The 576,716-nt window shown below is 46.5% G+C and overlaps 8 protein-coding genes, 2 long non-coding RNA genes, 1 other non-coding gene and 2 pseudogenes across 49 annotated transcripts; 6 read left to right on the top strand and 7 right to left on the bottom strand.

Annotated features, from left to right (window-relative positions):
• Positions 1-24,098: 24,098 nt before the first annotated feature.
• LOC100440655 (serine protease 44) lies at positions 24,099-28,169 on the bottom strand. The gene is made up of 5 exons (XM_054552184.2): positions 27,817-28,169; positions 27,308-27,464; positions 26,694-26,959; positions 25,744-25,907; positions 24,099-25,177 (listed from the first exon to the last, which is right to left on the bottom strand). Exons 1-5 carry the CDS (start codon positions 28,079-28,081, stop codon positions 24,941-24,943), a joined length of 1,089 nt encoding a protein of 362 aa, XP_054408159.1. The 5' UTR covers positions 28,082-28,169; the 3' UTR covers positions 24,099-24,940.
• On the bottom strand, positions 54,641-58,495 carry PRSS42P (putative testis serine protease 2-like; annotated as a pseudogene).
• Positions 85,299-109,604, bottom strand: MYL3 (myosin light chain 3). Of its 7 annotated transcripts, none has more exons than XM_054550473.2 (9): positions 109,495-109,604; positions 93,942-94,034; positions 90,661-90,795; positions 88,358-88,385; positions 88,074-88,223; positions 86,904-87,077; positions 85,811-85,888; positions 85,658-85,699; positions 85,299-85,528 (listed from the first exon to the last, which is right to left on the bottom strand). In XM_054550473.2, the coding sequence occupies exons 3-8, from the start codon at positions 90,787-90,789 to the stop codon at positions 85,671-85,673; spliced, it is 588 nt and encodes a 195-aa protein (XP_054406448.1). In that variant the 5' UTR covers positions 90,790-90,795; positions 93,942-94,034; positions 109,495-109,604; the 3' UTR covers positions 85,299-85,528; positions 85,658-85,670.
• Positions 99,669-131,225, top strand: PTH1R (parathyroid hormone 1 receptor). The gene is made up of 20 exons (XM_024244993.3): positions 99,669-99,752; positions 100,221-100,370; positions 102,585-102,640; positions 102,720-102,832; positions 105,142-105,264; positions 108,484-108,540; positions 110,915-111,037; positions 121,341-121,443; positions 123,147-123,281; positions 125,264-125,374; positions 125,483-125,601; positions 125,781-125,875; positions 126,074-126,269; positions 126,713-126,866; positions 128,437-128,497; positions 128,826-128,892; positions 129,178-129,272; positions 129,937-130,078; positions 130,161-130,202; positions 130,682-131,225. The coding sequence occupies exons 7-20, from the start codon at positions 110,963-110,965 to the stop codon at positions 131,066-131,068; spliced, it is 1,782 nt and encodes a 593-aa protein (XP_024100761.3). The 5' UTR covers positions 99,669-99,752; positions 100,221-100,370; positions 102,585-102,640; positions 102,720-102,832; positions 105,142-105,264; positions 108,484-108,540; positions 110,915-110,962; the 3' UTR covers positions 131,069-131,225.
• A 19,685-nt stretch (positions 131,226-150,910) lies between these two features.
• Positions 150,911-213,834, bottom strand: CCDC12 (coiled-coil domain containing 12). 9 transcript variants are annotated; one of them, XM_009239098.4, is made up of 9 exons: positions 213,645-213,833; positions 212,372-212,494; positions 210,809-210,952; positions 170,658-170,725; positions 154,938-155,017; positions 152,777-152,838; positions 152,499-152,533; positions 151,408-151,484; positions 150,911-151,311 (listed from the first exon to the last, which is right to left on the bottom strand). In XM_009239098.4, exons 2-9 carry the CDS (start codon positions 212,429-212,431, stop codon positions 151,229-151,231), a joined length of 609 nt encoding a protein of 202 aa, XP_009237373.2. In that variant the 5' UTR covers positions 212,432-212,494; positions 213,645-213,833; the 3' UTR covers positions 150,911-151,228. The 9 variants fall into 9 exon arrangements, with proteins under 9 accessions (XP_009237373.2, XP_063578610.1, XP_054406878.2 ...); XM_063722540.1 differs by having other exon boundaries at positions 212,372-212,467; positions 213,645-213,737; XM_054550903.2 differs by having other exon boundaries at positions 213,473-213,706.
• Positions 213,835-213,965: 131 nt separating this feature from the next.
• NBEAL2 (neurobeachin like 2) lies at positions 213,966-244,041 on the top strand. 6 transcript variants are annotated; one of them, XM_054550894.2, is made up of 54 exons: positions 213,966-214,091; positions 222,952-223,040; positions 223,125-223,253; positions 223,368-223,449; positions 223,544-223,665; positions 223,795-223,877; positions 225,527-225,612; positions 225,714-225,996; positions 226,148-226,254; positions 226,778-226,858; positions 228,220-228,303; positions 228,738-228,836; positions 229,315-229,916; positions 229,997-230,129; positions 230,215-230,334; positions 230,555-230,876; positions 231,035-231,117; positions 231,238-231,330; positions 231,543-231,717; positions 231,844-231,977; positions 232,358-232,517; positions 232,754-232,856; positions 233,008-233,170; positions 233,250-233,408; positions 233,606-233,765; positions 233,921-234,006; positions 234,179-234,694; positions 235,290-235,468; positions 235,568-235,727; positions 235,978-236,115; positions 236,198-236,557; positions 236,640-236,789; positions 236,916-237,073; positions 237,228-237,352; positions 237,445-237,580; positions 238,087-238,247; positions 238,348-238,664; positions 238,766-238,861; positions 239,243-239,367; positions 239,452-239,592; positions 239,760-239,890; positions 240,009-240,118; positions 240,217-240,334; positions 240,436-240,533; positions 240,604-240,720; positions 241,345-241,434; positions 241,521-241,630; positions 241,805-241,977; positions 242,096-242,190; positions 242,409-242,525; positions 242,622-242,780; positions 242,859-243,007; positions 243,328-243,463; positions 243,558-244,041. In XM_054550894.2, exons 1-54 carry the CDS (start codon positions 214,041-214,043, stop codon positions 243,657-243,659), a joined length of 8,256 nt encoding a protein of 2,751 aa, XP_054406869.2. In that variant the 5' UTR covers positions 213,966-214,040; the 3' UTR covers positions 243,660-244,041. The 6 variants fall into 6 exon arrangements, 5 of the variants coding, with proteins under 5 accessions (XP_054406869.2, XP_024100608.3, XP_054406873.2 ...); XM_054550895.2 differs by lacking the exon at positions 213,966-214,091 and adding an exon at positions 221,898-222,362; XM_024244840.3 differs by lacking the exon at positions 226,778-226,858.
• Positions 244,042-250,719: 6,678 nt separating this feature from the next.
• Positions 250,720-396,507, bottom strand: SETD2 (SET domain containing 2, histone lysine methyltransferase). 6 transcript variants are annotated; one of them, XM_002813811.5, is made up of 21 exons: positions 396,376-396,507; positions 361,837-361,852; positions 355,380-359,743; positions 351,779-351,910; positions 349,002-349,130; positions 341,158-341,281; positions 338,485-338,562; positions 336,611-336,708; positions 332,638-332,764; positions 322,721-322,855; positions 320,827-320,946; positions 318,360-319,022; positions 301,802-301,850; positions 296,884-297,067; positions 291,580-292,249; positions 280,651-280,785; positions 276,754-276,893; positions 271,880-271,991; positions 254,049-254,129; positions 251,927-252,028; positions 250,720-251,540 (listed from the first exon to the last, which is right to left on the bottom strand). In XM_002813811.5, the coding sequence occupies exons 1-21, from the start codon at positions 396,444-396,446 to the stop codon at positions 251,379-251,381; spliced, it is 7,692 nt and encodes a 2,563-aa protein (XP_002813857.2). In that variant the 5' UTR covers positions 396,447-396,507; the 3' UTR covers positions 250,720-251,378. The 6 variants fall into 6 exon arrangements, 3 of the variants coding, with proteins under 3 accessions (XP_002813857.2, XP_009237370.2, XP_054406868.2); XM_009239095.4 differs by lacking the exon at positions 322,721-322,855; XR_008523327.2 differs by lacking the exons at positions 250,720-251,540; positions 251,927-252,028 and adding an exon at positions 275,569-275,692 and having other exon boundaries at positions 254,072-254,129.
• On the top strand, positions 323,224-323,363 carry LOC112132946 (small nucleolar RNA U13; annotated as a pseudogene).
• A 6-nt stretch (positions 396,508-396,513) lies between the features above and the next one.
• On the top strand, positions 396,514-421,450 carry LOC129058269 (uncharacterized). Of its 4 annotated transcripts, none has more exons than XR_008523329.2 (5): positions 396,514-397,104; positions 401,651-401,878; positions 406,498-406,720; positions 408,167-408,323; positions 413,202-421,450. It is a non-coding gene; the product is annotated as an uncharacterized LOC129058269 (long non-coding RNA). The 4 variants fall into 4 exon arrangements; XR_008523331.2 differs by having other exon boundaries at positions 408,167-413,408; positions 414,183-421,450; XR_010139352.1 differs by lacking the exon at positions 406,498-406,720.
• Positions 421,451-462,453: 41,003 nt separating this feature from the next.
• Positions 462,454-514,270, bottom strand: KIF9 (kinesin family member 9). 8 transcript variants are annotated; one of them, XM_054550885.2, is made up of 22 exons: positions 514,142-514,230; positions 512,494-512,835; positions 508,941-509,038; positions 506,994-507,159; positions 505,216-505,322; positions 502,918-503,142; positions 498,844-498,927; positions 498,639-498,731; positions 497,399-497,546; positions 495,960-496,024; positions 490,126-490,203; positions 482,110-482,178; positions 481,468-481,572; positions 480,297-480,352; positions 479,520-479,610; positions 478,892-479,025; positions 477,152-477,346; positions 475,141-475,355; positions 470,761-470,937; positions 470,352-470,467; positions 469,836-469,940; positions 462,454-462,760 (listed from the first exon to the last, which is right to left on the bottom strand). In XM_054550885.2, the coding sequence occupies exons 2-22, from the start codon at positions 512,612-512,614 to the stop codon at positions 462,710-462,712; spliced, it is 2,499 nt and encodes an 832-aa protein (XP_054406860.2). In that variant the 5' UTR covers positions 512,615-512,835; positions 514,142-514,230; the 3' UTR covers positions 462,454-462,709. The 8 variants fall into 8 exon arrangements, 7 of the variants coding, with proteins under 7 accessions (XP_054406860.2, XP_024100008.2, XP_024100007.2 ...); XM_024244240.3 differs by lacking the exon at positions 512,494-512,835 and having other exon boundaries at positions 514,142-514,270; XM_024244239.3 differs by lacking the exon at positions 512,494-512,835 and having other exon boundaries at positions 508,941-509,034; positions 514,142-514,245.
• LOC112132573 (uncharacterized) lies at positions 470,335-479,048 on the top strand. Its single transcript, XR_008523326.1, has 4 exons — positions 470,335-470,504; positions 472,726-472,891; positions 473,949-474,534; positions 477,080-479,048. It is a non-coding gene; the product is annotated as an uncharacterized LOC112132573 (long non-coding RNA).
• LOC112132916 (small nucleolar RNA U13) lies at positions 484,632-484,735 on the bottom strand. The gene has a single exon (XR_002914617.1). It is a non-coding gene; the product is annotated as a small nucleolar RNA U13 (small nucleolar RNA).
• A 136-nt stretch (positions 514,271-514,406) lies between the features above and the next one.
• Positions 514,407-576,383, top strand: KLHL18 (kelch like family member 18). 5 transcript variants are annotated; one of them, XM_054550892.2, is made up of 11 exons: positions 514,608-514,742; positions 529,166-529,289; positions 549,280-549,410; positions 552,167-552,307; positions 559,507-559,705; positions 562,730-562,890; positions 564,259-564,395; positions 566,095-566,332; positions 570,129-570,248; positions 572,278-572,389; positions 573,116-576,383. In XM_054550892.2, exons 3-11 carry the CDS (start codon positions 549,346-549,348, stop codon positions 573,500-573,502), a joined length of 1,560 nt encoding a protein of 519 aa, XP_054406867.1. In that variant the 5' UTR covers positions 514,608-514,742; positions 529,166-529,289; positions 549,280-549,345; the 3' UTR covers positions 573,503-576,383. The 5 variants fall into 5 exon arrangements, with proteins under 5 accessions (XP_002813855.3, XP_009237367.2, XP_009237366.2 ...); XM_002813809.6 differs by lacking the exon at positions 529,166-529,289 and having other exon boundaries at positions 514,407-514,742; positions 566,110-566,332; positions 570,144-570,248; XM_009239092.4 differs by lacking the exon at positions 529,166-529,289 and having other exon boundaries at positions 514,434-514,742; positions 566,110-566,332.
• Positions 576,384-576,716: the final 333 nt, after the last annotated feature.

The following is a 576,716-nucleotide window of genomic DNA, read 5'->3' as shown; positions in this document are numbered from 1 at the left end:
GATCTACAGATTCAGTGCAATCCCTATCAAAATTCCAATGTCATTTTTTTCAAAGCAATAGAAAAAGCAATCTGAAAAGTCATGTGAACCACAAAAGACATTGAATAACCAAAGCAATCACAAGAAAGAAAAAACAAAGCTGGAGGCATCACACATCCTTATTTCAGACTATATTACAAAGCTATAGTAATCAAAACAGTTTGGTACTGGCATAGAAACAAACACATAGACGAATGGAAAAGAACAGAGAGCCAAAAAATAAACCCACTCATACAGAGTCAACTAATCTTTGACCAGGATGCCAAGAACACTCAATGGGAAAAGGATAGTGTTTTTGATAAATTGTGTTGGGAAAACTGGGTGTTGACATGCAAAAGAATAAAATTAGACCTTTATCTTAAATCATACACAAAAATCAACTAGAAATTGATTAAAGACATAAATGTAAGACCTGAAACCATAACTCCTAAGAAAAAAAATTAGGGAAAAAGCTCTTTGACATTGGTCTTGGCAGTGATTTTTTGCATATGGCAACAAAAGCAAAAATAAACAAGTAGGACTACATCAAACTAAAAAGCTTTTGTACAGCAAAGGAAATAATCACTATATGAAAATGCAACCTGCAGAATGGGAGAAAATACATGCAAACCATATATCTGATAAGGGGTTAATATCCAAAATATATAAGGAACTCATAAAATTCCACAGTTTAAAAAATAACCCAATTTTAAAAATCGGCAAAACCAGGTGCAGTGGCTCATGCCTGTAATCCCAGTACTTTGGGAGGCCAAGGCAGGGGGATTGCTCGAGGATAGGAGTTTTGAGACAAGCCTGGGCAACATAGGAAGACCCCATCTCTATTTTAATAATAATAATAATAATACAATTAAAAATAGTCAAACTCATAGAGGCAGAAAGTACAATGGCAATTGCCAGGGGCCGAGGGTGGGGGAAATGTTAGTTAAAAGACCTAAGCAGATATGTTTCCACTTGGCCAATAAGGAAATGAAAAGGTGTTAAGCATCACTACTCATCAGGAAGATGCAAGCCAAAACCACAATGAGCTATTACTCCATACCTGTTAGGCTATTATCAAAAGAACAAGAGATAACAGGTGTTGGCGAGGGAGCTGAAGAAAAGGCACCCTAGGACACTGTTGGTGGGAATGTAAACTGGAACAGCCATATGAAAAAGAGTATGGAGGTTCCTCAAAAAATTAAAGCTAGAACTACCCTATGATTTAGCAATCCTAATTCTAAATATATATCAGAAAGAAATGAAATCAGTACCTTGAAGAGATAGTTGCAGTCCCATGTTCACTGCAGCATTATTTACAACAGTCAAGATATGAAAACAACCTAAGTGTACATCAATGGATGAATGGATAAAGAAAAGGTATTATTCACACACCCACACAAACATACACACATATACACATTTTACATATTACATATATTATATTTATACATTATATGTATATATTTTATAGGCCCATATATACATTGAAATACACACAGACTCATATGCAATGGAGTATTATTCAGTCATGAAAAAAGAAGGAAATACATGGCCAAGCATGGTGGCTCACGCTGCAGTCCCAGCACTTTGGGAAGATTGCTTGAGCCCAGGAGTTCGAGCCCAGCCTGGGCAACATGGTGAAACCCTGCCTCTACAAAAAATTTAAATATTAGCTGAAGGTGGTGGTACATGCCTGTGATCCCAGCTACTTGGGAGGCTGAGGTGGGAGGATTGTTTGAGCCCAGGAGGATGAGGCTGCCATGAGCTGTGATCGCACCACTGCACTCCGGCCTGAGTGACAGAGTACTATCCTATCACAAAAAATAAATAAATAAGGAAATCCTGTCCTTTGTGACAACATGGATAAACCTGGAAGACATTATGCTATGAAATAAGCCAGGCACAGAAAGACAAATATTGTATAATCTCACTCATATGTGGAATCTAAAAAAGTCAAACTCACAGAGGCAGAAAGTACAATGGTAATTGCCAGGGGCTGAGGGTGCCCCAGAAAAATGAGAAGACGTTGGTTAAAATTTCAGTTCTAAGGTTTATACGCTCTGTAGATCTAATGTACAGCATGGTGACTATAGTTAATAATACTCTATTGTTTACTTAAAATTTACTAAGAGAGAGTTGTCACTACATACATACCCAAAATGGTAATTATGTGTATAGATGTGTTAATTAATTTGATTGTGGCATTCATTTTACAATTTATATGTACATCAAATCATTATGTTGTACACCTTGGATATACATAATTTTTTTTAGTCAGTTATCTCTCAATAAAGCTGACAGTAAAAAAAAGAAAAGAAAAAGAAACACAAGGGACTCAGAACAACCGAAACAATTTTGAAAAAGAATAACAAAATTGGAGGCCTCACTGTTTTTGAGACCTCATATCCAGAATACATAATACATAATAAGTATTAGAAGTCAAAAATAAGTCCTTTGCTGCTTAGAAATGTCTTCTGTGAGATTGCTATTTCATCACTCTTACATTCAGCCTTCTACAAAGCTCAAGGACATGGACACAATGCAGCCAGGATTTTTGCTACTATATAACAAGGGTGGCCTTTACTCAAGTTTCCAGTAAGCTATTCTACATTTCCATCAAAGAACTCATCAGAATGGCTTTCACTGGTCATATTTCTATCAGCATTCTGGTCATGACCACTTAACCAATATCCAGAAAGTTCCCAACTTTCCTTAGTCTCATTTCCCATTTACTGGACCCTCACCAAAAATCACCCTTAGTACTCCATTCATGGAAATACAGGCTTTTCCTAGCCTGTTCCTCCGAATTCTTCCAGCTACAACCCATTACCCAGTTTCAAAGCTGCTTTCACGTTTTCAGGTATCTGTATAGTAACACTCCAGTCTCAATACTAATTTCCTGTCTTAGTCCATTTTCTGTTGCTATAACAAAATATCTGAGAGTGGGTAATGTGTAAAGGAAAGAGGTTTATTTAGCTTACAGTTCTGGAGGCTAGAAGGTCCAAGATTGGGCAGCCCCATCTGGACAGCCTCTGTGAGGGCCTCATGCTGAATCATAATGTGGTGGAGAAGCAGGAGTGTGCAAAGTGGGCAAAACATGAGAGACAACCTCGCTTTATAACAACCTACTCTCATGGGAGCTAATCCATTCCCAAGAGAACTAACACAGTGTTATGAGAAACACATCAATCCATCTTAATGACCTAATCACCTCTTAAAGGAACCACCTCCCAACACTGCCATATTGGGCAGCCTCAACCAAGCCTCAACATGAGTTTTGGTGGGAACAAATCATATTTTAACCATAGCTCTATTAAATAAATTTAATAAAAATAATAAACTTCCAAAATAGCATCAGGCCCAGATGGGTTAATAAGATAATTTTATCAAATACTTAAGGAAGAAATTAAACCAACTGTAATTGGTATAATCTCTCCTAGAAAATAGAAACAAAGGGAATACTCCCTAACCCATTCTATGAGGCCAGCATTACCTAATATCCAAACCAAAGACATTATAAGAAAGGAAAACTATAGACAAATATCTCTCATGAACATAGATGCAAAAATAATCAGCAGATATTAGCAAACCTAATATAATAATGTGGACAAAGATTATACACCATGACTACATGGGATTTATCTCAGGTATGAAAAATCAGAAAATCAGTTAATGTAATCCATCACATCGACAGGCTAAAGAAGAAAAATTTCATAGTTATGTCACTAGATGTAGGAAAGTCATTTGACAAAATCTAATATTCATTTATGATTTTAAAAGTCTCTCAGAAAGCTGGGAATAGAAGAGATCTTATTCAACTTGATAAGGAACATCTATTTTTTAAAATACCTACAGCAAACATCATATTTAATGGTGACAAACTAGATGCTTTCCCACTAAGATCAAGAATAAGTCAAAGAGGTCCACTCTCACCATTCCTATTAAACTTCGCTCTGGGAGTCCTGGTAAATGCAACAAGAAAAGAAATGACATGAAAAATATACAAATTGGGAAGGAAGAAATAAAACTGTCTTTGTTCACAGATGTCATGAATGTCTGTAATGGAAATCCCAAAATATCAACAAAAAAGCTCCTGGACTATAGCAAGGTTGCAGGATACAAGGCTAATAAACAAAAGTCATACTTGTGTCTCTTTGGGCCTGAAAAAAGACCCAAAAAAATGAAAAAAGAAATTTTTTAAAAGTCAATTTCTTTCTTTTATACCAGCCATAAACAATTGCAATTTGAATTTTTTTTTTTTTTTTTTTTTTTTTTTTTGAGATGGAGTCTCTCACTCTTGATGTCCAGGCTGGGGTGCAATGGTGCAATCTTGGCTCACTGCAACCTCTGCCTCCTGGGTTCAAGTGATTCTCCTGCTTCAGCCTCCCAAGTAGCTGGGATTATAGGTGCCTGCCACCACACTCGACTGATTTTTTATTTTTAGTAGAGACAGGGTTTCACCATGTTGGCCCAGCTGGTCTCAAACTCCTGACCTCAGGCAATCTGCCCACCTCGGCCTCCCAAAGTGCTAGGATTATAGGTGTGAGCCACCACACCCGGCCAAAATTTGAAATTTAAAATGTAATACCATTTACATTAGCACCCCCCAAAAATCAAATACTTAAGTATAAATCTAACACAATATCTACAAGATGCATATGAGGAAAACTACAAAACTTTGATGAAAGAAATACATGTTAAAAACAAAGATCTAAAAACAGAGAGATGCTCCATGTCCATATATAAATTGTACATTGTCAAGAAGTCAGTTCTTCCCAACCTGACCCACAGATTTGATGCAATTCCAACCAAAATCCTAGCAAGTTATTCTGTAGTGGCAAACTGATTCTAAAATTTATATGGAGAGTCACAAGACCCAGAATGTCCAACACGATATTGAAGGAGATCAAAGTCAGGATCAACACCACTCAACTTCAAAACTTACTACAAAGCTACATCAATCAAGACAGTGTGATGCTGGTGAATGAATAGACAAATAGATCAATAAAGCAGAATAGTAAGCCCAGAAATAGACTCATACAAATAATATAATCAACAGATTTTTAATAAAGGAACAAAGGCAATTCAAGTAAGAAAGGATAGTCCTTTCAATAAATAGTGCTGGAATCCATATCTACATGCCAACACAAGGAGAACATGGGGGAGGGCAGAATCCAGTCACAGACCTTGCATCTTTCACAAAAATTAACTCAAAATGTATCACAGATGCAAAATTATAAAACTCCTAGAAGATAACATAGGAAAAAATCTAGAGACTTTGGGTTTGACAATGACTTTTTAGATACACCAAAAGCATGACCCCATGAAAGAAAAAAAATATGGTAAGTTGGATCTCATTAAAATGAAAAATGTTTGCTCTGCAAAACACATTGTTGAGAGAAGGAAAAGACAAGAAGCCATAGACTTGAAGAAAATATTTGCAAAGCTCAAATCTGATAAAGGACTGGCATCCAAAATATACAAAGAACTCTTAAAACTCAACAATAAGAAAACAATTAGATTTACAATTTTTAAATAGATTTCAAAACAGGCAAAAGATCTGAACACACACCTCACCAAGGAAAATGCACAAATAGAAAATAAATATATGAAAAGATGCTCCATATCATATATCATCAGAGAAATGCAAATTAAAACAATAATGAGATACCACTATACACCTATTAGAATGGCTAAAATCCAAAATACAACACCAAATACTGTCAAAGATGTAGAACAGCAAGAAGCTTCATTTATTAATGGTGTGAACACAAACTGGTATAACCACTTTGGAAGACAGTTTGGCAGTTTCTTATAAAACTAAATATATTTTGCCATATGATCTGGCAATTGCACTCAGTCTTTTTAATCAGGTGAGTTGGAAGCTTATGTCCAAACAAAAACCTACACACAAATGTTTATAGCATTTTTTTAATAATTGACAAAACTTGGAAGCAACCAAGACATACTTCAATAGGTAAATAAATAAGCAAACTGTAGGATAGCCATACAATGGAATATTATTCAGCAATTTTAAAAAGAGCTATCAAGCCATGAAAAGACATGGAGGAACTTTAAATGCACATTGCTAAGTTAAAGACACCAATCTGAAAAGGCTACATACTGCATGACTCCTACCATATGACATTCTGGAAAGGACAAAACTATGAAGACAATAAAAAACATCAGTTGTTGTCAGGATTCGGGGAGTGGGGAAGAGGGAAGGTGAGATGGATAGGGAAGACAGGGTATTTTTAAGGCAGTGAAACTATACAACATGATACTCTAATTGTGGATACATTTTATTATACATATGTCTAAAGTTATAGAATATACCACACAAAGAGCAAACTCTAATCTATGAGCTTAGTCAATAATGTGTCAATATTCACTCATCAATCATAACAAATGTACCACACTAATGCAAAATGTTAATAAAAGGGGAAAGTGGATGGAAAGGTTAAAAGAATATATGTGAATTCTGTACTTTCACTCATTTTTTCTGAAAAACTAAAACTGCTCAAATATAGAGACTGCTAATTTTTTAAAGATAGAAATGAAAAATAGGTCAGTAGTTTCCAGGGGTTCATGGCTATGTGTGGTTGACTATAAAAAAGGATGGCATAGGGAAATTTTTAGAGTGATAACACTGTGCTACATGGTACAGGGTGTTTGATACACAGGCTCTACGCATAGAACTGTACATCCACAAAGAACAAATTTGAAAGTGGGAACATTTTAAAATTCAACCAAGAAGTCAGGAGGTCTTGGTCTGAAACACAGACTGTGATGAAATAATCTAACTATATTACAAGTGTTGACATAATCTTACTGACGGGGATGTGGGAAAAGGTAACTGACTTAAGTAAGTTTGGAAAAATGGTATTTGACTGGAAACTCTACAGAGTTAACACTAGTTTGTAAAGTTTTTCTCACAGAGGTACAGGTTACAATTCTGAAACTGCTTTACATGTACAGTGGAGTAGAAAAAATGAATACTGTCACATACCGAAGAGCAACCATTTGGTCAAGGATGGACAATATATATGACAGTGATCCCATAAAATTATAATAGAGCTGAAAAATTCCTATTGCCTAGTGATGTCATAGCCATCGTAGTAACATCATAGCACAATGCATAACTCACCCGTTCGTATTAATGCTGGTGTAAACAAAACTACTGCGCTGCCAGCTTCAGCAGACTTAAACATTCCTGCCCGCCAGCTCTGAGAGCAGTATATCTCCCAGCCCAGCTCTTGAGCTCTGTTAATGGACAGACTGCCTCCTCAAGTGGGTCCCTGACCCCCATGCCTCCTGACTGGGAGTCACCTCCAGCAGGGGTCGACAGACACCTCATACAGGAGAGCTCTGGTGGGTGCCCCTCTGGGATGAAGCTTCCAGAGGAAAAAGCAGACAACAATCTTTGCTGTTCTGCAGCCTTCGCTGGTGATACCCAGGCAAACAGGGTCTAGAGTGGACTTCCAGCAAACCCCAGCAGAACTGCGGAAGAGACGCCTGACTGTTAGAAGGAAAACTAACAAACAGAAAGCAATAGCATCAACATCAACAAAAAGGATGCCCACTCAAAAACCCCATCCGAAGGTCACCAACCTCAAAGACCAAAGGTAGATAAATCTACAAAGATGAGGAAAAACCAGCACAAAAAGGCTGAAAATTCCAAAAACCAGAATGCCTCATCTCCTCCAAAGGATCACAACTCCTCGCCAGCAAGGGAACAAAACTGGACAAAAAATGAGTTTGACGAATTGACAGAAGTAGGCTTCAGAAGGTGGGTAATAACAAACTCCTCCAAGCTAAAGGAGCATGTTCTAACCCAATGCAAGGAAGCGAAGAACTTGAAAAAAGGTTACAGGAACCGCTAACTAGAATAACCAGTTTAGAGAAGAAAATAAATCACCTGATGGAGCTGAAAAACACAGCACAAGAACTTTGTGAAGCATACACAAGTTTCAATAGCTGAATCGATCAAGCAGAAGAAAGGATATCAGAGATTGAAGAGCAACTTAATTAAATAAAGTGTGAAGACAAGATTAGAGAAAAAAGAATGAAAAGGAACGAACAAAGCCTCTAAGAAAAATGAGACTATGTTAAAAAGACCAAACCTATGTTTGATTGGCATAATTGAAAGTGACGGGGAGAATGGAACCAGTTGGAAAACACACTTTAGGATATTATCCAGGAGAATTTCCCCAACCTAGCAAGATAGGCCAACATTCAAACTCAGGAAATACAGACAACAACACAAAGACACTCCTTGAGAAGAGGAACCCCAAGACACATAATCTTCAGATTCACCAAGGTTAAAATGAAGGAAAAAATGTTAAGGGCAGCCAGAGAGAAAGGTCAGGTTATCCACAAAGGGAAGTCCATCAAACTAACAGTGGATCTCGGCAGAAACTCTACAAGCCAGAAGAGAGTCGGGGCCAATGTTCAACATTCTTAAAGAATAAAATTTTAAAGCCAGAATTTCATATCCAGCCAAACTAAGCTTCATAAGCTAAGGAGAAATAAAATCCTTTACAGACAAGCAAATGCTGAGGGATTTTGTCACCACCAGGCCTGCCTTACAAGAGCTCCTGAAGGAAGCACTAAATATGGAAAGGAAAAACCAGTACCAGCCACTGCAAAAACATACCAAAATGTAAAAACCATCAACACTATGAAGAAACTGCATCAACTAACGGGCAAAATAACCAGCTAGCATCATAATGACAGGATCAAATTCACACACAAACAATATTAACCTTAAATGTAAATGGGCTAAATGCCCCAATTAAAAGACACAGACTGGCAAACTGGATAAAGAGTCAACACCCATTGGTGTGCTGTATTCAGGAGATGCATCTCACATGCAAAGACATACATAGGCTCAAAAATAAAGGGATGGAGGAATATTTACCAAGCAAATGGAAAGAAAAAAAAAGAAAGGATTGCAATCCTAGTCTCTGATAAAACAGACTTTAAACCAACAAAGATCAAAAAAGAAAAAGAAGGGTATTCCATAATGGTAAAGGAATCAATGCAACAAGAAGAGCTAACTATTCTAAATATATATGCACCCAATACAGGAGCACCCAGATTCATAAAGCAAGTTCTTAGAGACCTATAAAGAGACTTAGACTCCCACACAATAATAACGGGAGACTTTAACACCCCACTGTCAATATTAGACAGATCAATGAGACAGAAAATTAACAAGGATATTCAGGACTTGAACTCAGCTCTGGACCAAGCAGACCTAATAGACATCTACAGAACTCTCCACCCCAAATCAACAAAATACACATCCTTCTCAGCACCACATAGCACTTATTCTAAAATTGACCACATAATTGGAAGTAAAACACTCCTCAGCAAATGCAAAAGAATGGAAATCATAACAAACAGTCTCTCAGACCACAGTGCAATCAAATTAGAACTTAGGATTAAGAAACTCACTCAAAACCACACAACTACATGGAAACTGAACAACCTGCTCCTAAATGACTACTGGGTACATAACAAAATTAAGGCAGAAATGAATAAGTTCTTTAAAACCAATGAGAACAAAGACACAATGTACCAGAATCTCTGGGACACAGCTAAAGCAGTGTTTAGAGGGAAATTCAAAGCACTAAAATGCCCACATGAGAAAGCAGGAAAGATCTAAAATCAACACCCTAACATCACAATTAAAAGAACTAGAGAAGCAAGAGCAAACAAATTCAAAAACTAGCAGAAGACAAGAAATAACTAAAATCAGAGCAGAAATGAAGGAGATAGAGACACGAAAAATTCTTCAAAAAATAAATGAATCCAGGAGCTGGTTTTTTGAAAAGATTAACAAAATAGATAGACCATTAGCCAGACTAATAAAGAAGAAAATAGAGAAGAATCAAATACACACAATAAAAATAATAAAGGGGATATCACCACTGATCCCACATAAACACCTCTATGCAAATAAACTAGAAAATCTAGAAGTGGATAAATTCCTGGACACGTACACCTTCCCAACACTAAACCAGGAAGAAGTCGAATCCCTGAATAGACCAATAACAAGTTCTGAAATTGAGGCAGTAATTAATAGCCCACCAACAAAAAAAAAAGGCCAGGACCAGATGGATTCACAGTCGAATTCTACCAGAGGTACAAAGAGGAGCTGGTACCATTCTTTCTGAAACTATTCCTAACAATAGAAAAAGAGGGACTCCACCCTAATTCATTTTATGAGGCCAGCATCATCCTGATACCAAAACATGGCAGAGACACAACAAGAAAAGAAAATTTCAGGCCAATATCCCTGATGAACGTCAATGTGAAAATCCTAAATAAAATACTGGCAAACCAAATCCAGCAGCACAATAAAATCTTATCCACCACAATCAAGTTGGCTTCATCCCTGGGATGCAAGGCTAGTTCAACATACGCAAATCAATAAATGTAATCCATCACATAAACAGAACCAATGGCAAAAACCATATAATTATCTCAATAGATGAAGAAAAGGCCTTTGATAAAATCCAACACCCCTTCATGCTAAAAACACTCAATAAACTAGGTATTATGGAACATATCTCAAAATAATAAAAGCTATTTATGACAAACTCATAGTCAATATCATACTGAATGGGCAAAAGCTGGAAGCATTCCCTTTGAAAACTGGCACAAGACAAGGATGCCTTCTCTCACCACTCCTATTCAACATAGTATTGGAAGCTCTTGCCAGGGCAATCAGGCAAGAGAAAGAAATAAAGTGATTCAAATAGGAAGAGAGGAAGTCAAATTGTCTCTGTTTGCAGATGACATGATTGTCTATTTAGAAAACCCTATTGTCTCAGCCCCAAAACTCCTTAACCTGATAAGCAACTTCAGCAAAATCTCAGGATACAAAATTAATGTGCAAAAATCACAAGCATTCCTATACACCAATAACAGACAAACAGAAAGCCAAATCATGAGTGAACTCCCATTCACAATTGCTACAGAGAAAATAAAATACCTAGGAATACAACTTACAAGGGATATGAAGGACCTCTTCAATGAGAACTACAAAACGCTGCTCAAGGAAATCAGAGAGGACACAAACAAATGGAAAAACATTCCATGCTCATGGATAGGAAGAATCAATATAACAAAAATGGCCACACTGCCCAAAGTAATTTATAGATTCAATGCTATTCCCATCAAGCTACCATGACCTTCTTCACAGAATTAGAAAAAACTACTTTAAATTTCATATGGAACCAAAAAAGAGCCCATATAGCCAAGACAATCCGAAGCAAAAAGAACAAAGCTGGAGGCATCATACCACCTGACTTCAAACTATACTACAAGGCTATAGTAACCAAAACAGCATGGTACTGGTACCAAAACAGATACATAGACCAATGGAAAGGAACAGAGGCCTCAGAAATAATGCCACACATCTACACCATCTGAACTTTGACAAACCTGACAAAAACAACCAATGGAGAAAGGATTCCCTATTTAACAAATGGTGTTGGGAAAACTGGCTAAGCCATATGCAAAAAGCTGAAACTGCACCCCTTGCTTACACTTTATACAAAAATTAACCCAAAATGGATTACAAACTTAAATGTAAGACCTAAAATGATAAAAACTCTAGGAGAAAACCTAGGCAATACCATTCAGGACATAGGCATGGGCAAAGATTTCATGATTAAAACATCAAAAGCAATTGCAACAAAAGCCAAAATTGACAAATGGGATCTAATTAAACTAAAGAGCTTCTGCACAGCAAAAGAAACTATCATCAGAGTGAACAGACAACCTACAGAATGAGAGAAAATGTTTGCAATCTATCCATCTAACAAAGGGCTAATATCCAGAATCTACAGGGAACTTAAACAAATTTACAAGAAAAAAACAAACAACCCCATCAAAAAGTGGGTGAAGGATATGAACAGACACTTTTCAAAAGAAGACATTTATGCAGCCAACAAACATATTTAAAAAGCTCATCATCACCGGTCATTAGAGAAATGCAAATCAAAACCACAATGAGATACCATCTCACATCAGTTAGAATGGTGATCATTAAAAAGTCAGGAAACAACAGATGCTGGAGAGGATGTGGCGAATTAGGAACACTTTTACACTGTTGGTGGGAGTGTAAATTAGTTCAACCATTGTGGAAGACAGTGTGGCAATTCCTCAAGGATCTAGAACCAGAAATACGGTTTGACCCAGCAATCCCATTGCTGGGTATATACCCCAAGGATTATAAATCATTCTACTGTAAAGACACATGCACACATATGTTTATTGCAGCACTATTCACAATAGCAAAGACTTGGAACCAACCCAAATGCCCATCAATTATAGACTGGATAAAGAAAATGTGGCACATATACATCATGGAATACCATGCAGCCATAAAAAAGGATGAGTTCATGTCCTTTGCAGGGACATGGATGAAGCTGGAAACCATCATTCTCAGCAAACTAACACAGGAAGAGAAAACCAAACACTGTATGTTCTCACTCATAAGTGGGAGTTGAACAATGAGGAAATATGGGCACAAGGAAGGGAACATCACACACCAGGGCCTGTCGGGGGGTTGGGGGCAAGGGGAAGGATAACATTAGGACAAATACCTAATCTAGATGACTAGTTGATGGGTGCAGCAAACTACCATGGCACATGTATACCTATGTAACAAACCTGCATGTTCTGCACATGTATTATACTTTATTATTAAAGTATAATAAAAAATAAAAATTTTTAAAAAACTACTGCACTGCCAGTCATATAAAAATATAGTTCATACAATTATGTACAGTACATAATACTTGATAATGATAATAAACAATGATGTTACTGGTCTATGTATTTACAATACTATACTTTTAATCATCATTTTAGAGCATACTCCTTCTACTTATTTTTTTTAAGTTAACTGTAAAACAGTTTCAGTTAGGTCCTTCAGGAGGTATCTAGAAGAAGGCATTGTTATCATAGGTGATGGTTCCATGTGTGTTATTGCCCCAGTGGAACAAAATGTGGAGGGAGAAGACAGTGATATTGAAGATCTTGACCCTGCATAGACCTAGGCTAATGTGTGTGTTTGTGTCTTAGTTTTTAATAACAACAACAACAACAGCTTAAAAAGTAATAAAGAAATTAGCCAGGCGTGGTGGCTCACGCCTGTAGTCCAACACTTTGGGAGGCTGAGGAGGGTGGATCACGTAAGCCTAGGAGTTTGAGACCAGCCTGGGCAACATGGCTAAACCCTGTCTGTACAAAAAAATACAAAAAAGTTAGCTGGGCACAGTGGCGGCACCTGTGGTCCCAGATAATCGAGAGGCTGAGGTGGGAGGATCGCTTGAGCCTGGGAGGTAGAGGCTGCAGTGAGCCGAGATGGCACCATGGCACTCCAGCCTGGGTGAGAGAGTAAGACCCTGTCCAAAAAAGATAAAAAATAAAAATAAATTTAAAGTAAATGAATAATTTTTAAAATAGAAAAAAGTTTGTAGAATAAGGATGTAAAGAAAGAAAATATTTTTGTATAGCTGTACAATGTGTTTGTGTTTTAAGCTAAGTGTTATTACAAAAGAACCAAGTTTTTAAAAATTTAAAAGTGTACAAAGTTAAAAAGTTAAGTAAGCTTGCCGGGCGCGGTGGCTCATGCCTGTAATCCCAGCACTTTGGGAGGCCGAGGTGGGCGGATCACCTGAGGTCAGGAGTTCAAGACCAGCCTGGCCAACATGGTGAGACCCCGTCTCTACTAAAAATAGAAAAATTAGCCAGGCATGATGGCAGGTGCCTGTAATCCCAGCTACTTGGGAGGCTGAGGCAGGAGAATCACTTGAACTCAGTAGGCAGTGGTTGCAGTGAGCCGAGATCGCACCACTGCACTCCAGCCTGGATGACAGAGCAAGACCCTGTCTCAAAAAAAGAAAAAAAAAAAGTTAGAGTAAGCAATGGTTAATTTATTATTGAACAAAATATTTTTATATATTTAGTATAGCCTAAATGTACAGTGTTTATAAAGTCTACAAGAGTGTACAGTAATGTCCTCAGCCTTCACATTCACCAACCACTCACTCACTGACTCACCCATAGCAACTTCCAGTCCTGCAAGCTCCACTCATGGTAAGTGCCCTATACAGGTTTTCCATTTTTTATCTTTTATACCATATTTTACTGTACCTTTTCTATATTTAGATAGGTTTAAATATACAAATATTTACCCTTGTGTTATAATTGCCTACAGTATTCAGTACAGTAATATGCTGCACAGATTTGCAGCCTAGGAGCCATAGGCTACACCAGATAGCCTAGGTGTGTAGTAGGTTTGTGAAAGTACACTATGATGCTTACACAATGACTAAATTGCCTAACGATGCATTCCTCAGAATGTATCCCCATCATTAAGAAGCACATGACTGTATATAGATAAATACAGAAATGATAATATGTATGTGTGTTTACTTGAGTTAGTATATATATCCTAGCTCTGTCTGCTGAAAGGTCTAATTTCCCCACTCACTTCAGTGTTGGCAAGACTTAGTAACTTGCTTTCAAAGAATTGGATATTGAAAGAGTTTTTTTATATGTAGAAATGTGACTTTAAAGTACAGAAACCTGGCAAATATAATCTTAACCAAAGACGAAAGTTAAGATCACCAGTGATGCCATGCTGATAGGATGTAACCTCTGATACGATGTGACAAGAAGGGTACTTCATCTCTGTGGTATTTTCCCCCAAAACCCATAACTCCAGGCTAATCATAACAAAAACATTAGGACAGTGGACATCCAAGACTCCAAGATGGTGTCAGTTCTACCAGTTTAGGAAAAGAATTGTACTCATGGATGTCAAAATAGAGGGATGACACGCTGGATACTGATGTGGGATTTCATCCCTAAAGGCACTGTTGGGGCACTTCAATACAGCCACAACTGGTATTACAAGTATGTCAAAGTGAAGAAAGGGAGCACTTTCAGGGTTTCTATGCTGTCGGCAGCTTACATGTTTTTCAACTACTGCCTTTCTTACAAGGAGCTCAAACTTGAAAGGTTATACAAGTACTACTGAAGTGGAAGCCAATGCAAAGGACATACACTGCATTTCTTACTGTGACTTTCTTTGCCCTGGCATCATTCCTTGAGGAATACAGTTGTTATTGAAACTTTTCCTATCTTAATTGAGAATTTATGCCTATGATGATAAATTGTATGTGTCAGCTTGACTGGATTAAGGGATATCCACATAGCTGGTGAAATATTATTTCTGTTGATGGTGTTTTTGGAAGAGATCAGTATTTGAATCAGTAGACTGAGTAAAGATCTGCCCTCGCCAATGTGAATGGCATCATCCAATCCAATTAGGGCTCAGACAGAACAAAAATGTGGAGGAAGGGCAAATTCTCTCTCTGTCTCCTTGAGCTGGGACATCCATTTTCTCCTGCTTTTGGACATCAGATCTCCTGGTCTCTGGCCTTCAGAGTCCAGGACTTATTCCAATGCACCACTGGAATAAGAACTTATTTATCACCCCCAGGTTCTCAGGCATTTGAACTCTGAATAAATTACACCATCAGCTTTCCTGTTCTCCAGCTTATAGATAGCATTTCATGGGACTTCTTGACCTCCATAATTGTACAAGCCAATTCCCATAAGAAGTATCCTGTTATATATACTTAATATATCCTATTGGTTCTGTTTCTCTGGAGAATCCTGACTAATACAATGCCCAACAAAAAATAACCAGTATATATATATTCTTTAAAAATCAGACAAACCCAAGTTGAAGACATTCTACCAAATATTTCATCAGAAGTCCTCAAAACTGTCAAAGTCATCAAAATAAGGTAGGACTGAGAAGACCAGAGGAGACTGAGGAAGAATTGTGACTAAATACCGTGTGTATCCTGAACTGGATCTTAGAACAGAAAAAGAACATTGTGAGAAAAACTAGTAAAATCTGAACACAGTCTGAAGTTTAATTAATATTAAGGTACCAGTGTTGATTTCTTAGTTTTGACAAACATACCATGGTAATATAAGTTGTTAACATTAGGGAAACCTGATGAGAAGTATACAGGAACCTCCCTGTACTATCTTTGCAACATTTCTGTAAATCTAAAATTATTCCAAAGTAAAGCTTTTATTTTAAAAAATGCATGAAGCAGCCGGGCGCAGTGGCTCAAGCCTGTAATCCCAGCACTTTGGGAGGCCGAGGCGGGCGGATCACGAGGTCAGGAGATTGAGACCACGGTGAAACCCTGTCTCTACTAAAAATACAAAAAATTAGCCGGGTGCGGTGGCGGGCACCTGTAGTCCCAGCTACTCAGGAGGCTGAGGCAGGAGAATGGCATGAACCCGGGAGGCGGAGCTTGCAGTGAGCCGAGACTGCACCACTGCACTCCAGCCTGGGCGACAGAGGGAGACTCCGTCTCAAAAAAAAAAAAAATGCATGAAGCAAAAACTGATAGAAGATGAAGAAGAAATAGCCAATCCACAATTATAGTCAGATATTTCAAGACTCCTCTATCAATAATTGATAAAACAGGTAGACAAAAGCCAGTAGAGAAAGGGAAGATTTGAACAATATTATCAACAAGTGACATTTATAGAATATGCCACTCAACAGCAGAATACACATCCTTTTCAAGTTTTCATAGAACTTTTACCAAGAAGGGTCATATTTGGAGTGAATTCATAAAAAATCTGTCATCTCATCACAGTGGAATTAAATTTGAAATAAATAACAGAATAATATTTGGGAAATCTCCAATATTTGGAAACTATATAACACAATTCCAAACAACTGATGGGTCAAAGAATCAAAGGGAAAATTACGAAGTATTTTTAAGTGAATAAAAATGAAACCACAACATATCAAAATTTGTGGGATGCCTCTAAAGAAGTACAGAGACAATTACAAAACATTGCTTAAAAAAATTAAATGAGACCTAAATAAACGAAGAGATAGATCAAGTTCATGGGTTGAAAAATATCAATATTGTTAAAGTGTCAATTCTTCCCAAATTGATGTACTACAGATCCAATGCAATCCCAGTAAAAATTCCAGCATACTTTTTTTCATAGAAATCAGTAAACTTATTCTGAGGTTCATATGAAAATGCAAAGAACCTAGAATACTTAAGCAATTTTGAAAAAGAACACAGTTGGAGGACTAATACCATCTCACTTCAAGACATATTATAAAGCTACAGTAATCAAGTTGTTGCGGTATTATCATAAAAACTGACAAATAGATAAATAGAATAGAATAGAGAAAGAGTCCAGAAATAGACCCACACATATAGGGACAGCTACTTTTTGACAAAAGTGTAAAGACAATTCAATGGCAAAAGGATAGTATTTTCAACAAATGGTGCTGGAACATTTAGATATTCATGTGCAAATAAATAAATAAATAAACTTCAATCCATTCCTCATGATATATAAAATGTTTAACTTAATATGCATCATAAACCTAAATGTAAAACCAACAACTATAAAACATATAGAAGAAAGCATAAACGAAATCTTTTACCTTGGGTTGGGCAAGATCACATTGATAAACTGGACTTCATCAAAATTACAAACATCTACCCTTCTTAAAATGTTCCTATGGTAATGAAATGGCAAGTCACAGACTGGGAAAAAATAATTACAAACCATGAATCTGATAAATGAGTTATATCCAGAATATATAAACTCTCAAAGCTCAGTTTAAAAAGATTTAAACCCCAATTTTTAGAAATAGGCAAAAGATCTGAACAAACACACCAAAGAATATATAGAGGCAAATAAGCACAAGAAAAGGGGCATATCATTAGTCATTAGGAAAATGCTAACTAGAACCACAGTGAGACCATTATAAACTTATTCAAATGACTACAAACGGGAAAGACTGACCATACCAACTAGTGGCAAGGATGTACAGGAAATGGAACTCTCGTACACTGCTGCGAACCTAAAATTGTACAACCACTTGGAAAAAAAGTTTGGCAGTTACTTAAAAATGTAAATATACACTTATTCTATGATCCATCCATTCCACTCCCACATATTTATTTACCTAAGAGAAATGAGAGTAAGTGTACATGCAAAGACTTGTACACAACATATTCATACCAAGAGGAAAAGGTATTCAAACTTCAGCACAATTTAAGACAAAAGTATAGTATTTCTTCAGTGTAGATTTATTAAATGCCTTATAGAACAGGGTTTTGATTTGCTTTTTCTGTTTCTTGAAAGAGCTAATGCAGTTGTTGAAGCTTCGAACCAAGACAGAACTTAAGTAATTGGGAGACTTGGTCCCCTTGTTTTCAGGGCTGTGCCTATAACTCCCTCCCCACCTTTGGATATTGCTTAAATATGGCAAAAGGATTTCTAGTTTTTATAACCAATAGTTTTTGTTTGTTTGTTTGCTTGCTTGCTTGCAGATTTGCATAATCGTTGATGCTTACTGTTGCTGATTCGTAATATAAAGAATGACTCCTGTCCTCCATATTTATGCACGTGCTAGAAATAGTATACATTATATAAAGAGTATGAAGTTTTCATAAGCCTTTATATTTCAAGCTCTTTATTTAAACATTGTTGAAACGTGGCATAAACCTTGTTTCATTTATTTAATAAACTAGAGTAGTATAAAATAATTAAAAAACAGATACTTGTACATAAATGATCATAGTAGCTTAATTTGTAATAGTTAAACCTGGAAACAACCCACATGTCCATCAATAGATGAATGGGTAAACAAACTGTGGTATATCCATACAATGAAATACTACTCGTCAATAAAAATAACATATTGATACACACTGCGACTGTGGATAAATTTCAAAATAATTGTGCTGTGTGAAAGAGGCCAGACCCCCCTGAAAAAGAATACTCTATGTTTCCCCTTTACATAAAATCCTAGGAATTACAAACTAATGAATAGCGACTGAAAGCAGATCACCAATTGAGGACAGAGGAGCAACCAGAAGGGCTGGGAAAGAGGGATTACCAAGGCTAACAAAGAAACTTTTGGGGGAAATGTTCACTTTCATGATTACGGTAATAGCTGCAGATGTGTATCCATATATCACAACTTATCAAATTGTACATTTTAAATAAATGCAGTTTATTGTATGTCAATCATACTTCAATAAAGCTGTTTTCTTTTTTTAAAAAATGTATGCCAAAAATTTGAAAATCTAGATTAAATATATTTCTAGAAAAATATTAAAACATCAATAATAACACAAGAAGAGATTGACAACCTGAAGACCAATAACCATGAAATAAATAAATAATAAAAGTCTCCCCCAACCCATCCCCACAAAGCTTCACACAATAGCAGTTTTAAAGATGAGTTCCACCACTTTCCTTTTACCTTTCACATGGTTAAAAAAAATGATACATAAAAACCATTTCATTTAAGTAATCATCATAAGGGGGCCATACTTGTTACTGCAATTTTGGTCAAGAAATAGAGCTATGCCAGTCATGCTTGAAGCCCTTCCTTGTGCCTTCCATAACACAATTGCCTCTGTCTCTCAAATATAACCCATTAATCTGACTTTTATGTAATTCTTTCCTTGTGTTTCTTTATAATTTTATCACCCAAATGTGTTTTCCTGAACACTACACTTTTGTCTTGCTATGACTGTTTCATATTTGATATGTCTTTAGAGACACTCTTCACTTGTAATTTTCCCCTGTATTGCCTTACAGTTCATCTGTTGAAGAATCTGGGCTGCCTGACCTGTAGAGTCTCCCACAGTCTGGACTTTGTTAATTGCCTTCATGGTGTGGTTCAACATGTTCTTCTGTCTTCTGTATTTCCTGTAAATCAGCAGCTAGTCTCAGGTTCAATCCCTTTGTCAACATAGTAGGTGTTACATTCTTTCACTTGGAGACACACAATGTCTGGATGGGCTCATTTTCTGATGTTATCAGCTGTCGATTATTTTTGCCTGGATCTACTAATTCACTGAAGGCTGAAAAATAGTAATCTAATGGTATCATTTCTCTTTTTGAGGTCGAAAAGTTTTATGAAGATTTTGGATTTTAACATATTTTATGAGTTTTTATGCATTGTAATTGTTATGCTTACTGTGGTAGATTAGAAAATATGGACACAATATTTTGCATATTCTCCCATCAAGAAATGAAATTTAGTTCTCCATCCTCATTTAAACTGAACTGGCCTTGTGACATGCTCTGACCAACAGAATGTGGTAGAAATTCAGTTTTACAACTTCTGAATCTAGGCATAAAGAGGCCTGGCAATTTCTGCTTTCACCCACTTGGAGCACTGTCCTGAGTCCACCTGATCTAATCTACAGGAGGATGAAAGGCCTTTGGAGGAAAAGTTAGGGCACCCCTACCTATATTCCCATATAACCACTCACCATTTGAGCGCATCTTGGGACATCCCCACCATGCTTGAAGTGTAACTACAGGAATTAGTTCAGACTAGACCAGCAGAACTGCCAACTATTCTACAAAATTATGAGAAATACAATTGAATCTCGTTATTCACAGAAGTTATGTTTTATAAAGTCATCATGAGGACTGAATGAGTGAATACTGAACCATTGCTCCTAGAGGAAATGTAGAGTTAGATTCCTGCGAGCCTCTAGTCAAAATAGACTCATCAACCAGTCAACATATAACCTTGTTTTATGTACGTTCCTTTAAAGACAACTCCTTTAGTACACTCTTGACTGGTTGAACTCCCAGGCAACAGAACTATGCATGCCTAAGCAAAGCTTATCTAACACACCTATTTTTCCTCCGAAAGGCACATCACAGCCTTATTGCACTTAGGAGCATTAACCAGCATTTCAGCAGTACTCTTGGGGTCCTTTTATTTATTTATTTATTTTGAGATGGAGTCTTGCTCCATCGCCCAGGCTGGAGTGTAGTGGCATGATCACAGCTCACTGTAACCTCCGCCTCCCAGGTTCAAGCAATTCTCCTGCCTCAGCCTCCTGAGTAGCTAGGATTACAAGCATGCGCCACCATGCCCAGCTAATTTTTGTATTTTTAGTAGAGACCGGGTTTCACCATGTTGGGCAGGCTGGTCTCGAACTCCTGACCTTATGATCTGCCCGCCTTGGCTTCTCAAAGTGCTGGGATTACAGGCGTGAGCCACCGCACCTGGCCCTAGGGCCCTTTTAAACAGCAAAATCACCAACAACAAGCACAAAAATGTTTTTTTAAAAGTGACAGTTAAGAGATGACAAAAAAGATACTTGTTTACAGTAAGAGAGATGAAAGCAGACAAAATAGCACATTGTACAGCCTCAGCTAGGAACTTAGGCATCAGAAAACTCAAATTTTTCCACTGCCCTGTGCATGTCCACAAATCACTCCGAGTACTGATTTGGGGGTTAAAATAAATTTCAGCAAGTAGGTGAATTTGCAGGTACGAATGCTTGAATAATGAGAATTGACCATAATACAATGTGTTGTTTTAGGCCACTGAGTTTGGGGTGATTGTTGCACAGCAATAGAATCCTGAAACACACAAAGACATCTTTTGCCAGGCAGAGTGACTCAGATTGGGTTCCCTGAACATAGGCTCTGAGAGAGAATTCTGTCCAATGGTTTGTTGAGGAGTGCTCATAGGAGAAGCTGCTCACAGAAGGCAGTTGCAACTGACATCTCAGCTGATCCTACAAGAGGCCTTTCCAAGTTGTCCCAAATTGAGGGAAGAAGACTGGGCCTTCATATCTCTGCATAGCAATTATTTGCTATGGGATACCCCTGTGAAGAGACTTAATCTTGAGGGAATCAGTTCCCTGTGGCTGAGTGCTCATTTTGTGAGGGGTGCAGCTGTGAATCAGTATCTTCAGAAGCTGAGGGATGGCTCTGATTTCTCTGCAATGGGATCTAGCAGGAGCATCACATGTCAGAACACAGGGTGCCTCTTCTGATTGGTTCTGAGTCCTGTTGACATGATAGCTTCCTTGCTATCTGGTATGACAAGAAATTTCAGGCTTATTTTATACATTTCCTGTTTCATACCTGTAAATTTTTCAAGCCATTTCTCCAAGAAGCCCTGGTTTCTTTTGGTTGCAAACAGTATTTCTTTTTGTTGTTGTTGTTGTTGTTGTTTTTGGGGGGGGATGGAATTTTGTTCTTGTGGCCCAGGCTGGAGTGCAATGGAGCGGTCTCGGCTCACTACAACCTCTGCCTCCCAGGTTCAAGCGATTCTCATGCCTCAGCCTCCCAAGTAGCTGGAATTACAGGCACCTGCCACCATGCCTGGCTAATTTTTTTGTATTTTTAGTAGAGACGGGGTTTCACCATGTTGGCCAGGTTGGTCTCAAACTCCTGACCTCAGGTGATCCACCCACCTCGGCCTCCCAAAGTGCTGGGATTACAGGCATGAGCCACCGTGCCTAGCCGGCAAATGGTATTTCAAGACCACTAAAAATGCTTATTGCGCCCTATGTCACTTGCCCCTTATGACTAGAAACCCATAGGGAATTTTGTTGTTTGTTTTTATTTCCTTTTTGTTCAAGTCTGGCATTTTTAGTAAAACTGATTGCCTGCCAGTCAACAACTCCTCTCCCTGTGTCATCTATCTCTTTCAGGTTCTACCCAGCCACCAAGCTCCTTACCTAGGAGTCCTCCTAATGACCACCTCTATCCCCCAACTGCCATCTACATCTTATCTGTGGATGAAGGCCAGTGCCTCATTCATAAAAGATAATTCAAAAGTTTTGTTGGAAAGAGTAAAATCGACTAACGTTTACTTGGCACTTGATGTTTTGTTCCCTGGGGGGTCATGCCCATCTTTTCTGGTAACCAGAGGCTATTCCTCAGTAGCCAAGATGCTTGAATGGAATTTCTATTCTCCTATAGCAAGAAACATGCTCTAATATTGGCAGACCAAAGGGTACCCCATCCAGAACCATAAACTTCCTGGAGCCTGGGACTTTCCCCACTGCAGAGGCTGTAACCCTTGCCTACCCAGTTGTGTTTTTTCCCCCTCCATGAAGGCAACCTGGAAAGCAAAAGGAGGACAAAGCAATGTGGTGAAAGGTCAGAGACAGAAAAAAGTAAGGCAATAGAGGATATATGAGCACCTAATTATCTATTCATTCACTCACTCACTCACCAAATAGTTCCTAAACTCCTGCTCTGTTCCATGCCTGGAACTGGAGGATGGACGATAAGGAAAGATTAGACAGAGTCCCATGGCCATGAGGAACAAAATGTCAACCAGTGGAAACAGAGAAATTAACAGGCACAGAGACTGCAGAGTCCAGGGAGCCCAGAAGAAGGCACATTACATTACACAGCCCAGCAGAGTCCACAGGAGTGGTTTGTGGAAAGGAGGAATGTTTATATTGGGGCTGAACTGATGAGGAAGAAGAAAGAAGGAAATGGGAAGCCATACTGGCATTCCCCGCAGATGGAACATGGAAAAAGGTCAGTCAGTCTGTTCTGAAAGAAAGCTGCAAGTAACAGAAATATGTGGCAAGTCTTGGACATCCAACTCTTCTTCATGGGCATTTCTGTAGGTCATGACCTAAGACTTGCAGGGTTTAGCTGTAACCATGTAGAGTTTGAAAAGCAGAGTGTTTTCACTCACTAAGCCCCAGCTCCCTCAGGCAGCAGGTTTTCTCTCTCTCTCTCCCCTCCCCCTTCTCTCTCTCTCTCTCTCTCTCCCGCTTTCCCCCTCCCCCTCTCTCCTCTCTCTCTCTCTCCCCCCCTCTCTCCTGCATGCACACACAAACACACACACACATACACGTACAAAGAGAGAATGAGCTCTTCCTTCCCACCCTCCTCCCTGTGGGTACTCAGCTCTTTGGGCTCAAGGACCAGCCCATAGTCCATTTTGTCTCCTCAAGGCACACTTGTTATAGGGCAGCAAGGAGAAGCGGGAAGGTGTCTGAGTGTGCCACACTCCAGTCTCTGTCCCTCTTGATGCCCCACTCCTGATGCAGGGTTTGTTAAACTCAAATACCACACTCCCAGCTACAGAGATGCTGATGGCAAAAAAAAAAAAAAAAAAAAAAAAAAAACAGGCAGCAGGACCCACTGGGAAAAGCCACCTGTCAGACTTAAATGAGGGCAGACAAGCTCCTCATCCCTGGCTCTGCCAGAGTTTAATAAAAACCATGAATATCTTCCTAATAAATGGGAAGCCAATTCTTTACAGAGTATGTTATATACAACCTCACACCCCAGTGAGCAGAGCTTCAGAAACACAGGAGACTCTCCAAATATTTATTTAGTTGATTTCCGAAAACTCCACACCCCATAACAGACTCAATACAATTTGTAGTGTCCCTGAAAGTGGCCACTAGGGCACTGAGGAAAGAGGTGCAAGAATGGGTTGCCCCAAGAGAGCTGGTGTGGCAGAGGCTATCCACTCACAGATGGATCCACACTGGGCTGCAGGGGAACTTCTCCCAGCCCCAGACAACTGAGCCAGAGTGGAAGTCCCAGGTCTCACACGTCTGCAGGGACCTGGTAATGCCTCCTTCACTCTCTCTGAGCAATCACCCAGCTGGCTGGTTTCACAAAGTCTCAGGTGGGAGCCCTGAAACCAGAACCACGTCTAACACTTGCTTCACCGTTGATGATGTCTCTTCTTTGATAGATGTTCCTCCAGATATTGATGAGTCACTGTGGCCCACCTGGCAGGGCAGCTGGCCCTCTAGCTGGAATCGGTTCACACTCTCCTTCCCACCAGCCAGAGCACAGCCCTGGTGCAGGCATGGCTGAGGCAAGTGACCAGAGCACCAGGCAGGGGCACTTTCCAGGCCCCAGTCTCCCTGCCATGCTCTATTGTACGGATCTCCAGAGGGCCCGTTGATTCCAACTGGGATTTGCAGAAAGGGCATTGAGAAGGAGTGGGAAGTTGGTCAGAGGAGACACCTAAGTGTGAGACTCAGAAACAGCAGAAGAGTGGAATGGGGTCTGATCACGGGGTCACCAGGATGCCCAGGGGCATCACCAGACACAAGACTAGGACGACGAAGTCTGCTGAATTCAAACAGGAAGCTTGTCTCAGGTGATCAATAATCCATTTCTTGTAGAAATTAACTTCTGTGTAAACTCCAGGGTATCCTTTGCGACCGCAGCCAACGCCCCAGCTCACAATCCCCACCTGGACCCATGTGCCATTTAATTCACAGACCAGGGGCCCCCCAGAATCTCCCTGGAAAAAGAAAGACAGTCACTGTAGGAAAGAAATAGGATCCACATGAGAGCAGGCTAATTGCACTGCAATGCGCTGCAGAGCTAGGCACTCAGCGGGCTTCCCCAGGAACCCCTAAGACCCTCCTAGCCTTAGGTATCTGTCAATATGAGATCTGAGAATTGACAATTTCCAATAAACCAAAATCATGTACCTACTAAAAAGGCGTGTTCCAAAAAACGGAATATACCTAATGAAATCATGCCTACTCTGAGACAATAATGAGTCAAGTGCTTACCTGAGTACACTGCCTGTCACACAGAAGGGGCTCAAAACATGGAGCATGTATTGTTGGTGGGACCTGCCTGATTCACCCCTCCTCCCACTCCAGGCTGTGTCAGCTGCTCTCTTTTGAAGGATCAGGTAGGCTGCCCAGGAAAGCCTTGGTGGCTTGTCCTCACGTCCCATTACCATGAATAAGGGTAAACGGAGGTGCTAGGAGATAACCCAGGTCCTACTGGCTGGGGATGAGGAAGCTTTGAGGAGACAACTGCAATGCTAAGGCAGCAAGAGGCCCATGAACTGACCTGACAGGCATCCTTCCCTTGGTCATTATAGCCACAGATGGTCCCTTTCTTGACCATTTCACTCCTCATTCTTATCTTTTCCTTGAGCACCTCATTACATTTCTCATGAAGCATAATGCTTAGCTCAGCCTCCTGAAGCTCAGTTACTATATTTTCTGATGAATCTACAGAGAGACAATTTACAACTGAGTGGGTGTGTATAAGTGGGACAGGACAGGAGAACCCCATACCCACTCTGGGTCTCAATACCATGTGTTCACACACAGACACCTTCTTAGGCATTGGATATTGTCCCATTTGACAAAGGAAGATATGAGGCCCAATGTTGACATGGGGAGATAAGGACATAAGATCCAAACCAAAACAGGAGAAATAAGAACAGACAGGAAAGGGAAGGCAAGGCGTTACCACTCTGAGAAACCAAAACCAAGCATCTGTCACTCTGAATAGTAGTACTAATAGTGACACAGTATCCTGTACATCAGTAAAGCATCTATACTTTCTAGAGCAGGATCACAGACTGTCAGACAGGTAATGCCCCAAAGGTACCAAATCCAGCCTTTCCCCAAGGATAGGAGGCCCTACACCTCTCTGAAAGGTCTCTGGCCTCTTCTCACACACAGGAAGCTCCCTATCTACCAAGGCAGGTACTTCCAGGGAGGGACAGCTTAAAAGGGCAGACAGCCAGCTCATCACCCCCAGAGGTAAAATCCACCCTAGAGAGAACCCACCATGCCTGGCACCCAAACCCCCAGGTCCTGACAAACCAAAATAATTTCATAGACCAGTTGTTAAAATTATTCCCTGGCAGCATCTACTGCACCCTCCTCCCTGACTTACTAAAAAAATCTGCCCCCCTGTCCCTCCCTTTAGCTTGTAGATCAACCTCAGGGCACCAAGCAACATCTTCCCTGGTCTGGGGCTGCTGTAGTCTTGCTTCATAGTCTCACCTGTTTCATTTACGTTGCCCCATCCGGTCACCCAGCACTTCATACCAGCTTGCACCATGAAAGCCTGTTCAGGGAGGCACACAGGCTGGATGTGCGTGGAGTAATTCACAGGGAAGTCAAGCAGAGCAAGGGCAATGTCATTTTCAATTATTCCAGGAGACGTAAAATATCGGTGGATAACGATGTCACGAACTGGGACCACAAGTGCCGTTTTGGAGCAATGATGCACATTTGTGTCTCCTAGCTTCACTGTGTATTCCAGATGGCTGCAGGAAGATCCTCCAGGGTCTACACTCTGTTTCCACACCTTCCAGGTGCTTCCCGCCTGGTGCCATCTTCCTATGCCAGCCAGCAGCTACCTCCCTCTCTCCAAGCCACATCCCTCCAGGACCCCTGACCACTTTAGCCGGTGGTCCCCAGATCAGCCGTGGCAGCAGCAGCACCCAGAAACTTGTTAGAAATGCAAATCGTCAGGTCTCACCCAGACTGGATAAAAACTATGGGGCTGTCACCCTCTTTTACAGATGAGGAAGAGGAAGTTCAGGGAGGGGGACAGACTGGCTCCAGGTCCCACAGCCTGATCAGGGCCCAAGCTCTGAGCCCCAAACACTCACCCAGAGAAGCAGTGAGCGGCAGTGAGCACCCAGCGCCTGGCGATAAGGGAGCCTCCGCAGATGTGTCTGTTGCTGGTCTGCAGGCTCACCTGCCAGGGCCACTTCCTGTCTGGGGCCGGCAGTCCTCCAATTATCCTTGAAGTCCGCTGGCCACAGGCTGGGGCAGGTCAATGAAAGGAAGGAACTAAGAGTAACACTGCTGCAGCACCTTCACCAGAGCCAAATGCGCCTCAGAACCCTCAAAGCAAGGCCTGCATTTCCTGAGGCTCTTCGGAAAATGGCTGTGTCCTCCCAGGTCTCAGGGAGCCGCCCCGCCCCTGGACAGATCGTGTCCCCTGAGCCCCTCCTCCTCTAGGGCAGGTCCCTTCCCCTTCAAACCAGGCCAGTTCTCTGCGGCTGAGCATGGCCCGGAAGCGTCACCTGACGTTTAATGCTACTGTCTGTCCCTTTGGTCCATGTTGAAGATAGTGTGTGTGGGATTGCCAGAGCCTGGTAAGAATCAGACTCACCTGAGGGAAGTAACACCGACGCGGGGAGCACTGCGTTCCCCCTGGACTGGCGGGCCGCTGGGGATCCTGGAGCCCCTACAGGTGGCGGCTCCCATCCGCTCGCTCCGGCGTCCTGGCCACCTGGCCCTGAGGGGAGAGCGGAGGGGAAGAGCAGTGCTACGCCTCCCTGCGCACCCACCCTGCCTGCCTGGGCCTCTTCGAGCCATGGCTGCAGAAGCAAGAACCAGGCCAGGAGCTCCAGGGAGCTGCCGCCCTGGGACGCCATGGATACTGCCGGCGACCTCAGCCTACGTCGTGGTGCCGCCTCGCAGCGGTTTCCACGCCTGCCATGGGTTCTGGCGGGAACTTGGAGCGCCCTCGAGGGACGAGGGGGCGGGGCGGGGCCACAGGGCCGTCCGAGGGGCGGGGCCTGGGCGGGGCCGCGCCGTGCAGTCCTGACTCAGATGAGTCCTCTCTCTCTTCGCAGCTCTCGGTGGACTCAGGGCCCTCCACCTCATCGGGCGCCACCCAGGCACTCAGCGTCTCCTGGCCTAGGGCCCTCGCCTCAGAGTGGCAGCTGTCTAGCCCTTTGTTCACACAAAGATGCGACCACTACTCTACGGCAGAGCTTCCTCCAGCCAGGGCTTTAGAGTCACCTTCCCTTACTTGTTTGCAATAAAAATTAAAACTCTTTAACATGCATGTTGCACTTAACATTACTAACCACTGCGTTAGAGACAATACTGCTACCTTTTTGAAAATCAACACCCACATTAGAGACGACACTGCTACCTTTTGGGAAATCAACACCCACGTGAGAAAAGGGGCATTGAGACTCTAAAGCAGTAGACAATCCCCAAATACCATCTATAGAGTTGGAACTGCATTCTTTTAAAGTTTTATATGCATATATTTTAGGGCTGTAGACTTACTTTCCTATTTTGTGTTCCATGGCTTATTCTTGAGCACAAAATGATAATCAATTATTACATTTATACATCACCTTTTTTACTTTTCCAAGCCCTTTTACAGCTCTTGGCATTTTCCTCGCCCAGGCCTGTGAGGTAACTGGGATTGCACCTTTTATACCAGAGACCTGAGGCAGATGAAATTTATTTCCATCTAGGACTAGAAAAACTTGGGTCTCTTACCGCGAGACTGAGAGGCCGAAGTCAGCCCGAATGCCTGTCAGTTTCATGGAGGGAAAACGCAAAACCTGCAGTTCCTGAGTACCTTCTACAGGCCTGGCCCAGCCTAGGCCCGGGGTGGCCACACCACAGCAAGCCGGCCCCCCTCTTTTGGCCTTGTGGATAAGGGAGAGTTGACCGTTTTCATCTTGGCCTCCTTTTGCTGTTGTTTGGATGTTTCCACGGGTCTCACTTATACCAAAGGGAAAACTCTTCATTAAAGTCCGTATTTCTTCTAAAAAAAAAAAAAAAGAAAAGAAAAAAGAAAATCAACACCCACATGAAAAGATGTTCAACATTAAGGCAGGATAAATAGACCATGTCCTCAGGACACAGCAGCTGTGGTGACCGTTCCACAATTAACGCAGTAAGCCACAGCATTCGCATTGTAATTGAGCTCATTCAAGCAAAGCTATCTTCAGTAAGAAATTTCCTCTGTAGAGAGCATGCGCACTTCGATTTTACCTTTTCTCAAACTGACCCTTTTTTCATTATCATAGTGAAAAGCACACCCCTGGGTGGAGATTTCAGATGCTGATGAGATATGCGACATATGAACAAGCATGCACAGCTACTGTGCATGTGCACCCAGAGGACCACCCAGAACAAGCTTACTAATAACACTTCTTCCCACTCCTTATAAATAACCATGTAAGACTCCCATAAAGAGAGTCTCCCTAGTGCCAGTCTTCGCTGTCCATCCTCATAAGTATACCACTCTGAATCCTCTCTCTCTCAGGGTGTACTGTCTATTCTGCACTTAACTTTCAAAATATTATTTTCCCTTTATAATAAATTACTCTATGCTCCATCTCCTTTGCTATGCATCTCTTATTTAAATTTTTTTAAACTAAGAAGACAATAACGAAAGTATCACAACAGCTGTCAACAACATCATGAGTCAATAACAAAATGGAAATTAAAATCACAATGAGATATCACTACACACCCATCAGACTGGCTAAAATAAATAATAGTGACAACATCAAATGCTGACATGGATGCAGAGATATTGGATCACTCATAAATTGTGGTGGGAATGTAAACTATTACAGCCACTCTGGAAAACAGATTGGCAGTTTCTTATACAACAAAATAAGCAATTACTATACAACCCAGTACTTATACTCCTGGGTATTCATCCCAGAGAAATAAAGATGTTCACACACACAAAGCTGTATAAATGTTTATAGTATCTGTACTCATATAGCCAATATCTGGAAACAATCCTGTAATGAACAGAATAATGGCCTCCCAAAAATGGGCACATTCTAATCCCTGGAACCTGTGAATATTTCACCGTACATGGCGAACAAAATGTGACTAAATTAAGCATATTGAGACAGGAGATTATTCTGGATTATCCTGGTGGGCCCAATGTAATACCAAGTATCCTAGAGGGAGGAAAGAGAGTCAAAGTCAGAGAGAGAGAGATGTGATGTCAGAAGCAGAGGTCAGAGAGAGAGTTTTGAAGATGCTATACTGCTGACTTCAAAGGTTAAAGAAGGGGCCACAAGCCTAGGAATGCAGCAGCCTTTAGAAACTGGAAATGGCAAAGAAACAGATATTCCCCTAGAGCCTGCAGAAGGAAGACAGCTGGCCAACACCTTGATTTTAGGACTTCTAACCTCTAAACTACAAGATAATACATTTGGGTTGTTTCAAGCCACTACATTTATGGTAAATTATTACAGCTGTAATAGGAAATGAATACAAACCCAAATGTCCTTCAGTGGGTGAATAGTTAAACAAATTGTGGTACATTCATACCACAGAATACTACTCAGCAAAAGACAGAATAAAATATCAATAGAGGCAACAACTTGAATGAATTTCCAGGGAATAATGCTGAATCAAAAAAACCAATCCCAAAAGGTTGCATGCTGTATAGTTCCATTTATATAACATTTTTGAAGAGATAAAATTTGAGAAATGAAAAGTGGATTAGTGATTGTCCAGAGTTAGGGAGGTAGGCATGGTTTTGAAAAGGCAATACAAGGAATACTCTGGTAATGAAATTGTTTTGTGTCTTGACTATGGTGGTAGATACTTACACATATGATTAAATTGGATAGAATTATACATACATCCTGACTTGTACACCCTCATAAATTAGCACAAGTAAAACTGGAGAAATCTGAGGAAGATAGATGGATTGTATCAATGTCAATATCCTGGTGATGTGGTACTACCGTTTCTCAGGATGTTACCACTGCAGGAACTGGGTAAATGGTATAGAGGATCTCTATTATTATTTCTTACAATTGCATGTGAATCTATTCAATTTCATAAGTTATCTCAAAAAAATTTTAGGCTTAATTTAAAAAACAACACACTCAATCATAAAGCTTTAATAGGATAAAAATTTGGCCAGGCACGGTGTTTCACACCTGTAATCCCAACACTTTGGGAAGCTGATATGGGTGGATGGCTGGAGCCAGGAATTCAAGACCAACATGGGCAACATAGCAAGACCCATTCTTTACGAAAAAATAAAAACTAGCCAGGCATGGTGCTACACACCTGTAGTCCCAGCTTCTCAGGAGGCTGAGGTGGGGGGATCACCTCAGCCTGGGTTGTCGAGGTTGCAGTGAGCCATGATTTCACCACTGCACTCTAGCCTGGGCAACAAAGTGAGACCCTGTCTCAAAATAAAACAAAAGAAATAAAGATAAAAGTTCGTATATAGTATTGCTATTGTCTAATCTTGACCCCAGAATCTTTACTTTTAAAGTCAATTAGCCTATCTGATATAAATATTAGCAATACATTATCATTATGAAGACAAGTTATTTTCATTGTAGAAAAATAAGAAAAAACAAGCAAAATGAAGAGGGAAATCTCATTATCTTCATAATTGGGCACATATTTTGGAGCCCATTTTTTCATATAACAATATATTCTGTTATAAATATATTCTGTTAAAAATCTAAAAAAGCTAAAATAATCAACATCGGAGTCCAATTTGCCATCTTTTCTAGTCATCTTTAGGTGTACTGATCCAACCTTTGTTTATCTCAAAATGTATTAGAATACTTCTTTTGAAATAATTGTAAATTATTTCCTTGAAGGAGAAACATCCTTTGCTGCAGTCCATGTCCAGACAACATTTTTCACAATCTCTCCTGTTTTTCTCCCTTGCAGTTGATAAATTCAACCCAATTACAATGGTGTTAAAGAACAGACTTGCTTTGTTTTTTTCAGCATCCAGAACCATATGGGAAGCTATGATTACCTCTTCATAGGTGGATGAACAGATTGACCAATAGTTGTAATACAGAGTGATAAGTATCTTGAATGAAAGATATGTATGATATGTTTTGAAAGCCAATTTTTTAGTGACTATCAACATTTAAAATATCATCCTACCTAGTAATTTCTCTGCTGGCAGTTTATTCTATATAGATATCCTTTCAGAAAACATGCCAAGTATGCCAAAATATATATAACAAGGCCCTGCAGCAACTGTTTGTAATAGCAAAACATCATTTAAAAAAACATAAATTCTCATCAATAAGACGCTGGTTATAAGGAAGTATCTTCATGACCATGGAGTAGAGAATTATTTCTTATACAAGATACAAAAAACACTGACCATGAAGAAAGATTAATAAATGTGACACCTTTAAATTAAGAACCACTGTTCATCAAAAGGCACCATAAAAATTTGTGGAAAAAATTAAAAGCCATATGATGGGGGGGAGATATTTGCAACACACATAACCAACGAAAAACCAGTATCCAGAATATCAAAAGAACTGAAAATCACTCGCAATATGGCAGACACCTTGAAGGCGCTGCACAAAAGAGGAAATCCAAATGGCCAATAAGAGTGACAAAGGAGGATTCAGAAATAAATGCATTTAGAAAATAAAGAAGTTTCTTTGTAGGGTGCAAGAAAGTCAGACCTCAGAAGAATTGATTCATCAAACTTACACAGTGAGCATTTAAAGGAAAAATGTCACAAAATTACCAAGATCACCAGGCTTAAATGAGTCTGTTCAAACTGAGAACACAGCAACTTTCTCACATGACCATCATGTTCACAAAGGTTATGACATATATTGAGACATCAGCAGAGTAAAATTAAAAGATAAAATCATTTTTGTTTTGTTTTGAAGTCTAGGTTTGCAGGAATATTGACAGTTTTATTACTTTGGTATCACAACTAGATAGGATGCCCCTGTTACATTTTGGTTTATTTCTGGAATCAATCCCCCGACTATGCCATGGGAAAATACTTGGGCATTAGAAGTAAGGTAGAGTGTTGGTTTTTGCTTTTACAGACCCCCCTTGTGGTAAAGTTCCTTCCATTAGGGCAAATTTGACCAAATGAGTTGCTTAGCAATTTTCTGATTCCATACCATTAATTCAATAGTTTTTTTTATTATTCAAGCAGTTTATTTACACAGGAATAACAAAAGGTGTCATTTAATACATAAAGACCTCTGTGACAGACTGCAAAAATGACCACAATACTTTGCAGTTCCTCCTGTCAAGAGATGGAGTCAGGCTGTGGTATAAGCAGCCTTGTCACTTGGGGTATATGACCTGGCAAATAACGTGGTGCTAGAGTTTCCCATGGTTAATTAAAATGCTGTAAAGAGTCTCTGATATGTCATACCTAGAGAGTCACAGTATAGATCTCTCAGTTCTGGCGCAAGATCATACCATCTGCAGCAAAGAAACTGTACATTATTTGAAAAGCAACTCCTGACACACTACTAAACCCTAAAGGAAACTAAGTGTCAGACCATGAAACATTAAGTGACCAAGAGACTGGAGCTTCCTATCATAAGGTAGATATTTAGTCAGACTCACCAAGTCATAAACTCAATTGGACTAAACAGCAATCTGTCATTCAATGGAAGTGATACTTTGGAACTGGATTATGACAAGTCTTGAAGACACAAGTAAGTTACACAAAGAGATGAACCTAGATCCCCATGTCACCTATTTGTGATGCATTGAAATGTCTCCCTCAGTTTACACTCATAGCCTTATGGCGAGCGTCCTAGCTAAATTAGGAGGAAAAACCTGTGCTTGGTTCAAAAATGGACTCAAAATCCTGTGCCAGCTGAAAATAGGCTGCTATTGCATTATATCCCTGTATTAGTCAGGGTTCTCTAGAGGGACAGAACTAATAGGATTTTATATATATATAATTATTATATATATAATTATTATATATATGAACTTATTTTATATATATATATATGGAAGCTTATTAAGGAATATTAACTCACACGATCACAAGGTCCCACAATAGTCCATCTACAAGCCAAGGAGCAAGGAAAGCCAGTCCAAGTCCTAAAACTGAAGAACATGGAGTCCAATGTTCGAGGGCAGGAAGCATCCAGCACAAGAGAAAGATGTGGGCTGGGAGGCTAGGCCAGTCTAGTCTTTTCACGTTTTTCTGCCTACTTTATATTCTAGCCATGCTGACAGCTGATTAGATGATGCCCACCCAGATTAAGGGTGGGTCTGCCTTTCCCAGCCCACTGACTCAAATGTTAATCTCCTTTGGCAACACCCTCACAGACACACCCAGGACCAATACTTTGCATCCTTCAATACAATCAAGTTGACACTCAATATTAACCATCACAAGTCCACCCCTTGTCGGCTTGAACCCATACACATCTCCTGAGATCACACATAATTTTCAGATAAAGATAATAATAAGGTCATAATTACACCTAACACAATACAGCTATCCTTTGTACAACTGGAAACACACCAATCCCCAACCCAAATACTGTTGCATAAAGTTAGCAATACTTAAATGCTGATATGAAGTGAATAAATCTTATGTCACGTTGATAAAGAAAAAAGGAAATAAAATTATATTTTCTTAGTGCAAGTGTGTACAAACACGTTTTTAACCAAAGGAGGAAATACTCATGACAGTTACAGTCCTTGTTTCTGCAGCTGGTCACGTGATCATAACTGGTATTGATGACTACCTTCTTCTGCTACCCATTCTGTATTCCCTTTGCCTTCAGCAAGCACCTCAGCAGGTCGTGGCTTTTTTCCTGGTGGAGTGACCCAAACCTTCATTCCTGAAGGGTCTGGGCCATTTGCAATCTTGCCTGGATTGGGTTGTTGTAGTTTCCCATTGACTTTATTCACAGGGTGGTAATACTAAGAGACACCCAGATGGATTTCCTGTATTCCATACATACTCTTCCTTATCTGCATTGTGGAGTAGTAGACTGATTTCATCTTGATAGTCCAAGTCAATCACCTCAGCCAACACTGTAACTCTCTTCTTAACCTGTTGACTTAGATAGGAGGAGCCCAAAGTGTCCAGGTGGCAATCTTAACTTCCAGTTTAATGGAATCATTTAATGGAATCATTTAATGGAATCTCCTGGTGGCAGCATTCCTCCATCTGGAACTAAGACCTCTACACCAGCAAAATGTAATGCTGCAGGAACTGGAAGCAAAAATTTTGCTAGTGGATCATTAGGAGTGATGGTGAGTGGTGCCACTTCCACTTCCACTCCTCGATTCCTGGACCCGTGAAACCTGGCTATGGGAGAAACAGTATCATATATTGGATGCTGACTCAGAGCATACACAGCCTTCTGGAGAACTTTGCCCCAGCCCTGCAAAGTATTGTCACCTAGTTGGCGTTGCAACTGTGACTTCAAAAGGCCGTTCTACCATTCTATCAACCTAACTGCTTTAGGATGATGGGGAACATGGTAAGACCAGTGAATTCCATGAGCATGAGCTCACTGCCACACTTCTTTAGCTGTTAAGTGAGTGCCTTGGTCAGAGGCAATGCTGTGTGGAATACCATGACAGTGGATAAGGCATCTGTGAGTCCACAGATGGTAGTCTTGGCAGAAGCATTGCATGCAATGCTTACTCTATTGCATGTAATAGCAAACCCATTTCTGGAGTAAGTGTCTATTTCAGTAAGGATAAACCTCTGCCCTTTCCATAAGGGAAGAGGTCCAATATAATCAACTTGCCACCAGGTAGCTGGCTGATCACCCTGAGGAATGGTGCCATATCGAGGGCTCAGCATTGGTCTCTGCTGCTGGCAAATTGGGCACTCAGCAGTGGCCATAGCCAGGTCAGCCTTGGTGAGTGGAAGTCCATGTTGCTGAGCCCATGCATAACCTCCATCCCTGCCACCATGGCCACTTTGTTCATGGGCCCATTAGGTGGTAACAGGGGTGGCTGCAGAAAGAGGCTGAGTGGTGTCCGTAGAACAGGTCATCCTATCCACTTGATTATTAAAATCCTCCCCTGCTGAGGTCACCCATTGGTGAGCACTCACATGGGATACAAATATCTTCACAGTTTTTGACCACGAGGGAGGTCTATCCATATACCTCTTCCCCAAATTTCTTTGTCACCAATTTTCCAATCATGCTTCTTCCAAGTCCCTGACCATCCAGCCAAACCATTGGCTACAGCCCATGAATCAGTATATTATTGCACATCTGGCCATTTCTCCTTCCATGTAAAGTGCACAACCAGGGGCACTGCTCGAAGTTCTGCCCACTGGGAAGATTTCCCTTCATCACTGTCCTTCAGGGATGTCCTAGAAAGGGGCTGTAGTGCTGCAGATGTCCAGTTTCGGGTGGTGCCTGCACATCGTGCAGAACCATCTGTGAACCAGGCCCTAGTCTTCTCTTCCTCTGTCAACCGATCATAGGAAACTCCCCATGAGGCCATCAGTGCAGGCTGGGGGAGAGAAGGCAGGGTGGCAGGAGTGGAAACCATGGGCATTTGAGCGACTTCCTCATGTAACTTACTGTGCCTTCAGGACCTTCTCAAGCCTAATCACGTATATACCACTTCGATTTGATGATGGAATGCTGCTGTGTACAACCCACTTTATGGCTAGATGGGTCCGAAAGCACCCAGTTCATGATAGGCAGTTCAGGTCACATGGTGACTTGATGACCCATAGTCAAACATTCAGTTTCCACCAAAGCCCAGTAACAGGCCAAGAGCTGCCTCTCAAAAGGACAGTAGTTATCTGCAGAAGATGGCAGGGCCTTGCTCCAAAATCCTAGAGGCCTCCGCTGTGATTCACCTATGGGGACCTGCCAGAGCTCCAAACAGCAACCCTGTCTGCCACTGACACCTCAAGCACCATTGGATCTGCTGGGTCATATGGCCCAAGTGGCAGAGCAGCTTGTACAGCAGCCTGGACCTGTTGCAGAGCCTTCTCCTGTTCTGGACCCCATGCAAAACTGGCAGCCTTTCAGGTCACTTGATAAATGGGTTGGAGTGACACACCTAAATGAGGAATATGTTGCCTCCAAAATCCAAATAGGCCCACTAGGCAGTGTGCCTCTTCCTTGGTTGCAAGAGGGGCCAAATGCAGCAACTTATCTTTCACCTTAGAACGAATATCTCAATAGGCCCCACACCACTGAACCCCTAGAAATTTTACTGAGGTAATAGGTCCCCGAATTTTAGTTGGATTTATTTCCTGTCCTCTGGCACGTAAATGTCTCACCAATAAGTCCAGTGTGTTTGCTACTTCTTGCTCACTGGATCCAATCAGCATGTCATCAGTGTAATGTACCAGTGTGATATCTTGCAGAAACAGAAAGCAATCAAGGGCTCTCCGAATAAGATTATGACACAAAGCCAGAGAGTTGATATACCCCTGAGGTAGGACAGTAAAGGTATATTGCTGGCCTTGCCAGCTGAAGGCAAATTGCTTCTGGTGGGCCTTATGGACAGGAATGGAGAAAAAAGGCATTTGCCAAGTCAATGGCTGCATACTTGGTACCAGGAGATGTGTTAATTTGCTTAAACAATGAAAGCACATCTGGTACAGCAGCTGCAATTGGAGTCACCATTTGGTTAAACTTATGATAATCCACTATCATTCTCCAAGATCCATCTGTCTTCTGCACAGGCCAAATGGGAGAGTTGAACAGGGATGTGGTGGGAATCACCACCCCTGCATCTTCAAGTCCTTGATGGTGGCACTGATCTCTGTAGTCCCTCCAGGGATGCAATATTGTTTTTGATTTACTATTTTTCTAGGTAGAGGCAGCTCTAAGGGCTTCTATTTGGCCTTTCCCACCATAATAGCCCTCGCCCTACCAGTCAGGGAGCCAATGTGGGAGTTCTCCCAGCTGCTAAGTATGTCTGCCAATTATGCATTCTGGCAATGGGGAAATGACCACAGAATGAGTCCAGGGACCCACTGGACCGAGGTCAGACCTGAGCCAAAACTCCATTAATTACCTGACCTCCACAAGTCCCTACTTTAACTGGACCACAGTGACATTTTGGGTACCCTGGAATCAATGTCAGCTCAGAACCAGTGTCCAGTAGTCCCCAAAATGTCTGACCATTTCCCTTTCCCCAGTGCACAGTTACCCTGGTAAAAGGCCATAGGTCTCCTTGGGGAAGGATGGGAGAAATATTAACAGCATAAGTTGTCGGTAGTGTAATGGGGTCCTTCCTCAAGGGGACCCAGCCTCCCCTTCATTCAAGAGGTTCTGGGTCTGTAAACTGGCTCAAGTCTGCAAATTGATTGAGGGGCCATGATTCTCTATGTTTATAATTCAAATTAGTCTGTTGTCCATCCGATCTAGAAGTTTTCTGCTTATACAAATTAAGTAGGAATGCAGCAGGCTTCCTATCAATTTCACTTCTAGAAACACCTTGGTTAATTACCCAATGCCAGAGTTCTACACGAGTCAGACTATTCTGATTGCAGCTTTGCCTCTGCTGCCCATTACAGTAGCTATGTCCACCTTGCCTTTGATGGTTGAGTGCCACCACTTGGCCCCTGCCACCTTGGGATCCAGTTATTCCCAATGTATTTAAATTTTGTAGTTGAGTGACTGCAGTTCCCACTGTTAGAGCTGACATACAGAGAAGAGCAATTACAGGGCCCTTCAAAGATGCAGGTACTGCCCTCACAAATCTATTTCACAAGGCATTGATGAAGGGTATATCTTCTGGACCCTCTCAGCTGGGATAGGTAGATCTAAAGTGACTAATCCACTCCACCATCTCAATCTCCCTAAGCCTTTGGATGCCTTCTTCTATATTAAACCAAGGGAGATCAGGCATTTCCAGCTCCCTCACAGTGGGCCATCTTTTAATGCATATTTCAGCTAACCAAGCAAATAAACTATTAGAACCTTATTTTAACTCACTGAGCTGCAACATTAAATGCAGAGTCCCTACTCAGTGGGCCCGAAGCAATAAATTCAGCCTGACCCAACTCTGTGTTCCTTCCACCATTATCCCACACCCTTGATATCCATTCCCATGCCTATTCTCCAGATTTCTGCTTATACAAATGAGAAAACTCAAGTAGTTATTTTCAAGTGTAGTGCACCTTCTCATGGGTCATACTCTCAACTTCACCTCTAAGGGCCCACCAGTACTTTAGTCTAGTTACAAGTCTAGAAGCAAATGGGGGTGTTGGGGGTGGCTCCTGAGGAGAATCAACATTACATTGTCTGGCAACTACCTCAGAATAGGCCATCACTGTTGCCTCAGGCAGCACAGGGTTTATCTCCTTAGACAAAGGTAGAAAGGCTGATGGCAGCATGGGTCAGGGAGGGGATGTTGTCACTACTGGGGATGGGAAAGCTTTTCTTCTGGCCAAAAAGGTTCAGCAGAGTTTACAAATTCAGTGTCCCCAGCTTCATCAGGGTCCTCTCACAAGTCCCCATTCCAAGTTGCAGGGTCCCATTCTTTTCCAATCAATGCCCTCACTTTAACAGTAGACACTTGGCGAGGCTGTGCATGCACATTTCATTGCAGGTCAGCCACTCGCATGATAAGCGCTTATGTCTGTTTTTCCACAATTTCAGCTCTTTCTCTACAGGAGATAAGACTCTCACTCAGGGCAATCTTGGCAGATTTGAGGCTCAGTATCTGCTTCTGAAACTGGGTGTTAGAATCCCTGAGTTCATCATTTTCTTTCTTCACTTTGTCCACAGAACTTAAGAGCAAACAACCAGCTTCATTATGTTCCTTCGCTCTCCACATATGGTCAAAGGTTATATGTATAGAGTCACTAAAGTCCTTGCCTTTCATGAACGGTGAATCAGGAATGTCAAATGCATTTATTTTGCATAACTCTCTAAACAGTTCATGCCAAGGACTATCAGTGTTCTCCATACTATTAGAAGTAGAGTCCTGCTGGGCATGGTAGCTCACGCCTGCAATCCCAGCACTTTGGGAGGCCAAGGCGGGCGGATCACGAGGTCAGGAGTTCAAAACCAGCCTGACCAACACGGTGAAACCCCATTTCTACTAAAAATATTTTTCAAATTAGCCAGGCGTGGTGGCCCACGCCTGTAATCCCAGCTACTCCGGAGGCTGGGGCAGGAGAATCGCTTGAACTCGGGAGGCGGAGGTTGCAGTGAGCCGAGATCGCACCACTGCACTCCAGCCTGGGCAACAGGGTGAGATGCCATCTCAAAAAAAAAAAAAAAGTTTAGAAGTAGAATCCGCATTTTTGGGTCTAATCATATTAAGCAGCCAACTCCAGAAACCCCAAAACCAATGAAAGAACTCCATCCTTAATATTCTGTTCCTTTAGAACCACTCCTGGTACCAAAATCTGTATTAGTCAGGGCTCTGTAGACAGAAGACATATATATATATATATATATGAGTTTGTTAAGTATTAACTCACACTATCACAAGGTCCCACAATAGGCCATCTGCAAGCTGAGGAGCAAGAAAAGCCAGTCCAAGTCCTAAAACTGAAGAACATGGAGTCTGATGTTCGAGGGCAGGAAGCATCCAGCACAAGAGAAAGATGTGGGCTGGGAGGCTAGGCCAGAGTAGTCTTTTCATGTTTTCTGCCTGCTTTATATTATAGCTGTCCTGGCAGCTGATTAAATGGTGCCCACCCAGATTAAGGGTGAGTCTGCCTTTCCCAGCCCACTGACTCAAATGTTAATCTCCTTTGGCAACACCCTCACAGACACACCCAGGATCAATACTTTGCATCCTTCAGTCCAGTGAAGTTGACACTCAGTATCAACTATCACAATCCCCCATTCATGAGTGGCCCTAAAAGACAGTGGTGAGAGGAAATCCTGTATGTAGAGCTTCACACAGTACATCTGGTCATCAGCTTGTTGTAAAGGGAGAAGTGGCCTGAGTAAGAATATATATGGACCCTCAAGCAGTGATGAATGGCTTGTCTGGTTGGTTGGGCCTTAGAGCAAAATTCAAACATCTGGGGAAGAAGCACATGGCTAGACCTATAGGAGTGGGTATAATATGTGTGGCTTTTTAAAATCTCATACCAATGCCCACCAATGGGTATCCGCTGAAGAGGAAGCATTCAACAACCAAGTGGATAGGATGACTCCTCCAGTAGAGGTCAGCTAGCTCCTGTCCTTGTCAACCTCTGCACTACACACTGTGCTCAGGAAAAGAGTATAATTGTGTTGGCAGGATTAGAGGCTATTCATTCACCCAACAAAACAGCATGAGTTTCCTCTGAACAAAGATGATCTAGCTACTACTGCTCTGAATGTCTAATCTGTCAGCATCAGAAAGCAATGCCAAGCCTTGGATGTGCTACATTCCTGAAGGAAACCAACTAGCTATTTGGTAGGAAGATGATTATATCAACCCCCTTCTACCCTGGAGGGTCAATATCTCATCCTTACTGGGGTTCATACATATTATTAAAAAATACATATATGTATATCTTATAAATAATCTTTGTAAAAATTACTAATTTATTAAGTATTGATCTTTTAATGCACATGCATTTAATTATTTTGTGTGATGAAATGGCAAGTATGTATAAAGCACTGCTGCTGTACACAGAAGTATGATGTTGACTCAAGAAAACACATGTGCAGTTGTTTGAGTTGTGAACTGAACTAGCTGGTTTTATCATGGGACATCATTTTTACTTTCAAAGAATGAATCACAATAGAACTATTGTTATTTCGACCTAAGTATTTGGCAGGCTTTTTCTCAAAAATAAACTAAGTTAGAATCTGTGACTTTAAGAAAAATGACTGAAAGTATTTGTTGCCAATGTTAAAACTTGAGCTTTCAAGTGAAAATTTGAATTTTGGAAAATGTGTATGTGCTACCATGAACACAACAGCTTTCCAATAATTAAAGACTTTTCTGATGACACTGGTGGTGATATGAGTGAAGGCAATTCTTTTCTGATATTGTACAGTACTGTATAATGAAATGTGTCAACTTTTGGAAAATCTGCATAACTAAGTAAACCAATATTTTCCAATGATTTTACAAAGTTATGCATGGCTAAAAGGCCCTTTCACAGTGAAGGGCCAGCAGATTTTAACGTAATGAGTACAAAAGTTCAGTTTTATATTCTACATTACAAAAATCTACCACTTGTCAAGTTCTGGCAGAGTGTAAACAGTAATTTGAAAAGGCACAATTACTTGAAAAGGCTATTAAACTACCCCTTCACTTCCAACTGTGTATCTGTATGAGGCTAGGTTTTCTTCATAAACTTCAATCAAAACAATAAACAATGCAGAAGAGACATTAAGCCTGACATTAAGGAAATTTGAAAAATTAAAAAATAATACCATTCTTTTCACTAATTTTTTTCTTCTGGGAATTATAGTTTTTTCATAAAAGTCTGTCATTCATGTTTACATGTATGAGTTTATTTTTATTCTTAAATAAATAATAAAATACATTTTTAATTTCTGTTTTAATTTCTAAAGCAGTAAACATTGGTAGATATATAACACATCAACCAGATTCTAGGATTCTCAATAATTTTTGAGAGTGTAAGGTGATCATGAGACCAAAATGTTTGAGAGCTTCTTCTCTATTTGTTGTCCATTTACTGTTTCATTGATTTTCATTTCAGTCTTTATTTCCTTCCTCTTTTTCATTTGAGAATAATTTTCTTTTTCTAGCTTCCTAAAGTGGAAGTTTGGATAATGAACTTAAAATCTTTCTTCTTTTTTCATAAGCATTTGAAGTCATAAATTTATATCTTAAGCATTGCTTTAGCTGCATCCCACAAAATTTGACATTTTATGTTTTCATTATAAGTCAGTTCAAAATATTTTCTAATTTCCCTTGTGATTTATCTTTGATACATAAGTTATTTGGAAGAGTATTCTTTAATTTTCACATATTTGGGGATTTTTCAAGATATCTATTTGTTACTTTTTTATTCCATTCTCATCAGAAAACATACTATTAATGATTTCAGTCATTTCACATTTATTAAGACATGTTTTATGGCTCAGGACATGATCTTTCTTGAGAAATATTACATGTGCACTTGAAAAGAATCTGTTCTGCAGTTGTTAGATGAAGTATTCTATACATGTCAACGAAGTCAAATTGTTTAATAGTGCTGCTCAAGTCTTCAACATCCTTATTGATTTTTTGGTCTACTGGTTCTATCTATTATTAAGAAAGGAGTGTTGAAATCCCCCATTATAATTATAGATTTGTCTATTTTTCTTTGCAGTTCTGTCAATTTTTGCTTTATTGCTTTTGTTGAAACTCTGTAATTAGGATTATTAAGTGTTCTTGATGAATTACACATTTTATCATTATGAAATGTCCCTCTTTGTGTATGGCTATCTTCCTTTTCCTGACATCTACTTTTCTAATATTAATAAAGCCTTACATATTTCTCAGTATTAGTATTTGCATAGTATATCATTTTTCTTCCTCTTACTTTTAATCTAATTATGCCTTATATTTAAAGCACATTTCCTGCCAGGCACAGTGGCTAACACCTGTAAATCCAACTTGAGGAGGCCAAGGCAGGAGAAGCACTTGAGCCCAGGAGTTCAAGACCATCCTGGACCACATGGTACAACCTCATCACTACAAAAATTTAAAAATTAGCCAGGTGTGGTGGCACTTGCCTGTGGTCTCCGGTACTCAGGAGGCTGAGGTGAGAAGATCACTTGAGCCTAAGAGGTTGAGGCGCAGTGAGCCATAATTGCATCACTGCACTCCAGCCTGGGCAACAGAGAGAGATTCTGTCTCAAAAAAAAATAAAAAGAAAGGGCATTTCCTGTAGACAGCATATTGTTGGGTCTTCCTTTTTCCATCTAAAAATGTGTCTTTTAAATGGATTATTCAGCTTCTTTACACTTAATGTAATTATTTATGTGGTTGAGTTTAAGTTTACCATCTTGCTATTTCTTCTGTATTCCATTTGTTCTCTATCCCATCTTTTCTCTTTTCCTGCCAAATCTTGGATTAACTGTTTGTTTGTTTGTTTGTTTGTTTTGATTCCATTTAATATCCTAAACTGCCTTATTGTATATATTTTTTATTTTTTAGTGGTTGCTTGAGTGTTTTCAGTATGTCTTTAAATTATTACAGCTTACCTTCAAATATTGATATGACTTGGCTCTGTGTCCCCACCCAAATCTCATCTTGTAGCTCCCATAATTCCCACTTGTGGGAGAGACCCGATGGGAGATGATTGAATCATAGGGTGGGTCTTTCCTGTGCTGTTCCCGTGATAGTGAATGGGTCTCATGAGATCTGATGGTTTTTAAAAATTGGAGTTTCTCTGCACAAACTCTCTCTTTGCCTTCTGCCATCCATGTAAGATATGAATTGCTCCTCCTTGCCTTCTGCCATGATTGTGAGGCTTCCCCAGCCACATGGAACTGTAAGTCCAATTAAACCTCTTTCTTTTGTAAATTGCCCAATCTCAGGTATGTCTTTATCAGCAGCATGAAAACGGGCTAGACAATATTATACCACTTCACATTTGATGTAATTTTCTAAAGAATTTTTTTTTTTTTTTGAGACGTAGTCTCACTCTGTCGCCCAGGCTGGAGTGCAGTGGCACAATCTCGGCTCACTGCAAGCTCCACCTCCCAGGTTCACGCTGTTCTCCTGCCTCAGCCTCCCGAGTAGCTGGGACTACAGGTGCCTGCCACTACGCCTGGCTAATTTTTTGTATTTTAAGTAGAGACAGGGTTTCACCATGGTCTCGTTCTCCTGACTTCGTGATCCGCCCACCTTGGCCTCCCAAAGTGCTGGGATTACAGGTGTGAGCCACCGCACCCAGCCTAAAGAATTTCTAAAACAAATTAGATGGGCATGGTGGTGTGTGCCTGTAGTTCCAGCTATTTGGGAGGCTGAGGTGGGAGGATCACCTGAGCCTGGGGAGGTCGAGGCTGCAGTGAGCCATAATCATGCCACTGCACTCCAGCCTGAGCAACAGAGCAAGACAATCTCAAAAAATAATAAAAAAGAAATTTTAAAACAAAGGCTTCAATATTTACTAACAAAGCTGTCATTTCTGGTCCACTTCATTTCTTTGTACAGATACAAATTTCCACCTGATATCATTTCTGTTCACCCTGAAGAACTTCCTTAACATTGCATGAAGTCCAGGAAGGTATTCACTCGGCTTTTGTTTATAAAAGTTTTTATTTCACTTTCAATTTTGAAAGATACTTTTACTTAATAATGGAATTCTACATTCACTTTTTTTCCTTTCAGCATTTGATGATACTCTACTGTCTTCTGACTTGCATTGTTTCTGGAGAGAAGTCTGTAATCATTCTTATTTTTGTTTCTCTGTATATGTCCTTTTTTCCAGCTGCTTTTAAACTCTACAACTGAGTTTTAAATAGCAATTCAATTATTATATTCTGTAGTGTGGCTTTGTGTTTACCTTGCTTGAGATTCATTATGCTTCTAGAATCTGTGGCTTTTAGCTTTTATCAAATTTGAAAATTTTTAGCTATTATTTCTTCAAATATATATTTTTGGCTCCCACTATTTTCTTCTGTCATTCTGTACTCTAGTTTTTCACATGTCACACTACTTGCTATAGACCCCTAGGTGAAATTAACATACTTAATTTTTTTCAAATTTTTTGGTCCGTACTTCAGTTTGGATAGTTTCCATTGCTATGCCTCCAATTTCATTAATATTTTCTTCTGCAGTGTAATCTGTGGCTAAAACCATCCAGTTAATTTTTCATTTCAGATGTATTTTTCAGCTCAAATGGTCCTATTTGGCTCTTTTTACATCTTGAATGTCTCTCCTAATTATGTTAATGTTTTCTTCTAAATCCTTGATCAAATTTATAATATTAATAATAGATATATTAAAGTATTTGTCTTAATCTCCGTCACTTCTGTGCCTGTTTCTATTAAATAACTTTCCTCTCAATTACAGGTCACAATTTCCTGCCTTCTCACGTATCTATAATTTTTAATAAATGCTGACCACTGTTAAATGTTACATTGTTGACTATTTCAATTACATTGTCTTTCTTTAAGAAATGTTGAAATTTGGCAGACAGCTAAATTACTTGCAATTCATCTTGATCTAATTGAGGTTGATTCTGAAGTCTGTTAGGATGAGTCTAGAGCAGGCTTTATGCTAAGAATACTGCATTAGTCCATTTTCATACTGCTATAAAGAACTACCAGAGATCAGGTAATTTATAAACAAAAGAGGTTTAATTCACTCACCATTCCACATGGCTGGGGAAGACTCAGGAAACTTACAATCATGGCAGAAGGAAAAGGGGAAGCAAGGCATGGCTTACAACGGCAACAAGAGAGAAAGCAAGTGGGGGGGAACTGTCAAACACTTTTAAACCATCAGATCTTGTGAGAACTCACTCACTATCACAAGAACAGTATGGGGTAAACCACCCCATGATCCAATCACCTCCCACCAGATCCCTCCATTGATGCATGAGGATTACAATTTGAGATGAAATTTGGGTGAGAACACAGCCAAACCATATCATTCTGCTGGCCTCTCTCAAATTTCATGTCCTTCTCACATTTAAAAACCAATCATGGGCCAGGTGCAGTGGCTCACACCTGTAATCCCAGCACTTTGAGAAGCTAAAGGAGGTGGATTGCTTGAGGCCAGGAGTTCAAGACCAGCCTGGCCAACATGGAAAAACCTCATCTCTACTAAAAATACAAAAATTAGCTGGGTGTGGTGGCACACACCTGTAATGCCAGCTACTCTACTTGGGAAGCTGAGACATAAGAAGCACTTAAATCTAGGAGGTGGAGCTTGCAGTGAGCCAAGATCATGACACTGCACTCCAGCCTAAGCAACAGAATGAGACTGTGTCTCAAAAAAAAAAAATAATAATAAAAAACAATTATGCCTTCCCAACAGTCCCCAAAGTCTTAATTCATTCCAGCATTAACTCAAAAAGTCCAAGTCCAAAGTCTCATCTAAGACAAGGCAAGTTTCTTTCATCTATTAGCCTGTAAAATCAAAAACAAGTTAGTTGCTTCCCAGATAAAATGTGGGTACAGGCGTTGAGTAAATGTTCCCATTCCAAATGGGAGAAATTCGCCAAAACAAAAGGCCTACAGGCCCCATGCAAGTCTGAAACCCAACAGGGCAGTCTGAAGGCTCCAAAATAATCTCTTTTGACTCATGTCTCACATCCAGGGCACACTGATGCAGAGTGGGCTCCCAAAGTCTTGGGCAGCTCCAACCATGTGGATCTGCAGGGTACAGCCCCTGCAGCTGCTTTCATGGGCTGGCATTAAGTGCCTGTGGCTTTTCCAGGTACACAGTACAAGCTCTCAGTGGATCTACCATTCTGGGGTCTGGAGGACAGTGGCCCTCTTCTCACAGATCCACTAGGCAGTGCCCCAGTGGGGACTCTTTGTGGGGGCTCCAACCCCACATTTCCCTTTTGCACTGCCCTAGCAGAGGTTCTCCATGAGGGCTCTGCCCCTGCAGGAGACTTCCACCTGGACATCCAAGCATTGCCATACATCCTCTGAAATCTAGGTGGAGGTTCTCAAACCTCAACTCTTGTCTTTTGTACACCCACAGGCCCAACACTATGTGGAAGCTGCCAAGGCTTGGGGCTTGCACTCTCTGAAGCAATGGTCTCAGCTGTACCTTGGCCCATTTTAGCCATGGCTGGAGTGTCAGCAACTGGGACACAAGGCATCATGTCTCAAGGCTGCACAGAGCATCAGGGTCCTGGGCCTGGCCCACAAAACCATTTTTCCCTCCTAGGCCTCCAGGCCTGTAATGGGAGGGGCTGCCATGAAGATCTCTGACATGGCTTGGAGACATTTTCCCCATTATCTTGGCTATTACCATTTGGATCCTCCTTACTTATGTGAATTTCTGCAGCTGGCTTGAATTTCTCCCCAGAAAATGGGTTTTTCTTTTCTGCCACATGGTCAGGCTGCAAATTTCCCAAACTTTTATGTTCTGCTTCCCTTCTAAACGTAAGTACTAATTTCAGATCATCTCTCTATGAATGCATATGGCTGACTCTACACTTTCAGAAAAAGCCAGGTCACCTCTTGAATGCTTTGCTGCTTAGAAATTTCTTCCACCAGACACCCTAAATCATCTCTCTCAAGTTCAAAGTTCCAGAGATCTCTAGGACAGGGACAAAATGCCACCAGTCTCTTTGCTAAAGCATAGCAAGAGTGACCTTTGCTCCAGTTCCCAATAAGTTCCTCATCTCCATCTGAGACCACTTCAGCCTGGACTTCACTGACCATATTACTATCAACATTTTGGTCAAAAGCATTCAACAAGTCTCTAGGAAGTTCCAAACTTTCCCACATCTTCCTGTCTTCTTCTGAGCCCTCCAAACTGTTCCAACCTCTCTGCATTACCCAGTTCCGAAGTTGCTTCCACATTTTCAGGTTATCTTTATAGCAATACCCCACTATTCCAGTACCAATTTTCTGTATTAGTCCATTTTCACACGGCTAAAAAGCACTACCTGAAACTGGGTAATTTACAAACAAAAGAGGCTTAATTGACTCACAATTTCACATGACTGGGGAGGCCTCAAGAAACTTACAATTATGGTGGGAGGCAAAGGAGAAGCAATGCACAGTTTACATGGTGGCAAGAGAGAGAGAAAGCAAATGGGGAACTGCCAAACACTTTCAAGCCATCAGATCTCATGAGAACTCACTCACTATCATGAGAACAGCATGGGGGAAACCACCACCATGATCCAATCACCTCCTACCAGGTTCCACCATAGACACACAGGGATTACAATTCAAGATGAGATTTGGGTGGAGACACAGAGCCAAACCATATCAGCTACCTTACCCTTGATATTAAGGTATGAATCTTGTAGGATCTCTACTGATCACCCAAGTATTCAATGAGATCTCTCCTCTCTGGTTGGATGAATCTTGAATGTCTCCTCGTACTGTGTAAGTTCTGATAATTGCTCAGCTTATGGCTCCTTAGCATTTGTTCTTTGCCTAGTCGTCTGGAAATTTACCCTATTCATGTGCAAATTAACATTCAGCCAAAGACTAAAAGGGAGTGCTCTGCAGATTTCTGGAACTTTCTCTGTGTATCTTCATCCTATATAGCAGGGTTTGGTAAACTTTATATATAGCTAGATAGTAAATATTTGAGGCTTTGTAGGCCACACATAGTCTCTGCTATATTCTTTTTTTTAAAACAAGTCTTTTAAAAGTGTATAAATCATTCTTATCTTAGGCCTGTAAAAAAAAAGACTATGTCTTGAATTGGTCCACAACCATAGTCTGCCAACCTCTGCTCTACAGTATTCTGATCTGCAAACTCCAGATACCTAGCCTTCCTGAACTCCAATCTCTGTCTCCTTCACTTAGTGATATCAGTGTCCTGTTTGGGTTTCCCTCTCTGTGCCATCTGAAAATTGCCTCCACAAAGGAGGCCAATATAATTATAGAATTCACTTCACTTGTTTTCCTTCTCTCTAGGATCACAGAACTATACTGGCTATTGTCCTAATATCTGAAGTTATTTATTTTATTCTGTCCAGTTTTTTCTAATTGTTTGTAGTCGGAAAGGAAGTTCTTTAGTGAATATTCCTTAATGGCCCTACAATATCATTTTGTGTCTTTTAAAAAATAGGTAATAGAATAATGCTTGGACTGATTTCTAGGTCTCTTGATCTGAAATTTCCACATCACTCTTTTTGTTTTAAAAAAAATGTCTAACCAAAGACTAGAGTTAGCCCAGATTTTGATAAATTCCTAATCAATCTGGCGATGAAGTTATCTCAGAATCTCTTTGGCTACTCCCTTCTCCTCCCATACTCCTTGCTGTGAGACATCTGACTTTCTTAGATAAGGCAATCACATAGAAATGTAGGAAAGAAAAGAAGTTGGGTAACTTCGGAATCTTCGTTCTTTCCTTTTCATTACTCCTCCGGCTACTCAAGACCCAAGTGTTTAGTAGTCTTAAATTTCTGTTTTGCAACTGGTGACCTGCAGGAAAGTAACATGTGTGAAAGGTAAGGCTAGCTTTTTATGTGTGTGTAAAAGTTAAAGCTAGCTTTTTTTTTTTTTTTTTGAGACAGAGTTTTGATCTGTCACCCAGGCTGGAGTGCAGTGGCGCAATCTCGGCTCACTGCAACCTCCACCTCCCAGGTTCAAGCGATTCTCCTGCCTCAGCCTCCCGAGTAGCTGGGACTACAGATGCAAGCCACCAAACCTGGCTAATTTTTGTGTTTTTAGTAGAGACAGGGTTTCACCGTGTTAGCCAGGATGATCTCGATCTCCTGACCTCGTGATCCGCCTGCCTCGGCCTCCCAAAGTTCTGGGATTACAAGCATGAGCCACCACTCCCGGCCAGTAGCTTTTAAAGTGCATGCTGTTGACCTATAGGAGGAACCTTAAAGGTCATTAAGCGAAGACATAGCACTTGCACCAAAGAAGTCATAAAGGACAAACGTGTGGTGAGGGACAGTCTCTAACCAGCAATAGGAAAGTCCTCAATTGTTCTGCTAACTTGGAAGACTACTTGCAATCTAAATTGAGGGAGTCTAATTTCTTTCACTCAACATAATGTTTTTTAAATTTCATCCATGTTATTTTGTGTATTCATAGTTTATTTTTATTCTTTTTCTTACTTTTTAAATGTTATTTACTTTTTCTTTTCATTTATTTTTAAATAAACAAAAGTTAATTATTTTATTGCTGAGTAGTATTTCATTGTTTATCAGTCAACTGTTGACATTAGGATTGTTTCCAGATCCTGGCTGTTATGAATACAGATGCGATAAACATTCATATATAAGTCTTTGAATGGTGACAAAAGTTATTTGCCTGGCCAAACTTTTGTCAGGCTTCTAAATCTTCTCCTGGGTCTCTCTGTGCACTTCCTCATAAGATCTACTTTTAGCAAAAGAATTCTGCTAAGTCCATTTAGCCAAAACTCCCATTCTTGATATCTGATTATCCTCATTATCTGATCAGGTTCCTCATCCTCTCCCATCTCCCAGGTGATGTCTGATCACTCTGGCCTATGCAAGAATCCTGTTAGGTCAGATTAGCCAGGATCCCCCTTACCCCTTACTATGGTTTCACTGTGTCCCCCAAAGTTCATGTGTTGGAAACTTTATCCCTAAAGCAAAAGTGTTTGGAGATGGGCCTAATGGGAAGTGTTTAGGTCATGAGGGCTCCACCAATTAATACATTATAATCAAATTTTATAACAGAATTAATGCTGATTATGAAAAGGCTTCAGGTTATAAGTTCTCTCTCTCTCTCTTTCTCTCTCTGTCTCTCACCCTTCTGCCTTCTGCCACAGGATAACACAGCAAGAAGGCCCTCACAAGATGCCAGCACCTTAAGATTGGACTTTCCAGCCTCTAGAACTGTAAAAAATAAATCTTCTTTTATAAATTACCCAGACGGTGGTATTCTGTTAAAGCAACACAAATGAACTAAGACACCCCTGACGTTTCTTCTCAGTAATTTTCCATCCACTGATCCCCACACTGCTCTTTGGTTATAAATTCCCACATGTCTACGCCATATTCAAAGTTGAGTCCAGTCTCTCTTCCTCATGCTGGGAGACCCTATTGCAGTGATCCCTAAACCTGTTTTGATGGTCTTCAATAAAGTCTTCCTTGCTGTGCTTTAATAAATATTACTGAATAATTTTTTCTTTAACAGTGAACATTGTTGCTATCTTCTTCAAGTCTGTGGCTTTTACTTTCATTTTCTTAATACTGTCTTTCTAAGAGCAGAAGATTTTAATTTTGTTAAGATCCAATATATCATTCTTTTCTTATGTGGTACATACTTTTTGAATTTTATTTAAAGAATTTTTGCCTGCTAAAGATCAGAAAGATTTTTCTTCAAGCTTTCTTAGAGAAGTTTTATAAATTCAGGTTTTACATTTAGTTCTATAATATGTTTTGAGCTAATTTTTCTACATAATGCAAGATAAGGATCAAGGCTCATTTTTTTTTTTTTTTTTTGCATAGGAATATCCCATCATTCCAGCACCATTTATTAGACTTACCCTTTCCCCCAATTAATTACCTCAGCACTTTTGTTGAAATCAATTGGCCATATGGGTGGGGGCCTATTTCTGGACTCTCTGTCCTGTTTCATTGATATATATACGTATGGCAAATGCACCTGAAAGCAATAATTTAACTTAAGCGTACCTGGAGAATGACCCTACCATCTAAGAAGAATGTGTATTCAAAGTCCTGAGCTAAGGAATCCAGGAGTGGCCAACCTGGAGATTTCCTCCTTACCTATGAAGGACATCTGAACCCCCAGCCCATCCCTTGGAACACAGGCCATATAGGGGGATCAAGGCCCTTTGTTTTGGATTAGATGGAGGTTGCTAGGTGGAGGGTGCTAGGTGAAAATGCATGTTTCTTACAAACAGTAGCAGTTCTCCTGTCCAGCCTGCTGCCACTGGACCACTCCTGTATGTAAGTCCCTCCAATAAACGCTATGTCTCATTCACTGCCTCCAGCTCTTTTCTTCAGCCTCATGGATACAGTGCCATCCCTATTAGAATCAACAGGGCTCCAGCACAACACCTTATGCCAATACAACTCTGTCTTAATTACCATACCTTTATAGTAGGTCTTGAAATCCAATAGTTATCTGCATCAGTTAATTTTAGGTCCAATATGGATGAATCTGAAAAACAATGTGTGGAAAAATATGTGGAGGGTAAGAAGCCAGATACAAAAGAGCATTTGCTATATGGCTCCATTTATATGAGGTTCAATAACATGCAAATCTAATCTGATAGTAATCAGAACAGTAGTTATCCACCAATCTCTACCCCTTTTTTTTTTTTTTTAACAAAGTCTTACTCTGTTGCCCAGACTGGAGTGCAGCAGCACAATCTCGGCTCACTGCAACCTCGACCTCCCAGGTTCAAGCAATCCTCCCACCTCAGCCTCCTGAGTAGCTTGGACTACAGGCATGCACCAACATGCCCAACTAATTTTTGTATTTTTAGTGGAGACAGGATTTCGCCATGTTGTCTGGGCTGGTCTCGAACTCCTGGGCTCAAGCAATCTGCCTTCCTCAGCCTCCCAAAGTGCTGGGATTACAGGTGTGAGCCACTGTCCAGCCTCTACCAATCTTTATTCAAGTAAATATTCATATGCACCTTCTTTCCATAGGCAAAACACACTAATCCTCTCCTAAAAGGAGGCAACTTCAATGTTTCATAAAAAAAGAAGGAAACTGGAAGCAATAATGTGCTCTGAATCATATCAAAGAACTACCCTGGGACCCATAGGGTAATGAGGGAAATGAGCCAGAATCAGTAAGCACCCCAATCTGTCATCTCCCTAACCCTCAGCCCTGTGTTTTCCATAGAGCCTGATTAAAGTGATCTGGTGCTCAAGGCTTGGAGAAGGAGGGGCAGAAATAGGCAGAAAATGGAGGTTGCAGTTTGGGGTGTAGTGCCCTGACCACTCTCTTGCTTCCAGTTTCTCTCGCTTCCTCCTTCCCAGATGCAATGACTAGCAAACTCAGCTACAAAGCTCCATGCGGAAATCCTGATGGCCATGGAGAGCATAGGCAGCAAAACCCAACTGTCTAAAACCATCCATCCAACTCACAACTGGGCAGGCAGAGACTTCCTCTCTCACTCTTTAGTTTAAAATGAATCATCAACATCTTCCTAAGCTTAATGTGAGGTAAGTTCTCTTCAGTGTCCCCAATAACCAGGCCAGTAGACGTGGAGAACACAGGAGACTCTCCAAACATTTATTTAGTTGATTTCTGAAAACTCCGCACTCCATAACTGCCTCAATACAACTTGTAGTGTCCCTGAAAGCGGCCACTAGGGCACTGAGGAAGGGGGTGCCAAGAATGGGTTGCCCCAAGAGAGTTAATGTGGCAGAGGCTGTCCACTCACAGATGGATCCACACTGGGCTGCAGGGGAACTTCTCCCAGCCCCAGACAACTGAGCCTAGAGTGGAAGTCCCAGGCCTCACACCTCTGCAGGGACCTGGTAACGCCTCCTTCACTCTGAGCAATCACCCAGCTGGCTGGTTTCACAAAGTGTTAGGTGGGAGCCCTGAAACCAGAACAACATCTAACGCTTGCTTCACTGTTGATGATGTCTCTTCTTTGATAGATGTTCCCCCAGATACTGATGAGTCACTGTGGCCCACCTGGCAGGGCGGCTGGTCCTCTAGCTGGAATTGGTTCACACCCTCCTTCCCACCAGCCAGAGCACAGCCCTGGTGCAGGCATGGCTGAGGCAGGTGACCAGAGCACCAGGCAGGGGCACTTTCCAGGCGCCAGTCTCCCTGCTGTGCTCTATTGTATGGATCTCCAGAGGGCCCGTGGATTCCAACTGGGATTTTCAGAAAGGGCATTGAGAAGGAGTGGGAGGTTGGAGGAGAGGCCTAGTATGAGACTCAGAAACAAAAGGGGAGTGAGCTGGGGCGATCACTGGGCCACCAGGATGCCCAGGGGCAGCACCAGATGCAGGAGTAAGATGAGGAACACTGCTGGATACAAACAGGTAGCCTGATCCACCCCTGCAATCAGCCACTTATTGTAGACGCCAATTTCTGTATAAACTCCAGGCAACCCTTGGCGACCACAGCCGATGCCCCAGCTCACAATCCCTACCTGGACCCACGTGTCATTATATTCACAGGCCAAGGGGCCCCCAGAATCTCCCTGGAGAAAGAGAAAGAAACGAACTTCAGAAATTGAATAGGATCTATATCAGAGCAGACTGACTGTACTACAAGGTGTTGAGGAGACAGGCACACGTAGGGCTTCCTCTGGCACCTCAAAGGCCCCATCACCCAGATTTCTGTGAATATGACAACTGAATATGTGAGCATGGGAACTAAAAAGTTAACGGGAAAACTTTAATATGCTCTGAGAAAATGATGGCTTCTCATTTTCCAAACCATAGTGGCTGTTAAACGTCTTGAACCTCTGCATGGCAGCCCCCTAAATCCTCATATTTAGCCTGAAGTTTCTCTACAACTCCTAATCTACATAGCCAGCTCCCTCCATATTTTCAGTTCCACTCTCAGACAGCCCCACACCCTCCAACTCAAGCAGAATTCTGCGTGTCCTTTCCCAAACCTCCTCTGCTGACCAATCGTCTCGGTCAGAAAAACAGGGTCCTCCTGAACCTCTCCCTCACCCCCACCCCTACATACAGTCAGTCAACAAGAATGAATGGGTCAACCTCAAAAATACCTTCACCGGCCTCCCTGCCCCAGGCACTGCTCAGGACTCCATTTATCACAGCCTAGGTGATGAAAACAAGAATTTAGACTTCTGTCTATGTACCACACAGCTCAGGGAGTCATTTATCTAAAAGGCAAATCTAATTATGCTCACCAAGCCTCCCTCCCAAGTCCCGCCAGAGCAAAATCTAGAAACTTGGCACCGCACTCCAAACCATACACATTCTGACTCCAACCCACTTCTCAGCCACATTTGCTGCCTCATTTCTCCAAATGTGTAAAGTGTCCCTTAACATGAGAAGTTCCATCAGACCTCTGAGCCACTGTACATGCTATTCCCTCTTCTTACAATGCTGTTTTCCTCTTTCCAAGAAATCCAAATACTCATTCTCTAATGCCCCCTCCTCAGGAAGGCAGCTTGGTGCCGAGGGAAGAGCATGGGTCTGGGAGTTGGTACTCACAGGAGGATCCTGAAGTAATGTCCTTGGATATCACCTTCCACATTCATACAAGGGGTGTGATGTTTATGTTGCAGGGTTGTGGTGTGGTTTAACTGAGATAATGAGGGTTAATGTCCATACTGGCATGGTGAGCGTCACATAGGAGAACCTCAATCAGTACAGCATATGTTATTAGTATTACCCACCCCAACTTTCCCACATGCCAGCAGTGCTCCCAGGGAGTGCGATCTCCCTTTTGAAAGAACAGACCAAGCCAAATTAGGGCAGCCATGGCAGGTTTCCCTCTATGAATCTCTTTAACTCAACTAGGCGTGAATAGAGGAAGCAGCGAATAACCTAGACTCTGCCATCTGGGAATGGGGAAAGGATCCATGAATTTACCTGACAAGAATCCTTTCCTTGTTCTTTATAGCCACAGACCATCCCTTTTATTATTACGTCCTTAGTAGATGACAAGGCCTTCTGTATTATCTTATTACATTCCTCATAGCGCATGATGTATTGGTCCACCTCCTGAAGAATTTCTGATGCAAGTTTCTCTCCTATCAAAGAAGATCATCAGATCTGCACAAGTGGACAATAGGCCCCTAAGCACCCAGCATCCCTCTGGAAAAAGGCAAGGCAGTGAGTATTATTCTCATTTGACACAGAAGGCCCAAAGTTGACATGGGGAGAGGAGGATGTAAGAAACAAAAGCAAGACAGGAACAGGAAGAATATTTCAGGAGAGGTAGAGGCAAGGCCTTGCCAACTTGAGAAATGACAACCAAGTATCGTCACTCTAAGTATCAGTAGTAATAGTGAGAGTGTGTTCTGTGCATCAGTAAAGCATCTTTACTGTCTAGAGCAGGATCATAGACTCTTAGGCAGAAAATGCCCCAGAAGTACCAAATCCAGCTTCTACCCAGGGATAGGAGAGCCTACACCCCACCGATAGGAGTCTTCTGGTTCTCTCTACATCCCCAGGAACAGGAAATACCCTATCCACCAAAGCAGGTGCTTCCAATGAGGAGCAGCTCTGACTGGCAGACAGCTCATCACCCTCTGAGCTGTTCCTGGGGAGAACTTTACAGCATCTTGCTCTGTCCAGGGAACCTAAAAATCCCCCAAACCAGTCAAGCACAGTGCCCCTACAAATCCACAGAAGGAGATGTTGCCCATGTGTTTCTTCTTCTCCTGGCTGAGCAACTCCAGTTCCAGGACAGAAGTCTTCCTAAATGGCTGCCATCAAATATTTGTGTTGCAACAAAAGAACTCAACCCAGTTTCTGATGTCACCCAAGCCAACCAGGAACCATGACCCTGACTGCTGCTAAACTGTGTGCCCCTCACCACCTGCCACCCACCAGGCAGTTTGCCTCCCTGCCCCTCTCTGTAGCCTTCATGTCTACTCCAGGGGTAAGGGTGCCTCCTCTCTGCCCCATGTTTGCTTCCTGCCTTGAAGTCTCACTGCATTCTCGTGTTTTGCCCCATCCAGTCACCCAGCACCTGGTCCTAGCTTCCACCTGGAAATTCTCCTGAGGGATGCAGATAGGCTGGATGTTTGAGGTAAAATTCACAGGATGTTGGAGCTGGAGAAGGGCAAGGTCATTTCGAATGGTTGTAACTGTTGAGAACTTAGGGTGGACAAAAGCTCTTTGGACTGGGACCACCACACTTGTGTTTTCATTATAGACACTCCGATCTCCCATTTTGACACTGTAATGGAAACGGCTGTGGAAGAGAGGACATGCCTCTAAGAGAAGGCCTGGGAAACATCCTTTGTGCCTTTTCCATACATTTCCAATGTTTCTGAAACTGGCCTCAACCTCCCGGGCCACTGTCCCTACCACCCTATCTCCATCACCAAAAACCCTTCCTTGATCACTCTTAAACTTGGTTTGTCTGCCCGACTTAGACATGCCTATAGCAAGACGACCGATGCACTCCGGCTTCACTGTGAGTTTTATTTCTTTGTCGCCAAATTGCCAGGGCAATGGAACTCTGGGTGCTTGAGAGGGCCGGCCTGGCCCCAGAAGGCCCCCCAGCCCCGCGTGCCGCTCCTCACCTGGAAATGCAGTGGCCTGCCGTCAGCACCCACGTGGCGGTGACCAGGGTGCCGCCGCAGATGCGCCTGCCTTTGGTCCTCACTCTCACCTGCCAGGGCCACCTCCCTTCCTCCGCGTCCACTCCTCCCACGATTCTCAGAGGGGTTCAGCCACACACTGGGGTGAGGATAGTGTAGGATGAAGAACTCACTCAAAGACACAGGACTTGACTCTCCCGGGCGCCCCGACGACAGCCAAGAAAGAGGCCGTGTCCCCCGTGGCTCCCGAGCCACACTTCAGATTCCCCGGGCCGTGGACCGCAGGCTCCCAGGTAGCACCTGCCCCAGCCTGGCGCCCCAACCTCCGCTTCCGGGCCTCCCACGCAGTGAGTCACCTGGAAAGGACGTAAACAGATTGAGCGGGGGCCCGCCGCAGGTCCTGGAGCCGGGCTCGCTTCGGGGTTCTCGCCGCCCTCCTCTGAAAGGAGAGGGGAGGGGAGGAGTGGCGCCGCCATGCCCGCCCAGTTCTGCCCGGGCCAGGGCTGAAGGAGCAGAAGCCAAGCCAGGAGGCCCCGGGAGCCGCCGCCAGAGGACATGTCATGGATACCGGCTGCCCCTCTCCAGACAGCTCGCGCCCCTGCCGGGGGCTGGCTGAAACCAGGGCTCCTGCGAGGGACGAGGGGGCGGGGCCGGTGCCTAGAGGGGTGGAAATGGCCGAGCAGACTTGTCGGACCCGGTCCTGCTAGATTCCTTGTCTGAATGGGAAATGTCGCCCTCGCGGTTTCACTCAGATCCTCACTCCAGACTATGTCCAGCCAGAACCCTGCCCAGGGCCAAGGGGTTAGGGTACTTCTGAGGAAACTGTCCTTGATGGAGAACTCCCGCTTTAGGGTCGGCACTTAGGAGGCCGGTGCGATGCTGCCCCTGCCCTTGCAGGCGTGGTACCTGGCCGGGAGCTGGTCAGGATGGGCCTTCTGGGAATTCATCCAGGAGCCCTCATTCTCCATAGCGTCCTCAAATCAGGGCTTCATTCACCAGACCTAGATATCGGGGTAGGAGGGCTTTACAGATTAAGCAGGCTAGACAGAGGAGTGGGCGGCTCTTCTGTTTCAGTCGCAGGGACATCTTTTAAACAGCCCGCAGGTCAATCCGCTCTTATTAGCTCTGTGTCCCTAATGTCTAATCTGTCTGTTCTGGTAGCTCATCCTTTTGTCTGCTGCCCAAGAGCTACTACCAAGCTTCTGCCTCTCCTGGCTTCATCTTTGTTGAAGTTGGAGGAGAAACAACAACAATAACAACTTTTGAATTGCTGTATGTTCCACTTTTTCCTGTCCAAAAGTGGACAGCCATGATAGTGTTTTCCACGGATGCCAGTGCTCTCCTCACCAATTTATTGTTCTAAGTCTTGGTGAAGGGGGCATTCTCTAAGGCCCTCTTGGAGCTCAGAGGAGTGGGCGAGCAGGTCACACATCATGAATCCATCCCAATATTTCCCTCTCCCTAACTCTCTCTCTACATTGAACAAGTGTAAGGACCAGCCCTACCGGGCCTGTGGGTTTTTCTCCTCGTGTGCGGAGACAAGAGATCGTAGAAATAAAGACACAAGACAAAGAGAGAGACAGACAGCTGGGCCCGGGGTACCACTACCACCAAGACGCGGAGACCGGTAGTGGTCCCGAATGCCTGGGCTCGCTGCTATTTATTGTATTCTAGGCAAGGGGGCAGGGTAAGGAGTATGAGTCATCTCAAATGATTGATAAGGTCACACGAGTCACGTGTCCACCCGACAGGGGGCCTTTCCCTTTGTGGTAGCTGAGGGAGAGAGGAAAGGCAGCATACATCAGCATTTGTTCTATGCACTTATCAGAAAGATCAAAGACTTTAATACTTTCACTAATTTTGCTACTGCTATCTTCTAAGAACTTAAAAGGAGGAGCCAGGCGTACAGGCGGAACATGAAAGTGGACAAGGAGCATGACCACTGAAGCACAGCACCACAGGGAGATGTTTAAGCCTCCAGATGACTGCGGACAGGCCTGGACTCCCACAAGAGCTGGTGGAGCAGAGTGTTCTCCAACTCCTCCAGAGAAAGGGAGACTCCCTTTCCCGGTCTGCTAAGTAACGGGTGCCTTCCCAGGCACTGGCACTACTGCTAGACCAAGGTCTGCTAAGTAAAGGGTGCCTTCCCAGGCACTGGCGCTACCACTAGACCAAGGAGCTCTCAAGCAGCCCTTATCTGGGCATGACAGAGGGCTCACGCTCTTGTCTTCTAGTCATCTCTCACAGTGTCCCTTTAGCTCCTAATTCTGTATGGCATGGTTTTTTCTAGGTTATAATTATAAAACAGAGATTATTATAACAATAGAATGAAGTAATACTACAAACTAATGATTAATAATAATCATACCTATATCTTATTTCTAGTATAACTTTTCTTAATTTAATTATTTTCTTTATTATACTGGAACCACTTGTTTCTTCAGTCTCTTGCCTCGGCACCTGGGTGGCTTGCCGCCCACAAACAAGGAATTTCTGACATGTCACACTTGGTAGCCAAGTGTGGGCCACCACTGAGTTCAGGTTTAAAACAACCAAGTAGCAGCCAGGTGCGGTGGCTCACACCTGTAATCCCAGCACTTTGAGAGGCCAAGGCAGGAGGATTGCGTGAGCCCATGAGTCACGAGTTCACATCCAGCCTGGGCAACATGGAGAAACCCTGTACCTACAAAATATAAAAAGATTAGTTGAACATGGTAGCCTGTGCCTGTAGTCCTAGCTACTCAGGAGGCTGAGGTGGGAGGCTCCCTTAAGCCCAAGGGTTCCGGGCTGCAGTAAGCCATGATCGCACCACTGCACTGCAGCCTGGATGACAGAGCAGGACTCTGTCTCAAAAATAAAAATAAACAAGTAAACATGTAAAGCAAGGGTGTCCAATCTTTTGGCTTTCCTGGGCCATACTGGAAGAAGAATTTTCTTGGACCACACACAAAATATGTTAACACTTATGATAGCTGATGAGGTTTAAAAAAAAATCACAAAAAATTAATGTTTTAAGAAAGTTTATAAGTTTTTGTTGGGCCACATTCAAAGCCGTCCTGGGCTGTATGTGGCCCATGGGCCGCAGGTTGGACTAGCTTGATGTAGAGTCACTTTCACCTGCCTGTTTGGTATCTACAAATGGACATCAGCAAACCGAATTCAGAATTTCTGGTAAATGTACTCTTGGTAAATTTAGGCCCAAGCCTCTCTAATCAAGAGTCTGTAGAATCCAATCCTGTACATATCTCCCAGGTTCTTTCCCACGAAAGTTAGCAAAATCTTGCAGTTCTTTTTGTAAGGAAGCTTTCTCCCCCTGGGTTATACTTTGTATCTGTCCTTCTAGAGTATGCTGGGATCTGACTGTACTTATTAGACGTAGAGGCAGTAAAGATTTGCTGGGGTGGTATGGGTCTAGAGGCAGTAGACCTTTAGACCTACTAGAGGTAGGTATGGAACTGGCATGCCCTTATCATGTAACTTCCTCAGTTGAAGTCAATACAGTAGCTCTAGGGTAGAGAGGACCACCCTTGTCCAAACAGAGGATGCACTGCTTCTGTTAGCAAGGGAGGTTCAATGTGGCTGGGGGTCAGATGTCCTAAATCTATCCAAATATGCCTCATTGAAATTTTCATGGTCTCACTCTTTCCCAATCAATGCCCTGACTTTTATGTAAGAATTATAATGAAGCTGTTAATTCCATTTATGTTGCAATTCAGCAACCCAAAAAATGAGATACTACATTTTATTTTCAACTACATCAATCCTGCAGTGACAAGGAATATGAAATTATTTCTTTTTAATGATTGCCATTCTAACTGGTGTGAGATGGTATCTCATTGTGGTTTTGATTTGCATTTCTCTGATGGCCAGTGATGGTGAGCATTTTTTCATGTGTTTTTTGGCTGCATAAATGTCTTCTTTTGAGAAGTGTCTGTTCATGTCCTTCGCCCACTTTTTGATGGGGTTGTTTGTTTTTTTCTTGTAAATTTGTTGGAGTTCATTGTAGATTCTGGATATTAGCCCTTTGTCAGATGAGTAGGTTGCGAAAATTTTCTCCCATTTTGTAGGTTGCCTGTTCACTCTGATGGTAGTTTCCTTTGCTGTGCAGAAGCTCTTTAGTTTAATTAGATCCCATTTGTCAATTTTGGCTTTTGTGGCCATTGCTTTTGGAGTTTTAGACATGAAGTCCTTGCCCATGCCTATGTCCTGAATGGTATTGCCTAGGTTTTCTTCTAGGGTTTTTATGGTTTTAGGTCTAACATTTAAGTCTTTAATCCATCTTGAATTAATTTTTGTATAAGGTGTAAGGAAGGGATCCAGTTTCAGCTTTCTACATATGGCTAGCCAGTTTTCCCAGCACCATTTATTAAATAGGGAATCCTTTCCCCATTTCTTGTTTTTGTCAGGTTTGTCAAAGATCAGATAGTTGTAGATATGTGGCATTATTTCTGAGGGCTCTGTTCTGTTCCATTGATCTATATCTCTGTTTTGGTACCAGTACCATGCTGTTTTGGTTACTGTAGCCTTGTAGTATAGTTTGAAGTCAGGTAGCGTGATGCCTCCAGCTTTGTTCTTTTGGCTTAGGATTGACTTGGCGATGCGGGCTCTTTTTTGGTTCCATATGAACTTTAAAGTAGTTTTTTCCAATTCTGTGAAGAAAGTCATTGGTAACTTGATGGGGATGGCATTGAATCTGTAAATTACCTTGGGAAGGATGGCCATTTTCATGATATTGATTCTTCCTACCCATGAGCATGGAATGTTCTTCCATTTGTTTGTATCCTCTTTTATTTCCTTGAGCAGTGGTTTGTAGTTCTCCTTGAAGAAGTCCTTCACATCCCTTGTAAGTTGGATTCCTAGGTATTTTATTCTCTTTGAAGCAATTGTGAATGGGAGTTCACTCATGATTTGGCTCTCTGTTTGTCTGTTATTGATGTATAAGAATGCTTGTGATTTTTGTACATTGATTTTGTATCCTGAGACTTTGCTGAAGTTGCTTATCAGCTTAAGGAGATTTTGGGCTGAGACAATGGGGTTTTCTAGATATACTATCATGTCATCTGCAAACAGGGACAATTTGACTTCCTCTTTTCCTAATTGAATACCCTTGATTTCCTTCTCTTGCCTAATTGCCCTGGCCAGAACTTCCAACACTATGTTGAATAGAAGTGGTGAGAGAGGGCATCCCTGTCTTGTGCCAGTTTTCAAAGGGAATGCTTCCAGTTTTTGCCCATTCAGTATGATATTGGCTGTGGGTTTGTCATAAATAGCTCTTATTATTTTGAGATACGTCCCATCAATACCTAATTTATTGAGAGTTTTTGGCATGAAGGGTTGTTGAATTTTGTCAAAGGCCTTTTCTGCATCTATTGAGATAATCATGTGGTTTTTGACTTTGGTTCTGTTTATATGCTGGATTACATTTATTGATTTGTGTATATTGAACCAGCCTTGCATCCCAGGGATGAAGCCCACTTGATCATGGTGGATAAGCTTTTTGATGTGCTGCTGGATTCTGTTTGCCAGTATTTTATTGAGGATTTTTGCATCAATGTTCATGGCAATCATTAAAAAGTCAGGAAACAACAGGTGCTGGAGAGGATGTGGAGAAATAGGAATACTTTTACACTGTTGGTGGGACTGTAAACTAGTTCAACCCTTGTGGAAGTCAGTGTGGCGATTCCTCAGGGATCTAGAACTAGAAATTCCATTTGACCCAGCCATCCCATTACTGGGTATATACCCAAAGGACTATAAATCATGCTGCTATAAAGACACATGCACACGTATGTTTATTGCGGCATTATTCACAATAGCAAAGACTTGGAACCAACCCAAATGTCCAATAATGATAGACTGGATTAAGAAAATGTGGCACATATACACCATGGAATACTATGCAGCCATAAAAAATGATGAGTTCACGTCCTTTGTAGGGACATGGATGAAATTGGAAATCATCATTCTCAGTAAACTATCGCAAAAACAAAAAACCAAACACCACATATTCTCACTCATAGGTGGGAATTGAACAATGAGAACACATGGACACAGGAAGGGGAACATCACACTTCGGGGACTGTTGTGGGGTGGGGGGAGGGGGGAGGGATAGCATTGGGAGATATACCTAATGCTAGATGACGAGTTGGTGGGTGCAGCGCACCAGCATGGCACATGTATACATATGTAACTTACCTGCACGTTGCGCACATGTACCATAGAGCCTAAAGTATAATAATAATAATAATAATAATAATAATAATAAAGAAATTATTTCAGGAAATCATAGAAGCTTTTAATCCAAGAAACTAAAATTCAATATTGCCATTTGCCTTCTTTAAAATTTTCGTGTAGTAATAAGTAACCAGTCCTCCCCACAGTCCTTATATCTTTCATTTCCACAATAACATCTATTGTGACAGCCTGTTATCTTTTAATGAACTGTGAAAGGCAGAGTGTGGCCTAGAGTAAGACTTTAGAATTTGTGGGAGCTGCAAATGTGAAGCAAATTTGCATCTACTCACAGGCCCTTCTCCACAAATTTCCACCAGGTCTTCAAGAGAAAGATTAGAGGAAGGGCAAGAGACCAAAGAAAGCCTTGCCCACAGTGCAGTCTTTGGGGAGGTGAGCAAAAGCCACTGTGGGAAAGTCATGACATCTGGCCTGGATCCTCTACTCTGATTCCCAGCAACCCCACCACCACCACTAACACTACCACTACCACACACACACACACACAAAAAAAAAAATACACCAGCCCTATGCTACCAGGGGTGGAGAGGGGGCATAAAAATGTCACTTCCAGGGCACAGGTAAAAGCCTATTATAGCTCGGTGAAGATAACATTAAATACCCTCTATTTCTCGGGGAGGAGTAGCAAACTGTCCTGCTCCAAGCTTTTAAAGATTATCTATTCTGGGAGAGGGGCAAGGTCACTTAGAAGGCCCCGTGACTAACAGCCAAGAACATAGCACTTGCCTAAGAGTGAGGCTGAGCCAGAACAATAAAGAAAGCCCCCCAGTACCAGGATAGCAAGTGTCCAGGAACAAGTAACAGCAGTCTACTGCTGGAAGAGTGAGGGTAAAAGCACAGAAAGATATCCTCTGTTAGACATAGGCACAAAGAAAAGACCAATAACTGTGATTTGAACAGACACTGAGAAAAACTCTCCAACAAACCAGCCACTAAGCAAAAAAATAATACTGGAAGAATTTGAATTATGTACTTTTTGAGAGTAACCATACTAACCACAAAACCTGACACAGTTGTCTCAATGCCTCCTCCTTAAAGAAAAGGCATGTCCATTTCTGGACATAAATAGTGTTTACCCAAGTCTCCACTAGCCTTCACAAGAAGGCTTTAGCTTTCAACCAAAAATTATGAGACACATAATGAAACAAAAAATAACACACTATCGAGAGACAAACCAATCAACAAAACCAGACTCAGCTGTGACATGGATTTTGGAACTATTACACTGGGGGTTGAAAACACTATGATGGATATATCTGTAGACTCTAGTTCACAGGTCAACAAACATTTTCTGCAAAGGGCCAGATAGGAAACATTTTAGGATTTGCAGACCATGAGGCAAAACTGAGGATATTATGTAGGTTTTTATATAGCAACGAGACAATTTTCCCACAAAATTACAGTCATAATACTAATTGCGTACAATATTTGCTAATTCAGATCTACTAATGAGAGGAATAAAATTGTTTTGAGGGGAGTATAACATTTTACTTATTGGGGTTCAAGTTAGTGTTCTCTATTGTCAAAATCAATTGCACATTTTCTGTTAATGGTGAGCTGTAATGATATTTTATGCACTTCATCTTTTCTTTTTTTATTTTTTATTTTTACTTTTTTAAGATAGGGTCTCTGTCTGTTGCCCAGGTTGGAGTGCAGTGGTGCAATCTTAGCTCACTGCAGCCTCTGCCTCTCTGGCTGAACATGGGGGGAAGTAGTAAATTCTCTAAACTGTGAAGCAGTCTCCCAGCCATACACACATCCAGTGGTAAATAGTGGAAGTAAAACTGACTAAAGGAGCTTACCTACAACCACCAACAAGTAAGTGATGCATGAAAATTGAGAGGGAAAATGGCTTCACATAATTATCTCGCCCAAGTCACTAAACAAACAAATGACCAAACAAACAACAAAACAGGTTGGGGGCAGCAAAAGGCAGGAATCAGTGCCTGGGCTTGCTACAATATATCATCTAAGATGTCTTCTTCAAAATGGAAAAATTACAGAACAGGCAAAGAAATAGGAAAGTTTGGTCACTTCACAGGAGAAAAAACAATGTAATAGAAATTATCTTTGAAGGGCCCCCTATCTTCAGCATAGTAGACAAAGACTTCAAAATGACTATTTTAAGTATCTTCAAAGTACTAAAGAAAAGCATGTTTTAAAATTAAAGGAAGGTATAATAATGGTGATTTATCAAATAGACAATATTTAAAAGAAATAAATGGAACCAAGTGAAGAAGCACAATAACTAAAATGAAAAATTCATGAGATGGCCTCAACAGTGGATTTGATTTGGATCAGTAAACTTGAAGATAAGTCATTAGAGATTTTACAATATGAAGAAACAAAAACAAAACCTCAATGTAGAAAAATGAACAAAGGCTGAGCATGGTGGCTCATGCGTGCAATCCCAACACTTTGGGAGGCTGAGGCGGGAGGATTGCTTGAGACCAGGAGTTTCAGACAAGCCTGGGCAACATAGCAATACCTTATCTTTACAAAAAAAAAAAAAAAAAAAAAAAAATTTTTTGAGACGGAGTCTCGCTCTGTTGCCCAGGCTGAAGTGCAATGGCATGATCTTGGCTCACTGCAAACTCCGCCTCCCGGGTTCATGCCATTCCCCTGCCTCAGCTTCCCGAGTAGCTGGGACTACAGGTGCCCGCCACCATGCCTGGCTAATTTTTTTGTATTTTTAGTAGAGACGGGGTTTCACTGTGTTAGCCAGGATGGTCTCGATCTCCTGACCTCATGATCTGCCTGCCTCGGCCTCACAAAGTGCTGGGATTACAGGCGTGAGTGCCGTGCCTGGCCACAAAAAAAAATTTTTTTAATTAGCCAAGTATGGCAGCCCATGCCTGTAGTCTTAGCTGCTCTGGAGGCTGAGGAGGGAGTATCACTGAAGCCCAGGAGTTTAAGGTTACAATGAGCTATGATCATGCCCCTACACTCCAGCCTGGGTGACAGAGCAAGGCCCTGTCTCTGAGAAAGAAAGAAGGAAGGGAGGGAGGGAGGGAGGGAGGGATGAAGGAAGGAAGGAAGGAAGGAAGGAAAAGAAGGAAGGAAGGAAGGAAAGAAAGAAAGAAAGGGAAAGAGAAGGAGGGAAGGAAGGGAGGGAGGGAGGAAGGAAGGAAGAAAGGAAGGGAGGGAGGAGGAGGGAGGAGGGAAGAAAAGAGGGAGGGAGGAAGGAAGAAAAGAGGGAGGGAGGAAGGAAGGGAGGGAAAGAAAGGGAAAGGGAAAGGAAAGAAAAGAAAAGAAAGGAAAAGAGGAAATCCAGCCAATCAAGAGGGAGGGAGGGAGGGAGGAAGGGAGGGAGGAAGGGAGGGAGGGAGGAAGGGAGGGAGGGAGGGAGGGAGGGAGGAAGGGAGGGAGGAAGGGAGGGAGGAAGGGAGGGAGGGAGGAAGGGAGGGAGGGAGGAAGGGAGGAAGGGAGGAAGGGAGGAAGGGAGGGAGGAAGGGAGGAAGGGAGGAAGGGAGGAAAGACGGAAGGAAGGAAGGAAGGAAAGACGGAAGGAAGGAAGGAAAGAAGGAAGGGAGGGAGGGAAGGAGGGAGAAAGGAAGGAAGGAAGAAAGGAAAAAATGAATAGAGCCTCAGAGAAATGTGGAACACCATTAAGCACACAAACGTAAACATAATGGCAGTACCAGAAGGAGAGAGAAAGGAACAGAAAAATATTTGAAGAAATAATGGCTGGAAACTTCCCAGATTTTATGAAAAACATTAAGCTACACATCAAACAAGCTTAATGAACTCCAAGTAGGATAAACTCAAGGAGACCTATACCCACACATCAGAGTCAAAATGTTGGAAGCCAAAGATAAAGAGAACGTGTTGACAGCAGTAAGAGAAAAATGACTCATCACATACAAGGGAACCATAATAAGATTATACCTGAGTTTTTACCAGAATAAAATGGAGGACTGAAGATAGTGTGACAACTTACTTGAAGGGCTGAAAGAAAAATGTTCAATCCAGAATGTTATATCCAGCAAATCCATGTTTTTAAAATGAAGATGATGAAAGTGAGACATTACTACTGATTTTACAGAAATAAAAAATTAAAATAGAATACTATGAACACTGTACACCAATAAACTGAATAACCTAAAAGAAATGGATGAATTCCTAGAAACACACAGTCTACCAAGATTGAATCTTGAAAAAATAGAAAATCTGAGTAGACCTATAACTAGTAAGGAGACTGAATTAGTAATCAAAAATCTCCCAACAAAGAAAAACTGTGGATCTGATGGCTTCACTGGTGAATTCTATCAAACATTTAAAGAATTAATACCAACCCTTCTCAAACTCTTTCAAACAATTCAAGAGGGGGAAACATTTCCTAACTCATTCTATAAGGCCAGTACTAGTCTATTACTAAAGCCAGACAAATACATTATAAGAAAAAAACTACAGGTGCATATTCCTTATGAACACTGATGCAAAACTCCTCAGTCACATACTAGCAAAATGAATTTAGCAGCATATTAAAAGGATTATACCCAACGGCCAAGTGGAATTTTTCTTTTAATAAAACTAGAGATGGGCTCTCACTGTATTGTCCAGGCTGGTCTTGAATTCCTGGACTCAAGTGATCCTCCTGCCTTGGCCTCCCAAAGTGCTGGGGTTATAGGCATGGGCCACCATGCCCAGCTAATCAAGTGGAATTTATTCCCCAAAAGCAAGGATGATTCAATATATGAAAATCAATCAATGTAATATGCCACATTAATATAATGAAGGGGAAAAAATCACTTGATGATCTCAATTGATACAGAAAAGCATCTGACAAAATTCAACACCCTCTCATGATAAAAACATTCAATAAACTAGGAATAGAAGGAAACTTCTCCAATGTAATAAAGACCACATATGAAAAACCACCATCTAACATCATGCTCAATGATTTAAGACTAAAAGCTTTTCTCTCAAGATCAGGAACAAGACAAGGATGCTTACTTTCACCACTTCTATTCAACATTGTATTGAATGTTGAATAGACAAGAAAAAGAAATAAAAGGCATCCAAATTGGAAAAGAAGAAGTAAAATTATCTCTGTTTGCAGGTGCCATGATCCTATATTTAGAAAACCCCAAAGACTCCACCCTAAAACTCCCACAAAAGCCTGTTAGAGATAATAAACAAATTCAGAAAAGTTGAAGGATACAAAATCAACTTATAAAAATTAGTTGCATTTCTATAACTGTGAATGATCAAAAAGGAAATTAAGAAAACAATTCCATTTACAATAGCATCAAAAAGAATAAAACACTTGGGAATAAATTTAACCAAAGATGTGAAATACTTGCATACTGAAAACTGTACAACACTGCTTAATGAAATTAAAGAATACTTAAATAAATGGAAAGACATTCCATATTTGTGGATTGGAAGACTTAATATTATTAAGGTGACAATAATTATCCAGATTAACTCAATGCAATCCCTATCAAAACCCCAATGACTTTTTTTGGCAGATATAGAAAAACCGTTCTAAAATTCATCTGGAATCCGAAGCACCCCAAATAGCTAAAACAATCTTGAAAAAGAGAACAAAATTGGAAGACTCACATTTTCTGATTTGAAAATTTACTATAAAGCTATATTAATTAAAACAGCTTGGTATTGGCATAATGACAGACATACAGACCAATGGAATAGAGAACCCAGAAATAAACCCTCTCATATATGGTCAAATGATTTTCAACAAGGATGCCAAGAGCATTCAATGGAGAAAGGACAGTCTTTCCAAAAAATAGTGCTGGGAAAAATGGATATCCACAAGCAAAAGAATAAAGGTGGACCTTTACCTTACATCATATACAAAAATTAACCCAAAATGTATCAAAAACCCCATGTATGAGTTAAACTATAAAACTCTTAGAAGAAAACATAGGAGAATATCTTCATGATATTGGATTTGGCAATGATTTCTTGGATATGACACCAAAAGCACCGCCACAAAAGAAAAAAGTATACAAACTGGACTTAATAAAAATTGGTAGCCTTTGTGCTATGAAGGACACTATCAAGAGAGTAAAAAGATACCCCACAGAATGGGAGAAAATATTTTCAAATCATATACCTGATAAGGGATTAATATCCAGAATATATAAAGAACTCCTACAACTCAAAAACAAAAGGACAATTCTATTTTAAATGGGCAAATAAATTTGTAAATAACTTCTTCTCCAAAGAATATAAACAACGGCCAGTAAGCATATGAATAGATGCTCAACATTGAGATACTCAATCATTAGGGTAAAGCAAATTAAAACTAAAGTGAGATAACACTTCATACCCACCAAGATGGCTAATTAAAAAGAAATGAACAGAACAGAAAATAACATGTATTGGAGAGGACACGAAGAAATTGGAATGTCGTGCCTTGCTGGTAGGAATGCCAAATGGTGCAGTGACTGTGGAAAACAGTATGACAATTCCTCAAAAAGTTAAACATAGAATTACCATATCATCCAGTAATTCCACTTCTAGGTATATACCCAAAAGAAGTGAAAGCAGGGATTCAAACAGATACGTGTTCATGTACCCAAAATCTGTGAATATGTTACTTTACGTTGTAAAAGGAAATTTATAGATGTGATTCAGGTTCAGGACCTTGAAATGGGGATATTATCCTGGATTATCTGGAAAAGCCCAATCTAATTACATGAGTCCCCAAAAGTGGAGAACGTTTCACAGGGAGATAGGACTACCAAAGGGTCAGAGAGATGTGACATTGCTGGCTTTGAAGATGGAAGAAGGGGACCAGAAGCTAAGGAATACTGGTGACCTCTAGAATCTATAAAAATCAAGGAAACAAATCCTCCTCTTGGCATCCAGGAGGAACTGGCCCTACCTGGCTAATTTTTTTAATTTATTTATTTGTTTATTTATTTTTGCAGAGGTGGGGTTTTGCTACGTTGCCCAGGCTGATCTCGAACTCCTAGGCTCAAGCAATCTTCCTGCCTCAGCCTCCCAAAGTGTTCAGATTACAGGCAGAAGCCACCAGACCCAGCCGCAAATGTTCTGTAACAACCATTCTCAGCTGATGGGCTAACAAGAGGCGGCCAGATGTGGTCTATACTCAAATGTTACCTCCTCAATTAGGCCTTCCTAGGACACCCTCAAAAACTGTGTCCCCCATCCTTCCAAATCCTCCTTATCCTCCTTTAATTTTTCCCATAGTATTTCGCACAATCTAATATACTATGTATTTTTCTCACACATATTACGTTTTCTGGGGCAAAGATTTTTATGACTACTTTCAATGGTGAAAATCGCAATTACTTTTGCACCAACCTAACACATTGGGTATCTTCCTCTTTCATAAATTCTTCCTCTTGTAAACTTTATGTGGGCAGATTTTTTTGTCTGTCTTGCTTATTGCTGTATTCCCAGCACCTGAAACATGTCTGGCACTCAATAAATATCTGTTAAATGAATGAATGAATCAGTGAGTGAGTTAATAAATAAATAGATCCCATATAGCCTAGCAGTTAGGAAAAATAAAGAAATAAATAAATAGAAATGAAGTGGAGATAGAACACATTGATACCTGTAAGTGCTTAGAGCACTGCCTAGCACACACTAAGTGCTCAATAAATATTAGTCACCTTTATTCCTTATTGTAGTTACAGTTGTTACCTTCACAAGGAGCCTCAAGCATCTGAAAGGTGCAGGCACCAGAGCAAGCAAAATCTCCCAGCCACTATCTGTGTCCAGCCGCCTCCCTCCCTGTCTACTGCATCTCCTCTCCTGGTTTCCCTGCTCCTTCTGGGGCTGCTGGTCTCCCTCTCTGCCACTGGAGCCTGTGTCCCCCTCTGGTTCCCTCAATCTTTGTCCTTCAATTACAAATGGGACTTCCGGACTCTCCACAGTGCCTCAGGCAGAGTCCCCCTAAGATATCTTGAACCCGACTGCCTGCTTCTACTCTCCTCCATTCTGTTCCCCCATTCCACCCCTTCACTTGTTCCAGTGTCCAGGCTGTTGCCTTAGGATTCTGCTCCCACCCTGAGCCCCCCCACCCCCCCAACGCCGCCACATTGCACCTAAGCGCCCATCCTCTAGAAAGCCTTTGCTGACACCCTCCCCAACCTCTTGGTGCCCACAGCCTCCCCCCGACCCCCCACTGTGCTGATCCCTTACGAAGCACTCTCATTCTGCTGGAACTTCTGTGCTGTCCCTATCTCCCCCAAGGCTGACAATTTCCCAAGCTCCCCCTCCTCCCACAATGCCCCACCCAGGAAGCCCAGGGCCTGATCTCTGGCGCCTCAGCTCCTGAGACCCCCCTCCTCCTGCCGTCTAGAAACGTTCCTGGAATCCACCGACCCTCCCCACAGTGTTCCCTCTTTAATCCCCACAACAGCCTCAACCCTACAGTGGAGGAAATGAGTGGCGAGAGGTTAAGCAATTTGCCAAGATCACACGAGGCAGGAGTAAAGCGGGCCTTGAACCCAGGGCCCTGGGCAGGGCTGGGGTGCGGGGGCTAGCAGGGTATCGACCCAGGGTACACAACACAGCAGTCAAACAGATGGACAGAGTTTTGGATGAGCCAACGGCTGAGCTGGGACGAGAAACCAGCGCCTCCTCCCTGCGCGTCTGTCTGCAGGCCAGGGGCTCACACCGGAGCCGGCTCCTACCCCCTGGCCCAGGGCCAGCCGTCATCCCCGTGAGGTCAGCCACGGCCGGCGATTTCGGGGAAATACCAGCTCCTTATTAAAAACAGGCGGTGGTCAGGCCCCCGCTGCTTTCCCAGTAGAAACTGGAGTGTTTGTTCCAAAAGGAACAAGAGTGGGCAGGGCCTGGCCAGGGCCCTGAGGCGGGAGGCTTGAGCTGCAGTACCTGATCAGGGTGTCCCGGGAGCTGCGGGGAGGGGAAGTGGGGGGGACAGCCCCACTCCGGCAGTCGCGGGTGGTGGCTAGCAAAGGCGGCCTGTGTGAGGGGCGGGCACCGGCCCGGGAGGGGATGGTCCCACAGCACCTCGAGGCTGCGCCGACCAGGGAGGGGTCGTGGACTGTGACCTCCACAGCTGCACCCCCCACCCCGGCCCGGGGACAGATCTCAGGCAGTGGGCAAGGCCTGAGAAACAGCAGGCGGATGGCAATAAGGCCCTCCTCTACCGGGGTGGGCAGCCCCCACCCGCGCCCCTGTGCCCAGAGCCTGCAGCCCCCGCCTCCAGGGGATCTGCGGAGGCCTCCCCTGCAGGGGGCGCGAGTGGGCCGTGCCTCCCCTAGCCCCGGCCCAGGTCCCGGCCCACCCCGCCACTCTCCGCGCCAGCACAGGCCGCCCTGCATCTGGAGCGAGTTAGGGTTGGCGGCCTGGCGGGCGGCGGCGTGAGCTCATCCCGGCCCGCCCCGCTGCGGTTTCCACGCGGCTGTGAAGGGAACAGAACACAGAAACGCCGCGCCGAGGGCCGTGCCGGAGGAGCACAGGGGAGCGGCCGCTCCTCCCGGGATGTGGGTGGGAGTGGGAGAGGCGGGAGTGTGTATCACTGGCGCGTCGCCGAGGGAGGCTGAGCCCTGGGAGGCGGCCGCCAGTATGCGTCGCTGGTGTCACCGTGTGTGGTGGCTTGCGAGGGTGTGTGTGTCCCGAAGGGAAAACACTGTGCGTGTGGTAAGTCGCATACCTCCCAACACACACTCCTTGTTTTACAAAAATCAGCAGCTGAGGGCAGAGGATAAGGAGGGCTGGCCAGTGCACAAGCTGGGGCTTGGCTCCCACCCGGGGCTTGTGTCCCTGAGTGGATGCAGAAGCTCTGGACCAACCAGCCCAGGTATCTGGCAGGGCCCAGGGCCCACCTCCCCAGACACACACATACTTTTCCTGGTCACTGCACCCGTCACACTCCCCCCAAGGAGCCCAGGCATCTCCTCCTTCAGGAGGGAGAAAGGAACCCCTCACACCAGGGCATTGGCTAACAGAGACACTCACAGCCCACACGGAAGCAGGAACACATACCTGGACACAGGCTCACACCTGGAAGCACACCCAAGGGAAGCACTCCTGGTATCGGAATCCTAGTTGGGAGAGCCCACCAGCAGGCTGTGAGGCAGTGGCAAGGCTTGAAAAGGCTTCTTGGTGAGATGCCCCTTCCCTCTGCCAGGGGCTGGGAACAGGAAGGCTGGAGGTCACTGAACCTTGAACCTTAGTGGCCCCAGCACCTTGTGATGGGCCCTGAGTACCGCCCTGTGTGAAGGGCCTCAGAACCCCAGCACTCCCAAGGCCCTGAGCCAAGGTGGGGATATGGGTACTGTAGTGATATTGGTCACCAGACACTGGGTGGGGAGCTGGGCTGGAGTGGGTGCTTCGGAGCATCCAAGGTTCCCTCCACCCATCAGGCCAGTCCTCACCTTGGGCACTCGCCTCAGGGACCTACTATCCCAGCTTGGGGTAGATGTCACCCAGCTGCACTGGAAACTATGGGAGGTAGCCCAGGCCATGCAGCACCTGCCAGCCTTCCCGCCTGGGCTCACAAGGCTGTCATGCTCCCATCCTCCTCCCTTCACCCTACAGCTGGGCCATGGATCTGAGACAGTGACCTTGCCTGCAGGATGGGGCACATGAGTCTTTCACCCCTCCTTACCAGCTATTTCCCCTGGGCCCAAAGCACAGGATTGCAGAGAGCTGGTGGGGCTGAACTTGCCAGGAGCTCGGGTCCTCCATGTCCCCACCTGTGAGATAGAGAGGACACCCTATCCTGACCAGTCCACCAAAGGGTGCCTAAACTGTAAAGGGAAGTGCATCTGCAGTACCCATGGGGGTCTTCAGCTCCCAAAACACTGGGGCAAGCTGGGTGAGGGATGTTATTTAACTGGAATGGCTATGGTTTGCAGAACCAGAGCTTCCAAATTACTTAGCAAAACATGTTTGCTTTTTAATTAACATGTGCTTGGAAAACAATGGTTTTCATTAAAGTGAGTGGGGGAGAGAAGGGACTGTAGGGGAGAATATTTCAAGGAGCTCCAAGTTCCAGGCCAGACTTCTTAAAAATAAAGTGGGAGTCTTGCCCCAAGCCGGCAGAGGCTGGGAGGCAAGAACCCCTGCTGGAGAGCCCAAGGAACAGCCCTACTACCTGCCTCCACCACTCTCCGGCTCCCTGGCTGAGAATCTGCCCTTTTGCTGATGGCTCAGTTACTTACCTACTATTCCCTGGGCCACTCTGGGAAGGGGAGGTCTTTTTTTTTTTTTTTTTTTTTTGGAGATGGAGTCTCACCCTGTCACCTAGGCTGGAGTGCAGTGTCTTGATCTCAGCTCACTGCAACATCCGCCTCTGGGGTTCAAGCAATTCTCCTGCCTCAGCCTCCTGCATAGCTGGGATTACAGGCACACACCACCACGTCCAGCTAATTTTTGTATTTTTAGCAGAGACAGGGTTTCGCATTGTTGGCCAGGCTGGTCTTGAACTCCTGACCTCAAGTGATCCGCCTGCCTCGGCCTCCCAAAGTGCTGAGATTACAGGCATGAGCCCCCGTGCCTGGCCGGTGTGGTCTTTTATAAAGCAGTCTTGGCGGTCAATGAATGAGGTCCACCAGGCAGATAAGCAAAAGGAAACAGCATGAGTAACAACCTGAAAGCATGGGCCTGGAAGCCACTGATGTCCAAGCCCCAGGGAGATTGGGGCAGGGAGGCTGAGCTGGTGCCAAGGACATAAGGGTGGAAGGGAGGATGACCTCACATGGAGCAGAGGGGATATGTGAAGAACTGGCCAGAGGAAGCGGAGGGCTGGGAGACTGGAAGCAGGACGCATTCCAAAGCCTCAGGGCTTGCTCCCCAGAGGCTGATGGGCAGGACTGCAGGTTCAGTCAGTCCAACAGGGGGCAGCGTTGACTCCGTCATCCAGCACAGAGAAGGCACACCATCGGTGTTCAATAAATGCATGTAGAAGGGTGAGAATGAAGAGATGATCCCTCCGAGTCAACCACACCTCCTCCTATTTCTTGCCTTTTGGGGACAGGGTTAGCACCAGCGTGCAGCCTGAGGTCAGATGTCAACATAGGGTTGGGACACATTTCACCCATTCACCCATGCAGACCGAGGGAAGATGGAGGGGAAGCTTCTGGGGAGTGAGGGCATCCCCAGGGGTCGGGTCAGATGACCCAGAACCCCCAGCTCCCGGCAGCCTGCCCAGGACCCTGTTTCTCATTTGGGGCCTTCTTGCTTCCCCCAACCCACACCCCCACATGAAACGTGCCTGCTTATACTTAATTCATTATGCTCGGCTGGGTGGGAGGCCTGGCGAGTGGGGTTTTTTTCCCCTGAGCTCAGACATTCCTCGCTTTATTATTCTCCACATTTGAAAGCAGCTGTCACCTCCCCCAACCGCCCCCAGCCCGAAGCTCAGAGTCCAGAAGGGGCCTCTCCAGGGCTCAGAACACCAGAGTCTCCAACACCTTCAGCCCGGCACAGGAGGAAAATTAAGGCCAGAGATGGATAGGGTAGCACCCCAGGGAGACCTGCAGGGCTCTCCCCCAACAGTCTGCACCTGAACTTATCCTCTCCTAGGTGCTGCAGCCACCCTCCCATAACACTGTCTTCTTGCCTGTCTACACCCACTCTGTTCCACCCTCCACAGGTGGCCACAGTGGTCCCTTCATAACACAAACACAACCTCTGCCTCCCCCACTGGAGCAGGTGCTAGAAGAATTATCAAAGTCCCTGCCCTGCTCAGGCCCCTGGCAAACTGAGCCCTCACTGAGTCAGTGGCCTTACAGAGGGCAAGGCCCATCCCTAGAAAATAGCAGGGCCAGGGTCAGCCTAGTGAACCACCAAGGGGCCAGCCAGGGGAGAAACAGTTCTGGAGACTCAATTTCAGAGAAACCGGGAGGCCCTAGACAGATTTCTCCCCTACATCTGAGAGCTGCCCATGCAGAGCTTCCTTAGCAAGGGCTAAGATCCCTGTTGCATTTAAGCAAGCAGCAGCTTGGTCAGACTTGCCCTGGAAAAGAGGTTGGAGGAGGGACTTTGGCCCCAGGAGAAAATGGGGCAGAGGCCCAAGTGGGGCAGGCAACCTGGGGGCCTGGAAACTGAGTCTGGATGTCCCTGTCAGCACTCAGGCTGTCTTGCCCATACTCACCCTATCACTGGGCATGCCCACTCAGGCCTGGGGCTTGACAGCAGCATTCTTGAGTGCCCAGGAGAGTAGAGGTGACTCTGTAATGTGGCCCTGGAGGGTTCTTGGAGTCCACTGCAAGCCTGGGAGCCGAGAGCCCTCCCATACGTCCAGCTCTACTCTCTGAAACACCCCAAGGACTCCATCACTATGAGAAAGGCCCCCTCTTGAAGAGGGACTGCACAGAGCCTGAGTCAGCCCTCAGAGCAGGCCCTTTCCAGCAATAGAGCTGTCCCAGCCTAGAGCTTGGGATCCGGCCATGTCACCCTCTTGAGGGCTCCCAACCCAGGGCCCCCCACTGAGCCTGGGCCATACAGAGGGAAACCTTGCTTCCCTTCTCATCCCTCAGCCTCAAGATCCATCCACCTTTCCCGGGACTAGAAGCCATTGAACATTTGCCTTCCTGCCACAGCAGCCACCATCCCACACCTTGTGCTGCAGCTAGGGATGAGAGGTCACTGCCATGAGCTTCCCCACCTCCAGCTGCAGGCCCCAGAGGTGGAAACAGGTATGGACATCCAGAGGTTTGGGGACACTCAGAATCTCAGGATCCCAAATACTCCAACAAAGAGCTGAGGCATCTTCTCCCTTGTGCCCCACCACCCCCTAGCCCTGACCTCACAGCACCTGCTTGTCCCAGAGGCTCATCAGCACCACCCTGCCAAGTTCCCATTCCCCACTCCATCCCAGTGGCAAGGCTGGGCCTCTGTTACTCATCATAGGTTGGCACAGTTAGCACCTGAAAATTACATGATGGATGGAGGGAGGGAGGGAGGGAGGGAGGGAGGGAGGGATGAAAGGAGGGAGAATGGATGGATGAATGGATGAATAAGCTGATTCAAATGAGCCTGGGGCCTGGCAAAGATCTGAAAATTACATGATGGAGGGAGGGAGGGAGGGAGGGAAGGAGGGAGAATGGATGGATGAATGGATGAATAAGCTGATTCAAATGAGCCTTGGGCCTGGCAAAGATCTGCTCCATTCAAGTGTCTCTATCCAGGGGTTTTGGGAAATGCTGACTACAACAAACTGTGAATTTCCTCAAAACTTAAAAACTGACTTGTAAGGTAAGCTCTTATTTTGCCAAGTAGAGATATGGAAAACAACAGCTACCGTCGTCATTGTTTTTGTAAACAGAAGGATATTCTCAAGGCAAAAGAAAGTAGGCAGGATGCAATCTTGGAAGAAAGACAGGCATTGAAGATGCATAGATTGGGCTTCTGGAAAATATACAACATAGGACATTTTTTCAAAACTTTCTTGGGTATTGTGATAAGTTGGGCCTTAGGGCTTGGAAATGCCCAAGTGCTTCCAATCTCCACCAGGGTAAGAGCCCCTTCTGCAGCCTTTCTGGCTGGGATTGGTTCCCCTCTGCTTGCATATTCCTCAGGACAGAGGGCTCACTACCTCTCCCAGTTAGCTCAGGAGCTGATTATGCCATTCTAGAGCACCTTTAAATGCTTCCAAGCCTACCATGGGAGACAGGTAAGGAGACCAGGAGCAGGGTATGATGGTAGAGGTGTTGAGGGAAGGGAAGACCAAGGCTTCCAGCCCCAGGGCATAGGTGTGGTAAGGAAAAGGGCATACTCATGTTCAGCTGGACCAAAGTAGAAAAATCAGGAATCTGCCAAGACCTGAACTTTCCCAAGGAGCACCTGGAAGTGCGGAATCTGGAGTCTGAGTCTTCCAGCTGCCCCATTCCACCCCAACTAGCCCTCCAGAAAGGTTCTGATGTGCACCATGGCCACGGCCTCGGTAGATATGTGAGGTACCCAAGCCCATAGACCAGAGGTGGGGGTGGAGAATGGAAAAAAATGGTGGAAACTCAGGAGTCCTCAGGCAGGCTGGAGAGGAGGGTGCAGGCAGGAATCCTGCCCAGACCTGACCTTCGAGGGCCTTCTCTGTCCAAGAGGCCCTGGGACCTGGCTGCTGAGACTGGAGGGGCCCGCTGGGTGATCCGGCCTGGAGGAGTGTCATGTGCACACACACACACACACGCCACATTCCAGTTGTGCTCTGTCAGCATTTGGGCAAACCAGGATTGTGTGGCTTTGGGAGGGCAGGGAACAAATAACCCCCAAAAGTGGGTGAGGGAGGGACTGAGGCTGCTGGGAAGGAACTTGGGAGAACCCCAGGGAACCACTTCTGTGCTGGGTCACCAGGTTCAGGATCCGGGTTTTCCTGCTGTGCTCTGAGGTGACTGGATCAGCATTTCCCCTGTTCCCAGGGAGGCCCGCCCTCTCCCTGACCCCACAACTCTCACTACTACCCATGGCCTCAGGACCAACCACAGAGGACACCCCAAACACCCCCTTATGCAACACAAGGAGCTCCTGTCACACTGCTGCCTGACCTTTTTTGGCCCCTCCTCCCTGTTCCATACATTCCATCACCCCCAACCTCTCTTAAGGCCTCCATCAGCTTTCCATAAGACTCTCTGCCACTGAGTGCTTTGAGCCCTACAGTCCACTTTCCCACAGCTGCACTGATTTCCTTCCTTCTTGTGGCCTGGCAAAATTTTCACCCAATGCCTGACTTCTTCAAGATCCCACCTGACTTCTTTCTATCTCGGCCTGAATTTCTGGCCTTCCTGGCACTGCTACTCCATGCCATCTCATTCATGTCCCAATGGTAACCCCAGGATCCCTGGGGATGATGTCTGGAAGAGAGGATGCAGGGTGTGGCAGGCTAACAAGAGCCATTGGCATCTATGCAGGAACATCTGAGCAGCGGAGGGACGGTTTGTTCTGGGACCACCGCGGGCCCAGCTCCGATAATCCTCTGTCCCTTGTGCTCAAGTTCTAGATCCCCAAACTCTGCCCTAAAGCTGTGAGTGTCAAGGGCCCATCAGAACCTTGTTCCTGCAATGTCACTGGACCTTCTGTGTTAGGTTTTGCAGTTTCAAGGAGACTGCCTGGCCCTGCCTGGGGTGCCGAAGCTGAACTCTGCCCCTGGACTACCTCCACTGACCCTCTGATTCAGCCTGGACTGCGAATGTAGTGGTGGCTCCTCCTGCCACCTTGAGGAGACCTCAGAGATCAGGCCCCAGGCCAGAGGAGGAAAGTGGGGCAGAGAGACCCCACAACAGACCCCAGCCTTATGGGGCACATGACAGGGCACTTGAGGCATGAGGGGTATCAAGGTGGCCCAAGGGCAAACCCCCTGCCCCCTCCCACCCCTCTCCACCGGCCACAGGGCCATAGGCTGGACCACCCTGCTTGAGGGGGGAGCTGGGACCAGTGTTTATGCCACTGTAGGGAGGCCACAGCCTGCCTGGCAGTGCCACCTGCCCAGCGCCGGTGCTGATTCAGCAGAGCCCCCCCAGCACATATGCACTCAGACACAGGCACACACACTCATGCACACACAGTGGCAAACACACATGTACATATGCACAGACAAATGGGCACCTACACACTCACAGACACAGACACACATATACAACACACATACAAACACAAGCCCACGTTCACTCACAGACACAGATCCACAGGCATACATGCACAACTGTGGACCTATGCACCCATACACATGTTCATTTCACCCAGCCAGGATGGGAGGATGCTGAGTAAGGAGAAGGCTCACCTCTGCAGCTGAGTCCCACCTTTAGGTGCCTCCACCCCATCCACTCTGATGCCTGCACCCACAGCCAGTGACCCAAACCCAGGAACACGTGGTCAGCAGAGCCACATATGAGAGGTAAATGGCCCCAGGGTGGCAACATGGCCATGACTGGGCCAGAGGCACATTCTAAGTGGAGCTGAGCTGCAACGAGTGGAACCAAGCGGCCCCTGCCAGAGCTCATCAGACAACAGCTCCATCCCTGCCCTCACCAAGGGGCCCCCAACCCGTCCCCTCCCAGCCACGCAAGAAGACTGGGGGCTGGGAATTGCAAGATGCTCCCTTCTACCACCAAGCCAAACCAAGTGGGACAGTAGCTCCCAGGGACTAGGGAAGCCTGCAAGAGGGAGGGTATGTTTGGGGAAGGCCTGGGAGTACTGCGGGCCACCCTGGAAACCAGAAGGGCAGGAATTCTTGAGAGAGTGGGACGTGTATTCCTGAGGACTAAGACACATGTGAACTTGGATGCAGGGCACTCCTTGCTGGAGACAACTGAGAGCAGGTGCAATCTGTGCTCAGGACACCAGCCCAGGGTAGGCATACCCAGAAAGAAAATGCTGAGACCACTCAGTCCCAAGCAGACTTCTGAAGGGGAGCTCAGCACTTCTGGGCTTGGTTTTCAAGAGCAAGGTGCACCGGACAGGCGGGAACTGGGGACTGCCCGGGAGAGTATCAGCCACTTCAGGTGGTGCCCTGCCCCGGGGGAGGCTGGAGGTGGAACCTGATTGGGATCTGCTCCTCTCTGTGTGGGTCCTCAGTCACTCATGGGCCAGGAAGGCTGGCCAGAGCCCGCTAAGATCACACATGCACATGAAGATGCCCTCATTGGCCAAGTGCACTGCAACGGGGCACAGGGCGTCTTCATCTGCCCCACCAGCCGACAGACTGTGCACCTCTCAGTGCTGTGGCGGTAAACTGTGAAAGAGCAGATTACGACTCCTTCCCCTGAATTAGATCTGAGGCTGGAGTGGACTGAACCAGAAAGCCTTGAAATCTGTCTGTGATGTTGCTGAGGATGTTTTCGAAACAGCCCTGGAATCTGACCATTTACGACCATCACCCCCGCCAGTACCCTGGGCCAAGCGTGCATCTCCTCTCTCCTGGACCCTCCTCACTGGCCTCCCTGCTGCCCCTGTGCCCCCCACAGCGGCCAGGGTGGCACTGAGAAAACATCTCCCCAGGGCGCGTGCTGCAGCCCTCCCTGACCTCTCTGACTCAGGACCTGTCCCTCTCCATGGCACTTTCTGCTCCCATCACCAGGCCTCTGTGCCCTCTGCCAGGACGTCTTCCCTCAGATGCCCACACAGCCTCCTGAAGCAGATGCTGAGGTGCCGCACAGGAATGTTCCAGCCCACCTAGGGGCCCTGCCCAGTCAGTGACAGATGGGAGTCTGTAGATAGTCTGCCTTCCTCATCCCTCAGTGAGAAAATACCACCATCTCCTGGAGGTTCCCAGCAGGGCTGAGACCCCTTTGCTCATGGTGTCATCTGCTCTGCGTGCACCCCTTTGGGGGGATTTTCTTCCTTCCCAGGCCCCCCATCCCACCCCTCTCCCACGCTCCCTGGAATCACCTTCCAGGGAGGCTACTTGCAGGTAGTCCTTGATCTGGTCCTTGTCTCAGGGATTACTTCTGGGGGAGCCCAGCCTAAGACACTTCATCTCTCCCTTTTCCCTTTAGCAATAACTCCCCATCTCCCCTCCCCCAGCCCCTACCATTTACTTTCTGTCTGTATGAATTTGACTACTCTAGGACCCTTAGATAAGTGGACTCTACAGTATTTTGTGTGTGTGTGACTGGCTTATTTCACTTAGCGTAACGTCCTCAAGGTTCACCCGCATTGTCGCATGTGTCGGCATGGCCTTGCTTTGTCAGGCTGAGTAATACTCCCTTGTGGATAGACCACATTTGCTTACCCACTCACCCCTCCACAGACACTTGGGTTGCTTCCACCTTTTAGCTACTGCGAATAGTGCTGCTGTGAACGTGGGTGTGCAAATACCTGTTCAAACCCTGCTTTCAAGTATTTTAGGCACATGCCCAGAAGTAGAATTGCTGGTCATCTGGTCATTCTATTTTGTGGGAAACTGCTATAGTGTTTTCCACAGCGGCTGCACCATTTTACTTTCAAATTTCAACAGTGCACAAGGGTTCTAATTTCTCCACATCTTTAACAACACTTGTTATTTTCTGCTGTTTTTTTATAAAAGCCATTCTAATGGGTGTGAGGCGGTATCTCATTATGGTTTTAATTTGCATTTCTCTAATGATTAGTGATGTTCAGCATCTTTTCATGTGCTTATTGGTTATCTGTATATCCTTTGGTTTTTTGCTTTGTTTTGTTTTGTTTTTTTGAGATGGAGTCTTGCTCTGTTGCCCAGGCTGGAGTACAGTGGCGCAATCTCAGCTCACTGCAACCTCCGCCTCCCGGGTTCAAATGATTCTTTGGCCTCAGCCTCCCAAGTAGCTGGGATTACAGGCACCGGCCATCATGCTGGGCTAATTCTTGTATTTTTGTAGAGATGGGGTTTCACCATGTTGGCCAGGCTGGTCTTGAACTCCTGACCTCATGTGATCTACCCGCCTCAGCCTCCCAAAGTGCTGGGATCACAGGCGTGAGCCACCACTCCCAGCCTGTATATCCTCTTTAGAGAAATGTATATATACAAGTCCTTTGCCTATTTTTTAATTGAGTTGTTTGGGAGTGGTTGTTGAGTTATAGAAGTTCTTCATATATTCTAAATCTTATCTTCTCTCCTTTAAATCTTTGCTCAACTATTTCCTGCCCAGATAATCCTTGACCTCATTATTTAACATGTCACCCACCTCCCGGCTTACACACACGCATGCACACACACACCACAGCCCTCCCTGCTTTCAGTCCTTCTCTGCCTTTAGCACCATTGGATACTCCACTGTCAGGATTTGTCTGGTTTGTGTGAGTTCTACAAGGGCAGAGGTTTCCACTGCCTTCTCCACTGCAGTGTTCCCAGCACCTAGAACAGAGCCTGGCACACAGTTGGTGCTCAGTAAATGCTGAGAAAATGAAAGGAGGATGCAACAGACTCCTGCGACACACTCACCCCTCACATGCACTCTCTCCCACACACTGCCGGCAGCCCCCATCCACACACACTCACTCTCACACACTCAGGACTCCCCACACCACACAGCCCCTGGGACAGTCTGATCCACGCAGGCCTTCCAAGTTGCTCTCACCCCACCACATCCCCCCTGCCACGCAGACACGTGCATCCACACGAGGTCATGAAAAGGCACCCCCTGGAGCTGCCCTGACTCCTGGGTCCTGGCCTGCAAGGTGTTTCCCATCCAGTGTGGCCCACTCCCCACTCAAAGCCTTTGATCTCCCCCACATTTCTATATCTGGGGCCCCCAGCCTCTCTGCAGGGCTTTGCTCTCTCTTCACACCAAGCCTGTGTGAATCACCTCCTCAAGGAAGCCTCCCCTCTCTATCCTCATCAGGCTCCAGGACTCGGGGGGGGCCCTGGCCCCAGAGCAGGGGGTAGAATGGGGCAGGGGTCTGCAGGTGTGTGCACCTCCCTCCACCACGCAGGGATTGCATGCTGTCTTCTGCTGAGGAGCCCGGGGCTATCCCCACAAAGCCTCTACCTCTGACCTGGAGCCACACTGCTGGCAGAGTGGCTCAGTTTCACCATCGGAGTCAGAGCAAGGGGTCAGCTCTGACAGCCTGGGGACAAAGTTAGCTCCTGCCCTGCCACCCATTCCCAATGTCACTCAGGCAAGGCCATTCCCTGTGCTGGGCCTCAGCTTTCCCACCCGTGACAGGGTGGCTCTGGGCCAATGCCCCATGGTCACCCAATTGGTGGACATGCAGTGAGACAGCTCAGACAGTGCTCTCAGGCTCCCAGCGGCCCGCATCCCTGTGTTAGCGGCTCCAGCATGGCTGCCTCCTGCAGAAGGCCGGGTGAGGGGCAAGCGCAAAGGAGAAGCACTCGGCCTCCTCCAGCTCAGCGTCCATGGGCCACAGAATTCACATCGGCAAGCCAAGGGCCACAGAGAGGAAAGAAGGAGAGAGGGAAAGAAGGGGGAAAGGGAAGAGGGGAATGAGAAATATGGGACAAAGAGGGAAAGGAAGGAAGGAAGGAGGGGAGGGAGGGAGGAAAGGAGGGAGGAAGGAAAAAAGGGGGAAGGAAGAAGGAAAAGAGGAAAAGAAGAAAGGAAGGGACGGAAGAAGGGAAGGAAGGGGAGGAAAATGGGAGGGAAGGCAGGAAAGAAGAAAGGAAGAAAGGGAGGGAGGTGGGTAGGAAGGGAGGGAGGGAGAAAAGGAAGAAAAAAGAGGAGGGGAGGGAGGGAAGGAGAGAGGGAAAAAAGAGAGGGAGGAAGGGAAAGAAGTCAGAAAGGAAGGCCGGCAAGAAGCCATTTATTCATGAGGCCCATGGGGTGGGGACAGAGCTGCCGTCACAGGTAAGCACAGCCTGAGAGGGGCCAGAGATGGCAACCACGCGGAGAGGTCCGAGGGTTTTTGCAGGAGTCTTGGTAAGGCTCCCCTCCTTCCCACGACTCCAGGCCGCTGGTGTCAGCATCACACATGGGAGATGAGACGTCCCTGCACAGCCTTCCCTGGGCTTCCTGAGAGCAAAGGCAGTGCAGATTACAGAGGAGGAGGGAGACGGAGGCAGCAGGATGTCAAGTGAGCACTGCAGCTGGTGGAGTGTGGGCAGGTGGCAGCAGCGGGTTCAGGAGGGAGTGGGTGCCTACCTGGGCACGAGGCTTAGCTGGACATGATGTGCTTCACGAATGCTGGAAAGAAGAGGAGAGTGAGTGACAGGGGTGCAACACGGGGCAGCCATGGCTGGGAGCCTGGGTCCCAGCACTCCCCTGCCAGAAGACCACTGCCCCTGCTGAGCCCACCTTCGTAGTTGATGCATCCATTGGAGTCCTCTTGCCCAGCCATCAACTTCTCCACTTCGTCTTCTGTCAGCCTCTCACCTGGCAGGAGTGGGAGGCTGAGTCAGCACCATGCGTGCAGAGGCATGATGGGGTGGGGGCACCCACTGAATCCCTCTAGATGGTGGCTCAACCTCTCCAGTATTCCCACAGCCAGCACTGTTCACAAGCCCTTGGCCATCACCCCATTTCTGAGGCCAGGAGAATCAGCGACAAGTTAAGAAGGGGCCTGGGGTGCAGTACGTGCTGCCCTCTGTCCCACTAGGCTGGGAGGGGGTCCCTCCACCAGGACGAAGCCAGGCCTCCCTAGAAGCAGTCCCTTGGGGCAGCCCCTTGAGGCTAGAGGAAGGGCCCATGGGGTGGAGTTGGGGACCTTGGGAGAGGGTGGTGGAGGAAGCCAAGAGACCACCCACTGCTCCCCAAGTCTGGCATTCTCCTGCCTCCATACTTCTGTGTGCTGTGCTAGACCCCCTTCAAAGTGCCAGCCACAGCTCCCCCTTCTTACCCCCATCTCTAGACACACACGCACACACAGAGAGAGAGAGGAGAGAGAGACCAGCACAGAGCTGAAACAGTAGGCACTCAAAATGTTTGCTGCAGGAAAAAATCACTTTGAAGAGGGACCCGCTGCTGCAGGCAGCTGACGGTAGGGGTATAAGTGGGAGGTACACAGGGCCCAACAGAGGTCAGGATCCCCCCAGGCGGCAGGCACTCGACCTGCTTTGACCACTTAGGGCTGTGGCCCTGGAATTTGACCTTGGAGTAATGACCACCAGGACAGTGGCCTGGAGTCGGGGGAAGGAGGGGAACATATCAAGACGGCTCCTTCCTGCCCTGCTCTGTCCCCAGAGCTGATGTCATCCCCCTTCTGTGAGCTGCACCAGCATGCTTGCTTTATTCTCCTCCAAAGTAACATTTCTGTTGTCTGCCATTGAGGCTCCCTAATTATGTAACTCTCTCCATTTCACCAATGGGTCACAGGCCTGGGGGGCAACAGAGTGGTTTCTCCCAGGATGTCCCTGGAAGGAGTGGGGGTAGGGAAGGAGGCTGCCCTCACCCAGTGTGGCCAGCACGTGGCGAAGCTCAGCACCCATGACAGTGCCATTGCCCTCCTTGTCGAAGACCCGCAGCCCCTCCACGAAGTCCTCATAGGTGCCCGTGTCCTTGTTCTTGGAAATGTGCTGGAGCATGGGCAGGAAAGTTTCAAAGTCCATCATCTTGGTATTGAGCTCTGCAGAGAAATGGTCCCAGGTTCCAGGGTCTAAGGCTCCCCCATGCCTGATAATAAGGAGCTATCCCCACCTCTCACACAGTTCTACAACAGTCTACACCAGTTCTCACAGCAGTCTGCACCATTGCGAGGCACTTTACAGTCTACTGAGCAATGCACTGTTTCCATAGCCCTTTGCTATTCACAAAGGGAGTTTGCTGCCCTGAGCCACCACGGAGGGCTCTGTCCAGAACCCCTTGCCTACTTTTGAGAAACAGTCCTCCCCTCATGGCATTTTGTTATAGACCTCACCCTCTACCACCTGTGATTGGGTCAGGAGCAGCTAGGCCAATCAGAGACCTTCCCTGGGACTTTTGAACCCTTGGTGGGGGCTTGGGCCTCACTCCTTTTTTTCTTTTTTTTTTTAGCTTTAAAATTTTATTCATTTATGTATATATTCATTTATTTATTTATTTATTTTTAGACACAAGGTCTTCTTGTTCTGTCACCCAGACTGGAGTACAGTGGTGTGATTATAGCTCACTGCAACCTCAAATTCCTGGGCTCACGGAATCCTCCTGGTTCAGCTTCCTGAGTAGCTGGGACCACAGGTGCATGCCACCATGCCAAGCTAAATTTTTAATTTTTGTAGAGATGGAATCTCACTGTGTTACCCAGGCTGGTCTCAAACTCCTGGCCTCAAGTGATCCTCCCACAGCACTGGGATGATAGCATCCCACTGCCCACTGCTGTCACTGCCCAACTTTCTCACTCCTCCATAAGTGTCAGCGCCTACCACCAGGAGGCCTGGCAAATCAGCAAGGATCCAGATGCTCCAGCAAACCATTACTGCAAGTCACCTGGTTAGCATGGCCCTGTGACTCGCCTTGGTGCCCTCATCGGGACAATGGGAGATGTCAGGAAACATTCTCGTGCTATCCCGCAGGATGGATGGCAGCCCACCCAGGCAGTCTCCCCGGGACTAACACTATGGGGGCTCTCGAGAAGGTGCACTACCTTCCTGTCTTGGCTTCCCCAGGACACGGAGCACTTCCGCCTGTGTGGGGTTCTGGCCCAGCGCCCGCAGGACATCCCCACACTGCCCGTAGGTGATCTTCATCTCACACTTGGGTGTGCGGTCAAACAGCATGAAGGCTTCCTTGAACTCTGCCAGGAGAGGGCAGTGAGCCACAGACACTCCCAGGGTCAGCCTACCCCACTCCCCACACCCCTGGCAGGACCCTCAGACAAGGGAACCCCAGCCCAATCCTGCAACCCCTGGGCTCAAGACCTCTGCTCACCTTCAATCTGCTCAGGTGTGAACTCGATCTGAAAAGAGACCCCAAAGACTCAGATGCCCGGCTTAAAAGGTGAGGCCATGCCTCCTCCTGGGCACTCGGTGGCCAGCCCAGAATGTCAACTGTCTCAGCCTGTCCCATTCCAGCATCCCAGCCTGCACCCCCAGGACCTCCTGCAGTCCACCTTGACGCCCTCCTGCCTCCTTGCCCCTCTCCACCTGTCCAGCCAGAAGGCCTTGAGTCTGTGTGCACCCAGCCCCTGATGCTCGGTGGACCCTGGCGGGGGTAGCAGTGAGGAGGGAGGCCACGTGCCCAAGGCCTCAGGCCAGCGTGGGCCTTACCTGATGCTCCTGGTTCTGGACAGATGTACCTTAAGCCACAAACCCCAGTCAGGCTGGCTTTGCTTGGGGCCTGGTGGGCAGAACTGTCAGCAAAAGTGAGATGGGAGGGCCCAGGGTGGCAGGAGGAGTAAGGGCAATGGTACAGGCTGAGGGCTCGTGGCTGGAAGCATCAAGGGTGAGCACAAGTGTGCATATGTGTGTGTGAGCATGTGTCTACATATGTCTGCCCTCACAGAGCCCCCTAAGCCCTCAAGACCAGGCAATCACTCACCAGCCCCACTATACCTATTTCTCATACACCCTGTCTATAGGTCCCTGGGAAGTTCCCACAACCCAGGACAGCACAGGGCCAGGGCAGTGCTGCCGAGTGTTTGCTGAAGTCACATTGGGGCCACCTTGATTGACGTCAATCAAGAGGCCTCCCAGGATCCAGCGTCCCCCTCCTCACTGGATACCAGGTCTATTTTTATCACTGCAGTCACTCGCCCCAAGGTCAAGGTCACACGAGGGAAAGGAGGTTGGGGGAGGGGCATGACTGGCGTCTCTCTCATGGCTGCTGCCTCGGGGCCCCACCAATCTCCACAGTGCATGCCGGCACAGAGGGACACCCTGTTCAGGGCCACCCTACCATGACTGTCCCTCCTGGCTTCCGGCTTGACCCAGTGTTGGGAAGAACAGGTTGTCATTCCTGGCTCCCTGAGAGCTCTCTCCACCAGGAAGCCTGCTGAGATTAGGGTCTCTGGGCTCCTGGCAAAGGCTCCCTGCCCTTTACCTGCAACCTGGGGATGGGGAAAGAGGGCCCATGAGGGGTCTCATTGTCCCCACCTCTCAGAAGGGATTCTGTGCCAACCTCAGTCCTGGCAAGAAAGGACAATGCCACCATGGGCGGTGGCTGTGGTCACAGCCTCACCATGAGGCCTGCAGAATGCAAGCCTGGGACCTGGGTGGCCAACTCCAGGTGCATATACTCTGAATGGTTCCCAGCAGCCCTGCAAGAGGGAACTTGCTGTTCTGTTTCACAGCTGAGGAAACCACGCCTCAGAGCAGCGAAGAACTTGGCAACTAAAATGGAGCAGAGTTGGGATTTGAACCCTTGCCTCAAAGGACATGGTAGGTGTCTCTGGGAAGGGCTCATGAACAGGAGGCAAGACTTCACCGATGGAATGTAGGTCTTGCTGGGCATGCGGGGACGGCAAGGGTTCCACAGGGCTCCTGAGGAGGCAGCCAGGGCAGCAGTGGTCCCAGCCAAGAACAGGGAGCAGCCAGGACACAGGGTACGTGCTGCTATGCAGATACCACAGGTGGGAGTCATGGCTCCCTCCAAGTTTAGACTCTGAGAAAGACTTCCCAGTTGGGGAAGGGCTCCTGGGGCCACTGGTCATAGCTCCATGACCAGCTTCCTGCACAGCTTTCAGAATGTCCCCAGCCAGCTGATGTTTCAAGTTGCCTGCCTAAAAGCTGAGGCCTGAAAGTGCTCTACCAGCTCTGGGCTCGGTGACTTGAACGAGACCCAGCCTGGACAGGGGCCCTGCTTCTTCTTACTCCCCATCTCATCCACCCTGGGAGCGTGTATGGACTTAGGACCCCTCAGCTGAACAAGGAAAATCCCTGCCTGGCTCCAGCTGGCTCCAGGATTCCCCAAGGATGAGAAGTCCAGGAAGAAGGGCAAGGGAGAGTCCATTTCCAAAACCACTAAAAAGACAGTCCAGACTCAAACCCCAGTCCAGACTCCACCCTTAGTTCTCAGCAGCACCAGAGGAGTCCTGCAGAACGTCTGACCACCATCCCTCCTGCTGCAGCCTTTCTGATGCCTGAAGCAGTCAGGGCTTGTCTGACCTCTGCACAGAAGCTTCCAGCGTCAGCTCAGTGCTCACCTCCAGAGCCTGACCTGCCTCTTGCTAGGTCCACTCTGGAATCCACTCACTTGCCCTGATCCTATTGCCACCACCCAGCTTCCATACCCACCTTGATCTTGGAAGCATCAAACTCGACCTCCTTAGGGCGCTCAGGCTCAGGGGGAGGTGCGGGAGCTGGAGCTGCCTTGGGGGCTGCCTTGGCATCATCCTTCTTGGGCTCTGGCTTTTTGGGGGCCATTGGGGGCTGTAAGTACAGAGAGGGATGTGGAGAGAAGAATGCAGAAAGCAGGGTAGGTGAGCCGCCTTACCCAGGCCTTTATCCTGCCCGGATACCTCATGACCCCAGCCCCACCCCTGCAGTGCACAATAGGGACAGGGCCATAAAAGGATATGGCTAGGCTCAGGGGCTATTTTGGGGCCTGGGGAGGGCATTGTTCAGGCTCAGGAATGGGTAGGGGAGGAGGGATCTCCATTCCTCCCAATCACCTGTTGGGAAGGGGGAGGGAGAGAGGGGGACAAAGGCCACTGCTTAACACACACATACACACATACACACACACTCATCTGCACACCCGCACATACCCACACAGAGCCCTGCTGCCCCTCTGCAGGTCCATAAGTTGAAGAGGTGAAGAAGGGTGGACCAAGTACATGCTACGTGTTGTGTTGGGGCCAGGACTGGGATGACCTAAGGGCACCTCTGAACTTAAGCTCTCCAAAGTCCCCTGTGTCTGTGTCTGTGTCTATGACCGTGTCCATGTGGGGGAAGGCGGAAGTCAGCATGTGTCTGTGTGCATTGTCTGTGTCTGTGTCGGGTGTCTATGTGTCTGTGGGTCTCTGTGTGTTTGTGTTTGTGTGGAGGGGGGTCTGTATACACCTGTGTGTGTTGTCTGGGTGCCTCCGTGGTGGGGGGCTCTGTGCGTGCCTATGTGTGCTCCATATCTGTGTCTATGTAAGGGATGGCCGGGTGTCTGCGTTTGTCTCTGTGGGTCTGGGTCTTTATGTGTGTGTAGTGTGTCTATGTGTCTATGTGAGTGTGTCTGCGGGTGTTGCTTCTGTGTGTTTATGTCTGGGTGTTTACATGTGTCTGTAATGTGAGTGTCTGGTCATGGCAGGCAGCTGTAGCCCTGGCTATGGGTCCAAGGGTCTCCAGGAACCCCCACAAAGGGCAAGAGAAAGGATGCGGCTCCCTCTAGGGCAGTCGCCCCAGGCCAGTTCAGCAGCCTCCCTCTTCAGCCCCTGCTGGCCCAGGGACCAGTTTCTCAGCTTTCACCCCTGGATTCCTACTTCCCCTCTCTACAGCCCCCAGGGATGCACATTTCCCTACACACCCCAGGCCTGGCTCCCCACTGCACCCTCTGCCCAGAGTGCCCTCGCCCCCTCTGCCTGACACATTCAAGGCTTGGCTCTACTGGCCCTCTTCCAGAAAGCTCTCTCCAATGCTATTCCACTGCCACATGTTGCCCTCTGCCGACCCTTTTTGCAAGGGCTCTGAGAGGGTCTGCCTCTCTGAGGAACCCCAAGCTGCCGAGCAGGGTCTGCCCCAGTGCAAGGATGCTCACCCTCTGTTCCTACGACTCAGTGCCCACCCCCAGTGCCCATTCTGCAGTGCCCGGCCCTCAGGGTCCATCCCAAGCCCAGCCTTCAGCAGATGACAGTGACGGAGTGCAGCCTGACGGGACTGCCACTTGGGGAGGTGGGAAGGCTGAGGTGGCACAAGGCTCTTCCCGCATGGGGACGCCAACAGTGGGGACATCTTGCAAACACATTGGGCTCTGTTCCTTGCCCAGCATCTGCGCCTGGCGGGTGGGAAGGAGGTGCTCCTGGTTACTTTTAAGTGCCTGGAGCCTTTGATAGAAACTTCAAAGCCAGTGCCCCCCACCCCCAGGGATTTCCCTGGTGTGGCGAGGGGCTAAGCCTGAGGCTGAGAGGGTGCAGTGGGGCCCAGGGCCTCTACCTGGCACGCCCTGCTGTCTTCCTACTGGGCCTGGTCCCTCTCATCCTGTCACTCTGCCTCACAGGGAGGGACAGCAGTCCAGGGCTGGGGCCGGCCCGCTCCTGACTGGAACACGTTCTGCCTCTCATCTGGAGGGCAGAACACCCACATCTGGAAATCTGACAACATCCGGGACTGCCGGGGGGGCAAGTTTTTCACTTTTCTTCCAGATGTTTGGCAACAGTATTGAGAAAGAAAGGGGTGGGGGGATGGTCAGTAGAGACAAGCCAGAAATACCACAAGAGGAGAAGACAGCCAGAGGGCCAGGCCACGCAGAGGGGCCCCGGGGAGGCCCCACCACCCAGGCCTGCCGACACTCAGGACAATGGGCTGTGAGGACAATGGGCTCTGGAAGTCACACGGGAGCCCCAGTCACCCACAGACACCGCCAACAAGACCAGTTTCCTTGTGTTCATCGTGAGGGAAGCAGAGGGCCAGAGCAGAGGACATATACAGGGCCCTCTCTCCCATCTCGTTTCTTTCATCCTCACACAATTACCACCCCTTGGAAACCACCCAACATTGGCCCAAATGGGGGTAAGCCAGTGACAAGAGCATCCTGGGCCTCAGTGTCCAGGTCTGTGATCTAGGATGGGCAGGCTCATGCAGCCAGCCAGAGTCACATAGTGCCACCTTCCTCCACCTGTGTGTGGCAGGGTCAAGGCAGTGGCTTGGGCCCCTTCTGTCACACACAGGGCAAACGTGGTCCTGCAGCAGGGACAGGGTGCACAGAGCCATCCTCACTCCCTCATCAGGACCCAGGTGAAGGCTAGGGCCAGGATGGTGACTGCCTGAGCTCTGATTCTGGGCATGCCCCTGCTGGCTTGGGAGCAACAGTGCCCCAGGACTCACCCACAGGTCCACCCTCAAACCTATAACAACTGCCTAGCCCCCAGCAGGCACTCTTTAGGACCAGCCAGAGCCCTCCCAGGCACACCGAGGCCAGGAGCAAGGCAGGGGGTGAACAGGAGGCAGGAAGGTGGGCAGGGAGTTGGGGGTGAAGGGAGGGAGGGTGGGCAGCAGTTGGCGGTAAGAACAGGCCACGCCATGCCTGGCACTTCCCTCTCTCTCCCACATCCCAACCTGAGTTTTGTGCCCTTCAGGAGTCAGCCTAGCAGGCAGGATCTGGGCAGGGCCTTGGGGGCCTGGAGAGCCAGGGCTGGGGGTCTGGGTCCTACCACTTCAGCTCCCAAAGCTCTGATGTCTGAGCTGCAGCCCAGTGTGCTGCAGGCTGGCACACACCATGTCCCAGAGCCCCCTCAGGCAGCCACCTTACCTCTCCCTCCCCCCAGCCAAGGGGAATGCGGGGAAGATGTGGGCCCTGACTTCTGAGGAGCCTGTGGATTGAGGCAGGAAAGCCCGGCCACACCGGCCTTCTTCTGGGCTCTTGTTACCTGGCGTCTTCCGTGTGTCCGCCTTCCTATGAATGTCAGCCGTCACAGGAGGGAGGAATGTTCTGTTCTTCCACAGCTACATTTTCCCAGGACCTGGTACACCATAGGCATTCAATAAATGCTGGATGAACAAATGTTCCAAATATCTCAGTTTACCCACCTCTCACAGAGGTACTGGAACCCCTTGCTAAACCCTGTCCTGGAGTGGGCCCGGAGAGATGGGGAGATTTGCCAACTGACTGACAGGAGCTCTGACGGTGCAGAGGGCACTCTGGGACAGTAGTGCGGCCAGCAGCTGCCTCCAAGCCCACCCACCACCTCCCCATGCCCACCCCAATTCAGGCGTGCTCTTCACAGACTAAAGAGGTGAGGGTGACCCCTGTGGTACAGGCAGTGCCTGGACCACGACCAGCCAGCAGGGGGCGCAGAAGGGATGGGAACCGACCTTTGGTTCCTGAACTCAAACTCCAGAACCCAGAATCCCAACCCAGACCCCAGATTAGGAACCCGGAACCCCAAGCTCAGACCCCAGACTCAGGTCTCACAATTTGAGTGCCAAACTCAGAACCCAGAACCCAGATTCCAGGACTAGACCCCACTGTGGAGATCTAGACCCAGATCCTGGCACCCAAACCCTGATCGAAGACTCCAAAACCCAGGATGGTAAACCCGGACCTTCAACCCAGACTCCAGACCCCAGGCCCCAGATACAGGACCCAGGATTCTAAACCCAGACCCCAGATCCAGGACTCAAGCCCCAGGACTCTAAACCCAGACTTCCAGGACTGCAAACCCAAACCCCAGACCCAGGACCCAGGACAGGGGCTAACGGATTTCCAGATCAGCGTGGCCCTGTGTGGACAAGGCCAGTGGGAAGGGGCACCGGAGGGGTCACACTCTTGGCAACAGCGGGGGTAGCTGCTTGGCAGACCTCCCTGGTAGCGTTCAGAAGGGCATGAAGAATGTCCATCATCCTGTTAGAGACAATTTGGGGAGCACAGACTATGGTTGCCACGTGGAGAGTGGGCAGAAGGAGGTAAGGGCCAGCTGTCCCCTGGGCCTAAAAGCCAGAGGCAGGGAAAGAGGGTCGGGCTCCCCACGTGCCCTTGTCCCCTGGGCCGCAGTCTCCACAGGCAGCCCTGGCCCGCCCTGGCCCGCCGGTCCCGCCCCTCCTGGCCCACAGCCTCTGGGCTGGGATGCAGGCCCACACTTCCCGGAGGAGTCGAGAACACGGCCTGGGCCAGACCCAGAGCCTTAGAAGTAGGTCAAATGTTGCCGCACAGCAGGTCCTGGGGACCCTGTCCTGGTGTGGGCAGGCCCGTGGGCTGCAGCTCATTTACCAGGGCCCACTTGTGTGTTCACATAGATGTGAACCCACTGCTACACACTGAACACCCATGAACACAGACCCCACGCGGGGCCCCTAGGTCCCTGTCCAGTTGCACAGATGGGGAGACCGTGGCCCCAAGGAGGCAAGGGCTGCCCAGCAACTCTGACTAGAGGTGGCATGAGGCAGGTACAAGGACCAGCAGAAGGAGATAAATTTCTACACCATCCCATGGCCCTGGAGCCTCAGATGAAAGTCTGACTCCTAGGAGGACTTCCCAGCAAGGCCGCTCTGCCACTAACAGGATGGGGCCCACCTCCTAGAGGCACAACCCCGGGCCTTGAGAGATGGAAAAGAGTACCCAAGGGGGAGGCAGTAGACTCCCTATGCTCCTGTGACCCGGGCTGGTCCCTGCTCCTCTTGGCCTCAGTCTCCCCACCTGTACCATGGCCATGGGTGGGGCAATGTGATTCCAGGTTCAGAGGACAGTCTCTGCCCCTGAGTCCCAGCCCATCCTCACTACCCCCACACCACACACAGACAACTCTGTCCTCGAGCAGGCCAAACACAACCCTCAGGCCCCTCCCTCTGCCCACTGTGCTGACGGGGACCAGATGCTCCAACCTTGTGGTTCTAGGGGTGGGGGTGGCAGGGCCCAGCGGGCTGGCAGGCAAACCCTGGTTTTGGCCCAGGGACCTATAATCAGCTCCTGCCCCTCTGATCCCGGCCCAGGACTGACGCTTAGGGCTGTGGTGTCCTGGCCGGCTGTGGCCACGGCCGCTATATTTGGGAGCCCAATTCAGCATGAGGGAGGGGTGGGCAGGCAGAAGCCTCTAGGGACCCAAGCCTCATGGGGGACAGGATGGGGACAGCATTGGCCAGGCTTGGTCCATTCTGGAAGAAGGGCATAGCCCTGATTTCTCAGGGGCCTGGACTGGGGGACCTCAGCCCCAGTCTCAGCAGCTAGTCTCAGAAGGGAGATTGAAAATGTGTCTGGAGATATTAGTCCAAAGAGTGAGCATCAGTTGGGTCTGTGCATTCTGGGTGCATGAGATGGAGTCTCGGGATGCCAAGGGTTCGTGGGAGCTCTGGATGGGTGAGGTTTGGGGTACCGGGGTCTGGAATGGGAGGAGGGGGTGCCAATGTGCTAATCAAAGGAGCTGAGAAAACAAAGGCCTGGGGCTTGGGTCAGGAGGAATGGAGCAAGGTGCAGCCCTGAGCCCCAGCTCCCCAGCTCTGCCTGCTGGTCCAGCTTCCGGACAGGGGCCCGGCCCCTCCCCCCCAGCATGGCCTGTGGCCTCCCTGAACTGCCCTGGACATTCCCTGCCACTGGGCCAAACCCTGTACTCTCCCACCAGCAGCTTCCCAAAGAGCAAATATTTATTGTCCTTGGAAGAAAAAAAAAGACTCCCCTTTTAGGATCGGGGTCTGGGAACTGCTATTGAGGTTTGCAGGGGCTCAGCAGCGGCCTGAAATGACCAGAAACCCCACCTAGACGGGCTGAGGAAGAAAGGAGGGTGCTCCATGAGCTGGCCTTGGAGGAGACCGCGAAAGCTGCCCTGGGTGCTGGGCTGGGGCTCTGCCCAGCGCTGCACCCTGGGCCACATTCCTCCCTTCCCTTGCCTCCATTTCCCCAAGGCTTCCCCAGAATAGGTCTGAGGACATGCAGACACTGCCACACGAGGTGTGAACATGTGTGATTGGACGGGTGTGGATAGTCTAGTGTGTGTGTAACTATGGACAAGAGGATGAGGCCACATGTGTGATTGTGTGGGAGTGTGTCGTCTTGCATGCTTCCACGTGTCACCACGGGCACAAGGCTGTGACTCTGCGTGGGCATGAGCATGTCTGTGTGCTCCTGGCTCTGTGTGCGTGTCTGTCTGTGAGCCTGTTCATCTGTTGGCATGGGTGGGGAAGGGGCATGTGGACACAACCTCTGTTGAATGGCCAGTTCAGTCAAAAATGCAAGTAAATTTAGCAGGGGAAAAAAAAACCCGTCAGTCAGACGAGCAGTCTGAATTGAGTGGTTGTTTGAGTGGATGGACCGACTGTCTCAGGCAAACAGTTCACGCTGGCTGGGAGGAGGAACCAGCTCCCCTGGGCCATCACGGAGAAACTGGAGACAGGGACCCTTGGCTATGGCAGAGGTGAGACACAGAGACTGAGACAGAGATGGGAGGATGGAGAGAGACAGAGAAAGAGAGAGATGCGACAGTCAGAAACAGGGGGGGAGAGAGGGTTGGTAGGGTCAGGGACAAATGTTGCCCCAGGAAAGGATGTAGCTTCCTGGAGCCTGCAGGCACGCATGCATGCACACCATCATGTCACCCCTCACCTCAGCTCCCAGCCAGCATAACCCAAATTCATTCCCACCTCTCACCCATCCTCAAGCAGCTCCAAGTGGACAAGAAGTGGGCACCAGACCAGGATGCAAAGAGAGAGGGCGGGCGTGGGCACCTGGACAGAGGGACAGGATGACAGATGAAGAAGGCAGTGCCGAGGACAGGGACGACAGTGATGGAGGTGAAGACAGGAGGGTGACAAGAAGGCCACAGTGGTGGTGACAGTGAAGAGGGAGTGCTGGCTGGGAGGACCTCCCTGACCCCTTGCAGACCCCACCTAGCCATGGTGGCCCCCTACACCCAGGGCTCTCCCCACTCTGCCCCCACCAGAACCAGCTGTGGCCTTGCCTCCAGTGGCCATACAAAAATCCTCCGTGGCCCAGGGTGTGGATGCTGCAATAAAATGGCCCAAGCTCCCAGCCAGGAATAGTTAGGGTCAACTCTGGTACCTGCCTGTGTGAGTATTTATATATCCACTCTCCCAGTGTGGCCATGTCTGAAACACACACACACTATCCCCAAGCAGGCTAACCCACCCCTGATGTGTGTCTGTCTGGAGATACCTATGGGCCCCTAGACATTCCCTACTCCACCTACTCCACCTTTGCCTAGTCCCTTTCCACCAGTACTGGGACAACAGGAATCACACTGAAATGTGTGTGTGCACACGTAGCTTCCTGGAGCCTGCAGACATGCACTCAGGAACCCTGGCCCAAGGGAGCTTGGGCCAAGAGCAGGGACGCTGTACCACACACCTTTACCACATATCCTCATGCTTCATAGAAACCTTTGCATGCATGTTCACGCGCCTGTGCACACATATCCACACTCCTTTGTACACATATGCTTTTGCTCACATGTATACACACATTCACATGCCTTTGCATACACATCCACGCACTCTCCCACATACACCTAATGCACCACATTTTTTAGCTCACAGGTATAGAAAGAACACCCAGGTATAATTTCCAGGCAGAAATTAGCACTGGGAAGGAGGAGCAGCGCTGAAGGCAGCAGAAATCAGGGAACCCTACCAGGCCTGCCTGGAACGGTAGTGTCCGCATCTGTTTGTGTGTGAACATGTGTGTCTGGACATTTGGGATCTTTCCACTGCCTCCTCCCACCCCACCCCACCCTGTTCACAGAAGGGGAAACAGAGGCCCAAGCAGAGTAGCTGAGTGGGGAGGTCAGCGTCCTGGTTTGGGGCTTTCGAGCTTCAGCATCTGTGTTGTTCTTGGCACATCCGGGCCAGATAAGGACGGGGTCAGAGCTTGGCTCTCGTGGGAAAGGACTCTCTGGAAGGCTCCCGACCCATTCCTTTCCCAGATCTTGGACCCCAGTGCAAGCAGAGAGAAGACAAAAGGGAAGGAGAGATGGTTGGGAGACAGGCCAGCTCCCATCAGGTCAGCCTTGAGGGCTTGTGGGGAGACCACAGCAGGTTCAGAGACTCACGGGTACCCAGGAATGTGTAATAAGCCCCTCAGACCAGCACAGGAACCCCCAAATGCAGAGCCTAGAGCAGACGGGTAAGGGTGAGGCCAGGAGCCCAGCTCTCTGCAACATCTGGCTTTGGAGCCCTCTGCTCCAGGGAGCCTCATGCGGTTTTAGAGCCAGGGCCGAGGTAAATGCCTCTGTGCCCCAAAGGTCTGGAGCTGGGTTGGATGAGAAACTGTTCTGGGGGGACAGTGGAATGTTAGGAGACACTGGAGCATCATCCTCCCACCCAAAGCAGATGAGGGTACAGGTCCTGGGATTGGGGTTGGGTTGGCTGGGGACAGAGAACTCAGTTCTGGGGCTGGCCCCTTCACTGACTCCTGGAACCTCTTCCCCTCTGGAGACCTCAGTGTTCACACCTGCACAGTGAGGCGGGAGTTCCCTAAAGGCGGGCTCAGCAGGTGCACAGTCCTCCCAATGCAGTCAGGGTGGGGCATCCCTGGACCTGAGTGTCCTCCTTCCCCACTGCCTCAGCCTGTGCCCCTGTCCAGGTCTCAGTGAGGGGCAGAGGGCTGGAGCTTGAAGCCAAGACAACAGGGGAACAATTGGCTGGAATTCTGCATAAACAAAGGGGCTCATCCAAGGCTGCAGATGAACTGGGAGAGGCTGGGGAGTTCCTGCGCCCCGAGGGAGCCCTGCCTGACAGTAAGCCCATCCATCCAAAGGGAGGCCCTGCCTTTGAGAGTCCTGGTCTGAGAGCATAAGCAGGACAGCCTCTGTGGGGGATTTAGCAGGGGATGCTGTAGGGCCCCGAGACCCCTCCCTCAGCCCACCCCCAACCAGCATGCTCGTGGCCCCTGCCCCACCTAGAATCATTGGAGATACAGCTCCCAGGGGCAGGAAAACAAGGAGAAACCATCGATTGCAGCTGCCAGGAGCCACCACCACCTCTCAAGGCCCTCCTCACCTGACCTTGGGGTCCAGAGAGAGGACATGCCAGTTTCCCCACTCCCACAGTCTCACAGCAGCAACTGCAGGGACACCCAGGCTGGTCTTGGATGGGGGTCGAGGGTGGGTCCTCTCTGCTAGCGCCAGGTTCAGCTCCTGTCTCAGGGTCAGGCTCCAGCTCAACCCCTGGGGCTGCTCCCTGGCTTTCTGAGAAGCTGCCGTCAGGCAGATTCCATCTCATAACGTTTCCTGGAGGAAAACCTTCCAACACTCATTGTTGGAATGAGTGTTCCGACAATGAAGGGATCTGTCTCTGATCCTGGGACCTGCTCATGAGGAAACTGAACCTACCCATGGCAACTGAGAGACAAAGAGGTAAGGGAGCAGGGTGTTTGGAGTCCACAGCTCTGGCCAATAGTTGTGCCCTCCCCCAGAGATGGAGGCTTCTCAGCAGAGCCACAGAGATAACCCATCCCCTGTCCTCAAGGGCTCGCCATCTGTTGGGACAAAGGCAGCAGCATATCATGCCGTGCTAAATTTTCTAGTCAAACCAGGAGGTCTGAGGTCTCACTCTGCTGGGAGTTGAAGGGTGCAGATCCAGGAAGGCTTCAGAGAGGAGGGGGCCTTTGGAGGGCATACAAGAGCCACCCAGGCAGAGAAGGGAAGGACAAGTCAGGCAGCAAGAAGTGCAGGGGCAGAGGCCAAGAGCTCATGGAGGGTTCAGGGGATGGGAACACAGGGCAGTGGGGCCAGGCGGGAGTTGGCTCCCCCAAACTCTCGAGTCTCTGCATCTCCCAGCTGACCCCAACACACAGTAAGGTGCACGCAGGGGCCACGGAAGGCAGGGCTGAGCTTGCAGAACACTTTGTTCCTCCTCCTCCTCTTCCTCCTCCTCTGTTTGCGAGGTCATCACTTCCTTGCCCCCCTCCACCCCCAAGGAGCCCTGTGTGGTTATGCTTGATTGGGAAAATTGATGTGGGGCCGCTGAGTTGAAGGGCAGGGGTGGTCACCCTTCCATCTTGAACCCAGCTCTGCTCATTGGGCCAGGAGTGGCTTCCGGAGCCAGCTGTGCTGAGAGAGGGTGCTGCTGTGAGGAAAGGATGTACTGGATGGCCCTGAGTTCAGTGCTCCAGTCCCTTGCCTCCACAGCCCCCACACCAGCTCAGGAAAGGAGTGCAGTGGGACTGGGGGAAGCCTAGACCACTGACCTCCCCAAAAAGGTCATGACTAGTCCGGGAGGCAGAGAGGCCCCAGAGATAGAGCAGAGGTCAGGGCAGGCAGGAGCTGGGTGTGTGACTTTGGGCAGAGGCCTGACCTCGCTGGGCCAGACCGGCTGCCAGTGTCCCCTCCAGCTTCAGGGAGGCATCTGAGTTATGCCTAGCCACCTCCCGTTATGCCCAGAACCTCCTCCACACTGGCGACCCACCTGTGCCCAGTGAGAGCCCTTCGGCCTCTTCCAAAGAGGCTCACCTCAGAGCGCACGGGTGTCGGAAGGCCTGGAGACTTGCTCTGGCTGCAGGGTGACCTCTGGCACGCCATTGCCCTTCTCTGGATGTCGCTTTCCCATACACGGTTTTATAAACTTCCCCAAGTGCTTCCCCTCTCCGGCCAGTTCAGCCAATGTCCACGGTGCCTCTGGGCCAGGCTCGGTGCAGCCTGCAGGATGGCCGGGCAGACACAGCCCTGATTCCAGCCCTAGAGACATTCCCAGTGTCCGCCAGCTCATTGCCTTGCCCCAGCCAGTGTCCCCTGAGGCATTTAGAGTGAGAGGAAACTGAGGCCCAGAGATTTGGCCCGGCACGACCAAGGACCACCCACATAGAGGGTTCCTCCAGGCCTAACAGGGCAGGAGTGTCAGGACTAGGGGCTCTCCACTCGAGGGCTCCCGGCCACAGCCCCCGGCAAGGACCCAGTGTCTGAGCTAACCCCCTCCCCACCAGCTCCTCCTTCCTGGCCCCCTCCTCCCTTCAAACCGCAGGGCCCAGCCGGCCTCTGGAACGCGTGCCCGGGACCTCGGTGATATTTTGAGTTTAAGAAAACTTTGCAGTCGGCAGGAGCTCTTAAAGGTTATAAATAGCAGCAGCGGGAGCCCATGCCGGGAGAGGCGGAAACACGTGTCAAACACGCCTGGAAGGGAGTATTCCGAGGCACAGACCCCCCCACACACACACTAGGGATGCACTAGGCTTCTGGGGATTTTACAACCACTGGAGCGGGAAGTCACACTCCACCCAGAAGGCATCTGGGAAACATGACCCACTTTGGACCCCCAACCAGTGTCCCCAGTGGCTGGCCAGGTTGCCCGGGCATGTGGGGGCACTGTTGAAAGGGGATCTGGTGGGGAGGCCTTTCTCCTACCCCACTCCCCGCCACCACGCCACCAGGGATCTCAGAGCTGCCCTTGGAAACAGCAGGGCTGGGGGTGGATTTGGAGAGAGTCCACTCTAACCCCTTTCTGTGGCAGGGAGAACTGAAGACTTGAATGGGGACAGAATTGTTTCCAAGTCATGGGAAAGCTGGACAAGGTTTGGACCCCCAAGCCACAGTTCTTCCCATTGAACACTGTTGCTGCCTCCCTTCCATTTCCAGGGACCACGGGACGGTGCTCTAACTCACCCAAAGAAAGCACAGAGATGGGCACAAAGGTGACAACACGCAACACTGGGGGATGCAGACCTGAGGGCCCCATCCCTCAGCATCCAATCCCAGTGCTTCCCCTTCCAGTGAAGACCTCTGCTGAACAGATGAGGAACAGACCAGAGACTTGCCCTACTCCAGTGGGATGCACACCCATGCCCACGCTGCCAGGGAGTGGACTGTCAACAACCCAAGGCCAGGTATGCAGCCTCAGCAAGGACATCAGCTCCGCTTTGGACACAGCAGTCTCAGCCTTGCCTTGAGGGTCATGCAATTTGAGGACATGCCCTCAGGAGCCTAGTCTGAGGAGACACCCTTCTGGGGCCTGATCTAAGAGAAATCAGTTTTGATGGCCCCATGGCCATGGAAGGAACCCTTCAACCTCCACCAACTCCCTGGATTTCCCAACTGCTCCACAATGTGCATGGGGCAAGAACTGTTACTCCACTGCAAATACCTGGAAACTCAGGCGTGTCTCAAGCTCCCACCCACCATCCCACTTATGCCTCACTCATGCCCCACCTGCTGCCCACAGCTCCCAGCAGGTCTGGGGGCCGCAGCCAGCCTTGGCATCCAGGCATTCTGAACCTCAGGGAGCCCCAAAGGGTTTATGGGGCTCCCAATGAATGGGAGCCTGTTGAGCTTGGAGGGGGCCGGGCCCGAGTAAACATGGCTGGGTCTGAGCTGCCATTCTCCCGCTGCCTCTTCCCCAGGACCCAGGACCAAAATACAACTTCCTGTCCCCGGAGCTGAGGGCCAGACTTGCCCCCCAGAACCCTGGGCTGGGGCCCACAGAAGGAACACAAACTGGCAGGCCCAAGGCTCGAGGGGAGAAAGGCCTTCAGGTTTTCAGACTCCCAGGTCTGCTTGCATCCAAGACCCAAGTGCTTGGGCACTTTACAGATCCCCTTTGAGCCTGAAACTGCCCAACTGTTAACAACAGATCAGGAAACTGAGGCCATGAGCAGGAAGGCGTCTGGCTCAGGGCTCCACAGGTCAAAGCAGAACAGGCCCCAGCCTCCTGCTTCCCTGGCCAGTGAGGACGGGGCCTGTGGGCAGGGTAGGGCAGTGCATGTGGACTCAGGTGAGGGAGAGGCTCTGGCAGTCAAGAGCCAGAGCAACAGGGAGGCTTGACAGAGCACAGGGGAACTCTCCCTCCTTTGGGCACAACTGCCCACTGACCCCCGCTGGCCTGGTCACAGAATAGCCTACGTGTCCTGGGATACCCCTTGGAGCAGTGCACTTCAGAGTAGCTGGGGCAGGAGCCCCATAAGTGTCGTTTGTCATAGTTTCGCTATGTCCCCTGGCCAGTCCATTCTGCTCTTTGGTGCCGTTTCCTCCACCTGGAGGCCAGGTATCACCAAGCTGCCTGCCTCCCTGTCTAACTTGTGAAACAAAAAGTACTTTGGAAACTCTAATGAGTGGTACCTTCCCCAGGAGCCTGGAAGACCCAGGGAGGGGGGCCCTAGGAATGGGCCCAATGGCTGGGGGTGGTTGGGGCCAGCTGCCTCACATGCAGGGCACTGGGGGCTACAGCTGGAATGTGCTGAGTGGCAGCTGCCACGTGAATCATTATACCTCGCCAGGCTGAGCCTAGGACTTCCAGACACAAACCAGCTCAGACTGGGCTCAGGCAGAAGGGCAGCCTCCAGCCGGGTCACAGGGCCTGGGGGTGAGGTTTCTGGGATCTTGCAGGGTCTCTGCCTCCCTGTCTGCCCACATCTTCATCCTGAGCAACCAGCTCTGGTTCTGAACACAGCTCGTCCTACAGACCCACAGAGAGAGGTCATCCTGTCCACAGCCCCCTGCCTTTGAGACCTGTGACGGCTTAAGCAGACCCTGGGCCTGGAAGGGCCTGGGAGGCAGATAGAGAGGGCTTCCTGGCTGACTCCTCACCAGGAGCCCACATTCCAGTGGGCAAGGAGTCAGATATGAGGTGGCTGTGGGGCTGCAGGCGTCAGGACACGGGCTGGAGTGGAATGACGGGCCATCCCCCATCTCTTCCATCTAGGAGCCACTGGGTACCCAGTGCTGGCAGATCAGGCCTTCTTGGGCCTCAGTTTTCCTGCCTGTGACACAGGCAAGAACCACCTCCAGCCCCCCTCTGATTTCTCTGGGTGCCTTAAACTTGAGTGAAGTCACTAGTAGGGGCTGTGTTCATACCTCGTGGCAGCCTGATATTCCTGAGATGTGGAAAGGACCAGAGGGTCAGACAGGGACACAGAGACTAAGAGAGAGGCGTGGCAGGGCAAGGAGAGGACTACTGAGGCACACACACATGTCTGGCAGCCTGAGTGGGCCCGGTTACCTGGCAGGCAGACCCATGGGTGCCGAGGGGAGGGCCCAGCCCCGGGCACCTGAACACCGGCACACTTGGATCTGCCTCTGTTGCCTCCTACTCCTGACTAGGGGCCTGGGACAAAGTCCTGGGCCAGTGTAGGGCTTGGTAAAAAATAATTAATTTTCTTTTCAAGTGGAAGCTCTGACTCAGGCCTTTTCTTGTCCCCAGCAGCACTATCCTTGCTTAGGCCTGAGCCACAGAAGCTGCTCAGGGACTATCCATGGCCTCCCCGTGGCCAACCTGAGTCTGCTCTGCAGCTTTCGGCCCGACTTGGAAGGCCCGTGGCTGCAGGTGAGTGGGGGCAGGGGAGCCTAGGGGCCTGAGCACAGCTGGGGGGCCCAAGCCTGTGGTTTCCCCGGGGGTGAGTGTCTAAGTACCTGGGCCGCGCTATGGGGCAGACAAGACATGCCCGCATGGAGACACATCTGTGGACCTGGTGTTATGACAGCGGGGGTCTTGTAACCACGAGGCCAGCAGGGACAGAAAGCCCATACCTCTAGCTCCTTGGGAGCCTTGGGAGTGCTCCCTGGCTGGGACAGAGCCTGCTGGCCCCAGGTGCCCCCATTGTCCCTCCCTTCACCTTCCTGAGAGGCAAGAAAGCCAGGCAGCCATGCTTCTGCTGCAAGGGGAGGGGGCTGCCCAGCCAGCTGCCATGGGAGCCTCCAGCGACTCAGCCGGGTGTCAGGGGGTGTTTATGAGCAGCCGAAATGGCTGTAAAAGTGGCACCTCGCTTCACTTATGGCCTGGCCATCCCCTCCCCTACTGGCCTCTTGCCTCGAAAAGCTTCCAGAGGGGCCTAGAGGCCGAGAGAGGTCTGGGGTTAAGGGCTGGGTGGAGGCACAACCTGGGGTCAGAGTTCAGCCAGGGGCTAGAAATCAGATTGGGATAAGAACTCAGCCCGAGGTTGGGGCTCATCATGGAGATAGAGCTCAGTCTGGGATCAGGGCTAAGCTTGGATGCAGCCTGACTTTGGGGCTAGTGTTGGGATGAAGCACTGGGGGAATATAAGGACTCAGAAATAGATGTGAGCCATTAGTCCCAGAGAACCCCTGGTCTGGGCAAGGGGTTTTCTGAGGGAGCAAGGCCAGTCTGCCTTGCTCAGAGAGCTGAGCCTCTTGCCTTGCTTGTTGGTGTCTGATGCCCACCCTGGCCCCAGGGTCTGTGTACCTTGGCCAGAGCCCTACTCACAGTGGAATGGCTGCCGCAGAGGCCTGTCAGCCTGGGGCTGCCACACCAGCAGGGGTGGGGCCAGAGTCCAGCCCCTGCTGCAGTTTTGAGATCCAGTGACCACCCTGGCTCCTCCTCCTAGGCCCCAGCCTGGGGATTAGAGACAGGGACTCACTCCTACTCCCCACCCCCAGCCAGGCCTTTTCAAACCCCATTGAAACTAACACTGACCTGACACTAACCAGAAACTGACTCTGAGCCCCTGGGGCCTGCTTGTCAAAAAGGGCAAGCTGACTCTGCCAGGTGCTTGGGTGCTACCAGTTAATGTGTGACACCCCCACCCTCATGGTAGCACTTTAACCAGAGGCCTGAGGGTGAGAGAGATGATCTGTGGCCCCACCCACAGCTGTGGAATGTCCAGCAGGGGACTCTGGGGTGAGGCACATGAGTTATGGCAAGGGGAATGCCCTTAAGGGGCCCAGCACCCATCAGATTCCTCTCTGCAGCCCTCTCCACAGCCCACCCTCGTCCTCCCAAGTACAAATAGTATGTTTCCAAATCTCAAGTTTTCCCTGCTGTCAGATCTGAAAAGAACTCCTCCCCTCAGCCTCTAGTTTTATCTCTCAGTCCTTCCAATCCCTCCATTAATGTTCTTTTCTCATCACCAAGGGGGAAAGCAGGGTGGGAGATCAGTGGTCACAGAACCATAAAACTTAGAGACACTTAGAAACAGAGGCATAGGCCAAGTGCGGTGGTGCATGCCTGTAATCCCAGCACTTTGGGAGGCCAAGGCAGGAGGACTGCTTGAGCCCAAGAGTTGGAGACCAGTCTAGGCAACAAAGTGAGACCTCGTCTCTACAAAAAAAAAATTTTTAATTACCCAGGTGTGGTAGCTCATGCCTGTGGTCCCAGCTACATGAGAGGCTGAGGTGGGAGGATTGCTTGAGTCCAGGAGGTCAAGGATGCTGTGAGCCATGACCGTGCCACTGCACTCCAGCCTGGGCGACACAGCAAGACCCTGTCTGGAAAAAAAAAAAAATGCTGGGTGTGGTGGCTCACGCTTGTAATCTCAACACTTTGGGAGGCCGAGGCAGGATCACTTGAGGCCAGGAGTTTGAAACCAGCCTGGCCAACATGGAGAAACCCCATCTCCACTACAAATGCAAAAATTAGCCAGGCGTGGTGATGCACAACTATAATGCCATCCACTCAGGAGGCTGAGGCCAGAGAATCGCTTGAACCCGGGAGGTGGAGGTTGCAGTCAGCCGAGATCGCACCACTGCACTCCAGCCTGGCCAACAGCCCTGTCTCAAAAAAGAAAAACAGACGCATAATAAAGCTGAGACCATTAAAATATAACACTGAAGAACCACAAGTGTTCTTTAGGTGCCCACTCTGGCACCTGGGCCTCCATCCCAAGGAGCCTACATACCATAGGAGGCAGCCCTGAAATCACAACCTCCCTCCCCAGTAACGGAGGATGTGGGCACACAAGGAGGGAGGGGAGTGTCCTTTACACCAGGCAGAGGAGTATGATCCTGGCAGAGGAAGCAGCAAGGACAAAGGCAGGAGAGTGGATGTGTGAAGAAGGCCAGGAGTCTAGCAGACAGTTCCTGTTAGGGAGAGTCATTTTTGGAGGAAACTGTCTCAAATAGCACAGCCCTTGAACACCAGAACAAGAAATGAGGACAGTGGGCACAGGGAAGGGAGGCAGCCATAGAAATGCATGGGGAGGGCCAAGGCTGGTGGCTCATACCTGTAATCCCAGCACTTTGGGAGGCTGAGGCAGGTGGATCACTTGAGGTCAGGGGTTCATGACCAGCCTGGTCAACATGGTGAAACCCCGTCTCTACCAAGAAATGCAAAAATTAGCCAGGTTGGTGGTACACACCTGTAGTCCCAGCTACTTGGGAGAATCACTTGAACCTGGGAAGTGGAGGTTGCAGTGAGTAGAAATCATGCCACTGGACTCCAGCCTAGGTGACAAAGTGAGACTTTGTCTTGAAGAAGAAGAAGGAGAAGGAAGAAGAAGAAAGAAGAAGAAAGCAGCAGCAGAAGAAGAAATACATGGGGAATGCACCTGGGAGTGCAGTCTGGAAGCTGGATGGGCTTGAGCCAGCAGAAGGGTGGCTGGCAGCTGGATCCTAGGCCTTAGGGCTTGGGCTTGGCAGATTTGCACTGAGGGTTGCAGGGCAGGTTTGCAGGCTCTGAGGAGCTCAATATCCACAGGCTGAGTCTGGAGAGCCCCTGGAGCCCATGGGCCAGGATGCCCACCCTCGTGGAAACTAAACAGTAAAGTTAACATTGTCCTTGAATCAGCTGGCCAATCTCTCCATTTTGCAGATGAGGAAACTGAGGTCCAGACAGCGGAAGAGTGGTAGTGTCCAGGACACACAACTGGTAAGCGGGCAAGCACAGGCCGTTGCTTAGCCCAGACTCATTTCCCAGGGCCTCATGCATTCGCTTCCTCCGCCATCCTTAAAGCCCTCCGCTCCAGGCATCCCCAGCCCCTCCCTCTGCCTCAGTTTCACCACTTGGTACCGGGAGGTGGTAGGTTTGGGGTCGAAGGGCCCCTCCTCTTAGAGCTCCAGCGTGCCCTCCCCAGCCAAACACAGAAATCCCGCCCCGTTCAGCCCCAACCCCCGCGGACTCCTCCTTGCCTTCCCCTAAGTCGAGGGTCCCAGGCGGATCCGAGCCCGCCGATAGCTTTTGGGAGTGGGGGTGGAAACGGGGGAGGGAGGTGAAGCCTGAGAGTGGGTGTCTGGACTGAGCCGCAGATCTGGCAGCCTCGAGCCTCCGGGTTGGGGTCGGGCAAGCTGGAGAGGCCCGGCCAGCAGCCGAATGGGTCAAGACTCGGAGACCCGGACCCGAAGAGACGCTGGGCAGGGAGGGAGCGGGATGTGTGGCTGCAGACCTGGGCGGGGGTCGGGGCTGGCCTAGGGCCGAGCGGAACGACAGGCCTGGGATGGGACTGAGGGCAGGGGACGAGGCGAGGGTGGGGCTGGACGTGGGGGAGAGCGGCAGCAGCCAAGCCGGGCTCGGGGCTGGCAGCCGAGCGGCCTCCCCAGGGACCCCGACCCAGCCCGAACGGGAGCCCAGTGGACTGACAGCGTCGCGGCCAGGGGCGTGCAGGGGTACCGGGCAGCCTCCCCAGGGGATTCGCCCATGAAGAAAGAGGGCTCTCTTCTCGGCTGAGGGTCTCTATTCGCCAGCGGGGGCCCGACGATCAGGGGAAAAAAAAAAATTAAAAAGCCCATGCTTTCCAGAAGAGAATGAAGCGGCGGCGGCGTCCCGGGTTCCCTGCTCGGGTCTCGAGGTTACAGCTGCCCCCCTCCCCGTGTCCCCAGCACTCACATCCCGCCGCCGTTAAGACCCCGGGCCTCGGCCTCTAGCGCAATGTCTCGGGGAGGGGGGCGGAAGGCTCCTCTCGGCCTCTCCACACTCCCGCGTCGGCGGCTGCGGAGGGGGTGGGGGCGGGAGAGGCCCGAGAGGGCGCGGGGGAGGGAAGAGGCGCCCGGCCGGGGGGAAGGGGAGCGGCAGACGCCGAGGCGAGGGATGCGCGCGGCGGGCGGTGGCTCCGAGCGGCGGCCGGGCGGGGGGCGCTGGAGGCCAGGCCGGCCAGCAGGGGGTATCCCGAGAGCTCCATGAAGTCCCCCCGGGGCCGCGGACGGGGCGCTGGCTTGGGGAGGCTGTCGGGGGGACCCCGACATCCATGGCAAGGCGGGGGCCGCGGCGGCGCGCTCGGAGTAAGTCGGGGCTGGGGACCCGCGCCGAGGGGAAGTGGCCGGAGTCGGGGAGGAGCGACTCCGGGCCTGGCCGGAGCAGCCAGGCTGCTCTGTCTCGGTGTCAGTCGGCGGCGCCTCCTCGGAACCCGGGGGAGTCGCCAGCCCCGCGCCGCTCGGCTCGGTGGCTTTTTTGGAAACTTGCAAATGTTTTCGTAGAGAGAAAAGGGGGAGGGAGGGAGCGAGGGAGTGACCGAAACGGAGCTTGGGGCCGCTGGAAGAACTGAGGCCAAGGCCGGGGGAGCTAGAGACGGACTGACAGACAGGCAGACCGACAGAGCGTCGGGGCCGCTGCGCGCTCGAGCCGCACAGGCGCAAGCGGGGCTCTGGCCAAGGATGGGGAAGGGGTGCGGGAGGCGGCTGCCGAGGGGCTGGGATCTCAGGAGGCCGAACGGCCGGGGGCTGGCGGCCGGAACACCCAAGGGCTCAGTGTGGCTGCAAAGTTGGGATCGCATCCCCTAACTGCACGCCCCGCGCGGCTCAGAACGCGCCCCCTGCCCGGCCCTGACTCCCTACGGGCGAAAGCCGCGGAGCTAAAAATAACAGTCCTGCGCGCCCCTCGCAGACCGCGACCCCGACCCCTCCCCCGCCCCCTCCCCCCACTGGGCGTGGGGCGAAGCCACAGCTCCCATTTCCCCAAAAGAAAAAAAAAGAAAGAAAGAAAGAAAAGGCGGCGCGGGAGGGGGGCTGGGGGCGGGCCGGGGGCGGGGGGCCCGGCCATATGGATGTGATTTCTCCGCTCCGAGGCAGACGGGCTGCTCCGCAGCGCTCGGCGCCCGCCCGCCCGCCGCCCGCCCGGCCTCCGGCTCTCCCTCCCTCCCTCCTGTCCCTCCCTCCCTCCCTCCTTTGCGCTGCTCGCTTGCTAGCCCTCAGCGCATGGGCCCCGCGCCGGGCCCCGGGGCCTCGGGCCGCCGGGACGCCGGGGTCCCCTAGGCCGGGGCGTGGGCGGGGCGGCCAGCCTGACGCAGCTCTGCACCCCCTACCACCACCAGGGCCGGCGGCGGCGGCTGCCCCGAGGGACGCGGCCCTAGGCGGTGGCGATGGGGACCGCCCGGATCGCACCCGGCCTGGCGCTCCTGCTCTGCTGCCCCGTGCTCAGCTCCGCGTACGCGCTGGTGAGTCCCCCGCCGCCAACACTCCGGGACAGGCTGCGGGCTTACCCTGGGGTCCGCGGTATAGGTCTAAGGCACGCAGTCTTGAGTTCCCCCAGTAGTTCGAACTTTGGGTGAGAGTCCCCTCTGATCCAGGAGCCTGGGTGCCTGCTGTCTCTGGGATGTCTGGACTGTGGGTTCCAGCTGCCTGAAGCATCCCTATTTCTGAAGCCTCGTTTGGGGCCCCAAATCTGGAAATTTGTGGTTGAGGTTTCCCCATCCTCTGCTTCTGTGAGCACCATGGCTGTTTCTCCCTGGAAGATGACAGTGTGACCCAACAGAAGGCTGGGCTTTGGCCCTGCTGCGTACTCCCACAGACTTTGCTTTGGGGACCTCTGTTTTCTGCAAGTTTTGTTGCAGTCCCGGACACAGGGAATGTAGGTCTGAGGTCAGAATCATCCAGGCAGGGGGTAGGATTTAGGGGCCCCCTCCAGCCCTCACACACACACATGCACACATGTCTGGCTTCACCCAGGGTAGAAGCTGTTTCCCCAAGGAGGTGGGTGTGGTGTGGCATGGAGGAGGGATGGAGGTCCCTGAAGGAGACTGACCTCACAGTGCACCCCTGTAGGAGATGCACAGCGTATCCTGTGGGGAAGTGAGGAGACCCCTGGAAAGACTGTCACTCCCTGAGAGTGACCTAAAAGCAGAATGGTAGGGAAGGCTAGAGGGAGAGGAGAGACAGAGACAAAGCCGGGTGGGAAGGAGAGATCCCCCCAGCTGGAGGGGTGGACAGACTAAGAACAGCAAAGAAAAATAGGGAGAGACAGGCAAAGGCAGAAAGCTGGAGACACAGAGTGGGCAGCACCTCCTCCTCCTGGGCCAGGGTCTGGGGCCCACTTTCTGGGAAGGGGGTTGTCCCAGCCCCTCAATCCTATTCCACAGCAACCCCATCCCCTGGGACCAGCCCGTTCCTGAGGAGGCTGTCTGCCTGTGCACCTAACTTCAAAGCCCCTTCTCCCTGCTCCCCAGTGGGGGCATCTGCCTGCTAGAGAGCAGGGCAATCAGGCAGCCTCCACCTCCTGACCAGCAGCAGCTGCCTACACAGGGCAGAGCTCCAGGCAGTTCCAATGAGCCTGGGATTCCTCCACCTTTGCATGATGCCTGTGTAAGCCTGGGCTGTCTTTCTCCGTGCCTCAGTTGCCCCATCTCTAAAAAAGAGGGCCTGGAAGAAACATCTGCCTGAGAATCCCATCATCAGAGGCTCTCCCTTCCTCTGTGGTCCTCAGCACTTCCCACCTACCTGTGCCTACACCCTCACAATTCTGGCCCCAGCAAAGGCTACCCACCAAAGACAGCCCCATACAAGGCCTTGTGGATGGGGAAACTGAGGTTCAGAGGAGCTCAACACCCTCTGCAGAGACACTCCAAGTACTGACGAATGCCAGGGGATAGAACTGCCACCAACCCTGCCCCCGGAGTTTGGTGTGTGATGGTCTGAGGGGTAGACAGGGTGATGGGTGTGGGTGTCCTGAGAGTAAATCTATGTGTCAGAGCAGGGCTCTGTGGGACTCTGGGCATGGTGTTCATCTGGGTCTGTGTGATTGTGAGTGTCTGAGTCCCTGTGTGAGTTCACGTGTCTGAAGCTGTGGTGCATGACTTGGAGGTGCAGTTGTGTGTGTTTGTGTGTGCCTTTGTGAGCGCCTGTGCATCCAGGCCTATTGTTTTCTTATGTGTATTTCATAAGTGCTTCTGTAGGGCTTTCTACTTGCCATTGTTCTAAGCAATTCACATACATTAGCTAGTCTAATCCTCCCAACCACCCTCAGAGGAAGGTTACTGTCCCCATTTTTAACTGGCCCGAATCACACAACCACAATGACCGTTACTTATCTCATGCCAAGCCCTGTGCCTCTATGTGTGTGTGGAGAATGGGTACCCAGAGCCCCACTGCTGTCCAGGGAAGCTGAGATATATGCAGAGAATCTTCCTGGCTTTGCCCTGGCCCATGTCTGAGAGTAGAAGGAGAGATGCCAGTGCTCAGTCTGCCCAGGACCTTGTTGGGGCATGTGAGTTCACTGGACGCTCCCTGGCTTCCGGGCCAGAAGATTGGGACTGAAGGGCAGGGACAGCCTACTCACCCATCCAATATCCTATAGGCTCCCTGGACTCATCTGGGGCCAGCAAGAAGCTGGCAGCCTGCCAGCTCCCTCTCCTGAGCCCAAAGGACTACTGCCCCCCTTTAGATCTGTACCTATGCCCCTCAAGCCCACCAACCTTATCTCATGGCTGGTCACCAAACCTGTATGCTACCTGCCCAGCTGGTCCCAGGACCAGGCTCACATCTCCAGTGACCTCACATTTGGGGGGGCCAAAGAGCATTCCATCTGGAGGACACTGGTTGTGGCCAGACTCAGCTGGTCCATCTTCTGCTATACAGGAAAGAGTTACCTGGGAACCTGGGGTCTGGGGCGGGGTGGAGTTTAGAGGAAGTGATAGACCCACAGATTGTGAGTAGGAGGCAAAGAGTCACTCTTGTCCTTGAGGATGCGTCCTCCTAAGGACCCCCCCCCAGCATGTACACATGTGGAGGAGAAACTGCAACAAGAGAAGCTGGAGCTCAGCATGGGGCAGGCCTTGAGTGTGAAGATGTGACCACTAGGTAGGACTCACAAGAGACTGTGGTGTGGACTCACAGGCTGGGAGTGTGTGGGACCTTTTCCAGCCTGCTCCGGGGGCAACTTGGCCATGTTGCTTGCTTTCTTTTTTTCTTGAGACGGAGTCTCACTCTGTCACCCAGGCTGGAGTGCAGTAGTGCGATCTCGGCTCACTGTAAGCTCCATCTCCCAGGAGAACGCCCTTCTCCTGCCTCAGCCTCCTGAGTAGCTGGGATTACAGGCGCCCGCCACCATGCCCAGCTAATTTTTTGTATTTTTAGTAAAGATGGAGTTTCACCGTGTTAGCCAGGATGGTCTCGATCTCCTGACCTCGTGATCCGCCCGCCTCGGCCTCCCAAAGTGCTGGATTACAGGCGTGAATCACCACACCCGGCCGGTTGCTTGCTTTTAAAGACAGGAAGAAGCCAACATGTACAGAACAGTGGCTGTCCCCAGATTCTGAGCTAGAAACTGTCACAGATTGTTTTCTTATTTCATCCATTCACCCAGTGATTTCTACGCGAAAGGGCCCTGAGAGTCACACAGTGAGTCTGTGGCACAGCAGGATTTGAACCCAGATCTTTAGACCTTTGCACTGAATTCCTTCCTCAAAAGCAGCACGAGATTTGCTGCTGGCAGGAGATCCTCATGTCTCACTCTGGGTTTTCTCTTTCTTTTTTCTTTTTTAAAAATTAAATCATGGCCGGGTGCAGTGGCTCATGCCTGTAATCCTAACACTTTGGGAGGCCAGGCGGATCACCTGAGGCCAGGAGTTCGAGACCAGCCTGGCCAACATGGTGAAACCCCATCTCTACTAAGAATACAAAAATTAGCCACGTGTGGTGGTACGTGCCTGTAATCCCAGCTTATTGGAAGGCTGAGGCAGGAGAATTGCTTGAACCCAGGAGGCAGAGGTTGCAGTGAGCTGAGATCACGCTGCTGCACTCCATCCTGGGCGACAGAGGCTCTGTAAAAAAAAAAAAAAAAAAAAAAAATTAAATCCTTCTGTTATTTTGTTAATTTTTAACTTCACAACTGATATATGAATATGTTCTTATAAAAGAGTCAAACAAGTCTGTAATCCCAGATACCTGAGAGGCTGAGGAGGGAGAATTGCTTGAGCCCAGAAGTTCAAGGCTGCAATGAGCTACGATCATGCCACTTCACTCCAGCCTGGGTGACAGAGTGAGTCCCTGTCTCTGAAAAAAAAAAAAAAAGAGAGTCAATGAATAAAAATTAAACAGAAGCCCTCCTTGATCACTCCCAAGCCCCAGTTCCCTTCTAGGGAAAAGCATTTTTAGCAGTTTGGGTAGAGGGGCGTTCTCCTTCCTCTTTCTGTGTGTTTCCAAATGGTACCTCTTTGTGTACATATCAAGTAGATAATTTTGTCATTTTCTATTTGTCTGGTTGATTGTTTTTAAATAAATGGCATCGGTTTCTAGATAGGGCTCTGCCACATACATATTTTGACGTAAAGGTGTGTCTTAGAGATCTTCATTTCAGTAAATATGAATCTATATTTTTAAATGCTACATAGTATTCCAAAACCTGGGACTCATTAAGTAGTCCATAGGAATGTACATTTAGATCATTTCTGCATAATTTGTGTGTATGTCTATATGTGTGTGATTCCAGATGGTGGCAGGGAAGCTCCTTGAAATGCCCTCTACTGTCCCCATGTGACTATTTCCTAGTAGGATATTTCTAGATTTTGTCATTGCTGGGCCTGAGAATATACATATTTTTTATTTTAATAGCATGGCCAAATTGCCCTCTAAAAAGCTTGTGCTGCTTTATGCTTATACAACACCAAGACCAACCAGGAGGGCCTCTCTCCCCAAGCCCACTATCTCATAAGATGTTAGGAGGATTCTTTGTGTTTCACCTTTGCTTGGATAGGTGAAAATGGTGTCTCTTGTCATTTTAATTTGCTGATTACCAGTGACTTCTGGGCTTTACAGTGAGAGCTTGCTCGGGGCCATTAACCATCATTCTATGGGTTATTTGTCTTTTTCGTATTGATTTGTTGAAGCTTTTTATATCACCTGCCCTTAAACACATTCACCTCAGCTCTTGAAATGGCTTATGGACAGAGCAGTAGGACGGGGGCCAAGCCCTCCCAGGAACTTGGGTTTTCTTCGGAATGTTTTAATGAGGCGTCAAGTAGCCTCCCTCAGATTCCTGTTGTGGGCCTTCTGGGGACACTCCCTGGTCCAGCCACCACATCAGGAAGGCAGCTATTTCAGAAGGAGAGTCCTCAGGAAAAAGAAAAGGTGGGGCGAGGGTTTTGCAGACATCTGAAATTGTCTGCAAAATATAGTGTGACTGGGAGAAGGGCGCAAAGTTTTGCTCAGGTTTGCAGAAACATCAGAGACCTTCAAACCCTTAAAAGCCCCAACTCTGGGGCCAGTCTTATGCCCGAGGTGAGACCTAGTGGGATCCATTCTGCTGAGCAGGCGATGGCTTAGATTAGGCCATACTGTTCTTCTGGGCCTTGATTCCTCAGCCCAAGTAGGGGCTGCTTATGAAGATCCACCAGGTCGTAGCAGCCAACTCCGCTATCCCAGGCTCCATCCCACTGCCTGCCCCGAAGGCGGCCACGCTGGCTGGCCAGGATGAGAGGCGTCACAGTGCCTCTTCCCCCCCAGCCCCTCCCAGCCCCAAACACAGGCAGCCTGTTCAGGAAGGCCTGGCGAAGGGGAGGAAAAGTCAGCACAGCACTTGTCAGCGGTGGCGGGGCAGGACGAGGAGCCTGCTCAGGCCAGCCGGACAGAGAGAGGGCAGCAGGGATGGGGGAGCAGTCCCAGCCAGCTGGCACGGGAGACATCCAGGGGTGCCAGCATGGGTCCCAGTAGTAGAACCTGGAGGAGGGCTGTAGGAAGGCCAGGAGGTCACGAAGGGGTCTCCTGTTAGCCAGGGTTTTCTCCTTCTGGCGGTGCTAGAGGCATCAACGGCCTGGTTCCCAACACCAGACCCCAACTGTCCTCTACCCAGTTACAGCTGGGGACAAGCCGCCATCACCAGCACCACTGACACTTTATGTCTACCCACCTCCACTCCTAAATCGGCTTCGGGGAGGCTGCCTTAGGGGATCTGCAAAGGGAGACTTGCTTAATGCAGCAGCTAAAATCCAGGATTATGGAAAGATGATACTGTGGCTGGTGCCAGGGTACCCGTGTGGCTGGGCACTTTCTCCTCTCTTTCCCTTCTTCCAAGGCTGCTGCTTCAGTGTGAAGCAGATCTTAGCTCCATCCCTGGCCCTCATCTTTCTGTGACTCTTGGCCTCAGTGTCCCTGTCTGTAAAATGGGGATGTGGTAGAAGGTGCAGGAGGCATGGGTTTTAAAGCTCCTTGCTGACCATGGGGAGGATGTGCTACAGTGGGGGGTATTGAAGCCAAGCACCGTGATGGCTGGGTTGGGGGAGTCAAGTCAGCCCTAATCAGGACCATAGGAGGAGTGTTGGGGGGGATATGGGACACCTGGTGCAGGGCTGGGTGGCCTGTAAATGGTGGGTATGGACTAAGTGACCCCTGGCCACAGCCCAGCCCCAGTCCCTCAGTCCTCACCCCTGAGACCCAAGATCTGCAGATCTGCTGGATCTAAGGGGATGCAAGCCTGAGTCCTCTGCACCCTGGCACTGAGCCAAGAAGACAGGAACTCCTCAACGGAGAGAGGGTTGGAGGGGCGGGGAGAAGGGAGTAGCAGACAGGGGGCATGCCAGGCTGAGAAGAGTTACAGCTGTCAGCATTTCCCCTTCATCCCCAGGAGATAAGGCCTCCTCAGCCAGGGCAGAGGCAGAGGAGGGGGTCCTTTTTCCTCCTAAGCTCAAGCTTGGGGCCTCTGGCAGTAACGTTGAATCCTAATGTAAGTCCAGAGTGGATCCAGAAATGCAAGGAGCCATTGGGATACTCTTCCATCCCAAAAGCTTGCCAGGAACACGTTATCTAGCAGGTCCTCCTGTAGTCCCTGCCCCCAGTCCACCCTGGGGCCCCATCTCCCATCTGCCCCTCACTGTCACCTGCTGGACTCAGCCATCTACCCAGATAATCTCCCCCAGCCACCTTGGGTCCCTGGCCTGGCTGGGAGCACCCATGTCACCAGGCAGCAGGGGTGCACATGGCGGGGATGTGACTTGCTGCTGCTGCTGCTCACAGTATCAACAATAGCAACCAGCTTTTCCTGAGCTTCACCCCTGCCCAGGCTTGTTGTGAAGTACTTCATTTAATCTTCACAGCAGCCTTTTTTTTTTTTTTTTTTTTTTTTTTGAGATGGAGTTTCGCTCTTGTTGCCCAGGCTGGAGTGCAATAGTGCAATCTCAGCTCACTGGAACCTCTGCTTCCGGGTTTGAGCGATTCTGCTGCCTCGGCCTCCCGAGTAGTTGGGATTACAGGCGGCACCACCACACCCAGCTAATTTTGTATTTTTCAGTAGAGATGAGGTTTCTCCACGTTGGTCAGGCTGGTCTCAAACTCCCGACCTCAGGTGATCCGCCTGGCTTGGCCTCCCAAAGTGCTGGGATTACTGGTGTTAGCCACCGTGCCGGGCCAGCAACAGCCCTATTATTACCCTGATTTTACAGGAAAACTGAGGCACATGGGTTAAGCAACTTTCTCAGACATGAAGCTAGTCAAGGGTGGAGGTGGGATTCACATTGTGGGGCTGGTGGCAGAATCTCCTTGAAGAGGAGGGCACAGCTGGAGGGAGGAGTGAACAGGAGTGGGGGCATTCCAGGCACGGAGCTGTGAGCTAACGTTTGGAAGGGTAGTGCACTTGGTGTAGGGTTATCCTCCTCTTCTTGGGAAAGTGCTTCCTTAACTTTAACATGAGTTATTCTTGTTGCAATGGCTGTGCTAACAGATAAATAGGTCCTAAAGTTCAGGGAGGCCAGAGGTGGGGCCACCACCCCTATGGATGAATGAAGGAGTGTGGGAGCCATGCGTGCTGGAAGCACATATCTTTCCCTCTCCTGAACATCCCACCTCCAGAAAAAGGGGTGTGCCTCCTCCTGGCCATGGAGAAGGTGAAGCCAACAGCTGGAGGTAGAGGCTGAGCCAATTCCTTGAGCCAGTGAGGGGTGTGTTGGTCAGCTTTTGGTGGTCAGGCTGCCAAATGGCCACTCAGTTTTCAACCCATGACTGCCTGCCTGTAGTCTAGGCCATCAGGGGTGACCCCTAGTCATATCAGTAGGCTGGTCTGTCTGTTGGGAGGCCCAGTGAGTCAGCAAGTCTCTAGGGATGGGTGGGAGCCTCCGTCAGTCACTCCAGAGCTCTCCATCAGCTGGAGAAAATACAGCACAATGGGTTTGTCTTGAGCGGGGTGGAGGTGGCAGAAGAAGAAGGATAGTGGGGAGGGGGTAAGACAACAAGATGGCAAAGGCAATGTAGATGGTAGTTGTTGGGCAGGTGGCAGTATTGGTGATGGTGCTAATGTTGCCTTGGTGATGCTGGAGGTGGTGGCAGTGGTGCTGGTGCTGGTGATGTACCAGTTGTGATGGTGCAGATGGTGGTGATGGTGGTTATATTGATGATTACAGTAGTGCTCATGGTGGTAACGGTGATGCCAGTGGTGGTGGTAGTAGTACTGGGAGGGACTGGTGATGCTGGTGTTGGTGTTAGTGACAGTAATGATGGTTATTGATGGAGGTACTAGCAGCAACGATGGAAATGGTAGTTAATGGGTGCTGTAAATGGAGTGGGGTGGGCAGGGATCAGCCCCCTCACCAGCATGGATCCCCCATGTCAGAGGCACAGGGAGAGCTTCAGGTTAGTCTTGGAGGCCCCTGGATCCTGGCAAGTCCAACTTGTCCTCCCTTAAGCCCCCCCATCATTCTGTGTCTACCTCTGCCCCAGCCAGCTCAGCCATAGCTGGGGAAGCAAAGAGACTAGGATAGAGGAGCTTTGGCCAGCCGCCAGCACGTGAGGATCTGCTCCAGCCCTTCCTGGGGTCCACAGCAGTGGTCCCGCGGAGATCTCAGGGTCCACCTCAGCCCCCAGAGACACCAGAAGCACGGGCCACCCACAGACGCAAAGGCTAAGGAGCTGCCGCCTCACTCACAGACGCACACACGCCGCCCTATGCCCAGAAATACATGTGCACGTGCATGCTCACAAACACGTCCGGCTCGCGTCCCACACTGACATGCTGGACAGTCTCCATGTGAGAACGCGCACGGACGGGCACACACAAGTGCACGCGCCGGCCACTCGAGGATGCGCCGCCACTCGCGCGCGCACAGGGACGCGCACGGGGCTCCGCTAAGTGGAACCAGCAGAACCCGAGGCCGGCCGAGCCAATTGGAGACTCCTTGGCCCTGGAAGCCCTCGCTGCTGCCGCCAAGAGACGCGGTCAATTAACTTCTCCCTGCAGCCAGGCTCTCCGACCCGGCCTGCCCGCCCCTCCCGCCGGTGCCCGCCCCATCCCCGACCCGCCTCCTTCCTCCCCTGCCTCCTCTGGGTCCTCCCGCCCTGCACAGCCACGCTCGGACTGCAGGGCCCCGGCCCCGCCTTGGCGCGTCTGAAGGATGCGGCTCTGCCCCGGAGCTGAGGAGACGTAGCCTTTTGCGGGAGGGTTGGAGGGGGTCGTCTCAGGGGACATACCCCTGCCCAGGGGTCTGAGGAAACACGGCCCTGAATTAAGAGGGATGGGGCTGAGGGCTTCACAGCCCCGCCCTGGGGAGGTTTCAGAGACCGCCTTAACCTCTGCGGGTGACATTCACGGGAGTGGCTGGGCTAGGCACACCAAGCTGCTCCCGACTCCTTTTCTCCCAAGTCAGAGGACAGAGGCTCAGACCCGTCAGCAGCCACCTGCTCAGGGTGAGCCTCCACCCGCATGATATTTCATTTCCTTTCTTATAATGAGGCCAGTGAGTCCTGGTGGGTGGCAGCCAGGGCCCAGGGTGTGCAGGTTGGAGGGAAGGGAAAGGACATTCCAGGCAGAGAACAGCAGGAGTGAGGGCCTGAGTGTCATCAGAACTCCGGAGTCTGGATGGAGGGAGCTCCCAGATAAGCAGTGGAATGACAGGGACTCCCACCCCCCAGCCAGCACCAGAGTGCCCAGCCCAACCCAGGCCGCGTGCCAGCAGTTCCTCCATCCTCTCTTTCTCTCTCTTGGGATTGTAAGGAGGGGAGGCATTGAGGCACTCACCGTTCACTGGGGACAGCATTGACTGGGGAGCTGGGCCAAGATGGAAATTGGTGACTCCCAAGGGCCCCCAGGGTGCCAGGACTTGAAGGACTCCAGGCTGGGTTTGTCTCCCCAGAGTTCGCCACTCCTTATCCACCCCCTGCCCCCGACTCATGTCCCCAGCAGGCAGCCAGGATCCTGTGTGGATCCATCCTGGGACATTCCATTCCAGTCCCATGTACCCCTGGGGAAAGGACTGGACAGAGAATATCAGTGACTGCAGCCTACAGGGTTACTGGCGGGCAGGCAGGAGAGAGCCCCCGCTTTTTCCCTTCGATCAGGCAGGCCCCACCCCTCAGAGCCACAGCTTCCCATCTGTAAGGTGCGAGCTCCATAGAGCAGATTCCCCACATGCAGGGGAAATCCCACCTTCCCTCTAGAATCAGGACCTTTTGAAAGGGGGTAATCCCTCTGGGAAACTGGGATGTCTCTGGGACCTGCTGCTGCACCGGAAAGTCCTGCCTGTGGTCTGACCTTCGGCTTGGCAGGTGGATGCAGATGACGTCATGACTAAAGAGGAACAGATCTTCCTGCTGCACCGTGCTCAGGCCCAGTGTGAAAAACGGCTCAAGGAGGTCCTGCAGAGGCCAGGTGGGGATCAAAGGAAGAGGGTCTGGGGATGAGGCCAGGTGAGGGAGGGGCCAGTCAAGGGCGGGACCCAGGATACAGAGCCAGGTGAAGGCTCTCTGTGGGGGCGGACTCAGGTAAAGGGGGCCAGGCCGAAGTGAGAACCGAAGTGGGGTGCGTGGTGCAAGAGTGGAGTCAGCAGGCTCGGGCATCCATGGCTTGTCCTAAGTCTTGAGCTCAGGTCCCTGTGTTGCCCACCACCAGCACTCAGACTGATAGCTGTCGGGTTAATCTCATCAACCGAAGAGGCCCAGACCCCAACTGACTGAAGGAGAGGAGCAGCTTCCTCCACTGAGAAGCCCTTAGGGTTCTGCAGGGGTTGAGGCTGGTGCCCGCCCAGAACACAAGCACGTAATGACAAACACACTCTGTGGCACACAGATTTTGCTCACACTCACAGAGACTCACATGGTCTCTGCAGTCACAGCCCCACCGATGCCAGCCCCAACAGTGGCTCCCAGTCACATCGAGATCTGGGGGGTCAGGTGGGCCCCTCACTCTGGGTCCTGAACCCAGCCCCTCTTCTTAATTGTGAAAGCCTGGAGGAGCCTCTCTTTGCCCCTCATCATCCACCATGGAGCCTCTCTCTTCCTACTGTACCCCACCCTGCTACCCACATCCCCACACTGAGGCCCAAGAGTGGAGGCAGGAAAATGAGCACAGTCATTCTCATCCCAGTCCAGGCTGCCTGGACTCAGCTTCCCATCATTGCCACAGACCCGACATGTGAGGACCAGGGGGGCCTAGCTTGGGTGGTGGCTGAAGGAATACAAGTCAGAAAATGAGGAAGACTTTGTGGCTAGGAAGAAAGACCTCTCCAGCCTGGGCAACATAGTGAGACCCCATCTCTAAAAAAAAATTTTTTTTAATTAGCCAGGTGTGGTGGTGCACACCTGTAGTCCCAGCTATAGGGGAGGCTGAGGTGGGAGGATCACTTGAGCACAGGAATTTGAGGCTGCAGTAATTCATGATCATGTCACCGCACTCCAGGCTGGGTGACAGAGGGAGACCTTGTCTCAAAAAAAAAAAAAAAAAGACCTCCAGCATCTCTCCAATGAGAAGAGAGGCCAGGCTCCATCTCAGATTAGGCATCTCGACAGCCACTGTGGAAGCTGTGAACCACATACTTGAGGATCCAGGGCAGGGGATGGGGTGGTCTTTTCTGTCCACTCTTGACTGTACCACCTTGCTCTGGTCTTCTCACCACCAGCTTCTTTACCTGCACAGCACTCAGGCAGGCCAGACTTCATTTTCGCTATGTAACCTGTCCATTGACATCACCTACTCTGTCTGCTTTCACCGTGCGCCCCCTGGTGGGGCCTTCACTGCTGCGTGGCCTTGGCCCCCACTCCTGACTCCTGGGTGGGAGGATACCACCTCTGCTCTGTCTTGCCCAGTTTAGTGCTCACCCCACTAGCTGATCCTGCACTCCCATTCCAACCCTGGGGGATAATCTCCACCTCCTCTTATTACTTCACCTGGCAAGCACTTTACACTTTGTTAAACACCTCGTCAGCCATCATCTCAGATCTCCCAACAGCCTGGATGTCAGCAGGGCAGGAGACAACCCCTCCATTGTGCCAAGGGGGAGTCTGAGGCCAAAGAGTACCCCAGGTCTCCTGTTGTAGCACAGCTGACAGCCATCATTACCACCCTGGTTTCTCCAGCCGACATAATGGAATCAGACAAGGGATGGACATCTGCGTCCACATCAGGGAAGCCCAGGAAAGATAAGGCATCTGGGAAGCTCTACCCTGAGTCTGAGGAGGACAAGGAGGCACCCACTGGCAGCAGGTACCGAGGTATGTCTCTGCTTCCATGCATCCAGCTGGCATGGGCTTGGATCCACCCACCCCCATTGCACTGTCCCTCTGATGTGAGCTCATGCTTCTTGGCTCTTATAGAAAGTAAAAGGCTGCAGCCACATCCCCAGGCAAGGGGCTGGGAGAAGACAGAGTGTAGTGGGAAGGAAGGGGAGCTGGATGGCTCAGGCCTCAGAAAGAGATGAACAGAGAACTCTCCAGCACCACGCCAAGAGTGGACCCAGGGCTACGGTCCCCACCCATGGAGAGAAAGAGAGATGACAGAGAACCCTGGGGGACAGAGAGGCAGGGAGAGATACACAAAGACAGACAGATAGTGATAAAGACAGGGAGAGGCACGGAGACAGATCAACAGAAAGGCAGGGAGAGACAGTCACAGAGATAGAGGGGACCAGGAGGCACACACTGAAGTCTGGGCTCAGTGTGTCAGAGGTGGTACATGGGGACACATAGTGGATAGGGCCACAGAAATAGAGAAGGAGAGGAGGGCAGTGGCAGAGGGTGGGGCCAGAGGCAGTGGGACAAGGAGGGGAAAAGAGAAGGGAGGGAAGCAGATGAAGAAAGGCAGACAGAGCCCAGGCTTTGGCCACAGGGCCGGTTTCAACCGGCCGGGTGGGCAGTAGATTCCAGATGGGCCACATCTGGGAGGCTGTGGTCACCCTGTGGCTCCCTGGGGACCAGAGGGAATTGTGGGCCTGGCTGGGTGGGGCTGGGAATATGGCGCTCAGGACAGAGAGCCTTTCACCAAGCCAGGGCGGGTCCAGCCATCAAGGCAGCCTTCCAGGGTGGCTGGAGAGTCCTGTGGTTGGAGCCCTACAGAGGGAGAGAAGGGGGCTGCAAGCTGGGAGTGGAATGTGGAAGGTCCAGAGGCTGGGGACCCTCCAAGGTCACTTAGCCTCCCTGCAGTGAGGCTGGGGCTCCAAAGTGGCATGTCACCCTACTTTGAATCACACCATTAGCACTTAGATTTGGGGAATCGATCTCCCCCAGCAGTGGCCGTGGGAGTCTCACAGCAGGTACTCAGGGCAGGCATTGAGTGGTGGTAGAAGCATGGGCCAATGTGGTTAATCCCAACTTCCCAATGAGGAAATGGAAATAGAAAGACTGGGGACACCTGCGTGAGGTCAGCAGCTCCTTGGAGTCCAGCAGGCACTAGAAACCAGACCTCCTGCCGCCTGTCCATGATCCCAGGGGAAGGGGCACACAGGGAGCCTCCCAGCTGAGGGAGAGTTAGTCTGGGTACTTGCCCTTCTTCAGAGACACCTGGAAGGTGGTTCCTAGAGCAGAGAGAAAGGCGAGAGGCCTGGCCCGGGGCTGAGCACTTGAAGAGGACAGGGCCCTGTGTTGTATGACCTCAGCAAGTTGCCTACCTCTCTTGGCCTCTGTCAGCCCATCTGGAAAATGGGGCCAGTGCCAGTACCTGTATCGCAGAGGTCATAGTAAATTCTATGAGGCCAGGTGGGTGCAGCACACAGAAATACATTTTCTCCAGAGTGCTCCAAAGCCTGAATTTTCCTACTTGGGGCACACGTGTCCCTGCAGGACCAACAACCACTGATGGGCTGGGTGCGGTGGCTCATGCCTATAATCCCAGCACTTTGGGAGGCCCAGGTGGTTGGATTACCTGAGGTCAGGAGTTTGAGACCAGCCTGACCAACATGGAGAAACCCCGTCTCTACTAAAAATACAAAATTAGCTGGGCATGGTGGCGCATGCCTGTAATCCCAGCTACTCCGCAGGCTGAGGCAGGAGAATCGTTTGAACCTGGGAGGCGGAGGTTGCAGTGAGCTGAGATCACACCATTGCACTCCAGCCTGAGCAACAAGAGAGAAACTTCGTCTCAAACAAAACAAAACAAAAACAAAAAAAAACAACCCACAGATGTATTCATCCTTCTGGGTCACTAATCATGGCCTTGACTCTCCTTTGGTATCCCCTACCCTGTCTGTCTCTGGGCACAGGGCGCCCCTGTCTGCCGGAATGGGACCACATCCTGTGCTGGCCACTGGGGGCACCAGGTGAGGTGGTGGCTGTGCCCTGTCCGGACTACATTTATGACTTCAATCACAAAGGTGAGGGCTGCTGGAAGGGGTGGGGATCACAAGGAGGCTGAGACTTGGAGCTAGGGGTTCAGTGCCTCCAGACCTCCCTGCCGGCCCTGACCTCCCATGGACCTGCAGGCCATGCCTACCGACGCTGTGACCGCAATGGCAGCTGGGAGCTGGTGCCTGGGCACAACAGGACGTGGGCCAACTACAGCGAGTGTGTCCAATTTCTCACCAATGAGACTCGTGAACGGGTGCGAGCCTTTCTCCTCCCCAACCTGACTGGGATAAATTCACTCCCACCCACAGGTGACCCCTGACCCAGCCCTGACTCCTGACCTTGACTCCTCCAGCAACCTTACCCTGGCCTCTTGCTGTTACCCTGATGCTCACCCTGGGTCCCAGGGCTCTGACTGTGTCTCCCCCCGCACAGGAGGTGTTTGACCGCCTGGGCATGATTTACACCGTGGGCTACTCCGTGTCCCTGGCGTCCCTCACCGTAGCTGTGCTCATCCTGGCCTACTTTAGGTGGGCGGGGCGGGGCGGGGCGGGGCGAGAGGCGGTGAGACATGGTGGAGGGGGGCGGTGGCCGAGGTCTGATGCGACCCACTCCCTGCACCTATCACCCCCGGCGGGTGTCCCTACCTACGGCGCACAGCCCAGCTTCCTGTCCACCCGCCGCGCGTCCTCGTACTCCCACTCACGGTGATGTCGCGCGCCCCGCAGGCGGCTGCACTGCACGCGCAACTACATCCACATGCACCTGTTCCTGTCCTTTATGCTGCGCGCCGTGAGCATCTTCGTCAAGGACGCGGTGCTCTACTCTGGCGCCACGCTCGATGAGGCTGAGCGCCTCACCGAGGAGGAGCTGCGCGCCATCGCCCAGGCGCCACCGCCGCCTGCCACCGCCGCTGCCGGCTACGTGAGTACCCCTCCGCCCGCCCGCTCCCGGTGCCGCCACTGGCCTCGTGGGCCCCGCCCCGCCCCCCTCCAGCCCGGCCCTCGCCCTGCCCGCCTCCTGCCAGCCCACTGGCTTCAGCCACTCAAACCCGTCTCATAGGGTCCCTCGCAACCCTCAGCTCTGCCGCCAACCCTGCTGCCAAGGGCTCCGAGTGTCCCACACGCCCCGCGCTGCCATCAAGGCTCCTACCTCAACCCAGTACCCTCTAGCCACACTACCTCTTCACTTTGCCTCCTGCCCCTGACACCGCACCCCACTGAGAGTGCCTCCCAAGCGAAGCCTGCCCCTTCCTGGCCTGTTTGGCCGGCACCACTTGTCCCCTCCAGCCGCCCCAGCCCCCCAGCCCAGCCCTGACTTCCCGGAGGCAGGCCTTGTCGTCTGACTAACAACAGCTGGTCTCTTAGGCGGGCTGCAGGGTGGCTGTGACCTTCTTCCTTTACTTCTTGGCCACCAACTACTACTGGATTCTGGTGGAGGGGCTGTACCTGCACAGCCTCATCTTCATGGCCTTCTTCTCAGAGAAGAAGTACCTGTGGGGCTTCACGGTCTTCGGCTGGGGTACGCGGGCACAGCGGGTAGTGAGGCGCCGGCAGGGGTGGCACCGTGGGTGACAGGGAGAGGGCAGCCCCTGGGGGGAGGCGCCCACACAGCACATCCCGCCCCAAGTGGAACAGCAGGAGAGAGGCCTGCCGCCCTTCTGTGATCCTGACCCCATTCCAGGCTCAGGGAACAGCAGGGCTTGGCCAGGGATCAGGTTCACCTGAGTTTAGATTCACTTGAATTGAGGCTCGGCCCAGGAGAGGGAAAGGAGGGACCATCAGGCCAAGATTCAGCTCAGGATCAGAGTAGGATACTGGGTCAGAGGTCAGCCTGGGGCTGGAATTGGGATCTGGGACCCTCCCTCTACCCTGAGTCCCATGGACTAGGCCAGCATCTATTACCCCACCAATCCCCTTGCTGGGATGGGGTGCGGGGCTGCCCACACCATTGCCAGCCTCAGAAGGCCTGCGGGGTCCATGGCCCAGAGCCGTGGGCCCAGCACCTCAGCATCACCTGAGCTTCACAGCACCTCTGCAGAATGGGTTGCTGGAGCCGCGCACTCCTCCCAGCCCCCCACAGGCTCTGGGATCCAGTTACCAATAATTGTCCATTATTGTTGGCAGCTGCACAGCTTGGCTGGGCTCCGGGACAACTGGCCAGACTGCAGAGGGGTGGGCCGGGTGGCTGGAGCCCTCTCCGCACTCAGCACCCAGAGACCCACAGGTCAACAGCCACCGCCTCCCTGCCCCTCGACATACATCCTGACCCTGACCTCACCATGACAAGCCCCAGAGTTGGGGAGACCTGGGCCCAGTCCTAGGAACAGATGCAGGCTCTGGGGCTAGGAGGTGTCCTAGTGGACTGGCGACATGCAGATTGGGAGTGCATAGAATCCTGGGGCACAGGAATGTCACAGCTCTTTTTCGTACCCTAAATCCAGATCATACCCTATCCCTCCAAGGGTGTACCAGGCCTAGAGTCAACTTGGTGGTGTGTGGTCGGGGAAGACCTGGGGCTCCCTTCCCAGAGGCACAGCTCACCCAAATATACCATGTGCCCCTTGAGCTGGCGCAGGCCAGGACATACCAACACACCAAGGTCTCCCTGTGGCCTCTGCTCGGGACAAAACCTCTCACCCCATCCAGTCTCATCCACGAGGGCTAGGACCTTTCAAACCAGGTTGTGGGGGGTGCTGTGCTGGGGCAAAAAAAAAAATGCGGAAAATAGGCTGTCTCCCCACGGGAGCTGCAAGTCCAAAGCAGTGCCCTCTGCAGAGGGAATGGACAGGGCGTGGATCAGTTAGTGATACCTTATTATTATATTATACCTTGTACCCCATATATGTGCATATGATATGGAGCCAAGATGGGGGCAGAGGCTGAGCTGGGTTTTGAGGGCTGGAGCCCCAAGGGGAAGCTGTTAGGACACCACACGGCAGAGTGTGGCTCTGTCACCAAGAGGACCAAGTATCCAGGGTCAGGGGTTCAGGGCAATGGTGGGGTAAGCTGGGGGGTCATCGAGGATGAGGGGGGATGACCTTGTGGACAGCAGCCACAGCCCTGCACACTGTCCTCCTCTGTGCCCGCAGGTCTGCCCGCTGTCTTCGTGGCTGTGTGGGTCAGTGTCAGAGCTACCCTGGCCAACACCGGGTAGGTCCAGGTGGAGAAGGGGCCCAGGCAAGAAGCACCCCTGGGTCCCTTTTCTTCCAGGAAGCATGTGAGAGGGCCTCCTGTACCCTGGCCTCAAACGGCCCAGCCTCAGGAGTTCTCAGTCCAGCCTCGAGCCAGGAGCACCCTCGGGGTCACAGGAGGCTACTTCCAAAGAGGCCTGTGAGGGTGGCCTCAGGCCTGGCCACACCCAACACCCCTGCCCTGTGTCCTCAACAGCTAATGTCAGACCAGACCAAATCTGGGCCTATGTGGGCAGTCTTAGGATGGGAACAGGAGGGATGGGAGCTAATGCCTCAACCTCCCCCAGGTGCTGGGACTTGAGCTCCGGGAACAAAAAGTGGATCATCCAGGTGCCCATCCTGGCCTCCATTGTGGTGAGCAGGGGTGGGCTGCTGGCCACAGGGGTGGGTGGGATGTGCGCCTGGGCCCCCCGGAGCCAGCCCCTGGCAGGGACCCAGGAGGCTTCCCTGGACCCCAGTGTCAGAGCCACAGAGGCCGGAGGACCCGCTGAGCCACACTCCAGCCCAGAAAGGAAAACCAAGGGCCCAAGGAGCCGCCCAGAGATGCAGTGACAGAGCAGAGCCTATGGCCGTGGCTGCCAGGCCTTGCCCTGCCCCACTAGGGTGCAGCCTCCAGACGCAGCCCCCTCACTCCCACAGCTCAACTTCATCCTCTTCATCAATATCGTCCGGGTGCTTGCCACCAAGCTGCGGGAGACCAATGCCGGCCGGTGTGACACACGGCAGCAGTACCGGTGAGCCCACCATGCCTGCCATGCCCTGGCTCCTCGGGTCCCTGAGTCCCGGTACCATGTACCCCAGGAAAGACAGTGGCCCCATGAACGAGCCTGGGGCAAGGGAAAGGACCCAGCATCTGACTCCCTGGCTGTCCTCACCCACCTGGCCTGCCCAGCAGTGATGGGAGGCCCTAGGGGCACCCCAAAGCCAGCCTGCCCACTTGTACCAGGCCCTGCACTAGAGCTGGAGTCTGTGAGTGTGCGATGAACTTGAACCTCTCCTCAAAGAGTTGGTTGCAGGGAGTCTGAGGAACAGGTAGGCGGTGGGTGGCCCCAGGAAGGCCGTAGCTCAGCTGAAACCTGAGGAGTGGACTGTGGGATAGTGAGGTTCGACCGTGGAGGGGAGTGCTTGCCAGCTGAGGGCTCCACAGGTGCAAAGGGCCCAGGGACAGGGGCACTGTCATTTGAAGTCCGCTCCGGGAAACCGCTGAGAACCAAGGGGACCTATTAGCACTTAGCCAGGACAGCAGCCATGCAGGTGAACTGGGTTGTCCTCCCGTGGTGACTGGAGCCCTGGGCCCCTTTGAGCCTCCGGAGCCTGGGGCTGGCAGGGTGGGGGGTGGCACGATGCTTGTTGAAGGGGAAGTGGCTTGGCCCTGACCTACCTGCCCCGCTGGCTCAGGAAGCTGCTCAAATCCACGCTGGTGCTCATGCCCCTCTTTGGCGTCCACTACATCGTCTTCATGGCCACACCATACACCGAGGTCTCAGGGACACTCTGGCAAGTCCAGATGCACTATGAGATGCTCTTCAACTCCTTCCAGGTGCGCGGTGCTGGCCCGGGCCTGGCTGAGGGCGGGAGGGGTTCCAGGGGCAGGTCCTGATTCAAGACATCCCTCTTCACAGGGATTTTTTGTCGCCATCATATACTGTTTCTGCAACGGCGAGGTAAGCAGGAGACAGTGTTGGCGTAGGGCAGGGTGGGGCAGATACCCCAGAGGCTTCCTCAAGGCTCATTTCTCCATTCTTCCACCCTGTTATTTCTTTGTGCCTCCAAGAACACCCCTGAGGACATGCTGAAAGCAGAGAAGTCTTTCCAGATGATGCAGGCTCAGGATGTGCTAGGATGTGGGGACTCTTCAGTCACTGGCATAGCCAAGTGTCTTCCCAGCCCCATGGTTCAATTATCTGTGACCCAGATTGGAGGACTCAGCCATCTTTGGGGCAATTTGAGCCTTGTAGATTCTGGGTGTGTCGGCTGCCTGTAGCCAAGCACCCTGTCGTGAGGATGGGATCTCACTTGGCCTTGGAGTTTCCCAGGAGTCCCCTATTCCCGTTTTCATTCCGTGCTGGGTGTCCAGGGGCCGGGATGGGGCATCGCTGGGGTTGGGAGACACACCTGACTGCCGCGCCCTTACTGCCCCAAGGTACAAGCTGAGATCAAGAAATCTTGGAGCCGCTGGACACTGGCACTGGACTTCAAGCGCAAGGCCCGCAGCGGGAGCAGCAGCTATAGCTACGGCCCCATGGTGTCCCACACAAGTGTGACCAATGTCGGCCCCCGTGTGGGACTCGGCCTGCCCCTCAGCCCCCGCCTACTGCCCACTGCCACCACCAACGGCCACCCTCAGCTGCCTGGCCATGCCAAGCCAGGGACCCCAGCCCTGGAGACCCTCGAGACCACACCACCTGCCACGGCTGCTCCCAAGGACGATGGGTTCCTCAACGGCTCCTGCTCAGGCCTGGACGAGGAGGCCTCTGGGCCTGAGCGGCCACCCGCCCTGCTACAGGAAGAGTGGGAGACAGTCATGTGACCAGGCGCTGGGGGCTGGACCTGCTGACATAGTGGATGGACAGATGGACCAAAAGATGGGTGGTTGAATGGTTTCCCACTCAGGGCTGGGGCCAAGAGGAAAAACAGGGAAAAAAAGAAGAAAAAAAAAGAAAAAGAAAAAGAAAAAGGAAAAGGAAGCGGTGTGTGGCTTCCTGTGGCCCAAACTGGGGACTCACTCCAAGAGGGCAGGGCTGGGAGCCAGGGAAAGCTGTTGGGGGAGGGCCATGAGTCATGGAGGAATCCTCAGGTCTCACTTCAGAACGGGGAGGGATCTGGGGCCTGTGGTATCATCCAACAGAAGGGGCCCAGAGAGGCTCAAGTCTGCAGGGGTCACACAGCAGCCAAGTGGACCCATGTGGGAATCCAGCCTCAGCCTCCGTTGCCGCCAGCTGTGGAGCTGCTCTCCACACTTGTACCTAGACCCCATGGGGGACCCAGGCTCCTCTGGGCCAACTCTTCTGACTGCTGCCCCCATCACTGCCACCCAGGGCTGCTGGCAGATCCCTCAGGTCCCTGGCCACACCCTCAAGCCTACGGCCCTGCCACAGAGTGGACCTTTCCTGGCTGCCCGGTGGCCACTCAGGGAGCCCTCCACGCAGGAGCCTTAGCATCCACCCATGACCTGACATGCCTCTGTGACTGAGGTTGCAGGAGGAGCACCAGGCCAGCAGGTGAAGGGTGGGCTGGGTCCCTGCTCTGGCTCAGGACTTGTGGGGAGCCAGGAGTCTGAGCCCAGAGGGCTGGCTGGGCAGGGGCCTACAAGGTGGGACACATCCATTCACTATGCATCTGGGATAGTCACTAAGTGTCCTCACCTGACTCTCACCTACCACCTTACTCACCCCCCCGGACCCTGCCCTCTCCCACCTTGGGCCATTCGTGGGCCCCAGAGTGGCACAGAGCCCCTTAGCCCGACACCCTGAGGACTGACCCTACAGCATGCCCACCCCGAGCTCTGGCCTGAATGAGCTTCTTGCTCTTGCTCCAGCCTGAAGACGGCCCCGCACGAGCCCTGCCCTGCCTTCCCATCTCCCGCTCAGCCCGCCTTGCTCTTCTCCATGGACTCAGCATCCAGGAGTGCACCCCATCTCCAGCAGCCCACACACACCCTGTAGGGCATAGGGGAGGGGTCAGGAGGCTCAAGACAAAAAACTCAGGTGGGCGTTAGGAGGTGTGGATGCCTGCTGAGCAGCCTCAGGCCCAGCCCTGCCTGCCCTTCCAGATGACGGACAGGACCAAAGGCTGTCCAAGGGCCTGGTGCACCCGTGGAGCTCCATGCAATGGTTGAGAGAGGCATAGGCCAGTCTTGAAGGGCTGCAGAGCCAGGCTGGGAGCCACTGGAAGTTCAAGAGGGAGAGCAACAAGGTCTGAATGTTTAAAAAGTCCCCACAACAGTGTGGAGACGAGAGGAGGCTGCACAGGGGTTGGAGAAGAGGTGGCCTGGCAGGAGGTGGGTGGCCTGACAGGGAGATGGTGACAGGGAGGGCAACAAGAGTTAGCTGGGGGAAGGAGACCTCAGCAGGGCAGACCTTCATCCTTCTCCCCAGGGATGTCCGATGCCGCTCTCTAGGGTCTGAACGGAGGTTTCTGAAGTAATAAGCCCATGAGGCCCACTCACCTACAAGCATTCAGACTGGGCACCCCGCAACAGGGCTGTGGCTTCCCCCTCAGACTGGGTGCCCCCCCCAGGTGGAGGTGGGCCTCTCCTCTCAGATTGGATTCCCTCTAGGACAGGGTTTGGTCTCTTCCTACAACCAGGGACCCCCAATCCCCACCCACACCCCAGGACAGGGCTGTGTCTCCCCACTCAGTCTGAGTACCCCAAGGTCAGGGCTAAGCCTCTGTCTCAGGCAGGGTGCCCCCCAGGGCAGAGGTGCACCTCTCCTCTGCCCTACTGGGTCACCCCAAGATAGAGCTGTCACCCCCATTAAACTTGTCACCATCTTCCCTTTAGATGGAACTCCCCTCCAGATAGGGCTGTCCTTCCCCTTTGAACTAATGCCCCCAGGACATACTGGGTACCCCCATCTCAGGTTTGGTGTCCCCAGGCCAGGACCAGGCCTCCCACACCAGCTGGATGCCTCTAAGAGGAGGACTGCCCTCCCCTGAGGATATCTGCACCCAGGGCAGTGCCAGGCCTCCCCCCTTTAGACTAGGCACCATTATTCCCCTCAGTCTGGATGTCCAGGACAGGACGGGACCTCTCACCTCAGTCCAAGTCCCCTAGGCTAGGACCAGTTCTCTCCCCTTAGACTAGGAGCCCCCAGGCCAGGGCTGGCTCCACTCAGAGAGGCCTCAGAGCCCCACCTGGGCCGTCCAGGTATTGGCAGCAGAAGTGGAGCCCTCAGCAGGCCTGGCAGGCAGGCAGGACCCTGTTTGCCTTGAGCAGGGGCTGGATCCAGGTGGTCACTTCTCCCTTCAAGGCCCCACAGCAAAGCCAAGCCAAGCCACAGGGAACACGTAAACATTAGCAGAGCTGGGCGGGGTGGTCAGCAGGGTGGAGGGCACCTAGAGACCCCAAATCCTCAGCCCCCTTGGCTATGGGATCCGGCACCTTGCAGGCTGCCCCAGACTCCAAGGCAGGCCAGTACAGTGGCCAGTTCCTGCTCCCACCTGTTTTGAGCACGTGGATGGCCCCATCCCTCGCTGGCCTGTCTCCCTCAGCCCAGGCTGCAAGAAGGATCGCTGAAGGCTCTTGGAAGGGATGGACCTCCTAGGAGTGCTCATCCAGCCCTGGAACACAGGCCTAGCCTCAAGGGGAAGCTGAGTGGATACAAAGCTCCCAGCTCAGAATAAGGTCGAGCTGTGCCACCCACCACCTGCCAGCCCCTGTCGAGAGCAAGGGCTGAGCTGGGCCCCAAGTGCCGAGCTGGGCCCCAAGTGCCTGGAGTGGGCGGGCTCTGAGGGGCCACAGTCTTCAGCCCTCACCCTGGGAGGTGGTCAGAGGTGATGTGGACAGACAGGAAAGGGGGCTGAGTTCTCTGGAGGTTCAAGAGGGACATGACCCTGCTCCTCCCTCCCTGGGGTCTGGGAGGACACAGCCCTGCTCTGGAGGTCTGAGGAGACATGGACCTGTCCTGGGGATCTGAGAGTGCATTGTCTCTGCGTGGATTGCTGGAAGAGCTGTCTGGATGCAGGGACCCGTTGTGGGGGGCTGGGGTGAGGGGACTCTCTGTCCCTGATTCCTCCTCAGCCAACTCCAGGAGAATGATCCCAGCCCGAGGCTGCCATGGCCAACTGAAACAAACCTTGCCTGAGGGACTGGTCCCACTGGCTGGGAAGGACAGAGGAGGAAGGTACTCCAGAGCTAGGCAGGGGCCTGAGCCCTGGCTGGCTCCAGGTGTGTGCTGTGTGGCTCTGGGCAGGCCACCTTCCCTCTCTGAGCCTCAACTTCTCCTCACAGGTCAAGCCCCTGCTCAGGCTTCATGAACTGAGTGGACTCAGGATCCTACCTTGCTCTTCAACAGGCTGCCAGGCCTGGACAAGGATAGGGACAGGACCCCTATCCTTCCCTCAGGCAGGCGTGAGAGCCTAAGGACCTCCCCCTTAGCCTCAAATATGTCTGTTTGTGTATGTCTGTGTGTGTATTTATATGTGTGTGTCTGTGTGTATGTCTATTTGCATGTGTATTTGTTGTCTATGTGTATTTGTGTGTGTCTATTTGTGTGTGTCTGTGTATTTGTGTGTATGTCTGTGTGTCTATTTGTGTGTGTCTGTGTATTTGTGTGTATGACCGGCTCCTTCCCTCTTCAGTGCCACGGGCATACAGGCAATGGAGGCCAGGTGAGGGTGGATTCTTCTTGCTCCAGTGTTTTTAACAGGCAGGGCAGGAGCAGCCTTGGCATGGCCCGCACACTGGCCCTTGCCCGAAGGCCACAGTCAGACAACCTGTCCACAACAAACTCATATCCATACATCAGCAAGAGAGCGGGGCGTGTTGGGTGTCATTCTCCATGTGCAAGCGTTTGTATGTGTGTGCTGCTTGTGTATTTCTTTGTATTTGTGTACACGAGTGTCTGTCCATGTGCCTGTGTCTGTGCTTGTGCACCTGTGTGTGTGTGTGGCCATGTGTGTTTCTATGTGTGTGTGTCTGGATATGCCTGTATGTCCATTTGTATGTGTCTGTGTCTTCTGGCATGTCTGTGCGTGTGTGGTTGTAGGTTTGTGTACCAGTGTGTCTATGTGTGTATTTTTGTGTGTCTGTGTGCATTCGTATGTCTATTTGTGTATTTCTGTATGTGTGTCTATTTGTGTGTGTATATCTGTGTCTATTTGTATATGTGCCTGTTATGTCTGTGTATGTGTGTGTGTGTGTGTGTGTGTCTATGTTTCTATGCTGGTGTATGTATATCTGTGTGTATTTATATGTATTGTGTATGTCTGTGTATGTGTATTTGTGTAAATCTGTGTGTCTGTATATGTCTATTTGTGTATGTCTGTGTGTGTATTTATATGTGTGTGTCTGTGTATGTCTATTTGCATGTGTATTTGTTGTCTATGTGTATTTGTGTGTGTCTATTTGTGTCTGTGTATTTGTGTGTATGTCTGTGTGTCTATTTGTGTGTGTCTGTGTATTTGTGTATGTCTCTCTGTGTGTGTCTACTTGCATGTGTCTATTTGTGTATGTCTCTCTGTGTGTGTCTATTTGTATGTGTCTGTGTGTTTATGTGTGTATGTCTCTGTGTGTGTGTGTGTCTATTTGTGTGTGTGTGGACTCGTGGTCTAAGAACGCCGCCTGTGGGTGGAATTTGGCTCATAGACATGTTTGGTTTGGCACCTACAGTATTTTCAACATCCTGAGCCAACATTTAAAAATCAGGATATTTCACATAAAAATTCAGCTTTCCAACTTCTCTTAAAAATTCAGAAGCCCTGGCAGCCCTGGGCCTGCGTTCCCATGAGGCCATGCTCCTCCCGAACTGCGCGGGGCTGGCCTCTGTGCAGCCTCCACAGCCTCGCCCACTTGTCTCGCCCAGCAGTGTCTTGAGGATGGCTGAGTTTGTGAACCCAGTGTGTGGTCACAACTAAGTGTGAGCCTGGCTGTCAGGGAATATGTGCATGAGTGGGGTGTGTGTGCATGTGTGTGAATGTGTGTGTGCATGTGCAAAGCAAATCTCTGTATGAGGCAAACCTGAGTGTGTGCGGTGCGTGTGAATGCCTGCATGTGCGCGTGCGTGTGTGAAGAGTCTGCGTGGGGGAACACGTGTGTAGAGGCATGGATGTGCACGTGTGTGTGCAGGGGAGTGGCCATATTTGTGGCTGTGTGGAGTGTGTGGGCCACAGCGGGCTGGCATGCTCTGCACAGGGGCCTCTTCCGGTCTTTGAGGGGGAATTGGATTCCCGGCTTCTGGCTGGGCCGCCTTGTGGGATTTATTTCTGTCTCAGGGCCCACTGGAGGCCTGAGTAATGGGAACATTTAAAGAAAACCAGTAAATACATACAGAAGGGGCAGGCTGGCTGGGAAACTCAGCCCAGACACCCCTGCCCAGCCCACAGCTGCCAGAGCCCCTGGGGGCAGGCCTGAGCCCAGGGAGAAAGGAGCTCCAGCATGCGACAGCACCCCCTCACTCTGTGGGGTGCCCAGTGCTACCCATGCATGCCCCCGCCACCTGGATGGATGGTCCCTGGGTCAACACTGGGCATCTTGAGAGCTTCCTTGGCTCCGAGCAGCAGATGTTCAGGAGATTCAGGGGATGCCAGCTCAGGCCTGGCCCAGGGGCCAAGAGGACCTGACCCTCCAGGGGTGCCCTTTCCCAGCCAGGCTACAGGCATTCTGCCCACACACACCCTCTGCACATGCAGACACACCCACAGTTCAAGGAGGGGAGAGGCTGTGCTGACCTGGCCGGGCTGGGCGGGCACTCGATACCCCACCCGGACCTCACACACCCGGCAGTGCCTTGGAACCTCGTCTCCCAGGACACGGCCCCTGCTGTTCTGGGTCTCAGGCTGACTGGACCCCACTCTCTGGATTGTCTCTGATGAGCAGTCACTTACAAATGACATAAACCCCACAGGAAAGGATAGGCGTGCGTCATGTGGTGGGGTGACCTGCTTTACAGAAGACCTGCTGCTGGCAGGAGCCGTTTGGACCAACGCGCCCTGTCAGGGACCCCATCGGTGATCTCCTGCTGCCCCCAAGTGGCCATGGGAGGACATGGGGAAACAAAAGTCAACAGCTGCATGGAGTTGCTCATCGGCGTCTGAGTGGACTCTGAGGGCCCCACGTGGTTCCCAGCCAGACAGTTATGGGGAAGCAAGGCCTTTCAACTGGTCTGAGGGAAGGGGCTTGGATCCCAGCACAGATCTGGAGACCATCTGGAAGGTCAGCTCCTCGAAGGCAGAACCATAGTCAGTCACAGCTGCATCCCTGGATGCAGTGCCCAGCATGACATGGGTCCTCGGGAAGCATGCTGCACTAATGGCCCACTCCCCAGGCTCCTGGGGGTGGGCAGCGCTGTAGCAAGCCCTGAGCCCAGCTCAGAGCCCCATGGAGAGGCCGCCTGAAGGTGAGCAGGCATCTCACATGTTGAAGCCTCCAAGGCAGTGAGGGGCTTGGGCTTGAGGCTGGACAGTAGTTTTGCCTTGTGACTTCAGGGGTTGTGCCCATCTCTGATCCCAAGCCCATAGTTCCTCACTGTGGTTACAAGGCCCTGTCCTGGCTGGTGACCTGCCTGGTCCCTGACTCTGCAAGCCCAGGTGGGACTTCCTCCCAGCCCTCTTGCCGCCTCCCCAGCAAGAGTCAGAACCGAGAGGCCCTGCACCTGGGTCTCTGGTGTCCTGTCCTCTTCTGGGGAAGGGGCATCCATGCTGCTGTGGAATATCCTAGGCCTGACACCTCTCCCAAGATGAAGAGGCCGGGTGTCCTAGAGAACCCCAAGATGGAAGGACCTGAACACTGCGAGGTTGGTCAGGGCTGTCCTGGAGAAGTGCCTGGGCAGTGATGGACCAGGCAGTGGCAGGCACACCAGGGCTCCATCCACAGTGCTGGGCACTGGCCCCTGGCCCTCGCTGGCCCATCTTAAGCCTGAAGGGCTTACGACCAAGGGGCTGCCAGGGCCTCAGGGCACCCTCCCCACCTAGCCCTCCAACCAAGGCCAGGGCTGAGACTTTTTTCTTTACCAAATTCTCAGGTGATTATGAATCACTGAGACTAACTCTGAACTATCCTCACCTGGATGAAGACTGTGGTCCAGACCCCAGAATGTTTGTTTTAAATGGAGAAAGCATACTTTAAAGAAACACACATTTTAGTAACATGTTTTACCAGTTTCTTTGCTCACCACCTGTATTTTTTAAACCTTTTTATTTTGAAATACAGATTCATAGGAAGTTTGGTTTTTGTTTTTGTTTTTTTGATACAGAGTCTTACTCTGTCGCCCAGGCTGGAGTGCAGGGGCACGATCTCGGCTCACTGCAACCTCTGCCATCAGGATTAAAGTGATTCTCCGGCCTCAGCTTCCCAAGTAGCTGGGATTACAGGCATGCGCCACCATGTCCAGCTAATTTTTGTTTTTTTAGTAGAGATGGGGTTTCACCATGTGGACCGGGCTGGTCTTGAACTTCCGACCTCAGGTGATCCGCCCACCTCAGCCTCAGAAAGTGCTGGGATTACAGGCATGAGCCACCGCACCCGGCTGATAGGAAGTTTAAAAGTACAGAGAGGTCCTGTGTAACGTTCACCCACCTTCCACCTGGTTACATCTTCCATAGCTATAGTACAATATCGAAACCAGGAATCTGACATTGGTGCAGTGTGTATAGTTCTATTCCATTTCATCGGGTGCATAGATACAGGTAACCATCACCACAATCAAGAGACACAGAGCTATTCCATCACAACCATTCCAGAGATCTCCTTGGAGCCACCTCCTTGGAATCACCTGTCCCCACCATCGCTAACCCCTGGCAACCACTAATCTGTTCCCCATCTCTATAATTATGTCACTGTCAGAATGTTACAGAAGTGGAACCATACAGTATGTGATCATTTGATACCTACTGTTTTCACTCACCATAATGCCCTTGAGATCCATCCAAGCTGTGGCAGGTGTCAGTCCTTGGTCCTGTTTTATTGCTGAGTTGCATTCCATGGTACGGATGAACCCGAGCTTAACCTGTCCCCTATTGACAAGACCTTTTCCCTAGCTTTTGGCAACCTACAAATAAAGTTGCTATGAACATCTGTATATGCATTTTTGTGTAAACATTCGTTTTTCTCTGGGATAAATGCCCAGGAGCATGACTACTGGGCTATATGATAAGTGTACGTAAAGTTTTTAAAGAAATGGCCAAACTATTTTCCAGAGTGGGTGTTCCATTATACATTCCCACCTACAGTGTATGAGATTCAATTTTTCCACTTTCTTGTCAGCGTTTATCACTATTTTTATTTGTTCAAATACATGTGTAAAGATATTGTGGGCCAGGTGCGGTGGCTCACACCTGTAATCCCAGCACTTTGGGAGACCGAGGCGGGAGGATCATGAGGTCAGGAGATCGAGACCATCCTGGCTAACACGGTGAAACCCCGTCTCTACTAAAAATACAAAAAATTAGCCGGGTGTGGTGGCGGGCGCCTGTAGTCCCAGCTATAGTCCCAGCTACTCGGGAGGCTGAGGCAGGAGAATGGCGTGAACCAGGAGATGGAGCTTGCTGTGAGCCAAGATCCCGCCATCGCACTCCAGCCTGGGCAACAGAGCGAGACTCCATCTCAAAAAAAAAAAAAAGATATTGTGATCTTTACTGGTATATCCTTAATGGCTCATAATGTTGAACATCTTTACCATTTGTATATCCTCTTCAGTGAAATATTTATGTCTTTTGCCCACTTTCTAATTGGTTTTTTGTTTTGTTTTGTTTTTCTTACTGTTGAGTTTGGGAGTTCTTTATATATTCTTGATATAAGTCCTTTATTTGATTTGCAAATATTTTGTTTGTAGCTTTTCATTCTCTTAACAGAGTCTTTTTTGGAGCAAAAACTTTTAAGTCAAATTTATCAACTTTTTTCTTTATGGATTGTGCTTTTGATCTCAGGTCCAAGAACTTTTGACCAAGCTGTGGGTCCTGAAGGTTTTCTCATTTACTTCTAAAATTTCATAGTTCTACATTTTACATTTAAGGCCGCAGTACAGTTTGAGTTAATTTTGTATTAAGATCTGAGGTTCAGGCTTGGGTTTTTTTGTTTGCTTTTTTTGCCTATGAATTTCCCTTTGCTCCAGCACCATTTGTTGAAGACTGTCCTTCCTCCAATCAATGTGTTTTGCACCTTTGTCAAAAATCAGTTGGTCAGCCTGGGCAATGAGGCAAAACCCCATCTCTACCGAAAATACAAAAATTAGCCAGGTGTGATAGCACGCACCTGTAGTCCCAACTACTCAGGAGGCTGAGGTGGGAGGATCGCTTGAGTCTGGGAGGTTGAGGCTGCAGAGAGCTGAGATCTCCCCACTGTACTCCAACCTGGGTAGAGTAGAGCAAGACCCTGTGTCTCAAAAACAAAAAACAAAACAAAACAAAACAAAAAACAGTTGGCTGTGCTTGTGTATTGTCTTGTTGGTCTGCCTCTTTTTCCACCAACACCACAATCTTGACTGCTATTACTGTAAAGTAAGCCCACAATAGGTAGTGAAATGAGTAGTATTCCTAATGCTTTTTTCTTCTAGTTAAAAATTGTTTAGCCATTCCAGTTCCTTTACCTTTCTATATACATTTTAGAATAATCTTTATATCCAGAAAAAAAAATCACTGGGCTTTTGGTAACAGTTACATTAAACCTATCAATTCTCCAATGAAACACCTGGGCTTGGAGGTTTTTCAAGGCTTTAAAATAATAAATTCAATTTCCTTAACAGTAATAGAGCTATTTAAATTATCTGTTTCATCTTGGCTGAGGTGTGGTATTTGTGCTTTTCAAAAAACTGGCCCCTTTGAACAACCTGTGGAATTGATGTGGGTACGGTTATTGACAGTGTCCTCTTCCTGTCCTCCTGATGTCTTTGGAGTATGATGCCCTTATTTCATTGCTGATATTCGTAATTTGACTTCTCTTTTGTGTCAGTCTTCCTAGAGGCTCATCAATGGTATCCATCTTTCCAGCGTTTGCCAGTCTCTTTGCACACCACTCTTCCCTGCACCCTGTAGCTCACTGCTGGCTGCATTCCCAGGATCTTCTACCTTCCTCAGACAGTCTCAATTCATTGGCAAAGTGCCCAGCTTAAAACACCCATATCCGGAGACTTCGCGGCTGCTGACACAGTCATGGCCAATGCGAAGTGAAGACATGCCTGTGGACAGGGTTGAAGCCAGGGTTTCCTCAGCTGGCCTGCCCTTTGCCCTTCTCCTCCTGCCGGTACCTCGAATCTGTGATGGGGCAGAAGCCCCCATGAGGAGATGAGGATGGCAACTGGGGAGACAGAAGGGACTCACATCCCTGGTGGCCTCAGGGAGCCATGGTACCACCTTGGACTTAACACAAGACAATAAAACCTCTTCTTGCTTACGCCCAGTCGTGGGTGGCTGCCAAACAGTCCCGATTCCCATATCCACTCCCCGCTCCCAGAATGGTTTTTGCTCAGCATCCCATCCTTTAGTTCTTTCAGCAAAGATCAGTGCATGGTAAACACTTAGTGTCATAAGCTTGGAAACGTCTGTCATGCCCCTACTTACGGTAACTGAGCAGACTTGACATTTGTTTCCTGAGCACTTAGGAAAACTGTCTTCTGGTATCTATTGATGAAAAGCGAAACTAATTCCTTTGTAGGTAATCTCTTAAAATTTTTACATGTAGCCTGTGTTATTTTTTCCCTTTAGCTTCGATGTTCTCATCTAGAACACTGGAGTCAAACTGCAGAGGTAGTAAAACTGCTCTTAAAAAAAGAAAAAATAGGCTGGGCGCGGTGGCTCATGCCTATAATCTGAGCACTTTAGGAGGTTGAGGCAGGAGGATCGCTTGAGGTCAGTTTGAGACCAGCCTGGCCAAAATGGTGAAACCCTGTCTCTACTAAAAATATTAAAAAATGGCGCGGGCTTACACCTGTAATGCCAGCACTTTGGGAGGCCGAGGCGGGTGGATCACGAGGTCAAGAGATACAGACCATCCTGGCCAACATGATGAAACCCTCTCTCTACTAAAAATACAAAAATTAGCTGGGCATGGTGGCATGTGCCTGTAGTTCCAGCTACTCGGGAGTCTGAGGCAGGAGAATCGCTTGAACCCAGGAGGCGGAGGTTGCAGTGAGCCAAGATCGCACCACTGCACTCCAGCGTGCCGACAGAGCAAGACTTCATCACCAAAAAAAAAAAAAAAAAAAAAATAGGCATGGTGGCACACAGCCACAGTCCCAGCTACTCGAGAAGCTGAGGTTGGAGAACTGCTTGAGCCCGGGAGGCAAAGGTTGCAGTGAGCTGAGATCGTGCCACTGCACTCCAGCCTGGGTGACAGAGAATCCATCTCTAAATATAGATAGATAGAAAGATAGATAGATAGATAGATAGATAGATAGATAGGCAGACAGACAGATAGATAGAAAAAAAAATAAGGCTGTATGTTGAAATACAGCATATACAGCAAGGTGTATAAAAATAAATACATAAAGAGAATAAATTCCCATCACTCAAGCCAAGAAAAACACTTTGCCATTATCTCAAAGGGCCCCTCTCCAGAGCTAACTACAAGCCTGAAGTTGACGATCACCACCTTGCTCTTCTGCCCTGGTCTTACCACCTGCGTGTGTCCTTACATTGTCTCACTCCACCTGTTTGGAACGTCACACAAATGGCTCATACTCTATTTCTTCCGTGACTTGCTTCTTTCAACATCTATCCATTTGTTGCACATGACTGTAGCTCTTCTCACAGCTATGGAACATCGCACTTTCAGAATGACAACTTATTATTACCACATTCTGGCTTTGATTTAGTGTGTTTGTGTGTGCACACGTGTCCGTGCTATTACAAACAATGCTTCTACAAGCATTTCTGTCCCTGTCTCCTGGTGTACATGCACAACAGTTTTCTAGTGCACTAAGGGCGCAACTGATGGGTCCCAGCGTGCACATGGTCAACTTTCCCAACGTGGTTACACATTTCACACTCTTACGGCTCTGGGTGAGAGGTCCCACTGCTCCACAGTACAGTGGTGTAGCTAATGACACTTCTGAAAGTCTCCCTTGCCTGGCCTCACTCCTGCCACCTCCACTTTCTTTTGTTGATCCTGTGCTTGATAGAGCTTTTCTAGTCCCATTAATCTTTGTTTCTTTCTATTAATTTATGAGGCAGACCTCCCAGGCTCACATGATCTCCCACCTCAGCCTCCCAAGTAGCTGCGACTACAGGCAGGCACCACCCCGCCTGGCTAATTTTTTTATTTTTTATTTTTGTAGAAGACGGAGTTTCACCATGTTGCCCAGGCTGGTCTTGAACTCCTGGGTTCAAGCAATCTGCCTGAGACTCAAGCAAATTCATCCTCCTTAAGTGCTGGGATTACAGGCATGAGCCACTGCACCCAGTCGGCTTCAGGTTTTTTTAAATTCAGTAAACTGAGCTTAAAGAAAAAAAAAAAGAAAAGCAGTCTAGTACCTTGCTATTACTGATATATCTGGATTCAACTACTCAATCCACCTTTTCTCTCTGCTTTCTTTTGGATAGTTACTTTTTTCTCATTCTGTTTTTTTTTTTCTCTCATCTCCTCCTCTGAAAGTGGTACACTCTGTTTCTACTCTTTTCAGGTTACCCTAGAAATGTCAACAGGCCTATTTCCTAGTCTTATCCCTCTTCCTGAGTGAGCGTCTTCAAGGACTGTAACCCCAACAACCTCCTACCTCTGAACTTACATACCATTGTTGTTATGTATTCTAAATAGCCCCTGCTTTACCCCACAACACATTCTTGTTTTACAAGGTCAGTGCTTATTTACATTTATACTTCCTTTCTCTGAACTTTCCATCTGGGATTGTGCCCCTCAGTCTGAAAATATTCTTTATGATTTTTTTAAAAGGAGAATGCTAATTTCATTTTTAAAAAACAGCCCACCCATTAAAGTGTACAATTCAATGGCTCTTGGCATATTCAGCATATTCACAGATTTGTGCAACCACAATCACTTTTAGAACATTTTCATTACCCCAAAATAGATTTTCATTTAGTGAGAGTCTGCTGGTGACAGAATCCCTGACTGTGTTGGTCTAAAAACATCTTAGGCCAGGTGCAGTGGCTCATGCCTGTAATCCCAGCACTTTGGGAGGCCAAGGTGGGCAGATCACTTGAGTTCAGGAGTTCAAGATCCTCCTGGGCAACATAGTGAGACCCCATCTCTGCAAAAAAACAAAAAACACGTCTCATATTTTCCCTGAGTATGCAATTCTAGGATGACAACTTTCTTTCATTCCTATTTACACTGGTTATAGCTGAGATATCTGCTGCTACGTTGCTCCTTGAAAGGCAGTATGTCCTTTCTCTGATTTTAAGGTATTTTCTTGGTCTTTGTGCTCTTTAATGTTATTACAATGTGATTAAGTATGTGGTAGTTTTTAAATAAGTCCACAAATTCTTAGACAGTCCTCCCTTCAGGAAGTGGAACCTAATTCTTCTAAGTGTGGGCTGGGCGTAGTGACTTGCTTCTAACAAACAGAATGTAGCAGAATATCACTTCCAAGGCCAGACCATAAGAAAGCCCCACAACGCTCCCTCCTGCCTTCTCTCTTAGATTGCCACTCTGGGAAAGCCACCTGCCATGTCTTGAGAACATACAGGCCGATGGAGAGGTCCATGTGGCAAGACACAGGGGCCACCAATCAAAAGCCCCATGAGTCATCTTGGAAACAGATCCTCCAGCCCCAGTCCAGCCTTCAGATGAGTGCAGCTTCACAACTGACCCCAAGCTAGACTTACCCAGCTAAGCCACTCCTGATTCCTGACCCACAGAAACTGAGGTAATAAGTGTTTGTTATTTTAAGCCCCCAAGTTTTGGGTAATTTATGTGTAGCAACTGATGATTAATAAAAAGTGTAGAATTTTTTTAAGTAAATTTGCTTATTTAGAATAAACATACAAAAAGTGCATAAAACCCTCTCCCCTCTCCCCTCTCCCCTCTCCCCTCTCCCCTCTCCTTCTTTTTTTGGTCTCCCTCTGTTGCCAAAGCTGGACTGTACTGCCGTGAACTCCGCTCGCTGCAACCTCCCTGCCTCGGGCTCCTGTGATTCTCCTGCCTCGGCTTGCCGAGTGCCTGGGATTGCAGGCGTGTGCCGCCACGCCTGACTGGTTTTTGTATTTTTGGTGGAGACCGGGTTTCGCCATGTTGACCGGGCTGGTCTCCAGCTCCTGGCCTGGAGTGATCTGCCCGCCTCGGCCTCCCGAGGTGCTGGGATTGCAGACGGAGTCCCGCTCACTCAATGCTCAATGTTGCTCAGGCTGGAGTGCAGTGGCGTGATCTCAGCTCGCTACAACCTCCACCTCCCAGCCGCCTGCCTTGGCCTCCTAAAGTGCTAAGATTACAGCCTCTGCCCTGCCGCCACCCCGTCTAGGAAGTGAGGAGCCTCTCTGCCTGGCTGCCCATCATCTGGGATGTGAGGAGCCCCTCTGCCCAGCCGCCCCGTCTGGGAGGTGAGGAGTGCCTCTGCCCGGCCGCCACCCCATCTGGGAGGAAGTGAGGAGCACCTCTGCCCGGCCGCCCCATCTGGGAGATGAGGAGCACCTCTGCCCGGCCGTCCAGTCTGGGAGGTGAGGAGCGCCTCTGACTGGCCGCCACCCTGTCTGGGAGGAAGTGAGGAGCGCCTCTCCCCGGCTGCCCCATCTGGGAAGTGAGGCGCGCCTCTGCCCGGCCGCCACCCTGTCTGGGAAGTGAGGAGCGCCTCTGCCTGGCTGCCACCCCATCTGGGAGGAAGTGAAGAGCGCCTCTGCCCGGCCACCCCGTCTGGGAAGTGAGGAGCGCCTCTGCCCGGCCACCCCATCTGGGGAGTGAGGAGCGCCTCTGCCCGGCCACCCCGTCTGGGAGGTGAGGAGCACCTCTGCCTGGCTGCCACCCCGTCTGGGAGGAAGTGAGGAGCGCCTCTGCCTGGCCACCCCATCTGGGAGGAAGTGAAGAGCGCCTCTGCCCGGCCACCCCGTCTGGGAAGTGAGGAGCGCCTCTGCCCGGCCACCCCATCTGGGGAGTGAGGAGCGCCTCTGCCCGGCCGCCCCGTCTGGGAGGTGAGGAGCGCCTCTGCCCGGCCGCCCCGTCTGTGAGGTGAGGAGTGCCTCTGCCCGGCCGCCCTGTCTGGGAGGTGTACCCAACAGCTCCGAAGAGGCAGCGACCATCGGGAGCGGGCCATGAGGACGATGGCGGTTTTGTTGAAAAGAAGGGGGGAAGTGTGGGGAAAGGAAGGAGAGATCAGATTGTTGCTGTGTCTGTGTAGAAAGAGGTGGGCATAGGAGACTCCATTTTGTTCTGACTAGGAGAAATTCGTCTGCCTTGGGATATTGTTGATCTATGGCCTTTCCCCCAGCCCCCTGCTCTCTGAAACATGTGCTGTGTCAACTCAGGGTTAAATGGATTAAGGGTGGTGCAAGATGTATTTGTTAAACAGATGCTTGAAGGCAGCATGCTCTTTAAGAGTCATCACCACTCCCTAATCTCAAGTACCCAGGGGCACAAACACTGCAGAAGGCCACAGGGACCTCTGCCTAGGAAAACCAGAGACCTTTGTTCATGTGTTTATCTGCTGACCTTCTCTCCACTATTATCCTATGACCCTGCCACATCCCCCTCTCCGAGAAACACCCAAGAATGATCAATAAATACTTAATAAAAATAAAAATAAAAAATAAAGTGCATAAAACATGTATACAGTTCAATGAATATTCATAAAGTAAAAATACCTAATCATCACCCAGATGAAGAAACAGAACATTTGGATGTATAGTTCTTCCTATTAACCTGCTTAGACTTGCTGGTCTTCTTGAATCTGTGAATTGGTGATTTTCAAAAGTTCTGGAAAGTTCTCAGCCACTGTTTTTAAATATTGCTTCTGCCTCATTTTCACTGTTTTTTTTTTTCTTTTCCCACCTGGAACTCCGTCACCTTATGTTGGATCTCTTCATTCTACTCTCCATGTCTCTCAGCCTCTTGCTTTACAATATCACTGTTTATCTTGCTGGGCTGCATTTTGGAAAACTTCAGATCTAGCCTCCCATTCACTAATTGTCTCTTCACCTTTGTCTGATTCACAGATACAAGGTTTTTAACTGCCATAATACACTATAGTGCTATACAGTCACTCCTTATCCCTGGGGGTATGTTCCAAGACCCCCAACCCCAGTGGATGCCCGAAATAGTGGCGAGTACTGAACCCTATATATGTTTTCTCTTATACATACATACCTATGATAAAGTTTAACTTATAAATTAGGCACAGTAACAAATTAACAATAACTAATGAGAAAACAATCATAACAATATACAGTAATAAAATTTATGTGAATGTGGTCTCTCTCAAAGTATCTTATTGCATGGGATAGTTCCGGACATGGTTGACCACAGGTAGCTGAAACCACAGAAAGGGAAACTGAAGATGCCGGGGGTGGGGGCCAGACTACTGTATTTTTTATTTCCAGAATACTGGTTTGGTTCTTTTGCAAATCTGCTATGTTCGCATCTTTTTTCTTAAGTAATTTTTAAACATACCTAAATTCCATGGGTGATAATTCTGATGTCTGAAGTCTTTATCAGTCTGGTTCTACCATGTTATTTTTGATGTTGGTTATTTTGCACCTGAGGCTCTGTTACCTTGTGTGTCTGATGAACTTTTCCGCAACCTGTTCATTTCTCTTTTCTATTTTAAAAATAACTTAAAGCTCTTGGCTCACAATTTATTGCTCCCTTCCTTTGATGCTCATTTCCCAGCAAGCCATCGTCCTACATGGGGCCAGAGTCCTAGTCGCACTGTGGGGAGAGACAGGTGCTGTGCCCATCATACTCAGCAGTGGTGAGGCAGTACATCGTGAAGTGGCCCACGTCACGTTTGGGGATGATCCTTGAGAGTCATTGTCCATCCAGGGTCACTGAGTAGGCCCTAAGATTCTCATATGTCTTGGAACTTTATCAGGGAGAATTCTTTGAGAACTGATATGAATAAAGTTTTGTCCAGGTAGGATCTATATTTTCTTCTATCAAGTGTTTGAGACTTCCAACATTCTGGGACCAGTGGGGCCACTTAAATTCTTGGGATTCTCATGTACAAAAACCCACGTGAAGGCTGGCTCAGTTTTCAAAGACCTTTTTTCAGTTCAGTAAGTGGCAAGGTTTAACTTTTGTATGGGATGCCAGGAGGGCAGATTTGCTATTAGTTCACAGATGGTGTCACCCTTTGGGGCCCCAGCTTTATGGACGGTTCTATTAGGGCCCTCATTTTGCAAAGGTTTTGGTTTGTCTTGAGCCCAGGCATCAAGAACCCCAAAAGACAATGTTCAGTTTCACCTGGTTTGTCAAATACCCTCAAGGCAAAGGTCAGACTTTGGCATTCTGCTACCTCTTTTACATTCTGCCAAAGTATTCCTTATTTTCTTGCCAGCTCATTGCTGTATTTTTAAAATATTTGTTGTTATTCTTTATTTACCTAGTATTTTTAGCTGTTTGCAAAGAGAGGATCAGTTCAGGTAACTATTCCACCATGAAACTAGAAACAGAAGTGGCTGGCCAGCTGGGTGCAGTGGCCCATGCCTGTAATCCCAGCACTTTGGGAGGCCGAGGCAGATGGATCACCTGAAGTCAGGAGTTCGAGACCAGCCTGGCCAACATGGTGAAACCCTGTCTCTAGTAAAAATACAAAAATTAGCTGGGCATGGTGGCACGCATCTATAATCCCAGCTACTTGGGTGGCTGAGGCAGGAGAATCACTTGAACCCGGGAGACAGAGGTTGCAGTGAGCCTAGATGGTGCCACTGCACTCCAGCCTGGGCGACAGAGTGAGACTTTGTCTCGGAAAAAAAAGAAGTGGTTGGCCATTCTTTCAAGTACCTTCTCTCTCTGGTTTCCTTTTCTTGGAACTCCTGTCATCTATAGGACATGTATCAGTATAACAAGGTTCTCAAGCTACCCTCCAACTCGCCCTCTTTATCTCTCACTGCCACCTTCTCATGACCGTCTCAGCTTTAACTTCCAATTTACTAATCCTTTCTTGGACTGTAAGTTAATACTTAGCTCTCTGGTGAGTTTCTTATTTTAAGAGCTGTATTCTTTCTTTCCAAAATTTCTAATCAGTTCTTTCTTATGTCTAATCTCTGTTCTTAAGGGTACCACACCCTCTTTTATCTGACGTAAAAACAAATGCTCATTTTTAAAACCTTGTAGGCTGTTACTATTTCGGTTTCCTTGGGTATAAATCCTCCCACTTGGGTTACTGGTCATTCTTCAAGGCATTGGATTTTCTCGTGTATTTTGCAAATTTTGTTTGAGTACTCATGACGCATGGTACTTTGTTTTTCCTTCTAGGACAACACTCAGGGTCATAAAACCAGAAGCACACCTTTCATTAGCTCTCGGGACTGTCGTACTGGGGGATAACCCTACTCTAGTCCCAGAGCTGATGCTGAGTGGCAGCTTAGTTGCCAGTCACCAGGTAACCAAGTCCTTCAACTGCTACAGACATGGATCCTGTTTCCAGCTGCAATCCCAGGAGACGCAGGGAGTCTTTTCACCCTTTTGTTCATAGGAAAAAAAGCCCAGCTCCAGTTTTACCAACTGGACAGAGGGAGCCTGGCTCCAGTCCTGCATGTACCCCTGGACCTAGGAAATACTGGAAGGGTTTCTGCCCCATGTGGGAGTCAGGGTCTTGGTCTTGTCTTACTACTCAATGCAGAAGGTGGCCAGCTACCACTTTAGCCCTCACCCACAGCTAGAAGTTTCTGTTTCTTTTCCACACAGGAATTACCTTCCAAGAATAGTTGCATAATTTTAACTTAAAGGGTTTTTCATTGGTTGTGAGCGTGCTAGTCTCTGTGTGCACAAACCCACTCTGCCTCTATGACCAGGGTACTTGGCACTGTCTGCCAGAGATGGGCCATTGTGTTTCTGGAACACTGTGGAGAGGAAGAACACACTAGATGGCTTAGGGCAGAGGCAGGAGGCTCAAGGAGAAATCCCAAAGGAAACTCAAGGGTGTAAGCATCCTGGAGGAGATGCAAGTCCAGTTGGCCACTGGTACTGCAGTCAGAGATGATGCAGCCAGCCAGGTACCCTGGAGAGTCAGTTCCACAGAGAAGGCTCATGTCCTAAAGCCAGAACCTTGGGGATCTAGGGTCCACAACCACACCTGAAACCCAGCCTACAACGTCCCCGTCTCTAGCAGAATGGGCCATCCCTCCCATGCAGGGTCTCTGTCCTAGGGGAGCCACAGTCTAGCTCTGACTGGTGGAGTAGGGACAGAGGCCGCCTGGGGCTGGGGAGAGTGGGGAAAGCAGTGCCAGAGACATCAAATCTGGAGTGGCCCTGAGTTGGGGCTTGCCAAGGCCCAGTCTCTCTCACACTGTGAGGATCCCCAGAGGACCAGGGTGGGAGCCTCTCCAGCTACTCCATAGACTACTACAAGGCCTAGGTCTGGGGGAGGTCTTAAAAGAACTTTCTCAGACTCTGTCTCTATCACCCAAGGATCTTGAGATGACCAGCACTGACCATGGACTGGGCCAGGACTTGGCCGCAGAAGGCAGCCTTGAGTGAGAGAACCCAGCCCAACACAGGGGTTATTCATACATATTAAGTACCACCTCTGCAGTCACCCTGTCTCCATCCTGTGGAGCCCAAATCCACTGTACCCTCAGACCTAGGAAATATCTGACACATTTCTGCCACACACAGGGGTTTACTTGTCTCTATTTCCAGATTTTTTTTAAAAAAGTTCAAAATATATACATATATACAGACATATGTACATCCACATGTGCAGACACAAGCACACCCAGAGTTGTTGCTGGTTCTGCCTCCATTCAGAATGGCAGGGGCCACCCAGGAGACAAGGAGCTGACCTCACCCATGGGGGTTTCAGACTTGACAGGCAGGGAGTCTCTGCTCAGAAGCCAAACTGGAGGTGATGGCAAGCCTAGCCCCCATCCCTGCCCAAGACCATCCCCTGGAGGACAGGCCTGATGGGCGAGTGGTGGTGCAGGGCATGCCTCAGTCGGAGTCACAGGCCTTTTGTTCGGTGGCAGCATCCACTGCAGAGGCTAGGTTATCTTCCTGGCCTTTCAGCCTTTCACCTGGGATGGAAGGCAGACAGAAGGGATGGGGAGGGGCCCTGTGCTTGGGCCACCACCCAGTGGGCAGGACCCCACCTTTCCAGGCACTGCACTTACGGATTAGCTCAGCAATGGCCCTCTGAGTCCGTTTTTTTAGTTTCTCCAGCTTCTTGGCCACATCTCTCTTGAGGTCCCTGGAGCAGGGAGGCAGGGAGAAGCAGGAAGGTGAAGGCTGACCTGATGTGGCATTGGGCCCCCTCCCCTCTTGCAGCCCTCTGGCATTAGGAGTCATGCTCGGTTGCTGGAGGGGGCTGCCCTGGGGAAGAGGCCAGGACATTCCCCTTCCGTACCCTCCGAAACCCAGCACAAACCATCATTCCCTGTCCCACTAAGGCAGGGGGACTAGCACCACAAACCCACCCAACACAAGGGACTGAGCTAAGGCAAAGGTGGATGGTTTCTCAGGGACCCTCTCTTGCTCTGGTCCTCTGGTCACCATCAGGGAGTGACTTGCTCCTGCCCACTGTGGGCCCTGCTCCTCCTCCAGCCACTGGCCCAGCCCCTCCACTGTGGGCATCCAGAAGTGCACAAGCACTCAGCCCGTTCTCTCTGGCTCTGGGTTTCCCAGGACATATGCCCCATGCTTTTGTTTCATCAAATTAAAACAGCTGGTGTTAACTCGACCCAGAATCAGGCGAGAGGGATATAGCCCTACCTCCGGCTCAAGGTGAAGACAGACAACAAGCCTCCCGGCCCACAGCACCCTCTCTCCCACTCTCTCTCAGCCTAGCAAGAAGGATGACGACCTCCATTTCAGAGAGGAGGAAACCAGGGCCAGAGGGAACAAGCTATGGTGGTAGAACAGGAACAGAAAACTGTGTCTGCCCTTCCCTCCACCCCTGGCCCCCAAGGACAGTGGTTGGCCTTGCTCAAATGGGAGCTCTGGAGCAGATGGGCTCTCAACCTCTCAGGAGGGCCTTCATGAGGGGCCTGCTGCTCCCCGCGCCTAAGCCCCCTCCATCACTCCTCTCATCCCACCACTTATGTCCTCCTCAGCACTGGTTTCCAACAGTAGCTATCTCATGTAACTCTATGTCTGTACTGCCAGTCTCTGCACTGTGACGGCAGGAAGGGCCAAGCCCCAGGCCCATGCTGGCACCAAGAGCCCCCGAGTCAGCCTGCACCAGCCCTGCACGGGCAACACTCACCAGTCAGGCTTCCGAGGAGCGAGGTTGGCCAGGTCCTGGGAAAGGAGGAGACACACATCAGGGTGGAGGGGCCGCCCCAGGACAAGGGGGAGGGAAGGCTCAAGAAGGAGGGAAATGGGAGAAGGAGAAGGCGGAAGGAGAGGGATGAGGGCAAAGAGGCAGGTGGGAAGGGAATAAAGAAGTGACAAGAAGGAATGGGGGGCAGAGGAAGAGCAAGTGGCGAAGAGAAACAGAACACACAGAAGCAGCGAGGATGCCAGGGTGGCCCAGGCACTCACCACCTCCTCGATGACGGGCTCGGGCTTGGCGGCCTCCAGCTGCTCCTTCACCTTCTCCTCCACTAGAGGGTGCAATAAAACAGAGAAGGCCTGTGGGAAAGGCGCTGCCACTCCGCAGGGACACTGCCTACCGTGGCCCCCAGTGAGAGACGGGACCCCAGGCTTCCTTGCTCCCACCTCTGTGTGGCCCCCAACCAGCCAGAGGTGAAGACCCTGCAAAGGCAGCTCTGGAGGAGGGGCCTGGGTTTCCCAGGATGAAGCAGTCTCCACAGGCCAAGAATGGGACAGCAGGAGGCAGCCAGCCATAGTCAGTCAGGAAGCATGGATGCTGACAATAACTACGAGACCAGAGAGCTGCCTGGATACATACAAAGTGAGGACTGGCTTCTCACATAATCCCAGGGCTCCTGGGCTCTGAGGATGTCCTCTGGGTCCCGGCCTAGCCAGAGCCACAGGTGGATTTTCCTCCATCCCAACTTAGGTGTATGCTCCCAAGACCAGGGCACAGGCACCTCCCAGCTCCTCCAAGCTGCTTCCAGCATAGTGGTCCTCTGAGCAATCTGACTAGGAGGGTCCTGCCCCTTGGGGACAAATGGCAGAAGCACTAACAACTCTGGGCTTTGTGGGCTTCCTCCAACCCCTGGCACTCAGTGGGCCCATGAGTGCCCTCCCGCTCTGCCTCACCTCCCTCCAGACACAGATGAGAGTTGAGGGCTGCCCCTGACCTGGGCAGTTCTTCACCTCTCTGTCCTGCCTACTGTCCCCCACTGCACCATTACCCTACCAGGTGGGGTCCAAACCTCAAAGCAAGTCATGGGGAAGTGTCTGGATTTCAGGGATGAAGGAGGTGGGGAAGCAGACTGGGATGTGGCCAAATGGGCAACACTTTACTTTTTCCCAAGATAAATGTATTTATTCACTTGTTACTTATGCAATTCAAAGAAAGTTGATAACAAGGCCAGGCGCAGTGGCTCATACCTGGAATCCCAGCACTTTGGGACGCCAAGGCGGGTGGATCACTTGAGGTCAGGAGGAGTTCAAGACCAGCCTGGCCAACATAGTGAAACCCTGTCTCTACTAAAAACACAAAAATTAGCCAGGCGCAGTGGCACACACCTGTAATCCCGGCTACCCAGGAGGCTAAGGTTACGGTGAGCCGAGATTATGCCACTGCACTCCAGCCTAGGCGACAGAGCAAGACTCCGTCTCAAAAAAAAAAAAAAACATAAAGAATTAAAACGGGGACCCTCCAGGGCAAGGGCCCAGGGATCCGCAGGACTAAGAAACTTCCTGGCATGAATGGTGTGGACGGCCAGAAGCTCCTGGTGGCTGTGCTGCTCCCACGCCATGGCAAGAGACTAGGCAAGCCCTGGGCCAGGCCCTCTCCCCTGCCTCAGTGCTCCACACTGCCTGTCCACTGCTGTGTGTGGCTGAGTGACTGGCCCCTGTCTCTGACCCCCCCAGGGCCCACAGGACCCATCACCCTGCCCTGCTGCCCAAGGGCCCCATGACCACATCCACTTCTCAGCCAGGAGTCCTCTGAGAGGATGTGGCCTTTTTCAAACCCCACTCAGATCCCTGGGAGGCCTCGATCTCAGGGTGTGAGCAGGACTGAGAAGGCACAAGAGGCCTCTTCAGTGCCCCGACAGCCTCTGCTGCTGCCGAAGGCCGACTGTGCGCATCTGCCATGAGATGGTAACAAAGGGCCAGGGGCATGTAGCAGTGAGGAGTGACATGTGGACAGACAAGCAGGTGTTGGAGGGCTCCAGAGGGGCGTGGCTGCCTACAGCTGTGGGAATGTGGAGGGGAGGCACTCCAGGAGGAGGTGGCGCCTGGGCCTGCAGATGACGCAGACAGGGTCAAGGCACAAAGCACACGAGAGGCTGACTCGGCTCCAAGACTGCTAAGAGTGGCCCGTGAGGGCTGTGAAAATAGGCATGACCATGTGCAAGGCTGGGAAGGCCACAGTCCACCAGGACAGCAGTGAGAACTGCACAGCCCCCAAGGCCTCCATGAAGAGAGAGGAGCCACAAGGGGCCAGAATCTGCAGGCCCAATTCCTGTCCTGGTACTGCTGGTTATTCTCAGAGAGCAAAGCCTGCTGAGGTGAAGGGCGGCTGACAGTGCCAGGAAGCAGAGGTGGAGAGGGGCAGCCTGCTTACCTGCAACCGGTTTGGCCTGGGGCACCCTCCTCTTCTTCAGGTCCTCATCCTCCGGGACATAGTTCCGCAGCCTAAGTTCCCTGCAAGAATAGAGAACACGCAGAGATGAAGTCAGTGTGTGACATGGTCTCATTCATTCATTCATACAATTTGCATAGTCCGTGACTTCCTGACTTTCCTCTGCGCTCTCTGGAGATAGCCTGGTAAGGAGGAGAAGCACAGAATGGAGTGTCATCAGGCAGGCCCCTTGGCACTGTCTCCTGCCACTCAGCGGGACTGGCTGCCCTCCAGAGGCCCTGTCTACTCTGTTGGAGTATGGTTCTCTTCCAGAGCTGGGCTAAGGATGCCTAGGGAGCACAGGGTGTCTATCCTGGATCATACCATTTGACAGATAAGGGGACTGGAGGTCAGAGAGACTGTACCCTTTTCATAGGATCACACAGCAGTGGCTGCACATCTGAGCTCAAGGCAATGTATGACTCCTAGCCAGGGCTAAAGCTCCTAGGCTGAGTGATTCCCAAAAGAGAAGGCCAGTGGTCACCCACAAATTCCCCAAGTCTGGCCCCTCTTCAGAGCCTTCCTGCCCTGGGGCTCATGCCATGGAATACGCCTCAACTACTTAGAGAAAAGCATCTGGGTGTGCTGGGCCAGGGGCATGCAGCAGTGAGGAGTGACATGTGGACAGACAAGCAGGTGTTGGAGGGCTCCAGAGGGGCGCGGCTGCCTACAGCTGTGGGAATGTGGAGGGGAGGCACTCCAGGAGGAGGTGGCACCTGGGCCTGCAGATGACGCGGACAGGGTCAAGGCACAAAGCACACGAGAGGCTGACTCGGCTCCAAGACTGCTAAGAGTGGCCCGTGAGGGCTGTGAAAATAGGCATGACCATGTGCAAGGCTGGGAAGGCCACAGTCCACCAGGACAGCAGTGAGAACTGCACAGCCCCCAAGGCCTCCATGAAGAGAGAGGAGCCACAAGGGGCCAGAATCTCCCGGCGGGAGCTGCGGCTAGCTACTATGTGTTTATGTTCTTCCTGCCTCAGTCTTTTCAGGCAGGGGTGGCTGAACCAAGAACTCACTGGGGTCCTCTCTGGCTCAGAGGCTCATCAAATCCTAGCCCCACACACACAGAAGCAGGCTCCCAGGAAAATGTGTCCCTGGTAACTCCACAGGGCAGCAGGGCGAGAGGTCCTGGGGGCTGCTGGGTCTAAGAAAGGCAAGGCAGAGGCAGTGGGACAGACCCCTAGCCCCAGGGGATGCAGGAGTGGCCCCTCAGATGCCGGCCAGGTGAGACTAGGCCGCAGGTCCTCCTCCTTCCCCAGTACCTCTTTCAGTTCTTGACCACTGGTCCCTCAGAAAAGTCCTGGGCCTCTAAGGTAGGAAACAATTTCCCAACAGGCCTCCCATAGTCTGCCATCTCCCAAGCCCTCTGTCTGGACCAGGTAAAAGTGCTGCTGACTTCCTCAGGCCCTGCAAAAGCAAGCTTTCCCAGAGGCAGGGGTGTCTGTGGCCACACAGCTAGCAAGCGGCAGTGCTTTGGACTCAGGGGCTTTCAGATGCTATTCACTCTCCTATTCAAGGGCTCCACCTGCTTCCTGCCCCCAGCTTACTTACCGTCTCCTTCCCTCCTGCCAGGGCCCCTGAGCCTGGAGCCTTGGGGCTGGGCTGAACCACTGGCGGGGGCTGGGCTGAACCACTGGCGGGGGACGGGGCAGTACCAGCCTCGCCTGTGTGGAGGAAGCCCACCTGCACTCCCAGAAGGCACAGAGATACCCCACCCGGTCCCCCATCCTTGAACGCTTGCCTCGGGCCTGGGGGTATATGTCAGGTCACAGAGGTACAGGGAGACAAAGTGGGGCATGACTGGGTGCAAAGGCTTTCATTCACAACAGGGTGGGGAGAAATGAGGAAGAGACACTGGGTGTGGGAAGAAAACTGCAGGGATTAGTAAGAAAAACTGTCGCTTTCAGAAACTGTCTCCAGGGTTCTGTGAGAAATCAGTAGGAGAGAGGAGAGGCCACAGGGAACCGTACCCAGAACTCACAGCAGCAACACGCACCCATGCCTCCAGACCCAACCACTGCCCGAGGCTTCAGAAGGCCAACTGGAGGAGTGAACCAGAAGCAAGAGGCGGGAGCAGAGCCTTGCGCCCACTGTGTCCTGCCACCCCCAGAGCGGAGCACTGGCCAAGCAGCCAAGAACATCTAGATCCCGACCACTATGGGAAGGTCTCATTCTGGGCCTCAGTTTCCACATTTAGAAACATTAAGGCTGTGCCGGGAGCATCCAGCTCTATCAAGCTGGGTCCACGCCCTCCCCAGATTCACTCTTGGAGGGCTAATCTGATGTGCAGCCACTGTTGTGTGATCGCGTGAAAATGGTGCAGTTTCTCTGACCTCCAGTCCCCTTAGCTTGGAGAGCTAACAGACTTCCCCTCCCTAATGCCCACTTAACTGCCCACCCCCGGAATTCCACCACTACCAAAGGACAGGAGTCTCTGGGAGAGGTCAAGGAGCATGGGGGGTTCAGCTTGGGGACCTGGCCTTTCTAACACAGGCCCAAGATTTAACCTCCCTTATAAAAGCAGGTGGATCACTTTAGGTCAGGACTTTGAGCCTAGCCTGGCCAACATGGTGAAACTCGGTCTCTACTAAAAATACAAAAATTAGCTGGGTGTGGTGCCACATGCCTGTAATCTCAGCTATTCAGGAGGCTGAGGCAGAAGAATCGCTTGAACCCAGGAGGCAGAGGTTGCAATGAGCTGAGATCGCACCACTGCACTCCAGCCTAGGCTGTAGACTATCTCAAAAAAAAAAAAAAAAAAAAAAATTATATATGTATATTTTAATTGGCTTTAGAGAAGTACCAAGACAGCAAGGATTTCAGGGGCTGCAATCATGGAGATAGGGGAAGTACAACAAAGTGAGCCTGACATTACGTCCCTCTTTCCCCTTAAAGCATGTCTATTTACATGCAGCAGCTGAAAAGCTGAGAGACTGAGCAGAGCTTCCCATCAGGTTGATGCAAAAATAACTGTGGTTTTTGCCATTGAACATAGTGGCAGAAACCACAATTACTTTTGCACCAACCTCATATAATCTCATGGGCCTGGAGAGAAAAAAAAAAAGTGTGTTTAGGCAGAAACTAAAACAGACTGCCGACTTCTCAACTGAAACTATGGAAACCATAAGACCACGAAATGGTATCTCAGAAGTGTGGACAAAATAAATGTCACACAAAATTCTAAATCTAGTTAAGAAGCCTTCAAGAGAAAGACTTTCAGACAAAGAAAGGTTAGGAGAATTAGTTATCAATTAATCTGTTATTCAAGAAATACTAAAAGGAATACTTTAGGCTAGAGGAAAATGATCTCAGACGGAAACATGGAATTGCAGGGAAAAAATAAAATGCCTCAGAAAGGGTAAATACAATGGCTTGTGTCTGTAATCACAACTACTTGGGAGGCTAAGGCAAGAGGATTGCTTGAGCCAGGCATTCAAGGCTGCAGAGAGCTATGATCACACTCTGCACTCCAGCCTAGGTGACAAAGCAAGACCCTGTCTCATAAAAAAAGCAGGGGGAAAAGAGAATTTAAATGAATATTGACTGTATAAAACAGTAATAATAACTTATAGTATTTAAAATATAGCAACAATAGTATAAAAGGCAGAGTGGCAAATAGCCTTAAAGTGTTCTAAGGTCCTAAGCACTGTAGAGGAAACGATAAAAATGCTACTATTTTCTATTAGACTTTGATAAGTTAAGGATGTATGTTGTTATGGCTGTGGAAATCACTAAAAGAAAGGGAAAACAGCATACAATTAACAAGTTAACAGAGGAAGAAAGTGGAATGATTAAAAACAAAAAAATCCAAAAGGAGACAAGAATGGAGATAAAAAAGGAAAGTCAAGAAACAAATAGTAGGACAAGAGGTTCACACACAAAGCAGGCCCAGGCTGCCATCCTAGGGGCTCCCATAGCCTTACAGTGTCTGGGGCCACCACAGTTCTTGGAGACTGGGCAGGGTGTGACGAGATGGTGCCAGCCAGACCAGTAGGGCAGGCCAACACCTAACACCTTGTCAGCTGGCCAGGAAATACTGAAGCAGCCTGCACTCACCAGCAGTCACTGGCATCTGGAAGCCACCTTTCTGAGGACCACTGGAGCCAAACAATGGTTCTGCCACCCCCATTTTAGAATGAGGAAGTTGCTAAGGGGAGAAGTACTAGCTCTAGCTAAAAGAAAAGAAATAAAAACAACAAAAATGTTGACAGTGGTTATCTCTAGGAGTGACTTTTTCAGGAGTGATTTTTTTCAAGAGATGGGGGTCTTGGCTGGGCATGGTGGCTCACACCTGTAATCCCAACACTTTGGGAGGCCAAGGCGGGTGGATCACCTGAGGTCAGGAGTTCAAGAACAGCCTGGCCAACCAACATGGTGAAACCCCATCTCTACTAAAAATACAAAAATTAGCCAGACGTGGTGGTGGGTGCCTGTAATCCCAGCTACTCAGGAGGCTGAGGCAGGAGAATCACTTGAACCTGGGAGGCAGAGGTTGCAGTGAGCCGAGATGGTGCCACTGCACTCCAGCCTGGGTGAGAAGAGCAAGACTCCATCTCAAAAAAAAAAAAAAGAGAGATGGGGGTCTCATTATGTTGCTCAGGCTGGACTTGATCTCCTAGGCTCAAGCAATCCTCCTGTCTCAGCCTCCTGAATAGCTGGGACTACAAGCATGAGCCACCATGCCCAGCTCTGAGTGATTTTTACTTGCTTCTTTGATTTTCTGTAGTTTCCAGAATTTCTAATCAGTATAATTCTACACAGAAACAACCAACAAAGTACTCAAAAACGTAAAGAGGAAACAGGCAGAGGGGCCGTAAGGCAGCAGAGGACTGTGGCAGGGTTCTGAGTCAGGCAGCACCAGCACCTCAGCTCTGCTGGTGGCCAGTCTCTGTGGCTTAGGGCCAGGCTGTCCCCTAGCCAAAGGGAAGCAGAGACCAGGCCATGCTTTTGGGGCTTTCTGCCCCAGAGTCTATGGGAAGGAGGGCAGTCCAGAAAGCCCAATGGCTTCTAAGACACTATCCTTTGCACCAAATGCCCTAGGCCACCCATAGTCCACCCTATACCGGCAGCCAAAGCCAGGGTGGAGCTTTGCTCTCTCTCCACAAGAGCAGACACAGCAGCCACCTCAGTGCCTCCACTGGCCCTCCCTCTGACTCAGGGACCCCAGTGTCCCCAAAACAAGTCTAAGCTTCTTCACATGGTCCTGGCCCCACAGCCTGTTCACCCTCTCAGCTACACACTTCCCTGTCCATCACGCTTAAAGAGCCAGCTCCAGGAGGTGGCCCTGTGGGCCCCTCCCAGTGTCCCTACTCACCCTGAGGCACAGTGACCGCCCTTCTCCGGGGCCCCCTTTGCCCCACTTGCCTCTCTACCCTCTCCACAGCAGACCCCACTCCACGCATGTGGCCCTGTGTCGGCTGCATGTCTGTCTTTCACAGCCTGCCCTAAAGGCACCAGGCAGCTCCAGGAGGGGCTCAGCATACATTGCCTCAAGCTGGATAAAGGAATTCAGAAGGCACTCAAGAAAGAGCTTTATGGGTAGCCTGGGGCTCTCTGAGCCTCTCAATGACTTGAGAACACATTTGGAAGCAAAGAAGTTGTGCCCAGCAGATAGAGAGGGCAGGAATGTGGCTGGGCCGGGGCAGCCAACCCCTAAGCAACTTCTTTATGGCAAAGCAACAGGGAATGCCAAGTTCGCATTCTATAGAGTTTCCTTCTAAAATGGGTAGCTGACCTTTTCTATTTACTTTACTCTGCTTCAGGCCAGCTGCAGGAGCCCGGGACATGGGCTGGCCAGGGAGGTTCAGGGGAAATCACCCCTAGGGTACTTTTTCACATGTGCCACTGAGAGGAAGCAGGTGAAGAAAGTTGATGTTCTCTGTCAAGTATAGAACCACAGTAGAGTTCTAGAATGACGAAATGAAAGGAAGCTTTGAGATTATGAATCTGATCCAACCCCATCCCTGGCAAACTGGCCTCAAAGCCTACACTGCTCATGGGGGTTTCATGGAACTCTGGCCCACTTCACTCACTCATGCTACCAGGCTTATCCTTTGGGGCGCTAGCCTCCCTTCTCACCCCTTGTATCTTGAGGCTACTCCACATTCACTCCCTGCCCTGGGCCCCTGGAGGGAGGCAGAGAGGATAAGGACAGGACAGTCCCACAAGGCCTGTTCCCTGAGAACAAGGTCCTCCACCTGGCCACCCTGGTCCCTCCTGCCCATACAGGCCCCGTCACGGGCCAGAGAGAGAACTGCTGTGAGGCACTCCTCCTAGTAACAGACCACAGGGAAGGCCATGCCCAGGATGCGCCTGCAGGCCTTGCAGAGGCCACCACTGACCAGAAAGATTGGCAACTTTGACCAAAGAACACTTTCATTTTTAATATTCAGAGTACAGAGACACTGGAGCTCTGCCAGGAAAACACACTCATGACACTCAAACACGCCCCTAATAATCCTCTGTTTGCTTTAGGCTCTGCATATAGAGACCTACCCCTTGTCCCCAATATAAATAACAAGGCTTCAGTTGCTGCTGCCAGAGGCCAGACCCGACAGAAGCATGAAAATGAGGGGAGAGGCAGCTACCCCAAATGAGGTACACAACTGCTCTAGAGGCTGATCTGGTTTTTCTTTCAAGGGCCATTAAAATGTTCAAACCCCCTGACCCAGTAACCCTGCTCTGGGGAAATTATTCCATAGAAATAGTAACAAAACAGGAGCAAGCAAAACAAAGCATTCTACATACGCACGATCCTGGCAGCATAATTCATAATAGCTACAACACCTCTGGGATCTCTTCTGGCAGAGTGCCCTAGAGTGGCCTAAAGTACCACCAGGCTATGAGGGCAAAGGACAATTTAGTACAGGGATGTTTTTGTTTGGTGGTTGATATTTTTCTTTAGAACACTCAATGGCTGGCTTTGTAGCAAATGAGACTTTTAAAGAGCCCAGTGGCTTCCCCACTCGTGGGCAGAGGAGACTGTCCTCCAGCTGTCACCCAGCAAGGCAACTGTGGCCCCAGCCTGAAGAACAGGTACAGTGTAAGGCAATAAAATCTCCCTTCCCTTCTCTTATCCAGCCCACCCCAAGACTCCTGTCCTTCTGGCCACACAAAGAGGACAAGGTCTATTGGAGCACATGACACAAGAAGTGACCATGGGCAGGACAGGGCCACATCACAGCCCCAGGGGGTGGACAGGCCTCCAAGCAAGCCCTAGCAAATGCGTCCTCAGCAGGTTTCAGAAAAAGGAGTGGGAGCACCTTTGTGCCCCCACCTGAAACCACAGGCCAGAAAGCATGAGATACAGCGCCCTCCCCAGTAGGGGCAGCCTCCACACATGGCCTCTCAGAGGCCACCTCTCGAGACCACCCTTCCACAGAGGGAGAGGTTGTCACTGACATTTTCTCAATGTGGAAAACAGTCCAGAAAGATTATCCGAGGTGCCAGAGTTGAAGGAAGAGCCGGAGGCAGAATCCACACCCTGCTCTCTGGCCTAGGGGTGGACCCCACATCAGCTTCCTGCATCTGGCTCCTCAGGGACCAGCAAACCAGCAATTGCAGTAGAGAAGCTACCTGACACAGTGACTGGGGCCTGGCCAGGGCTGCAGGTGGCTCTGCCAGGGCTCTGAGTGCTCAAGTGTTCCTCAAAGGAAAAACTCCTGCAGCCTACCCCACAGTGGAGTTCAGCCTACAGCATCATCCTGGAAACTCCCTCCCTCAACGGGAGCCCAGCTTCTCAGCTCTCCCCACTGCCAGGAGAAGCCTTCCTCAGCCCTAAAAATTACGATTTTAGGTCACAGATCTTAGAGGCAGAAGGAGCTTCAGAAGTAGTATAGTCAAGCCCTTGCCTTAAAAACAAGGAGGCCGGAGAAGCCAGAGCTGGCTGAGGATGAGATCTGTATGGGAGCGCCCACCAAGACAGATCAACAGCTATGGCCACGTGTTGGCACCAAGGCCTACCCAAAGGCCCCTGAGGGATGGCTTATAAGCAGCCAACGGCTGTTCCAGGCAATGACCAGGGCTGAGTGTTAGTTAAATGAGGCCCCTGCCCTGCCGGAGCTACCATCACATCTGCATCATGTGGTCTGCACCCACTCTCATCCTAGACACTGCAGAACCTAACCAAGGTGCTCTACACTGACAAGTTGAACTTTGCACCCATCCCACCTGGAAGCCCATAGCTAGTGGGTACTTAAGGCATTAGAAAAAACTGGTCTGCCAAAAACAAAACAAAAAACCTCAAGACTAAAAAATAAATCATGGTACTCTCAAAGAAATATTAAGCTGCCATAGATAACTTCATGAAAGTGTATTTACCAAAAGATAGTCATGACACGGCTCAAGAAAAAAGGTTACAAAACAGCATGACATGCACAGATACATGTTGATCTGTAGTTTCTAAGTTTTCTACAATCAAAAAATCTATAATTTATGTAAATATCAATTTAGATTTTTTTTTTTTTTTGAGATGGAGTCTTGCTCTGTCGCCCAGGCTGGAGTGCAGTGGCGCGATCTCGGCTCACTGCAAGCTCCACCTCCCGGGTTCATGCCATTCTCCTGCCTCAGCCTCCCGAGTAGCTGGGACTACAGGCACCCGCCACCACACCCGGCTAATTTTTTTTTGTATTTTTAGTAGAGACGGGGTTTCACAGTGTTAGCCAGGATGGTCTCAATCACCTGACTTTGTGATCCACCTGCCTCAGCCTCCCAAAGTGCTGGGATTACAGGCATGAGCCATGGCACCCGGCCGTAAATATCAATTTAAATTTTAAAACAGGAGAGGAGTAAACATTTATGGCAGATGAGCTAAGCCCCAAAGGGCCCAAAAGGTGAGAACTGGATTGGCCACGTTGGCCATGTGGGACCCAGATGTTGGGGGACAGGGGCCTGCATAGCCCACTGCCCCTCACCCTCCCAGGGCCCAATCTAGCCCACAGACCACTCTGGGAAAGTGGATGGTGCTCAACCCCATCAGGCTGCCCTAAGCAGCAAACCGCCAGCAGCTGCTGCACTCTGCCAAAGACTCTTTCCCCTACACAGGGAGGGGTCTCAGTGGCAGCTCCACTCCCTTTCAAAAGTTGGAGGATTTTAGCCAAGGAAATTTTAGCCAAGTCGCTTCACCTGCCTGGACTGTAGTTTCTTCACCTATAAATGCAGATCACATTAGTCCCAGAACAGAGGTGAAGACTTCATAAGAGGAGCTTTGGAAGCTGAGATCAGGACATACAAGATATCATAACTTAATGCACACAGAAAGGATTCAGCTGTGCTCCTACCCCACCCTACCCAGAAGGGAGGTGCCTGGTGCCAGCACACGGTGAGTCGGCTTCACTATCTTCCTTAAACCAGTTCTCTCTTGACTCATTCTCCCACATTCCCAGGCCTATTCCCGAGAAACAGGGTCAGGAAAAACGAGGCGGTGGTGGGTCTCTGTGCTGCTGCTTCAGCAGGAGATCTCCACTGCCCATGACTGGGACATCACCAGATGTAGACATCCTCTACAGTGGGACCGAAACAACTCAGGAGGCGTGATGGGAGCCGCCCTGGTTGGTACCACCAGGGTGGAGCAATGTATGCCAAATCAAGCTGATGTCATGGATCAAACAACCTGATCTGTGATACACCCTGGTGTGTGGAAACCATCAGTGGGTCCCAGCACACAGAGCAGAGAGGCCTGGCATTGGCTGGACTCAAGGGTTTGGGCACTGGGCCAGGGCTGGGCCTTAGCTGGGGTGGGAAGTCTCTCCACAAGAGGGTCATGCACACATTGAGCTGGGGAAGAGATTTTCCAACTCTGAAGAAGGAAGGCTAGTGGCCTCATTGCTTTTGCAATATGTGACACCCAGCCCCGGTCAAACAACTATCTCTGATGGTGACCAACTTTTCCAGCTGTGTGCAGACCTCCATACAAAGCCACAGGGAGGTGGTGGCTGTGGAGGTTGGGAGTTTGGGACTTGCTTGTTCAGGCACTTTCTGGCACAGGAGGAGGCAAGTGCTCCTGGTTAAGTGCCTCCTCCCTTCTCCTCCCACCTATCAGCCCCAACCCAACAGTCCATCCATCCCACAAGGCAGGGTGGCAATGGCTGTCAGCCACAAATGCTGCCCTAGACATGCCTCCATGGCACATATCAGCCAACCTCCCATCAGGAAGAAGTGACGGAGAGCTTTTAAAAAAAAAAAAAAAAAAGCAGCTGACACTGACACGAACGCCCCTGAATGCCCTCTTCCATGGGCCAGCTTTCCAGAGCACATCTTATCTGGATAGTACACAGGGGGCTGGGGCAAGGGAGCTGCCTTAGGGATGAGTCATCCATGCCTCTACAGAGTTAGCTACAAGAAGGCTGGCAGAGACAGGGAAGAGTCAGCCCAGGGAAGTAGGGCCCATCTAGGGGTAGGAAGGCATCCTTTCTTCCCACAGAGCCTGGGCTGGTCGAGCTGCTGGAGCTCACTCCCACCCAATGGGGATTTGGTTGTATGGGGATGGGACAGGATTTATCCTAGGAGAATAATACAAATTTTAAAAAGGAATCTGGATCTATAGATTCAATGCAATTCTATCAAAATCCCAGCAAGCTTCTTTTAATAGATATTAACAAGCTAACTATAAAATGCATAAGGAAAAGCAAAGGAACTGTTAGAACAGCTAACATAATTCTGAAAAGGTCTCCTCAGGCAGTGGGGCAGGAACACAGGCAGGCAGGCGGGTGACTCTTCAAGATGGCTGGTGAGGGGCAAGGTCCTGGGGTGGCTCCCTCCAATCCTGCTGGATTTTCATTTACTTAGCCACAAACCCTGGCCCTACACTATATCTGGTTAGACAAATGAATCTGCAAAATGAGGCCACTCAGCTTATTTCCAAGGACTATCTAATGCAGCAAATAAGCGAGGCTCTACAAAGTGGTTCCTAATCACAAACTTCTAGGTCACCTTTCCTTATTTCTACTCCCATCCATTGCCTCACATTTCCCCCAACTGTTGCCTTATTTGCAAAGCTGGCACATGCTTTATGTAAAAGTTACTTCTGCCTTTTCGAGGTGTGTCCAGAGTCCTTTCACTCTCTCGGGAGGACCTCACAGTGCCTTCCTTCTGCCCAGAGCCCCAGTACTAGCTGGGCAAACAGGTATGGCATTTGCTCTGTTCATCAGGTGAAGCAAGTTTTATTTCATTTTTTTCTGCGGCTCACTGAGAATCACAGAAGATTCTGTGGCTCACTGAGGCAATGTGACTTGCCCAGGGTTAGAGAATTAACTGGCAGGGCTTGGCCTCAAACCCGGGAACTGCTTCCAAAGCTTGATCTTGCTCCATCTGTCTAGGTCCTTTCATTTCAGGGACTGCTGCTGAACCAAGAATCTTCTCAACATGTGTTCTTTCCCTAAGTCCCTAAATTAAAACAGAAAAAAAAAATTTAAAGCATGATGAACTAGCTACATCAATATATGGAACTGACCACCAGGCAGGGGACACTGAGTGACCTGGAGAGTAACTGAGGCAGATGGACCCTGCTCTCTGCCAGCTAATGGGACATAGGGAGCCGAGACACTCACAGGCAGCAGGCCCTGGGGTCACTCAGTCATTAGAGTTCAGAGCTGAGTGGCAGTGTGGGATGGAATGACTCAGGGAGGAATCCTGGTCAGGGCATAAGAGGAGAAACTAGGGAACGAGGGGAAGAGGAGGGTGCCCCTTCCATCTCTCTGTAGGGCCTGGGTGAGGGAAGCATCAGAGACAACTCAGTCTTTCCCATCCAGGTTGGGCCCTGGGTCTCAGATGCAGATCTGTGTAACTCCCTTGGCGTCACTCCTGAGATAGTGAGGGGGTCAGACTGGAAGGGGCCCCCAGGGATACTGAGTAAAGGAGAGTTGGGGTGATGTCTGTTCATGCCTCCCCAACAAGAGGCTACACCACCCACCCTTTCACACTGCAGATTCATGCCTCTGGACCTTTGCCGCCCAAACCCTACCATCTGGATTCCAGACTTAAAAGGTATGTTCTCCATAAGGCCTTGTCCCACTGAAGGCAGCAGAGTGTTAGCTGAAAGCACCCCTGGGTGGGCACCACACTCCTCTTAGCACACTCCAGAATGGCTGGTGCCGGTGGGGCTTCACGTCTGGCACCTGGGCTCAACCCAGAGTGACCCTGACTGAAGTAGGCTGTTCTCGCCTCCCAGCAGCCGAGGAAGGATGCTCACTGGTGAATGGCCTCAGGGGTCATCTCTCCAATGGAATGGAAGGTCACTTCTTTCTCTCCAGTGGCAAAGGAGGCTGTAGCAGGGGCTATGGCCTAGGGGGTTCTCTGGAATCAGCTCCCAATCCATCAGCATCCTGCGTGAGAGCCCCTTTCCAGACTTGGGGTACAAATAAAAAGCAAGATCCCCCGGGATGGACATGGCCTCTGCTGCATCCTGCTCTTCCTGGAAAGTCCATCATCCCCAAGCCCTGGACCCTGCAGTCTAAAGTTAAGTCCACATGGGTCTGGCCCTGTGTTAGGCAACCAATGTTCTAATCTGCCTTCCTAAATAACCTGAGCAAGCCCTCTGCTCTGGATCTGTTAAAGTCAGAAGAGTCTGTTTTTCTCTGGGGCCTACAAATACAGGCACAACTCCTTGCTCAGGCTAGGCTTCCTGGCAACCAAGGGAGTGACTGAGTAGCAGGCCCTGCCAGGTACAGGATGCTAGAAGTCCACCTGCCCAAAGTCTCTAGAAGGACAGCCCCGAAAGCCAAGCTCTCAACGACTGGGAGGCAAACCTGTTCCACCACGCTCCACTGCCTCAAAAGAGGCCAGATCAGAGCAAAGCAGAAGAATATGATGAGCTGAAGCAGAACCCAATTCAATGTCCAGCATGGTTGGTCCCTGGGCTGCGGTAAGAAAACAAAACAGGGCCCTGCACCTGCCCAGCTCAGTAGGCTCAAGACAGGGCCTCAGAGCAGGTCTTGTGCTCCACTACAAATGACCTGTAAGACCTAACAGGAAGCAGGTCCTCACATGGCAGGGCCTCTTTTATCTAGAACTCACTGACAGGAGCCTGGAACTACACATGCCCTTTGGTTTTTTTCCCACAGTTTTCATTATGATATATCTCAGGCACACAGAAAAGTCCGGAGAATAACCTAACACACATACTCACCTCCTGCAGAGTCAATAAAAGCAATGTTTTGCCATATTCCAGACAGGTTTGTTCCCCTCCTGTTTTTTTTTTTCTTTTGTTATAACAAAATCACAAATCATTGGCCAGGCCCAGTGGCTCACACCTGTAATTCCAACACTTTGGGAGGCTGAAGTGGGTGGACTGCCTGCGCTCAGGAGTTTGAGACCAGCCTGGGCAACTTGGTGAAACCATGTTGTTTTTGTACCAAAAAATTAGCTGGGCATGGTGGTGCGCACCTGTGGTCCCAGCTTCTTGGGAGGCTGAGGTGGGAAGATCGCTTGAGCCTGGGAGCCACGTGAAGGTTGCAGTGAGCTGAGATAGCGCCACTGCACTCCAGCCTGGGTGACAGAGTGAGACCCCGTCTCAAAAAAAAGAAAAACAAGTCACACATCATAGAGCCTTTCCCTAATCCTGTTTCCTCCTTGCTTCCCCAGACGTCAATCGGAGGCATCACTCCTCATGTATGTGTTTACACTTCTGCTTTCGCTTTCTTGGCAGCACCTGACACTGTATCACACACCTGCTTCTTTGTTAACAGCCTGTCTCCTTCCAGAAAATGTCAGCTCCATGAGGGTAGGGGCTGTACTTTGTCTGCTGTTGCCTTCCAGGGGCCCACAATGGTACCCTGCACAGAGCAGACAACCAATAAAGTCAGTACTTGCCAACTGAGTAACACACATATATCATTTTGTGTTCCTAAATTTGATATAAATGTTCCTGCCCTGTATGCCTCAATTCTGAAACCTGATTTTTCCTTCACTCAACACCACGTTTGAGAGTCACAACCACATGGTTCAACATTCAAGCCTCTTACTGTATGACCCACCCACCCACCTGCTAAACCAGTGACCCTTCTTTCTCATCGAGGAGACGGAGGGGTGGGAATCAGAGAAAAAACCACCAGCAAATCAAAGCCCAGAAACTGGAACTCAGGCTCCAGCCAGAGTTCCAGTTTTTGAGAAACTAAGAACCAACCAGAAGACCAAAGGGCCTCTAATATGTAGTTACCACAGAATGGGGGAACTGTGCCAGCACCCACCCATAAAGCCACATATGTTGGGGTCACCTGGCAAAGGAGCAACTAACTGGCCTTCATCTTCCCATCACCAGCCAGGGACCTTCAAGAGCTGGGGGCTAAGGCCCAACAAAAAGCCCCAGGCCCAGTGCCAGCAGACCCACTCACCACTCACCATTTAGCATCACCAGCCTCTAAGCATAGAGCTGGTAGCATGTCTGAACCCGAGTAGTGGGTATGGACTCTGCAGGGCTCTCAGGATGGTGTGAAAACATTTTGTAAGTCGTGTCTGTGATTGCTCCTGATTACAAAGGCAGAGATGAGGCCCGCATGTGGGGAGGTTCTACTCATACTGGTGAAGGTGAAAAAAGGCTGTGGCATTAGGAAAGCCTGCTCTGGTGTGGCTGCCCAGCTTCCTCTAAAGAACATTCCCTCCCCTCCCGCTCCCCCTGTGCAAAGCAGAGCCTAAGCCCATCAAGAGCTACACCCCCACCGTGCCTGAAGAAAGCTGCTCAGAGCAAAGGAAATCAACGCAACCCGTTCAGAAAGACACACAGTCTGGCCCCAGGAAGAGAGCCCCATCTCAGGGCGAGGCATGGGAGGGAGGACATGAGACCTCTGGAACTGCTGACACGGGAGTGGTAGTCAGACACTCTGCTCACAAACATCAGCGGCACAGCTTTGCCTCGCCCCACCCCACACACTGGTTCCAGCAACAGTTTCCAGGCTCCAGATTTTGGGGAGGCAAAGCAGCATCTGAGGCTCTGTGGAGGTTGCAGCCCTCAAGACTGCAGGGGAAGACCTCGTGCCTGCAATCACGAGGGAAGGGTACCCAAGACCCTCATGTGTGCTGTGTTTAGGCAACTTAAGTGGACCCAACCAGATGACAGTATTTGACAAAATAAGATAAATACTAGAGAGGGAAATGAAGCCAGAGGGGCACAGACAACGAGAAAGGTGCCCTTTGAGCCGAACTCTATATGAAGACCCAGACATCAAAGGTATAGGAGAGATGAGAAGGACCTCCAGGCTGAGAGGACAGACAAAAGACTGGTCAGGAAATGCTGAGTGGCCAGGGGTGGCAAGGGCTGACCACAAAGGGCTCTGGCTAGAGGGAAACCAGAGGAGGTTGGATGAGGCCAGATGGCCCAGGCAGAGCTTCACATGCCAGGTGCAGAAGGGGCACTTACTCAGCAGGCAATGGAGAACCACGCCATGAAAGGTGTATGAGAAGGGTAAAAAGGCATAATGTAAGGGCTAGAAAGAAAATGCTGGGGGCTGAGTAACAGCCAAATGGAAAATGAGGGAAAGGAGGCAGAGAAGGCCTCAACAAGGGCCTTCTGAGACGTTGAGATTTTAAGGTCTGAACAGGACAGCCATGGGCAGAAAGAAGAGGGGAGGGAACAGGGCAGACACTGAACAGAGTTGGGAGGACCCAGAGACCGGGAGACCGATGAGAGCTGGAGGAGAGAGCAGACCCTGGAGCTGCATAGGGGCATTACCTGTGCTTCTCGCCTTCTTCCTCCTCTTCTCTGAGATGCTTGGTCTTTGGCTCCCCATCTTCCTTGTCCTGCAAAGAAAGGGAGAAAACCACCAGCTCAGTTGAAAGCTCCTATTTCCAGTCCACGTGGCCCAGGGAGCTAAAGAACAGGACATCTCAGAAGGGGGGCACCTGGCAGGGCCCAGCTTGGTGTCCCAGACTCCAAGCAGGGTACATGCCTGCTGCATCTCATAGGCACAACTGGAGCCTCACTGCCTGTGCAGAATTTAAAAATCCATAACTCTTGGCTGGGCACGGTGGCTCATGCCTGTAATCCCAGCACTTTGGGAGGCGGAGGTGGGCGGATCTCGAGGTCAGGAGATCGCAACCATCCTGGCTAACACAGTGAAACCCTGTCTCTACTAAAAACACACAAAAAAATTAGCTGGGTGTGGTAGTGGGCGCCTGTAGTCCCAGCTACTTGGGAGGCTGAGGCAGGAGAATGGCGTGAACCTGGGAGGCGGAGCTTGCAGTGAGCAGAGATCAAGCCACTGCACTCCAGCCTGGGCGACAGAGCGAGACTCCGTCTCAAAAAAAAAACAACAACAAAAAAAGTCCGTAACTCCAGACCAGTCCCAGGTACCTGGTAGCCCTTAGAGAACACTCGCAGAAAGAGCTGGATGGCTTTAGGTGGTGAGAAATGCAGCCACTTGGTGCCATGGAGGGGCCATGCTGGCAGGTCACCAGTCACCTTCATGGGTCTAGACGGAACCACCTGCTAAGCTAGGAAAGACTGGGGGAGGAAGTCACCAGCAACCAGGGCAGGATGAGAGCTCAGGCCTCCTGAGACACCTTTCAGGCCAGAGTCCTCTCCAGAAATACCTATTTGATTCGCTTTAGAAGTAACATGAACTAGGACCAGGCTTCTAACAAGATTCACTGCCTAGGCCTATGCTATATTCAGGGAGACAGAGGCAAGGGGAATTAGTCAGAAGTTTCCATGAAAATTTTCTTAATCTGGTTCTTTTGACTTCCCACCAACTGCACCTCTTTTTGAAGTCTAGAGAGTCACGTTCATCTCAACCTTGACATGTTATGCTTGTTCTCAGGTGCACTGGGGGCCACAACAGAAGGAAACTGCCATACTGCTTCCACCTGAAGCAGAAAATGTCCTCCTGGACTTTCTCCCTTATTATGTGATTACCTCTGTTAGGTCAGCCTGCCTGTGGACAAACTGACGCAGGGTGTGTATGCGCATGCGTAAATTCGTGTGCCCACACCTGGGGTCCGGGCGTGGCCTGAGAGGCCCCAAGACAGAGCCGTTGTGGGTCTCCCTGCATGCCAGCGTTGGCACTCCAGAAGGTGACAATGCTCACTTCACTATGGCAGCGTCCTGCCTTCGACTCTCGCAGAGCAGTGTTCTGAGAGAGATCTGTGAGCTCCTTCCATTGGGAGTCTGCTCTGGTGGACACAGAATGCGCTGGAGCCTGCATATAAATTACAAGTAAAACAGCTGCTTGAACTACCTTTCCTAGACATTTATTTACGCCATTGACAACTGCCTTCCTAAGAATGGTATCTGCTTTATGTGGAGACTGCAGGCATCGACCAGACCCTGCCATTCCTTGGCCACACAACCTCCGGGGAGCAGACTACCAAAACCAGGTTGGAGGCCTGGCCCAGAGAAAGGCTTTTGTCATGTGAACAGATCAAGATGTCCCCCACCCCAACTCAGGGGAGCTCATCTCATGGCAACGAGGCAGCGGGAACAAAATAACTGACCAAGTGACAGCAGCTACGTGAGAGAGGTCAACATGGAATGTGGTTCTTGGGGGATGGGTGAGGGGTTTCCTACTGAGAGATGGGCTGGGCAGAATTGGGTGATACAGCATAGGGGGACAGAAGTGGGAAGGGCATTCCCGGTAGGAAGCAGAGCTTGAACAAAGGCAGGGTGTGGTCTGAAGAGCATGCAGGTGACTGGGGTTGGGGGAGGGGGTGACGATGATTGCCAGGTAAGACGGTCAAGGCAGGCAATGGCCGAACACAGAGGGCTCTGGCCAGTGTTCTTAAGCAATGGAGAAACCAAGGAGAGACTGGGGAGAGTCCACTAACCTCTGCTGGGCAAGGCAGGCCCTGGGGTGGACAGGCAGATGCTTGGTGATGGCCAAAGAGGGAAGGGAGAACAGAGTATAAATGCTTCACTGAGAAACAAGTCAGGATTCTCCAAATGGCTCCCAGGGCTGCTGGGACCTGGACGGGGCTTCCACAGGGGCCCTGCTGACACATGCAGCCCTCCCTGACTAAAGACTAGCCGATGAAGCAAGCCAGAGCCTGCACATTCTAGAAAAAAATTCCTTCCTGACTCCCAACCAGCGGACACCCTGAAGGCTACTCCCTGAAGTGCCCACCTCAGGGGAAGGAGCGGCAGACACCTGTCCTGGGTAAGGGCAGAGAAGGAAAAGCAGAAAGGGCTCTTCTTTCCCCACACTGGGCTAGTAGGGCAAGACCCCCAGCCACAAAGACGACTCCTTTCCACAGGTGTTCTGTTAACCTGAACCACCTGGCAGAAGCAGGCGGGGACTACAGGAAAGTGTCCAGCCTTTGGGAGGAGTGCTTTGCAAATACCATGCCCTTTCTCAGCTCTCAAGCAAGGTCAAACAGCTGCCACCACCCTCCTGGAGCCCCAGAGACATTCAAGTGCCTCAGCAAAGGCCAAGTTATTCATTAATAAATGAGAAAACACCCAACTATCTAAATGACTTTAAAAAATGCCCAGCAATCTGGTGGGTGGGGGGCAGCACTAGCTCTGCAGACAGCATGAGGTTAAAAATGACCCCAGCCTAGGATGCTGTGCAAAGAGCAGGGGCTCAAAAAAGATAAAGATCCACATCTGTGGCACCAGCAGGTGAACAAATGAACAGGCCACACAAGTGGGGGAGATAAGGTGTACCTCAGCCTTCCTGACAAAGAGTGATTCATAAATAGTACAATGGGCATTCACAGGAGGGAAAATCGCTTTTGGTGACACTGGCCTGAATCACAAGATATGGCCCTTTGCTCCCCGGGATAGTGGAGGGAAGCGCAGACCACTTGAAGCTCACCCCTACCTGAGAGACTCCAAGAGCCTCAGACCTGGAGGGCTCGCAGGATCACCCATTCTAGGTCCTCAATTTAACCCATGGGAAAACCTGGGAAATGGCAGTCAGGGAAAAGGAAAAGATCTGTCCAAAGTCACAGAACCCATCAGCGGTAGCTGCAAGTCTGGATCCAGGTCGTCCTGATATCTGGCCCTCGTTCTTGCCAAGGAGACAAGAGAGAGGCTATCAAGAGTGGAAGAGTGGCGCTGAGTTTCTAAGGAGCTCTGATTCTACCCGTCTCTCCTGCGCTCCCCACACAGTTCAGACCTGGCCCCATGTGCTCAGATGCGGCCACAGCCAGCCCAAGTCCAAGCCTAGGCCCTGCTGGACACTCAGTAGGAAAGCAGGCAGGGCCCTAGGTGCACAGCCTCCCCAGGAATCTAGAGACACTTCGCTCACCCTGAGACCTTTAAATCAGACTCAATGCCTCACCACCCCCACTCCCCACTCCACACCCTTCCCAAATCTTGCCATCTTCTCCCTCCTTCCCAATCCCTAGTCTCCTCTACCACCTCCTTAGCTCCCCACCACAACCAAGCCCCCAGCCATTCCCCTCCACTCTTGCCTGCCAGCCAGCCTTCCCCTCTACTCTGGAGAATACAGCTGCCTCCAGCATTTTTCCCTCTCTTTCTCCAACCTATCTCCCGTAAGTCTCTCTTCATCTCATCAATCCACATTCCTGGCCTCCTCTTCAAAGATACTGGTCAGACCACACTGCACCTCTGCTCAAAGCTCTCACTGGGTCTCCACACCCCCAGGACAACAGCCATTCATCTCAACCTCACATCTGCTCTGTCCAGAACACTCTTACACCCCCACATTTTGTCCCAAATCCTGAAATATCTACTCTGATAACCCCCAAGAAAACACACCATCTGGCCAGTCCTAGAGGCCAGGTCAAAGGCCACCTCCTCAAAGCAGCCTTCTAAGATTCCCAGGCAAAAGAACCCTCTGGGCTTACCCAGTGCATATCAGGGTCTGACCGTAGGCCCAGGGCACAGGCCTGTGGCCATTCCTATTCACATGTAGGCTTTAATACTCCTTCCCTTCAAGAACCTCTCAGCACAGGGCATCTCCTAGAGCACCTCAAGGCCTAGCCCAGAGCCTGGGCTAGACAACCTTCAGAAACTCTACCAATTTAACTGCTACCCTCTCCACCAACTCCAGAAGAGTAAACCTCAGGAACGCTGATGGCTGGAGGGCAGGAGAGCCATGGTCTGGGCTGGGGCCCTCCCCATAGCCTACTTGCCTGTTAATGGAGGTACTCCCCCATTTCTCACCCCTGCCCACATCTCCACGCCTAGACCTTGCACCCCGCCCTCACCTCCTCCCAGAGCCTTCAGGAGGAAGAAGCCTTTGAGGCAGGATTTCAGGGGGTCTCAAATACAGCCCTGCTCAGGACAGAGTCTGACTGACCTGTTTCCTAATGTTTGAAATCCTTTTTATCAGGGACAAAACTGTTACAAATAAAATTAGAGCTGTGCAGGGTTGGTATTGTTTCTTCCTTAAATGTTCAACAAGACTTCAGTGAAGCAATCTTGGCCTGAAGTTTTATTTGGGAAAATATTTTAGTTATAGGACTGTATAGATTTTCTATTTCTTCTCCAGTCACCATTATTAATTTATGTCTTTCAAGATGTCTGTTTCACCTAAGTTATTGAATTTACTGGCACAAAGTGACTTATACTGTTCTCTTAATAGCCTAATGTCTGTAAGATCTGTAGTGATGTTCACTGATATTGATAATTTGTGTCATTTTTCTTTATCAGACCAGCTAGAGGTTTATCAATTTTGGGATGTGCCTCCATCTCATCTCCTCAGACTCGGTGTTTCAACAATGGGTTTGCTCCTCAGTCTCCTCTCTCTGGAAGGATTCCTCAATGGATGAGTACACCTGCCTCTGGATGGCACATGAAGCATGGGGGCAGAATCAATCCACATTGCTGTCTGAATGTAGTACCACTGCTAAAAGCAGGTCAATCAACAACCAGGCCTACAGGAGGAGGGAGGAAGAAGAGAGGCTGCTCTATGTCCTCCTGTTGCCCCTTCCCACCCACAGTAAGATGAAGATCTCTTTCCTTGCACCCCTCAGTCTCCTTTGTGGGCCAGGTCTACCTTGGGCACAAAGATAAAATAAGAACCCTGTCCTCAAGAATCTCAAGTCTACTCAAAGGAGCAGACTTAGAAAATGTAACTCAGTGCCATGAGTAGTGAGGAAAGCTTTACTAAATATCTCGTACACTTAGGGAATTAGCAAGGGATAGCTGTTGTCGGGGAAGGAAGTAATCCTTAAACTCAATTCTAAATGTCCACTGGGGGATTACGAGGCAGCTAAAGAAGGCAGAGCATTCCTGGGAGTGGTAACTGCCTACAAAGACATGAGAGCGGAGCAAGAGCACTGTCACAGCCTGCAGAGCAGGCCCACATGGCTGGCCCAGCCTCACCTGATGGTGTCAGGGGCAGGGCTCACAGGGCATTCCTCCAGCACCGTGGGAGGGCTGAGCCCAGCATGAGGGCCGACACCCTGAACGGGCACTGTGGTAGCCTACAAGATGTGTCATGGGAGGAAAGGGGAAGACCAGAAGTCAGGTGAGATCCTCCACTCCCAGCCTGGACCTGCCCCAGCCTGCTGCTGTTTGTGTGTCTGTGTTTGGGAGGGGGGTTAAAGTTAAAATGAGGGCTGGGAACTGTCACTGGGGGCGGGTGTGCCGAAGCAGGAGGACTTGAGTTCAGGGGATAAGGAATAAGCCCCTCCCTCTTCCTAAGACTTCCCAAGGACTCAAACTTTTAGGAGCTGCTGCCTAGAGCTCTCCCTTCCAGAAGGGAAGCAGGAAAGGGTTAAGAGAGAGACATTCAACTTCTCATCTAGGGTCTTCCCACCCTTCTTTAGCTTCCTGAAGAAGCTAGAGACTCAACAGGAACTCATGGGTACAGAAACACTTTCCAACCCCCAGGTGACATGCCCCATTAGCTCTGAGTATGCCTGCTATAATGTCCATGGGAAACTGCCCTCTGTTCAACAGTTAAAGAGAAAATAAGACCTCAAAATCCTAGCCCCCTAAGAAGAGGCCAAACTGGCCCCACTTTGAGCCTTTCCAGTTCTGATTTGGGCCCAGGGTGGGGAAAAAAATCAAAAGAGATGGGCACATAGTGCCTGAAGGTGACAGGAAGAGACAGACAATGCTGGGGCAAACTTGTCAGGCTCCCCAGTGTCACCTTGTGCCCATCCTCAGGGCCACTGCAGCCCCATGCTGGGGTGGAGGGACTTCCTGTCGGGTGCGGCCATGGTGGGAGCTGTGTTCCAAGGGCACTTAGCGGGTAGGGCAGTCACCCAGAGTCTGACTCACCCTGAAGATGGAGTGATAAGTGGGCTGAACACCACCATGCCTGGGACCAGAAACTGCACAGATCTCTACTGCCCAGAGACTGGGAAGGGGAAAGCGGGAGAGACTCTGCTTCTCCTGGGCAGGCTGAGATCTCATCAGGCTGCAGAGCTCCTCACTCTGGGTCCCCTGCACTCAATGTGCTGCTAGGACGACTTGGTCCGAGCATCCACTCTATCTGCTGACCAGACCAAGAGTTCCTAGAGGGCAGACGTTTGTTGTACCAGTTTGCACCCACAGGCCTGACACCAACTACAGCAGGCACAGCACAGTGGTAGAGCACGTGCACAGGAGCGGGGAAATCCTGGCTCCATTTCATCTTGGCCGTGTGACCTTGGGCAAGTTATACGACCTTTCTGGCCTCAGTTTCCTCATCTACAAAAATGAGGATAATCATACTGACATCATATCACTATTACAAAGAAATGATGAAGGAGAAAAGCCTGCAGCTTAGGGAGACGAAGCAGTCGAGCCTGAAGAGCAGGGAGAATCAGGCCAGGGCAGGAAGGAAAGGGCTGCAGAAAAGCCAGCGGGGCACAGGCCCAGAACAGTGTGCCTCTGCAGAGGTCATGGTAAGCTTCCACGCCCATCATCCTTATCAGATGTTCTCAGCAATCCTGTGAGCAGGCAGGGCAGTGTTGTAATACCTGCTTCACCAAGACATGAGAAGATGATGTCAGATGATCTGTGCAGTGTAGACAGATCTGATTCCCCATTCAGTGCTTCATCAAGAGTCAGCAGGAGCAGGTGGGGATTACCATCCAATAGGCTGGGATTAGCTAAGAGCCACTGCTCCCCTGTGGGTTCACGTGTTCCTTAAAGGCTTCTGAGCAGAGCAAGAACAAAGCGCTGAGCGGGAGGCCGGGAGGCTAGAGATAAGGATTGGAGATAAGGATGGGAACTAGGTCAGCAGCGGTGGACTAGAACAAGGAAGTGCCTCAACACTGTGGGGAGACAGGGAGGAGCAGAAACAACTGAGGTTCTGCTGGTGACTCACTGGGGGAAGGAAGGCGCCTTTGACAAAAAGGTGGTGGTGCTTAGGGGACAAAGAGAAAGGGCGCGGCAGCCTTCAGGCATTCTAACGGTGAGGCTTGATACCCAGGGTCTGACGAAGGCTAGTGCCAAGGGATAGCGCCTGTCAAGGTGCCCTCAGCGGTGGAAAGGAGGGCCTGCTCCACTCAGAAGAGAGGCACGCTGGGCCCCACCATCCATATGGCACCTCAAGGCCCAGGCCACGGCATGCAGAGCCAGTGCAGCTCCTCGCCAGGCCCGTCACATGGCCCTGCCCAGATATCCTCCATGTGTGTGTCAGGAGTGTGGGGAAACAGCCCAAGTCAACTCTGATCCTATTCTTGCTGCAAGTGCTCAAGGAAGGCACTACAGAGCTCCTCCAGCAGACTTTATTAGTCGACAAATACTGACTGGCTCCCCTGTGCCAGATACTCCATGCTGGGTACTGAGGAGGAAGAGGAACGAGTAGGCACCTACTGCCCACAGAGTAGGGCAGGGATTCTTATCCTCGGTGCACAGATGCCAGAGGTCAACGACCAGACAGAAACACAAGCAAGTGTGAGAAGGTGAATCTTAGTGGATGAGAAATCTGGAGCTCTTCAGATTCTCAAGGGGGTGGTGACCCACAGGGGAAAAGGGAAGGTGTCAACAGCCAGGGAAGGCAGTGTTTTTTTGGGTGACATAAGAGGTGTCTACAGAGGCTTTCCAAAGGAAGTGTCACCTTAAAGGATGAGTGGGACTGGGGACAGAGGGACAGAGGGGGAAGAGAGCAGAGGGAACAACCAGAACCATTAGTATGCAAAAGGCCCCTCCCACTGCCCTGAGACTTCACCCACACTGGCCCCAGCAGGAAATAACCTCTTGAAAGGTCACACAGAGGGCAGGGCAAAGACCAGTCTCTTCCCCTTCCTTCATATGCAGCCAGACTGGACGAGTTCCTCTGGGAAGTCTGGTCTGGTTCCAAACTCCCTCCAGGGTCCTCCCTGTAGGGGCACTGTGGTATGCAGGAAGCCCAGCCTGCAGCCCTGGACTGGGCAGGCGGTGGGAACATCAGGACACACTGCTTACCAGTGGTGGGACCCCCCCTGAGGCTCTGTCTCCTCCCCTGTCAAAGTGGCGCTGGCGCTACTTTAACAGGGACATGTGAGGATTATACAAGGCAACTTGGGTCCACCATGTGGTACAGGGTCCCGCATGACCCTGCATCATGAAAAACTGCCTGCTGGCCGGGCACGGTGGCTCACGCCTGTAATCCCAGCACTTTGGGAGGCCAAGGCAGGTGGATCACAAGGTCAGGAGTTCGAGACCAGCCTGGCCAATACGGTGAAAACCTGTCTTTACTAAAACTACAAAAATTAGCCAGGCATGGTGGTGGGCACCTGTAGTCCCAGCTACTCGGGAGGCTGAGGCAAGAGAATCGCTCGAACCCAGAGGTAGAGGCTGCAGTGAGCCGAGATTGCGCCACCGCACTCCAGCCTGGGTGACAGAGTGAGACTCCATCTCAAAAAAAGAAAAGAAAAAAAAAAAACTGCCTGCTGACATCTTGCAGTGTTCCAAGTCCTGCTGTCCATCAGCGATGGGCCTAATTCGAACCCTGGTTCTTGCTGCATCCCTCTTAGGGAATCAGATGTTCCTTCTGTTCTCACCCACCCCTTGCCCCGACACAAAAACCAAGAAAGCACTTAACAAGAACCCCGGACCCAGCACCCAGGGCCCAGATCCATGCTGGGAAACAGAAGGCCTATTACTATTAGACCAACCAGAAGAGAAATTGATCTACATTTGCATTTTTTTGAGATAGGGTCTCGCTCTGTTGTCTAGCTGTGCAGGCTAGAATGCAGTGGTGCAATCATAGCTTACCACAGCCTGAAATTCCTGGGCTCAAGTAAACCTCCCACCTCAGCCTCCTGCATAGGAGTAGCTAGGACTATAGAAGCATGCCACCATACACAGCTTTTTTTTTTTTTTTGGGGTAGAGACAGGGTCTAACTATATTGCCAAGGTTGGTTTCGAGCTCCTGGGCTCAAGTAATCCTCCTGCCTTGGCCTCCCAAAGTGCTGGATTATAGGCATGAGCCAAATGCCCAGCCCATTTTTTTAAATGTAACAACATTCATGTGAATGGAGCACATTATCCTTTTCTGAAAGTGCTACTTTTTTTTGGCTAAGTCTCTGTATATGCTAAACTTTTAATTTTTAAAAGTGAGGCTCAAATGGAAATAACCAGTGTCCATAAGTGGATGAATGAGTAAAGAAAATTTAGCATATACACACAATGAAATACTATTCAGGCTTTAAAAAAAAGAGGAAATCCTGTCATTTGCAACAACATGGATGAATCTAGGGAACATTATGCTAAGCGAAATAAGCCAGGCTCAGAAAGACAAATACTGCATGATCTCACTTATATGTGGAATCTAAAACAGTAGAACTGGCCAGCCACAGTGGCTCACACCTGTAATCCCAGCGTTTTGGGAGGCCGAGGCGGGTCCCAACTACCCAGGAGGCTGAGGTGGGAGGATCAACCAAGCCCAGGAGGTCAAGGCTGCAGTGAGCTGTAACTGAACTACTGCACTCCAGCCTTGGCAACAGAGTGAGACTCGTATCTCAAAAAAATTAAAAATTAAAATAAAAAAATAAAAAGTAGAACTCACCAAAACAGACTAGATGGGTGGTTACAGAGGCTGGAGTTGCAGGGGAGGTGGAGAAAGGGAAGACGTTGGTCAAAGGACACAAAGTTCCAGTTAGGCAGGAGGAGTGTGTTTAAGGGAGCTACTGCACAGCATGGTGCTCAGTTAATAATAATGTATATTCAAAATTGCTGAGCCTAGATTTTAAAGTCTCACCACAAAAAATGTTAAATCAGCTTGATTTAATCTTTCTACAGTGTATATATACATTGAAACATCACATTGTACACCATAAATATACAGCTATTATTTATCAACTAACAATTTTTAAAAAATCTTTTTAGGGCTGGGCGCAGTGGCTCAAGCCTGTAAGCCCAGCACTTTGGGAAGCCGAGGCGGGTGGATCATGAGGTCAGGAGATCCAGACCATCCTGGCTAACACAGTGAAACCCCGTCTCTACTAAAAATACAAAAAATTAGCCAGGCGTGGTAGCGGGCGCCTGTAGTCCCAGCTACTCGGGAGGCTGAGGCAGGAGAATGGCGTGAACCAGGGAGGCGGAGCTTGCAGTGAGCCAAGATTGTGCCACTGCACTCCAGCCTGGGCGACAGAGCGAGACTCCGTCTCAAAAAAATATATATATATACTTTTAATGAGGATCAAATTAAGAAATGATCTATCTGCTATCTGATTCCCTTAGGGTTGTCAAGAGGCCCCCGGCTACAAGAACAGGCACCGCCCATCTGTGAAGTTTCCCCACAGAATCCTTAATTCTGACCCCACCACAAAACTCGGTGGGTGGGTTTCAGCACATTCCCCTGTGTGGGCCAAAGGTCATGACCACTTTTAGCAGACAGGTGTTCCCATGCCTTCTAATGATAACCATCCCAGACATATGATTCTACCTTTATTTCCCTGCATGAGATTTTGTTTGACATCTGTCTTCCTTCCTAGACTAGAAGCTCTCAGAGGCCTCTCCACCACTGCGCGCAGCACCTGGCACCAAGAGCAGCTGGACCAATAGTAAAGGAACCACCTGGGGAGGCAGGAGGCACATGCTAACTTCCCATGTTACAGGAACTTCTGTTGTGTGAGCCTTCCAACAGCACCCACGTATTAGGTTATCACTAGCCTTGTTGCACAGATGCAAGAACTGAGGCTGGACCAGGTCTGTGCATGTCATACCTAATACTCTTTCCATTGGGTAGAGCACAAGTTTTGTGAAATAAACAGAAGCCCAGCTCCCTGTTGCCACATCCTCAGTTCCTTCTACCACACAGGCTGCTTGTTTATCCTTTAGTTGTCTGTTCTATCCTCCTTTCCAACAACTATCTGCACCTCTGCTTCTCTCTTGCAAAATGAAGACAAAAATCCCAACCCTGCCCACTTCTTGGGAGTGTGGTTTTAACTAGGTTCCATAAAATTGGAAGATTTTCCATTAGAAGGTGAGCCCTGGGCAGTGCCGAACCCAAATGTCACTCTTCTCTGTTCTGCATGTCTTACAACACTGTCATTTCTTTGGTAATAACAGTATGCCAGGCAACTGATTATTCCATTAATTAAACAGTAGTACTGATATTATCAAAAATAATCAATAATTAATCACTATAAAAATCTAATAAGGTCAGCACTCCTTTCTTCTACCACAGATGAGAAAAATGGAAGCCCAGGACAATTAAGTAATCCATCCAGAGTCACACAGCTAGAGGCTGCCAGGACCCAAATGGCAGGGCAGGCTTCAAGCATAGGCTGATTCCCTCTAGAACCCCTGCCCTTTGCTCTTGTCCCACTCCTGTCCCTACCTTTCACATGCAAATGGTTTCAAGGGTGTCTAGGGCTCCTCCATCTGTCATCACATGACAGTTGACAGCTCTTCCTGGTGTCATTTCAGAGAGATACAATCAAACCCATCGAGAGCCCCAGATATGGTCATTTCTTGGCCAAGAACTCCAGTCTCAAAAGACATCACAAGGAAATAAAAAAGCAACGCACGCAGGTGTTTAGAGCTGTGCTTCTCACAGCAGGGAGAAGTGGAACTATGCAGTGAGCCCAACACCTGTAGGGCACAGTTATGCAGGCCAGCATTCATATGATGGGCCAGGGGAGGCATTAAAATAGCGAGGCAGCACTATGCAACAGACACACACATGAACGCCAGGGGTAAGAGTCCTATATTACATACTCATGATTGCAACCATGGCAATACCATACATACAAATGGCCAAAGACTTCACGGACTCGCACTCAACTGTGGGCAGTATTTTTTCCATCTTCCTTAATTCGGCTGTCAAAATGACTTAATAATAAAAGTAACCAGAGGAACCTAGCTGACTGTGGCTCACTATCTCGACTCATACCCTAAACAGATTCTCTTGACCCTCACCTGGCTAAATGGGGAAGCAGGAAACCGTGGCTGGCACTCAGGCCTGACACAGCCTTGTCAATGCCTAATGACTTTTCTCAAGCTTGGAAAAACAAAAAACAAAAGTCCAGCTTTGCTGGTGCAGAAGAGGACAGATTGAGCCTGCACACACCAGCGTCCCTCTGCAGCCTGGGACTCTAACCAGAGCAGCAAATGCAGCAGCCAATTGTAGACTAAGCCCCCTTAAATCAGGATAGACATCTCCATTACTGGGGGGCTAAAAACGTCGGTTAAGAAACTAACTGATGGTGAGCAATGAAGTCACCTCCCCACCCTCTCACCCTACCCCATTTCCCTTTTCTTGGAGAGGAAAAAAGCCTCCTTCACCACAAAGCAGAATTCACAACCACTAGGACTTCCTCACCATTCTAAGCTCACGAGGGGAGTAGCAGTGAGCAAATCACAAAAGCAAATGATAAGGTCCATGCAGATTGGAAGACCCCTCCCCTGGTGGGAGACAGCTTCGTGTGGCACCCAGAAACCCCTTCCCCATTGCCTCACAGTGGACAACCAGAGGAGTCAGGCACAGGGGGCCCACCTGGTCAGTTCCAGGGACTGGAACAACCACCCAGACTCTCTGGTCCTGAGGACATGTGGCTGCTACCTGACCACCCCCAGATCTGTCAGGCCTGTAGAGCAAAAGAAGGTGACCTTTCTCCACGAACTCTGACTGGTAGATAGGATTCTTAGGCTGAGCCCAGGAGGGAAGAGGAGGAGCAAGCCCAACCACTATGTGTTCACTTTCGCTGGATCCAATAGAGACAGCAAGCAAGGACCTGAAAACCTCAGTGGGTGGCCCCTGTAAATGATACCCTTTCACCTCCCACACACACCCTAGTCCCATGGGCCTGTTTACATCAATTCTGGGTCCCCTAAAACAGTTTCCCTGATAGCTGCCAATGGCCCTCACTCAAACCTGGCACCAGATGCATCAACCTCTATAGCATCTACGTGACCTTTCATGTAGGTAGATTTGTTCTTAAAATGGGGTGGGTCAAGGGAATAAGAGCTACCATTTATTAAAAGAACAGGTATTTCCGCTGAGCACGGTGGCTCACGCCTGGTAATCCCAGCACTTTGGGAGGCCAAGGCAGGCGGATCACAAGGTTAGGAGTTCGAGACCAGCCTGGCCAACATGGTGAAACCCCGTCTCTACTAAAAATACAAAAATTAGCTGGGCATGGCGGCGGGCACCTGTAGTCCCAGCTACTCAGGAAGCTGAGCAGGAGAATCGCTTGAAACCAGAAGGAGGAGGATGCAGTGAGCCAAGACTGCACCACTGCACTCCAGCCTGGGCAAAAGAGCGAAACTCCGTCTAAAAAAAAAAAAAAAAAAAAAATAGTTATTTCCCAACCAACCGATAGCCAACACCACAGCTGGGACATCAGTGTTCCTGGTATCCACGTCACACCACTGGCATATTCAAAGCCTGTGACCAACTAAAATGCCCAGTTCTTTTCCAATGTTGACGGCTATCAAAGCACCCCTAGTCCATGCCTAAACTACAGATCGAAGAAACCTAACTGACTTCACAATCACCCAGTGAAGTTCTTCTTGCTGTTATCATCACCACAGCCTGTACTTTTTAAATAAACTCTTGGACTTGTCCTCGTGGGCAAGTCTGTTTTTCCCTGAGGAAAATCTCAGCCCATCCAACTCCCAAATCCATGTGCCTGCCTAGTTGCTTCTTCATTTGAATGTTTACGGAGTCTCTGAGTCTTGTCATGGGGCAGACAAAAAGGTGACTAAAGCAAGATGGCTGCCCTCAGGGAAGTCAGGGGCAGGGAAGGGGGAGGCAGACGGTGAACAGATAACCACCCTATAGTGCATCCAAAGCCTGAATGCCGCTGGGAATGAGAGAAGGTGGGACCCGAGAACACCTGGAGGGCCAGGTGGGCAAGCTGTCCAGGGAGAGAAGAGGGAAGATGCAGATTGAGCGGGCAGAGAGGGGAATGTCAGGGTCACTAGAAGGAGCGGGTGTGTCCAGGCAGAAAGTGGTGATATCCAAGGGCACTGGGGAAGTGGGATGGGCCCGCCTGATGGGCTACAGACTTTATCTCACAAGCACTGAGAAGCTGGAGGACAGGTAGAGAGGTGGCAACAATATGATTTGAGTATTTTATAAAGAGCATTTAGCAAAGGCTAGAAAGCAAAGGGGCCCCCCAAAAAACAAGCTGGATATGGGTTAGGAGAGCCACCTTCTCACCCCAAGGACAGCTGAAGAGCAGTTGTCTCTGAGTCTGTCGGGAGGAACAGTCCCTTCCAACTGCAAGCTGCCATGTGGTACTTGCTCATCTACTCACACTTCACTCTTGTGCACACCAGGGCCTCTGGCCCCCACAACTACCCCAGAATCAGGTATTATCACTGCACACAAATGACCAGGTTCAGAACAACTAAGAAACTTAACCAGTGGCTCCGGGCTAATAAAAGATAGGCCCACATTTAAACAGGGGCTTTCTGATTGCATCAGGCTTTCAAAATTCTCTCAAACAGCCCCAAGGCTTAGGTGTGCTTTCTGCCTAACAGCCAGAGAAGTGTGATCACATCCATTCTTACACCAAATGAGAAAAATAAGAAAACCACCAAACTGGTAGGGCTGCAGAGGCCTCAGATATGAGCTGATAGAGGATAAACTAGCAGCAGCCCAGGGAATGGTTATAGACAGCACCTGCCAAATCAGAATCTTCCATGGTAAGACCTGGGAATCTGAATGTTCAAAGAGCCCACCTACTCCTGGGTCATATCTCTAATACATGGCCCAGTTGAGGAGCCTCTGAGTGAGACCACATGCTGACTCCTCTTCAAGAGGCTGACCTAGAAGAGAAAGCGGACTGCATGAGGCCACACTCAGCTGCCTGAGGGCTACTGTGGTCACCAAGGTGGGCTCTGGACATAGGGCAGGCAGGATAGGAAGAAATGCAAAGAAATCATTCCTAAGGGGCCAGGCTCAGTGGCTCACGCCTGTAATCCCAACACTTTGGGAGGTTGAGACAGGAAGATTCCTTGAGCCCAGGAGTTCAAGACCAGTCTAGGAAACATGGTGAAACCCTGTCTCTACCACAAAAAAACACAAAGCCAGGAGTGGTAGTGTGCGCCTGTAGTCCCAGCTACTTGGGGGGCTGAGGTGGGGGAATCATCTGAGCCCAGGAGGTCGAGGCTGCAGTGAGCCGAGACTGCACCACTGCACTCCAGCCTGGTCGACAGAGTGAGTCCCTGTCACCACCACACCCACCCCCCAAAATAAAAATCATTCATACAATGTAAATATCCAGAGGGCCACACAGGAGATCCAGATGAAGTGTGCAGCAAGAGAAGGGGAGAAGTGAGGGCCAAACCTCGGGTCTCGACCTCAAGTAGACTGGTGTGTCCAATGCACTATGTTCCCAAGTTATTCTATGGGCTGCCCAGAGCCCGAGCTCCTCCCTTCACTTATGAAAGCTCCACCTTGAGTCTTGGAGGAAGAAGAGCCTGCCCCTCACTACAGAAGCCAAAAGTGCCTCACTCACTTTCCCAGCCTGCCTTGAAGCAGGAAGGTAACTCTGGCACTGTTGATCCAATATGCCCATAAGAGACTCCAAATGGTGAGTTGTGACCTGCAGAGAGGTAGGGGTGGGGTGGCACAGACTTCTCTCTAGGGGAGCTGCAATAAGATTTGATTCAAGATTGATTCCAGGGCACGGGGCAACAGGGCTAACTGTAGTATCTAGTACTCGAAGGCAGAAGTAGTTTCCTCATTGAGCCATTTTCCATTTTTCTTATGAAATGTTGGGATTCTTTCAGGCTGTGTACCTCTAAGGCTGGCTCTCTTTCTTTTTAATTATTTTTTTTCTTTTACTCCTGGTAAGCTGTAAGCGGCTCTATTTTTAAAACAACAAGCACTTTGTATTCTTCTAAAATCAGCCAGAACGGATTTCTGTTGTTTGCAAATAAGTGCCTTGGCTATACATGGCCATTTATAGTAATAACCTAACAACGAAGTGTGTGGCAGGCCAGGTCTCACTAACGCAGGCCTCCATTACGTTTCAGTACTGACTGAGTAGCTAGGTTAAATATTAAAAGCTAGCCAGGGCGGCGGTGGCTCATGCCTGTAATCCCAGCACTTCGGGGGGCCGAGGTGGGTGGATCACCTGAAGTCAGGAGTTCGAGACCAGCCTGGCCAACATGGTGAAACCCTGTCTCTACTAAAAATAAAAAAATTAGCCGAGCGTGGTGGCGGGCGCCTGTAATCCCAGCTTCTCAGGAGGCTGAGGTAGGAGAATCACTTGAACCCAGGTGAAGGAGGTTGTAGTGAGCTGAGATCGTGCCACTGCACTCCAGCCTGGCCAACAGAGCAAGACTCCATCTCAAAAAAAAAAATATATATATATATACATACACACACATACATATATATATATATGTAAAGCTGATAGAACCAGTGCCCTTACACAAAGGCTAGAATGTAACAAAAGCCCACCAAGAGTTTGGCCTAGGCCTTTCCTGAGCCTTGAAGCATGACAAGATAACGAAGAATTCTTAACAGGACCTGTTTAGGATTAAATAAGTTTTATTGGAGGTCTGAAGAAACTCCTCAGGCCTCCACAAACAAGTTTATTGGGAGACTGAAAGGAACGCCCTAAACCTCCATGATTTAGCAGGAGACAAGATAAGGGTAATCACCCCAGCACCTGGACCCATTTATATTAAGTAAACTTACTGAGGGTCCAGAGGAAGGTCTTCAGGACTCAGATCTTAGTTATAGACTAAAAGAAGTTAACCCCTTAAGTCTTTAGATGAATGCACATTTACACATAGATGTATAGCTTAGAAGATATACAAGCTCTGGAAAACTTAGTAATTTTGAATTGGTCGGTGATAATTTCCAGGCCTTCTCCCTGTAACCAGCTGCAGAAATAAAAACAACTCCCTTCTCTCCCAGCTCATCTGCATCTCGTTATTGGGCCGAGGGAATAAGCAGCCCGACCCTCGGTTTGATCCTGGAACAAACGCATCCAGCACGTTATAGGGCTCAAAGTTGTGTTATATTCCATTGTTCACCCAATCCCCAAGGAGAACCCAAGATAAGGGCAGGGCAAAGGTCGTGATGCCCACTCTGCGAACGGAGGAGCTGGGACTCGGGATGTTAAGTGTTCTATGAGCTTGGTCCCAGCATCCTCCCCAACTCTCCTGACCACCACAAAGGCCAGTCACTGATGTAAGCCAAGGCCCTTACCTGAGCTAGGAGCCATCTCTCCATTCCCTCCATGCCAACACACAGCTGAGCATGAAATATACCAGACCCCAGCATCAGGCACCCCAGTATGAAATGCAAAATTCTTTACAAGTCAATTTCCAGGCAAGTCAGAGGTTTACGCAGCAACAAAATGTGCTGAAGCTCCTAGACTAGAAGCTATTTTAACCTCTGGTCAGCTGCTTCTCGGAGTGTCACAATCTGAGAAGTAAAGGTAAGACAGCTGTCTCCTCTCTGGTGTGATCTACAAGTGATAAAAATCCTAATTAAAACCAAATTTAAACAAGTCAGAACTGGCACTTTTTTTGTGGGGGGAAATACTGCTTCACAAGGTCTTATCCTCACCTACACACACTTCCTTTAGCTGCAAAGTGTTTTTAAAAATCCACATGCTCAGCATATGGAAAGGTTGAGAAAGCAGAACCACATGAGGAGTCGATACCCAGCACTAACAACTGTGTACTGTGGTACCCTGGGCCAGTTTAGCTTCTCAGAGCTGCAGTTTCTTCAACTGCTAGATGGCATTACTTAAGGGTACGCATGTGACATGACAGCCCTACACTGTGACTGGCACAGAGTACGTCCTCAGTCAGTAGGCGCCAACCACAGTGATGATGATGGTGGAGCCTGAGACTCTCACCTGTGTCTTCGGGGTGAGGCCCTCTCATCCCCTGACAAAGGGGTCACATAACAGATCCCCACATTCATGCCTTGTTCCTTCCCTCAGTTCACCCAGAGCGGCCATCAGTGTCACCCAGAGGAAGCCCCAGCCCTTGCCCTCGAGCTACCACAGTTGAGAAGAGCAGACCCTACACGTGTGCAGAGAATATGAGTCCAAGTCAGAAAACGCTAGCCAGTGTGGGGGGACAGGGAGGTGGCAAGGAAGAAGGGCCTTCCACAGATCGTCTTCCCAAATTCAGACCACCTCCATGCCTGCCTGTTCTGCTCCTGCCCTCCTCTGCCTAAAATCCCTCCACCTCTTTCACACCTGGAAACAGCTATCACTCTCCATGCCATCCACTCAACCCCTCAAGTGTTTTCTCAGCACCTCTACCAGCTCAGGCTCTGTCTTGTGAGTTATGCAGCCTGGGACAAAGCCCAAATGGGGACACTACTCATAAGCCAACCAATGAGATAAAGCAGGGTATGTATATCGACACTGGGTTCAGTGCTCTCCTCCATGCGACATGCATGCAAGTGTTGTCCCCCACCCCCTGTCCAAGCCCTCCCTCCAAGACACTGACAGCTGTCCTCTGCCCCTCCTCTGTGGATGGCAGTGTACAGTATTATACCTGGGGGTACACAGATCAGCCTCCCCACGGGGCCCCAGCCTGACCGTGCTTGAGGCAATGTCCAGCCTCACTGACCCCATTTCCCACCCAGGCTCTGTGCACAGAGAGGCTTCAACAATAACACTTCCTCTCCCCCTCCCCCTCCCCCTCCCCCTCCCTCTCCTCCCTCTCCCTCTCCCTCTCCCTCTCCCCTTTTTTCGGTCTCCCTCTGTTGCCGAAGCTGGACTGTACTGCCGGGATCTCGGCTCGCTGCAACCTCCCTGCCTCGGGCTCCTGTGACTCTCCTGCCTCGGCCTGCCGAGTGCCTGGGATTGCAGTCGCGCGCCGCCACGCCTGAATGGTTTTTGTATTTTTGGTGGAGACGGGGTTTCGCCGTGTTGACCGGGCTGGTCTCCAGCTCCTGGCCTTGAGTGATCTGCCTGCCTCGGCCTCCCGAGGTGCTGGGATTGCAGACGGAGTCTCGCTAACTCAATGCTCAATGGTGCTCAGGCTGGAGTGCAGTGGTGTGATCTCGGCTCTCTGCAACCTCCACCTACCAGCCTCCTGCCTTGGCCTCTTAAAGTGCTAAGATTACAGCCTCTGCCCCACCGCCACCCCGTCTAGGAAGTGAGGAGCGTCTCTGCCTGGCCGCCCATCATCTGGGATGTGAGGAGCCCCTCTGCCCGGCCGCCCTATCTGGGAAGTGAGGAGCGCCTCTGCCCGGCCGCCCATCATCTGGGATGTGAGGAGCGCCTCTGCCCGGCTGCCACCCCGTCTGGGAGGAAGTGAGGAGCGCCTCTGCCCGGCTGCCCCGTCTGGGAGATGAGGAGCACCTCTGCCCGGCCGCCCCGTCTGGGAGGAAGTGAGGAGCGCCTCTGCCCTGTTGCCCTATCTGGGAAGTGAGGAGCGCCTCTGCCTGGCCGCCACCCCGTCTGGGAAGTGAGGAGCGCCTCTGCCCGGCTGCCACCCCATATGGGAAGTGAGGAGCGCCTCTGCCCAGCCGCCCCTTCTGGGAGGTGAGGAGCGCCTCTGCCCAGCCGCCCCGTCTGGGAGGTGAGGAGTGCCTCTGCCCGGCCGCCCCGTCTGGGAGGTGAGGAGCGCCTCTGCCTGGCCGCCACCCCGTCTGGGAGGAAGTGAGGAGCACCTCTGCCCAGCTGCCCCATCTGGGAAGTGAGGAGCGCCTCTGCCCGGCTGCCACCCCCTATGGGAAGTGAGGAGCGCCTCTGCCTGGCCGCCACCCCGTCTGGGAGGAAGTGAGGAGCGCCTCTGCCTGGCTGCCCCATCTGGGAAGGGAGGAGCACCTCTGCCCAGCCGCCACACCGTCTGGGAAGTGAGGAGCGCCTCTGCCTGGTCGCCCCATCTAGGAGGTGAGGAGCGCCTCTGCCCGGCCGCCCAGTCTGGGAAGTGAGGAGCACCTCTGCCCGGCCGCCCTGTCTGGGAGGTGAGGAGCGCCTCTGCCTGGCCGCCACCCCATCTGGGAGGAAGTGAGGAGCGTCTCTGCCCGGCCGCCCCGTCTGGGAAGTGAGGAGCGCCTCTGCCCGGCCGCCCCCTCTGGGAAGTGAGGAGCGCCTCTGCTCGGCCGCCCCGTTGGGGAAGTGAGGAGCGCCTCTGCCCGGCCGCCCCGTTGGGGAAGTGAGGAGCGCCTCTGCCCGGCCGCCCCGTCTGGGAGGTGAGGAGCGCCTCTGCCCGGCTGCCACCCGGTCTGGGAGGAACTGAGGAGCGCCTCTGCCGGGGCGGCCCCGTCTGGGAAGCGAGGAGCGCCTCTGCCCGGGCGGCCCCGTCGGGGAAGTGAGGAGCGCCTCTGCCCGGCCGCCCCGTCTGGGAGGAGAGGAGCGCCTCTGCCCGGGCGGCCCCGTCTGGGAAGCGAGGGGCGCCTCTGCCCAGCCGCCCTGTCTGGGAGGTGAGGAGCGCCTCTGCCCGGCTGCCCTGTCTGGGAGGTGTACCCAACAGCTCCGAAGAGACAGCGACCATCGGGAGCGGGCCATGAGGACGATGGCGGTTTTGTTGAAGAGAAGGGGAGGAAGTGTGGGGAAAGGAAGGAGAGATCAGATTGTTGCTGTGTCTGTGTAGAAAGGGGTGGGCATAGGAGACTCCATTTTGTTCTGACTAGGAGAAATTCTTCTGCCTTGGGATGCTGTTGATCTATGGCCTTTCCCCCAGCCCCCTGCTCTCTGAAACATGTGCTGTGTCAACTCAGGGTTAAATGGATTAAGGGTGGTGCAAGATGTGCTTTGTTAAACAGATGCTTGAAGGCAGCATGCTCTTTAAGAGTCATCACCACTCCCTAATCTCAAGTACTCAGGGGCACAAACACAGCAGAAGGCCGCAGGGTCCTCTGCCTAGGAAAACCAGAGACCTTTGTTCATGTGTTTATCTCCTGACCTTCTCTCCACTATTATCCTATGACCCTGCCATATCCCCCTCTCCGAGAAACACCCAAGAATGATCAATAAATACTTCAGAAATAAAAAAAAAAAACAAAACAATAACACTTACAACAGCCAGGTGTGGAAACTGACTCCTCACCCCAGACACAGCCCAGCATTCACTCTCACTTCCTACATAGATGGAAGCTGCTTGAGTCATGGACTCCTGGGCCCAGGACAGGAAAGTCCTGCTTTAACCAGATGATGTCAAACACAGGTGCTTTTTCTTCAGGATTCAAATTACCCTGCAAGAAATCTAGCGGTGCCCTGCCCTGAAAACAATGGGAGGGGGGCTGTCCTTGAAAGGACAAATGTTTTCTGCTCCAGGCACTCACATTTTCTCTAGACAGAGCAGCTCTTTAGAGCCCTGAATCAAAACAGCCCAGGAGTGTGGATGTTACTGCCACAGGGCATCGTTGCCGAAGCAACTGTTTTTCCTCTTGGAATTCTTTCAAGGATACAAGCTGTTGCTTCCCTCCAAAACAAAACCAGGGAGAAGCCAGGGCCCCAGAATTTAAGGGAAAGCTCCGAAGGAAGGAGGAGGGCCAGGCATGACTGAGCCTTATCAAGCTCACTATGGGGTCTCCCAGATCTCTGAACAACTGGCTTAGAAACAGCAAGTCCCTCTCAGCTGCTGAAGGTGTATGTGTAGGGAAAGGCAAAGTGGGGGTATGGAGGTATGAAGGTGGTGCTGCTTATGTGTGTTTTGAGGTGTGTATGAGATATGTATTGGTGTAAAGGGGTTGGGGTTCGTAGGTGTGGGTTGGGGGCATGTGGAGGGGTGCTGTGGAGGGTTGGAGGTGTGCAGGGAACGGGAGGGTGTGGGGAGAAGGGAGGTACTATTGTGGGGGGAAGTGTGGGGGGTAGGGCCTGGGGTGTGTGGTGGTGTTGTGAGGTTAAGGGAGTGTAAGGAGGTGGGATGCACTGTAGGCAGGGGGCTGGGTGTGGAGAGTACATGCTGTATGTGCATGTGTATATGCGCTGGAGGTGGGTTGGAAGTATGTGGGATAGGTTACGGAAAATATTCCAAGATGATACATGAGACATCTTCTCCAGAAACAAAAAAATGAATTGCATTTCATTTCTGTATTACAATTGTTAGTACTACAGAATCACATGCTGGTCCCAATGTCTGCAGGGTCAATGGAAGAGCCAAAAACCATTTAAAACATACAGCCCCAGTTTGAAACAACTGACCCTGAAGCAACTATCTGAGGTAACACATACTTCTAGTCAGAACACCCCTGGCTCAGTAGGTCCAGAGTATGGACAGAGTCTGGCTGGCAGGTCAGGAGGCCAGCACTGGAGCGCCTGGCTCAGCAGGTCCTTGTCTTCCCTGGGAGTCCGTGTTGTCTTTTCTCTAGCGCACAAAGCCTAGAGGGCTCAGAGTCACAGGACGCAGCATACCCACTACAGTGCCATGGGGCACCCAGGAAATGTCTGAATGTTTTGTTAAAGTAAGTTTAAGAGTTGTCTCTGCCTACAAGGAGCTACCTGTCCACTGAAGGGGTGGCATGAATTGGGACTCAGAAGCATGTAAAAATAAATATATTTTAGCAGCTACCACTACTACTACTACTACTACTACATCTACAATGACAATTATCAAGATGTTACGGAAGGTTAACAGCATTATCATGAACAGTGTATGCCAATTAAGTCACAGGAAACTCTTCTAAAACACAAATGTCAAATATCAAATAGTGCCAAGTCACTGATATCCATATGGGGAGAAAAAGAATCTTGATCCCTACGCACACCACACAAAAGTAAATTCGAGATGGGTTAGAGGTCTAAAGGTTAAAGTAAAACAAGCAAACTTCTAGATTATAATGTAAAAGAATATCATCTAGACCTATATGCAGGGAATTATTTCCTTAAACAGGCCAAAAAACACACTAGAAAAAAAAATGATAAACTACATTAAAATTAAGAACTACTATTCACCAAAGAATTCAATTTTGGGCCAGGTGAGGTGGTTCACGTCTGTAATCTCAGCACTTTGGGAGGCGGAGGTGGGGGTGGATCACCTGAGGTCAGGAGTTCAAGACCAGCCTGGCCAACATGGTAAAACCCTGTCTCTACTAAAAATACAAAAATTAGCCGGGCGTGGTGGTGGGCACCTGTAATCCCAGCTATTCGGGAGGCTGAGGCACAAGAATTGCTTGAACCCAGGAGGCGGAGATTGCAGTGAGCCAAGATTGCGCCATTGCACTCCAGCCTGGGCAACAAGAGCAAAACTCTATCTCAAAAAAAAAAAAAAAAAAAAATTCAATTTTAAAAGCCTGAAAAGTTGAAGCCAAGGCAGGCAGAAGAGATTATCACATCACATACACAGAACAAAGGACACATAAGGAACTTCTAGAAATCAACAGGAAAAACAGGCAACTGAATAAAAAGGAGAAGAGGCAAAAGACATGAACAGGCACTTCGCATAAACATATGAAAAGATAATGCAACTTCATTAGGTATGAAATACAAATTTAAACCACAAAAGGATACCACTATACCTCCACCAGCCTGGCTAACATGAAAAAAACTAACTATACCAAGTATTAGAGAGGAACCGCCATACAGTGCTGGTCAGAGTGCAAAATGGTAGAGCCATTTCGCAAAAGTGTTTGACAGTATCTGTCCTATATACACCCTACAGCCTAGCAATTCCACTCCTAGACATAGATCCTACAGATGGGTACATATGTTCACCAAGACATGTACAAGACCGGGAAGAGCAGCACAGTCCATAATAGTTCCAGCCTGAAAATCCAGAGGAAAATGGATAAAATCTGGTCTGTTCAAACAATGGAATACTATACAGAAATAAGAATGCACTAATTCCACACCCAACAACTGACAAACATATGATGAATGAAAGAGGCCAGATACAGAAAACTATGTACTGTTTAATTCCATTTATATAAGGTTCAAAAGGAAGGAAGGCAACTTCTTGTGTTACAAGTCCAGAGTGGTTCCCCTTGGAGAGTGAGCACCTGAGAGGTGATTCTGGGATGTTATCATGTTTCTTGATCTGAGTGACTGATGACATGGGCATGTTCACCTTAGGAAAATTACTGAGCTGATTTGTGTACTTTTCTCTCTGTATAGTTTGTATGCTTAATTAAAAGGATTTTTTATGCCACTATGAAGTCATTAAAAAGAAAAACTTAAGCCCACTTAGAAACCAAAAATAAAATCATTAAAATCTAGAGAGAACTAACTCAGTCAAGAGGACAATAAGGAAAAAGTCCTCCAAAGAGAGGACTAAGGACTCCCAAGCACACCCAGAAGACAGCTACTTGGACACTGAGAGGGAAGCACACCCCATTCACACCCTCCTGGCTCCAGGAGACAGAAGAAAAAAACTGAGGGATTCACCATCAAGACCATGCAAATTCTTCTGTCGCAAAAGCTAACAGAAAGATTAAAAACCAGCTTGAATTTCAAGATTCCTTTGCTTTCCAATTCCCTGCCCCCTATCAGTGAGGCCTGGGGAACATGACTTACACCTTGTAATACCACAGAAGTCAACCAAACGGGAGACTGTGGCGGAACAACTGTGTCACTGGCACAGCAAGAAAGAGGAACCTTGTCTTGTGGCTGTCTAGTGCCTCTTCTGCTACATGGTGGGTGCTTCAGCCACCACAGGTGAGCTAAACTGTGAAGGATCCCGAATAGCCACCCATCTGCCTCGATGGAAACCGTGCCCCCTGAGGGAAATCCAGAGAGAGGCTCACCCTTCACCCAGGCCAGGTGTTTCTCCCCAGCATATCAGACCAAGCTGAATGGGGTCCCATTCTCTTCCCTGTAGGTCACTGCAGAGCCCCTCCTTGCAAAGCTCCAAGGGATGAGGGCCGCACCAATTCTATCCCAGAGGAAGAGCACCCCCAAACTTGGCCAGGAGGCGGTGGGCTCCCTGGCCGATCCCTCTGGCTCCATCTCCAGAGGACAAGGGATTGGCCCTGTGTGGTTGTGTTTGGTCCCTTACCTCTCCACATCTGTGCTGTCCCAGGTGCAAGTTAAAGGGGCCCTCAACCAGGGGTAAAATAAGAGTATAGGAGAAAGAATAAATGCACACATCACACTTCCCACCTCTCAGCTCCCTTCTGCACACACCATCTCACTTAACCCTTACCCTGGGAGGGAGGAGGTACTGTGGCCATCTTCCAACTGAAGAAGGATGTGAAGAAACTTACCTATCTACACATCCCAAGGTGAGCAGGGTGGCGGAGCCAGGTGGGCAAAGCAACCTGTCCAGAGAGCAGGGAATCATGAGACAAATGGCCAGCCTGACCCAGAAGCAGTGGTCATACTGTAGGAGCTGCAGTGCAGCCCTCAGGACCTACGTGCAGGGACAGAAAGGACAGGGGAAGAGGGAGTGTACATTTAGGGCAACTTGAATCTATGCTCCCAGGTTGAAAAAGAAGGGAGGGGAGGGGAGGGGAGGGGAGGGGAGGGGAGGGGAGGGGAGGGGAGGGGAGGGGAGGGGAGGGGAGGGGAGGGGAGGGGAGGGGAGGGGAGGGGAGGGGAGGGGAGGGGAGGGGAGGGGAGGGGAGGGGAGGGGAGGGGAGGGGAGGGGAGGGGAGGGGAGGGGAGGGGAGGGGAGGGGGAGAAAAGAAAAGAAAAGAAAAGAAAAGAAAAGAAAAGAAAAGAAAAGGGCTGGGCACAGTGGCTCACACCTATAATCCCAAAACTTTGGGAGGCCAAAGCAGGGAGACGACTTGAGACCAGGAGTTTGAGACCAGCCTGGACAACATGGCAAAACCCCATCTCTACTAAAAATACAAAAATCAGCTGGGCGTGGTGACACACACCTATAATCCCAGCTACTCAGGTGGCTGAGGCAGGAGAATGGCTTCAGCACGCGGCGGGGCAGAGGCTGCAGTGAGCTGAGACTGCGCGCCACTGCACCCCAGCCTGGGCGACAGACTGAGACTCTGTCTCCCAAAAAAAAAAAAAGAAAGAAAAGAAAGAAAAGAAAGGGGCTAGAGTGGCAATATGAAGATCTGAGCACTAGCAAGAAGGCTGCCAGCATCCAAACACCAGGTGAGTTCAGACAGCAAGGCTATAAGGGCACTGCCTCAGCCTGGCGCTACCCTCCTGAGAGAAGGGATGGATGTCCCGGCTGGGGTCCAGTGAGGACTTCAAGCAGTGGAAAGGAGGCTTAATTTACAGGAAGGCTGTGGCCAGCATGCTGCACCTCAACCCAGCTGGCCTGGACTCCACTGGCACCACACACTTCCCTGAAACAGCTGGACCAACCTCGCCTATCACCTTGTCTTGCCAAAACCCATCCCCAGTCTTCGCCTGGCTTCTCTCAGCCCCACTGTCCTCATGCCGCCCCACCCCACCAAGTTTCCTTGGATTCTTCCAACTCCTGCTAAATACCTGGCAGGGCGAGCCTCAGGGCACAGAATGATCTCCCAGTCCTCTGTCTCTGCTGTCTAAGCTCTGTCACCAGAGGGCCTCGTCTAGCCCCAGGGCTTGACATCCTGCATCTGTTTCTAGTCCAGATGCCTGCTTATGTCTCTCTTCACTTACCTGTCTAACAGTCATCTCTGGCTTAATGTGGCCAAAGCCAGACTCTTGCTTTCCCCTTCAAAGCCCCTCTCCCCTGTACTTCACCATCTCAGGAACCCTGTCTGTGGGCACTGCCTCATACCTGGGCTCCTGCAGCTGCCTCCTACCTCCACACACAGTCATCCAAGGGCATGTCACCTTTGCTCAGGCCTCCAGTGGTTCCCCATCACCCTTAGCCTGAGGTCCAGCCTTGGTGGTCTGCAAGGCCCCCCCTCTAACTAGCCCAGCCTCCCAGGCCCTCTCCACCCTCATCCCCCTTCCATACCTCCCACTGTTCACTCCACTCCTACTCCTCAAACATGCCAAGCTAGTCTTGCTCAGCTTGGAATACTCTTCCCTAGATCTTGGCATCTCACTCCTCCACCCCTGTCTCAGAACTCCCAGGTGGTGGTCTTCCCGGCCTGGGCAGCTGCACAGCCTCTCCCCCAACACACACACCACATTCCCAAGTTCCTGGGACACATAAACAGGGACACCATGCTCCTTGTTTCTAAGTATTCCCACTCCTTCCATAGAAGTCCCTTGAGGCAAGGAGGAAGTCTTGTTCATAGCTGTATCCCCAGGGCCTGTCATACAGCTGGTACTCAATAAATACTTATTAGTGGCTCCCCCTCCCCCTCCCCTCTTTTTTCGGTCTCCCTCTCCTTCTTTTTTCGGTCTCCCTCTGTTGCCGAAGCTGGACTGTACTGCCGGGATCTCGGCTTGCTGCAACCTCCCTGCCTCGGGCTCCTGTGACTCTCCTGCCTTGGCCTGCCGAGTGCCTGGGATTGCAGGCGCGCGCCGCCACGCCTGAATGGTTTTTGTATTTTTGGTGGAGACGGGGTTTCGCCGTGTTGAACCGGGCTGGTCTCCAGCTCCTGGCCTCGAGTGATCTGCCTGCCGCGGCCTCCCGAGGTGCTGGGATTGCAGACGGAGTCTCGCTAACTCAATGCTCAATGGTGCTCAGGCTGGAGTGCAGTGGTGTGATCTCGGTTCTCTGCAACCTCCACCTACCAGCCTCCTGCCTTGGCCTCTTAAAGTGCTAAGATTACAGCCTCTGCCCCACCGCCACCCCGTCTAGGAAGTGAGGAGCGTCTCTGCCTGGCCGCCCATCGTCTGGGATGTGAGGAGCCCCTCTGCCCGGCCGCCCTATCTGGGAGGTGAGGAGCGCCTCTGCCCGGCTGCCACCCCGTCTGGGAGGAAGTGAGGAGCGCCTCTGCCCGGCTGCCCCGTCTGGGAGATGAGGAGCACCTCTGCCCGGCCGCCCCGTCTGGGAGGAAGTGAGGAGCGCCTCTGCCTGGCCGCCACCCCGTCTGGGAAGTGAGGAGCGCCTCTGCCCGGCTGCCACCCCATATGGGAAGTGAGGAGCGCCTCTGCCCAGCCGCCCCTTCTGGGAGGTGAGGAGCGCCTCTGCCCAGCCGCCCCGTCTGGGAGGTGAGGAGTGCCTCTGCCCGGCCGCCCCGTCTGGGAGGTGAGGAGCGCCTCTGCCTGGCCGCCACCCCGTCTGGGAGGAAGTGAGGAGCACCTCTGCCCAGCTGCCCCATCTGGGAAGTGAGGAGCGCCTCTGCCCGGCTGCCACCCCCTATGGGAAGTGAGGAGCGCCTCTGCCCGGCCGCCCACTCTGGGAAGTGAGGAGCGCCTCTGCCCAGCCGCCCACTCTGGGAAGTGAGGAGCGCCTCTGCCCGGCCGCCCACTCTGGGAGGTGAGGAGTGCCTCTGCCCGGCCGCCCCGTCTGGGAGGTGAGGAGCGCCTCTGCCTGGCCGCCACCCCCTCTGGGAGGAAGTGAGGAGCGCCTCTGCCTGGCCGCCACTCCGTCTGGGAGGAAGTGAGGAGCACCTCTGCCCAGCTGCCCCATCTGGGAAGTGAGGAGCGCCTCTGCCCGGCTGCCACCCCCTATGGGAAGTGAGGAGCGCCTCTGCCCGGCCGCCCACTCTGGGAAGTGAGGAGCGCCTCTGCCCGGCCGCCCACTCTGGGAGGTGAGGAGTGCCTCTGCCCGGCCGCCCCGTCTGGGAGGTGAGGAGCGCCTCTGCCTGGCCGCCACCCCGTCTGGGAGGAAGTGAGGAGCGCCTCTGCCTGGCCGCCACCCCGTCTGGGAGGAAGTGAGGAGCACCTCTGCCCAGCTGCCCCATCTGGGAAGTGAGGAGCGCCTCTGCCCGGCTGCCACCCCCTATGGGAAGTGAGGAGCGCCTCTGCCCGGCCGCCCACTCTGGGAAGTGAGGAGCGCCTCTGCCCGGCCGCCCACTCTGGGAGGTGAGGAGCGCCTCTGCCCGGCCGCCCCATCTGGGAGGTGAGGAGCGCCTCTGCCTGGCCACTCCGTCTGGGAAGGGAGGAGCGCCTCTGCCCGGCCACCCCGTCTGGGAGGTGAGGAGCGCCTCTGCCCGGCTGCCACCCCGTCTGGGAGGAAGTGAGGAGCACCTCTGCCCGGCTGCCCCATCTGGGAAGTGAGGAGCGCCTCTGCCCGGCCGCCACCCCATATGGGAAGTGAGGAGCGCCTCTGCCTGACCACTCCGTCTGGGAGGTGAGGAGCGCCTCTGCCCGGCCGCCCCGTCTGGGAGGTGAGGAGTGCCTCTGCCCGGCCGTCACCCCGTCTGGGAGGAAGTGAGGAGCACCTCTGCCCGGCTGCCCCGTCTGGGAGATGAGGAGCACCTCTGCCCGGCCACCCCGTCTGGGAGATGAGGAGCACCTCTGCCCGGCCGCCCCGTCTGGGAGGTGAGGAGTGCCTCTGCCCGGCTGCCACCCCGTCTGGGAGGAAGTGAGGAGCACCTCTGCCCGGCCGCCCCCTCTGGGAAGTGAGGAGCGCCTCTGCCTGGCCGCCACCCCGTCTGGGAGGAAGTGAGGAGCGCCTCTGCCTGGCTGCCCCATCTGGGAAGGGAGGAGCACCTCTGCCCGGCCGCCACACCGTCTGGGAAGTGAGGAGCGCCTCTGCCTGGCTGCCCCATCTGGGAAGGGAGGAGCACCTCTGCCCGGCCGCCACACCGTCTGGGAAGTGAGGAGCGCCTCTGCCTGGCTGCCCCATCTGGGAAGGGAGGAGCACCTCTGCCCGGCCGCCACACCGTCTGGGAAGTGAGGAGCGCCTCTGCCTGGTCGCCCCGTCTAGGAGGTGAGGAGCGCCTCTGCCCGGCCGCCCTGTCTGGGAGGTGAGGAGCGCCTCTGCCTGGCCGCCACCCCATCTGGGAGGAAGTGAGGAGCGTCTCTGCCCGGCCGCCCCGTCTGGGAAGTGAGGAGCGCCTCTGCCCGGCCGCCCCCTCTGGGAAGTGAGGAGCGCCTCTGCTCGGCCGCCCCCTCTGGGAAGTGAGGAGCGCCTCTGCTCGGCCGCCCCGTCGGGGAAGGGAGGAGCGCCTCTGCCCGGCCGCCCCGTCTGGGAGGTGAGGAGCGCCTCTGCCCGGCTGCCACCCAGTCTGGGAGGAACTGAGGAGCGCCTCTGCCCGGGCGGCCCCGTCTGGGAAGCGAGGAGCGCCTCTGCCCGGGCGGCCCCGTCGGGGAAGTGAGGAGCGCCTCTGCCCGGCCGCCCCGTCTGGGAGGAGAGGAGCGCCTCTGCCCGGGCGGCCCCGTCTGGGAAGCGAGGGGCGCCTCTGCCCAGCCGCCCTGTCTGGGAGGTGAGGAGCGCCTCTGCCCGGCTGCCCTGTCTGGGAGGTGTACCCAACAGCTCCGAAGAGACAGCGACCATCGGGAGCCGGCCATGAGGACGATGGCGGTTTTGTTGAAGAGAAGGGGAGGAAGTGTGGGGAAAGGAAGGAGAGATCAGATTGTTGCTGTGTCTGTGTAGAAAGGGGTGGGCATAGGAGACTCCATTTTGTTCTGACTAGGAGAAATTCTTCTGCCTTGGGATGCTGTTGATCTATGTATGGCCTTTCCCCCAGCCCCCTGCTCTCTGAAACATGTGCTGTGTCAACTCAGGGTTAAATGGATTAAGGGTGGTGCAAGATGTGCTTTGTTAAACAGATGCTTGAAGGCAGCATGCTCTTTAAGAGTCATCACCACTCCCTAATCTCAAGTACTCAGGGGCACAAACACTGCAGAAGGCCGCAGGGTCCTCTGCCTAGGAAAACCAGAGACCTTTGTTCATGTGTTTATCTCCTGACCTTCTCTCCACTATTATCCTATGACCCTGCCATATCCCCCTCTCCGAGAAACACCCAAGAATGATCAATAAATACTTCAGAAATTAAAAAAAAAAAAATAAATAAATAAAATAAATAAATAAATAAAATTGTTAAAAAAAAAAAAAAAAATACTTATTAGTGGCTAGCTGCAGAGTTCCTGCAGTGAGCCTGGGCAGCTAAGGTTCCAGGGGAAAAAAAAAGTATTCTTCTTCCAATGAGAGAATGCCAGGGACTGATTAGAGATGTCCAGAAAAATGCATCAGAATCACCTGGGGAACTTTAAGAATGCATGAATTTATAGGTTATATACCAAGACCACAACAGGTCTGAGGTAGGGCCAGAAAAAAGGACTGCAAATTGTCTCTCAAGACAACCCAATGAACAGGTAGGTCTGAGAAACTCTGATAAATCCAACACCATCATTTCATACATGAACATCTTGAGGGCCTCAGAAGGAAACGCTGGCTCACCATAGGTATGTGTTGGGAACCCCAAATCTCCCACCCAGAAGATTCTCCCTCTCACTGCCTCCATAACCTTGGAGTCTGAGAGCTTGGGCAGAAAAGCAGAGTCCTTAGGAAGAACGGGCACTCACACTCCACCTCGGCTGTGGCTCTGCAAATCCATTTTCTTCTTAATCTAACACTTTGCACTAACACTCCATCTTCAAAAAATTAGGGCTAGGATGAGTAAAGCCAGGGTGCAGGAGAAGGACGACCTCTTTGCTTCCACTGGAACCGGGGCCAGTTCCACCCACTGTCACCCAGTGGAGAAGGCTGCAGGACCACCTGGATGTCCCCACTTACAAGAGGGTAAAGAAGAAAGGACAGGCATCCACGTTTATAAAAGGCCGGTGTACAAGATCTTGAGCTAGACACTTCATAGACAGCATCTTTCTCTGTTCTCGTAGGTACTGATGAGTTCAGAAGCTGTATCTCGATTTTATAGACAAGAGAGAGGCTCAGATTTTTCAAGGCTTGCTCTGAGTACCATAGATGTGATTAATGGAGCAGAGGTATAAATCAGATCTGTCTCCAAAGTCCATTCTCTCCACTCCACCACTTGGCCTCCACCTGGCAGCCTGGTTACAGTTTATATGTGTGATGGGTGGAAGCTCCTTCCCAGGAGGTACTTATTCCCAAGCACCTGGGGGTGACAGGTGTAGAGGGCTAGGCCAGAGCCTAACGGACAATCTAGGGTCAGCAACAACTCAAAGCATGACTGTGGGATGTTCCTTCAGCCCAGGGTTTCCTGGTCTATCAGACAGGGATGAAGCAATACACCCTGCTTCAAAGTCCTGCTTCAGGGATGGAACACGATTCCGCCACAACTGCCCTGCCAAAGGCTGTCAACACAGGAGGCAGTGATCGCCTTGGCTGACTTTGCAACCAGGCTGCTGGGCCTGGGGATGTGGCCACATGGGATGGAGATAGAGGCAACTTCTTGAGACATGATCAGGACATGGACAAGTCTGACTCCTCACCCAGCATACTAGGCTCTCACCCACTGCCTCTGTTTCTCCAGCAAGACTTGCTAGCCCCTCTCTCTGGTTCCCTCTTTTACCCTCTCCCAACCTGGCCAGGGACTCTCCCTAGTACCTCCACGTCAGAGAGTACTAGTGCATACCCTCTACCTTGGCATTGCTCCCACTCTCTGCACTGTGCATTTTTTTCTTTCTGTTTGTTTTTTAATCCTCCCACCTCAGCCTCCCGAATAGCTGGGACTGCAGGCGTGGGCCACCATGCCCGGCTAATTTTGTTTACTTATATTTGTAGAGATGGCGTCTTGTTATGTTGCCCATGCTGGTCTTGAACTCCTGAGCTCAAGCAATCTGCCCACCTTGGCCTCCCAAAGTGCTGGGATTACAGGCGTGAGACACCACACCTGGCCCGCACTCCCATTTCTTGAGTGTATAAATCACAACTATACCACTCTGAATCACCAGCACTTAACTCCACCAGGTACATACACAGATGTCCCCAAATCAGCTTCTGATGGAGATACCAGCCACGAATATGGCAAACTTCCAAGCCCTCTGCCCAGCTTTGGGCTCCCAAGGCTGATCGGATGGTCATCTGGGTTTCCACCTGCCCCTTAGCTCTCAACAACTGGAGCTCAGGTAGAGACACAGTTTATTGTGAGTCAGGCTGAAGGGAGCAAGTCCTCCAGAGATGCACCGTCCAATAAGGCAATCACGAGTCAAGTGTGGCTGTTTAAATATAAACTGACTAAAATTAAATGTCACAGTAGCCACATTTCTTTTTTTTTTTTTTTTTTTTTGAGACAGGGTCTCACACTGTTGCCTAGGCTGGAGTGCAGTGACATGATCTCAGCTCATTGCAACCTCTGCCCCTACCAGGCTGAAGCAATTCTCCCCGCTCAATCTCCCAAGTAGCTGGAACTAAAGGTGCACGACACTATTCCAGGTTAATTTTTTGTATTTTTTGTGGAGATGGGGATTTGTCATATCGCCCAGGCTGGTCTCAAACTCCTGGACTCAAGTGATCTTCCCGCCTCCACCTCCCAAAATGCTGAGATTATAGCAAGCTTGTCCAACCCGCAGACCAAGGCCCAGGACCACTTCAAATGCAGCCCAACACAAATTCGTAAACTTTCCTAAAACATTATGAGATATTTTTTGTGATTTTTTTTTTTTTAAAGCTCATCAGCTATCATTAGTGTTAGTGTATATTATGTGTGGCCCAAGACAATTCTTCTTCTTCCATTGTGGCCCAGGGAAGCCAAAAGATTGGACACCCCTGGATAATAGGAATGAGCCATTGTGCCTGGCCGGTAGCCACATTTCAAGGGCTTAAAAGTCACAGGTGGCCCATGGCTACAGTACTAGACAGTGCAGATTAGAGAACACTATCACTGCACAAAGTTCTAGTGAGCAACACTGCTGCTCTAATCTCTAGAGCCAGGTGACAACCAGGAATCGCTGGTTGCCTGGAACCTGCAACTTGACAGCCAGACCTCAGCCCCAAGGGCTGGTCAGCCAGACAGCCAGTCTCCCTGTCTCAGAGCAGCAAGAGACAGCCCAATTCAGGGCAAATGCTCAGGAAAGCTTGGCATGTTTATGCCAAGTTAATCACCACCTTTAGAGAGCCTCCATTTGGCTGCTGAAGAAGAAAGAGGTCAAAGGAGGACAGAGTGGCCTCACACTGCCCTGCCGGACAGCACTGTAAAGAGATGCCAGAGTTTCATCCACACAGCCTTGAACTGTTCACCTACTCACCCAGCCTGGAACTTCTGGATGAGCATCAGGAAATGAGGTTCAAATACAATACAGAAAAGTGTGCCCAGGCTGGCTACCATCCATCCCTGCTGGAAACCCTGGCTCTTGCAAAACTTGGCTACCAGAGTACCCCAGGCCAGCACTTTCAGACTGTACCCCTGCCCCAATCACTGCCAAGTGCTTGCTGTCAAACTCCCCGGAGCATCTCCACTCTCACCTCTATGCACCTGAATGTTCCCACCTCTAAAATGCTCCCTGGGAACACTCTCCTTTCCAGCTACCTCGATGACCTTCTCCCACTTCTCCACCCTCCATGGCTCAGCTCAAGTTCCACGCTGCCTTCCCATGAAGCTTCCTCAGGCTCTGCCTGGCTTTCCCAGAAAATGAACCCCGGCAGTACTGTCTTTCTACCTGTTAATGGGAACTGGCTGACCCACAAGATGCTGCTTCAGGCAGTGCTGTGTCCTCTACAGAATCCCCTTCCCCCAGGGGGTCTTGCATGGGCTGGAATCCAGGAGACATTACTTCCCCTCCTCGGCCTTGGACATCCCAGCTCTTCTCAGCCTCTTGCCTTGCTCCCCTCACTAATAAGTGGCATCAGGTGGGCTGACCAGGAAGTCTTTGTAAAACTACAGCTGCATGACTACAAGAGAGCTTTGCACAAAATAATACACGGAAACACTGCAATCCCTAATCTTGTCTCTTTCCATCTGCCACAACCTCAGGACCCTGATTTGTCTTAATATCACTAAATTATGAGTTTATAGTCTGGTGAGAGCTAGGAAGAAAGATAAAACTGTGAGGAAAACCAACTCCATGCCTGAAATTCCTAAGGCCTCCAGCAAAACCATGCACACAGTAAGAACTCAATGAAGGACCTGCCACTGAGTGTTAGGAAACCAGCAAGATGCCATCCTTATGGGGCAGACAGGTGCTCTCCAAGTGCAGGCAGAGAAGGTACTCAATCCTGGTGTCTGTTGTCACATCAGAAACCTGAACTGAAAATGTGAAGCCACTTCCTCTCTGAAGTAGGAGACTCAAGGGGTTTTATCTGGCCACAGCAGGCAGTCATACTTCCTCCCCAGACTCCCCACTTAAAAGTCCGGCAGAAAGGGCCACAGGCTGGAAAATCAACTCAAAGTTTAGACCCTTACCTGTCCTGTCCCCAGGCATTCACCTTAATAAAAAAAAATCACTCAAGAACTATAGGGATTAAATATGACACTAAAAATACATGCAACAAAATCAAAAACAGATAAATTGAACTTCACCAAATTTTAAACTCTTTGTGCAGCAAATGAGACTATCCACCAGGTGCGGTAGTTCACACCTGTAATCCCAACACTTTGGGAGGCCAAAGCGGGAGGACTGCTTGAGGCCAGGAGTTTGAGATCAGCTTGGGAAACACAGTGAGACCCCCATCTCTACAAAACATTAATTTTTTAAAAAATGACACTACCAAGAGAATGAAAAGATAATCCAGAGAATGGGAAAAAATATCACTAATCTCATCTCTGATAATGATTTAATATCCAGAATATATGAACAATTCAATGACAACTCAATAACAAGAAAAAGAGCCCAATTAAAAATATAGGCAAAGGGAACCTGGATACTTCTTCAAAGAAAATATATATACAAGTGGCAAACAAGCATATGAAAGGATGTTCAACATCACTCATCACTGGGGAAATGCAAATCAAAACCACAATGGGATACCACCACTTCACACCCATTAGGATGGCTATATTAAAAAAACAAAAAAAGAAGATGGCTGGGCTTGGTGGCTCACACTTGTAATCCTAGCATTTTTGGAGGCCAAGGCAGGAGGATCACTTGAACCCAGGAGTTCAAGACCGGCCTGGGGCAACACAGTGAGACTCCTGACTCCTTTAAAAAAAAAAAAAAAAAGAAAGAAAGAAAAGAAAATAATAAGTGCTGGGGAGGATGTGGAGAAACTGGAAGCCTTGCACACTGCTGCTGGGAATGTAAATGGTGAAGCCACTACTGAAAACACTATGGTGTTTCCTCAAAAAGCTAAACAGAGAATTATCATATGATCCAGCTGTTTTCCCTACACATAGTTACATTCCTCTCCCTGCTATATAAACTCCCGATTTTAGTTCGTTGAAAAGACAGATTTGAGACTGATCTCCCTTCTCCTCACCTGACAGCACCCGAATTTAAAAAAAAAAAAAAAAAAGGCACGAGTGGTGGCTCACGCCTGTAATCCCAGCACTTTAGGAGGCCAAGGTGGGTGGATCACCTGAGGTCAGGAGTTTGAGACCAGCCTGACCAACATGGTGAAACCCTGTCTCTACTAAAATACAAAAATTAGCTGGGCGTGGTGGCATACACCTGTAATCCCAGCTACTGGGGAGGCTGAGGCAGGAGAATTGCTTGAACTCAGGAGGTGGAAGTTGCAGTGAGCTGAGATCGTGCCATCGCACTCCAGCCTGGGCAACAAGAGCGAAACTCTCTCAAAAAAAAAAAAAAATTAATCCCAGCGACTCGAGAGGCTGAGACAGGAGAATTGCTTGAACCCAGGAGGCGGAGGCTGCAGTGAGCTGAGATTGTACCATTGCATTCCAGCCTGGGCAACAAGAGCGAAACTCCATCTCAAAAAAAAAAAAAAAAAAGAATTACCATATGATCCAGTAATTCCACTTCTGGCTAGATACCCAAAAGAATTTAAAGCAGATACTCAAACAGGTAACTGTACTCCCACGTTTTTTCTTTTTTTTGAGATGGAGTCTCACTCTGTCGCCCAGGCTGGAGTGCAGTGACACGATCTCAGCTCACTGCAAGCTCTGCCTCCCGGGTTCACGCCATTCTCCTGACTCAGCCTCCCAAGTAGCTGGGACTACCAGCGCCTGCTGCCGCACTCGGCTAATTTTTTGTATTTTTAATAGAGACAAGTTTTCACTGTGTTAGCCAGAATGGTCTCAATCTCCTGATTTCGTGATCTGCCCACCTCGGCTTCCCAAAGTGCTGGGATTACAGGCATGAGCCACCGCACCAGGCCTTGTACTCCCATGTTTATAGCAGCATTATTCACAACAGACAAAACGTAGAAGCAACCCAACTAAACAAAACATGGTATACACAAAGGAATATTATTCAGCCTTTAAAAAAGGACTGAGATTCTGACACATGCTACAACATGGATGAAGTGTGAAGACATGCTAAGTAAAACAAGCCAGTCACAGAAGGACAAATACTGTATGATTTGATTATATGAGGTACCTAGAGTAGTCAAATTCAGAGACAGGAAGTAGAACAGTGATTGCCAGGGGCTGGGGAAAGGGGGAATGGAGAGTTATCGTTTAACGGGTACAGAGTTTGGGATGATGAAAACGTTCTGGACATTGAGTTATACATTTAAAATGGTTAAAATAGTAAATTGTATGTGTATTTTCCCACAATTTTAAAACATAGAAAAAATAACAATCAGGCCACACTTCCAGCCCACTGAGAGCAACCCTCTTTAAAAGCCAGTTCTCCTGATGATCTAGCACGTCCTTCCCTGGCAATGGGCTCTGTGGATGCTATTTTGTCCGTTGCATTCCAACCTCAAACCCAGCCCCAATAACCTGCCCTAAATCCAAGCAAACAGCTCAGGTGAACTAGCCATTGTTTGAAAGGCTGAGGTTTGAGCTTCTCTGGGACAGGCAATTTAGGGGCTGTCTGATATGTTCGACAGGCAGCCAACAAAAGCAGAAGCCACTCTAGCCAGCTTTCACTCTCTATTACTTCCCTTTTCACTTTCACACAGGACCCCAGACTGCCATGCAGTAAGGAAAATAGGGGTCAGACTGTCCAGCCTGTTTTGTTTTTCAGTTGGAAAGTGGGAAGTGCCCCCCATCTCTGACAGGTCTAGCTATTTAACATTCTTTGTACTTCATACACTGAAGGACACAGTTTTCACCCATCTAAAACTACGGCCCTCATTGGTCTGTCTCTATAGCCCTTTCACACAGATTATCCCATTAGATCTCACAATAACCCAATGAGAATGAATGTGTACGGACTGTCATTCCCCACTGGAGACATGAAGAAACCCAGCTCAGAGAGACGAAGCAATGTGTCCCAAGTCCAAGTAAAAAAGCAAACTAGGGTTTGCACACAGGTAGTGAACTTCAGAATTCTTCCTCTCCATTACGTTGGAAAGATGAACAAAGTAGAAATGGAACTTTTCATTTGCTGTTAAACGACAGCAAAGAAAAATGCTTCCGAATATGGCAATTAATAGGCTAGTAGGCCCATCCCCAAAGAAAGAACTAAGGCCCTCTTCTTTTTTCCCTTTTTTTTTTTTTTTTTGAGACCAGTCTCACTCTGTAACCTAGGCAAGAGTGCAGTGGCGCGATCTCGGCTCACTGCAACCTCTGCCTCCCCGTTCAAGAGATCCTCCTGCCTCAGCCTCCCAAATAACTGGGATTACAGGTGCCTGCCACCACACCTGGCTAATTTTTGTATTTTCAGTACAAATGGGGTTTCACCATGTTGATCAGGCTGATCTCGAACTCCTGACCTCAGGTGATCTGCCTGCCTGGGCCTCCCAAAGTGCGGGATTACAGGCACGAGCCATTGTGCCCGGCCCTCGTTCCCAATTTCTAAGGCCCACCCTAAGTTAGAAATACATCTTTTCTTTTCTTTTTTTTTTTTTTGAGACAGAGTCTCGCTCTATCGCCCAGGCTGGTGTGCAGTGGCACAATCTTGGCTCACTGCAAGCTCCGCCTCCTGGGTTCACGCCATTCTCCTGCCTCAGCCTCCCGCGTAGCTGGGACCACAGGCGCCCGCCACCACGCCCGGCTAATTTTTTGTATTTTTAGTAGAGACAGGGTTTCACCGCGTTAGCCAGGATGGTCTCGATCTCCTGACCTCATGATCCGCCCACCTCGGCCTCCCAAAGTACTGGGCGCGTGAGCCACCGCGCCCGGCTAAATCTTTTATTTTCGATTTTTTTTTTTTTTTTTTTTGAGACGGAGTCTCGCTCTGTCGCCCAGGCTGGAGTACAGTGGCGAGATCTCGGCTCACTACAACCTCTGCCTCCCAGGCTCAAGCGATTCTCCTGCCATAGCCTCCCGAGAAGCTGGGATTACAGGCGCGCACCACCACGCCCCGCTAATTTTTGTATTTTTAGTAGAGGCGGGGTTTCACCATGTTACCCAGGCTGGTCTCGAACTACTAACCTCAAGTGATCCGCCTGCCTCGGCCTCCCAAAGCACTGGGATTACAGGCGTGAGCCACCGCGCCCGGCCTCTTTTTGATTTTTGCACGAAACGACTCCGGCTGTGTACCTATTACCGTCACTTGCTGCCCTGTCCGAGGAGTGCTGCGGACTGGGGAGTCTGTCTGACTCAGAATCGAAGCCGGGGGTTAAAGACCAGCTAGGCCATAGAGGAACGGAACAAATCACGCCTAACCCAACAAGCATCTGAACCTACAGGCAGCCCTAAACACCTACACGAGCAACACCCGGGAAGCAGGAGTCAGACGGACTGCGGGTCGCCGACCACTGCCTTACCCACCCCCGCGCATGCGCGACGACCGCGCCAGAGCCAGAGGAGTCTCACGCCATGCAGCCCCACGCCATGCAGCCCCAGACATCGTGGGAGGGCTCCGTCTTCTCGCGCAGGCGTTAGCGCCCGCGCATGCGCGCCCTCGGCAGCTGTCTTTCCTTATTAGCCCTCTGCTCTCCTCAAGCCCGACCCGGACCCCGAACGCTGGCCGCCTCAGCTACGACCCTCACTCCACATTTCTCACCTTGCGCCCGGTTTTCTCCCGTAGGGCCTTCAGCCGTTCCTTTCGCCGCAACGCCTCTTCCTCTAGCCGGCCCACACCAGCCGTAGTCACCTCCATCTTGCCCGCGTACGCCCCTCCTTTTCTCCCGTCTTGCATCGCGCAGGCCTAAGGAGAGTGGATAAATGTCTCGCGGCCAACCCAAGGACGCGAATGAGAGACTGGGAGGTCCTGAAAGCCAATCAATGCGGGGTTATTATGGGCGAGCCCTCCCCGCCTCGCCCTGCCCCGCCCCTCCCCGCCCTTATTCTTCCGGGCAATTTGCCTAGTGGGTGGGGAGCCAGCAAAAAAAAAAAACAAAAAAAAACGCTAAGGCTCGATTTACCCAACGCTGATCAGTGAAAGAGGAGCAAGGGGAATTCAGACCTGAGAGAAGGAGAAAAGAGTGCGTCGATCGCTCCGGTTTTGCCCAAGTACTAACTACACTAATCACTCCATGCTGGCCTCTTGGAATGCCCTGACCCATCCTTGTCCTCTTGACCTGACAAGGCTCGAATGCCTTCAAGAAACCTTCCCTGGGCCGGGCGCGGTGGCTCACGCCTGTAATCCCAGCACTCTGGGAGGCCGAGGAGGGCGGACCACGAGGTTAGGAGATGGAGACCATCCTGGCCAACATGGTGAAACCCCATCTCTACTAAAAATACAAAAATTAACTGGGCCTGGTGGCGCGTGCCTGTAATCCCAGCTACTCGGGAGGCTGAGGCAGGAGAATTGCTTGAACCAGGGAGGCGGAGGTTGCAGTGAGCCGAGATCGTGCCACTGCACTCCAGCCTGGCAGCAGAGCAAGACTCCGTCTCAAAAAAAAAAAAAAAAAAAAAAAAGCCTTCCCTGACCCTCCACTTCGATCCCACCCTAATATAAGGTATGTCTTACACCTCTGCAGCTGTCAGTGGCTCCCCGGACTCACCTGACAAGTGCCGCTAAGCCCCTCTGTGACCACTCTCAGCTCAGACAAAGCCTGCACAGTGAGGGGGACCTGACTGTATGGCTGTTTCCCTCTGGACTCAAAGATGATCCCCTCTCATTCCAATCCCCTCCTGGAGCAGCAAAGTCCTCAGGGTCCAGTTACCTTTCCCGGGGAAGAGCAAACCCCAACCTGGGTCCAGTGGGCCTCAAGTACTGCCCCCAATCCCCAGCTTAGAAAGACTTGCGGTGGCCTCGACTGCAAGTCACCACAAGATTCGTGGCTCCCCAGCAGAAGCTGCCAGAGTCTTCTTTCCTGCATGAACTAGAGTGTCCTGATAACCGAGAGACCACTTAGGCTGAAGTCAAGATATTCTTTCAGTATGTGGGGGTCCCCAAAGCCACACCCCCTCTCACTTGGGAATAGGAGACCATGCCGCCCCCTCCCCACCTCCACTGCCAGGGGACAACTAGCCTCTTAGGCTGTTCCCTCCCTGAGGCTTCCCTTCCCAAGCTGGCTACAGGTGGACATCCACTCTTCCCCTTCCAACTCCCTTCAGAGGCCCATGGGCCACAGACTGCAGGTCTAGCCCTCCCTTCACTAACCCTCTTGTCTTCACTAACCTGGGTCTGTCTGAGCCTTCTTCCCTGTAGTGGATGGGTTGCTCTGCCAAGGCCTGGCATGCAGGTTGGAGGTGCTCAGGAAACCTCAGCTCAGAGCTATGATGGATGAAGCAGGACAAAAGGCTAGGAGAACAAAAGGCAGGACAAAAGAAGCTAGGAGAACAAAACAGGACAGGGTCTCTGTTCTCTTGGCCACCCAAGGTCTAGGAGTCTCCAGACTGGTCAACTCCTGGAACCAGTAGCACCTCTCTGGGCCCAGAAAACTTCTCCCCAGCCCCAACAAAGGGCCTGATCCCTGCCCAACACCAGAAGTTGGGTCCCTGCCACCATCACCCCGTGCCCCTTTCCCCATGTCCAGACTATGAGATAAGGGCATGGGGGAAGGGGCACGGGGTGATGGTGGCAGGGACCCAAAAAAGAGTCAGTCAAGCCTGGGTCCCTGCCCCTGCTGCCCAGGTGGTCCTCATTTGGTCAACCTGGGCCTCAGTTTCTCCATCTGTAAAACCGAGCAGGCCGGGTGCGGTGGCTTATGCCTATAATCCCAGCACTTTGGGAGGTCGAGGCGGGTGGATCATGAGGTCAGGAGATCCAGACCATCCTGGCTAACGCGGTGGAACCCCGTCTCTACTAAAAATACAAAAAATTAGCTGGGCCTGGTGACACGCGCCTGTAGTCCCAGCTACTCGGGAGGCTAGGGCAGGAGAATCAGTCGAACCCAGGAGGCAGAGGTTGCAGTGAGCCGAGTCACTGCACTCCAGCCTGGGCGTCAGAGTGAGACTCTGTCTCAAACAAACAAAAAACAGAGCCATGAGGCACCCACCTGTTGAGGTTAAAGAAACAACATATGTGAAGCAAGTTCTGGGCCCTGGAGTTGGGGAGTGGGGGGAGCCCCTCCACTGGAGCGTTTGGGAAGGCTTCCTGGAGGAGGGAGGGGGACCCGTGGGAATGGTCTAAGCCTCTCTGGGATCTGGGAGGGCACCGCGGCCCCGAAGGTATTTCAGGCTAGTCCTGCTGCTCTCTAACTTCCCGCCATCACACTCCACAAACAGCTAGAGCTCAAAAGTTGCGTTTCGGTCTTCCCATAAAGCGACAGAGTAGCACCTGGCATTTGATAAGCGCTACAAGGGGTCGTCATGGTGGTGGTGGTCATTATTGTTGAAGGACCCTCGTCACCCCCGTGGCCCGCCGCCCCTTCCCTGAATGGCAGCAAATGCAGTCAGGCGAGCAGCGTCCTGGGCGGATTCAGACCCTGGGGAAGTCTGGAATTCCTCACCCCGACCCTCGTCCCGGAGGCTCAGGCTGGCCCTTCCAATGGCACTGGTGGGGCAGGGCGGCGGGGCACCCTCCCGGGCCGCCCGGCCCATAGGCCCCTCCTCCTGCCAGGCTCTCCGCCCTTTACACGGTCCCAGGAGAGGCGGGGCGGCGGTGACTGCAGCGAAGTGCAGGAAGCCGGGCGGTGGCCGGCAGTGAGGAGGAGGAGGAGCGAGCAGACTTGGGTGGCTCTGCGCCGCGGAGGCCACAGCCGCACACTTCCCCAGTAGTACCGCGCCGCTCCGCCCCGCCCCGGAGTGACGCCCTCCGCCCATGGGCCTGGCCGAGTGCAACCGGCGGGCGGCGCGGAGGAGGCGGCGACAGGTGGCGCGCAGCAGGGCCGGAGCCGGGCCGGGCCATGGCCGCCTCGGAGCGGCTGTACGAGTTGTGGCTACTCTACTACGCGCAGGTGAGCCCGCCCCGCCCCGCGCGCGCACCCGCACCCGCACCCGCGGTACCCCCAGCTTCGCGCGCCCCGCGCCTGCTGCACCTGCGCCCCGCGCCGCTGGGGCCGCGTAGCCGCGTGCGCGCTCGCGCGCAGGGCATGCTCCGGCTCCGCACACACGTGTGTGCCCCCAGCCCGCCGGGTGCCTCTGGCACTTATGCCTTGGGGACAGAGCTCGCGGTCGTGCACTTCATAGCAACCCACCCCCCCGAGCAGGACCGTGCAGCCTGAGTCTTTCTTGCTAGAGGAGAGTGGCCTGGGCCGAGGCAGCCGGACACTTCGCCTTTTTACAAATGGGGAAACTGAGACCTGGAGAGACCTGGAGACTGGCCAGGAGGCTAGGGGGAGGGGGACTCAATTTGTTTATGAGCTGCCTCTCCCTTGGGCGCGGCCCGATTGGGTGGTCGTGGCCAACGGGTCTCGGGCTGTGGGCCAACGTAGGGAGGTGTGTGGAAGGGGAATGCTCCCACTTCAGGTCCTTCTTGAGTTGCATCCCCCCACACCCCCAGCGAACAGGCTGTGATAAGCTCCTCCCTGACTTGAAATGACCCACCCCACCCCCATTCTGAGGGGTGGACCCAGGACCTCTCTAGGAGCAGAAGAAAAGGTTTTCCTCTGGATGCCCAGGGTGAGGGTGGGTCGTTGAGGCCCTGAGGGATGTCTGAAAAGGTTGGAGGGAGGCCCTTTCCTCCTGAGCTCCCCACCCCTCTCAGAAAATACTTCAGGTGGCATCAGAAGGTGAGGGGAGTGACTCAGACCTGGGTGTCCCATCAGCTGAGAACCCTGGTGTCACTCACACCGTCTCACACACATAGTCCCCCGTTTTCCTTCTGTACCCACAGCAGGGAGGGATCCCAGGGTAACACTCCCCTCCCCTTCACCCAGCACCTCCCTCCCTGCACCTGCCTGGCATCATGCTCCTGGCTCAGGTGTGCCCTGGGCACAATGGACCATTGTGTGCCCTGAACAGTTTGTCAGTGGGGGGAATTCATGCTCAGACACGCTGGCCCTTCATAAGGAGGCTGGCCCACTGTCTTCCACAGACCTGGAGTCCAGGCCAGAAGGACCATAGCCTCTTCAGTCCGCTCAGGTTGTGAGAGGTCCAGGCCCCGGCAGGAGGCCAGGCATGGAGTAGAGTCCCTCTTTGGTATAACTCAGATGGAACTCGACTTCTGAGCCTCTGCTTCCTGCCTGTAAAACTGACACAGCCCTGGCCGGGCACGGTGACTCACACCTGTAATCCCAGCACTTTGGGAGGCCAAGGCGGGCAGATCACAAGGTCAGGAGATCAAGACCATCCTGGCCAACATGGTGAAACCCCGTCTCTACTAAAATACAAAAATTAGCCGGGCGTAGTGGGGTGTGCCTGTAATCCCAGCTGCTCGGGAGGCTGAGGCAGGAGAATCGCTTGAACCAGGGAGGCAGAGGTTGCAGTGAGCTGAGATCATGCCACTGCACTCCAGCCTGGTGACAGAGTGAGACTCCGTCTCAAAAAAATAAAATAAAAATAAAAAACTGACACAGCCCTGACCTCAGGGGCTTCCTGGACTCTGCGGAGAGGTAGCCATTATAGCTGGTCCAGACCAGAGAAGGCTCCTGTTTTCCTGGCCCCATTGGGTCCCCAGAGAAGCCCCAGCTTCTCTGCCTCCATCCCCAGTGGTTGTGAAGGAGCAGAGGGTTTGAAGAGAAGCCTACCCCTAGTCCTCCTTCCTCGGACTGCCCCATAGCTATGGGCAGGTTCTAGGTGCATGAGCAGGTAAAGGGGGCTTAAACCAGGTGATGAGTGTGAGGGATGTTAATGATAGGTCTTCAGGCTGGGTGGCAGGCTGCTGGGAGTGTCTTGGTATCTCCCAGGACAGTAACTCCAGCATGGTTGCCTCCTGATGCCCCATCTAGCTGAGCTCTGTACATGGCCACCCCCCATCCCCTCAGGAGGTGGTTATGGATCATATCTGTGCTGAGCCTCCCCCTCCCGGAGCTCCTCACCTCGCAGGGGTGAGGAGCATAGGCTGGCAGGTTGTAGCTTTGGAAGCCTGAGCAGACAGGGGGCAGCCTGGGGCCAGGCAAACAAATCCAGGATGTGACAGCAAACCCAGGAGCCAGGCGGGGCTAGGCTGCCTGGGAAGAGGAAGCTAGGGCCAGCCTCCCAGCTCACCTTCCTGCCCGCCTGCTCCTGCCCCTGCTCCTGGAACCCCCAATCCAGGGAGGAGTAGGCTATGCAACTTTGAGTCCTGTTAGGGACCTATTGTGTGTGTGCTTGGGGAGGGGGAGTGCAAGGTAAGGGGCGGAGCTGAAAGTGGGTGTTTAGAGACCCTTTAGTTGGCCAGCCACCCAGCCAGCAACACCTGCACCCCTCCCTTCAGCAGTGAGAGCTGACATCAGCTGGCAAACCTGTTTCCCCAGTTGTGGGTCTGGGTGGGGATGGGGAGGGGGGAGTAACTCCTTCCTGCCCTTCCTCTTCCTTAAAGACCCCAGGTTTAGACCCACCCACCCCCTCCCACTGTGGGCCCGGCTCAACTGGGGCCTCATAGTGAGGAAGGGGGCTGTGGGTGGCTGCTGAGGGAAGAGGAAAGGGTCAGAGCATCCCAGGACTTCACTCAGTTGGAGCTCCTTAGGGCCCTGGTGGGGAAACCAAGGCAGGGTCCTATTACGATTGTCAGACCTCACATGTAGTAGGTGCTCCTTGGGTATTAGCTGAATGACTGGATAGAGGAGGTGGGTCCCATGGCAGTGACCAGTCAGGAAGTCACCCCAGAGGAGGCTGAGTTTGGTCTTTGAGGGCTGAGAGGAAGAAACAGCAGGAGCAGTGGGACAAGAAGCAAATTGTCAGGAGTTGAGGCAGGACAGAGCTAGTCAAGCAGGCCTGGTGGACAGGTGGGGGCTCATCTACAGGACTCCGAGCCCACCAGAGCTCCCCCAGGGAAGGCATAGGAAGGGTGGGAGAGTCTTGGGGGACTGGGGACAGCACCTGACAGGCTGGCGGTTGGGCAGCCCATAAAAGTTAATGCCACATAGCATGCAGATGAGTGGCCCCTATTCAGGCCGGAGCAGCAGTGATGTTCAGCAACCCCTCCAGTGAATGGGGTCACAGAGTGAGGGGGCACTGAATGTGGAAGGGCACTCAGGGTCACAAAGGTCAGGGCAGAACAAACCCTCAGGTGACAGGAGGGAGCAGAAGCTGACCTGTCCAGCTATGCCACTGAGGCCTCAGAAGGGTTCAGGGAGGTTAGGTCAGGCTGGAGGCAACCTCGTCCTGCCCACACTTCCCTGAGAGTTCCCTCTCCCTAACTGATGATCTCTACTGCCTCTCAGAAGCCTGGTCAGGCCCTCCACTCCCCCTGGTACTTTATCTGGTCATAGTCTTTTTTTTTTTTTTTTTAGACGGAGTCTCACTCTGTCACCCAGGCTGGAGTGCAATGGCATGATCTCAGCTCACTGCAACCTCTGCCTCCCGGGTTCAAGCGATTCCCCTACCTCAGCCTCCCGAGTAGCTAGGATTACAGGCGTGTGCCACCACACCTGGCTAATTTTTGTATTTTTAGTAGAGACGGTGTTTCACTATGTTGGCTAGGCTGCTCTCAAACTCCTGACCTCGTGATCTGCCCGCCTCAGCCTCTCAAAGTGCTGGGATTACAAGCGTGAGCCACCGCACCTGGCTTTATCTGGTCATATCCTTTTTGGGCTTCAGTTTACCTTCCTGAAATGGGTAAAGGGAAGGTGGAATCACTTCCTTGGTGCTTGGTCCCCTGCCTCCATTACCAAGGCATCTGAAGGAGAAGGGCCTGTAGTGACAGGGAGATGAGCACACAGCCCAGGCTTGGGTGGGCACTGGTAATTCCTGGAGTTGTTATGACAACTGGGGAGCTGATGGGGAAGTGTGGGGTCCCCGTAGAAACAGGGTCAGTTACCATGGGATCTATGGGGACCCTGGAAGGAAATTCCCATTTTCCTTAGTGATAGTAAAAGGGTTTGGTCGGCTCTTGAGCCGCTTGCTTGAACCTACTTCCATTCTGTGGAGTGTACTTTCATTTCAATAAATCTATGCTTTCCTTGCTCAAGAAAAAATAGTGGCCGAGCGCAGTGTCTCACGCCTGTAGTCCCAGCACTTTGGGAGGCTGAGGCAGGCGGATCATGAGGTCAGGAGATCAAGACCATCCTGGCTAACACAGTGAAACCCCGTCTCTACTGGAAAAAAAAAAAAAAAAAAAAAAAAAAAATTAGCCGGGCATGATGGCGAGTGCCTGTAGTCCCAGCTACTCAGGAGGCTGAGGCAGGAGAATGGCGTGAACCTGGGAGGCGGAGCTTGCAGTGAGCTGAGATCTCGCCACTGCACTCCAGCCTGGGCGGGCGACAGAGCAAGACTCCATCTCAAAAAAAAAACAATAGTACAAGGGGATGGTCAGGCCCTGGGGCAGGGTGGGTGTCATGGAGATCAGAAGGTCCACCCTTTCAGCACCCCCTCTCCAGGTAAGGGAGAGAGACTGGCCCAGCCACCCAGGCACTCAAACCACTATCCTCAGTTGTCCCTGCCCCAGCAAAGTCCCATCTTCCTGCTTCATCCCATGGCCTAACTTCCTCCAAGCCTGACCTCCAGTCCTGGTGATGTATCCGGAAGTCACGTTTAGCTTGACATTGTCCTCCCCGTCCTGATACTGAATGGGGGGACCCCCTAGGCCTGGGATAGGCTATTCCACATAGACCCCACCCTGTCCCACTTCTGCTTGTCTGTCCCTGAAGATGGAGTGCTTACTACCACCCAGGCAGCTCTGACTGAGAGGAGTCACCCACTCTTGAGCTGTGCTCTTCTCTCCCTTCCTGCTCCTAGCTCTTCCCTGGGGTCCATTAATGCCTCTTACTGTCACTCACAGAGGGGACTGGGAGTTGTTGCCTGGAATTCAGGGAGCTCGGGCAGGCCAGAGTCCCTGGATCTGGAACTCCACTCACCTTACCCTGACCTCGAGTTGGGTAGATGTGGCTGGAGAACTTTTACCCATGAAGCAAAGGGATGGTTTTAAAGAGGTTAATGTTAAGTAACAAGCTACTGAGAGTTAGAACGGGGACTGGACTCCGGAACCCATGCCCTCACCTGATTCGGTTGGTGAGAGGCACCAGACAGGAATGGGTCTTACAAAGGGCGCTGATGCCCCTGGTGGGGGCATTCCAGCAGAGCAAACAAGAGCAAAGCACAGGCAGACCTGTGGGGGTAGAGACAGTGAGTCACACCCTTAGGCCCAGGCATCCAGCAGGTTTGGGGTGTGGAGGCTGGAGGTGAGGTGGGCACCACCCACGCAGGGCCTCAGATGTGAGCTTGTGAATTCAGGGAGCTGATCAGGCCATGATGGTGACAGACGTCTACTCGAGGCCCACTGTGCGATGGACTTGGGGTATGTCAGGCAGGGTCTGGGAGCAGCATGGTGTCAGGCAGCTCAATGATCCCTGTCACCTTGGCAAACAAGGTGTACTCCCGGTACTCCCCACCAATGTCACAACCACCAGCCCTCAGCCCTCCAGGTTACTTCAGAATTCCAGAGGAGTGGCAGTTCCATGCCCACCCAGGGACTGTTTGAGCCTAAGCAGCCCTCGGGAGCCCCTCATCCCTGGCACTCTCAAGTGCCCTCACAGCTAGTCGGGCACAAGTTAGGGTCTCTGTGGAGGTGAACATGAGACCACGTCTTCCCAGGGACTGTTTGAGCCTAAGCAGCCCTCGGGAGCCCCTCATCCCTGGCACTCTCAAGTGCCCTCACAGCTAGTTGGGCACAAGTTAGGGTCTCTGTGGAGGTGAACATGAGACCACCTCTTCCCAGGGACACCAGCCTTCTGTGTTCCCACAACCTTCTCCCCTGCTGCAGGAGCTGGGCATCACTTACCTATGGGCCCAGGAGAGGGCTTGGCAGGTGTGGCTGCTCCCGACCTGCCTTCAATGGGGGACAGGGTTGGGGCCCTGACCCAGTTAGGTTGGGGCAAGGGGCTGGACTGTCCCTGACCCATGTTCCTGCTCAGAGCTGGCACAACCGACCAAGGCAGAGGCTCTGAGAGGGGCATGGGAAGCCTGAGCACCATGGCCACCCCTCCCAGGCCCTGGACCCTCACGTGCAGCACTGCCACCATGCTCTCGTCCCCTGCCATTCTCTGCCCTCTGACCCTGGCTCCCTGAGGGACTCCCATACCCCGACACATTGCAGTCTCAAGCCATGGGGCCTAGGTCAGAGTTGGCCTGAGGCCTTCCAGGGAGAAACGGTGAGACCCAGGGAGGCAGGACAGGCAGCCACCCCACCCCTGCCTAATACTGTGCTTTGGAGACCTCCTCATCGCCTTTCAGAGCCCCTGAAGGCTGTCTTGATTGCCCCAGCCCTGAACCCAGCTCAGCCCAATCTGCTGAAAGTTTACAGGACTGGACAGGCCAAGGGTGTGGTTCTAGGGACAGAAAGCAGGAGTATGTAGAGATTGAGGGACCCACCCCTGTCCTGGGAAGGCTGATCAAGGTGATGGCCACCAGGAGGGTGGGAGGTTCCTGCTGAAGTACCAAAAGCCCAAGTCACACAAGGCAGTGGGGTATAGGGTGGGCAGAGGCCTGAACAGGAGGATGTGAACCACAGAGGGGGAGAGGTCGAAGCTGGAGAAGCAGGTCCTGGTTGGACCAGCAGCCTGGAATGCTGCTCAGCAGTTGAGCCTTTATGGGGAAGGGTTAGACACGGTCAAATTTGGGCTTTCAGGTGCTCAGTAGAGCTGCAGCTGGCAGGAAGACTCGCATTTTGAGTGACTGGCTTGACTGAGGGGCAGAAGAGAGGAAGACAGTATTGGGACATTTTTGAAGGCAGCTAGGGGTCTCTGTGGGGCCACTGAGGCAAGGATCGGGGTCGCATGGTCCGCATGGGCTGGCTTGCTAGCAATCATGAGTGGTCCTGGCCTAGAACTAAGGTCTGGCTTTTAGCATCCTCAGAGGTACACTGAAGACAAAGTAGTACATAAGGCATCCCCTGTGGGGCCTCCTGTTTCCCCATCTGCAATGGGAGAGGTTCAGAAGAAATGGTCCAGGGCCCCTGGCCACCTCTGCTGTCTCAGGATCTGGGTATTTTGGGCTCCTTGCTGATTGTTCGGGAGGAGGGCTGCCAGCAGGAGAGGGTGGAGAGGTCAATAAAGGTAACTGACAGACAAAATGTCATGGTTGTGTGGGTCTGCACCATGGTGGCCCTGGCACCTCTCTGAGTTGTCTGGGCTTCAGATCTGCACTAAAATGTACCAGGGAGTTCCCCATTCACAGGGTGGACGGCTGCTCTGCCTAGGTTTTTTGGGGATCTGGCTCAGGTCTGCTGCAGTCAGGCCTCTTGCCCTGGGGCCATTCAGGCCTTGCCCTGTGGTCTGGGCCCATAGGCTGCAAAAATTAGCCATCCATCCAAAGATAGTTCTGGAGGTCCTTGGGTATGAGGTCCATGGCCCCTGGGGAGCAGCCTGAGGCCTGCTGAGTGCTGACCGTGATGTGTCCCTTGCCTCTTCATCCTTTTCCACTCTAGCTCCCCCTGTCCACCTCTCTGACTCTAGGAAAGAAGGCTGCCTTTTGGACTCAACTGGTTAGGAGCTCCAGATGGGGCCAGCCTGGAGGAGCTCCTGTATAAGCCACAACCCACCCCTGGCCCCTGGGAGGGGCTTAGAGGTTAGAGCAGATACGGGCTAGGCTAGGATTTATCAGCTGTGTTCCTGAGCGAAGACAACTGCAGAGTCCAGATGAGGTGGCCAGGACATGGCGGGCGGTGGGGCGGGACAAAGGTATGGCTGAGTCTTCTACATCAACCCCTGTGGCCTGAGGCCTTGCGCGCAGGTCAGGGAGCTGTGGGTGCCTTAAGTGAAGGGTACTGCAGCAGTAGGATGAGAACCCTCACCTGGATAAGAGTTCTTCCAGGCGCCGATCTCATGCTTGTAAAACTAGTCTTGGCTCACAAGCCCCACCCAGGACAGGTGACTCCACCCCTCTGTAACAGGTCCCACCCACAGTGCAGGCCAGGTCGCTTGCATCCTCTCTCACTGGGGCCCAGGGTGCCCCGGCCCCCCCACCATCCCTGCGGTCTGCCGGGAGGAAGCGGTCCCCCTCCCCCACCGTGACTCTGCGCTTCCTGCCCCAGCCCCGGGGCGGGAGGAGACGTTTCCCGTTCACACCAAAGTTTTCCTGGCAGCGCCTAGACCTGGGCTTAGCCACTGCCCCTCTTGCCCATGGAACCAGCTCTGGGGCCTGGGGTCCAGGTAACCAGCAAGGGTGGGTGGAGGTTCCCGGGGCAAGGCGGGGCCGCACATGAGAATGTGCGCATGTCTGGGTCTGCCTGTCTAATGGTACACATGTGTCCTGGGATCCACAGTTAAAGAAGGCTACTGAAGGTGGTGGCTGCTGGGCTGGGTGAAGATGGCAGATGAGGACCCAGCCCAAGGCTCTTGGTAGGGGGTGGCTGCTGTGTGGGACACCTTCTCCAGCCCTAGCACCAGTGTGGGCCACAGCCACACCCCACTTACGCCCCTCCCCTGGCTGTGTCAGACCTGCCTAGGACTGCAGGCGTTAGGGAGGTGGGAGCAGAAAGTAGGCGGCTGAGAAGCAGTGGGGTGCCTGGAAAAGTGGTCAGTATGTACCTAACTCTTTGATGCTGACCTTCCAATGTCCTGTCCTCCCTCCCCCATCCCCCACTCCCCTTCTCCACACCCTCCACTCTGCCTTTAACCCCTTGTCCATGCCCTGTATCCACCTCCATTCATCCTTCACCTCTATCTACATCCCCTTGTCCCTGCCCTGTTTACTGCACCCCTTCTGCCCCCCACCACTGTTCCCCTGTTCTGCCTACAGAAGGACCTGGGTTACCTGCAGCAGTGGCTGAAGGCCTTCGTAGGTGCCTTCAAGAAGAGCATCTCACTGTCCTCTCTGGAGCCACGAAGGTGAGGCTGGATCTGCACAGAGGGCAGGGACAGAGCAGGGAGATTGAGGGGTCCTCAGCACCCGTGTCTCCCCTTTCCTTGCAGGCCAGAGGAGGCAGGTGCAGAGGTCCCGCTGCTACCACTGGATGAGCTGCATGTGCTGGCCGAGCAGCTGCACCAGGCCGACCTGGAGCAAGCCCTCCTGCTGCTCAAGCTCTTCATCATTCTCTGCAGGTGTCCCTGTTGTCCACTCTACAAGCAGGGGCCTAGAACTGTGGGCCAGAGGGAGTGGGGGCAAGGAGGGGCATGGTGTATTATTGTGACCTGTCTCGTCATTGACTCCCCCAGGAACCTGGAGAACATAGAGGCAGGCCGGGGCCAGGTGCTAGTGCCCCGAGTGCTGGCACTGTTGACCAAGTTGGTGACGGAGGTGAAGTGGCCTCTACCTTGGGGGGCAGAGGGTATATGCAGGGAGGCCAGGCGGTAGCCATGGCAGGGCTAACCCTCTCTCCCCACACCTACAGCTGAAAGGATGCCCACCACCCCAGGGCCAAGGGACGCAGTTGGAGAATGTGGCCCTACATGCTCTGCTTCTCTGCGAGGGCCTCTTTGACCCTTACCAAACCTGGCGGCGCCAGCGCAGTGGGTGAGACCCAGCCCACAGGCAGGGAACCCAGAGGAGGGTGGGGAGAGGATGGCCGCGCTGGGCCCAAGGAGGGGTGAGAGCCAGGAGTGGTGAGAGCCGGGCTGATGTACTTGGCCTCACTGCCCCCAGGGAAGTCATCAGCTCCAAGGAGAAGAGCAAATACAAGTTCCCTCCTGCTGCTTTGCCCCAGGAATTCAGCGCCTTCTTCCAAGGTCAGGCCCCGCCCCTGCCCCCACTTGGCCCCACCTCCGCCCCACTTGGCCCCACCCCCAAACCTAGGCCCCTTCCTGTCGTTCCTTGATCCTGCCATACACAGGAACCACTTGGTGGTGGCTGCATGCAGGACTGGGAGAACCAAAGACCAAGCAGGAGTTTAGGGACAGAGAGAAGAGAAAGGACATCTTGGGCTGGAGCGAGGGCCTCCCAGCAGGTGGAGGGGTGGGGTCAACCTGCCTACCCAGATTTCTCATCCTCTTTCATCTCCATCTCCTGGATCCTTCTAGCCACTTGTACCCTACTGTGATCTTAAAACTCTCTGGTCCAATCCCTTTGTCCCCATAGCCTCCACGCATCTCCACCCATCCTGGAGACACAGGAGGTATCTCCACCTCCTGTTCCCTGGCTGCTGGAGGATCTGGTGCCCAGGACAGCTGTGGCCGCCTGTTCACAGGTGGTCCTGTGAACCTGTTCTCCCTGGTGACCCTCCTCCCCTGGGTCCCCTCTCTCCTCTCATTGGAGGGAGACTGGCCAGGACTTTAGATAGGCTCAGGGTGGGATATGGCCTGGACAGAGGTGGGCAGGGCTGTGAAAAGGTGATGACCTATTGGGATATTAAGTGTCTCAGTGATGCCCCCATGGAGCTGTGGGCCTGGATCTAGAGTTGGGGCAGCAGCTCCAGGAGGGGAGGCACCCCTAGGGAGCTCCCCGCCTTTATTTTCCCATAGCCTGGGTGCTCTTATTAAAACAAACTGGATTTTATTTCTCCTCCCGTCATATCCCTTGATGTCAACCTGACGCCCTCAAGATGAAATCCTACTCATCCCACAGCCTTTCTCTCCACTTGCCCTGCTGCTCAGCCTGGCTTCTGTCCTCTCATTCCCAGACTGCTACCACTGACCCCACCTCAGGGTCTTAGCCCATGCTGTGCCCTCTCCCCTCCAACTGCATTCTCAGGTCTCCCCTCAAAAACGCCATCCCCAAGGAGGCCTCCCACCCATCCAGCCGGAATCAAGCCCCAGCCCTACTCTTCCTCCTCCCCCAGGCATGTGACCCAGGGCTAGTCCCTTCTGCCCTCTGAGTTTCAGTCCCTGGCCTGGCATCCTGTCCAGCTTTGCTGGCACAGGGCCAGGTCGGCCTCCTACGTATTAGGCTGTGAAAGCCCCTAGAAGTCCCAAGCAAAGGCATGGGTGTGGGGGGAGGTGGCATCAGTATAGCAGATACAGCAGAGTCCCCAGAGCACGGCATGGGAAGCACCAACCATCACAGGGGCAGAGGGAACAAGAGATTTGCATCTGAGAAACTAAGCCCTGGTCATCATGGGGAAGTGGAAGGGGATGTGCTCATGCTGGGGCCCTCACTTTGGGGCTTAAGGATCTGGGAAGCTGGCTAGACTCTCAGGGCTGGGCTTTGTCCCCTTTAAGTCCCCCAAAGAAGGGTTGTCCCTTTCAGACCCTCTACTATACAGCCATAACTCCTTAGATGCCCCCCAGGGCAGAGCCAGCTCTTATTCCTCACACTGGGTCTTTTACTTGGCCCAGCTCCCTCTCCCCTCCACCCCAGGGCACTCACCTCTTGTGCAGCCCCCTGGGTCCATAGCCCTGCAACCTTGGTGACATTACCCTGCCCACATCCCCCTACCCAGAGAGCCTACAGAATGCAGACCACTTGCCTCCCGTACTGCTGTTGCGTCTCATACACCTCTTCTGCGCCGTCCTCGCTGGAGGAAAGGTAGGCTGGGAGGTGAGCCTGTGGACTAGAGAGCAGCTCTTTCAGTATCTCTCTGCTGGGTGAGCCCCTTGCCCACTGCCCATCTCTGTCCACACCTGCAGGAGAACGGGCAGATGGCTGTAAGTGATGGCTCTGTGAAGGGCCTGTTGAGTGTGGTGCGGGGCTGGAGCCGTGGGCCAGCCCCGGACCCCCGCCTAGTGCCACTGGCTCTAGAGGCACTGGTGGGTGCAGTCCATGTCTTGCATGCCAGCCGCGCACCTCCTCGTGGCCCAGAGCTTCGTGCCCTGCTTGAGAGCTACTTCCATGTCCTTAATGCTGACTGGCCAGCTGGTCTGAGCTCAGGCCCCGAAGAGGCCCTTGTCACCCTCCGGGTCAGCATGCTCGGTGGGTATGGGCTCCCAGGCTCTTGGGGAAGGGGCACCATGAGGGAAAAGCCTAAGTGATGATGGAAGGTCTGGATAGGGCAGCATGGGAAGGAAGGCTTAAGGCTGCCTAGAGGGGTCTGGGCAGGGCCTGACCCTTGACCCTTCCACAGACGCCATCCCCATGATGCTGGCATGTGAAGACCGGCCAGTGCTGCAAGCCACCTTCCTCAGCAACAATTGCTTTGAACACCTCACTCGGCTCATTCAGAACAGCAAGGTGGGTAGGGCCCAGCCTGGGGGTGAGGGTCTGGAAGCCAGAGGCTAGGGGAGTCACGCATAGGTGCCAGGCTGCTGCTGAGCAAACATGGGCTGGACAGAGTCAGTTTTTTGCAGCTGGTGAGATGGCCTGCAGTTCAGTGGGAGGGTCTGGGGCATGGACAAGGGCCCATCCCTTGGGGCCTCTATAGGACTGGGCTTGAAGCTTAGGACAGCTTTGTGCCCCATGGAAGCTTGTTATGGAAGGAAGGGAGATGCTCTGGCACCTTGTTTCCCTTTCCATGGCCCCAAGTACAGGGGCTAGAGGAGGGCACCACTGCTTTCAGATGCAGTACCTGCTCCCACCCACTCATCCCCCCGACTGCCCATCTGAGCAGGGCACAGGGGGCTCAGCACCCTACTCTTCCCTAGTGCCGGGCAGGGTGCCTGGCAGCTGCCCCTGGTCCTGCTCTAACCCCACCCTCTCCCATCTTCCTCCTCTCTTCTTTGCCTCCTCCACCCTGTGCCTCCCCACTTCCCCACAGCTGTACCTGCAGTCCCGGGCGCCCCCTGAGGGGGACAGTGACCTGGCTACCCGGTTACTGACTGAGCCCGATGTCCAAAAGGTACCATCCTGGGGCTGACCAGCTCAGACACCCCCTGGGACTCCCTCTTTGAGCTTTTCCTGCACTATAGCTGGGGGAATGAGCAGATGTGTGTAAGGCCTGGTGTGGTCTAGCAATGGGTGTGGGTCCTCCATGCTGTCTCGCCTGCCTTCCAAGTCCCCATCCTAGGGAACAGGACAGAAGGTGGTCTATCCCCTGCCTGGTGTTTGATTGGGTGTTGGGGTCTGGCTGTGCCAAGCTGGACGGAACCTTCGAAACTCAACCACCTACCTCATTTCTCAGAAGGGGAGACAGAAGCCCAGACACTCAAGGATTTGGCTATAGTCACAGAGAAAGGGGTCTCCCTCATGGTACCATTTCTTTCTGTAGATTCTTGCACCCACCCTCAGCGGGTCACTGGGTGTCTCCCAGCCCCTGATGATGTGCTCCCTGATTCACCTTGCATGTGGGCTGTAGGAGGCTGTGGGGTGTCAGCTGGCAGCTTCACAGCGGGCACCCTTTCTGGGGCTCAACCTGTGGGCTCCAACCTCCATAGCCCCTACCCTGGCTCTGTCTTCATGAGGTAACCCTATGTGTTCACCACATGTGGTCATTTTCTGAGAGCTTAAAGCAGGCAGGGCAAAGTGACTCCCCTCTGTTTTTACAGATGAGGACACTGAGGCCTGGAGGGGGAAGACTGATGCCTGAGGTCACTTGGGGAGTCAGGCAAAGCTGGGACCAAAGGTCCCATGGAGCCAAATATGACCTAGTCCCTGCTGAGAAACTCCCCAAGCCCTCCCAACCCCTGACCCCCTCAGGGTGGGGCAGGAGAGGCAGCAGCATGCCTCTGGCTGTCAGGTTCAGCCAGGCTGAGCCTCAGTGTCCCCACCTGGATCTAGGGGGAAGGGGCAAGGTGGGACTTAAAGGTCTCGAAGGTTCTTCTGGTTCTAACATCCTGTGATTGATTGTCCCTAAATCTCTGACCCTCGTCAATCACTGTGGGTGATGGGGCACTTGCTGGCCTGTCTGTACTCATGTGTCTAGCTTTAGGGAGACAGGTTGGGGGTAGGGCCCTAACTCCACTAGAGAAAGGGGGACTGGAGGGTGTAGTGAGAGTGTCCACCATTAATCTGTCCCAGCGAGGCCCTTCCCAGCCTTTGTTAGAGTGGGTCTTGCTGAGCTGCTCAGAGAGGGCCCTAGGTCGTGATAGGGTCACAGCAGTTGGGGCAAGGAGTAGAAGGCCTGGTGCTCTGACAGAGTTGCTGATCCAGCACATGCCACATGCCTTGGGGTGCTTGGCTCTGCACCTTTTTTACTTCAGGGGGCTGCCAGCTGTGACACCCTGGCCCCTGCCTCTCCTGATGGCCCCTCCCCACCCCAAGGTCCTGGACCAAGACACAGACGCCATTGCAGTCCATGTAGTCAGAGTGCTGACCTGCATCATGAGTGACTCCCCCTCGGCTAAGGTGAGGCTGCTACACTGCAGCTTTAGTAGGGGTGCCGGGTGGAGTTCAACTGACCATATCCCCAGAACAGGCCTGGCCGGTGGCTATAAGCATCCTGCTCCCTGGAGCAAAGCAAGTGAGCTGGGAGGTGACTGCCCTGCCCTAAAGCTCACTGGGCAGGTGTGGTCGCCAGTCTGTCCTGGGAGCTGCATCTTCTCTATCAGGGCTGGATGGGGAATGGACACTTGTAGGCCCACCTCCATCTTCAGCCTTCTGAGATGTACTCATGTCCCCCCCATCCCTCTGCAACCCACTGCCCACCAGCACTGTCACCCAGAGGCAGAGCCACACAAGGGAACCCCAAAACATGATGCCCCTCCAGAGTTTCCAGGGGGTCTGAGTTTGCCCTCCGGCCCATGTATATGTTCACTTCTTCCTCATACTACCTTACACAGGAGGTGTTTAAGGAGCGCATCGGCTACCCTCACCTGCAGGAGGTTCTGCAGAGCCATGGTCCCCCCACCCATCGGCTGTTGCAAGAGCTGCTCAACATGGTGAGGGAAGGGGCTTGGGACCAGGGTCCCAAAGGCAACCAGAACTGAGTCAGGGTTACCACAGATGGTGAGCTCTCCACTCTGGGGGACCGTATTGACTGCGGCCAGTACGTAGTGTGACCTGTAGCCTGGCCATGTCTGTCGGTGTCACTGGAATGAGGATTCTGGCCCTGTAGGGGTCCTGGAAGCAACTGCATGTTAGCAAGCCCCAGGATTATCTTAGGAACATGCAGTTAGGGGTTAGGCCAAACCAGGCTGAAAACTAAGGTTGAGGGATTAACAATGCTGAAGGACTCTTAGTAGTAGTGATTGTCATTTGTGCCCCTCTGACTTTCCTGAGCCTCACACACAACCTGTAGGCAGGATGGGGTAGATCATGTTGCTGACTGCTGCCGTAGGCAAGTAAATGGAGCCAGAAAGTCCCACTGTTGACAGGGTGCCACAGCTGACCAGGGACTGTCATTCTCTCTGCCCACAGGCTGTGGAGGGTGACCACAGCATGTGCCCACCTCCACCAATCTGCAACGAGCAGCCGGTACTGGTGCTGGTGCAGTGGCTGCCGTCATTGCCCACCGCTGAGCTGCGGCTCTTCCTAGCACAACGCCTCAGGTGGCTCTGTGACAGCTGCCCCACCAGCCGTGCCACCTGTGTGCAGGCAGGCCTGGTGGGCTGCCTGTTGGAGACACTCAGCACAGGGCTAGCCCTGGAGGCCCGCTGCCAAGAGCAGCTGCTGGCACTTCTACAAGCACTGGGCCGTGTATCAATAAGGCCCATGGAGCTGCGTCACCTGCTGCGCCCCCCGCCAGGATTGGACTCGGGACCAGGCGGAGCTGAGGCTGGAAAGGCCCGACACGCAGGTGCTATCATCCGCGCATTATCAGGCATGGCCAGGCACCAGGGTCCTGCACGTGCTCTGCGCTACTTTGACCTCACGCCCAGCATGGCGGGCATCATGGTACCCCCTGTACAGCGATGGCCAGGGCCTGGCTTCACCTTTCATGCCTGGCTCTGTCTGCACCCTATGGATACAGCACCTACCCCTGCCCCCACCCGACCACTCCAGCGAAAGCAGCTGTACAGGTGGGTGACTGCCAGGGGCCAGGGACCTCCTGCCAGGGTGAGCAGGAACAAACAGACATAACTGGCTTGCCTGCCCCCAGCTTCTTTACCAGCAGCGGCTCAGGGTTTGAGGCCTTTTTCACGGCGGCCGGGACCCTGGTGGTGGCTGTGTGCACACGGAAGGAGTATTTGACCATGAGTTTGCCCGAAGTGTCCTTTGCCGACTCTGCCTGGGTGAGACCCCATCCTTCTCATGTGGCCCAGTAGAGAGAGGGGTGCGGATTCCCAACTATAGCCTAATGTGAGGCTTCTGTTCTAGCACTGCGTGGCTATCGTCCATGTGCCTGGGCGCCGGCCCTTCAGCCAGAACCTGGTCCATGTCTACAAAGACGGCCATCTGGTCAAGACGGCACCCCTTCGCTGCCCCTCCCTCAGTGAGGTGTGCCAAGCAAGGTTTGGGGAGGCCTTGGGTAGATGGGAGGACTTGGAACACAGTGGGCAGGGTGTGGCCTGGAGCCCTTGCGTCCCGTGCTGCCCCACAGGCCTGACTTTAGCCGCTGGGGTCCATGCAGCCATGGGGGTCACTGTGAGGAACTGGTTGTAGGTGGAGTCCCAGGTTCTGCTGTGACCTGACCGCTCCCCCAACCCTGGCCCCACAGCCTTTCTCCTCCTGCTGTATCGGCTCTGCTGGATACCGCACAACGACCACCACCACGGGGCTGCCAACACCACCAGTCCCCCCCACACTGGCCTACACTCACCCCACCCTCACCCGCTCCCAGTCAGTCCCAGCCTCCACAGGGCTTGGCTGGGGGTCCGGGCTGGTGGCCCCCCTGCAGGAGGGCAGCATCGACTCTACCCTCGCAGGCACCCAGGACACTCGGTGGGGCAGCCCCACATCCCTGGAGGGTGAGCTGGGGGCTGTGGCCATCTTTCACGAAGCCCTGCAGGCGACGGCTCTGAGGACCCTGTGCACCCTGGGTATGCAGCATCCTCCATCTCTGCCACAGCCCCAGGCCAGAAGCTAGGGGTCCAGGGGGAGAAGGCATCTCTGGGGGTCTCTCCTGTGGTCAGGCAGTCTCTGGATGGGGTTTGGCCAGAGGCCTAGCAAGGTCTGAAGCCCCCTGCCCACCTCCCAGGGCCCAATGAGACGGCACCCTTCAAGCCTGAGGGGGAGCTGCATGAGCTCAGCACCAGGCTGCTCCTCCATTACTCACCTCAGGTATTTGGGGGCCCCAGGGGAGTGGTTGGCTCGACTGTGCTACTTCCCCGGCTACCACACTCTGCCTGCCACCCCCTCTTCCCTCTGACCCTGGCTGCCTGCCCATTCCCCTATCCCTAGGCTTGTAAGAAAAACATCTGCCTGGACCTGTCCCCAAGTCATGGGCTTGATGGGCGCCTGACGGGCCACAGAGTGGAGACCTGGGATGTGAAGGTCTGTGAGCATGTGTGGGTGGTGTGTGCCGGAGGCATGAACATGGGGCACACGTGTATTCGGAGTCAGCTGGGGAGCAGCACTGTGCCTGGGGAGGATTTGGACAGTCCAGCTCAAGAGAGCAAAACTTCCCTTCTGGGTGGTCTGCTGGGGTGGAGTAGGGCAGGAAACTGGCTGGAAGGTCCCCCTCACTGCCATCCTCCCTCCCCCAGGATGTGGTGAACTGCGTTGGGGGTATGGGTGCCCTGCTGCCCCTGCTGGAGCAAGTAGCTGCACAGCCCAAAGAGGCTGAGGCAGGTCCAGCTGAAACGCATGACCTCGTGGGTCCTGAACTGACCTCTGGTCACAACACCCAGGGCCTGGTTCTCCCATTGGGTAAATCTTCAGGTAAGTGTTCCTGGTGCCTATATTGTGGAGATGGAATCTTGGCATGGTAGGGGGATGGAGTGCCCAAGGTCTCCTGGCTGCTGGCAGGCCCTTGATGCACATCTGTCCCCTCCTGATGGCTGGCAGAGGAACGGATGGAGAGGAACGCAGTGGCTGCTTTTCTGCTGATGCTGCGGAACTTCCTTCAGGGTCACATGGTGAACCAAGAGAGCCTGGTGCAGTGCCAGGGGCCTGCCATCATCGGGGCCCTGCTGCGAAAGGTGGGGCCTGGTGGGGCAGGCATGGGGGATTAGGGGTATGGTCAGCCTGTCTGACCCAGGGAACTGAGTGGGGAACCTGCTGCCCTGTCAGTCATGAAGAACCTCCTGGGAGAGTTGCCACTTGAGTGGGGCCTGAAAGGCCGAGCAGGGTTGGGTCTGGAGGATCTGGGGAAAGGCCCAGCGCAGGTCGGGGCGGGGACCCGCACAGCAGGCAGGAGGCTTGCATGTCAGAGGTGGCAGGAAGCCCCCAAAGGGTTCTGAGCAGGCCGGTGGCCATGTTTGTGGCCGTCATGGCTGTGCAGGGAAGAGTGGCAGCTGAAAAGCTCAGACAGCAGACGGGCAGAGCCTGAGCCCTCACTCCAGCTCCTGTCTTACCCCAGGTCCCAAGCTGGGCCATGGACATGAACGTGCTCATGTCCGCCCAGCTGCTGATGGAGCAGGTGGCAGCTGAGGGCAGCGGGCCCCTCCTGTACCTACTCTACCAGCATTTGCTCTTCAACTTTCACCTCTGGACCCTCAGTGACTTCGCCGTGCGCCTCGGTAGGTGTGAGGACCTGAGCAAGGGGCCGGCCATAGGGCAGCTGAGCACTGAGAAGTTAGAACTCTGCTCTGGGGTATCCGAGGGACTCACCTGATAGGAATCCAGAATGCCATGGGGCGGCTGAGGGGACTATGACCCTGTCCTGGAAGTCTGACAGGCACATGGCCCTGGCCTGGAGGATCTGAAGGGCCCAGCTCAGCCTAGTGGCCTGAGCCCTTTGCTCATTCCCGCTCAGGCCACATCCAGTACATGTCCAGCATAGTTCGGGAGCACAGACAGAAGCTGCGGAAGAAGTACGGCGTCCAGTTTATCTTGGATGCTCTGCGCACCCACTACAGGTGAGGCCAGTGGGGCCAGATGGGCCATGGGGGGCTGACACAGTGGCCTCCGGCCTTGGGGACTGGACGGTGCGCTTCCCTGACTCACCTGCCCACCCTCTCTCCCCGCCTTTCTCCGGGACCTGGCTGGGTGTGCCTGCTGACCTGCCAGCCCGCAGCGGGAGCGCCCCCTGGCTGCTGACGACCTACGCACCGTGCAGACCTCCCTCCTGGGCCTGGCGAGGGAGTTCCTGGTGCGGAGTCTCTCAGCAGATGATGTGCAGGTCACGCAGATCATGCTGAGCTTTTTGGCGGCCACAGGCGATGATGGTCAGGTAGGCTGGAGGTTGGGGAGGGGGAGGCTTGGGTGAGGGGAGTGGGGGCCTGGCACAGTGTGAGACCCTGCATCCCCAGGTGGTGGGTGCACTGGACCTGCTGCTGGCCCTGCTGCACGGTTCCCTGGCGCAGGAGTCCTTGGCTGTCTTTCTGTTGGAGCCAGGGAACCTCGAAGTGCTACTGGCCCTGCTAGTGCGGCCAGGGTCACTGCCCCTGCTGCCCGATCGAGTCTGCAAGGTACACCCAGCCCACCCCCTCCCCTGGCATCCCATTCACTGGGGCCCCTGCCTGGGGTTCAGGGAGGTACAGCAGGCCTTGGGCCAGCAGATGAAGCTGCCTTCAAGGGCCTTTTGAGCCACACACCCGCACGGTGACTTCCCCTCCTACAGTAACTCCTTCCACATGATGACAGTCCTCCGATGACCCCCACACAGATCCTGCGCAGACTGCAGCAGAACGAGCGGCTACCTGAGCGGAGCCGCCAGCGCCTCCGGCTGCGGGAGTATGGTCTCCAGGGTCTGGTTGCCTGCTTGCCTGAGGGGACTGTTTCCCCCCAGCTCTGCCAGGGCCTCTACAAGCTGTTCCTGGGGGCAGGTACAACCTGGTTAGGGCCAAGTGGAGGGGGTGACATGTCAGAAAAACAGGGCAGGCAGGCCGGAAGAAGGAAGGTAGTGGCATAGGGGCCAGGGCTGGGCCCTGCCCTTCCTAGTCGGGTCAGTCCCTCAGGTCCCCCCAACCCATCCCCCCAGATTGCCTGCACCTCTCAGATCTGCTGGCTGTGATACAGCTGTCCCTCCAGGCTGACCTCAGCGTTCGCCTAGACATCTGTCGCCAGGTAAGCATGAGAGGTAAAAGCTTTGGGGGAGGGGGAGGGTGGCTTCTACCCTCTGGCCTTCACCTTGCCTGTCTCATGAGGGGTCTCTGGAGCCCTCCTCTGCAAAGGCCCTGGATGAGGGTCTGGAGCAGGCAGCTGGATGCATCCTCACTTGCTGTGCTCTCGCCTGCAGCTTTTCCACCTCATCTACGGACAGCCAGATGTAGTGCGGCTTCTGGCCCGACAGGCTGGCTGGCAAGATGTGCTGACCCGGCTATATGTCCTGGAGGCTGCCACAGCCGGCAGTCCCCCTCCCTCTTCCCCAGAGTCACCTACCTCCCCCAAGCCAGCCCCACCCAAGCCACCCACTGAGTCACCTGCTGAGCCTTCAGATGTCTTCCTGCCCTCAGAGGCCCCCTGCCCTGACCCTGATGGCTTTTACCATGCTCTCTCCCCATTCTGCACGCCCTTTGACCTGGGCCTGGAACGGTCTAGTGTAGGATCAGGCAACACTGCTGGTGGTGGCAGCAGCAGTGGGACTCTTACTCCAGCCAGCCAGCCCGGCACTCCTTCGCCACTGGATGGGCCGCGGCCCTTTCCTGCTGCTCCTGGCCGCCACAGCTCCAGTCTCTCCAATGTGCTGGAGGACGGCAGCCTCCTGGAGCCCACCATTAGCGGGGATGATACCTCAAACACCAGCAACCCACAGGTGAGGTGGGCCTACCCTCTGCCACCGCATGGTACCCAAGGGAGGACACTTCTGGCTACAGGGCTGGCAGTGTAGCCTCTCCAAAGGTGTGGCCCTGTCTGACCAGGGTTGCAGCCACCGGTCAGGCCTATTGCTGTCCCCTCATAGCTCTCATCTGCAGTTGTGTTCCCAGAGGGCTCCTGGAACAGGGTGAGTCATGGTGAGCCACAGTGGGTGACACCAGCCAGGCTTCAGAAGGGCCCTCAAGAGAGCCTGTAGGGCAGAGACCTCACAGGGTCCAAGGGCAGCAAACTCCAATGGCCCTGCCCTGGGCTTCTGGGTTTGGGGATGGGCCTCTGCTCGTTCTATGTGAACTGCCTCATCTCCTCTTGGGAGTCTGGCAAGACCCCAGGATTCTGCCCGGAACTCAGGTAGTAGTTGAGACCCCTATACCGTTCTTCCAGGCCCTTAGTGCCAGGCTCACTGTTAGCCAAATGCTCTGACTCCTGGGTGGCTACCCCAGGCGGGGTGCTGAGTGGGGATGGGTGGGCGTCAGCCTAATTCCCTCCCTTAGCCACCCACAACCCATGCCCACACCACCCACCTGTGCCCACAGCAAACCTCTGAGGAAGAGTTGTGCAACCTGCTCACCAACGTGCTGTTCTCGGTGACGTGGCGCGGCGTGGAAGGCAGCGATGAGGCTGCCTGGCGGGAGCGTGGCCAGGTTTTCTCGGTGCTCACCCAGCTGGGGGCCTCAGCCACACTTGTGCGCCCACCAGACTGTATCAAGCGCAGGTGAGAGGGAAAGTCTGGAGTGGGAGGGGCTTCAGGAAGCCTCGGGGGAAGGAAAGAAGATAGTCAGGTAGACCCTTGAGTTCCCCACTCACCCGCCAGCCTCCTGGAGATGATGCTGGAGTCAGCCCTGACCGACATCAAAGAGGCCCCCGTGGGGGTCCTGGCCAGCCTCACCCAGCAGGCGCTTTGGCTGCTGCGTCTGCTGCAGGACTTCCTGTGTGCTGAAGGCCATGGTAACCAGGAACTGTGGAGTGAGAAGGTGCGAACCCTCAGAGAGGCGTGAGCCACATGAATACTCATGTTCACGCAAGCCTGCAGGGATCTGGTCTGGGAGGTGGATGGGTACACGTGCGCAGGTGTGGGTGCATCAGCATGAATGCCTGTGAGCGTGGACTTGCCTGTGTGCACAAACCCTACCTGGCCCCCAGCGCAAACTTTACTTTGCTCCCTTTCCATGGACTCCTGGCCTCCCCTGGTGATGTCTGTTGGGAACCTGTTTTCTGTGGCAGCTCTTTGAAGGTGTATGCAGCCTACTTGATCGCCTGGGAGCCTGGCCCCACCTGGCCAACGGCACAGCTGATCTCCGTGAGATGGCACAGATTGGCCTACGGCTTGTACTTGGCTACATCCTGCTGGAAGACCCACAGGTGAGCATGGGGGCAGGGGGCGTGGGAGGTGTCGGGAGCTCCAAGAGTGGCTGGGTGCCACTCATCTCTCTTGCGCCCACAGCTGCATGCCCAGGCCTACGTGAGATTGCACATGCTGCTACAGACTGCAGTGCCAGCCCGCCGTGAGGAGGCCTGCTATGTGCTCTCCAAGCTGGAGGCTGCACTGGGGCGGGCGCTGAACACCTCTTCCTCAGAGTCAGCCACTGATGAGGCAGGGCCCCCACCTGCAGCTGCAGCAGCTGCAGAGCGCTGTTCCTGGCTGGTGCCACTGGTGCGCACGCTGCTAGACCGTGCCTATGAGCCACTGGGGCTGCAGTGGGGACTGCCCTCCCTGCCACCCACCAATGGCAGCCCCACCTTCTTTGAAGACTTCCAGGCTTTTTGTGCCACACCCGAATGGCGCCACTTCATCGACAAACAGGTGCCTGGAGGTGGGGGCCCAGGAAGAGGAGTGGGGGCTGGGGCCCACATCGAGCACTGTTCTCCTCTGCCTAATCCTCCAGGTACAGCCAACCATGTCCCAGTTCGAAATGGACACGTATGCTAAGAGCCATGACCTTATGTCAGGTTTCTGGAATGCCTGCTATGACATGCTCATGAGCGGTGGGCAGCGGCACCAGCGGGAGCGTGCCCAGAGTCGTCGGGCCTTCCAGGTGTGCCACCTGGGGTAAGGGATGGGAAACTGCTCCACACATGTGCCCAGGAGATGGCTGACAATGTGGAGAAATAGGGGTAGGACAGGCAGCAGCCAGGGGACTGACCTGTTTCCCCCACCCCAGGAGCTGGTGCTGGAACCTGCGCAGAGGCGGGCGCGCGTGGAGGGACTACGCTACATGGCAGTGCTGAAGCAGCAGGCAGCGCAGCACTCCACGGCCCTGCTGCACTGGGGGGCGCTATGGCGCCAGCTCGCCAGCCCATGTGGGGCCTGGGCGCTGAGGTGGGCCGGGCTTGGGGCAGGGTCGCTGTGGAGGGGTGGAGCTTGGTAGGGAGGGAGCCACCTGGAGCCCCAGACTGCCTTTGGGGTGAGGCCAGGGAGGGATGGGGGTGTCTACAGCCTTCTACCGACCCATGGCCTGGGGGACATTCTGCAGGGACCCTCCCATCCCCCGCTGGAAACTGTCCAGCGCCGAGACATACTCACGCATGCGTCTGAAGCTGGTGCCCAACCATCACTTCGACGCTCACCTGGAAGCCAGTGCTCTCCGTGACAATCTAGGTGAGGGAGTGTGCTGAGCTGGGTCCACCCAGTTCGATTGTCCCATCTCCTGTCCTGCCTTGCTTCAGCTGAGTACCCTTGGCCCCTTGCAGGTGAGGTTCCCCTGACACCCACCGAGGAGGCCTCACTGCCTCTGGCAGTGACCAAAGAGGCCAAAGTGAGCACCCCACCCGAGGAGCTGCAGGAGGACCAGCTCGGCGAGGATGAGCTGGCTGAGCTGGAGACCCCGTGAGTGGGGCCCTGGAGAGATGGGACTGGGGTGGTGGGCAAGGGGTCTGCTCCAGTGTGTGCATGCCTCTGTGGGATCAACTCCCTGAGTGTGTCCTCTTCTGCTGCCCGACTACATCCCCCTGAAGGGACTGTCCAAAGCCAGATGGTGGGTGGGAGAGTCTCCTAACAGGGCTGAGAGTTGCTCTTTTAACAGCCAGGCACCTGAGGACAGCACTGAGAAACACAAACCAGAGCAGGAAGGGGGCCCAGGGAGTGGGCAGGGGCTGGGTGAGGGGAGCAGGGGACAAGGGTTGGCATCCTGGCAAAATATTCAGAAGCCTAGTGGGTGGCAGGTGGGGGACAGGGGCTGGGACCAGTAGGTTCTGGATCCTAGGCAGCCCCTCCCCATCTCTGGGAGTCATGAGAATATATACCCCATGACTCAATGGCACTTGGATGCCCTTTGGGCTTGTGAAGAAGGAGGTCCCAGAGCCTAGAGCCTGAGGTGGGTTGCTGGTCTTTAGGATGGAGGCAGCAGAACTGGATGAGCAGCGTGAGAAGCTGGTGCTGTCGGCCGAGTGCCAGCTGGTGACGGTAGTGGCAGTGGTCCCAGGGCTGCTGGAGGTCACCACCCAGAATGTGTACTTCTATGATGGCAGCACTGAGCGCGTGGAAACCGAGGAGGGTGCGTCCTGGTGGTGTGGGTTAGGAGGATGGCAGGGAATGGCTAAGGTCTGGGTGGGGCTGGGGTGAGTGACTCCTGTACCTGCTGTTCCTCCCCATAGGCATCGGCTATGATTTCCGGCGCCCACTGGCCCAGCTGCGTGAGGTCCACCTGCGGCGTTTCAACCTGCGCCGTTCAGCACTTGAGCTCTTCTTTATCGATCAGGCCAACTACTTCCTCAACTTCCCATGCAAGGTGGGCACGACCCCAGCCTCATCTCCTAGCCAGACTCCCAGACCCCAGCCTGGCCCCATCCCACCCCACACCCAGGTACGGAACCAGGTGTACTCGTGGCTCCTGCGCCTACGGCCCCCCTCTCAAGGCTACCTAAGCAGCCGCTCCCCCCAGGAGATGCTGCGTGCCTCAGGCCTTACCCAGGTGAGAGCCCTGAGTGTGAGGGATGTGAAGTCGGGACCCTGAATCAGGTGGCAGTGCTGGACAGCCCACCCGGCTCACATCTTGTCTGCCCCTGTCCCCAGAAATGGGTACAGCGTGAGATATCCAACTTCGAGTACTTGATGCAACTCAACACCATTGCGGGGCGGACCTACAATGACCTGTCTCAGTACCCTGTGGTGAGGGTCCCACTCTGCACCCCTCCACCCCTGCCCCTCTGACCTGTCAGTCCTTGGTTCCCCCAAGTGTAGGTACCTGCCAGTGGGCCAAGCCCTGAGCTTGGTCAAGGGTAGGTGTGCCAGTGAAGACCTGGCCTCTGTTCCCTGCCAACCCCCAGAGGTCCCCAGCCTCACTCCCTTCCCCTCCCTGCCTAGCCTCTATTCCTCAAAAGGAATCCTGTTCCAGGACAGTCTGTCCTGCTCCCCTGTGACCCCTCTAAGTGGTGCTCCCCCAACCTGTGGGCAGGCTCTGTGCCCGCCTTCTTGAGGGTGTGGGCAGGGCAGGGTGGGCTGGTAGGCCATCAGGGCCCTCATGCAGCCCCTGCTCGGGTGGGCGGCCAGTTCCCCTGGGTCCTGCAGGACTACGTGTCCCCAACCCTGGACCTCAGCAACCCAGCCGTCTTCCGGGACCTGTCTAAGCCCATCGGTGTGGTGAACCCCAAGCATGCCCAGCTCGTGAGGGAGAAGTGAGCATGTGGGCAGGGCTGGGCTCAGCGGGTAGGGAAAGGCGAGGGGAGGGCTTCTGCTGACAAGTCCAACTGTGGCCCCAGGTATGAAAGCTTTGAGGACCCAGCGGGGACCATTGACAAGTTCCACTATGGCACCCACTACTCCAATGCAGCAGGCGTGATGCACTACCTCATCCGCGTGGAGCCCTTCACCTCCCTGCACGTCCAGCTGCAGAGTGGCCGGTGCGGCCCAGGGGCTGGTGGGCAGACTAGGGGGCAGACATGGGGAGGAGGCTGGTCCTCCCCACATCCTGGGCCCACCCCTGGCTCCCTTCTTCCCTCCAGCCACAGCATCTCCCTCCCTGTCTCCACTCTCCCCACCTCACCTTGGCCCCGTGCCCCTCCCCCAGCTTTGACTGCTCCGACCGGCAGTTCCACTCGGTGGCGGCAGCCTGGCAGGCACGCCTGGAGAGCCCTGCCGATGTGAAGGAGCTCATCCCAGAATTCTTCTACTTTCCTGACTTCCTGGAGAACCAGAACGGTAGGTGTGAGGTGCTCGCACTGGAGCGGGCAGGTGTAGGGATGGAGAGCAGATGGTGGAGTGGCCAGGGGGCAGTCGGGATGGACAGGGAGACAGCTGACCCAGTCCTCTGTGCCAGGTTTTGACCTGGGCTGTCTCCAGCTGACCAACGAGAAGGTGGGCGATGTGGTGCTGCCCCCGTGGGCCAGCTCTCCTGAGGACTTCATCCAGCAGCACCGCCAGGCTCTGGTGAGGAAGCAACCACAGGCAAACGGCAGGCAGCCGGGGTTCTGAAGGTCATGGGGGGTCAGCGGTCCCTGCACTGATTGCTGCCTCCCTACTCCCAGGAGTCGGAGTATGTGTCTGCACACCTACACGAGTGGATCGACCTCATCTTTGGCTACAAGCAGCGGGGGCCAGCCGCCGAGGAGGCCCTCAATGTCTTCTATTACTGCACCTATGAGGGTGGGCAGTGCGCTGGACTCCAGTCAGGGCCAGGACAAGATTAGGTCGGGTGGATGCAGAGGGCACGCAGGGAGCCCTGACTGCTCTGCCTGCCTTCCCAGGGGCTGTAGACCTGGACCATGTGACAGATGAGCGGGAACGGAAGGCTCTGGAAGGCATTATCAGCAACTTCGGGCAGACTCCCTGTCAGCTGCTGAAGGTAAGGCCAGCTTAGAGGATAGTGGCCAGGGATGCCCATGCCATGGTGCTGACCAGCCACTTACCCACAGGAGCCACATCCAACTCGGCTCTCAGCTGAGGAGGCAGCCCATCGCCTTGCACACCTGGACACTAACTCACCTAGCATCTTCCAGCACCTGGACCAACTCAAGGCATTCTTCGCAGAGGTGAAAGGAAAACAAGACCTCAACTTTATATTCTGTGAAATGGGTTTAACCCCACTGTCCTTACCAACCACTTGGGGCAGATGGGAATCCTAATCAAGGTCACTGATTTCAAGGCACCTTAGAAAATGAGCTAAACATGGGAAGAGTATGGGGGCAGGAGGGGCGCCTTCTTCATCAGGGCCAGGATAAAGTGTTGACTCACCTAACAAGCTCTGAAAGCCTTAGGGAGATCAGGAGGGAGGAGATCTGTCCTTGGACCCCTTCCATCGCCTTCCTAGACAGGAACCTTCCTGAATGTTGCTCCCGGGCCTGACTTTTTTTTTAGGTTTCCCTCTCTTCCTGCCTTTGGGCTAGGGGGACAAGGAATAACGGGGTGAGAGGACCAAGGTTGAAACTAAGTGTGATACTCTGGAAGCATCTTCCATGGCTGTACCAGCTTCTCACCCACTTTCTGAGATGCCCTCCTAAAGTCTCTGCCTGTTTCTTGGAGGGAACCTCTGCATCTGTGACACCTAGTCTGTGACCCCTGGGGACTGAGGGTAAAGGAAGGGATGATGCTTCAGGGAGCAGATAGTGTAATCTGATAGTACTCAGGCATAGCTAGGCCTGCCCTTGCCCCTGCAGGTTGTCAGTGATGGTGTACCCCTGGTGCTAGCCCTGGTCCCCCACCGGCAGCCCCACTCCTTCATCACCCAGGGTTCCCCAGACCTGTTGGTAAGTGCATTGTGCAGAGCCCCAGCTCAGCTCCACTCCCCCTCTGCCTCTGCCAGAAACCCACCTCTGCCCCCTCCTGCCTGCAGGTGACTGTGAGTGCCAGTGGGCTGCTGGGCACCCACAGCTGGTTGCCCTATGACCGCAACATAAGCAACTACTTCAGCTTCAGCAAAGACCCCACCATGGGCAGCCACAAGTAGGACAGAGGGCTGTGGGTGGGGTGGGCTACAAATGCCCTGCACCTGGAATTATTCCCCTCCCTAATCAGAATGTAGGCCAGCTGCAGGGGAAAGGTCTGGCCAGGCTCCCCGAGGGCCTGGGTCTTTTCCATGTGGCCTGGCCTCACTTGCTATCCCCCTCACTGGGTCAGGACGCAGCGACTGCTGAGTGGCCCGTGGGTGCCAGGCAGTGGTGTGAGTGGACAAGCACTGGCAGTGGCCCCTGATGGAAAGCTGCTATTCAGCGGTGGCCACTGGGATGGCAGCCTGCGAGTGACTGCACTACCCCGTGGCAAGCTGTTGAGCCAGCTCAGCCGCCACCTTGGTATGAACAGCCTTGGAGCTGGGGAGAATGAGGCACGCAGGTATGGGGCCGGGTTCTGAGGCTGGCCAGGGTGGATGTGACTCCTCCGTTCTGCCTGTACCCTCCCCTTCCCATGCAGATGTAGTAACCTGCCTTGCACTGGACACCTGTGGCATCTACCTCATCTCAGGCTCTCGGGACACCACGTGCATGGTGTGGCGGCTCCTGCATCAGGTGTGCCTGGTGGGCAGCTCTGTGGGGTCCCCGTAGCCCAGACCTGCAGCCCATCCATCCCTCAGTGGCCTTCCAGTCCTGCCCTCATGTCTTTCCCTTCCCTTTGCTACCATGAGCAAGTCTGGGGCTCCATGACCCTCCAGCTCTCTAGTCTTGGACAAGGCCTTCGTTTCCTGAGCCTTAGGGGACAGTCCTAAGCCAACCCTGGTCCTCCACAGGGTGGTCTGTCAGTAGGCCTGGCACCAAAGCCTGTGCAGGTCCTGTATGGGCATGGGGCTGCAGTCAGCTGTGTGGCCATCAGCACTGAACTTGACATGGCTGTGTCTGGATCTGAGGTGTGTGTATGCATGTGCCCTGGGGAGGGTGAGTTTGCTGGGCAATCCCCCTGGAGCCCAGACTCCTGCCCAGGACCCTAAGTTGCCGTCCTGCAGGATGGAACTGTGATCATACACACTGTACGCCGTGGCCAGTTTGTGGCGGCACTACGGCCTCCGGGTGCCACATTGCCTGGACCTATTTTCCACCTGGCATTGGGGTCCGAAGGCCAGATTGTGGTACAGAGCTCAGCGTGGGAACGTCCTGGGGCCCAGGTATGGGGAAGGGGTGCCCAGCAAAGATGGAGGGGCAGTTGGGATCCTGTCCTTGCTGACACTCCCTGCTTCCTCCAGGTCACCTACTCCTTGCACCTGTATTCAGTCAATGGGAAGTTGCGGGCTTCACTGCCCCTGGCAGAGCAGCCTACAGCCCTGACGGTGACAGAGGACTTTGTGTTGCTGGGCACCGCCCAGTGCGCCCTGCACATCCTCCAACTAAACACGTAAGCCCCCCATTTATGGGTTCATGGCCCCTGAAGGTGGTGGTCATTGGTGTAGGATAAAGGCCCTAGGAACCCACACACTATACATGTTTGTGGGCACATATTTCAAGGTTTGTTACCTGTCCCCTCATCTTCCCATGGGGAGGTCTTGCCCTGGGCCTCCGCTTAGCCACAGTTGTGGGAAATTTCTTTGTGTATAAGAATTTCAATTTAACCATCCTTAAAATGAGGACACAGAGGGTATATGGGATAAGGGATATCTGCTGGTCGCAAAGCCCCCTTGCAGTCGCAAGTTGGTGTATATCCCCTCTCCCTTCCAGACTGCTCCCGGCCGCGCCTCCCTTGCCCATGAAGGTGGCCATCCGCAGCGTGGCCGTGACCAAGGAGCGCAGCCACGTGCTGGTGGGCCTGGAGGACGGCAAGCTCATCGTGGTGGTCGCGGGGCAGCCCTCTGAGGTGAGGATGGGGCGGGGGTGGGGAGGCCCCTCGAACGGGGCGGGGCGCGGCGCGGCGGTCCCAGCTGATCCTACTCGACCCTTACTCCCACCAGGTGCGCAGCAGCCAGTTCGCGCGGAAGCTGTGGCGGTCCTCGCGGCGCATCTCCCAGGTGTCCTCGGGAGAGACGGAATACAACCCTGCTGAGGCGCGCTGAACCTGGCCAGTCCGGCGGCTCGGGCCCCGCCCCCGACGGGCCTGGCCCGGGAGGCCCCGCCCAGAAGTCGGCGGGAACACCCCGGGGTGGGCCGCCCTGGGGGGGTGAGCGGGGCCCACCCTGCCCAGCTCAGGGATTGGCAGGCGATGTTACCCCCTCAGGGATTGGCGTGCGGAAGTCCCGCCCCTCGCCGGCTGAGGGGCCGCCCTGAGAGCTAGCACTGGCGTCTGCGGCCGCGGCAGCACTTTTTGCACAGTCTGGGGCGGGGTTCCCCGGCTTCCAATTCCCTGTTTCGTCAAAGCACGAGGGCCGCCTGTGGCCTTAATTCTTAACGGCGGCCCCGGTTCTCCCTTCTCGGCAATAAACCAGGCCTAGTTTTGTAGCTGCTCCGTCTCCGAGTGTGCGTGCGCGCGCAGCGCCTCGGCCTGTCGTGGCCACCGTCCCAGTGTCGCCGTCTGAGACTGGCCTGGCTCGCGTTCCCCTGGCCCGTGACCCCTCTGGGCCCACTCGCCCCCTTCCGCGTGGCCGTCGCTGAACTGGGGCCTCAGTTTCCCCGGCCGTGTAGCCCCTGCCCCGCATCTCGCCCCGGCTCGTGGTTTCCCCACGATCTCTTCATCGGGTCGCCTTCGCACGCCATTCGTCCACAACCGCAACCCAGCCAGGCGCCCCGCAAGCGCGTTTGCATTCCTTCGCCGGGCAGGGATGACAACACCCGAGGCCGCGCCCCTCCAGCTCGGCCCTGCTCCCTCATTGTCTTGCCTACTTCTTGGGCCGCCCCGTGGCGCCGCTGTGGTCTCGGGGTTGGGGGTGGAGGGCCAGAACCACCCCAGAGACTCCACGTTGTCTTCCCGGAGGGCTCGGTCCTGCCCTGCTGAGTGGATCCATCCTGGCGGCCACCGGTCAGGAGGAGTTGGGGGCAGAGCCCTTGCTGAGCGGAGGGAGCCGGGGTTGCCTCTCTGTCCCCCATCTCCAGACTCGCGATCCTGCGGGTGTTGTATGTGCTGGTGTCAGCGTGTGCGTGAGAAGTCAGGGGTAGTGTGGGTGTGTGGGGTGGTTGCATTGTGTGTGCGTATTCGTGGGCCTGGAGACCGGTGGGAGGCGGGAGGGGTTCCAGTCCCGCTGCTCAGAGTGGGCTGGGCGGAAGCCAGGCCTGTTTGCTGCTGTGTCCTGGTCACAGGCCCATCCACTATCCAGGATCCTGCAGGGCCCCTTAATGTAAGTGACTCAAAGGTACACACCCACATGTGGCAAGGGCCACCAGGTCACACCCAGTTGGCCACAGCACTGGGTTGCTGACTTAGCCATACACATGGGCACATGGTGTGGGATAGACCGGTACCCAATATGTGGTGGTGGATACTGGGGAGTTGGAGGGCCTTCCCGGGTGTCTCCTCCATTCCTTCTCCAGGCAAGCTCTCCTTAGTCTAGACGAGGAGCTTCTCTTCCCCAAACCTCAGGTAGTGGATCCCAGCAGATTCAGCCCTATAGGATCCAGGTAGGACTGAGTGGTCCTATCCTTTGAGTCTCAGGCCCTCTCTGAATTTCTGGATGAAGCAGGATCAACTAGGGGGTCTCTGGGCCCATATCCCCTATTCCCTCGCTGAACCCACCAGGGTAGCATTCCACCCAGTTCCTGATCAGGAGAGGGCTGGACACTGACCCTTGAGGAAGGAGTGCGAGCATGGTCACTGCAGAAAGTCCTCCTGCCTTGGAGCTTTAGGATGTTGGGTTCCCGAACTCTAGTTGAAAAGCCTGGTGTTGAGCCTCCCACTGGCCAGTACGTCTCTCCAGCCTGGTTCTGGCTAAGATGGAGCTAGAAGGCACGTCTCTCCTATCCTCCCTACCATCCCTGGACTCAGACCAGGTGTTTGGCAACGTCTTTGAGACAGGGTGGTTTCCAACCTGTCTTCCATCCTGAGCTGTATCTGACCCTTCTAATTTTGGCCAGCTGGGACCAGCTCTGTCACCTCCGCCCCATCTGACACAGGAGGAAACTGGTCCAGCCCTAGAGTGAATCAGGTTGAAGTGAGAAAAGGGGGACAGACTACCCCAAGGGACTGCCAGTGTCAGGCCTGGAGATTTCCCCCATATTCCTCCTGCACACAGCCCTTTTTGGACTGAGAGAAGCAGCTCCCAGCTCCCCTGCCTGGGCGCTGCCTAAAACTCTTAACCTCTTCTCCAAGAAACAGCCCCGGGAGTATTACCCACTAACAGAGCCATGATTCACAACTCTAGCCACAGCAAAGGCCTGGCCTATGTGGGTAAGCATCCGTTGATCCAGATCATGGGTACTGGGCAGGCTGGGAGGTACCCCAAGTGGGTAGGTCACACCCAAGTCCAGCCACAAGTTCTGGAGTCTCTGCCCTGTGTGCCCTGACTACACTAGATTGGGAGGACAAGTTGCTTCCAGGCAGAAGAAAGCAACAACACTTCCTTTCCAGTTCAGCTTTATTTTGCAAAAATTTACAAGGCCTCCTTTGCACAGAGATGCTTGTGGGGACCACATGAATCAATGTGCCCTCATAGTCCAGACTTGGTGGCAGAGACGGGACACAAGTGCCATGGTAGACAGTGCCATGGTCTTTCTTCCTGTGCCCTGGATAATTGGATTAAAAAAATTGGATTTAGTGCCGTGGTAGACAGGAGGTGCAGATGGACCCCAAAAAGGAAGAGATCAAGAAGTCTTCCCAGAGTAGAAGATTCTTGCCAATATGTCAGATGGAGAAGGGAGATTGGCAAGAACAGAAGTCTGGAAGGTTATGAGAACAGGGTGCATCTAGGAAGGACAAGGTGTCCAGAGTGGTAAGCAAAGGGTAAGAAGTAGATGAAAATGGAAAAATAGGCCAGACAGCTCCTGATGCTGTGGTATAAGCTTTTGACTCTACATAGTAGGGACTACTGGCTTCAAACCTTTTTGGCAACAAAGTTTAGGTGAGGCTACCCAGGGACCATAGCCTTTGCTCCTTGCTCCTGACCTGATCTGTCTTTTCTTCCACAGGTAAGATCCTGAGGAGGCAGGAGAGGGACAGGGAAGGAGTATGGGTAGGGGCAGGGGGAGCCCTGGCCCTCCTCCCCTTTCCTCCTGGAGCCTCCAGGGGTCTCAGGCAGCATCATCCCAGTCTACTGTACCCTCCTGGCCACTGTGGTCTTCGGTCTGCTTGCCTACGTGGCCTTCAAGTGGTAGGTGGTCTGGGCACTGCCCTGTGGCACCCCCTTCCCTGTCTGGACTCCCAACCAATTCCCTGTCTTGAAGGTGGGGGCAGGTTGGCAGGTCTTCTCCCTTTCTCCCCACAGCTGGCGCTCACATAAACAAAGACAGCAGCTGGCCAAAGCTCTAACTGCAGGGCTGGGAGGTCTCAATGACCAGATCAATGGGGATAGCAGTGTCTTCCTGGACTCTCCTAGCAGTCTGGAGCCCCGTGCCTCCAGCCAGGGTGAGCCCCTTTCCCAGAACTGCCTCACCACCCAGCCCTTGTGTGATCCTCATGTCTCCTGCCCCAGGACCACATCCTGAGCTTGGGTGCCGACTTTACCTTGATCTCCCTCTGCAGGACCAGGAGAAAGTGGAGCGGCTGTTAGAGGTGTCACGTGAACCTGACAAGGGCGGGTGGGGACTGGCAGACCATCTGGGCTACCGGGCTGAGGCTGTAGAAATCATGGCCCAAGGCCAGGTGTGAGCCTACACACTGCTGAGGGACTGGGCTATCCAAGAAGACAGTGGTGCCACCCACAAGGTGCTAGAGAATGCCCTGGTTGCCATGGGCCAGGAAGATGTGGTCCAGGTCCTGGGCTCCTAAGCTGAGGGCTGCTCTGTGGTGTCAGTGCTGTCTCCATAGCTTGGACTCTCTGAGCCTGCTCCGGTGCTCCCCTACCCCCATCTATCTTTCCCTTCGTGGGCTTCCTGGGGTTGCTGGGCTCAGCCTGCTCTGTTCTGGGGAAGAAAACCGAAGATCTAGCCACCATTCACTTCCCCTCATCCACCCATCCCCTCCAGAAGAGGGCCCAAGATATGGTGAGGAGTGGGCAGTGAGGAGTGGTCCTGCCCTTTGGATCCCTACTCCACCTCCTCTTATTAAGCCTCAGCTGGTTTTGCTACTTTTGTAACCCATATTAAAGGTGATTCGGACTTTTCTGCTGGCTCTATCTGGCTCCTTGGGCCTGTGAGACAGTTGAGTGGGTGGCTATGAGGCAGAGGCCCAGAAAAGGGGTGGGGGTCCCTAGGCTGTGGGAGGGCCCTCTCCAAGCAGCACCTGGGATGGCAGGCAGTGTGATCCTATAGAAGATGCATGGGCTCTGGAGGCACAGATCAGAGTTCATATCCTGCACCTACCATTTGCTGGCTTTATCATGTTTGGAAGCTGTTTTACCTTGCTGATTATTTTACCTTGGCATTTTGTCAACTTCCTTAGCTGGAGAACAATAAGTTTAAGTGACACATTCAGTAGTTTCCCCCACACCTAAGACTCCCAGGTTGGTGCTGAGGGACCCTGGGTTTGAGATCATTTTCCTGACTTGTTCTGTGAGCAGCACCAAGGGGAGGCCTGTTCCTCTAGACAGGAGGCAAGAAGCAGGCTGGTCCTGGGCAGTTAATTACCAAGGGCCTCAGGTCACCTCTAGATAAGAAAAAAGAAAACGCTCTCTTTACAAGACCTGAACTCAGGACAAGGAGTTCCAAATGTACTTCCACATTTGCTCATGTGGTTGCTACACACGCCAAGGACAGGTGGGTCTCCTGGGCAGCTCAGGACAAGGCAGGTGCAGCCAAGTCCATGCATATGCACTCCATGCATATGCCCACCCCAAAGGGGGAGGCAGGTAGGTTGGCACAATAAGTGCCTTTTGAAGAAGGTGCTATAAAAGACAAGCCTTGCCTAGGAAGGAACAATGGCTACCATCCTGGCATCTACCAGCGTTAAGTAGGCTTCAGAAGCACAGCCATCCAAACTCACTCAGAAGACATGGGTTCCAGTCATGGTCTAGGGGGGCCCAAGGTAGATCCTGTCCTTCTGCTGAAACGAGATGCAACTGAGATTGACTACTCTGTGAGTACCAAGCTCATCAGACTGGTGCTACTGCTACCCTCAGAAATAGTTGACCAGGGCTGCTTAACACTCTGTAAATCTTTCCCTTAAACTAAGGAAGAACCGGAAGTTTATAGCCACCTTCCTCCTCAGATGACCTCAGGGCAATAATCCTGAAGAATCAGGAGAGAAAGCAGGGAAGATACGCACCAGCTGCTGGAGACATAATAACCTGGAGCTTTGGGTCAAAAACATGCATTTGATTTGGTTGCAAGCAGCAGTGCATGTGGCTGTACCCCTGCACTGCAAACCCACTGAAAAAGAAATGCCCTCTTTCAATGTGCTTAAGCATATTAACTAAAATATTCTCTGTAACAGACATAATTCCAAGACCTTAAGAGGGTTGAGCAAATTACCATCTGCACATGTGATATAATAATATGCTTTAGGCCAGGCATGGTGGCTCATGCCTGTAATCCCAGCACTTTGGGAGGCCGAGATGGGTGGATCACCTGAGGTCAGGAGTTTGAGACGAGCCTGACCAACATGGAGAAACCCCATCTCTACTAAAAATACAAAATTAGCTGGGCGTGGTGGTGCATGCCTGCAATCTCAGCTACTAGGGAGGCTGAGGCAGGAGAATCGCTTGAACCTGGGAGGCAGAGGTCGCAGTGAGCCGAGATCGTGCCACTGCACTCCAGCCTGGATAACAAGAGCAAAACTCTGTCTCAAAAAAAAAAAAAAAAGTGCTTTACACAGTTTTGAAGGCTGCAGTATTATGAGAAAACAATAGCATGTCTAAGTTTAAAGTAAAGATTTTCCCCTCTTTTAACACTTCCTTTAATATGAAGATATTAGTAGAGTTACTGAACCTCTCTGACCCTTAGTTTTCCTCATCACAGTGCCAATTCCTGTGCCTCAGGACTGTGACCACAACCTGAGCTCTAAGTGCTCAGCACAGTGCCTAGCAGGCAGTGACTGCTCTAATTGCTACTCACCCTGCCAAAGATTTGGCAGGCCACAACCTCAAGAACACTGCTGCAGCGGGCAGAATAACCCTGGTGAGAAACAGGTGGGACCAACATTTTTGCAAAGATAGGCCCCAGTCTGGCCTGAAGCCCTCAGCCCTCCTCACTGCCTAGATAACTGATCCAACAAGTGGGAGAGAAGTCCTCACCAAGTCCTGCATCTTCCTGGAAATGTTCACTATCATCATAACCTGTGCACTATACCTCTTTTATAGGGGTCCTATCCTGTCCTCTAGTGTCCAACCCCAGTGTTAGGGAGCACAGTGGGAAGCTAGGGAACCCAAACATCAAATGAGCATTTCAAACTAGGCGTCCAACACTTTGGGAGTCTAAAGCAGGAGCATTACTTGAGGCCTGGAAGTCAAGACCAGCCTAGGTAACATAGCAAGACCCTGCGTCTCTACAAAAATTAAAAAAAATATATTAGCTAATAGTCCTAGCAACTCCAGAGGCTGAGGCAAGAAGATTGCTTGGGCCCAGGAGTTCAGGGATGCAATGGGCTATGATCACACCACTGCACTCCAGCCTGGGCAACAGAGCGAGACCCTTTCTCCCCCCTCTCCCCCGCCCCCCCCCCCAAAAAAAAGCATTCCAGTGGGCTCAGAAAATTCAAGTCCATGGGGGGAAAAAGATTCAATGCTTCTCTCCAGCCAGGAGAAAGTATCAAGGGAGAAGATAAATTTGCCTTTCTCTTGACTGATGATTAACCAAAATAAAGAAGCCTAGTGCCAAAGAGGCCCTAGATGCTGCTTCTTTTGCTCTGGAATACATGTGCAAACTGACCCAATGCCTGAGCACAGCCAAAAGATCCCAAGCCTACAAGTGTCAGTCACCTGGCAAATGTCTGCCTCAGTCATAGTAGGACCTGTGGAGAATGAACAAGTCCTGTAATAAAATCCAATCACAGGGATTAACCCTGGACTTCACACACCTAAGGCCACTATCTCTCCTTCCAGTGACATCATTACACACAAATACGCTTGATTAACTTTTAGGGAACACACATGCCAAGTTCTTTAATTGATTTTATTTTTTTACATAAAAAGTTCAGTAAAAATTGGATAAAGTAAAGTGATTTTAAGCAGTAAATCAATCTTATCAACATAGCACAAGGCTGGCCAAAACCACAAGGCAGCCTGCTTTGGAATATTTACATGATAACAAATTAAACCTTGCAGGAGAACTTAAACTGTCCTTACAAAGTCTTCCTGTGATCCTAGCATGTAGAGGCTAAAAGCAAAACGAAAACAAAACAAAAACCAGGAAAAAACAAATTATTTTCAATATATTCACATATACATTAAAATATAATACAGATCATCAGGGTAAAGGGTTGTGGGGTGGGGATGCGCATGGGTCTGTGCGCTGACAGCACCGCCAAGGAGGAGACCCAGGTTTAAGAGTGGAGTCAGGTCTGGCCAGGGTCTTTTCTAAGCCGTTGCACCTCTGATGGCTTCTAACCACATGCCAACAGCTCACAACTAGGTAATCACTTGTAGGTGGAGTTCATTTTTGTGGCCTTCGGTTGACATCTGCAGGGTTGAATTCCCCAGGGTGATGTGTCATCAGTAGCACAGTGCTGACAGGGGTGGGACAGAAAGGCCCACAGGATTTCCTCTCCCTAGAGTCTGTCTTACCTGACCACCCATCCTCCCACCCTGGCCCAACAGTCACTCTAATTCAGTGTCCTCTTTGGGTTTGTAAACAGCCCCAAACTTCTGCATGTACTTCTTAATGTACTCCTTGGTTTTGTGTTTCACATTCTCATTGCACTCCAGGTCCTCAGGATTCTTACAGTACTTCAGCTCCTTATTCATAACACCGTGAGTCAGCTGTCCAGGGCACAGGAAGAGAGACCACAGCCACCAATCAGAGCAGAAATGATATGAGGGGGAGGACAGGGGTGGTAATCCAGCCTGCTGCTTCAGGGCCCTTCTCACCAAGACAGGAAGTTAATAAGGGGGTAGATGTTGGGGCAGGCTGGTGCTATGATCACCAGAAAGGACAAGCTGAGCTCCGAAAATTTCTTAGAGAACTACTGCTGTCATGTAAGGTGCGCATCCCTCCCCAAACCTTCCCTCCCCATTTCTGGATCCCCAGCCCTGACATCTGACAAGAAAAAAAAAAAAAATACTTTCTATGATGAAAAGGGCTTCTTAGAAGGTACACAGTTTGCCCAGAACGTTGCCCGGTGGGCTACCAAAAGCAAGGGGAGTACCTTGCGAGCCAGATGTTTAAAGTCTTCAGTTGTGGTAATTCTTCCCACTTTGCAGTCAGGTTTCCGGTAAGGGTTCAGGCACTGGACGATGAACTGGGACATCTGCAGGCAGTGAAAAGAGAACACGTTGCTCAACAGTCCAGAGAGGGCAAGGAGTTGTACTGAGGAAATAACTAGAAAAGGTAGTGAGTAAAGCCAGCCAATCCTTCTCCTTTTCCTCCCTCAGGTTAACTGGTTTGGACAGTGGAATACTAGTAAGCCAGTAAGATCTGAGAAAAGGATACAGGCTCAGCCTGATAGGGAAAGAGCTCCCCTGGATGGACTAAGCAAGCCTTAAAGGAGGCTGGAGGGACTCAACAGCATGACTTCAATGCTGAGTCCTTCAGCAGCCCCAGGTTTCAGTCAATGAATTTTGTGTCCTTGGCATAAAGACAGTAGCTGGGTTCTCTGGGCCCTGGAGGCAAGGCAGGGCACAGCAGGTGTTCCAGAGCTTCTATGAGGCTTAGCAATCCCAGGAACCACAGGAATTTTGTCATTGAAGGGTCTTTAGATTCTTTAAGTGGTCATAGCACAGCATGTGAAGCAGATGGAAGCATGATATGACAGTCAGCAAAGGAAAACCTGAGCAGAATCCTTTTCATTCCACCACTTACTATGTCCTCCCTGGGCTGTCTAAGTATGGTCTGTCCTACCCAGGTGCTCCCAAACACTCTAGGAATAGGACCTTCAGAGGTATTTGTGGTGCTAAGATCACAGGGGACAAAGAGAATAAAGAGGCCAGTCATAGCCATTTCATCAGAGAGCACTTTGAACAAAGTCTACCCATCACTAAAATTCAGTGAGCCTTCAGGTGTTCAAAGAGCAAGGCTATATCACAAGGTAGGCACTAAATAAACAGCTGCTGGTTGAATGAGCTGAAATACCAATATGTTCACAAAGGGACCATAAGAAACTAAATTTTATCCCTGCATAAGCCTTTTAACTCAAGGTTTTTCTGGGGTTTCCTGGCCTCCAAACTCTCTCCCTTCAGTCTATCCCCTCAAACACAGATAGGGACTTCATTACCCCCTGCTTAAAATTCTGCAGTGGTTCCCGATAATCCACAGACATATAGTTCCTATATGAAGAAGCACAATACCATTCCACCTCATTTTCAACAGCCCTCCCACACCTTGTGCTATAGCCCATCGGGCCACTTACAACTCCCTAGAAGGGAAGATGCTCTCTCTTGCCTCTGTACATTCTATTGACATAAGTTAGATCCCCTGCTGATCCATCTGGCCAATTCCTACCCCTGATTCAAGTGCCCTTCCTGACAGCCCAGGATGTGGCTCCCAGCCCTAATATGGCATACTTTTCACACAGCTGCTGCTACTTATTTACAGGTCTGTTTCTTCCAAAACACTACAAGCCCCTTCAGTGAATGAAGATTGGAGTTTAGAACCTAGATGCTATGAAGCAGACAAGTTTAGTGTCTTGATGGCTGGTAAGACACACTTCTGGTAGCATAAAAAGGAGCAGCTTTCTCCCAAGCCCTGGAGAATTAGGCAGCTACCAAATGAGATATTACAGAAAGAGAAGTGGACTTTGAGCCAGAACGCCTGAGTTCAAATCTTTTGTCTAGAATTTGCCTTCTCTGAACCTTAAAAGTTCTTTCACCTGAATAAGAGGAAAGGCAATCTATCTTGCCTACCTCAAGGGCTATTGTGGGGACAAAATGAGTCAATGGGTATTAAAGTGCTTAACCAGCTGAAAAAGGCCATACCTCTTTCACCAATGTGTCATTCACATAACAACTAAGTCAAATCACAGAAGCAAGAGGAATACCCAAAGACAAGGCAGCCTACCACTACATACAGCTTTCTTTTGCCACAGATGCTACAGAATGCCCACAGTCAAACAAGCAAATGTGGTCTGAGAGGGGCTCCTGTCAAGCCAAGAAAAGATGGCTGAGGAGTTTGCAGTGTGAAAAGAAGCACTTCAGCAAGACACACACACAAGGAACACCTTGTGTTCCTGCCTATCTTGGGGCAAAGGAGATATTCGACATACTTAGGACAAGAAAGGAAAGGGTTCAGATTTAAGCCTGAGGAGCTTAGTGCTTATATCCACCAAACCTTACCTCTTTTCTGAATACTTCTTTGCTTTTCTTTGCTAGTTCACTGGAGGTGTCTGCTTCTGCTGTCTTGGGCTTTTTCGAGGCCTAAAAATGGAGAAGAAAACACAGCAGTGCTGGCATCAGAAGTCAGTTTAGTGATGCCCTACTGTCCCAGAACCCTCCTTTCTTTCCCCTAGCAGGGATACCTGATTCTTGGTATTAGAATCCATTTAGAGGCCCTGACTCAGGTACAAGGCCTGGAGTCAACTTGGCTATTATGTTTCAAATCCTGTTACATGGTTTGGCCCTCCTTCTTATAAGTTAAGTTCCAATTCTCTACCCTAAGTCAAAGCTACAACTTTGATATAGCCACACATTTCAGAGTCACTCATGTCTCTCTTCTGGGTTCAGCTCCCTGAACTATCAAGCAAGGCCTGCACAAAACAAGCTCCATCTCTCCCACCTCTGACACTCTAGGATTCCAGGACAGAGACGAAATGCTCTGTTCTGAAGACTCTTGAATACTCATCACCTTTCCTCCAAAGGTGGAGTTGGCTAGACTGTAGAAGACAGTCTCAGCATGCAAGAGAGGCTCCTTGGAGGTTGGTACCTTCAGTTTAGGAACAGAAAGATTAAGGAACTATCACGATATTGATGGGGAGGTGATGAGGGTCATCAAAGCCAGTGAACAGATAAGTAGATGATGACACAGAAGATACTCTATGTCCCCAGCTGGCAAGATAATGACAAACCCAGGAACATCCCCTTCCAGCACTGCTAGAGGGAGGCTTCCAAGTTCCCTCTAACTAGGTACTGTACCAGGAGGGGATGAGTTGGAAGCTTTGGTATTCAGAGGACCTGTCATGCAGGCCATCTCCCCACACCTTTGCCCACCACTAGCCATCAGGCCCCTTCCCAGTAAATGTGCTTTTCCATGGAAAATAATAATTATGAGCATTCTCCTCCAAATACAAGTTACTTCATAATGGATCTAGAAGCTGGAGTTGATACTATAGGTACTTCACACTTTTTTGTTAGGGGCACAGGGCAGAATAATTTTCCTGCTCCCCACCCATCTCCTGGTTCTGTTTCTTCCATTTCCATAAACAATATGAAGGCTCTGGTTCTAAAGCAGCTGGACTAGCTCCAGAGAAAGGTGGCACTCCCTTGGCTTTAGGCTGTTACAAATCAACTTTCTCTGCTGTGTCATAAAAGCTTTACATATTTTCCATTTTTCCAATTTCTTCATGTAGCTGTATGGGGAGATTAGGGGGTAGAGTAAAAAGAACATAAAGATCCAATTTGTTTTTTGAGAAAACAAAACTCAGCAAGAATAATGCTAATAATATAAGTTAAGTCTATTTTCAAGTGTTTTGCTTTGGGATTTTGTTATTTTTTTTCCCCAGTTGTAGAGGGTATGAGTATGCTCCACAGTAAGACCTCAGGTAGCAAGGGATCAAGAATTATTTGAGTAAGTCAAGAAAACTTCAACACATCCCCAGCTGTTCTCTTGTAACTCTCAGAAGTGAGTAGCAACAGAAATGAGTACAGAAAGCCCCTTCAGGTCTGGGTATCTCAAAGATCTGGGTCCTATGGAAGAGGCCAGGCTCTCAGTGAGGGTACTATGTAAACAGAAATGTCCTGTTTCACTCTGGATAGGGTATGCACTCACAAAGCTAAATGAACCCAAAGCACTTTTAATATATTTATAATTTAATCCCTGACTTGGTGAGGTTGACGGGGGGGTGGCCTTTAAAAACACAATTATAGAATACAATCCACTGAGCTCTGTCTAGGAGCTTTCTTGGTCCTCCTGAGTGCTGAGAAATTGGGATCGAGAAAGGAAATGATAAAATGAGGTGTCCCCAGACTTACATCATGGAAATCATGAACCAAAATGGAATACTCTTGAGAGTACTGAAATTCACGAAACCCTCTCTTCATGGTCTGTGATTTGCAAATGGCATGGGAAATAATTTCAGAAACTGGCTAACATTTACTCAAATCTAATGCCAGGCAAAGTAACCAGAGTCAGAGTTGAGGACAGCACTTGTTATTGACATGAACAACCTTAGGACCCCCCATGCCAAAAAAGTCCCATTTAAAAATTTAGCAGGTAAGGCTGGGTGCGGTGGCTCACGCCTATAATCCTAGCACTTTGGGAGGCAGAGGAGGGCGGATCACGAGGTCAAGAGATCAAGACCATCCTGGCCAACATGGTGAAACCCCGTCTCTACTAAAAATACAAAAATTAGCTGGGCGTGGTGGTGCGTGCCTGTAGTCCCAGCTACTTGGGAGGCTGAGGCAGGAGAATTGCTTGAATCCGGGAGAGGTGGAGGTTGCAGTGAGCTGAGATCATGCCATTGCACTCCAGCCTGGGAGACAGAGCAACAATCTGTCACAAAAAAAAAAAAAAAAAAAATTTAGCACGTGGGGTGCCACTGCACCCATGTGCAATCATGTACATGGTTTACATGAGTAAACCATGTACAGGGATTACTCATGCCTGTAATCCCAGCACTTTGAGAGGCCAAGATGGGGAGATTGCTCGAGCCCAGGAATTCAAGACCAGCGTCTCCATAAAAAAATTTAAAAATTAGCTGAGCATGGTGGCTGTGCCTGTGGTCCCAGTTACTTGGGGGGTTGAGGCTGGAGAATTGCGTGAGCCTAGGAGGTTGAGGCTGCAGTGAGCTGTGATCATGCTACTGCACTCCAGCCTGGGCAACAGAGTGAAATGCTGTCTCCAAAAGAAAAAAAGCACTTTTAAGGAAACCACCAGAGAATAGAGTGGGGGCTCTGATACATAAAAAAGCGAGTGCTTCCAGATCCTCAGCAATAAACAATAATCAGTTTGCCTTTTCTCTATGTTGGCTTATATAGAGTATCAGTCAATTAAAGATTCTGGTGGAAATCTATGTGAGGCCGTGGACAGTTAAGAGTACACAATGAAATGAGCAGGCAAAGGGCCTGGCAGAAAGCCAGAGCTTACTGCCTTTAGAAGCTGACCCTGCTGTCAGCCTTCATCTGTGGCACATTTGGATTCCTAGGAAATCTGTTCTGATTATGACAAGGCAGGCCTGAGTACCTTTATATTACCCAAGGTGAAGCTTGAGACCTTCTGGATTAGTTGGCAATGGCCTTAAGCTTACTGGGCAGTTCTGGTAACCATATAGAGGCTGTGTAACACAACAGAATCATCCTTTATTATAAATATTGACATGACTATGTCACAAAGCCCATGTGACTTGGAACCAAGAGGGTATGGCTTGAGTTACAGAAATAAGTCCTGACAAAGGCAGAGCAGGACATACCCAGCTAATACTTCTCTCTCCCTGTATTTAATTAAATACTGTTTAGAGGGCTGGGCACGGTGTCTCATGCCTGTAATCCTAGCACTTTGGGAGGCTGAGGCGGGTGGATCATGAGGTCAGGAGTTCGAGACCAGCCTGGCCAAGATGGTGAAACCCCGTTTCTACTAAAAAATACAAAAATTAGCCGGGTGCGGCGGCGTGCACCTGTAATCCCAGCTACTCGGGGGGCTGAGGCAGGAGAATTGCTTGAACCCGGGAGGTGGAGTCTGCAGTGAGCCGAGATCGTGCCACTGCACTGCAGCCTGGGTGACAGAGCGAGACTCTGTCTCAAAAATATATATATATATACTGTTTAGAACATAAAACATAAATCATTCAGTGACGAACTACATCTTTTGTGGCAGCATGAATCCAGAAGCAGGAGGAGAAGCTGAGCCATCATAAACACTATCCACACAATTCAACCTAAGCTCTGCAGCACATGAACCTGTACATGTCAATTTTTAAAAGATTAAGATCATTGAAAATAATAAAAACTTAGTATAGCTGGTGTTCTGCATCTGTAGGCCAGCCATGGATACAAAATATTGAAAAAAAAATACAATAAAAATGATACAAATAAGAACCAATTTTTAAAAACCCCAATGTAGTATAACCACTATTTATATAGCATTTACATTGTATTGGGTATTATACGCAACAGAGAGGTGATTTACAGCATATGGGAGGATGTGCATAGGTGACATACAAACACTAAGGGACTTGAGCATCCTTAGACTTTGGCATCCATGATGGGGTGTCCTGAAATCAATCCCCTATGGATACAGAGTGATAACTGTAATGTGTCTCAAGGTATTCTTCTTTTGGTTGATTTTACTTGGGATCCTTTAGGCTTCATGAATCTGAATGCCTATGTCCCTCTCTCAAGACGGGAAATTTTCAACATTTATTTCTTAAACAAATTTTATATAGCCTGGACATGGTGGCTCAGGCCTATAATCCCAGCACTTTGGGAGGCCAAGGCGAGCAGATCACTTGAGGCCAGGAGTTCGAGATCAGCCTGGCCAAAAAAGCAAAACCCCATCTCTATTAAAAATACAAAAAGGCCAGGCGTGGTGACTCACACCTGTAATCCCAGCACTTTGGGAGGCTGAGGCGGGTGGATCACGAGGTCAGGAGATCGAGACCAGCCTGGCTAACATGGTGAAACACTGTCTCTACTAAAAATATGAAAAATTAGCCAGGCGTGGTGACAGGAGCCTGTAATCCCAGCTACTTGGGAGGCTGAGGCAGGAGAGTTGCTTGAACCTGGGAGGCAGAGGTTGCAGTGAGCCAAGATCACGCCATTGCACTCCAGCCTGGGCGACAGAGTGAGACTCCGCCTCAAAAAAACAAATAAACAAACAAACAAATTAGCTGGGCCTGGTGGTGCATGCCTGTAATCCCAGCTAATTCAGAGGGTGAGGCACGAGAACCACTTGAACCTGGGAGGCAAAGGTTGCAGTGAGACGAGATCACACCACTGTGCTCCAGCCTGGGCGACAGAGCAAGACCCTGTTTGAAAAATACATTGGCTCTTGATGCTACCTCTCTGCAACTCCCTCAATGCAACAAATACTCTAAAACTACTATTTTAACATAACATAGTTAGAGGAGATCTATTATACCTTATGACTGTTAATTAAAAGCCAGGAGGCAGCAGTAAATAAACTGCTGCCTCAATTGTGCAAGTAGTAATAATTCAGGTCAGAGGTGCTCAAAGGGAAGATTTGACTTTACACTTACCACCACTTACACTTACCTTGACGGTAAGTACAAGACAATGAAGGGAACAACAATGGATGGAAAAGAGAAAAAGAACAGTCTCACAATGTTTAGTCTCATCATCAAAAGCTTTTACTACCAGACAGCACTCTTCAAAGAATTATCTGCCCATTATATGCCTTCCCTATGTCACTCCATACAGCTCTCTCTGTCTCCAACAAGCACCAATTTACTGATGACTCAAAACCCAGATTTGCCTGCCTAGCAGCCACTGCAGGGAGCTCAAACTCCACAATGAACGTATCTCCACACCTCCTCCTGCTCTTTCTTTCATTCCCTAGACTGAATGATGGGATCTTATCCACCCAAGCTAAGAATGAGGGTGCAGGCCATCCGTGACTCCCTTACTCACTTGTTTGCTAAACCCTCAATCCTGCTTTTCAGTCTTGGCAAGATTCCCCAGCATCTCCAGTCGTAGTTCCTAACTTTGCCTAACTATTAACACTCTCCAATTTGATTTCACTATTACTGATCTCACCTTTATTAATGAGCCCATTTCACTAGAAGGACACACATTTGACTGTCTGACTCCCTTGCATTAAAACCATTTATTGACTCCCAAGTACCTATTATACAATATTACATTAACCATACTAGCAGAGCACTAAGACTTCAGACAATTTAAATCTAACCTACTTTTCCATATCTTTGTCTTGCTAACTTCCCTATATGAATCCAAACTCTCACCAAACCAAATTATTTTTCAGTCTCCTATATATACTGGCTTGTCCTGTCTTAAGCCTTTGCAAAAAATCACCTTATCTACCTAGCATACTCAGTCCTGGTTACCTATAGGTGAAACTGTGCTCCTATACATCTCAAACCATGTATCTCTCTGTTCCCAAAGCATTTCACACATTCTTCTACTATAGCAATTATCCCACTGTATTCTTGCTTTATAGACTTAAACGTAAGACCTAAAACCATAAAAATCCTAGAAGAAAACCTAGGTAATACCATTCAGGACACAGGCATGGGCAAAGACTTCATGTCTAAAACACCAAAAGCAATGGCAACAAAAGCCAAAATTGACAAATGGGATCTAATTAAACTAAAGAGCTTCTGCACAGAAAAAGAAACTACTATCAGAGTGAACAGGCAACCTATAGAATGGGAGAAAATTTTTGCAATCTTTCCGTCTGACAAAGGGCTAATATCCAGAATCTACAAAAAACTTAAATTCACAAGAAAAAAACAACTCCATCAAAACGTGGGCAAGCATATGAACAGACATTTCTCAAAAAAAGACATTTATGCAGCCAACAAACATATGAAAAAATGATCATCATCACTGGTCATTAGAGAAATGCAAATAAAAACCACAATGAGATACCATCTCACACCAGTTAGAATGGCAATCACTAAAAAGTTGGGAAACAACAGACACTGGAGGGGTTGTGGAAAATAGGAATGCTTTTACATTGTTGGTGGGAGTGTAAATTAGTTCAACCATTGTGGAAGACAGTGTGGCAATTCCTCAAGGATCTAGAACCAGAAATACCATTTGACCCAGCAATCCCATTACTGTGTATATACCACAAGGATTATAAATCATTCTACTGTAAAGACACATGCACACATATGTTTATTGTAGCACTCTTCACAATAGCAAAGACTTGGAACCAACCCAAACGTCCATCAACTACAGACTGGATAAAGAAAAGGTAGCAGGCATATATACACCATGGAACACTATGCAGCCATAAAAAAGGATGAGTTCATGTCCTTTGCAGGGACATGGATAAAGCTGGAAACCACCATTCTCAACAAAATAACACAAGAGAACACAAAACCAAACACCGCACGTTCTTACTCATAAGTGGGAGTTGAACAGTGAGAACACATGGATACAGGAAGGGGAACATCACACACTGGGGCCTGTCGGGGGGTAGGGGACTAGGGGAGGGATAGCATTATGAGAAATACCTCATGTAGGTGATGGGTTGATGGGTGCAGCAAACCACCATGGCACATGTATACCTATATAACAAAACTGCACGTTCTGCACATGTACCCCAGAACTTAAAGTATATTTATATAAAATAAATAAATAAAAGAAGCCAATCACAAAAGGCCATATATTGTATTATTTCATTTATATAAAATGCCCACAAGAGGCAGATCTATCAAGAAAGAAAATGGATTGGCTCATGCCTGTAATCCCAGCACTTTGGGAAGCCGAGGCGGGCAGATCACAAGGTCAGGAGATCGAGACCATTCTGGCTAACACGGTGAAACCCCATCTCTACTAAAAAAATATTTAAAAAATTAGCTGTGCGTGGTGGTGGGCGCCTGTAGTCCTAGCTACTCAGGAGGCTGAGGCAGGAGAATGGCGTGAACCTGAGAGGCGGAGCTTGCAGTAAGCCGAGATCACACTACTGCACTCCAGCCTGGGTGACAGAGCAACACTCCATCTCAAAAAAAAAAAGAACACATGGACACAGGAAGGGGAATATCACACACCGGGGACTGTTGTGGGGTGGGTTGAAGGGGGAGGGATAGCATTAGGAGATATACCTAATGCTAAATGACAAGTTAATGGGTGCAGCACACCAACATGGCACATGTATACATATGTAACAAACCTGCACGTTGTGCACATGTACCCTAAAACTTAAAGTATAATACTAACAAAATTAAAAAAAAAAATGGATTAGTGCCTGGGCTAGGAAGTCACTGCAAATGGGTATGAGAGGTCTTATTGGGAGGAGGAAAATGTTCTAAAACCAGATTATGGTAATGGCTGCATAATTTGGTAAATTACTAAAAGCTATTAAATTGTAAATCTAAAGCGACTAGATTTTATACTAGGTTTATTATACCTCAATAAAGTTGCTGCTGCTGCTGGTTTATTTTTTGTTTTTGTTTTTGTTTGAGATGGAGTCTCGCTGTCACCCAGGCTGGAGTGCAGTGGCGCGATCTCAGCTCACTGCAACCTCTGCCTCCCGGGTTCACGCCATTCTCCTGCCTCAGCCTCCCAAGTAACTAGGACTACAGGCGCCCCCCACCACGCCTGACTAATTTTTTGTATTTTTTTTTTGGTAGAATTGGGGTTTCACCGTGTTAGCCAGGATGCTGTTTTCGTTTTTGTTTTTTAAAAAAAAACAAAAAAGCTTGTCCAGACTTGTGCTTCTGGTCATGACAGATTAACTGTTAAACGAATTAGCCCTCTCAGAGTTAAAAACTGGAAAACTAGACAAAATACATGAAAAAGGCAGTTTGCACACACTGGACATTAAGCAGCACTAAACTATGATCCTGAGACAAGGGACAAAATGAGGTAAGCCCTATGATTACCTTGGCTTTTCTGCCTGGAGAAATTTACCAGACTCTGGGGCAGAGAGGAAAACCCACGCACAGCATGGAGTTCTCAGTGAGCTAAGGAGACAGGGATTGGAATTTAGAATATCTGAGATAAACTGTAAGCTAACAATTCTCAGAGCTCACAAAAGGCTGGGAAACATGTGAGCTTCCATCAGCTAAAGTGAAGAGATATCCATTAGATAACCTGTGGCATTCAGTGGAGATCCCAGACAGGCGATGCCTTAGGAGACGCCCTAGAGAAAAAATTACTCTGGACTGAACACAACAAAGATTAACAACAGCCTCTAAAAAATCAACGTGATCCACAAGTAACTTGACTGGCTATCAGAACAAAGCTCAACATTCTTAATGGAAAGTAACAAAACTCTGAAACTCAACAATGTAACAGTCACAATGTCCAGTGTTCAACTGAAAATAGCAGGCAACTATTAAAAAGCTATTATAAATGTTCACAGTTATGAAAAAAAACATGAACACAGTGAAGAAATTAAAACTACTGGGCCAAAGGGACAGACTCCTGAGAAGCACAGGTGACATCATGTTCCTGACTGCCCTCCCCAACCACAGTAGCATTCCTGGTGGCAGTAGATTGGTCATCTGGAGAACCACTAATGGCTGAGCATGCCCTACCTGACCACAGAGCAGGAGTATGGCTACACTGTAGTGCACAGGGCAGAGGCCTTTGAGGCCATGAAGACAGCCAACACTTCCAAGTTCCCCTCACATAGATTTGTTGTAGACTAGCTCGACCATCTCAATGTCACCAACAAATGGTCCTAACCCTGAGCTATCAAACACCCCCAAACTTTTAATTTTTTTTTTTGAGACAAGGTCTCACTCTGTCACCAGGCTGGAGTGCAGTGGCATGATCTTGGCTCACTGTAGCCTTGACCTCTGGGGCTTAGGTGATCCTCCCACCTAAGCCCTCCAAGTAGCTGGGACTACACATGTGCACCAACATGCCTAATTTTTTTTTTTGCATTTTTTAAATGGTTTTGCCATGTTGCCCAGTCTGGTCTCAAACTCCTGGGCTCGAGGGATCCACCTGCTTTGGTATCCCAAAGTGCTAGGATTATACAGTTGTGAGCCACTGCGTCCAGCCACCCTTCAATCTTGTAGATCACAGGGCTGCCCTGTCTTTATCTGGTCATGGAACTCAAACTGTAGCTTCTATAAAAATGTAAGCCTATGGATCAGAAACTTATTAAAACACACAAATATAAAACAAAAAAACAAAATAAAAAACACACAAATATGAGTATAGTGGTCTGCATATAGAATACCTGGGACTCTAATCCCCTTAATACTTAAAAATATAATCACTGTCCTATTGTGTTTCTTGTTTCTTTAACCTGACAGGAAGATATCAGGGATTTCCTGGGGAACACATGGTATAAAATGTATTTTGAAAAAAGCTACAAACTATGATTTGGGGGTATTTGCTTAAGTATGAGATACTTGATAGGGGCTTTATCATGCAAAGTTAGTTTGCTTAACTGCCAAAACTTAAATGCAGTTTTTCAGTTAAACATATTCCTAAAAATAGCATTTTATTCTGGGACTTGACTACAAAAAGCGGACATTTAAATGAAGTAAAAATGGCCAGGCGCGATGGCTCACACCTGTAATCCCAGCACTTTGGGAAGCCCAGATGGGCAGATCACTTGAGGTCAGGAGTTTGAGACCAGCCTGGCCAACAGGGCAAAACCCCATAAAAATACAAAAATTAGCTGGGCGTGGTAGCAGGCACCTGTAATCCCAGCTACTCGGGAGGCTGAGGCAGGAGAATCACTTAAACCTGGGAAGCGGAGGTTGCAGTGAGCCGAGATCGCACCACCGAACTCCAGCCTGGGCAACAGAGTGAGACCCTGTCTTGAAAAAAAATAAAATAAAATATGAAAAATACAATGAAGTGAAAGGTATTTATCAGCACTGTTAAAAATAAAAAAGAAATTAAAACTATTAAAAAATATGCAAATTAAAATTTGAGAGCAGAAAAATATAACTGAAATTTAAAAATGAATCAATGGATGAGCTTAGCTAATTCGATACAGCAGAAGGTAAATCAGTGAACTTTAAATAGAGGCCAACAGAAACCACGCAAACTGAAGCACAGGGAGAAAAGAGCTGAAAAAAATTTGACAGAGATGTGGTGCTCTGTGAGACAGTATCAAGCGGTTTAATAACATGTATGTAATTGGAGTCCCAGGAAAAGGGACAATGGTATAAAAAGACATATTTGAAAAAATTTCCATATTTGATGAAAACTACCAATCATGGATCTAAAATGTACAAGAATCACAAGCAGATTAAACACAAAGAAAACAAAACCAAGGTATATCACAAACCACTAAAAACTGTTTATAAAAGGCAAAATCAAGATATATGGGGGGAAAAGATAATTATATTTTTATTAGAAACTATTATTAAAAAATGGAAACATCTTTTAAGTGTTGAAAGGAAGAAAATATAAATTTAGAATTCCATATCCAGTGAAAGTATCTGTCATAATAAACCTGTACATGGATGTTTTTCATAGCTTTATTTATAATTGCCAAAAGTTGGAAGCAACCAAGATGTCCTTCAGTAAGTGAATGATAAACAAACTGCTGTACACTCAGACATTCAGTGCTAAAACGAAATGAGCTATCAGGCCATGAAAAGACATGGTGGAAGCCTCAATGCATATTGCTAAGTGAATGAAGCCGATCTGAAAAGGCTACCTACTGTAGCTAACTATATGACATGCTGGAAAAAGCAAAACTATGAAGACTGTAAAAAGATCAGTGGTTACCAGGAACCGGGGAAGAGGGATGAGGAGAGAAGGCATGATGAGTAAGAGGCAGCTCAAAAGATTTTTAGGGCAGTGAAACTATTCCGTATGTTACTATGATGCTGTATAGATGACATGATACCTTTGTTAAAACCCACAAATGTACAATACCAAGAATGAACCCTAATGTAAATTATGGACTTTGGGTGGTAATAATGTGTCATAGTAGATTCATCAATTGTAACAAAGTACCACTCTTGTGCTTTGATGTTGACAGAAAGGGAAGCTTGCGCCGTGTGTAGTGACAGGGGGTATATGGAAACTCTCCGTACTTCCTGTTCAATTTTGCTATGCCAAAATAGAACTAAAATTGCTTTAAAAATAAAGACTACTTTTTAAAAAGTGGTAAGATAAATACCTTTCTTCAGACAAACAAAAGCTGACAAAATGCATCAACAGTAGATCTGAAATACTAGAAATGTTAAAGGAAATTCTTTAGGCTAAAGGAAAATGATTCCAGATGGAAATTCAAATCTACATGAGAGAATGAAGAGTGCTGGAAATGGTAAATATGTGGGTAAATATAGGACTTAATGGTAGATTGTGATAAGATAAATATGCATACTGTAAACCTTACAACACTGTTTTTCAAATGTGTAGGTATAAAGAGTAAAAATATCCCTTTATACTCTTAAAACACTGAGGACCGCAAAGAGCTTTTATTCATATGGGTTATAGCTATCAAAATTTTTCATATTAGAAATTAAGTTAAACTGAGAAAAAATTAAGCATTATTTTAAAATAACATTAGCAAATCTATTATATAACAATACATATAACAATAATATAATTTTTTGTGAAAAATAACTGTTTTCCAAAACTAAAGCAATTCAGTTAAGAGTGGCAGTTATACATTTTGGAAATCTCTTTTAACATCTCCCTTAGAATACAGCTGAAGTCTCATTGCCTTCTGCATTCAAATATGTCATGTGCCCCCTGGAAAATTCCATGGTATATTTGTGAATGTACCAAATGTGACAGAGGCACGTAATGTTTTCATATTATTATTAAAACAGCTTTGACCTTGTGGCTCCCTTGAAAGAGTCTTAGGAACCTAGAGGTCCCCACACCAAACTTTGAGAACCACTGTCTTAAAACAACCACCAAGAAGTAAAGCAGGCCAGGTGTGGTGGTTCACACCTGTAATCCCAGCACTTTTGGAGGCCACAACAGGAAAATTGCTTGACACCAGAAGTTTGAGACCAGCCTGGTCCCCAACACCACGAGACCCTGTCTCTACAAAAATGTACAAAAATTAGCTACTTGGGTGGCTAAGACGGGAGGATCATCTGAGCCTGGTAGGTGGAGACTACAGTGAACCCTGATGGTGCCTCTGCACTCCGGCCTGGGAAACAGAGTGAACCATGGCTCAAAAAAATAAAAAATAAAAGAAAATAAAGAGGTATGGCTAAGCCAATAGGAAAAACAAAACAAAACAAAACAAAACAAAAAAAACCAGAATACTTGAAATAAATTCTAAATCAATCCAAAAGAAAGCAAAGACAAATAAAAATTTAAAAACAAATAATAAGGCTGGGCACGGTGGCTCACACCTATAATCCCGGCACTTTGGGAGGCCGAGACAAGTGGATCACCTGAGGTCAGGAGTTCGAGACCAGCCTGGCCAACATGGTGAAACCCTGTCTCTACTCCAAATACAAAAATCAGCCAGGCGTGGTGGCGGGTGCCTGTAATCCCAGCTACTCAGTAGGCTGAGGCATGAGAATCGTTTGAACCCGGGAGGTGGAAGTTGCAATGAGCCGAGATCACACCACTGCACCCCAGCCTGGGCGACAGAACTAGACTGTCTCAGAGAGGAAAAAAAAAAAAGCCATCCTTAAAGACTGAATTGCTTTGCACAAGTACTTGTCAATTCCTTTATTTACGTATCATTTCTGAATTTTAGGGCCTATAATCATAAGCCTTGAGATAAATTTTACTAAAAAAAAATTCAAAGGTTTCCCACCATACAAAGGTTCATATTCTTTTACATTTTCAAATCCCCAAGATCTATCCCCAACAATGCCCTTCCAACCTCATGCTGGATTACAAGTTTTATGATGCCTGTGTTCCTCCTACAAGTAAACAGAGCTATTCTCCAAACATATCCTGAACACTCCCTTCCTTCCCTGCCTTTGCTCCAGCTTTCCTTTTAGCCTGTCTTTGCTTACTGAAAAATTCCTCATCCTTTAAAGCTCAAAGGCCACTTTCTCACAAAGTCCTCCTAACTTTCTCTGGTTGAGTTTCTTCTATGCTCCCAGGATGAAAAAGCATGACAGAGCTATAAGCAACCATTTGTACCATGCTGAGGAAGCACGTGGTGCAGGACTGCCAGTGTAAGCAGGGACAGACTTGAAGGAGAAGTAATCTAGGAGGAGGCTGGCTTGAAGCCCAGGGGAATGTGTGTATCTCCTAAGAATGAGGGGGACTCAGCTCTTGAGTATAGAGAAATTAATCTGATTGATTCTATATGTGAATTTCTGACTGAAAACCAAGACCAAATCTTAACATTTGCACTCAAGTAACTAAAGTTATAAGCCCTGTCGTGGTTTGATTTTTTTTTTTGAGACAGAGTCTCGCTCTTGTTGTCCAGGTTGGAGTGCAGTGGTGCAATCTTGGCTCACTGCAACCCCCATCTCCCGGGTTCAAGCGATTCTCTTGCCTCAGCCTTTCAAGCAGCTGGGATTACCATGTGCTCAGGCATGTGCCACCATGCCCACCTAATTTTTCTATTTTTAGTAGAGACAGTGTTTCACCATGTTGGCCAGGCTGGTCTCAAACGCCTGACCTCAGGTGATCCACCTGCCTGGGCCTCCCAAAGTGGTGGGATTACAGGCTTGAGCCACAGGGTTTCACCATGTTGGCTAGGCTAGTCTTGAACTCCTGGCTTCAAGTGATCGGGCCACCTCGGCCTCCCAAAGTAGGCTGCCGTGCCTAGCCTATGATTATTCTTTTTGGGAAAGAAGACCTCTACCTTTATTTGTTCACAACAGGAAATACATTTGGCAGCTTAATTCTTTGTGCACTCTCATTATTATTATTTGCGGATTTATTTATGTATACATACAATGGCAGAAAAGAATAAAAGGGCCTCTCCAATCTTCTCTAACAACTGAGTGAAGCTGACACCTTTGAATCTCCATTGGAAGTACTACTCTATAACCCCCCGAGGCAGTTAAGAGCTAGTATCAGGAGGAATGTTTTCTCTTTATAATCTCCCGTTCCCTTTCGTTTTTATACATGTACCTCCCCCAACACACATGAGCATATCAATATATCAGAATTAATTGTGAATTAAGTGTTAGATTTAGTTTAGTGCTCTTTTCCTTCCTAGGATAGACTATATTTTCTTTTGCAGGCCTCTAAAGTCCTTGTTTGTTGTCTCTACCACAATTTTTAAAAATTAGCCAGGCATGGTGGCATGTACCTATAGTCCTAGCTACTCAGGAGGCTGAGACGAAAGGATTACTTGAGCCCGGGAATTCAAGGTTACAGTAAGCTATGCTTGCACCACTATACTCCAGCCTGGGCTACAGAGTAAGGGAGACCCTGCCTCTAAAAACAAATCAAAGCAAATCAAATGACAAAATAAATAAATCCCTCAGTTTACCACTTAACACATAATACTGTACATTTTCAAACCTTACCTTCCTATGACCCCTGGGAGCAATAACCTTGCCTTATACTGCTTTTGTATCCCCAGTTCTGGGCGTGGCATTTGTGCTGAATAGGAACTCAAATGTCTGATAAATAACCAAAATGTGAAAGAGTGAGATTAAGTTCATATCTGTGTGATTTAAAATGTGTATTTAGAGATCCAAAGTTCCGAGCTAGTAGATTATAATTCAGGCATTGCCTTTTGGATATAATACTTTCAAGAGCCTACTCCCCAGGCACACATGCACCTATGGTAACAGAAGAGTAAAGATCAAACATAACCTGACAAACACACTCACTCTGGGTGGTTGGATATAGTAAGGTTTTATGATCATACTTCTCTTACAGTTGATCACAAACAATACTGCCAATTATTTAGACTTGAATGTGTAATTACCTTGGGACCTTGTATCACTTCAGATTCTGATCTAGCAGGTCTGGGACAGGGAGTGAGAGTTTGCATTTTTAACAGGTGGTGCCTGGTGCTGTTGGGTGCTGAGCAGACCTAACTACTACAATAAGCTCATTGTGAAGGCGCCAGCTCCATGGTCAACCCCTCCAGTCCATCTCCAGCAGAGAGCCTTGTAAAAGGCAAATGTCACTGATCAAATCACTTTAAAGGTTTCCCTTTCTCACCAGCTAGCCAGAGAATGAAGGTCTAATTGTGTAGCATGGCACATAAGCTGCCCTTTTTACTTGGCCCCTACTTCTCAGCTCCTACTTTGTGCTTGGCTAGTTTGATGACCTGGATTTCCCAACACAGGTCTTCATATAAGAAAGGCAATTCCTTGAGCATTAAATAAGCAACAGTGAACTTCATGCCCATTCCTCATTTGCTTTGAAAGGCCTAATTTAATATGCATATACTAGACCAAAAGACTGAATCAAGATTAATAGTTACGGTGCCCATGAACTTGGGCTTATAAGAAGGGTAAGGCCTCCAACATGCTTTATAAACTTGGCCCCAGAACTCAGCTGTATTGCTGCACCAGATCTTATCTTAATCCCTTTGTTTATTTTTCAAAAGATATAACTAACACAGTACAGAAGTCTGGAAATGGCAGTTGTGATTTTTGTTTGTATTTAAGCTTACATATAATTTAAATGGCAAGTGCCTAGCAGTCTTGGGCATATTCCTAAATGATTCAGGAAAACAAGAGAGCATAACAGCTGGAGTGAAGTGGCTAAGTGATTTATGTGATTCGTTTGAAATTTAGCAAACTCCACATGGATTGAACTTAAGTGTGTATCTTTTTGCAAATGCCAAACACATATGAAAAGAGAAAAACATTTCCTCCAAAAGTGAATAAAATATAAACAGAAGAATGAATTCATTTCTACTTTAATCCCTTCTCACTCCAGCTCCTTTTCTTCCCTCTTCATTCTTCCACCTATTCCCAATAATTTAACCATTGAAGTACTTAATTCTTTTCAAAATTAAAAAAATATTAGTCAGGTTTTAGGACATAAAAATATGATATCTGATTTCATTCAAGACACTTCATACGGTCAGCTGTGGTGGCTCATGCCTGTAATCCCAACACTTTGGGAGGCTGAAGCAGCCAGATTGCTTGAGGTCAGGAGTTCAAGGCCAGCCTGGGCAACATGATAAAACCTCATCTCCACTAAAAATACAAACATTAGCCAGGCATGGTGGCACACACCTATAATCCCAGCTACTTGGGTGGTTGAGACATGAGAACTGCTGAAGCCCAGGAGGCAGAGGTTGCAGTGAGCCAAGATCACACCCAAAAAAACCAAAAAACACAAAAACAAAACCCACCCCTCCTATTGGTTTTGAACAGACCAATCATGAAAGCATATGTTATGGGCACTAATAACAAAAAGCAAAGAAAGGTCAGGCGTGGTGGCTTACATCTATAATCCCAGCACTTCAGGAAGCCAAGGCAGGCAGATCAGCCCCGGTCAGGAGTTCAAAACCAGCCTGGCCAACATGGTGAAACCCTGTCTCTACTACAAATACAAAAATTAGCCAGGCGTGGAGTGCACATCTGTAGTCCCAGCTACTTGGGAGGCTAAGGCAGGAGAATTGCTTGAACCCAGGAGGCAGAGGTTACAGTGAGCCGAGATTGTACCACTGCACCCCAGCCCGGGCAACAGAGTGAGATTCCGTCTCATTAAAAAAAAAAAAAAAAAAAAAACGGCAAAGAGAGAGAACAAGAGAGGCCCTGAAGCGATCATAGTAACATAGTAATGGGTGTTTTGAACACCCCTCACAATTCTTGGCCATATATCTCCCTCAAATGAGTAAGTAGTTAGTATGCATCTGAGTCTCTCAATGTCTAAAAAAGGCCATTCTTTTTTTTTTTTGAAAAGGGATTCAGGGTTGTAATGGGATTATTTTTTATTTATTTTATTATTATTATACTTTAAGTTTTAGGGTACATGTGCACAATGTGCAGGTTTGTTACATACGTATACATGTGCCATGTTGGTGTACTGCACCCATTAACTCGTCATTTAGCATTAGGTGTATCTCCTAATGCTATCCCTCCCCGCTCCCCCACACCCCACAACAGTCCCCAGAGTGTGATGTTCCCCTTCCTGTGTCCATGTGTTCTCGTTGTTCAATTCCCACCTATGAGTGAGAACATGCGGTGTTTGGTTTTTTGTCCTTGCGATAGTTTGCTGAGAATGATGATTTCCAGTTTCATCCATGTCCCTACAAAGGACATGAACTCATCATTTTTTTATGGCTGCATAGTATTCCATGGTGTATATGTAAAAAGGCCATTCTTTCTCCCTGACTTCATCTCTACACCTTGATACATGCATGGTCACTCACTTATTTTTCAGAATAAAGAAAAAAGAATCCCAAGACCATGTGGGATGGTCTTGGATGGACTCCCAAATGATCAGGAAATACATGTGTAAGCCACACTCACCTTCATGGGGTTTTCATCATATGTTGGAGTTCCCAGGTCCATCTCAGCTTCATGCTCAAGGCTGGCATCATCTCCTGGGCTTTCCCAAGTAGGAGGATCCCACTGAGTCTGCCTAGAAAGAGATAAAAACAGCCATGCTGTCAGGGCTAGGAAACAGAGAATCCTGACATAAACATCACTGCTCATACATACATAAAATACAACATACAATAAGACATAGAATAAGTCAGCTCCATGAGTTAGAGACAAACTTTTTCTATCTTCCTAACAGCAATGATTCTAGCACAGAGACATGCCCCTCCTCAGTGACCGTATTTCTGTGGGCAATGATGTGGCAACACTGACTGGGTGTCAAAAAGAGCAGTAAACCCAAACATCCTGTCTGTCTCTCACCTGACTCTTAATGTCATGCAAATAAGATTGGGCAAAGCCTAAAATGTACAGGAAATAGGTCCCTGCCTATGTCACCCCTCTGCAGATGAAGAGGTAAACAGTGACTATACCTAGCATATAATTGGAGCAAAATAATCATGTAACACCTCTCACAGTCCTTGACCACATGAGAAAATTATCCCTGGCTTTAGGAGTTTTCTTTTTAATAGTTCTGCACCTCTGGTTTAATGACCGACAAGAAAAATACGTACAGGTTAAAAACTTGTACCCCTGGCCAGGCGTGGTGGCTCATGCCTGTACTCCCAGCACTTTGGGAGGCTGAGGCGGGTGGATCACCTGAGGTCAGGAGTTCGAGACCAGCCTGGCCAACATGGTGAAACCCCATCTCTACTAAAAATACAAAAAATTTGCCAGTCGTGGTGGCAGGCACCTGTAATCCCAGCTACTCAGGAGGCTGAGTCAGTAGAATAACTTCAACCTAGGAGGCGGAGGTTGCAGTGAGCCAAGATCGTGCCATTGCACTCCAGCCTGGGCAACAAGAGTGAAACTCTGTCTTAAAAAACAAACAAACAAACAGAAAACAAAAACTTGTACCCTCTGCTAAAAATATTCTCGACTGACTGCAAAAAGGTTTCAGTCATGTTAACCCTTTAAATGTTTACAGTCATTTTGAAAATAAGCAAGCAAAGATTTTTCTTTTTTAAAAAAGATCTGTAGGATAAAAAGTGGAAGTAAGGATATTCACGTTCAGGAGTCTGAAGCCAGCTGTAACAGAGAATGTTATGAGGACAGTGACTTAAAATGTCAAAAGCCTCGAAGGATCTAACAAATCTGGCAGGTCAATCTTGTCACTACAGTCTTCTGCTTTACCACCACATCAATCTTTAGTCAACAACATAACAACATTAAAGACACTTGATATAAATCAGTGTATATACATATATAGATTATTGTAAAAATAGGCTTACCTCTGACCTATGGAATTCATTTATTTTAAAAGGCTCAAGATTTCTACCATAATAAAAGAACCACAAGCAGCTAAGGGTGTTATTATAGAAACTGAACAAATATATACATGTCTGTTCTTAGCTACCAGATAAAGAAAACCTAGAAAAGATGGGAAAGGTACACATATAAATAAGAAATACAAACTTTTTTTTTTTTTTTTTTTTGATTCTGATATGGAGTCTCGCTCTGTCACCCAGGCTGGAGTGCAATGGCATGATCTCAGCTCACTGCAACCTCTGCCTCCCGGGTTCAAGTGATTCTCCTGCCTCAGCCTCCTGAGTAGCTGGGATTACAGGTGTGCGCCACCACGCCCAGCTAATTTTTGTATTTTTAGTAGAGGCAAGGTTTCACCATGTTGATCAGGCTGGTTTCAAACTCCTGACCTCATGATCCGCCCACCTCAGCCTCCCAAAGTGCTGGGACTATAGGCGTGAGCCACCATGTCCGGCCCAAACTTTTTTTATTTTTGGAAGATTGATAGAATATTTAAAATTTGTTTTGGTGTTAAAAAAACAAAGTTTTGGCCAGGTGTGGTGGCTCACATCTGTAATCCCAGCACTTTGGGAGGCCAAGGCCGGTGGATCACCTGAGGTCAGGAGTTTGAGACCAGCCTGGCCAACACGGTTAAACCCTGTCTCTACTGAAAATACAAAAAAAAAAAAAAATTAGTTGGGCATGGTGGCAGGTGCCTGTAATCCCTGCTACTCAGGAAGCTGAGAGGCAGGAGAATTACTTGAACCCTGGAGGCAGAGGTTGCAGTGAGCCGAGATCATGCCACTGCACTCCAGCGTGGGCAACAAGAGTGAAAACTCTGTCTCAAAAAAAAAAAAAGTTCTGGTTAAACCACACATGGTTTTTAAAATCATTACACATTCAATTAGCGACATAATGAGGACTCATTTTATAAAAGCCTTTTTGTTTTTTGAGACAGAGTCTCACTCTGTCACCCAGGCTGGAGTGCAGTAGCACGATCTCGGCTAACTGCAACCTCTGCCTCCAGGGTTCAAGTAATTCTCCTGCCTCTCGGCTTCCCAAGTAGCAAGGATTACAGGCACCTGCCACCAAGCCCAACTAATTTTTGTATCTGGAGTAGAGACGGGGTTTCATCATGTTAGCCAGGCTGGTCTTGAACTCCTGAAATCAGGTGATCTGCCCGTCTTGGCCTCCCAAAGTGCTGGGATTACAGGTGTGAGCCACTGCACCCAGCCTATAGAAGCATTTTAATGAGAATAAGGAAGGCCCTTCTAAGCAGAAAGGGAAAATATATGAAAATTTTAAACTCCTTCATGTCACAAGATATCAGAAACAAAACTCTTGATAAAGAAATCTAACACTGGACAGAAAATGGGTAGATGGCCCACACAAGTAACTCACAAAAGATACAAATAACCAACAATCGAATGAAGACATCCCATCTCAATAGTAAAATAACTGAAAATAAAAATATTTCCCACCTGTTAGACTTGCAAGGTTAAAAGAGATAACATGAGGGAAAAGGATTTTTTTTTTTTTTTTTTTTTGGAGACAAGGTCTTGCTCTGTCACCCAGGCCGGAATGCAGTGGCACAATCATGGCTCACTACAGATCTGACCTCCTGTCTCAAGTGATCCTCTTGCCTCAGCCTCCCAACTAGTTGTGACTACAGGTGCACACCACCATGCCAAGCTAATTTTGTATTTTTCGTAGAGATGGGGTTTCACCATGGTGCCTAAGCTGGTCTCAAACTCCTGGGCTCAAGCGATCCTCCTGCCCCAGCCTCCCAAAGCATTAGGATTATAGGCATGAGCTGCTGTACATGGCTAAAAGGAACTTATACACACTTTTTTTTGTGAGAGTCCAAATTGATACAAACTATTGTTTAATGGTAAGCTGACAATATTTCTCAATTTAAAATGTGTACCTGTTTTGCCCAACAATTCCACTTCTAAGTACTCTCTTGAAGAAGTAGTAAGATTAGTGTCCCTAAGGATGCCCAAGGTTATAGTTAGATATAAAATAGTGAAGACCTATCAATCAGAGTGAGTTAAATACAATTTGATATAGCTATACAATAGAGCAGGGGTTGGCAAACTTTCTCTGTAAATGATTAGATGATAAATATTTTGACCTGTGGGCCAAATGGTTTCTATCACAACTACTCTGTCATTGTAGTGTGAAAGCAACCATAGACAATTTGTAAGCAAATGTGCATGGTTGTGCTCCAATAAAACTTTATTTGCCAAAACAAGTGGCCTGTGGGCATAGTTTGCCAGCCCTGCAGCAAAGTATAAACAATTACTAAAACTAACAGTTGTAGCTGGGTGTGGTGCCTCACGCCTGTCATCCCAGCATTTTGGGAGGCTTAGGTGGGAGGATCGCTTGAAGCCAGGAGTTCGTGAAGATCAGTCTGGGCAACAAAGCAAGACTCTGTCTCTACAAAAAAAAGAAAAAAAAATTTTTTAAAGAAAAAATTCCATAGTTCTATGTTAATTGATAAAGCTCTATAAAATAGATTAGTAAATAAAGCAGACTACAAAAACATGTATCTTAACAATTTACGTAAGATTATATAGATGAGTGTATACACACACACACAGAGACACACACACACAAAGTACATATACCCACATAAAGCTATCTGTCTAAAAGGTATTTTTAAAAACATTAAATGAGTTATCTCTGAGTAGTGGCAGTTCCAGGAATTATACTTCCTTTTTAGTACTTTTCTACTATATTTGCTTTCTACAGTAAGCATAAATAATGTGTGTCAAGGATAAACAATCTAGCTATTTAATTTGGAAATAGAAAAGTGCTGTCAGTAAAAAAAACTGAACAGCGGAGTTGAGTAGCTATGATATAGACTGCTTGGCTGGTAAAACCTAAAATATTTATTTTCTGGCCTTTTACAGAAAAGATCTGTCTATGACCCCTGATACTTAAACAATATTAGATGAATTAACATTTAAAAAATCTCCTTAGCTTTCTCCAAGAGTCTTGCGGATTAAAAATACACCAAAACTGCCGGGTGCAGGGGCTCAATCCCAGCACTTTGGGAGGCCAAGGCAGGCGGGGCAGATCACCTGAGGTCAGGAGTTCGAGACCAGCCTGACCAACATACATGGTGAAACCCCGTCTCCACTAAAAACACAAAAATTAGCCAGGCATTGTGGTACATGCCTGTAATCCCTGCTACTGGGGAGGCTAAGGCATGAGAATCACTTGAACATGGGAGCAGAAGGCTGCAGTGAGTTGAGATCACACCACTGTACTCCAGCCTGGGTGACAAAAAATAAAAATACACCAAAACAAATACAAAAAGAACCAAAGTCTAAGGTCTAAAATACATTTAAGATGTGATTCTGGAAATCCAGCAGCCTTCAAGCACAGTGAAAAGCTAATGACAAGAAGTTTACAACTGTAAAACTCCCCTTACAGTGGCAACTTCTTTGATTAAGTAAAAGCAGACATGGGAATGCCCACACAGCTCCTCTTACCTTGTGATCACATGGTAGTAATAAATCTTCCCTTCTGGATCTCGGGCTGTCTTCCAGTTGGGAGGTAAGACAATGGTTTTTGGTTTGGGAGGAGAGGGGGGCGGCAGATCCAAGAGATTATTTGTCACAACCATTTCAGACTACAAAGAAAACACACACATTTTTGATCAGTGATATCTCTCTTAATCTGGCTGAATAGGACAAAATAGCCCACTTAAATATGTAAAAATGTACATCTACCTCCTCTTAAAAAAAGGATAAAGGAAAGGTAGAGTCTGGGAAATAAGGGACAGTATATATAAAGAGCTTTACAGAGCTGTCAGAAAATTGACAGTTGGCTCTAAGTTTACCATCCAAGATACCATATAGTTTATCATATAGAGCAGCATTTTTCAACTTTAAAACACCAATTCTAAGGCATATCAATTGCAGGATACCAATTAACTAAATGGGCTCCAGAAATATCTTTATCTTTAAAAAAAAAAAAAAGAAAAACCAAAAAACCCCAAGCAAATATGACAGAATGTTAACATTTATCCATTATATTTTTTCCGTACTTGAAACCTCAAACTATAAAATATTAGTGCCACATTCTGAAAAACATAAAAACCTCATAATCACTTATGGACTGATTTTTGTTTCCCCAAAACATATATGTTGAAGCTCTAATCCTGCTGTGACTGTTACTGGGACACAGGGCCTGTAAAGAGCTAATTAAGATTAATGAAGTCATAAGAATGAGGAGTTTTTATCTAATAGGATGGTGTCCTTGTTAAAAGAGAACTGACACCAGAGGACGCTCGCAGAGAAAAGGTATATACAGCAAAAAGGCAGCCATTCGCAAGCCAAGGAGAGAGGCCTCAGGAGAAACCAACACTGCTGACACCTTGATCTTGGACTTCCAGCCTCAAGAACTGTGAGAAAATTTCTGTTATTTAATCCACTCAGTCTGTGGTATTTTGTTACGGCAGCCCTAGCAGACTAGTAATCACCACAAGGATATATACTTGTTCCTTCTTTCAAGCCTATTAATGAAGAATACATTTTTTAACTTTACCTTTGCTTGCACAGTTTAAGAGGAACCTGAAGACCCCAGGCTCAGATAAAATGTGTTCACTTTTAAGCAAACACAGGTCTTTGAGCATTCTTGCTTTGTGTATACTCTTTTTTATCTCTTATTTCACCCAGCTGGGGTTTTCTGCCCCAGCTTAAGTTTCAATTCCTCCATTACCCTATCCTTTAGCTTATAAAGTGACCTCTTTTCCCCAAGCTTCTGTGTCACTTAATATTCCAAATCATTTATCTCTTAATAGTTTAAGGCAAAAAAGAAAAAAAATATATTCCAAACCATTCAGTACTTATTCCCAACACAAAACTCTATTTTTAGTGTAGTCACCATCTTTCTCTTGTGACCATCATCTCTCTCTTATTTGAAAGATCAGCTTTTAAGAATACAAATGGAAACTTATTTATGTTTGTATTAAAAATGCCTAGTCGGCCGGGCACAGTGGCTCACGTCTGTAATCCCAGCACTTTGGGAGGCTGAGGCAGGTGGATCACGAGGTCAGGAGTTTGAGACCAGCCTGGCCAACATAGTGAAACCCTGTCTCTACTAAAAATACAAAAGTATTAGCCGGGTATGGTGGTGTGCACTTGTAAACCCAGCTACTCAGGAGGCTGAGGCAGGAGAATTGCTTGAACCTGGGAGGCGGAGGTTGCAGTGAGCCGAGATCAAACCACTGTACTCCAGGTTGGGCAACAAAGCAAGACTTCATCTCAAAAAAAAAAAGCCTAGAAGGGCTCAACTCATAACAACCACTCAAACATCTGCTCTAAGTACACATTATCTTATTATCCTGTTATTTCACATATAGTATTTTTAGTCCATCTTCACTAACTGTCCTGTCTAAAGTCACCATCAATTGCTGGATTGCTGCAAGAGCTTTCTCCAGAACTGTAAGTGTTCTAAAGTGCTGATTTGACCATGCTATTCCGTTTAGTTTTTTCAATTGTTTCCCATGCCAACCTCTTATTTTCCACTTTATCCAAAAACAACAACACTTTGAGATTTCACCATATCCTCCTACATATGTTGCAGAATACCAAAAGCTTATCTTAATATTAAACATCATATAAAAAACTTTTTTTAAACATTGTACAACATGTATAGTGAAGTATATCACACAATTCTACATGCCTACTCCATGGTGACTAGTACAGTGTCATATTCCAGTACAGGTTAAGCAGCCCTAATACAAAAATACAAAACATTTTGAGTGCTGACATGACACTCAAAGGCCATGTTCAAAGGAAATGCTTATTGGAATATTTTAAGTTACAGATTTTCAAATTAGAGATGCTCAAGTGGTAATTATAATGCAGGTATTCCAGAATCCATAAAATTCTGAAATGTGAAATACTTCTGGCCCCCTGAAGCTCAGATAAGGGATACTCAACCTGTACATGGTAAATACTAATAGATAGCTGGTCTAGGAAATTATTACTTCGGCCAGGTGCGGTGGCTCACGCCTGTAATCCCAACACTTTGGGAGGCCAAAGTGGGCGGATCATGAGGTCAGGAGTTGGAGACCAGTCTGGCCAACATGGTGAAACCCTGTATCCAAAAATACAAAAATTAAGGTCGGGCACAGTGGCTCACGCCTGTAATCCCAGAACTTTGGGAGGCCAAGGTGGGTAGATCACGACCTCAGGAGATTGAGACCATCTTGGCTAACACAGTGAAACTCCGCCTCTACTAAAAATACAAAAATTAGCCAGGCGTGGTGGCGGGTGCCTGTAGTCCCAGCTACTCAGGAGGCTGAGGCCGGAGAATAGCAAGAACCCAGGAGGCGGAGCTTGCAGTGAGCCAAGATCGTGCCACTGCACTCCAGCCTGGGCGACAGAGCAAGACTCCATCTCTTAAAAAAAAAACAAAAAACAAAAATTAGCTGGGCGCAGTGATGCACACCTGTAGTCCCAGCTACTCAGGAGGCTGAGGCAGGAGAATCACTCGAACCCAGGAAGCAGAGGTTGCAGTGAGCCAAGATCGTGTCACTGCACTCCAGCCTAGGCGACAGAGTCAAAAAAAAAAAAAAAAGTAAAAAAATAAAATTATTACTTCAAAAATTCATAGTAAAATATAAAAATACAAGGTCAGGGTAAACAACAAATAAAAAGGATCCTAGGAGTATTTTTTTTTTTTTTTGAGATGGAGTCTTGCTCTGTCACCTGGGCTGGAGTGCAGTGGCGCGATCTCAGCTCACTGCAAGCTCCGCCTCCCAGGTTCACGCCATTCTCCTGTCTCAGCCTCCTGAGTAGCTGGGACTACAGGTGCGGAGCAAAATATGTATTAACGGAACTATAAATTCCACAGAATTAAAAAAATTTTTTTTTTACAAAATGGTTGAGTTCACGCCCTCAGGGTGGCTCAGGTGAATTTGGTGGCTACACAAATTTAAAAACGGGCCGGGTGTGGTGGCTCATGCCTATAATCCCAGCACTTTGGGAGGCCGAGGCGGGTGGATCACCTGAAGTCATGAGGTCAAGACCAGCCTGGTCAACATGCGGAAACTCCGTCTCTACTAAAAATACAAAATTAGCCGGGCGTGGTGGCACACACCTGTAATCCCAGCTACTCAGGTGGCTGAGGCAGGAGAATCGCTCTAACCCAGGAGGAGGTGGAGGTTGCAGTGAGCCAAGATTGTGCCGCTGCACTCCAGCCTGGGTGACAGAGCGAGACTCTGTCTCAAAAAAAATTAAAAAAATAAAAATAAATAAACAAAGAACACGTGAAAAAAAACCCAAAAATAAAACCCAAAACAAAACCAAACCAAAAAGAAAACCTTCTAAAGACAAAGTAGACAGCCAATGAGTTTTAACAACTGAAATATTTCTTACTGGCTGCAAGGGCTGAGGCTGCCCTGGTGCAACTATTGTAGTCACTGCTGCGGCTGGCTGTACCACCACTCCTTGTGGATGAGCTGTGAAAATCTGTTGCCCCTGGATATACTGAAGACTTGGCTGGGCATAACTCTAAAAGATAAAATGAAGAAATCAATAATTTAAGCTTTTGTCACTTTAATAAACAGACTGACTTCCAAGTTGGCACAATCTTAAAGATATACCCATAACATTTTTAAATTTTTTGTTTATATATTTGGACGTAAATGTGCAAAACAATTTTTTGTTTCAAACCCCCAGGTTTCTTTTTTTTTTTTTTTTTTTACTAATTCCCTATTCATTTACCCACTTTGATTTTACTTTATCATAAGAAAATAAAAACCTTCTTTTTTTTTTTTTGGTCACAGAAATTCTCCAACTGTTTAGCTTTCAATGACATTGGAATGACATTGAAAACTAAACAGGTGGACAATTTCTATAAGCAAAAACCAATGAAGTGCTGCTCCTGGGATATCAAGAAACAATGCCACGCTGCTCTTTTCAGGAAGCCTTTTGCTACCAACTTGTAATAACAGGTTGTTTGGATCAGAAAAGGTCAAAGGGTGTGAATCATAGTAAATAAGATTATCAAATTTTAAGCTACCTTTTGTTTTAGCTTTTTGTAGTCTTCTATGATAAAACCCCTTGGCAGAAAGACAGCAAAATCAATGCATCTGAAATTCTCACAACACACCAACTTATACAGTGCTCTATGATGCAAGAAGCCCCTTAACATACATTATCTCATTTAGTGCTGACCACCATCAAAACCAGGTACTGCCCATGCCTGGAGTTTCATAAGAAATAAGTGCTATGCTAGGGCTTAAACCTACTCTGTAATTATTTCTCAAGCATAGAAAATCTGCTTAAAGAAGAAGAAGTGATAAGAAGACTGAAAAGTAGCCTTGCTGTCCTAAGAGGTGGTGACTGTTAAGGAATTGAATAGACATGTATCCTGTGCTTAAGGAGAGATTTTGAGCCTATGGACTGAGATTCTAGCAGGTAAAATGATTACAGAAACATTAAATGGTAAGTACTCAAAATACAAAATATAATTCCAAATGATACCAGTAAAAACTCAAGTAGTCTGAATAGGCAATGCAGCTACCTAGCAGGTTTCTGAACGAATAATTACTGACAGGACACAGGAAAAAGGAAAAGAATACTTAATTTGGTATTCTGGATCAGCTTAATCTACTTGGATAATACACCAGACTGAAAAACATTAATTGTTAAGGCAGAATTATCATCAGAATAGTATCACAAAGCCTGAGAGGAAAATGTACAGTCATGTATTGCTTAACAAGGGGGGTAAATTCTGAGAAATGCATTGTTAGGAGATTTCATTGTTGTGGTAACATCATATAATGTACTTTCACAAACCTACTAAGTGTATGAGGTACTTACACATCACACAGTGTACTTCGCAAATCTATTAGATACCTAGGCTATATGGTATAGTCTGTTGTTCCTAGGCTACAAACCTGTACAGCATGTTTCTGTAATAAAGACTTGTAAGCAACTATAACATAACAGTATCTGTGTATCTAAACATGGAAAAGGGACACTAAAAATACAGTATAAAAATTTTTTAGGCCAGGCACAGTGGCTCATGCCTGTAACCCCACCACTTTGGGAGGCCAAAGTGGGCGGATCACGAAGTCAGGAGATAGAGACCAGCCTGGCTAACATGGTGAAATCCCATCTCTACTAAAAATACAAAAAATTAGCCAGGTGTGGTGGCATGCACCTGTAGTCCCAGCCACTCAGGAGGCTGAGGCAGGAGAATCGCTTGAACCCAGGAGGTGGAGGTTGCAGTGAACCGAGATGGCGCCACTGCACTCCAGCCTGCGCAACAGAGCGAGATGCCATCTCAAAAAAAAAAAAATTAAATGGTACACCTGTATAGGGAACTAACCATAAACAAAGCTTGCAGGACTGGAAGTTGCTTTGAGTAAGTGAGTGGTGAGTGAGTGAATATGAAGGCCTAGGACATTACTGTACACTACTGAGACTATAAACACTTGGGCTACACTAAGTTTATTTATAAAACATTTTTCTTTAATAAATTAACTGTAACTTACTATAACTTTTTTACTTTATAAACTTAAATTTTTTCAACTTTTTAACTTTTTATAACACTTATCTTAAAATACAAACACATTCTACAGCTGTATAAACAACCCTCCTCCCTTCTCCTCGCCAGGCTGGAGAGCAGTGGTGCGATCTGGGCTCACTGCAACCTCCACCTCCCGGGTTCAAGTGATTCTCCTGCCTCAGCCTCTCGAGTACCTGGGACTACAGGTGCGTGCCACCACGCCCAGCTAATTTTTTTTATTTTAGCAGAGACGGGGTTTCATCATGTTGGCCAGGATGGTCTCCATCTCCTGACCTTGTGATCTGCCCACCTCGGCCTCCCAAAGTGCTGGGATTACAGGTGTGAGCCACCGCGCCTGGCCTATTTTTTTTTAAAAAAGAGTCTCATTCTGTCACCCAGGCTGGAATGCAGTAGTGTGATCATAGCTTACTATAGCCTTGAACTCCTGGACTGAAGCAATCCTCCCATCTCAGCCTCCCAAGTATGTGCCACCACACCCAGCTAATTAAAAACAAATTTGTAGACACAGGGTTTCGCTATGTTGTCTAGGCTAGTCTTGAACTCTTGTGTTCAAGTGATTCTCCTGCCTTGGCCTCCCAGACTGTTGGGATTACAGATGTGACATAACACACTGGGCCAAATATTTTCTTTATATCCTTATTCTTATTCTGTAAGTTTTTTATAGAATATATAAGTTTTCTAAATATATATATATGTATTCTTATATATATAAACTTCTTTTTTTTTTTTTTTTTTTGAGACAGAGTCTGGCTCTGTCGCCCAGGCTGGAGTGCAGTGGCGCGATCTCGGCTCAGTGCAAGCTCTGCCTCCTGGGTTCATGCCATTCTCCTGCCTCAGGCTCCCGAGTAGCTGGGACTACAGGTGCCCACCACCACACCTGGCTAACTTTTTGTATTTTTAGTAGAGATGGGGTTTCACCTTGTTAGCCAGGATGGCCTCGATCTCCTGACCTTGTGATCCGCCCGCCTTAGCCTCCCAAAGTGCTGGGATTACAGGCGTGAGCCATCGCGCCCGGCCTATATATAAACTTACTCTATGAGTTTCTATTATATATATACACTTATTCTATGAGTTTCTATTATATATATACACTTATTCTATGAGTTTCTATTATATATATACACTTATTCTATGAGTTTCTATTATATATACACTTATTCTATGAGTTTCTATTATATATACACTTATTCTATGAGTTTCTATTATATACATACACTTATTCTATGAGTTTCTATTATATACATACACTTATTCTGAGTTTCTATTATATATATACACTTATTCTATGAGTTTCTGTTATATATATACACTTATTCTATGAGTTTCTGTTATATATATACACTTATTCTATGAGTTTCTGTTATATATATACACTTATTCTATGAGTTTCTGTTATATATATACACTTATTCTATGAGTTTCTGTTATATATATACACTTATTCTGAGTTTCTGTTATATATATACACTTATTCTGAGTTTATATTATATATTATATATATAAACTTATTCTATGAGTTTATATATTATATATAAACTTATTCTATGAGTTTATATATTATATATAAACTTATTCTATGAGTTTATATATTATATATAAACTTATTCTATGAGTTTATATATTATATATAAACTTATTCTATGAGTTTATATTATCTATTATATAATATAAACATTCTATGAGTTTATATTATCTACTATATAATATAAACTTATTCTATGAGTTTATATTATCTACTATATAATATAAACTTATTCTATGAGTTTATATTATCTATTATATAATATAAACTTATTCTATGAGTTTATATTATCTATTATATAATATAAACTTATTCTATGAGTTTATATTATCTATTATATAATATAAACTTATTCTATGAGTTTATATATTTTTACATATATTTATACGTTTTTCTTATATATATAAACTTATGTTTCTTATATATATAAACATATATATATATGGGAAAAACATACAGTTTGATAGAGGAAACATGACCAAGTATTTGATAGATCAGTAAGGTATCTATACTTTAGAATCTATACTTTAGAATAATCTTATCATATATTTCAAAATCGCTAGAAGAGAATAATTGAATGTTTCTAACATAAAGAAAAGACAAATATTTATGGTGATGGATATCTCAATACACTGATTTTTAAAAATTATATGAATATATTAAATTATCACATGTACCCTGAAAATATGTACACCTATTATGTATCAACATAAAAAAACAAAAACTAAGACATAAACAAACACACTAGCCTAGGCTTACACAGAGTCAGGATCATCAAGATGTCAGAAGGCCAGAAGAATTTTTCACCTCCATAATAATCTTACGAGGATCACTGTCATAAATGCCATCTGTTGTTGACCAAAACGCCATTGCATGGCACATGATTGTATTTATGTACAGGCTGAGCATAAACATTTCTGATTTCCCTAATCAGAAATCCCAAATGCTATAAAATATGAAACTTTTTGAGCGTCCACATGGTGCTCGAAGGAAATACTCGCTGGAATATTTTGGATTTTGGCTTAGGGATGCTCAACCACTAAGTATATATAATGTAAATATTCCCAAATCTGAAAAAAATCCGAAATACAAAACACTTCAGGTCCCAAGCATTACAGATAAGGGATACTCAACGTGTATACATTTCCTCTCTTTTTTTTGAGACAGAGTCTCACTCTGTCACCCAGGCTGAAGTGCAGTGGCGCAATCTCAGCTCATTGTAACCTCTGCTGCCTGGGTTCAAGCAATTCTCCTGCCTCAGCCTCCTGAGTAGCTGGGATTACAGGCGTGCGCCACCAAGCCCAGCCAATTTTTTTGTATTTTTAGTAGAGACGAGGTTTCACCATGTTGGCCAGGCTGGTCTTGAACTCCTGACCTCAAGTGATCCCCACACTTCGGCTTCCCAAAGTGCTGGGATTATAGATGTGAGCCACTGCACCTGGCCTATTTTCTTATCCCTCTACTCATACCACATGCAAGTGACCATATTCTCTTGCCATGACCATTATTTGTCTCCCTACATTTTTTTTTTTTTCTGAGACAAGGTCCCACTCTGTTACCCAGGCTGGAATGCAGTGGTGCCATCAAGGCTTACAGCAGCCTTGACCTCCTGGGCTCAGATGATCCTGCTGCCTCAGCCTCCCGAGTAGCTGGGACTACAGGATCATGCCACCACATCCAACTAATTTTTGTATTTTTTGTAAAGATGAGGTCTCGCCATGTTAACCAAGCTGATCTCAAACTACTAGGCTCAAGTGATCCTCCCACCTCAGCCTCCCAAAGCGCTTAGATTACAGGCATGAGCCACCATGCCTGGCCAGTCTCCTACTTTTGCCCTTGACTCCTGCAATCTTTTACCCAGAGCAGCCAGTGATCCTCTCAAAATATGTCAGATCATGCTATTCAATTCTAACTGCTCCAGTGGATTTCCACATTACTCAGTCTAACAACAAAAAATCCTCTTAAAGCTCCTCCTAAGACCCTATTGTAACTTCTTTGACTTCATTTCGTACTACTGGTATCTTCACTTATTTGGACTAGAATGGGTTTCATAATTACCTAACATATTTTGAGTGTGAACATTTAATATTCTGATATTGATTTTATAAAACAATAAAAAAGCTAGTTCGACTTCTAATTTTGAAAAAAAAAAAAAAAATCACCAGGGTAAAACATGTTATTTCTAGAGTGACCAGGAAGTCAATCATCCAAATGTACAATAGAAAACTGCTAATATTTTGGAGGACAAAATTTCTTTGGCCATCAGTGACAATATGTTCATTAAGAATTTTTCTGACAAGATCGGATGTTTAAGTAAGGCTCATTATGCAGACACTAATATTTGATTCATATGGAACAAAGCTGTGGTTTAGAAGACCACTTCCAAATGTTGGCTGGGAGATAACAACAGCAGTATCTACTTATGTTTTTTAAAAAAGACTTCTAGGCTTTTAACTGTATTAATTTGGTTTCTACAAACCAAGAAGGGAAAGTGATTTGCAGTTTGACTGGAATAATGCAGAAGATATACACGTTTGTGAGACATGTACATATATCATGTGACTTATCTATTTGCTAAGGAAAAACCTATATGAGATTTTTGTTTTTTCTGTATCACAGAAAAACATGAATGTTCGTTTTTTTGTACCCAGGCTGGAGTGCGGTGGCACAATCTCGGCTTACTGCAGCCTCAACCTCCTGGATTTAAGCAATCTTCCCACTTCAGCTCTCCCAAATAGCTGGGACCACAGGCATGTGCCACCACACTCAGCTAATTTTGTTTACTTTTTGTAGAGACAGGGCCTCACTATGTTGCCCAAGCTGGTTTCAAACTCCTGGATTCAAGTGATCTTCCTGCTTCAGCCTCTCAAAGTGCTGGGATTACAGATGTGAGCCACCACGCCCGGCTGAAAAACCTATATAACATTTAAAGAGCCCGCTCATTCAAATGACTTAAAATTACACAAATGTGGCCAGGCATGGTGGTTCAAGCCTGTAATCCCAGCACTTTGGGAGGCCGAGGCAGGTGGATCACCTAAGGTCAGGAGTTCGAGACCAGCCTGACCAACATGGCGAAACCCTGTCTCTACTAAAAATACAAAAAATTATCTAGGAATGGTGGTGCACGCCTGTAATCCCAGCTACTAGTGAGGCTGAGGCAGGAGAATTTCTTGAACCTGGGAGGCAGAGGTTGCAATGAGCCGAGATTGCGCCACTGCACTCTAGCCTGGGTGATAAAGCCAGACTGTCTCCAAAAATAAAAAAAAATTGTTACACAAATGCTAGTTTCTCAGATATATACCCACTAGAAGTATCTTTAAAATGTGACCTTTTTTTTTTTTTTTTTTTTTTTGAGACAGAATCTCACTCTGTCTCCCAGGCTAGAGTGCAACGGCGCAATCTTGGCTCACTGCAACCTCCACCTCCTGGGTTCAAATGATTCTCCTGCCTCAGCCTCCTCAGTGGCTGGGATTACAGGCACCCGCCATCATGCCCAGCTAATTTTTGTATTTTTGTAGAGATGGGGTTTCACCATATTGGCCAGACTGGTCTCGAACTCCTAACTTCAGGTGATCTGCCCACCTCGGCCTCCAAAAGTGCTGGGATTACAGGAGGCATGGGCCTGGCCTAAAATGTGGTTTCTAATGGGAATTAACAGAAGAAATGTGAGAAGGTCCAATAGGTTATAGAGGGAAAAATACAATTTTTCTGTTACCACTTCTAGAATAATAAAAAATCATTATTACTTTATATCTGGATCACACTTCACTTTATACTATGTCAGTGCAAAAGTAGTTTTTGCCATTTTTAACAGCAAAAGCCATGACTACTTTTGCACCAACCTAAAATGAAAAATTATAGTCTAAGCACTCAAACTCTTGCGATGTAATTTTGTATAACTTTGTGAGAGTAAGTCACTTATTAGTGTCACAAGACCACTACAAATTATATGACCTCTGTTAAAATTGAGCTTTTATGTTTAGTATGCAGTTGTGTAAAAAAATCAGTCACCTCTGATAACACATTTGCTCCAAATATTAAAGATACTGAATATGTAGATACACAGACATAAATGTATATTATATCATGTTACATATTACTTCACCACCAAGGTTATCACAGCTTGCAAACTCTGAGTAGCCATGCTGTATGGTTAACACTGGGTTTCAACAACACAGACTTCAAGGCTCCTAGGTCAGATTTTTAGGGCTAGACAACAGATGGATGAACATGACCAGATGTTATTTCACAGCCCATTAATGTCAATAATCTCCCCTCAATACTATTAAGGTAACTATTTGTGTAAGTAACCATCAAGGTATATGGTGCTTTGAATCTATCATTATTAATATCCCTTATCTTAATGCAAATCAAACCATCCTGAGGCATTCTGCTCATTTTATAGATGAGAAAACGAAGACTCAAGAATATTAATGCCTGTTTCTAGGATGCACAGTAAATGATAAACCAGGACTCAAAACACACACTAGCAATATATTCTATGTTTCTCAACACCCCCAAAGCCCAGTATCATCTGATCAACTAATCTCACACAGTGGGGAACAGAAGGATAGTTGAACCACCACAGCCCATTTACCTACTACTTAAGTACACACAAAGTAGATTAGGGAATCAGTAAGTACTTCTTGATAGGGGCAGACTGAAAGACTAGAAGCAAGTAAATTGTGATGCTTGGCTCTTAGGGCTAATGAATAAACCCAAGAGAATCTTTTTTTCTCATTGGGAAGGAATAAATGGATTTTATTTTATAAGAAAAATCATATGACCAGTGAGCTCTTTAATGAGGAGTCTTTAATGGATATCTTTTGTTGCTGTTGCTTAGGCTCTAGTACTAAGATGGGACCTATTTCAGGAATAGGAATGGGGATAGACATAAACCATTTTTACTGTATCCCTGACACATATTTTTAGGGAAAAACTCAAAACTAATGGCGTGGTCCAAGAAAGAATATGGCTCATACCCAAGTCAAACTGACAGTAAAACAAAACCAAAACCAAAACCCAAAACATTCTGTAGGAGGCAGAATGAAACATACTCTCTCCCTACACACACACACACACACACACACACAATTCACACCTGATGACCAATAATGCCCATATTTTTACTAGCCTTCTGTAACAACAGTTATTTTAAACCAAACAGCAAACAAAAAGCAGAAAAAAAACTATAAGCATGTTTAATGGAATGCTATTTATAATTATGAAAAATAACTTTCCATTTAAATGACTACCCCCAGTAAAATGGATGACTATATAAGCAAATAGGGTATTATACCCATTAAAACATTTATGTATGTATATGTATATGTACACACACACATATAGTATAATAGTAAATAATTTGAAAAAGTGATTACAAATCATTTTAAGGAATTGAGTCAAATCTCTTTCCCCTACTCCAAGATCCCATCACAGTGGTCCTCATACTTATCCTCACTGGCTCCTCTTAAATAAAGTCTGACTTACTATCTTAAAAGAAAAATCATTTTAAGTAGGAAAACAGGATAAAAAACTTCAAGTCAAGACAAATCTATAAAATACATAAAACGTGCTTTAAAGGATCATAAAAAATGAAAGTAGTTAATACAGTTAGGGTTTTAGTAATTAAAACAGGATACCTTGTCATGGCCATTTTAACAAATGTTTTAATACAGCTTCATTATGAAAATATGAACAGAAGTAAAAATTACTGTTTAATACTAAGTATTATGTGCAGGAAACATGTTGGGAGTCTTCAACATCCACAATAATTCATTTTTAAGGGGTAATGAGGAGTGCTGGGAGAGAGACAGAAATGTGGTGATGATAATGCTTTGAACATTTTTTTTTTTAAAGCTTTAAATGTACTGCTGGCCAGGTGCAGTGGCTCACATCTGTAATCTCAACACTTTGGGAGGGTCAAGGTAGGAGAACTGCTTGAGGCCAGGAGTTCAAGACCAGCCTGGGCAACACAGTGAGACCCCATCTCTTAAAAAAATTAGCAGGGTACAGTGATGCACACCTGTAGTCCCAGCTATTTGGGAGGTGGGAAGATCACTTGAGCCCAGGAGTTTAAGGCTGTAGTGAGCTATGATCGCATCACTGTACTCCAGCCTGGGTGGCAGAGCAAGACCTAATCTCTTAAAATAAAATAAAAAATAAAAAAAAGTTCTGCCAGCCAGGCACGGTGGCTCACGTCAGTAATCCCAGCACTTTGGGAGGCCGAGGTGGGTGGATCACGAGGTCGGGAGATTGAGACCATCCTGGCTAACACGGAGAAACCCCGTCTCTACTAAAAATACAAAAAAATTAGCCAGGCGTGGTGGTGGGCACCTGTAGTCTGAGCTACTCGGGAGCCTGAGGCAGGAGAATGGCGTGAACCCGGGAGGCGGAGCTTGCGATGAGCCGAGATCGCGTCACTGCACTCCAGCCTGGGCGACAGAGTGAGACTCTGTCTCAAAAAAAAAAAAAAGTTCAGCCTTGTATAATCTAAAAAAAAAAAAAAAAAAAAAAAAAAAAGAAAACATGATTTCATTTATTTATTTATTTATTTATTTATTTTGAGATGGCATCTTGCCTTGTTGTCCAGGCTGGAGTACAGTGACGCTATCTTGGCTCACTGCAACCTCTGCCTCCCGGGTTCAAGTGATTCTCCTGCCTCAGCCTACCAAGTAGCTGGGATTACAGGCATAAGCCACCATGGCCGGCTAATTTTTTGTATTTTTTTTAGTAGAGACGGGGTTTCACCATGTTGGCCCAGCTGATCTCAAACTCCTGACTTCAGGTGATCCGTCCACCTCGGCCTCCCAAAGTGCTGGGATTACAGGAGTGAGCTACCACGCCTGGCCTGACCATGATTTTTAGAAAACACAAAAATATTACCATGATGAAGGGTTCTCCCTTGGGAGAAATGGAGGCCTGCTAACAACAATGTGAGTAGATTGCAAAGTGAATCCTCTATATCTAGTTCAGCCTTCAGATGACTGCAGCCATGGCTAACAGCTTGACTGTAATTTCATGGAAAACCCTGAGCGAGATCCACCCTGCTAAGCTGCTTCTGAGTTACTTATTATCTTAAGCTGACAAGTTCTGGCAATATTTCACACAACAGATAACCAATACATATAAAGTTGATCAATATATACAAGTAGTCCATGGTAAGATTTCCTCCCCTGTACCAGATTTAACTAACATCCCATGAACAGACCATAAAGCAGAAAAGAGAAGTTTCAGAATTAGTTACCTGTACAATTGGTGGAGTTGTCTGTGAATAAGGTGATGTCACACCATAGACTGTTGGACATGTCTGTCCTTGATAATATATGGTTGCTTGAGACTGTGCAGGAGAGTACTGCTGCTGTACACTGACAGACTGTTGGTTTGAATCCCAGACACTATAATTCTGTCCCTGAACTGGGCCGGGGGCTGGCACTGGCAAGACAGCAACACTGGAGTCTTGGTGTACTACACCATCACTCTGGGCCACATACTGGGAACTGGAAACTTCCACAGGAGCTGCCACATGTGGCACCACTGGTACTGGTGGAGGGGCAGAAAGGGGTTCTGTAGAATGTCCCACCAAGGGCTGAGCATGATCATAAGGAGCAGGAGAACACACTGGGTCCATGCTGGGTGTGGGCAGGAGCACCTTTCCAGCATTAGGGTTGCTGGGATCCACATAAGCCTGCATGGGATAACCTGGTGGGTAACCAGCAAAGGGATGATGCGGGGCATTATAACCAAGAGAGTCATAGGGTAGTGGTGATGTCATTCCCAGGTTCTGCATCTGTTGCTGCTGTTTCTGAGCCTCCCGTTGAGCCACCTCTTGCTCAAACAACTTCCGGCGTTCCTCTGTAGAAAGTTTATTGCGGTCTTTAATTCGTACTTTCTTTTTAGAAGTTGGTGTATCATATCTAGAAAGAAAATAAGGACCACAAAAAGTTTCTCCCTAAATCATAGACATAATCAAAGCACTAATAAGTATTATGTCACTCATGACTAAACCACTAACCACATCAAACCCTATTTGGCACTGGTTTAAAACTATACTCAAAATTACTCAGCTTGTCTTGCACAAAGAACAGAATCCCAAGGAATTGACAAAGAGATGAAAATAATTTCATCTCTAATTTCATCTCTATCCTTAGTTTCTAGAATTTTAAGATTAAAGATAGATATAGCATCCTATTCTTTATAGCTGGGGACATTTCTATAATCGCAAATTCTAAAATTAAAATAAAAAACAAAATAAGTGTCATAAACCAAGAAATAATCCAATATTCAATCCAATTTATTGTCCCTAAATTCCACAGTATGGTTAAGCAGGAGATTAGATACGAAGAGAAACAGTTGAAAAATAACCTTCAAATTCAAAAGTCCAGTGAATTCCAACTGGGAAAAGAAAAAGAAATCCTCATAAAAACATACAGTAGAAAGCCATATACAAAGAGAACCTCTTAAAAGCAGACCAAGAGAAAAGCCTGATTAAAGGATGAAAATTAGACCACGTCTCACAAAACCAGTTAAGGGAAGCCAAAAAACTGAAGAACAAATAGAGTCAGAATGTTGAGAGAAACTATTTCCCCAAAAAAACTTACTTTCAAAAATGAGGGAGAGGCCAGGCATGATGAGGCAGGCAGATCACCTGAGGTCAGGAGTTCAAGACCAGCCTGGCCAACATGGTGAAACCCCATCTCTACTAAAAATACAAAAATTAGCTGGGCCTGGTGGCGTGTGCCTGTAATCCCAGCTACTCAGGAGGCTGAGGCAGGAGAATCGCTTGAACCCAGGAGGCAGAGGTGGGAGTGAGCTGAGACTACGCCACTGCACTCCAGCCTGGGCAACACGGCAAGACACTGTCTCAAAAAAAAAAAAAAAAAAAAAAAAAAAAGACAAAGAGGGAGAATATTCACATAAGACTTGTACATAGCAGCAACATTCACAATAGCCAAATGTCTCTGAAATGATGAATTTATAAACTATGGTACATGAATACAATGGACTACTCAGCAATTAAAAAAAAACCTATTGAGACACACAATAACATACATGAATGAATCTAAAATGCAATACGACAAGTGAAAGAAGGCAAATTCAAATGCTATATACCATATACCACTTTTTTGACATTATGGAGAAGACAAAACCAGAGGGTCAGAAAGCAGATCAGTAGTTGCCAGGAGTTAGGGATGTGGAAGGGACTGACTACAAAGGGGCACAGGGGAATTTTTTTTTTTTTTTTTTTTTTTGAGATGGAGTCTCACTCTGTTGCCCAGGCTGGAGTGCAGTGGCACGATCTCCGCTCACTGCAAGCTCCGACCCCCAGGTTCATGCCATTCTTCTGCCTCAGCCTCCAGAGTAGCTGGGACTATAGGCGCCCGCCACCATGCCTGGCTAATTTTTTTTTTTTTTTTGGTATTTTTAGTAGAGACAGGGTTTCACAGTGTTTGCCAGGTTGGTCTCGATCTCCTGACCTCATGATCCGTCCGCTTCGACCTCCCAAAGTGCTGGGATTACAGGTGTGAGCCATTGCGCCTGGCCTCTTTTTTTTTTTGAGAGGTTGTCTCATTCTTGTCACCCAGACTGGTGCACAATGGTGTGATATCGGCTCACTGCAACCTCCACCTCCCGGGTTCAAGTGCTTCTCCTGCCTTAGTCTCCCCAGTAACTGGGATTACAGGGGTGCATCACCATGCCTGGCTAATTTTGGTATTCTTAGTAGAGACAGGTTTCACCATGTTGGTCAGGTTGGTCTCAAAACTCCTGACCTCAAGTGATCCGCCTGCCTCAGCCTCCCAAAGTGCTGGGATTACAGGTGTGAGCCACTGCGCTCGGCCGCGAATTTTTTTTTTTTTTTTTTGAGACGGAGTCTTGCTCTGTCACCCAGGCTGGAGTGCAGTGGCGTAATCTCAGCTCACTGCAACCTCTGCCTCCCGGGTTCAAACAATTCTCCTGCTTCAGCTTCCCGAGTAGCTGGGACTACAAGCATGCGCCACCACACCGGGTAATCTTTGTCTTTTTAGTAGAGATGGGGTTTCACCATATTGGCCAGGCTGGTCTCAAACTCCTGACCTCATGATCCACCTGCCTCGGCCTCCAAAGTGCTGGGATTACAGGCACGAGCCACCACGCCTGGCTGGGAATTTTTTAAAGTGATGGAAATGCTCTGTATCATGATTGTGGTGGTGGTTACAAAACTGTATGCGTTTTATTTATTTTTTTTTTCAGACAGTCTTGCTCTGTCACCCAGGCAGGAGTGCATGGTGTGTTCTCACCTCACTGCAACCTCTGCCTCCTGGGTTCAAGTGATTCTCATGCCTCAGCCTCTCAAGTAGCTGGGATTACAGGCATGAGCCACCATGCCCGGCTAATTTTTTGTATTTTTAATAGAGACGGGGTTTCACCATGTTGGCCAGGCTGGTCTTGAACTCCTGACCTTAGGTGATCCACCAGCCTTGAGACCCAGGAATTCAAGACCAGCCTGGGCAAAATGGAGAAACTCCGTCTCTACAAAAAAACCAACAAAAAAACCGGGCGTCGTGGCACTTCCTTGTAGTCCCATCTACTGGATGGGCGCTGAAGTGGGAGGATTGCCTGAGCTGGTGCAGGTAAAGCAAGGCTGCAGTGAGCCATGATCTGCACTCCAGCTTGGGCAACAGAGTAAGACCCTGTCTCAACAGAGACCTCATTAGACAAAGATAGGCATACTAAAAATTATATCAATGTCAAGTCGCTACAGAATCATCTCTTTGGTGGGTAGGGTTCTAAGGAAGCAGATTTTAAAGAAGAGTAAAAGTCTGAGAAAAGACAAGATTTCCCAGAGGAAAACCAAGAAGGGGGTAGTGATTTGCTACCAAGACCTAATAGAAGCTACAGTCATCATCAGCCCCAGAAAGAGATCCTCCCATATATGAAAATTTGTGGGAGAGAGGCACCACTGCAGACAAGTGAAAAGGATGGGTTTTCAAGTAAATGGTGCTGGGACAATTGGGTATTAGAGAAAAATAAAACTGAATCCCTCCCTTATAATATATACAAAAATTAACTGCAAATGGATTAAGGATTTAATTCTCTTAAAATACAAAAAAAATCACCTCCTCAAGGGTTGGGAAGGATTTCTTAAAACACGATTAAAAAAACCATAAAGAAAACATACCATATATGACACATTCAGCTAAACCATAATTAATAAATTCCATATATCAAAAGGTACAAAAAGTGTCAAAATACAAGCCGTAAACTGGGAGAAGATATTTGCAACAATTATCACCAAGACAAAATTATATTTAGAATATAAAGGACACATAAAACTAAAAAAGACAAATAATTCAATGAATGAACAACACATATAAGATACTTCACAGAACAGCCAGGCACGGTGGCTCACGCCTGTAATCCCAGCACTTTGGGAGGCTGAGGCAGATCACGAGGTCAGCAGATCAAGACCATCCTGGCTAAAATGGTGAAACCCTGTCTCTACTAAAAATACAACAAATTAGCCAGGCATGGTGGCGGGCACCTGTAGTCCCAGCTACTCAGGAGGCTGAGGCAGGAGAATGGCGTGAACCCGGGAGGCGGAGCTTGCAGTGAGCCGAGATCATGTCACTGCACTCCAGCCTGGGCAACAGAGCAAGGCTCTGTCTCAAAAAAAAAAGATACTTCACAGAACAGGAAACAGAAATGGCCAATACAAAGCTATAGTAACCAAAACAACATGGTACTGGCATAAAAACAGACACATAGACCAACAGAACAGAATAGAGAATGCAGATATAAATCCACCCATTTACAAACCAACTCATCTTCAACAAAGGCACCAAGAACTTACAGTAGGGAAAGGACAGACTTTTCAATAAATGGTGCTGAGAAAACTGGATAACTACATGCCAAAGAAAGAAATGGACAATAAATATATGACAAGATGTTCAATCTATTTAGTAATTAGGGGAATGCAAATAAAAATCACATTACATACCGAGATAGTTTAAAACTAAAAAATTCTGCCAACTGCAGTATATAAATGCTTTATCTCAATTTTTTAAAAAGCAAATTTAACTTAAAAAGAACTTGTCTGGGATAAATGTTTTCTAGCCTCCAGTAAATGATTACATGGTTTGTTTTTCTACCAGCATAACAAGAGAGCTTCTGACTAGATTTATTAAAAATCAGCATTTTAATTAGTATGGCACAAAACTCACAAGAAAACAAAGTTCTGGCTTTTAAAGAATAACCATTATCTTTGAAGACTTATCTCCCACCAACCCCCATTGCACTTGAAAGAACAAATCTTTGGCTCCCAAAACAACATTTAAATATTATCAAATAGGAGCCATTCAAGAACCAAAACCTATTAATCTTCACAGCTACTACTACTGTCAACAGAGAATCTGTCTTAAGATTTATCAGTAAAGTTGTATACTCACTCATCAAAATGCAAATACTAATTCCAAAAGCCCTTGGTGTTCACAATCAGAAGTATATGACTTGGGTACTTTTTAATTTGCTCAAAGCAAAAACAAAAACAAAAAAACTCACACAGGCCACTTACCTGTCATCTGGCCTTTTTGTTCCCCGCTCATAGGCAGAAGAGGGTGGTGAGAGGGAGCTTCTTCGTTTCCTTTTCTCTTTATTTTGAGTTTGTTTGTCTGGGTCTCTCTCTCTTGACCTATTAGGAGTCTTCGGGGCAGGTGTTTGATCTCTGAAGCCGACAGCATCCCTTCCTCGTTCAGTTGCTAAGGGAAAAGGGTGGTTTTTTGTTTTTTTTTTTTTTTAAGTTTATTTGGTGGACTTTTCTCCATCATGACAATGTATCAACTGTATAATAAAACTTCTATCCAACAAATCTATCTATGGACTCCTCCCTCATCTATCCAGTTCTGAATTTGAATGAGATACAAGGTCTTATGTCTGTGTTCACTCTACTCACTAAAAGTCTCTTTCACAAATGCCCTTTTCTCCTCTTTCCCTCCAAAGACTCAGTCTAAGCTGTTAACATTTCTATAATAAGTTCTGTGAGCACATGCATGCAAGATATTCCCATTACATTTAGCAAGGCAGTTTACTTGTCAGTTCAAAAATGTAAAAGCCTTCAACTACCCTATAACTCTTCATATTTATAATCTATAGAAAAGCAGCCTGATGTGCTAAGCATAAGAACCTCAATGAGAAAAGTCTATATATATATATATTTTTTAAAGGTACGCATGGTGGCTGTAGTCCCAGCTACTTAGGAGGCTGAGGTGGGAGGATTGCTTAAGCCCAGGAGTTCAAGGCAGCAGTGAGCTATGATTGCACCACTGCAGTCCAGCCTGGGCAAACAAAGCAAGACCCCATCTCTTAAAATTAAAAAAGTGGCTTATCAGGCAACATTTTAATGAACTACAGTTATCTCTTGGTATAAATGGGGGACTGGTTCCAGGAACCCCCTTCTCTCCATACCAAAATCTGCGCATACTCAAGTCCCACAATCCACCTCACAGAACCCACATATACAAAAAGTTGCCCCTCCTTATAAGGCTGGTTTCATATCTTATGAATACTAAATTTTCTATGTAGAGTTGGTTGACAAAAAAATCCACTGTATGTGTGGACTTGTGCAGTTCAAACCTGTGTTGTTCAAGAGTCAAAGGTATAAATATAAAAGGAAAATATCTCAAACCCAGGTGATAACTTTGGAAGTCATCAAAGCCAGAGAGCTACATCTTAAAAAAACATAATACCAGGCTGAGCATAGTGGCACACACCTGTAGTCCCAGCTACTTGCAAGAAGCTGAGGCAGGAAGACTGCTTCAGCCCAGGCATTCTAGGCTGCAATGAGCTCTGTTTACACCACTGCGCTTCAGCCTGGGCAACAGAGCAAGATCCTGTCTCTTAAAAAAACAAACCAACAAACCAAAAAATCAGAATGCCAGCTTCCTATTCAAAGATGGTATTAATAACCTTCTTAATTTACAGTGTTTCTCTTTACCTAGAATCGTTCTTAATCTCACTGTTTTCACTTACCCAATTCCATTCCAGTGCTCTCCAAAGCTGTCCTAAGTACTACTTTTCACTGATCACATCTCCTAGTTTCTCATCTCCTTAAGAAGTCAATCTCCGCCAGGCACGGTGGCTCACGCTTGTAATCCCAGCACTTTGGGAGGTCAAGGCGGGCAGATTATGAGGTTAGGAGTTCGAGACCAGCCTGGCCAACACAGTAAAAACCCTCCTCTACTAAAAATACAAAAATTAGCTGGGCATGGTGGCAGGTGCCTGTAATCCTAGCTATTTGGGAGGCTGAGGCAGGAGAATGGCTTGAACCCGGGAGGCAGAGGTTGCAGTGAGCCGAGATCGCGCCACTGCATTCCAGCCTGGGCGACAGAGCTAGACTCCATCTCGAGAGGAAAAAAAACAATAACAACAACTAAATCTCACCACTAAACATTTCAGTATCAATTGACTGGCATAATATGCTGTTGCTTTGTGTATGTTAGTATTGCTCTCTTATTGAGAATTTCTCTCATAGGACAAGGAAGAGTATCAATAAACATTTACTGCTTTTTCTTTTTCTCATCTGATAAAAATGTGCTATGGGTTGTTTTACTCCCTCAGCAACCGAGTTAGGTTTCATAAGCATTTCTCACAGTTCTTTTAGGTGGCCCAAAACCCCAAGTATTTGCAACATGGTTACTAAACTACAGCCAGGTATGAGCATTTGTCAACGAGAAGCTAACAGAACTCATTTGGACCATATGCTGGTAGAAAATGCAGTATAATTAAATTAACTGCTCCAGTTCACAAGGTATTAGCACTACATCCTTTTATGAGGTACCATTATCCAGTTGCATCTGGATCTACCCACGTCTATCTTGTTTCCTCCTGCAAACCCAGGTTTCTTACCTAGTATAAATTTCCTTAAAATGTGACTATTTCTTCACTATACCCTGATAAAACAAAAAAGGAATCATACCAACAGTTCATATTCTGACTCTGCACCTTAGAATATGTGAGGCAGACAAGTCATTCCATTTATTCAGGCTGATTTCCTAATATTATAAAAATGAGGGTAAAGTTAGACTATGTATTTCCTGAAGTGTTTCACAATCCTTCCGAATTTTAAAGGTTCTATGCTTTAATTGTTTGACATTAAGAAGTGGAAACCAGGTTTATATATATTATATATATAAATATATATAAATATATAAAATAATATATAATATATAAAAATATAAAATAATTATAAGCATTATATATTATAAGCATTTTCTTATTTTAGAAACCTGAGACTGAGACGGAGGGTTCTATATGTGAAAGAGAGACTAAGGTTGGCAGAAAAGAGGCTACTCCCTGAAAAGATATAGTTGTTCATTACAGATCATCCTTTGCATCTCATGGATGCAAAATATTTCTCCACAATAATTTGCAAATATCTAGCCACACCAGACTAGATATTTACAAAATATTATGGAGAAATGCTCATAGGTATTTAAGCTTTGCTTGTGTTGCTACTAATAGTTTTAACTCAGTGATCCCAGAAAGCTAGCTTCTGATAATCAACCCTATAGTGGTGCCACTGGTTTTGCCAACCACTATTGCCCAGTCCTGCCTTCTTTTTTATAGGAAGAGTTATTTGCAGCCCTAAGTAGAATGTGAGGCTATGAAGAGACTAAACCAGAGAGTGGAACTAAAAATATTCGAAAGACAAACAATGGTGCAAAGGGTATCTCACAGGTCTTTAACCAATAAGACTAAGATTATATAAAAAGTTATGCACATCAAAAATAAAAAGACAAAAAAAAATCATACTGGCTTCTTCATTCTACTTTTAGTGGGTCAGTGGTGGAGGTACTCATGAAACCAATAACCACCATAAGTGATCCCATTCTTTGAATCTCTAAGTAAGTTTGCTGGAAAAAAGGAAAGAAATTCTTAAGACTGGGCATAGTGGCTTACATCTGTGATCCCAGCACTTTGGAAGGTTGAAAAAGGAGCACTTAAGGACAGGAGTTCAAGCCTAGCCTGGGTAACATAGCGAGACTCTGTCTCTACAAATAAATAATAAATAAATAAATAACCAGGCATGGTGGCACACACCTATAGTCTCAGCTACTCAAGAGGCTGAGGCAAGAGGATTGCTTGAGCCCAGGAGTTCAAGGCTGCAGTGAGAGCTATGATGGTGTCACTGTGCTTCAGCCTGCATGACAGAATAAGACACTGTCTCTAAAAAATAAATCAATAAATAAGTTTGTTGGAAATGTAACTAAGTGGTAAAGTCCAGAAACCAGATGCCCATGGCCTCCCTGCTATCCATTCTGAAACAATGATTCTAACCTTTTCAGGGGTGACTGAGAATCTGACCAAAGTTTTGAACTTGCCTCAGAAAAGTAAATACAGTCAACCCTTAAACAACATGAGTTTGAACTGCATGAAAGTCCACTTATATGTGGATTTTCTTCTAACTGTGCCACCCAAGACAGCAAGACTAATCCCTCTTCTTCCTCCTCAGTCTGCTCCAGGTGAAGATAAGGAAGAAGACCTTTATGATGATCTATTTCCACTTAATGAAGAGTAAATATATTTTCTCTTATGATTTTCTTAATAACATTTTTATCTAGCTTACTTTATTTTAAGAATACAGTACATAATACACATAACATACATAATATGGGGAGTCGAAAGTTATGTGGAATTTCGACTGCACAGGGTATCTATATCCCCTATGTTGTTCAAGGGTCAACTGTGTACATACAGAATTTTACATGTAAACATCTTTTTTCCTTTTAGAGACAGGGCCTCACTTTGTTGCTCAGGCTGGAGTACAGTGGCACGATCCTGGCTCACTGCAGCCTCAATCTCCTAGGCTCAGGTGATCCTCCTACCTCAGCCTCCTGGTAATTAGTATTACAGGCACACACCACCATACTTAGCTAATATTTTTGTATTTTTTGTAGAGACAGGGTTTCACCATGTTGCCCAGGCTTGTCTCAAACTCTTGGGCTCAAGCAATCCACCTGCTTCAACTTCCCAAAGTGCTAGGATTACAGGTGTGAGCCACCCTGCCCAGCTGCATATAAATATCTTGAGGTAAAGACCCTCCCAAAGACATCTAGAAGTATAGGTTTAAGAATGTCTGCTCTATCCGGTGCGAAGGAAAAAAAAAATCAAAATCGCAATAATAAAAGAAAAAAAGACTAAATTAAAAAAATAAAGAATGTCTGCTCTAGAGGACAAACGAATAGAAAAAAAGCTAGTAAAGATTGAGTTCAAGGAAAGTGACAACAAAACAGTATAAGAGACATTTCCTTTGGCAAAATGTCATTAAGAATAAAAGCACAAGTTTCCAAACTTTTACACCAAATATTTCATTTACCTAGTTATATATTCTCTAGTTTCAAAAACAAAAACGCTTAAGTTCTTATCAGTTACCTCTGCACATAACAAAAGAATATTTGTAAAGCCATCAACACAGAGTATCTCTGAATACCTACTTGTGTTCTCCTTTTCAGTTTGACTTTTCTTTGGAATTCGATATACCTCCTGCAAAAAATAAACCAGAAGGAGGGTTATTAGTGAGGGTGGAAATGGTGATTGCTTTTAAACTGATTGTTTTCACATGACAATAAAGAAATGGAAAGGAACAAGCTGGTACTTATTCTCTAAAATTTGACTTATAGCTGGGCTTTAAATAAGAATATATCCTGGCCCCTTAAAAACAAGTAAAAAATATATAGCAGAAATAAATATATTTACACCTATCAAGCTTGTACGATCTCACTAGCAAAGTAGCATACTAAATGACTGGGCAAGGATACGCTTCCTAAGCATCTTTTTTTCTTTTTTTTTTTTTTTTTGAGACAAGGTCTTGCTCTGTCACCCAGGCTGAAGGGCAGTGGCATGATCTCGGCTCACTGCAACCTCTGCCTCCCAGGTACAAGCAATCCTTCCACCTCAGCCTCCCAAGTAGCTGGGACCACAGGTGGATGCCACCATGCCCCGCTAATTTTTTCTATTTTTGTAGAGATGGGGTTTTATCACATTGCCCAGGCTGGTTTCGAACTCCTGGGCTCAAGCAATCTACTCAGGCTCCCAAAGTGCTGGGGTTACAGGCGTGAGCCACCAGGCCTGGCCAAGTATTCATAATTCTAATGTGCACTTGCCATCTCTACTTAGAGAAAGAAAAGGTTAATAACTACCCAGTTATATAAAAACACTTCAGAAAAATTGTATGTGTAAAGACAATTCCTACTATTCAGTGTATTTTTCTATAAATGCAAAACCGACATGACTAATGGCCAATGTAATATCTACTTTCACATTGTGATTGTTATAAAAAATAAAAAATATAAAGGATAAGCATTAGATCACTGCTCCTCTTGATCACTGTACCAAAATTGATCCTGAGAAATGTGAACTGTTTTAAAGGCTTTTAAGTACCTTTTCTTGTATTATCTAAGGCCTAGAACCTATTTTGTTCTTTAACAACTCCTCACTATCCCACCGTCCATCAAGTAACTATTGGGCACAGTACTTTCTTATCCAGTCATCTTAAGTGGGCCAGTAACAAGCCTACACACTCTCAACGGTACATAACGTGATATCCTCCCTTCAGAGGAATCTCATAATATTAACCACACCTGTGTGGCCTCCGCTCCACAATTGTTGCTTCTAACAATATTTGTGAAAAATAATAAGCCACATGTCACACAACTGAGGAAAGGTCATGATGTAATAGTCAGTTGCCATTAAAAATGATCAATATGGACTGCACAGATCCAGGGAAATCTATATAAATGAAAAAATTTTTTAAACCTCCAATACTATATGCATGCTGACAAATTATCTAATAAAGATGATTATTATAATTAATTGTGCACTTATACTCTGTGCCAGATATCATGCTGAACATTTCAAATACACTATCTTTTTTTTTTTTTTTTTTTTGAGACAGTCTTGCTCTGTCGTCCAGGCTGGGGTAAAGTGGCACAATCTCAGCTCACTGCAACCTCTGCCTCCTGGGTTCAAGCAATTCTCCTGCCTCAGCCTCCTGAGTAGCAGGGATTATAGGCACACACCACCATGCCCAGCTAATTTTTGTATTTTTAGTAAAGACAGGGTTTCACCATGTTAGCCAGGCTGGTCTCGAACTCCTGACCTCATGATCTGCCCACCTTGGCCTCCCGAAGTGCTAGGATTACAGGCGTAAGCCACCACGCTGGGCCTATCTTTTTGTTTTGTTTTGTTTTGTTTGAACCGGGGTCTCTGTCGCCCAGGCTGGAGTGCAGTAGTGTGATCTCAGCTCATTACAACCTCCACCTCCCAGGTTCAAGCGATTCTCCTTAGCCTCCCCAGTAACCGGGATTACAGGCGTGTGCCACCATGCCTGGCTAATTTTTATATTTTTAGTAGAGATGGGGTTTCATCATGTTGGCCAGACGGGTCTCGAACTCCTGAGCTCATGATCTGCCCACCTTGGCCTCCCAAAGTTCTGGGATTACAAATGTGAGCCACCGCACCCGGCCCTTCAAATACATTATCTTATTTGAGCTTCAAAACAACCCTATGAGGTAAGTACTATTACCTCAATTTTCCAAAAAGAAAACTTATTTAAAAAGCTTAGCAACCTACCCAAGGTTATGATGCTACCAGACAGTCTAACTCGAGAGCACTTTTATCTTCTGTATTAGATGACACAGGACATGCCTAACAACATTATTTTGAGAAGGAGTACCATTCTGAGATTTATGCACAAATGCAGATGACATCCTCCATCCCCTTAACCTCTCCTTCCTATGTAGAAGAACTTTCATTAGAGCTGTGATTCTCTACCCTGGTTGTACAATTAAACCACCCAAGAAGCGTTCATGGAAATACCACCCCAGACAAAGTGAATCTAAATCTCTGGATGTGGATGCCAGACATGCATATTTTTTAGAAGCTCCTCAGATGATTCTGATGCACAGAAAAGGTTGAGAACTACTGAACTACTGGCTACTCTTATCCTCACTCACCCCTCCCCACAAGAGAGAATCTGGGAGAAAAAACTAGGTAGGCCTGCCCTCAGCTAAGAGACATCCGGGATCTCTTTTCTCTTGATCTGCTTTTGCCTCTAGAGAGGGGATACATTCCCATCTGCTACTATGAGGGACATCTGAAGTTACTGAGTTGTCAATTTCTAGCTGTGGGTAATACTGAATCAGGAATAAAGACAGGAAGGAGCAAGCTGGCACTCTTAGTTCTGTGTGTCTTACTCCTCTGTCTGCCTCTCAGAGGGGTTACTAGACAGGAAAAAGAACGCCACTTATTGCCATCTACCCACACTATAAGGGAAAAAAGGTATTCCGCTAATTTTAAGAAGCCTGGAAATGACATTTGCATTAGGTACTCTGTAAACCTAGGCACTCCAAAAGACAGCAGGTTCATTCACAAAAGGTACTTAGAGCTGATGTATTGAGGGTCCAACTAAGAATAACACAATTTTGACCTAGTTTCTTTTGCATAATATCTTGGCATTTTAAGCATTCATTACAAACATTTAAAGTAATTTATTACATAGGCCTGAAGTTGGGGACCCACTCTGTAGTGGCAGTTAATGTACCACCAGAAACGCTTCTCAAAGATAAATTCTTTGTTACGTTCAAAAGTTTAGATCAACTACTAAGTTGAAAATGTATTTTGATGTTCACAAAATAATGATTACTACTGACTAATGACCAGGAGCTACTATTTACTGTGTGCCTAATCATATGAGAAACAATTTCTATCAATATGTACCCAAGCACTTGGAGCTGCTAACTTGATCCTCTCTCTTTATATAGTCAAGGCTACGTACAAAATTTAAGCTGGCAACTCAGATTACCTACTCTCTCCTCCTTATTTTATATATTAAGAGTGGGGTCCTGAAAATACAACTGAAGTTTTCCAAAGTCCCACAACATTGAAAGCTGAGAAGGAAACAGCCACGTGAGGATAACTTTGACATTTCTTAAGATCATTCTGTCTTGTGAATAATAGTATTAGTCTCAGTGATACTTGAGTCTGTCTGGAATGTCACATCCATAGGCCACAGAGTCTGTTACAGAAAATGTTTAAATTGGCTTCATTCATGTTAACCCTTAATGTAAAATCACCTTACTTTGTTAAATATTCCACTCAAGAGACTGGCATACTATAAGAGAACATTTCAAAATGATAATTATATGATCTGCCAAACAAGGGAGAATAGAATAAGGACATTTTTCAGATCTAATGTTATTTACTGAAGAGAATACTGAAGACAATACTATGGATGTTCTAAGATTTAATATTGTGTGTGTATAGCGATGGGGTCTTGCTGTGTTGCCCAGGCTGGTCTCAAACTCCTGGCCTCAAGTGATCCTCCTGTCTTAGCCTTCCAAAGTGCTGGAAGCCATCATGTCCAGTGCAGTGGTGTGATCATAGCTCACTGCACCCTCAAACTCCCATGCTCAAGGGATGCTTTGATCTCAGCTTCCCAAGTAGCTGGCCTACAGGTGCGTGCAACTATGCCTGGCAGATTTGATATTCTGTAAGTTAGGTTCTAGGACTGATCTTGCCCTCAGACAGACCTAAAAGAATCTGCTTCCACACTCCATCTGATACTTTTTACATATTGTCCTCTTACTTCTTTAGTGTCTAGGTGCAAATCTCAACTAACACACACAATTCATACACACTCGTGTCTTATTCTTTGCTGTATCTCTAGCACCAAGAACAGTGTCTGGCACATAATCAACACTCAATTCCTTTCTGAATGGACCAACAAGTGAAATTCTACTTCTAATTTATAGAAATCACCTACACAGTGCTACATAAACTCAAAATACTGCATATACCCTATGCTTTTTATCACTATACCATCAATCGCTTTTATCCCTGGAAAGAACTACTGTTTAAAGGCCTCACCTACAGCCCAAAACATTGTGTTTCCAGGGTCAGAGTGATAAATATACATTTGAAACTCAGGAAACAGGCAAAAGCAAAAGATCACAATTTGGGGAAATTTAAGAAACAATAACATATAGTGATACTGCTGGAGATTGCCCAGACACAAAACATACAGAAAAAAATAAGCAAATAAAAGTAAAAGGTAGAAAGTCTTTAACTCGAAATAGTATGTTCCATATAGTATGTTTTCTATTAATAAACACTTGAACAAGTTACCTACTACTACCAGGTCACATGGCTTACTTTACAACGTTTTCTTATGACAGGCTCAAAAGGTACTCATTGGAAGCAATGCAGCACTTCATTAATACATCCCAAATAAACTCTAAAAATATACTGTAGAAACTGGATTAAAACAAAATTATTAAATAATGTATAAGAAATCTTTTTCTGACAAGAAAAAAGTTACCACTGGTTTAGACTGTTCCTGAGCAAAACAACACTTATAAGAACAAAATAATTGGCGGGGCGCAGTGGCTCACGCCTGTAATCCCAGCACTTTGGGAGGCCGAGGCGGGCAGATCACGAGGTCAGAAGATCGAGACCATCCTGGCTAACACGGTGAAACCCCGTCTCTACCAAAAATACAAAAAATTAGCCGGGCATGGTGGCGGGCGCCTGTAGTCCCAGCTACTCGGGAGGCTGAGGCAGGAGAATGGCGTGAATCTGGGAGGCGGAGCTTGCAGTGAGCTGAGATCATGCCACTGCACTTCAGCCTGGGCGACAGAGCGAGACTGTCTCAAAAAAAGGAACAAAATAATTTACAAGAGTAAGATTTCCACCTTTTGTTATATAGAGATCAGATTATCTGTTCTGTAATAACATTTATTTTTGAAAACTAAGACTAGATTTAGTTATTCCTTGTTAACAAGTACAGATCAAATCTCGTATAGCCCAACAAACCTTTTTTCCTACATATTTCCCTAAATGACAGCAATACTGAGAAAGAGAAAAAAAGACTGCAAGCAAGGCTGGGTGCTGTGGCTCACACCTGTGATCCCAATACTTTGGGAGGCCAAGGCAGGCGGATCGCTTGAGCCCAGGAGCCTGGGCAATATAGCAAGACCTCGTCTCTAGAAAAATGAAAAAAATTAGGACCAGGCACGGTGGCTCAAGCCTGTAATCCCAGCACTTTGGGAGGCCAAGGCAGGCGGATCACGAGGTCAGGAGATTCAGACCATCCTGGCTAACATGGTGAAACCCTGTCTCTACTAAAAAATACAAGAAATTAGCTGTGCGTGGTGGCGGGCATCTGTAGTCTCAGCTACTCGGGAGGCTGAGACAGGAGAATGGTGTGACCCTGGGAGGCAGAGCTTGCAGTGAGCCAAGATCTTGCCACCGCACTCCAGCCTGGGTGACAGAACGAGACTCCGTCTCAAAAAAAAAAAAAAGGAAAAATGAAAAAATTACCTGGGCATGGCAGCCTATGCTATAGTCCCAGCCACTCACGAGGCTGAGGCAGGTAGAGCTCTTGAGCCCAGGAATTTGAGGTTCCAGTGAGCTAAGACAGCACCTGTAACAGAGTGACATTTCATCTCAAAAAAAGAAAAAAAATACTGTGAGTAAACTGCCACTTTCATAGCTAAAAGAACAGACAAAATGCAGCAGGAATGGATAAAAAGAAAATAGAAAAGCAAAGCTATGGAGCCTAGAAGTTCAGGTGCCAACTTCAGGTAAAAGGCATTCTAGGAAAGAAGAAAATATTTTACTAAATTAAGCAGGTAAATTTTCCAGAATTAAAGAAATATGAAATACTACTGAGCAATAAGGCTAAGAGGGCCAAAGGGAAAACAGAAGGATTATGACCTAGCAACTCTGCACCTGAGTAGAGGGGAAGCTCAAGTAGGTCAAAGAGATTTGATTAGAAGATACTATACATGTCTGGAGGGTTTCATAAAAATCACATATATGGGTGGGAAAGAGGAAGAAAGAGTGAGAGGGAGAAGAGGAAAAGGGGAATGAAATAATTTTGTTTATGCTTTTAAACCCCTGAAGAAACACTCTAACTTCGAATAGCAGGGCTCCGAAGAAATGAAAGGTAACAAGATCTGTGCAGTTTTCAGCCACTAAGAAAAATGGGTGAAGAATATGAACAAAGTTCTTAAAGTAGGAAATACAAACAGAAAGATGTTCAATACCTAATACATATGAGAAAAATTAAATCAAAACTGCTATATTCCATTTTTGCCTATCAGTCTGACCAAGATAAAACTTGACAGTACTTGTGCTGGCCAGGGGTGGTGAAATTCTCATTCTTACGTATATCCACTGCCAATGAGAGCTGAATTGATATAATAACTATGAAGAGCAATTTGGCAATGCTTATCAAAATTACAACACAGACTGTAGCTCAACAATACTAATTTTTAGTAACTTAGCCAACATGCATATTACTATGTGTGAATGTGTGAAATGACTTAGGTGAAAATTACTTGCTGCTAAGGCAAAGAAAGCAATCAACCTAAATGGCTATGAGAATGATTAAATAAATTATGGCATACCTATACAGTAAAATAATATGCAGTTCTGAAAAATAAATTCTTTATAAATTGATATCAAGTAACCTTCACATTATATTAAAAAGGAGCTGAATAATGCTGCCAGTTTTATTTTAAAAAATAAAATATATGCATAATATGCATAAATTATCTCTGGAAAGCTACACAAGAAATTGCTTGATTGCCTCAAGGAAATCAGATGGAAGCCAAGGGTAGGGAGGAAACATTTCACTGTATGTCTTTCATATTTTGCCTCATGTGCAGAAATAGCCTGTTTTTAAAACTAAAAAAGAAGAAAAGACAAAATGCCTCAGAAAAAGTCCTAGGCATAGTACCAAAGACTCTTGTGCATTATGGGTGTATTCTTGGTGAAGACCATAGCTACTCACAAGGCAACTTGTAAATGTTGTTCTTCAGTAAATGCCATACCTAGAAAGTTCTCCTAGTTCACTGCCTCTATTTAAACTTGGTCCCCCAACCACCTTCTTTTCTAGCCTTACCCACCCTTCATTACAAAGCTAAGAGTAGGAGCCCTCCTGATACCCAAATCATCTAGAAACACTTTTTGAACCACAGTTCATTCCTTTCTCAACCCAGATATATACACGCCCCTGTTAGAGAAACTACTCATATTTATGGACCCTCACCCCAGAAATGCTATAGTCTTACATGTAATTTTAGAGGTTCTAAACATCTCCTGAAGTTCAATTATGGATCACAAATTTAAAATCTCTGCAGTAGGCCGGGAACGGTGGCTCACGCCTGTAATCCCAACACTTTGGGAGGCTGAGGCAGGTGGATCACGAGGGTCAGGAGATTGAGACCATCCTGGCTAACAGGGTGAAACCCCGTCTCTACTAAAAATACAAAAATTAGCTGGGCGTGGTGGCAGGTGCCTGTAGTTCCAGCTACTCGGAAGGCTGTGGCAGGAGAATGGCGTGAACCCGGGAGGTGGAGCTTGCAGTGGGCCGAGATTGCGCCACTGCACTCCAGCCTGGGCGACAGAGCGAGACTCCGTCTCTTAAAAAAAAAAAACAAAATTCTCTGCAGTATTGAAGGAAAAAAGATACTTGAACAAAACACTAAAATGGTTTCTATGACGTTAGAATGAATTCAGACTTATTACAGTATTTAAATCAGAAGCAGATTAAGAATGATCTAAAAAGGCCGGGCGCGCTGGCTCACACCCGTAATCCCAGTACTTTGGGAAGCCGAGGCGGGCGGATCACCTGAGGTCGGGAGTTCGAGACCAGCCTGACCAACATGGAGAAACCCTGTCTCTACTAAAAATACAAAAAGAAATTAGCCAGGCATGGTGGTGCATGCCTGTAATTCCAGCTACTCAGGAGGCTGAGGCAGGAGAACTGCTTGAACCCGGGAGGCAGAGGTTGCGGTGAGCCGAGATCGTGCCATTGCACTCCAGCCTGGGCAACAAAAGCGAAACTCCATCTCAAAAAAAAAAAAAAAGAAGAATCTAAAAAGTATTTGCCAAAGAAACAATTGCATGAACTGCCTAGAAAAGACAGAGAAATAGTTATTTTTTGGACCAGAAAAGTGAGTGGAAGAATACAGTATTTAAATCAGAAGACATGAGTCAATTGTCAGCTGTCACTTAAAAGCTAAGTTACAACCTCATGGGCCTGTTTGATTCCATTTTACAGCTGATAAAAACACCACCACTTAACTTCACAGGGTTGAAAAGATTACAATGTGCTCATGAAAATATTTTCTGACCATCTATCAAATAAAAAATATGTTCTAGGGATTCGAGAAGCAGTATGAAAGAAAGTATGAAGTTACCACAGAAAAAGATTGACTTTCTTCATATTTTCATTCACATATTTATGAAATGTCAAACTACATTACCAAGCTCTTCACAGGACACTGGGAAGACCCAAGTGACCAAGACATAAGCAGTCTCTTCCTGCACTCAATGTACCACTATAAAATGTTATCTGCCTTTGATTGGAAAAGATGTTGTGAGAGCCTATACAAAGGGCAAAACAAACACTCTATCTTGGAGAAACAGGAAAGACTTTCCGGGGGGGAAAAGGAAGAAATTTAAATGAGAAGAGACATCCAAAACAAAAGAGTTTTCAGGAATGAGTGTATGTGTGTGAATATTGGCAGCAGAGGTCTACTGCCTGTCTAGAATGGCTTGAGAGGAGACTGCAGAAATAAATGGAAACCGGACCATGCCAGGCATGCGAGCCACGTTAAGAAAAATGAACTTAATTTTAACAGTGTAATGGTGAGCCATTTAAAAATTTTAAATAGGAAACTGAGATGAAGGATTTATATTTCTGAAAGATTGCTCTAGCTACTGAATGTAGCACAGATTATAGGGGGCACATAGTAGTCACTCACTATTAGTAAGAAGTAATTTATAATAACCATTACTGCCAAGATGCCATAATAAAAGTAACTCTTATGACAAAGATTAAAAAATTGTCCATGCCTTTGAAGAAAGCAATTCCATGGTCTAGTGAGGGGAAACAAGCATCTACACAAGAAGTTTTAGTAATCGGTTAAGATAATTACAGTTGTATAGAAGTACAGAAAAGGACAAAGCATGAACTGAAACTCATTAAAAAAAAAAAGTATTCCAAGCAAGGAGAACAGTATGTTCAAGGACATGAAGAGGTGAATATGTATGGTATGAGAAGACTGATGTGCCTCATGCACTGAGTGTGTAAAGAGAAACTGCCTGCTAGGCAAGAAGTTTAGACAGATATGGAATTACTTTCTCTATCATACACTAAAGGCTTTGTTCTTAGAGTAATGGAGTCTCTGAGATGTTACTAGAGGTTCCTGTTAATCACATCTGTGTTTTTAAAATACGGTAGTATAATGAAGGATTACATGAAAGGGGAAAAGAATGAGAGCAAGAAGGATAAATGTTGTAAAAGTGTACGTAAGAAATGGCAGGAGCCTGAATTAAAAGTGGCAAAGAAGAGATACTGTGCCTTATTTATTTTTCAGAGACAGAATCTCGCTGTGTCACCCAGGCTGGAGTGCAATGGTGTGATCTCAGCTCACTGCAACCTCTACCTCCTGGGTTCAAGCAATTCTCCCTCCTCAGCCTCCCGAGTAGCTGGGATTACAGGCACTGCCATCATGCCCGGCTAATTTTTGTAGAGACAGGGTTTCACCATGTTGGCCAGGCTGGTCTTGAACTGTTGACCTCAGGTGATCCACCTGCCTCGGCCTCCCAAAGTGCTGGGATTACAACTGTGAGCCACCACGCCCGGCCTGCTGTGCCCTATTTAACATGTAGAACAAAATAAATCTCAGGTGCCCCAAGAAATACAACTTTTTAAGGGACAGGCAAAAGAAGAATGAACAACTGAAAGTTACAGAAGGAATCTCAAAAGATTCAAAGGAGGGTATGGTGTCAGATTAACAGATGGAAACAAATGATAGATAATAGAGTGGTGAAGTACATTGTGTGTACGAACATGTTAATTGATACACACACACATATATTTTATACAATCTGCTGACGGGTCCTAGAAACAATGTCCTAGTATCGACAACTTCATCTAGAATCCAGATATTGGTTTCAAAAACATTTCCCAACACGAGGAACAAGAGATTCTTGAAGAAATGACCAATTCCAGGGCTGGGGAAGGGACAGTACAAGATGAGCCTGGAACAGCATATTGTAGCAAAAAGGTAAAAGAAAATAATGGAGATATGTCAGAATGACACAAAAGCCAACATGAAAGGGCTTCTACTGGCCAAATATGGGACAATGAAGGCATCAAGTAAATAATGAAGTTAATGGATCATAATCTATTGGGTAAAATAAGAATCTATGAGTAAAATAGTATAAATCAATGAATGAACAAATAGGAGAACAAGTAAACTTCTTGCTTACAAAAGAATGTCCAATAAACAAAGTAAAAGGAATAATGAATTAGAAAATCACCATTTGGCAACCACCATAGTAAGTAATTCAAGCAAATCGCTGGATGCTAAATCTAATGGATACATTTTATGAAAAAATAGGGTATTTACATATTTCCAAAGTTGCTCATATGTGATGCTTTTTAATTACAAAGGGAAAAATCGTAATTTTACACTGGAAAAGTCTGGCAGACTACGGCTTAATCAAGTGATAAAAGTTGACAATGCTAGTAATGGGACAATTCAGTACCATGAGAAAAACACTACTGTAATATTCCTGACCAAAAAAATGTACACCTGAATCCAAACAAAGGAAAGTTTCAGACAAACCCAACTGAGGGGTATTCTACAAAAATTCAAAAATACTTTAAAATGTGAACTTTATAAAAAATAAAGGCAGACTGAAGAACTATTTCAGAGTAAAGGATACTAAGGAGACATACAACTCAATTAATGTATGCTCCCATATTAGATTCTCAGCCTTTTTTTTTTTTTTTTTTTTTGCTATAAAGGCCATTATGTGAACAACTGGCAAAATCTGAAAGAGGTCTGCTGATTAGATCATAGTATTTTATCACTGTAATTTGCTGATTTTGGTAAGTACACTAAAGTTACACAGAAGAATATCCTTGGCTTTAGGAAATATACAATATCCAGGGGCATCATATCTATAACTTAGTTGTTGTTGTTGTTGTTGTTGTTAAGACAAAGTCTCACTCTGTCATCCAGGCTGGAGTGCAGTGACACCATCATGGATCACTGCAGCCTCAACCTCCTGGGCTCAAGCAATCCTCCCACCTCAGCCTCCCAAGTGGCTGGGACTACAGGCACGTGCCACCATGCCTGGCTAATTTTTTAGTTTTTGTAGAGACAGGGTTTTGCTTTGTTGCCCAGGCTGGTCTTGAACTCCTGGGCTCAAACGATCTGCCCACCTCTGCTGTAACTTACTTTTTTAAAGTTCAGAAACAGAAAACAATATAAAAAATAAGGTAAAATGTTAATACTGGGGAATCTCAGTGAAAAGTTTAGAGGAATTTTTCACTGAATTTTCTCTAGACTTGTAACTAGAATGTGTGTAACATGTAGAATATGTACAGAATATTATTCTTGCAGTTTTTCATTAAGCCTGAAATTATATCATAATTAAAAGTTTAAAGTATTAAGAAGGAAAATGTATGTGTTTTCATTATGGTTACTGTAAGACTTAAATTATACTGCCTACATCTATATTAAAACAGTCTCAAGTTTCTGACTTGGTCACAGTCCTAAGGGAATAACAATATTCCTTAATGATCACTTCTAGCTTGGAAATTCTATAATGTATACACCCTCCCACCTCTCAAGATAGCTGTACAACCAAATCACTTCCTAAACAGCATCAAGACTTTTAAAAAAAAACTAATTTCATGGGCAGCAATAGAAACATGATCATTATGTCTTTAGGGAAACAGAATTAAGAGCTCACCCAAAAGAGTAAAGTGAAAATGACTTCATTCAAAACCAGAATGTTTAGAGCAGCCAGATTCTGCACTTTATCTTTTAGATCAGATGTTGGCAAACTTTTTCTGTAAAGGACAAGACAGTAAATATTTTAGGCTTTGTGGGCCATCCAGTCTTTGTCACAACTACTCAACTCTACCACTGTAGTACAAAAGCAGCCACAGATGATAATACATAAACGAATCAACATGGCTGTGTTTCAAAGAAAATTTTATTTACAAAAACAGACAGTGAGGCAGATTTGGCCAACCCTTGATTTAGATGAAAGTATTTGGTTAAAAAATGGACCAATAAATTTTAGATCATTTTTGCCTTTTACCAAATGAGACATTTATTTAAAAATTTCAATGTTGCTGTAGCTAAAACAGCATTCTTTAGGGGCAATTCTAATTTTGTTAAAGGATAAGTAATATTAATCCTTATGGATACAGAATAATCTTACTCTAGTAAGAATTCGAAAATTATCACAGAAATCCAGGAAACATAATTTCATTTTCAAATGTTGCACAGCAGATTTCACATACAATATTAGCAAGGGAGTGAAATTCCAAGCGGTGACTCAAAACTTCTCAGTTTAGGCAACTCTATGTTTTATTTTAACTTTTCATAGAGAGTTTTAATATGTAGCTTTCTAGGGAAATACTTGATTTGCTGAATTAAAGATAATGTCTTGAGATAAAGATGAAATAAGAGAAGACTAAGAGTAGTCATTAGGAAGAGTTCAACTTATCACATGTAGGTAATTTTGTCCCTAAATCATCTAACTCCAGATGCAAATGGAAATACCCAGACTTCATTCTAAGGAGAAATGCACATCCTATAATCTAAGTGTTTATAAGAGAGGCTCTGGAATCACTAACCATTAAAATCTCTCGGTGTTTAACGGCAAATGAAATTGCCAAGTTCACAGGAACCTTACCTCCTCTTCTTATGATCCAAATGAATGAAGATATTCCAGTCAAGTTACACTTAGTCACCACTGGTAACCAGCTGTTTTGCCCTATGAAGTCTAGGGTATATTTTCAGCATGAGGGGTGATATGCAACAATTTCTTCTGCAAACAGAAATATATGCACATATCCCTGCTGAAAATGTAGCCTAGTAAATTTTCACATGAAAATGAATACATGCTCACAAGTGGCAATGTGCTAGGTGATGTTTCTGGTTGAGGTCTACTTTAGGAGTCAAAATGTGTAAGCCTTGTGGAGTCAAGGCAGTGGTCCTGTGTATATAGGTATAGAAAAAGTAGCTCACTTAATCCTTTCTCGCCAGGAGTAGGGATTTTCCCGGAACGACATCCATTGTCGGCAATGGACGCACCAAAATAACGCCGGCGCCAGTGAGTTAACCACCTCTGTCCTCTTTTCACCTATTATATTTTTCATGCATCATCCAACTTCCCAACCATCTTCCTGTTTCTTCACAGAATGCACGCTAGGTTCTCGTTTTTCTTCAGCACGAAGTTGGAAATGGAGTTGAGAAAAGGAGACACATGGTCAGCTGGTGATGTTAACAAGCTCCTTGCTGCCCTGAGAAGCTAGATGGAAATGGTTCAAGTTACAAGGGGGATCATCATCAGATCTGGGAGGACAAAGAGTAATTCATGAAGCTTCATTCCCTTCCCTCCCACCCTCTTTCATTTACTGATGATTCCTATAGTCTGCCACCACAGCAAAACCAAGATTAAGGAATCTGAAGCAATCCCTCTCTGTTCTTCACTCCATCCAGTGTGTAGAAAAGCCAAGTGGAACACATGTCCACCAATGTTATGGTGGCCCCCGGTTGGTCGGGGAGACTTGAAATGGCCATAACCACATAACCACAATCTTAGACCAATGCTTTTTAGTATGATCTTGGAATTAAAGATCAGCAACTAACACAGTGTTTGACAATAGGTGCCTAATAAAGGTTGGTTGAATAGGACATTTATTTTTCAGCCAATGTCTACTCGAACACATAGGTGGAAGTCAGACAGAAGTAGTTAACTCTTTCAATGCCGGGATCATATGGATATATAGTAATCACATCAAGTCAATGTGTTTCTCTAAAACATGTTCAAATTATGGATTCCTGATTTCAGACTTCTGGTTAAATGCTATCTATGTTTGTCTGGTTTTTTTTAAGAACCACCATAATCAGAGTTTTGAAAACAGAGCCACAGTAAATGTTAATTAGAATGATGGATGAATTAAGAACCCCAGCACCAATATATAACAAAACATCACAGTTCACTGTCAAGTAAAAACATTTCTCAGTAATACAATTCTAGATGGGTAATGATTCCAGAGCAAACTAAAGTTTGAAGAAGAGAGGAGAATTTTACTTAATGGCTCCCTTGACACTAAGAATCAGGAAAAATCCAAAGTATGAAGGATAAGAAGGATATATTTTAAGTACAAATAAAGTTTTAAACCTCAAATCAAGAGGATCATCAAGCTACATAGTATTATAAAACTTCTTTGATGTTTCAGATAGGAGTGGGGAAGATAAGAAGAAGGGGAAGAAATAATTTTGTAGGACTCAAAAGTGTGTCCAGAGTGTGAGTTTAAATTACCACGGTTACATCTAATTGGGTTAAGTATATCCTAGAGAGTAATTCATACCATCACAATTACAGAAACCCACTATCGTACAAAGAAACAAGAATATTTACTTTTTCCAGATTTTAAGACAGCTTTACAATGATTACATCTTAGCAGTTTTAAAAAATAACGTCAACCAGAGACTTCTCCGGCAAAAGTAAACTACTGGTCTACAACCCTACTTATTCTCCTTCCATAAAACTACAGCTGTAAAGGCCTTTTCTGTGTCCATTTGTGTGCATGTCTTCATCTCCACCTTCTTAACTGAGCTTCTTTACAGGCTCTACTAGCAGCCCCCAAACACAAGAGGGACTCCTTTTAGGGACTTCTGTGCTGTCACAAAGCAAGTCTTAAATAAAAATCCATCAAGTGACTATCCCAGCACTTCTTTCAATTAACTGCAATTCTGATTCCTGCAGTTCACATACTGACTTCATAAGTACATTTACTACGAACCCTTCCTTTTATATTTAGAAAAAGGCCTGATTTCCTAAGACATAATAAGGCTGACTTTATACTGAATTGTAAGTGATGAAAGTAACATGAGTAAGAGCTTAAATGGGTAAACAAGAGCTGAAACCACAACATACTTAAAGAAGGGTCTCAACACAGCAAATGAGGAAGCATAGTACACAACCACCAACTACTCATTTTGCTCAGTGTTTAAGGCCAGTTTCATTGGGTCAAATCACAGGATCTAATGGAGTGAGCTTTGTCATCATAATTAGGGGCAGGGAGGATTCAGGTGTTCATCTTGCTGCAGAGTCAGGATTGCTGGTTTATTTAGTTGCTTCATCTCTGGCAGAAGAAAGGAGGAACAGAAAAATAGAAGCTAGTTAAGTAACCTGTTCCCACAGGGTCCTCAAGACATGGATCCCAAGTCCAGATCACTTACAAATGAAATGTACCACACCTCTCCTAGGTTTATCCTGTTATTCATTCTTGTGTTTATCCAAGACTCAGTCTGGGTTTTCTGCAAAGCAAACCCTGCACATCTTGCTACATTCTTCAACAAGAGATTATGTATGTAATTGGCGTAAGAGTTCCAGATCTATTTTTCCTCTTTTGTCCAAAGAAATAGGCATTTAAAAGCAGGCCCATTTCAGAAACAATAATAGAAGTGAACACCAACTACTAACATAAAGTTGTTTTTCTAAAATAAAAATTTACATTCAATCATTTTTAATAAGCTGCTAAATTACCTTAGTTTTCCAATGATTTTTAATTTTCCATTAATACAACTGATTTCCAATAAATTTAAACACTAATTTTTTCTCATTACAAATAGAATCCTAAGTTTGCTACTCAAAGGATTTTTGTTTTTAATGTGAAGAGCACTTAAATGACTGAACTCACTATTGTGATATACTTTTCTAAGTGAGAGAAAAGAAGACATTTGTATATTAGTTTGGCTAATATGACTCTTGCCACGGTTTAGAGGATGTTTGAGACACTTATAAATAAAACAGTAAGAGAGACAGTATTCCATTTTTCAGAAATATGCATGGCTAAAAAAAGTAGTTAATTTTGCTTAGGTTTGTAGAACTCTAAACCTGAGTAATTCAAGTTGAAATGAACAAAAGATCCTTCCTTACCTTTAGGTCTTTCCAACTGTCCAGGAGTTTGGTGGCCAAATCACTTATATCCACTGTTTTATCTGGCTGTTCTTGGCTCCTTTCACTCTCCACATCAGACACACCCTCCTCTTCATCTTGGGATGGTGTTTCTTCATTAATAGGTTCTTCTAGTTTTGTGCCATTGCTCTCTTTGGGCTCTATTTCAGCGTCAGCTTCTGGTTCAGACGTAGGTAGCTTACTAGCTTCTACGTTGGTTTCACTATCAACTTTGCATTCAGGCAGCTGTTGTGGGAGTAGCTGTTGTGACTGCAATTCTTCCTCTTCCTCTACAGGGACATTTTCTAATTGATCAAGATCCTCTTTGCCATCCTTGCCTTCTAGCTCACTGGTTGCATCAGAGATTGCACTGTCCATGCTATTTTCACTTATAATTTTCAGTCTGCGAAACATTAGTTTCTTGGGAGTGTCTGCGTCAGCTTCTGTGCTCAGCTTGGTGGAAGGATCAGGTATGTTGAGTGGTGTGTGAGCACGCGATGTATTCTCACTAGAATACCCATCTCCTTCACTCAACGGAGGGACAGCAGTCTTAGTCTGAGACCAGCGTTGAATAACTGGAAGTACTTTGCTTTCCTCCAACATATTTTTAGTAGGAATGGGCAAGTGTTCCAAAGTCTTTATAATCTGATTAAACATAAAAAAAAATTACATCACTTTGTACAGTTGACTTTTTTTTTTTTTTTTTGAGACAGAGTCTCACTCTGTCACCCAGGCTGGAATGCAATGGCATGATCTTAGCTCACTGCAACCTCCGCCTCCTCGGTTCAAGCAATTCTCCTGTCTCAGCCTCCCAAGTAGCTGGGAGTACAGGTGCCCACCGCCACGCCTGGCTAATCTTTTGTATTTTTAGTAGAGACGGGGTTTCACCATATTGGCCAGGCTGGTCTCAAACTCCTGACCTCAAGTGATCCACCCACCTCGGCCTCCCAAAATGCTGGGATTACCGGCATGAGCTACCACACCTGGCTACAGTTGATTTTGGTTTTTTTTGAGATGGAGTTTTGCTCTTGTTGCCCAGGCTGGAGTGCAATGATGTGATCTTGGTCACTGCAATCTCTGGCTCCCTGGTTCAAGCGATTCTCCTGCCTCAGCCTCCCGAGGAGCTGGGATTACAGGGATGCACCACCATGCACAGCTTTTTTTTTTTTTTTTAGTACAGATGGGGTTTCTCCATGTTGGTCAGGCTGGTCTTGAACTCCTGACCTTAGGTGATCCGCCTGCCTCGGCTTCCCAAACTGCTGGGATTACAGGCGTTCAGCCATAGCGCCTGGCCTACAGTTGACTTTTTCAATCTCTGTATGGGACTCAGATTATTTCTGCAACAGTAGTTCAGTTTTGCTACTGCTTTATTAGGACCTACATCTCTGTAAACACAAACATATTTAAAAATCATAATATTGTTTTCCTTAAGAAAGAAAAACTTTTAATAAGACTGATCAGCAAGAATCACAACATCAAATAGGACTGATCAATATTCTCTACCAGTAGTTCCTAAACCTGGGTATCTTTTTAAACATATACACTACTGGACCAATCCTGGGTATCTTTTCTTAAAAAGTTTACCAAGTGTCTGTGATATAGACTTGGCAGCTATGTAACAACATATTTAAATGATGTCTGTCATACACACAAAAATGCAGACATCTCTTCAGCTTTTGATAAACAGCTATCTAGCAGAGATCCTCTCCTCATTCTTAGACAACCTCCCCCATTCTGAAACCCAAGAATTTTTTCTGAAGTATTCCTCAATGTAGTTCCACAGAAACCCCAAGGCTTCCTCAATTTCCTCAAGCCAAATCTCCTGGGAGAAGGACGGAGGCAAGAACAAGTACTTATCTGCCCATTCCTTTTTGTTTTTAAAAGTGTTTTATTAATTAAAAGACTTTAGGATTATATTACAAATTAGAAAGTTAGAAAATATTATTAATTTCATAGAAAAGTAAAGACATCATAACTCCACTAACAATGCTGCCAATGAACCTTTACTTAGATCTTTTAAAACACTTATTTAAAAGATTCCTCACAATGTTCATACTCTTGTTATGCAGAATTCAGATCTTTACCAATTCTTTAGACCCCACAGTTCAAATTTTATATGACTTCCCATCTTTTTAAAACTCTGGTTTTAACAACAAACTGGATCTTTCACTTAACTATGTGGTTGTTATTATATCTTGCTCTTGTAGTTCCCTGCTATGTAGTACCAACTTTAAAAAGATACTATAGGAAAACCATGGGACAAACTACTAACAAGGTGTATGTACGGTTAGATACGTTAAAGGAATGACACTGAGATGAAAAAATTATTTGATTATTTAATACCAATGATACAGTGCTAAATTCATAATTACTGATATTATCACACATCCACAACCTAGGCAATCAATATAACAGTTTTAAGAAACAAGCAAGCTAAATGTGAACTGACCTCTTCCTGAAGCTTCTGGTTACTTTCCCGGCCGTCACCTAGCTCTGCCATCCAGATCCACAACAAAGACAGCCCATGACGTTCCAGAAAGGACTTCAGGCAGGATTGTGAGTGTGTGTTCTTTCATGGGGGAAGGGAGACAGGATGCAGAGCATTGTGAGGCAATACCAGAATATTACAAAGAGCCCGAGGAGAGTTCATGTATACATTACACATTATAGGGTTCACTTACATTCACAAAAAAAACCCTAGAAACTCTGTTTTCATTAGCCTAAATAGAACTCTACAACAAATGCTTTAAACAGATTATAATCTTCTCACAAAATACAGCCAGTCAACTGGGATTTTACTAACGTAGAAAATTATATGAATATTAATAGGTCATTTACAATGAAAATTCTGAAGAACTAAGAAAAAATTGCATCTAACTTTTTAAATAAAGCTAAAACCATAAAAATTAGTTCTTAAATAATTCTTTCTTCTCTCCCTTTCAGATGATTGTTGAAAAGACCTCTTTCTCCTGTTAGTTTTTTTTTTTTTTTTAATCATCATGGTTTTTTTAAACTGTGGCTTATAACTACAATCCCAGCACTTTGGAAGGTGGAAGAGGGAGGGACTGGTTGAGGCCAGGAGTTCAAGACCAGCCTGGGCAAAATAGCAAGACCCTTATCTCTACAAAAATATAAATATAAAAATTAGCTGGATGTGGTGGTGTGTGCCTGTAGTCCTAGATACTCAGGCAACTGAGGCAGGAGGATCACTTGAGCCCAGGAGTTCCAAGGCTGCAGTAAGCTATGACTGCACAACTGTGTTCCAGCCTGGGCAACAAAGCAAGACCATTTAAAAAAAAAAAATCATTTTGTGTTATCTAACATCTTGTGGCATACTTAATAAACTGGTGTAAAAAAGGGTACTGTTAAAATTTTGTGCTTGGAGATCACGTAGTACAAATGGCTTTGGGATGCTAATAACTGGAGGGTAAAAGGCTATGGCAAGTGTGATGAATTATTACAAAAAAAAAAGCCACCACATTCTTCGAATATAGACAGAAAGCAAACCAGGTCTACTAATGCCATGGTCCCCAACCTTTCTGGCACCAGGAACCAGTTTCAGGGAAGATAATTTTTCAACAAACTGGGTGGGGGATGGATTCAGGATGAAACTGTTCCACCTCAAATCATCAGGCATTAGATTCTCATAAGGAGTGTACAACCTAGATCTCTCGCATGTGCAGTTCACAATAGGGTTCATGGTCCTATGAGAATCGAATGCTGCTGCTAATCTGACAGCAGGTGGAGCTCAGGCAGTAATGCTCACTCACCTCCTCCTGTGTGGCCCCGTTCCTAACCAGCCCATGGCCTGGGGATTGGGGACCCCTGTACTAATAGATTAAATGATACTGAACTCTTTAGCCATTTTAAATAATATGGTACAAGCTTTGAAAGTCATACACAACTCACATATCCATTTAAAAAATAAGATTGGCCAGCCATGGTGGCTCACGCCTGTAATCCCAGCATTCTGGGAGGCTGAGACGGGTGGATCATCCGAGGACAGGATTTCAACACCAGCCTGGCCAACATGGTGAAACCCCATCTCTAATAAGAAAACACAAAAATCAGCTGGGCGTGGTGGCTGGCGCCTGTAATCCCAGCTACTCAGGACGCTGGGGCAGGAGAACTGCTTGCACCCAGGACACAGAAGTTACAGTGAACCGAGACTGCACCACTGCACTCCAGCCTGGATGACAGAACAAGACTCCATCTAAACAAACAAATAAATAAATAAATAAAATAAGACTAACTCTTATCAGAATTATTCCTTCTTCATTCATCTTCATTCATTCATTCCCACCCCAAAACCAGAAATAAAAAATAAACATTAAAGTGTTCACCTGTATGAGTTCCAGACAGGTAAGTTTCTGCTCCAAAGTTTCAATTCTAACCATTAGCCGGGATAAGCTGAGCACCTGGTTTTTATCAGAGAGACCCTCACCATTTTCCATCAGAGCTTCTAGCTCTCCATCCACCTACCACAGCAAATAAAAATACCTTTTTATAAAACAACAACAACAACAACAAAAAAAAAACAAAAAAACCAAAAAGTTGCTCAACCTTATCAATTATCAGGAAAACACAAATTAAGACCAAACTGGGAAAGTACTAGACTGGGGGAAAAAGTTAAGAAGGCTGATGATAATAAGTCTACTGTTGATGAAAGTATAAAGTGGTATAATACATTTGAAATGCATTTCATTCACTCATCAAATACGTAGCAAGAACTTATTATATGAGTCAAGCATAATTCTAGGTGGAGATCTGCAATGAGCCAAAACAGAAAAACCTGCCCTTATGGGAGACTATGAACAAATTACATTAAACCAAAAGGACTTCAGAGATCCTTTATGGTTCATAAATATGATGATTGGGTTTTCACGCTGCTGTGTGAGATATATCTCCTTCAAACTTATATAAGTTATATGTTATAATATATAATGACCTTTTTATGATGTCAGCATATGAATGACCCAGCTGATAGGGGCCGGGTGCTTCAGAAAAAAATAAAGCATTAGCCTGAAAAATAAAATAGTTGTATCCCCATGCACAGAAATTCTACTTATCAGAATAAACTGTAGAGAAATTCTGCATATGTGTACCTGAAGATTCATAAGAATGTTCATTGAAGTAATACTTATAATAGCAAAAAATTGCCAACAACCCAAATATCTATACAAGTTGGATGAACGGCCATGTTCACTCAATGAAATATAATACTACAGTGAAAGGAATCAAGTACAGCCAAATGCAACAACATCCATCAATCTTAAAAATATGTCATTAAGAAAAAGCAAGTTCCAAAGAATTACATGCTATATGAATCCATTTTTATGCACCTCAAAGCTAAACTTTTTAGTGATACATATGTGAAAAACTGCTTTTAAACAGGCAAGGATGACCGGGCATGGTGGCTCACACTTGTAATCCCAGCACTTTGAAAGGCTGAGGCAGGAGGATCACTTGCGCTCAGGAGTTTAAGACCAGCCTGGGCAACACAGCCAGACTTCATCTCTACTAAAAATCAAAAAAATTAGCCAGGTGTGGTAGCATGTGTCTATAGTCTCAGCTATTCAGAAGGCTGAGGCAGAAGGATCACCTGAGCCTGGGAGATTGAGGCTACAGTGAGTTATAATTTTGCCACTGCACTCCAGCCTGGGTGACACAGTGAAATCCTGTCTCAAAAAAAGGCAAGGAAGTAAGACCCAAAATGTACAACAGTGGTAACCTCTAGGTAGGAAGAAGGAAGCAGAGAAGCACTAACAAGGATTTTATAATTATGCTTTGTAACATATATATTCTTTGAGTATTTTAAATATTAAATGTAAATAATGGGGGGTGGGAATCAACCTACCAAAGGTTATTTCCAGCCCTGCATTATGGCAGTTGCAGGATATAAAGATGCTTTCAAAGAACTTATTATGGGGGAGATTAAATTAATTCATATGAAACCAAACAAGGAAGCATTAACTGCAAATGTTACATAGAACTAAGAGGTCTACATAAGGGAGTAATTAGAATGAGTCACTGAAATAAGATTAGAAATAGGTAAGATAAAGACAAGAGGAAAGGGTAAGCAAAGTAGTGAGGAAAGTGTGAACAAAGGAAAATAAGAAATCATGACAGTGCATAAGTCAGCAAAGCTCAAACAGGTAAGGCATGGTGATGGACTGAGAAAAACCATACCAAATAAAAGACTGGGCCAGATGCAGTGGCTCATGTCTACAATCCCAGAACTTTGAAAGGCCAAGACAGGCGGATCACCTGAGGTCAGGAGTTCAAGACCAGCCTGGCCAACATGGTGAAACCCTGTCTCTAATAAAAATACAAAAATTAGCCGGGCGTCATGGCGGGAGCCTATAGTACCAGCTATCTGGGAGGCTGAGGCACGAGAATAGCTTGAACCCACGAGGTGGAGGTTGCAGTGAACCGAGATTGTGCCACTGTACTCTAGCCTGAGCAACAGTGAGACTCCTCAAAAACAAACAAACAAACAAACAAAAGACTGGTGTTAGATTAGAAGATCTCAATGTAACATAAAATAACTTGAATTTGATAAAGCCTGAACAGAATCCTGAACAAGGGAATAATATGATCAAAGTGGATTATTATTTTTTTATTTTTTATTTTTTTTGAGATGGAGTTTCGCTCTGTCACCCAGACTGGAGTGCAGTGGCACGTTCTCAGCTCACTGCAACCTCCGCCTCCCAGGTTCAAGTGATTCTCCTGCCTCAGCCTCCTGACTAGCTGGGACTACAGGCCCGTGCCACCACATCCGGCTAATTTTTTGTAGTTTTAGTAGAGACAGGGTTTCACCATGTTAGCCACGATGGTCTCGATCTCCTGATCTTGTGATCTGCCCGCCTCAGCCTCCCAAAGTGCTAGGATTATAGCCGTGAACCACTGCGCCCAGCCCAAAGTGGAATTTGAGAATAATTTGTGCGGCAATAACAGAATAAAATTTAGATAAGCTAGAGACTAAGGAGAAGACAGGTAGCATTACAACTTAGCAGGAAATGACAAAAGTCTAGAATGAAATGATTCAGAGAAAAGCAAACTAAAAGGAAAGAATCTTAAGAAAATTTTCTGTTACTTTTTTCTTTTACTTAACTAGCTATTTATCCCTTAATATAATTTCACGCAAGGCACTGAACATTTTTATTTCATACTATACCCAAAAATTCACATTCTGGTAAAGAATAAGAATAAATGAGAAAATATAAAGTGCTGCCTGAGAGAGGTTGTAGAAACTCAAACCCATTTTTCTTTCTAAAATGTACATTTAAGGCTCATTCTTTTTCATTTCCAATACCACTTAAGTTTTTGAGTAAATACACGAACAGAAAAGCCAATTTAAAGTTGTCTTAATCCAAGAAAGACAATTTCATTAAAGATATCTTTTCCTTGCATATCCTAAATGTAAGCCTTCCTGTGTCCCAAATTCTACAGTATTAGATGAGTTCAAGGGCTTTAAAATTCTACTTTCCCCCTCAACTGTAACAGCCAGAATACTGCTTTTGACAGAGTTTTGAGATGAAAATATTCACAGGGCTAATAAATGAGATATTTTTAGCCAGGCGCAGTGGCTCACACCTGTAATCCCAGCACTTGAGAGGCCAAGGCGGGCAGATCACCTGAGGCCAGGAGTTCGGGACCAGCCTGGCAAACATGGCAAAACCCCATCTCTACTAAAAATACAAAAATTAGGCCAGGCACAGTGGCTCACGCCTGTAATCCCAGCACTTTGGGAGGCCGAGGTGGGTGGATCACCTGAGGTCAGGAGTTCAAGACTAGCCTGGCCAACATGGTGAAACCCAGTCTCTACTAAAAATACAAAAATTAGCCAGGCATGATGGCAGGTGCCTATAATCACAGCTACTCAGGAGGCTGTGGCGGGAGAATCACTTGAACACGGGAGGCGGAGGTTGCAGTGAGCCAAGATCGTGCCACTGTACTCTAGCCTGGGCGACAGAGCAAGACCCTGTCTCAAAAATAAATAAATAAATAAAATAAAATAAAAATTAGCCAGGTGTGGTGATGCATATCTGCAATCCCAGCTACTCTGATGGCTGAGGCAGGAGAATCACTTGAACTTGGGAGGCAGAGGTTGCAATGAGCTAAGATCATGCCACAGCACTCCAGCCTGGGTGACAGAGCAAAATACTCTCTTAAAAACAAACAAACAAAAAGAGGTATTTTCTTTTTAAAATTAGGCATGTTATGACTGTTTAAAAACTCTGAGACAAAGCTAAATTATGTTATTTACATTCATTCAATAACATTTATTGAACAGATATTGTGTAAGGCATTTCCAGGATATAAAGAAAATCACGTACTAACAAAAATAAACAGTAAAAATGCAGAAACTGCAGTATAAATTAATTTTTGCAAACAAAATAAAGACGAATAACCCTTGAACATTCCTCAGTGGTTATACTGTAACACACATACACATAAATGCATGCCAATTCCAGTGGTGATAATACAGCTTCCCTAATTTTGGGTACTCAAGCATAGCAATCAATTGTGCAATAACTTTTAGGGTACCTGGGAAACAGGTGGGAAGACTGAGTTTGTCTCCCTTCCTTTCAATTAAATTACATTTACTAAAAGTCTTAGATTTTATGTATGGGTCAACATCATCCAAGAATATGAGGTAAGTAACTAAAAGTAAACATAAATGTAAGAATGATTAGGGTGTATTTTTAAATTATTGATAAACTGAAAATTTATATATATTAAATATATATTTATATATTAAATATATATTTATATATAATTAATTTATAGATAGTATATATTTACTATATATAGTGCATATATATGCACAATTCTATAGTACTTGAAAATTTATTAAGTACCTAATCACTGCAAGATACTATTTTTTAATACTTGAATATTTGTGGCACTAAGGGGTCTAAGTAGCATTTTAAATACTTCTTGATGGAATACAACATATAGTATGCAGTATACATATATATACAGAAATATATATAAACAATTAGTAAATAGGCTTAATAAACAGGTGAGCAACACCCATATAGCCACCATCCAGGTAAGTTTAAAAAACAGAATACTGCTAGCATTCCTGTAGTGCCCCATGTACCTACCCCTTTCTGGTTATAACAGCAACCCTTCCTATGCTTTAGAGATAGCTTATCCTAACATTTTAATAAATAGGCCTTCAATTTTCTTTATAGGTTTACTATCCATTTGCAAATTCCTAAATATTAAATTTTTTTTTTTTAAGTGAGGGAAGCTAACTTTATTTGAAATGGAAGGTTCACTCTTGTCCTTGCTCCCTAATTACTTTAATTTTACTTTAAGTTCTGGGATACATGTGCAAGAACACGCAGGTTTGTTACATAGGTATATAAAATTTTGTCTATCTTTATAGAAATGAAATCATACTGGACAAAATATTTTGTCATGCTTCTTTCACTCAACCTTACATTTTAAGAGTTATCCATGTTATTGTATGCAGCCAGTTTATTTTCATGACTATTTATTTTATAATTTATCCATTCTTTTTTTTTTTTTTTTTTTTTTGAGACTGAGCCTCACTCTGTCGCCCAGGCAGGAGTGCAGTGGCATCATGTCGGCTCACTGCAACCTCCATCTCCTGGGTTCAAGCAATTCTCCTGCCTCAGCCTCCCTAGTAGCTGAGACTACAGGCACCCATCACTACACTTGGCTGATTTTTATATTTTTAGTAGAGACAGGGTTTCATCATGTTGGCCAGGCTGGTCTCGAACTCCTGACCTCAGGTGATCTGCCCACCTCGGCCTCCCAAAGTGCTGGGATTACAGGCATGAGCCACTGCGCCTGGCCCATTCTTACGTTAATAAATATTTGAGTTATTTCTACTTTTTCTGATATTATAAGCAATGCTGTTGTGACTTCTGATATACATTATAGCTAGCCTCTCTGCTTATACACCCAGGAACTGCTGGCTCATATGGTATATGTTCTTTCAACTTCAGTAAATAATGTCAAAGTATTTTCAAAAGTGGTTGTCCCTCATTTACACCCCTCACCAACAGTGTATGAGATCTGTTGTTCTTATGTACCATGGAACTTAATTTTTATCAATCTGGTGAGAGTGTAAATAACATGTAATAGTAATTTTAATTTGCACTCCCTGATTACTAATAAAGTTGAACAGCTTTCCATGTTTATTGGCTATTTGAATTAGTAAAGTGTCTCTGGAAGTTGTCTATTTTTCTTTTGTGCTGGCTGTTCTTTTCTTATTAATAGGATACTAGTTACACTCATTATGCATATTCTGGATAGTAGTATTCATTTGTTATGAGTTGAAAGTTAAGTATTTCCTCTCACTCAGGTGGCTTTTCACCCTCTTTATTACGTAAACTATTATTGATTTGTTTCAAAAACTCAAACAATAGAGACTAAGGGAAGTTTCAGACTATTTTCTGTTCATACCATAAACTACAAATAACATCAGGTCATAGTAGGGACACATTATACTTCCATCAAGTAAGTAAGTAATTAAGTACCCAGTGTGTGACATAGCCAAAGATAATCACCTGTCCTGGAAGAGCTTATAGTTTTGTTAAGGAAAGAAGCTGTATACAGATGCAATCATAAGAACAAGGATAAAAAATGTTTAGCAATCAAGGGGTAACATGAGGGATGTGGATTATAGTGCAATCATTATTAACATCTTCTTGTCAACAGTTTATATATGCAAAACTGCATTCTGAACTGCTAGCTATCTTGTCCTTTCCATGGCATCCTTTACCCAAGAAATTCCCAAGGCTCAACCTTGTGAGTTCAAACTGTTGAATTCTGTGATTCTGCTTCTGTGATTCTGCTGAACTGTAACTGACCAAAACTCAGAATCCAGGCATGCAAAAAAGGAATTTCTGCAGCAGATAATCCAAGTAAAATTAAAATACAATTAACCTCTGCATTAGAGTCAAGGGCAAATGATCTTTCACAACATTCTAGGAACCTAGGTTCATTCTGGGATATTCCTCTATCTGGGCAAAGTTTCATATAAAACATCATTGTTCCGGAATAACTTCAAATTCATATCTGGAGCAACCAATGACTGTAGCCTATGGAATGACTGGATACAAGTTACATCTAATTCAGTCCATAGGCACCAAGACCTATCCTGAAATTGACACACTATTACCTGAATACAACCAACCAACCAATGACAGAAATATCTAGTCCTTAGTTCCTCAGAGTTATCCTTAAATCTTCTCAGAAAGGTAAAAAGCCACCTAATGGAGGTATGATACAGATATAATGCCACCTCTTAATCCATAATAAGGTCACTTCTCATCAATAAATTAGTTTTAAAAATGTGTTTATTCTATAAGTTTTGAAAATAGGAAACAGCCATTGGAAAGTTTTTCTTTTTTTTTTTTTAGATGGAGTTTTGCTCTGTAGCCTAGGCTGGAGTGCAGTGGTGCCATCTCGGCTCACTGCAAGCTCTGCCTCCTGGGTTCAAGCAATTCTCCTGCCTCAGCCTCTGGAGTAGCTGAGATTACAGGTACCTGCCACCGCACCCAGCAAATTTTTGTATTTTTAGTAGAGACAGGGTTTCACCATGTTGGCCAGGCTGGTCTTGAACTCCTGACCTCGTGATCTGCCTGCCTCAGCCTCCCAAACGACTGGGATTACAGGCGTGAGCCACCGTGCCTGGCCTGGAAAGTTTTTATGGAGATACTAGTTTAGGTCAACATGTTTAATAACTACTTTGTGGTTGCTCTGGTAAACCATGAATTATATAGAACAAGAGTTAACAACAAAAGCAATTTAATGGAGTTTAAAGAAAAATGTCCGGTAGTCAAGTGAAGAAAGCTAACAGACTAGGTATGACCCAGTGACTACACTTCCATAGATAGTCACTTCCATAGATAAATCTTAAAGAAACATGTGCAAAAGAGACATGTGCAAAGGTACTAACTTTGAAATTAATAGCAAAAATTGGAAACATAAGTATCCAACAGTAGGAAAATATGTCAATAAACTGTTACATGATGAAAAACTTTCAAATGACCATTAACGCAGAAGTTGAGGGAAAAAAAAGAAAAAAAAATTACAGCAATTAGAAATAAATGTTCATCTACATATATGAATACAGATCAAATTCAAAAATAAGAGTAAAAAATGCAAACAAATACATCTATATTATATCATTTCTTTTTCTTTTTTTTTTTTAATAGAGATGAGGTCTCGCTATATTGCCTAGGCTGGTCTCGCACTCCTGGGCTCAAACTATCCTCCTGCCTTGGCCTCCCAAAGTGCTGGGATTATAAGCAAGAGCCACCACGCCCAGCCATATTTTACCATTTCTAAAAACTTTTAAAATGCTACACCAAACAATACGTTCTAAAATGCAGAAACATTTATTGTTATGGCCATAGCTGCCTCAGAGTTAGGAGGGGACTCCACTCTACAGTTTAACTGTAGTTTAACACAATGGTTAAGAGCAGAGAGAAGATGCTGGATTGGAGCTCATTTCCACCACCTAGCTGGGTGACACTATAATCTCTCTGTGCCTTAGTGTGTTCTTATCTGTAAAAAAGGAAAGATCATTACCTAATTTATGAGCTTATTGTGAGAATTAAATGAGCTAATACATCAAGTGCTTAGAAAAGTGCTTGGCATAAAGTTACACTATATATGCTATCTAAAAAGAGGGCTGAAGGCTGGGTGTGGTAGCTCATGCCTGTAATCCCAGCACTTTGGGAGGCCAAGGCGAGAGGATCACTTGAGCCCAGGAGTTTGAAGCTGCAGTGAGCTATGAATGCATCACTGAATTCCAGCCTAAGCAACAGAGTGAGATTTTGCCTCAAAAAAAAAAAAAAAAAAAAAAAAAGGCTGGGCACTGTGGCTCATGCCTGTAATCCCAGCACTTTGGGAGACCAAGGTGGGAGGATCACTTGAGCTAGGAGTTCGAGGCTGCAATGAGCTGTGATCACTCTACTGTACTCTGGCCTGTGGAACAGTGCAAGACCTTGTCTCAAAAAAAAACAAAGCCAAACCATTTGAAAATATATACATTTTTTAAGAGAGAGAGAGAGAAAGAAAGAGCTAAAGAACACATGACATTCCAATGCATTTGTTCATGTTGGGTGGTGCAAATATAGGTGTTTGTTATATAAACTGTCCTTTTCTGCTTTTTTTAATGGACCTTTCCAATGCTTTTTTTAATTGTATCTTCTTACAGAATTCAGATTCTTAATACTTAATTCCCTCAAATTAATTTGTGCTCAATTGATGTTACCTTTTAAACCATTATACTCTCATCGCCTCCCTCATGTCTTTTTCTATCTCCCCATCTAAACAGAAAAATTGCTGTCATCTATAGTTCTTATGAGTACTAAGTTCCTGAAAAGTCCAGGAATGAGCTAACTGCAAAAGAATCACAGGGGGATTTGCTGACTAACACCGGTAAACCCTCAGCACTTCCACTAAGATTCACAGGTCTAGAGATTAGCCCAAAAATGTGCATTTTTACTATGGATCCAGCCAGGTGGTTCTAAAGAAAGTGATCCAAGGATCACATTTTTGAAAAACCGTGCTCTCATCTGCGGCCATACCACCCTGAACGCGCCCGATCTCGTCTGAAAAACCGTGCTCTAGCAAAGCGATCCTCAAAAAAGGAAGGAGAATATTTTTTTAAACACAAAGTCCTTTTCGCAGTTGATAGCCCCTTTAGTAACAGGATACCCTCCACCAACAACTCCATCCCCATCCCAGGAGTAACTCAGGCAAGACAGGGTACAAAATAAGGCTATCAACTGCTGTTTCATTAAATAAAAAGAGCATCTGTGACTACTCCTGTTGGTCTTAGGTTACCTACTTCCTCTCAAAACTTTTCTCACACTCAAAAGAGGATTTTCAGAGATCTGAAGAACACTCAAAGTTTAGAGCATCAAACAAAAACAAACCAATAACAAGAGATTAGAAATGTACAGCAGACATAGTGAGCTATCAGGGAGAAAATATATGTTTTACTTGTACTTAGGAGTTTTAAAGAATCTGAAAAACTATTAGTCCAGGTGTTTTCAATAATATTTTAATAGTTCTCAGTGCCCAATTCCAATCTCTATGAATCTGAAATAAAAATAGCAAGTGCATTTCTTTTCTGGTAACAACTCATCTGATCTTGGATTTCTCTGGTGGCAGTAGTATGACTTTATAACCTTCAATCAGAAAAGCCACCTCGCTTTTTAAATTTTTTATTGTGAAAGTTGAAAGAAGAACGCAAACTTACTGAATCTTTCTTACGAGATCGTTCCTTCTTCATTTTCCCTCCTGCTGCTCTGATGCTGACTCTGTTTTCTCCTCCCAGGTAACCCCGGCAATTGGCTGATCCGCAGAAACATTTCTGGGCCTCTTTTCTGTTCAAAGAGCATAGGAAAGAAGTCAGCTATGTGGAAGTAAACCATACAAAACTGTTGGCAATAAAACAATTACACACAAAAGTCATACCAGTTTAAACAAAATCAAACAAACAAAAACCATAACTTCCAACAAGTCTGCTATTACTAACAGAAATGTCTGAAAACTGCTCTTTAAAAATATTCATTATTTTTCCAATCATCTTTCTTTGGGAGACAAAACTAGCCAAGAAATAAACAATTCTTCCATTTTATGAGAATACCTACTAATATGAAAATAAGAGATCATATACATGTTTGGATTAAGAACAAAATTGCTTAAATAATTCAGAGAACTATTACTTATATGTAAATGTTTAATTGGCACAAAGAACAAACAAACATGCATTAGTATAAGCAGATATAAAATGATTAATACAGGATACTTAAAAGGAAATATTTGATTATTAAAAGATGGCTGGGCACAGTGGCTCACGACTGTAATCTCAGCACTTTGGGAGGTCAGGAGTTTGAGACCAGCCTGGCCAACATGGTGAAACCTCATCTCTACTAGAAATAAAAAAATTAGCCAGGCATGGTGGCACATGGCTGTAATCCCAGCAACTCAGAAGGCTGAGGCAAGAAAATCGCTTGAACTTGGGAGGCAAAGGTTGCAGCAAACCCAAATCATGCCACCACACTCCAGCCTGGGCAACAGGGCAAGACCCTGTCTCAAAAAAAAAAAAAAAAGTAATCATCACATAAGGATGAGGCACTATAATAACAAATACAGAAAAAAAAATATGTAACCATGGAGATGAGGGAGAATGGTGGGAAAGAACACAGGCCTAAGTTTACAGGGGCCTGGAAGAAACCACATCTGGCATTTATCAGTGATCAGAGCTACCTGAGGAAAACAGTGAGTATGCTAGGCCGAGCACAGTGGCTCATGTCTGTAATCCCAGCACTTTAGGAGGCCAAAGTGGGTAGATCACTTGAGGCCAGGAGTTTGAGACCAGCCTGGCCAACATGGTGAAACCCCATTTCTATTAAAAATACAAAAATTAGCTGGGCATGGTAGCACACACCTGTAATCCCAGCTACTCAAGAGGCTGAGGCACGAGAATTGTTTGAATCCAGGAGGCAGAGGTTGCAGTGAGCCGAGATTGCACCACCGCACTCCAGCCTGGGTGACAGAGTAAGACTATCTCAAAAAAATAATAATAATAATAATTGAGTATTCTAATAGTAAACTCGTGGATTTAGGTTATGATAGTGGCAATTAGAGGGATAAAAATAAATTGTTCAATAAGTAGAGCAGGAATTCCCAAACAGCACTTGATTTCCACTTTTCTTTCCCTCAGAGAGGACAATACAAGCACAGAGGCAAAAAAATGGAGCCCGACACAGAACCTGGTCTGCATTCATGCCCTGAATATCTGACGAGAGAAGCAGACAGAATCGGAAACAACCATCTGGCATTTGTCCTAGATTATAATCAGATCATCAGTTTCAGAGTTCACTATGTTTAAGACATGAAGCATGTATGAAACAATGTGAAGGAGTATGTAAAAGACCTTCATTGCCAGAAGTCTGGTAACTGTCACCAGACTGAACAGAGTACAGGAATTAAAACCTCATCATATGGTAGCATTAAAAGAATTAAAATATTCAGGAAACTCTGCAGCTGTGTGCTTTTCTAGCATAAACACCAAAAGCTACTAATTCATATAGGTATAATCTGAAAAAAATAAAATAAAAACTTTTAGGGTTTTGTACCTCACTTAAATTTTCCAATATTTTAATTGTACTGGTTTCTTAATAATCAGAAAGTATCTTGCATAGGTCACTGGTCCTAAAGACCCAAAGAAGATAGACTGTTTCACGGGTAATGTTGTGTTCTTTCATTATGAGGCACACATTAGTTGTCTTTTTCGGATATTAGTGGCCACTAATGACCACTGTTTAGGACCCATACCTTACTAAGTGTTGCAAAATGGTGATATTTTTACTACTTAATTTAGTTTTATCTTTTTGTTTTCTGAGACAGGGTCTTGCGCTATGGCCCAAGCTGGACTGTAGTAGCAAGGTCATGCCTCCCTGCAGCCTCAATGTCCTAGGCTCAAGTGATCCTCCCACCTCACCCTCCTGAGTAGCTGGGACTATAAGCATGCACCACTCGCCTACTACTACCATTTATTAACTGGAAGACCTGTACAAAGAAAAACTACCTCTCATCAACTATTTGGTTTAACCTAAAGCAGAAGTCACTTGAGAAAGGCAGAATAAATGTTTAATTGCTTAATTTTTTCCTCTTTTATTTTTAAACTAGTCTTCAAAGTCATGAATTGGTTGACTAATATAGTTTTTTTTTTTTTGCTTTTTTGTTTTTGTTTTGTTTTTTTCGAGACAGAGTCTTTCTCTGTTGCCCAGGCTGGAGTGCAGTAGCACGATCTCAAGTGATTCTCCTGCCTCAGCCTCCAGAGTAGCTAGGATTACAGGCATGTGCCACCACACCCGGCTACTTTTTGTATTCTTAGTAGAGATGGGGTTTCACCATGTGGCCAGGCTGGTCTCGAACTCCTGACCTCGTGATCTGCCCACCTCGGCCTCTCAAAGTGCTGGGATTACAGGCGTGAGCCACCGCACCCAGCCTCCCAGGTGTAGTTTTTTGTTTGTTTGCTTTTTATTTTTTTAAGATGGAGTCCCTCTGTCACCCAGGCTGGAGTGCAACAGTACGATTTCAGCTCACTGCAACCTCTACCTCCCAGGTTCAAGCTATTCTCCTGCCTCAGCCTCCAGAGTAGCTGGGATTACAGGCGTGTCCCACCATGCCCAGCTAATTTTTATATTTTTAGTACAGATGGGGTTTCACCATGTTGGCCAGGCTCAAACTCCTGACCTGGTGATCTGCCGCCTCAGCCTCCCAAAGTGCTGAGATTACAGAAGTGACCCACTGCAACCAGCCTGTAGTTTTATTTTTAAGTAGTCATTAGAACACAGGGATTTTACATAATGTGCATCAAACCTCCTCAGTATCTTTACTAATGTTTCAGTGTTAATAAGAACTCCCACACTTTTTGCTTAGGCAGCCTTTGCTATTGCATCGGTTACTGTTTTTAGGAAACAGAACTAGGTAACCAGGCCAGGCGCGGTGGCTCAAGCCTGTAATCCCAGCACTTTGGGAGGCCGAGGCGGGCGGATCACAAGGTCAGGAGATCAAGACCATCCTGTCTAACACGGTGAAACCCCGTCTCTACTAAAAATACAAAAAATTAGCTGGGCATGGTGGCGGGCGCCTGTAGTCCCAGCTGCTCAGGAGGCTGAGGCAGGAGAATGGCATGAACCTGGGAGTCGGAGCTTGCAGTGAGCCGAGATCACGCCACTGCACTCTAGCCTGGACGACAGAGCAAAAGTCCGTCTCAAAAAAAAAAAAAAAAAAGAACTAGGTTACCAATTATATTTAAGAGTACAAAATGGTACAGATGAAATAGACTGATTATGAGTAGCTAACTGTTAATGCTGAATAACGGATACAGAGGAATTTATAATACTATACTATTCTCTTCAGACACAAAAAGAGTTGGCATGTCCATAACAAAGTTTTTCAGAATTACATAAGAAATATAATTATACAAGTAGACAGTATGAAGTTGAGGAGAAAATTATATAGTTCCTGTACAACATCCCTTAAGGGTCAGAAGTGTCATACAGTAGAAAAACACACAAAACTAAAACAGTATCTTATAGATAAGAGTTAAGAGTAAATATAACTTTTAAGTAATTCATATTAAAGTTTTATATCCTTATATTTGAACAGCCTATTTCCCCATCAGAAGCAGCAAAATTAGTAGAAACAATACTTACCCGTATCTCTGGAACTGATAGTCAAACGTTAACTCTGAGCCTGAAGGAACCAGTTTGGTGGTAAAAAACCCAACCCTCAGTTGTCCGTTCACAGTCCACTGAGATGATGTTTGAAAACAAAAGAAATTAGTAACTTATTAGTGTGTGTGTGTGTGTGTGTGTGTGTGTGTGTGCATATATAAAGATCATCATCATCCGCCTTAATTATGCAAATGGGTCTTTAGGCAATGAAGGTTTTCCCAAATAGCACATGGAGACTTTTTTCTTTAAAAGAACTAAAATATTTAAGTGTAACTCTCATTTAATGGACTACCAGATTACATATATCTCTAATTCGTCTCTAATAAAAGTAACTGCTAAAAAAAAGAAAAAAAAGTAACTATTTTATCTTAACATTTCCATACAGTAAAGATTCATTTGTACTAAAAATTGGCAAATAGAGGATGCTTGTGTCACTGAGTATCAAAGGCAAGTCTATATTAACATATGTTAAAAGTAACCATGTTGTAAGATAAGATGAGATATAGAAACTAGGAAATACTGATCCCAAAAGTTTAATTCCACGAAGCGGTGGTCATCTGGCTGAGTATAGTGAAAGGGACATCAGAACAGATGCATAAAACTCAAGAATTAAAATGCGGGCAGATACGTGGGAGGCAGATCTTTTAGTTCCAAAACATGTAAGCAAGTCAAGGACTGAGGAGCTCTGATCCAGACAATTTGCACGTCACTAATGAAAACTCTGGACTTGCAGAGATTAAGGGACACTGTACAGTGAGAGTCTCATAGCTAGACATGTGGCCACCAGCTCTGGCAGAAATATAACCAAAACCTAGGTTGAATGATTCCACAGTAGGTTCTCCTTTTTGTTATACAACTTGGCTCTTGGAAGAGCCATGCATAAAATCTGTTAGTGTATAGTTCAAAGGGCAAAAAATATCCAGACTCAAAAGCACTATTTCAACATGAGAGGAAATCAATGATATACATTTGCAGAGTGGGTTCATAGCTTTACCTAAAAAAGTTACAATCCCAGTTGGGCGCGGAGGCTCACGCCTGTAATCTTAGCACTTTGGGAGGCTGATGGGGGTGGATCGCTTGAGGCCAGGAGTTCGAGACCAGCCTGGCCAACATGGCAAAACCCTGTCTCTACTAAAAATACTAAAAAAATTAGCTGGACGTGATGGCACGCACGTGTAATCCCAGCTACTTGGGAGGCTGAGGCAGGAGAATCGCATGAATCCAGGAGGCGGAGGTTGCAGTGAGCCGAGATCATGTCACTGCACTCCAGCCTGGGCAAAAAAAAAAAAAAAAAAAAAAGATACAATCCCTCTCAATGTTAGTCGTTCAGTACCTCATCAGTGTTATTAAAAGTCAAATGTTGCACCTAGATAAGACCTAATAAAGAATCCAAATACACACTGAACTTTCAAAATTAAAATTTAGTTTTGTATTTTGGCACCATTAAAATAATATATAAAATAATTATGGGCAAGGAAGGAGAGGTGACAACTAAATGCAATGTGAGTTCCTGGATTGGATCTTGGACCAGAAAAACAACAGCTGTCAAAATTTGAATAAGGTCTTTATATTACTTAATAGCATTCCCTGGATCTGATCCTTTTATTATGGTTATATATGATGTTAACATGGGGAAAGCTAGGTGAAGACTGATATATGGGTGTAGTCAATACTATTTTTCTAACATTCCTATAAATCTAAACTTATTTCCAAATAAAATCTTAAATAATAAAGTAGAATAGGAAAAAGGGACTAAAAAATTCATGAGTACCTTAGATATGGGATCTAAAATTAATGGTCAGAACAGCAATCGTGAACAAATACCTCAAACTCTAAATCCACCTTCAACTTACTTTTTGGGTTTCACAGTTTGGTTCACAGCTGTGATTCATGAAACGAGAGCAATTTCCTTTTTGAGTGGCATCTATTATCTGAGAGAAGAGGATTATTTAAGAATTAAAAAATAATACCTTAAATATTCATGCAGTTACCTGCAAAACTACATACATCTCTTATGCATCAATTAAAAAAAAAGATTGTGCTGCGAAACCTAACCAGTTAAGGTAGGGCAGTGAGGCCTCCTGACTACCAGCTTCATAGTTTTTCCACTGTAAACAACGGCTCAGTTTCCATTATTTCTAACTGAAGACAGATGACCCTGTGAATTAAATTAACCCATTCAATCAAAAAAAATTTACACATTTTACAAAGGAAAAGCATTAAGACAAATGTAAGATACATGCAATGCACACACACACACATGCACAAACACACACTCCCTTATCCCCACTTTGCCCTTGCTTCAGAGAACTGTCACACTGCTTCACACTTCAAAGCGACAAATACCTAACTGATGCTTTTGGAAGACCTGCTAATTATTAACTTTTGCCCATAGGCAAAATTATCTTTATCAGTGTCTCTCCCATTTATCCTTAGCCATTTCTTATATTCTATTACATCCTAATCTCACTGCATGGTATAATACTTCACTTTAAAGTGTGGGCTATGTCACAATGCCATAGGTCTCAACCTTGAGTGTGTATCCAAATCCCATGGAGAGTTTGTTAAAACTTGCTGAACCCATCCCTAGGGGTAAACTAAACAGCTCTGGGGTTAGGTCCCTAGAATTTACATTTCCACACTGAATACAGAGGCAGATATATGAGAATCGAACTGAATTCTATTAAGCCAGACATTAAAGAGATTTATAAAAATGTAAAGCGATGCAACTCCTTTCACTAAAAAAAAAAAAAAAATTTAAATAATCATTTTCCAAGGCCAGGCACAGCGGTTTATGCCTGTAATCCCAGTGCTTTGGGAAGTTGAGGCAGGAGGATTGCTTCAGGTCAGAAGTGAGACCAGCCTGGGCAACACAGCAAGACCCTGTCTCTACAAAAAATTTAAAAATAAGCCGGGCATGGTGGCATGTGCCTGTAGTTTCAGCACCTCAGGAGACTGAGGTGAGAGGACTGCTTGGGCCCAGCAGTTCAAGGCTGCTGTGAGCTATCATCATGCCACTGCACCCCAGGCTGGGCAACAGAGCAAGACCCTGACTCAAAAAAAAAAAAAAAAAAAGTTATTTTTCATAATACCATGTTATTTTTATCAATAAGTAATGGGCTTACTATTGTTACAGTTAAGTCCTCACTTAAAGTCATCAACAGGTTCTTTGAAACTGCAACTTACAAAAGCAAAACAACATACAAGGAAACCAATTTTACCATAGGCTAACTGATACTAAACAATAGTTAAGTTCCTATGGCAGATTTCTGGCCATAAAACATCAACAAACTTCTAAATAAAGACCAAAATGGGCTGGGTGTAGTGGCTCATGCCTGTAATCCCAACGCTCTGGGAGGCCAATCTGGGCCAACACTCAAGTGATCCTCTGTTTTAGCCTTCGGTCTGAGCCCTTGGAGCAGCCATAACTAGATGCATGCAAAACCATGCCCAGTTAATTTTTTTTTAGTTTTTATAGAGATGAGGTCTCACTATGTTGCCCAGGCTGGCCTCCTTTGGCTTCAAATGATTCTCCTACTTGGCCCTAATGTAGTTTTAAACAGACATTCTAAATTTCTCAGTTGCAATGTTTAATATGATTAAGTATAAGTAATTATAACCCACATAACCTATATAAGCAAAAGCACTTTAGGGCCAGGCACGGTGGCTCACACCTATAATACCAGTACTTTGGGAGGCTGAGGCACGTGGATTGCTTGAGGCCAGGAGTTCAAGACCAGCCTGGCCAACATGGCAAAACCCCGTCTCTACTAAAAATACAAAAATTAGCTGGGCATGATGGTGTGTGCCTGTAGTCCCAGCTACTCAGAAGACTGAGGCACAAGAATCGCTTGAACCCAGGAGGCACAGGTTGCAATGAGCCAAGATGGCACCACTGCACTCCAGCCTGGGTAATATAGCAAGACACTATCTCTAAAAAAAAAAAAAAAAAAAAAAAAAGAGACTCTGAGGGTCATCAATAATTTCTAAGAGTTGTAATCTAAAACACACTATGTTTATCTTTACATATATATGTAAATTCCTCTCTCTTCCATGTTTTTATTTTCCACCTTGTCATGCAACAGTAACTTCCACGCTTTTTGTAAACAAATAGACACTAACTATTTATACTGCTCTGCCCCTCATTTTTGTCGCTTAATATATTTTAGAAATCAGTCGGCAGGACACGGTGGCTCATGCCTGTAATCTCAACGCTTTGGTGAAGTCAGGAGTCCGAGACAGCCTGGCCAATGTGGTGAAACCCCATTTCTACTAAAAATACAAAAATTAGCAAGGCGTGGTGGCAGGCGCCTGTAATCCTAGCTACTCAGGAAGCTGAGGCAGGAGAATCGCTTGAACCCAGGAGGCAGGGGTTGCAGTGAGCTGAGATCTTGCCACTGCACTCTAGCCTGGGAGACAGAGCGAGACTCCGTCTCCAAAAAAAAAAAAAAAAAACAAATCAGTTATCAATGGCTCCTTCAAACCTAACAGATCTGTTTCAAGGCAAACATATCCAAGCTGCTTACCTCATCATTCTTCAGGGCCATGAAATAGTAATGGATGTTTTTGTTTCGTGCATACTCCTTCACTCGAGCTTTAAACTCTTTATGATCGAGTACCTCTCCACAATATTCTAGGACAAAGGTGTTCCTGCAAACCAAAAGGAAAAAAATAGCACTTCCTGCCTAGGAGCAGTATGGAAAACATATATGCTCAGGCAAAAATAAGGAATTTAAATAAATACTGCAATGTGGATAAATTTAGTTATTACACAAAATAAATTTCAAACACATGTCAAGTATCTAGCTTCTAACCAAGGTTACTTTCCTCCTTCATAGTACTTTTCAAAGAATGTTGATTCTAAGATGCTTTTATAATTTACACCTACTACCAAAATATATATCCTTTAACTAGATACTAAAACATTCAAGTCTGGCTTACAATATCAAAAAAACAGTTATTAACAGCTGGAAAACAGCTCTGAAGAAATCAAGAAACACTGAAAAGTTAGAGGATTTTTGCTCTAAAAATAAAAAAAAGGCAGCCGGGCGCAGGGGCTCACACCTGTAATCCCAGCACTTTGGGAGGTAGAGGCGGGTGGATCACCTGAGGTCAGAAGTTCGAGACCAGCCTGACCAATATGGTGAAACCCCCATCTCTACTAAAAATACAAAAATTAGCCAGGCGTGGTGGCGTGCACCTGTAGTCCCAGCTACTTGGGAGGCTGAGACAGGAGAATTGCTTGAACCTGGGAGGCAGAAGTTGCAGTGAGCCGAGATCGTGCCACTGCACTCCAGCCTGGGCAACAGAGTGAGACTCCGTCTCAAAAAAAAAAAAAGGAAAAAGAAAAAAAAGAAGGCAACTTAAATATAGCAGCCCTTCTGCTGTCTTTACTCTCAAAGGTCTCTAAAAATGTTAAAGATCAAATCTAATTCCCTTTATGTAATGACATTCTCTTTGACTTCTCTTTAGAATGTTATCGGTAATTGTTATTTATCTTCTTCTTTGACATCTTTCAGTTACCCTATATCTTTGAATGTTCTTTTCTTGATTATTTACCTATTTATTCTGAACTGAAGATATTAAATTCTCAGTCTTTTCCCCTTCTCTTTATTCTCTAAAAGCTCATTCTAACCAATGACTTCAACTATTAGTTCTATGTAAACAAATGTTATACTATGTTTTACTCCGAAGTTCTGACACGAAATGGCCTGCCTGAAAGTCTTTTCTTATCCCCTCAAAATAAACATGCCCTAATTCTAATGAAAGAAATTTTTTTAAATGTAAATCTTTTGTATTTGTTTACAACATACTGGCATAATCGATGTACTTATTAAAGGAGTTAACTTTGCCAACTGAAAAAAATTAAATCCTTTTACTTTAAAAAATAAAGCAATTAAAAACAAATGAGAAAAGAACACATATATTAAAAAGCAGAGCTCAAAAACAGGATTGGAGAAGTTTATAGTGGATGTATATATATATTTATATAGTAGTCTATCACAAACACATTTAGGTCTCAATAATAAAAATCTGATTATTCATGGGTAAACCTAGAAAGTCAAATTATTACCCCTATAACCAATATTTGAAATGTCCTTTCTAACCCCAGAAGCTTATCATCTTGCAAATAATTTAAAATGATGACAAAATTTGAGGTCCTACAATGTTGGACTCTCCACTTCTAGGATTAGTGCCCTCCCTCAAGAAAAAGAAAAGTCACTTTGGGTGGCCGAGGGGGGGAGGATTGCTTTGGCCCAGGAGTTCAAGACCAGCCTGAGAAACACAGGAAGACCTTATCTTGACAAACAATAAAAAATTAAAAAATTAGCCAGCCCTGGTATTATGTGCCTATAGTCCACCACACCAGTTGAAAGCCTAGGGCAGGAGAATTGCTTGAGCCCTGAGTTTGAATCTACAATGAGCTACAATCACATTACTGCACTCCAGGCTAGGTGACAGAGCAAGACCTCATTGCATTAAAAAAAGAAAAAAAGGCTGGGCACAGTGGCTCAAGTCTGTAATCCCAGCACTTTGGGAGGCCAAGGTGGGTAGATCGCTTAAGCCTGGGAGTTTCAGACCAGCTGGGCAACATGGCGAAACCCCGTCTCTACCAAAATAAATAAATTTTAAAAAATGTTTTAAAACATTTTTTAAAAACTTAAAAAAGAGAGAAAAAGAAAAATGACATCATAGACTGCCTTGTGAATTAAATGTGGTTTGAGTACAAAACATACAAAACATATATTATCCAGGATATGGAACTGCGCACATAAAAAATATTTCCAATACCTCTTCTTCCAAAAATCTATCTTCCCTAAACTTACTCATTTAAGGCTTGATTACCTGCTTTTGAAAGGTAGTATGAAAAATAAAAATAAAGCATATTGATGTCATCTGGCATCGATATTATGCCCATTTGACAAATAAGACAGAGTTTGGATAATGTAGGTGATCTATCCAACTTCACAAAGCTCAATTACAGCCTGGGATTCAAAATCCACCTAAATAACTATTTACCTCATTATATTATAAAGATGCTTTCTTGAATTATACTAAAATATTCAATTCTAATGATATTACTCTCAAATCACCTTATTTAGAAAAAGTTCTTAAATATCAGAGCCTGACCAGCCACTAAAATCACTCAGAGTAGAGACCCCACATCAGGAAGTCGGAAGGATATACCAACACACATGGATCTAACAGTTTGAGCTTGAGGAAGCAGCTGAGAGAAGCATCTCAAAGTCCTCAGGAATTTGGGGAATGCAGGAAGAGTGGCTAGACCCTCCAGCTGCCTAACCTCCAAAAAACTAAATGAGGCCAGTGTAAAAGTCTATCATACAGTCCTTAAAACTCTAAGATTCAGATTTCTTAGAGAAGCTACGTGTCTCAATTAAAAACCAAAATAAAAACAAAAACAAAGCAGAAAAACATCAAATTGCCTGGCATGCAGTGACTAAATCCCATGAAGGCAAAGGCAATGAGAAGTGTGATTCTTATGATTCTTATTAATCTTTTTCTAAGCCTGAAATTTGCTCCTGGCTGAATAGGGTCACTTCATTGAACTCCTTCTCCTTAAAGCCTGTTCAGGGCAACATGGCTCTACTATGGCAGGTGGGTGGGGACAGAAATTGTCACTGTCACTGCAAAGCTATGGAAGGTTTAGGGGTTAAGGGTAATGTCTGCAACTCCCTTTAAGCTTCATCAAAAAAAGACTGATAGATAAAAAAGAGACGGGCAGACAGAGAATGTAAAATAAAGCAAACAGAACAAAATGTTAATAACTATAATATCTAAGTGGTGCTTACATGGATGCTAACTGTTCAACTCTTTCAACTTTTCTGTAAGTTTGAAACTTTGTATTAATAAAACGGGCCAGGTGTGGTGGCTCACGCCTGTAATACCAGAACTTTGGAAAGCCAAGGTGAGAGGATCACTGGAGCTCAGGAGTTCGAGACCAACCTGGGCAACACGGCAAAACCCTGTCTCTACTAAAAATACAAAAAAATTAGCAGAGTATGGTAGTGTACACCTGTAGTCCCAGCTACTGAGGAGGCTGAGGTGGGAGGATCACCTGAGCCCATGAGGTTGAGGCGGCAGTAAGCTGTGATTGCGCCACTGCATTCGAGCCTGGGCAACAGAGTGAGACCCTGTGTTGAAAAAAAACAAAAAAAATGTGGAGGGGAAAGATGGCTTCTAAAAAAGCCTCATTTCGGCCGGGCACGGTGGCTCACCCCTGTAATCACAGCACTTTGGGAAGCCAAGCCAGGTAGATCACCTGTAGTCAGGAGTTCGAGACCAGCTGGGCCAACATGGTGAAACCCCATCTCTACTAAAAATACAAAAATTAGCTGGGCATGGTGGCGCACACCTGTAATCCCAGCTACTCAGGAGGCTGAGGCAGGAGAATCACTTGAACCCGGGAAGCAGAGGTTGCAGTGAGCCGTGATCGTGCCACTGCACTCCAGCCTGAGTGACAGAGCAAGACTCCATCTCAAAAAAAAAAAAAAAGCCTAATTTGCCCAAATGTCCATCAGCTAACAAAAGGATATACAAAATATCATATACCCATACAAGAGAGTATTATTCAGCCATAAATAGGAATTAAGTGCTGACACATGCTGCAATACAGATGAAACCTCAAAAACATAATGCTAAGTGAAAGAAGCCAGACACAAAAGGCCACATGTTGTATAATTTCATTTATATGAAATACCGAGAATCAACCCACAGAAACAGACAGCAAATTAGTGGCTGCCAGGCCTGGGAGGAGGCGCGCATGAGAAGATTCTGCTTAACAGGTAGAGTTAGTTCCCTTTTCAGATGATGAAAATGTTTTGGACACGGACAAAAGTGGCGGTTGCACAAGATTATGAATGCACTAAATGGTACTGAATTGTAAACTTTACAATGGTCAATATTATATTATGTGAATTTTACCTCAATTAAAACCCTATCTGGTATCCAATTACATTAAGTCAACTTGGACTGCCTTCTCTTCCTACAACTGGGAGAAACTACAGGGGTTTTGGTAGTAACCTGCTTTTTTGGTGGGGTCCACCATGGCACTTTAACACTAACTAGCAACTTAGCTCCAAATACTTTCTCATCCTGTGTAGATCTGACAATCTGTCCTTATTAAATGGTAATATTCTACCAGTAAACAACTCAAGAGTTTTGACTAGTTTATGAAATTCATAAACTATTGGTATTACCATCATCATGTGGCAGTTATAGGAGTAGGAAGGTATGGGAAACACGGAAACATTAAGTCCTAGTATATTTTACCAAAGCACGGTTCTCTGTGAATAGCTGAAGAAAACGAAAGAGCTTTAGGAAATTTTAACCTGGCTTATAAACTGGAGCCATATATCCTTTCCTCCCTTCCCCAATCTCCTTTCCTCTTAATATGAGAAGAGCACTGAGCTATCAAAGAGTGTCTGTTGCAAGTAACAGAATTTAGATCAGGTTTGAAGCTGTGTGTTTTACTGCAGATACCACAAAAGACCAGCATCCAGACAGCTCATCCACTATTGTCCCTGTAAGAGAGGCTTGTGTCCAAACTGTGGTTCCTTTAAAAAATTTAAAAAAAAAAAACTCTCAAGAAGGCCTGGCTGGCTAGGGCAGAATGAAAGAAGGCATCTTTGAAAATGTGCGTCTGGACTAGAACTAGTGATTTTGGAAATTCAATGGGCTGCTCTGAGAGGTATTGAGTTCTGTATCATTAACAGTGTTCAAAGGAAGTGTAACCAATTATTTGTTTAAAATATTATAAAGAATCCAATGAATTGGATATGGGGCATATGACAATTCTGTGGGATATTTGTTTCAAATAAACAATTAAAAACCAGTTATGAGAAGCCTAGGCAACATAGTGAGGACCCCATCTCTACAAAAAAACAGAAAAATAAAGTAGCTGGGCATAGTGGCTCACACCTATAGTCTCAGCTACTCAGAAGGCTGAGGCAGGAGGATAAATTGAGCCTGGGAGGTCGAGACTGCAGTGAGCTATGACTGCGCCAGGACACTCCGGCGAGGGTGACAGGGCAAGACCCTGTCTCAAAAAAATAAAAAACAATAAAAACCAGTTATGAGCCAGGATGTGTTTTTACAAAACTTAGAGGAGAAGAGAAATCTATGAGGTTCCTACTAGCCCCCTTTTTGTGTAACAAAACATGTTTTTTTCTGATTGGTTCCCAAAAGGGATAGATTAACATAAACATCATTTCTTATCTTCAAAGGAAAAAAAAAAAAGAACAATTTGCTTATCAAAAGATATATGAGGATTCCTGTCATAAAACTAAATTATTGCCAAGGGGAAAACAGTGAGAAAAAAATTATTGTCTTTATTACCTGTGTTTTGAATTCCCACAATAAACAGATTAAACCCCACCAAGTCCTGCCCCAACTCCAACTCCCATCCAAGTGTGGCCATATGCTCAGAGCGTTCTGAAAGAATAGTTATGTCTAAGTTACTAGAATCCAGCAAATGTTTTATTTCCTTCCATTTTTTCTTTTATATATTTTTTAAATGTTTCAACCATAAACACATGCAATCTGTTTATATTTAACTTCAAAGAGGCACTTGACTTTCATTAAGAATACTTTTTTTTTTTTTGGAGACAGTCTCGCTCTGTACCCCAGGCTGGAATGCAGTGCCATGATCTCGGCTTGCTGCAACCTCCTCCTCGTGGGTTCAAGCAAATTCTTCTGCCTCAGCCTCCCAAGTAGCTGGGATTACAGGTGTGCGCCATCATGCCTGGCTAATTTTTGTTTTGTTTTTTGCGACAGAGTTTCACTCTTGTCACCCAGGCTGGAGTACAATGGTGCAATCTCGGCTCACTGCAACCTTTGCTTACCCGGTTCAAGAGATTCTCCTGCCTCAGCCCCCCAAGTAGCTGGGATTATTGGCGTCTGCCACCACATCCAGCTAATTTTTGTATTTTTAGTAGAGACAGGGTTTCACCACATTAGCCAGGCTGGTCTTGAACTCCTGACCTCAGGTGATCTGCCCACCTCGGCCTCCCAAAGTGCTGGGATTACAGGCGTGAGCCACCACGTCCAGCGTAATTTTGGGTTTTTTCTTTGTTTTCGAGATGGAGTCTTGCTCTGTCTCCCAGGCTAGAGTGCAGTGGCATGATCTCGGCTCACTGCAACCTCCGCCTCCCAAGTTCAAGCAATTCTCCTACCTCAGCCTCCCAGGTAGCTGGGATTATAGGCATGCGCCACCACACCCATCTAATTTTTGTATTTTTAGTAGAGACGGGGTTTCGCCATGTTGGCCAGGCTGGTCTCAAACTCCCGACTTCGGGTAATCCACTCACCTTGGCTTCCCAAAGTGCTGGGATTACAAGCATGAGTCACCATGCCTGGCCAAGAATACTTTAAATATGCTATATATAAGAAAATTAAACATTTCCAGGAAATACTGAATATGGTAGAAAATAAAGTGAACCTTTTGCTGTATTACATTAAAAACTTACATCAGTTACATGGAAAGCAACATTTATTCATTCAAGAAATGTTTAATGATTATCTATCAAGTATGTTTTAATTCTTAACCTTGATATGCTCAGGTATTCTCTTCTATTCTTTTTTTTTTTCTTTAAGAGACAAGAGATCACTGCCATCCAGGCTAGAATGCAGTGGCGTGATCACAGCTCACTGTAACCTTGAACTCCCAGGCTCAAGCAGTCCTCCCACTCAGCTTCCCATAGCGCTGAGATTACAAGCATGAGCCACTGCACCTGGCCTTCTCTTCTTCTCTTATCCCAACTCAATTTTATGTATACTAATGGATTCTGTCCCAACTCCTTTTTATATAGCTTCATAGAGATTCTGGGGGTCTACAGTAAACACGTGGTAGTTGCTTGGAATTAAAGAAAACATAATTACCAAAAAAGAAAAAAAGATTTTTTAACAACAAACTAGCTACCAAGTGGTCATTCTACATAATAATCATCATTAAACCTCAGTGTAATAAAGAAATTGTTTCCCTACAAAAACATCTAAGTTCAACAACACAAAAATGAAGTGAAGGCCGGGCGCAACGGCTCACACCTGTAATCCCAGCACTTTGGGATGCCAAGGTGGGCGGAAAACTTGTGGTCAGAGTTCGAAACCAGCCTAGCCAACATGGTGAAACAACGTCTCTACAAAAAAAATACAAAAAAAATTAGCTGGGCGTGGTGGCATGAGCCTGTAGTTCCAGCTACTTGAGAGGCTAAGGCAGCAGAATTGCTTGAATCCAGGAGGTAGAGGTTCCAGTGAGCCAAGATCGTGCCACTGCACTCCAGTCTGGGCGAAAGAGTGAGACCTTGTCTCAAAAAAAAAAAAAGAAGTGAAAGGTAATTAAAAAAGAACTTACGAAGGAAGGTCTTTGGCAGCTCTCAAGCCCCAGCCTTTCTTTTCTGTGAGTATGACTTCCACATCTGCATGCTGTTTTCTCTGAAACCGTCTATTGGAACAATAATCCCCATTTGGACACCGAGAAGAACTGAAATGAGAAAAGGAGGAAATTTAATTCTTTAAAGCAGCAAAAGAACCAAAGTAACTTTGAAAAAATGTGTTAGTATAACTACATATATACATACTTTTATGGTATAATTAGCATATGTATGACTAACCCCCAACTAAACCTTCCTTTCCTTCCATCACAAAGGGATTCCTTAGAACTGAGTATCTACATTGTTACTTAAACAGATCATACCCACAATACAGCCTTGATATCTGGTCATCACAGAAATATCTACCACTCCCTAGGTGTCTAGAATACATTTTCAGGCTGCATGTAACCTTTCAGTACATTGACAACTCTGCAGAACTTATATTCTGTAAGTGCACCTTCCCTTCCTTCTAATCACTTTTAATTTTATTTTTTGAATGCAGCTAACTACTTGATCTACAACTGAGAAAATCTAAAGTCATTATTAAACATATCCTTGTTCAGAGTAAACAGAATAACATGGCACAGCTCTTCTCCCATGGATCCTAGAGTAAAAATGATAAAATCAAACACTGATTGACTTCTTAATATGTGATAGATATAAAGGTTTTTAAAGATGATTAAAACTACACCAGAGGGGGCTGAGTACGGTGGTTCACACCTGTAATCCCAGCACTTTGGGAGGCCGAGGCAGGTGGATCACTTGCGGTCAGGAATTCAAGACCACCCTCGCCAACATAGTGAAATCCTGTGTCTCTGAAAAATACAAAAATTAGCTGGGCATGATGGTGCACGCCTGTAATCCCAGCTACTTGGGAGGCTGAGGCAGGAGAATTGCTTGAACCCAGGAGGCAGAGGTTGTAGTGAGTCAAGATTGCACCACTGCGCTCTAGCCTGGGGGACAGAGGGAGACTGTCTCAAAAAAAAAAAAAAAAAAAAAAAAAAAAAAAGACCACTAGAGATTACCAATCGTTTTGAATACATTACTATTTATTGCCAACCCAGCAGCAAATAACATTTTTAGCAATGGTCAAAGGATGAAGGATTTGCTCTAGAGTGAGGCAGTATAAAGGAAAGCTTTCAGGAGGGAAGAGAATTTAAGGCAGAATCTCTAATGATACATAGGATATGCATAAAGAAAGCTGGAGATATAACTGTCCCTGCCTGTGTGCAGAAATAGGAAAATAATCCCTGTTTGGACAAAGGGAAATGAAACAACTAAAGATAACTGATAAGAAAGGTGAGTTGCTGGAGGATGAAAACACAGGCTGATGATATGCTACCAAGGGCTCTGAATACAAGGCTAAGTTTGAACCTAATCATGAGAAGAACCGAGAACTACTAAAAGCTTAAGTGTGTGAATAATATGAAGAAATATTTTTCTTCATGTATGCTTCACAAGGTTGGCAGGAAAACCCAGAAGAATGACTAGGGCAACAATATGAAGTGAGAATAATGCTAATTCTATGTCTTCTCTTCTTACATCTGTACTGTCATCTCTCTCTCTAGTTTGGATAAAAGAATACCAAAAATCCTTTCTCTTTATTTTTTCAAGGTATATATATTTAGTTTTGCAACACTATAACATGAGCAAAACCAAAAACTGAGCTTTGGGAAAAAAACACTTCACTAACATCAAAAATAAGGTATACTCTTTCCATGTTAAAGACAAGAAGATATTTTTCATCAATCAGATTGGTTAAAAAAATTTTTTTGAGACAAGGTCTCGCTCTGTCACCCAGGCTGGAGTACAGCGGAGTGACAGCTCACTGCAACCTCCACCTCCTGGGTTCAAGTGCTTCTCCTGCCTCAGCCTCCAGAGTAGCTGGGATTACAGGTGTGTGTCATCATGCCTGGCTAATTTTTGTATTTTTTAGTAGAGATGCGGTTTCACCATGTTGGCCAGGCTGATCCTAAACTCCTGGCCTCAAGTGATCTGCCCACCTCAGCCTCCCAAATAGCTGGGATTACAGGCATGAGCCACTATGCCTGGCCAAAATTAAATTTTTTAATGTAAAGATACTTACTATTTATAAGAACAATACACAAGCAAATGTCTGTCAACAGAATAATTACCGGCTAACTATGAATAGAATACATAATGCAGTCAAGAGAAAGATTTAGGCAGGTCTGTACACAGAGCTCTGATTAGGTCTGATTAGCAAATCCAAGCAAGCATATAGAATAAGATTTTATCTGTATACATAAAAAGAGGAAAACATCTACCTATGCTAGCACAGGCATTAATCTACCTATGCTAGCACAGGCATTAAAAGTTTTCTGGAAAAATGACAAACAATGGGACTGATGTTTGGGAGAAGACATTCACTTTATGCATTTCTGAAATGTTAGGGTTTTATTTCACTTTATAGTGAAAGCTAAAAAATACCAACATTTACCTCTAGGACATAAATATTATAAAAGATAAAAAAGTACTGAATAGAAATTAATATTATAGGACTACTTTACAGAGCACTTAAAACATGGTGGGTACTGTAATCTAATGCATAATGCAAGGGATATTTGTTTCCCTATTAATATCTGTTTTCTACTATACATCAAAGTGTCTACTATACTTTTTTGCTTATAGTCACCCATAGGTAGGAGAAAGGTTAAATTTTATTCTTCATTGATAATTCAATATTTAGAGACATTTAATAGAAGTGTTGAGCAAAAGCCGAGTATTCTAATTTACTTACCATTCAATCATGAGAAGACGATTAAGACAATCTTCCCCACATGCTATTTCACCTTGAGCTCTTTCATCTTTAGAAAGAGGTGTACACTCACACTGCATTCGCTTAATATCTCGATGAGATTTATTCTTCTTTCTATTGGGTAAAATTTCATAAAAACTGATTAAATAAATTTCCTGGTAAAGAGATAACATATGTAATCAAATATGTGCCAAATCTCATTAGATTCTTTTGGGTTTTTTTAAACAGGGTCTTGTTCTGTCACCCAGGCCAGGGTGCAGTGATGCGATCATGGCTCACTGCAGCCTCAACCTCCTGGATTCAAATGACCCTCCCACTTCCACCTCCTGAATAGCTGGGACCACAGCTCATGGCACCACGCTTGGTTTTTGTTGTTGTTGTTTTTTGTTGTTGTTTTTTAATATTCTGTAGAGACAGGGTCTCTCTATGTTACTCAGGCTGGTCTTGAACTCCTGGGCTCAAGAAATCCCCCTGCCTCCACTTCCCAAAGTGCTGCAATCGCAGGCATGATCCACTACGCCTGGCTAGATTCACATTTAATGATTCCTGTAAGTCAACCATTCAAAATAAAACATCTAATTATTAGTACTTGTGAGATTGAAAATCCTAAGACCTGCGTTACCAAAAAAAAAAACATGAGAAAGGCAACCTTAACCTTGGCAAATGGGGAAGATGAGATGAGTTCAAAACTAATCATTCTGGAACTCAGCCCTTATTTCCTAGTCCAGGTCAGCTAAGCCTTGGATTCTGAACAGTTTCAAGCGTTAAAGTCATACCAGGTTCTAGGAAAAATAGGAAAACTCACGCATTTCAAATAGTGACACAGCTGGTTAAAGTTAAGTTTAAGAATCAGACCTCATGGATGAGCAAATAATAGTTGAGATATAAGATTGAGGGAGAAAAGGGGTTTCTAAAAAAATAAGAGTGAGTTCTAACTCAATCCAATATTTTAGAGAATCTTTCAGTAACACCACATTTGCATAAATTTTGTTTAAAAGCAGATTGAATTTTTTAAATGAAGTGTAATTACAGAATAATCAGGTAAATGTTTAAGACGGCTCAACTTTCTCCGTGCAGACAGATTTATTTTGGAGAAGAACATAAACTGCTAAAATTTGACTGGGTTCATAATAAGCCACGCCAGAGTGTGCAAAGCAAAAGTGAAAATGTGATTATTTATTGGCCTTTTTGCTGATGAACTAGTCTTTTACCCTGGTCTAAAAACAAAACAAAACAAAACAAAACAACCAACCAAAGATGGTCAAAAAAGATCTGTTAAGATATGTTTAAGATTGGGGAACTATAAGAACTATAACTCACTCTTTGACTATCAAACAGGAAACAGCATAGCTGCTCTAAATGGTTATCTAATCTCCTATCTCTAATCTGCTTTGATCTTCAACATATGTTCTATTCTAGTGCCAATTTTATGAAGTGCCTAAAGAGTGTTATGATAGTTTTAACAAGTTTAGGTGAAAAGAATGATTCCTCTTGATTAAAGACACAATTCGTTAATGAGTATATGAATATGCTTAGCCTGAAGATGACTAAACAAAATTATCTATTTAGAAGTACTTAGCTACAATTTTGAAGAATCAGCAGCAGCTTTATTTTGTATTGCTCTAGAAGGCTGGAATAGGACGAATGGGCATAGATTTTGGCAGGTAAGCCCTTCTCCATTAAACATAAGAAAAATTTTTTCATTATATTCATACTATTTTTTATAAGAGTTTGTCTTCTTAGTGGCTCCTAAATGCCTAGCATATAACAGGCACTTCAAAATTTTGAATATATAGGCCAGGCGTGGTAGCTCACGCCTGTAATCCCAGTACTTTGGGAGGCCGAGACGGGCGGATCACCTGAGGTCAGGAGTTCAAGACCAGCCTGGCCAACATGGTGAAACCCATCTCTACTAAAAATACAAAAATTAGCTGGGCATGGTGGCACCCGGCAGAGGTTGCAGTGAGCTGAGATCACGCCACTGCACTCCACCCTGGGAGACAAAGTGAGACTCTGTCTCAAAAAAAAAAAAAAAAGTTAAATATATATAAATCCTTCCCACTGCAAAGTGGTGGAAGCCCTCTTATGCCTCCACTAACCAAATCTATGTGCACAGTTTTATATATATATATCTGATTCTCAATGCTAAAGAAAAGTCAGAGAACTGGACTGATTAGTTTTATTTATATTCTTTTACAAAGATCTTATAAGTTCCATTAGTCTACTCACACAATTCCTAAAGGGTACTACTTAAAATACTGAATATTTTAAATGTAAACCTAATTTATAACTAGATATAAATGAAAATAGCTGTAAAAGGCTCTCTGTTAAAAGGTTATTTTGTAATAGAAAAAAATTTCTGGTAGGACCTACCTTTAAAATTAAGTCTTTTACCTTACACACAGTGGAAAATTTGATTTAATAACATTTTGATCCTTAAAGGTACAATGGCTAGGTTGATTCTCAACTGGCAGGAAAACTTCCAAAAAAGGAGAGTAAGGGGGCAGGATACTTTTTATTTTGGTTTTTTAAGCACAATCAATATACATTTACATCAGGAAAATGAGAAAATTATCAAGGAGGGGTTAAAGTTAAAACAGACTGAGAAGCCCTGCTCTAGAGGACTATGTTTTCATTACTCTTATTCTCATTATAATTTGTTTCATGTTAGGGATTTTTTGATAAACCACTTTATCATTTCTAAAATATTTATTACACTATTGCCAGATTTAATCTATTAACAATAGTCTAAAAAAAAAAAATGAGAGAAGAAAATTATGTTCTAGTCTAGTTCTAACTTTTTAAGTACCTGATATGGTTTGGCTGTTTCCCCACCCAAACTCAACTTGAATTGTATCTCCCAGAATTCCCACGTGTTGTGGGAGGGTCCCAGGAGGAGGTAACTGAATCATGGGGCCAGCCTTTCTCGTGTTATTCTTGTGATGGTGAATAAGTCACACAAGATCTGATGGGTTTATCAAGGGTTTTCACTTTTGCTTCTTCCTCCTTTTCTCTTGCCACCACCATGTAAGAAGTGCCTTTTGCCTCCTGCCACAATTCTGAGGCCTCCCCAGCCATGTGGAACTGCAAGTCCAATTAAACCTCTTTTTCTTCCCAGTCTCAGGTATGTCTTTATCAGCAGCATGAAAACGGACTAATACAGTACCTAAAGATACTTCATTCTGCACATTTTTTAAAATAAAATCCAAACTAACCACTTTTTTCTTCTCTAAGTACAGATTATTTTGCTGGGGTTTTATTCTATTTTTTTGGTCAGACTTTCACATGTAAAAGGAATTACAGAAATACTGGGCTAGCCTAAGTTATACTTTGAAAACCAAATAAGTAATGAAAGAAAAAAATAGACATCTCCTTTCCTGGGGGTGGAAGGGGCGGGGAATGGGGAAAGGAATCTATACTATCAAATCTAAATAGGTAAAAACACTTTTTTAGGCTTTTATAGTTATTTTATCCCACAACTCTTTCATGTGTTTTATCTCATACAGTCTGAATTGTTTAAAGGCTTTTTCTAACAACAAAAAAAAGAGTTAAAATTTGTCAAACAAGTATTAATTAGACTTACCTTTCTGTTAAATAAACATTTTCTTCAATAAGATCAAAGTAACAAGGCATTTTCCCTTGCTTGGCACATTCCTTCCATCGCTGTGGGTCCCTGAAGTCATCCATGACACAGGAGGGCCCAACCAGTGCTGAGCCTGGGGGCACTGATGTCTCTCCCTGCTCTACCTCTACTCTAACTTTCTTTCTGTCCTGAAGCTCACCATCACTTTCAGAATCACTCTCTATTTCCTGCCTTCTTTTTTTAAGAGGCCCTCTATCTTTGATATCATTTTTTTCTAAGTTTTTTGAAAAATCTTTCTTTTCATTCACAGCTAAAGTGTCCTTAATGGAATTGCTGCTTATTTCAGGTGCTTGCACTGACCCCTTATCTTTCTGAAGGGATAGAAGAAATTTATTGGACTGGTCTGAAAAATGGGATCCATCCTGTTGATCCCAATTCTCCTCTTCTTCACGATCATCTGTTAGGGAATCTGGTACTTGTCCTTGAGTTCGATCATACACAATCCCAGTTCCAGGAGGTCTACCTGATCTTGGATCCCAGTAACCATTGCCTTGCCAGTAATCACGTGTCCCACCATACTGTTCTGCATTTTGCTGATACTTGTGTCCACCACAAGCTCCATAGCTACTGTCAGGTTGCTGATATGTGGTAGAAGGCTTTTCTTGAGAGAAGTCCCAACCTAAGTTTCTGAGCTCTTCTGATGAGTGCAAGCCATCCACATGTGATATCTCACAAGAGGAAGAAAAACTCAAGTCTGCTTTTCCCAGTCTACTATCTGGCCTGTTTTGGAAAGTGGTCTGTTGCCAAGACTTATTTGGGACATCTTCAAAATCAGAAGAATAAATTGGCAGCTCTTCTTGCTGCCTAGAAGGTATTTTGGCTTTCACGGTTTCCTCTGAATTTGGGTGACCCAGAGGGTCAGATTTCACATCTGTATGACTTGTACTATCAACCCCATCACTCTGAGGATGAGAAAGTTCAGGCAGGTGGTTATCTATTTGTTTTCTACTGGACTGTGTAAAAGAAATTTCCGGATTCTTCTCTATTCCTTTATGAAGGAAAAACTTATCAGTTTGAGGACAGGCTTTACTTGCTATACTTTCAAATTTTTCCTCATACGAATGTCTCCTTGACTCCAATCTCTCATCTTCCCAATGGTCAGAATAGTGTCTATAACTTTGACTGCTCCGAGAAGAACAAGGACTTGTTTCTTCCATGGGCAAAATAGAATTCTTTGGCACAACCACAACAGACTGGAGACGGTTTCTTGGAATACTGCTATCATCCGAATCTGTATCTTCTGAATCACTTTCATCATTTGAACTTTCAGAAGAGCCAGAATAATCTTCATGAACAGTAGACACAATTTCTGGGGCATGACCACTACTGTCACACTTTAATGCATAAGTTACACCATCACTGTCTTCCATGGTTAAATTCAAATCACAAGAAGAAAATACAACTTCTGAGTCATCAGAAGTATGCACATGTCCTTCTCCTCTTTCATCTAAAGAGATTTCTGGTCTTCCTCTTCTTTCAGGCAATATGGAATTCCCTTCTTCTTGAGCCTCTTGCAAACATTTCCCAGATAACCCATTATTATGCCTGTTCTCCCTGGAAGCAAATCCCTTTCCTGAATCAGGAAGGTCACTACCTACTTCTACTATTGTTTCTTTCCCTGCATGCTTTAAAAACTCTGAACTTTTTTTACTCTTTAGTACTGCATCCAGAACTGGAGATGTGTTCTCTCCGCATTTCAAGAGAGTTAGACTGTCCACCTTTATTCCTGGTGGAAGACTCTGAAGAGATGAAACAATACCTGAACTCCCAATAGGTTGATATAAATCATCAAAATGATTAACAGAAGCTGAACTAGTGCTACCGATGCTCTGCTTATATTCTTCACATGCAAATTTTGAGTGATCTGTCAAATTTCTACTATCACATATAACTGTTTTTGATTCCAAATGCACATTCATAAAGCTATTTGAAGAAATCTTCATAACTGAAGGCTCAATATTTTCAGCTTCGGAGTTACACAAAGAAGGGTTGCTATCGTTCGAAGTACAGTATATGTCTGAATCTTTGGTTTTGCAGCAAGAAACCCTCGTATCAACTGGTTCTTTAACTACTGTTTTGGAATAATCCATAGTCATAACTGGCAAAGATATGAGTTTATCTTGGTGTGGTGACACCAGAGGTTCTGTTTCTCTAAATGGGCTTTCTGACTTCTTATGCAGCATACATGTATCATCCAAGTCTTTTTCTTTGCATCTACTAATATTCTGAAATCCATTTGATGAAAGCATGCATGCTTTGACCAAAGGGGATAACTCCGATCCAGTCACACTATCATCAGAAGTCATTAAAACAGCATCAGTTTTAGAAGTGCAAAATGTTGCCAAATCAGATTCTGCCCCAGGAGATCCATTTATATTTAATTCTATGGGACAAAAACTTCTTAACTGATCATTCTTCACTTTAGATAAAGAGTCTAATTCCTTAATACTATCATGGCTATCATGTGTTATAAATTCAGACTTAAAAATAGGCAATTCATCTAGCTTTTTTAAAGTAGGTGAATCATTTAATCGATTTGATGGAGCTGGAGACCCAGCCTTTTCTCTTTCAGGATTTTTATTAATCATTCTTAATTCACTACCTTTTGAACAAGGTGTCTGTAAACCAAAAGAATGAGACTGTTTGATTTCTTCATTTAATTCTGTACAACAGAAAGAATTTTTAAATTTATCAGACTTGGGTATAGGTTTTGAAAGGGTAGATTTATAACGGGAAGCACTACTGTCGTGCTTAGAATATGATGACCCTCGTCGGAATCCCAGTTCATTAGGGGGAGAACAACATCTTTTAATTGCTTCATTTTCTGAAGTCCTTTTAGATTCTCTTTCTAGTTTTGAAGAATACTTGCCTCTTCTTTCCATCTCTAAGTAAGAGGTCTCAGTTTTACAGTCCCGATCAGATTTAGAATAGGATGATGTCCTTAGGTCTCTGTAAGAAGAGGAATGAGACGAGGTACGCCTTGAGTATGTCTTCTTATACTCTTCTTCTGAGTCAGAACTCTCTCGTGCTCTGTTATCTGTGTATGGCCGAGAATAGCGTGTCCTCTCTCGATAAGGGGAGCTCCTATGGTAGCGACGATCAGAGTCATAATAATGAGATCGTTCTGACCTGGAATAGGATAAATTAGTTCTAGAGCCTCTCTCAGACCTAGAATGAGATCTGCTCCGCCGTCGCTCTCTTTCTGATCTACATCGGGAAGATACATACCGAGTATCTCTTTCAAGTTTTGAATAGCTAAAATATTTATCATCTCTGTCTGTTTTAGATCGTGAAGATTTCCCTAGATCCTCACTTTTTAAAGGTGCTGAGCTCTTTTTAAAATCTCTTTCCTTTTCAATGCTTGCTGAAAATTTTAAATCATGTGATCTTTGACTTGAAGAAGTCCGTACAGAATCTTCATCAGATTCTGAACCAAGAAAGATGCCTTCAGATTGTGAGGATTTCTTCTTAGAACCTGTTTTTTTACAGCTCAGACTAATCTTAGAACTATCTGGAATTTCTTCAACCTTCCCAATATGGGAATCTTCTTTTTTTGAGGAAATATCTGCTTGCTCATTCAATATTTGAGTTACATGTTCTTCTGAACTATTAGATACAGTGTCCTGCTTAGTATCTGCTTCTGAAGATTCTGGTACAATTATAATTGGTGGTTCTTTCAGAGATCTAACTGCTACATCTACTGGTAAGGGTACTGGTGCTGCCATTAGAACTGTTATTGGTGTATGTGGCAAGGCCACTGGCTCTGTTACTGGTGCTGGTGATGAGAGTGTTGTGGCTTGGGCAGGTGGAGGCGGTGGAGGCGGAGATGAGGGCGGTGAGTCTACAGTTGTTGATTCTGCTATCACTGCTGGTAATGGTGCTGCATGAGTAGGCAGAGATGCTACTGCTGTGGTAGTAGCCAGCAGTGGCCTGGATGTTACATGAAGCAGGTGTTTCTTAAAATGAATTTTGCCCAATTCCACCCTTGACTTTGGTGGGGAAGATTCTTCGGCAGTAGATAGGGTATCACCAATTTCCATTTTCATTTTAGGAGTCGAGTCTACCTGAAGAGGTACAGCTGGAGGGTTTGGAGTATCACTTTGCTTTTCATTGCCAAGTGCAGTAAGAAACCTATTCTGCAAAGTTTTCTTTGTAAGGCTGAAGCTGAATGACACCTTCTGTCGTCCCTGTTCTTCCAAATTAACTTTTGTTTTGGTGCCTTTGGGCAAAAATCGACTAGAAGCAACACCTTTGAACATTGGTCCTTTGATGAAACCTGTTTTCTGCACATTTTCAATCTTTGCCTACAAATGAACAAAATAAGCAATTACTACTACAATAAATAGTTACTTTCAAATGGACTGCACAGTTTAAAATGTTTATTGGAGAAATGAAAAGCCCTTTTTAATAACAAATAGTATGAATTTCACTAAGCTATATATATCTTTATTATGAAAATTTTCAAACACAGTCAAAAGTATAGAAAATGGTATAATAAATCCCTAAGTATCCACTCTGAGCTTCAACAATTACCTATTTTCCCTATTCTTACTTTCTCTTACATAAATAACTTCTCAGTTTTATAACTATTTTCCAGGTAGCATTTTTTAAAAAGAATTTTTTAAAAACCTGACATATGTTTGAAAGACATTTGTATGAAGGGCAATATCTAACATCTCAGTACTCAATATGGTTTGTTCTTGTGTTCTATCAGAGATGAAAAATCAGAGGTCATCAAGACCAGTGGTCTCCTGGCATCACATTGAGTGCACAGTAAAAATACTCATCTGGGTCGAGCACAGTGGTTCACATCTGTAATCCCAGCACCTTGGGAGGCCGAGGCGGGAGGATCACTTGAGGTCAGGAGTTCGAGACCAGCCTGGCCAACATAATGAAAACCCATCTCTACTAAAAATACAAAAATTAGCAGGGTGTGGCAGCATGCACCTGCAACCCCAGCTACTTGGGAGGCTGAGGTGGGAGAATCACTGGAATCCCAGAGGCAGAGGTTGCAGTGAGCCAAGATGGCACCACAGAACTCCAACCTGGGCAACAGAGCGAGACTCTGTCTCAAAAAAATAAAAAATTTAAAAATTAAAAAAAAAATACTCATCTGTGATCCACACTCTAGGAAATATCAGATATCAACTGGAGCTACTGAGCTCTAAGATGAGGAAAGGGTTTGTTTTTCGGGGTATTTTGAGGTTTTTGGTCTAAAAAAAAAAAAAAAAAACAAGCATTACATAGGTAATTCTAATCAATGTCCCAGGTTTGGGAAACCACTGATATAGAGGAATTTCCCACCTTACTTGTTTTACAGATGAGGTAACGAAATGAGGACCAGGCCTTCTGCCTTCCTGGAGAGTACTCTGCCTTGGCACACATCACTGTCTCTGCCTGGGCCCCCCACCCTCAAGTAATAATACTGCTGTATGAGCAACAGTTACAAAGTATAAACCTAAGAAGACTACTTTTCTTCCATGTTTGCCAAATCACCAAAGGAAATGGTGAGCTTTGGAAGTTCAAGGCATAATGTAGGTTGTAGAAAGAGCATCAGAAAAATCTACAGCAACAAACTCAATCCTAAATTAAAGATGGTGGTATACTTCCCATATGCAAAATTCTTCTAATTAATGTTCTTTAATCCACTTTGGCTATTTAAGAGAATAACTTCCCTTTAAACACAGTAAAATCTGAAATCAGTTTTCAAAATTACATAGTAGTCATTCAAGTTGGAAAGTAAATACCTTCACATGTATTATCATGGAGCAGTGAATTCCAAATACTTTATTTTTTTGAGACAGAGTCTTGCTCTGTTGCCCAGACTGAAGTGCAGGGGCACCATCTTGGCTCACTGCAACCTCCTCCTCCCCAGTTCAAGCAATTCTCCTGCCTCAGCCTCCTGAGTAGCTGGGACTAAGCCACCATGTCTGGCTAATTTTCTTATTTTTAGTAGAGACGGGGTTTCACCATGTTGTCCAGGCTGGTCTCAAACTCCGGACCTCAAGTGATCCACCTGCCTCAGCTTCCCAAAGTGCTAGGATTACAGGCATGAGCCAAATACTTTTAAGAAACCGAATCCACTTTTCAAGTTAAATCTTAAATGGAAGTTCAATACATAAAAAACAAGTAAAAGATATTTTTAGAACTTCCAACTTTCTCTACCTTTCCTAAATCTCTTGAAGCTCTAAAGTTTAAAAACCATTTTTCTGAGATACACAACATCCCTCACTGGGATAAGTTACCATGGCTCTAAAAACAAAATTAAAAACTACTACTTCATTTCACATTCAAAATGATAGCTACATTTTGAGTGTTTTCAGCTTTTACCCAATTTCTAAAATGTGTTTAGTGGTCCATCTCATAATCACTGAATGACTAGTTAAATTATACTTACCTCGTTTTCTTCTTCTCTATTTCCATTCAGCCAAGAAAACATGCAAAAGAATAAAAAGAAATCATAAATACTTAAAAACGATTAAAATAATAGTTATTTGTATTAAAACTTAGGATACTTACTACCTACAGGTATATTCTATATGGATTGTCCATTCCTTCAGACTCAGTTACATTTAGTTTAACAAATATTTACTCAAGATAGTGCCACATACTATGCTAAGGGCTGAAGACCAAATTTGAATAAAGCAGCATCCCTGCCCTCAAAAAGTTCAGCTTCCAGTAAGTTACAAAAAAAGAAATTTGTAACAAAAGTAATTCCAACATAATGGAGTAAATATAAGAATAGAAATATATATAGTGAGGCAGCAAAGAGGACGATAAGCAACTCAGTTTAGTGGGAAAACAGGAATGCAAAGAATTTTTCCTGCCCAGGTGTGGTGGCTCACACCTGTAATCCCAGCACTTTGGGAGGCTGGGGCTGGCTGATGGCTTGAGCCCAGGAGATTGAGACTAGACTGGGCAACATGGTGAAACTCTGTCTCTATAAAAAATACAAAAAAATAGCCAGGCATGGTGGCGTGCACTTATAGTCCCAGCTACCTGGGAGGCTGAGGTGGGAGGATCACCTGAGCCCAGGAGGTCGAGGCTGCAGGTAGCCATGATCACACCACTGCACTCCAGCTGTGGTGATGGCTGTCTTTACAAAAAAAAAAAAAATTCCTGAAGAGAGGATTCGTTTTTGAAGAATACATTTGTGAGAAGATCCCAGGCAGAGTCAGAGATTAACACATAAAATAAGGCTGGGCATAGTGGCCCACGCTTGTAATCCCAACATTTTAAGAGGCTAAGTTGGGAGGATCACTTGAGTTCAGGAGTTCGAGACCATCCTGGGTAACATAGCAAATCCTCATCTCTCTTAAAAATAATTTTTAGGCCAGGTGCGGTGGCTCATGCCTGTAATCCCAGCACTTTGGGAGGCCAAGGCAGGCAGATCACCTGAGGTCAGGAGCTCGAGACCAGCCTGGCCAACATGGTGAAACCCCATCTGTACTAAAAATACAAAATTAGCCGAGCATGGTGGTGCGTGCCTGTAATCACAGCTACTCAGGAGGCTGAGAATCACCTGAACCCGGGAGGTGGAGGTTGCAGGGAGCCAAGGTCGTGCCATTGCACTCCAGCCTGGGCAACAAGAGCAAAACTCCATCTCAAAAAAAAAAAAAAAAAAAGAAAAATAATTTTTAAAAGGAAGGCTAAGTTGGGAGGATTGCTTGAGCCTGGGAGACAGAAATTGCACTGAGCCAAGATCATGCCACTGTACTCCAGTCTGAGCAACTGAGTGAAAACCTGTCTCACACACACATACACACACACACACAAAATAACATAGAATAATATGTGTAAAGTATCTATAAACAGTTCAATATTACCTGAATATAAGGTGTAAGGCAGAAAGAAGCCAACAATAAGATGGAGTAGGAGGCAGTGGTCAGGTTTCTCATGAGAAGAATCATATTTCGTCTTATGGATCAATGCTTCCCAATCGTTTTTGGTATCTGTTCAACTGTTCCAAAGGCAAGACTATTCCACATTACAGTGCATCTGCTCCATAACACAGTGCGCAGCTCTCTGGGTTATATGCTAACAAAGGTAACCACACTGACTAAGAGAAATCAAAAGCCACAAGTCTAGTGTACACTAGCACACCAAGGCATACTGAGGGACTGTCTACTTGGAGAAAAGGAAGCTACAGAAGGACATGACAGCGAGATTTGTATTTTCAGCTAGTCACTCATTGGGCTATGTGGCAAGACTGGAATACAACAATCTGTTTTCAATGTTCCTGAAAGGAAACATACGAAACCCTTTTCCCCAAATGTAGGCCTAACTTCATCATAATTCATTCCATTCACCAGTGTCTGCGGTAGCCATACGAAACCAAGTAATGACAGGGGGAGAGGGGGCAGTAAGCTGATAATACATGAATGAGATCTGAAGCAGTGCCAAAATTAACCATTTTTTTCTACTCCAAAACCACTAAAAACCTCATAAATATGATGTTAGCACTACTGTACTTCATCAATTCTATGATGTACATTTTGCCCACAGGATGCATGCTATCAATGGTATCATAGTTTTAACTGAAAATTTTTTTCACTTCTCAACGTTCATAAAATAATCATTTTCTTACAATCGATGGCATATTAGAACCTATGGTATATTCAATTTGATTTAAATTAGTACCATTTGAAATTTTTTCAAGAAGACAGAAGGTACCAGGAGATGTCCAACCAAGGCTTATCTGCATAGTATGCACACATACGAAATGCTAGAAATACAAAAGTGACCAGAACACTTTCTTAAGCCTCAGCAGTTCTATTTTGGACAGACAGATGAAAAGAATAATCCTGACAAAATATGATGAAAATAGGCTCAGGTTATATTGTAAATTTGTGGAGCTGGGAGGGAAGGGGGCATAATGAAGGTCCATTTTAGAAATCAAAGAATTGTTTGACAGAAATGACAAGACAGGAGGGGGAAATGTTTAAAAAAGAAAAGAAAAGAAATGACATTTCCCAGAACTTGATAAAATAAAATGTTTATAATAAAAGAATATAAGCACTACCAGAAATTTGGAGGGAAATTTTCTCATCATTAAAAGCATTTAATGTTAATAGATAAAAATCAAATTACAAACAAGCAAAAGAAAAGTCCACAATCCAACTTACCAGAGACAACTACTGTTAACACTTTGATCACAGAGCTTTCTGCACTCATTTGTGCATGCACTTGAGTGTGGTTTTTAAACAGAGATCATTGTTTTTCTTTTTAAAAACACACAAGCCATTCTGTATCTTGCTTCCCTCCCTCATGATAGAGCTGGTGAGCAGACAAGTTGTTTAGATCACAGAAAAAGTATGGAATCACCAAATTAGATTAAGGAAGTGATCTCAAGAGAAGCAGATACAGGCTGGGCGCAGTGGCTCACGCCTGTAATCCCAGCACTTTGGGAGGTCGAGGTGGGCGGATCACCTGAGGTTAGGAGTTCAAGACCAGCCTGCCCAACATGGTGAAACCCCATCTCTACAAAAATACAAAAATTAGCCAGGCATGATGGCAAGTGCCTGTAATCCCAGCTACTTGGGAGGCTGAGGCAGGAGAATCGCTTCAACCTGGGTGGTGGAGGTTACAGTGAGATCACACCATTGCACTCTAGCCTGGGCGACAGAATGAGACTCCGCCTCAAAAAAAAAGAAAAAAGAAAAAATTGGTCTCTACTTTTCTGACGTAATTAGTTGAAAGCTGGGGGAAGAGACAGGGTGAAAGATAAAGAAAATTCAAGCGTTAGGCAACAGAAATGGAAGTAGACTGTAATCCTCAATGTTGCTGCCCAAAGTTGGACATTACCAATTTATAATTGAGCTTATTAGCATACTTATTCTATTTTTGTTGAAGGGATTAAGCCATCAGAGGCAACAACTAGTGAATTAATCCAGCAAGATTGGCGGGACAAGAGGGGTAGAAGGCAAGAAGTTGAGAGAACTGATTTCTCAAAAATATTAAAATAACTGACCTAAAGATCCCTAGATAATAGACAGGGAGTGAAATCTGAAGGAAGCTGATAAACTCAACAGGGTAGGGACAAGATATTGGGGGCTTCAAAGAGTGGATTTGGTGGAAACCAGGAAGAGAGGTAGAAGGGTCAATAAGGTGGAAGAACTGGAAATTATGGTCAGAGTATTATTTTAGGGTTGAAGTACATTTCCAGGAGAGTCTTCTTAAGTAGGAGACCTAGGTACAGCCAGGAAGAGTAGATTGCTGCAGCAATAAGAGGGCAGGACCTTTTTGAAGAAATTAATACAATTGTGAGACCACAATTAACAGCAAGAATTAGCTACAAATGTTTTTAACATAAGAACACTTGTTTTGGTAAATAATATCAAGAGCAAAGAGAGTTTTTGAAGAAAGTTTGATGAAACAAGGGTATAGAAACAAGAAGTTAAGAGTATTAAACCTCCTGTACTCCCTACCATAAAAAATGAGGCATGTGAAAACAAGTATTTAACTCCACAGGATGAGATCATGCTAGAATAGCCTATTTCTTCTTTCAAAAAACTACTACAGAGGAAAAAAAAAAGAATATGTTAGCCAGTTATCTGCCAAAAAAATAGTATAGTGGGCAAATCTGCAGCTTGCTGATGGAATTATATTTAAAGAAACCATATCAAGATGAAGATAAATCTCTATTAGGTCACATGGTATATATAGAAAAAGACTTAGTTAAGCGTTTTAGTCATGGCAAGCTCAAGGAACCAAAGAATGACATGACTTAAAAAAAAAACCAACCAACCAATCTCTCAGGCTAGGACATTAGAAGTAAGGTTTACAAAGAGAAGCCCGATAAATGAGAGCAATTTGGCCCTATCAAGTGCATTAATAAATATAAACAAGTTGGATAGTAAAGAAATCTATTCTGGATACCATGTCACACAAGAAATGGTTAAAGCTAAATAGAAGTATTTTTATCTACCTTAGAAGAAAAAAGATTTACAGGACCATAGTGGTTTATTTCAAACTATCAGAAAGCTTAGAAGATGAAATAATCTTATTTTGTGCAATTCTGAAAGTCAGAACTGTGACCAACAAATAGAAGTTACAGAATGACAGCTTTTAGCTCATTTTTAGTACATTTTAAATTAATTTTTTTTTTTTTGAGACAGAGTCTCACTCTGTCGCCCAGCCTGGAGTGCAGTGGCGTGATCTCGGCTCACTGCAAGCTCTGCCTCCCAGGTTCACGCCATTCTCCTGCCTCAGCCTCCCGAGTAGCTGGGACTACAGGCGCCCACCACCACGCCCGGCTAATTTTTTGCATTTTTAGTAGAGACAGGGTTTCACCGTGTTAGCCAGGGTGGTCTCAATCTCCTGACCTCGTGATCCGCCTGCCTCGGTCTCCCAAAGTGCTGGGATTACAGGCGTGAGCCACTGTGTCTGGCCAAATTAATTTTCTTTATTTGAAAAAGTACTATATGTAGCTGGGGGAAATTTTATAATACAAAGAGATATACAACTAAAAACAAATCACTCTCCCCAGAGCAACTATTGTTAAGTTTGCATATTCTTTTTTTTAATTTATTTATTTTTTGAGATGGAGTCTCGCTCTGTCACCCAGGCTGCAGTACAGTGGCGTGACCTCAGCTCACTGCAACCTCCACCTCCTGGGTTCAAGCAATTCTCCTGCCTCAGCCTCGCGAGTAGCTGGGACTACAGGTGCGAGCCACCATGCCCAGCTAATTTTTGTATTTTTAGTAGAGACAGGGTTTCACCATGCTGGCCAGGCTGGTCTTGAACTCCTGACCTCGTGATCTGCCCACCTCAGCCTCCCAAAGTGCTGGGATTACCGGCGTGAGCCACTATGCCTGGCCTAGTTTGCATATTCTTATTTCTAAAACTTTGTGTGCATATATGAACATACACATATCTTTTCTTTTTTTTTGTTTGAGACAGGATCTCATTCTATCTTCCAGGCTGGAGTCCAGTGGCGCAATCTTGGCTCACTGATGCCTCAAACTTCCAAACTCAAGTGATTTTTCTGCTTCAGCCTCCTGAGTAGCTGGGACTACAGGTGTGAGCCACCGCACCGGGCTAATATTTTTTGAGACAAAGTCTACTACAAAACTACAAAAATCAGCCAGGTGTGGTGGTACATGCCTATAGTCGCAGCTACTTGGAAGGCTGAGGCAGGAGGATCTCTTGAGCCCAGGAGGTGGAAGTTACAGTGAGCAGAGATTGTGCCACTACACTCCAGCCTAGAAGATAGAGGGAGACTCTGTCTCAAAAACAAAACTAGATGTGTCACTGTACAGGATACTTAAGTTTCCTTGACATCAAAAATGTTTAAGAATCTGGATAAGAACTTAACTAAGATAAGACAAAGAATATTCCTGTCCTCAAGGTGGACAGCCAAAAGTGAGGTCCTAGGTCTCACTCCAGACCTTCTACTGAATTTCGTAACTACAAATCAGAAATAGCTTTTTACTTTATCTTGATTTTAATAAGCAAAGACTTCAAAAATTCACTCCTACCTAAAGATTTCTTACTAAAACTAAAATACAGTGTTTCTTACACTTGAGTGTAGTAGAGGCCTCATTTAAAGAAAAAAACTGTCGGACATATAAGAATAGATCACAGTTCAAGAATTCTGACAGAAAACAAAAATTAGCCTATTAAAATTTATTTCATTTGAGAACTGTCATTGCAGAGAATTTTAAACTTAAAACTTGTCAAAATAATTTTTAAGGTCTGTAGGTTAGAAAATAATATTGTATCAATGTTAATTTCCTGAATTTGATCACTGTAACCTTGTTTTTAGGAAATACACATTTGAGGATATAGGAGTAAAGAGGCATTGTGTCTGCAAATTTCCAGCATTCCAGGAAAAAAGTAATGATGTGTAAATATATGTATATAAAGAAAGAATGACAAAACAAATGTGGTAAAATGTTCTTATCTTGGGAATCTGGGTGAAGGGTATATAGGAAATCTCTGTGTTTTAAAAAATATACTGTAATATATATTTTTTGTAGAGACAGGAGTCTATGTGGTCCAGGTTGGTCTCAAACTCCTGAGCTCAAGCGATCTTCCCGCCTTAGCCTCCCAAAGTGCTGGGATTACAGGCATGAGCAACTGTACCCAGTGGAAATCTCTATTTTTTAAACCATTCTGTAATTATTTTTTAAACTTAAAGATAATCAAATATGAAAAGCTGTTAAAAATTCTCACAGAATCCCCAACCCTTAAGAATATGTGGGCCAGACGTGGTGGTTCACTTTGGGAGGTCGTGGCAGGCAGATCACATGAGTCCAGGAGTTGGAGACCAGCCTGGCCAACATGGTGAAACCCCATCTCTACTAAAAATACAAAAATTAGCCAGGCGTGGTGGCACATGCCTATAATCCCAGCTACTCAGGAGGCTGAGCCATGAGAATCGCTTGAACCCAGGAGGCAGAGGTTGCAGTGAGCCAACATCACGCCACTGCACTCCAGCGCCACAGAGTGAGAACCTGTCTCAAAAAAAAGAGTATGTGGACCCTTGGAAATCCTAGAGCCTCAGCTGGAAAAACATTACCTCAAATCTTCCTAAATTTATATTCTGATAAGCACTGATAAAAAATAAGCTACATAAAAACTAGACTCTGGAGTATGAGATTACAGGGGTAACGATACTGTGAAGAGAAAACTCAAAGACAGGAAAACTGATAACAAAAGAAAGGAAGCCACCAATTACAAACCAAAGAGTATTTCATAATATTGCTTTTAACATATCCTAGCCCAGAGGTAGGATAGCAGCACCCTTAACTTCCTAGAAGAAATGTGCTTGTTGTCCCCTGCCCAAAGCAAGACAGAAACAGAAATATTGTCAGGGAACTCTTCTCAATTACTAAGTGATTACCTTCACCATTAGGAAACCAGGAATTTCAGTGCTCCTGCTGCCCCATCCTACACTATACCTCATGTTTTGCTTTAATTTTAGGTTTCTAAATCCTTGATCTGCTTCCCAGCAAGTACAGGTGGAAGCATCTGTTGTGGGGGGAAAAAGTTTGGAATGAATGAGTTAAAGTCATGCATGTTTTGACATTTACACATTTAAGCACCTATGGAGTTATATATTCAAGAGTTAAACTTCCTCCAATCTTCAGTGATCTAGAAATATGCATCAGGCAGAAGTATTCAAAATTAAAACTTTTATCACAAAAGGTCACATCTACCTAGCTCTCTGCTTGGACTATGGTCATACACATTTGCAAACCTCTTCTAAACACACTGAGCCAATCCTTCTGTAGGCTAGAGTTTTGGTAGGGAATGGATGTCCTAGCTAACTACCAAGAGTGAGCTGGGCTTACGGCAAATGTGAAAACTGCATCAAAACATATCTCAGTAGCACACAACCATGCTGATGGACTCCTCAATGACCTTTTTTTTTTTTTTTTTTTTTGACACAGAGTCTCACTCTGGTGCCCACACTGGAGTGCAGTGGCACGATCTTGGCTCACTGCAATCTCCGCTTCCCAAGCGATTCTCCTCCTTCAGCCGCTGGAGTAGCTGGGATTATAGGCATGTGCCACCACGCATGGCTGATTTTTGTATTTTTAGTAGAGACAGGGTTTCACCATGTTGGCCAGGCTGGTCTCGAATTCCTGACCTCTAGTGATCAACCCACCTCGGTCTCCCAAAGTGCTGGGATTATAGGTGTAAGCCACCACACCCGGCCTGAATGACATTTTAGAAAGGCAGCACTTAAATATCACTTCTCATATCAATCAGAGGCTATTTGTTCAATAATTATTTAAGGATCCACCTTGTAAAGGCAGTGCTAGGCCTGTAAAGGCAAAATGTCAGTTCACAGTCTCTACCCCACCAGGAATTTCATACTTACTTGAAGTAACATGGCACAGAGGTACATCAAATAACTATAATACAAGGTAACAAATAATAATTGCCATGAGTAGAAAAGCCAGTAAGGTGCTTTCTTTTAAGCTTCACTTTTGGGCTCACCTGGTCTCAATTTTTCTGATTCTCTATGAAAACACACCTTTAGTATTTATTACTTTGCTTGTTAGGGTGGCTTTTTAAATTTGAGACAGGACCTGGCTGTCACCCAGGCTGGAGGCAGTGGCACAATCTTGGCTCACTGCAACCTCTGCCTCCCGGGCTCAAGTTATCCTCCCACTTCAGCCTCCTGAGTAGCTGGGACTAGAGGCACACGCCACTTACGTCCAGCTAATTTTTATATTTTTTGTAGAGACAGGGTTTCACCATGTTGCCCAGGCTGGTCTCAGACGTCCTAAGCTCAAACAATCTGTCCGCCTTGGCCTCCCAAGTGTTGGGATTACAGGCATGAGCCAGTACAGGCACGCCTGGCCTAGGGGTGGCAATTTAATACAGAAAAAAAATCAAACTTTGATACCTAGGTCAGAATCCTATCCCTGCCATTTACTAACTCTATGGCTTGTGCCACTCTGTTCCCTTACTCTCCCAGATGCCTATTTCACACATTCCCCTACCCCAAATCTCTATCACCATGATCTCCATGACCACTCTCAATTGATGATCCCACCACTTTGCTCAGTGTCCTATCCTCTCGCCTCAAGGACTTCCATTTTCTATTTATTTCCTCTCCTCTACCATCAGTCTCTCTCTCTCTCCTCTCTATTCATTCTCATTAGCCAAACAGCTTTTAATAAGCTACGAGACCAGCATCTTAAAGCTAGTGATCAATTTCTTTCCTAGGCTTTCACAGACCACATTCTTCAGTTTTTCCTCCTCCCCTCACTGCTACTCCTCCTTAATCTCATTTGTTGGCTCCTCCCACCCATCCAGCTAATAGGGACTTCCTTTTTGGGTACTACTTGGATACCTCCTATTTATCTCAAATATAGCATGGTCAAAATTGAACTGATGACGATTATCCCATATACCTAATTCAGTCCTCCCCCAAGTCGTTCCTATGACAGTAATACTACCATCTACCCAACTGCTCAGATCAAACCTCATTTGTCCTTAATTTTTCTCTCTCCACTCACAGCCCACTCCACATACCTGCTTATCTTCTTTCTGACCTTACCTCTTTCCATAGTCCCTCCTCTTCATTCTCTAGGTTTTAGCCACATTAGCCTTCTCTCTGTCCCTCATACATTCCAAGATAATTTCTGGCTCACAGCCCTTTCACCTGCTGTTCCTTCTTGGAATACCATTCCCTCCAGATCTTCACCAGACTGCTGCTTCTCGATAATAAAATGACACCTCACACAGCCATAAAAATGAATGAAATCATGTCCTTTGCAGCAACATGTATGGAGCTGGAGGCCATTATCCTTAGTGAACTAACTCAGAAACAAAAGACCAAATACTAAATGTTCTCACTTGTAAGTGGGAGCTAAACAATGGGTACACATGGACATAAAGAAGGAAATAATTAACACTTGGGGCTCCAAAAGATGGGGCAGTGGGTTGAAAAATTACCTAATGGGGGCCAGGGGCCGTGGCTCACGCTTGTAATCCCAGCACTTTGGGAGGCGAAGATAGGTGGATCACCTGAGGTCAGGAGTTCCAGACCAGCCTGACCAACATGCCAAAACCCTGTCTCTACCAAAAATACAAAAATTAGCTGGGCATGATGGCGGGTGCCTGTAATCCCACCTACTTGGGAGGCTGAGGCAGAAGAATCACTTGAACCCGGGAGGCAGAGGTTGCAGTGAGCCGAGATGACGCCACTGCACTCCAGCCTGGGCAACAGAGCAAGAACCCATCTAAATAATAACAATAATAATAAGATTACCCAGTGAGTACAATGTTCACTACTATTTGGGTAATGGGCACACTAGAAGCCCAATCCCCACCAACATGCAACATACACGTGTAACAAACATGCACATGTACCCCTTGAATCTAAAATAATTTTTTTAAAAAGATGACACCTCAAATGTTATTTCCTTTGAGATTCTCCCATCATGCTATATTATAGTACCTTATTTTATTCCTAGCATTTATTATTATTATTACTATTTTATTTATTTATTTATTTATTTATTTTTGAGATGGGGTCTCACTGTCGCCAGGCTGGATTGCAGTAGCGTGATCTCGACTCACTGCAAACTCTACTTACTGGGTTCAAGCAATTCTCCTGCCTCAGCCTTCCGAGTAGCTGAGACTACAGGCACACACCACCACACCCACTAATTTTTGTATTTTTAGTACAGACGGAGTTTCACCATGTTGGCCAGGATGGTCTCGATCTCTTGACCTTGTGATCCACCCACCTCAGCCACCCAAAGTGCTGGGATTATAGGTGTGAGCCACCATGCCCAGCCCTCCTAGCATTTATTACTATGAGAGTTGGCTGTTTATTTTTTATTTATAAATATTTTATGTAATGCCCATTTCCTCCCACTAGAATACAAGCTTCTTTAGGACAGAGATTTGCTTTTATCTTGATTATAGCTGCATTTAACTGCCAAAAACACCACTTAGAAGATAGGGAGCACTCAATAAATATCTGACATTATGATCACTTTTTCTTTTTTTCTGAGACAGAATCTTACTGTCGCCCAGGCTGGAGTGCAATAGTGCGATCTTGGCTCACTGCAACCTCTGCCTCCCAGGTTCAAGCAATTCTCCTGCCTCATCCTCCCAAGTAACTGAGATTACAAGCACCTGCCACCACACCCAGCTAATTTTATTTTTTTTTTACTAGAGATGGGGTTTTACCAAGTTGACCAGGCTGGTCTCGAACTCCTGACCTCAGGTGATCCACCCACCTCAGTCTCCCAAAGTACTGGGATTACAGTATTATCACTTTCTTTCTTTTTTTTTTTTTTTTTTTGAGACGGAGTCTCGCTCTGTCGCCCAGGCTGGAGTGCAGTGGCGCAATCTCAGCTCACTGCAAGCTCCACCTCCCGGGTTCACGCCATTCTCCTGCCTCAGCCTCCCGAGTAGCTGGGACTACGGGCACCCGCCGCCACGCCCGGCTAATTTTTTTGTATTTTCAGTAGAGACGGGGTTTCACCATGTTAGCCAGGATGGTCTTGATCTCCTGACCTCGTGATCCACCCGCCTTGGCCTTCCAAAGTGCTGGGATTACAGGCGTGAGCCACCGCGCCCGGCCCACTTTCTTTTTTTTGAAACCAAGTCTCACTCTGTGGCCCAGGGTGGAGTACAGTGGCACGATCTCAGCTCACTGCAACCTCCACCTCCTGGGTTCAAGCGAATCTCCTGCCTCAGCCTCCCATGTATAGCTGGGATTACAGGTGTTAGCCACCATGCCTGGCTAATATTATTATTATTATTATTATATTTTGAGATGAAATTTCACTCTTGTTGCCCAGGCTGAAGTGCAATGGCACGATCTCGGCTCACCACAACCTCCGCCTCCCAGGTTCAAGTGATTCTCCTGCCTCAGCCTCCCGACTAGCTGGGATTACAGGCATGTACCATCAAGCCCGGCTAATTTTGTATTTTTAGTAGAGATGAGGTTTCTCCATGTTGGTCAGGCTGATCTTGAACTCCCAAACTCTGGTGATTCACCCACCTTGGCCTCCCAAAGTGCTAGGATTACAGGCGTGAGCCACCGCGCCCAGCCAAGCCTGGCTAATTTTCGTATTTTTAGTAGAGACGGGGTTTCACCATGTTGGCCAGGCTGGTCTCAAATTCCTGGTCTCAAGTGATCTGCCCACCTCGGCCTCCCAAAGTGCTGGGATTATCATTTTCCTACCTAGTTAAGCTGCTTTTACACTACTCTCCAGAAGGAATCTCAATAGCTATGGTGGTCTCTTTTAAGTTCAAATCTAGATCAGTCTTGTTCAACATCTTTCTTTCTTTTCTTTTTTTGACAGGGTCTTGCTCTGTTACCCACTGTCACCCAGAGTCTAGGCTGGAGTGCAGTGGCACAATCATAGCTCATTGCAGCCTCGAACTCCTGGGTTCAAGCGATCCTCCCTCCCAAGTCTCCTCAGCTGGCTAATTTTTTTAAACTTTTTATAGAGACGGGCTCACTCATCTTGCCCAAGCTCTCAAATTATTTTTCGTATTGCTCTTGTTTCACCACCTTCCTCCCTCTCAGCCTCCACACCACACACATACCACATCACCCCCATATCTACCTTAATCCACTGAGGGACCATTAAAGCCTTTGATAATTATCTGAATGTCTACTAGGTGGTACTCAGCACTATTATGCCTTTTCCTATCCTTTTCTTACCTTTCCAGATACTACTACTAAACTCAACTCCTACAGCATATACTTTACAATCTGACAATCACATACAGCCTTGACTTGCATTTATTGTTCTTGTCTCCCCACATAGAGTTTAAATTTCAAAGAGACAAAGGCAACATCTTGTCCTTATTATATAATCTCCCCTGGGCCTAACATTCCCGTTCCTATCATACGTTCTCGTTACTTTTTGAATCAAAGAAACTCCTTAACAACAGTACTAGTTTTTTGCTTCCTCACTTCAAGCAATTCTTAAAGGAAAAGAGGGAAACATCTCAAAACTGACACGTAGAAAAAGCAAGATACATAGGCCATAAAATTTATGAAATTTGCCGCATTCTCATCTAAGAACAAGGACACGTGAAGACAAGTGAATTAAAAAAAAGCACTGATGAAAAATATACGTTATTTATGTGGTCAATAAAGCTATGAGTAATACACTGCTTTATCAAAGACATTGAAATTTCAGGTAAACCACTTTGGAATAAGTATGCTAACCTGAACTAGCGTGAGTAGACTTGATATACAAGCACTCCTTCTCACTTGTTTAAGTCCACATCTTCAACTGGTATAGTATCTCAAACATACAGAGAATCCTACTGATCAATATATACCAACTAAATCTAGAAAAAAAATAACTTGATCATACTTACCAACTATTCTTACACCCCAAAAATAGCTGAAACTTTATTTTAATGTGGAATTACTACACAAGTGAGTAAAGCTAACTTATTTTCTTTAAAAAAGTCAATTCTAACAAGAAATGACTTTGTTAACAAAGCTAATCTCAAATGTGTCACTACAGAATTCTAATCAGTGAGGAAAGGTTAAGACTATAATCCCAAATGTTAACAATTGTATTTATGCCTGAAATGTTTCTCTACTTGTCTGCCAAATAGATACACAAGAATACCTACCTAAAGTGTATGATATTCACCTGTTAAAGCCATCTGCTTTTTCCAAAACCCATAAATTGGAACGTTGGGTGACCTAACCTGAACATTTTAGAGCCCAGTGTTGAAGACGATTGTATTCAATTGAATTCCAGTAATTTTATTCATTACTCTGAGTTAATCTTTTCAATTATCCATTTGTTTTCCTCATTAGCAAAAAGTGAGAGAGGAAAACCCCCAATACCAAATAAGCCTCAAAAGATAAATATGCATAAATGCTGAAATTCATCTTTAGTACAAGCCAATGAATCACACAGAAAGAGTTGACTGGCCGGGTGCGGTGGCTCACGCCTGTAATCTCAGCACTTTGGGAGACCGAGGCGGGTGGATCACTTGAGGTCAGGCGTTCAAGACCAGCCTGGCCAACATGGTGAAATCCTGTCTCTACTAAAAATATAAAAATTAGCCACGCATGGTGGCAGTCACCTGTAATCCCGGCTACTCGGGAGGCTGAGGCACAAGAATTACTTGAATCCCAGTGGGGTGGAGGTTGCAGTGAGCTGAGATTGTGCCATTGCACTCCAGCCCGGGTGACAGAGCGAGAGACTGTCTCAAATAAAAAATTAAAATTAAAATTAAAAATTCTAAGTATCGAATACGAAGAAAGATATGAGATAGGTTTCTGAGGGAGATGGCTTGTTATAATTAGACTATTATAATTAGACTGTAGACTCCAAGCTCGCTTAGTTAATATTGTTTTTTTGTGAGACAGGATCTCGCTGCCCTCACCCAGGCTGGAGTGCAGTGGCATGATCTTGGTTCACTGCAACCTCACACCCCCCACCCCTGCCCCATTCTAGTGATCCTCCCAGATCAGCCTCCCAAGTAGCTAGGATTATAGGCACACACCCACCATGCCTGGCTAATTTTTGAATTTTTAGTAGGGACAGGGTTTCACCATGTTGCCCAGGCTGGTCTCAAACTCCTGGGCTCAAGCGATCTGCCTGCCTCAGCCTCCCAAAGTTCTGGGATTACAGGCGTGAGCCACCACACCCAGCCACATTACACCAGAACTTAAGAAAATGCAGTTGTCCCACAGCTCTAGCTGTCAAGTTTCTAGCCACTTAATCAGAGACAAAACTTAAGTGCTATAAACAGCTCACTTGAGGAGGCCAAATCTTATGCTCTATGACAAAGAACTACTCCAAGCTGACAAAGTAAATGTATACCTCACAGAAGCAACACAGGGCAAAATATCAGAAGCCAGGTGCAGTGAGTGACGCACACTTGTAATCCCAACATTTTGGGAGGCCAAGGCAGGAGGATCACTTGAGCCCAGGAGTTCAAGACCAGCCTGGGCAACACTGTGAGACCCTGTCTCTAAAAAAATTATAAAAATAAATAAGTCCAGCCATGTGCGGTGGCTCATGCCTGTAATCCCAGCACTTTGGGAGACCGAGGCAGGTGAATCACGAGGTCAAGAGATTGAGACCATCCTGGCCAACATGGTGAAACCCCGTCTCTGCTAAAAATACAAAAATTAGCTAGGCGTGGTGGTGCATGCCTATAGTCCCAGTCTCAGCACTCGGGAGACTGAGGCAGGAGAATCGCTTGAACCAGGGAGTCGGAGGTTGCAGTTAGCCGAGATCACGCCACTGCACTCCAGCCTGGTTACAGAGCAAGACTCCGTCTCAAAAAATAAAAATAAAAAATAAGTAAGTCCAGAAAAAGAAATAAGGCCTGGCACGGTGGCCCACACCTATAATCCCAGCACTTTGGGAGGTCGAGGCGCGTGGATCACTTGAGGCCAGTAGTTCATGCCAACGTGGTTAAAACCCCACGTCTACAAAAAATACAAAAATTAGCTGGGCACACACCTGTAATCCCAGCTACTCGGGAGGCTGAGGTACGAGAATCGCTTGAACCCGGGAAGCTGAGGCTGCAGTGAGCTGAGATCACACCACTGCACTCCAGCCTGGGCGACAAGTGAGACTCTGTCTCAAAAACAATCAATCAATCAATCAAACAAACAATAAATAAATATTTTTAAAATAACAGAATATGGCTTGGAATTAAATGGTAGACAATATTATATCCAAAAGTCAAAGTACGCAGCTGGTTTTCATGCCTACCTCTACAGAGGTGAGAACACTGAAAAATCAAAACTGACAATGTGTAAACATAACTAGAATGATGAAAAAAAAACTGCAGGTTGAGTAACCCTTATTGAAAACACTTGGGACACTAAGTATGTCCAACTTTTTCAGATTCTGGAATATCTGCATATACACGAGATATCTTGGGGCCAGATATCTCCAAATTTGTTTATGTTTCATATACCCCTTATACACATGGCCTGAAGGTAATTTTATACAATATTTTTTAATAATTTTGGGACATGGAATAAACTGTGTTGTATGCCTGTGTTTTGTTTTTGTTTTTAAGAGACGGTGTCTTGCTTTGTTGCCCAGGCTGGAGCAAGCACAGTAGTACAATCCCAGCTTGCTGCAGCCTTGAACTCCTGGACTCAAATGATCCTCCTACCTCAGGCTCCTGAAAAGCTGGGACTACAGGTGCATGCCACCATGCCCAGCTTGGCTGTGTTTTGACTGCAGCCCCTCACATGAGGTCATGTGTAAAATTTCCCACTGTGGCATCATGTCAGCATTAAAAAAGTTTCAACTTTTGGAGCATTTCAGATTTCACATTTTTGGATTCAGCTGAGGCCTGTATACAGTTTAAGAACTATATAACCTAAAAGGAACTATGCAGCTGAACAGGTGTGGTGGCTCATGCCTGTAGTCTCAGCACTTTGGGAGGCCCCCAACAGGAGGACTGCTTAAGGCCAGGAATTTGAGACTGGCCTGGACAACATAATGAGGCTCTGTCTCTACAAAAAAATAAAAAATTAGCTGGGTATAGTGGCTTATATCTATAGTCCCAGATACTCAAGAGGCTGAGGCAGGAGGATCAGTTGAGCCCAGGAGTCTAAGGCTGCAGTGAGCTATGATGGTGCCACTACACTTCAGCCTGGGTGACAGAGCGAGACCCTGTCTCAAAAAAAAAAAGCTATATAGCCTAAATTGTCTGCTATGGTCTTTCTAGTGCCTCTGTCCAGAAGGCATATCCCACTTGCTCTTATCTCCCAGCTTGTACTCTCAAAATGTCAGCTGGAGAGGTACCACCCACAGTACAATATATTAAGAGCAAAAGCTCTTATATTCAGTCAACCTGAATTTGAATACTAACTCCAAAGTTTTTTAACCTAAGTTACTAAAAGAAATGGAGGCCAAAGAAGCTAGCTATAAAACTGAAATAGTACTATATTTACTTTAAAAAGAGAACAAGTGTCTATTTAAAATCCTTCATATAGCCGGGTGTGGTGGCTCACGCCTGTAATTCCCACACTTTGGGAGGCCAAGGCAGGCGGATCACCTGAGGTCAGGAGTTCGAGACCAGCCTGGCCAACATGGTGAAACCCCGTCTCTACTAAAAATACAAAAATTAACCAGTCATAGTGGCAGGCGCCTCTAATACCAGCTACTCGGGAGGCTGAGGCAGGAGAATCGCTTGAATCCAGAGGTGGAGGTTGCAGTAAGCCGAGGTCATGCCACTACTCTCCAACCTGGGCGACACAGTGAGACTCCGTCTAAAAAAAAAAAAAAATTCCTTCATATAGGCCAGGCATGATGGCACATGCCTGTAATCCCAGCATTCTAGGAGGCCAAGGCGAGATGACTGCTTGAAGCCAGGAGTTCAAAACCAGCCTGGGCAACATGGAGAAACCTTGTCTCCACAAAAAAATTTTAAAATTATCCAGGTATACTGGCGTTTGCCTGTGGTCCCAGCTGCTTGGGAGGCTGAGGCAGGAGAATCACTTGAGAGTCCAGGAAGTCAAAACTGCAGTGAGCCAGGTTTGCATTACTAGTCCACTCTAGGTGACAGAGTGAGACCCTGTCTTCAAAAAAAAAAAAAAATTCCTTCATATAGTGCCTGGCAGAGAGTTTATACTCAATAAATGAGAGCTGTAACATATTTGTTTTTGTTTGTTTGAGACAGGGTCTCACTCTGTTGCCCAGGCTGAAGTGCAGTGGCACAATCTCAGCTCACTGCAACCTCTGCCTCCTGGGTTCAAGCAATTCTCCTGTCTCAGCCTCCTAAGTAGCTGGGATTACAGGAACTCGCCACCACACCCGCTAATTTTTTTTGTATTTTTAGTAGAGACAGGGTTTCACCATGTTGGCCAGGCTGGTCTCGACTTCCTGACCTCAGGTGATCTGCCCTCCTCAGCCTCCCAAAGTGCTGATTACAGGCGTGAGCCACTAAGCCTAGCCACTGCATGTCATTTTTTTTTTTTTTTTTTGAGACACAGTCTCACCCTGTCGCCCAGGATGGAGTGCAGTGACATGATCTCGGCTCACTACAACCTCTGCCTCCTCGGTTCAAACGATTCTCCTGCCTCAGCCTCCCGACTAGCTGGGACTACAGGCATGCACCACCACGACCAGCTAATTGTTGTATTTTTAGTAGAGACAGGGTTTCACCAGGCTGGTCTCGAACTCCTGATGTCAGGTGATCCACGTGCCTCGGCCTCCCAAAGTGCTGGGATTACAGGTGTGAGCCACTGTGCCCGGCCAGCATGTCATTTTTTAAGATAGTTTCTAGGCCAGGCGCGGTGGCTCATTCCTGTAATCCCAGCACTTTGGGAAGCCAAGGCAGGCAGATTACGGTCAGGAGATCGAGACCATCCTGGCTAACACAGTGAAACCTTGTCTCTACTAAAAATACAAAAAAAAAATTAGCCGGGAAAGGTGGTGGGCGCCTGTAGTCCCAGCTACTTGGGACGCTGAAGCAGGAGAATGGCATGAACCCGGGAGGCGGAGCTTGCAGTGAGCAAACACCACTGCACGCCAGCCTGGGCAACAGAGCAAGACTCCATCTCAAAAAAAAAAAAAAAAAAGATATTTTCTTTCAGCTCCTATACTTTCTGCACTCTTGTTCATAAAGGTATGCTTAGAACCCTCTTACAAAATTAAAGTATTATACTCATTGGTGGGCTAAAAATATATTTTAGTAAACCTAGGCTTCAACTATAACATAACCAAACTGAAACTTGTTTTTTTGGTTGTGTTTTTTGTTGTTGTTGTTGTTGTTGTTGTTTTTGATAAAGCATCTCGCTCTGTCACCCAGGCTGGACTGCAGTGGCGCGATCTCAGCTCACTGCAACCTCTGCCTCCTGGGTTCAAACAATTCTCCTGCCTCAGCCTCCCAAGTAGTTGGGATTACAGGCACCCACCACCATGCTGGGCTAATTTTTGTAGTTTTAGTAGAAACAGGGTTTCGCCATGTTGCCCAGGCTGGTCCCAAACTCCTGACCTCAGGGGATCCGCCCACCTCAGCCTCCCAAAGTGCTCGGATTACAGGCATGAGCCACTGCGCCTGGCCCTGAAACTTTATTGAAACAGAACAATGTTACTCCCCTCAAACTTTCTTTTAATGAAGACAAAAAATACAAAAACTAACAGGGAAATTTCAAAGTACAATCTGTGTTCAAGTGTTCTCCAATTTTTTATACCTTCTTTCTACCTCTATACTATTCTAAAATGAGCACTGGTTTTTAAATGAACTTCAAATAAATGCACATTTCTGAATCAGACAATCATTAATTAGGGTCTTAAATTAATGATGTTTGACTTAGAACTGAGGTTAGAATAATAAAAACCCCATTTTCTAGCAGGAAAAACTTTATAGACATCCAATCATCTTACATACAAGTTTCTTTTTAAAAAGTGGCCATAGGCCAGGCACGGTGGCTCACACCTGTAATCCCAGCACTTGGGAGGCCGAGGCGGGTGGATCACTATATGGAATAATGGTGAATGAAGGCTTGAGTTTCATAAAGGATTAAGCTCATTTCCAATGAAGATTTCAGACTACTTAAGGCACCTGGACAAACAGGCAGATCTGAATGATCCCCATATCCAGTTTACCTTTTGCTGAATGATATTCATACCCGTAATCCTCCAGCATATACATTTGCAAAGTCAGAGGAAAGAACTAACTCAAATACAGAATCACCTGCACCCTCCAAATTGAACAATTATAAGCACATCAAGGTCAATTCTGAAGACCTTTAGGAAAACAAGTAACTCAATACAGAAATCCAGTTGTTTATGAATGGCAGCTATTCTAAATGTTATTCCTTAACATCATTAAAAAGTCAGTTTTGGACAAACTGGTAAATGAATATTACCCAAGTTCTGATATGCCACTAAACTAGCTAGTGAGCACAACCTGTACTTCTTTGGACTTCCTTTTCTTCCCTTTATAAAATTAGAGGCACTAGCTCCCCTGCCCTTTTAAAATCACAGTCATGGCAAGTCACAATGAGCAAGCTAAAGGGGGAAAAAAAAAAGTTGGGAGCCACAGAAAAGAGGAATTATTAGATATAGTAAAAGGACTCCCTACACTAGACACCTCTTATAGCACTCAGCAATTAAACTGAAGGGGAAATGGGCATAGGGTTAATCCTCTCTCTGTATCCTCCCCCATAATGTGGCCCTACAACATCCTCTACCATCTGCCTACTCCATTTTTGCCTAAGTCCTACTCTTCAAGGCTAAGTTCAGGTATTCTTCTGGGCTGCCCTCCCTGATTGCCCACCTGATCCCCATCCCAGTAGAAGTCAGATATCCCTGCCATAGCATATTGTGCTTACTTCTGTATCCTTATCACAGGTCTGGCATTCAACAAATGTTAGCTGAATAAATTGTCAAGAGTTCAAGAGTTCAATCTCAGCTAGTTGTTCTAAACATTAGGTTAAAAGGCTCGATATAATGAAAAGAGTTTAAATATAACGTTTTTAATTGCTTCATACAGTTAGAAACTGACAGACTTTAGAAAACTGAATTTTTTTGTATGCCAGGTATAAAAAGTATCAGCTACCCTAGAGAAGAACAAAAGCCTCTATTTTTGGAGTACTAAATTTTCTATCATTTTTCAGTGTCTTTTGGTATATCCAAAAATATCTTTTTTTTTTTTTTTTTTTTTTTTTTTTTTGAGACGGAGTCTCACTCTGTCGCCAGGCTGGAGTGCAGTGGCGCAATCTTGGCTCACTCCAACCTCTGCCTCCTGGGTTCAAGCAATTCCCCTGCCTCAGCCTCCTGAGTAGCTGGGACTCCAGGCACCTGCCACCACGCCCGGCTAATTTTAATTTATCTTTTGTATCTTAGTAGAGATGGCGTTTCACCATGTTGGCCAGGATGGTCTCGATCTCCTGACCTTGTGTTTCGCCCGCCTCAGCCTCCCAAAGTGCTGGGATTACAGGAATGAGCCACTGTGCGCGGCCTCAAAAATATCCTTTGATTTACCACTGCATCTGAGGTTCCTCACTTCCTTTTTGCCCGTAATATTTTGCCCATAATATTTATAAAGAGATAAATGAGATTATTGATCTGAGAAATTTGGATAGAAAGTCAACAGAACAAGGGTAAAGTGCAGTTTACCCTTAGTTTAAGGATTACCCATCCTGGAAAATACACAAGTACAAAACAACTGAAAAGGCTGGGAGAAAAAAGTGGTCTAACATACCAACAAGAAGAAGCATAAAAAGTGCTATGAGCACCAAGTCACTGCCATTAGCCCAACACATACCACTCAATTCCCTGACCTCTGTCCTAATCTTATAGTTATTTAAGAATGTCTGGTAATAGGCTGGGCACGGTGTCTCACGCCTGTAATCCCAGCACTTTGGGTGGCTGAGGTAGGGAGATTGCCTGAGCCACTTTGGGTGGCTGAGTTCGAGACCCTGTGGCTACAAAAAATAAATAAATAAAATTAGGCGTAGTGGGAGGATTTCTTGAGCCTGGGAGGTTGAGGCTGCAGTGAGCCGTGATCGTGCCACTACACTTCAGCCTGAGTGACAGAGAAAGACCCTATCTTTAAAAAAAAAAAAAGAAAAAGAAAAAAGAAAAGAATGTATTACAATAGAAGTCGGCAATTAATAACAATGTTGCTGGTAATCAAATTAGAATAATGATCGTTACAAAGAATCAGGTCAATTCAAACATTTACTAAGCATGTACTACCATGTACCCAACTACTAGTTACTAGGATTCCTCCATTAAAAGAGAAGAACATATTCTATAATATACTCATCATGGGCCTTGAATTTTCTGATACATGAATCTACAAAATCCCTTAGGTCCTAGCAACAAAACCAAACAGGTCTAATGAGAATAGATGAATGCTAAGATAGCCAGGCTTCAATGAAATGTTAGCCTTTCTTGATACTTCGTATTAATAATCAACCAAAACATCTTAAAAATTACAGAATTATAAAAATACATATATAAAAACATATCTTTTAAAAACTTACATGAAAAAATAGCAACGATGAAAATAAAAATGCTTAAGCAATTGGTACATTTCAAAAAAGCACACAGCTAACAAAAAAACTGTGCAGCACACATACGCACAACTGGAAAAAAAGTCCTATCACAGATTCTCCCAATTTCATATCCTGACACCATCATGATCTTCTCTACTAAGAGTATGCTGCTGCGTACAGTGGCTCATGTCTATAATCCCAGCATTTGGGGAGGCCAAGTCAGGTGGATCACCTGAGATCAGGAGTTCGAGACCAGCCTAGCCAACATAGTGAAACTCCATCTCTACTAAAACACAAAATTTAGCTGGGCGTGGTGGCAGGCACCTGCAATCCCAGCTACTTGGGAGGCTGAGGCAGGAGAATTGCTTGAACCCGGGAAGCGGAGGTTGCAGAGAGCCAAGATCGCACCACTGCACTCCAGCCTGGGAGAGAGACCGAGACTCTTGTCTCAAAAAAACAAAAAAAAAAGTTTGGAAAGAAAATAGGTAGTCAAAGAAGGAAGAGCACCAAATACTTCTTGCAAATCTCATCATCTCCCTAATTCATATGAGCAATACTATAATTGAGGGAACACTCTTTTTATATTCAATCACTACTGTTTGAATGTGTTCAAGGTGTTCGTATCAGCTAGTAACACTACTTCCTTACACAAACTGCTAGATTAATCTGCCAAAAAGTATACTATACTTTTCATAATTGTGACTACAGGTTTCCTGAATAATTGTACGACAACAAAAGTTGTTTCGTTTTTGTTCCTCAATAGACATGGTAAGCTTAAGCTTGAAAATATACCTATTATGGTTACCTTGAGGCAAACTTGAAGAGATTTTCACCAATTTCTAAAATGTTGTATTGTACCTCAAAGAAATTTGCCTTTACTACAGATAATTCTTAACTACATTTTCAGCATAGAACCAGTACCATAAAATGTGTAGCTTATGTTTTAGAGTTGATACTCCAATCAAGTATTGATAAATTAATGGAAGAGTTGTTATTTTTAACCAGGCAATTTTTAACCAGATGTATTTTCAACCAGGTCTGTGTGTGCTCAAGGCCAGAATAAATGGATTTCTATAGAAAGAGTTTTTACAGTCATTTAATATAATTTGTGAAAAACAGTATTTGCTCCACTTTACATTCACACAAAACTCATAAAAAATTTAAACCTTAAACCTAGCATCTTCTGCTTCCTCAAATAGAGTATGTAATTAATAACTATTCATCATGAGGCCAAATATCAGACAAAAGGCTCAAAACACAAGTTAGACCACGGATTCACAAAGAGCTAACCATGAAGCAAATATCGTTGATTACGATAAGAGTCCTCCCCAAAGAGAGGGTCCAACCACACTTGGGAGGGAAGTGGGCCACAGGAAGAACTACTATTGGAAACTACCACTTGCTCTAGGTTCTTGCAAGCCCAGAGCAGTGCTCCCAGTAAGCAGACCTCCCAGAAGCCTGCCAACACAATTGCAGTCTTATCAACACCCACATCATCCCAAGGATATTTTCACTTGCAAGATGTTAGCATTTGACAGAAAAAGCATTCTAAAATAAAAAGCAACTATGGGAATTCAGACCTATCTTAAACCTCCATTGAAATGACAATATGTTTGCTCAGCTGGAAAAAAGACTAAAGTAACCATTAGCTTGACCAAAAACACAAAAAACAGGCATGGTGGCTCACGCCTGTAATCCCAGCACTTTGGAAAGCTGAGGCAGGAGGATCACTTGAGACCGAGAGTTCAAGACCAGCCTGGGCAGTGAAGTGAGTATCTAATTTTTAAAATTAAAAAATTAAAAAACAAAGACTACCAAATTAAACAAAGTAAATTTACACAAATTCCAAAGCTAAGAGACTCAAATACAACATTTTATTACACAATTTTTATTAACCAAAAATTATACAAGGTAATTAACCAAAAATTATACAAGGTAATTGCCTTTCATTTGAATGAGAGACTTCCAAATACTGTATAAGTCCAACTATGGAAAAACGACAACAAGAAACCTATCAAATTTTGTCTTAGCTCTGTTGGCCAGCCTCAAACCAACCATTTTCAAGAGACTCCCCACTTAAGGCCAGGCACAGGGGTGCCCAGCACTGTAATTCCAGTGGTTTGGGAGGCCGAAGTGGGAGGATTCCTTGAGGCCAGGAGCTTGAGACCAGGTTGGGCAACATAGTGAGACTCCCATCTCTACAAAGAAAATTTAAAAATTAGCTAGGTGTGGTGGCGCATGCCTGTTGTCCCAGCTACTTGGGAGGCTGAGGCAGGAGGATTGCTTGAGCCCAAGAGTTCGAGGCTACAGTGAACTGGGATCATACCACTGCACTCCAGCCTAGGTGACAAGGGAGGCCCTGATCCAAAAAAGGAAAAAAAAAAAAAAAAAAAGAGAGATCCCACTTAAATGCCTTCGGTTTTCTTTTTAAAAGAAACAAGTAACTAATCAAAGTAAGGCAGGAATAAAAACTATCTGCTTAATCCATCAGTACCATATACAAATAGAAATAAGTACGGGATTTTTTAAAAAACTCTAAACAAAATCCCCCAAACACCATCATAACCAGAAAAACTCACTCTGTGGAGAAATACATTTGGAAAGAGACACCTTCCACATAGCACAATATGTCCTAAGGCTCTTTTAAACTGCCTAACATACTAACCAGACATCTTAAGAAAATCAAACAACTTAACATGGTACATCCATACTACAGAATATTGTTCAACTATTTAAAAAGATAAGCACGTCTTGGCCGGGCGCGGTGGCTCACACCTGTTATCCCAGCACTTTGGGAGGCCGAGGGCGGATCATGAGGTCAAAAAATGGAGACCATCCTGGCCAACATGGTGAAACCCTGTCTCTACTAAAAATATAAAAATTAGCTGGGCATGGTGGTGCGCGCCTGTAGTCCCAGCTACTTGGGAGGCTGAGGCAGGAGAATCGCTTGAACCCAGGAGGCAAAGGTTGCAGTGAGCCGAGACTGTGCCACTGCACTCCAGCCTGGGCAACAGAGCGAGACTCCATCTCAAAAAAAAAAAAAAAAAAAGAAAGATAAGCATATCTTATATGTAAATGGAAACAAATACAGAATATAGGAAAAAGGCAGAAAAATACATACAGTAATATGACTCCACTTGTAAAAAAGTAAAAACCAAACAAAAGGAAAAGATCTCGACAAATACATTAAGTTCTTGGAGGTGGTATTTGGAGAGGTGGAGCAGAGAAGAGATACTCAGGGAGGATTTTTACTTTTTCTTCTATGAACATTTGTATTGTCTGACCCTTTTGCAATAAGCATTTATTGTTGTGGTAATTAAAAAAACAAAACACTGGCCGGGCACGGTGGCTCAGGCCTGTAATCCCAACACTTTGGGAGGCTGAGACGGACGGATCACAAGGTCAGGAGATCAAGACCTTCCTGGCTAACATGGTGAAACTCCGTCTCTACTAAAAAAATACAAAAAATTAGCTGGGCGTGGTGGCGGATGCCTGTAGTTCCAGCTACTCCGGAGGCTGAGGCAGGAGAATGGCGTGAACCCAGGAGGCAGAGCTTGCAGTGAACCGAGATCGCGCCACTGCACTCCAGCCTGGGCGACAGAGCAAGACTCCGTCTCAAAAAAAAAAAAAAAACTTAAAACACGCTATCAGACCCTGTTATTGTTTTTAAAATATCACATTCATGGTTAGTACACAGTAATAAAGTACTTCCAAAACAAATTTAAAGTTATCCTCAGAGACTGAAAAAGACTGAGAGACATGACAATTAAATGCAATGTGTAATACTAGATTGAAAAAAGAAGACACCTTTGGGACAACTGGCAAAATGTATAAATTATATATCAGGTAATAGTAGGGTTACAAATGTTAAAATGTCTGAATTTGATTACTGTATATTGATTATCTAAGACAATACTTGTTCTTAGGTAACACTATCAGATATTTAGGAAAGAAAGATCATGATGCCTGCAATTTACTCTCAAAAGGTTCTGCCAAAAGTAAATAAAACTTTTTTTTAAATACAGAAAGGTAATACCAACGTGGCAAAATTCCAATTACTGGTTAATCTAGGTTAAAAGTACATTATGGGAATTCACTGTGCTATTCTTGCAACTTTCCTGAAAGTTTAAAATTTTTTCAAAATAAAAAGTGTTTTTTGCCAGGCGCAGTGGCTCACACCTGTAATCCCAGCACTTTGGGAGACTGAGGTGGGTGGATCACTTGAGGTCAGGAAACCAGCCTGGGTAGCATGGCAAACCCCATCTCTACAAAAAATACAAAAATTAGCCGGGTGTGGTAGTGTGCGCCTGTAGTCCTATCTACTCAGGACACTGAGGTGGGAGGATCACTTGAGCCTCAGAGGCAGAGGTTGCAGTGAGCCAAGATTGTGCCACCGCACTCCAGCCTGGGTGACAGAGTGAGACCCTGTCTCACACACACATAAAAAAGTGTTTGTTTTTGTTGTTTTTCTTTTCTGTCAGAAAAACATTCTAAACTGATTTCAGTGACTTAGGTGTAAATGGCTTAGTTTCCAATATAAACTATCTCTCAGGGTTTTACAATAATAGTTCTTAGTGTATTACAAAATCAAGTACTCTACGGTACTCTTGGAAGAATTAACAGAAATGAAGCTAGTCAACTTTTTTAAGAAACTGAGCAAAGAACAACTAGCAAATTGAGCAGCCTCTTAACCAGGATAGGTTCAGAGAGGCTCCAGCAGAGCTACGTAGTAGATTTACGGACAGAGAAGCTGGTCAACTTTTGATTCTCAAACCCAGGCTGGCCATCCTGCTTCCATCCAAAACCTGACAATGCTCATGGAACAATGAATATTAGGGTTGAGAAAATTTATTACAAATATCTATTACAGAATAAACTGTAATGTATTAAACAAAATTTTTAAGTTAATAAATTAAATCAATGAGTCACTACAGTGAAAAATGACTGAGAAGATCTGGAAACACCAAAGTCCTGCTAAGGAAACTAGGAAAGTATGACTGATAATCTTGTATGTATAAAATATGGCTTGGCAACTAGAGACAATTATTAGGAAAACACAATTGTATCAACAGTTGCTTGATACTTTTCTAAAGACATAATGTGTCAATCAAAGGAGAATGGTATGCATAAAATGTAGCAAAAGCAAATGGCAAAGAGGGACATGAATATTAAAGAGGTATACCCTAGCCTAAGCACTAGGATAGTTCAACAGGCTTTCCACACTTACCAGCAAACCCTCCAAGTACTATACTGGCCTCCTGTGCACATCAGCAGCCCAAAGAAGGTAACCTGGCCTGTAGCACCATACCTTCATCACTACAAAGCTCTCTCTATCAGAAAAATTGATTCAACTGGCTATAAAGCTACTAAAGGTCCAGATCATATATGAAATTTGGTAATGACATGATACTTTCTCTCAGTTGGCTTCCTAAGGTATCTCTATCTTCTCCATTCTAACATGAATTATAAGAATTTGACTTGCTGGGCACGGTGGCTCACACCTGTAATCCCAGCACTTTGGAAGGCTGAGGGCAGGAGTTCGAGACCAGCCTGGGCAACACAGCAAAACCCTGTCTCTATAAAAAATAAAAAGTTAGCCAGGGCCAGGTGCAGCGGCTCATGACTATAATCCCAGCACTTTCGGGAAGCCGAAGCAGGAAGATCACTTGAGCTTAGGAGTTTGAGACCAGCCTGGGCAACATGGTGAAACTCCATCTCTACAAACAAAATTAGCTGGGCATGGTGGCATGTGCCCATAGTCCCCGCTACTCAGAAGGCTGAAGTGAGAGAATCACCTGAGCCTGGGAAGTCGAGGCTACAGTGAGCCATCTTCGCACCACTGCACTCCAGCCTGGGCAAGAGCGAAACCCTGTCTCAAAACAAAAAAATTAGCCAGGAGTGGTGGTGCGCATTTGCAGTCCTAGATAAATGGGAGAATCACTTGAGCCCACAAGTTCAGTTACAGTGAGCTATGATCTTGCCACTGTACTCTAACCTGGACAACAGAACAAGTCCCTAAAAATAAAAAATTAATAGAGAATCTGACTATCCTGACTGCTTTGTATCTCATTTGAACATGCTGAAATATTCTTTCCCAGTTAAACTTTCTTTTGACCAAATTTGCCATACTTTCACATCATGGTGCCTTGTAAGTACCGTTCTTTCTAGCCGACTTGTTCCATTCAATACTAACAATAAAAGAACTGGCCGGGGGTGTGGTGGCTCATGCCTGTAATCCCAGCACTTTGGGAAGCCCAGGTAGGTGGATCACCTGAGGTCAGGAGTTCGAGACCAGCCTGACCAACATAGAGAAACCCCATCTCTACTAAAAATACAAAAGTAAACAGGCATGGTGGCGCATGCCTGTAATCCCAGCTACTCGGGAGGCTGACGCAAGAGAACCGCTTAAACCCAGGAGGCAGAGGTTGTGGTGAGCCCAGATCACGCCATTGTACCCCAGCCTGGGCAACAAGAGCAAAACTCCATCTCAAAAAAAAAAAAAAAGAAAAAAAAAGAAACTAACACTGTCCTAATTCTTAAATTCTCATAAAACTCTTTGCAGATGATACTACCATGATCCCCACTTTATAGGTAAGGAGTAATTAAGAAACTTGCCTAGGTTCACAAAGCAATTAAGTAAAAGAGATGAGATTCTAAACCAGGAGTTCTGTCTCCAGAGCCCAGGGATTTAACTTTTTTTGTGCCCTATACCATTTTGGCAATCTAACGAAGCCTGTGGATTCCTTCTCAGTTTAATATTTTTTAATGCATAAGATAAAATACATATATTTGCAAAGGAAGACAATCATACTGAGGGGAAAAAACCAATGTGTCATATTGTTTAGTATGTGCTTCTCAATCTAGTGGATTTCAATATAATGATAAACATATTTCAAGATTCTATAAAAACCACAATACAGTTTGCCTTTGAATAACATGGGCTGGAATTGTGCAGGTCCACTTATACACAGATTTTTTTCAATAAAAGTTACACACCTTGTGCCTGCCTCCAGTTCTACCTCCTCCACCTCTGTCACCCAAGACAGCAAGACTAAAACCCCCTCCTCTTCTTCCTCTTCAGCCTACTCAGTGTGAAGAGAAGGATAAAGACCTTTATGATGATCCACTTCCACTTAATGAATAATATATTTTCACTTCCTTATGATTTTCTTAATAACATTTTCTTTTCTCTAGCTTACTTTCTTGCAAGAATACAGTATATAATACACATAACATACAACAAAATATGTGTTAGTAGACTATGTTCTCAGTAAAGTCAACAGTATCCTAGTAGCAGTTAAGTTTTGAGGGAGACAAAAGTTACATGCACATTTTTGACTGTGTTGCAGATTGGTACTTCTAACTCCCATGTTGATCAAAAGTCAACTGCATATTTTATTATTAAAATATCTGATTTCTACACAAATCACAATACTACTGTAGTTTGTTATTTATATTAGTCATTGAAAGAAATGCTAACTTCTAGTCAGAGGTTACTGAAGAGGTAATTTTCCCAAGTTTATAGATGTCATCCATGTTAAAACGTCCAACTGCACACTAAAACAGTCCTCTTAACACAGGCATTTAAAAAACCAATCAAGCCAAGTGTGGTGGTACACATCTATAGTTCCAGCTACTCAGGAGGCTGAGGTGGGAGAACGGCTTGAGCCCAGACTGAAGACCAGCCTGGGGAAAATGTAAGATTCCATCTTAAAAAAAAAATAAAAAGACCAATCCTTGGCCCTTCTCTCTTTCTACCAAGGATTCTCTGGTAATCTCATCCAGCTTCATGGCTTGAATACTACCTAAACTGGTGAAAACAAAATTTATCTCCATTCCAGACCTTTCCCCTGAACTTCAGACTTGGTTATCAAATCAACTCAATGTCTAACAAGCAATCTCAAACTTACTATGCCTAAAATTGAACTCCTCCTAATCTAGTCCTCAAACTTGCTCCTTTTAGTCATCACTGTCTTCGTTGATGGCAACTTTCTAACGCTGAGACCAGAAACCCTGGAATCATCCTTGGTTCCCCTCTCACATGTCATATTAGTTCCATCTTCAAAATATACCCAGTATCCATCCATTTCTCACTACTCTTACGTAACCATCTTGGTACTGGCAGCATCTCTTTTCTGGATTACTAGCTTCCTTACTAGTCTCCAGGCTTCCACTGTTGTTCCCTTTGCAATTCAAATGATCCTTTGAAACTGAAAGCAGACTATGTCACTCTTCTGTTCAAAACTCCTGGCAAAGTTCTTAGAATGGCTCTACAAGACTGTAAAAAAGCTAAACCTCAGCCGAGAGCGGTGGCTCACACATGTAATCCCAGCACTCTGGGAGGCCAAGGCAGGTGGATCATGAGGTCAGGAGTTCAAGACCAGCGTGGCCAAGAAGGTGAAACCACATCTCTACTAAAAACACAAAAATTAGCCAGGCACAGTGGCAGGGGCCTGTAATCCCAGCTACTCAGGAGGCTGAAGCAGGAGAATCGCTTAAACCCAGGGGGCAGAGGTTGCAGTGAGCCAAGATCACGCCACTGCACTCCAGCCTGGGGGACAGAGTGAGACTCCATCTCAAAAAACAAACAAACAAAAAAAAAAAAAACAAAAAACTAAACCCCATCTCACCCTAACCCAGTTTACTATTACACCTTCTTGCTCATTCCATTCTAGCCATAAAGGGCAAAACTCACGGGTCTGCCTCAACACCTTGAAACTATTCCCTCTTATTGAAATGCCTTCACCCCAGTTATTAACATGGCTACTTCTTCTTTAAATCTTTCCCTAAATGTCACTCTCAAGGATACTCACCCAGTATACCTCACTTTAAATTGCAACCTCTTCCTCAACAATTCTGAATCCCCCTTACTCTATTCCACTTTCCAAAGCACTCACCTTTGAACATTCTAAATTATTTATTTAATTTTATTATTATTTTTTCGAGATGGAATCTCCTTCTGTCCCCCAGGCTGGAGTGCAGTGGCACAATCTCAGCTCACTGCAACCTCCGCCTCCAGGTTCAAGCGATTCTCCTGCCTCAGCCTCCCGAGTAGCTGGGATTACAGGTGCCTGCCACCACACCAGACTAATTTTTTTTTTTTGTATTTTTAGTAGAGACGAGGTTTCACCATCTTGGCCAGGCTGGTCTCCAACTACTGACCTCAGATGATCCACCCACCTCGGCCTCCAAAAGTGCTGGGATTACCGATGAAAGCCACCCCACTTGGCCAGAACATTCTATATCATTTATTGTCACCCCCATTAGGATGTAAACTCCACCAGGGCAAAATTTTGTTTTGTACACCAATTACCGGTAGTGTGCCTATGTTTGGCATACAACAGACATGCATATGTTCAAAGACCTGCACCTCTATCACTGTAAGGTACTTGCTTGTCTCCTTCATTAAAAGAGTTCCTTAAATACTAACTGGATCTACTTGGCTGTGTCCTCAACACCTGTCCCTGGGCCTGCCCCATAATGGACACCCACTGCACAGATACTCAAGTGATTACAGCCATTTTCACCTGAAACACAATGTCCTATATGCTGCTAAAAAAAAAAAGCCATCTTGCAGCTGTGTCTGATTAAAAGCATGGGTACAAGACAAACCCAGAACATCAGATGCTAAGTGTTACTTCAGTCAAACTGAATTTACATTTTTGCCTCAATTTCTTCATATGTCTAAGTACCATTTCAAACCATCCAAAGTCTAAAAAGGGCACTTGGTCATTCCTCCCCTGAGCCATGTTGCCCACCTAGTCTTCGCATCCTCAACTTAAATCCTACCTTTTAACTTTTCCCTGATGACCCCAGCTAGAAGCACTTACACGTGCCACATTCTGCGCCAAGTGCTCTTCATGCATTATCTCATTCAATCCTCCCAAAAAGCCCCAGTAAGTTGTTAACCATTATAATACCTATATAAAAGATGAGAAAACCCAAGTTCAGAGAGATGAAGTCATCGTCCAAAGTTAAAATAGTGTTCAGATCCAGGTCTGACTCTGAAATCCAGGTTTTTTAAACCCTATACTGCCTTTCTCTCTCCTCTCTCTAGCATTATAAACACTAACTAGCTTACTATCTCAAGAGTTTGCTGTCACTTCACTTCTCTAGCCTTCATTTTCTTCATATGCCAAACAGGTGATATTGCTCGGGATACCTACCATGATCCCCTCCAGTCTTTATAGTATTATGAAAAAAAGGAAAAACAAAACAACAACAACAAAAAACATGTTACAATTCTTTACTCCATACAGGTTAATACACAAGAAGAGGCCTGGCACAATGGCTCATGCCTGCAATCCCAGCACTTTGGGAGGCCAAGGCAGGAGGCTCACTTGAGGCCAGGGATTCAAAACCAGTCTGAGTAACGTAATTTTTTTTTTTTTTTTTTAATTAGCTCGGTGTGGTGACACATGCCTATAGTCCCAATCCAGGAGGCTGAGGCAGGAGGACTGCTTAAGCCCAGAGGTTCAAGGATGCAATGAGCTATGATGACACCACTGCACTCCAGCCTGGGTGACAGAGTGGGACCCTGCCTCTAAAAAAAAAAAAAAAAGGAAAAAATACACAAGAATTTAAAAATATATAATCACTGTTAGAAATCCAAAGCAGTGGATTTCTACTACATTAAAGCAATAAAAACAAAAACTCCAAAATGTGTAAAACCATAAAACATTCTTGATTCCTTCCCCACTCAGGTCTACCAAAGATGCACTTCTGAGTTCATTTTCCCACATATTATGAAAAATTGTTTTTCCCCAAGAAGTGTAAGGATGCGATCCTTAAAGCTTCCGGACTTCACCAAACAACCTGGTAAAAGGAAGTGAAAGCAGGCACTTAGCCTATTCGGGGGTTAGCATGTTACTTTGTACAGAGCAAGTGCTATATAAGCATTTATTGAATCGTGATATAAAATTTATTTTTTTTGAGGTTTTTCAAACTAAAAACCTATAACATGAGCTTTGTAATTGGACTGATTGTGCAGTAAATCAAAACAATCTTACCTAACTGACCCTGCCAGTAGCAAAACAAAAAGACCAATCTAATTAAGGTAATGTTAACCAATGGCCATGAAAGGAAAAAGCCATGTTAACTTACTATTGCAAGTAAGAGTTGGGTTTTTAGAAAAGCAAAATAATGATTTATCTTGTTGTGCAGAAATGACCAACACCTTAACAGAATCCGTTTGTGTTGCAATCAAAACTAAGAACTATCAATTAAGATCCAGACATTTCTGGACCAACGTGAGATGTGGCAAGAGATTCAAAAACGAGCCAGAGCAAACCTAAGGTAAAATGTGTCAAAACAGCAAAGCTCTTGGAATCATCCTGGTCATAAAAGTTTGACAGTTTCATGTGAAACCCCTATCAACCGATAAGTTTTAAATGAATAGTATATTCCTAGGTCTAACACCAGCAAATGGAGTTTAAGAACGGCTTTTCAAAACAATGGTCTCGTGAGGGTTCAGGGAAAGAAGTGACTCCAGGCTTTCTGAGGTAGCAGATACAGCAGCAGATTCAGACCTCAAGAGAAATGTAAAGGTGTCCTAGACTGAAAAATTACTATTGGGCAAAACTGTGTTTCGGTTTTCCACAACATTGTCTTCTTTAGAGAATCCTCAAACGATTCTTGGTTTTTAACCAAGTCTTCACAAGAAATAGAAAGTCATCCGTTTAGGGTAGGAGATTCCTGTTACCAAGAAAATCGTGTCCGAAAGTGTGAAAATCTCACAACCTGCAAGAAAATGTATGTCCCTCAGGGGGCTTTCATTTTCAGGCGGAAAAACAAACCCGGTGTCACCTCAACAACGGGACCACACAAACCTCGCCATTACAAAACCCAAGTGCCAAAGGTGCAGAATGTGAAGCCGGAAGCACTGCAAGGCCACGATCGAGTTCCCAGGAGGAAAAAATCAAACTCAGGAGTGCAGCGCGGGCCCCTCCACGGACCCGGGGCCAGGCAACCCGCGTTAGGCCCTTCCGGTCCGAGGCGCCGCCGTCGCGGGGAGGTCGGGCGACGGGTCGAGCTTCCACCCGAGCCCGGGGATTCGCGGCCTACCCTCACCGGCGCCCTCTTGCCGGGCCCGGCACCGGCAGCTCCTCCGACTCTGCCCTTTGGCTAGCAGCGGGGCCCGGACGTGCCGCGAGGAGCCCGCGAGGACCGCCAAGCCCCAGGGTGGCCGGGTCGGTGCGGACACGGAGGTAACCGTAGGGACCGTGGCCGCCCCTCCCCCACCGGCCCGGCCCAACCGCAGCCGCGACACGAGCAGCGGCGCCAACGCCGGGCCCAACCGCGGGCCTGCTGCGGCCCCGGCCAAGCGGCTCGAAGTGGCGGCGCGGGCCTGCTCCCGACACCGACCGCGCGAGGCCACCGCGGGCCCGTTACTCCTCGCGCCGGCCCGCGCCGCCACCCGTCAGGACGCGCCGCCCTCGGCTGGGGATAAGGCGGACGACAGCAGCGGGGGGCCGCGGAGCTGATACTTACTCAGGGGTCGGGTGCTCCGGGTCGTAGAAATCCCCCATCTTCGGAGGCGGCTGCGGCTGCAACTGCTTCATCGGGAGCGGCTGGAGGCGGCGACGCGAGCCCCCTCCCCGCGGCAGGGCGACGCGGGGGAGGGGAGGGGAGGAGGCCGCAGGTCCGACCGCGGCGGCGGCGGCGGCAGAGGCGGCCCGCGTCGCTACCTCGCTCGTCGCTCCCTCCCTCCCTCGGACGCCCGCCAGCCGCTCTCTCCCTCTCACCCTCACACCGGGAGCGACGCACACCCCACCCGCCTCTCAGCTTCGCAGGCCCGGCCCCTTAAAGAGACACACACGGGCCCCCGATCTGCCGCCAGTCGGCGTGCCTGCAGCTGCTGGCTTGACCCCAGGCCGGGACGGGCGGAGCGGAACACTGCCCGGCGGGCCCAGGCCGACCGTGCCTGTGGCTCTCCGGAACAATAAACCCCCGGCCTCAGTGATGTGGGCCAGACCGGACCTGCAGAGGCGGCACCGCGACCCCTCCCTCAACCCGCCTAGCGGCCGGGGGCAGCGTGACCCGGCCCGCTACCGTGTCACAGCTGGCGACTGACAAACAGCAGGCGACGTCGGGAGAACTCCCCGAGACACCCGAGACATCAGCCTTCTCGCTCCGCGGCCCTGCAGGACCTGCCCGCCGGGGAGCCCCGGAGTCCGCGGCAGCGCCGAGGGCCCCTCCCCCAGGCCTCTGGGCTCTGAGGTAAGGCGGCCGCGGCTGCTCCCGGGCCCCTCGTCCCACTCGCCCCTCTCTTTTTTATTTTTCCTCGCCCTCTCGCTCCCTTGCCTCTTCATCTCGACCCCTTAGCAAGCATGGAAGCCCAGCGAGGCGGGGGATTGCTCGGAGGCCGAGCTCCCGGCAGCCTCCTCCGCCCTCCTTCCCGCTGTGCCCTCGGGACTCCTACCTCCACCTCGGCGCGGCGTTCTGCCCCCACCCGAAGTCTCCAAGGCGGCAGCTCCGGTCTCCTGTGTGGTTCTTGGGGCCTTAGAGGCAATGTCATGAAAAAAAGGGTATTAATCACTTTCCTACAGAAATGATAAGATGAGATTAAGTAGAATAACTTGAAAGAGCTACGAGTTGTTATTTTTGGAAGAGATAGGAACGCGTAAATCCAATAGCTAAACTTTCTAGACGCTGAAGAGTTTTTGGCGATAGATCATTTTGACATTGGGGGTTCATAGGGTTAGCGTTTATTGTGTTGTTGTTGCTGTTGTTTTTCCACTAGAATTTTGAATCGGATTTTACCAGCAATTGGTAACGGAAAGGAAAGGATGTGTCTTCCAATTGAGAAACAGTGGTTAAAAACTGAAATGTGGGCCGGGCGCGGTGGTTCACGCCTGTAATCTCAGCACTTTAGGAGGCCGAGGCGGGCGGAGTACCTGAGGTCAAGAGTTCGAGACCAGACTGGCCAACATGGCGAAACCCCATCTCTACTAAAAATACAAAACTTAGCCGGGTGTGGTGGCGCACGCCTGTAATTTCAGCTACTCGGGAGGCTGAGGCAGGAGAATCGCTTGAACCCAGGAGGCGGAGGTTGCAGTGAGCCGAGATTGTGCCACTACACTCCAGCCTGGCGACAGAGCAAGACTCCATGTCAAAAAAATTTTAAAAAAATGAAAATAAAAAATAAATTAGCTGGGCGTGGTGGTGCGCCTGTAATCCCAGCTACTCGGGAGGCTGAGGCAGGAGAATTGCTTGAACCCAGGACGCGGAGGTTGTAGTCAGCCAAGATCGCGCCATTGCACTCCAGCCTGGGCGATATAGTGAGACTCTGTCTCAAAAAAATAAAACAACAACAACAAAAAACTGAAATATGTTATGAGAGAATAAACATCCTTCAGTGGTTAACTTTTTAAGATAGCCTTTATGTATGTAGGCTACAGTGTCTATTAGTGTTTTATAATCATTATTTTTCACTTAGGGATTATTTTGGCTTTTTTTTTTTTTTTTTTTTCCTGGTACTTTCAGGGTTAGCATGGAGGTCCAGGGTCCATCTGACTCCCTAGGTTCGAATCTCCCAAGGCCATTTTTTTACACACCGTGATTATTACTAATTTCCCTGTGGTTTTTCTCATTATAAAATGAGAATATTGCTGCCGACAGGTCTTCTCATTATTGTGAGGATTAAATGAGCTATTTGTTAAAGCCTTAAACTTTCAGTAAACGTCAGCATTCTTCAGCCATGATAGTGCAGAGTTTAAGAGCTAGCTCTACCTGGCATTGTGTACCAGGCACTTTCTAGCCCTGTGACATTGGGATGCTTGCTTCTCATGCTTCCCGTGCCTCACCTGTAAATGGGGTATTAGCCACTGTGCAGAGAATGTTGTGAACATGCTTGCACAGTGCCTCTCATTGAGTAAGTGCCCAGTAAGTGTTATCTTTTGGGCTTTGAAAGAATAGATTGAGGCCCTGTGCCTTAGATGCCACATAGGCAATTGGGAGTCACTTGACCTTGGACAGGCAGGAAAGGGCAATTTTAGGTGGAGGTGGTTGAAACAATGTAAGTGTGAGGTGGTAAGGACCTAAGCTAAGGTGAATGAGAAAAAAGCAGTCAGGTGCAGGTTTCCTATTTCCTTAATAAGAAAGTAAGCAATTCTCCTGCAGGAGGTACAGCTGGGCACTGGAATGCCTGTTCTCATGATAGCATTGGTTTGGTCAGAACCCAGTGCAGTAAGCTTGTCAAGCCATGGGAATCAGTGAGAATTCTAAGCCCCAAACAGAAACAAATGAACTGGGTTTTTACAGGCAGTGCCTTCATCTATAATTGCACTCAGAGTTCTTTGGACTCATATTTTTAAGTCAAAGAGAATGCATGCTTGGAGCACATATTTGGGCCTGGCCTCCTGATCAAACCTGTGGAATAATTCGGTTTTTAGTGTTATTAAATACTGACCATCCCCTACTTTCTGCACATGTTTAAAGGAAAAATGTCTAAAAAGCCCTAGCATGAAATATATGAGGCATTCACTCCCAGAGTGCTAAAATCTTAAAAGCCTTTATAATTTCAGCTGGGCATGGTGGCTTACACCTGTAATCCCATCACTTTGGGAGGCCGAGGCAGGCGGATCACCTGAGGCCGGGAGTTCAAGACCAGCCTAACCAACATGGAGAAACCCCGTCTCTACTAAAAATACAAAAATTAGCCCGGCGTGGTGGCACATGTCTAATACCAGCTGCTAGAGAGGCTGAGGCAGGAGAATCACTTGAACCTGGGAGGCAGAGGTTGCAGTGAGCCGAGATCGTGCCATTCCACACCAGCCTGGGCAACAAGAGCGAAACTCATCTCAAAAAAAAAATATTTATACTTTCTCCTACTGTTACTGTCTCCTGTGGGTCAAGACCAACCCCATCCCAGGAGATCCCAGGGTTGCCAGTAGTGACCCTGAAACAAAATCATCTCTTGCCTTAGGGAAGACAGAAGGCCAAAGGTCAATCACTCTCCACAGGTAGGCTCCAGGTACCTGGTAAGGGGTAGTAGAAAGAAGAAATGTAGACCGGGTGCGGTGGCTGACGCCTGTAATCCCAGTACTTTGAGAGGCCAAGGCAGGCGAATCACCTGAAGTCAGGAGTTCAAGACCAGTCTGACCAACATGGAGAAACCCCGTCTCTACTAAAAATACAAAATTAGCTGGATGTGGTGGCACATGCCTGTAATCCCAGCTACTCTGGAGGATGAGGCAGAAGAATCGCTTGAACTCTGGGAGGCGGAGGTTGCGATGAGCTGAGATCGCGCCACTGTACTCCAGCCTAGGCAACAACAGCAAAACTCTGTCTCAAAAAAAAAAAAAAAGAAATGTGGATCGGGCACAGTGGCTCATGCCTATAATCCCAGCACTTTGGGAGGCCGAGGCAGGCAGATCACTTGAGGTCAGGAGTTCAAGACCAGCCTGGCCAATACGGTGAAACCCCATCTCTACTAAAAATACAAAAATTAGCTAGGCATGGTGGCACACGCCTATAATCCCAGCTACTCGGGAGGCTGAGGCAGGAGAATTGCTTGAGCCGGAGAGGTGGAGGTTGCAGTGAACAGAGATCGCATCACTGCACTCCAGCCTGGGCAACAAGAGTGAGACTCAGTCTCAAACAAAAAAAATGAATAAAATAAATAAATATGTATTTTCTCCTCTGTAGCATAGAAACATTTACTATCAACATCTTAGCATTTTGGGGAGCGGGAAATGAGATAATGTCTGACAAAGTACCTAATGCCTGTAAACTAACAGCCATACAACAAAAAATTGGCTACCTTATAAATTTAGGTAGATATATGAGGCTCAATACAGTTGAAGATTTAGATTTACTCAGTATACAGAATAAAGGCAGCATAATTTAGAATAAATTACTCATTCACATAAGTTTTGTTATATTGTTATAATTGTTTTATTAACTACTGTTAATCTCTTAGTGTGTCTAATTTATAAATTAAACATCATAAGTATGTATGTATAGGAAAAAACAAAGTATATTTAGGGTTCCAGGCATCCACCAGGGGTCTTGGGACCTATCCCTTGTAGATAAGGTGGGGACTACTGTAATTACAACTTTTTTTTTTTTTTGAGATGGAGTCTCGCTCTGTCACCCAGGCTGGAGTGCAGTGGCGCAATCTCAGCTCACTGCAAGCTCCGCCTCCCGGGTTCATGCCATTCTCCTGCCTCATCCTCCCAAGTAGCTGGGACCACAGGCACCCGCCACCGTGCCCGTCTAATTTTTTGTATATTTAGTAGAGACAAGGTTTCACCTTGTTAGCCAGGATGGTCTCGATCTCCTGACCTTGTGATCCACCCACCTCGGCCTCCCAAAGTGCTGGGATTACAGGCATGAGCCACCGCACCCAGCCTAATTACAACTTATTTTTATTCCTATTCGTTCTGCACATCCCAACACAAGGCAAGAAGAATCTAGAAAACAATGCACAACCTACATTGAGCTCCACCTCCTATAATTCCTATTAGATGTTATTTGTATCAAGTCAGCACCCTCCTACATAGTATTATTATACTCTGTAGTTGTTTTTCCTATACAGATAATCTTTCTGTTACATATTTCTTTGTTAACAGATTTTAATTACATAATATATCTATCTTACCAACTTTATGTTTGTTGTAGGCAGAAGCAATCTGTCTTTCCTATTTTATAGTGTTTGAGGCTGTAGGTAGCAAGTGTTGAATGAATACTTTGTTACTTCTGAAAAGCTTACTTTTTGATTAATACTTTTCCTTTTTACCAATTCCTTTTTCTTTTTTTTCAGGCTCATCCATGGAATACCAATTCTTTTTCTTAATGTTCACGTTGGATTTTTCTGTTAAAAATAGATTGTTGGAGTTGGCTAACAAGTTGATGACTTCCAGTCAAGCACTCTCTTCTGTAAAGTCTCTTTTGTAAACTCCTACAAGCAGCTATTTCACTGGATTTGAAAAGACTGATTAAAAAGAACCACACACTGTAACTCTCAAGTATATCGGCATATTGTTATTAGGTAATTTTTTTTTTCAATATGTGTTAACCTTGTCTTCCCTACAATTTTCTTTTTTTTTTTTTTTTTTTTTTTTGAGATGGAATCTGTCTGTCGCCCAGGCTGGAGTGCAGTGGCACAATCTCAGCTCACTGCAACCTCTGCTGCCTGGGTTCAAGTGATTCTCCTGCATCAGCCTCCTGAGTAGCTGGGATTACAGATGCGCGCCACCATACCCAGCTAATTTTTTGTATCTTTAGTAGTGACGGGGTTTCACCATCTCGGCCAGGCTGGTCTTGAACTCCTGACCTTGTGATCCACCCGCCTCAGCCTCCCAAAGTGCTGGGATTACAGGCATGAGCCATAGCGCCCAGCCTCCCTACAATTTTCAGACATTCAGAGAGGTGATTATGGTGTATCTTTTATTCTGTTTTGCTTTGGATCTTGGCGTTCTTCTAGAGAACTCATCTGCTCAGGGGCTTCTCAGTGCATCTTCCCTCCCAAACTTGTCTTACCCAGCAGAGAATGAATGTACTCAAGATTACCAGTTTTGCAGACGAATAAACCAATGATTCCAGAGGTTATGGTACATATCTAGAGTCACATGACTAAGAAATGGTAAAACCAGGATTTCAGCCAGGTTATCTGATTCAAGACATTTTCAGACAAAAAAAATCTGGAGTTTGCCACCAACAAGAAATGATCCTAGCCTCAGCATCTCAGCCCACACTGGGAGCGTCAGGTGCTGAAAAAATTTTTTTTTAATTTTACATAGTAAATAATTTTATAAAAAAGAAATGATCCCTTACACAAGAAGGAATGATAAAAATATTGGTAAATATGTGGTTAAAACTAAAAACTTTTTACCATACAAAGTAATAATAAGTAATTTGTGTGGTTAATAAAGTAAAGCAAGATGGAACTGATACTCTGGACAACAAAATCATATATTTAGAAGCAGGATGAGTGGAGTGATAGTTGGAGTTGAAGTTTTCCAAGGTCCTGGTATTGTTTGGGAAGTGGGTAAAAATATTGATTAACCTTTACTCTTTTAAGTGTATAAGATAAAATATGTAGGGTAACTGCTTTTCCAAATTAACAGAAGAAAATAGAATAAAGAAAAATACAAAAAAAAGGTCAAGCATGGTGGCTCACGCCTGTAATCCCAGCACTTTGAGATGCTGAGGCAGAAGGATTGCTTGAGACCAGGAGTTTAAGACCAGCCTGGGCAACATAGCCAGACTCCCTCCCAGCTCTACAAAAAACAAAAAAGATTAGCCAGCTGTGGTGGTGCATACCTATAGTCCCAGCTACTTGGGAGGCTGAGGCAGGAGGAATACATTTCAGTTTTAAAGAGTGCAAAATGGACAAGAAAATAAAACTTAGGCCAGGTATGGTGGCTCACGCCTGTATAATCCCAGCACTTTGGGAGGCTCAGGCAGGTGAATTGCTTTCACTCAGGGGTTCGAGACCACCCTGGACAACATGATGAAACCCCATCTCTACCTAAAATACAAAAAAAACTGGCTGGGTGCGGTGGCTCACACCTGTAATCCTAGCACTTTGGGAGGTTGAGATGGGCAGATCACTTGAGGTCAAGAGTTCGAGACCAGCCTGGCCAACATGGCAAAACCCCATCTCTACTAAAAATACAAAAATTACCCGGGCATGGTGGCATGTACCTGTAATCCCAGCTACTTAGGAGGTTGAGGCAGGAGAGTCACTTGAACTCGGGAGGCGGAGGTTGCAGTGAGCCGAGATCACGCCACTGCACTCCAGCCAGAGCAAGACTCTGTCTCAAAAAAATTAGCCAGACATCATGGCACATGCCTGTGATCCCAGCTAGTCAGGAGGCTGAAGTGGGAGGATCTCTTGAGCCCAGGAGTTCAAAGTTACAGTGAGCAATGATCTTGCCACTGTATACCAGCCTAGATCACAAAGCAAGACTGTCTCTTAAAAAAAAAAAAAAGGCCAGGCACGGTGGCTCACACCTATAATCCTAGCACTTTGGGAGGCTGAGGTGGGCAGATCACTTGAAGTCAGGAGTTCGAGATCAGCCTGGCCAGCATGGTGAAATCCCTTCTCTACTAAAAATACAAAAATTAGCTAGGCATGGTTGCATGCACCTGTAGTCCCAGCTATTTGGGAGGCTGAAGCATGAGAATCGCTTGAACCTGGGAGGCAGAGGTTGCAGTCAGCTGAGATTATGTCACTGCACTCCAGCCTGGGCAACAGAGCAAGATCCTGTCTCAACAAAAAACAATGTCACCTCTTTATGTGGCTTCTAGAAAATTTAAAATCACATTTGTGACTTCCATTTTATTTCTCTTGTACAGCACTGATCTAGGATATATATAGAACTAATGTAAGTGAATAAGAAAAAGACAACCCAGCTTTTTAAATTGGCAAATATCTCAGAAGAGGAAAAATTAATGTCCAGGAAACATTTGAAAAGCTGTTTCAGGGAAATCAGGCTGCTGCTCAGAGTGTTAATTGATACAATCATTTTGAAAACAAGTTGATTGGCATTACCTAGTAGAGTTGCATATGGGCATATCTTAAAACCCAACAATTGTTCTTAGATATACAAATTAAAACTCTTGCAAATATACACCAAAAGACATGTGTAGGAATGTCCATAGCAGTATTGGCAAATGGGCAAATGTCTATCAACTATAGTATATATAATGAACTACTATTAAACAGCTTAAAAGACAGGGTCTGCATTTGTTGCTGAGGCAGGAGTATCACCTCAAACAGGTGGGCTCAAGCGATCTTCCCACCTCAGTCACCCAAGTAGCTGGGACCACAGGTGTACTCCACCATGCCTGGATTTTTTTTCCCCTGTCTTATGGTGCTGATGTATAATTGTTTTTTAGTTTTTTTAGAAACAGGGTCTCGCTATGTTGCCCAGGTTGGTCTTGAACTCCTGGCCTCAAGTGATCTTCCCACACTGGCATCCCAAAGCATTGGGATTACAAGCATGTGCCACCAAGCCTGGCCATAACTAAAATTTTCAGCTATGCCTACCAAAATGGTAAAGTCTTGGGGACATAATAATGAACAGGAAATAAAAGGCATAGAATGTTTTTCCATTTATGTAAAGTTTTAAGAGTCAAAATTAAACAACAGATGGTGTTGAGAATTAAATATGGTAAAACTATAACCAACAGAAAGGTAAAGAAAAATTTTAGGATAGTTTTGGTTTGGTTTGGTTTTCCTTTCTAAACAGGAAAAGGGATTATATAGGGGACACCCAGGAGGCCTCAGAGCACAGGTAAATTTGTATTTCTTAAACTAGTTAATAAGTGGACAGATATTTGTTTTGTTATTTTGTCTACCCTAGATGTAATGAATGTTATTTATATCTATTTATTATTCCATAACAACTATGTGTGTGTGTCCTTTGACCCAGCAAATTCTATTTCTAAAATTTTGGTTCATGGAAATAAAAGCACTCGTACATAGACTAAATGTACAAATTAATGGTATAATTTGTGGTGGGAGAAATGAAGTGAATGCTCATAAATAAGGGAATGGGTGAATATATTTTGGAACATCCATACAGAGGAGTATTATACTGTCATTAAAAAGAATTGAGTTTGCCAGACATGGTGGCTCACAACTGTAATCTCAGAATTTTGGGAGGCCGATGTAGGAGGATCACTTGAGCTCAGGAGTTGGACACCAGCCTGAGCAACATAACAGGACTTCATCTCTACTAAAAATAAAAAATTAGCTGGGTATGGGATCATACGCCTGTAGTCCCAGCTACTCAAGAGGCTGAGGTGGGCAGATTGCTTGAGCCCAGGAGATGGAGGCTGCAGTGAGGCAAGATCGCGCCACTGCACTCCAGTCTGGACAACAGAGCAAGACCACGTCTCAAAAAAATAAATAAATACATAATAAGTATATGCATATGTATTTAGATATCTATTAAGAAATTAGGCTGGGCCCAGTGGCTCATGCCCATAATCCCACCACTTTGGGAGGCCAAGGCAGGCGAATCATCTGAGGTCAGGAGTTTGAGACCAGCCTGGCCAATATGCCGAAACCCTGTCTCTACTAAAAATACAAAAATTAGCTGGGTGTGGCACACGCCGGTAATCCCAGCCAGTCGGGAGACTGAGGAAGAAGAATCACTGGAACCCAGGAGGCAGAAGTTGAGTGAGCCAAGATCACACCACTGCACTCCAGCCTGGGCAACAGAGTAAGACTCCGTTTAAAAAAAAAAAAAACCCCTCACACTATATTCCAAGTCCTGAAATAAGAAACAAATTTGCAAATTAAGAAATTATTGATTAACTTATTGATTATTGCTCAGAAAACATACCTTATTTTTACTCTGAAATTCATTTTATTTATAATACTTAAAAACAATTTAGCTAAAGTAGTGTTTATAGGATGTTACTTCTGACATGTTTCACACAACAGTTTTCAATGCTGAAAATTCATTTGATAATTTTAATCACAATTTATGATTGATTGATGGATTAATCAGTAATTTAGATGCCATAAGAATCATTGAAAGGAATAATCTGACTATTGCTCATTGTACAATCTTGATCATTAGTTATAAGCCAAGAATCTGATATCCCACTCTTGAATTACATTTTTCAATGTGTGTATTTGGTCAACAACAGGTCGCAGTGACCTGAGATCATGCCACTCCACTCCAGCCTGGGTGACAGAGCAAGACTCCGTTTCAAAAAAAAAAAAACTGAAAATACCAAATATTGACAAGGATTTGGAGCAAGTGGAACCCTCATACATTGCTGACAGAAATGCAAAATTATACAGCCAATTTGGAAAAATAACTGGGTGTGGTGGTGTGCACCTATTTTTCCAACAACTTGGGAGACTAAGGTAGGAGGATCCCTTGAGCCCAGGAGTTTGAGATTACAGTGAGCTGATGGCACCACGGCTTTCCAGCCTGGGTGACAAAATAAAACTCTCAAAAAAAAAGAAAAAAAAATGATGCTATAAGAAAAAAACTATATACCAATGTCCTTCATTAACATAGATACAAAATGCTTAATCACAATTTTAGCAAATTGAATCCAACTCTCTCCCCCACCCCCACATCTATCTATATGTTTGTTTGTTTGTTTGTTTTGAGACGGAGTTTCGCTCCCGTTGCCCAGGCTGGACTGCAATGGCATGATCTCGGCTCACTGCAACCTCCACCTGCTGGGTTCAAGTGATTCTCCTGCCTCAGCCTCCCGAGTAGCAGGGATTACAGGCATGCCCCACCATGCCTGGCTAATTTTATATTTTTAGTGGAAACGGGGTTTCACCATGTTGGACAGGCTGGTCTCAAACTTCTGACTTCAAGTGATACGCCCGCCTCATCCTCCCAAAGTGTTGGGATTACAGGTGTGAGCCACTGCATCCGGCCTTGTTTTTTTGTTGTTTTTTTTTGAGACAGCGTCTTGGTCTGTCACCCAGGCCGGAGCGAGTCTCATGGCTCACTGTAACCTCCACCTCCTGGGCTCAAGGAATCCCACCTCAGCCTCCTGAGTAGCTGGGACTATAGGCACAAGCCACCACGTCTAGCTAGTTTTTGTTTTGTTTTGTTTGATTTGGTTGGTTGTTTTTTTCTTTTGTTTTTGTTTTTGTAGAGATGGTGTTTTGCCATGTTGCCCAGGCTGGTATCAAACTCCTAGGCTCAAGTGATCCACCCACTTCAGCTTCCCAAAAGGCTAGGATTGTAATCACATCTGTAGGCATGAGCCACCACGCCTGATAAATCTAACAATATATTAAACGTAAAATACCAGGCCAGGTGCGGTAGCTCACACCTGTAATCCCAGCAGTTTGGGAGGCCAAGGTGGGTGGATCACCTGAGGTCAGGAGTTCAAGACCAGCCTGACCAACATGGTGAAACCCCGTCTCTACTAAAAATACAAAAATTAGCTGGGCGTGGTGCCACACGCCTGTGGTCCCAGCTACTTGGGAGGCTGAGGTGGGAGAAGGGACTAGCCTTGTCTCAGATGAGTCTTTGGACTTCTGAGTTAATGCTGGAATAAGTTAAGACTCTGAGGGACTATTGGGAACACATAATTGTATTTTGCAATGTGAGAGGGACATGAGATTTAGTGGGGCCAGGGGTGGAATGATATGATTTGGGTCTGTGTCCCCACTAAATCTCATGTCGAATCCCCAGTGTTAGAAGTGGGGCCTGGTGGGAGGTGATTAGATTATGGGGATGGTTTCTCATGAATTGCTTAGCACCATGCCCCCTTGTGAGTTCTCACAACATCTGGTTGTTTAAAAGTGTATAGCACCTCCCCACCCTCTCTCTTGGTCTAGCTCCTGCCATATAAAATGCTGGCTCCTGCTTTGCCTTTCACCATAAGTAAAAGCCTCCTGAGACCTTCTCAGAAGCAGATGCTGCCATCCTTCCTGAACAGCCTGCAGAACCATGAGCAAAATAAGCCTCTTTTGTCTATAAATTACCCAGTCTCAGGTATTTATTTATAGCAATGTAAGAAAGAACTAATACAAGTGGTTTCACTTCTTATAGCCTAAACTTACCTAGCATCCCTTTGAAATTGCAACTGCTTTCTATTGCTTATAATTCAGACTTGTCTTTTCATTTGTGACCAATTCCTGTTATTTCAAAACCAAAGAGTACATGAGGGTGAATTATATTACCCTGAAGAGATGAGACAATGACTCTGTCAGAACCATTCAGCTGGTCTAGGTGACTAGAGACTGTGCAGAGATGTCAGGACTGTTGCCCAGGACACAAAGCAGACTTATAGGGCATTCCTCACTAAAAGAACATTTTAGGGACACTTACTTATCCAGAAAGGCATAAATAAGGAACTGGTAACCCTGATAACTTGAGAACCCTACTACTACCTGGTGATTAGAGGCAGTCTGAGACACATAAGAGAGTGACTCAGGCCAGGAGTGGTGGTTCACACCTGTAATCCCAGCACTTTGGGAGGCCAAGATGGGCGGATTGCTTGAGGTCAGGAGTTTGAGACCAGCCTGGCCAGCATGGCGAAACCCCCCTCTACTAAAAATACCGAAGTTAGCCAGGTGTAGTGGCACATGCCTGTGATCCCAGCTACTTAAGATTATGCCACTGCACTCCAGCCAGAGTGACACAGCGACACTCTCAAAAAAAAAAAAATATTTTGGGACCTGGACAGGTGACCATGGTGAGACCTTTGAAGACATATGTATGTCCATAGCATGCATATGTCTTTGAACTGTGTATCTTGAAGTAATGTTATGTTAAATTATATAATAGATAATCATAAAATGTCTGAGTCATTTCTAAGTAAGTTAAAATGCTGAGATATCAATCAACTTAATCTTTTAGTTTTTTGTTGTTGACTTTAGACATCTAGAAATACAAAGCATAATCAATTTAAGAATAAAAAATACGGCCTGGGTACAGTGGCTCATGCCTATAATCCCAGCACTTTGGGAGGCCGATGCGGGCAGATCGCTTGAGTCCAGGAGACCAGCTCGGCAACATGGAGAAACCCTGTCTCTACAAAAAATATAAAAAATTAGCCAGGTGTAATGGCAGGTGGGTGTGGTAGTATGCACCTATAGCCCCAGCTACTAGGGAAGCTGAGGTTAGATGATCACTTGAGCCTGGGAGGTGTAGGTTGCAGTGAGCCAAGATTGTGTCACTGCCCTCCAGCCTGGGCAACAGAGTGAGACCCTGTCTCAAAAAACAAAAACTATGCAAATAAGGACAATTATTAACAAAACAATCTGAAATCAGTATCTGAAAAGTGTTGCTGGCCAGGTGTGGTGGCTCACGTCTGTAATCCCAACATTTTGGGAGGCCGAGGTGAGTGGATCACTTGACACCAGGAGTTCAAGACCAGCCTGGCCAACATGGTGAAACCCTGTCTCTACTCAAAATACAAAAATTAGCCAGGTGTGGTGGTGCATGCCTGTAATCCCAGCTACTTCTTGGGAGGCTAAGGCAGGATAATTGCTTGAACCCGGGAGGCAGAGGCTGCAGTGAGCCGAGACTGTACCATTGCACTCCAGCCTGGGTGACACAGCGAGACCCTGTCTCAAAAAAAAAAAAAGTGTTTCTAAAGGTAACCAGGCCAGGCATAGTGGCTTGCCTAGGCCTACCAGCTGCAGGGCAGGTTATAGCTAGTGGCCCAAGCTCTGGGATAAAATATTAATATTAATGATACTTAGTCTTTTAAGCTTAAGCTTATATACTTTGTTGTCTTTATGGTTTAACAAAGCTAAATATATTTCAATCTGTTAATAAAAATGGAGGAAATATCTTTCTAAAAAATTATGAAGTAATTTTCATCTACAAATATTGATAAAAAACGTTCAAAATTACTTTCTAGGTTTTTCACTAGAAATTAGGTTACTAAAAGTTAAAATTATAGTAAATATATATAATTAAAACTACTAGGCTGGGCCTGGTGACTCGTGCCTGTAATCTCAGCACTTTGGGAGGCCGAGGCAGGTGGATCACCTGAGGTCAGGAGTTCGAGACCAGCCTGGCCAACATGGTGAAACCCCATCTCTACTAAAATACAAAAATTAGCTGGGAGTGGTGGCAGGTGCCTGTAATCCCATAATCCCAGTTACTTGGGAGGCTAATGCAGGAGAATCGCTTGAACCTAGTAGGTGGAGGCTGCAGTGAGCAGAGATTGCGCCACTGCACTCCAGCCTGGGAGAGCAAGACTCTGTCTCAAAAACAAACAAAAAAAATTTCTAGATATAAGAGAAACAATTCTGTGTACACAGCATTTAAAAACCAAATGTGTCTTTGGTAAAGAAGATTATAAAGAAGGCATGAGAATGTAGTTTTTCTTAAAGGAAAAGTACTTTTGTCTAGAGATTCTTAAAGATTATTTTAAGTTGAAAGGATAAGAAAGAATGATAGATAAAACTAAATGGAGGCCAGGTGCAGTGGCTCATACCTGTAATCCCAGCACTTCGGGAGGCTGAGGCAGGCAGATCACCTGAGGTCAGGAGTTCAAGACCAGCCTGACCAACATGGAGAAACCCCATCTCTGCTAAAAATACAAAATTAGCCAGGCGTGGTGGTGCATGCCTGTAATCCCAGCTACTCAGGAGGCTGAGGCAGAAGAATCGTTTGAACCTGGGAGGCGGAGGTTGCGGTGAGCCCAGATCGTGCCATTGCACTCCAGCCTGGGCAACAACAGCAAAACTCCATCTCAGAAAAAAAATTTAAAAAAACTGAATGGATATAGAAAGTTGAGGAAAGAAAGAGATTGGAAAAAAATGTAAGAAATTATAAAAGTCTTCTAGAAAGCTTATTTTGTGTTGTCAAAGCTGATTGAAATTGGATGGATTGGCTGGGCACGGTGGCTCACACCTGTAATCCCAGCACCTTAGGGAGCCGAGGCGGGCGGATCACAAGGTCAGTTCGAGATCAGCCTGGCCTGCATGGTGAAACCCCATCTATACTAAAAATACAAAAATTAGCTGAGCATGGTGGCGGGCACCTGTAATCCCAGCTACTCGGGAAGCTGAGGCAGGAGAATCACTTGAAACTGGAAGGCAGGGGTTGCAGTGAGCTGAGATGGCGCCACTGCACTCCAGCCTGGGTGAAAGAGCAAAACTCCATCAATCAATCAATCAATAAGATGGATCAGCATTTCCATTGTACATACCACCCTTAGTCTTCCAGAGTGGTGGAAAACACAAATCGGATAATAAAAGAATCAATTGGCAAAGCTTATCCAAACTTTTAACTTTCCCTGGCGTAAGGCTCTTCCATTTGCTTGACTTACATTCTACCTGGTTTGGAAAACATCAGGTTTCTTTCTCCCTTTGAAATAGTAATGGGAAGGTCCATGTGCCTAGATGAAGGAGCCTATGAACCAGCTCTCCTTAAAGGTGATATTCTTTGTTTTTGCTAAGGGCTTGTAAGCTTCTTACTAAAATTAAGGATTAATTAAGGATTTTTCTTTTTTTTTTTCCAGACGGAGTGTCGCTCTGTCACCCAGGCTGGAATGTAGTAGTGCGATCTTGGCTCACTGCAACCTGCACCTCCCAGGTTCAAGCGATTCACCTGCCTCAGCCTCCTGAATAACTGGGATTACAGGCGCACACCACCACACCCAGCTAATTTTTTGTACTTTTAGTAGAGACAGAGTTTCACTATTGGCCAGGCTGGTCTCAAACTCCTGACCTCAAGTAATCCACCTGCCTCGGTCTCCCAAAATGCTGGGATTACAGGTGCGAGCCACACACCCAGCCTAAGGATTATTTTAACAGTGAGCTCCCAGAATATAAGACCATCAAAGATCACAGTCTCCAACCTGGAGATTTTTTAAATAGAAAAACATCAAATAGGGGACTCTTTCCAACATGTTAGAAGGAACCATATCAGGCAGCCCTGCCTCAGTGGGCATCTTCAACAGCAGAGATCTTCAATACCTTATTTTTCAGAGTAGTACAAGGAATAGATGAAATATTTATTTGGTTACATTTATTTGTTTAAAAAATTTTTTTTTAGAGATAGAGTCTGGCTCTGTTGCCCAGGCCGTAATGCAGTGTCATGATTATAGCTCACTGTAGCCTTAAATTCCTGAGCTAGAGTGATCCTCCTGCCTCAGCCCCATGAGTAACTGGGACTACAGGTGGATGCCACTTCACCTGGCTAATTTTTTATTTTATTTTTATTTATTTATTTTTTTGAGACAGAGTCTTGCTCTGTCGCTCAGGCTGGAATGCAGTGGTGCGATCTTGGCTCACTGCAAACTCCGCCTTCTGGGTTCACGCCATTCTCCGGCCTCAGCCTCCCGAGTAGCTGGGACTATAGACGACTGCCACCAGGCCCAGCTAATTTTGTTTTTGTATTTTTAGTAGAGATGGGATTTTACCGTGTTAGCCAGAATGATCTCGATTTCCTGACCTTGTGATCCGCCCGCCTCGCCCTCCCAAAATTCTGGGATTACAGGCGTGAGCCACTGAGTCTGGCCTATTTTTATTTTATAGAGATAGGATCTTTCTATGTCGCCCAGGCTATTCTCAAAACTCCTGACCTCAAGTGATCCTCCTGCGTTGGCCTCCCAAAGTTCTGGAATTATAGGCATAAGCCACCGCACATGGCCTGGTACCTTTAGAAATAAGAACACTTTTCAGACCTGGATTTCAAGTTGTTTTGTCAATAATTGTCCTTATTTGCATCATATTTTTTATTCTTAAGCTGATTATGCTTTGTACTTTTAGATATCTAAGGTCAACAACAGAAAATGAATTATGATAGCTAGATGCTTAGAAAGAATCCAATATTCTTCAGCTTCCTTGTAAGTGGATGGCCTGACCAAGATCCCATTGCTCTGTCTCTTTTTTTTGTCAATCAATTCAGCATTGAGACATCACTAAGTTCATAAGCCACAATACCTCTCCTCTCTTCCTCTGACATGGAACAAGGTTACCTGGGAATGAGCCTTCCCAGCTACATGGGAGAAACATACATCTAAAATGTTGAACATCAATGCTTTCAGAAGAGAAAGATTTCAATCAAAAGAGAGAAATGAGAAAAAAAAAATCAGAGCAGTCTGAGCTACATGAGGTATGCAAAACTTATCAGGCACAAAGAGACATGAGTGGTCGGGCGCCATGGCTCACACCTGGAATCCTAGCACTTTGGAATGCTGAGGTGGGCAGATCACTTGAGCTCAGGAGTTAAAGACCAGCCTGGGCAACATGGCAAAACTCCATCTCTACAAAAAACACGCAAAAAAATTAGCCAGGCATGGTGGCACGCACCTGTAGTCCCAGCTACTTAGGAGGCTGAGGTAGGAGGATTGCTTGAGCTGGGGAGGCAAAGGTTGCAGTAGCCAACATCGCACCACTGCACTCCAGCCTGGGCAACAGAGACAGATCCTGTCTCAAAAAAAAAAAAAAGACATGAATATGGGACTTCAGCCACACACCCCTGCACTCATGCCTGGGGACAATGGTTTAAAGGCATTTTGTTTTTTTGTTTTTTTTTGAGACAGAGTCTTGCTCTGCCGCCAGGCTGGAGTGCAGTGGCGTGATCTTGGCTCACTGCAATCTCCACCTCCCAGGTTCAAGCAATTTTCCTGCCTCAGCCTCCTCAGCAGCTGGGCCTCCAGGTACGCACCACCACACCCAGCTAATTATTTGTATTTTAGTAGAGACGGGGTTTCACCATGTTGGCCAGGATGGTCTCAATCTCCTGACCTCGTGATCTTCCCACCTAAGCCTCCCAAAGTGCTGGAATTACAGATGTGAGCCACCATGCCTGGCCTGTTATTTCTTTTCTTCCCTGTAGTTTCCTGACTGCCTCACCCATTATCTTTTTTTATTTTTCTTTTAACAGGGTCTCACTCTGTCACCTAGGCTGGAGTGCAGTTGTGCAATCACAGCTCACTGCAGCCTTGACCTCCTGGACTCAAGCAATCCTCCTGCCTCAGCCTCCTGAGTAGCTGAGACTACAGGCACGTGCTACTACACCTGGCTAATTTTCCTTTTGTTTTTCTGAGACGGAGTCTCACTCTGTCGCCCAGGCTGGAGTGCAGTGACACCATCTCAGCTCACTGCAGCCTCCGCCTCCTGGGTTCAAGCAATTCTCCTGCCTCAGCCTCCTGAGTAGCTGGGACCACAGGTGCATGCCACCACGCCTGGCTAATTTTTGTATTTTTAGTAGAGACAGGGTTTCACCATGTTGGACTGGCTGGTCTCAAACTCCTGACCTCAGGTGCTGGAGTTACAGGTGTGAGCCACCGTGCCCGGCCCTAATTTTTGTATTTTTTGTAGAGATGGGGTATCCCCATGTTGCCCAGGCTAGTCTCAACTCCTGGGCTCAAGTGATCCACCTGCCTCAGCCTCCCAAAGTGCTGAAAATACAGGTGTGAGCCACTACGCCCAGCCTAAGCCATTATCTTCCTGTTCCTGGAATTTGTGATATGAAGAACAATGTACAGCCAATCAATAGCTTATATTACCTTAACAAAAATTCTTTTTTAATTTTTTTTGAGACAAGAGTCTCATCCTGTTGCCCAGGTTGGAGTACAGTGGTGCGTTCTTGGCTCACTGCAACCTCCGCCTCCCGGGTTCAAGCAATTCTTCTGCCTCAGCCTCCTGAGTAGCTGGGATTACAGGCACATGCTACCATGCCCCGGTAATTTTTGTATTTTTGGTAGAGATGGGGTTTCACCATGTTGGCCAGGCTGGTCTCAAACTCCTGACCTCAGGTGATCCGTCCACCTTGGCCTCCCAAAGTGCTGAGATTACAGAGGTGAGCCACCATGACCGGCCCTAACATAAATTCTTGATAAGCAACTTAGAAATTGCCTCTTCTATATTCTTTTAAAAACCCACTTATAACTGCTGTTAATCAGAGCATATATTCAGGGCAACTTGAATCTATGCTCCTGGGTCGTAGTCCATTAACTTGGCCCAAACAGACTCTGTACTTATGTTAATTTTTCCTCAGTTTTTTTCCTTTTGGTTAACAGAAGAAAACAAGGAAACAACAGCAAAAGTCTAGAGGGGAGGGTGGTGGGTGGGAGAGAGTGTGAATAGAGATCAGGACATGGACTTGCTACAATATATTATTATTATTATTATTATTATTATTTTCCAAGACAGAGTCTTGCGCTGTCACCCAGGCTTAGTGCAGTGGCATGATCTCGGCTCACTGCAACCTCCACCTCCCAGGTTTAAGCAATTCTCCTGCCTCAGCCTCCTTTGTCCAAAAAAAAAAAGATTTCTTTCTATTTTTCTTTTTTTTGATCAAGTCATAATCATGGAACAGGGTATGAAGAAGACCAAGCTGGGCTGGAACTTGGTTCCCTGACTCACATCAGCTACAACTCCCACCTCTGTCTGGCTAATTTTTGTATTTTTAGTAGAGATGGGGTTTCACCATGTTGGCCAGGCTGGTCTCAAACTCCTGACCTCGTGATCTGCCCGCCTCGGCCTCCCAAAGTGCTGGGATTAGAGGCGTGAGCCACCATGCCCGGCCTTACAATATATTATTTAAAATGTCCACTTTGTAACACGAAGTTACAAGATAGCAAAAAACATGAAAGTGTGATCCATACACAGGAAAAAACAAAAAAACGGGTAATAGAAACTGCCTTTGAAGAGCCCAGATGTTGACTTTAGTAGACAAATACTTTTTTTTGTTTGTTTGTTTTTGAGACGGAGTCTCACTCTGTTGCCTAGGCTGGAGTGCAAAGGCGCAGTCTCAGCTCACTGCCAACCTCCGCCTCCTGGGTTCAAGCAATTCTTCTGCCTCAGCCTCCTGAGTAGCTGGGATTACAGGTGCACACCACCACGTCCGGCTAATTCTGGTATTTTTAGTAGAGACAGGGGTTTCACCATGTTGGTCAGGCTGTTCTTGAACCCCTGACCTTGAGATCCGCCCACCTCAGCCTCCCAAAGTGCTGGGATTACAGGCGTGAGCCACCGCACCGGGCCTTTTTTTTTTTTTTTTTTTTTTTTTGAGAGCGTCTTGCACTGTTTCCTGGGCTGCAGTGCAGTGGCACAATCTCGGCTCACTGCAACCTCCACCTCCTGTGTTGAAATGAATCTCATGCCTCAGCCCCCCAGGTAGCTGGGATTACAGGTGTGTGCCATCACACCCAGCTAATTTTTGTATTTTTAGCAGAAATGGGGTTTCACCATATTGGCCAAGCTGCTCTTGAACTCCTGGCCTCAAGTGATCCACCCACCTCAGCCTCCCAAAGTGCAGGGATTATAGGCGTGAGCCCCCACACCTGGCCTAGCAGACAAATACTTCCAAGCAGCTATTATAAATATGTTCACACAACTCTTAGTTGGTTCAGGCTGCTATGACAAATTACCATAGACTGGGTGGCTTAAACAACAGAAATTTATTCCTCATAGCTACAGAGGCTAGGAAGTCTGAGATTTTGGTGCCAGCATGTTCATGTTCTGGTGAGGGCCCTCTTCTGATTGCAGACTACTGTGTTCTCACTGTATCTCATATGGCAGAAACAGATGTTCTCTGGGATCCCTTTCTTATTTTATTATTATTATTTTTTTGAGATGGACTCTCGCTCTGTCACCCAGGCTGGAGTGCAGTGGCACGATCTTGGCTGACTGCAAACTCCGCCTCCCGGGTTCAAGCAATCCTCCTGCCTCAGCCTCCCAAGTAGCTGGGATTACAGGTGCACACCACCACGCCTGGCTAATTTTTGTATTTTTGGTAGAGAGGGGGTTTCACCATGTTGGTCAGGCTGGTCTTGAACTCCTGACCTCAGGTGATCCGCTCGCCTCAGCCTCCCAAAGTGCTGGGATTACAGGCATAAGCCACTGAGCCCAGCCCCCTTTCTTTTTTTTTTCATGCCATTCTCCTGCCTCAGCCTCCCGAGTAGTTGGGACTACAGGCGCCTGCCACCTTGCCTGGCTAATTTTTTCTATTTTTTAGTAGAGACAGGGTTTCACTGTGCTAGCCAGGATGGTCTTGATCTCCTGACCTTGTAATCCGCCCACCTCAGCCTCCCAAAGTGCTGGGATTACAGGCATGAGCCACCATGCCCGGCCTCTTTTTTTTTTTTAATAATGGAGATAGGGTCTTACTATGTTGCCCAGGCTGGTCTTGAACTGCAGCCTCCAGCAGTCCTCCCACTTCACTGGCACTTACACCTAGAATCCTGGCACTCAACCTCCCAAAGTGCCAGGATTCTAGGTGTAAGCTGCTGCACCTGACTTGGGGTTCCTTTTTACTTTTTATTTATTTTCTAACTTAAAAAAATGTATTTCCATAGTTTATTGGGAAACACGTGGTATTTGATTACATGAGTAAGTTTTTTAGTGGTGATTTGTGAGATTTTGGTGCACCCATCACCCAGACTGTATACACTGCACCCAATTTGTAGTCTTTTATAAGGGTTCCTTTTTAAAGGAAGGGTACTAATCCCATTCACAAGGGCTCCACCCTCATGACCCAAATACCTCCCAAAGGCCCCACTTCCTAATACTATCACTTTGGGGATTAGGATGTCAACATATGAATTTTGAGGGGACACAAACAGTCCATTGCAATGGGTAAAAGATTTGAACAGTAACTTCACCAAAGATGTGCTGATGGCAAATAAAAAGATACTCAACATCATTAGTCATAGAGGAAATGCAAATTTAAATCAGAACAAATACCACTACACACCTATTACAGTAGCTGAAGTTAAAAAGAGTGAGCATATTGAGTGTTTATGACAATGTCTGGTGCTTTCTTCTTGATGGTAGAAAGTGCAAGATGCAATAATTTGTTTTTTATTTTGGAGGAAATGTCCCAGATTACTGGGACCCTAAAAATTTTACTGGGCTGGGCCCAGTGACTCACACCTGTAATCCCAGCACTTTGGGAGGCCAAGGCTGGTGAATCACGAGGTCAGGAGTTTGAGACCAGCCTGACCAACATGGTGAAACCCCATCTCTACTAAAAATACAAAAATTAGCCAGGTGTGGTGGTGCACGCCTGTAATCCCAGCTACTCAGGAGGCTGAGGCAGTAGAATCGCTTGAACCCAGGAGGTGGAGGTTGCAGTGAGCTGAGATCATGCCACTGCACTCCAGCCTGGGTGACAGAGCGAGACTCCATCTTAAAAAAAAAAAAAAAAAAATGTACTGATGTAGTGGACCTCTGAATTGCCACAGGGTTTATCTCCCACTCATTGTAACATATGAGTCTTCCAAAGGACTATATCATACTAGCCACTTATTGCTTATTTGATCAGTTTAGTACAATGCCATCAATATAGCGGACCTATAGTATTCTGAATATAGTATTCTGAAGGATAGCCAGATTATTTATATTTCTTCAGTTTATAGATTGACAGAGGCAGGAGAGGTAAGATAACTTTGGGCAACACTGAAATGTATACTGTTGTCCATTCCAAGTGAATGTGAACTGTTTCTGATTCTCATATCTGGCAGGGGCAGGAAAACAATGCACTCACCAGAATAATCGCCATAATATCATCTTCCTGAGGCTGTGATAATCTGCCTAGGCCAGTATACCACATCTGGCACAGCAGCTGCATTTGGACTACTACTTGACTCAGTTTGCAGTAGTCCAAATGTCTTTCTCCAGGATCCATCTGATGTTTTTTGGGGGTCATATTGATTAAATGGGGATATAAGGAGTACACTATCCCTGATGTCTTTAAGATAGTTGTATATTTTGGCTGGGCGTGGTGGCTCATGCCTGTAATTCCAGCACTTTAGGAGGCCAAGGAAGGTGCACAACTTGAGGCCAGGAGTTGGAGCCCAGCCTGGCCAACATTGCAAAACCCCATCTGTACTAAAAATACAAAAAAAATTAGCTGGACATGTTGGTGCATGCCTGTAATCCCAGCTACTCAAGAGGCTGAGGCAGGAGAATCGTTTGAACTTGGGAGGTAGAGGTTTCAGTGAGCCAAGATGGCACCATTACACTGGAGCCTGGGCAACAGGGTGAGACTCTGTCTCAAAATAAAATAAAATAAAATAAAAATTGTCTTTTTAACCATCTGTGCAAGTTCCCTTGGCTACCATGCTGACTTTGCCAGTCATTATGATTATATCCACCTGGCTTTTAATGGTTAAGCTATCTGATATTTATGGGGGGTGTGCACAATTATTGTTATTCACATTGCTATTAGAGAGCCCAGATTAATAGCTTCTTCTAACTTCAACCCTGACCTACAGAGGAAAGCCACTGTTTGACTTAGTGATGCTTGGTGTCCCCTCACCAATTCATTCCTTACAGTTTTAGTAAATGGTGTCTCCTTCAAGCCCTCCCATGGACTATTAGGGTATGGATTCCTCTTAGGAAAAGAACCTTTTCTGAATTCACAGATAAAATATATCTGTTTGAAATGGAGAATTTTCTAGTTACAACTTCTGAAGTCAAGTCCATCAAAATACAGAATATATATTGCTAATATTTTGTATATTCCCTGTGCTGTAAATACCTGGATCTATTATGCCAAATTTTAGCTAATACAAGATTATTAGTGTCAAACAGCAAATATAAAATTATTAGTGCTTGAGATACAAAAATGGTATATTATTTTAACTAGAAATTGTCTAATATTCACAAACTCCATCTTTTAACCCCATTGTAACATGCACAGCTTCTGTAAATTTAGTTCATACTGTTATATTTAACTCTACCCTATGAATGTAATTCAGCATAGCCAATTCCCCCACATGTGTATAGACATTCTTACATCTTTTCATCCCTCTGACACTGTCTCATTTCTGCCGCTTCAGATAGCACTCACAACCATATCTCTCTCAGAAAGAAGACTCATATACGCTACAAGGAGGTATTATACAATCACTTCCTATGCTTTTTTTGTTTGTTTTTTTGAGATGGAGTCTTGCCCTATCACCCAGGCTGTAGTGTAGTGGCATGATCCCAGCTCACTACAACCTCCGCCTCCTGGGTTCAAGCAATTCTCCTGCCTCAACCTCCTGAGTAGCTGAGATTACAGGCACCCACCACCACACCCAGCTAATTTTTGTATTTTTAATAGAGACGGGTTTTTACCATGTAGGCCAGGCTGGTCTTGAACTCCTGACCTTGTGATCCACCCTCGTGATCACCGGGGCTTTTTTTTTTTTTTTTTTTTCTTCTGAGATGGAGTCTGTTTGTCGCCCAGGCAGGAGTGGAGTGGTGCGATCTCAGCTCACTGCAACCTCAACCTCTTGGGTTCAAGTGATTCTTTTGCCTCAGCCTCCCAAGTAGCTGGGACTACAGGCATGTGCCACCACACCCGGCTAATTTTTTTGAATTTTTAGTAGAGGCGGGGTTTCACCATATTGGCAGGGCTAGTCTCAAACTCCTGACCTCGTGATCCACCCGCCTTACCTCCCAAAGTGCTGGGATTACAGGCGTGAGCCACTGCTCCCGGCCCACCTCGGGCTTTAAAAAAAAAAAAAAAAATTGATGGTTTCTATCTAGAGAATTGGTGTTCAGATCTTACTGCAAAAGGCTAATTTTTACTGACTTATACATATGTTATAATTTTCTACTGTTTCATTTAACCCAACAACATTTCATCCCCACCATGAGAAACCTAAACAAGTTGAAATAAACCCCAAGCTTGGAGTAGTAAATTAGATTAGTAAAGTAGATTAAATTAGTAAAGTAGATTTCTGCTTCTCCCTATCAACATCCTTTATTTTTATTTTTTGGTTCCCAGTAATAGCACCTGGCAATAGAACTTTTTTGAAAAAAATGTTCCTTTGATAGCAATGTACTGAATGCTTTTTACATGCTAAACACTATGGGTAGAAATAGAGCATACAGGCCAGGCACTGTGGCTCATGCCTGTAATCCTAGCACTTTAGGAGGCCGAGGTGGGTAGATCACGAGGTCAGGAGTTCAAGACCGGCCTGGCAAACATGGTGAAACCCTGTCTCTACTAAAAATACAAAAATTAGCTGGGCGTGGTGGCACGCGCCTGTAATTCCAGCTACTCAGGAGGCTGAGGCAGGAGAATTGCTTGAGTCTGGGAGGCGGAGGTTGCATTGAGCAGAGATCACACCACTGCCCTCCAGCCTGGGTGACAGAGTGAGACTCTGTCTCAAAAAAAAAAGGGAAAAAATAAATAGAGGATACAGAGATAAATGAGATAATTCGTGCCTTTGGGAAGCTCCCAAACTAACTGGAGAAACACTTCTAAACAGATAAGGAGGGCTGGGCAGGGTGGCTCATGCCTGAAGTCCCAGCACTTTGGGAGGCTGAGGGGGGAAGATTACTTGAGCCCAGGAGTTTGAAACCAGCCTGGGTGACACAGCAAAACACCAATGCACTCCAGCCTGGGCAACGGAGCCAGATCCTATCTATAAAAAAATAAAATAAGGCCGGGCATGGTGGCTCACACCTATAATCCCAGCACTTTGGGAGGCCAATGCGGGCGGATCACAAGGTCAGGAGTTCAAGACCAGCCTGACCAAGATGGTGAAACCACATTTCTACTAAAAATACAAAAAGCCAGGCATGGTGGCAGGCACCTATAATCCCCGCTACTCGGGAGGCTGAGGCAGGAGAATCGCTTGAACCCAGGAGGCGGAGGTTGCAGTGAGCTGAGACTGTGCCACTGCACTCCAGCCTGGGCAACAGAGTGAGACTCCATCTCAAAAATAAATAAATAAATAAATAAATAAATAAATAAATAAAATGAACAAATAAGGAGCACTACTGTATTCAAAATGCTGTAAAGTACTGTAAAGATGGCAACAGAGTTCTAAAGGAAAAGGAAGTACCTCTCTGCCTGGGAGAGTTGAGAAAGGTGGTGATATATAAGCTGAGCACTAAATGATGAACAGTTATTTGACAAAAAAGGAGGCAGAAATTTTTTAAAAAATTTTTAAAGAAGGAGGCAGGAAAGGGCCTTTTCAGGTAGTGAACATTATTAGCTCCATTGGTGAGTTTGTTAGTAACTTTGGGGACCATACTAGAAGACAAAAGGGGTGTTCCTTCCTGTACTACAGAGAACCCAAGCAGTAGCCAAGCAGCTCTATGCGCTAGGTTATAAGCATCTGAATATATACATATATATATATATATATATTTTTTTTTTTTTTTTGAGAAGTAGTTTTGTTCCCGTTGCCCAGGCTGGAATACAATGGCGCATTGTAACCTCCACCTCCCAGGTTCAAGCAATTCTCCTGCCTCAGCTTCCCGAGTAGCTGGGATTACAGGCATGCGCCACCACGCTCGGCTAATTTTTTGTATTTTTAGTAGAGATGGGGTTTCTCCATGTTGGTCAGGCTGGTCTCAAACTCCTGACCTCAAGTGATCCGCCCGCCTTGGCCTCCCAAAGTACTGGGATTACAGGCGTGAGCCACCGTGCCCGGCAAGCATCTGAATATCTTAACATGGACTTATAATAACAGAACAGCAGTTAACCAAAGCAGAGTCTAAGATGAAAGACTGCCTGAAATCATTCCTAAACACATGGTCATGTGAGAATGCCTCACTTACCTGCCATGTCTGTGAGTACAAACCTGGAGTTTGTTTTTTGGGATTTTTTTTTTGGGGGGGGATGGAATCTCGCTCTGTCACCCAGGCTGGAGTTCAGTGGCACAATCTCGACTCACTGCAACCTCCAGCTCCCGGGTTCAAGCAATTCTCCTGCCTCAGCCTCCCGAATAGCTGGGATTACAGGCGCCTGCCACCACGCCCTGCTAAGTTTTGTATTTTTAGTAGAGACAGGGTTTTGCCATGTTGGCCAGGCTAGTCTCGAACTGCTGACTTCAAGTGATCTCCTGCCTCGGCCTCCCAAAGTGCTGGGATTACAGGCATGAGCCACCACGCCTGGCCTGAGGTTTGTATTATGGTGTAATATCACAGTGGTCCTTGGGAAAGAGCTTCTCTCTCCCTTGGAATACATTTTCTTTTCTTTCTTTCTTTCTTTTTTTTTTTTTTTTTGAGATGGAGTCTCACTCTGTCGCCTAGGCTGGAGTCCAATGGTGCGATCTCAGCTCACTGCAACCTCCATCTCCAGGACTCAAGCCATTCTTCTGCCTCAGCCTCCCAGGTAGCTGGGACTACAGGCATGCGCCACCACACCTGGCTAATTTTTGTATTTTTAGTAGAGACAGGGTTTCACCATGTTGGCCAGGCTGGTCTCAAACTCCTGACCTCAAGTGATCCGCCCACCTTGGCCTCTCAAAGTGCTGGGATTACAGGTGTGAGCCACCACGCCCAGCCTGGAATACATTTTCCCAGGTTCTTAAAATTTAGTCCTTTACAAATCCATGAAGAATGAGGAGGAATCCAATGACAATTTAGAGTTGGGCTCCTTGGTGGAGTGAGGACTGCTTTTTTTCACAAAGTACCCTTCACCTTGGTTAGTTTGGGTCATCACAGTTGAACCCTGTCAAGGTATAATTTTCAAAAAGTTGAAAACATGACTCATACAAATATAGTATGAACATGTGTCAAATATTTATTAACTTATTATAAGGGAACCAATAAGATGGTAAGTAAAGCTGGTTCAAAGAGCATGTTGAAGAACTAAGTATTCACAGATATTTAAGAAGGAATGGCCGGATGTGATGGCTCACACCTGTAATCCTAGGACTTTGGGAGGCTGAGGCGGGAGAATCACTTGAGTTCAGTTTGAGACTAGCCTGGGTAACATGGCAAAACCTCATCTCTACAAAAAATACAAAAAATTATCTGGGCATGGTGGTGGGTGACTGTAGTCCCAGCTACTCAGGAGTCTGAGGTGGGAGGATTGCTTAAGCCCAGGAGGTAAAGGCCGCAGGGAGCCAAGATGGCACCACTGCACTTCAGCCTAGGCAACAGAGCCAGACTCTATCTCTAAAAAATAAAAGAAGAAGAAGAAGTAATGTTATTAGCAGGGAAGAGGTGTTAAAGTACTAGATTAGATATAAAACTAGTTTATGTCTAAATCAGTTTATGTTTAAATACCTAAGGCAGTAAAATGTTAACCTTTAGGGCTATCTTTTCTATTGGATAACATGTAGCATACAACTTCAGAGTCTAAGTTAATGGATAATAAATAGCAAAGTCGGGTGGGGTGCAGTGGCTCATGCCTGTAATCCCAACATTTTGGGAGGCCAAGGCAGGTAGATCACTTCAGGTCAGGAGTTCAAGACCAGCCTGGCCAACATGGTGAAAGCCCGTCTCTGCTAAAAATACAAAAATTAGCCAGATGTGGTGGCACATGCCTGTAATCCCAGCTTCTTGAGAGGCTGAGGCATGATAATTGCTTGAATCTGGGAGGTGTAGGTTGCAGTGAGCCAAGATGGCACCACTGCACTCCAGCATGGGTGACAGAGCAAGACTGTCTCAAAAAAAAAAAAAAAACAAAGTAAAACAAACAAAAGCACATTCCCTTAGCCTGGATAACTAAAATTATTCTTGGATGAGACTATCATGTCTCTCAATCTCCAGTATGACATTGAAAGTACATGCTACCTACCTCTTATCTTGTTCCCACGTTTGAATAATTTTTTTTTTTTTTTTTTTTTTTTGAGATGGAGTTTCGCTCTCGTTGCCCAGGCTGAAGTGACACACTCTCGGCTCACTACAACCTCCACCTCCCAGGTTCAAGTGATTCTCCTGCCTCAGCCTCCCAAGTAGCTGGGATTACAGGCATGCGCCACCACGCCCGGCTATTTTGTATTTTTAGTAGAGATGGGAGTTCTCCATGTTGGTCAGGCTGGTCTTGAACTCCCTACCTCAGGTGATCCACCCGCCTCGGCCTCCCAAAGTGCTGGGATTACAGGCGTGAGCCACCACGCCCTGGCTGAAATAATTTTTCTTAACACCTTTGTATTTCTTCAGCCAAGCATTTGAACCCTCTGCCCCTCACCACTCATCAGTATGCCTTTATATGTCCCAGTGCCTTCTATACTTTCCCTCCATGCATTTCACACACTTACACCTCAGAATCATTGCCCCCCCGTTCTCCCCTCAACCAAGAACCCTGTGGCTCTTTGCTGAAGTCAAGGTACTACTTTTCCTCAAGGGCAATACGTTTGGCACCTCCCCCATAGAATCAGTGCTGTAATGAATACAATCACCCTTGATCATTCTTCCAAATTACTTAATACCTATTACTTAATACGTATCTTTCTTAGCTTGCATAAACAAAAGGTGTCTTGAGATTTCACTATTTTATTTACTTGGAATCTCTCTAGAGACAGCCTGATGAAAAAGAAAGTCTTCAACTATTAAGGCATTTGGCCCTGTTTAATTGGATTTGACTGCTTGGGCACACCTGCACAAAAGCTTTCAAATGAAATGTACTTTTTTTTTTTTTTTTTTTTGAGACGGAGTCTTGCTCTGTTGCCCAGGCTGGAGTGCAGTGGCGCTATCTTGGCTCACTGCAAGCTCCACCTCCCAGGTTCAGACCATTCTCCTGCCTCAAGACCTCCTGAGTAGCTAGGACTACAGGCGCCTGCCACCACGCCCGGCTAATTTTTTGTATTTTTAGTAGAGACGGGGTTTCACTGTGTTAGCCAGGATGGTCTTGATCTCCTGGCCTCATGATCCGCCCGCCTCAGCCTGCCAAAGTGCTGGGATTACAGGTGTGAGCCACGGCGCCCGGCCTGAAATGTGCATTTTTGTTGCATGGGCCTAATTTAAAACTGGCCCAAGGGGACATTTTGTATAATCGCTGAGAAATTTGCAATCTCAGATTGAGACTTAAAATTATTAAATTCAGCTTTGACTGAATTTTTGATGCAAAAAAAATCACGAAACCTTAAATACTGAACCACCAAAGAAGGGTGATAGACAATTGACTCTGGCTGTTAGCCTGTGTTACTGTCATTACAACACTTAAAAACTGTGCTAGGGTAAATTAAACCTTTTGGGTTTCAGTAATTAAGATACCCTGAGAGGAACACAACCTCATAGATCTTGGTTTCTTGTGTTGTGTAATTAAGTGGCCTTACAGGCTGGTTTGTGATCATGTCAGAGAATGGGATGTGGAGCTTAACTGTTCTTAGCATTTTGCTAGGCCCTATGAGGTAGAGGAGGCATTTTTCCCAATATAGAGTCATGTAGCTTATATGTGGTGTGGAAATAAATGAAGACAAACCAAATAAGAACAGGCAAAAACTATTTCATCCGAGCTTGCTATAGCAAAGGAGTCAGACATCATCACATGTTTTGGCAGAGACTCAAAGTCAGGCAAAGGAGTGGGAAAGCTTTATGGTGGAAAAAAGGGAAGACTTCAGGTGTGACTCAATTGGAACCCATGAGCGGTCTAATCAGAAGTGGGACATCCTATATGGATATTTGGCTTTCTTTCATTGGTCCTAAATTGGAAGCAAGGACAAAAATTAGGGAAGCTATCTGTTATTATTCAAGTCCTGGCTGTTTGGGGCTGATTGTTACAGGGTTGTTGTTTGGCTTCCTGGACTGGTTGCTAAAGATAGGGGTCTGACTTCCTTCAAGTCTGACTTATAGATAGTAGGCTAGTTACTGTAGATAATGAGTTGGTTTCTTGGGCTGGTGGCTGCAGATTATGTATCAGAGTTCTATTTTTATATACAGTCTGGCTATTGTCCATTTGCATATTCAGTCTCTCTGTGTTAAAACTGCTTGAATCGGGGGGCTTTTTTTTTTTAAATAATAGAGGTGGGGTCTTGCTATGTTGGCCAGAGTGGTCGCAAACTCCTGGCCTCAACAGTCCTCTTGACTCAGCCTCCCGAAATGCTAGTGTCAGCCACCATGCCTGGCCTGAATCCAGGGCTTTTTTATTCCACAGCTATGTTCTTTCCACTACTGAATGCTATTAGATAATATCAAGGAATTAAATAAAATATAATCAGCTTCTCCCTTTTCTCCTTCAAACACATCAGCCAACAGCTTTTTTCTTTTCTTTTCCTTTCTTCTTTTTTTTTTGAGATGGAGTCTTGCTCTGTTGCCCAGGCTGGAGTGCAGTGGCACGATCTCTGCTCACTGCAACCTCCGCCTCCCGGATTCAAGTGATTCTTCTGCCTCAGCCTCCCTAGTAGCTGGGATTACAGGTGTTCACCACTATGCCGAGCTAATTTTTGTATTTTAAGTAGAGACAGGGTTTCACCATGTTGGCCCAGCTGGTCTCAAACTCTTGACCTCAAGTCATCCACCTGCTTTGGCCTCCCAAATTGGCTGGATTACAGGCATGAGTCACCACGCCCAGCCAAGAAATCATTTCTAATTTAGGCATAATAGGAGGCTGAATCACATCTGATGTAAGGCTTGTGGACTACAGGCATTTAACTGCTGAGTGAGCTTAGTTAGACGTGCAATATCCTCCTTTTCGTACATTTCTGATGTTCTCTTTTTGCCATATTAGCATTACTTTGGGTTTTATGTGTTTGTTTTTTGTTGTTGTTGTAAATAAAAAATATATATATAAAACATAAAGTTTACAATTTTAACCATTTTAAAGTATACAATTTAGTAGTATTAAGTACATTCACATTGCTATGCAGCCATAACCACTATCCATTTCCAGAACATTTTCCTCATCCCAAACAAGAACTTTGTATTCATTACATGATAACTCCTCATTCCCTCCTTTCTCTACCCTTGGCAAACACCATTCTACTTCTGTCTGACTACTCATACAGTATTTGTTCTTTTTGTCTGGCTTATTTCACTTAGCATAATGTTTTCAAGTTTCGTCCATTTGGTAGCATGTATCAGAATTTCGTTCCTTTTTAAGGCTGAACAAGTACTCCATTGTATGTATATATTACATTTTGTTTACCTATTTATCTGTTGTTGCATATTTGAGTTCTTAAAGTTAATTACACTAAGTATTATAGTTAAGAAGCACCAGTTTTTCTTCTAATACTATATTTGGAAAAATGGGGAGACAAAAATAGTACAAGACAGAGATGCTCAATCTGTAGCTTGTAGGGAAAAGATTCACAAATATACAGTAAGTAATCAGAGATGGAGGTAACCTATCAACCAGAATGTGACAATGTAAGGAACTTTGGAATAGGCAGAAAAGAGGACTTGGTGTCTCTAATAAAAAGCTATTAATTTTTAGTGCACACTCTTACAGGTAATCTAAATATAACTCTATCACTGCCTTTGAGCTACTTTACAACTCTGTAAGTTGTAGATAACTGATATTAATGCAAAATAATTCTTGTATAAACATGAAAATAAATTATATTCTGTGAAAAAAAAGTTTGGCTATTGTGAATAATGCTGCTATGAACATGGGTGTACAGATATCTGTTAGAATCCCTACTTCTGATTATTTGTATATGTACCTGGAAGAGGAATTACTGGACCATATGGTAATTTTTTTTTTTTTTCTTACCATGAGTTTGACTTTTTTTTTTTTTTTTTGAGACAGAGTCTCACTCTGTTGCCCAGGCTGGAGTGCAGTAATGCAATCTTGGCTCACTGCAACCTCCATCTCCTGGGTTCAAGCAATTCTCTTGCCTCAGCCTCCCGAGTACCTGGGATTACAGGTGCCCACCACCACACCCAGCTCATTTTTGCATTTTTAGTAGAGACAGGGTTTCACCATGTTGACCAGGCTGGTCTTGAACTCCCGACCTCAGGTGATTTGCCTGCCTCAGCCTCCCAAAGTACTGGGATTACAGGCGTGAGCCACCGCGCCTGGCCTTTTTTTTTTTTTTTCTCTCTTTAGAGTCTGGCTCTGTCACACAGGTTGGAGTGCAGTGGCACAATCTCAGCTCACTGCAACCTCTGCTTCCTGGGTTCAAGCCAGCCTCCCACCTCAGCCTCCTGAGTAGCTGGGACTATAGGCGCATGCCACCATACCTGGCTTATTTTTGTATTTTTTGTAGGGACGGGTTCTCACTATGTTGCCCAGGCTGGTCTCGAACTCCTGAACTCAAGCCATCCACCCACCTTGGCCTCCCAAAGTACTAGGATTAAGATTATAGGCGTGAGCCACTGCTCCTGGCCAACTCTTTTTTTTTTTTTTTTTTTTTTTTTCCAGAGTCTTGCTCTGTCTCCCAAGCTGGAGTGCAGTGACACAATCATAGTTCACTGCAATCTCAAACTCCTGGGCTCAAACAATCCTCCCACCTTAGCCTCCCGAGTAGCTGAGACTATAAGTGTGTGCCACTGTGCCCTGCTAATTAAAAAAAAAATTTTTAGAGAGGGGGCTTTACTATATTGCCCAGGCTCTTGAACTCCTGGCCTCAACTCATCTTTCCACCTTGGCCTTCCACAGCACTGGGATTATAGATGTGAGCTACCACACCCAGATTTAAACTTAAAAAAAAAATTAATTAACACATAATAATTGTACATATTATAGAGTACATAGTAATGTTTTGATAAATATAATGTAGAGTGATTAGATCAGGATAATTGTCACATCCATCATCTCAAACATTTATCATTTCTTTGTGTTAGGAACATTTAATATCCTCCTTCTAGCCATTTGAAACTATATATTACTGTTAACTATAGTCATCCTATAGTGCTATCGAACACTACAACTTATTCTTCCTATTTAGCTATCCTTTTGTGTCTTTCAACAAATCTCTCCCTGTCTCCCCTTTCACCCTACTCTTTCCAGCCTCTAGTATCCTCTGTTCTACTTTTTACTTCTGAGATCAACTTTTTTTAGCTTCTTTATATGAGTGAGAGCATGTGATGTTTAACTTTCTGCTCTTGGCTTATTTCACTTAACATAATATCCTCTAGTTCTATCCATGTCGCCACAAATGACAGGATTTCATTCTTTTTAATGGCTAGATAGTATCCTGTTGTATGTCAGTACCATATCTTTATCCATTCCTCTGTTGTTGGACACCTAGGTTATTTCATTCTTGGCCATTATGAATATGAATACTGCTGCAATAAATATGGAAGTGTATATATCTCTTTGCTATTGTCAATAACTTTTTGTTTTTTTTTTGAGACAGGATCTTGCTCTATCTCCCAGGCTGGAGTGCAGTGGCGTGATTACAGCTCACTGCTGCCTTGATCTCCTGGGCTCAAGTGGTCCTCCCCATTCAGCTTCCTGAGTAGCTAGGACACTATGACCACAGGTGCGTGCCACCATACCTAGCTAAATTTTTTTTTTTTTTTTTTTTGACACCGAGTCTGGCTCTCTCGCCCAGGCTGGAGTGCAATGGTGCCCAGGCTGGAGTGCAATGGTGTGATCTCGGCTCGCTGCAACCTCTGCCTCCTGGGTTCAAGCGATTCTCCTGCCTCAGCCTCCCGAGTAGTTGGGACTACAGGCGTGCACTACCACTCCCAGCTAATTTTTTGTATTTTTAGTAGAGACAGGGTTTCACCATTTTGGCCAGGATGGTTTCGATATCTTGACCTTGTGATCCGCCCGCCTTGGCGTCCCAAAGTGCTGGGATTACAGGCATGAGACACCGCGCCTGGCCACCTAGCTAATTTTAAAATCATTTTTTGGCCAGGCGCGTTGGCCCCCCTTGCCAATCCCAGCACTTTGGGAGGGTGAGGCAGGTGGATCATGAGGTAAGGAGTTTGAGACCAACTTGGCGAACATGGTGAAACCCTGTCTCTACTAAAAATGCAAAAATCTCACTATGTTGCCCAAGCTGGTCTTGAACTCCTGAGCTCAGGCAATCTGCCTGCTTCAGCCTCCTGAAGTGCTAGGATTACAGGCATGAAACACCATGCCCAGCGGATGATGTTTTTGATGTCGTATCTAAGAACTCTTTGCCCAACTCAAAGTCACAAGATATTTTCTCCAATGTTTTCTTATAGAAGTGGTTTTGTTTTGTTTTGTTTTGTTTTGTTTGTTTGTTCATTTGAGATGGAGTCTCGCCTTGTCGCCCAGGCTACAGTGTAGTGGTGCGATCTCGGCTCACTGCAACCTCCACCTCCTGGGTTCAAGCAATTCTTCGCCTCAGCCTCCCGAGTAGCTGGGATTACAGGCACCCACCACCATGCCCGGCTACTTATTGTATTTTTAGTAGAGATGGGGTTTCATCATGTTGGCCAGGCTGGTCTTGAACTCCTGACCTCAAGTGATCCGTCCACCTCAGCCTCCCAAAGTGCTGGGATTACAGGCACGAGCCATTGCACCCAGCCGATTTAGCACCTTAATCAAAAATCAACTGACCAGTATTCACATTCCTGATTTCAAAATTTATTACTCCAGTCTGGGTAACCTAGTGAGACCTCACCTCTACAAAAATAAAAAGATAAATTAGCCAAGTGTGGTGGCAACTGGCTGTAATCCTAGCTCTTCAGGAGGCTGTGACAGTAGGATCGCTGAGCCCAGGAGATCAAGACTGCAGGGAGCTATGATCAGTTGTGCCACTGTATTCCAGCCTGGGTGATAGAGCAAGGCCCTGTCTCTAAAAAACAAAAACAAACAGACAAAACTACTGATAATCTACAGGTCACACTTGGCAGGCTTCCAAATTAACCTGCTGGAAAAGGTCTCATGATTTTTGGCTTACATTCTGTCCCTTAATAAAAAATCTTGGCATGCCTGTAATCCCAGCACTCTGAGAGGCTGAGGCAGGCAGATCACTTAAGCCCAGGAGTTCGAGACCAGCCTGGGCAACATGGTGAAACCCCATCTCTACACAAAATTCAAAAATTAGTTGGGTTGTGGTGGTGCCATCTGTAGTCCCAGCTACTTGGTAGGCTGAAGTGGGAGGATTGCTTGAGCCGGGGGAGTTCAAGGCTGCAGTGAGCCACTGCACTCCTCCAGCCTGGGGCATAACAGAGCGAGACCCCGTCTCAAAAAGACAAAACAAAACAAAACAGGCAGGGCACAGTGGCTCACACCCGATCTTGCGGTGAGCCGAGATCGCGCCACTGCACTCCAGCCTGGGCGACAGACCGAGACTCCGTCTCAAAAAAAAAAAAAAAAGAAAAAATTACCTTTTTTTTTTTTGAGGCAGAGTTTTGCTCTTGTTGCCCAGGCTGGAGTACAATGGCGTCATCTCAGCTCACCACAACCTCCGCCTCCCGGGTTCAAGCAATTCTCCTGCCTCAGCCTCCTGAGTAGCTGGGATTACAGGCATGTGCCACCACGTCCAGCTAATTTTTTGTATTTTTAGTAGAGATGGGGTTTCTCCATGTTGGTCAGGCTGGTCTCGAACTCCTGACCTCAGGTGATCTGCCCACCTCGGCCTCCCAAAGTGCTCAGATTAAAGGCTTGAGCCACCATGCCCAGCCAAGAACCTTCTCTCTTAACCTGAGTTCCTCAGTCTTAATGTGAGTTCCTCAAACTGTTGACATACTAATTGATATGTATCTACTGAGACTGAAAAAGACACTAATTTCTTTCTAAATCATGAAGTTTTACTGATTACCTTATATGTAAAACATTTTAGCCTATATGTTGTAATCTGTAGCCAATGATTGACCCTCTATATTATACCCTCTAGTGGAAAAAGACAAAGATAACTCTGCCTGGTGTGGTGGTTCACGCCTGTAATCCCAAGGCTTTGGGATAAGCGTAGAATTTTTAGAGAAGAATTAAAAATAATGCTGTGCCTAGGCAACATAGTGAGGCCCTGTCTGTACAAAAATAATTAGCCTGGCCGGGCGCGGTGGTTCACGCCTGTAATCCCAGCACTTTGGGAGGCCGAGGTGGGCGGATCACCTGAGGTCAGGAGTTCGAGACCAGCCTCAACATGGAGAAACCCCATCTCTACTAAAAATACAAAATTAGCTGGGCGTGGTGGTGCATGCCTGTAATCCCAGCTACTCGGGAGGCTGAGGCAAGAGAATTGCTTGAACCTGGGAGGCGAAGGTTGCGGTGAGTTGAGATAGCGCCATTGCACTCCAGCCTGGGCAACAAGAGTGAAACTCCATCTAAAAAAAATAATAATAATTAGCCAGACGTGGTGGCATACACCTGTACTCCCACTCCTTGGGAGGCTGAGGCAGGTGGATTGCTTGATCCCAGAACCGTGAGGTTACAGCAAGCTATGATTTTCCACTGCACTCAAGCCTGGGTGACAGAGCAAGACCCTGTCTCTTAAAAAAAAAAAAAAAAAAAAAATTGCTGGGCGCGTTGGCTCACGCCTATAATCCCAGCACTTTGGGAGGCCAAGGCAGGTGGATCACCTGAGGTCAGGAGTTCGAGACTAGCCTGGCCAACATGGTGAAAACCCGTGTCTACTAATAATATAAAAAAAATTGCTGGGCAATTTTACAGTGCCTGTAATCCCAGCACTTTGGGAGGCCGAGGCGGGCGAATCACAAGGTCAGGAGATCGACACCATCCTGGCTAATACGGTGAAACCCCATCTCTACTAAAAATACAAAAAAATTAGCCGGGCGTGGTGGCGGGCGTCTGTAGTCCCAGCTATTCGGGAGGCTGAGGCAGGAGATAGCGTGAACCGGGGAGGCGGAGCTTGCAGTGAGCCGAGATCGCGCCACTGCACTCCATCCTAGGCACACAGAAAGACTCCGTCTTAAAAAAAAAAAAAATTAGCTGGGCATGGTGGTGCATGCCTGTAATCTCAACTACTTGGGAGGCTGAGGGAGGAGAATCACTTGAACCCGGGAGGCGGAGGCTGCAGTGAGCCGAGATAGTGCCATTGCACTCCAGCCTGAGTGACAAGAGCGAAACTCCGTCTCAAAAAAAAAAAAAAAAAAAAACAAGAGACAGAGAGAGAGGGCTCTGATATGAGGAGTCCCCATCGCTTCTCCTAAACTTTCTTATAAAAACATTCCGGGCCAGGCACTTTGGGAGGCCGAGGCGGGCGGATCACGAGGTCAGGATATCAAGACCATCCTGGCTAACACGGTGAAACCCCGTCTCTACTAAACATACAAAACAATTTAGCCGGGCGTAGTGTCTGGCTGGCGCCTGTAGTCTTAGCTACTCGGGAGGCTGAGGCAAGAGAATGGCGTGAACCCGGGAGGTGGAGCTTGCAGTGAGCCGAGATTGCGCTACTGCACTACACTCCAGCCTGAACCACAGAGAGACTCCCTCTCAAAAAAAAAAAAAAAAAAAAAAAAAAAATTCCAGGCCAGGCGTGGTGGCTCACGTCTGTAATCCTAGCACTTTGGGAGGCCAAGGCAGGTGGATCACTTGAGGTCAGGAGTTTGAGACTAGCCTGGCCAACATGGTGAAACCCTGTCTCTACTAAAAATACAAAACAATTAGCCTGGCGTGGTGGTGGGAGCCTATAATCCCAGCTACTCAGGAGGCTGAGGCAGGAGAATCACTTGAACCCAGGAGGTGGAGGTTGCAGTGAGCCAAGATCGCACCACTGCACTCCAGCCTCGGGGATAGAGACTGTTTCAAAATAAAACAAAAAAACCCTTTCCAATTTATAACAGTTTAGAACACGTCCAACTTTGTTTATGTATCTTCCTAGGTTTATCCTCACATTTGGCTTCCAATAACCTTTATCAAATTATTTCTGCCTCAGCAACTTTAATTTTGGTTGGCAAAATGGCATAGGTGGCAGGATTTCAGAGTGACCTCCCTAGACCAAAAGCAGCTTCCAGCCTTTGTGCATGTACGGGCAACAAATCCACTGTGTTCCCGAACTTGGATGCCCTGCTGAGCTACAGGTGAGTTTCTACCAAAATCAGGCTGGGCACAGTGGCTCATGCCTGTAATTCCAGCGCTTTGGGAGGCTGAGGCAGGCAGCTCACTTGACCCCAGCAGTTCAAGACCAGCCTGGGCAACATGGTGAAACTCCGTCTCTACAAAAAGTACAAAAATTAGCTGAGTGGGTCTGGGCACGGTGGCTCACGTCTGTAATCCCAACACTTTAGGAGGCTGAGGCGGGCGGATCACAAGGTCAGGAGTTCAAGACCAGCCTGGCCAACATGGAGAAACCCCATCTCTACTAAAAATACAAAAATTAGCGGGGCATGGTGGTGCGTGCCTGTAATCCCAGCTACTTGGGAGGCTGAAGCAGGAGAATTGCTTGAACCCAGGAGGCGGAGGTTGCAGTGAGCCAAGACCGCACCACTGCACTCCAGCCTGGTGACAGAGCGAGACTCCATCTCAAAAAAAAAAAAAAGAAAAAAAAAAAAAGCTGAGTTTAGTGGCATGGGCCTCTAGTCTCAGCTACTTGGGAGGATCTCTTGAGGCCGGAAGGTCAAGGCTGCCATGAGCTGTGATGGAGCCACTGTATTCCAGTCTGAGCAACAGGGCAAGATCCTGTTTCCAAAAAAAAAAAAAAAATGAACTTCGTGTCTTCGTCAAAGTTCTGTTTGTTTTGTTTTGTTTTCAGACAGGGTTTCACTATGCTGTCCAGGCTGGAGTGCAATGGTGTGATCTCAGCTCACTGCAACCTCTGCCTCCTAGGCTCCAGAGATCCTTCTTCCTTAGCCTCCTGTGTAGCTGGGGACCACAGGTGCATACCACCATGCCTGGCTAATTAGTCGAGGTCCTGGTTTATTGAAGCTAGTTTCCTCCTTGGTTAGGAGGTACAATTGACTCTCTCAGAATCAGTTACTGCTGTGAATTCAAGGCAAGAGTTTCTGTTGAATTCTAGGCCAGGATAAAATGGGAGCTCTGTAAACTGTCTCACTGGGGTTTTGGTGTGAGACAACTTTTCCTTAGCTTCCTCCTTTTTCAATTGCATGAGCGTGCTCTTGCTCCACTACATAGCTTGTTTCATTCAAAACAACCAGGATGGAAAAGGGGTCCTCTAAAACTGAAGATGCACAAGCTAGGTTTTATGAATAATGCTCATGGGTCCTTCTACTTACCTAACCCAGATTGGTTATAAAACAGCAATGGCCAAAAATGGGGATCTTTTAAATATGCCTAAAATAATTTATTTGCACACATAATTAGAAAAGCTGGTTTTAGAACCAAATAGAATGGGAGACTTAATTCCAGTAACACCGAAAAGCTTTTAAGATACGTTCTAAAAAAAAATTTGCCCTATTCAAAAGGTAAATATATTTAAAATTATTTCTTACAGATGATGAAACTGAGGCAAACAAAAAAGAAAAATAAATAAAGAAAACTATTTCTAAATTGAAAAAGACTTTGGAGGTTTTCTCCCTTTTGCCTCCAACTGCTCCTCTTCCTTCGATCCCTGTGATATGAATGCATCCCTTTCTGCTGGTTCCCTTGGCTCCCATACATCTCTTAGGCAGAGTGTTTTAGAATTTCACAATGTGCATATTTCTTTCTCTCAATAGGTTAAAATATATTTAAATTTGAAACAAAAAGAACAAACAGAACAACTACCAAACACAAAACTGCTGATATTCAGATCCAACAAATTTTTCTAAACTGACAATAAGAAACAAAATGATGCCAGGCGCGGTGGTTCACATCTATAACCTAAGCACTTTGAGAGGCTGAGGCAAGAGGATTGCTTGAGCTCAGGAGTTCAAGACTAGCCTGGGTAACATGGTGGCTTTTTTGTTGTTGTTGTTTCCCAAAAAAAAAAAAAGAAAAAATAGCCAGGCGTGGTGGCACACACCTGTGGTCTCAGGTACTCAGGAGGCTGAGATGGGAGGATTGCTTGAGCCCCAGGAGGTCGAGGCTGCAGTGAGGTGAAGGCTGCAGTAAGCAGTGATTTCAACACGTAAGCCTGGATGACAGAGTGAGACCCTGTCTCAAAAAAAAAAAAAAATCTGTTTCTTTTTAAAACTTACCAGATTTATATCTAAAAAATTCAGCTTTTTCTATGCCTCACTACATATGATTGACAGGTTACATACATCATTGTCTTCTGTTCCTTTTTTCCATAAAAAGTATATCTTTTTGCTTAGCTGAGTTAACTCTCTCCTTCAACTTTTTTGTGAACTTTTTGTGTAACTTTTTCTAACCCTACTGTGATGGCTAATACTAAAACGTTTGTCTAGAAGGTCTAAATAGGCAATGTTTTCCTCCAGTATAACTTGATTCTGTGTTCTAGGCTTTTCTTGATATATCTAAACTGTTCCATATAACCAAAAAACTTCCCATGCTGTTACTAAGAGCCATATATCCCACTGCTCAAGATACTAGTTTTCTGATTTACATTCCTTTATAATTTAATATACATTTATAACCCTAGACACACTCATCCTGGTTCTGATTTAAAAAAAAAAAAAAAAAAGCACCCTCTTTTTTTTTTTTTTTTTTTTTTTTGACAAAGTCTTGCTCTTGTTGCCCAGGCTGGAGTGCAATGGTGCCATCTCGGCTCACTGCAACCTCTGCCTCCTGGGATCAAGCAATTCTCCTGCCTTAGCCTCCGGAGTAGCTGGAATCACAGGCACCCACCACCACGCCCGACTAATTTTTGTATTTTTAGTAGAGATGGGTTTCACCATGTTGGCCAGGCTGGTCTCAAACTCCTGACCTCAGGTGACCTGCCAGCCTTGGCCTCCCTAAGAGCTGGGATTACAGGCGTGAGCCACTACGCCAGGCCCACCCTCTTTTTTTTTTTTTTTTTTTTTATGTTAAGTTTGACTTCCAGGTTATCTAAATGGGCTTCCCATTTAGTAGGGCAATTCCCATACAATTGCGCTACAAGAGGTTTTTCTTTACCATTTTGGTAACTGGCCTCAAAACCAAATATTCTGCATTTTATCAAAATAACTTCTAGGCTGGTCGGGGTGGCTCACACCTGTAATCCCAGCACTTTGGGAGGCCGAGGTAGATGGATCACTTGAGGTCAGGAGTTTGAGACCAGCCTGGTCAACATGGTGAAACCCCGTCTCTACCAAAAATATAAAAAATTACCAAGTGTCGTGGAGCGCACCTGTAATTCCAGTTACTCGGGGGGCTGAGGCAGGCAAATCACTTGAACCCGGGAGATGGAGATTGTGGTGAGCCGAGATTGTGCCACTGTACTCCAGCCTGGGTGACAGAGTGAGACTCCATCTCAAAAAACAAACAAACAAAAACAACAAAAATAACTTCTAGGCCAGGCACTGTGGCTCACGCCCGTAATCCCAGAACTTTGGGAGACTGAAGCAGGAGGATTCCTTGAGTCTGGGAATTGGAGACCAGCCTGGGCAGCATAGGGAGACCCTGTCTCTACAAAAAATACAAAAATTATCCAAGCATGGTGGTGTGTGCCTGTAGTCCCAGCTACTCAGGAGGCTGAGGTGGGAGGATCCCTTGAGCCCCAGGAGGCAAAGGTTGCAGTGAGCTGAGATCATGCCACTGCACTCCAGCCTGGGCAACAGAGAGAGAGAGAGAGAGAGACTCCATTTCAAAATAATAATAATAATAACAATAATAATAATTTCTGTATTATCTGTATAGGTTTTTTGTGGATTTTGTTGTTGTTTTTATTTTATTTTATTTTTGAGACAGGGTCTGGCTTGTTGCTCAGGCAGGAATGCAGTAACATGATCACAGCTTACTGCAGCCTCAAGCTCCTGGGCTCAAGTAATTTTCCCACCTAAGCCTTCCAAGTAGCTGGGACCACAGGTGCATGCCACCATGCCTGGGTAATTTTTGTTTAATTTTTTAAGAGATGGGGATCTCCCTGTGTTGGCCAGGCTGGTCTCGAACTCCTGGGCTCAGCAATCCTCATGCTTTGGACTCCTGAAGTACTGGAATTACAGGTGTGAGCCACCAGGCCCAGCCATATAATTCTATCTTGATCAAGTGTTTTAAGCCTTTTGACATCTTTTACAAATTTCTCCAAGATCAAAATCCTAAATTAAGTCTTTCTAGATTAAACAATTCAACTTGTTTTGATAAATAATACTAAATCCTCTTTTAGTTACATTTAATGGGTATGTTATTAATATAAATGTTCTAAAAATTATATAAATTCACAAAAATCTGTTATCAGTCATAATTTTAATTATGTTATTTTCTAAAGTTACATAGATATATCATTAATATAAATATTCTAAAGGTTATATAATATTTATAAAGGTCTAATAGTCCTGATGTGATATTGTCAGTCATCATTCTAATTTTTATGTTAAAATGCTACATATAATAAAAATGTAGCAATTATCAATTAAAAACTTTCATCAGACTCTGACCATGGCTATTCTAAGTTTTTGTCATCCACAGCCATTATTATTATTGTTGTTATTTTTTGAGACAGGGTCTCACTATGTTGCCCAGGCACAGCCATTATTTTAAATTCTTCTCTAAAAACATTTACAATCAGCTATAATCCAAAATTGCTTTTCATAAAAGACTCTAACAAGTACTCCTAAATACAGGTTTCTAATAACTTTAAGATTAATAGACCAAAGAAAAATTTCAAAAACTCTAATGAAATCTAATACATTCATAAAGATTGCTAACCCAACACCAAACAAAACAAAATTACATGAGACTAAACTGATAAAATGCTAAGATGATTTTTATGACTTTTTGACTTTTTTTTAAAACATTACTGGTTTTTTTTTGTTGTTGTTTGCTTTTTTTGAGACAGTGTCTGGAATGCAATGGTGTAATCACGGCTCACTGCAGCCTCGACCTTCTTGGCTCAAGTGATCCTTCCATCTCAGCCTCCCAAGTAGCTGGGACCACAGGTGAAAACCACCACGCCCAACAGATTTTTGTATTTTTTTGTGGAGACAGGGTTTTACCATGTTGTCCAGGCTAACATATACTTTTATAAACAAAATTAAAGCACTGGCCAGGCATGGTGGCTTATGCCTATAATCCCAGCACTTTGAGAGGCCAAGGTAAGTGGATCGCTTGAGCCCAGGAGTTTAAGACTAGCCTGGGCAACATAGTGAACCCATGTCTCTACAAAAAATACAAAAATTAGCTGGGTGTGCTGGAGTGTGCCAGTAGTCCCAGCTACTTGGGAGGCCAAGGTGGGAGGATCACTGAGCCCAGGGAGGTCAAGGCTGCAATGAGCTGTGATTGTGCCACTGCCCTCCAGCCTGAGCTACAGAGTGAGACCCTGTCCCAAAAAACAAAACAAAACAAAACAAAACAAAACAAAAAAAACAAAAGAAAATTAAAACATTTACCTTTCTTTCAACCTAAGTTCTGTAAAATTCATAAAAAATCAATGGCTAAGGCCAAAATCATAGTCCCCCAGAGACTAGAGATAATTTATTATTCAAAAAATAACATATAGCCTCCTGTCATGATGGACCCCTGGGCCCCTTTTTACTAACAACCTGGCCTGCCTGAAATAACGAGGTGGTTCTTTTTGTTTGTTTGTTTTGCTACAGGGTCTTGCTCTGTTGCCCAGGCTGGAGTACAGTAATGCGATCTCGGTTCACTGCAGCCTCGACTGCCCAGGCTCAAAGGATCCTACCACCTCAGCCTCCTGAGTAGCTGGGACAACAGGTGCACACCACCACATCCAGCCAATTTTTTTCTATTTTTGTAGAGACAGGGTCTCACTATATTGCCCAGGCTAGTCTCGAACTCCTGGGCTCAAGCAGTCCTCCCACCTCGGCCTCCTAACATGCTGGGATTACAGTCATGAGCCATAACATCCGGCCTGCAATAACAAGGTTCTTTCCCCAAATCAAAAGACATGATTTCCTGGAAATGAGCATTCCCAATGCTGAAAGATAAAAAAAAAAAAAAATCTACTGCCAGGCACGGTGGTTCATGCCTGTAATTCCAGCACTTTGAGAGGCCGAGGTGGGAGGATCATTTGAGGCCAGGACTACTAGCCTGGCCAACATGGTGAAACCTGCTCTCTACTAAAACTACAAAAAATTAGCTGGGTGTGGTGGTACATGCCTGTAGCCAGCTATTTGGGAGGCTGAAGCATGAGAATCTCTTGAACCCAGGAGGCGGAGGTTGCAGTGAGCTGAGATCGTGCCACTGCACTCCAGCCTGGACAACAGAGTGAGACTCTGTATCAAAAAAAAAAACAAAAAACAAAAAAAAACACACTCTAACCTTAGCAGAGATTGCTCATCAATGCTTCCACGAGAAGATTTTTGATTGAATGGGGAAAATGATAACCTGCAGGTCACATTTGACAGATTTTCAAATTAACTGTCTGGGGAAGGTCTTGTGATTCATGTCTTACATCCTGTCCTTGTATAAAAATCCTTATAAGAATGAGATCTTGTCATCTGCAACAATATGGATGGAACTGGCGGTCATTATGTTAAGTGAAATAAGCCAGGCACTGAAAGACAAACTTTGCATGTTCTCACTTATTTGTGGGAGCTAAAAATTAAAATAATTGAACTCATGGAGACAGACAGTAGATGGATGGTTACCAGAGGCTGGAAAGTACCCTGTTGTACTAGCAAATACTAGGTATTATTCTTTCTAACTTTTTTTTTTTGTACCCATTAACCATTCCGGAGACTATTTTTTTGTACCCATTAACCATTCCTGAAGTGACTATACTCAATAATATATACATAATTTTTTGGAGATGGAGTCTCACTCTGTTACTCCGGCTGGAATGCAGTGGCACAATCCCAGCTCATTGCAACCTCCACCTCCTGGGTTCAAATGATTCTCCTGCAGCTTCCTGAGTAGCTGGGATTACAGGTGCCTGTCACCACACCTGGCTAATTTTTTGTATTTTTAGTAGAGATGGGTTTTCACCATGTTGGTCAGGCTGGTCTCGAACTCCTGACCTCAAGTGATCCACCTGCCTTGGCCTCCCAAAGTGCTAGGATTACAGGCATGAGCCGCTGCACCTGGCCAGTCAATAATAATTCAATTGTATATTTTCAAATAATAAAAAGATTATAATTGGATTGTTTGTAACACAAAGGATAAATGCTTGAGGTGATAGATATCCCATTTAGCCTGATGTGATTATGCATTGCATTCCTGTATCACAATATCTCATGTAACCCACAAATATATACACCTATGTACCCACAAAAATTAAAAAAAAATCTTATTGTGAACCCCTCAAATCTTATCAGAAGTTCCTCAGACTTTTTTTTTGTTGTTGTTGTTGAGACAAAGTCTCACTCTGTTGCCTAGACTGGAGTGCAGTGGCAAGATCTTGGCTCACTGCTACCTCCGACTCCCAGATTCAAATGATCCTCCTGCCTGAGCCCTGCTGGTAGCTGGGATTACAGGCACACACCACCATGCCCGGCTAATTTGTATATTTTTAGTAGTGACGGGGTTTCGCCATGTTGGCCAGGCTGGTCTCAAACTCCTGACCTCAGGGGATCCACCTGCCTCAGCCTCCCAAAGCGCTGGGATTACAGGTATGAGCCACTGCGCCCAGCCAAGTTCCTCAGACTTTTGAGGTACTGATTAGTGTGTAACCTACCAACACTAAAAAAAAACCACTAATTTATTTCTAAATTATTAATATAAAGTTTTACTGATTTGTTTCTAAATCATAAAATTTTACTGACTATCTTACACATAAAACAATTCCTGACTTTGGAACTGCAATGTTACCTCATTTAAGAGTGGAAAATGTCAGCCCTACAATCCAGTTGGTAATGCTCGTCTTCTCTGTCATTCAGTCAAATCAGAATTACTTTCTGTTAGAACAAAAATATTCATTTTTTACCTCAAATAAATGTGTTAGTATTTTTTTTTTTGAGACGGAGTCTCGCTCTGTCACCCAGGCTGGAGTGCAGTGGCGCAATCTCGGCTCACTGCAACCTCTGCCTTCCAGGTTCAAGCGATTCTCCTGCCTCAGCCTCCTGAGTAGCTGGGACTACAGGCGCCTGCCACCACACCTGGCTAATTTTTGTATTTTTAGTAGAGACGGGGTTTCACCATATTGGCCAGGCTGGTCTCGAACTCCTGACCTTGTGATCTGCTCGCCTCAGCCTCCCAAAGCGCTGGGATTACAGGCATGAGCCACTGTGCCCAGCCGTGTTAGTATTTATTTCAAGGAATGTGATTGTAACCAATAGGAAATAAATAAATCTTATAAATCAGGTTACTAAAACCTATCATCAGGATTAAAATTATATAGGTCTAATTAGGTTATCACTTTTATTTTATTAAAAACAAGGTAGAACATCAGTGTACTGTTTCTCACTGCTTAATTTTTTGTTTGTTTGTTTGTTTTCTGAGACAGGCCTGGACAAATTATACATTATTTTTGAAGCAAGGAGTATATGATAAATGCATGATTTCCCTGGTAAATTGTGCATGTGTGTATGTGTAAGTGATTCAAATTCTGGTGTGGCCAGGCGTGATGGCCCATGCCTGTAATCCCAGCATTTTAGGAGGCCAAGGCAGGTAGATAGCTTGAGCTCAGGAGTTGGAGACCAGCCTGGGCAACATAGCAAAACTCTCTCTCTTCAAAAAAATTAGCTGGGCATGGTGATGCATGCCTGTAGTTCCAGCTATGTGAGAGGCTAAAGTGGTAGGATCACCTGAGCCTGGGGAGGTTGAGGCTGCAGTGATCCATGATCACACCACTGTACTCCGGCCTGGGCAACAGGGTGAGACCTTGTCTCAAAAACAAGCAAACAACAACAACAAAAATCCCACCAAATTCTAGTGTTTGGTTTTTGAAAAAAATTAAATAAAAATCAAGTCGAAAAACTATAAACAACTCCATTCTTTTCTTTTCTTTTTTCGAGATGGAGTTTTGCTCTTACCCAGGCTAGAGTGCGATGGCGCAGTCTCCACTCACTGCAACCTCCGCCTCCTGGGTTCAAGCAGTTCTCCTGCCTCAGCCTCACAAGTGGCTGGGATTACAGGCATGTGCCACCACACCTGGCTAATTTTTGTATTTTTAGTAGAGACAGCGTTTCACCATCTTGGCTAGGCTGGTCTTGAACTCCTGACTTTGTGATCCACCTGCCTCGGCCTCCCAAAGTGATGGGATTACAGGCATGAGCCACTGCGTCCAGCCTAACTCCATTATTTTCATTAGGTAATATTTTCCAATGTATTTAATAAAAGATAAAGATATTTACTGCTAAAAACTAATCAACAGAAGATAGAAAATATTTAACAATTTTTAAGATAAATAAGAATTTACTGTAATAAATATTTTGTGACGTGATTTGTTTAGAATGATTTTAACTACCTTATTGAATAATGAACAACAAACTGAAAGAAATCACATAAAAGTTTCATCTGGATACTTTACCCAGTGTACCTGGAAAGATTTAGTAGTCCCATTAAAACATTTCAATTATATTTAAAAGAATCACTGCCAATAACTATACTCCTTTTCATTCCAGGAATGCACATTTAAAGACTCGGCTTATGTTAAACATATGTAGAGAGACATTTTTAGCATCTAGAACTGAATTTCTTACCCATACTGTCTCTGCTCACTCTCGAGTGATTCTCTAATAAGAGGTAAGCATTCTAGGGCAAGTCAAGGGATGGAAGAAGCAAAATTGTTGAAAAAAAATTGTCATTTCTCCCACCACCCTGCTCTTATTTATCTGAATTCAGATCTTGGGGGCAGAGTGCCCAGGTTTTAACTTAGTTTCACTGTTTTTTTCATATATATATGTGGTTTTCATGAATAAACCATACACAGCTTCTTTTATTATTTATGCCTAGTTTGCACATACACTAATTTTCATTAGTGTTGAATGTTATTTGACATTGAAGTTGACAAGACAGACCTTTTCACTGTTTAATAGTTTCATGATTTTTTAGTCTTAATAGCTTAATAGTTTTCATTTTTTTGAATAGTGTAAAATCAAAATTTGATTTTCCCTTCAGAGCTCTTTTTGTTTAAAGATCTGTAGTCGCTGGGTGCAGTGGCTCACGCCTGTTATCCCAGCACTTTGGGAGGCCAAGGCGGGCAGATCACCTGAGGTTGGGAGTTCGAGACCAGCCTGACCAACATGGAGAAACTCTGTCTCTACTAAAAATACAAAATTAGTCAGGCATGGGTGCATGCCTATAATCCCAGCTACTCGGGAGGCTGAGGCAGGAGGATCGCTTGAACCCGGGAGGTGGAGGTTGCAGTGAGCTGAGATCACACCATTGCACTCCAGCCTGGGCAACAAGAGCAAAACTTTGTCTCAAAAAATAAAAAATAAAAAAAGATCTGTAGTCACTGTGTGGCCTTGTTTAATTTCCTATATTGAGGCCATTGCAGAGCACTTTTTAAAGGATCGAACTGCCTATACTTGGAAAATGGCTCAAAAGATGCTAATTGTCTGGGTGCAGTGGCTCACACCTATAATCCCAGCACTTTGGGAGGCTGACGCAAGAGACTGCTTGAGCCTAGGAGTTTGAAACTAGCCTGGGCAACATAACAAGACCCTGTCTCTATTTTAATTTTATAAAAAAAATTAATTTATCAGTGTGATAAAATACCAGGCAATCAACAGAACTTGCAATGTCGAAGACAAACCATGTGGAGATGTGTATAATAGCATTTTAGGTACAAAAGCTAGAACATTGATTTCAACAAAGTCAGAGTCTGTTTTGGTTTCAAGGTAAACTGGAAAAATTTGATGTGTTAGGTGGAAGATATATGAGGACTGTGTTTTTCTTAAATTTTCTTCAATGTGGTTAAAATATGGATTGTACAATAAGAGTATACAGTCTGTCAAGAGCAGTGGTCATTGTTAATGAGTAAACTAAAGCACTCTTTGCAAATTAATTAGTAAATAAAAGATCTTTCAAAGGGCAAAGAACTTAAATTATAAAAGGGGGGGGGTTAGTTATAGAAAAACCTATTTGGCAAAATGCCGCCAAAGACACTGGTAAATTTAGGAGGAACAGAGTCATAATTATTCCTGAAGAGTGCATTCTGAAGGAAAAAGCCCTAAAACATCTCTCTAGGGGGTAACTTCAAGAAAGGCCAAAGTGGCCAGACACAGTGGCTCATGCTTATAATCCCAGCACTTTGGGAGGCCGAAGTGGGTGGATCGCTTGAGGTCAGGAGTTCGAGACCAGCCTGGCCAACATGGCAAAACCCTGTCTCTACTAAAAACACAAAAATTAGCTGGCTGTGGTGTTGTGCACTTGCAATTCCAGCTTTTCAGGAGACTGCAGCAGGAGAAGCGCTTGAACCTGGGAGGTGGAGGTTGCAGTGAGCCAAGATTGTGCCACTGCACTCCAGCTTGGGTGACAGAGCAAGACTCTGTCAAAAAAAAAAAAAAAAAAAAGCCAAAGTAACAGGCTCCTGGGGCAGAAAATGAATCTGCAGAATGCAGGTCCAAGGACCTGATCCTGTTGATAAGCTTGAATGTTTTGACATTCCTTCTCATAGTGAGAAAACCAGCCAATGCTTGTGCAATGGGAAATATAGTGGGTATAAATTCAACAAACACAAATCAAATGTGTGCAAAACTCTATTTTTGAGCCTGAGTAAGGAAACCTGAACAGGAAAGGTGAATGGTTCTTACTTGTTCAGACCACTTGGAGTCTACCCCTGTTCTGGCACCTCACTGGGATATGCTAGTCAGTGAGGCTGACCTCAGACTCTGCTGCCTGATAGCCTTCCTCAGGCACCGGCACTCTATGGCTCAGGTCATGTTGGTCCTGACATCACGTTGAGTCTAGTGCCATGGGGGATAGAGTACAACTGTGGTGGGAACCCCCTGTTGGATATAGCACCATATTAGTGGTGGCATCCATGTTGGAGGAACACCATGTTGGCTAGAGCACCACATTGGCAGGGGTGACAAGGTGGAAGGGGGATGTTGGTCGGCTATTACTGAGTGCTCCACAGGCTCTCTAATGGCAGCTCCAGGGAATCTAGGACGAGCTGCCCACTCTGGCACTTCTTACACCACCGCCAAAACTGTGGACCTTTATTGCATACACCATCCTCTGAAGTTCAACCCTAAAAGAGAGTATGACTAGAGCCTCTGACTTCTTTTCTCCTCCTTCCAAAAAAAAAAAAAAATCACCCAACATCCCACTCTCCAGAGATAACTACTGATATTTGCGGAGTGATATTTTTTATTTCTTCTGCATATGTATTTGAGTGAAATGAACACAATATACATAATGTTTTATTATATATTTTGCTTAATAATATATCTATCTTATTTTCAATAACTTATTTTCATTTATACTCTTCCATAGTATAAATGTGCAACTCATTTTGGGTTGCACCCTCCACATTTTGGGTGCTAACAATTGTTCACTCTTATATAAATAATGCTGCATATTGTTGCAGATAAATCTCAGTGCATCATCGTGATGTTTTCCTTAGTCAATTCCTAGAATTAGAATTTCTGGGCCAGATATGGTGGCTCATGCCTGTAATCCCAGCACTTTGGGAGGCCGAGGCAGGCAGATCTCTTGAGCCCAGGAATTTGAGACCAGCCTGGGCAACATGTTGAAACCCTGTATCTACAAAATATATAAAAATTAGCCAGGTTTTTGAATGTGGCTTTTGTTGTGGAAAAATAAAAGACTATAATTTAAAAAAATTAGCTAGGCATGGTGGTGACCACCTGTAGTCCCAGCTACTAGGGAGGCTGCAGTGGGAGGATTGCTTGAGCCCAGGAGATCGAGGCAGCAGTAAGCTGTGATTGCACCACTGCACTCCAGCCTGGGTGACAGAGCAAGACCCTGTCTTTAAAAACAAACAAACAAACAAAAAACCCTTAGACTAGGTGGCTTATAAACAACAGAAATTTATTTCTTACACAGAGTTTGTGAAGTTCAAGATCAAGGCCCTGTCAGGATAATGTCTGGTAAGGGCTCTCTTTATCATGGGTGGCTCCTTCTCATTGTGTTCTCACATGGTGGAAAGGGTAAACACGCTCCCTCAGGCCTCATTACAAGGGTACTGATATCATTCATGAGATGGAGCCCTCATGACCTAACGACTCCTCAAAGGCCCTACTTCTTAATACCACCTCAGTGGGGATTATGTTTCAACATATGAATTTGTGGGGGGACACAAACATTCTGACCACAGCAATATCCTTCCAGCCCTTTTGCTCTGTGCACTCACACATATGTGTATGACACACACATTAATAAAGGGTAAAATGGTGTCATACTATGCATATTGTTCCATAGCTTGCTTTTTTATAAAAACTACCATAGTTCATGAACATCTTCCTAGCCTATAGATTATATTTACCTTTTATTTAATTAATTTTTTTTGAGATGAAGTCTCACTCTTGCCCAGGCTGGAGTGCAGTGGTATAATCTCGGCTCACTGCAACCTCTGCCTCCTGGATTCAGGCAATTTTCCTGCTTCAGCCTCCTGAGTAGCTGGGATTACAGGCACCCACCACCACACTCAGCTCATTTTTGTATTTTTAGTAGAAACGGGGTTTCACCATGTTGGTCAGGCTGGTCTCAAACTCCTGATCTCAAGTGATCCTCCTGCCTCAGCCTCCCAAAGTGCTGGGATTACAGGCATGAGTCACCATGCCCAGCCTAAATTTACCTCATTAAGTTGCAAAGTATTCCAGGATACAGGTGTAGCATATTTTGTGAACTGTTCCTTTATGGACAGATATTTGTCTCCAATTTTTCTCTCTTATAAATCATGTGGCAGTAAACATTCTTGTAGTATAACTTTGCAAGGCTGTATGAGTAATTTATTCTGTAGGATAAATTTCTCGAGGTGGATTGCTGGGTCATAGGGTATTAGGGATGTACTGAATTTCAGTCTCAGCCTTGGTAGTCTAACAAATCTATTATTTGAATTTGACTTCAGCCAAATGGCAAAATAGCTACCTTATAATCATCTCTGGTTTTCCTGACCTTGTCATCAGTGCCCATGTGGTAGCCCAGGACATCAGCAAGTCCATCTAGTCACTTGGTGACTTCGATAGGCAGAATAATGTGCCCTTCCCCACTCATCCCCAAAGATGTCCATGTCCTAACACCTGGAATCTGTAAATATGTTAGATTACAGGGCAAAAGCAAATTAAGGTTGCAGATAGAATCAAAGTTACTAACCAACTGATTTTAAAACAGAGAAATTAACCTGGATTATGCAGACAGAGCCAATATAATCACAAGGATTCTAAAAGGTAGAAGGAGGAGGCTGAAGAGGAGAGTCAGAGGGAGACATGACTATGGAAGAATGGTCAGAGGGATGGCTTTGAGGATGAAAGAAATGGCCTATGAGCCAAAGGATGTGGCCAGCCTCTAAAAGCTAGAAAAGGCCAGGAAATTGATTCTCCCTTGTTGCCACCTTGATTTTAGCCCTACGTCAGACTTCTGACCCTAAGATAATAAATTTGTGTTGTTTTAAGCTACTAAGTTTATAATAACTTGTTACATCAACAATGGAAAACTCATACAGTCATCAGGAGAGTTCTGGGTCTCACACAGCCAATAACAGAGTAAATCTGGTTAAGGAAATATTTATAGGATGGAAAGTCGGTAAAACAAAACAAAACAAAACAAAACAAAACAAATGCTTGCTGAGCATCCTTGACAATGGCACACACATGGTGAAGACCATGAGGGGTTTGGGAATAATAAACATACAGTGTTTTATTTATACCCTTCAGGTGTTGTTCAGACAATTCCTTTAGCACCGCAGGGTATAACAAAATTGCTAGTCAAATCAGAGAGTGAGCTGCTTTCATAATTTATTTTCAGCCAAAGACATTATGTAACCTGCCACAGACTTGGGGACTGGCTTGTCATACACTTACACAAGTTGCTCAAGCAAGATAAAATGGCATATGTTAGGTGTTAACTACAACAACCACAAGCCTTATCACTGTATTTTTCAGTAATTATGCCACCATAGCAGGACTTACTACCAACCAATCTCCTCTCACAACAAAAATAGTTTGCAGAAATCTGACAAACAGAACTGATACCAACATTAATTTCCTTTCCCTGGGCTAGAAAATACTAGGACCATGAATACCTTCCTGTCCTTACATTAAATAATACTGAGAACAAGCAAAAATAACTTAGCTATTTGCTTTAAGAAATACTCGTTCCAGGCCGGGCACGGTGGCTCGTGCCTGTAATCCTAGCACTTTGGGAGGCCGAGGCAGGCGGATCACCTGAGGTCAGGAGTTCAAGACCAGCCTGGCCAACTAAAAATATAAAAACTAGCCGGGCATGGTGGTGGGCTCCTGTAATCCAAGTTACTCTGGAGGCTGAGGCAGGAGAACTGCTTGAACCCAGGAGACGGAGGTTGCAGTGAGCTGATATGGTGCCACTGCACCTCAGCCTGGGCGAAGGAGTGAGACTCTGTCTCAAAAACAACAACAACAACAACAAACAAACTTGTTCCTGGAAGATAAGACTGTGAACTAGCAAAAAGCATATTTATAAAAACTAGAAGCTGACTAGGTGTGGTGGCTCATGCCTGTAGTCCCAGCACTTTGGGAGGCTGAGGCAGGCAGATTGCTTGAGACCAGCCTGAACAACATGGTGAAACCTCGTCTCTACAAAAAATACAAAAATTAGCTGGGCTTGGTGGCACGCACCTGCAGCCCCAGCTACTCAGGAGGCTGAGGTGGGAGAATCACTCGAGCCCAGGATGTTGAGGCTCACACCACTGTACTCCAGCCCGGGCAAGAGTGAGACCCTGTCTCAAAAAAAGCAAAAAACTAAAAGCTAAGTCACCAAGACTTGCTTAAAGACTTTTGCCTCACTGTGCCCATCAACCCAAAATTATTATATCATAAATTCTGCCTAATCTCAGTTTCCTGCTTTGCAAGACCCTCCTGAAAATATCCAAGTTAAGGCCCTAAAACCCTAAAAATATCCTCCCAACCCTCCCCTTCTGAAAAACAATTACAACTTTCTCAAATTGGTGTTCTCCTTAAGTTTAATAAAATTAGCTTTACTTGACAAACATGTTTTTTCAGGGGGCATTTTGGAGAGTTAATATTCCTTTTTACTTTGTAGAAATGGTGTCTCTCTATGTTGCTCAGGCTGGGCTCGAATTCCTGGGCTCAAGCTATTCTCCCACCTCAGCCTCCTGAGTAGCTAGGATCACAGGTGTGTGCCACTGCATCTGGCTAATTTCTTATTTTTAAAATTTCTGGAGAGACAAGGTCTCGCTATGTTGTTCAGGCTAGTCTTGAACTCCTGGCCTCAAACAATCCTTCTGCCTCTGCCTCCCCAAGTGCTGGGATTACAGGCATAAGCCACCACTAGGTTCTTTTTTTTTTTTTGGATGGAGTCTCCCTCTGTCACGTAGGCTGGAGTGCAGTGGCATGATCTTGGCTCACTGCAACATCCGCCTCTGGGGTTCAAGCGATTCTCCTGCCTCAGCCTCCCAAGTAACTGGGATTACAGGCACATGCCACCACACCTGGCTAATTTTTTATGTTTTTGGTAGAGACGGAGTTTCACCATGTTGGCCAGGCTGGTCTTGAACTCCTCACCTCAAGTGATCCACCTGCCTTGGCCTCCCAAAGTGTTGGGATTATAGGCGTGAGCCACTGCACCCGGCAGTGGGATCTAAATAATATAAAACTATTAAAAATTCACATTTGAACGAAATGTGTTTATGAAACACCACTAGAATAGACAATTAAAATTCTGAAAGGTATTGCCAAGTTTTATCCAAAAAGTGTGTACTGAAGTATGTACCAATATATACATTTTTGGGGTTTTTTTTTTGAGACGGAGTCTCGCTCTGTCACCCAGGCTGGAATGCAGTGTCATGATCTTGGCTTACTGCAAACTCTGCCTCCAGGTTCAAGCAATTCTCCTGCCTCATCCTCCTGAGTAGCTGGGACTACAGGTGCGTGCCACCACCCCTGGCTAATTTTTTGTATTTTTAGTAGAGATGGGGTTTCACCGTGTTAGCCAGGATGGTCTCAATCTCCTGATCTCGTGATCCACCAGGCTCGGCCTCCCAAAGTGCTGGGATTACAGGCATGAGCCACTGCACCAGGCCCAATATATACATTTTCAAGCCTCTGGTGATACACTACTTAATTGTTCTCCAGAAAACATGAACCAATTGATGCTGTCTCCAACAGTGAAAAAGAATGCCTGTGTATCTTTTATTAAAGGCTAACTTTTCAAACAAGTTATCATTGTGACTGACATACATATGTTAAAATGAATATGTAGCAAATATTTATTATTTATTTTATTTTTATTTATTTTTTTTGAGACGGAGTCTCACTCTGTCACCCAGGCAATCTCAGCTCACTGCAACCTCCGTCTCCCAGGTTCAAGTGATTCTCCTGCCTCAGCCTCCAGAGTAGCTGGAATTACAGGCGGCCACCACCCCACCCAGCTAATTTTTGTATTTTTAGTAGAGATGGAGTTTCACCATGTTGGCCAGACTGGTCTTGAACTCCTGACCTCAAGTAATCCTCCCACTTCAGCCTCCCAAAGCGCTGGGATTACAGGCATGAGCCACCAGCGCCCAGCCAATAATTTTATTTAACTCATTAATTAATGAGGGAACCAGTAAGATTTTACAAGTTCAAAGGAGAATATAAAGTACCACACTTACATGATAAATGTTAGAGGTAATGAATATCCCAATTATCCTGATTTGATCATTATACATTGTATACATGTATCAAAATATCACATATATCACAAAATACATACAACTACTATATATCAATTTTAAAAATTAAAAAATAATAAAGTACCATACTTATATAGGTCAGGAATGCTGAAATGAATTTACAAATAGATGTAAAACTGGCTTTTTTAAAAAAGGGGTTGGGTGGGGAAAGAGAATTTGAAGTCTAGGGGCAATTACATTTACATTTCTATCCATTATCTACAATTTACTGGACTGAAAATATCTCGAAAGACAATGAAAGGCCAGAGCCCCCTTAGAATCCCATAACTGGGCCGGGCATGGTGGCTCACGCCTGTAATCCCAGCACTTTGGGATCCCAGCTGAAGCATGAGAATCGCTTAAACCTGGGAGGCGGAGGCTGCAGTGAGCCAAGATCGTGCCACTGCACTCCTCCAGCCTGGGGAAGGGGCTGCTAGATACCACCTTGTTGTTGTCTATTGAAGACACCAGATTTCATCTTTTGGTGCATTTTAAAGTCTTTCACAGTTTTTCCCTACACTCTGGGCAAACTTATCTTCTATAAATCTTTATATTTACAGAAACCTGCATTTTCATTAAAAAAGAAAGAAAAGAGGCCAGGTGCAGTGGTTCACGCCTGTAATCCCAGCACTTTGAGAGGCCGAGGCGGGCGGATCACCTGAGGTCGGGAGTTCGAGACCAGCCTGACCAACATGGAGAAACCCCGTCTCTACTAAAAATACAAAAAAATTAGCCGGGCGTGGTGGTGCATGCCTGTAATCCCAGCTACTCAGGAGGCTGAGGCAGGAGAATCACTTGAACCCAGGAGCTGGAGGTTGCGGTGAGTCAAGATCACGCCATTGCACTACAGCCTGGGCAACAAGAGCAAAAACTCCGTCTCAAAAAAAAAAAAATCCAAGCAACTGGAAAAACAATGACCTGCAAAAAAGTCGGGGAGCTGTTTCTGAACATCAGGCCCAATGGCTAGACAATAGCTGGATTTTGCCCAGAGAAACTTTTTTTTTCTTACCCAGATAAACTTCCGATCTCATTATTATTATTATTTTACCAGCCAGATGTTTTGACTCTGTTTGGAAGTACAAATATTTTAATCAGGATCATATCAACAATGATAAATTTGGGAAAATATTTCTTGAGCAGGCTCCACTAAGTCTGTTTAATCCCTTCACACATTTTCTACACATTATTACTAAAGTGATTTTTATTTAAAATTTATTTTCAAAAATAATAATTTGAAAAAACCCAAATATTTAAACATTATTTTATTGAGGTTATTATTGTACATTTTATTTTAAAATATTTAAATCTTTGACCATTTTTATACTAAATATAACTATAGCTTTTGTCAATGCGAATTTTATTTTGTGGCATTTATTGCTATCAAATCTAGTTTTCTTGGGTCAAATTTTTATATTTTGATGTTGTGATGAAATTTTATTTTTTTGTCAATTTTCAGTTAGTAACAACTTACTATGGTCAGTTTTAGCCATAATTGGTTTTATTTTATCTCAGTTAGGTTTACCAAGTCTGCTTTTTCCTGGATCAGATTTGACCAAAGGTGACATCATAGCATGATGTCAAGGTCTGAAATTTTAAATTCAGCCCTCTTTTACCCTTCCAATTATTTTGTATGCCAAATATTTACTCTCCATGCTATGCTATGTTATGGACAAAGACCAAAGAATGTCCTCAAAGTCAAAACTTCAGGATCAAAGACATTCAGTTAGGTTTATGAGGCCTGATCTTTCTTTTTTTCTCTTTTTTTTTGAGATGGAGTCTTGCTCTGTCACCCAGGCTGGAGTGTAATGGTGCTATCTCGGCTCACTGCAACCTCCGCCTCCTGGGTTTAAGTGATTCTCCTGCTTCAGCCTACAGGCACCTGCCACCATGCCTGGCTAATTTTTGTATTTTTAGTAGAGATGGGGGTTTCACCGTGCTGGCCAGGCTGGTCATGAACTCCTGACCTCAAATGATCTACCCACCTCAGCTTCCCGAAGTGCTGGGATTATAGGAGTGAGCCACCCCGCCTGGCCGAGGCCTGATCTTTCATCCATCCACCCTTCCACTCACTCATCCACTTGCCCACTCGCTCATCCACGTAGCTATTCATCTATTTTTCCACCCACTCATTCATCAACTCAACACTAATCTACCCCATCCAACCACCATTCATCAATCCATCCACCTATATAATCCATCCATTCAGCCATCCATTCATCGATCCTTCTATCCAACCACCTGTCCATCCATTCATCCATTGATCTGTTTACCTATTCATTAATCTATCCAAGTGGTTCTCAATCAGGGCAATTTGCTCCCTGGGGATATTTGGAAACGTGTAGAGATATTTTTGGCTGTCATAATGGACAGTAGGGGGTTTGGGGGATGCTACTGGCATCTAGTGGGTAAAGGCCAGAGATGCTGCTAAACTTCCCATTTAACACATAGAACTGCACCCCTCCCCCAACAACAAATAATTATTTGGCCTAAAATGTCCATAGTACCAAGGTTGAGAACCCCTGCTCTACCTTGTCCAGTGATCCACCCATCTGTTCATCCATAGTCATCCATCTAAATGTTTATTGAGCACCTATCGCAATGTCTCTCAATATATATATTTTTTAAGAGACGGGGGTCTCACTAGGTTGACCAGGCTGGTCTTGAACTTCTGCCCTCAAGTGATCCTCCTGCCTCAGCCTCCCAAAGTGTCGGGATGATAGGCATGAGCTACCGCACCCAGCCTGTCTCTCAATATTGACTGCAAATCAGAATCACCTGTGGAGCATGTACAACATAGTTACCACCCAGATATCACCTTGGACTATTCAGAGCTTTATAATCAGAAACTATGGAAGTTTATGAATTGAAAGTTTATAAGTAGAGAAGCTTCTGTGCTTATTTTTAAGAGAGTACGTATTATGAAATAGTTGCTAATTGGCCAGGTGCAGTGGCTCATGCCTGTAATCCCAGCACTTTGAGAGGCTGAGGCGGGCGGATCACCTGAAGTCGGGAGTTTGAGATCAGCCTGACCAACATGGAGAAACCCCATCTCTACTGAAAACACAAAATTAGCGGGGCATGGTGGCTCATGCCTGTAATCCCAGCTACTCAGGAGGCTGAGGCAGGAGAATCGTTTGAACCTGGGAGGCAGTGGTTGCAGCGAGTCGAGATCATGCCATTGCACTCTAGCCTGGGCAACAAAAGAGAAACTCCATCTCAAAAAAAAAAAAAAAAAAAAGAAAAGAAAGAAAGAGAAGAAAAGAAATGAAAGAAATGGTTGCTAATTAAGGTTAACGGCTTATCAACATATTAATCAGGTAAACAGTGCATGCCAAAGGTGAAGAAAAAATATATATACAAGTTTCCTTCTATGGGGCAGGGGGCCAAGGGTGTTTTCAACTCAGTCTGCAAATTAGAATCACTTGGGGAGCTTTTAAAACATACTGAGGCTCAGGTCCCAGAGGCTCTGATTTAATTTATCTAACATGTGGCCTAGGTATCAGGATTTTATAAAAGCACTCCAGTTGATCATAATATGCAGCCAGGGTTAAGAACAGCCGTCTCAGAGCTCAAAAATGCACCTCCCTTTTTCTTTGCTGTGTGTGTGTACATAACACGTTTTCTTTTTCACTTTATTCAGAGTCCAGTCTTTTTTTTTTTTTTTTTTTGAGACAGAGTCTTTGTTGCTCAGGCTGGAGTGCAGTGGTACAATCTTGGCTCGCTGCAACTCCACCTCCCAGGTTCAAGTGATTCTCCTGCCTCAGCCGCCGGAGTAGCTGGGATTAGAGGCATCTACCACCATGTCTGGCTGGTGTTGAACTCCTTACCTCAAGTGATCTGCCCACCTTGGCCTCACAAAGTCCTGGGATTACAGGCATGAGCCACCATGCCCGGCCCAGAGTCCAATATTAAAATAAGGTTTGGCATAAGAATACACCCTTAGATTATTGGTTTGCCCTCTTTTTTTTTTTAATTTTTTCAGACAGGGTCTCATTGTTTCACCCAGCTGTAACACCCAGCTAATTTTTAAAAATTTTTAGTAGAGATAAGGTTTTACCATGTTGGCCAGGCTGGTCTCGAACTCCTGGCGTCAAGTGATCCGCCTGCCTCAGCCTCCCAAAGTGCTGGGATTACAGGTGTGAGCCACTGTGCCCGGCCAGAGATTGGTCTTAAAATGCCCTGACAGTCAGCATTAATTGGAGAGAGATAATATTGGCCCAAATGCTGCCTCTTCAAATCCAAAATCCATTTTGGGGAGTGGAGAGGGAGACTAACATTGGTTGTATGTGTGCATGCATGTATATGTATGTGCGTGTGTGTGTGTGTGTGTGTGTAGAAGCTAATCACCTATCAAACATAATGCTGGGTACATTCGCATCTTTATTATCATAGTTATTGTTACTGTCATGGCTGTTTCAATTGGTTGAGGACCTGCTGTGCACTTCACACATCATTCCACAAAGCCCTAGGGTGATCATGGTTCTATACACAAGGAAAGGAAGGCAGAGAAATTAGACAACTTACTCAATGTCAAACGTCAGTAAGATACAGAATCCCAATCTAAACTCAGGTGTCTCTGGCCCAAAGCCTGTGATCTGTCCCTATTTTGTATTGCTTCATAAAAGTGCAATCCACTGACCAACAATCAAGCCCAGACCAAGACTCCCTAGGCCCAGCTAGTGTGGACCAGGTGGATTGGAACTTCCCTGCTGTGCCAGAGGAAATAGCAATAGAGGTATCTGAGCTCTTTGGATTAAAGATAATGGAACATAGGAGGGGCTCTCCAGAGCTTTTTGTCCTACCTTGAATCTCAGACCTTTAGAAAGAAACTTTGGGTGCTATACTGATTCAATTGTATCCTTTTCATTACACTTTTATAATATATATTATTAAAAATATAGGCCAGGTGCAGTGGCTCATGCCTATAATCCCAGTACTTTAGGAGGCCAAGGCAGGAGGATCACTTGAGCCCAGGGGTTCAAGACCAGCCTGGGCAATATAGTGAGAACTTGTCTCTATAGAAAGTTAAAAAAAAAAAAATTAGCCAGGATTTTTAGTGGGATGATTGCTTGAGCCCATTAAAAAAAAATTAAAGCTGTTAAAGTAATGTTGTATATATCATATATATATTCTTTGTTATGCTTTTTTTTTCTTATTTTTACTTTTCTCCTCAAATTCCATTTACATATATATATATATAGACAGGGTCTCACTCTGTTGTCAGGTTGGAGTGCCACCATGACCAGCTAATTTTTTATTTTTATAGACATGGGATTTTGCCATGTTGCCCAGGCTGGTCTCGAACTTCTGGGCTCAAGCAATCCTCCTACCTCAGCCACTCAAAGTGCCAGTATTACAGTCATGAGTCACTGTGCCTAGCCTAAGCATTTTAAGATGTTATCATTTCATTGACAAGTCCACACACAATATATCAACTACTTTGTTCTTTGGCTCCATTCGTGTATGTGTGAATTTGTGTGTTTATGCTGGGAAGTCCTGGGAAAGTTCCATTTAGTGGAAAACATGCCCCAGAGGAGTTGTTCTACCCAAAGGGGAGAAAGTTGAGATAATAATCCACCGATTTACTGGTTGAGGGTTGCTCCTAAAGGTGTCGTTAACTCCCTGGCATTTGGAACTACTCTGAAGCAGATGAACACCTATGTAGACAAAGCCTTTATGTGGAAAGTTGCAGATGCTTTCACTAGGAAGCCATTAGCAGGAATGGCAAGTGCAAGGGACTGTGTCAAGGCATGATAGCATCTGCTACAGAATGTGACATTTAAAGCCGGGTGTGGTGGCTCATGCCTATAATACCAGCATTTTGGGAGGCTGATGCAGGCAGACCACTTGAGGTCAGGAGTTTGAGACCAGCCTGGACAACATGGTGAAAAACCCCGTCTCTACTAAAAAAAAAAAAAAAAAAAAAAAAAAAAAAAAAAATTAGCTGGGCGTGGTGGTGTGCGCCTGTAATCCCAGCTACTTGGAGGCTGAGGTGTGAGAATCGCTTGAACCTGGGAGGCAGAGGTTGCAGTGAACAGAGATCGCACCACTGCACTCCAGCTGGCAAGAGAGTGAAACTCTGTCTCAAAAAAGGGCCGGGCGTGGTGATTCACGCCTGTAATCCCAGCACTTTGGGAGGCCGAGGCAGGAGGATCACAAGGTCAGTTGTTTGAGACCAGCCTGGCCAAGAGAACAGCCTGGCCAATATGGTGAAACCCCATCTCTACTAAAAATACAAAAGTTTGCTGGGCGTGGTGGCACATGCATGTAATCCCAGCTACTCGGAAGGCTGGGGCAGGAGAATCGCTTGAAGCCGGGAGGCGGAGGTTGCCGTGAGCCAAGATTGTGCCATTGCACTCCAGCCTGGGAGACACAGCGAGACCCCGACTCAAAAAAAAAAAAAAAAAAAGTGACATTTAAGCAAGGACTTAGGAAAGTGAATCATGAATCATGTGAACATGTAGGGAAAGAATGTTTTAGGCAGAGGAAACAGCCATTGCAAAGGCCCGGAAGCAGGAGCTGTCTGTCTGGCATGTTGGGAGGAAAAGTAAGGAAGCCCGTGTGGCTAGAGTAGAGTGAGCAAGGAGACAGTAGACGAGACAAGAGTAGAGAAATCATAGAAGTCATGATTATATAGGATCTTGTGGGATGTTTTAAGGACTTGGGTTTCACTCTGAGCAAAATAGGAAACCATTAAAAATTTGAAAAGAGGTGTAATGTGATCTGACATATTTCAGAAGGTCGACCAGGGCTAGACCTGATGGCTCACACTTGTAATCCTACCTACTCTGGAGGCTGACATGGGAGGATTGTTCGAACGCAGGAGTTCGAGGATGCAGTGAGCTAGTATCATGCCACTGCTCTCCAGCATGACAAAAAAAAAAGGTTCAGCCAGGTTGCTGTTCTGGAAATAGAGAGCAAAAGGAGAAGCCAGGAGACAGGAAGCTGTTGCAATATCCAGGCAAGAAGTGGTGAGAAGTGGTCAGATTTTGAATATAGGAGGAAGGTAAAGCCTACTGAATTTCTGGATAGATTCAGTGTGAGGTCTGAGAGAAGAGAAGAATGAAGTACAAAACTAAGGATTTTAGCCTGAGCAATTAGGCTAAGGAAGGTTATGGGTAAAGTATATTTAGGGAGACAATTAGACATTCGATTATCTAGCTCACCTCTTCACCAGTGATGAAGCCTTCAGGGTGCCATCGTTATTCAGGCAGTCCCATTTCCAACTTCCTATATGGCATGAACCGAAGTCTTATTTCTCATACTTATGTGAACATTTAACCTTCAAAAGTAACAATCTGCTCACATACCTTCTCCTGGTCCCTAGAAGCCATAGCCAGTTCACATGCTGACCACTCAGGTTTTCAGTTCCTCTTTTATCTCCAGCTCCTGACAGTTCCCTTTCTTGCTTGCAAATTTTACTTTGTACAGTCGTCCCTTGGTATACATGTGGGATTGGCTCCAGGGCCCCTTCCATATGCCAAAATCCACACGTAAGTCTTGCACTCAGCCCTGCGGAACCTGCACATACAAAAAGTTGACTCTCCACATATGTGGATTTTGCATCCCTTGAATACTGTATTTTTAATCCATCTTTGGTTGAAAAAATCCCATGTATAAGTGGACTTGTGCATTTCAAACCCGTGTTGTTCAAGGGTCAACTGTATTTCTTTTCTCTTTTTCTTTTTTTTTTTGAGACAGAATCTCTGTTCTCCAGGCTGGAGTGCGGCAGCATGATCTCAGCTCACTGCAGCCTCCGCCTCCCACATTCAAGCAATTCTTGTGTCTCAGCCTCCCAAGTAGCTGGGATTACAGGTGTGCACCACCACACCTGGCTAATTTTTGTATTTTTAGTAGAGACGGGTTTTTGCCATGTTTGCCAGGCTGGTCTCAAACTCCTGGCCTCAAGTGATCTACCTGCCTCAGCCTCCCAAAGTGCTGGGATTACAGGCATGAACCACCGCACGTGGCCTCAAGGGTCAACTGTATTTAAAAGTATGTTACACTTTAGTCAGCACCTCTATTTGTAGCAGGAATGTTTTCAGGTTATCTCACCTGTCACGTTGTTACAACTGGAAGTCCCTCCAGGGGTGACTTGGATGGCCAAATTAACTCAGCAGGAATTATTTTCTGGAATGACAGACCCATCTGAATGAACACAACACCCCTACCTTCCTGCCATGTTAGAAGCATCGACTCCTGGAAGCATCAGTCAGGGAAAGAGAAAGGAGCTGGAGGAGGGAGAGGGCAGAGCCTTCAAGGCAATCCTATCACTTTCTTCAACAAAATCCATGTCCATCTGCTGATGGGCTGAAGAGCAGAATCACAGGGTTTTTGATTGGATAGATACTATCCAGTTCAACCTTCAACCAGGTGCAACCTCCTCGCCAGACAGCCTACTGCTGCAGGGCCCTCACTAATGACTTCATGCCAGGACTGCTCTCATTTTAAGCCTCTTCTTATTTTGAGATAACAATCTTGGCCAGGAGAAGTGGCTCACACCTGTAATCGCTCGGCACTTTGGGAGGCTAAGGTGGGAGGATCGTTTGAGCCCAGAAGTTTCAAGACCATTCTGGACAACATAGTGAGACTCCATCTCCACAAAAAATTTAAAAACTAGCCAGGCATAGTGGTGTGCACCTGTAGTCCCAGCTACTCCGGAGGCTGGGGTGGGAGGATTGAGCCCAGGAGGTTGAGGCTGCAAGGAGCTGTGATGGCACCGCTCCACTCCAGCCTGGATGACAGAGTGACACCCTGTCTCAAAAACAACAATAACAACAAAACCTTTGGGAAAAATGTTTGCTACTCATTCAGTAGCAAACATTCAGCCCACATCCACATCCTCGTGCTTTCCCTTCTACCTGGCAGCCCCTCATGGCCTCTGTCACATTTCTCTTCCTCTTCAGGTAAGCAGACCTAGTTCCTTCCATCTTTCCTCATACAAAGTGGTCCCAGAGCTGGATATCACCCACCAGAAGTGATGTATTTTTCTCTCACAGCTTCCCATGACAGGGCTGCCAGGTGAGCAGAACCTCCTCTCCCACTGTTGGAATAACAGCAACCTCAAGGGCCTGATGAGGGTGTCAGATGGGGGAGCACCCACAGAGTGCCAGGCCAAGGCCTTGACCCATAAGAACAGAAGAGGGGGTGAGATACAATTCCAAGGAAGCACTGAAACTTTTCACTCAGTGGAGACTTGGTTTACCAACCCAGGGGCGTATTAGTCAGCCTGGAAGGCCCCAGAGGGCCTGAGTTTGTTCTCTGAGCAAAGTAGTTAACTCTTTCCCTTTGGTGCCACCACCAAGGGCCCAAGCTGCAGTCTGGTAACTTGATAGAGAGTGATATCTTCTCTCTTCCCTGCTCAGCCTTGACAGTGATCCCAGTTCCTATTCAGGGTAAATCGTTCACTTTCACTTCTGCTCAGTGCAGCCTACACAGAGAGAGAGAAAGTGGGGAGGGGAGGCACCCTGGCACCTGGTGGCCGTGCATGCTGCGTAGGGAAGGCCGTGGTGTTCTGGAAACACACAGAGGACATGTCTCCCAGAAGCCGCTCATTTATTCCCTGGTACATGGAGCCAGCTCTGCCTCATCCCTTTCTGGTCTGTGGCTAGACCTTATCCTCCCCTGGTTGCCAAATGAAGGAGGGCCTCCTCCTGTCCTCTTCACTGGCTCAGAAACACAGATAAGATGTCTTGAGAGAACTTAGGGTCTGAGGGAGCTGTAAGAAGCAGAGCTCCTCAGACCGAGCTCACCACCCCCACCCTAGGATGTCTATCCAGGAAAGGGGCTGACCAGTGCGACAAAGGCCTGCCAGGAGGAGCCTGGCTGAGCTACTTTTCTGCCTTCCTACTTGAGACTCAGTTCTGACCTCACACATACATAGAGAATATGTCCTTTCAGACAGGAAATAAGACAAAGTTCTCAGATGAGCACTGAAAGTCCAAACTAGAAAGTTATTTTATCCTGTCCCTGCATATAAGACAGTGAATTAAAACCCAAAGTGCTCTGTGGAGATGAGCAAGGTTATCCTTGGAGGATGCTCCTCCCAACATGCAGGCCATATGTGTTCTCTGTGCTGGGTCCCAGCATTGGAGTAGAGGGGCTGCAGCTCTGGGCAGGTGGTTGAGCAGCTCCACTACAGTAGGTTGGAGTTGCTGGTCTTGTCCTTTAAGGTACCGGCGATGAGGTTCTATTTTCTATGTGCCTGCTGGAGGCCCATCATGGTTTTCAAGTAATTATGCTGGACACAGAGGGAAGAGAAAACAGGAACTTATTAGGAGGGACAGACATAGCAGGGACTCAGACCAGGCCACTCACATTCACCCTATCATTCCTCCTGCAAACATCATGGGTTGTGGACAAGGATTCCTTCTAAGTAGCCCCAATTCTCTGAGAAATAACATTCCATTCAAACGCTTTCATTCTTTTATCCTAAAGTAAGTGTGTAAAACTATTTTAAAACAGTCTGGCAGGCATATTTGAAAGGAGGCATGTAGGTTTCAAGGGCATACTTGGGAGTTTCTGATAGGGAATAGGTTCAGAAAGAAAAGAAGAGGGTTCTATCTCCAGAGGAGTTAGGGGCCAGGTATTCAGAAGGGCCCTCTCTTTGCCACTGCAATCAATCAGATGTTCACAAATTATACCTTTTTAATGCATCACTAGGCTCTTAGAAAGCAGGTGAAAACTGTAGGCTGAAACAGAAACAGTGGGCTGTAAGCCAGCAAATGCTAAAAATAGCTTGGAACATGGAATCTTAGGTTCCCCACAAAGTAGGAGTCTGAATTGAAGCTCCCATATTAAACTGGAATTCTTGAAGAGGATTAAAATGGTCCTGGGTTGGTAATGCCCCATGGCTAACTGCAGAAGGCAAGTGCAAACCTTTTCAGGGGGAAAATAATTTCTATTTATGTGTTCATGTCTCCTTGAGCTTAAGTTCAATCAAACACAAGCTCACGATTTCAATACACACACAAACACACAAACATACACACGCCACTGTCAAGCCACCATGAGACTCAGTAAAACAGGAAACAGATTTTGACCATGAAAAATCTGATCTATATGTTTCCTATATAAAAAATATATATTTAAATAACTATAACATAGAATTGAAAGAACATGGAATGGTTCGAGTATAACATTTACATACAAAGTTTGTGCATGGGCATATCTTAAACATTAAAAATGGCCAACACAGAGAATTCTACAGATTGGGGAATGAGAGAATAGAATTTTGACCTGTAGAAATACAGGATTCCTCTGCTTAATGATTTAGAATTTTTTTTTTTTTTTTTTGAGATGGAGTCTCGCTCTGTCACCCAGGCCGGAGTACAGTGGTGCAATCTCGGCTCACTACAACCTCTGCCTCCCGGGTTCAAGCGATTCTCCTGCCTCAGCCTCCTGAGTAGCTGTGATTACACGTGTGCACCACCATCCCCGGCTAGTTTTTGTGTTTTTAGTAAAGACAGGGTTTCACCATGTTGGCCAGGCTGGTCTTGAACTCCTCACCTTGAGTGATCCGCCCACCTCAGTCTCCCAAAGTGCTGGGATTACAGGCGTGAGCCACCGTGCCTGGCGAGTTGCACATTTTAAATGGGCGAATTGTATGGTATGCAAATTCTATCTCAAGAAAGGCTTTTAAAAAGCATAAAATAAGAATTTATTTAAAATAACTAGCTGGGCACAGGGGCTCACGCCCATGATCCCAGCACTTTGGGAAGCTGAGGTGAGAGGATTGCTTGAGCCCAGGATATCAAGACTGCAGTGGGCTATGATCGTGTCACTGCACTCCCTCCAGCTTGGGTGACACAGCAAGACCTTGTCAAAAAAAAAAAAAAAAAAAAAAAAGGCTGGGTGCAGTGGCTCATGCCTGTAATCCCAGCACTTTGGAAGGCCCAGGCAGGAGGATCCCTTGAGTCTAGGAACTGAAGACCAGCCTGAACAACATAGGGAGACCCAATCTCTATTTAAAAAAAAAATTCTTTAATTAAAAAGAAAAGGAATGCCAGGCACGGTGGCTCATGCCTGTAATCCCAGCACTTTGGGAGGCCGAGGCAGGCAGATCACCTGAGGTTGGGAGTTCGAGACCAGCCTGACCAACAGGAAAAGCCCCATCTCTACTAAAAATACAAAATTAGCAGGTAGTGGTGGCGCATGCCTATAATCCCAGCTACTCGGGAGGCCGAGGAAGGAGAATCGCTTAAACCTGGGAGGCAGAGGTTGCAGTGAGCCAAGATCACACCATTGCACTCTAGCCTGGGTGACAGAGGAAGACGCCATCTCGGGGGGAAAAAAATAAAAAGAAGTTACCCAGGCTGGGCACGGTGGCTCATGCCTCTAATCCCAGCACTTTGGGAAGCCAAGGCAGGTGGATCACGAGGTCAGGAGTTCGAGACCAGCCTGGCCAACATGGTGAAACCCTGTCTGTATTAAAAATACAAAAATTAGCCAGGCATGGTGGCGCACGCCTATAATCCCAGCTACTTGGGAGGCTGAGGCAGGAGAATCGCTTACAACCCAGGGGGCAGAGGCTGCAGTGAGCCGAGATTGCGCCACTTCACTCCAGCCTGGGTGAAAGAGCAAAACTCCGTCTAAAAAAAAAAGTTACCTAAATTACAGCATAGAGAAATGAGGAGCTGGAAGAAACATAAGATATTTTAAGAGATACAGAAGACAGAATGAAATAAAATACATCTAATCAGAGTCCTAGGAATGAGAATAGAAAGAAAAGGGAGGCAGTATGCAAAAAGATAACGGTTCCAATATTCCTTTCATGATTGAGAAAAAAAATACACACTCAATAGGAACAGAAAAGAACGTCTTCAACCTAATAAAGAGCAGGTTCTAAGGTAAAGCCTCTAAGTGTGCTACCCCAAGTGTGGTCCTGGACATCATCTGGGAGTTTATTCAAAATATAGAATCTCAGGCTCCATCAGTATCTACTTTTTTTTTTTTTAGACAGAGTTTCTCTTCGTTGCCCAGGCCAGAGTGCAGTGGTGCAAGCTCGGCTCACTGCAACCTCCACCTCCCTGGTTTAAGCAATTCTCACACCTCGGCCTCCCAAGTAGCTGGGATTACAGGCGTGCACAGGCATGCACCACCATGGCTGGCTAATTTTTGTATTTTTAGTAGAGATGGGGTTTCACCACGATGGCCAGGCTGGTCTCCAACTCCTGGCCTCAAGTGATCTGCCCGCCTCAGCCTCCCAAAGTACTGGGATTATAGGCTTGAGCTATTGTTACCGGCCATCTGCATTCTAAAAAGACCCCTGGTGATTTGTGTGCACAGCACAGGATGGGACATGCTGCTCTATGGGACGTTTAGAATCCATGTAAGAAACCCCTATGCTTAAGCCTCTCTGGATGGGCTTCAGCTCCTCACAGCCATCAGGTAAGTGAAGATGTCAGCTTAATCCTAAACGTAAAGAGTGAATTCAACTGGGGGAAATGATGACACAAAATCTAGAAACTAAGAAAAAGAATACCGATGAACTCGTGCTATGGTCTGAATATCAGTGTCTCCCCAAAATTCGTATGTTGAAAGCTAACCCCCATGGTGATGCTATGAAGAGGTGAGGCCTTTGAGAGGTAACAGGTCTTGAAGGCTCCACCCTCAGGGATGGGATTAGTGCCCTATAAAAGGGGCCTGAGGGAGCTCGTCAGTTTATTGCACCTCTGCTGTGTGAGGACACAACTAGAAGGCACCACCTCTGAAGCAGAGGGCAAACCCTTACTAGCCCATATCTGCTGATGCCTTGATGTTATACTTGCCAGCTTCCAGAACTGTTAGCAATATATTTCTGCTTTTTTTTTTTTTTTTTAACAGAGCCTTACTCTGTCACCCAGGCTGGAGTGCAGTGGCACAATCTCAGCTCACTGCAACCTCCACCTCCCCGGTTCAAGCAATTCTCCCGCCTCAGCCTCCCGAGCAGCTGGAACTACAGGCATGCGTCACCACACCCGGCTAATTTTTGTATTTTTAGTAGAGACGGGGTTTCACCATGTTGGCCAGGCTGGTCTCGAACTCCTGACCTCAGGTGATCCACTCACCTCAGCCTCCCAAAGTGCTGGGATTACAGGTGTGAGCCACCGCGCCCAGCCCATTTCTGCTGTTTATAAATTCCCCAGTCTAAGGTATTTTGTTGCAGCAGCCTAAATGGACTAAGCTTGATTTCTTAAAAATAACAAAATAACTACACAAAACCATAAGGAAAGTTGGCCGGGCATGCTGGCTCACGCCTGTAATCCCAGCACTTTGGGAGGCCAAGGCGGGTGGATCAAGAGGTTAGGAGATCGAGACCATCCTGGCTAACACGGTGAAACCCCGTCTCTACTAAAAATACAAAAAATTAGCTGGGCGTGGTGGTGGGCGCCTGTAGTCCCAGCTACTCAGGAGGCTGAGGCAGGAGAATGGCGTGAACCCGGAAGGCGGAGTTGCAGTGAGCCGAGATCACGCCACTGCATTCCAGGTTGGGCGACAGAGAGAGACTCCATCTCAAAAAAAAAAAAAAAAAAACAACCATAAGGAAAGTCAAAACACAAATGACAAACAGGAAAAAATAGTTGTAAATCATATCACAAAGAGCTAATTTCTTGGTCAGGTGCAGTGGCTCATATCTGTAATCCCAGCACTTTGGGAGGCCAAGGTGGGTGGATCACCTGAGGTCAGGAGTTCGAGACCAGCCTGGCCAATATGGTGAAACCCTGTCTCTACTTAAAATACAAAAAAATTAGCTGGGTGTGGTTGTGGGTGCCTGTAGTCCCAGTTATTCAGGAGGCTGAGGCAGGAGAATAGTTTGAGCCCAGAGGCAGAAGTTGCAGTGAGCCAAGACTGTGCCACTGCATTCCAGCCTGGGTGACAGAGTGAGACTCTGTCTCAAAAAAAAAAAAAAAAAAAAGTTTCTAAAAATTAATAAGAAAAGACTGGCCAGGTACAATGGCTCATGCCTGTAATATCAGCACTTTGGGAGGCCAGGGCAGGCGGATCACTTGAGCCTAGGTGTTTGAGACCAGCCTGGGCAACAAGGCAAAACCCCATCTCTACCAAAAAAAAAAAAAATTAGCTGGGCATGTGGTGCATGCCTATAGTCCCAGCTACTCGGGAGGCTGAGGTGGGAGGATCGCTTCAATCTGTGAGGTCGAAGCTGTAATGAGCCATGATCATGCCACTGCACTCTAGCCTGGGCAACAGAGCACAACACTGTCTCAAAAGAAAAAACAAAAACAAAAAAAGACACAGAAGCACCTATAGGTTGACACAACATGACCTTCAGGATGTGTTGCTAAGTAGAAAAAGCAAGATGCAGAAAACTGAGGGGAAGCCAGGCACGGTGGCTCACGCCTGTAATCCCAGCACTTTGGGAGGCCGAGGCAGGTGGATCACCTGAGGTCAGGAGTTCGAGACCAGCCTGGCCAACATGGTGAAACCCCATCTCTACTAAAAATACAAAAAATTAGCCGGGCATGGTGGCACGCCCCCAGCTACTCAGGAGGCTGAGGCAGGAGAATCACTTGAACCTGGGAGGCAGAGGTTGCAGTGAGCTGAGGTCACGCCATCGCACTCCAGCCTGGGCAATAAGAGTGAAATTCCATCCCACCCCCCCCCCCCAAAAAAAAAGAGAGAGAGAAAACTGAGGGGAACACTAGAAACAAGTGATGGGGTTTCCTGTCAGAAGGGGTTGCCAGGATCTGAAACAAGTGACAGGGGTGCCCTATCAGAAGCTGATAGAGGGGGACAGCGTTTGTACTTTCTTTTTTTTTTTTTGGAGACAGAGTCTCTCATTCTGTCACCGAGGCTGGAGTGTAGTGGTACAATCTCAGCTCACTGAGACCTCCGCCTCCCAGGTTCTAGCAATTGTCCTGCCTCAGCCTCCAGAGTGGCTGGGACTACAGGAGCATGCTGCCATACCCAGCTAAGTTTTTGTATTTTAGTAGAGACAGGGTTTCACCATGTTGCTCAGGCTGGTCTCAAACTCCTGAGCTCCGGCAATCCACCTGCCTCAGCCTCCCAAAGTGCTGGGATTACAGGCGTGAGCCACTGCGCCCAGCCAGAGCCACTGTGCCCAGCATTTTTTTTTTTTCTTTTTTTTGAGATAGAGTTTCGCTTTGTTGCACAGGCTGGAGTAAAGTGGTGTGATCTTGGCTCACTGCAACCTCTACCTCCCAGGTTCAAGCAATTCTCCTGCCTCAGCCCCTTGAGTAGCTGGAATTATAGACATGTGCCACCACGCCTGGCTAATTTTTTGTATTTTTAGTAGAGACAGGGTTTCATCATGTTACCCAGGCTGGTCTTGAACTCCTGACCTCAAGTGATCCACCCACCTCGGCCTCCCAAAGTGCTGGAATGGAATTACAGGCGTGAGCCACCGTGCCCAGCCATGTACTTTCTTTCTTTCTTTTTTTTTTTTTTTTTTTTTTGAGACAGAGTCTCGCTCTGTTGCCCAGGCTGGAGTGCAGTGGTGGGATCTTGGGTCACCACAACCTGCACCTCCTGGGTTCAAGCAATTCTCCTGCCTCAGCCTCCCGAGTAGCTGGGATTACAGGCACGCACCACCATGCCCGGCTAATTTTTGTATTTTTAGTAGAGACAGGATTTCACTATGTTGGCCAGGCCAGTCTCGAACTCCTGACCTCATGATGCACCCACCTTGGTCCCCAGCCATGTACTTTCATGCTTTCTTAATGTTTGAAACACATGAATGTATCACCTAATGAGTATGTTAATAAATAACTACAAAAATATTTGTGAAAGAATGAACTCACTTGGGCATCTGCCCCGTGTGCATCTGCCACTTGCTGTATAAGCACTGCCTCTGTGCAAAGAGGAGTGTGCAGTGCACAGGACCCTCTGTGTTCTGGCTCCAGGCAAGGCCTTAGTAGAGTGGAGACCCTCTGCACTAGCCTAACCTGCTTGAGGAGGAGAGTACCCCACCCAATCTATAGCTAACGCCATGTCTAGCTATGCCTCAGCTGCATGTGATCCTCCGTCCCCTGCCACCTGTGCAGAGTGGACCCCGTTGGAGAGGTCCTCCCTGACAGGTGGAAGCCTCAGGGGATCCCTGGGCCTTGTGCTGCAAACCATACATAGGCTAGTCAGCACTTACCAGCCATGTCCTGGCCTGGCCATGGTTGGTGGGACTCCTCTAGGGTCCAGCCCAATCGCAGTCTAGTTGGCAGAAGACACCCACTGACTGAGGGTGACTAATCTCCTTGGAATGGTGCCATTCCTTCCCTACCTCTCTAAAGTAGGGAATATGATCCTGGGTTTCCTAGTCACTGAGGCCCCCATCCTCCTGGAGACACAGGCCTCTGAGTTACCTTCTGCTCTATCTTGACTTTGGCATTGTAGAAGGAGATGGAATCAGGGCCCTCAGGAAGCACCCTCTGCTGCAGCTGGCTGAATTTGTCCTGGTCATCTTCTCCCTGGGGGAGGACAGTCCCTTTAGCATGGTATTGTCAGGATATACCCTAACAGAGCTGTGGTGGGCATCAGGGCAGTCCCTTGCTGGGTTTGTACCACACACCGCCCCCCACCAAAAGGGCATCTCACAGCCCTCCAGCCCCCGTGTCTGTCAGTGTTCCCACAGACAACCAGTAACTGCTGCCTGAGCAGGATGAACTGCTTTAGAAAGGTGGCAGTAGCAAGAATGGTATTTTCCCCCATCCCTTGGTAACCGAGGAGAGACCTGTACCTGCCCACCTGCCTGGGCTGGCTGTGGAGAGGCTGGGAGCGCCACACACACTGCCATCTTTGTGATGAGAACAGAGGTCAAGGGGCACTGCCCATTGCCCCATGCTCAACCACTGCCACGCCCCTGCCCCTGTGCCGCTCACCAGAGACACAATCCTGTTCACAGGGACCATGCCTGGCCGGATGCTGCCGCCTGGCTTCAGTGCCATCTGCATGTCCTCAGGGATGACAAAGGACTCATTGTACCAGATGTCAAATTCTACAAGGAGGTGAGGAGACAGAACCTGAGGAAGCCGGTAAGGGCTGTGTGCTCTCATCTGTCTTATAACTGTTGCAGGCTCACCATCTGTTCACTTCCTGCTCCAAGGTCTTACCCTGTCCCCATCTCCATCTCTGGCCCTCACAGTCCTGGGAACCACACATCTGAAGCCCCTGTGCAGCCCCTGGCTCTGCCAGAGAGAAACTCTGAGGGTGCTTCCAGAACTCAGGCTGTGGCCTCTCCCTGAGCCTCCTTGTACCTCAGGTGGCGGCCAACCTTCCCAACTGTCGCACCCATGAGCAGGCGGTGGCGACACTGATCCACTAGGTGCTGGCAATACTGGATCTCAGCCCTGAGGTCACGCAGGTCCTGGTACTCGCTGCGGTACTGCTTCTTGAGGTCTTTGAGCTTGAGGATCAGCAGGAATTCTTCCTCATCAATGATCATCAGCCCCTTGTTTTCGTACTTGCCTGCAAGGTGATGGAAGAAGTCAGGAAATGAGGAGGTGTCCACCTGAAATTGGGGGAGGAAGGGATTCCAGAAGGTGGGCACAGAGCTGGCAAATCATGAAGACAGGAGACCACAGGCAGGGCTGGCCCATGGCAAGGAGATGGGCAAAGCACAAGAAGGCCAGGCTGCCAGGGCATAATCTCACAGGGAGGGGAGCTCAGCTCAGTGGGGCCACACTGGCATTTTAGGACAAACAAGAGCAGAGGGCAGGGGAAGGTGCAGAAGGCCCATGCTCTATGCTTATTTTATTTAAAACTCTAGTAGCGAAAGATATTTAGTAAGCACCCCTAGTATACAAATGTCTATTTTTCTTGTAAATTATATCTACAAACTGCCATCACTGGCTAGTACTACAAGGCACTTGGGCAAGTCTCCTTATTAATAACAGCAGATGTTCAAATTGTCTCTTGCTGATACACACATCCACCAGCTACTTTCTTTTTTTTTCTTTTTGAGATGGAGTCTCGCCTTGTTGCCCAGGCTAGAGTGCAGTGGCACAATCTCGGCTCACTGCAACTCCGCCTCCCGAGTTCAAGCGATTCTCCTCCCTTAGCCTCCTGAATAACTGGGATTACAGGCATGTGCCACCACGCCCAGCTAATTTTTGTATTTTTAGTAGAGACAGGGTTTCACCATGTTGCCCAGGCTGGTCTTGAATTCCTGACCTCAGGTGATCTGCCCGCCTCAGCCTCCCAAAGTGATGGGATTACAGGCGTAAGCCACCATGCGCAGCTCACCAGCTACCTTCTTGTTAGAGATGATTAGACATCTATATCGTGTTGAGTAGCTATCAAAGGGCTCCAGGGACAAGGGTCAGTGCTATTAGTCTCTTTGCATGGATCTTTTAAGGTCTGTCAGTTCAGTGACAGTTGTTGGGTTAAGACAAAATAATTTGGTGTGCAAAGCCATTCACCCTGCTCTCCACTGCTCACAGCACCTGAAAGCTTAGCAAAGGCATCACATCAACCCCCATCCCCAAGTGTAGGGTAAGTGTGTTCTGCATGTGACCTGAGGTGTGTGGCTGGGGTGCATGAGGCAGCCCCCAGGTGCTAGAGGAAAGTGTTAGCACTTCCACTGATGTTTATTGAGAAAAAAGTGAGACACATTAAAAGCCACTAATAGAGTCATTAATGGAAAAGCAAATGTCTAGACTCTGGGATCTGGGATCTGGAGTGGGGAGTGGGAGTCAACCTCACCAGGTGTCTCACCTTCAATGCAGAGCAATCTACTGTGTTCTCTATGCTGTGGGAGGTCCCTGATGTGATTATTTGGATAAGCCACAATCCTTACGGAGTAGAGTCTTTACAGTACTCTATGGAGATGGGGAGTAACTGTGAACATCTTTTGTTCTACTCAGAGGATCTCTGATTATCTCCAGGAAAAAAAAAGAGTTGAATTTAAAGATGATTTTACATTTTTACATTTTTCTTTTTTTCTTTTCTTTGTTTCTTTTTCTTTTTCTTGAATTACTGGCCTCAAGTTCTTTTACAAGAGACTAATGTTCCAAATATGTTGACCTTCCTAGGTCAACAAGTGGCTGTCAATAATAAGGTATCTAAGAGATTGATTGATTGATTGATTTGACAGGGCCTCACTCTGTCGCCGAGGCTAAAGTGCCATAACATGATCATGGCTCACTGCAACCTCAACCTTCTGGGCTCAGGTGATCCTTTCACCATACCTCCCAAGTAACTGAGACTATAGCCATGTGCCACCACGCCCAGCTAATTTTTTATGTTTTTTTGTAGAGACGGGGTCTCATTCTATTGCCCAGGCTGGTCTCGAACTCCTGTACTCAAGCAATCCACCTGCCTCAGCCTCCCAAAGTGCTGAGATTACAGGCGTGAGCCACTTTGCCTGGCCTAGGAGATACGAGTTTACTTGATCTGTTCAAGTAAATTCAAGAAAATAAAGGTATTTTATTAATATTTTAATAATCAGTGGAAAAACAACTACTTTTGGGGGACAGCACAAAAATGGGTTTTTTTTGATACTGATAGATAAATTTTTTTTTCTTTTTTTTTTTTTGAGACGGAGTCTCATTCTGTCTCCCAGGCTGGAGTGCAGTGGCGTGCAGTGGCGTGATCTCGGCTCACTGCAAGCTCTGCCTCCTGAGTTTTACACCATTCTCCTGCCTCAGCCTCCCCAGCAGCTGGGACTACAGGTGTGCACCACCTATGTCCGGATGATTTTTTTGTATTTTTAGTAGAGACAGGGTTTCACCGTGTTAGCCAGGATGGCCTTGATCGCCTGACCTCGTGATCCGCCCGCCTCGGCCTCCCAAAGTGCTGGGATTACAGGCGTGAGCCACCACGCCCGGCCAAAAATCGGGCAGATCACCTGAGGTCGGGAGTTCGAGACCAGCCTGACCAACATGGAGAAACCCCATCTCTACTAAAAACACAAAATTAGCTGGGCATGGTGGCGGGTATGCCTGTAATCGCAGCTACTTGGGAGGCTGAGGCAGCAGAATCACTTGAACCCAGGAGGCGGAGATTGCAGTGAGCCGAGATCATGCCATTGCACTCCAGCCTGGGCAACAAGAGTGAAACTCCGTCTCAAAAAAGAAAAAAAAAATTTAATGTCTTCCTCATCTCATCCTTTGAAACTGTCCACTTTCGGGTATATTTAGGAGTAAATGATATGCCAGCATAACATGCGTATATTTTATCTTAAATATGTAATAAGGGGCTGTATGTTCAAAGAAAGTGTGAGCAGAGAGGACAAAGAAGTGCTTGTTTGTCCCATAAAATCTTCACCATGTCCTCTCCCTGTGGCTCTGGATAGGGGTATGTCTATAGCCATCATCACTGGCCTTCTCCAGCTTCCCAGACCTGTGGAGGGCTTTGCCCTCAGGAATAGCATGTCATAATTGGTCTGTGAGGTATGATAAGAACGGCCCCAAGAATTAGAAAATAAAGTTGCCCTCTGAGAAATAATTGTTTAATTATTATTATTTTTTTTTTCCAAGACAGTCTTGATCTGTCACCCAGACTGGAGTGCAGTGGCGCAATCTTGCCTCACTGCAACCTCTGCCTCCTGGGTTCAAGCGATTTTCATGCCTCAGCCTCCCAAGATGCTAGGATTACAAGCGTGTGCCACCACGCCCTGCTCCTCTGAGAAATAAATGAGTAAAATGCACCCCCTGTGAGTGAGATGATGCATCTGACTTGCAGGAATATAAACCAAGTGACATCTGGAGATCACTCATGAAAGCTGGCCTGGCACAGGGTTGTGATTTAGCAAGGGAAAGCCCAGTAACCTGTGGTGTTTCCTGTCTGGAAGAAGACAATAAGACTGAGCCAGGAGTGTGAAGACCAGTGTGGCCTCTGAACCACCTGTCCCAGAGTTGGAATGGTCACTCACTAAAATGCAGGTCCTGGGCCCTGCTCCATCTCTCCCGAGTCAGAACCACTGGCTGAGGGGCTGGGAATCTGCACTTGACCAGCCCTCTCAGATAAGTCATCTAAACACGCAAGCTTGATGGGCCTTGGCCCTCAGTGCAGGTGTGGGCAGTGCACACCACCAGGACAAGGACACTGGGTCAGGGTAACCAGGTGAGCACCCTCCCCACATTGGGGTCCTTTGCTCTTTGAGCCTGGAGCACCCCCTGCCACCGGCTCTAGGAGACAAGACTCTGACAGACCAGCACGGGTGTCAGGGATTCAGCATAGGGAATGGCCTTACTGAAAGTGAGTCCCTTGGCTCTCTGGCATCCACATTCTTGTTCCCTTACTTGGTTTTTCATAGTCCCTACCAGCAGCCTCACCTCAATCTGACCACCTGGGGCAGTGAGGAAACCACACAGAGACCCACGGACCTTGTAGAGGTCACCAGCTACCCATCTCCCAGTGATACCTCCTCAGGACAAAGGGCCTGTTTCACCAGGACAGTAGCACATATGGGGTGGAAGCCCCAGCACCTAGGTCTGAGATAATGCAACAATGAGGGACCCACAGGCAGAGGCTGGCTGACAGGGGAGGACTCTGCGGCTCTCAGGGGCTGACCAGAGTTAAGTGATCTGACCTATCGGTGAAGACCACATCCCAGCACCCCCACTGGCCCCCTCCCATCTCAGTCTTCTGGTGCCAAGGGCTGTTCTGCTTCGACCAGCATGACTCTGAGACCCCAAAGCTCCCTAGCCCTCTTTCCAACACATTTACCTTGCTTCTCCCGTAGTGACTTCTGGAAATTCAGGGCCTCCTCGGTCACATCAATCTCCCGCTTGATGGCATTGATGCGCTGTGTGGTCTCGCTGGCCCTTTTCCTCCGTTCATTCAAGATGGATTTGTTTTCTTTGAAAATTCGGTTGATCTCACTACCTTGCTCGTTCTTAAACTCCTCAAAGGCCACTGGTTTGGAGGGTGGGGTGTCGGGCCTTGAGATGCAAGGGTGAGACCAAAGAGGATAAATGAGGTGGCTGCCTTGGAGCCACCAGGCACTTCATCTTTCTTCCCTGGGACTTCTGTGGGCAGGAGGCAGAAGTGCTAGGCACCACCTACCCAAGACAGGAGCTAAACTGTGTGTGAATCATTCCCTGCTCTTTGTTTTACTCAGCACATGTACAAGGACATATGCCCATGGCAGAAAGTGAGGAAAGCAAGGAAAAGTATAAGAAACAAACAACAATAAGAAAAGAAAAGAACAATGGCATATGGTGGTGTATCTCCTTCTGTACTTCTTTCTTTTTTTTTTTTTTTTTTCTTGAGACAGTTTTGCTCTTGTTGCTCAGGCTGGAGTGAAGTGGCACAATCTTGGCTCCTGCGACCCCCACCTCCTAGGTTCAAGTGATTCTCCTGCCTCAGCCTCCTGAGTAGCTGGGATTACAGGCATGCGCCACCACACCTGGCTAATTTTTTTATTTTTAGTAGAGACCAGGTTTCTCCATGTTGGTCAGGCTGGTCTCGAACTCCCGACCTCAGGTGATCCACCCGCCTCAGCCTCCCAAAGTGCTGGGATTACAGGCATGAGCCACTGTGCCTGGCCCTGGATTTCATATATATATATATATATTTTTTTTCTTTGGAGACAGCATGTTGCTCTGTTGCCCAGGCTGGAGTTCAGTGACTTGATCACAGCTTACTGTAGCCTCGAGCTCCTGGGCTCAATCAATTCTCATGCCTCAGCCTCCTGAGTAGCTTGGACTACAGGCATGTACTCCCATGCTCAGCTACCTTTTAATTTATTATAGAGACAGAGTCCCACTATGTCGCCCAGGCTCTCCAGCTCCTGGGTTTAAGCAATCCTTTCGCCTTGGCCAACCAATGTGCTGGGATTACAAGCATAAGCCACTGTGCCTGGCCTTTTTGATATATTTTTGAATGGCTAAGGCCATGCAGTATGTTTAATTTTACATCTTACTTTTTTCAAAAAAGCATTTCATGTTATTAAAAACCCTTTGAGAACTCTAGTTAATGAGTGTAAGATGAAGTGTTGGGGTAAGGGGAAGTGGATTGATGTGGGCAACTTTGAAATGCATCAAAAAAAGAACATGGAGGGATAGAAGGATAGAGGCAGAATGAAACAAGAATAGTAACATATAAATTGTAGAATTGGGAGGATGCTTGGTGTACAAGTGTTCGCTGTACAATTATTTCAACTTCTCTGAATGTTTAGAAATGTTCATAGGCTGAAATTCTTCACGGACAACCCAATAGCAGAGAACAATTCACTTAGTGCCCTTTCCCTAGTGTTGGCTACTGAAGGTTTTCAAAAATATATATATTTTGCTTTTTAAATAAATGATGAAATAAACATCTTTTGCATAAACCTTGTTTCACATCTATTTCCTTAGGATAGATCCTTAAAAACTCATCAGGGAGAGGGGCTGAGTGATTCGAGGAAAGGGAAGAGGTTATATTCTTTCATACCTTAAAATTTTTAAATCTTTTGAATGCAGTACTTGTACAAAAGATACATAACTTTAATTACTTAAATAATTGCTATTTGGAGGGTCTAAAATGATTCCATGTTTAACTGTGCATCTTGGATGACTCCTGAGGTTGGATCATTTTGCAGATGTGTAAGTCATGTTTGTTCTTTGGGGACTGTGCTCCTAGTCTTTGCCTATTATTCCTTATTTTATTTCTCTTTTATCTGCAGGTACTCTTTACATGTTGAGGATCACATATGGTTTTGTTTGATCTGGTGCAGAAGCTAACATTAGCTGATTACCTAATTGGACGTAATTCCTCCTTCGGGGAGTCTGAGGGAAGGGGCTCAATGCTGGAAGTTTCCCGGTCCCGCGAAAGCATGTCTTTGACATCCCCATCTTTGGAGGATGGGACCAGCTGGGTCTTGGAGGTGGAAACGTAATCCAAGTCCTTCCCATTCACAGGGCTGCTGGCACCTTCCTTTCTTGCCAAGGAGCTGGAAGAAGGCACGGAAGCCCCAGGGTTCAGTCATGGACAGTGAGGTATCAGATGCCAGGATGAGTGACCTTTCTCAGCACTGACTACACTGGGAACCCCACCTCATTCAGCTCCCATCTTGCTCATATTCCTAGGTAAAAGCGCAAATAGTGTGATGCTAAGCCAGGCAGATGTGGAGGAAGAAGAGGGCATTTTTCTCCCATTTATCAGAACAAAGAGCCCTCAGTGGTCTTGGCAGGAGACGCTTGGGAAAAATGGGTACAATCCCCATGGATTGAAAGTGTATGGACCTGTAGGATGGGCCACAGGTTCTCAGGAACCACCATGGCTGCTGAGGTCTAAGTCATACAGGCTTCCCTGGGAAGGACTGGCAGAGCCCCACACAGGGTAGGTCTGTCTGTGGACCAATGGTAAAGCAGGATGGCTCTGCCCTGCTGTTCTTACTGGTCCACACCCCGTTCTCCACACCAGCTCCCAGAAAAGTAGCTGTCCTCCCTGCCGAAGCGACAGTGCCTCGTGCCTTTCTCTGAGAAGAGGCAGATCTGAGGACCGAACTGGCAGGAGGATGCCCATGGCTCTTCCCAAAGGTCTGAGGATAGAAAATCTGTTTCTTCCTCTTTCCTCCTCCTTGCAACGAGTGTGGCTCAGGGGACTGAGCCTCAACCCATCGACTACTGCACTGATTATCCGGAAGCAGAACAGAGAGGGTTGGGGTGTGACTGCACTCATGAAGATGCAGGAGGAAGCCAGGGACACTGGCATCCTCTGCTGCCTGACTCTTGTCCTGCGTGTAACAGTTTTCTACAATCAGCTCTGGCCTGTGGCCTGCGCTCACTCACTCTTGCTCACAACAACCTCAATGACTTGGATGCTATTATTATTATTCCCATTTTGGAGATGCAGAAACAGGCACAGAGCAGTTCTCATGTCTCACATGGGGTGACCCCTTGGGTGTGAGAAGTGCAGAGCAGGGAAGGGAGCCCGGGCGTTAGCTCCAGAGCCTGTGCTCTTACCCACCACTACACAGCACCCTGGGAGGGCTCACTAAGTGAACCTAAACGCTCTTCCCACCTTGCTCATACAAACGAGTCTTGCCTGAAAGGTGAACTGGAGTTTTAGGTGACCTGAGTGCCAGTCGGCGGGAAGACCCTAGTGAAGTGAGGGGAGGGGGTACAACATAAAGTACCAGAGGGCATGTGCTCTGGAGAGCTGGTCCAGCTTTTTGCTGCCATTCCACTACTCATTGGTGGTATGGCCTTGGTGAGTGACTTCCCCTCTCTAAGCCTCTGTTTCTTCATCAGTGTAATGAAGACATTAACTCCCACCTCACCAGGTTGCTGTGAGGACGAGAGATGATTCTTGTGGGGTTCCAAACCAGCCCCAGCCCGGGCCCCACAGACTTGCTAGTATTGGCAGCAGTGACGTCCATTGTGCCAACCCAGTAGCTGAGACACCTGGGGGAAGGTGGGAACAGTGCACATCCTCCCATTCACCCACCGAGGAGGGCCAGCTGCTGAGGAGGCAGAGCGGCAAGGTCACTCACCTGAGTGGCTCTTTGAATGTCTTCCTGGACTTGGCTTTCTTCCCGGGTTTGGTAGAGAAAGGGGCGACTCCAAGTCCAAAGTTTTGTCCTTCAGGCTCACCCACTAGGTGGCCATCAACATCCACAAGCCCCGCCTACATAGAGAGGACAGCCAAAGGTCTGTGAGTTAGATTAAGGGCTTGGACCCCTTGGGGACCCACATGTATATGGCCCAAGGCTCAGGGTGGACATGTTCACCATACACACTAAGGTTTGACAGCTGCTGATGCCAGCCTCAGGTTGTCCCCAGTAGAGCGGTCCCTGACCACTCTGCCAAATGTCCACTTTCCACATGCACCCCCTCACCAGTATGGCACCTCATTCCATACTCTGGGGATCTTAAAGCTTATTTCCAACCTAATTCCAGGAATTCATCTTTAATATTATTATCCATGTCTCTACCTGATGGAAATTATTTTTAATTCAAAAGTGGTTTACTCTTACACAGGTCACCTGTGTTCATTCTGGTGTTACCTTTATCTGTTGCAATCCTAGCTCTGGTTTAATGCATAATACTTGCTGGCTCTGCAAAGGTCTGAGGATGGGAAATCTGAGGTGAGTGCTGTCGGCAAGTAGCAACTATGCTTACCTTCTGGACAGCAGAAATGGCTGCAAAGTCATTCCTGTCAATGAGGGTGTACTTCCTGCGCAAAGTGGACTCCACTTCCTGTTCCTGTTGGCTTGGGAGACAGCACAAGAGAATGGCTTGTACCTGGGGCCATGCTGAATCCACTGGGGCAAGAACCAAGTACTGGGGTTAAAAGTCATATGGGTGAGGTCCCTTGTGTGGGGCCACACCTTCATCATGAACCAGACCAGACAAAAGGACAAAGGACTCACTTCCCCCTGCCCCACTGCATATACCCACTGTCCAACCCCCAAACCCACAAGGGCCACCTTATGCCATGTGTGTCTGCTCCAAGATGACACTTGATAAGGACCGTAAGCTTCACTTGGGACCATGTGGGGTTCTGTCTTAGGTTCTGTCTCTAAGAGGCCCCTTGGAATCATGTGACCAGCTTTAGTGACACCACCTAGCATAAGCTGCTCAGACTATGGGTATGTTTGCACCCAAATAAACCACAAATGCCTCCTGAGGTGGGGGTGTACATGCCAATATTCACAAGGTGAATATTCACAATGCCCTGCTCTGGGCACACTCAGAGCTGGCACTCCATAAACACCTCCTGTCCAATTAATGAACTCACTGAATATCCACCAGGGACCCAGGCATGCCCCCAAGGACTCTGATTTGGCTCTTCATCCACGAGCAAGAAGTGGATGCTCTTGAAGGCAAGTGCCCAGATCGCAGGAGATGAAAATCGCAGCCTGATATAGGAATGAGGCAGGGGTGGGGGTCTCTCACCTCAGAACCACCCGGAACTGGTTGAACACCTCCTTGATCTGTCTAAGGTTGATTATCTGGAGGGAAGACAGCAAGGCAGAGGTTAGACCAAGGGCACCTAGAGGGACCGGGGGCATCTATGTTAGTAGAGAAATCAAGACCCCTTGGCTGACCCCTGGACCATCTGTCTCGAGAGGAGGACATGTGCACACAGCCTCTCAGCAAAGTGGCAGCCAAGCCCTCCTCCAGAGCAGAGAAACACCTGATTAATAATTTTAAAACTAAGTATTTACTGAGGCTATAAAAACCACCTTTTCTAAGTGGAGACCTCAATAAAATGAAATGATTCTATACCTTGAAAATACCTTCTAAAGTTTTTTTTTTTTAATAAAATGTATTTCTCCAGCTTTCTCTTACTTCCAAAAGGTTCTGCCTGCTGTCTTCAGATGGAGCCCATTTATGGACCTGTCTGCATAGGCACAGACACACACACATGAGGCTGGAGGAAGGTTACTGGCCTCCCCCCAGCCTAAAGCCCACAGCATTCCCCTTGATCAAGGGTTAATTTGGGACTGCCCCTCCTGTGAAGGCCAGAAGAGCAGGCCTTAGTTGTCCCAGGCCTGCTTCTCGGAGTTGCCCACAGTAACAGCCAGGGGGGTCTGCCCATGTCTCCAAGAAGAGGGGTTTGATGGACTGCACTGTGAAAACAGGATGCAGCCTTCCCCCTGAGGACCCTTCCTTGTGGGGTGGTTTCCCCCTCCTTGGCCCACTCCAACATGGGCCCTGGGGTCTACCTTGTAGACAACCAGCATGACCACCATCCTTTATCAGCTTCATTCTGCGGACACAGTCAAGCACCCCAGGTGCAGCAGCTCAGTTAATCCCCACTCTGTTTCCCTCCCCACTAGGAAGATGAGGTCACTGAAGTACACGAGGTTGAGTATTTTGCCAAGGTCACTCAGCAAAGAGGCAGCTGAGCTGGGATTCAATCCTAGAAAGCCTGGCTCTAGGGCCTGTGCTTGTGCCCCTGAGATGAGCTGAAGGGACCCTGACATCAAGAGTCCAGCACCACCCTCCACCCACTGCACCCATTCACATGAGGCTCTGAGGCCAGCAGAGCATGTGTTGGGGTGTGCCCAGGACAGGGAGGCCCAGGCTGGCTGAGCATAGTGGTCACAGAGGGGTTTCTTACGTCGATCTCGTCCAGTGTCCCCTCCAGGTACCTCCGCACCTGGGAGTTGATCTCAGCGATCTGGATTTCATCCATGGGGTCATAGGTCACAAAGGTGCGGTTGGTCTTGAAGGAGGATGAAGAACATGTGGATAAGCAACAAGAACCTGAGCCCACAGGGGAGTAGCAGGGGCGATTCTGAGAGGCAAAGTAGGGAGGCTGGGCACAGGCCCTGGCTGCCCAAGCTGGCTCGTTCCCTTCATCATTGGGTCCTGCCAGAGGGCCTGACACAACAGGCCAGGTGCTTGGGTCAGAGAGGGATAATGGGGTTGGGGAGGAAAGGAAAGACCCTCAGACATGGGGCCTGCTACTCCAGACAGAGGCTCTGCTGGCTGAGTCCCAGCAGACTCTGCAGCATGAGAATGGCGAGGACGGGAGGCATGCGCTGCCTCTGCCTTGAGGCCCCTTAGGACTGTTGGAGGACTCTGCTCCCAACCCCTGTCCTCATGGACCCTTGCTGCTGCCCCTTTCCTGCCACTCAGCCTTCTCCCCGACCCCACCCACCATCGGCCTTGACCCATCACGCTGTCTGCCCCTAGCCCCAGTCCCTCTAGTCACCCCCTGCCCCAGCACCTCCGCCCTCCTTTGCCTCTAGCCTCTTACCAGGTTGTCATGGATAGCCAGCTCCTGCTTGAGCAGTGCTAGTTCCTTCTCCAGGTTCTTGACCATTCTCTGCCGGGAAACATTGTAGGGTAGGGGCCGACAGGAAGGGTCATCAGAGAAGCTACCCTGTCTCTTCCACAGCAAGAGCACAATTCCTCATTCTGTGCCCAGACATCCCGGCCATTCCTGGATCCACAGGGTATGCTTTCAGCTTCTGGTGATTCCCTCCCCACTGGTAACTCTTCCCTAACTGGGGTGAGTTTAGGGTCTGGGAGGACCTGAACAGTCCCCTGGCCTTTGCTACTGCCAGCAGAAGAGACGGCACAAGCCACACGGCCACCTCAAACCCCAACTCCCAGGGGCCCCAGGCTCCTTCCAGTCTACCAGGATAATGGCCCTTTTGGTGCAGCCTACGGACTCCAGAATGCTTTCTTTTTTTTTTTTGAGACAGAGTTTTGCTCTTGTCGCCCAGGCTGGAGTGCAATGGCGAGGTCTCAGCTCACTGCAACCTCCGCCTCCCGGGTTCAAGTGATTCTCTTGGCTCAGCCTCCTAGTAGCTGGGATTACAGGTGACCGCCACCACACCTGGCTAATTTTTATAATTTTAGTAGAGACAGGGTTTCACCATGTTGGCCAGGCTGGTCTCGAACTCCGGACCACAGGTGATCCGCCCACCTCAGCCTCCCACAGTGCTAGGATTACAGGCATGAGCCACCATACCCAGCACCAGAATGCTTTCTTTTTAGAGACAGGCTCTTGCTCTGTCCTCCAGGCTGGAGTGCAGTGTCACCATCATGGCTCACTGCAGCCTCAACCTCCTGGGCTCAAGCAATCCTCTCACCTCAGCCTCCTGAGTAGGTCATGCTACAGGTACACACTGCCATGCTCAGCTAATTTTTGTAGAGACAGGGGTCCCACTATGTTGCCCATGCTGGTATCAAACTCCTGGGCTCAGGCAATCCTCTCACCTCAGCCTCCCAAAGGGCTGGGATTACAGGTGTGAGCCACTGTGCCTGGCCTCCAGGATGCTTTCTATGCATGGTTATAACCCTCATCCTTTCACCCTCATCCTCACCAACCACTGCATGAACATGTCACCACTCCCCAATGATAATCATGTATGTCACCTCTAATTTTTTTTGTTGTTTTTTTTGAGATGGGGTCTCGCTCTGTCGCCCAGGCTGGAGTACAGTGGCGCAATCTTGGCTCACCGCAACCTCTGCCTCCCGGGTTCATGTAATTCTCCTGCCTCAGCCTCCCGAGCAGCTGGGATTATAGGCATGCGCCACCACACCCGGCTAATTTTTGTATTTTTAGTAGAGATGGGGTTTTGCCACGTTGGCCAGGCTGGTCTCGAACTCTTGACCTCAGGTGATCTGCCCACCTCAGCCTCCCAAAGTGCAAGGATTACAAGCGTGAGTCACTGTGCCTGGCCTCACCTCTAATTTTTTGCTGCTTACAAACAATGCTGCAAGAACATTTTTGTACTCATATATTTATGTCCTTATAGATTTCTGTAGAATAACACAGTGATCTATGAGGCTTTTGAGATCTGCCCCCATTACCTCTTTTCTGCTTCTCTTCCCTGGTGCACTCCAAACACTTCCACAAATTGGTATGCTTCTGCCTCTGCATCGCTTGTCTGCTGCCCTGGAATTTTCTTCTCCTAAGTATTTCCAAGACTCATTCACTTACCTCCTGAAAATCTTTGTTCAGAAGCTTCTAAATTAGGTGCACCACAATTACTCTTTAAAATTGTAATTCCAGCCAGGTGCGGTGGCTCATCCCTGCAATTCCAGTACTTAGGGAGGCCAAGGCAGGTGGATCATCTGAGGTCAGGAGTTCGAGACCACCCTTGTGAAACCTTGTCTCTACAAAAATTACAAAAATTGGCCAAGCATGGTGGCGTGTGCCTGTAATCCCAACTACTAGAGAGGCTAAGGCAGGAGAGTTGCTTGAATCCGGGAGACGGAGATTGCGGTGAGCTGACACCGCACCATTGCACTCCAGCCTGAGCAATAGAGCAAGTCACTGTTTCAAAAAAAAAAAAAAATTGTAATTCCTTCTCCACCCCTGCAACATGCTTTGAAAATCTCTAATTTTTTTTTCATAGCATGTTTTGCTTTTTAACATACTCTCTAGATTAGTGCTGTCCAATAGCACTTTCTGCAATTATTGAAATGTTCCATATTTGTGCTGCCCAGTATGGTAATGATGAGACAAATACAGCTACTGAACACTTGAAATGTGGCTAGGGTGCCTGAAGAAGTAATTCTAATTTTAATTAAATAGCCACATTTGAGTAGCAGTTACTGTATTAAACAGTGAAGCTTTAGAACTTACCTATTTATTGTGATTATTATTATGTATCTCCCCTACTCCCATCAGACTGCAAGCTCAGAGATTTGTGTTTCTGTTCATGCAGTCAGGTATCCCAAGTGCTTTAAAAAGCACCTGGCATATAGTAAGCACTCCATAGATTTTAGGTAAGTAAATAAATGATACTTTTTTTTTTTTTTTCAGATCAGATGGGTAATGTGCCAACGTCGTAACAAGGTTCAAGGGTGGCACATCTCACACAAGCGTATGAACACCCAATCATCACGCTCATGAACTACAAAAGGATCATAAATGATATATTTTGAGGAGAAGAATCGCTAAGTCATTTTACACTCGATATACCATCTGAGTGTCTCCCCAAAAGAGGCACAGGGAACTTCAAGCTGAGAACCCTTGCTGTGAACAATAGGACTTCCTTTAGTTGTCATAAAAGGGCCACTGGAGGGAGCCCCTGACACCTGGATCCTGGGACTGGTGACCAAAACCGTGACCAGTCCACCGCCCCACTGGCCCTCTCCCAGACCAAAGGCCTGCTGTATTCTAGCCCTCATCCAACCAGGTCACCTGGGCACTGAGGCCCATCTGCCCTCACACAGCAAGGGTCAACAGAACCCCTGGCATCCTGATGGCTCTGTGGCAATTCAGGCACAAAGCCTGGGACCCAAGGCATGTGACCAGTGTCCAGATCCTGGATCTGCCCCTCTGGGAAGCCCCACAAAGGTCCCCTTCAGGTGTGGACTTCCTGTGGGATCAACAGGAGAGGCTTGGTGTCCAGTCTCACCTGTCCACATGCCCTCCTTCTCCCAGCTCTACAAAATGTATCATGGCCCAGCTACAGAAAGTTTGACTGAGCCATCAGGGTCCTCCAGCTTGATGACTCTGTTCAGTGAGGCACAGCACAGCCAAACTTACATGTCTGGGCCAATCAGAAGGTGATGTAGGAGGCTGGGTGCAGTGGCACACACCTGTAATCCCAGCACTTTAGGAGGCCAAGGCAGGCAGATCACTTGAGGTCAGGAGTTCAAGACCAGCCTGGCCAACATGGTGAAACCCCGTCTCTACCAAAAATAAAAAATAAAAAATAGCTGGGTACGGTGGCACATGCCTGTAATCCCAGCTACTCAGCAGGCTGAGGCAGGAGAATGGCTTGAACCTGGGAGGCGGAGGTTGTAGTGAGCCAAGATTGCACCACTGCACTCCAGCCTGGGCAACAGAGTGAGACCCTGTCTCAAAAACAACAACAACAAACAGGGGCATTTTTTAGATAGGAAAAAAATGCCTCGGAAACAGCACAGACTCATGTAAGTTTCCTAATAGGCATTTTCATTATAAATGTAATGAGGATAATTCAGAGAATTCTGCTTAAGCTGCACATCAGGCTGTGGGGCAGCTCCCGGGGCAGGCAGTTTTCCGATTTTCATCCCACTGCAGCTTGCCAGTGTATCTTCTCTTGGCAGAGTGGGGTATATTAAGTCTCTCCCTGCTGTCTGTTTATGCCTGAGGCTCACAGCCCTTTACACCACTTCACAGAATCACCGACTGGTAGAGTGGGAGGGTCACTGCAGGTTATCAGGCCAATTTCCTTGTTCACAGAGGACGACCCTGAGGTTGAGAGGGTCTGAGCAACTCGCCACAGAGAGCTTGTGGAAGAGGTGGATTAGGAACCCAGTCTTCTGCCTTATAGCCAGCCCCATCAGCCAAAGAAATTCTGAAGAAGCAATTCCACCCTCTTGAAAACAGGCGTCAATACCGAAGACAGTGCTGAAAATGACCTGAGAATACTGGCTACGGTCTAGGAAAGGCAGCAACCAAAATAATTTTTCCACATCTCTCTCAAGAACTCATGTTTGTAAAGAAAAATGCTTATCAAAAAGATTATATAAACACATTCACACTGGATGGCACAGAGACTCACTCGGTTGGCCAGGGCCAACAATGCAGATCTTAGAACACAAATTACATGAAAAAGCATGATTGTCCAACTTCACCAGGCGTGGTGGCTCACACCTGTAATCCCAGCACTTTGGAAGGCTAAGAGGACCCCCTGAGCCCAGGAGCTCAAGACCATCCTGGGCAACATAGGGAGACCCCATCACCACAGAAAAAAAAAAAAATTAAGTCAGGTGTGGTGGCGCAGGCCTGTGGTCCCAGCTAGTTGGGAGGCTGAGGTGGGAGAATTGCTTGAGCCCAGGCAGTTGAGGCTGCAGTGAGCCATGACAGCTCCACTGCACTCCAGCTTTGATGACAAAGCAAGACCCTGTCTAAAAAAAAATAATAAAAAATAAAAAATAGGGGCACGAAAAACCTTCAAGACAGGTACAATGTCCACCCAGCCAGGTTCACAGGTAGCAATGTTGATAATCCTAAGCTAAGGGAACACCAAATAAGAAAAGATAAGAAGGCCAAGCATGTTGGCTCATGCTTGCAATCCCAGCACTTTTGGAGGCTGAGGCTGGAGGCTCACGAGGTCAGGAGTTCGAGACCAGCCTGGCCAACACAATGAAACTCCGTCTCTACTAAAAATACATAAATTAGCTGGGGGTGGTGGCAGGTGCCTGTAATCCCAGCTACTTAGGAGGCTGAGGCAGGAGAATCGCTTGAACCTGGGAGGTGGAGGTTGCAGTGAGCCGAGATTGTGCCACTGCACTCCAGCCTGGACGACAGAGCTAGACTCCATCTAAAAAAAAAAAAAAAAAGATAAAATCTTCAAGAATACAGAAAAGCAGAAAAGCACACAAAATAATGCCATAAAACCTGGGCAAACCGCCCCAAAATGTGACTTCAATAGCCTGCTGTCACATTGGCTTCGGTGGTGGTTTTTTTGTTGTTGTTTGTTTAGACAGATTCTCCCTCTATTGCCCAGGCTGGAGTGCAGTGGCATGATCTCCACTCATTGCAACCACTGCCCCTCAGGCACAAGCGATTCTTGTGCCTCAGCCTCCTGAGTAGCTAGGATTACAGGCATGCACCACTACACTGAGCTAATTTTTACATTTTTTAGTAGAGATGGGGTTCTCCATGTTGTCCAGGCTGGTCTTGCACTCCTGGCCTCAAGTGACCCACCTGCCTCAGCCTCCCAAAGTGCTGGGATTACAGGCATGAGCCACGCACCTGGCCCAGGGATTTTTTTTTCTTAAGAAGTAAAACATTTCAGATAAATGTGAAGCTTCTGCATACCATGCTCCAAATCCACTCCCCTCCTATCCCAAAAGGAAACCTCTGGCCTCAGTCTGGGTTTTTCACTCCCATGCATTTTTTCTTTTACTGCACACACATATATCCATTAATGATATAAGCATCTCTCTGCATGTTTTTATATGTGGTGTAAATAATAGAGACTGTCATTTGGGCTACTTCAGGCATCTAGTTTTTTTCTCACTTGAGATTTATCCATGCAGGTGGTTCTAGCTCTGACTCCCTCATCCCACAACTCATTTAGCTACTCCCCTGTTAAAGGATATTATGTTTCTAACTTTTTGCTATTATAGTAAGTTCTATAAAGAGTCGCTATTTAATCATTATTACAATAAGTCTATAAAGAGACTTATAGACTTTATAAAGAATGGTGCTCACAGTGCTTGTTTTAATAGTGACTTCTATAGTCTCTCACACATGTGAGAATGTCTCTAGACTATATATACCTAGAAGCAATACTGCTGCTCTGTAGAAGGGAGAGGAGTGCTAAACAACATTTATTGAACATTTACCCCATGACAGCACTATGCTAAGAGGTTTCTACACATTATCTCATTCTTCACAAGATCTCTTTGAGCATGGATTGTGTTATCTACCCAACTTACAAATGAAGAAACTGAGCCTTAGAAAGTGTAGGTATTTTGGCCAGGTGTGGTGGTGGCTCACTCTTGTAATCCCAGCACTCTGGGAGGCCGAGGCGGGCAGATCACCTAAGGTCAGGAGTACGAGACCAGCCTGGCCAACATGGTCTCTACTAAACCTGGCCAACCCTGTCTCTACTAAAAATACAAAAATTAGCTGGGTGTGATGGTGTGCGCCTGTAGTCCCAGCTACTTAGGAGGCTAAGGCAAGAGAATGGCTTAAGCCTGGGAGGGAGAGGTTGCAGTGAGCTGAGATCGCACCACTGCATTCCAGCCTGGGTGAGACTCCATCTCAAAAAACAAAAATTAGCTGGGCATGGTAGCATGTGCCTGTAATCCCAGCTACTTGGGAGGCTGAGGCAGAAGAATGGCTTGAATCTGGGAGGTAGAGGTTGCAGGGAGCAGAGATCGTGCTACTACACTCCAGCCTGGGTGACATAGGGAGATTCTCTCACAAAAAAAAAAAAGTGTAGGTATTTTGCTGAGGCTATATATACAGCTAAGGGAGGAAAGAGCAGGGTGCTAAACCCAGGAGAGCCCAATCCAGTCACCATGGCCTTAACTAGGATGCCAGTGGTTCTCAAAGTGTGGCCTCAAGAGAGGAGGCATCAGTGTCATAAAAGGGCCTAAAGAACTTATTAGAAATGGGATAGAAGCCGACCTTAAGATGAAATTTTTAAAAAAGAAAGAAAAAAAAAAAAAGGGCATCTTCAGGCCCCACCCTAGACCAGCAGAATCAGAAACTCTGGGAATGAATCTAGTGACCTGTGGTTCAACATCAGTCAGGTGATTCTGATGCCTTGTCACATTTGAGAACCGCTGCTCTAAGCTCCACTCCCTTCCCAGTCTCCAAACCATGGGTTAGTTCTACAGAGCCACAGGGACTGTCATTTTCCTTCAGGATTTAGAATCTGAAAAGTTTAACTGGTTTGTTGAGCTTAGGGCTTACAAATGCTCCTTTCTCTATGAGCTATGATTCCATGAGCATCTTAGAGGAAAGCCAAATTAACAATAAATGTGTTTTTACTACACCAGATGTTGCCAGAATGCTCCCCAAAGTGGTTGTATCAATTACACTTTGACCAGAAGTAGACAAGAGTTTCCATTTCTCCACATTCTCATCATCATTTTGTATTGTCAAAAACATTCTAGTTTTTGCTAATTTAAGGGTAGAATTCCCAACAAGGTTTTAATTTGTATTTCCCTTGTTAATGGTGATGCTGAGCACACCCTCTGATTGGCCAGCTGTTTACTGAGAGGAAAGAGATTCTGTAGTGACATAGCCAGGTGATTCTGAAAGATAGTCCACACCACTTTAGCCCTTAGCTCTAAGGAAATATGTAGAAGCCTAGAGCACCCAGAGTTTATAGAACTAACCCATGGTTTGGAGACTGGGGAGGGAGTGGAGCATAGAGCAGCAGTTCTCAAATGTGACAAGGCATCAGAATCACCTGACTGATGTTGAACCACAGGTCACTAGATCCATTCCCAGAGTTTCTGATTCTGCCAGTCTAGGGTAGAGCCTGAAGATGCCCTTTTTTTTCTTTCTTTTTAAAAAATCTTCATCTTAAGGTCGACTTCTATCCCATTTCTAATAAGTTCTTTAGGCCTTACGTGAACTTGTTGGTGGCCTGACCTAGCCCTTTCACCCCATGACAGCCCCTAAGGGTCTCCAGGGACTGTGAAGACTCTGGCCAGTCCAGGAGTGGAAAGGGGCTGACCCAGGGCTGCATGGGGATGTTTGGTTGAGGCAGGAAGGGAAGCCTCGCTTGTGTGACCCAAGTAGCAAACCCATACACTTTCCCCACAGTGGGACACCTGCCCACAACCCCTGCTGTACCTCAGCATCATACTTTTCATTGATAGCAGGCTCAGTGGTGACTAGCTTCATCCTGCTGGCAAATCTCAGTGAAGATAGCTGCAAAACAGAGCAGGTAGACATTAGATGGCTCGCCACTAAAGTGAGACCCCAAGAGACCGGCCTTCTCAGAGACCTTGCCTGCCCTTTCCTGGCTCCTTAAGCTCCCTTGTCAACCCGTGTTGGTTCCCTTCCCCCAGAGGACATTGGACAAAAGGGTTCTTGGGTATGAGGTCCCCATGAGAAGAGCAGGAAAGTGACAGAGGGCACATCCAGCAGCCTGGTCCTCATCATGTAGACTGTGAGGATGCGCACTGGTCTATTTCTTCATCCAAACCTGACCACTTTCTACCTCTAGGCCTCTGCTCAGGTGACCCCTGCCTGGAGTACCCTTTTCTGTCCTCCTATGCTGTCTGCCTTCCCGCGCTCCACTCTCTCTCCAAGGCTCAGCTGAAAATCAGCTTCCTTCCTGAAGCCCTCCTGGTTTTCCTTCACATGAAACGTCTCTGCCCCTTCCACAAACCACAGTGTTCCCCCTCCTTCACGCAATTTTCAGGGTCTAGATCAGCCATGTCCAACAGAGATACAATGCAAACTACAAATGTAAGCCATACATGTAATTTTATATTTTCTAGTAACCATGTAAGAAAAGCTAAAAAGAAGCAGGTAAAAATAATTTTAATATGTTTTATTTAAATTTTAACCCAAGATATCAAAAATATTATGGTTGGTTTGTGGGGTTTTGTTTGCTTTGTTTTGTTCTTTTGAGACAGGGTCTTGCTCTGTCATCCAGGTTGGAGTGCAGTGGCACAGTCATAGCTCACTGCAGCCTCTACCTTCTGGGTTCAGGCAATCCTCCCACCTCAGCCTCCTGAGTAGCTGGGGCTACAGGTGTGAGCCACTGCACCTGGCCCCAAAATGTTATAATTTCAACATGTAATCAACATTTTTAAATTATTGAGATATTTTACCATCTGACATGGTTTGGATCTCTGTCCCCACCCAAATCTCATGTTGAAATATAATCCCCAATGCTGGAGGTGGGGCCTGGTGGGAAGTGACTGGATCATGGGGGCGGACTTCCCCTTTGGTGCTGTTCTCATGGTAGTGAGTGAGTTCTTATGAGATCTGGTCATTTAAACGTATGGCACCTCCCTGCCCCTCACTTTCTTCCTCCTGCTCCTGCCATGTAAGATGTCTTCTCCTGCTTTGCCTTCCGCCATGAGTAAAAGCTCCCTGAGGCCGCCCCCAAAGCAGATGCTGCCATGCTTCCTGTACAGCCTGTGGAACCATGAGCCAATTAAACCTCTTTTCTTTATAAAGTACCCAGTCTCAGGTGTGAGAATGGACTAATACACCTTTTTTTGGTGCTGGGTCTTTGAAATCTGGTGTGCATTTTACACTTGCATTATATGTCAGTCAGGACCAACCACATCTGAGTGCTCCATAGCTACATGTGGCCAGTGGCTGCCATAGTGGCCAGTGCAGGTCTAGCCCCTGAGCAGCGTCTGCTCAAACTTTACCCTGTGAAGATCCCCCTGAGCCATTCCTGGGAGGGCAGACGCTCAGGCCCCCTGATGAATAGACTCAGCAGTCTGGGTGGCAATGGGTAGTTCTGCTGCATTTGGAGGCAGGGGCCTCTAGCCACACATGCTAAGAAAGGCTGCTCTGGGGCGTGACCGATCTGTTAATGAAGCCTGGACTCTGCCCACCAGCCTCAGCCAAGTGTCCTCCCCACCATCCACAGGGAGTCCACAGGTTTGAGCTGAAAGGCTTCACTGCCAGCACAGAGATAGGCTCCTACCAGCCTTGTCCTCTGTATACACTTCCCTCAGGGACCTCTCTGCTGCCGAGCCACAAGGCCATGTCAGGACAGGAGGTGTACTGGGCTCTCTCAGCCTCCCTTCAGCAAGGCTTATGGCTATCATGTCTAACCCTGCATCCAACATCTGGGGCCTGGACCTCCCAGAGTGGCCTCAGCTTGCTCAGCCCTTCATTCTGTGAGAGAAGGGGCAGATAATGGGTAGGTAAGCTCATGCGAAGTTATGATAGGGCCAACCCTTCCACAGCACTTGCTGTGGCCAGGCTCTGTTCTAAGTGTAGAAGTGTGGTTACTCATTTAATCCTCGCAACTTCCTGTAAGGTAGACGCATCATCAACCCAGTTTTATAGACAAGGACACTGAAACACACAGAGGTCAAGGCAGCCACCCACAGCCACAGACCTGGTCTGTGGCCACACAGGAATTCAACTCAGGCACTCCAGCTCCTAAGCCTGCGCTCTTCATGGCTGGGAGCAGGACCAATAGGAAACCCATCCTAGTGCCTGGGTGGGGCCTGGGAGGGGCCAGAGGAGTAGTTTGCCAGGTGATGGGGAAGGGATAAGCGCATCCTGATGGAGGGACAGTACGCCCCAAGTGTGAGGGAGGTGAGAGCCAGGTCAACATCTCAGGTGGACTGAGACAATGACAGGATGCTCTGGGAGGAGGCTCAGTGGTACTGGCAGTGGAATTGAGAAAGGCCTTGAGGAATCATGGGCCTGCGGAATCAGTTTCTCAGGTAAGGCCAGCAAGTGGTAGGTGTGTGGTATATGTTGAACCTGAAAGGAGGGAAGCACTGGAATGCTCGTTAGCCTTTGCTACTCAGTAACAAGGCCAAAAATTCAACTCAGCAGAGGTCTAAAATGTGTGTGTGTGTGCTGATTGGCCTCTATGTCTTTGGCCCATTGCTTGTGAATAGAGATTATTTGCAAAATAGGTAAAATGAGACCACTAGGAAAGATAAATCTCTGCATAGAAGCATGCTCCAAAATGGACTCTGGGGTCCCCAGGACACTAAGAGTGATGCCTGGGGGGTCCCAGCAGAGTCTCTCTGGAGGGGGAGCCAGCCAAGGATAACTATGGCTGGAGGCCTATGACGTAGCTATGGGAACAGGCCCAGATGCCATGCCTCACTGCTTGTATGTTAGCTGAGGGGTGGAGAGCTCCTCCTTGGCAGTGACGAACAGCCAGGGGCCTCAGAAGGCAGGCCCAGAGATTCTAGCCTCAGGCCATGCTGGGCTGTCTCATATCTCAATGAATGATCCTAAAATGAGGAAGCAGGCTAGGAGTGGCTGGCCCCTAAGTGGGCCAGAGGAAAGACTGAAAGGGCTCTTCCTTGGGCAGTCTACTCTGGTGGCTCAGAGTTCAGCCACTGACCCCCTGCATGACCACCGACAGATCTCACAACTTCTCTGTAAGGTGAGGGGAGAGCTGCCTTGATAAGGTGTATATGTGCTCTGTACAGAGCTGGCTCACAGCGAGCCCTCAGGAAGACGTCTCTGTCATTATAGGTAGTGTTGCTTCTGTGCAGGGCCAAGTCAGACTCTCCTACTCCAAGTACAGCAGCAAGTATGGCCATGTCCTATCCTTGTGGTTACTCAGCACACATGTACAGTGTCACTGCATAAAGCAATACAATCCATGATGAGAATAGTTTTAAAGTTTCAACACATTTGGAAAAGACAATCATTAGCTTCCATACCCCCAATATACCTTTGTCCCAAACCCCTGAGACCCCTCCAACAGCTCCTCTGAGCTCTGGGTTAGGTCCTGGGCAGAGAACCCAAGTGGTATATGGGCACAAGCCCCCAGAGACTGCGGGTACCAGGAGAGTTGTTTCCTGAGCTGTAACCATCACAGGAGGTGGGGATAAAGGGAGACAGGGAGCTTCTACTGTCTTGGAGGGCATCTTTGTTAACAAGGCGGCCAGGAGGCCCATTTCTTACGGCTCTTCTTGGGTTCAACCATGCGGTTTTTTGTTGTTGTTGTTGTTGTTTTCTTTTCTTTTGAGATGGAGTCTTGCTCTATCACCCGGTTGGAGTTCAGTGGCCCAATCTCCGCTCACTACAACCTCTGCCTCCAGGGTTCTCCTGTCTCAGCCTCCCAAGTAGCTGGGATTACAGGTGCCCGCCACCACGCCCTGCTAATTTTTATGTTTTTACTAGAGACAGCGTTTCACCATGTTGGCCAGGCTGGTCTCAAACTCCTTACCTCAAGGAGTGATCTGCCCACCTCAGCCTCCCAAAGTGCTTGGATTACAGGCGTGAGCCATCACACCTGGCCTCAACCATGCATTTTATGCCATGAGACCAAGAAGTTCCAGAAGCCTTCCTCTGGGGATGCTGCCGGCACATCAGCTGGAGCTCTCCTCCCCTGCCTCCCAAGTCCCAGGGTGCTGGATGTACGACAGGAGCACTCTCCTTGGAAGCTGGGACAGTCCCTAATGCACACAGCTGGGAGACCCTGCAGGCATGTCTTGCCCTGAAGCATCTTTGGAAATAATCTGTTTCTTCTAAGTAGATTCTCCAGGTGACTGAAGCTTGCCTTAAACTTTCAAGCTTGCCACACTTGAAAAGTAAAATGTCTAATGATAGCTTTCCTAATCTGTCTTTTGTGGGGTTTTTTTGTTTTGTTTTTTTGAGACATCTCACTCTGTCATCCAGGCTGGAGTGCAGTGGCTCAATCTCAGCTCACTACAACCTCTGCCTCCCAGGTTCAAGCGATTCTCCTGTCTCAGCCTCCCGACTAGCTGGGACCACAGGCGCGCACCACCATGCCTAGCTAATTTTTGTATTTTTAGTAGAGATAGGGTTTCACTATGCTGGTCAGGCTGGTCTTGAACTCCTGACCTCAGGTGATCCACCTGCTTCAGCCTCCCAAAGTGCTGGGATTACAGGCATGAGCCACCACGCCCGGCCCCTAATCTGTCTTATTTATGATGGGTGGCACTTCAGAGGAAGGTTGGGAAAGCCCCAAGCTGGAGGTGCTCAGCTGTGTGGACTCACCTGTGTCACTGGGCTAGACCTTTATTCCTGCCTCTAATTCTCACAAGCTTCTCCCTTCCCCAGGCCACCTGTGTCCTGCCACTTGGATAATCTCCCTGACTAATCCCACCTCTGGCCACAGCCCTCCCCTACTCAAACCCTGTGACAGCTCCAGCCACCTGCAGGAGAACAGCCAAGGCCTCAGCCGGGCCAGCAGAGCCAATTCAGCCCCTGTGATTTCTTTTCTTCTTGCTGAGAGCCCCACCCCCCGCAGTAGACAGATGTTCCTGGTGTGGGTCACATCTTCAGTCCCACTATTACCTCTGCCAGGAATACCTCTGCTTATCCTACTGCCAATCCTTTAACCCCAGCCAGCTCAGTGCCCATCTTTCCCTACTCCAGCTTCAGGAAAAGTTCCCCATCATCCCCATCCTGGCCTCCTCTGAAGGTCTCCTCCCTCTGGGCCTCACGTTACTTAGGACCATGGCTTCTCTCTCTTTCTGGGTTGAGGATGCTGAGGCCCAAGGGCATTTAAGACTAATTTCTACCAGGTTACTCCTCCTTACCATGGTGCACATGGCAGGTGCTTAATACCATCTGCTCATACTGGCCTTATAACCACAGCCTGGAACCCTGTGGGGTTTTCAAGATGTTTAAACATGTGTGATTATAAAGAACAAGTGACCAACGATCCTTCTTGATCCCAATTCCAGGAGCACCACCCCAGGAAACATGGTCCTTGTCTTCACAAAGCTGGCTCTCAGCCTCCCTCCTCACACAGTCTCCCATGCTGAGCCTGCCTGCTGGCTGGCCCTCCACACAGCTTAGTGCTTGGTGTGTGGATCCTGGCTCTAGGCCCCCTCAGCAACTGTGGCTCAGACTCACCTCTGGATCCTTCCACTCTTGACAATGTCTATGGCCACTGTGCCAGGTTAGCCAGCCTGGAGCCTTACCCTGCCCTGGCACCCATGAAGGGGGATTCCAACCTGGTTTCATGGACTGTCTTTACATACCGTTTCTTCTAACTGGGCAGCTTCTCCATAGATGTTTGTCACGAGGACCATATTGCAGTTTCCCCCTGCAGAAAGCAAGACACAGAAGGGCTATGAACCATGTGTTTTTTCTGCTACAAAGGAGTTGATGGGGTCTGTTATACACTGAATGTTTTTTATTTGTTTTTTTGAAACAGGGTCTCACTATGTCACCCAGGCTGTAGTGCAGTGACACAATCACAGCTCACTGCAGCCTCAATCTCCTGGGCTCAAGTGACCCTCTTGCCTCAGCCTCCCAAGTAGCTGGCACCACAGGTGCACACTACCACACCTGGCTAATTTTTTTTGTTTTAGTAGAGACGAGGTCTTGCTATTTTGCCTAGGCTGGTCTTGAACTCCTGGCCTCAAGCGATCCTCCTGCCTCAGCCTCCCAAAATGCTTGGATTACAGGTGTGAGCCACCACACCTGGTTAAGACTGAATGTTTTTGTCCTTACAAAATTCATATGTTGAAGTTGTAACCCCGACGTGATGGCATCTGGATGGAGGACTTGGGGAGGGGGAGGTAATTTGGTTTAGTTGAAGTCAGAGGGTGGGGCCCCCACGATGGGGTTAGTGTCCTTATAAGGAAAGAGACCAGAGCCCTCTCTTTCTTTCCATGTGAGGATATGTGAGAAGGTGGCCATCTGCAAGCCAGGAGGAGGGCCCTCACTAGGCATTGAATCTGCTGGCACTTGAATCTTGAACCTTCCAGTCTCCAGAACTATGTGAAATAAATGCCTATTGTTTAAGCCACTTAGTTTATGGTATTTTCTTATAGCAGCCTGAACTGAGACAGGGTCAGAGAGGACACACACATCTGTGAGGCTGGGAGGTAAGGGGAAGAAAGAGAGGCCACCACATGTACCTAAAAGAGGATCCAGGAGAAAACAGCAGAGGAGAGATGATACAGGGCAGGGAGGGGCAGGGACAGGAGAGGGAGGTATGAGTTGGAGCTTTGCTCAGGGTGGCACTCAGTTAACAATCAGACACTAGTGACTGTGTTGTCAGGCTCAACACAAAGGCCTAGGGCCATGGGGATGATAAGACACAGCCCCCGCTGCTCTGTACAGGAGGCTGCAGGGGAAGGGAAGACGCCATGGGAGACAGGCCCTCGCCCCACGTCTTCAGGCTGTGAAGGATTCTGCCAGCTGTCCCCTCAGGACAAGGGGAAAAGAGAAGGTATTCCTAGTACAGGTAAAAAGTCTAAGGAAGGTTCTGAGGAGTGAATAGCATAGGGTGTTCTGGGCACAGTGCTTGATTCTGCCTTTCCAGGTGTCTGAAGTCACTGTGAATGTGCTGCAGGTGAATCCATGCCACCAGGAGGGAGCAATTCTATTATCACCAGTGGCAGATGTGCCAAACCTGTCCCTCCCCAAAGACACAGACCTTCCTCCCTGGGCAGCAACTGTACCCCCTCACCTAATGAGTCCTTCAGAGCGTGGGTAAGCTTGCACTGCCGAAAGGGGATGTGGTCCCGCTTCCGGTCCCCGAGGGCAATGATGGCCTGCTCCAGGAATGAGAGCGATTTGTTGATGTAGGTGGCTTCCTTCAGGACTCGGCCCTCAGACTACAAAGCAAAGGTCAGTTCCACTTTGGATGGAATAAAGCAGCTGCCCCACTAAGAACAGCAGTCTTCCTGGTCTGGAGAAATGCTATAAGTCTGTGGTCAGGTCAGCGCCTCCTTCCCAGAACCAGGGTCTTCTTTCAATGTCATGCGATTGTATTCCATCTTGGGCTAATAATGGTAATACCAAAACTCAGAAATATTCATGTGAACACTCATGTGAATGCTCATGTGAATGTGAATGCTTACATGAATATTCATATGGACATTCACTCAAAGATTCACACTAATATGAATATGTACTGAAATACTTGTCTAGATATTTGAGCAAAGAATCCTGTGAATATTCACACAAACACTCATGAATGCACATACATATGCTCATCTGAATACTCTTGTTAATACTTCTGCTAATACACTCATACAAATATTTAGTTGACATACTCACGCAAATACTCATGAATACTCATATTCATTCACAAAGAAGCCAGGTGTTGTGGCTCACGCTTGTAATCCCAGCACTTTGAGAGGCCAAAGCAGGAGGATCGCTTGAGCCCAGGAGTTCAAGTTCAGCCTTGGCAACACAGCGAGACCCCGTCTCTACAAAAAAATTTAAAAATTAGCTGGTCATGGCGGTGCGTACCTATGGTCCCAGATACTTGAGACACTGAAGTGGGATGATCACTTGAGCCCAGGAGGTCAAGGCTGCAGTGAGCTGTATTTGTGCTACTGTACCCCAGCCTGGGAGACACAGCGAGACTGTGTCTCGAAACAACAACAACAAAAACACAGAGAAATGCTATACCAGCAAAGAATATTTACTGAGCACCGAGGGCCAGGCACTTTGCTAAGAATGTAGAGGGCACTATCTCATTTAATGTTTACAAAAATCCTCTGAGGTAGGAACCGCCCCCAGGTAATAACCGTTCCCTCTTTGCCAATCCTGTCCCTCCAGCAAGCCCACATGTCCCACTTCGCCTAGCTCAGGACTGTGTTCACAAATATCCAATGAGTCATGGCCCAGATGTGTAGGCACTATGCCAGAAAAAGGGCTCGTGGCTTATTGAGTAGCAACCTCCAGCCCCCATCACTTACCCCAGACTTCCCCAGCCTCTCTGAGCCTGCCAGATCCACCAAGTTAATTTTGGAAGTGATGTACTTTTCCTCTGATAAAGTCCGGGAATGGGCCTACAAAACATCCAAGCAGAAGTTAAGACTGTCACAGGGAGAAGTTTCTGACGGAGCAGGCCCCATGGGAATTGACTGCCCCGCCTGGGCTGATCAAAGAGCTTGCACCTACCTCTAAGTAGATGGTGAAAATGCAGTGTGATCTGGAAGAGTTTTTGTTCATAGTGTGGGAGGCTATAATCCTGTTGGTCTCACCCTGAAGAGGAAGGGAATCATAGGCAACATTTCGAAAAACTAAAACGACAAGGCACTTGGGTCATTTTTCAATTATACCAATAGCTACACAAGTGGTCTCATATCACTGCGATCAGCTGGGCCTTCCAGGCAAACCTCTTTTATAAACTAATAGAAAGGGAGTCAAATTGGAGTCCACATCTACACTTTCACCCACTGCTGGGGATGTGTGAATTGGTATAGCTTTCTGGAAAGCAAAGTGACAATAAACATCAAGAGCCTTAAAAATGTTTATGAATATTGAATCAGAATCAACCTGCATGTCCAACAATTTGGGAATGATCTATGTGTACAGTGGAATATTGGGCAGCCACGAAAATGCTGACAAATAGTTTTTAATAACAGAGAGAAATGTAGAATCCAAAATCATATTATAGCATGATCTAAGGAATGCAAAAGCATTCATAGAAGAAATAAGCAGAATTCTGCTAATAAGATGTTAATAATAGTTGCTTCTGGGTTGGGGTTTATAGGTTATTTTTTCTTTTTTATACAGTTTTGTGTTTTTTTTTTTAGTGAGCATGTATTACTATAAAAAATAATAACTTATATTTTTATATTTTTATTTATTTATTTTGTGGTCTCCTTTTTTTTTTTTTTTTTTTTTTTTTTTTTTTGAGAGAGCATCTCAGTCTGTCACCCATACTAGAGTGTGGTGGCACAATCTCGGCTCACTACAACCTCTGCCTCCCGGGCCCAAGCCATCCTCCCACCTTGGCTTCCTGTGTAGCTGGGACTACAAGCGTGCACTACCACACCTGGCTAATTTTTGTATTTTTTGTAGAGACAGGGTTTCACCATGTGCCCAGGCTGGTCTGGAACTCATGAGTTCAAGAGATCTGCCCGCCTCGGCCTGCTACAGTGCTGGGATTATAGGCATGAGCCACTGTCCCTGACCTAGTAATTTGTATTTTTAAAGGGACAGTAGGCCCTTACCTCTAATTTACAGGAAGAGGCCTTCTGAGCAGAATATACTTAAAAAGGAATTTTTTGTAGAGACAAGGTGGTGGTGTGGTGGAAATGTCTGTTCTTGGAGAAAAAGGTCCTTGAGGGATAGACTGATGTCTCCTTAAATGCTGATGAGCAGTGCTATGAACAAGCCCCAAAGTGAGGGTGGGGGACAGCCCCCCTGGGGAGAGGAGAGCACCTGCTGAAGAGGGAAGGCCTGAGGCTGTGGAGCAAGCCTAGCAGACTCCTGTGGCCATACCTCTATAGCTTATAGTAGTGAGGCTATATAGTCTGTGGTCAGGCCTGTTCTACAAATCCAGTGACACTCACCAAGAATATAAGGGGTCACTTCATTTTTCTTCTTTTTTTTTTTTTTGAGATCATTCTCACTCTGTTGCCCAGGCTGAAGTGCAGTGGCGTGATGTTGGCTCACTGCAACCTCTGCCTCCCGGGCTCAAGTGATCCTCCTACCTCAGCCTCCCAAGTAGCTAAAATCACAGGTACAGGCCACCATGCCAGGCTAATTTTTTATATTTTTTGTAGAGACAGGGTTTCGCCATGTTGCCCAGGCTGGTCTCAAACTCCTGAGCTCAAGCAATCCTCCTGCCTTAGCCTCCCAAAGTGCTGGGATTACAGGCATGAGCCACCACACCAGGTCATTCACCTTTACTCTTCAGTCCCCCTTCTGAAGTACCCTCTTGCCTTGTCTTTCTTTCTTTTTTTGTATTTTTAATAGAGAGGGGGTTTCACCATGTTGGCCAGGCTGGTCTCGAACTCCTGACTTCCAGTGATCCGCCTGCCCCGGCCTCCCAAAGCTCTGGGATTACAGGCGTGAGACACCGCACCTGGCCTTGCCTTGTCTTCTGGCCCTTTAAAAAAGATCCTGCTATTGACGTTGAGGAAGTAAGTTGCTATGTTGTGAGAAGGCACTATGATCCTGCCTGTGAACAGCCATTGCACAGATGCCCATTGCCTGGGCAACATAGCGAGAACTTGCATAAAAAATAAAGAGTTCCTAGCCTATATGACTTCTAAAAGAATAACATACACTTGACTGATTTCTTTTCTTGTTTTTGAGACAGAGTGTTGCTCTATTACCCAGGTTGGAGTGCAGTGGCATGATCTCAGCTTACTGAAACCTCTACCTCCTGGGCTCAAGTGATCCTCCCACCTCAGCCTCCCAAGCAGCTGGGACCACAGGCATGTGCCCCCATGCCTGGCTAATTTTTGTATTTTTGGTAGAGATGGGGTTTCACTGTGTTGCCCAGGCTGGTCTTGAACTCATGAGCTCAAGTGATCCACCCAGTTGACCTCCCAAAGTGCTGGAATTACAGGCGTGAGCCACTGTGCCAGCACATTTGACTGGTTTCTAAGAGCCTTTATTTTTTTGAGATGGAGTCTTGCTCTGTTGCCCAGGCTGGAGTGCAATGGCGCAATCTCAGCTCACTGCAACCTCTGCCTCCTGGGTTCAAGCAATTCTCCTGCCTCAGCCCCCCGAGTAGCTGGGATTACAGGTGCCCACCTCCACTCCCAGCTAATTTTTTTTTTTTTTTTTTGAGATGGAGTCTCCCTCTGTCGCCAGGCTGGAGTGCAGTGGCACAATCTCAGCTCACTGCAACCTCCGCCTCCCGGGTTCAAGCTATTCTCCTGCCTAAGCCTCCTGAGTAGTTGAGAGTTAGCACTACCACGTCCAGCTAATTTTTGTATTTGTAGTAGAGACAGGGTTTCACCATGTTGGCCAGGATGGTCTCAATCTCCTGACCTTGTGATCCGCCTGCCTCAGCCTCCCAAAGTGTTGGGATTACAGGCATGAGCCACCGTGCCCGGCCTAATTTTTGTATTTTTAGTAGAGATGAGGTTTCACCATGTTGGCTAAGCTGGTCTTGAACTCCTGACCTCAGGTGATCCACCCACCTCGGCCTCTCAAAGTGCTGGGATTACAGGCATGAGCCACCGCACCTGGCTCTAAGAGCTTTTGTATAGTAAGTATGCTAATTCTTATTTTTTTCTTTTTTTTTTTTTGAGAAGGAGTTTTGCTCTTCTTGCCCAGGTTGGAGTGCAATGGTACAATCTTGGCTCACTGCGACCTATGCCTCCCAGGTTCAAGTGATTCTCCTGCCTCAGCCTCCCTAGTAGCTGGGATTACAGGCACCTACCACCACACCCAGCTAATTTTTTGTATTTTTAGTAGAGATGGGGTTTCACTATGTTGGCCAGGCTGGTCTCAAACTCCTGATCTCAGGTGATCCACCCACCTCAGCCTCCCAAAGTGCTAGGATTACAGGCATCAGCCACCGCACCCGGCCTTATTTTTTTCCATACAAGAGTTCATAATTTAACTGAAAAAAGGCACATAAGAATCATTTCAACTATGTAAAGAAAAAACTGCACAGGAAAAAAGACTGGAAGGAAATGAGCTAAAATATACATTATTGTTGCCTTATGTAAAAAACAGATTATGCATGAATCATTTTTTCTTTTTCTTTTTATTTATGTAACAGGAAAGGAAGAGGAAATAAAATCCTTTTTTGTTCCTATATATTTTTTTCAGCACTATCTGAACTTGCTAAATGTGCATATATTAATTTCCATTCTAATTATCAAAGTAAGTAAAAAACTAGTTGGACACAGTAGCTTGCCTGTAATCCCTGCATTTTGAGAGGCTGAGGCGGGAAGATCGCTTGAGCCCAGGAGTTCAAGACCAGACTGGGCAACATGGTGAGACCTTGTCTCTACAAAAAAAAAAAAAAAAAAATTAAGTGGGCATGGTAGCATGTGCCTGCGGTCCCAGCTACTTGGGAGGCTGAGGCAGGAGGATCACTTGAGCCCATGAGGTCGAGGCTGCAGTGAGCCATGTTCATGCCAGTATACTCCAGACTTGGAGACAAACCAAGATCCTGTCTCAAAAAAAGAAAAAGAAAAAGAACAAAGAAAAAGAAAAGCTGAGAAGGAGGGTGGGAGGGAGGGAGAGATGGAAAGGAACCCTCAGGTTTTATTATCTCACCTCAAAAAGGAGGCTGAATGCATCCTCCTCCTGACTGGTGAGGTGAACTGACAAGCCCTTAATGAAGACTCCTTGAGGGTTTTCCACGATGGTCATTGGTGTGACTGAGGGTCCAACATAGGGCAGAGTGGACAGGAGATCAAACAGGCTCTCATTATAGATTTCCAAATAGGAAACACGCACAGTGATGGCATGTGTGGGGCGTTCTTCGATCATCCTAAAAACCTAGATGACAGATTGCACAGCGGTCACCAAGAGCAGAACTCCAACAGCCAGCTAGCATAAGGGGGGCTTCCTACTTCAGAAGGGAACATCAAGACGTATAGAATAATTCTTGTCCTAAAGGAATTGGGTGATATTTAGTATCATCTTGTAGTTTTTTGAGGCTTGACATCAGATTGGCTAACACTTGAACCATCTCAAGAAGTAGAGGCATAATGAGTGAAAAGGACTCTGGAGTGAGGATTTCTTATTTCATAGAGTCTCATCATTTATATGCCTCTTTCAAATCTATTTAATTCCATCCGCATATGTGATTGAGGCAGTGCAGGGGCAATACCTATTTGTGGAAGGTACCACGAAATAAAATTATTTGTTGGCCAGGTGTGGTGGCTCACACCTGTAAGCCCAGCACTTTGGGAGGCGGAGGTGGGCAGATCACGAGGTCAGGAGATCGAGACCATCCTGGCCAACATGGTGAAACCCTGTCTCTACTAAAATTACACAAATTAGCTGGGCTTGGTGGCGTGCGCCTGTAGTCCCAGCAACTCGGGAGGCTGAGGCAGAAGAATCTCTTGAACCCAGGATGCAGAGCTTGCAGTGAGATGAGATCGCGCCACTGCACTCCAGCCTGGGTGATAGTGAGATTCCATCTAAAAAATAAATAAATAAATAAATAAAATAATTTGTCTATGGTCACTCAGCTAGTAAGGGCAGAAGTAAAGCCAGAACTCAGCCTTCTCAACTCCTAATTCCCTCCCCAGTGCTTATCAAGGAAGGGATAATTCCTGAGGTCCTGCCTTCCTCTAAGAATTTAGACCTGTTCTGTTCAAAATGGTAGACACAAGTTACAGATGGCTGCTGAGTACCTAAAATGTGGCTAGTACAAATGAACTGAGTTTTAAATTTTATGTAATTTTAATTACATTTAGATTTAAAAACTGATGCAATTCAGTTATTGGTAAACTTTAAGTATGTCTGGAACAACTTGGGTATGTAAGTCTACTTTTTAACATTTTATGAAATCTAAATACAGATCAAGCATTTCTGATAATATTTATGCCTAAACTGAAATGTGCCCCAAGTATAAAATATGTACTGGATTTCAAAGACTTAGTATGAGAAAAAGAATGTAAACTATCTCAATAAGTTTATATTGATTACATGCGGAAATATTTTAAATATATTTAGTTAAATAAAATATACCATTAAAATTAATTTCATCTGTTTATTTTTACCTTTTAAAATGTGGTTACTGGAAAACTCAAATTTGCATGTGACTTACAGTATATTTCTATTAGTGGCACTGGGCTAGATTACTAAAGTCTAAGATGCTGAGATACTGAAGCTTTGACAGTGGGATATTAAGGATATTGCTCCAAAAACAGAAGCATGGATGGTTCACATACTAGAGGAATGTCTACACTTCTTATAGGACAGGGAACACTTCTTATAGGACAGGGCTGTAAAGCTGCCAAGATGCTTTCAGGGAAAGTCTTTTGCCTCCTACCTCCGACCAGAGGGTCCTTACAGAACCCAGGCTAGTGGGGCCCAAAGGAAGGCCCTTCTGTCTTATCTTCAGTTATGCTATTGAGACCCCCCGGGCTGACACAGTCCTGAAAGCTCAAGTCATGCCCTCCTTCTTGCTTTTGATCTTTCAGGGGCTGTGGTGGTGAAAAAAGCCAGAGTAGGCCAGTAAGGAAGCTCTGCAAGGGTCTATATGCCCCTCATTAAAACCAGGAAGGAGAATGATTAGGACCTCCAAATCCTTAATTACAGGATCACAGACCATTGGAGCAGCAAGAGGCTGATTAGCATGTCTGACTTCCTCCTTCCCAAATGAGGAAACAGGCTCAGTGTGGGTATGGCTCAGAGTCTGACACCCAACCTCCTGGTTTCCTGAGGCCCCTGACTCTACTGACTCCAGAGCCCTGTGTATGTTGTCTCCAGTACCAGTATCCACTGCAACTTCTTTGAGGCCTGGTCCCCACTGTCTCTAGTAGCTGGCCTGGGGTCAGTAACATCTATGGCAGAGAGAGGGAACCTGTGTGGCATCCCACCCTTGGGCCCACTCTCTACCTGCTGCAGTGCACGAGGGAGGATCCCCCGGTGCTTGTAACTCTCAGTTGCCCCCGTCATGGTGTATGTCTTGCCAGCTCCCGTCTGCCCATAACACATGATGGTGCCTGCAAACATTTCAAAACACGGTGACATCCAGGAAAATAGCTCCAAGGATAACTCTCCCCTCCCCCAGCATGCCTGGTGCCAGCCAGGGCCCTTTGCATGAAGATGGCCAGTGGGAGCAGCCAAGAACATCAGGAATTCCACCATGGAAGAGGATGGGTGGGCAGGGGACCAGGGACAAAAGTAGTCAAAACAAGGACATCTGCCCTGAATCTGTGGTCCCCACAATGCTCTGCTATTCACTCCACCAAGAGATGATCTGGCCCTAGGGCTTCTGAGAAGGACAGGGAATCTCAGGGTACAGAGGAACTGGAACTTTTCCTAAAAAGATGAGGAGGGAGATAGGAGCATTAGACTCCAGCCCTTCTCTAGCACAGCTATGAACTGCCACGGTCTCAGAGTTGGCAGGAGGCATCAACTTCCCCACAGAGGCAAAGACGGGCTTTCAAAATCTCCAGGAAGAGATGGAGTGGAAAGGGCATTTTCTGTCAAGGGTGAGAATTCTTTGTAGACTACAAATTCCTGCAGGATCAAACAGGGCTCCTAGTTGGTTCCATGTCACTTCCGGAAATGTACCACCATGATCAGGCCCTGATCTGGTCCACTGCCCACCCTGGGAAGACTTTCATTGCACTTCTCAACATCCTTTAGGTCTACCATCACCACCAGGCTCCAGGACACAAACCATGCAGTCACCCTGAGCTCCGGCTCCTATCTGTTCTTCCCCTTAGCATGGGCAGCCTGAGCCAGACCCCATCCCACAAGCTGCCCATGGGCATTTACATGGCAGATCAGCCCAGGCAATGCTGGGCTGTGGAAATTTTTTGCCTTTGTCACACAGACACTCTAGTTCTTGGGACTGGTAGCAGGTTTTATACAAGCGATCCTGATTCAGCATCTGAGTTGGAGCCAGAAATGGTGTCTATTAACCCAACACAAATGAACAGGAAGGAGTCACTTCAGCTGCAAATCAGAGCCCATCTGTGGTTCCACAGCACCAGTGGTCAAGACTATTCATCTCCCTGGGCCTTAGTTCCTCTGTCTTCACCTCCTCAAGGTCACAATCCCCTCAGAGCATCATGAAAACCAAAAGAGAACCTCTTTAAGTCAGCGGGGACCACATCTACATATCACATTCAGGATAAATTACAGCATCTACACTCAATGCACTTTTAAATATAAAACCTAAACTTGCAAAACAGGGAACATCCTAGTCAGCAGCCACCAGATGGCAAAGTCTACATACTGGGATATATTCTTTTATACAATCCTATACTAGAATATCAACTGTACATTGATTGTGTTGGTAGAATACATGAAAATAGCTCCTAGCAGGAAGCTGAGAGACAAATGTTTGGACTCCATCAAATTTGTCATAAAGACACATCTTCAAAACTAATACTTGAGAGATTTGAAACAGGACAATTGAACCCCCGTGACCTATAGAGAGCCACAGTCTTTTAATTTTCCTATGAAGGTAGAATCCCAGGACATTGGATCAAGCCATGCACACAATGTCAACAAGCAAACAGTAAGTTTTGCAACGTAAGAACATGGAGACAGACAAACATACAAATGATAGTAAGTGAGGTTTTATTTTATTCACCATAAAATATTTGCATCTCTTACTCCTCAGGTTCTTACATAAGACAACGGTTAATTAATTAAGTTACCATTATAGCCATCGAGGGCCTGAGAAACCACATCCTTTGCAACTGTCTCATAAACCAAGTCCTGGGAGGCATCGTGAAGAACTCTATCCAACTTAAACGACCAGTCTGTCTGTTGGTTATTGACAACTCCTCTCCGAATGTCTTTTTTTAAGTGAATATCAATGCTCTAGGAAAAAAGAGTGAGAAAGAAAAAAATGTTATTTGTTCAAAAATGGGTATAAAAAAAATCACTGATAGCTGAGGCCTAATCTGGAGGGAACAGAGGAAGTGAACTTTAGGATGAATGGGGACTCCCACGTAGGGGCTAATATTCCAGATGAATTCTTTGGGATGGGAGAAGAGAGTTCCTGCAGGGAGGTGGAAAGATCAGGAGAGTGGAGCACTTCCTAGTTTTAGCACCTCTAACCCTAGTTCACACGGTGCTGTCTGTCTTGATTTCCCCACCTATGATATGAGGTCAAATTTATCATGTTCTTATTAAACAAGTTTTAGATAGATTCCATAAGCATACGGAGGTCTTGAATTATGCCAGAGGGAATAGTGAGCCTGGTAATAACAGAGGCCTGGGCTCCAGCCCCATTGCTCTGGTTGCTGGCAGTGAGGCCTCCCTCAGCTCTGCATTATGGTGAACATCTACTTCCACACACACGCTATGGGCCAAAGTGAGTGATGATGAAATGAAAGCCACAGAGAAGGCTATGGACTTCTCAGACATAGGAATTAAGAGTAAATTGAGGGTGTTATCAGCAGAGTTTTAGAGGCATGCCCCTTCATAGTAAGCCATTGTGGTAGCAGCTGGCTTAGGGACATACTGGGTAAGTTCAATGGTAGATTCCAATCTTTTTGATGAGAACTTCTGATGTAAAGACTCTTGCTGAAATCTTACACTGACTGCCCTAATGCAGGAGCTATACCTGGCTACAGAGAGAAAAATTAAGATCAAGAAAGACAGACTTGGCCAGGCGTGGTGGCTCACACCTGTAATCCCAGCACTTTGGGAGGCCGCGGCAGGTGGATCACCTGAGGTCAGGAGTTCGAGACCAGCCTGGCCAACATGGCGAAACCCCGTCTCTACTAAAAATACAAAAATTAGCCAGGCATGGTGGCACGTGCCTGTAATCCCAGCTACTAGCAGGGCTGAGGCAGGAGGATCGCTTGAACCTGGGAGGCGGAGGTTGCAGTGAGCCAAGATCGTGCCACTGTACTCCAGCCTGGGCAACAGAGTGGGACTCTGTCTCAAAAAAAAAAGAAAGAAAGACTTGGTCCATTCACACATTAAATGCTCTGTGCTTCTGTGTTCGCTGAAAACCATGTCCAGCAGGACACATTTGATAGGCCTGCATGTGAGCTCTTTTCTGACCGCTAGGACCTGTGAGGCTTGGGCAGTTTGCCCTTGAATTTTTCCTTTGAAGAATGTCTCAATGCTGCCCAGAGTAGGCCCATAATTGTTTGCTGAATGAAAATATCTAACACTCTCACGCTGTCCTAAGCCTTCAGAAGCATTCTCAGCGTGAGGATATAGGGACAGATATATCTTTCCACTTCTCTTGATAAGTATTTCTCCAGCTGTTTTGATAAGCTAAACAGTAATGAACTCAAGATATTCTTACTGCACCCCATGGGAAATTATAAAATGACAGATCAATCACTAGAAAGCTTTATGAATGTGAACAAATGTCAATTTTTCTGTGTCAGATACGAGGGTAAAGGTAAACTTATTAATTTATTAAAGGTAAAATTATTAAAAGACAATTAAAGATAGGATTTTATTAATTTCTTCATTAGCAGTGTTGTGAGGGGGTGGTTTGGATTTGATGGACTCTAGAGTCCATTGGATCCTGTCCAGTTCTGTCTTGGTCCTTCAAAGGTTGCTTGGAAATACGGTCACAATATAGCAAGGTGGAACAGAGACGCCCAGTCAGGTGAAGGCAAACACGTCGCACTTACTCTTTTGTCATCTCCGTATCTGATCATTTCATGAGCAAAGTCATCGGTGGGTTTGACACGGACAAATGCATGAACTTTTTTCCTAGTACCCATTCTAGCTAAAAAGAAGGGAACAATGAAATACTGAGTAGTCATTATCAAATAACAAGTAGAGGAGAGGGGTCATTCATTAAGAAGATCAGAAAAGAGTGATGAGCAGTCCATTTTTCCCTCTCTCCCTGAAAGCCAGTTTTCCTTTTCACCCCTCAGCATTTCAGTGTTCTACCCACAAGACACTGCTCAACAAATACACACACTTTCTACTTCACAGACTGCTTTGCCATTTTCCACCAATGACCCCAGAGAGACCGAAATACAAAGTAAAAAGAATGCTTCCTTTAGTGGCCTAATCTTAGATGTCATTTCTAGAAATGTTCTGCATCTAAGATGATGAGTCCACTTATGCTTTCCTTCATTTATTATATTTTCTTCTAAAATACTTACTATGAAATACATTAAAACTAATTTTCTTTTCATTAACTTATCTTGCTTCAGATACAGCATCCTCTTCTCCAATAGACTAACTAGATCAGAAATAGATGACCTAGAAGTATATTTGGTCCATAATAAATATTCTTTCTTCTCTTACTATATTGAGAAAAAATATCACAGACAGTCCCCTACCTCCTCTTGCTCTCCTAAAACCTAACTATATTCTCATCATTTTCTTTCAGTGTGTGTGTGCGTATGCGTGTGCATATACATATATATAGTAGTATAAATAAAGGAAGACATAGGACATATATACATACATTTTTTTTTTTTTTTGAGACAGAGTCTCACCCTGTCACCCAGGTTGGAGTGCAGTGGTGCTATCATGGCTCAATGCAGCCTTGACCTCCCAGGCTTAAGTGATCCTCCTGTCTCAGCCTCCCCAGTAGCTGGGACTACAGATGCGTACCACTGTGCCCAGCTAGTTTTCTTACATTTTTTTTGCAGAGATGGTGTCTTACTATGTTGCCTAGGTTAGTCTTGAACTCCTAGCCTCAAGTGATCCTCCTATCTTAGACTTCCAAAGTGCTGGGATTACAGGCATACCCAGCCGATGTTCAATATTTTTTCAAAAATTAACATTTATTTCATTGTTTTATTTTTGGAGACAAGGGTTTCTTTATGTTGCCTAGGCTAGCCTTTAACTTCTGAGCTCAAGTGATTCTCCCATCTCAACCTTCCAAGTAGCTGAGACTACAGGCGCATGGCTTGGCTTTAAAAAAAACTAACTTTTGGCTGGGTGCAATGGCTCATACCATAATCCTAGCACTTTGGGAGGCCAAGGTGGGCAGATTCCTTGAGGCCAGGAGTTTGAAACCAGCCTGGGCAACATGGTGAAAACCCATCTCTACAAAGAATACAAAAATTGGCCAGGCAGCCAGGTGCGGTGGCTCAGGCCTATAATCCCAGCACTTTGGGAGGCCGAGGCAGGTGGATTACCTGAGGTCAGGAGTTCAAGACCAGCCTGGCCAACATGGTGAAACGCCATCTCTACTAAAAATACAAAAATTAGCCAGTTGTGGTGGCAGACGCCTGTAATTCCAGCTACTCAGAAGGCTGAGGCAGGAGAATCGCTTGAATCTGGGACGTGGAGGGTGCAGTGAGCTGAGATCACGCCATTGCACTTCAGCCTGGGCGACAGAGAGGGACTCCATCTCCAAAAAATAAATAAATGAATAAATAAATAAAATAAATAAATTACCAGGCATGGTGGTGCATGCCTATAGTCCCAGCTACTCAGGAGGCTGAGGTGGGAGGATCACTTGAGCCTGGGGAAGTCGAGGCTGCAGTTAGCTTTGATCATACCACTGCACTCCAGCCTAGGTGACAAGAGTGAGACCATGTCTTAAAAAAAAAAAAAAAAAAAACTAACTTGGGCCAAGCGCAGTGGCTCTTGCCTGTAAACCCAGCACTTTGGGAGGCTGAGGATGGCAGATTACCTGAGGTTAGGAGTTCAAGATCAGCCTGGCCAACATGACGAAACCCTGTTTCCACTAAAAAAAAATACAAAAATTAGCTGGGTGTAGTGGCAAGCGCCTGTAATCTCAGCTACTCAGGAGACTGAGACAGGAGAATCGCTTGAATCTGGAGGGTGGAGGTTGCAGTGAGCCAATGTCATGCTACTGCACTCCAGCCTGGGTGACAGAGCAAGCTCAGTCTCAAAAAATAAATAAATAAATAAATCTAACTAACTTTTAAGATGTTAACCATAAAAACCCCTCATGTATAACAGGGACTACTTTTAATTAGATTATCTTGCTTTTTAAAAAGGTACATTAAATAATGGTAACATTTTATTTTATTTTATTTTATTTTTGAGGCAGAGTCTCGCTCTGTCACCCAGGTTGGAGTGCAGTGGTGCGATCTTGGCTCACTGCAAGCTCTGCCCCCCGGGTTCAGGCCATTCTCCTGCTTCAGCCTCCCGAGTAGCTGGGACTACAGGCACCCGCCACCATGCCCCGCTAATTTTTTTGTATTTTTGGTAGAGATGGGGTTTCACCGTGTTAGCCAGGATGGTCTCAATCTCCTGACCTCGTGATCTGACCACCTCGGCGGATCATTTTATATAAAATTATCTGAGAGAGGTCCAATGGGTGTTACCTGACAAAAGTTATTCCAGATTTTATTTATTATTTTTGAGACATTTATTTCAGACAGAGTCTCACTCTCTCTCTCAGGCTGGAGTGCACTGGTGTGATTTCAGCTCACTGCAGCCTATCTCCCAGGCTCAAGCAATCCTTCCACCTCAACCTCAACCTCCAGAGTAGCTGGTAGGACAGGTGTGTGCCACCATACCCGGCTAACGTTTTGCATTTTTGTAGAGATGGGGTTTCAACATGTTGCCCAGGCTGGTCTCAAACTCCTGGGTTCAAGCAATCCACCCACCTCAGCCTCACACCCAATTTCTAAAGCTTGGGGAACCACTCTTCACATCCAAGGGCCCATTCTCCTGCTCAGGGAAATTCAGATGCCATCCAGGGTATGCTCCAAAAGGGACCATGAAGAAGCAGGGGAGCTCTGGGAGCAGGTGCCCAGGCCTCTCTCCCTGAAGCCCCTGCACAAGAGTAGCACAGGCCAGTTCAGAGCATCAACCTCAGCTGGGCATGGTGGCTCACGCCTGTAATCCCAGCCTTTGGGAGGCCAATGTGGGAGGATTGCTTGAGGCCAGGAATTAGAAACCAGCTTGGGTAACATAGCAAGACCTCGTCTCTACAAAAAATTTTAAAAATTTGCCAAGTGTGGTGGTGCATGCGTGTGGTCCCAGTTACCCAGGAGGCTGAGGCAGGAGGGTCACTTGAGCAGTGATGGCACACCACTGCTCTCCAGCCTGGACAACAGCATGAGACTGTCTCAACAAAACAAAACAAATAAGCAAAAGCATCACTCTCCCTCCAGAGCCTGGCCCTTTTCTGCCCTGCTATTTGCCAACATGCACATGCACACGCAGTCACCCCATGTATGCTTCCCAAGACCCTCCCCATGCTGACACCATGGCTCCAAGCAGGCCAGGAGCCATACCTACCTGCAATAAGTCTTCCTTTGCACACCCGTCTTGTGAGCCTGCTACTCAGCAGCCCTTTAACACCCAAACATTTGGGGACCCCATGCCATCTTGCACTTACTGAAATACTGCTTGTTACCATTCTTAGTCACTTCACTTGAGTGGGTTCCAGTTCCCAAATTAAATTACAAGCTGCTTGAAGGCAAGGATTGTGCTTTTTATCTCTTTTGAATCCCCTCACAATGTCCAGGGCAGAGCCCAGCACAGAGTAGGTGTTCAGGAAATGGCAGTGGTTGGTGATGGTAATGGCTGGAAGTCAGAGGGCAGCTGAATCTTCATATGTGGGTCTATCTTCAGTCACTACTGAGAGAGTCCCAAGGGGCATATGATGTCACTCCCCTTCCATGACAACTCCAACCCAAGCCCACAGCCCTTCCAGGAGGACACTTGGTTTCCAGGTGCAAAAATCCACATCCAGCACCTCACCACACACTTTTTTTGTTTTTGTATTTGTTTTTGTTTTTTGTTTGTTTGTTTTTGTGACAGGGTCTCACTCTGTCACCTAGGCTGGAGTGCAGTGAAACAATCTCGGTTCACCGTAGCCTCCACATCCTGGGTTCAAGCGATCCTCCCACCTCAGCCCCCCCAAGTAGCTAGGACTACAGGCATGCACCACCACGCCCAGGTAATTTTTGTATTTTTCGTAGAGACAGGGTTTCGCCATGTTGCCCAGGCTGGTCTTGAACTCCGGAGCTTAAGCAATCTGCTCACTTCAGCCTCCCAAAGTGCTAGGATTACAGGCGTGAGCCACGGCGCCCGGCCCCCTTCCTTTCTCCCTCAGGACCTTAAGGGGAATGTCTCTCCTTGGGGAACCACCCTTTGATATTTCTGGTATAACAAAGCAAGTCTCTGAATGGCCACCAGGAGACTTCTGTGTTAAGGCGCTCGAGGTTTCCTCATTTGTCTTTAGTGGAAATGAACAGAATTGGCAACAGGCACCCATGAAGACTCGACAAGAGGAAAGGGAGCGTTTGGTGGGATGGAAGGCACCAGGTGGGTCCCTATCTTCCAGTGCTCCCGTCCAGATAAGGGGCTGTCATGGGGAACCCTCATAGCTACCCGTAGCGGCAGCAGCAACACCCGAATCCAAAACACTGGGTTCAACTGCACCTGGCCTTGGCTGAACAAGACTAGGATGCAGGCAAAACTAGACTTTCTCCTTTTTCTCACCCAGTGTGCCGGACCCCCGCGTGGAGCCTGGGCGGCAGTGGGCTTTGGACCCATTCCGGTCCCTCTCTGGAGAGGTTTCCTCATCTGTAACACGAAGGGCTCCGACTGGTGATCCCAAAGCCCCCTCTAGCTCGAAAACCGACTAGTGCAGAAGAGTCCAGACGACCTCTGGCTCCCTGCCTCACGGCCTCTATGTCCTGGGCGCGAAGTGGGACCCCTTTGTGAGACCAATGAGCATTAGCTCCGAAGACCGTAAGCCGCGGTCAGGCTGAAAGGACTCCCGCGACGTCGCGCCCTCCTTCACCTGGGTTTCAGAGATGAGCGACCCAGCTGGGAACCCCCAGATAGAGTGGTTTTTGGACCCCAGCCACTTTCAGCAGTCCGGGCGCACACCCTTTTCCCGTCTCCCCACTCCCACCGGCGAGCAGCCCCTGCTCACCATTCACCAGGCAGCGACGCTGCCGGGACGCGACTGCCGCAACCGAAACCACCTGCGCTCCCCACGCGGGGCTGCCTGGCTGGGTACACGGTCGCCATAGCAACGGGTCGCTTCCGGGGATTCCGGAAGTGTCGGGGGTGGCGGAAATGAAGTCCGAGGTCCTACGTCGAGGATACGGGTGAGGTCATGGCCGAATCGGGAAGACGAGAGATGAGGCCGATTAATCTAGAAAGACTTCGGCAGATGCACATGCGAAGCCAAGGTCGAGATAGCGAGGGAACGAAGGCCGCACATGAACCAGGAAGCGGGGCGGCGGGGCTTCCGGCGCCGAGGAGGTTCAACTACGGCGGCCGCGGAGGCCCGTCCGATTGCTGCTCCGCGCTCCGAGCGGCTGTCGGCGTGCGCTATCGCCCCGCCCTGGTTAGTCTCTAGCCGGCCGGCGAGGCTTGCGCAGTTGCGGTGGCCGGGGAAGATGGTGGAGGACGGCGCGGAGGAGCTGGAGGATCTGGTGCACTTCTCCGTGTCTGAGTTGCCTAGTCGCGGCTACGGCGTCATGGAGGAGATCCGGCGGCAGGGCAAGCTGTGCGACGTGACCCTCAAGGTACCGCGGACTGGGCGGCGGCGGGCTGAGGGGAAAGGGGTAGAGCGGGGAGTAAAAAGGGGCGGGGGACAGAGAAAGAGAGGTCTAGCAGGGAGAGGGGTGGGGAGAAGAGGTGTGAGGGGGGCCGAGTAGTGGGGAGAGAGGTGCCGAGCAAAAGGGGATCGGGCCCGAGTGGGGAGAGGAAGAGGACAACCTTTCAGCCGTTGGGAGGAAAGGTTGAGAGGTGCGCCGCTTAGGCCCTTGGAGTGGGAGACACTGGGGTGACAGCCTCCTTTTTCTGTCACGCAGACAAGAGAAAATGGACTTGCCTTCTATGGAGGCAGGGGCGGTGGCCGGCCCCACATGCTGATGGGCACCACTGAAGCACCCTCTCTTGTCACTACAGATATTTCTTTGTGCCTGTCGAACTTGGCTATGCTGTTCTAGAAGAGAAGGCTTCTCCTTAGGAATCATTGCCCTTAATTGTTGAATTACTACTTTGTCTCTTAAGAGCTTTTAAAATCTGATCTGGAAATTTTTTGAGGTGGGAAGCCACCCTGCCCCACACTGGAAGGCACCACTCACCACCACCACCACCACCACAAAGTTCCCCGGGGCTGGGCCTGCTGGCCGCGTGGGGAGAGGGATGCTGACTGATATTAAGAGGGAAAGATACCTTAACCACCTGTTCCCCACCAGCATTCTGGTCGCTAGAGCCAGCCTCCCTCCTGTTCCTGGGTCTTTTCATGTGGAAGAGGCATGCTGTGCTGCTCCCTGGCTAAGCCACCGAACCATGTGGAGACGTCCGGTTGGGGAGATGATGAGTGGGGCTGCCTGTTGGGCTTTGGCTAGAAAGCTCTCAGCATCTGTGGGTGATCCCTGTTTAAAAAACAAACAGGGCAGGCATGGTGGCTCACACCTGTAATCCCAGCACTTTGAGAGGCGAGAGGATCACCTGAGTGGGGGAGTTGGAGACCAGCCTGGGCTATGTAGGGAGACCCTGTCTCTACAAATAATAAAAAATTGTCTGGGCATGGTAGCCTGTGCCCGTAGTCCCAGCTACTCAGGAGGGTGAGGTGGGAGGATCGCTTGAGCCTAGGAGGTCAAGCCTGCAGTGAGTTGTAATCGCACCACTGCACTCCAGCCTGGGCAACACAGCAAGATCCTGTTTCTCCTATTTCTCTCTCTCTCTCACACACACACACACACACTCACACACACACAAAGAAATAAAAGAAAGAAAAAATAAAACTATGCAGAGATCCTTTTGCTCTTCTTTTCTTTTTTTTGAGACGGAGTCTCGTTCTGTTGCCCAGGCTGGAGTGCAGTGGCGCTATCTCGGCTCACTGAAACCTCTCTCTCCCGGGTTCAAGCGAATCTTCTGCCTCAGCCTCCCCAGCAGCTGGGACTACAGGCGCACACCACTACCCCTGGCTAATTTTTTCTATTTTTAGTAGAGACAGGGTTTCACCATGTTGCCCAGGCTGGTCTTGAACTCCTGAGCTTCAGCAGTCTGCCCACCTCAGCCTCCCAAAGTGCTAGAATTACACGCGTGAGTCACCGCGTGTGTGATAATAATAAGAGCCCAGCCTGCTCTTCTTATTTTCTACATGGTTAAGGAATCTTTTCTTTTGCAACATAGTTGAGTCAGACCTCTGGAGATGGTAGAGTAGGATGGTTGAGTATGGCTTTGAAAGCAGAAGGATTTGGATTAAAATCCTAGTTGTAACCTTGAGCAGGTTACTTAATCTCTGTAAGCCTTGGTTTTTTTGTTTTTATTTTTATTTTTTTGAGACAGAGTCTTGCTGTGTCACACAGGCTGGAGTGCAGTGGCATGATCTTGGCTCACTGCAACCTCCACCTCCTGGCTTCAAGCCAGTCTCCTGCCTTAGCCTCCCAAGTAGCTGGGACTACAGGCGCCCGCCACCAGGCCCGGCTAATTTTTGTGTGTGTTTTTAGTAGAGACAGGGTTTCACTATGTTAGCCAGACTGGTCCTGAGCGCCTGACCTCGTGATCCGCCTGCCTCAGCCTCCCAAAGTTCGGGGATTACAGGCGTGAGCCAGCAAGCCCGGCCCTTTTCATCATTCTAAACCCCTCCTGAAGGAGGTGGTTTTTCCAGGAGAGGAGTGAAGTGATCTGAGAAGGCGTGAGATCTTCTCATATGGGAAAGAGGAACCAAGAGAATTGAGAAAAAATGAGCTAGACTAAAGGAAGCAGAGAAAATAAAAGTAAATTAGAAGTTTTTGTCCACAGTGATTACATGGTAGAAGATGTTAAGGCCGCTAGAAATTTGTAAGCAGAAAAATGATCCGGTTGTGGCAGCAACATTTCGTGTAAATAGAGACTAGTGAGAAGCAGTAATAGGTATGAATTTCTAGATTAAAACTTAGGCTGTAGGCTGGGCACTGTGGCTCACGCCTGTTATCCCAGCACTTTGGAAGGCCAAGGCGAGTGGATCGCTTGAGCCCAGGAGTTTGAGACCAGCCTGGGCAACATGGCAAAACCCCGTCTCTATTGGGGAAAAAAAAAAAAGGATTTAGGCTGTAAGGGTGAACCAGGGGAATCTTATAGGACACGGGGAATCAAAAAGGGTATGGCAGCGTGGGATGGTCACAGATACTTCTACATAAAGTATTAATAGTACATTTAATGCAGATACTGAATATAGTAATCTTTTAGCAGAATATTGCTTGTTCATTCAAAGGGACAAGTAAATTATCAGACATGGCTGGGTGCAGTGGCTCACGCCTGTAATCCCAGCACTTTGGGAGGCTGAGGCAGGTGGATTGCATTGAACTCAGGAGTTTGAGACCAGCTTGGGCAACGTGGTGAAACCCCATCTCTACAAAAAATTAGCTGTAGTGGTGTGTACCTTTAGTCTTTCTTAGCTGCTCAGGAGGCTGAGGTGGGAGGATCACTTGAGCCCGGGAGGCAGAGGCTGCAGTGAGCCGAGATTGTGCCACTGCACTCCAGCCTGGGCAACAGAGTGAGACCCTGTCTCAAAAAAAAAAAAAAAAAAAGAATCAGACATAGTTTCAACTGAGACGGTCAGCCTGAATTGCTGTGTTAGCTTCAGGGATCTAGAACATAAGAACCAGTATATTTATTTTTTTCTCTCTTTAATAAAAAGCCTCCAGTGGGAAGGACTAGTATAAACACATGGGCTAGAGCTGGACGGGACTGTAGAGAGCATTTACTTCGCTCATTTTGAAAACTTTATTGTAGAGCCCAAGGAGTAGCTCTGTAGCAATATAATGGTGGGACCAGGGAAACAGCATGCAAACCAGGCTCTGCACATTTCACTACTTGCCACCAGAGCTGTCCTGGGAAATCTGTTTTGTCTCTCTTTCTTGTCAAAGTTTTCCTTCAGTTTTCTGGTGACTCCACAGTGTTTTTCAATTAAACAGACACTGAAAAACTGGTTGGAAGCTTTTGAGTGTGAGATGTTTTATTGACTGGTGGGCCTCCCTGTCAGGCAGTGGTTCTCAAACTTCAGTGGACGTCAGAATCACCTGGTGACCTTGTTAAAACGCTGGTTGTTGGACCTCACCCAGAATTTCTGATTCATTAGGTCTGGCATGGGTCTGAAAACTCATATTTCTGACAGGTTCCCCTGTGATGCTACTCTTAGTTTGGGACCATGTTCTGAGAGCCATGGTTGTAGGGTGATGGACCTGTCGTTTTCTGTGGGATGTGTTCAAAGTCCGTAGATCTTCCTCCAGGCTTCTTCCTAGGTGGTATAAGCCTGGCTGTTATTCTGGGAGCCTTATAGTAGGAGAGGTCTCGAGGTTCTCCCTTCTGTATGCAGACTTTCACTTAATCCCCCTAAATGGTACCACTTCCTTGTCTTCTGTGGTGCCCTGGTTACCCAGGTCCAGAGGCTCTTGTTCATCCTGTCTGAAGAGTAAACCTCCAGTCTTCTGCAGTTGCTTGTCTGGGGAGGGGAACCAATACTTCCTGATTTCGGCCCTTCTTCTTGCTCACAACTTCAGAGGAAACTGGTACCTCCAATGGTTCCATTTTGGAGGGGATTCTTTAGTGGCTTGCCATCCGCAACACTCAGTATCCTCTAAGTCAGTTACTACTCATTCGTCTTCTTTTCTTCTTCTAAAATTTTGTTGACCCTTCTAATCTGCTGTCTCTCTCTGCTTCTTTTTCCTTCAGAGCTTTGCTGTTCCTTGATCATCAGTCTGAAAGGCAGTATCACACAGACTCTGCAGCCACACTGCCTACGTTTGAGTTCTGGGTCTGCCACTTGTTAGCTGTGAAAATGAGCAGCTTCCTTAAACACTGGTGATTCTCTGTCTCGTCTGTAAAATGCACATCACCACCTACTTGAGTGTTGAGGATTCAATTAGTTAATGTACTTCAAATAATCATGTAGTAAATGTTCAGTAAGAGGTGTGTGTGTGTGTGTGTGTGTGTGTGTGTGTGTGTGTGTATTTTTTTTTCTTTCTTTTTTTGAGACAGAGTCTTGCTCTGTTGTCCAGGCTGAAGGGCAGTAGCGCAATCTTGGCTCACTGCAACCTCCACCTCCCAGGTTCAAGCGATTCTTCTGCCTCAGCCTCTTGAGTAGCTGGGATTACAGCTACATACCACCATGCATGGCTAATTTTTGAATTTTTAATAGAAATGGGGTTTCACCATGTTGGCCAGTATGGTCTGAAACTTCTGACCGCAAGTGATCTGCCTGCCTCGGCCTCCCAAAATGTTGGGATTACAGGCATCAGCCCCCACGCCTGGCCAGTAGTATATATTTATTAATAATAACTTAATGGAGTTTCTAGAAGGAGTGGAGATAAATTCATGTGTTCAACCTGCCATTTTGAATTTGTTTTAGCTTCTGATGAACTTTGAATGATTTTACCTGGACAAAATGTTCATTGCCTTAAATGACTTTGCTGGCTGGACGCGGTGGCTCACGCCTGATCCCAGCACTGTGGGAGGCCGAGATGAGCAGATCACGAGATCAAGAGATCGAGAACATCCATGCCAACATGGTGGAACCCCATCTCTACTAAAAATACAAAAATTAGCTGGACATGCTGGCACGGGCCTGTAGTCCCAGCTACTCAGGAGGCTGAGGCAGCAAAATCGCTTGAACCTGGGAGGCAGAGGTTGCAGTGAGCCGAGATCGCGCCACTGCATTCCAGCCTGGGGACAGAGTGAGACTCTGTCTCAAAAAAAAAAAAAAAAAAAAGACTTTGCCAACCACTGCACTAATTCATTAGCCTGCACTTCACAAATGAAGACCCAAGCCCAGAAAGGGAAGGGACTCATTCAAGGTCACAGGTTGAGTTAAGCAGCACTGGGACTAGACTCTTCGTCTCCGTATTCAGGGTCAGGTGTTCTCTCATGCTCTCCTGTTGCCTCTTCTGTCACTGACGGTAAATGAACTGATTTTGGCTGCTACCACATGAATTAATCTACCTCAGGTCTACTGTATTCATCCTTAATGGCGTGTCATCTTTTCTGTCTTCCTGAATTTTAGGGAGAATGTGAAAATAAATATTAGCAGGCATTCTCAAAATTAACTGCCAACACTTGAACCTAGGCTTAATTTCCTTTTGGGAAATATTTGAAATTTAAATTCATTGGAAGCCTGTCGGATAGTGAGGTAGAGGCATGACAGAAAAGAGTAACATATTCATAAAAAAAAAAAATCACATTCTGTATCTCCCATGGCTTGAACCTGTTATGAGAAAAAGCCCATGGTCCTTTTCCTTGGCAAATCATTTTATCTTAAAAGTTAGGAGGATTGTAGTGCAAGACTTCTTGGCATAAGGCTTGGCCTAGGTAGAGAGATTTGTGTCCATGGATGCTCTCATCCCCTCTTCCCAGCATTGAGTTTCGTGTCCTTTGCTCTGGGCTGCCAGGAGCCCAAGGCTCAGGAAGCATTGCCTGATTCATCTGGGTCTAGCCAGTTGGGCACACTTGCTAGATTTAATGAGTTTTTCTTCTTATTCATGAGATTTGGAGCCAGATTTATATATTTATTTTTTTCCGTTGTGCTTCTGTAAGGCATTGAGATTCATATATTTCTGCTCTCCCTTTATCTCACACATTTATTTTCTTTTTGAGTGACAGCAGAATGAGGTCACCAAGCCTGAGTATTATTCACAGGGCCATAAGCTTAAAGGAGAGAGAAGCTCCCTATATAGACACACACCCTTTGTTTTGCAACCGCTGATAAATGGTTCCTGAAAGATCTGCTGGCATTAGTCTTCTCAGCATTTTCCCAAGGCCCCTGCCGAGGTTTCGAACCTGGCTCTGATAATTTAGCCCTCAGAAGGAAATGTTTTTTCCATGGGTGAAAGGTACAGTATTAGAATATTTCCTTGTGTTACCGACTAAGTGTAGGCACACAATTTTCACGAAATTGGCTTCAAGAGCTACACATTTGAATCTGGAATCTTGCCTAATTTGTTGTCACCACTGGCTTTGTGATGAAAGAGTAGGTGGAGAAGGATATGAGGAAATGAAGTAAGGGCTTGTTGATGCATGCCATTTTTATGTTGTGTATAGTACAGTGAGTTACACAGGGTTAATTACAGAGCTAGAATAATCATATTAAAAGGAGCTGTAGGCTGGGTACGGTGGCTCACATCTGTAATCTCAGCACTTTGGGAGGCGAGGTGGGAGGATTGCTTGAGTCCAGGAGGTCAAGGCTGCAGTGTGAGCCATGGTTGAACGACTGCACCGCAGCCTGGCAATAGCGTGACTCTGTCTCAAAAAAAAAACAGAATTGTAGAGGTTCCCTATCAAAGCTATCATTTTACATGTGTATGCATGGACATAGAGTGTGCAATGAATGGAGACTGGCGTGGGGTGAGGGATGAGAAATTACTGGGTACAATGTACATTATTTGGATGATGGTTACACTAAAAGCCCAGACTTCACCACTATGCAATATATCCATGTATCAAAACTGCACTTGTACCCCTAAATTTGTACAAATAAAAACATTTTTAAGCCATCATTTTACAGATGTAAAAAACTCTGAGGCTTAGAGCTATTAACGGATTTGCTCATGGCACAGAGCTATATCAGCTGAGATCTAACACAGCTATTTATTGGTGGAAGCCATGCTTTTACATCCTGTCAGATTATTCACCTGCCCTGCTGATGGTATGAAGCCAAGTAGGGAACAAATCATCCTTAGTGTCATTCTTGAGCACAGAGGGCAGGGATTCGAATGTCCAGATGCCACACCAACATTTTATTTCAGGAGAGAAGATGCAGGCTTTTTCTACTGGTCTTTTAGACATATGAATTCTTGACTCTGATTTTGAAATGACATTGTATTGGAAAACTTGTGCTTCTGAATATTGCTCATTCCCAGGGTTTTGTACTGACATTTTTCATGTAGTTAGGTTTATCTCTCTCTATGTAGTTAGCTTTGTCTCCTTCTTTTTTTTTTCTTGAGACGGGGTCTCGTCCCTAGCCCAGGCTGGAGTACAGTGGTGGATCACAGCTCACTGCAGCCTCGAAATCCCTGGCTCAAGCCATCCTCCCATCTCAGCCTCCCAAGTAGCTGGGGCCACAAGTGTATGCCACCACGCCTGGCTAATTTTTTTTATTTTTTGAGAGATGGGGCCTCACCTTGTTGCCTAGGCTGGTCTCAAACTCCTAGGCTCAAGCGATCCTCCTGCTTCCACCTCCCCAAGTGCTGGGATTACAGCCATGAACCACCACACCTGGCCCAGCCTTGTCTCTTTCTAATGAGCAATAAGAACTGAGAGGAAGAACATGCTCCTTGAGGGGCACAGCACTTGTTATATGAATTTCCTATCAAAAATTCAGTTTTAATCTCCTTGTTCAAGTTATGTTGTGGATAATGCTGTTAAATTTGGACACCAATTAGGTGAATTAGAGAGCTTGATGCTGCCTGACATGTAAGTCGGGAAAGAGAGTTGGAGGTACAGCCTGGACTATCCGTTACTAGCCAAGCAGCATTGATCATGTTCACCCTAAGGCTTCTGGAGCTTGGCTGGCTGGCTGGCTGACTGGCTCGCCAGGTACATTTAAGAAGCCTGTGCTTGGGGATGTTTCTTAACTGCAGACAGTTCCTTTATTATTCTGTACATGAGACTCCATTGTTTGCCCCTTAGCCCCACCCTGTTTAGCTTGTAGGCTAGTTGATGGAAGATGAGACCACATTGTTTTTCTAAAGGTGTGTTCCTAGCCCTTCCCAAATTACAAGCATGGCAGCTACCTTTCTGCTTTCGAACTTGTTGAGTATTGGCACTGTCATTGCCTCTTTGGCATGGAACCAGCCAGCTGGCCTGTGGTTAGCTTAGGAAGACCTTAGGAAGAACATCCAAGCAGCTGATTACATCACCGCTTTTTTCCAGTTGGGGACAAAAGTGAGTGAACCAAGGTGGGTGAACTAAGAGTTAACAAGCATTTTCTGTAAAGGGCCAGGTAGTAAATATTTAAGAATTTGTGGGTAATATAGTTTCAGTTGCAGCTACTTAACTCTGATGCTATAGTGCAAAAGCAGCTATACACAATGTATAAATGAATGGGTGTGACTGTGTTCCAGTGAAACTTTACAAAAGAAGCATGAGCTGAATCCGTTGCCTATAGTTTACTGACCTCTGTTATATACTGATAGGGCCTCTAAGGCTTTTGAAGTAGGTTTTATTTTTATTATTTATTGCTCTAGCATATACTTCTGTAGTTTCAACACAGTATTTAGGAATTGAAGCATTTCTTGTTAAAGAATACAGATGAACCAGAAGTGAAAAAAATTTTCCCAGCTTACTACAGGTGATCATGGGACTATACTGATTAGTGAGTGAGTAAGTAACATAGAAGTTATTGTTAAATTTAGCATCTCATTTGTAAAGCCTTTGCGCTGTGCTGGAACTTGAAGCAGAATGTTTCCAAAGTCTTAACTAAAGACACCATGCTCCCATTCTGCCTCAGTTGAAGCTGAAGATGCTTAGCTGCTGGCAGAATGGCAGGCCAGAGACCCTGATGGCTCTTACTTTCCAGTGAAGCAGTCTGTGTTCAGGGCCTTGAAGGTAAAGGTCAGAGCTTGGGCTTTTGGAAGGCAAAATAGGGGATCTGTAGTTCAAATATGACCCAATATAATGGTATATGTGGGCAGAGTGTTCTGAATAGCTGATCAGAACACAAAAATGCTTTTCACGCCTGTAATCCCAGCACTTTGGGAGGCCAGGGTGGGTGGATCACCTGAGGTCAGGAGTTCGAGACCAGCCTGACCAACATGGTGAAACCCCATCTCTACTAAAAATACAAAATTAGCCAGGCATGGTGGCGCATGCCTGTAGTCCCAGCTACTCAGGAGGCTGAGGCGGGAGAATCGCTTGAACCCAGGAGGCAGAGGTTGCAGTGAGCCGAGATCACGCCATTGCACTCCAGCCTAGGCAACAAAAGTGAAACTCCATCTCAAAAAAAAAAGCTTTCAAAAAATAAGTTCAAGAACAGATAGATACTTGTACACCAGTGTTCATAGCAGCATTATTCACAATAGCCAAAAGGTGGAAGCAACCCAAGAGTCTACCACTGGGTGAATGGATAAACAAAATATGGTATATGGCTGGACACAGTGGCTGACGCCTATAATCCCAGCACTTTGGGAGGCCAAGGCAGGCAGATGGCATGAACCCAGGAGTTTGAGACCAGCCTGGGCCACATGGCAAAACCTTGTCTTTACAAAAAATACAAAAATTAGCCAGGCGCGGTGGTACACACTTGTAGTCCTAGCTACTTGGGAGGCTGAGGTGCGAGAATCACCTGTGCCCCGGGAGGTCAAGGCTGCCGTGAGCCATGATTATACCACTGCACTTCAGGCTGGGCAACAGCAAGACCCTGTCTCAAAAAAAAAAAAAAAAAGTATATACATACAGTGAAATATTAGCCTTTAAAAAGAAGAAAATTCTGCTGCAACATGGGTGAACCTTGAAGACATTACACTAAGTGAAATAAGCCAGTTACAAAAGGACAAATGTGTGATTCCACTTATATGAACTACCTAGAATAGTCAAATTCATGAAGACAGAAAGTGGAATGATGGTTGCCAGGGGCCGGGAGGAGGGGGAATGGAGAGTTACTGTTTAATGGGTATAGTTTCAGTTTGGGAAGATGAAGAATTCTGGAGACAGATAGTGGTGATGGTTGTAGAATGTACTTAATGCCACAGAACTGTACACTTGAACATGGTTAAAATGGTAAACTGTATGTTATTTATATTTAATCCAATTTTCAAAAGATAATTAGCTCAAGAAGACTTGTTACCAGCTGGGCAAGAGAGATCGCTTATAGTGCTTTGTGACTGTAGACACTAAAAACAGAATTTGTCTCTCTGTTGAAACCCAATGATTAGAAACATCTGATGCTAAGGAGTGATCTTTCCTACTCTTTATTTTTGTACTTGGCGCCTCAGCTGTTAAGAGCCAAATTGTATTAGCTCAGCCCTGTAGCTGCACTTCAAATGGTCACTTAAAAGGAATTGCCTTCTAAGAGGTACATATTTAGGAGATTCAGATGTGTTGTGAGCTTATTTTTCTTGGGTTGGTTTGTAAGCTCTAAATGTCGTGTAACCTTGACAGAGCTATTCTGAGGACCAGCAAAACAAGCCGTGCTAATATGTCTTCCAAGTAAAGGTGTGTTGGCATCATCTGCAAATTACAAATAGCTTTCAAACCTATATTTCTACCCCATTTGTCCTGTGGGTCCTCATACTCATTATGTCTAAAGTGAACACCCTTGCCCATCTTTTGTTTGTGTTAGGAGGGCACACAATCCGTCTAGTCGTGCACAGTTGAAACTCTGGGATTGTCTTTGGCTCATCCTCTCTTATGTGTATTTTGTGACACTTATTACAATAGTAATTACATAATTATTTATGGTGTTGTAACTCCACAAGAGCAGGGCTGTGACTGAATTATTTACTGAGGTATCTACATAACAGCTGCTTAGTAAACCACTGTCCTAATTGAGATCCTCTTTATCTTTTACCTAACCCAGGATTTCTTTAACTTCACTAGCATGTTGAGAGAATTCTTACCGACCCTCTAGGGAATGAGCCTTGGGCTACTAACAGATTGTTTTTCCCCAGGCTTAATTCCGATCTTATTCTGCTCTGAGTGGCTTCTCATTTCATTTTCATTCAGCAGGATGCTCAGCAGGTATGTCAGCACCTTCCATGTGCCAAGTACTGTTCTAGGTGCTGAGGGTGCAGCAGTGAGCAGAGTAGGCCAAGCCTTTTTGAGTATGAGCTTGCATCCTAGTGGAGTGGCAGACAATAAACAGATGGAAGATGTCCAGTGGTGATCAGTGCCATGAAGAAAAGTAAAGCAGGAGCCAGCCTCTCTTAATAGAGATCTAAATGAAGTGAGGGAGCAATCCATGAGGATATCTGAAGGCAGAGGGAACAGTAAGCACGGAGCCCTGAGGCAGGAGCACACTTGGTGTTTTGGGGAAACAGCAAGAAGCCAGAATGGTAAGGGCAGAGTGACCAAGGAAAAAAATGGAAGGACACGAGGTCAGAGAAGTAGCCACCCAGCCCAGCACAGTTCCTTGCATGGTATGGTATGGCTCAATAAATATGTTGTGAATGAATGAATGAAACCAATCAATAATTATGTATTTATGGATAAAGAATCAGGGCAGGGTGTTAGAGGTATACCTAAGGTATAGAAAGTTAGGATGCACATTCCATGGTTCATGAAGACAGCACTGCGTTTTGCTTGCACTTTCCCCTTCTGCGGTTTAGGAGAGATGATGATAATGGCCAGACCCAGAAGACTAATTCTGACTTGTTCTTGAAGGAAATTCTGTTCTGCACACAGTGACAATCAGAGGTTAGAAACTTGTCAGCGGAGCCAGGAGCCGAGCAGAGCTGCTCAGCTCTTGGTGGTTGTAAAATGTGCCTCTACCTCATGTTGGGGAAAGCTTGTGTTTTCCATGTATATGGCTTAGCATTTTAAGTAATCAAGATGTCTGAGGGGTAATGGGAATGCAGGAGCAGCAGGTGGTGGCTAGTTTTCTGCAGGATTTAGGAAAGGACTGCTGATTTAACTGAATCTCTGATTATTCTAAGCTGCTCATAGAAATCCGCCAGTCACTGCTGTCTCAGACGTCAGAGGGAGAAGCTTAAGCATGTTCTGTTGTTGACAGCCATTCTGGTTGACTTCTCTAAGACTGCCAGCTGTATTCTTGATATTCAGAATCCTGCAGATGTGGCCCCTCTCTTCTATTCTCCCCTGCTTTCCCACGGTGTCCTCTTGCGTCAGCTGGCCATCTCTCTATGACTGTGTTCTCCTTCCTCTGGGCCTTTGCTCTAGTGTTCCTTTGGCTTGGCGTATCTGCTCACATCTGCCAAGCAGAGCCCTATCCGTGCTTCAAGCTTTCTTCCATATTTTCTTCCTTTGCTTTTTTTCCTTTTTCTTTCTTCCCTTGCTTTCCCTTTCCCTTTCTCTTTCTCCTTTTTTTCTTTTTTCTTTTTTTGGGGTCTCGCTCTTGCCCAGGCTGGTGCAGTGGTGCAGTCATAGTTCATTGTAACCTTGAATTCCTGGGCTCGAGTGATCTTCCCACCTCAGCTTTCTGAGTAGCTGGAACTACAGGTGTGTTGCCACCACACTCAGTTAATTTAAAAAGAAATTTTTTTTTTTTTTTTTTTTTGGTAGATACAGGGTCTTGCTTTGTTGCCCAGGCTGGTCTCGAACTCCTGGCCTCAAGCGATCCTCCCGCCTCGGCCTCACAAAGTGCTGTGTAGCCACGGTGCCCGGCCCCTTCAAAGTTTCTTTTCTCAAAGGGACCCATGCCCTCTTTCTTGTGCTCTGTCCTATCACAGTGGGGGGTTGTGTGAAGTCCCATCTCTCTGAAGACAGTCTTCTCATATACCTCCAGGTGTAGTTCATCTCCCCCTCTTCCACTGCACGTTAACCCCTCATTACTTAGTGTTGTCATTGGACTAATAGCGTCAGCATCACCTGGGTGGGGGCCTGTTCGAAGTGCAGAATTTCAGGTCCCGCCCCAGACCTACTGAACTAGAATCTGGTGCTTCTTACATCCTGTGCACATTAAAGTTTGAGAAACATTGCCACCATACATTGGTCCTACACCCCTTACTGGTCTGAGCAGGATGTAGATGGTTCGAGTGTTTTTGTTCCCCTCTAGATGTTGAACTCCTGATTCGTGAGCCATCTCTTACCTAGTATGGTTCTTAGCATGTTTCAAGCACTTAAAAGTATTTACTGAATTACCCTAACTAACCCCTGACCTTATGTTTGAGATGCTTCTTCAGTCAACATACTATCTAAGTGCATTTACCTGCGTTTGGTGATTTGTAGGTGCATGAGACACCCTGCCGTGAATGGGAGTCAGCCTCTGTCTTTGGCATTTATAGATGAGTGGGGAAGATAGATATGCACCAATTATTAATAATTATGAGAAAAGGCAGAGTCTGATAAATTCTGTAACTGCATAGGCATCACCAGAGGCCTAAGGGAACATCAAAGGAGTAGCCGATATTTACAGTTCTGAGGGTTTGTGACTGTTTCATGGAAAGGATGGTATTTAGTTGGTACATTGCAAGATGAATAGGACTTTGACAGACAGGCACAGTGGAAAGAGGCATTCCAGGCCAGGGGAGAGTGTTCAGAGGCCCAGGCATGAAAGTACACCTACAGTGTTTCTTAAATAAGTAAGACATAGAGGAGCAAGGTGGAAGGTGGGATTGGAGAGGTAGGTTGAGTACAGACTGTGTACTCCTTAAATTTTCATGGTGAGGAGTCTAGACTGCTAAGAAACACCTGCAAATCAGTTGAAGTTGGTACAGTTACATGTTCAATGGTTTTTGAGGACTCTGCCCACTTGTCTCCCTTCCTCCGCTCCCATTCTACCTTGCTGGATATGAGTGGTAGGAAGTGGGGGGAGGGTTTAGAAGAAGTGGGTAGCAGCTTGAATGTTTTAGCCAGCTGTTTATATGGGACTGGAGCCCCAAGTCCTTTTTTAGTGTCAGCTGGTCAGCTACTTCCTTCCTCACCCCCTTCCTGTGTCACTACCCAGTGGGGCACTCTAAAGCAGAGAGACCAAAGCTCCATCACAGAGTGTTCAAAGAGTGTGCTCTAAAACGCTATCAAAAACTGCAGACTGAGCCCAGTATGTTTTATTATACTTGCCATCAGTTTCTTAACCCCAAGAGTTTATGAGGACTCATCATTTCTGCTTGTGGTAGTATTATATGAACCTGTGTCTCTCTGCCCATATTCTAGACTGGCAGTCAGGCCATCAGCATTCAAGGTGAAAGAATCCCGCCAGCTTCCATTTCCTTATATGCCATCTTGTTAGAAACCCACAAAGTAGCTAGTGTGGTCTGTTTATTTCTTCAGGACTGGGAATGCACTGTTACCCTGGGAGTCAAGCCCTCCACAAATTGACCCTAAGCCTCACCATCTTTTTCTTGAGCCTTTTACTTCAGCCAGCCGAATTTTCAGATGAGATGAGAAGGTCATGCTTTTCCACCTTTGAGCTCCCACTTTGACCAGCTCTGCCAGTCCTGAGCCAGAAGGTCAACAGTTAAAAAGAAGAGGTAAAATTCATCAGAAATTTTGTTACTTGTTTGTATCTCAGATGAAGGCTATTTTTAGATGAAATAGGCTTTAGAATTCATTAAATACAACTGAGTATGAGGCACTATGTTAAGTACTAGGATATAACCTTCCTTTCTTTGGGAAGAATATTCAGCCTGGATGGAGAGACATTCATTAGGGATAGTATAATGTGTGCTATAGTGGAGGCTTGTACCAAGTGCCACAGAAAGGAGAGAGCTGACTGCCTGGAAGTCAGAGGCCCCTCAGAGGAGGGAACATTTGAGCTGAATCTTCAAGAATGAGGAATAATTCACTGGGCGCATAAAAATGAGGGGATAAGAATCCAACCTGAGGGAACAAGACAATTTCTGGGAATTGCCAACAGTTTTTAGAAGAGAGTCATGGTGGGGGATAAAACTGGATGGGGGCCAGGTGCAGCGGCTCACACCTATAATCCCAGCACTTTGGGAGGCTGATGCAGAAGGATGCCTTAAATCCAGGAGTTCAAGACCAGCCTGGGCAACAAAGTGAGACCCCATCTCTACCAAAAATAAAAAAATTAGCCAGGTACCTATAGTCCCAGCTACTTGGGAGGATCACTTAAGCCCAGGAGTTCGAGGCTGCAGTGAGCTATGATTGTGTCACTACACTCCAGCCTGGGCAAGAGTGAGACCCTGTCTCTGAAAAAGAAAAAGAGAAAAAAACCTGTTTAGGATTTGGATCTGACTTGTAGGCAGTAGGGAGCCCCCTAAAATGGGGACTGACATGACCAGACTCAATTATATGTTGAGTTGACTCATTCCAAAACATCATGTATTCAACAAATACTGAATATTAATTTCTGACTATTCCAGGAAACATGAAACATACGAAGATTGCCCCCTTGGTGGAGCCCATATTTTAGTAAGGATAGATAAGTTAGTTATATCAGGCCACCACCATTTGCTCTTGTCAAGGTTACTAATGACCTCCACAATACAGAGCTAGTTCATAACCACACAGATCTCCATGTGCCACCTTTTATAGTCACATCAGCCCCCTCCCACCCACCATCTCTAATCTCTGGCAACCATGAATTTGTTGTCTCTCATTTTGAAATTGTTGTATAAATGAAATCGTAGAGTTCGTGACCTTTTTTCACCCAGCCTAATGCCCATGAGGTCCATCCAAGTTATTGTGTGTATTCATCATTTTTTCCTTTTTATTTCTGAGTAGTAGTCCATGATATGATTGTACCATAATTTGTCTAACCATTTCCAACCATCGAAGGACATTTTTCAGTTTTTAGGTATTATGAATAAAGCTTCTATGGATAGTCATGTACAGGATTTTGAGTGAACTTGTTTTCATTTCTCTGTAGTAAATGCCCAAGAGTAGAATTTTGTCATACAGTTTGTGTATTTTAATTTTAGAAGAAATTGTCAAACTATTTTCCAGAGTAGCGATATCATTTTGCATTCCCATTGGCATATATAAGTGTGGTGGTTAATTTTATGTGTCACCTTGGCTAGGCCCAGTTGTTTGGTCAAACACCAGTCTAGATGTTGCTGTGAAGATATTTTTTAGATGTGATTAACATTTAAATTAGTAGACTTTAGTTGAGTACAGTGGTATGTGCCTGTAATCCCAGCTACCTGGGAAGCTGAGGTGGGAGGATTGCCTGAGCCCAGGACTTTGAAACCAACTTGGGCAACATAGTGAGACCCCCATCTCATTTTAAAATAATAATAAGTTAGTAGACTTTCAGTAAAATCGATTACCTTCCATAATGTGGGTGGGCCTCATCCAGTCAGTGTAAGGCCTTAAAGAGCAGAAACTGAGCTTTCCCCTGAAGAAGCAGTTCTGCCTCAAGATTGCAAAATAGGCTGGGCGCAGTGGCTCACTCCTATGATCCCAGCACTTTGGGAGGCTGAGGTAAGAGGATTGCTTGAGCTCAGGAGTTTGAGACCAGCACAGGCAACATAGTGAGACCCTGTCTCCACAAAAAATAGAAAAATTAGCCAGATGTTGTGGCACATGCCTGTAGTTGCAGCTACTCAGAAGACTGAGGCAGGAGGATTGATTGAGCCTGGGAGGTCCAGGGTGCAGTGAGCCGTGATTGCACCACTGCACTCCAGCCTGCCTGACAGAGTGATACTGTGTCTCAAAAAAAAAAAAAAAAAAAGGTTGCAAGATAAAAACCCTACCTAAGTTTCCTGCCTGCTCACCTGCCCTGCAGATTTCTGACTCAAGACTGTAACATCAAATCTTATCTGAATCTTCAGCCTGCTAGCCATACTGTATATTTTGGATTTGCTAGCCCCCGCAATTGCATGAGCCAATTCCTTAAAATAAGTTTCTCTCTCTCTCCCCCGCATATCTCCTCCCTCTCTCTCTCTCTCTCACTCCCTGTCCTCTTTCCCTTCTCCATTCCCTTCTTCCCTCCCACTGTCTTCCCCTTTTCCCTTCTCTTCCCCTCTCCACTCATCCCTCACCATCTCTCTCTCCCCACCTCCTTCTTTTCCTTCTTCCTACTTTCTTCCCCATTAGTTCTATTTCTCTGGAAAACCCTGACTAATATGGGTGACCCAATTCTTTTGCATCCTCACCAGCATTTTATATATATATATATGTATATGTATATGTATATATATGTGTATATATGTGTATATATGTGTGTAGGTATGTATATGTGTGTACATATGTATATATGTGTATATATGTGTGTGTGTGTATATATATATTTAAATTCTCTTTATTTTTATTTTTTAGTAGAGATGGGTTTTGCCATGTTGCCCAAGCTGGTCTTGAACTCCTGGGCTCAAGACCAGCTGGGATTACAAGCATGAACCACCATGTTACAGGCATGAACCACCACACCCAGCCTAGCATTTTATATGATCACTGTTTTTTATTTTAGCCATTCTGTTAAATGAGTAGTGGTATCTCATTGTGATTCTTTTTTTTTTTTTTTTTTTTTTTGAGACAGAGTTTTGCTCTTGTTGCCCAGGCTGGAGTGCAATGGTGCGATCTCAGCTCACTGCAACCTCCGCCTCCCAGGTTCAAGTGATTCTCCAGCCTCAGCCTCCCAGGTAGCTAGGATTATAGGATGCGCCACCATGCCCGGCTAATTTTTGTATTTTTAGTAGAGATGGGGTTTCGCCATGTTGGTCAGGCTGGTCTCGAACTCCTGACCTCAGGTGATCCACCCACCTTGGCTTCCCAAAGTGCTGGGATTACAGTCGTTGAGTCACCGTGCCCGGCCTCACTGGGATTCTAATTTGCATTTTGCTAATGGGTAATGATGTTAGGCATCTTCTTATGTGTTTATTTGCCATTTGTATATCCTTTTTAATGAAATATCTTTTCATGTCTTTTGCCCATTTTCTCATTGGATTGCTTTTTTTTTTTATTGTTGAGTTTTTAGAGTTCTTTACATATTATAGATACAAATAGATCTTTGTCAGGTATGTAGTTTGCAGATATATTTTTTAGTATGTAGATTGTCTTTTAATTCTAACTGATTCTTTCACAGAGCAAAAGTTTTTCATTATGATTTAGTCCAATTTTGTTTTTTAATGGTTTGTGCTTTTGGTCTCATGTCTGAGAACTTTTCACCAAGCCCTAAGTCCTGAATATTTTCTGCTATATTTTATTCTAAAAGTTTTATAGTTTTAAGTTTTATGTTTAAATCTTTGATCCATTCTGAGTTAAGTTTTGCCTCAGGTGTGAGGTATAGGTTGAAGTTCTTTTTTTTTTTTTCATATGGATATCCAGTTGCTCCAGCCCCATTGATAGTTGAAGAAACTCTTTTCTCCATCTAAATGCTTTTGTACCTTTGTCAATAAGCAGCTAGCCATTCTTGTGTGAGGTTACCTCTGGGTTCTCTATTCTGTTCCATTGTTCTTTGTTCCTGTCCCTTCACCAATATGACATGGTCTTACTGTAGCTATGTAGTTGACCCTTGAACAATGTGGGGGTTGGAATGTTGACCACCCCCTGCCCCCATTCAGAAATCAAAGTGCAACTTTTGACTTTCCAAAAACATAATTACTAATAGCCTACTGTTGACTAGAAGGAAACCTTACAGATAACATAAACAGTCAGTTAACTTTGTTTTGTTTTGTTTCTTCTTCTTCTTTTTGAGATAGGGTGTTGCTCTGTCATCCAGGCTGGAGTGCAGTGGCATGATCATAGCTCACTGCAGCTTCGACCTCCCAGGCTCAAGCAATTTTCTCACCTCAGCCTCCTGAGCAGTTGGGACCACAGGTGCACACTACCACTACCATGCCCAGCTAACCATTTTATTTTTTTTTAGAGACAGGATCTTGCCATGATGCCCAGGCTAGTCTTGAACTCCTGGCCTCAAGCAATCCTTCTGCCTAGCCCCCTAAAGCAGTGGGATTACAGGTGTGAACCTTTGTGCTCAGCTTATTAACATATATTTTGTATGTTATGTGTATTATATACTGTATTCTTATGATAAAGGAAATCAGAGAAAATAAAATCTTATTTAAAAACTCATTGGCTGGGCGTGGTAGCTCACGCTTGTAATCCCAGCACTTTGGGAGGCCGAGGTGGGCAGATCATGAGGTCAAGAGATCAAGACCATTCTGGCCAACATGGTGAAACCCCGCCTCTACTAAAAATACAAAAATTAGCTGGGTGTGGTGGCATGCACCTGTAGTCCCAGCTACTCAGAAGCCTGAGGCAGGAGAATTGCATGAACCCAGGAGGCGGAGGTTGCAGTGAGCCAAGATCGCGCCACTGCACTCCAGCATGGCGACAGAGCGAGACTCTGTTTCAAACAAACAAAAAAAAACATAAGGAAGAGAAAATATATTTACTATTCATTAAGTGGAAGTGGATCATCATAAAGGCCTTCATCACCATCATCATCTTCACATTGAGTAGTCTGGGAGGAGGAAGGACAAGGGTTGGTCTTGCTGTCCCTGGTGGCAGAGGCGGAAGAAAATCTGTGTACAAGTGGACCTACACAGTTCAAGCCTGTGTTGTTCAAGGATCAACTGTACATTGTCATTTCTGTCTGACTTTTTGCTTTTTCATTTCTCCAAACATTTTTCTATATGGTACCAATTCTTTTTCCACCATTTGTTTTAGTTTCAGTGCCCGTATCATAGAAGAGTCCATGTCATAAAAGAAACCATGAATAATTGAAACTCTTTTGCCAAGTTGTCTAATGTCAATTTGTTTTCTGGCACTGCTTCTTGAATGTCTTCCTTGTTGTCCAGCACTGGTTTGGGAGCTCTCATCTCTATCAGGTTGTCTTCTATTAATTCCTCAGGTATAGTATCAATTAGCTGTTTAATTTCTCAAAGATCTATATCTTGAAACTCTTCACCCCTCACGTTTTTGCCATATTCATGATCTCTTCCATGATTGGCTATGTCATAAATCCTGTGATGTCGTGTACAACAGCTGAACAGCTTTCTCCAGCAGGAACTTACTGTTTCAGTCTTGATGGCTTTCACAAGCTTTTTCTATAACAATGATGGCATCTTCCATGGTATAATCCTTCCAGGCTTTCATGATGTTCTCTCTACTAGGGTTCTCTTCCATAGCATTGGCAATCCTTTCCATAGAGTACTGTGTATAATGAGCTTTAAAGGTCCTGTGACACCCTGATTTAGAGGCTGAGTTAGAGACATTGTGTTTGGGGGCAGGTAGACCACTTTGATGCCTTCATAGGTGAATTCTTGGGGTTCCAGATGGCCAGGGGCATTGTCCAATACCAAAGAACTTTAAAAGACCATCCCTTACTGGCAAGGTACTTCCTGACTTCAGTGACAAAACTTCAAAGGAACCAATCCAGAAAAAGTTTTCATCATCCTTATCTTCTTGTACAACCAAAAGACTGGCAGCTGGTGTCATCCTTTCCCTTCAAGGCTCAGGGCTTAGCAGCTTTATAGGTAAGCTCTCGTTCTGTCACCTAGGCTGGCTTCAAACTGCAGGGCTCAAGCAATTCTCCTGTCTTGGCCTCTTGTCTTGGGATTATAGGCATTAGCCACTGTGTCTGACCAGAATTTCATTCCCTTTTTAAATGGATTTTATTTATTTTATTATCATCATTATTTTTTGAGACGTGGCCTCTCTCTGTCACCTAGGCTGGAGTCCAGTAGCACGATCATAGCTCACTGCAACCTCAAACTCCTGGGCTCAAGTGATCCTCCTGCCTCAGCCTCCCGAGTAGCTGGGACTACAGGCACATGCCACTATGCCCAACTAATTTTTAATTTCTTTTTTGTAGAGATGAGCTCTATCCTGTGTTGCTCAGGCTGGTCTCGAACTGCTAGCCTGAAGTGATTCTCCCACCTCAGCCTCCCAAAGTTCAACTTTTATTTTTTTAGAGCAGTTTTAGTTTCACAGCAAAATTGAGTGAAAGGTACAGAGATTTTCCTTATATCCCCTATCTCTACATACACACATACAATGGCTAACAATGTTGAACATCTTTTCATGTGCTTGTTGGCCATTTGCACTTTATTCTTCTCATTCAAAATTGTTTTAGCTATTCAAATTCCTTTGTCTTTCATATAAATTTTAGAATAATATCATTTATAGCTATAAAAACAATCTTGCCGGTAATCCCAGCACTTTGGGAGGCCAAGGTGGGAGGATCAGTTCAGGCCAAGAATTCAAGATTAGCCTGGGCAACATAGCAAGACTCTGTGTCTCCAAAATAAAAAATTAGCTGGGTATGGTGGTGTGCATCTTGTAGTCCTGGCTACTCGGGAGGCTGAGGTAGGAGGATTGCATGAGCCCAGAGTTTGAGGCTATAGTGAGCTATGATTATGCCACTGCACTCTAGCCTGGGCAACAGAGCAAGACACCCAAGTCCTGTACATTGGTTTGTTAGATTTACACATAAGTGTTTAATTTTTTTAGTGATTGTAAATGTAATTTTATTTTAAATTTTGGTTTCCAAGTGTTACTTGCTGGTACATGGAAAACACAACTGATTTTTGTATGTTGATCTTGTGTCTTGTAACTTTGCTGAACTTACTTATTAGTTCTAGGATTATTTGTTTTTTGCAGACTGCTTTGGATTTTCTACATAAACCATAAATAATGTCAGGCCGGGTGCCGTGGCTAACACTTGTAATCCCAACACTTTGGGAGGCCGAGGCAGGTGGATCGCTTGAGCTCACAAGTTCAAGACCATCCTGGGCAACATGGTGAAATCCCATCTCTACAAAAAATACAAAAATTAGCTGGGTGTAGTGGTGCGCACCTGTAGTCCCAACTACTTGGGAGGCTGAGGTGGGAGGATGGCGTGAGCCCAGGAGGTGGAGGTTGTAGTGAACTAAGATTGGATCACTGCACTCTTAACTTGGGTGACAGAGGGAGATCCTGTTTCAAAAAAAAAAAAAAGAAAGAAAAAAACCATAATGTCATCAGCAAATAGGGATAGTTTATTTCTTATTTTCTGATTTGTATTCCTTTTATTTCATTTTGTTGCCCTACTGAGCTTGCTAGAACTTCCAAGAGTGTGTTAAATAGCAGTGGTAAGAGTGGACATTCTTGCCTTGTTCAGCATCTTAGGGGTGAGCGTTCAGTGTTTTACTAGAATACTAGAAGTTTTTTGTAGATGTTCTTTGTCAAGTTGAGGAAGTTCCCCTCAATTCCTAGTGTTCTGAGAATTTTTATCATGGATGAGTGCTGAATTTTGTCAAGTGTCTTTTTTTTGTTTGCATGGAGAGGGTCGTTTCACTTCTTTTTTCTTGAGTCTATTAATATACTGGATTACATAGATTTATTTTCAAATATTAAGTCTGCCTTAACCCGGATAAACCCTATTTGGTTATGGTATATAATTATTTTTATATATTACTGAATTCTGTTTGCTGATATTTTGTTAAGGATTTTTGCATATATATTCATGAGGGATTTTGGTCTGTCCTTTTCTTTTTTTATACTGTCTGTCTGGTTTTGGTACTAGGGTAATACTGCGTAAAATGAACTTGGAGTTATCCCTTAATCTTCTATTTTCTGGAAGAGATTGTTTAAAATTGGTATTAATTCTATTTTAAACATTTGGTAGAATTATCTGGTGAAACCATATGGACCTGTAGATTTCTTTTTCAAGCATTTTAAAATTACAGATTTCGTTTTCTTGTTAGTTATAAGGCTTTTCAATTATTCCCCCATCTTGGGTAAGTTGTCATTTTCAAGAAATTGGTCAATTTCATCAGTTGTCAAATTTATGTGTAGAGTTGTTCATAGTATTCTCCTGTTATCATTTTTATGATTGTGGGGTCTGTAGTATATTGACTGTTTCATTCCTGTATTGGTGATTTGTCTTTTCTGTCTTTGTCAGTTTTATCAATATTTTCAAAGAAGCATCTTTTTGTTTCATTAGTTTACTGTTTTCCTGTTTTTAATTTCATTGATTTCTGCTCCTTTTAATTTCCTTCCTTCTGCTTGCTTTGAGTTTATTTTTTCTCTAGTTCCTTGGAGAGGTAGCTTGGGTTATTCACTTGAGACTTTTCTAATGTAAGCATTTAGTGTCATAATCTCACCACTGCTTTAGATATGTTGTATTTTCACTTTCATTCATTCAATGTATTTTTAAATTTCCGTTCCTTTTTTAGAGACTCCTTTTTGACCTATAGACTATTTCGAAGCATGTTGGACCTTTGATGGATTCATGGGTTTATTTTCCTAATTTACAGATATTATTTTCTATGTATCAAATATTGCAAAATGCAAATATCATTGTAAGAGAGGAAACATTTTTGACATGGTCAAATTCCTGCCCTTGGGGATTTTACATTGTGTTGTGTGTAGCTTTTAATTCATTCATTTTCACTGATGAATAATGTTCCATTATATGAATATAAGAAATTAGGATTCTCCTCTCAATGGTTATTTAGGTGGTTTTTTGTTTTGTTTAGTTTTCTGCTTTTCTGAATAGTGATGTAAACATTTTATTACATATTTTCTGGAGCGTATGCATCTAAGGTATATAGCTAGGAGTTAAATTGCTAGGTCATTGAGTATGTGCGTGTTCAACTTTTCATGATCATGTTAGTATTGGCATTATTTTTCAAAGTGGAAATTGTATAAATTTACATACATTCTAGCAGTGCTTAAGAGCTCTTCTGTCCATCCACATCATCATCAGTTTTGGGTATTATTGGACTTCCTAATTGGACTTCTCCTGGATGTGAAATTATATCTCATTGTGATGCTAGCATTTCCCTGATTATTACTGAAATTGATCATCTTTTCCTTTGTTTTAGACCATTCTGTTTCATTGTCTATGAAATACCTAGTTTTAGGTAAGCTTAAAGCTCACTTTTTTTTTCAAATTATGATTCGTTGATTTATTAGAGTTCTTTATGTACTCTGGATACTAATTATTTGTTGGTTTTATGTTTGCAAATATCTTTTCTCACTTGTAACTTGTCTTTTTTTTGAGATGGAGTCTCGCTCCGTCACCCAGGCTGGAGCGCAGTGGCAAGATCCTGGCTCACTGCAACGTTCGCCTCCCAGGTTCAAGCGATTCTCCTGCTTCAGCCTCCCGAGTAGCTGGGATTACAGGTGCATGCCACCACACCCAGCTAATTTTTTATATTTTTGGTAGAGACGGGGTTTCAGCATGTTGGCCAGGCTGGTCTTGAACTCCTGACCTCAAGTGATCTGCCCATCTCAGCCTCCCAAAGTGCTGGGATTACAGGCATGAGCTACCACACCTGGCCTGGACAGAAGTTCTTAATTTTACTGTAGTCAAATATTGAAGTCTTCTCTCTTAAGGTTAATGCTTTTTGAATTCTTGTTTAAGAAATCCTAATCTCAAGGTCAAAAAGACCTACAATATTTTCTTCCAAAATTTTGAAGTTTTGCCTTTAATGCTTAAGATTTTTCTTCTTTTTTTTTTTTTTGTATTTTATAAAAAAAATAGAGACAAGGTCTTGCCATGTTGCCCATGCCAATCCCAAACTCCTGGGCTCAGGCAGTCCTCCCACCTCGGCCTCCCAAAGTGTTGGGATTATAGGCGTGAGCCACTGTGCCTGGCCATTAAGGCTTTTTTCTATCTGGAATTGATTTTGGAGTGTGATATGAAGCAGAAATTCAATTTGATTTTTTTTCCATGTGGATAACTAGTTGTCCCAACACCATTTTTTAAGTGGACTCTCTTTTCCATATTATCTGCAATGCCATTTCTGTCATTTATCAAGTTTACATATATATGGGATGTATTTCTGACTGCTTATTCTGTTCATTTGGTCGGTTTGTTTCAGTACCACAATTTCCTAATTTCTATTGCTTTATAAGTGTTGACATCTGATAGGGCAGTTCTGCCTACCTTATTCTTTTAAATTTTTTTTAGGGATTAATTTTTCCCTACTGCTTCTCCATTGTATAGACTTATTCTTACCCAACAGCTTCATGGCCTTTATGATTCAAATATGTGCCTCAATAAAATTATGGATTACTACTTATCATGCACTTTCAGCATCCTTTGTGACTGTGTTAAAGCTTAATCTTAACCCCACTAATCCCAAGGGCATTCTTTCCATGCAGTCTGGGCACTTAACTGTTCTTAATGCTTTATTTATATTCATTATGAGCTCCTGAAGGTAGGAACAGTAGTATCAAAATGTTTTCCATCAAAGAGAAATCTACTCTGGGTATATCTTTTACTTTCTTTGGGAACACCTGTCTCAGATTACTCCCAACTCAGATTTTGCTGGGCTGCTTTACTGTTTGAATGCTGAGCCCCACCTGCCTGTGGTAGGGAACAGAATTTGTGTTGAGCAGCCCTGTCTGAGGTAGCAGAGCTGGTGAGGACCTTCTGATTCCATCCAGTCTCTATGCCACATTGCCTGTCTGGTGGACCTAACATTCTCTGCTACCTCCAGACATCTTCCTGCTTCTCTTCTCATTTCCTTTCTGTGTACCTCCCTTCTGTGTCTTCTTTGCTGATACATCCTCTACTAGCTGATCTTTAGATGTTGAAGTTCTTCAAGGCTGTCTTATAGCCTCTTTTCTTCACACTTCGAGTTCTCTCCCTAAGTGATCTTTTTTCTGTCTTCACTGATTATTTCCAAAAGTGTTATTTGAGCCCAGACTTACCTCTGTATTCCAGACTCGGCCATCCACTTTCTACATAGTCTCTGTTTAGATGCCTCCCAGGCACTCGGTGTCAGCTTGTCCAAAACTTTATTTGGTCATTTACTCCTGACTTTGTCCTTCTCTGTTGTTTCTGATCTAAGTATATGGCACCTCCACATGCCAGATAGCACCAGTAACCTGGAAGTCATCTTGATACCTCTTTTCCCTCACTCCCACATCTACTCAGTCACCAGGTCACAGCGGTTCTAAGGTCAGCATCTTTCCTGAGTCTGACTTCTCCTTTCCCACTGCCACCATCCAGGCCGAGCTCAGCTCTTCTCTCTCTGGACCAGGCAGTGGTCTCCTGGCTGGACTCCTAGCTGCTACTCCTGTCCCTCCAGTTCATACTCTATCTCCACAGAGTGGCCTGGTCAGCTTGGAATTTCTTCCTTAGTCCTTTTCCCCGGTTTCCTGATACTTTTTTTTTTTTTTTTTTTTGATCGGGAGTCTCGCTCTGTCGCCCAGGCTGGAGTGCAGTGACGTGATCTCGCCTCACTGCAAGCTCCGCCTCCCGGGTTCACGCCATTCTCCTGCCTCAGCCTCCTGAGTAGCTGGGACTATAGGCGCCTGCCACTTCGCCCGGCTAATTTTTTGTATTTTTAGTAGAGACGGGGTTTTACCATGTTAGCCAGGATGACCTCAATCTTCTGGCCTCTTGATACTTTTAAAGTAACACGTAGAATTCTTGAGTGTCCCATCTATTTAGTCAGCCTCACATCATATCACTTTGCTTTTCATAGCTGTTCTTGAATCATAGAAGGCACTGATCTCAAACATTTACCAAAGGAATAGTATTTTCATGATTTTAAAAACCAAGTATAGGCCAGGCATAGTGGCTCACACCTGTAATCCCAGCACTTTGGGAGGCCGAGGCGGGTGGTTCATGAGGTCAGGAGATCAAGACCATTCTGGCTAACATGGTGAAACCCCATCTCTACTAAAAATACAAAAAATTAGCCGGGCATGGTGGCAGGCGCCTGTAGTCCCAGCTACTCAGGAGACTGAGGCAGGAGAATCGCTTGAACCCGAGAGGCGGAGGTTGCAGTGAGCCGAGATTGCGCCACTGCACTCCAGCCTGGTGACAGAGCGAGACTCTGTCTCAAAACAAACAAACAAAACAAGTATAGTAGAGTTACAACATATGAACATTTAAGTTACCTGTTGACTGATATACCTAATCTCCTTCCCCCTTGTGTAACTCCATCACTTCTTTTAATTTACCAAACAAAGCTGTTGACAGGTGTTAAAGTTTCAGGGCCATAATAATAAAAAATAAAATAGAGGCAAGCAGGAGTACTGCATTTTCAGTCTTCAGAGTGTATTATGCAGAGCCCAGCTCAGGAAGAATTCTGTATCTACTCTTTGTAGAAGCCAAGGGGCATGAATGCTGAGTCTTTGCTAGTTTTAGTGGAAGTGGTTTAGTCTTTCTCATTTGAATTGATCTTTTTTTCTTAGAAGCAAATTTGGGGGTGTTGTACATACCTAGGAAGTCCCATGATTGCCCCAAATTTACTTTGTAGATGCTATTCATTGCAAATAATTTCACAGTGGTAGTGTGGGCATGGGCACTAAGTGTTTGTTGAATACACAAGGAGATCTCATGTCCTGATCTAGCCTCAGCAGCTTCCATGTGTATTCGTGGGTGTAGCTATTTTAGTGTAGAGTGTTTTGTGTATACCATAGGTTCATTTCTTTCTTTCTGTCCTATCTTGGACTTTGAACCTAACTCTAATACTTTAAATCTACTCTCTGATTCCATTTCATTGATAATATTTTATAAGAAGTATATTTTTAGAGGTGGGTATGTAGCAAAATGTGACTAAAGGTAGAGATGTATGCTAAATAGCCTTAAGTTTTCTAACCAACCAGTTATGTGTTTCTTACTGATGAATTTTTTTGAAAAAATTGTGTGGCACCAGTTCACATGTCTTTGCCACCTTAGAAGTGGGGAAGAGAGGAGATTTGAGGTAATTGCAGATCAGTGGAGAAAGTGGCCTTTGCATGGGCCTGTGTAATTCTAGATATTAATTATAGGAAACCCACTTACCCTCTTATATAGGCTATAGTTTATATTACATTTATTGGTAAGAAAATAATATTTTTATCTCCCATTCACTTTGTCCTCCCCCTGCCCCCCGAGAGGCTAGGTTTCATTATGTTGCCCACGCTGGCCTCAAACTCCTAGTAACTGAGATCCAAGGCATGTGCCACCATGCTTAGTTTAGTCCTTTTTTTAAATGGATGTTTTATTTTGAGATAATTGTAGAATCACATGCAGTGGTAAGATAATTCAGTGAAATCACACGTACCTTTAAAATTTTTTTTTTTTTTTTTGAGATGGAGTCTCGCTCTTTCGCCCAGGCTGGAGTGCAGTGGCGCAATCTCGGCTCACTGCAGGCTCCGCCTCCCAGGTTCACACCATTCTCCTGCCTCAGCCTCCTGAGTAGCTAGGACTACAGGTGCCTACCACCACGCCCAGCTAATTTTTTGTATTTTTAGTAGAGATGGGGTTTCACTGTGTTAGCCAAGATGGTCTCGATCTTCTGACCTTGTGATCCGCCCGTCTCGGCCTCCCAAAGTGCTGGGATTACAGGCGTGAGCCACCGTGCCCGGCCTAATTTTTTTTTTTTTTTTTTTTAGTAGAGAAAGGGTCTCACTTTGCTGCCCAGGCTGGAATGCAGTGGTGTGATTATAACTTCCTGTAACCCCGAACTCTCAGGCTCAAGCAATCCTCCTGTGTCAGCTGCCTAAGTAGCTGGGACTACAGGTGCACACCACTGCACCCAGCTAATTTGTTTTATTTTATTTTTTGTAAAAACATGGTCTTGGCATATTGCCCAGACTGGCCTGAAACTTCTGGACCCAGGCAGTCCTCCTACCTCAGCCTCCCAAAGTGCTGGGATTGCAGGCGTGAACCACCATGCCCACAACTTTTTCCTTTTGCCCAGTTTCTTCCAGTGGCAATATCTTGCAAAACTATTAAGCCAGAGGAACTGAAAGTACAATATTGCAACTAGAATATTAACATTGGTATAATTCATTAATCTTATTCAGATTTTTTCAGTTTTACTTTTATTCGTTCTGTGTATATGTATATTTAATTCTATGTAGTTTTATCACGTGTAGGTTTTTTATTTATAATTTTTTTCTCAATTGACTGAGAACTCAAGCTGAGAGAAGGTATGCTATTTATTAGGTCCCTCTCCAATTCCACCAGTAACAACCTAAGCATAATTCCTTCTCTTCACATAATAGCTACCTGACATTGGGTGAGCTACTTAACTTCCAAATCTTGGTTTTCTCATCTATAGAACATGATTCACAGTAGCTGCCTACTGCAGAGGGTTGCTGTGAGGACTGAAATGAGAAAATGTGCAGCATGGGTACTTGGCATAGTCCGTGGCATACAAAAGGAGCTCAATAAATGATCATCTCATTTTTTTTTAAAGTGACGTTTTATTTTATTTTTCGAGACATTCTCTTGCTCTGTTGCCCAGGCTGGAGTGCAGTGACAATTATAGCTCACTGCAACCTTGAACTCCTGGACTCAAACCATCTTCCCAAGCATGCACCACCATGCCTGGCTAGTTTTTTGTGGAGATGGGGTCTTGCTGTGTTGCCCAGGCTGATCTTGAAAATCCCTGCCTCAAGAAACCTTCCCACCTTAGCATCCCAAAGAGCTGGGATTAAAGGCATAAACCACTGTGCCCAGCAAAAAATGAGACCTGTAAAAACTGAGATTACAAATGAGAGTGTTTGGGTTTTTAAAAGCTTTTCACAAAAGTGTAGTTATCACAGGATTGTAGAATTGGAAGGCCTCTAAGTAGTCACTTAATAGTTTTAAAACCAGTCCAGGACCCCCCTAAGTGTTCTTAGCTCTTATTCTTATGCTTATTTGTTTTTTGTCTTTTTTTTTTCTTCCTTTTTGTGGAGAACGGGGTCTCGCTATATTGCCCATGCAGGTCTCGAACTCCTGGGCTCAAGCTATCCTCCTGCCTCTGCCTCCCTGAGAGCTGGGATTACAGGCATGAGCCACCACGCCCTGCACTTAGCTCTTATTCTTTATGATAAAAGAAAATCTGCCTTCCTGTAATTTTCTAGATCTGCCCTAATCCATGTGATAGCCCTTCTAGGATTTGACGACAACCATCATGTTCCTCCTAAATTACCTTTTCCAGACTATCCTTTAGCTATTCCTTATAAGATGTAGCTTTCAGACTCTTGCCCATCTTGGTCTTCCTCATCTAGACAAGGTCCAATTTGTTGTTCCCCTTAGCTGAATACAGAACTGAAATGTAATCAGGCTAACATATCCCAAGATAGGCCTATCTTCTCTGTAGCTGGTTTTTTTTTTTTGAAACCAGGTCACTCTGTTGGTGCACATACAGCTTGTTCTTTTGTCTTCTGTTTATTTTCTAGATGAAAAATAAATGCACAGCAGTTAAACACAGCCAATTGAACACACATTTAACTTTCATTCCCCTCCATAACCCCATTAAAATAGTAGTAAGAGGGGAAGGACATATCAGCAAATGAGAAATCAATGGAATATTAAAGCCAGAGAGCATGTGTAGAAGACTTAGTGGGCCAGAGGAACTGAAAGTGCCTCCCAGGGGGAGAAACTGAGAAGGAAGAGGATTTCTAGTGTAGAACCCTGGAATAGTTCCAGAATTGGAGACACCAAATACTGAAAACAGGAAGATTACTTGGAAGTCTGTATGAAAGGCAATTAGATGCCTGCACCCCCTCCCCCACTCTCTCAGGAGATAAGAAGTTTAGTCTTAGATACTGAACCAGAGGCTCCGAATCAGGCACACCAAGCATAGGAGAAGCGGTGCAATATGGAGCAAAACTGAAAATAAGGACTTTAAGATAAGAGTTATCAGTAGTGCATGGTAGAACCATCCTCCTCTTATACCCAGTTTCCAGAATATCTGTAGGCCGACAGATATTTCCCTGCAAGAGAATGGAAGATCTTGCTCTGATAAAATTAACTCCAGAGAAAGAGTCCTAAAGATACTGAATACTTCCAGGGGTCCTCAATCAAATGGCCGATTCTTGCCTGATCATCCTAATGTGACGCCCACAAATCAACAAGCCTACCCCCTAGCCAAGTGTCACCAGACATTTAAAGAAAACCTCTAACATAGGAGACAGAGATCAAAACAATTGGAAGAGAAAATATCTCAGGAAACAGTAAAAGCGGAGAGATAAAGAAGAAAAAAAAGTTGTAACTATATACTACCTCAGGAGAGATTTGAGAAAATATTGCATTCGTGAAAGATGAACAGGATTCTTTTAAAAAGGAAGCTTTTGAAAACAAGACCTCTAGGAAATTAAAAATATGATAGCCAGTATAAAAACCTACAACACAGAAAGATTGTAAGATAGGGTTGAAGAAGTTTCCTCACTGATAGACCAAATGAAAGAGATGGAAAGTGGGGAAGAACAATAAGAAAATTAGAGGATTATTCCAAGAAATCTAACACCTGACTAATAGAAATTTCTGAAGAGAAAAAATTACAATAGGAGGGAGGAAATTATCAAGGATTAAATGGCGTGAAGAGATTTTTCCAGAACTGAAATAATGTCTGTAGATTGATACAGCACAATAAAAGAAAACCAATACCAAGATACAACACTGAAATTTTAGAACTACAAGAATACAGAGAAAATCCTAAAGGCTTCTAGAGAGCACAGTTACATACTTAGAGTTAGGATTCAAAATAGCATTCGATTTCTCGATAACAACAAACTAGGCCAGGTGTGGTGACTCACACCTGTAATCCCAGCTCTTTGAGAGGCTGAGGTGGGAGGATTGCTTGAAGCCAGGAGTTTGAGAACAGCCTGAGCAACAAAGCAGGACCTGTCTGTACAAATATATATATATATATATTTATATTTTTATATATATATATAATATATATATTTATATATACAAATAAATATAAATAAATAAATATATTTATATATAGTTACAACTTTTTTCTTCTTTATATATATATTTATATATTTATATATATATTTATATATATATATTTATATTTATATTTATATTTATATTTATATATATATTTTTTTTAAACATAGCCAGGTGCACACTAGCATGCCTATAGTCTCAACTACTCAGGAGACTGAGGCAGTAGGATTGCTTGAGCTCAGGAATTCAAGTCCAGCCCAGGGGACAGAGTAAGACCCCATCTCTAAAAACAAAGAACTAGAAGACAATGGAGCAATACTTTCAAAATTTTGACAGGAAAAAAGTCTAAACTTTGAATTTTTTAACCAACTAAATTATTATCTAAGCTTGAGGGTAGTAAAGACATTTTCAGACATTGTACATAGACCCCCTTTTTATGAGGCTCTACTAGAAGACACATTTTTATTTGTTTGAGATGGAATCTCGTTCTTCTTGCCCAGGCTGGAGTGCAATGGTACGGTGTCTGCTCACTGCAACCCCCGCCTCCCAAGTTAAGCGATTCTTCTGCCTCAGCACCTCGGGTAGCTGGAATTACAGGTGCCCGCCACCACGCTGGGCTAATTTTTTGCATTTTTAGTAGAGACGGGGTTTCACCGTGTTGGCCAGGCTGGTCTCGAACCCCTGACCTCAGGTGATCCACCCGCTTCAGGCTCCCAAAGTGCTGAGATTACAGGTGTGAGCCACCACGCCCAGCCTAGAAGACACTTTCTACCAGAACAAGTGAATAAATAAGAAAGAGGACTATGTGGGGTTCAGGAAACAGGGGTGTTAGTATAGGTGAGGGAAACAGAATTCCCAGGAAGAGTTCCAGTAGATAATGTCTCAAGAAACAGACAACTTAAAACAAACAACTGATAGAGTACCTGAATGAATATATTAACCAGAGTTTTATGCTCTAGGGAAAAGAAAAATTATACAAAAAGGAAATATACTCACAGTATACGGCATGGCTTGGCTACAAATAATATTTACATAGGCTTAATGCAACTCTTCATATTAATTTAACCAAAATTTGACGTAATTATATTGGAAAGATAGGGAGAGTGTATGGGGTAGTACATGAAGAAAGGTATCAGGACAAATTCTTAATCTTCCATAATAGGAATTAGATTAGTAATATAATAGTTATCTTTTGCCGCATAACAAACTACACCAAAATTTGTGACTTTTTTGTTTTTGGGACTCCAGCCCAGGCAGGAGTGCAGTGGCATGATCTTGGCTCACTGCAGCCTCTGCCTCCTAGGTTCAAGCAACTCTTCTGCCTCAGTGACCCAAATAGCTGGGATTACAGGCATGCGCCACCACACCCAGCTAATTTTTGTATTTATTGTAGAGACAGGGTTTCATCATGTTGCCCAGGCTGCTCTCAAACTCCTGATCCACCCTCAAGCGATCCACCTTCCTTGGCCTCCCAAAGTGCTGGGATTACAGGCATGAGCCACCCTGCGCCCGGCCCAAAATTTAGTGACTTAAAGCAAGTATTTATTATCTGACAGTTTCTGCGGGCCAGGAGTTCAGAAGCAGCTTAGACATTTCTCACAAAGTTGCTGTCATCTGAAGGCTTGACGAGCTGGAGGATGCTCTTCCAAGCTCACTCAGGTAGCCGTAGAAGTCTTCAGTCTTCTTCATATGGGCCGCTCTTAAGGATATGTTATTTAGCTTCTCTTAGAGCAAGTGATCCAGAAGAAGAGGGTAAGAGGAATTTCAGTGCCTTTTATGACCTAGCTTTGAATGTGACATACCATCATCACTTCTGCTATATTCTGTTTGTCACATAGACCAACCCTGACATGTTGTGGGAGGGGACTGCACAAGAGCTATTTAGAGGTTGGGTACCACAGGGAATAACTCAAAGTGAAAAGTCAACAAGTAATAAGTAAGCATATTATTTAGAAAGATGGAGAAAAGTCCTAGAAGCAAGAGGTTGCCCCTGGGAGTAGGAATCACGGGCAAGGAATCAAGAAAACAGAGACTGCTAGTTGTTGTTTTTTTCTTTTGTAATAAACCTCATAGAACAACTAAGAAATTTGAGTAAAGGCTGGGTGCGGTGGCTCACACCTGTTTAATCCAAGGATTCGATCTTCCAACCTCAATCCTTGGATAAACATGACACAAAGAGATGAGCATCAGATAGTGAGATTCTCTGGCATTTCACTAATGTGGAACCTGATAAAAAGGAAAAAAGGACTGTTTTGCTCTTCCTGGAGAATAGGAAGTTCTTAATTGGAAATGTTTATATAGCTTGGAGCTATAAATGGCTTATTGAAGGGAAGAGCCTTTTGGCAGGTAGTTGGAAAACACTTTATAGAATTCCTCAGGCTAAGGGTGTGTCAGTGAGGATTTGACACTCATTGGAGGAAGAGTTGGCCTCTGTCCCTGCTAGCCATACAGAGCAGCAGCCAGTCCACAACACCAGTGTATCTCCTTATGCCCCCGCCTCCAGCCCAGTCACTACATATTTACTCCTCTTGAGGAGCATACTGTTAGGAGCACCAGCGTTCTTGGACCATTTGTCTAGTCCATCTGCCTGAGGTTGGGATAAAGTGTTACAGGAATCAGGTATTTGAGTTGGTGGAGTAGCTGAAAGGGGTGCATTGGAGACTACCATATAAGTAAAAACAATTACATGAAACATTCAGGCTTAAATTTTTTAGCTATTTTAACACTTCATTAAAATGTATTGTTTACATTCTTCTACTGTAACCGAGTATATTGCATTTAAAATACTTCAGGGTCATCATGCTAAGCCTTGGCCTCCATGCCCTGGGATGCCTTCAACGTCTTTGCAGTGGGCAGTGGGGTATGCTGTGGAGGGGGGTGGGTTTTTTTTTTTTTTTTTTTTTTTTTTTGCATTCCTCAATATCTGTCTTTGTATTTTACTTTGCCCACAGATTGGGGACCACAAATTCAGTGCTCACCGGATCGTCTTAGCAGCCTCGATCCCGTATTTCCATGCTATGTTTACAAATGACATGATGGAGTGCAAGCAGGATGAGATTGTAATGCAAGGAATGGACCCAAGGTACTGAATCCCACCATTAGATTTCGCAGGCTGCTTTCCAGGTGCAGTTTCAGCCTGTGCACGGTTCTGTTGAGTACCTGCAGCAGGACACAGTGTCTAATAGCCTAGCTCTACACAAATAATAAGTGATTAATAGGCAGATTAGAACCTCAGCCAGTGGTCTGAGATAGGGTTAAAATGAAGGGATTTTTGATGCTGCTGTTTTTACCCTACTATAAGAGAAATACATTTAATAGGACCTAGACTCCATGATTTTTTTTTTTTTTTTTTTGACTGGGGCTGGGTTTAAGAGTGGTGGTATATTATTCTGTGCACTTTTCTGGGCTAGTCATTTTAGCTGACAAAATAGTTCTTCAAATAAGTGTCTTCATTTATGTCCCTTCTCATCAGTCTAGAAGAGTGTTGTCCACTGGAGGTTTCTGCAGTGATGCAAATGTTCTGTTTGTATTGCCCAATATGGTAGCCACTAGACACAGATGGCTACTGAGCACTTGAAATATGACTAGTGGGACTGAAGAACTGAATTTTAAATTTTGTTTAATTTTAATCAATTTAATTTTAAAGTTAAATAGTCACATGTGGCTAATGGCTACTATATTAGACAACACAGGTCTAAAAGGTGGCAGATGTTATGGTTATTTCATGGTTCAGAAAATTGAAGCTCAAGGAGATCAAGCCCAAGGTTATCCCCTTAGCTGGTAGTCAGTTATTGCCCAACCTCTTAATCTGACAGTGGTGACAACTAGGGAGAAAAGAGCTAGGAGACTGTGTGTTACCCTCTGGATGATCAAAGTGCCCCAATACCGGAAGAGGATTTATATACCCATGGCAAGGCAGAAATCTCAGGTCAGGCCAGGCAAGGTGGCTCACGCCTGAAATCCAAACAATTTGGGAGGTCAAGGCGGGAGGATTGCTTGAGGCTAGGAGTTCTAGACCAGCCTGGACAACATAAACCACATCTTTATAAAAAAAATTGTTTTTAATTAGCCGGGCATGGTGGTGCACACCTGTAGTCTCAGCTACTTAGAAAGCTGAGGTGGGAAGTGAGCCGAGGAGGTCAAGGCTGCAGTGAGCTGTGATCACACCACTACACTCCAGCCTGGGCAACAGAGTGAGACCTTGACTCTTAAAAAAGAAAGAAATCTTAGGCCAGTTACTTATGAGGAAAGACATAGAAGTAAGGTGTCCAAGGGCAGTTGTGCCCTCCTATTCTCTGAGGTGTGTGTCTGAAGGAGGCATGCTCGTCCCATGAATAGTCCAGAAGCTTCATTTAACAGAGATTGCCTGAACATCCATGATGAGCACAGCTCTATCATATATCTGAGGTATAGCAGTGAGAAAACAGCACCTCTTCTCATTCTGCCAACCTTTTTTTTGGGGGGGGTTGGGGGGGCAATGGAGTCTCACTCTTGGCACCCAGGCTGGAGTGCAGTGGTGTGATCTGGGCTCACTGCAACCTCCACCTCCCAGGTTCAAGCAGTTCTACTGCCTCAGCCTCCCATGAGTAGCTGGGATTACAGGCACCCGCCTTTTTTTTTTTTTTTTTTTTTGAGATGGAGTCTCACTCTGTTGCCCAGGCTAGAATGCAATGACATGATCTCTGTTCACTGCAAGAACCTCCACCTCCTGGATTCAAGCGATTCTCTTCCCTCAGCCTCTCAAGTAGCTGGGACTACAGGCGCATGCCACCACGCCCGGCTAATTTTTGTATTTTTAGTAGACACAGGGTTTTGCCATGTTGGCTAGGTTGGTCTCAAACTCCTGACCTCAGGTGATCCGCCCACCTCGGCCTCCCAAAGTGCTGGGATTACAGGCGTGAGCCACCGCGCCCGGCCTCTGCCAGCTTTCTAGTAGTGATTTGGCAGTCACCAAGTACATGCATGGTATGGCTAAGAGTGAAAGTGATATGAGAAAAGTAAAGCAGAGTAAAGGCTAGTGAAGGATGGTGGAGTCTGTGCTATTTTCGGGTGATCAGGGAAGGCCCCTGTCATGGGGTGGCATTTGAGCTGAGACATCTTAATTGAAGTGAGGGAATGAGCCATCTGGGGGAAGAGCCCTCCAAACAGGGAGCAGTCATTGCAAAGGCCCTGAGGTAAGAATATGTCCAGAATGTTGGAATCAAGTAAGAAAGGGAGAAAGTGGAGGTGAGGAGGACAGACAGATGGAGAGGGACCAGAGTACATGCAGCCTTATAGGTGGAATTTGGATTTCATTTTCAGTGTGAATTGAAAGCAGAAAAAATGTTAGAAATCTCATTCTAGAAATTTACCCCAAAGAAATAATTCAAAAACGTTCTAACAGCAATAAGATGGTAATAGCTATTATGCTTACCAATAAAGGAAATAAATGATAGCATATTTGCATGTTGAAATATTATATAGCAGCCACTAAAAACAATAAACATGAAGACAGTGTAGCAACATGGGAAAGTCTTGATAAGTATTTTATGATTGTATCCATATAATTCATGCATGTAGGCGATCAAGGACTAAAAATGAATGTAGAAAAATGACCACTGTTGACTTTTTCAGTAGTGAAATTGTAGGTGATTGTGTTCTCTTTTTTAGAATTTTCTGTAGGGCAATGAAGACAACTTGGTAGAATGAGTTTTAGGCTGCGGTGAAGTAGTTACTCCATTAGATAGATTGATCTCAAAGGGCATGGGCTAAGTAATGTCAGTTCAGTTAGGGCCTGAGTCTCCCGTGGGCCAAGACTCGTCTCTGAAAGCACCTCACAGCTTTCCCTCTTTCCTCTAGTGCCCTGGAGGCTCTGATCAACTTTGCCTACAACGGCAACCTTGCCATTGACCAGCAAAATGTCCAGTCATTGCTGATGGGGGCGAGCTTCCTGCAGCTGCAGAGCATCAAAGACGCCTGCTGCACATTCCTCCGAGAACGGTGAGGTGATGTGGTGGGCCTGGTGAAGAACATGACTGTTTCATTTCTGGAATCTTCTGCCAGTTTGCTGAGTTCTTGGGACCATATATAGGTTTATGAAGGGAGTGAGCTGGAAAGGTTATTCTGCAGAGCTTACATTTCTTGAAATCAGTTTGTAGCAGTGCCCACTTCTTTAAGACGAATTTTTTCAGAACATGATTTACGTAGTCCAGCTTGCCCTTTCCCTTGGCTTGACATGTACATTTTCTGTTCCTCCCTCTCCAATCTCACCAGCCACTAATTTAGCTGATTTCTCACCAAACTGATTTGTGCAGTGCTCCCCTACTGTTCCATAGCCATCTCCATCTTTGTTTAGGTACTTTGCCCTCTGAATTTCTTTTCTTTTCTTTTTTTTTTTTTAAGACAGGATCTTGCTCTGTCACCCAGGCTGGAGTGCAGTGGTGTGATCTCGCCTCACTGCAACCTCTGCCTCCCATGTTCCAGCAATCCTCCCACCTCAGCCTACCGAGTAGCTGGAGCTACAGGCATGTGCCACCACACCTGGCTAATTTTTGTAATTTTTTTGGTAGAGATGGGGTTTTGCCATGTTGCCCAGGCTGGTCTCAAACTCTGCCCACCTTGGTCTCCCAAAGTGCTTGGATTACAGGCATAAGCCACTGCTCCCAGCCCTCTTTGAATTTCTTGACCTTCCTTTTCATACTTCAGTTATTTAAGAGCCTACCCAAATTTCACTTCCTGGAATTCTCTATCCTCCTTAGTCCACTGGGAACTATCATTGTATGCACTTTAATGGTTGGGACCATGGATTATACCCCCACCTATTTCCAGTGCTTGGCAGTGGGCCTCATGGGTCTCCTATGGCCTTCTGCCTGAGCAGTTAAGAAGGCTCTCCCTCCCCCTCAGGAGCCAGAGCTCTTAGTCATAAGGTAAAGGCCTTTTAACCAGCAGAGGCTTGGGGATGTGGGTTAGTGCTGGGCCACACACAGGCAGGAGGAACCCAAACAGCACCCCTGTGTCTGTGGTGCTTCGCACACCCAGCCTTCACCTGAGCCTACTCTGATCACTAGGTAGCTGGCCTGTCAGCATTCCTCCTGACTCAGATCTGCCCTCCGAACCTCATCCCCTCATGGAGCTGACCTCCCCTCCCCCATTCTCACTCCACCTATCCAGTTCAGTTAGCAGCTTATGGACCACACCTGCTAACTATTCATATCCTGCCCACACGGTGCTCATGGTCATCACACTGAGTACTGCTGTGTGTGCAGCTAGTCAAATAACCGTGGTAATGATGCCTAAGATTTAGTGAGGGGCTCATCTGCTGAACACTGGGTAAAAAGGGTTTCATCCTGAGGTAAGTGGTGCTGTTCACAGTTTTATAAAGACCTCGTAGTAAGAGTAAAGCTGCGGAACCAAGCTTGTCCCTGCTCTGGGATGCCTTCTGGGGCAGGCCAGAGGGCGCGTATGGAGATGTGAGGAGCACACACTATCTTTCCTGCTCGTTTGTGAGCTTTTTAAGACACAGACTGGACTTCACACAACTTGGAAAATGACTTCCTGTTTTCTTTTTCTTTCTTTCTTTCTTTTTTTTTTTCTGTAAGATAGAGCCCCAGGCTTGGAGGCCTTGGGCTTCACCACTGCTGAAATGACTTTCTGTGGCTAAAGTAGGATTAATCCTGGAAAGGATTGTTGGCGAGCCTCGAATCTTCACCAATGGACAACAGCTCCACCTAGGGGGTTTTTGAGATTGTCACTGTCAACACTGGATACAGGCTATGTTGTAAAGTACTGTCATCTAAAAGTTGCTTAGAAAAGTGATTTTTAGGCCATATGAGGTGGTTCATGCTGTAATCCCAGCATTTTGGGAGGCAAAGGCAGGAGGATTGCTTGAGGTTAGGATTTGCAGACCAGCCTGTATGCCAGAGCAAGACCCTGTCTCTACAAAAAAAAAAGTTTTAATTAGTCAAGTGCAGTGGCTCACGCCTATAGTCCCAACTACTGGAGAGGCTAAGGTGGGAGAATCGCTTGAACCAGGAGCCCAAGGCTGCAGTGAGTTATAATCACCTTACTCCAGCTTGGGCGACTGAGCAAGACTCTGTCTCTAAAAACTAAAAAGAAAAAAGAAAAGTCATTTTTAGGCCAGTGCAGGTTTGCATGCACCAGTAACATTTTAGGAGTAAGTACTTACGCATAAACCTGATGTTTTCAGTCTATCCTTGACATTTTTTCATTCAGCCCTTCAGGACCCCTTCTGAGACCTAAACCTATACCTCTCCTATTTCCTGCCACAGACTCCAGAGCCATGGCCTGCTTTCTGTTTTCTCTCCAGTAATTCCTGTTATTGTCTCTGTTCCTTGGAATGATTCTCCCTGAGCCTGGCTACAGAATGTGGTGGTGTCTCCCAGCTCCCCACTTCCTATGTGCCCTTGAGGGTGCATCATTTTCTTTTTTTCTTTTTTTTTTAAGGCGGAGTCTCGCTCTGTGAGACGGAGTGTCGCTCTTGTTGCCCAGGCTGGAGTGCAGTGGCGCGATCTCGGCTCACTGCAAGCTCCGCCTCCTGAGTTCACGCCATTCTCCTGCCTCAGCCTCCTGAGTAGCTGGGACTACAGGCGCCTGCCAGCACGCCCGGCTAATTTTTTGTATTTTTAGTAGAGATGCGGTTTCACCATGTTAGCCAGGATGGTCTCGATCTCCTGACCTTGTGATCCTCTCGCCTCAGCCTCCCAAAGTTCTGGGATTACAGGCGTGAGCCACCATGCCCGGCCGAGGGTGCATCATTTTCAAGATTTGATTGCCAGCGACTTGAGGAAAACCATTCTGAGCACCAGTGGAAAAGATATGTGACAGCACAGAGAAGCCACAATGCTATCAGAGTTCTTAAAGCCACAGTTCCTGAGGCTGCTCAGTCTATTACATCTTCAGCCTGCTGCTTTTTTTTCCCCCTGAGGCTGGGGTTGACTTTTTCTGGTGGCCCTGTTTCCGGCCTTCAAATGTATGGGCCTCCTTGCTTTTAGGCAAGCACTGGAGCTGTGTATTTTCTTTCTTTTTTTTTTTTTTGAGATGGAGTCTCACTCTGTCACCCAGGCTGTAGTGCAGTTTCGTGATCTCGGCTCACTGCAACCTCTGCCTCCCGAGCTCAAGCATTCTCCTGCCTCGGCCTCTGGAGTGGCAGGATTACAGGTGCCTGCCACCATGCCCGGCTAATTTTTGTATTTTTATTTATTTATTTATTTTTGAGACAGAGTCTTGCTCTGTCACCCAGGCGGGAATGCAGTGGCAAGATCTCAGCTCACTGCAACCTCCACCTCCCAGGTTCAAGCGATTCTCCTGCCTCAGCCTCCCGAGCAGCTGGGACTACAGGCATGCGCCACCACGCCCAGCTAATTTTTGTATTTTTAGTAGAGATGGGGTTTCACCATGTTGGCCAGGCTGGTCTTGATCTCCTGACCTCAAGTGATCCACCCACCTCGGCCTCCCAAAGTGCTGGGATTACAGGCATGAGTCACCACACCCAGCCTTGGAGCTGTGTATTTTCTGAAATTCTCTCAGAGGTAGATTGGAACATCAAATGCATCAATGAACCACGTCTAGTATTTAATTCAAGTCACTGCTTCCTGCCTCTGATAAAGCATTATGTCTTATGCTGGCTTCTTGCTTCCAAAGTCAAGCTGTGTCAGCAAGGAAGAAGGTTTTGATGTGGCTAATGAAAGATGTGGGTCTCCATCAACCCTGTAGCTGTAGGTTTATTTTCCCTCATATCTCCCTTCTCCTCTGGCATGGGCCCCTTTCCTGCGTGGCCGCTCTCCTTCCTTTTCTCCCACTAATTGCCTCACAAACAGGCTCCTCACATCCCCCATCCTCTTGGATGTAAAAGCCCAGTTCAGTTAAGAAGGTGTGTTTTGGCTGGGTGTGTTGACTCACACCTGTAATCCCAACACTTTGGGAGGCCGAGGGGGGGGTGGATCACCTGAGGTCGGGAGTTCGAGACCAGCCCGGCCAACATAGTGAAACCCCATCTCTACTAAAAATACAAAAAACTTAGCTGGCTATGGTGACGGGCACCTGTAATCCCAGCTACTCGGGAGGCTGAGGCAGGAGAATCACTGGAACCCGGGAGGTGGAGATTGTGGTGAGCCAAGATCATGCCATTGCACTCCAGCCTGGGCAACAAGAGCGAAACTACATCTCAAAAAAAAAGAAAAAAAAAAGGAAGATGTGTTTTGGCCGGGTGTGGTGGCTCACGCTTGTTATCCTGGCACTTTCAGAGGCCGAGGCAGGCAGATCACCTGAGGTCAGTAGTTGGAGACCAGCCTGGCCAACATGGTGAAACGCCATCTCTACTAAAAATACAAAAATGTGCCGGCCATGGTGGCGCACGCCTGTAATCCCAGCTACTTGGGAGGCTGAGCCAGGAGAATCACTTGAACCCAGGAGGCAGAGGTTGCAGTGAGCTGAGACCATGCCACTGCACTCTAGCCTCGGCAACACAGGGAGACTCCGTCTCAAAAAAAAGAAAAGGGGAAAAAAAAGGTGTGTTTTGTGCTCAGTATTGTGACAAGCCAATCAGAGACACCCAAAAGTAGGGTACGAGAATCCTAACCTGAGAAGGAGAGTTTGGAAATGAATGCCAATGGCTACGTTGATCATTGGCTCCCGTATCCTTGGACTTGATCCAGCTTCTGCTCTGTGGCATTTTGAATCCTCCTCTTGGGTTGATGTCAAAGTGGTAGGAAATAGTGAAGCACATGCTGTAGAGGCCCAGGGAAGGTTTATCTTTATATCTGCCTTATATTTGTAAAGTGCTTTAACAAGTCTCATTCAGTCACTATAAGTGCTTTAGGAGAAAGGCATTTGACAGATGACTGAGCTGACATTCTGACCTTCAGCACTGTATTCCTCAGTGGCCATGAACTTTGCCTACATCTTGCTGTCTGCTTACGTTTCTGTGCTCTTTTAAATTCACATCGGTTTCCAAAACAATGGACAGAGCAAGCTCAGGCTGGAATGAAATAACTATGTAGAATTTTGACTAGTCATAAAGCCAGGCTCCAAGGTACCTTGCCCATTCAGTCCTTAACGGATCAACTGCTAGGGGACAATAGTGAATATTGCTTAAATAAATATAACCCTGTGCCTAAAACCTTAACTCAACGTCGGGGAAAAGACATAAACCTTTCTAATGAAGAAAAGCAAGCCTGGCCAATTTTTAATCTGATCAATACCATCTCTACAGAGAATCAGTCATGGAGCCAAATAAGAATCCCCCAGGGTCTGCTGCTGTCACCAAGATTTTAGAATCGCACTGGGCTCATTTGGAATTTTCTTAGATGCAACAGTAGTAAGAAAAACAAGCTGGGCACAGTGGCTCACGCCTGTAATCCCAGCACTTTGGGAGCCCAAGGCAGGAGGATTACTCGAGCCTAGGAGTTTGAGACCAGTCTGGGCAACATAGGGAGACGCTGTCTCTACCAAAAAACACTTTTTTTTTTAATTAGCCAGGTGTGGTCTCAGCTACTTGGCAGGTTGAGGTAGGAGGATCACTTGAGCTCAAGAGGTCAAGGCTATCATGAGCCATAATTGCACCACTACACTATACAGCCTAGGTGACAGAATAAGACCTTATCTCAAAAAACAAAAACAACCATAATAAAAAATTAAGACGGCCATTAACTTCATACCAGGTACCATGCATCATGGCTCAGCCCTAAGAGGTAGCTGTTGTCATCATCTTCTTTCAGGTGAGAAAATTACTGACACTTGGAAGAACATAACCCACCCAAGTTGCCCCATGAGCATCAAGGCCAGGATTTATCCTGGGTTTCTCTAGCCCTGATGAGTGTAAGTCTGCCAGGCTACCGTGGAAATGTGCACAAGAGTCCTGATTTCAATCTCAGCACCTCCACTTGCTTGTCTCGAGGGACTGTGAGCACCATTTTTGGTTTCCCTGAGCCTGTTTTCCATCTGTGAGTGCATTACTACTTTACAGGTTAAGAAGATTCTGGAGAATGTGTATAAAAGGCCTAGCAAAATACTTGACTCACTGATGGTAAATAAATGATAGCTGCTGCTGTTGTTTCTGGTTGTCTGAACAATTAGGCCCATGGAGTCTCTTTCTATCTAAAACAAGAAAAAATCCCAGCACTTTGGGAGGCCGAGGCAGGTGGATCGCTAGAGTTCAGGAGTTCAAACCTGCCTAGGCAACATGGTGAATCCCTGTCTCTACCACAAAAAGTACAAAAATTAGCCAGGCATGGTGGCACCTGTAGTCCCAGCTACTTGCGGGGCTGAGGCGGGAGGATCGCTTGAGCCCAGGAGGTCAAGGCTGATGTGAGCCGGGTTCACGCTACTGCACTCCAGCCTGGGGGACAAAGTGAGACCCTGTCTCAAAAAAGAAAAAAAAGGAAAAAAAAAAAAAAAAGAAAAAGTATAAGGGTTCCCATATTAAAGAAGCCATCTCTCCATGTTGTTTTTTGTTGTTGTTGTTTTGTTTTTGTTTTGAGACGGAGTCTTGCTCTGTCGCCCAGGCTGGAGTGCAGTGGCGCAGTCTCGGCTCACTGCAAGCTCCGCTTCCTGGATTCACACCATTCTCCTGCCTCAGCCTCCCGAGTAGCTGGGACTACAGGCGCCCGCCACCACGTCCGGCTAATTTTTTGTATTTTTAGTAGAGACAGGGTTTCACCGTGTTAGCCAAGATGGTCTTGATATCCTGACCTCGTGATCTGCCCGCCTCGGCCTCCCAAAGTGCTGGGATTACAGGCGTGAGCCACTGTGCCCGGCCCTGTCTATGTTTTTTAAACTCTAATTCTGTGACTTCAGTGCCTTCCTTGTGACCAAAGTTGAGATAGTGTCCTGGACACTCAACCAGGAATTTCAGTGGTGGAACGTCTCAAGCAGATTTTCAGCGCATGCACTCCTGTGACGGTTACTTCTCACCTTCTGACAGTTACTTTACAGAACTACCCAGAGAGCTCATTCCACCTGACACACAGAGCACCAGGCCCAAAAGGCAGGGACCTTTGAGGATAATCTTTCTTCTTAATTTTATACCTTTAGAAGTTGAGTCCCAGAGAAGTACAGTTTCCAACAAAGCTGAGGTTAAGAATTTGTTTTCATTCTGTGGCTCTACCCAGAACCAGCCCGAGAATGATCAAAGATAACATCCTTTCTTCCTCTAATTTTTTTTTTCTTTTCTTATGCCAAAGGCTTCACCCAAAAAACTGCCTGGGTGTGCGCCAGTTTGCTGAGACAATGATGTGTGCTGTGCTGTACGACTCTGCCAACAGCTTCATCCACCAGCACTTTGTGGAGGTGTCCATGTCGGAAGAGTTCCTGGCCCTGCCCTTGGAAGACGTGCTTGAGCTGGTGTCTCGGGATGAGCTGAATGTCAAATCTGAGGAGCAGGTATGTGAGCCCAGTAGCAGTCCGTGCAGGTGACGTGAGACGCTGCTCTTTATAATCATTGTTTTATTTATTTATTTTTTTACAAAATTAAGATCATGACATATATGTGGCTGTTGTATATTATGGGGCTTGTTTTACTGTATCATGCATTTTTCATGAAAACGTTCTATGTTTTATTTATTTTTTTGAGACAGTATCTTGCTCTGTCACCTAGGCTGGAGTGCAGTAGCAAGATCATAGCTTACTGCAGCCTCATCCTCCCACATCAGCTTCCCGAGTAGCTGGAACTACAGGCACATACCACCACACCCAGCTAATTTTTGTACTTTTTGTAGAGACCAGGTTTCACCATGTTGCCCAGGCTAGTCTTGAACTACTATCCTTAAGTGATCCTCCCACCTCAGCCTCCCAAAGTGCTGGGATTGTAGGCGTGAGCCACCGCACCTGGCCTCTATACATTTTAGTGTCTAAATAGCATTCTGTTGATTTTTATCAACCTATTCACCTTATTCTTGCATGTTTGGGTTATTTCCAATATTTACTATTAGAAATAATCCTGCTGTGAACCAGAAACAGCAAGCATAGATAATTTTTTTGTTTTTTTGAGACAGAGTCTCATTCTGTCACCCAAGCTGGAGTGCAGTGGTGCGATCTTGGCTCACTGCAACCTCCATCTCGCAGGTTCAAGCAATTCTCCTGCATCAACCTCCTGAGTAGCTGGGATTACAGGCATGCACCACCATGCCAGGCTAATTTTTATACTTTCAGTAGAGATGGGGTTTCACCATGTTGGCGAGGCTGGTCTCAAATTCCTGACCTCAAGTGACCCGCCCATCTCAGCCTCCCAAAGTGCTGGGTTTACAGGCGTGAGCCACTGTGCCCGGCCTAGTATAGATAACTTTTTGAAAGAATCTTGTTTTAAGGAAGAGCAGAACATTGGGGCGGCTGTGGGAGCGGTCTGTGAAATCAAGAGGGGTTTTTTGTTTGTCTGTTTGTTTTTGAGAAAGAGTCTTGCTCCGACGCCCAGGCAGGCTGGAGTGCAGTGGCAACAATCTCAGCTCACTGTACCTCTGCCTCCCGGGTTCAAGCGATTCTCCTGCTTCAGCCTCCCAAGTAGCTGGGATTACAGGTGCCCTCTACCATGCCTGGCTAATTTTTATATTTTTAGTAGAGATGGGGTTTCACCATGTTGGCCAGGCTGGTCTTGAACTCTGGCCTCACATGATCCTCTCACCTTGGCCTCCCAAAGTGCTGGGATTATAGGCGTGAGCCATCATGCCAGGCCTTTTTTTTTTTTTTTTTTTTTTTTTTTTTTGTGGTGAGACAGAGTCTCACTCTGTCACCCAGGCTGGAGTGCGATGGTACAATCTCAGCTCACTGCAGCCTCAGCCTCCCAGGTTCAAGCATTTCTCCTGCCTCAGCTTCCCAAGTAGCTGGGATTACAGGTGCGTGCCATCATGCCTGGCTAATTTTTGTATTTTTAGTAGAGACGGGGTTTCACTATGTTGGCCGGGCTGTTCTCGAACTCCCGACCTCAGATGATCTGCCCGCCTCGGCCTCCCAAAGTGCTGGGATTACAGGCGTGAGCCACTGTGCCAGGCCTGGCCTTTTTTATTTTTTAAAGGTGAGAGAAATTACAGCATATTTGACTGCTGGTGGGAGTTTTCCAGAAGAGAGGGAAGAATTGATAATGTTGGAGAAATGGGAGAGCAGTTGTTGGAATGATGTTCTGGAATAAGTGAGGACAGTCTAGGGCATAAGGATGTGCGTCTTTGATAGGAGCACAAGCCATCCATATCCACAGTAGCAGGAGGGAGAGCTGGGGCACACGCCCAGGGACAGGGGACAGGTAGATTCTTACTGACATTGTCTTCTGATTTTCTGTTTTCTCACCTGAGAGTGAGGATGAGGGACGAATGTTAGAAATTTAAGGAAGGCTGGGAGCAGTATCTCACGCCTGTAATCCCAGCACTTTGGGAGGCCAAGGTGGGCAGATTTGTTGAGCTCAGGAGTTTGAGACCAGCCTGGGCAACATGGCAAAACCCTATCTCTACTAAAAGCACAAAAGTTAGCCAGGCATGGTCCAGCTTAAACTCCTGGCCTGTAATCCCAGCTACTTGGGCTGAGGTGGGAGGATTGCTTGAGCTGGGAGGCAGAGGTTGAGGTGAGCTGAGATTGCGCCACTGCACTCCAGCCTGGGCGATGGGGCAAGACCCTATCTCCAAAAAAAAAAAAAGAAAGAAAGAAAAGAAAAAAGAAATTTGAGGAGGGATTAAAAGGTATGATTTATTTTCCTCTTTCCTCTAGGAAAGGGGGATGCTAGAGAGGTGAAGTGGACTTGATAGGAGCCTGGGAGAAAAGTGGACCTTGGGCTTGGCAGCATAGACACTGTGATTTCGAGGAAAAAGCCTCATTCCAAAAACTAGGTGTCCTGTCCCTAGCTCTTAAACTAATTAATATGATGGGGGGCGGGGGGCAGCTCACATTTATTTGAGTGATACATTTCATAAGGGCTATAGGGCTTTAGAGGGAGATATCCTTGTGGTTGGAGCCATTGAGAAAGGCTCCTTGGAGAACATGGATCTAGAGCCAGGCCTTAAAAATAGGGGAGTGGGTTTAGATGAAGAGGAGGAGATGAGAGGGCATTTTAGATGAGGGGGGACAATGTAAACAGGAGAACCAGCCCAGCCTCGCTGGAGGACAGAGAGGGTGATGGAGGGAGTTTAGAGGGAGCAGGGGTACAGGGGCAGCGGGAAGGGAAACAGGCATTTTGTTTTGACAGAAAGTAATAAGATGCCATTGATGATTTTTCACTAGGAAATCATAATCATAATGAAATTCAGGAAGCTGTTCTAGTAGCTTAGGAAGTAGAGAGAAATCAGGGATTTCAGAGACGAGTAGGAGAAAAGATTGATGGGCCCAAGGGACTGCTTCAGTATAGGAAGTGGAGGCATTGAGATTGGAGGCCTGGGGTGTGGCCCCTGATGGGAGGATTTGCTGCCAGAGCATCCACTCTCATGACAGGTCTTTGAAGCTGCATTGGCCTGGGTCAGATACGACCGGGAGCAGAGGGGTCCCTACCTGCCTGAGCTGCTGTCCAATATCCGCCTGCCCCTCTGTCGGCCCCAGTTCCTTTCAGACAGAGTACAGCAGGATGACCTGGTGCGTTGCTGCCACAAATGCAGGTGAGTGAGGGTGGACCTGCACAGGACACTGCCAAAGGTCTAAGCAGGGAAGAGGAGTTGGCCACCTGTTCCAGTTCTGGAAAGAAAGCATTTACAGTGATCAGTCTAATTCATGGCACACAGATTGGTCTGCCCTTTGTCTAGAAGCTGGAACAGGAAGTGTGAAGAGCCCGAATCTTATGCCTTGGGCAGAGAGATGTGCCATGTGGGAGCATCAAAGCAGAAAGGGCTTTCCCCTGCTGAGTTATCTGAGGATTTTCCAGCATCTTTCCCCACTGAGCTATTTATGAATGTGCAACCATCTTTACTGCCTGCTCTGACCCTGTCCACACCAGCAGCTCACTCAGTGGTGCAAATGGGACTTCCTGGGGCTCATTGCCCTCTTAAGTAAATATTAGTCAGTGTCGTGGGCATGGGGGGCCTCTGGCAGGTATAGGCTTTACATCTACGATGATGGGCAAGGGGCAGACGTGCTTACCAACACATGAAACTTTTACCCAGAGCAAATCAATGACAACATGGCACAGCAGAGTTACCCAAACAGTTCAGAAGATGGCAGGCCCTATAGGATGATTGCTGTAAAAGTAGAACAGCAGAGAAAAATGTTCATTCTCCTCCAGATTGCTTGTCAAATTCACAACCCTGAAATATTTTTTTCTCCTTTGCTGATAAAAACTTTACACATATTCAGCTTTCTTTCATTTTCCAACTCCTGGTTGGGATCAGCTGGTTCAGGAGGAAGTAAGTGTCTGTCCATGGCAGGTGGTGTGAAGGTGTGTGTCAGGATGGGGTGGAGTTGTGTCTGGAGGTAGCTAGGGCCCAGTGACCAGCGGTCTCAAGGGTGCTGTTGAGGAGTTTGGACTTTATTCTGTCGGCAGTGGGTGGCTATTGAAGGTTCTTAGCTTGAACTCTAGTGTGGAAGTGGAATGGAGGGGCAGGCCAGAGGCAGGGAAATGTGTCAGGAGCTGCCACTGTGGAGGTGAGTGGTGATTAATTGCAGGTTGCAAGCCACAGTGCCATCGTAGGGATGGAAAGGAAGGGCTAGGTCTGAGTGGCAACAGGGTGCATGCTGCTTGTCTAAACTCCCAGGTCCAGCCATTTTGGCCACTACCTTGTTTTTCTCATGCCTAATCTGTACACTAGCTGAGGTGGTCTTTGCTTGTCTTGCCCCTTTGATTTTGAGTATATCTCAGTAGCCATGTATGATTTTCCCAGAACTCACCTGGTTCCTTTGAGACCAGACCTTCCAGAAGGCTTCTCCTCCCAGGTTTCCCCTGCAGTTGGCAGTGGGGAGCCAGGCTCAGAGATGTAAACGGGGACTAAATCAGGGGGATACCTCCTGTTCTAGCATCTTCCACCTTATTCCAGGGACCTGGTAGACGAAGCAAAGGACTACCACCTCATGCCAGAGCGCCGGCCCCACCTGCCAGCTTTCAGAACCCGGCCACGCTGCTGCACGTCCATCGCTGGGCTTATCTACGCCGTAGGGGGCCTCAACTCAGCAGGTACCTTGCGGCTCCCCTTTATAGACCCTCATCTTGGACTCCATGGATGAGGAAGCACCAAACAAACTAGGCTGGCCCTTCTGGTTTCTCTGTTTTGTGCTGTCACCACCCTTGCTCCTCTTGGTTTTATACAGTTGCTCTACAGTTAGAGCATGTCACATATTCATGCCATTGAATCAGAATATTAGTGCTAAAGAGACCTTCTAGAAATCTTTGAGGCCTAGCCTGCTTACCTGACAAGTGAGGAAATTGAGCCCCACAGAACCTTCACTATGTTCATACAATTGTTTTTGGCAGAGCAAGGACTAGAACTTGGGTGTTCTGATTCCTGAGCCAGCACTTTTGCCCTAATATCACATTGGCTATGGTATAGCATCCTATCAGCCCTGGTAGGATACAGTCAGAGACCCAATTCCATACCAGGCTATTCACATTTGGTCATATGGATCTCTGGGGTTAGACTGAGAATGTCCCCAAGAGAAAGATTATCCAAATACACAGGGTCTACCACTGTCAATAATACTTTTTACTCTTCAGCCCCACCCCCTGTGAAACACACACATGCTTTACAGTCTGTGGGTTATTGGCAGTTTTTGAATTAAAAGTAAGGTTTTCAGAAAGCTGCATGGCCTCCCAACTTGGGCGGAGTTGGTGGGCACTCCCAGGCAGTTTTGTTTTTATTTTTTATTGTTTTTAATTTTTTTGAGATGGAGTGTCACTCTTGTCACTCAGGCTGGAGTGCAGTGGCGCAATCTCAGCTCGCTGCAACCTCTGCCTCCCGGGTTCAAGCAATTCTCCCGCCTTAGCCTCCCGAGTAGCTGAGACTACAAGCACATGCTCCCACGCCCAGCTAATTTTTGTATTTTTAGTAGAGATGGGGTTTCACCATGTTGGCCAGGCTGGTTTTGAGTTCCTGACCTCAAGTGATCTGCCCACCTTGGCCTCCCAAAGTGCTGGGATTATAGGTGTGAACCACCGCACCTGGCCCAGTTTTGTTTTTAATTGAAGGTTAATGAGAGTTGGTTACTAGCTGCTGCTTGTTAATCATAGGGCCTGGAACAGGTAAGTCCTCAACTCAGTGCACGCTGGAGCAGCGTGCAAATGAAATGCTAAGTGCCCCATAGCAGCATACCACAGGAAGAGGGGGTTATTTTATTTGATCATCACAAAAACCTGATGAAAAAGGTAGGGCTGGAATGATCATTCCTTGCTACTATGAGTATTTATTGAGCACTAAGTATATTCTAGAACCATGCTAGGTGCTTTACCTGTTATATCATTTAATTCATAAAGATTATCTCCATTTCACATGTGAAGCAGAAGGTGGGGACACAAAGCCCCTTGCCTTGGGTCACCCACTAGCAAATGAAAGCACTGGAGCGCATGCCCGTCCCTCTGGCATGCCTCCTGCCTGGAGGAAATATTGTATCGATTCGCCTATACCTTTGGCTTTAAGCAGGTGGAGTACCTGATTGTAACTGAAAACTACCCTCTCTAAAAAATAAATACCTCCTGTCTGATTCTGATTTTCCTTAAAGAATTAGGTTTGAGGTGATCATGGCTGAAATTTCTTAGTGGGCCCTTGTGCCTTGAGTAATTCTGTGGGAAGAGCTAATAGAATTGAGTCAAATGTTCCATAAAATCAATGCCCAATAGCTGTGATCTAAACAAGTGGTCTCATTTGTTTTAATTTGAGTAGCAAATTTTTATGCAGGTGATTCCCTGAATGTGGTGGAAGTGTTCGACCCCATCGCCAATCGCTGGGAGAGATGCCGTCCCATGACAACAGCCCGCAGCCGCGTTGGCGTGGCTGTGGTGAACGGGCTTCTCTATGCCATCGGAGGATATGATGGCCAGCTACGGCTGAGCACTGTGGAGGCCTACAACCCGGAGACAGACACATGGACCAGAGTGGGGAGCATGAATAGCAAGAGAAGGTATTCTGGAAGCCACGTGCAGCCCGAACATACACACTGAGCACCTGGGGAGCGCCATGCTAGATGAGCAGGGGCACACAGTAGAGTAAAATACAAGCTTTGGCCTGGGAGTTTCCTGCAGCCAGGCCAGCCACTGCCAGTACCTCCTGGGAGCGAGCCCCCATCTGCTTAAAAGTAAAATACCCGCCTTGTCCTTTGGGGAACTTGGGGAGACCAGACGTGGACATGTGGAAGTTGTGTTATTTTAAGTGCCAGATAAGGACTGGAAATGTGTATTATGGAAGATTCGAAGAGGGAGAGAAACTGGACTGGAACTTCTGGAAGATTTCAGGGAAGAGGTGGGATTAAAGTTGAAACTTGAAGAATAAGGAGGATTTACCTTTATTAGTGATAAAAGGAAATCCAAGGTGTTTTTCTGTATACCTTCCTTCCCCAGGACTCCCCTCACACGTGCACTTCCACCACCTGGGGAGAATACGAACCAAAGCGATGTTCTTTTATTTAGGTCACACACATTCTCCCAGACAGGAGCACATAGGTATTTGCAAGGTGAGCCAAGTTGATAAGTCACTCAGTACATTCTAGCTACCTGCTCCCTCCACTTCTCTGCTTATATTGCCTGAATAAGAAGTGGGATTAGAAGACATCCCAGTGCCTGTGTTTAGCCCTTCTTAATGCTGAGGTGACAGGTGGCATGTTTCATTATGTCAGACACGTGATGGAGTCATCACATGTGTGGGCAGCTGAAAGGCTGGCACAGCCCAAGGAGGGGAGAGGAAAGCTGCCCAGGGCCCCCTTGCCCATTACCCAGGACAGCTCTGCACTGATTGCTTTTACACATTGAGCTTCCTTGACATATGCCTAATGTTGTTCCACATCCAGCAGCGTTCGCATGTGGATGTGAGCTGGGAGGGATCTGCCTTTGTACTGGTGAGACCAGTTCACAAAGCATCAGAGTAGGTTCCTTTGGGAAGAAAGAACTACGTAAGATCTGCCCCTCCCAAGAACACGTTGAGAGTCCTTTCCTCCCACCATCCCCACTTTTGCTCCTTGGATACTTTGCAGCTTCCTATGTTTGAGTGACTCATTGCTCCATGTCCCCAACCATGAGTAGCTTTTTTGCTTTGACTGCAGTCAGCTGTCCTTCCTTGTGTGTCTGCTCTGGACCACTTCCTTGCTTTGATGTTACTGGGTTTAGAGTGCTGTCTTGGAGGAAAGTTCTCTGGGTATTCCTTTCCTTCACTGTGGTTAATATCCTGTTATTAGTGTGGGCCCAGTTCCACTACATCCCTTTTAAATTACAGGCTACCTTAAAACGTTCCTAGTCACTTCTCTTCTGACATCCCACACAGCTGTCTGTCCTGCCAGTTAGTGACATCCTGCCATCTTTCCTTCCTATCTCCCCCAGTGTTCTACGCCATCCCATAGAACTTTCTTAACACTGAACTGTTCCAGTCCATGCTGATCAGCATTTTCTCCTTCTCTTCACACTCGCCTTTACCACCTAGTTGATAGTTAATCTCATGCAGTTTTGGGGCACCTCTTAATTCATTTTCATATTGTTCAACACCTGTTTTGTTATGTAATTTTTATGTTTGTTTTGTGTCTGTATCCAGAAGGATAGTGATCATGTCTAGTAAATTTGTGATCTTCCCACGGTACTTGCCTAAGGCAAGTCCCTCTCCTCTTTCGGGCTGGTTCAGGGGGTCTGTTATCATGTCCCTGAAAGGGACATTCTGTGGATCAGTTTGATTACTATGTACATTTAAAAGGTAGCAGCAAGCCAGGCATGGTGGCTCACGCCTATAATCCCAGCACTTTGTGAGGCCGAGGAGGGCGGATCACCTAAGGTCAGGAGTTTGAGACCAGCCTGGCCAACGTGGTGAAACCCTGTCTTTACTAAAAATACAAATATTAGCCAGGCATGGTGGCAGGCGCCTGTAATCCCAGCTACTTGGGAGGCTAAGGCAGGGGGAATTGCTTAAACTGGGGAGGCGGGGGTTGCAGTGAGCTAAGATCGTGCCACTGCATTCCAGCCTGGTTGACAGAGTGAGACGCCGTCTCAAAAAAAAAAAGGTAGCATTAAGCCTGGTATGTTTTATTTTCCTGTTTGTTAGAAACCTAGATTCATTTTTAATCTTCACCAGCATCACATTTGAAAATAGTGAATTGGGCAGCTTGGCATTCATGCTGAATTCCGTATAAGGCGTTGTGTACAAGGGAAGATTACATGATTACACCAGACCCCTGGGTCTTTGATATTAGGAGAGCTTGGCATGTAAGGAGTTGGGGAGTTGGACTTGTCTCATTTAAATCTGAGGCAGACCTCTCTCTGGGCAGTCTTGAGAGACCTCAGCCTCCCCAAGCTATGGCTGCCTGTCTGTACAGTGATTATGGTGCTGTTTCCTTCCTTGCAGGATGTGCTAAGGGCTGAAAATAGCAAGTGGGCCATGCACAGTGGCTCACACCTGTAATCCCAGCACTTTGGGAGGCTAAGGCGGGAGGATTGCTGGAGCCCAGGAGTTTAAGACCAGCCTGGGCAACATAGTGAGACCCCTGTCTATACAAAAAAAAAATTAGCCAGGCATGGTGCCGTTCGCCTGTAGTCCCAGCTACTGGGGAGTCTGAGGTGGGAGAATCCCTTGAACCCGGGAGGTCAAGACTGCTGTGAACCATCATTGTGCTACTGCACTCCAGCCTGATGACAGAGCAAGACCTCATCTCAAAAAAAAAAGAAAATAGCAAATGTAGAGTACCTAACACATGTAGTAAATGCATGGCAAACAGGAGCTGTGGCATCAGCCACTACGATAAATTAGAGGCCATGCACATGATGAAAACAACATCTGTGAATTGAGTGGGAAAAAGCAGAAGTAACACAACAAACATACATTCAGTGCCTGTTACATACAGGACATCATACTTATCACTGTGAGGGTCACACAGATGAAGACCCTTTCCTGTCTTCCAGGAGCTCCTCACTTATTAAGAGGTGGCAGATAGATTGGCTGGGTGTGGTGGCTCACTCTTATAATCCCAGCACTTTGGGAGGCTGAGACAAGAGGACAGCTTGAGGACAGAAGTTTGAGACCAGCCTGGGCAACACAGCAAGACCCTGTCTCAAAAAAAAAAAAATTAGCTGGGTGTGGTGGTGCACACCTGTAATCCCAGCTACTTGGGAGGCTGAAGTGCAGGAAGATTGATTGAGCGCAGGAGTTCAAGGCACAGTGAGCTATGATGGTACCACTGCACTCTAGCCTGAGTAACAGAGCAAGGCTCTGATTAAAAATTCCACACACACGAAAGTGGCAGATAGATTCCTCGTAGCCTGTAATGTCAGAACATAAGTGCTTTGTGGGCTGGAACTTTGGCTTGCTTACCACTCTAAACCCCAGCTGTTACAGATCTGATGGATGAATGAATGATTGTAACAACTGCTGTAATAAGCCACTCAGGGAGTGTGGGGGGCGGGAAAGAGTAATTCTTACAAAGGGGAGGAAGAGGAGAGTGGAAGTTGAGTTGGGCCTTCAAGGTAAATTTGACCTTCACATGGTGAGGTGGAAGGTAAGCATTTTAGAAAGATTAAGGACAGAGAAGAGCAGGGAGGGGAGGCAGCCTGCGGTAGAAGGGTGGGGCACAAGAGGAATGATGGGGCAGCTTCTGTCACCTCAGTTTTATGCTTTTACTTAGTCACATACCTTAGATTTACATTGCAGAAAGAGGCAATTGGTAGGTTTGTTTCTCAGTGAGCAAGAGAGGCTGCTCCAGGAAGGCTGCAGCTTATCTGGGATGACAGCTCTGTCTGTTTCAGTGCCATGGGGACAGTCGTGCTGGACGGGCAGATCTACGTCTGTGGGGGCTATGATGGCAACTCTTCCCTCAGCTCCGTGGAGACCTACTCACCTGAGACGGACAAGTAAGGACTCCAGCTCCCTTGAGGCAACTGGAGCTTATAAACAGAGAGTATAAAAATCAGAACTGTAGTTTTTTTAATTTAAGCTTCTCGAGGGTAGAGAATGTCTTACCTTTTTGCCCCATAGTACTTGGTATATACTAGATATTTAATAACCCTTGGTTAAGTGAAAGAATGAGTAAATAAAATTTTAAAACAAATAGTCTACATAGATGCTTGGAAATAGTTATTTAATGGTCTTTACCTCTTAGCTAAATCAGCCCATTTTAATGGAAATACAGGCAAGAGGGGATAAGAAGTAGATGAACAGCATGTTCCAAAGTGGGTAGGATATGATTTGGAAAAAAAAATGTTTTTAAGTTCTATGATCAGATAGGCTTGGGAAATGTTGATGTCTGAACTGCCAGAGTCCTTGTCTTTCCATAAGATATATTAACATTTTAAAGGCTCTAAGAAACCCTGCAGTAAATAACTCTGTTTAACCTTGGGTTTTATATACACACCAGTCACCATCTTGTGGGACTCATTTGTGGAACACTCTTTGAAAAACATTGACAAGGTTAGCCTGAGTTTTTCATTTCAGTATTTGAATCCTCTCATCTTATATAATAAAATATAAACAAATTAGTTGAATGGACTTATTAGGATGCCTTTAAGCCAGTATTCTGTTCACTTAACCAATCTACTGTGGATCAGACAGCAAGCTGGGTGTCTGAGATCCTTTAAAGCACCCAATGTGGTTGGGCCATGGGTTCCATCATGATCATCCTACCCTGCAGGCCTGTATCAAAAGCTCTTGGGCACAGAGCAGAGAGAACCTTCGTCTTCCCCAGGGTTGCAGGAAGGGACAGGGTAGCAGGGATGTCTTCCAACGTGAGACCTGTCATGAATAGCCAATGGGAGGTGTTTGCTCATCATAGGCAGGGAGACAACAAGGAGCGAGGCTGCAATAAGAAAGTGTTCACTGTAATCGAGAACAGCAATGATCCTCTCATGGGCTAGAGCACAGCGTGTGGATGGGAGATGGAGCAGGGTGGGTGGCATGTGGTGTGGGGTGAAGCTGAAGGGTGGATGAGGACCAAGAGGTGAAGAACCACATGAAGGGCCAGGCACAGTGGCTCATGCCTGTAATCCCAACACTTTGGGAGGCCGAGGCAGGAAGGTAACTTGAGCCCAGGAGTTTGAGGCCAGCCTAGGCAACATAGACCCTGTCTCTACAAAAAAAAAAAAAAAAGAGAGAGATAAAAATTAGCCAGGCATGGTGGCATGAGCCTGTAGTCCCAGCTACTGAGAAGGCTGAGGCAGGAAGATTGCTTGATTCTGGGAGGTCAGAACTGCATTGAGCTATGATTGCTCAACTGCACTCCAGCCTGGGTGACAGAGTGAGACCCTGTCTCAAAAATTAAAAAAAGTTAAAAACCACATGAAGGAACCTGGACTCTCTTAGAGGAGACAGTGAGGAGCCACTGGACAGACATGGTGCAGGTACAGGAGGAGCAATCCCTCTGGCTGGGTGGGGTTGGATGGGACTGGTATGAAAGCCAGGCTGCCTGTAAAGAGGCTGTTGCAGTGGTCCAGATGAGAGGTCAGGGGTAGGACACTGGTAGTGGGCATGGGAACAAGCACTGACTAGGAAGCAAACCAGCCAGGACTTGGGGGACCACAGGAATGTTGATGGTGAGGGAGAAGCAGCCAGAATAGCACTGAGCTTTATAAGTACAGCAGCTAGAGAGCTGGTGGTCTGCTTAACAAGGCAGAGAGTGCAGGGAGGAGCAGAACTGTAGGAGAAAGAGGTCTTGTGTGAGACACAATGATTCTGAGCAGCCATGGAGATGAGCAGAGAAGATGGGCTGTGGGTTTGCAGCTTAGGTGAGAGGCGGCAGCCAGGGAGAACTGTCAGAGAGGTGGTGGGAGAGGTGATAAGAGGTGGAGAGATGGCCAGCACAGTTCACCTGAACCCTGCTAGGCTGTCTTGAGGGAACAAGAACCCTGAATCTCATGCTTCCCCTCCTATTTTGACTCTTTCCTGAAGGTGGACAGTGGTGACCTCGATGAGCTCGAATCGCAGTGCTGCTGGGGTTACAGTCTTTGAGGGCAGGATATATGTGTCAGGCGGCCATGATGGTTTGCAGATCTTCAGCAGTGTGAGTCTGGGCTCCCCCTGAAATAAGGGCACCTACTTCTTCTGTCTTTGAGATTTATTTTAGAAGATCATTATTTGAAAAAACTTCAGCCTTGCCATAGCTGAATAAAGTATCATCTAGTGAGGTTTCAGGCTATCCACTGCATCTTCTGAAATTCTGAACTTCTAGAGAATGAGCCAGTGTACACAAAAGAAGGGTAAAGGGTAGTCATATCTGCAGCCACCACCCTGTTCTACTGTCTGTTGAAAACTACATAGAACTGTGAGATTCCTGCCCAAAGTAAGTTCAATTATAGACCAAGTGTAAATTTGCAAACAGTTGTATTCTTTTGGATAATTTGTTTGAAATTGTATTTATTCTGTAAAAAAGGCTCAACAGCCATTTACTAGTCATTTCATAGTCAGTCAGTGCTGCAGTGGAGAGCCCTGGAGATTACAGGAGACCCAGCTCTCATACAGGTTCTGTCACTACCTAGCATTGCATCCTTGGGCACATCCTTTTTGTTTCCTTAGATGCAAACAGAAAGGGTTAGGTGAGGTGACCTCTCCCTGTCCCCATACACCAAAGAGCAGGCCTGCAGCAGAGGGAATACTGGCAGAGCTCCTCATCCCCATGCCTCCCACAGGAGTTTGACATCATGGGGGGCTGCTGTGCCCTGCACGGTCACTCCATGGACTGAGCTTTGCCTCTGACTGTCCTGTACCTGTGCCTCTCTCCCCACTGCAGGTGGAACACTACAACCACCACACCGCCACCTGGCACCCTGCAGCTGGCATGCTCAACAAGCGCTGCCGGCACGGAGCCGCCTCCCTGGGGAGCAAGATGTTTGTCTGCGGGGGCTACGATGGCTCTGGCTTCCTCAGTATTGCCGAGATGTACAGCTCTGTGGCAGACCAGTGGTGCCTAATTGTCCCCATGCACACGCGCCGGAGCCGGGTCTCCCTGGTGGCCAGCTGTGGGCGCCTCTACGCTGTTGGGGGCTATGACGGACAGTCAAACCTAAGCTCAGTGGAGATGTATGACCCAGAGACAGACCGCTGGACATTCATGGCCCCCATGGCGTGCCATGAGGGAGGGGTCGGTGTGGGCTGCATCCCTCTCCTCACCATCTAAGGCAGAGGATGGGATGTGGTGGGGCAGGGATCTGGTACAGACATAGGCGCTTCCTTCCAGCAACAGTCCCTCAGGAGAGGCAGTGGACCAGAAGAGATGGCGAAACGCGAGCTCGCTGGAGGTACAGTTTTTCCAGGTGCTTAAGCCCTCCCCCACTGTGCCACCCTTGTGACCTTCAAGCCTGGGTCATCAAGATGCACAGCACGGAACACAAGCTCCTCTGGATCCCGCAGCTGGTGACATGGAACTATTTTCTGGTCCACATGAACACAGGCTCCATCCAGGCCCAGCTCCTCCTACCCACCGCCTCTCTGTGGGCCAGCTGTTCACAGAAGGCCTTCCATCTGATGCTCCCCTTCGCCTGCTTGTTCTCCAGCCGAGTTCTGGCCAGTTTGCCATGGGGAGGCTGCAGTGTCCAAGCCTGCTGGAAACTGGGATGTAGCTGGGGACGAAAGGACAGACCCAAGCGTTCTCCCTGCCTGAGATGGTGTGGCCACAGCAGTGGAGGGCTGCACACAGGCACATTCCTTCTTCCACAGTGGGGCACCAAGGATTCTGTCCTCATTGCTGGGTAAGCAGGGAGAAGAGAAGTTTTCCCCATGTCTAATTTTGGGATTTCAGCGAGGCCTTTTCCATCTGTCCAGGAGAACAGAAGGGAAAAAAAGATACTTGAAAGAAACTGAAGGAAATTTAAACAAAGAAACACTTGAAAGAAACTGGAAAGAAAAATAATTTTTTTTATGTGAACAAATTTTGCAGGAAGAAAAAAGCATAAAAGACACTAACGGCAAATCTGTGTTTAAACGGAAAACCGTCTAACTGGAGAAGGGCGGTATCCACCCCACATTCGGATCCCAGGGTCCTGAGGCCTCGCATTGAGCTGGTGGTTCCCTCTGAGCCCCAGTGTGTGTGGAATCAGTACACTCTTGACTGGGCCTGTAGTAAGGTGCTCATGGGGTTTGTCTTCACACCCACCATCAGAGGACTTTTAAAATCATAGGCGTAGAGAGTTAGCTATCTGCCGAATTACTGCCACTCTTCTTGGTGGGGGCTCCTAGCTGTGGCTGGGGGCTCCAGACGCCCCTGTGATTACCTCCTACTGCCACCATGGCGCTCATTCAGATTCCCCACTCTCACTAACATTCCTTCCTTTTTTGACCAGCAGGAAACAGCAGGTCTGGCCAGATTCTCACTTGCCCATCGATCTCATTCTTGGATGATTTCCCTCATTGTGATGCTTCTGGGGCACGTTGACCATATGCACCTCTAGAACCTAACCAGGGGCTTCCTTCTACCAGCTGTGGGCTGGCTTGGTCTGGTAACCTTGTCTGCCCTGCCATTCCACTGCTCCTCCATCCACTTGCCAATCCCAAGAGTCTGGCCTCCCTCCAGCCCTGGGCAAACTGACCAGCAAGGTGGACCTTTACATTCAAGCACAGCTGGCTTTTATGACATAAAGAACTAAAGGCCGAAAGAATCTTGCTGCTGCAAAGAACAGATTTTATATTTCTTCCTTTAATCTTGGCAAACGACCTTTACCTTTTGGAAAGATTTCATACTGCTTCCTCCTTCTCCCTGGATGGGACCTAATGTAGCACAGCGGGACTCAAAGAGGAGGACATTTTCTCTTGCCAGTGCACTGGGCAGTGGGGCTGTCCTTCAACTGCTGCTGCCAAAATTGGTTTTCTAAAATTCTTCCAGTAGAGACTAAAAGAAGATGCAATTCCTGTAACCCAAGACTGAGTCTTAGGGCTCCAGTCTCCACCTGCTTGGTTTCCTGTCCTTTGCTGCCTGCCTGGGGTGGCCTGGAAGCCTGTTCAGAAAGGCACAATGTGGAGCCTGGGGTGTCTCCCCCACCCCAGGACCGTCAGGTTTACCAGTGTGTGCAATCGCCATGTATTCAGAGGGAAGTACCTTTGTTACCTACAACTTAGGAGCTAGGCCTCTGCTACAAGCACTTGAAAATGATATTTTTATTTTTAACGTCTCAACAATCTGATATCGGATGTCGTTTAACCTGGGCTCATGGTAGAGCTCCAACATTTCTCCCTCCTTCCTGGTTTGCCTATAGGGGTAGACTCGGAAGGCGGGTGGGGTGTGCATTTCCTGTTAGGAGTGTATCAGTGCTTGTCTTATTATAAGCCCCTTTCTTTTGTGAATTTGAAGTAGCACCAACAAGCCTAGATTGTGAAGGTATTAAGAATCGGTCTGTGGGCTACTGAGTGGGTCCTTAGGATACTGGCCCAGATTTTGCCACTGGGTGTGGTAGGTCATTTTCTACCATGGCCTGCTGCTCTTGTAGTGGTCTTCCTGAGTCCAATCCCACCTCCTGGTGTAGAATTTACACTGCTGCACCTGAGGTCAATGTTTTAAAGTAAGATCAAGCCAGTGTTTTGATCTGGGCTCTGAGCACAAGTCAGCAAACACCAACATATTCACACTCTCCCAGTAGGTTCCTCAGTCTGATGGTGAATGGCTATTCGTAAATGGCTGGTCTGGCTCTTTGGTGTTGGAGCCTTTCCAATAGCCCCATGAAAGAAGCATCACCCAAGGATATTGTGAAAAGGATGTAACAAGGAGATAGGGTAGACATTGTGCTCAGTGGGCCTTGGGGCCTAGCCCAGCTCTGAGCAGAGGACTGTGGCATTCACTGTCCTTGAGTGTTTCACCTTCATGGATAACACACAGGCCTTCTCTTCTGGATTTCATCAGAGATTACAGCCAGATGGGAGCTGAAGACCGTTCTCTTGACCACAGAGGTGTGACTATGGGAATTCCTCCCAATTTATGGTTTCCCAGAAAATCTTAGTTCCTTTTATTTATAGAATGCATGTCTTTTGTGTTAAGAAACCAAAGAGAAATAAAGAGAACACTCCTAATAGCTCTTGTCCTTTCTTGGTTTATTTCCCAGCTATTAGAAGTACATGTTTGTTTTTTAATTGTGATTCACTGAAAAAAATATATTGGACAAAGTGGGAATATTTCTGTGAAAATAAGGGAAAAGCCAGATGTACAGCAAAAGTAGTCTTTGGAGAGATTTATTTTATGAGAGTCACTTCTGGTGAAAAATATGCAAAGACTTCATTTGCACATTGGGACTGCATATTGGTGCCTGTCCAGATCGCCCCTACTCTCGGATTTCCCCTTTTCTCCATTCACTGCCCTAAAACTCCAAAGTTCCCCAGTGGAATGTGGCTGCCTGTTGACTGCCTGG

Source organism: Pongo abelii, chromosome 2, assembly GCF_028885655.2.
Source record: "Pongo abelii isolate AG06213 chromosome 2, NHGRI_mPonAbe1-v2.0_pri, whole genome shotgun sequence".
In the NCBI taxonomy this organism is placed as follows: domain Eukaryota; kingdom Metazoa; phylum Chordata; class Mammalia; order Primates; family Hominidae; genus Pongo; species Pongo abelii.
Note: the sequence above shows the minus strand (reverse complement) of the source record. Positions and strands in the feature narration are given on the sequence as shown.

Excerpts from the sequence above, each read along its gene's own strand:
- PTH1R (XM_024244993.3), top strand. The coding sequence starts at position 110,963 with ATGGGGACCGCCCGGATCGCACCCGGCCTGGCGCTCCTGCTCTGCTGC. Across the intron at positions 123,282-125,263 it reads CACTGGCAGCAGGTACCGAG|GGCGCCCCTGTCTGCCGGAA; the intron begins GTATGTCTCTGC and ends CTCTGGGCACAG. Across the intron at positions 128,498-128,825 it reads GCTACCCTGGCCAACACCGG|GTGCTGGGACTTGAGCTCCG; the intron begins GTAGGTCCAGGT and ends AACCTCCCCCAG.
- CCDC12 (XM_063722536.1), bottom strand. The coding sequence starts at position 212,431 with ATGCCAGGCCTTGGCAGAGCAACCCATCCACTACAGGGAAGAAGGCTC. Across the intron at positions 155,018-170,657 it reads GAAGAAGGCGAGAAGCACAG|GGAACTTAGGCTGCGGAACT; the intron begins GTAATGCCCCTA and ends CTATTCTTGCAG. Across the intron at positions 152,534-152,776 it reads AGCCCGTCATCGAGGAGGTG|GACCTGGCCAACCTCGCTCC; the intron begins GTGAGTGCCTGG and ends CTCCTTTCCCAG.
- LOC100440655 (XM_054552184.2), bottom strand. The coding sequence starts at position 28,081 with ATGGCGTCCCAGGGCGGCAGCTCCCTGGAGCTCCTGGCCTGGTTCTTG. Across the intron at positions 27,465-27,816 it reads GTCGGTGTTACTTCCCTCAG|CCTGTGGCCAGCGGACTTCA; the intron begins GTGAGTCTGATT and ends GACCTGCCCCAG. Across the intron at positions 26,960-27,307 it reads GCCGCTCACTGCTTCTCTGG|CCATCTGGAATACACAGTGA; the intron begins GTGAGTGTTTGG and ends ATCTTCCTGCAG.
- MYL3 (XM_054550473.2), bottom strand. The coding sequence starts at position 90,789 with ATGGCCCCCAAAAAGCCAGAGCCCAAGAAGGATGATGCCAAGGCAGCC. Across the intron at positions 85,889-86,903 it reads CCACGTGCTGGCCACACTGG|GTGAGAGGCTGACAGAAGAC; the intron begins GTGAGGGCAGCC and ends CACTCCTGCCAG. Across the intron at positions 85,700-85,810 it reads TGGATGCATCAACTACGAAG|CATTCGTGAAGCACATCATG; the intron begins GTGGGCTCAGCA and ends TCTTCTTTCCAG.
- KIF9 (XM_054550885.2), bottom strand. The coding sequence starts at position 512,614 with ATGGTAACAAGCAGTATTTCAGTAAGTGCAAGATGGCATGGGGTCCCC. Across the intron at positions 479,026-479,519 it reads CCATTTCTGCTGTCCAGAAG|GCGGGGCTTGTGGATGTTGA; the intron begins GTAAGCATAGTT and ends CTCTCTATGTAG. Across the intron at positions 475,356-477,151 it reads GAGGAATTACGTCCAATTAG|GCCCGACACCCCACCCTCCA; the intron begins GTAATCAGCTAA and ends TTGCATCTCAAG.
- KLHL18 (XM_009239090.4), top strand. The coding sequence starts at position 514,434 with ATGAACCAGGAAGCGGGGCGGCGGGGCTTCCGGCGCCGAGGAGGTTCA. Across the intron at positions 559,706-562,729 it reads ATGTCAAATCTGAGGAGCAG|GTCTTTGAAGCTGCATTGGC; the intron begins GTATGTGAGCCC and ends CTCTCATGACAG. Across the intron at positions 564,396-566,094 it reads AGGGGGCCTCAACTCAGCAG|CAAATTTTTATGCAGGTGAT; the intron begins GTACCTTGCGGC and ends TAATTTGAGTAG.
- SETD2 (XM_002813811.5), bottom strand. The coding sequence starts at position 396,446 with ATGAAGCAGTTGCAGCCGCAGCCGCCTCCGAAGATGGGGGATTTCTAC. Across the intron at positions 297,068-301,801 it reads AACTGAAAAGGAGAACACAA|CAACTGAACGAGGAAGGGAT; the intron begins GTAGGTATTCAG and ends CTTTTCCCTTAG. Across the intron at positions 271,992-276,753 it reads TACTACCATGTGATCACAAG|GCAGACTCAGTGGGATCCTC; the intron begins GTAAGAGGAGCT and ends ATCTCTTTCTAG.
- NBEAL2 (XM_054550894.2), top strand. The coding sequence starts at position 214,041 with ATGGCCGCCTCGGAGCGGCTGTACGAGTTGTGGCTACTCTACTACGCG. Across the intron at positions 237,353-237,444 it reads TGCTCTCCGTGACAATCTAG|GTGAGGTTCCCCTGACACCC; the intron begins GTGAGGGAGTGT and ends GGCCCCTTGCAG. Across the intron at positions 240,534-240,603 it reads CTCCCTGTCAGCTGCTGAAG|GAGCCACATCCAACTCGGCT; the intron begins GTAAGGCCAGCT and ends ACTTACCCACAG.